At 47.4% G+C, this 546,609-nt stretch overlaps 62 protein-coding genes and 1 long non-coding RNA gene across 98 annotated transcripts; 33 read left to right on the top strand and 30 right to left on the bottom strand.

Moving 5' to 3' along the window:
- Positions 1-417: 417 nt before the first annotated feature.
- On the bottom strand, positions 418-38,111 carry LOC117590969. 3 transcript variants are annotated; one of them, XM_034284029.1, is made up of 11 exons: positions 37,765-38,111; positions 25,412-26,987; positions 23,728-25,331; positions 22,672-23,142; positions 22,230-22,603; positions 6,050-7,368; positions 4,074-5,977; positions 3,889-4,022; positions 3,104-3,815; positions 2,869-3,025; positions 418-2,804 (listed from the first exon to the last, which is right to left on the bottom strand). In XM_034284029.1, exons 1-11 carry the CDS (start codon positions 37,812-37,814, stop codon positions 1,077-1,079), a joined length of 10,029 nt encoding a protein of 3,342 aa, XP_034139920.1. In that variant the 5' UTR covers positions 37,815-38,111; the 3' UTR covers positions 418-1,076. The 3 variants fall into 3 exon arrangements, with proteins under 3 accessions (XP_034139920.1, XP_034139917.1, XP_034139918.1); XM_034284026.1 differs by having other exon boundaries at positions 4,074-7,368; XM_034284027.1 differs by having other exon boundaries at positions 418-2,780; positions 4,074-7,368.
- Positions 38,112-49,979: 11,868 nt separating this feature from the next.
- LOC117590986 lies at positions 49,980-52,909 on the top strand. 2 transcript variants are annotated; one of them, XM_034284061.1, is made up of 3 exons: positions 49,980-51,152; positions 51,323-52,018; positions 52,121-52,909. In XM_034284061.1, exons 1-3 carry the CDS (start codon positions 50,682-50,684, stop codon positions 52,736-52,738), a joined length of 1,785 nt encoding a protein of 594 aa, XP_034139952.1. In that variant the 5' UTR covers positions 49,980-50,681; the 3' UTR covers positions 52,739-52,909. The 2 variants fall into 2 exon arrangements, with proteins under 2 accessions (XP_034139952.1, XP_034139953.1); XM_034284062.1 differs by lacking the exon at positions 51,323-52,018 and having other exon boundaries at positions 50,001-51,152.
- Positions 52,910-63,814: 10,905 nt separating this feature from the next.
- LOC117591017 (protein singles bar) lies at positions 63,815-64,647 on the top strand. The gene is made up of 3 exons (XM_034284103.1): positions 63,815-64,193; positions 64,260-64,400; positions 64,468-64,647. Exons 1-3 carry the CDS (start codon positions 63,882-63,884, stop codon positions 64,546-64,548), a joined length of 534 nt encoding a protein of 177 aa, XP_034139994.1. The 5' UTR covers positions 63,815-63,881; the 3' UTR covers positions 64,549-64,647.
- On the bottom strand, positions 64,560-67,603 carry LOC117590983 (anoctamin-10). The gene is made up of 8 exons (XM_034284058.1): positions 67,115-67,603; positions 66,897-67,033; positions 66,730-66,836; positions 66,396-66,666; positions 66,093-66,305; positions 65,051-66,021; positions 64,806-64,982; positions 64,560-64,744 (listed from the first exon to the last, which is right to left on the bottom strand). The coding sequence occupies exons 1-8, from the start codon at positions 67,134-67,136 to the stop codon at positions 64,711-64,713; spliced, it is 1,932 nt and encodes a 643-aa protein (XP_034139949.1). The 5' UTR covers positions 67,137-67,603; the 3' UTR covers positions 64,560-64,710.
- Positions 67,604-67,801: 198 nt separating this feature from the next.
- LOC117590989 (mitoguardin) lies at positions 67,802-70,255 on the top strand. The gene is made up of 3 exons (XM_034284064.1): positions 67,802-68,341; positions 68,402-69,622; positions 69,690-70,255. The coding sequence occupies exons 1-3, from the start codon at positions 68,273-68,275 to the stop codon at positions 69,996-69,998; spliced, it is 1,599 nt and encodes a 532-aa protein (XP_034139955.1). The 5' UTR covers positions 67,802-68,272; the 3' UTR covers positions 69,999-70,255.
- A 116-nt stretch (positions 70,256-70,371) lies between these two features.
- Positions 70,372-71,165, top strand: LOC117591016. Its single transcript, XM_034284102.1, has 3 exons — positions 70,372-70,468; positions 70,526-70,804; positions 70,866-71,165. The coding sequence occupies exons 1-3, from the start codon at positions 70,418-70,420 to the stop codon at positions 71,088-71,090; spliced, it is 555 nt and encodes a 184-aa protein (XP_034139993.1). The 5' UTR covers positions 70,372-70,417; the 3' UTR covers positions 71,091-71,165.
- Positions 71,166-72,142: 977 nt separating this feature from the next.
- LOC117591050 lies at positions 72,143-73,198 on the top strand. The gene has a single exon (XM_034284148.1). It carries the CDS (start codon positions 72,143-72,145, stop codon positions 73,196-73,198), a length of 1,056 nt encoding a protein of 351 aa, XP_034140039.1.
- Positions 73,199-76,306: 3,108 nt separating this feature from the next.
- LOC117590977 lies at positions 76,307-81,088 on the bottom strand. The gene is made up of 6 exons (XM_034284050.1): positions 80,770-81,088; positions 80,598-80,648; positions 78,581-80,531; positions 78,260-78,512; positions 76,928-78,178; positions 76,307-76,872 (listed from the first exon to the last, which is right to left on the bottom strand). The coding sequence occupies exons 1-5, from the start codon at positions 80,778-80,780 to the stop codon at positions 77,211-77,213; spliced, it is 3,234 nt and encodes a 1,077-aa protein (XP_034139941.1). The 5' UTR covers positions 80,781-81,088; the 3' UTR covers positions 76,307-76,872; positions 76,928-77,210.
- An 8,164-nt stretch (positions 81,089-89,252) lies between these two features.
- On the bottom strand, positions 89,253-109,789 carry LOC117590994 (26S proteasome regulatory subunit 8). Of its 2 annotated transcripts, XM_034284075.1 has the most exons (6): positions 109,634-109,789; positions 109,429-109,573; positions 108,309-109,363; positions 107,908-107,917; positions 102,072-102,077; positions 89,253-89,263 (listed from the first exon to the last, which is right to left on the bottom strand). In XM_034284075.1, the coding sequence occupies exons 1-3, from the start codon at positions 109,649-109,651 to the stop codon at positions 108,309-108,311; spliced, it is 1,218 nt and encodes a 405-aa protein (XP_034139966.1). In that variant the 5' UTR covers positions 109,652-109,789; the 3' UTR covers positions 89,253-89,263; positions 102,072-102,077; positions 107,908-107,917. The 2 variants fall into 2 exon arrangements, with proteins under 2 accessions (XP_034139966.1, XP_034139965.1); XM_034284074.1 differs by lacking the exons at positions 89,253-89,263; positions 102,072-102,077; positions 107,908-107,917 and having other exon boundaries at positions 108,230-109,363.
- On the top strand, positions 93,697-95,763 carry LOC117590984 (GPI transamidase component PIG-T). Its single transcript, XM_034284059.1, has 2 exons — positions 93,697-93,959; positions 94,018-95,763. The coding sequence occupies exons 1-2, from the start codon at positions 93,782-93,784 to the stop codon at positions 95,730-95,732; spliced, it is 1,893 nt and encodes a 630-aa protein (XP_034139950.1). The 5' UTR covers positions 93,697-93,781; the 3' UTR covers positions 95,733-95,763.
- On the bottom strand, positions 97,563-102,077 carry LOC117590978 (basic proline-rich protein). Of its 2 annotated transcripts, none has more exons than XM_034284051.1 (3): positions 101,504-102,077; positions 100,897-101,422; positions 97,563-100,814 (listed from the first exon to the last, which is right to left on the bottom strand). In XM_034284051.1, exons 1-3 carry the CDS (start codon positions 102,071-102,073, stop codon positions 99,097-99,099), a joined length of 2,814 nt encoding a protein of 937 aa, XP_034139942.1. In that variant the 5' UTR covers positions 102,074-102,077; the 3' UTR covers positions 97,563-99,096. The 2 variants fall into 2 exon arrangements, with proteins under 2 accessions (XP_034139942.1, XP_034139943.1); XM_034284052.1 differs by having other exon boundaries at positions 100,903-101,422.
- LOC117591011 (CTD nuclear envelope phosphatase 1 homolog) lies at positions 102,885-106,138 on the top strand. Of its 2 annotated transcripts, none has more exons than XM_034284098.1 (4): positions 102,885-104,306; positions 105,128-105,376; positions 105,442-105,624; positions 105,695-106,138. In XM_034284098.1, the coding sequence occupies exons 1-4, from the start codon at positions 104,208-104,210 to the stop codon at positions 105,884-105,886; spliced, it is 723 nt and encodes a 240-aa protein (XP_034139989.1). In that variant the 5' UTR covers positions 102,885-104,207; the 3' UTR covers positions 105,887-106,138. The 2 variants fall into 2 exon arrangements, with proteins under 2 accessions (XP_034139989.1, XP_034139988.1); XM_034284097.1 differs by having other exon boundaries at positions 102,886-104,306; positions 105,119-105,376.
- On the top strand, positions 106,829-107,380 carry LOC117591023 (SRA stem-loop-interacting RNA-binding protein, mitochondrial). The gene is made up of 2 exons (XM_034284111.1): positions 106,829-106,899; positions 106,970-107,380. The coding sequence occupies exon 2, from the start codon at positions 106,978-106,980 to the stop codon at positions 107,242-107,244; it is 267 nt and encodes an 88-aa protein (XP_034140002.1). The 5' UTR covers positions 106,829-106,899; positions 106,970-106,977; the 3' UTR covers positions 107,245-107,380.
- Positions 107,377-108,255, top strand: LOC117591009 (acyl-CoA-binding domain-containing protein 6). Its single transcript, XM_034284094.1, has one exon. It carries the CDS (start codon positions 107,411-107,413, stop codon positions 108,167-108,169), a length of 759 nt encoding a protein of 252 aa, XP_034139985.1. The 5' UTR covers positions 107,377-107,410; the 3' UTR covers positions 108,170-108,255.
- A 162-nt stretch (positions 109,790-109,951) lies between the features above and the next one.
- LOC117591052 lies at positions 109,952-120,656 on the top strand. Its single transcript, XM_034284150.1, has 7 exons — positions 109,952-110,168; positions 110,228-112,324; positions 112,391-112,520; positions 112,578-114,521; positions 114,580-114,794; positions 114,853-116,858; positions 120,538-120,656. The coding sequence occupies exons 1-6, from the start codon at positions 110,028-110,030 to the stop codon at positions 116,806-116,808; spliced, it is 6,483 nt and encodes a 2,160-aa protein (XP_034140041.1). The 5' UTR covers positions 109,952-110,027; the 3' UTR covers positions 116,809-116,858; positions 120,538-120,656.
- Positions 120,657-120,679: 23 nt separating this feature from the next.
- LOC117591053 (integrin alpha-PS2) lies at positions 120,680-146,597 on the top strand. 2 transcript variants are annotated; one of them, XM_034284151.1, is made up of 11 exons: positions 120,680-120,915; positions 128,101-128,231; positions 129,801-129,898; positions 134,111-134,237; positions 137,710-137,771; positions 138,369-138,417; positions 140,286-140,360; positions 141,665-142,943; positions 143,023-143,266; positions 143,334-145,067; positions 145,140-146,597. In XM_034284151.1, the coding sequence occupies exons 1-11, from the start codon at positions 120,707-120,709 to the stop codon at positions 145,227-145,229; spliced, it is 4,098 nt and encodes a 1,365-aa protein (XP_034140042.1). In that variant the 5' UTR covers positions 120,680-120,706; the 3' UTR covers positions 145,230-146,597. The 2 variants fall into 2 exon arrangements, with proteins under 2 accessions (XP_034140042.1, XP_034140043.1); XM_034284152.1 differs by lacking the exon at positions 140,286-140,360.
- Positions 146,598-146,790: 193 nt separating this feature from the next.
- Positions 146,791-147,598, bottom strand: LOC117591026 (transmembrane protein 256 homolog). The gene is made up of 2 exons (XM_034284113.1): positions 146,976-147,598; positions 146,791-146,916 (listed from the first exon to the last, which is right to left on the bottom strand). Exon 1 carries the CDS (start codon positions 147,549-147,551, stop codon positions 147,000-147,002), a length of 552 nt encoding a protein of 183 aa, XP_034140004.1. The 5' UTR covers positions 147,552-147,598; the 3' UTR covers positions 146,791-146,916; positions 146,976-146,999.
- A 723-nt stretch (positions 147,599-148,321) lies between these two features.
- LOC117590938 (protein gone early) lies at positions 148,322-169,617 on the top strand. 2 transcript variants are annotated; one of them, XM_034283980.1, is made up of 11 exons: positions 148,322-148,529; positions 154,185-154,665; positions 154,776-155,111; positions 155,178-155,342; positions 166,906-167,169; positions 167,230-167,381; positions 167,446-167,573; positions 167,639-168,199; positions 168,278-168,400; positions 168,473-168,976; positions 169,038-169,617. In XM_034283980.1, exons 2-11 carry the CDS (start codon positions 154,311-154,313, stop codon positions 169,123-169,125), a joined length of 2,676 nt encoding a protein of 891 aa, XP_034139871.1. In that variant the 5' UTR covers positions 148,322-148,529; positions 154,185-154,310; the 3' UTR covers positions 169,126-169,617. The 2 variants fall into 2 exon arrangements, with proteins under 2 accessions (XP_034139871.1, XP_034139870.1); XM_034283979.1 differs by having other exon boundaries at positions 154,761-155,111.
- Positions 155,366-156,796, bottom strand: LOC117590945. The gene is made up of 3 exons (XM_034283993.1): positions 156,695-156,796; positions 155,822-156,593; positions 155,366-155,753 (listed from the first exon to the last, which is right to left on the bottom strand). The coding sequence occupies exons 1-3, from the start codon at positions 156,707-156,709 to the stop codon at positions 155,449-155,451; spliced, it is 1,092 nt and encodes a 363-aa protein (XP_034139884.1). The 5' UTR covers positions 156,710-156,796; the 3' UTR covers positions 155,366-155,448.
- LOC117591042 lies at positions 159,312-159,962 on the bottom strand. Its single transcript, XM_034284137.1, has one exon. The coding sequence runs from the start codon at positions 159,960-159,962 to the stop codon at positions 159,312-159,314; it is 651 nt and encodes a 216-aa protein (XP_034140028.1).
- LOC117590954 lies at positions 161,615-162,618 on the bottom strand. The gene has a single exon (XM_034284003.1). It carries the CDS (start codon positions 162,504-162,506, stop codon positions 161,751-161,753), a length of 756 nt encoding a protein of 251 aa, XP_034139894.1. The 5' UTR covers positions 162,507-162,618; the 3' UTR covers positions 161,615-161,750.
- LOC117590946 lies at positions 164,608-166,045 on the bottom strand. Its single transcript, XM_034283994.1, has 3 exons — positions 165,968-166,045; positions 165,123-165,891; positions 164,608-165,047 (listed from the first exon to the last, which is right to left on the bottom strand). The coding sequence occupies exons 1-3, from the start codon at positions 165,980-165,982 to the stop codon at positions 164,758-164,760; spliced, it is 1,074 nt and encodes a 357-aa protein (XP_034139885.1). The 5' UTR covers positions 165,983-166,045; the 3' UTR covers positions 164,608-164,757.
- Positions 169,618-170,000: 383 nt separating the features above from the next.
- Positions 170,001-174,505, bottom strand: LOC117590943. The gene is made up of 3 exons (XM_034283986.1): positions 173,581-174,505; positions 170,227-170,925; positions 170,001-170,152 (listed from the first exon to the last, which is right to left on the bottom strand). The coding sequence occupies exons 1-3, from the start codon at positions 174,486-174,488 to the stop codon at positions 170,065-170,067; spliced, it is 1,695 nt and encodes a 564-aa protein (XP_034139877.1). The 5' UTR covers positions 174,489-174,505; the 3' UTR covers positions 170,001-170,064.
- A 149-nt stretch (positions 174,506-174,654) lies between these two features.
- On the top strand, positions 174,655-180,252 carry LOC117590958 (transforming growth factor beta-1-induced transcript 1 protein). Of its 2 annotated transcripts, XM_034284008.1 has the most exons (6): positions 174,743-174,810; positions 175,049-175,116; positions 175,190-175,348; positions 178,547-178,786; positions 179,418-179,651; positions 179,728-180,252. In XM_034284008.1, exons 3-6 carry the CDS (start codon positions 175,346-175,348, stop codon positions 179,803-179,805), a joined length of 555 nt encoding a protein of 184 aa, XP_034139899.1. In that variant the 5' UTR covers positions 174,743-174,810; positions 175,049-175,116; positions 175,190-175,345; the 3' UTR covers positions 179,806-180,252. The 2 variants fall into 2 exon arrangements, with proteins under 2 accessions (XP_034139900.1, XP_034139899.1); XM_034284009.1 differs by lacking the exon at positions 175,049-175,116 and having other exon boundaries at positions 174,655-174,810.
- LOC117590956 (probable DNA replication complex GINS protein PSF3) lies at positions 176,061-198,755 on the bottom strand. 2 transcript variants are annotated; one of them, XM_034284005.1, is made up of 5 exons: positions 198,587-198,755; positions 198,132-198,526; positions 197,935-198,068; positions 186,889-186,895; positions 176,061-176,074 (listed from the first exon to the last, which is right to left on the bottom strand). In XM_034284005.1, coding segments are annotated over exons 1-4 (624 nt in total). In that variant the 5' UTR covers positions 198,681-198,755; the 3' UTR covers positions 176,061-176,074; positions 186,889-186,894. The 2 variants fall into 2 exon arrangements, with proteins under 2 accessions (XP_034139896.1, XP_034139897.1); XM_034284006.1 differs by lacking the exons at positions 176,061-176,074; positions 186,889-186,895 and having other exon boundaries at positions 197,837-198,068.
- Positions 181,035-183,858, bottom strand: LOC117590940. The gene is made up of 3 exons (XM_034283982.1): positions 183,651-183,858; positions 181,331-183,589; positions 181,035-181,262 (listed from the first exon to the last, which is right to left on the bottom strand). The coding sequence occupies exons 1-3, from the start codon at positions 183,720-183,722 to the stop codon at positions 181,248-181,250; spliced, it is 2,346 nt and encodes a 781-aa protein (XP_034139873.1). The 5' UTR covers positions 183,723-183,858; the 3' UTR covers positions 181,035-181,247.
- LOC117590944 (carboxypeptidase M) lies at positions 183,917-186,440 on the bottom strand. Of its 5 annotated transcripts, none has more exons than XM_034283987.1 (8): positions 186,322-186,431; positions 185,912-186,244; positions 185,663-185,850; positions 185,467-185,508; positions 185,073-185,368; positions 184,839-185,015; positions 184,686-184,778; positions 183,917-184,203 (listed from the first exon to the last, which is right to left on the bottom strand). In XM_034283987.1, the coding sequence occupies exons 1-8, from the start codon at positions 186,384-186,386 to the stop codon at positions 184,021-184,023; spliced, it is 1,377 nt and encodes a 458-aa protein (XP_034139878.1). In that variant the 5' UTR covers positions 186,387-186,431; the 3' UTR covers positions 183,917-184,020. The 5 variants fall into 5 exon arrangements, with proteins under 5 accessions (XP_034139878.1, XP_034139879.1, XP_034139880.1 ...); XM_034283988.1 differs by having other exon boundaries at positions 185,467-185,496; XM_034283992.1 differs by lacking the exon at positions 183,917-184,203 and adding an exon at positions 184,256-184,610 and having other exon boundaries at positions 186,322-186,440.
- Positions 186,426-214,374, bottom strand: LOC117590959. Of its 2 annotated transcripts, XM_034284012.1 has the most exons (4): positions 213,850-214,374; positions 209,005-209,172; positions 208,744-208,946; positions 186,426-186,440 (listed from the first exon to the last, which is right to left on the bottom strand). In XM_034284012.1, exons 1-3 carry the CDS (start codon positions 214,003-214,005, stop codon positions 208,749-208,751), a joined length of 522 nt encoding a protein of 173 aa, XP_034139903.1. In that variant the 5' UTR covers positions 214,006-214,374; the 3' UTR covers positions 186,426-186,440; positions 208,744-208,748. The 2 variants fall into 2 exon arrangements, with proteins under 2 accessions (XP_034139903.1, XP_034139902.1); XM_034284011.1 differs by lacking the exon at positions 186,426-186,440 and having other exon boundaries at positions 208,522-208,946.
- LOC117590953 (serine protease SP24D) lies at positions 187,041-187,926 on the top strand. Its single transcript, XM_034284001.1, has 2 exons — positions 187,041-187,294; positions 187,359-187,926. The coding sequence occupies exons 1-2, from the start codon at positions 187,071-187,073 to the stop codon at positions 187,894-187,896; spliced, it is 762 nt and encodes a 253-aa protein (XP_034139892.1). The 5' UTR covers positions 187,041-187,070; the 3' UTR covers positions 187,897-187,926.
- LOC117590952 (serine protease SP24D) lies at positions 189,075-189,952 on the bottom strand. The gene is made up of 2 exons (XM_034284000.1): positions 189,717-189,952; positions 189,075-189,659 (listed from the first exon to the last, which is right to left on the bottom strand). Exons 1-2 carry the CDS (start codon positions 189,935-189,937, stop codon positions 189,113-189,115), a joined length of 768 nt encoding a protein of 255 aa, XP_034139891.1. The 5' UTR covers positions 189,938-189,952; the 3' UTR covers positions 189,075-189,112.
- LOC117590949 (trypsin beta) lies at positions 190,204-191,161 on the top strand. The gene is made up of 2 exons (XM_034283998.1): positions 190,204-190,457; positions 190,521-191,161. The coding sequence occupies exons 1-2, from the start codon at positions 190,219-190,221 to the stop codon at positions 191,092-191,094; spliced, it is 813 nt and encodes a 270-aa protein (XP_034139889.1). The 5' UTR covers positions 190,204-190,218; the 3' UTR covers positions 191,095-191,161.
- On the top strand, positions 192,057-192,940 carry LOC117590961 (chymotrypsin-1). The gene is made up of 2 exons (XM_034284013.1): positions 192,057-192,287; positions 192,371-192,940. Exons 1-2 carry the CDS (start codon positions 192,058-192,060, stop codon positions 192,897-192,899), a joined length of 759 nt encoding a protein of 252 aa, XP_034139904.1. The 5' UTR covers position 192,057; the 3' UTR covers positions 192,900-192,940.
- LOC117590951 (serine protease SP24D) lies at positions 193,745-194,750 on the top strand. The gene is made up of 2 exons (XM_034283999.1): positions 193,745-194,012; positions 194,086-194,750. Exons 1-2 carry the CDS (start codon positions 193,771-193,773, stop codon positions 194,615-194,617), a joined length of 774 nt encoding a protein of 257 aa, XP_034139890.1. The 5' UTR covers positions 193,745-193,770; the 3' UTR covers positions 194,618-194,750.
- LOC117590948 (ADP,ATP carrier protein) lies at positions 199,746-206,101 on the top strand. 2 transcript variants are annotated; one of them, XM_034283996.1, is made up of 4 exons: positions 199,746-199,897; positions 204,355-204,655; positions 204,742-204,869; positions 204,964-206,101. In XM_034283996.1, the coding sequence occupies exons 2-4, from the start codon at positions 204,359-204,361 to the stop codon at positions 205,436-205,438; spliced, it is 900 nt and encodes a 299-aa protein (XP_034139887.1). In that variant the 5' UTR covers positions 199,746-199,897; positions 204,355-204,358; the 3' UTR covers positions 205,439-206,101. The 2 variants fall into 2 exon arrangements, with proteins under 2 accessions (XP_034139887.1, XP_034139888.1); XM_034283997.1 differs by lacking the exon at positions 199,746-199,897 and adding an exon at positions 202,383-202,532.
- On the top strand, positions 206,718-208,136 carry LOC117590947 (ADP,ATP carrier protein). Its single transcript, XM_034283995.1, has 3 exons — positions 206,718-207,149; positions 207,228-207,355; positions 207,427-208,136. Exons 1-3 carry the CDS (start codon positions 206,832-206,834, stop codon positions 207,899-207,901), a joined length of 921 nt encoding a protein of 306 aa, XP_034139886.1. The 5' UTR covers positions 206,718-206,831; the 3' UTR covers positions 207,902-208,136.
- A 941-nt stretch (positions 214,375-215,315) lies between the features above and the next one.
- On the bottom strand, positions 215,316-218,677 carry LOC117590941 (BTB/POZ domain-containing protein 9). Of its 3 annotated transcripts, none has more exons than XM_034283983.1 (5): positions 218,541-218,677; positions 217,751-218,420; positions 217,044-217,679; positions 216,525-216,971; positions 215,316-216,468 (listed from the first exon to the last, which is right to left on the bottom strand). In XM_034283983.1, exons 2-5 carry the CDS (start codon positions 218,333-218,335, stop codon positions 215,845-215,847), a joined length of 2,292 nt encoding a protein of 763 aa, XP_034139874.1. In that variant the 5' UTR covers positions 218,336-218,420; positions 218,541-218,677; the 3' UTR covers positions 215,316-215,844. The 3 variants fall into 3 exon arrangements, with proteins under 3 accessions (XP_034139874.1, XP_034139876.1, XP_034139875.1); XM_034283985.1 differs by having other exon boundaries at positions 215,316-216,456; XM_034283984.1 differs by lacking the exon at positions 218,541-218,677 and having other exon boundaries at positions 217,751-218,504.
- Positions 218,678-220,584: 1,907 nt separating this feature from the next.
- LOC117590939 (chondroitin sulfate glucuronyltransferase) lies at positions 220,585-236,985 on the top strand. Its single transcript, XM_034283981.1, has 6 exons — positions 220,585-221,368; positions 231,113-231,784; positions 234,511-234,666; positions 234,733-235,335; positions 235,407-235,902; positions 235,975-236,985. Exons 1-6 carry the CDS (start codon positions 221,147-221,149, stop codon positions 236,313-236,315), a joined length of 2,490 nt encoding a protein of 829 aa, XP_034139872.1. The 5' UTR covers positions 220,585-221,146; the 3' UTR covers positions 236,316-236,985.
- LOC117590957 (soma ferritin) lies at positions 223,960-225,314 on the top strand. Its single transcript, XM_034284007.1, has 3 exons — positions 223,960-224,086; positions 224,562-224,700; positions 224,763-225,314. Exons 2-3 carry the CDS (start codon positions 224,563-224,565, stop codon positions 225,207-225,209), a joined length of 585 nt encoding a protein of 194 aa, XP_034139898.1. The 5' UTR covers positions 223,960-224,086; position 224,562; the 3' UTR covers positions 225,210-225,314.
- Positions 236,986-237,213: 228 nt separating the features above from the next.
- LOC117590955 (probable alpha-aspartyl dipeptidase) lies at positions 237,214-238,370 on the bottom strand. Its single transcript, XM_034284004.1, has 3 exons — positions 238,141-238,370; positions 237,524-238,084; positions 237,214-237,463 (listed from the first exon to the last, which is right to left on the bottom strand). The coding sequence occupies exons 1-3, from the start codon at positions 238,236-238,238 to the stop codon at positions 237,400-237,402; spliced, it is 723 nt and encodes a 240-aa protein (XP_034139895.1). The 5' UTR covers positions 238,239-238,370; the 3' UTR covers positions 237,214-237,399.
- Positions 238,371-238,872: 502 nt separating this feature from the next.
- On the bottom strand, positions 238,873-241,753 carry LOC117591056 (dual specificity mitogen-activated protein kinase kinase 6). 2 transcript variants are annotated; one of them, XR_004574346.1, is made up of 6 exons: positions 241,185-241,753; positions 240,712-241,102; positions 240,506-240,638; positions 240,240-240,442; positions 239,870-240,183; positions 238,873-239,835 (listed from the first exon to the last, which is right to left on the bottom strand). XR_004574346.1 is itself a non-coding variant. In XM_034284156.1 (5 exons), exons 1-5 carry the CDS (start codon positions 241,244-241,246, stop codon positions 239,947-239,949), a joined length of 1,026 nt encoding a protein of 341 aa, XP_034140047.1. In that variant the 5' UTR covers positions 241,247-241,753; the 3' UTR covers positions 238,873-239,946. The 2 variants fall into 2 exon arrangements, 1 of the variants encoding a protein (XP_034140047.1); XM_034284156.1 differs by having other exon boundaries at positions 238,873-240,183.
- Positions 241,754-242,622: 869 nt separating this feature from the next.
- On the top strand, positions 242,623-254,273 carry LOC117591054 (dual specificity mitogen-activated protein kinase kinase hemipterous). 3 transcript variants are annotated; one of them, XM_034284154.1, is made up of 10 exons: positions 242,623-243,324; positions 246,221-246,693; positions 246,767-246,946; positions 247,023-247,243; positions 247,304-247,468; positions 250,266-250,906; positions 251,114-251,656; positions 251,727-252,287; positions 252,634-253,201; positions 253,269-254,273. In XM_034284154.1, exons 1-10 carry the CDS (start codon positions 242,985-242,987, stop codon positions 253,405-253,407), a joined length of 3,831 nt encoding a protein of 1,276 aa, XP_034140045.1. In that variant the 5' UTR covers positions 242,623-242,984; the 3' UTR covers positions 253,408-254,273. The 3 variants fall into 3 exon arrangements, with proteins under 3 accessions (XP_034140045.1, XP_034140044.1, XP_034140046.1); XM_034284153.1 differs by having other exon boundaries at positions 252,559-253,201; XM_034284155.1 differs by lacking the exons at positions 242,623-243,324; positions 246,221-246,693; positions 246,767-246,946; positions 247,023-247,243; positions 247,304-247,468 and adding an exon at positions 248,838-249,069 and having other exon boundaries at positions 252,559-253,201.
- Positions 254,274-263,710: 9,437 nt separating this feature from the next.
- Positions 263,711-304,245, bottom strand: LOC117591027. 8 transcript variants are annotated; one of them, XM_034284120.1, is made up of 19 exons: positions 304,101-304,245; positions 303,279-303,384; positions 302,669-303,211; positions 301,352-302,253; positions 301,166-301,269; positions 291,738-291,847; positions 291,277-291,442; positions 272,269-272,488; positions 271,932-272,195; positions 271,756-271,867; positions 271,501-271,693; positions 271,150-271,358; positions 270,953-271,083; positions 270,298-270,890; positions 266,851-267,074; positions 266,484-266,790; positions 265,030-265,242; positions 264,379-264,969; positions 263,711-264,192 (listed from the first exon to the last, which is right to left on the bottom strand). In XM_034284120.1, exons 1-19 carry the CDS (start codon positions 304,169-304,171, stop codon positions 263,918-263,920), a joined length of 5,334 nt encoding a protein of 1,777 aa, XP_034140011.1. In that variant the 5' UTR covers positions 304,172-304,245; the 3' UTR covers positions 263,711-263,917. The 8 variants fall into 8 exon arrangements, with proteins under 8 accessions (XP_034140011.1, XP_034140013.1, XP_034140012.1 ...); XM_034284122.1 differs by having other exon boundaries at positions 263,713-264,192; positions 266,490-266,790; positions 270,709-270,890; positions 304,101-304,244; XM_034284121.1 differs by having other exon boundaries at positions 263,713-264,192; positions 270,709-270,890; positions 304,101-304,243.
- Positions 284,472-286,107, top strand: LOC117591028. The gene has a single exon (XM_034284123.1). The coding sequence runs from the start codon at positions 284,516-284,518 to the stop codon at positions 286,046-286,048; it is 1,533 nt and encodes a 510-aa protein (XP_034140014.1). The 5' UTR covers positions 284,472-284,515; the 3' UTR covers positions 286,049-286,107.
- Positions 304,246-325,756: 21,511 nt separating the features above from the next.
- LOC117591029 lies at positions 325,757-326,465 on the top strand. The gene is made up of 3 exons (XM_034284124.1): positions 325,757-325,982; positions 326,037-326,115; positions 326,184-326,465. Exons 1-3 carry the CDS (start codon positions 325,824-325,826, stop codon positions 326,402-326,404), a joined length of 459 nt encoding a protein of 152 aa, XP_034140015.1. The 5' UTR covers positions 325,757-325,823; the 3' UTR covers positions 326,405-326,465.
- A 23,010-nt stretch (positions 326,466-349,475) lies between these two features.
- LOC117590930 (mucin-5AC) lies at positions 349,476-350,863 on the top strand. The gene is made up of 2 exons (XM_034283971.1): positions 349,476-350,049; positions 350,112-350,863. Exons 1-2 carry the CDS (start codon positions 349,503-349,505, stop codon positions 350,819-350,821), a joined length of 1,257 nt encoding a protein of 418 aa, XP_034139862.1. The 5' UTR covers positions 349,476-349,502; the 3' UTR covers positions 350,822-350,863.
- Positions 350,864-351,064: 201 nt separating this feature from the next.
- LOC117590935 lies at positions 351,065-352,059 on the top strand. The gene is made up of 2 exons (XM_034283976.1): positions 351,065-351,205; positions 351,268-352,059. The coding sequence occupies exons 1-2, from the start codon at positions 351,203-351,205 to the stop codon at positions 351,871-351,873; spliced, it is 609 nt and encodes a 202-aa protein (XP_034139867.1). The 5' UTR covers positions 351,065-351,202; the 3' UTR covers positions 351,874-352,059.
- On the bottom strand, positions 351,998-355,307 carry LOC117590928 (mucin-5AC). 2 transcript variants are annotated; one of them, XM_034283965.1, is made up of 3 exons: positions 354,864-355,307; positions 353,651-354,807; positions 351,998-353,227 (listed from the first exon to the last, which is right to left on the bottom strand). In XM_034283965.1, exons 1-3 carry the CDS (start codon positions 355,297-355,299, stop codon positions 352,100-352,102), a joined length of 2,721 nt encoding a protein of 906 aa, XP_034139856.1. In that variant the 5' UTR covers positions 355,300-355,307; the 3' UTR covers positions 351,998-352,099. The 2 variants fall into 2 exon arrangements, with proteins under 2 accessions (XP_034139856.1, XP_034139858.1); XM_034283967.1 differs by having other exon boundaries at positions 351,998-353,551; positions 353,996-354,807.
- Positions 355,308-356,042: 735 nt separating this feature from the next.
- LOC117590936 (mucin-5AC) lies at positions 356,043-358,101 on the bottom strand. The gene is made up of 3 exons (XM_034283977.1): positions 357,842-358,101; positions 356,478-357,781; positions 356,043-356,415 (listed from the first exon to the last, which is right to left on the bottom strand). Exons 1-3 carry the CDS (start codon positions 358,092-358,094, stop codon positions 356,131-356,133), a joined length of 1,842 nt encoding a protein of 613 aa, XP_034139868.1. The 5' UTR covers positions 358,095-358,101; the 3' UTR covers positions 356,043-356,130.
- Positions 358,102-358,875: 774 nt separating this feature from the next.
- Positions 358,876-373,543, top strand: LOC117590929 (calcitonin gene-related peptide type 1 receptor). 3 transcript variants are annotated; one of them, XM_034283968.1, is made up of 10 exons: positions 358,876-358,984; positions 370,479-370,783; positions 370,932-371,289; positions 371,385-371,475; positions 371,549-371,640; positions 371,703-371,829; positions 371,902-372,003; positions 372,229-372,347; positions 372,451-372,524; positions 372,589-373,543. In XM_034283968.1, the coding sequence occupies exons 2-10, from the start codon at positions 370,576-370,578 to the stop codon at positions 372,966-372,968; spliced, it is 1,551 nt and encodes a 516-aa protein (XP_034139859.1). In that variant the 5' UTR covers positions 358,876-358,984; positions 370,479-370,575; the 3' UTR covers positions 372,969-373,543. The 3 variants fall into 3 exon arrangements, with proteins under 3 accessions (XP_034139859.1, XP_034139861.1, XP_034139860.1); XM_034283970.1 differs by lacking the exon at positions 358,876-358,984 and adding an exon at positions 368,277-368,497 and having other exon boundaries at positions 370,503-370,783; XM_034283969.1 differs by lacking the exon at positions 358,876-358,984 and adding an exon at positions 368,415-368,497.
- LOC117590931 (mucin-5AC) lies at positions 364,105-365,400 on the bottom strand. The gene is made up of 3 exons (XM_034283972.1): positions 365,107-365,400; positions 364,413-365,038; positions 364,105-364,343 (listed from the first exon to the last, which is right to left on the bottom strand). The coding sequence occupies exons 1-3, from the start codon at positions 365,390-365,392 to the stop codon at positions 364,182-364,184; spliced, it is 1,074 nt and encodes a 357-aa protein (XP_034139863.1). The 5' UTR covers positions 365,393-365,400; the 3' UTR covers positions 364,105-364,181.
- LOC117590934 (heat shock protein 60A-like) lies at positions 365,946-367,162 on the bottom strand. The gene is made up of 2 exons (XM_034283975.1): positions 366,302-367,162; positions 365,946-366,235 (listed from the first exon to the last, which is right to left on the bottom strand). The coding sequence occupies exons 1-2, from the start codon at positions 367,088-367,090 to the stop codon at positions 365,957-365,959; spliced, it is 1,068 nt and encodes a 355-aa protein (XP_034139866.1). The 5' UTR covers positions 367,091-367,162; the 3' UTR covers positions 365,946-365,956.
- A 4,860-nt stretch (positions 373,544-378,403) lies between the features above and the next one.
- Positions 378,404-382,097, bottom strand: LOC117590932 (ELAV-like protein 2). 2 transcript variants are annotated; one of them, XM_034283973.1, is made up of 5 exons: positions 381,731-382,097; positions 381,512-381,556; positions 381,174-381,431; positions 380,868-381,111; positions 378,404-379,413 (listed from the first exon to the last, which is right to left on the bottom strand). In XM_034283973.1, exons 1-5 carry the CDS (start codon positions 381,927-381,929, stop codon positions 379,089-379,091), a joined length of 1,071 nt encoding a protein of 356 aa, XP_034139864.1. In that variant the 5' UTR covers positions 381,930-382,097; the 3' UTR covers positions 378,404-379,088. The 2 variants fall into 2 exon arrangements, with proteins under 2 accessions (XP_034139864.1, XP_034139865.1); XM_034283974.1 differs by having other exon boundaries at positions 381,740-382,096.
- A 399-nt stretch (positions 382,098-382,496) lies between these two features.
- On the bottom strand, positions 382,497-396,579 carry LOC117590937. The gene is made up of 2 exons (XR_004574342.1): positions 396,453-396,579; positions 382,497-382,914 (listed from the first exon to the last, which is right to left on the bottom strand). It is a non-coding gene; the product is annotated as an uncharacterized LOC117590937 (long non-coding RNA).
- Positions 396,580-403,163: 6,584 nt separating this feature from the next.
- On the bottom strand, positions 403,164-405,013 carry LOC117591041 (protein YIPF1). The gene is made up of 4 exons (XM_034284136.1): positions 404,408-405,013; positions 404,140-404,346; positions 403,952-404,044; positions 403,164-403,892 (listed from the first exon to the last, which is right to left on the bottom strand). Exons 1-4 carry the CDS (start codon positions 404,909-404,911, stop codon positions 403,605-403,607), a joined length of 1,092 nt encoding a protein of 363 aa, XP_034140027.1. The 5' UTR covers positions 404,912-405,013; the 3' UTR covers positions 403,164-403,604.
- Positions 405,014-405,528: 515 nt separating this feature from the next.
- LOC117591034 (breast cancer metastasis-suppressor 1-like protein) lies at positions 405,529-407,121 on the top strand. The gene is made up of 3 exons (XM_034284128.1): positions 405,529-405,874; positions 405,964-406,208; positions 406,282-407,121. Exons 1-3 carry the CDS (start codon positions 405,685-405,687, stop codon positions 406,699-406,701), a joined length of 855 nt encoding a protein of 284 aa, XP_034140019.1. The 5' UTR covers positions 405,529-405,684; the 3' UTR covers positions 406,702-407,121.
- A 51-nt stretch (positions 407,122-407,172) lies between these two features.
- On the bottom strand, positions 407,173-407,926 carry LOC117591035 (probable 39S ribosomal protein L49, mitochondrial). The gene is made up of 2 exons (XM_034284129.1): positions 407,772-407,926; positions 407,173-407,712 (listed from the first exon to the last, which is right to left on the bottom strand). The coding sequence occupies exons 1-2, from the start codon at positions 407,826-407,828 to the stop codon at positions 407,230-407,232; spliced, it is 540 nt and encodes a 179-aa protein (XP_034140020.1). The 5' UTR covers positions 407,829-407,926; the 3' UTR covers positions 407,173-407,229.
- A 2,278-nt stretch (positions 407,927-410,204) lies between these two features.
- On the top strand, positions 410,205-412,157 carry LOC117590966. Its single transcript, XM_034284024.1, has 2 exons — positions 410,205-410,614; positions 411,055-412,157. Exons 1-2 carry the CDS (start codon positions 410,461-410,463, stop codon positions 411,975-411,977), a joined length of 1,077 nt encoding a protein of 358 aa, XP_034139915.1. The 5' UTR covers positions 410,205-410,460; the 3' UTR covers positions 411,978-412,157.
- Positions 412,158-413,335: 1,178 nt separating this feature from the next.
- On the top strand, positions 413,336-414,340 carry LOC117590968 (FAD synthase). Its single transcript, XM_034284025.1, has 2 exons — positions 413,336-413,887; positions 413,954-414,340. Exons 1-2 carry the CDS (start codon positions 413,336-413,338, stop codon positions 414,212-414,214), a joined length of 813 nt encoding a protein of 270 aa, XP_034139916.1. The 3' UTR covers positions 414,215-414,340.
- A 291-nt stretch (positions 414,341-414,631) lies between these two features.
- LOC117590965 (atypical kinase COQ8B, mitochondrial) lies at positions 414,632-417,015 on the top strand. Its single transcript, XM_034284023.1, has 2 exons — positions 414,632-416,278; positions 416,339-417,015. The coding sequence occupies exons 1-2, from the start codon at positions 414,831-414,833 to the stop codon at positions 416,889-416,891; spliced, it is 2,001 nt and encodes a 666-aa protein (XP_034139914.1). The 5' UTR covers positions 414,632-414,830; the 3' UTR covers positions 416,892-417,015.
- A 60,072-nt stretch (positions 417,016-477,087) lies between these two features.
- On the top strand, positions 477,088-513,046 carry LOC117591046 (high affinity cGMP-specific 3',5'-cyclic phosphodiesterase 9A). The gene is made up of 8 exons (XM_034284142.1): positions 477,088-479,267; positions 497,630-497,955; positions 502,413-502,564; positions 502,640-502,747; positions 510,139-510,265; positions 510,342-510,637; positions 510,693-511,062; positions 511,125-513,046. Exons 1-8 carry the CDS (start codon positions 477,170-477,172, stop codon positions 512,511-512,513), a joined length of 4,866 nt encoding a protein of 1,621 aa, XP_034140033.1. The 5' UTR covers positions 477,088-477,169; the 3' UTR covers positions 512,514-513,046.
- LOC117591047 (neprilysin-11) lies at positions 504,974-507,170 on the bottom strand. The gene has a single exon (XM_034284143.1). It carries the CDS (start codon positions 507,131-507,133, stop codon positions 505,064-505,066), a length of 2,070 nt encoding a protein of 689 aa, XP_034140034.1. The 5' UTR covers positions 507,134-507,170; the 3' UTR covers positions 504,974-505,063.
- Positions 513,047-519,905: 6,859 nt separating the features above from the next.
- On the top strand, positions 519,906-530,284 carry LOC117591049. Of its 3 annotated transcripts, none has more exons than XM_034284145.1 (6): positions 519,906-520,251; positions 520,596-520,662; positions 521,362-521,890; positions 527,469-527,617; positions 527,679-527,759; positions 527,833-530,284. In XM_034284145.1, the coding sequence occupies exons 3-6, from the start codon at positions 521,464-521,466 to the stop codon at positions 527,956-527,958; spliced, it is 783 nt and encodes a 260-aa protein (XP_034140036.1). In that variant the 5' UTR covers positions 519,906-520,251; positions 520,596-520,662; positions 521,362-521,463; the 3' UTR covers positions 527,959-530,284. The 3 variants fall into 3 exon arrangements, with proteins under 3 accessions (XP_034140036.1, XP_034140035.1, XP_034140037.1); XM_034284144.1 differs by having other exon boundaries at positions 519,906-520,268; XM_034284146.1 differs by lacking the exons at positions 519,906-520,251; positions 520,596-520,662 and adding an exon at positions 521,010-521,028.
- Positions 530,285-532,848: 2,564 nt separating this feature from the next.
- Positions 532,849-538,541, bottom strand: LOC117591045 (polyhomeotic-proximal chromatin protein-like). Of its 2 annotated transcripts, none has more exons than XM_034284141.1 (7): positions 538,427-538,541; positions 538,034-538,320; positions 536,609-538,003; positions 535,993-536,545; positions 534,962-535,907; positions 533,920-534,901; positions 532,849-533,852 (listed from the first exon to the last, which is right to left on the bottom strand). In XM_034284141.1, the coding sequence occupies exons 1-7, from the start codon at positions 538,459-538,461 to the stop codon at positions 532,882-532,884; spliced, it is 5,169 nt and encodes a 1,722-aa protein (XP_034140032.1). In that variant the 5' UTR covers positions 538,462-538,541; the 3' UTR covers positions 532,849-532,881. The 2 variants fall into 2 exon arrangements, with proteins under 2 accessions (XP_034140032.1, XP_034140031.1); XM_034284140.1 differs by having other exon boundaries at positions 538,409-538,476.
- Between the last annotated feature and the right edge of the window lie 8,068 nt (positions 538,542-546,609).

The following is a 546,609-nucleotide window of genomic DNA, read 5'->3' as shown; positions in this document are numbered from 1 at the left end:
AGAGAATGGGATTGGAATTGGAATTGGGATTGTGATTGGGGTAACCCAAGAGTTGCAGGAGCAGCAGCAGCAGCAGGTCTGCTTCTGTCTCTCAATGGGTGCACAGTGGGGTGTGTGGTGTGTGGCGTGTGGTGTGTGGTGTGAGGTGGGGGGGCACAAATTTCATTTGTAATTTCGTCCAATCTTTTGCTTCAGGCTTAAATAAATGTCAAAGTAAATGTACAATTTTCGATTTCCCACTCAAATTCTTCTCTTCGCTTTTGCTGCTCATTCTAACTGCACTCACAGTGGGCGTGCGCATGTGTGTGCTCTGTGTGTGTGTTCCTCCAGCTTGCTCACTCTCTCGCTCTCTGTGTTTACACTCTCTCTCTGCTGCTGCTGCTGCTGCTGTGTTTTACTTTTTACAATTTCTCTTTCTCAGTCGCGCGTGTGTGTTGGTGTTGGTGTGCATTCCGTTACGTTTAGGGTATCGCTTACATACGATCTTGCTGGTGTCAGTAGTAGCCTGGATTACCGCCGCCCGCAGCGCTGCCACCGCCGCTGGCCGCATAATGCTCGCTCGCATAGTACAGCGCCCGCTGCTGCGCCGCTCGCTGCTGCGCCACTTCCTGCGCCGCCAACGCCGCTTGCTGATGCGCTCGCTGCGCCGCCTCCTGTGCCGCCTGCTGCTGCTGCTGCTGGTGATGATGATGTTGCTGCTGCTGCTGCTGCTGCTGCGACTGCTGCTGCGACTGCAGTGGTGGTGGTAGCGCCGTCGGCTGGTAGTGATGTCGCGGCGATGCCTGCTGATGCGTCGTCGTTAGGGCCAGCGGGAGCGGCAGCTGCTGGGCATGCGGATGCGAATGCTGATGTGTGAGCGGGAGCGGTAGCGGCAGCGCGTGCGGATGAGTGTGCGCCGGCGGCACGGGCGGATGGTGGCGTCGATAGCCGTAGCCGTAGACCAGGCTCAGCGGGCTGAGGGGATTGACTGCCGCTGCCGCGGCCGCTGCTGCTGCTGCTGCTGATGCTGCTGCTGGAGGCGCCGTCGCTGCTGCCGTCAGATGTCGTAGACCCGACGACGACGCCTGCAGTCACAACTAATCTTCGTCGCTGAGCGCCTCGTACTTGGACGACAGCAGAGGCTTCGGCTCGCTGGCCGCTGCTGCTGCTGCCGCTGCCGCTGCAGCGGCCGATGAGACGCTGGCACTGAGGGAGCCGCCTCCCTGTCCGCCGACGCCGACACCGCCACCGCCACCGCCCCCCGGGCCACCCACGCCACCAGGTCCGAGGCCGGCTCCGCCGCCGCCCACCACTAGACTGACGCCCCCGCCCGCGCCCCCAAGCTCGCTCAGGGCGTGCGCCGCCTTGGCTTTGGCGCTCAGGTGGCTGGGCGGCGCTGGCTGGTGCGCCAGCTGCATGGCCTGCGGCGGCGGTGGCAGCCCGCCCGCAGCGCTGGGCACGGTCAATGCACTGAACGGGTAGGTGTAGGTGCTGGCCGCAAAGGCCGGCGGTGGCGGATGGTACGCCGACGGATGGTGGCTGTTGGAGCCAGCACCGCCCGAGCGGCGTCCGCTGCCATCGACCACCTCGTACTGGTTGGGCGTCTTCCGGGACACGCTAATCTCATGCGATGGCGGCTGCTGCTGCTGCTGCTGCTGCTGGGCATCCTTGCTGCGTTGCTGCTGCTGCTGCTGCTGGTGCTCCACGGCTGCCGCGTGGGCCATGTGTGCGGCGTGCGCTGCTGCGGCTGCATGCGACTGGGCCACCAGATCGCCGGGATCATCGTCCGAGCGCACCTCCACGATGCGGTTCTTGGCATAGATGTCGTCGCGCATCACCTCCGCGATGCGATTCTTCACGTAGTTGTCGATGGTCGTCACCGAGCCGCCGGCACCGCCTCCGCCCGGCACACGCTGATCGGGTGGCGGCGGAACGCCAACGCGCCCCACCACCGACCCGGGCCCGGGCAGGAAGTAGTGGCCGGGCTCCACGCCAGCCGCGGCCACCACAGCCGCCTGATGGAGCATCAGCTCGTGGGCGTACTTGCGTGGACTGACCGCCTGCGGCATGCGGATAATGTTGCGTCCATCTTCGGGCGTGTTTGCCCTGCCCCCAGGCGGACCACCGGCTGAGCCTGGACCCACACTGGGTGCTCCGCCAACGGGCATGCCTTGCTGCTGCTGTTGCTGGTGGTGTTGCTGCTGTTGCTGTTGGTGCTGCTGCTGCTGCTGCTGGTGGTGATGCTGCTGCTGCTGCTGCTGCTGCTGTTGCTGCTGCTGCTGCGCCTGATGCTTCGCCTCCTCGGCCTTGTGCTGCATGCGTCGATTCTGCTTCCAGCGATCTGGCGGCAACATCGCCTGCGGCGGACCCTCCATGTAGGTCATAAAGGGCGGCGTGGGTCGCATGTGCGGATTGGAGACGTAATCGTTGGTGATTATCGAATCGGTCAGCTCCCCGAAGGTGATGCTCTTGGTGTGTATCTGCTGTGGACTGGGTGCCGGGCCAGGGCCCTGCGCCTGGGATGTGGGCGTGTGCGGCTGTCCGCGCATCGATCCATGCACGGATCTCGACTGACTCGACTGCTGCTGCTGCTGCTGCTGCTGCTGCTGCTGTGGCGGAGGACCCTGCTGCTGCTGCTGCTGCTGCTGCTGCTGCTGTTGCTGTTGGATCGCAGCGGTGGCTGCGGCAGCGGCTGCCGAGAGGCGCTCCTGATCCAGGTCTATGTTGATGACATTCGGTGACTGGGAGTTCGCTTTGCCATTGTTCTCCGCTGCCAGCTCCAGCGGCTGGCGATGAAATTGCTGTGGATTGGGCAGAAGAAGTTGCTGTTAGTTCGGGACCAAGTTTCTCCCTGAACTTTCAATTGACTTCAGCTTTGGGTTGACTTACGAATGAGGGGCGTGGAAACTCGCGACCCGTGCCACCGGTGGCGTCATTGGTGCGGCTTATCTCGTGCTTGATGATGGCATCGATCAGGCTCTGGGCACTCAGCTGTCCGGGCGTGTCCTCTGTCGGCTGGCTGGCATGTGGCGGCGGACGATAATATCTGCAAATCATAGAAAAGAATGCAATGCCAATTAGCAAACAGATTCACAGTGCTCTCCCCCTGGGTTCTCTCCCTTACTCTCGCTCCCGATCTGGGATGGATCGTGGTGGTCCCGTCTCGGGCACTGGCGCTCGTATGTAATGTCCCGGCGGCGGTGGGCCACCGGGTCCGGGTGCACTGACAACACCGCTGGCGAATATGCGATCCCGCTCCATGCGGCGCTCCCGCTCCTCGGCCACCACGCGCCGTTCCCTGTCCTGCTCGCGGCGCTCTCGCTCCCGCTCCCGCTCCCGCTCTCGCTCTCGTTCGCGCTCTCGTTCGCGCTCGCGCTCCCGTTCGCGCTCTCGCTCGCGATCCCTCTCGCGATGCATTCGCTCCTGGTTCTGCAGCAGCTCCCGGTCCCGCTCGATGGCATGGTTGTGCTGCTGCAGCTGCTGCCGCTGGTCGCGCGCACTGCGCTGCAGGTGCATGGCGTTCATGTGCTGGCGATACTGCTGGTGCTGGACCAACTGCTGCTGGTGCACGGCCACCACTGCGGCCATTTGCTGATGGTGCATGGCCAGGTCGCGGTAGCGCATTTCGTGGTGTGCCGCTGGCGGCACCTGCGAAACGGCCACCGCATGTGGCGGCGGTGCCGGTGGTCCGGCATGTGGATTGCCCGGACCTGGTGCTCCTCCACCGCCGCCCGGCTGCGAGGAGCCCGGCGATTTATCGCCCTTCTGCGAGGGCACCGGCAGCTGCGGCTGCTGCACGGCCACATCCACAAACGAGGCCAAAGCATCGTGGCCAGCTGGCGGAGAGAGATTGGATTGGATTGGATTGGATTAGTGGCTGCAAGCGATGATCGGCTGCGTGGAGCTCACCTGGCGGATACTGATACGGCGTCACGATGTGCATGCGCGGCGGTGCCGCAGGCGATGGTGGCTTGGAGCCCGTGTTGTGGCGCTGTATGACGCCCTGACGCTGCGGCGGTGGCGTGCGATGCGGACTGGGAGTGCTGCAAAGCAGAGATTAGCTACAGTTTCTTCGTCTGTGGAGACACACTCACCTGTTGGCATGATCGGCTGGGGAGGCGCGACTCGAGTACTCGGGCCTGCCGCGCGGCGTTGGCTCCTTGTCGTAGGCAAAGCCGCCGCCGCTGCTGCTGCCCACGCTGTTGCGCGGCGACGGTGACTCCTTGTCCTTGTCGCTGGCGCTGCCACGGGACACATTGCGCTGCTGCTGCTGCTGCCCCTGCATCTGCTGCGAGGTGATGTAGTCGTGCGTCACAATCTGGCGCGTGCTCAGCACCGGTGCCTGCTCCACGACGCTGCCGAAGGGTGAGCGCGCATAGGGCGAGCCCACGCAGACGCCGTAGCCCTGCGGCGGTGGCGCCTGCGGCGAGGACTGCTGCGGCGGTGGCGGCAGCTGCCCGGGCACGGGCCCACCCGGCCCAGAGCCAGGCCCCGCCTGTGCGGGACTGTGGCGCTGCGAGCTCTTGTAGAAATCGTACGCCCGCTTGCTGTCCAGATGATGCTGCGGCAGATGGAGCGGCGTGCCCTGCGTGATGGAGCCATGCTTGCCGCTGTCCGGCGGACACACCACGCCCGGCGGCGTCTGCCGCACCATGCTCTCGAATTTGGGACTGAGCATCGAGGAGGAGGTCGCCGCGTGCACAATTATCTGCTGCTGGGCGCTATTTGCCGGCGTTCCGTGCGTGATGGAGCCGCTCTTGACCAGCAACTGCTGCTGCTGCTGCTGCTGCTGCTGCTGGGAGGGCGAGGCGTGTGAGGGGTGCGCTGGATGGTGCGACGGATGGGGTGGTCCATGTGGTCCGTGCTGGGCATGTGCTGGATGCAAGTGATGCGCCTGCTGCGGACTCAGCTTGGGCTGCACCTTCGAGGACACGCGACCGCTGCTCAGTGGCTGGGACTGATGCTGCGGCTGGGCTGGCGGCGGCGGCTGGCTGGAGCGCGGCGGCATCTGTCCCTGGCCGATGGAGATGGGTACAGGTACGGGTACGGGCTGGACATAGATGGAGCTGCCCGTGCCGGGCCCGGTGCCGGCCAGTGGTCCCACGCCGAGGCCGCCCGTTACCTTGAGCGGGCCGTGCGGCTGCTGGTACATGTAGGAGCCGGCCGTGGCCAGGCTGGGCACGGAGACAGCCTCGCCGCGATACATGGCCGTGGAGCGGACAATGTGCTTCATGGTGCTGGACATGGAGGGCGGCGGCACGAGGTGACGCTCCGAGCCAGCGCCGGGACCACCAGAGCCACCCGATCCGCCAGGTCCCGTGTGGGGCGAGTGACCGTCCCTGTCCCTGTCCCTATCTCTGTCCCTGTCCCTGGGCGTCTTCTTGATGCTCAGATCGAGTGTTTGCGGCTCCGAATCGGACACCTGCTGGCTCGGCGGCGGCACTCCCCGCTGCGGATGGGTGGGTGGCGGCCCATGGCTGGTCGGCACATTGTAGATGATCGTCTCGGGTGGCGGCGGTGCCGAGTGGCTGGACTTGGACCCAGCACCCATTCCGCTCTTCACGACGGGCGTAATGGTGGCCTTGTCCCCGACAGTGGTGGCCACTGGATGGCCTATAAGTCCGGGATGTGTCAGCGGACCCACACCGCCGACGACACCCCCCAAATGGGCAGAGTTCACGACGGAAAGGGTGGCCAGATTGTCGCCGCCGCCGCCGCCGCCGCCGCCGCCGCTGCTGCTGTTGCTGCTGCTGCTGCTGCTGTTGGTGCCGCCGCCATTGCCGCCGCTGCTGCTGCTGCTGCTCAAGGATGAGGGCGGTGGCACAGCCGCTGGACGCGACGGCAGCTTCTGCACGGAGGTGCCATGTGGCAGGCCGCTGGACACCGCCTGCTGCTGCTTGAGTAGAGCCGCATTCCCATCCTGTCGATATTCCCGGACAATGGTCAACTCCTTGCGCTCCAAGTTGTTTGGATGCTGCGAGGGTGGAGGCTGCTGCTGAGCGGATTGCTGTTGCTGCTGGCTGGTTGCCATACCGCCAGCTGTCGAGGATTGCTGCTGCTGCTGCTGCTGCTGCTGCTGCGAGGATTGCTTGCGTTCTGGGACCTTCTTCAGCGATCGCTCTATCACGGAGAAGACACAATCCTGCACATTGTTGACTGCCTCGCGGCGCATGCTGATGGGTCCATTCATGGGTGGCGGCTGCTGCTGCTGCTGCTGCTGTCCGCCAACTGCCATGTTGGGAGCCATGCCAGGCGGCACTCCTCCCATTACCACGCCCACTCCCCCGGCGGCATTTGGTGGCTGCAATCCGCCGACGTTGTTGCTGCCATGACCGTGTCCATGTCCGTGGCCGTGCGCATGGCTGTGCCCGTGCCCGTGGCCATGGGCATGCGGATGTCCGTGTCCGTGTCCGTGACCGTGTCCGTGTACATGTCCGTGTCCGTGTCCGTGGGCATGGGCCGCATTGAACAGCACCTTGGGGCTCTGCCGATTGGCCGGCGAGTTCTCATTCTCCTCGTCAGCCGTCTCCGTGGCCGAGGAGTCGTACTCCTCGCTGGTCTTTTGCTTCTTGGGCGCCTGTCCGGCAGCCGGTGGCAGCAGCCGCTCATTGTCCGCTCCCGATGACTTGGAGCTCATTCGCGTGGGTGTTATGATGAGCGGCAGTTCGGCCATGCCGCGCATCCCCACTGACGAGGGTTTCTGCTGCTGTTGCTGTTGCTGTTGCTGGTGAAGGAGTTGCTGCTGCTGTTGCCGCAGATGCATGAGCTGCTGCTGCTCCTGCTGGTGTGAATCCTGCAGCTGCTGGGGCACTGGTGGCGGTGGCTGTGGCAACTGTATACCCAACTGATGCTGCTGCTGCTGCTGCTGCTGTTGCTGCTTGGTCAGGGTCAAAGGTTTGTGTCGCTGCAGATTCTCGGGACTCTCCACGGAGGCGGTGTCCGAGCCGCCAGGCTCCCGCTCGTCGCAGGACGAGGTGCTGACATCTGTCTCATCGCCGCCGCTGCCCCCACCGCCGGCAGCGTCCGTGAGATTCAGCTGAGGATCGAGCTTACGGCGAATGCGCATGAGGCAGGCGGAGCAGCAGCGCGTGGCATGGGGCGGTATCTGGAACTCGGCCATCACCGGATCCCGCAACTCGGGCGCCAGCTCGAACAGACGCGACGGTATGTTGCGCAGCCGCTGGGCCCGATCCTTGGGATTGGGGCACGTGGACAATGGACAGTTCGGGTAGCGGTTCCGCACCGATTTGCACTGGCAGCTGTTGCACACCCGCGCGCCCGCCGGTATCGACTCATCCGGTATGCCATACTGCTGGCCGCGTCCCTTCTTCAGTGGACGCGTCCTTGGACAAGCCTCCGCCTTGCACACAAAACAGTTGGCCAGTTTATCTACAGAGAGAACAGAGAGAAAAGAGGGTAAGCAAAAGTTATGCAAACACATTACAAAATGCGATTTAATTAAAGGCAAATGGTCAGAAGAGGAGAGCTCGAGGTGGAGTGGTAGTGCCAGTGGGAGTGGGAGTGGGAGAGATGCTTTCATTAAGCCACTTAACAAATAATGAGCAGCAGCAGGCAGCAGGCAGCAGGCAGCCAATTGAATATTTTAAAACGGGGGAGAGAGGAATGAAATGGAAAGAGGAACATGGAGTCACATTGGGATTAATAAATGGCTAAGCGAATAGATGGAAGTGAAAGCTAAGAGTCGATTGCAGACACCAAAGATTGTGTCTGAGCGTAGAAGTTGCGAATCCCAACGCAAAGTGGAAGAGAGAACAGTGGCAAGAGCGCAGCAAGTGGGAAGCAACTGTAATAAGCAAAAAGAGAGCGAGAGCGAGAGCGAGAGCCAGAGCTGGAGAGTGAAACAAATGGGAAACAGAACAGTATTTCAGCTGTTGATCAGAGAGCAAGGGAATTTGGCAATTATTTCCAGGCTAACGTTTGAAATTTCGCAAGAGAAAAATCAATCAAATGTCGCTTACATTTCAATTGGCAACAAGTGCAAGGAAAGTGTAATATTTCGATGTTAGTTAAACAAAACTTAGAACCTTCCTCCTTCGAGGCTTCTCAATTTACATTCAATTATTCGAGGATGGCCAACCATCAACCATCAACCATCAACCGGCAGAGTGGCGGGAATCTTCAATCTTGACTGAGTGCCAAACAGATTTGTGTTTGTCTTAGTTTCTGTTTTTGCCATTTTACTCGTAATAATTTTACAATTTTAATGATTTGCAAATAAAGCAGCGAGACGCGAGACGGGAGAGAGGATGAGAACAATTGTGGCATTTAAGGAAAATCAATGTAATTAAAAGGGCACTTTGGGGAGGGAATGGGATTGGGAATGGGAATTGAAAATGCGAATGCGAATGGAAGGAAGACTCTGACTATAAGTAAAATCAATCAGCGTTTCAAAATGTCAGAGATACAACGGTGAATGCTGACCAAACAGAGAGACAGGGAGAGGGAGAGCCATTGCCATTTCGGCTGCCTACTCCCCTCTCCCTGCTTACACTTCCACTTCCACTCATTCCACCCATTGCGTGGCTCGCGAGTCTCAGCGGAATATGAAAATACATCAAAGTAGCCAAGTCCCACCCCAGCGCCAGTGCTCTCTCTCTCTCTCGCTCTCTCTCTTTCACTGTGTACCAAGCAGCAAGCGAAAAATAAACGCAAGTAAAAATGCTTTTTGAGCGTTAAAATTTTAATAAGCCACTCATTTTAATTTTGATTGTTGCGCTGATCGGAGAGCGGGGAGTGGGCCAAAATGAAGGGGGAAGACGACCTCACTCGAAAAACGATTTCAATTTGGCGAAAAAAGGAAACGACCAGTTGGCAAGTGACAGAGGGAGAAAGAGAGAGAGAGAGAGCGCGAGTTGGCAACACTTTTTATGGCGAAAGAGGAGCAGCAGCCTCAATCCAATTGCAAATTGCAATTACGAGTCTACGAGTCGAGTATAGATTGCAAATTAAATACAAAAATCACAAAATAAATATTTAATATTAATAAAAGTAACAGCAACAGCAACAGCAACACAACCGAAAAGAGATCAACAAAATAAAGAGTTTAACAAAAAGCAAAACGAAAGCAACAAAATGGAAATGTAAGCAATTGAATTTGGGCAAGAAGCTAACACAATGCGACTGTTGGATACCCTCTAAAAACACACACACACACACACACACAAACAGTGCCTGGAGGAATCCCCAAAAGGATGTGCCCAATGCAGGGTATTCCAATTAAAATAATATTCGTAATAAAAATGAATTGAAATGCCAGGGAGGGGACATCATTCACATCAGCATGCAGCTGGCCCCCGGACTGCAACTGGAACGGGGGACTGGACGGGAAACACCAAATAAATTAATTAATAAAAAAGGCAATGGCTATTGGTCGCTTGATTGGGCTGTCATTGGGGAGCGGGAGTGCGGAGCGAGCTGGTGGCTGGTCGTTCAGTGGTTCAGTGGTTTCGGGGTTTCGCTTCGGCCAGCGAGCAGAAGGACCTCGTTTTCGTTTACATCTCTTTGTTTATTATTTAATTTTGATTTAAAAATATTCTGTAAATATTTTATGCACTTTGCAGATGGCCGAGCAGCAAAAAGCAAAACAAAACCAACAAAAGGACACAACGGGGACAGAGCGCGGTGCGCAGAGTGCGTCACTTTTGGGTTCTGTTTTGGTGTCTTTTCTTGAGAGAGAGAGTCCTGCCTCTGCTTGTTTGTTGGGAGGTTTACACCGACCAAAAAAAGTAGTAATTAATGCATATTAATGGGCATTTGTGTTAATTAAATGTGACCTACAACAGTCCACCGCAGTCTGCCCACCTCCCGCGCCACACACTACTTATTTCAGGGCGGGGGCTACCACCAACCTGCCATTTAAAGGCAATTCAATCAAATAATAACACACAAAAAAAGAAACAAAAAAGAAACAAAAACGAAAACGAAAACAAGCAAAAATTGTGATATAAATTTCAGCTTTTCCGCTTTTTCGTGTTCTGCTTTTTGTTGACCAGAAGCAGGACCAGCCAGCATCATCATCATCGGCTTGAATCTCTTTGCATTTCGTTCAATTTTATTAATAATTCAATCAGTCAAAAAATTATTTGAAACGCCCCCAAAGGAAAACAAAAAAGTTTTCCTCAACTGGCGATGCTGGCAGAAGCAGCGACAGAGTGGGGCAGAGTCGCAGTGGCATCGGCAGCGAATGCGCTTGGTCTGGTCTTGGTCTTGGTCTTGGGTTTCCCCTTCCCGCTGGTTAGGTTACTTTTCCTTGATTTCTTCTTTGATTTGTGCGGTGTAAGGAGACAGGGAGAAGAGGCGCAAAGATGAAACGCAGTCGGGTAAAAAGTCGTCACAAGTCGCAACGTGGAACGTGGGAATGTGGGAACATGGCAACGTGGTGGAACACTGCGCTATTTGCACAGCAAATGCAAAGAAAAATCCCCAAGAAGCAGTCAGCGCACTGGGAATATGTCGACTAAAAGATGCCCATTAATTGGATTGCTATAAACAAAACGAGCAATAGGCGGATAGATGTTACATCCAACAAGCACTACAAACATTCATTTTCAATTGTGAATGCAATAAGAAGATTTCTCAGCTATAATTATTAGCTTATTGAAAATTAGTCAGAATTCTTCAACTATTACAATCTGTGTAAGCCAAATACCCGAAGAAGTGCGAGGTATGCGAGCTAAAAAGGAGAGAAAGGAGAGAGAGGAAAAAAAAAATCAAAAACCAAAAGTAAATCAAAACGACAAACAAAACAAAACGAAACGCGACGCATACCCCACTGCCTCTCTCTCTCTCTCTCTCTCTTTCTGCACTCCCTGCCTGTCTTCTCCGTTCCGTTCCGGACTCACGCTCTGCCCCCAGCCAGCCTCCACCCAAAATGAAATAATTCCATTAGTACAATTTCTTTTGCAAGTACAAAGAGTAAATATTGAGGCGGTCTATGCGTGGCGTGGCGAGGCGTGGGCTGTGGATGTGGATGTGCGCTGGAAATGGAGAAGGTATCAGGGGAGTGGGAAAGCAAACGTGCACGTGCATGTGTGGCTATCTTCTTACTGTTCCTCTCTGACCCAATAAATAATACTCCTTCAATTATAGTTGACCGAAAGACCAGATCCAATTGCATCCTTCAGCTGCTCATTTGCATTTGTTTGGGGAAATAATCGTAGCAGTGCGTGGGGATTGTAATGCTCGCAATTAAATTTCGGACCATTTGGTAAATAGTTTTGGCACCCGGCAAATATCAACAGACAGAAATTAACCTGGACTCGCTCTTCCCTGCACTCCCACATCCACTCCTTCGCACTCCCCGAGGAATCTCTGCTGCAGCAGCACAAAATTTCTGCACAAGTTACCAAAAATTTATTTAACTTTCAATTAGACAATTGAAAGCAACAGCCACAAAAGGAGCAACAATAACAACAGGGGGGGGGGGGTTGGGCCATGGGGTTGTAAGTTCCACTGCTGGTTCGTTCTCAGATGAACTGGTTCGGGTTCAAGTAGAGTAATTTTCTCGTCTTAGATAATATCATATCAGAATACCGAATCTCTGGCAAAGCTAGAGTCCATTCATTAAGCAATCCTCCCAGGGAAATCCCAGTTGAATCACTTGTAAATTGGAACTAGTTCTATTAGGAACTATACTATAACTAACTAAAGATACAAAACGTGCACTCTCTCTCTCTCTCTATCTCCCACATTTCCCACTCAATTCCATTGGCACACACAACAAACCGCTGAAAAGTAAAACGAAAAGCCCAAATTCAATCAAATCTGCCATAAAACAACATTCAATTTAGAGATAACGGCATACAAAAAGGAACAGAGAGCGAGAGAGAGAGAGAGCGCAACGATTGGCGTGCGGCCAATTAAAAAATATACGCGAGACTGTACGTACACACAAAAGTACGACGCAGCAGGAGCTGGAGCAGGAGCTGGAGCAGGATCTGGAGCAGGATCTGGAGCGGTAGCAGCAGCAGCAACAGCACTGGACGTAGGACGAAGGACAACCGCTAATTAGCACCATGGGGAATTTGTTGTTGGCAGAGAAGAACTTGCGTAAGCGAAAGCAAAAGCAGTGCCCGCTAGCAGCGGCAGCGGCAGCGGCAGCAACCAACAGAAGATGCTGCCAACTTGTGCAAACATCAAAGAGCAAGCGAATTCAGACGGAGCGATGGCAGCAGCAGGTAGCAAGCAGCAGGCAGCATGTGACTGAGAGGGCGGACAGGAGGGAGCGAAGAATGGATGGAAATGGCCGGGAATTATGGTACGAGCATGCATAAATGACATCCATGACACACACACACACACATGCACGGTGCAAGCTCAACAAAAGAAACAGAGAGAGAGAGAGAGCGAGAGAGAATGGGAAAGAGCAAAAGAAGCTGGTGAGCGTTCATATAATTGTAAATACAGTTAATATGAACACGGCGGAGCGTCGTCGCCCAGCGACGACAGCGGAAAACGCTTTACTTTGCCACTTTTAATTTACGAAATGGTGTTGATTTAACGGCAAAGGCAGCGGCAGCAGCAGCAGCAGCAGCAGCAGGACTCCAGGGTGTAAACCGGAGAGCGGATAGCGGACAGCGGACAACCATCGTTCCCCGTTCAGCGTGGGAGCCCCACACAAAAGAAAATTGAAGAAACAAAAGAAAAAACAGCAAACCCAAAACCAAAAGAGAAACAAAAATTATATTTCGGGCAATTGCGGCCGTCATTTCACTGGCTCTTTCGGTTTCATCTTTCACTCGATTGTGGAAGGCCCAGGCACCCACCCCCGTCGCCTCCATTATGCCTCATGGGATGGATGTGTGCAGGGTATGCCGTGCGACAGAGCGAAGAGAGAGAGAGCACCGTTGCATGCGAGCATCGAAGCAGAAGAGAATCAGCAGGTATGATCTTTGAATTAGGAATCTTGTTGCATCACAATTTATATCCCTAATCATTTCGATCGTAAGAGTATTTATGACCAGTTCAGGTGAAAGAGTATTCCACAAGTCCCGCTATTTGTGTATGCAATTTGTGCGTCTGCTGCTTGACGTTGTGTTCTTTTTTTGGGTAACGATTTTCACTGATTAATAAAAGTTACACACACAGCCAGAGCGAGAGACACGAGGAGAAGGAATACAAACTGTACGCCAGCGATAATCAAAAGGGTGTGCAATTTTAATTGAGCAATTTAATTACATATGCAAGCAAAAGCCAAGCCACTGCATGCCACAGCAGACCAAGGAGAGATGGCAGCAAGAGAGGAGCATCGCAGAAAGAGCGTAGAACGAGTAGGAGGGGGGGGGGGGGGGGGGGGGTCGGAACACACATAATTAGCAAGCAAGCAAAAGCCTCTTCTTGCTCTCTTTCTCTCTCGCTCGCTATGTGTGTGTGTGTGTGTGTTGACTCTTTGGCTGCTGATTTGCTGCTTTCTAGGCTCGTTTTGTTAGTGTTCTATCTCTTCGCTCCTTGCACTTCTTGTGCTACTGTGGGGCCGCAGTCATTTTCGACAGTTTAAGTTTGTAATTAGTTTGGCTCTTGCTCTGTCGCTTTCTGATTTGCATCGTGGAATCATCAAGTGGCCGCACATGTTCCAGGGCAGAGACACAATGAATATTATTTTGCGATAAATGAAAACAAGTTTTGATCCCTTTTCGGTCTGTATGATCCGCATTTCATATTACATTTTGAAACATATTTCAGTGAAAAGAAAAATGAAAATGCTTGGCAACAATTACACACTCGATGAATAAGCGATTCCCTTTCAATTGTGACAATTGTAAGCCACAGAGAGAGAGAGAGAGAGAGAGCAGTGTCCGTGTCCCTCTGTCCGTGTCCACTCCTGAGAAATTGAGTGTTAATATTCTCTCTGTGGACATCATTCCGCTTCCCCCCCGCACATGGCAATAGCCGTCCGTTTCGATGGCTGGCAATTAGAAAAACGCGTTTTCCGAGGGGCTCTTCTATGGCACTAAAGTTGACACATTGATCGGTGGGTGGGCCTGAGAGAGAGAGAGAGAGACAGACCTCCTGAGAGGAATGGCAATGGGCACCCAAATATTTTTTGTTTGGTATGAACTGATGGATTGGATTGGAAATTGTTGCTGGTTTTGTGCGTGGCTCTGCCCCGCATGCTTCCCTCCAGTGTCCACTGTCCGTGTCCTGTGTCCGTGTACGTATTCGGACTGTTCGAAAAGCTTACAAATCGTGAAATGCGAGTGAGTAATTATGATTTACTAATTAGCAAACAGACACCCGGATACGGACAACAACACACACACACTGGACACGGGCGAGGGAGGAAACGGACACGCACACGGACACGGGAGGGGTTGTGGATAAAGGGATACGATTGCATAGTCGGTGGCGTAGGCAGGCATAGGCGGGACTGTGAATTGGCGGACTAATGCGATGGACAAACAAGCGAGTGCACGGACTGCACGGAGAGAGCCGTGGAAGAGCCTGAGACCCATGGAAATCGGACAACGGACAAAAGTCTATTAATTAGCTGCACCAACAAGCCGAGGTTGTGAGTGGACCAGCAGCTCTCCCCTCCTCTCCTCTCCCCCCTCCCCAACCCAGGCATCGCGTGTGTTCGTGCAACGGGGATTTGCTCATCAAATTCGCTAATTGTTTTTGTTTCTGCTTTAGCTTTTGTACCTGCCGCACACTCCACACTCCACACCCCACACACGCTCTCACCCACTCCAAACATTTTTCGGGGTACAGTCCAAACAATTAGCGTAATTTCAATTTTGTTCAAAATTTCATAAACGCGGCTCGGTCTCCCCTTTTCGAAAGCCAACAAAAACACAAGCACCAACGTGACAGCGCCAGCGCCAGCGCCACCCACTTCACGCCCGCCTCTTACCGCACAGAGAGAAGAGAGCGGCAGCAGAGGCAGAGGCGGAGGCGGAGAGCCTTTTTGGTGCATTGCGGACAGTTAAGCCGCTTGCACCGCCGTTGCATAGTTTGGTGCGCTTTTTGACAGCCTCCGAAAAAAAGGAATGCCATCAAATTTGCTCTCTCCCTACCCTCATGAAAGGCGTGAAGAGTGCAGCGATAGGCAATGGGTAGCAGCAAGTGAGCAAAGTTTCATTTAGCTATTTTACATTGTTCTGCCATCACTTAAAATCCAATAAACAAATTAATAAACAAGCAAAAACAACACCAAAACACAGAGAGAGAGAGAGAGAGTGTCGAGCCCGTTTAATTGCCTCAAGTGGAGTCAGAGAGAGAACGCACTCCACACTCTACTCCCTCAGCTTTTCTTCCCCTCTCTCTCTCTCTCTCTCTCCTTGGTTGCGCTTTTCGCTTGCCGTTACACGTTTTGCTATGATTTTGTTTGTTTAGTCATTGGTTTTGCCTTTTGCCTTTTGCCTTTTGCTTTTTGCTTTTTTTTGCGACACAAACACCAAAAAGAATTTTTAACTAACGAAAAAAGGTCTCTCTGGTGTTTCCACCTGCTAAATGCCGAACGGGTAGTTGCGGATTAGTGGGGCGCCAAACCCACGGGCCACTTGTCCTTTGATTACAGGGGCACAGGGTAAAGTCCTACAATATCTAACCCAATTTCACATGCAAAATGACGAAGTTGTAGCTTTCAACTCAGTCTCAAAATGAGTCTCAGTTTGCACTCCAAAAGTTCGTTCAAGTTTCACAGCTAGGGCGAAGAAGCAGCCACTGGGCTGGCTTTTCTTGCAGTGTACACAAGTATTGCCCTTTGCCTTTATCCCTTCTCATCTGCATCTGCATCTATGTGTGTGTGTGTGTGTGTGTGGCTGATGCTCTTCTTTGTTTTTCTTTTTCTTTTTTTGTCTTCCTGTTGTTTTCGGTGTGCGTTTGGTTTATTAATGTTGACCGTCAATTATGTTTTAATTGTCATAAAAGGTTTGTCCCTTTTGACTCTTCCTCTCTCTCTCTGTCGCTGTCTCCACACATGCAGAGAAGAGCGGGGAAACCGGAGTGGGAGACACATATGCACACAATAAATCCAGCTGGGATAAGCGAGAGAGCGAGAGCGAGAACAGAAGTTGCTTGTCATCATGGCCAAAAGCACTCCCCTCCCTCTCCCTCCCAACCCAAAGAACAACAGCAACGGTAAATCCTGTGCATGTGTCGTCTGTGCATGGGAAAAGCCTTCCACTTCCACTTCCATTGCCACTTCCATTGCCACTTCCATTTCCTTCCTCTTTCACTTGACAGTTGCTGCAACTGTTTCCTGGCTTCCTCCTCTGGCTGCCGCTTCGATTTGGCTTGGTTTTACAGTTGTCAGGCAATTTGCACATCAACTTATACTGCAAGGATCAGCACAAAGTCTGCCAGCACAGAGCGTGAGGTGGGGAGAACTCTCCACAGTGGACACAGTGCTGTTGTTTTTTTCTGTTGTTCAACCTTTCATTAATCAAATTGAATTCCATGTAGCACTGAGAGCACAAGCCGTAAAGGCAGGGGTGCTTTGCAGCGTGTTATCGTTGTTATCGGTGACACAAATGATAATTGTTTATCGATGGAAAAAACTGCATCCACGAATTGAAGACACGACACAGCTGGCGGCAGAGGCATGGCGTGGCTTTGTTTCGCATTAAATCCAATTCGATAATTATCGATAGTTATCGATATCGATGGCAGACATGCAACCATGTGTCTGGCATCGCAGGATGTACGCCGATCGATACACCTTGAATCGTTGATGGCATCGTGGCCGTAAGAATGGCTAATGATGGGGCGGCAACAATTATACAAAAAAATACACAAAAAGCCAACTCCAACGAGGAATACACACGCACACAGAGAGAGAGACAGGATGCTGGACAGGGGGATTAATGCAACGTTTAAAATGTTGCCCAGATTGACGACGTCAATCTCTTTCCGCACCATCCTCCACCCTCTCTCTCTCTCCCTCTCTCTCTCTCGCTGTATGTCCTGGTTCGTATTTTCCTTCTTTTTTTTTACCATTTGCCGTTGTGCTGCCAATTTATGAAATTTATTTTTTGCCTACGTTGTGATTATTTATTCAAAAAGTTGGCCTCGACCCCAGCGTCTGGTGCAGGGAGGCCCGGGCCGGGCAGGGCCGGAGCCACCCGAACTCCGGTTGTAATTGCAATTGTTGTCAGTGTGGCAGGTGGCAGGTGGCAGTGTGGCTGCCTGGTGGGGCATGCATGCTAAATAAATTAATAACACAATTTATGCATGACGCACATTTATAATTACATTTGGAAATAATTTAATTAAAATTGTTAACGCTTGATTGAAGTTAAATCGAATTGGACAAGACAGACAGAGACAGAGACAGAGAGAGAGACAGCGAGGTGTACTCTGCAGTTGGTGGGTCCTTGGGCCAACTTAATTAAATTAGCCCATCAATAAAGGACATAATACTCGTCAAAAGCCAACAAACTGACCAATTTCCATGCCACAACAGCCATCCATCCAGCCATATCGGAGCAAAGGAATCGGAATCTATGGGACAAATGTCACTTCTTGCCCACCCCCAGGCGGGCGGCTGAGGTTGTACAAATAAACCGATTCGCTGTAGCGGTAATTAAAAGCCAACCAAATGACCAAATAAGCCACACACACACACACCCACACACACAGACACAAAGTAGAAGGAAAAAAAGGTGATTCGAATTGGTGTGCTGATTGAAATCTTAGAGAAAAACTTATACGGCGGCGATGCGATGCAGTTGCTACCCTGTAAAAGGCAAGACTGGGCATGGGAAAAGTGAACTGAAGGCACACAGCATACCCTTGCGTTACGTGCTCCAGGGCAGAATGCAGAATGCAGAACAAGTAGATGTAGATAAGGCAGCAAGCAAAGTACACACACACACAGCCATAAGCAGGAGTAAGCGGTAAATCAACAAGAGAACACACACACACACACACATGTGCAGCGTAGGTAAATATGTTTGTGTATTGGTTGTGCCCACAAATCAATTAAGACGATTGAGAGGCAACACGCCCACAACAGCACAACGAATGGCAGAGCGAAGGAGACGAGCGCCCAGACGAGAGAGCGGGCATCAAAAGAACCGCGCGCCAAATCTAGGCAACATGTTCCCCGACACATGTTCCTAGCACAAAAGCAGGCAAAGCCTTAGCCGTCGCCTTGCCCTCGAGTGTGGGCAACACTTTTTGACTTTTGGCTGTGGCTGCTCGCTGGTGAGCTTAAATATTTGTTAATTTGCTAAAAATGCCACACTCACAGACAAAACCGAAAGCGTATCGAGATCCCAAACACAACCAAACACAAACCAATTAAACGGACCGACAACAACAGCGAACGCTGCCAGCCGACCAGCCAGCACAAAACGAAGCCGAACGTCGTCGCATGGCAAAAGCACAGCCGAAGCCGAAGCCGAAGCCGAAGTCGAAGCACCCGAGTGCAGCAGCTGAGCTGCCGCCAGGCTATAAATAGCCGAGATGTGCCGCGAAGCGACATCAGTCCTGACCGCGTTGCACACTTGACGCGTCGTCGCCGGCGTGGTTGTCGTTGTCTTTTATCGCATCATTTGATGCTTTTGCTGGCTGCGGCTGCTTGTTGCTTCTTGCCGCTGAGTCTTCTTGCTTGTCCTTTGACTTGAAGGCTATTTGGGATCTATTTTTGTTGAGTGCACACACACACAAAACACATTTGTCGCAGCATGTTTACGAATTGGTTAACGGGCAGCACTGGCCAAGCGCCGCGGGGCATTGGCATCACAGCGCCACCACAGTTGGCCGCTCCACTCTCCGGCGGTGGCGGCATTATGAGCACACCGCCGGATGTCATCCTGGAAGTGGGTCCCGCACCGAGCAACGTGCGCTTTGTGGCCCACGCTCTGGTGCTGGGCATGCACAGCGGATACCTTCGCTCGGCCATCCGCATGGATGAGAGTGCCGCATCGGGAGTGGCCTCCAACAGTAGCAGCGTGGGGTCCACCAACGCACAGGGCGCCACGGGCGAGCTGCTGCTCTACTTGGGCAATGTGACGGCGGAGCAGTTTGCTCCGCTGCTCACGTACATGTACACGGGATATCTGGACTTGAATGTGGACAACATCTTCGCCGTGCTGCTGGCCACCCACGTGCTGCACATGCCACGTGCCCTGGAGATCTGTCGGTGGGTTGCCTGCACTTCGCCCAGCCCCTGCTTCAGGTTCAGCCCCTCAATTTGTGTCTCTCTTTTGTCTCTTTTGTAGCTCCTTTTTGGCCCGCGCCCAGACCGAGGGCTATCTGAATGGCAGTGGCAATCCACCGCCGCAACTGTGTCCGACGGCGCCTGCCAGCGCCAAGATCATTCGGCCCATACCCAGCAAGGCGACGCTCCCAAATTTTGGCTTTCTGCCCGTGCCCGTGCCCGTGCCCGTTCCCCTGCCACTGGCGCCGCCTCCACCTCCCCCAGCAGCGGCGGCGGCGGCGGTGCCTACGCCTGGCTATGCGGGCGCCGCTTCCTTGCTGCACGTGGAGCCAGAGTATGCCGGACTGAATGTGTCTGTGGATGAGGATGAGGATGAGGAGGAGGATGTGGAGGTGTTCATCGACAGCAACACAGTCACCGACAACGAGAACGAGGACATGGAGACGGAGGACTGCAATGTCTCTGTCGTCAGCTCAATGGCCAGCAGCAGTGCGGGCAGCCTCAACATCGAGCGGCTGGATGCAAAGCCAACCACACCCGCTCCCACACCCACACCCACACCCACACCCACACCCATACCCACACCCAAGCCGCAGGCAGCTCCAAGCAGAACCAAGAAAGAGCCAACAGCAGCAGCCACTGCCCTGCCCAGAGGTTCCCGCAGCGGCAGGACTGGCAGGAGGAACACAGCAAGCAGCGGACTCCAGGTGGCCAAGGCCCCGGTTCCGGCTGCCCAGCTGGAGACAGCCACGGCGGCGATGCCCTCAAAGTTCATCATTGACGTGGCCAGCTGCGATGGACCCGTGCGCTTTCGCCGCATCCTGAACACCGCCTACGGCCACAAGCCGGAGGGCCTGGACGCCAGCACGGAGCAGTGCGAGCAGCAGCGGACGCAGCAGAGCGTCAGCTACTCGTTTCACCAGCAAATGGCCAGAGCCATTAGCAGCCAGCAGCGGCAGCAGCAGCAGCAGCAGCAGCAGGAGGAGAGCGAGAACAGTGGCGATGCCACAGGAGGTGCCGCACCAGCGAACAATCGAAAGCAGGCGAATGCAGGAGCTGCTTCGACTGCCAGCAGCAGCAGCAGCAGCAGCATCGGAGCAGCAGCAGGACCTCAAGCCCACAGCCAGGAGCTGTATGTGTGCGTTTACTGCAAGCACACGTTCAAGTCGCAATATTGCTACCAGAAGCATGCCAAGCGGCACCTCAATCCGCTGAGTCTGGCCAGTGCCGAGAAGAAGCTGGTGGCCACCAGCGCTGATCATGGATTGCTGGCCATGGAGTCCAGCAGCTCTGGGCAGGACAGCAGTCAGCCGCAGGAAGCCACAGCAGCAGCGGCATCCACAGCTGCCACAACGAGCGCTTTGATGCGTCGCGAGGTGCGACCCTTGGACATGAATGTCCAGTATTATCCCTGCAAGACGTGCGGCAGCAAGTTCCCCAGCTACTATTTTGTGCACAAGCATCGCAAGATGTGCCATGCCGATGAGATTGAAGCGGCGGCAGCCACGAGCACGAGCACAGCACCAGGAGCAGGCGCTGTCACTGGCAATACCGCTAAGAGAGAGACAACGCTGGAACCATCAGAGGATCAACAGCTACAGCAGCAGCAGCAGCCGTAAGGCTTCTTGTGGCAGCAATCAAAGGCAACGAAATCTACGAATTTACGATCAAAAACAACACTCAAAGCACACACAAACAAACGAGACTGTACACACACACACACACACACACACACACATGGCTGAATGTTTTTTTTGTCGCTCTAGAATTTCAATTCAATAAAAGCAAAATACTATTAATAATCATCCCAAAACAGAGGAAAAGCGAAACAAACAAATGGCCAGAGAGGAGATCGATCATCAAATGCTGCAATCGATAGACCAAAGAGCTAAAAGCTGTTCGAGTGCAAAATGTATCGAAAATGTTTACATCGATAATAACAGAAAAATCGACCTGCAGAGCCCATGTCGATTATAAATCGTTATCGATCCCTGAACATTTTACTGTCTAATCGCGGAATGGGATCGCACTTCAAAGCCATGACAAATGCCGCAGAATCGATTGATCAGCGAAAAGTTCTTCAATGTTCAACGAGTTATGGATTATATCTGACAGGGATAATCCCTATTGAGGCAGAGGCAGGCTCTTTCATGCTGAATGGCAGCGCTGGCAGGGGCTTGGACTCGTGGGTGGGTGGGTTGCCAGTTGGGTTGAGCAAACAATCCTTGCCGCAATTTAATAATTAAATTAAATCACTTGCATAATAAAAAATACGTTTATGGCGGCAATGGGGGCTGGGGCCACAACAAAAAAATGTAATTTAATTGAGTTTAATTAACTCGCCAGGGAGATGTCGACAGCCAACAAGGCCGCAAAGATGATGATGAAGATGGTGAAGGCAGCACACGGTGGGTGCTTTGGGTGGGTGCTTTGGGTGGTTTGGGTTGGGTGCAAACAAAACCGCAAGCGACCAAAAACGTGAGAGACAACCATCATCTCCATCTGCACTTCCTCCCCCAGTGTTAACTCGTTGGACCTGCCGCTGGACCTGCAACTTGAGGCAATTCCGAGCCAAGGCTCTCATTTTTTTTTGATAAAATATTTATCGACAACGCAAACAGAAATGGAGACAGGACTCTGTGACTGAGACTGTGACTGTGACTGAGACTGAGCGAAGCGACAAATTTGATTGAAGAGAGCCGAAGGGCAGGGGCGAGTGGCTTTTGATTAAACAGAACAAAAAGGGAGACAACGCAATGCAGTTGCCAATGAGGGGAGAATGCATTTTTGATGCAACGAACGAAGGAGCCAGGACGCTCGCTTCGAAATGGCAATGGCAGAGGCATAAAAGCTGCACGCAGCTTTAAGCGTGCATTCAAAGAGCTTTCTGGAGGACTTCAGGCTTTGGGCAAGCTCAAGCAAGCTGTACACAGGACCAGACTGTACGAAAGCTCTCCCGTTGAAAGCTCACCGACTGTCATCGCTATAAGCAGTCTAAAAGCTTGCTTTTGAAAGCTCCAACGCTGTACACTGACAGAAATCTGGCAGATTGAAGGCAACAGAATAGCTACGAAGCTCTGCCACACTTTGGGAGAACTCAGACAGGAGAAATCGCTTTGGCACTTACCTTTGCCATCGAGTGCTAGGCCCTCCATGTTATTGGCTGCATTCCCGCTGCCATCGGCCAACGATCCTGCTGCGGTGGCTGTGGATGTGGTCGATGTGGTGAGCGCACCGCTCGCCGCCGAAGTGGACATTATGGAGGAGACGTCGGAGATGTGCGGAGATGAATTAACCATGGAACCAGCAGCTGTGGGCATCGATCCAGCCGACGAGGATGCAGCTGCCGATGAGGATGAGGATGAGGATGGCAGCTTGCTGATGTCCTTGGCATTGGCATTGGCATTGGCATTGGCATTCGCCTTAATGTTGTTGCTGTTGCCATGCGGATGATGCACCTCGTTGGCAGTCAGCTCGCTGTAACGCTTTCGCTTGGAATCACTGAAATCACAGGGGGAAGGAAGGATTCAGTTACAGTCGCAGGACAACGCTCCGCTCTCTCGACTCACCTGACATCGGTGAGCAGCTCGTTGCCGGCGCCCAGGCCCTCCACCTGGGCGGCCTTCAGCTTCTGGCCAAGATAATTGCCCGCCGTGGTGGCCGTCGTCAATGTGGGCACACCCACACCCACACCCACACCCACAGCCGCCTGCTGCTCCGCTGAGGCTGTCGAGCTGGGCGGCAGGGCAAACGCAACGCTGCCGGCGGCCGCTGTCGCTGCGGGCGCCTGCTTGACGCCGATTTTATCGCCGCTCGTTGCATTAGTCGCCGCACCGCCAGGAGCCCCAGCTGCGGCTACAGTTGCAGCTGCAGCTGCCGCATCTTCGCTGCTGCTGCCGACCACAGCGGACGAGGAGGAGGAGGAGGAGGCGGAGGAAGTCTTCACGTTGGCCATCACTACGCTCTGGTAGCCGGGCTTAAAGCCATTTAATGTCACGCCCGCTGTGGGTGCAGCTGCAGCTGCAGCGGTGGCTGCTGCTCCTGCTCCTGCTCCTGGTCCTGCTGTGGCCGCTGCTCCAGCATTGTTGGCGCGTTCTCCGCTTGCTGCAGAAGATGACAAATGATTAAGAATCGTTGGCAATCGCTCCAGGGAGTGTCTGCTATACGCACCATTGTAGGCCTCTGCCTTGGCCGCCTTCTGGCCTGCCTTTGTCTGCGCATCGGAGACGGCTTCCGCCTTCGCCTTGGACGAGGCGGCGGCCACCGTTGTCGCCGCTGCAGCCTCTGCCTTGGTCTTGGTTGTGCTTGTGCTTGTGGTCGCTGTCGCTGCTGCTGCTGCTGCTGCTTCCACGGCTCCAGCTGCCCCAGAAGTGGCTCCCTTTGCGGGCTTTGCTGCTGTCGCTGCTGCTGCTGCTGCTGCTGCTGCTGATGATGCGGAGGAGGAGGAGTTGGAGGAGTTTGTGGCTGAAGATGTGGATGTGGATGTGGCAGCTGCAGTTGCTGTTGCCGCTGCTGTTGCTGCTGCTGCTGCTGGTGCACCTTCGGTGGCTGCTTTGGCTTTGGCCTCACTGCTGCTGGTGGAACTGCTGCCGCTGCTGCTGCTGCTGCCCGTTGAGATCTCTGATGCGGCGGTGGCTCCTGCTGCTGCTGCTGCTGCTGCTGTTGCTTTCTTCTCGCTGCTCCCGCTGGCGGCCTGCACGGCCAGCTCTGCCTTTTCGGCTGCCGCCAATGCGGCTGCTGCTGCCGCCGATGTTGAGGGCATCGCCGTAGTGGCAGCTGCGGCAGCGGCAGCCGCCGCCTTGGCCACCTTCTCGCTGACGACAATCGCCTCGACAGCCTTCTCGGCGGCACTTTCGGCCGCCTTGGCCGCATCGGCGGCAGCCTTCTCCGCGACACGCTCCCGCTCGGCGGCCCGTTCGGCCCGCTCGCGCTCCGCAATGGCCGAGGAGCGGCCACCGGACTTCTGCTGCTGCTCGCGCTGCAGCCGCGTGGTGACGCCCGTCGTCAGCGAGTCGATGATGCACTGCGGCTGGGCGGCCTGGGCCTTGGCCGGGTTGCGGGAGCTGCGCGTGCGCTGGCGGGACTTGCGCAGGAGCTGCTTGTAGTTCTCCTGCTTCTTGCTGAGGTAGTAGTAGCGGACGCAGTCCTGCGGGGACTTGCGGTCGAGGCTGGCGGCTATCACGCCGAAGTTCTTCGGGTGCTGCAGATACTTCTCCTTGAAGGTCTCCTTCTCGCCGGCCGTCCACAGATTGACGGCGTTGTGCTGCTTGTACACGGTGGACATGTCCTCGATGAGGCCATTCTCGTTGTGGTACGCGCAGTGGCGCTGGCGGGCGTCGTGCATGAGCGGCGGTATGACCGCGTACGAGCGCATCTTCTTGTCCTCGAGCGCCTGCTCCTGCAGCCCGTCCATGATCTCCTCGAGATCCGCCTCCGACTTGATGCGCGACCCCACGCGATTGAAGCGCTCCTTGTCCTCCCGCTGCTTGCGCAGCTCCGTGAACACCTTCTCGAAGAACTCGCGATTCTTGGCCTCGCGCGCCTTGCGCTTGGCGCTCGTCTCCGCCCGCTCGCAGCGCCGCTGCCAGTCCGCCTGATCCTTGGCATACTTATCGACCAGCGTCTGCTGGTGCTGGCACCGCTCCGCCTTGATCTTTCGTATGTGCTGCAGCAGCGGCGTCTTCACGTGGCTGTGATGATGCTTTATCAGCAATGCCAGCGACTCCACATCCAGCGGTTGGTTGTACAGCGGCATAAAGGGCTCCTGCTCCTGCTCCTGCTCCTGCTCCTGTTTCTCCTGCTGCTGTTGCTCCCCGCTGCTCTCTGCCCCATCGAGTGCGTAGCCAGCGGCACGATGCAGCAGGGAATGTCGATCCAGGGCCGTCGCTCGGTTCGCCGCGTAAATCTTTTCGGCCAGCATTTGGCTGCGCATCGACAGATCCACCACCTCCAGCTCCACGCTCTTGTTGTTGTCCTTGTTGCTGCTGCTGTTGTTGTTGTTGTTGGCTGCTGTTGTTGTGCTGGCCACAACGTTTTTCTTCTGCTTGGCCTGCGCCGCCCACTCCATGAGCGTCTTCTCCTTCTTCCGCAACGCCTCCATGCCCGTCTCCGCGGATTTGATCTCATTGTCCACCTTTTGGATCTGCATCAGCAAATCCTCCTTGGCGGTGGTCCGGCCACGCTCGTCGATCGCATTGTCGCTGGGCAGCGTCGGCGAGATGGCCTCCACCTGCAGGAAGAGAGAAGAGAAAGGGGATTCGGTTAGTTCTTGGACTGCTTAGAGCGGAGCGAAATCACTGTCTTGTCTACCTGCGGATGGTAGGCCTCAGTACTGCTGCCAGCTGCTGCCGCTGCCGCTGCTGCTGCCGCTGCTGCGGATGTGGACGGTCCAGCGCTGCTGCTGCTGCTGCTGCTATTGCTGCTCGGCACTGCTGTGGACACCGTCACCGTGCTCATGCCCATGGCCATGCCCATGCCCATGCCCGTGGCCATTGTTGTGGTGCTGGACGAGGGCGGCATACGTGACGTGTTCGACGCCGCTGAGGACATTTGCGGCGGCATCGTCTCCACCTTCAGTTGCATTCCCATTGGGGGACCAGCACCTGCTGCTGCTGCTGCTGCTGCTGCCGCTGCCGCTGCCATGTGGCGGTGCAGCTCGTGATTGCTCTGCCGCTGGCTGCTGTTCATCTGCGCCTGCATCTGCGCTGGCGAGGATCGCTGTTGCTGATGTTGCTGCTGCTGGTGGTGATGTTGCTGCTGCTGTTGATGATGATGTTGCTGCTGCTGGTGATGTTGCTGGTGATGTTGCTGCTGCTGCTGCTGTTGATGTTGCTGCTGCTGCTGCTGGTGGGGTGATGGCAGATGATTCAGGCCACTGGGATTGCCATCGCTCAGCCGCTGTTTCTTATACGGTTGCTGGCTGCCACCGCCTGACCCAAAGGGTTCCGCCTGCTGCTGGTGTTGCTGCTGCTGCTGCTGCTGCTGCTGTTGCTGTTGACGCTGGTTGACCTGCACCGCTGCCACGGCTGCTGCTGTGGCATTGGTTAGGTATTCGCTGGTGTACTGCAGCGCCTGTGAGCGGGGCATGAGGATGTGCCCTAGATTGCCCACCATTATGCTGCCTCCGCCGCTGCCAGCGCCCGCTCCGGGGCCACCGCTGCCTCCTCCCTGCTGCTGCTGCTGTTGCTGCTGCTGCTGCTGTTGGCTGGAAACGGAGGATCCTGGCTGATTGGGATAGTGGGACATGGCCTCCATGACCAGCACCCCGCCGGACGGCACCTGAACCACTCCGCCGCTGCCACCGCCACCGCCGCCGCCCGTGTTGGAGCCGCTGCTCGAGCCCTGTCCCTGTCCCGGACCCTGGCCCTGGCCCTGGCCCGGCTTACAGCCAGCGCCGGCAGCCACTGCCGCCACCGCCGCCCGAGCTGCCCGCTGGTACTCCGGCATGGCCGCCTGCTGATGCTGCTGCATCTGGGTGAGGCGTGTGTAGGGATTCTCGCGGTAGGTGGGCGCCGGTGCGATGCTAAACGCCGGCTGCGTAATGAACCTATGCTGGGGCGGGGGCGGCGCCTCGCCAAACTTTGTGTAATTATTGACGGCCGCCGCTGCAGCGGCCGCTGCTGCCGCACTGCTGCTGCCGCCGGGTGGACCCGAACGTGGAGGCGACAACGGACTGGCCGCGGTACGTGACGACTGCTGCTGCTGCTGCTGGTGGTGATGCTGCTGCTGCTGCTGCTGCTGGTGGTGGTGCATCTGCTGCTGCTGCTGGGATGTGGGTGGTGGCTGCTGTTGCTGCTGCTGCTGCTGCTGTGGGGCATGGTGTGACTGCTGCAGGTGTCCCAGACTCTTGGCATACTGCTGCGACTGCTCCAAGGCCCTGTACGACCAGTGGGGGCGGAAGGAGAGAAGAGGAAAACAACAGATTATTAAATTTATGCTTAAGAGAGCTTAATACCCCCCCCCCCTCGCACCAAGCGCAATCTAACCTAAACTAAGGCTTGACCTCATTTCTTTTGGCGGCAATCTAAGATAATCGCATGATCGTATGTGTATGTGTGTGTGTGTGTGCCCCTACTCAGTTCTAACGGTTCAATTGAGTGACGCGTCGGATTAGCCGCGCGCGTTAATGGAACGTCACTTATTGAGGACACAAACCCCGGCCGGCATCACACATGCTGCAGGTGTGTTGAAGCGAGAGACGTGTCCATTGCTGGCCTTGTCATTTTCGTGCTGCGAACTTGTTTGCTTCGAGCCGTTCCAACATACTGCTGCGCACACATGCTCGCAGTCGAGCATGTTTTATCGAGGTTCGAACGCTGCGCGCGTCAGCAGAGACGCAGCAAACAGCAGCTCGATTCTCAGGCAATTTTCGTCATTATTTAAATTTGTTCTTGCATTGTTGCTGTTTGTTTTGTTTTAAAGCTAGACCCTGGGTGGGGGAAACCCGTTGCAACGACGCGTTTGAAGCAAGAGCGTGATTAACGTGCGACGGGTTTGACCCGCACCGCGTACACCGTCGTCGTCGTCGTCGTCGTCGCCGCAGCGTCTCGACCTCATGTATCGGCCAGCAGCACCAGCAGGCGTCGACGTCGGCGTTGGCAGCGTGCGACGTCATGCACGCATTATACACGCACGCACACAGACAGCCGTCAGCCGTTCTCCCTCTCACTTATTAATTCATCAAATATTAAAGACACCCGCTGTGTATTGCGTCGGTGGGGGAGGGGGTGTGCGTGTGGGGTTGTGGTGTGGTGTGGGAGGATTACTTCAGTCTTAAGCAACGTTGCCAAACTTCTCCGCTTAGAAACGATAATTGGCATATTTTTGTCTTGCTCCCTCATTCGTTTGGTCAGTATGTGTTCATTAACCCTTGAATGGCTGCGTGTCCTTGGTATGGCCGAGAGATGTTGCCAAACTTCACTCGAACACTAATGAGTGTGATTTAACCCTCGCATGCCTCTGCAATTAGCTTAACATTCAAAATGTAACTTTTCAACTTTCATTCATGAAACCAAGAAAAATCCGCTTTGCCACGTTGCCAAACTTCACTCGCACCCATTTCGCAGAGGACAAAAACGTAGCCAAGAAGAAGGAAACTTTATTCTCAATCTTAGATATCAATCGAAAAATTAATGCCAAAAGCTGCTGTCCGACTGCCGTCTCAGGGGTAAAGCACGAAAAAAGTACAGAGACAAATGCAGAAAATAGAAATGAGCGAATCTCATCAATCATGAATGACCAAGCAACTTCACAGCCAGCCCAGGCCCAGGGCCAAGCGTTAGCCGGCGAAAAAATCAAATGCGATTTATGCGATTTTGAGTCATGAAAGGAATAATGGGAGTTGGCCAAAATATATTCATCCAAAGGAATTTGCTTTTGCTTTTGCTTTTGCTTTTGTTTCCCCTCTCGACTGGCTTCGTCCACTGCTTGCTCCAACGCTGCTTTTGGCTATTCTTCAACTGCTTAAAGCTCTTCCTCTCTCCTCTCTTTCTCTCCTCATCTATCACTAGCACCTTTCCCCAGGTGCCCTTTGAACTTCTCTTTCTTTTTGCTGCTCCTTCTTGTTCCAGATGTTTTACCTAGAAAGAGAAATCGAAAAGAACAGAGAGACAAAAATCAGCACAAATTTATGCAAAAAAGAATAGAGAAAAAGTTGTTTAATTTCATAATAAGCAGAAAAAGGAGTGCGAATAGAAGGAGGAATACCCAACAAAATTCTGCAACGATTTCCCATTTCTTTGCTCAATTATTCCATCTACGCTTTGGCTTTGGCTTCTCTCCTCCCCTCTTTAGTTATTTTTGCTGCATATTTATTTGAAATTTGTCTGCACACAAGAACTTTAAGCTCGCAATTAATTACAACTTGAAGATGCAACTCTTTGCTGCAACTCTAACTGTGTGTGTTGCTTGAACAAGTTGGAAGCATTTGGCAGCAGAAGAGAGAGCGAGAGAGAGAGAGACTTAAAGGTTACCCAAAGAGAAGCACGGAGAAGCGAAGAGGAGCCAACAAAAAGAATCATTCGAGCAGGCAATGGGGCTCCCTACCGTTATGTGCACACACACACACACACAAATGTGTAGATATTTATGTATGCGAGTATTTGGCAGCACATGTGCTTGTTCAACATCATCCTATTCCCCCCCCCATTCACTCACGCTCTCTCTCTCTCTCTCTAACGCAGCCACGCCTTGTGTTCGTTCGTTCGTTCGTTCGTTCGTTCGTTCGTGTGGCATACATAAAAAGATAGAGGAAATAAGAGAAAAACCCAAGGGAAAAGCACAAGCGGCCGCAGCATCAGGCCAGCAGGAAACCCACAACAAAGCAAGAAAATAATAAAATCAAATGAAATGAACAGAAAGCAGAAAGCAGAAAGCGCATAAGAAGGACTAGCAGACGGAGCATTCAAACATAAAACAAAAGGAAGATAGCACATAGAAGAAATAGCAGACAGCAAATAGAGTACAACAAGCAGCGGGAGCAGAGGACGCAGTAAGCAGAGGGCGAAGCAGAGCTATCCTCCCACCACAGCACTGCACCACAGTCCCTATCTCTCTCTCTCTCTCTCTCTCTACCTCTCGCTCTGCCTTCAGTGCTCTCCCTGCTGCTGCCCATTTTCTCTCTCGCTCTCTCACTAACTTCCACCTTCTTCTTGTTCTCGTAAAATGCAGCAATGCAGAAAGCACAACTTTGTTGTGTTTTCTTTTTTTATTATCGATTTGTGTGCTTGCAGGGCGCTGCCTTGAGGGCCTTGACAGGGCGGGGAGGTGGAGTAGCGGGAGGATGAGGCAACAGTCTTGTTGTAGTCCAAAACGGGATGGCCCGGGGGGGGGTGACCGAGACAGCCGCATTAAGTATGCCGTCGTCGTCGTTGATTATAATGTTCTCTGTTCCCTATTTCCCATTTCCTTCCTCAATCGCTGCTACACACACACAAATTCCTTCACTTCTTTTACACATTTTTGTTCTCTTTGCTCTTCATCTTTCACTCTACGCTCCATTTTGCTGCAAAGCAGCTTTTAGGCGCACAAAACTTTTTACCAGGACAACGGCTGACGAGGACATTGAAAGAGACAGGGACAAAAAGCGTTGGAGAGCGCAAAAGAGAGAGAGGGAGGCAAGTTTCAAAACAAACTTTTGCCATTTCTCCAGTTCACTCTCGCTCTCCCTCTCCCCTTCCATCTAATTCGCTTGCCGTCTGGATGTGTCTGTGTGCCATTAAATTTGCAATGCCCCCCCCCCCCCCCCACGGACGTAGCTGGAAATTTAATTTGTGCTTCCTGTGGGAACAGGACACAAAGATAGACACCAACAGAGACAGAGGTTGGGTTGGGTTGGTGATGCATGTGGGATGCGGGCAGGGGGGGGGGGGGGGCTGGGGGGAGGGCTGTTCTCGGATCAGCTGTTTTCGCGACGCGTAAAACTTTTTGCACAGGCAAACTCTTGAGAGTTTTCCATTTCAGGCCACTCGAAAATGTTTTACTTGAAAACTTTAACACGGGTTGGGGGGAGGGGGATGGATGGGTTTTCATTTCGAATAAATCAAGGTTAGAATTGTAAATTTGTTAAATAATTCACACACAGAGAGAGAGAGGTAGAGAGGGAGAGTACCCCCAACGGGGTTCCCTTGAGCACAGTTAAAGCGTTCATCAAATCGCACTTGAAGCTGCCTTTTTGGTGTACTTTAACAGTGGGAAAAAGTGAGCAAAGAACCAGCCATCCATGGAGCCATCCAGGAATACTCAGAAAAGGCAAACTTCCGTCTGGAAATATTTAATTAGCGCAAAAATAAATAAATAACCAGTTAAAAATCGTGACAAAAACAGCGAAAAAACAAAAACCTTGTGACATAATTATCGAGAGAGAGAGAGAGGGAGAGAGAGAGATTTATGGAACATGCAAAAATGAAGAGCAAAATGAATGAAAATTCACAAGTGGCGAGGGACCTTGATTTCCCCCCCCCCCCCCCCCCCCTTGCAAGGCCAGGCCGCTGGTTGGCCGTGTGGACGGACATTCATTTTTGGAGGCCAAAAGCAAATCCAATCAAAAATGAGTTGCAAATCAATGGAATGCTCATGCCAGCTCCTCCAACTCCACTGCCACTCGAATATTAATGAGCTCAAAATTGCATTTACATTTGCATTTCCCCATTTCCCTACACTCCAACGACTATTTTTAAGAGCAAAGCCGACGCCATTCGAGTGTTTTGTGTTTTGTGTGTTCAGTGTCCAGCACAGCGCAGTCCAAGCCTCTGCCTTGCTGAATTATACTAAATTATAGCAACAACAACAACAACAAGCGTGTGGTGTATGTTGTGATATCCCTCTATATCTGCTATGGCCTCTATTCCAACACTTCCCAGTGTCCGAGTCGAGTAAATGTACCTACCAGCCCCAGCCCCTTCCTCTCTCTCCCGCTCTGAGTGCAGTTTAAGTGCCGCCTATAAATAAAATACTCATTGCAGGGGAACAAAAACAACAACAGAAAATGATTCATCGACAACAAAGTGGCGGCAGCAGCAGCAGCAGCAGACTTCGACTTCGACTTCGACTATGACTCTGACTATTATTACAATGACGAGGAGGGGCGTATGCACACAGCAGACAGTGGCGGGCAAATAAATAGCCACACGGAGCACTACTCCGAATTAGCATAGTTCGCCAGCAAAGTTGCCATAAGTGAAAGGATAAACATGGAAGGGAAGAGTACGCTAAGAATTGAGTTCTTTTAGTTCTTCGACTATTATTTTGAGCGCAATTGTTTTGCGGGCAATTTGCATACAAAAATAGCAAGTGTTTCCGTCTCTAATTACTTTTCGAAAAGCGATTTAGAACTCTGCGCCCCAGTCAGGCAGTGGTGAATAATGCAAATGGTATTTACGGCCAGCTCAGACTGCCATTCAAGGACTCTCCGTTGGAGCAGTGGCAACGGAAATCTGTCTCATTCCAATTTAATTGCAATTTAATTGGAATTGTTGGACCTGCCACTCCGCCCACCACACGCGACAGGGTGGCCAACTCTTAAGAGATAGTTTTATCGATTTAGAAGCCCCGCTCTCGCTCTCTCTCTCTCTCTGCAGGCACTCTTCATTAGCGGATCCCCCGCTGGTGCGTTAGTCCCCCCCCCCCCCCCCCCCCCCATCCGCAGAAAAAAATACAAACTGCTCTCCCTCTCCCTCTCTCTTCCGCGCTCTGCAGTGTGTGTGTCCCTTGTAATTAGAGTAAATTTTGTTTGTAATTTTCTATTCTCTTTCGCTCCTCCTCCTCCTCCTCCGAAACGTGCCCCTCCGCTAACCAACAACATCATTATCACACAGAAGAGTGGAAGAGTGCAAAATGTGAAATATAAAACCAAAAAAACAACAACAAAAATGCAAACGAGAACAAAGCAAATGGCTGGGGTTACCGTTATGGCGAGCGAACAGCTGTAAAAACAGCAGCGGGAAGCGGGCAGGGAGGGACATAATGAAAGAGAAGCGCCAAGGGGGAGCCGGTGCTGGGCTAGCAGTAATTTTAATGTTGTTTGCAATTTTCTGTTGATTGACACGTTTGTTTTTTGTTTTTTTTGCCGCCACTCTCCACTGGCTGCACAGAATTCTTCGAGTTATTTAAACAAATAACCTAAATGGCAAAACAGAAACTGCGCTCAAGTGACATAACAAAAGGAAAGACTGCGAGAGTGAGAGCAAGGACAGTTGTGTTTCCAATGGATCCTAGCAACACAAAGCGGCGGCGGAGTGGTGGGAGAGTGCAAGAAGAGAGAGCGCGTGCGGAATGTGTGCAGAGAGCAGCGATCACTCTCTCGCGCTCGCTCTCTCTGCCTGACCCACTGTAGAACTTTCTGTACATTGAACTTTTGCCTCAACGTGCGAAAGCGAGAGATGGAGCGAAAGGAAGGGATTGTGGCAGGGGGTGTCTGATGTCTGGTATCTGCCCTGCTGTTGGTTGTTGGATTAGGTGCGATTTATGCACTCACTTCCATTCCATTCCATTCAAAGTTCCCATGAAAGAAACGCCAGCGGGCTGGAATGACTATTTGCTCATACAAATAAACGAGTCGAGTGGTAGGCCTGAAAGCGGTTCAGACTTATCTAATCAAAGTTGTAAAAGAAAAAAACACAAATAAATAGGAACATCCCCCCCCAAAACGACACCAAAGCTGCTCACAGTTCACTCTCCACCAACTACGGGCATACGCGCCAAAACGGTGCCACGAGTTAATCTGCTGTTTGCCGCCTAATCTAATCAGAAGCAGAAACAGAAACAGAAACAGCACCAATTACAAATCGAAACGAAAAAGGGCTGCAGCTAACACTAATAATAATAAAAATACGAAATACAAAATACAAATAGAAAAGTAGAACAAAGGTGAGACGGGAAATGGACGGGAAGGAAACATTTAAATACGCTTTCAAATTGTTTCAACTTTGGACGATTTGAGCGGAGTTCCGATATGAGAAACTTATATTCGTTTTGAATTTACTTCATTCGGGGATGGTGAAACAGAAAGTTGTGAGGTCCCACCGCTGTGTCTGAACGTGACATTGGTCAGCACAGAACCACACAAGAACCCACTGAGACACTGAGACACTGAGAAGTGCGCGTTGCGTTATCAATCAATAGACTGTGACATCCACTCAATGCGGAAGAAAAGGGAGCCAAAGCGAGGGAAAGAGAGATAGAGAGAGAGAGAGAGAGAGCGGGAGTCTTATCTTGCTTAAGAAACTAGATTGAAGCGTTCCATTTCTTGGTTCCTTTTGGTTTCTATGGATGTTTGTACTGCGGCTAAGCCAGCCAGACGCACCCCTGAGGATAGCAGCGGCACTGACTGTGAGAATTTCAACAAATGTGACCTGTCGCACGAGGGGCAGTGACTCAGTAACTGCTTGCTTGAGATCTCTATGCGATCTGACAATTAGCTGGCATTAATATGATGCCGTCAGTTGATTAATTAGCTTTCCATTCATTAGGAGGATATTTCCACTCTTACACCCCTGCCCTGCACCAGCCAGTGCTCTCCCCCCCCCCCCCCCCCCCCCCCCCCCCCCCCCCCCCCCTCTCTCGCCTGTCCACAAAACAACAACAACAAAAACTACAGCCGAAGGTGATTTCATAATGAGGCTCGTCGCGGCACACTCTCTGTCTGCCTCTCTCCCTCCCCAGACTGTCTCTTTTGTTATTGCTTTTTGCATTCTCCTTTGGGGCTTTGGGGCCGCTGCACTTTTTGTATTGTTGCAAAAATAGACATTGCCTACGTCGAACGTCGATGCAGCGACTGACGCTGACGCTGACGCTGCCGCTGACGCTGCTGCCTCTGCCGCTGCCGCTGTCGTTTGTCTAATTAGACCTGGCAACGGCTTTTCTCTTTTCTTTTTCGTATTCGTATTCGTATTCGTTTTTCTGTTATTTTCGTTTTCTTTAATTACCTTTCATTACGTAGTATGTGCAATTTATTGGCGTTTTTTGTTGTTGTTTTTGTTTCTCTGTTGTTGCCGCTTCCCCCCGCACGGCCATGGCAGGCGCCCCCTAGCGGTGGCGGTCGATGGCTGCACTTGCCCAATGCGCTTTACCGTTGGGATAGGTCGCGGAGCGGCAAACGCAGTTCACTCACCACTACCGTTACCTACACCACCTACTCCCAGGCGGAGATCAGGCGATCTCCTGCACAAACAACGAAGCCGATTCGGAACTCGTTGTTGCACGTTTCGGAAGGAGGAAAAAACTTCAAATTGATTTACAATTCCCCAAATATGCGTGTACAATCTTCAAATTAAATTCAATTTTCCACACAATTCCCGAAAAGTTTGCTCCCGAAAAAAAAAACAGAAAAACGAAAGAAAAGTTCCCTTCAAATATTTAAAATAGAAATTCAAGAACTTTCGGCCCAAAAGTTTTCCAAACTACAAAACTACAAAATAGTTTTCTCAGCAACAAAAATGCCAACAATTTGGGTTGGGTGGTTGAAACTTTTCTTGAAACGAACAAATTCTAAAGCTCATAAGGGGGCGGGGCTAGAAATGGAGGTCCGGTTCTATTTGCTGGGTCGAATGTCCTACGTGTCCCCTGCTGGGTTCATTCATATGTCGATAATGAAGGAAACAACTCATTTCCACCCAAACGATATACAATTATGGTTGGGTGGCCGCCTGTTCTGTCATTCGGCTAACCTCTGGCTGTAATTATTTAAACATCAAATACCATTGCGGGGGGGGGGGGGGGCAGACCTTCGTTATGGTTCAAGGGCATTGGCCGACTTCTTTGGTACAACGAAAATACCCAAATTGAGGGCAAGTTTTGATCTCAGATAGAGCTCCTGGGTCTCGCGGTCTCTCCTTCAATTACCTGCATTTATTTTTGTATTTTCCCGTGCCGCGTGAGTGGTGGGTGCCGGCCCGAAATAGGAAAACATTTACAGTTACAATTACTGCTGGGCCGGTGGGAGTGAAATGGCAATGACACACACACACACACACACACACACAGTGGTTGAGGCCCCAGGCAGGCACAAAATATAACTGTTCATATGCCGGGTCGATAAACAAAACAGCAGCAACAAAAATTGACTGAGGCAGCAGCGACGCTGGCGGCGACGCTGGCGACTGAACTGATTTGCTTTCATCTGCCAACTGCACTTTTTGCACTCGCTCACTCCACCGACCGACCGACCGACCGACCGACCGACCGAAGTCGACCCGTACCCGGACCCACGCTCTATGCTTTGCTCTTTCTCCTTCCTTTATGTTCCCCTCGCTCAGCGCAGCTGATAGCGAGCGTCGCTGTCGCTGTCGCTGTCGCGTTCGACTCATTAAATATTTTGCAACCTTGACCGTTCGAAAGCGATTAAAAGTGTGATGCATTTCTGCATTTCTGCATTTGTGTGTGTGTGTGTGTGTGAGTATGAAAAAAGCTTTCCATGTGTGTTTGTGTGAAATGTTTATACAAGTGGAGAAAGCAGAGTAAAGGCGAGAGAGTCGATTACCGATTTGGGGTGGGGAATTCTCGGGAATTTCTAAAGTCTGATATTGCTGCTGCTAACAACCAAACCGAAACAAATTGTTTATTTTTCTTTGAATATTATTTTTAAACATTTTGCAGTGCCCCCAACGAGTGGATGGGATTGATGGATGGGGCCTCCTCACATTTCTAGAATAATAAACTTGAATTGCTCGCATGGGGGAGTCATCCCTGCGTGGATGTACTCGCATTTCTGTTGATTAATGCAGAAAGAGGATCGAAGCCAAAGCAAAAGCAAAAGGAACCACAGAGAGTGCAATCAAAGTTCAATTAGTCTAAGGCATCTCTCTCCACAATATAATACGAACGGAACGATTCGAATCAATTTTTGATTGAAATGGGAACGGACAATGAACGGACACCCTCGATGCCTTCCATTTCTATTATGTGTAAACTTCTTTAAATTGAAATATCGATTTTCAGACGAGAAACTCTTTTTCCTGCCATGCAGTGGGAAGGAAAAGCAGAGAGCAGCAAATCAGATAATGAAGCAAACACAGGAAGGAAGTGGGTGGCAACCACTGGCAGGAAATGGCAGGATGATGAGAACGAAATTGAAAACAAGAGTGGCAACTGTACTTGTAAAACTCGTGAGAGTGAGACTCGTCTAGAGTTTACACTCCAATTGGAAAGGATTTCACTGGTCGATCACTGAACACGGAATAGAATGAAAGATTTTCTTGGGTTTCCTGCTTCAATATTGTTGATTAGAAGACGGATCTGAACCCTCTCCGTTTATTCCGCCTATCATTTGCTGCACACAGCTTTAAGTGTAGATCTTTGAGAGATTCAACTGGATATACCCGTTGCTCTCCTCTCTCCTCACCCTCATCTCTCCCACTCTTTCTGTTGCCACTTGTTTTGTGGTCATCTGTCTGTTGTCTGTCGGACATCTTTGCTGTCTCTAATTGCTGTCATTCAAGACGGTAGAGTGGAAAGGGTCAAAGAAGGAGAAGGAGAAGGAGAAAGAACGGGAACTGGACCAGCAGCAGCGGCAGCCTATCCTTACGGTTATCGTTGTGGCAGGTCAATAGTGTCAAATTACGGTATAATTACGATTCTCTCTCTCCCGCACTTACCCCTAACACCCCCCTCCACCCAACCAACACTCTCTTTTCATGTTCTTCTCAAGTGCTTTGGCACCTCTCTGGCTCTCTCGCTCTTGTCTCTTAACCACAGAACAAACAACACCAACAATCATCATCATTATCTTTCCTCTTTGCTTTCTCCCTTCCACTCCATCATGTTCGTTGTTATTGCTGTTGTTGTTTGTGTTACGTTTTCCGCATGGCAAATCTTTGGCCATCCATTCATCTATCCATCCATCTCTTTGTACGGAAAGGGAACAAACTTCCAACTTTGAACTTAAAATATATTTCTGTTTTACCTAGAGCGGGTTGTAGTTCTAGGGGTCTGTCTGGTGCTGGCAGCTTAATTCTGGAATAGGAAACGGCGGGGATCTGAGTGGACAAGGGAGTGCCTTGCCTGCTAGCTTATCGCAAAAGCTGCTCTCAGAGAGAGAGACAGAGAGAGAGAGAGAGAGAGTGCAAGCCGGAAATGAGCTCTGGCTGCGGAAATACGGAATAAGGCGAGGGGGATGGCAGGGGCATGGCATGGCATAATTGTTGCATAATAGTTGTTGCTCTTCTCACCTGTGAATCGATGATGCACCGGCTGGCAGACGCTGCTGATACGCGGACATATTGGCAGCCTGCTGCTGTTGTTGTTGTTGTTGTTGTTGTTGCTGCTGTTGTTGTTGGTGTTGCTGCTTTTGGTGTTGTTGGTGTTGCTGTTGCACTGCTTTACTTTGTTGCTGCTGCTGTTGATTGGAGGCTGATGATTGATGCAAATGATGGGACGTTGGTCCATTATCATGTTGCTGTTGCTGGTGTTGCAGGCTACTGCTTGCAACACGTTGTTGTTGTTGTTGTTGTTGTTGTTGTTGTTGCTGCTGCTGCTGTTGCTGCTGCTGATGATGATGATGAAGCTGTTGCTGATGCTGGTGGTGTTGCTGCTGCTGCTGCTGTTGGTGCTGTTGGTGTTGCTGCTGTTGATGTTGTTGATGCTGTTGTTGAAGCTGATGTTGGTGTTGTTGGTGTTGCTGGTGCTGCTGCTGTTGTTGCTGCTGCTGCTGTTGGTGTTGCTGCTGCTGCTGCTGCTGTTGATGTTGCTGCTGCTGCTGCTGCTGCTGTGCACCGTTTGTGGTGTTATTTGTGGGCGGCGGAGCACCGACCTGCACTGAAGAGGAGCGTATAGCTGCTTCCATTTCATGCCGAACTCTTTTTTTTGGCTTCAAACACTCTTGTTGTTGTGCTGCTTAAATGGAATTGGTGTTGTTGAACTTGCTGTATCCTATTCCTGCTGTTGTTGAACGATTTCTTCGTGTTGTTGAACGTATTCTTGCTGATGCTGTTGAATTTGTTGTTGTTGTTGTTGTAATTATTTGGGAGCTGCTCATAGCATTGCACTGCCACATTCTCACTCTCCCCAACACACGAACCACACACACAAACTCACTCGCCGCACGCACTCACTGAGACACACACAGAGACAGAGAAAAAACACTATCAAAAAAATTGATGTATCGAAGAAAACTGCACTTTAGACGTTATGTTTGCGGGGATGGTTGCTTTGATTCAATTTTCTCTGTCCTTTTTCAACACTGGAGTGCTTGGTGTCGTTGCAGTTTGTGTGATGCGCGGTCCTGCTGTTGCTCTCGTTGTTTTTTGCTTGGTTGTTGCAACAGGCAACAGCCTCTGCCTAGGCACATGGCTGTGGCACAGGCATCTTGCGCGCCCGTTCTTACTGTTGCTGTCTGCTGTTTTGAGTGTTTTTGTTTTTTTCTCCAACACTGTTGCTTGACTAAGGGATTTCCTCGTTATTTTATGGATACTTTTTGTGGTTAAAGAAATCTTTCTTGCTTTAACTTTTTATATATTTACAGTGTACATTTTACACACACATGCTGCTGCAATGGAAGGGGATGTAAGACGTGTTTAGTGAAAAGCGGCAACGTTGCTCACTCCCTCACTCCCTCACTCTTTTCCTGCTGCTCTTTAGCACACGTTTTTGATTTTTTCACTTGAACAAAAAAAAAATACACACAAATACACACAGTTATTGGCCCAATTTTTAACACATTTTTTCGATTCGGGGGAAAATTAACAAATAATCAAGAAAAAGAGAGAAAAAAAAATGATGCCGAGTGACATGCATTCCATGACACGACCATTTCCGTTGGCGTGTGTGTGTGTGTGTGCATGTTCGTGTTTGATCGTGTCACAAAACGGTAAATAAATCCTACACACGTCGCGAAATACCGCCACACGATCTGGTCCGCACGAACGGACGACAATTTCAACTATTTGCGATTTAAACCCTTTATTTGTTGTACACATTTGTGTGTGTGAATGTGTGTGTGTATTTTTCCATTAATTAACAACTTTTGCACACTCTTTCATTACGCATTTGGATTTTGCTGTCTGCTGTCCTTTTCTCGCTTCATCGTTATCGCACAGCGCCAAAAACAAAACAAAACCAAAAAAAAAACACACACACACACACGCGCACGAAACAAAACAAGTTAACGGCTCCTCCACCTCCAACACACCTCTTTGTCCCACGCCTCAGAGACCTGCAGAGATAGAGAGAGAGAGAGAGAGAGAAAAACAGATTAGTTCGATGCAAAAATAAACACACATTCAATCGATAAAATGTTGATAAGAAATCGATAAGGGCCGTAAATAATCGAATGGATAATGTCGTCGCCCCCAGACCGCTGTAGACCGGTCTCAAGTGCAGTAGTCGTTTCATTATCTTTTTGTCATTGATTGGAGTTTTTTTTCTAAGGAGGTCCAAGGTGGTTGGTTTTCGGTTTTTGATGACTTTGGGAGGGGGCGCTGCAGGAAAGCTTTTTGAGGTTTCCAGGCAGGTTAATCCGAGCCCAGCAAGGTCCCAAAGTGGCTCCCAAATTCTATCATTCAACATGGGCTACACGCAATTTTAGGCCTGAACCCTGAAAGGTCAGATTTCGAAACACGTTAAAGCACTGAAGGCTCTAGGGCTAATCTTAGTCGCTCTCACTAGTGCTTTGAGCGGTTGATATTTATCCTATTTGTGGCATTTCTTTTCCACCAATAGAACCGTTCTCTTGCCCGTCAATAATTTTCACCCGATGGAGATGGCATTTCTAAGGCAGTAACACACACACACAAACACATATTCAATTCAATGGCCGATTGAAAAGCGGCAACTGCGCATCGCGCATTCAATGGACGAAGAGGCGGCCACGGGCAACGGCAGCAGCGCTCAATGGGCGCAATGAAGAAGATTGGCAACGGTGCGGTAGCACACCACACACCATACAGCACTCACGATGGAGCCAAAGAAGCAGCGGCGCATGAAAAGCGGCAACAGCGCATGAGCCATAGACCACATGTTTTTCAGTGCTGCAACATTTTTGCAACCGTATTTTGTTTTTAATGAAAGCAATTAAACTGCAGAGCCGCAAATAAATAAAACAAAGAGAGGCAGTGAGAGAGAGAGAGGGGGAGAGGGGGAGAGGAGCAGGGGACAAAAACACGCAACACAAGTGGCAACACAAAAGGCAACAGCAAATAGTAAATTAAATTCTCACTATGAAAATTAAACAGAAATTGAATTAAATTTAAGCGAAAAACACACATGAAACACACACAAGGAGATAGAGAGTGAGTGAGAAAGAGAGACAGAAAGGGAGAGAACGAACCAAACCGAAAATTAAGCACGAAATTCCACAAACAAGCAAAAAGCAAAAGAAATAAAAGCTAAAAGTAGAAGAATCAGCAAAAGCAAAGAAGAAGAGATAGCACCAGAGGAAACGTACACTGAAAAGTGCTGTGTCGAAGAGGGAGAGGGAGGGAAGAAGGAGATGGAGTGGAAAAAAGTCAGCCAAGCATGGCAGCGACGTTGGCAGAGAGAGCAGGCAATAAAAATACACAGAAGCAGCGGCGGTGGCTGCGGGCAGCAGCAGAAGCAGCAGCAGCAGACAGCACAAAGCAACGTTGCCCATTTTCAATACAAAGGCGAGAGCGAGAGCGAGAGCGAGAGAGAGGGAGAGAGCGATAGCAAAGAGCTGGCAAGCAAAAGCAAAGCAAATGGAGAAGAGGAGGGTACAACAAAACTTAAGCACGCGTAAGATTAAAGCAGCAGCAAAAATAAGCAGAGGCGCTGTTGCCAAACTTCACACAGAGCAAAAGGCAAAGCCAGAAACAGACCCAGCGCAAAACAAATTAATAAAAATAACAACACACACACACACACACACGAACACAACAATAAAAGGCAGCAGCGACAGCAGACGACGAAAAGAGGCTTACAAAAAAAAAAACTAAAAAAGAAACATGAAACAAGCAAAGCACAGGGACAGCGCTGCCGGCGTCCACGGCATTATAATAATTATAATGCCATAAAAAAAAAACGGGAAAGAAGAATACAAGCTACTTCGCCACGATGATTCGATACCCTTGAAATCACAGTTCCGATGTGTTTGATAATTTTTGCTAAAAGTTTTAAGTTGAACTTTTGCAAAAGTTGCAAAAAATCATAAGTGGGCTGATTATTTGTGTCTTTTAATATGAAATGTAGAGTCTTGCAGCCATACATGTGGGCCGAACAAGCTGACTCCCCAACCTTTCTAATTTGAAAACTCCACCAAAGAAAAGTCATACCCCATTGCTGTCGCACTGGCAGGGTATCCAAAACAACAACCAACTCTGGAATCAGCAACAAAACATGAAGAAGCAGAAGACAAAAGCAATGCCCACAAAGCCTGAATGCCAGAGGGAGAGGGCAAGACGGACTGGCAGCGCACAAGAGGGAGATCGAGCGATAAAGACGGGGCACAAAAGCAGTAATGGAGTGCCATCGAGAGAGCGAGATGGAGAAGGACAAGCAGTGGCAGGGTGGAGGGAGACACTCACTGGTAAGGTTCAGGCAGAGAAAACAACAAAATCGGGAACTTCCACACACACACACACACCTATGCATATACATATATACACACCATTTATTATACATATATGAATGAATGTACAAAGACCGTCCAGGCAGTTGGGAGGCAACTGGCAGACATCGTTTCATATTTGGTCTCTGCTTCGCGCGTGTGTGTGTGTGTGTCGAGTGTGTGCGGGTGACGCAACAGCAAGTGCAAGAAAGCAGCAGCAGCAGCGCCGTTGGCAAATGAATACAGCACAGACACAAGAACACTCATGCACACTCATACTCGCTGGCCATACATGTATGGTTGGATTGGACGCAGACACAAAACTGGCAACGTCATAAAACGAAACGAACAACAAAAAAGCGACAGAACGAATGACTGAACGACCGGACGACATACAACGTGTCTAAAACGAGCGACAGAACAACCGACCGTGCGACCGACCGACCGAACGTACGACGTAAATCGTGTCTGACAGGACAGACTGACGTTCGGTCGGTCGCGCCAACGCGCATAGTGACGTGCACACAAAATTCCCCAGCCAGGCCAGAGCGAGATAGATAGGGTCATTCATGCGCCAGTGTGTGTGTGTGTGTGCCGTGCCTTGTGTATGCGAGAGTACGGCAGAAAGCAAAAAGCAATAAAACACGGCGCGCAAGGTGAAATACGTACAAGATGAAAAAAAAATCCCAAAATATTTAAAAGGTAGAAGAAAAAGGAGAACAGCAGCGCAGGACGGCATGAAAGGGGTGGGCTGGGCACAGTATGGGTGCAGAAGAAGCAGCAACAACATTGTGGGAGCGGTTGAGTGGGAGGAGAGTGCTGTGCAGCAGAGGCAGAGGAGAGGTTATTGTAGTGTAGAATGAGAGACCTATAGATTAAACGGGAGGAAGAGCTGACACGTAATGCACAGGAGTGGGAAAAAGCGAGAGGCACAGATATAATAATAATAATAATTGTGGAGCATAAAATACACACACACACACACACACACACACACACACACACACACACACACATCCATAAAACATGCACATATAAATAGCAGCGGCAGGCGCATGCTTTTCATACTCATGCAAACATATTTATGGGTTCGTGTGGGCGTCAGGAGCCGTTCACACAGCTGTGTGGGAGGGTTATGGGGGGTATGCTGCGGTGCGTTGTGGGAGCCAGAAATGTGTACTGTTCCTACACACACACACACTCGCAGAGACAAAGAGCCATAGCGACGACGAAAACGAAATGAGAAAAATGTGGAAGAAAAAAAATCACGAGTAGGCCGAAAGCAATTTATTTGAGATAAGCGCCGCGCCGCGCCGCGCCACGCCACGCCACGCCACGCCACGCTGCTCTGCTGAGTCTCTGCCACGACCGAGCTCTGCTAAGACTCTGCCCAGCCGCTGTAAAGTCACTCCGCTGCTGCTTTAACTCCGCTGCCGGTCTCTGCTGCCTGCTAGGTTTGATTCTGATTCTTCTTTACAGCTGCTTCTGACTCTGCACTGTCTCTGCTCTGTCTCTGCCTCTGCCACTGCTGCTGCTCTTATTCTTTGTTGGCTTTTTATACCCGGTACTCGAAGAGTAAATAGGGTATATTGTATTTGTGCGAATAACGGTTGTATGTAACGCACAGAAGGAAGCGTTTCCGACCCCATAAAGTATATATATTCTTGATCAGCATCAATAGCCGAGTCGATAGAGCCATGTCTGTCTGTCCGTATGTCCGTTTGTCCGTCTTGTTTGTCAGCTAGTTCTCATAGACTATAAGAGCTAGAGCCACCAAATATTGCATCCAGACTGCTATATGCTCACACTGAAACCAGTGTATTTAAGAAATGAGCCACGCCCCCTTCCGCCCCCGCAAAAGGGCGAAACCCTACCAAATCTACAATTTTGAAGATAAAAGAAAACTAAAAACGACATTCCGCAGGGAATGTCTATCAGATCACTTTAAGATCAATTGGGATCCGATCGGATCATTATTATAGCCAGAAAAAAGAAATTAATTTGCTGTGGCTAAACCCACCCTGTCCAGCAGCTTTTGTTGTTCCTTTCACATTCTCTCATTCACACTCTGCTTCTGCTTCACTCGGCCCCTGCCCATTTAAAATTTGACAAAACACCGCTGAGGTGCAGATGCACTATTGTCCCAAAGACCAGTTTTGGTGGCTGTTTACGCCAATTAGCCAAATTATGGCCCGGAGCAATTAGTATTTTGTAAAATGAATTTGTAGCATTAAGCTATTGAATTGTTGCATTTACGACACACTGACAGAAGCTTGTTGCTATAGAACATTTGATTGCTGTTTTAAATATCTCATATATTGGAAAATACGATTAACTGATCCAATATTTTTGATGCATTTTATTTAGTAGGCTTTTTACTACGTCTTCTGTAATGTGAACGATATCTAGTGGTTCTTCTACATGTTTTCTACATCTAGATGTAGTCCTGAGTGACGGGTATAAAAGTTGTGACGCGTAAGAAGCGTCTCACACGTCCCTTCTCGTGTATTTTGGGAAAAGTATTGATTTTTCTTTTGAGCTTTAATTTAGTGCTGTCGTATGTATGTATATGTGTGTGTGTGTGTGTGTGTGTGTGCGTGTGCTTTATCGGCTATTTACTGTAGCTTTTGCTGCCTTTTTCACTGCACGGGAAAAACGTGTTTTCTTCCAGCTGAAAACAGCAGAAAATGTATCGTAGGTATTTGGTTTTTGCTTGCAAAAACACAAACCACCCTCCACTCTCTCTCTCTCTCTCTCTCTCTCTCACAGAGCAACATCTGGCCGTTTGGTCAGGCATCCATCAAAATATGCAACAGTGCCTGCTGGCTGGTGGCTGCTGGCTGGTGGCTGGTGGTGCACAGCACATGTGATTCTAAGACCACAATGCATCTCCCACTCCCTGTGTCTAGGGGGTTTTGCACTAATTGCATTCCACTGTGGTACACGCACACACACACACACATAAAAGCAAAAGTCATTTCGGGGGGCTAGAAAACAAAAAATAAATAACAGTAAGTTCTCGCTTGAAAAATCTCACATGGTCTGCCATGAAATAAATGCAGGTAAGTAAATTCTGTAAATATTCTGAAACTCGGGCGGCGGCATGGAATAACAACTCTTAACACCCGAAACCCCTCAAACATTATTATTATTATTGTAGACGAAAACTAAAACCTTTGGCAAAAGTATTGCATTGCCATCTCACATCGGACGACGACTGCTGTCTGACTTTTTTGTTCGTTGAAATAATATTTGATATTTGATTCGATCGAAGAACAAATAAAGTCTGGCGCTCTGTGGTCTTGTGGGGCGTGGGGGGGTATTGAATTTCTGTGGAAATGCATTTTATTTACGACTTGCTAGCAAATTCTAGCAAGTTCCTTTTCTGCTTAATGTTCATTTTTTGAGGTAAATGTATAGTCGTGAGCGGGCGGGCGGGCTGGATGGCTACTGCTTTTATCCCTCCGAAGGACTGTGATTTCTGTGGCTGCTGGCTGCTGGCTGCAGCAAGAACATCAAAATTCCATTAAAATGTCAAGTGACAGTTTCAGGCATTCCCATGCCATACCCCCCCACACACACAGACACAATGCCTTGCCTCATCCGTAGGGATATTCTGGGGCTATTTTTTGTTTGGTGCCACTAGAATTTGAATTCAATTTGCAAAAAATCAGACAAATCAGGGAGAGGGAGAGGGAGAGGGAGAGGGGCCTGAAATGCTTTCAATTTCTGTTGCACAAAACTGACGGGCACTGCCCACAAAATGCAAAAATAGCAACCAGAAGCTGGGATTTAAGCCAATTAGAGCAGAGTGGGAGTGGGCGTGGGCGTGGGCGTGCGAGTGGGCGTGGGCGTGGTCGTCAAGGAAACTATAATTGGGAGCAAATAAGGAGAGGAAAGCTGCTGCTAGGGAGGAGAGTTTCCCAGCAATACGATTACTTTCCCTCCCCTCTCATTAGAGCACAGACAATGTGGCATAAATATCGTACTTGGGGCATATTGCTGGATGGCTGCTAGAGGCAGAGCTCTTTTTTGCACCCAAGACTTTGGATGCTTTCCTCCCATTATCGAGTGTAATTTCTCTGCAGCATCATAGTCCTGGCTCTTGCTCTTCCTTCTCCATGCCAAAAATCATCAGCGCAACGTTGCCAAACTTCACGCAAATGTGTGTGGCGCCTTTTTTTTTGTTTGGCGTATTTCTCCTTTTGCTCTTTTTGGCTCAGTGCACGTTTTACGCTTGTTTTCTTGTGACTTTTTTGCCTCTTTCCTTCTGGAAAAGTAAAAATCAATATGCGACCTGCGATTGCATTTAAATGAACAGCAGCAATAAAATAAAGAAAGACAGCAAAAGAAGAAGAAACAACAAAAAAATAAAAGCAAATAACAGACAAAAAAAAATAAAACCATGGCCAGGGGCACACAGCAAATGTGGAATGGAATAGAGCGACGTATGTCTGTGTGTGTGTGTGTGTGTGTGTGTGTGAGCAGCGCCGCACAACGACCAAAGAACCGGTTCAACAAGAAATTCTACGTGCGGCCCAAAAGAAGAAGAAACAAACACACACAAAAAACAACAACAAAAAAACCAGTAAAATAAGCAGAAGGGGTGGGGAAAGGGGTACGCAAGGGTTGGGGCCTGCTAACGACTAGTCAATACCCCTTAAAAAAAGGGGAAAGATACGGGTTTGGGGTATTCAAGGATCAAAACTGAGCAAAAGAGTGAAATAAAGTAAGCAGAAAACAGCAGAAAATGTTCGATTTTGAAGGAGAAATATCCTACGGTTTATGGATAAATAATTGCAAGAATCTGTAGAAATATTCCCAAATCTAAATTTAAAAATGAATCGAAATCTAAGGTCTGGTCTATTGCCTAAGAAAAAGCCACGTAGGCGCGCCTCTGCCATAAATTCTTTCCATACATTCGCTCAGAGGCAAAAGGAACAGACAAAGAAATGGGGGGAATAAACGGCACCACAAAAGGCAGGCAGAGGAGGGAGAGGAGCAAAAGTAATATTTGCATAATTTAAATGCTAATTGGCGGTGGTAGGTGCTGGGCACGGGACGGGTAAAAGCAGATCCAAAATAAGGTATAAATAAACACAAATACAAATAAATAACACAAAATGTATGGAAATTATATGCTGTATATGGAGAGGAGAGAGGAGAGACGAGAGAGAAGAACTTGCAAGATCAGAGAAGAGAGAGAGAGAGAGAGAGAGCTGGAGAGCTGGAGAGCGGGGCGAAAAACTAGATATTTTTGGCGCCATGATGGGGGGCACGCGTTTTGATAAAGAAGCCAAAGAAAAGAAAAAATAAATAAAAATGGAAATTAGATTGGTATTTCCATATTGGGTTGGAATGGGGATTATGGTTTGGAATGCGCGATTACGAATTGAACTTTCAAGGGTGCAAGCATCCAAAGAATCCACAGAAACAAGCTGGCTGGCTGCTTAAATGGCACTCAAGATCGGTTGAAAACGGTTCGCAATTATGATTTAAACACGAATATTCCATCACTCACGGCATTTAAAGAATATTTTGCGTTGAAAATGTTCTTTGGCACTTGCTGAAGCATCTTTTCAATGTTAATTGAGTTTGAAGTGTGTGTGTTTTTTATTTTGTAGCACGACCAATCAATGTTGAGGTTCACATTGGAGCTGAAACTGCAATGAATCGAGGCACGAATCCACCCAACCACCCAACCGGCCTGAGCCGATGATTGCCGCAGCCGATCCCATTCATTTTATTCACACTTAGAGACAAAAAAGAAGACCCCAAGAAATTGAACTAAGAACCATGCAAGAAATTCTATTTGAAATCAACATTTTCATGGGTTGGAGTTGAGAGTTTTGAGAGCTTTACTTACCCAAAAAATAAAATAGGAAAGGCAAATTGCAGGAGTGTCCTGGAGGCGGGAGTGCGAGGAGTGCGCGTCGTTGAGGAAAATCCACACAAATTGAAAAATTCTTGTTGAAATATTTTCTCTTGTTTCAATTTTTGCATTTTTTCACGACATTTTGTAACAATTTGTTGTTGTTGTTTTATTGTTGAGGAAAACCAGAAAAAAATGCTTGAAAAAAATTAGATGTAACATTTTGATTTTGTGTGGATTTAAATCCCTTGCAACGGGGCGTGTCCGGCCCAAAAATAAAATAAAAGCAATTTATGTTGTCTATGGGGGTTTCTGTTGTTTGTTTTTGTTGTGTGTGTTGCTCCCCCAGAACCCCTCATAAGCACCGTCTGCTGCGCTTTCCTTTCAATTTAATTGCAAAGAAAAATCAACGAACAAATTTAAGAATTGGAATGCAAACACATACACCACGCACACACGTACAGTGTTAGATAGAGAGAGAGAGAGAGAGTGAGGTGGGGCTCAGCGAGCGGGGGGGGAGATGTATAGAAAATTTCAACATCTTTTGCTTTCAGATAGAAAGAGCGAGAGAGAGAGAGAGATAGGGGGGGGGAGGAACGAGCGAGGTTGCATTAGATTGCATTTTGGCAAAAACAAAAAAAAACTTTAAAAAATTTATTTTGCGCGACGCAATTTTTTCTTTTAATTTTTTCTTTCCGTTTTCTTGCTTTTTGTATTTGCAAGCGCACACACATACACAAAGAGCACACACACACACACACACACACACACACATGCACGAGTGCGCGAGGGGTATAAGGTGTGGACGGGGTGGGGTGAGGGGTGGCTGCAGAGCAGAGAAAACTTTAACTACGTTTTTTTCTTCATCATTCTTCATTCGTTTTGCGTTTTGCGTTTTGCTTTTTCTGCAGCTGCACTCTTTTTTCTTCCTTTTTGCGCTGCTCTATTACCTCTTTTTTGTTGTTACTTGTTATCTTTAGATTCTTGATCAATTTTCGTATATTTGCAACGTTTTCTTTTGCTCTTCTATTTTTACTCTTATCTTTTTTCGGGGCACAAATGAACGTTGTACAAAAATTTTTTCACATTGCTCGGTGCCGCCGAACGAACACACCCGAGTTTTTTTTAGGCCTTTCAAACACAGAGCGCGACGCGACGCGACACGGCAGCGGCGAACGGGACACAGTCAACGACGTCGACATCGGTGTCGGCGGCAGCGGCAGCGGCAGCGGCAGAGACGGCGACGCTGGCTCTGCTGCTGCGTGCGAACACCAGGTTCTTACAGCGGGCGGGGGCCCAGCTATAACGTAAGGCTTACACAAAAAAAAGATCGCCTCGCCTGTAAGCCCTGTGCGGCTCTTCGTTGATTTGGTTTTTCTTTTTTGATTTGAATATAAAAACCTAAATTTTATGTGAATAATTTTACTTATTATTATTAATTTTCACACACAGAGAGACAGGGTGCGAGAGAGAGAGAGCGGCGGCTGGCGCTGCTGCCTCAATAGCTGTGGCAAAAATGTTGCCCACTTCTGCTTGAATGTTGCTGTAAAACGTTCACATGTTGCCAGCGAACGGACAGGTTCGGGTTCGCTCAGCCGGTTTGATCAAACGGTCGTGTATGTACATATGCTGCCAAGTGTTTTTCAGAGAAATACCTCCTATATCGATATGAAAATATCGTTGCAGGGAAAATTAATTTGTCATTAGTTTTGGTTATGTTTATGTTTTCGTGATTTTTGGTTTCAATACAAATCGTTCACATTTTCTGCAAATTACCCTCAAAAATACCAGAAATATACTAAAGGTTCGATGTTGGAAGACACACTGGCGTCTTGTACCCTCCTGCAAAGGTCAAAAGAGTACGAAAGATTGCAATACGAGATATTATTAATTGATGGGGGGCTATGGCATGGCAACAGCTACATAAGCTTCTCAACCATTGACAGTCCTCTCCAACAGCATTGCGTCTAGCCTTTGCTAATTTGTATTTTTTGCAGTGAAAGTGAAACACATGCTGGCTTAGTGGTGGGAGACAGCGACGCGGCAGAGGCCGGTCCTAATACACAACCATTCGGCTTGATCTCAAATCAGTTGCATGTTGGATGCTTGCAGCGAACTTGTCGGCCCAAACATATTGCTGGACCGCTTTATTCTGTGCCGTGCTGTGCGAAAATGCGCTAATGTTTCATGTCTATTAATATTGTCTTCCCTTTCCTCTCTCTCTCTCTCTCTCTACCCACATCACATCACAATTCATACACCATACAAAACTATGGGCCGGCCGGCAGAGACGAATGGCCTCATTGCTTTTTGCCGCTTTGCAACCATTTCTAAACGTGTTCGTGCTCGCAGCGGCGTTGCCAAACTTCTGTGCAAAAAAATACCCAAAACAGAAACAAGAGTATCGAGAGAGAGATAGAGAGGCAGCCGTCGCACATGTTCGAAGCCAACTGACGCCGCTGGCACTGAAGTTTGGCAACAGTGCACACCATTCGTATGCTTTTCTTGCTTAGAAAATGACAATTGAAAATAACAAATAAAAGGAGAACTGGATTTATATACATAGAGCCAGACAACGCAAAACCAAGGACATATTTGATTTGAGTTACAGTTACAGCAGCGAGAACCAAAGACGCAACCCCAGGCAGACAGAAGATATCGAAAAAATAGACCCGGTACACGGTGCATGACACCATTCGTTCTCATTCGCAGTCATGCGGCATCAGTCGCTGTCGAGCAACGAAACCGAAACCGTCGAAGTAATGCTCAGTCCGGGGGCCAGCAGCAGCAGCGGTATGATGAACCACTCTTGGACGGCAACGACTAGCATTCTGTCCGACGAGAAGGAGGTTATGGAGGAGTTCATCAGCTGCTATCGCCACTTCACTGCCCTGTGGGACAGCAGCAGCAGCGATTACCTATCCAAAAAGAAGAAGGAGCCCGGCTACATGGAGCTCCTCAAGATACTGCGCAGCATCAATGGGGAGTGCACTGTGCACGATGTCAAGCGGAAGATCAATTCGCTGCGCTGCTGCTATCGCAGAGAGATCAAAAAGGTTCATTCCTCCAAAAACAACTATCGCCCGCGGCTGTGGTGGTTCAATCTAATGGATTTCCTGAAGCCCGTACTCAATCTTCGCTCGCCGCCGCACATGGACGATAGCCTCGACGAAACGAGCATAAATGTGAGTATCGTTTTCCTTCGGGGCATGGGCTTGTGGGGTAGAGTTGCAGCAACATCGTTGAAACATGCCAAAGGGTTGACTTTATGTTTTCATTTTATATAATTAATATTTCTCAATGATTCAAAAGACTAAAAAGTAAGTCAATTTTTATCTAACTACACGTTGTTTAGGAAGAAATACATCGAAACGATGTTAACGACGATGTTTCGTCAGCTCTAGATTGGGGCGGGGCTAAGGGCGGCGGAACTCACACAAGTTTGATGGGAACAGCGCAGCTTCGTCGTACGGCAGTCGTACGACAACAAGAGGACTCTGACGACTGCAACGACGACATCATGCAGCACAACAGCAGCCCCAAGGCAACGAATTTGCAATGGCAAAAGTTCTTCCGACTCTACCGTAGCATGCCCCAACTCTGGATGACGAAGAGCAGGGGCTATCAGGACAGGCTGCTGAAGGCGCAGTCCTATCATATACTGCTCGAATGCTTGCGCGTCATCGATCCCACGGCCAACATTCACACGCTCAAGCGGAAGATCAACAACTTTCGCACCTCATACCGCCGTGAGCTGCGCAAAAAGTACTCATCGGAAAATGAATATGTGCCCACCCTGTGGTATTACAAGGAGCTCGACTTTCTCTGCGAGGTGGAGACAGGCGAACTTCAGCTGGAGATGGAGCTCGATGTCGATTTGCCGCAACTCAAGTCATTAGATCCACAGCCAGAACTGGACCCAGCAGCAGCAGCACCACCACCACCAGCACCAGAGCCGGATGACATCATCGCCTTGTCCATGCATGAAATGAATGCAGATTTAATCGAAGAGTTGGATAATGAAAACGATCATCCAGACGACATGGAGAAGGTGATGCTGGGTAGCTCTGTAGTCGCGTATTCCCGTGCGGAGGCAACTGTACCAAAAATTGATGCATTCTCTTCCCATTCCTATTTTGAAACTCGCTTGCAGGATGACGATATGTTTGCTGAGTCCTTCAACACTGAAACGGACGCCCTGGGCGACCCCGATCCGGATCCAGATCCGGAGCCCGACGAAGAACCCGAAATGGAAGCCGCTGACCAGACGCCCATCATGCGGATATCATCGACCTTCAAAGCGGAGGAGCACCATAGCAGCCATAGCCATAGCCATAGCCACGATTACCAGACTCTGTCACCTCAATCGATGACATCGAATGCAAATGGATTGTACTCTGGTCAGCCAAAGCACCGTAAGGGATTTGACTCCGCTGCCGTGAGACACTCCCAGCCGGACCGACGGATGTCGGCGCGGGCTCGGCGCCCCGCCCGACGGCGCAGCACTACGAGCCAAGATGAGGAGTACTTCCATTTCGTAGACGGAGAGCCGAGCCCGAAGCAGCGCCGCATGGATAACAGCTACGATCATGCGGAGAGCGAGTGCGTGCTGATCGGTAAGAGAATGGCGGCCCACTTCCGTAACATGCGTCCAGACCAGAGACTCTTTGCCGAGCGCATCATCAGCGAGGTCCTCGTCTATGGCAGAATGAATCAACTCTCACTGCGAGCACGATTTGTGCCCAATGATGGGGACGGTGCATTGCCGTGAGACAGGTGGTGTCCGTGTCGGCCACTCGTGGCCGGTGGAGGAGTCAGTCGGCAAAAGAGATAACAAAGAGAGTGAACAGCCTACAAAAGTGGCGACAACAATCAGGCTTTGATAATTACTTGTAACATAATTATACATACACATGTAATAAATTATGCATTATCCAAATGACATTATGCGACCACTCAATTACAAAATGGGACACCTATACATATATGAAATCCGCTCACACACCTTGACTCGTGCGTTTGTGACGTTTTTGTCGCCTGCCATTCTCTTCTGGCAGGGCAACAGAAAAAGGTTCAGAGCCAAACGGCAAAGCAAAGTCGCAAAAGGGAGCGAGCGAGAGGGCTATACATAGACAGTAGCGACGGTGAAAGAGAACGTACAGGCAAAAGAACTGTATTACCAGAACCGGTTTTTATTCATTTTCAATTTGAGTGAGCGGTTCTGCATGCGGCGGATTCTCCTTTGGCTCTCCACCGCGCCCTCTCCCTTTCCAAACACTGCCGACGACTGCGTTTCTTTTTTCCTTGCGTTTGCTTTCTTTGCCGATTTTTGTTTTGCTGATAGTCGTCGCCAGTTGGCACAGTCAGTGGCAGCGGCAGCGGCAGAGGCAAGGGCAGAGGCAAGGGCAGAGCACACGACTGAGCCCGGTTTTGTGTCTCTTTCTTTCATACCCCTTTGACTGCTTATTCGCGTTTCCATGCTGTGCCAGAAATTCTCTATCGCTTGATACCCTTTTGGAACTGAGAGTGTGCTGAATGTATTGTATGCGTTGTCACAGTGGGAATACATTGCTCGAAGAGGAATAAGTTTGTATTTCTGAAGACTATCATACAATATGCAAAACATTTTACAAGCCATATACTTGTTTGAAATCGGCTGATGCATACATACATATATATTAACTAGATATCCCAGGGTATTCCAAGGGTAGACCCCTCAGAGCGCTGACATCTCCTTCTGGTTTTGTTGTTGTTCTGTTTTCCCTTTGCTTTAGTAACTTTAATTTGTTGGCATTGCCATTGCCGTTTCGGGGTCCGTTACGCTGCCAGCAGAGACCAAGTCCGACCCCGTTCCTCGCCCATCGACGAACCCTTTACATTGCTCTATTATCGCTCGGGTTTGGTTAGGTCGTGTTTCTTTTGCGTTAGTTTTTGATTTTTCTTTCTGTTTTTTTTCTTTTCTGTTTGTCGTTTTGGGTATCAGCGCGCAAGGTGGTCAAAATGGGAGGAGTGTCTGCGGGGGAGATCAGAGTCTGAGTCAGCTTGAAATATTTCTGTTTGTGCAACTTGATCGGAATTGTTGGCAATATGGACATGCATACACACATATGTGTATGTGTGCACTTTTTTTAGTTCCTGGCACCGAGATGCATTTGGCCTCTGACACACCTTTGTTTTTGTTATGCCAAATGGTTTCGGGTTCTGGTTCAGCTCCCTAACAGAACAGCTGATATTATAGGAACACGAATACTCTGGAGTATAAATAAATCATTGGAAAAAATGTACTTTGGTGTCAGTAATAATTTTCTTCAAAATATAAGCTTGAAAAAACAATTCAGATTTTTCTGCATTCAACGAATGGGAGAAGTTATTTGAAGAAGGTGAGGCCTTCCATTCCCCTAGGATTACAGTTTCTTTCATTTGGGGATTCTATTCTTTGTTTTCGCTTTTTATTTCTGTCAATCTGTTTTGTCTGCCTCTCGCACTCGCACTCACACACTCTCCTGATCTTTGCAGTTGTTTTTACTCCGCTGGACGGTCTGCTTCTTTATGCTGTTATTGGTCTTTAATTTCCCCCTCTGTTCTCTGGCAAGTTTTACTGTTGGCAATGCTGCAGCGCAGCTTCACTCCATTCAGCAGCAGCAGCAGGTCATTAATAACATTGTTGCCCCATAGTGTGTGTGTGTGTGGGGTGGAGGGGGGGGGGGGGACTTACCGTCCCCTGTCGCTGTCCTTCTAGCAAATGTTTTTGCCTTGCTCTGAATTTTTACTGCTGGTGGCCTTTGGTTCTTTTCCCTTTCCTTTGCCTTGTCGTTCCACATCTTTATCGCTCGTTGCTTTTCACTCATTTCATAGCCGCTGGTTGTCTTTGTTGATTTTTTCGTTCTTTTTTTGCATTTGTCTAGCATTTGCCCCCCCCCGTCAAGGGTCCTTTTGCGTTCTTCCGATGCATTGAATACGATGCAAAAAAAAGATGTTAAGTTAAATTACTGCCCTGCACTAGGATCTGTCCCTCATCACACTCTTCCTCAGTAATTGCGTACAATGTATGTATGTATGTATGTATGTATGTATGTACATGTGTATCTGCTTATGTGCTCGCTGGCACTGGGCCTGTGGGGGACCTCCGTGGCTATGGCACGCATGTCGTTCGGTCACCGTTTGCCTCGGGCAACGGGACAGCGGACTGGTCAGCGTCTTATGTGGCTCTGCTTTTGACATGCCACAAAAGCTTACCCCTCCCGCCATCCAGCTGGTTGCAGGTCTAATTCTTCCCCAAAAACCCATGTGGAAACCCTGCCAAACCACAATAATCCATTCCAATTCCAGTGTGTGTGGCGTGCCTGTGTCTGCAGAATTGGCAAAACAAGGTCAAGTGTAGGGAGCAAAATATGTTTAAGTGCCCATGAGTGTGTGTGTGACTCAGGGGCCTCTCCAGAGGGTGTTGCCAAATCCCCAAACATTCTTCTTTCTGGATATTCTGTACATAATATATCCTATCCAATATCAAATCAAATGGCAAACGTAGGCGATAACTGTTATAACTGTATGTGTCTTTAAACGGGCTTCTGGAGTGCCTAGTGGGGGTGGGCGCCTTCTGTACTTGCGTAAAGTTTAAACAAAAGTTGTCGAGAGACCAAGAATCAGGCAATCCCTGCTGCTGCCGCGAGCCCATGCCGTGTATGAGTCACGTTCAACAGGCGGCCGTTGCGCCGCAATGTGCGGCTTCATCATTTTGAGGTTAGCTTTTTGTCGCATTCGCGGGGGGGAGGCAACGGCAACGGTAGTGGCAGCAGTAGCAGCCCTAAGAGCGCGGCCCAAAATCATTTGCACAAAGGTGTGAAGTTTTTCGAGATCTGAACTTGACGGATGGGGTCCCCGGCTGGCGTCAGAGCCAGCGCCACAGCCATAGCTGCAGTGGAAGCCGAATCCGACGTCGCTGCAGCGGCGACGACGACACCTGTGGATATACGCATAGGAATGTGAACAAGAGAAAGAGCGAGATGGAGAGAAAGAGATCTGCTTTGCTGCCAATTCTTGCAGGCCTATGCAGTGAGCGGTCGGGTCGGGTCGGGTCGTCGAAAGCATGCCATGGCTCTGGTCAGGCACAGCACGAGGGATGGGGTGGGAATTAAATCTGTACGGGTAGTGGGGCGGCTCCTGCTGTCTCAACTCACCCACTCAAACCCCCCGGGATGTGACGTATGTATGTACAAGCAAAGCAAACGCTAACGCAAAAGCAAAACCAAACGAAAAACCAACAAAAACAACGACAGCTGAAAGTGTAACTAAAATGCACACAAAAATTATATACCCATAAACATACACACACACACATCCATCGTTACATACATACAAATGTGTGTGTACATAAATACTGTACATGCACACACAGAGCCGCCAGAGTCATAAAAACACGAAAGGAGAGGTCGTAGATTTGAACTGCGAAGCATTTGATACCCTTGGCGATCATTTGCAAACATTTGTATGTACATATGTATGTATTTGCATTATTAAAAACGAGAAGAGGGGATAATCATTCATTTGCTAATACATACTTACATATGGATGTGTATCTGCAACTGCACACTCAAGTTATTTTTGGTCAAGACTTGCAAAACTTTGATATATCCTCCCTCTGTAAGGGTATCAGAAATGTTGCAAAAAAAAAACAAAAATGGAGAGGAAAAAAGAAACCTAAATAAAAAAATTAAATGGAAATTTCTGAAATAAAGCACACGCACACAACTACACACACACACAGCTACGAATACCCATACAATGTCGGTGGCGGAGGCAGAAAAAACAGTTCAGTTCATTTTGTGTGAAAATTGGCAACGCTGCCTCAGCTAACGTAACGAGCCAGGCGACGACGCCGGCAGACACAAAAACAAACACTGCGTCAGTAAGAACGTCGGCCCGTCACTCGGTGAGAGTGACTGTCGACTGTCGGTCGGGTGAGAGCGACGGCCGGCCGTAGAGCGCAGCGCGTAGTTTTTGCGCAGCGCACACCGCACAGCAACATCGGAGAGCAGCAACCCCAATGGCGAATTTGCTGCGTTCGTGCATATGGAAGAATATATTTCGGAAGGCATCCTTGAATTTTTCACATATTACTCCCGTTTCGATAATCATTTTATATAAATACATAATTACATTAGAACTGTAATTTGTAGGCTCAAAAAGAATTTCTGTTCTGCTCGAACATTTACAAAGTTCATGTAGTTTTTACCCAAACGTGGGCAAATGTTGTGCTAAATTCGCCACTGTGCTGCTGTTGAGCTTACTCCTTCTTTTGCCGACACACACACACAAGCTTTGCACAATTTTTTTTTCGCTACAATTTGACACACAAAGCAGCTGTCAGCATAAGCACACATATATGCATACATATATTTTATATATATTATATATCAGCCAGTGCGATAGAGGGAGATCCAGACAAAGAGTGAGCGAGAGAGCTTGAGTCGAGAGAGGCGGGGCTGGGGCTGGGGCTGTTATCTACTGCGCATTGTCTTGAATGTTGTTTGCGTGTGTCTGTACGAAGCGAGTGTGTGTGAGAAGAAGAAGAAGAAAAGGAAGTGTGTGTGTATGAGAGAAGATAAAGCACAAGTGTGTGTGTGTGCGAAAACAAGTAGAAGAATAGAAGAATACTCACAAGCAAGTGAAGGAGAATGTGTTTGCATGGCTTTGAAGAAGCAGAGCTAGAAATCAGATGAAGCAGAAATAGAAGAGTATGTGTGTGTTTAGTATGTGTAGAAGTGGAAGTGGAGACTTGAATAACAATCGCAAAAGCTCGTTGAATTGAAGGGGTTAGTTATCGGCAGCGGGGCAGACCTACCGACCGACCGTTGGTCTGTCTATCGGTTGGTCGGTCGGGTGAGACGACACAAATCAACATGACACGACCAACGTCAACAGCAACTACAAGAACAGAACCGGCACATTCAACTTACACACAGCAGAGCAGACGAAACGTACACACATACATCCATATGTACATAGCATATGAATGCATGTGCTTATATGCGCAAAAGAGACAGACACTAGTGCAGATTGGGAGACTTGCTTGACAGGGGAGTCGGAAAGATGTGCATGACAGGGTAGATGGTTTGACATATGTATGTACATATTATGTATGTATCCATGCATGCACATACGTATGCCTCAGCGGAGTTGGGGAGACAAGCAGACAGAAATAAAAGGTGAGACGAAATTACTGGTGGGACGGCGAGTCGTGCATGACAGTGGTGACGGTACAACATACACTTCTCTGTAACAGTGCTGATGCATGCAATAGGAGAAGGGAAACTAGAAGAGAAGAAATGGTGAGACAGTGCGACATGGAAAAGACATGTATGACAGACCGTGTGTGGGCCGCCGCATTGCTTGACAACGACTGATGAGTGCCCCTCTGCCCGCCCACCGCTGTGTCGATAGTGTGTGTTCGGTTGGGTGTGCGAGGGAACAGAGCGACACACGAAACCAACGTGTCAGCCAAGTCGAAATACATAAAAAGAAAGCACAAAGGCAAAAACAGCAACAAAACCATCTCCGAATGATAATAAAAAAGCAAAATAAAACGAAAGCATACGGAGGAATGGAATGAGAGTGTACCGCAAATTCTCTGCATGCGCACATGGCTGCGTGCGTGCATGTGTAGCCTGTGTGTGTGTGTGTGTTGTGAGTGTGCATGATGAAACTTAAGGGGGAATGATGGAACTTTTGGTCGGTGGGGAAAAACGTGTATGGTGGCGTAACTTGAAGCTGGGCGACATGCAAAATATTCAGCGACTTGAAGCTAAATCCTTGGTAGAATGAAAAAGCCTCGGATAAAATGCACGTTGTTGCTTTGTGTGCACATTGTAGGGTGGTGGATGGCGTTCGATAGCGGTGGGCTTGGCATTCGGATGACATTAAAGGAGATGAGAGAAAACGGGTCATTCATTGGTGGAGTACCTACCTTACCCTGATGGGGGTATATGCATGGGACTATTGCCTCATAATCCTCTGACGATCCACCGCACACCATCCGTTTATACCACGTGCTAGAACACTTGTCATATGTAACTGATGGAATCTTGCGCGGATGCACACGTAGTCCATTATGTGACAGCGGAAAATTCGGTGGAGCAGCATTTGGTTGCCTGGTTCATACAATACAATACAATACAAGGAAGTTTCACGGTCAAGGAATATGTATCATACAAACATACAAACATGCAACATACAATGTAAATATATGAATGAACATATGAATGTACGAAGGAGTCAATGCAATGATTGCTCTTTCGGAGTGGGTGGACAATCTTTCCCGTCTTCAAAATGGTGACGTTTCAAGCAAGATTATGTAAAGGGAGGCTGATTTTCTGTACAACAGCTCCTAGTTGAGGAAATGATTTGTAACTACTTTCAGTCTGAATGGTTCATACCCCTACAAATTTAGTAGATGAGGATTTACTAGACCTGTGTACATTGTGTGATTTGTAAATAATTAGTACCAACTGTAGTCCCGCTGTCGACTATCAAAAATATTTAATGATGATTGCATTATTCCAGGAACAGCTGTTAAGTTCAAGTCGCTTAGATAAGGCTTGGAACGTGATTCCCCTTGCCGTATTAAGTGCAATCATTGCCCCACCATCCGTTTCACGCTTTGTTGTTAATTTTCGGCTTATGCGTTTTATTTGGACTATCTATTATAGCGGGGGCTTTTTGTTATACCCCTGCAGAGTATTTGTTTTGGTTTCGCTCAATTTTAAAACTTGGCACAGACCCATATCTCTAGGAAGTATTTCAAAGATATCACAGCTTGATCTGCAAGAGTATTTGTACATACATAAGTACATACATTTGGAGTTCTTCGGTTTGCTATTCTTTAATTCCTCTCCCACTTTTTTTTGTGCTAGCCTAATCAGAGCCCCCGTTCTGTCGCTGCCGCCGCGGATCCACAATTAACTTTTTGTGATCTTTGCTCGCCGCAGAGCCAATTCACAGTTAGACCGGAGGAGAGAGACAGAACGAACGAACGAAAGAAAGAAAGAGGGGGTCGTGTGAGCAAGAGTGGGACAGGGGGAAAGAGAGAGAGCAATAAACCTAACCTGAATCCGCAGCAACTGTCGGCGGCGGCTGGTGGGTGACATTGCATAGCCGCATTAGGGTGAAGAGAGAGAAAGAGCGGGCAGAGGGAGATAGAAGCCAAAGTAGCGCAACTTGCGGTGACAGCAACCACAACGAAAGAAACGAGAAACAACAGAAACAAGAGCAGCGAAAACTAGTGATGGACATGGGACGTATTTTGATTAGGCCTGACCAAACATACACAAAACATGAATTTTCAATGGAATGTACATATGTATGCATGTACAACGTACATATCCTCTTCGTGTTTAGTTCATAACTATCGTGATGCACGAGCGCGGTGTCTCCGCCATCTCTAGCGAGAATGACAGCAGCAACAACAATTGCCGGTTTTGCGCGCGTAATCGATGCTGGCGTCGACGTCGACAGCAGCTTCAGTCCCCTCCCCCAACCAACAAACCCATCAAAAACACAGCAAACCGCTTTACGATCTGATCTTGTATTACGTGTTGGCGTTTTGCATGTTGTTGCCTTTGTCGCTGTTGTTGTAGTTGTTTTTGTCGTTGGCTTCATTTGTGCATGAGATCGTTTTCTTGTTGTTGTTGCTTCAATCAAGTTACAGTTCCAGTTGTGCCCCTCCACAGCACCATAGAAACCCCTTGCCTTAGACGGTCATGGCACCCAGCAACAACAGGCCAATCGTGTTTTTGTACATACATACATATGTACATATGAACGACTTACGTATAAAGGAGTGTGTGTGTGTGTGCATGGTGGGGGAACCGGTTTCCTTTTACTGCTTGCATATTTTTAGCAACAAGTTGAAAAAGAGTTGCCCCTCGACAAAAATGAGACTTGGGTCGAGACTCGGACACTGGTTTCGAAGGGAAGTGTGGGGGTATGCTTGGTGCTGACTTAGCTAAAGTGCTGCCAGACACACACACACACAAACACATGAAGAAGCACAGGGACAGGCAGACAGAATAATGATAATGAAAACGTGTATAAAGATCGACAGAGAGACAGCGATCGGCATTCGCTTGTAACAAAACAGTTTTTTTTTCTTGTGTGCTGTGTCCATACAATCCGCGACAAAAAGAGAATCAGAAAAGACAAAAACACAAAGAAACGAACGGAAACAATAGCTTTGAAAGTCGTGGCTTCTTATACCCTTGCTAAGGTAATTCCTTCATGTTGCACATGCCATTCCAACTTTTATAGAGCGGAAAGACTCATAGACTATCACGCTATATGATTTATTATTTGAATCTGATTGGATTAATCTGCGTTGCAAACATCTGTTGAAAATGCTTATACCTCTCTTGCAAGAGAGGGTATAAAACCCCCTACTCAATCAGCTTTGTCCGGGAAGCGACATAGTGGGATAGATAGCAAGAGGGAGAGAGAGAGAGAGAAGGTACAACCGCAAACGTAGCCGCTGCGTCATTGACGTCGACAGCGACCGCAGCAGAGGCGACGCCGCTGAACAATTGCCGGCCATTGTTGTTGACGACGACGACCGACCGCGTCAATATTGTCGTTACCCTAACTTAGACCCCAATGAGTAGACAAGAACGAAATGAGATGAAGAGATGTGACAAATTATGCGCCAAATATTAGACATTTAGAGACATTATTAATACAATATTTAATGCATTTATCACGCTGAAATATCTTATTTTCCTAAATAAATGTCGTAAGACTATGATCTCTGTACCACAAGTTTATTTGTAGGGTATATCAACATGAGCGGTCTATGCAACATTTTTTGCTGATTTCTTTTTGTCTTCTCATTTTGTTACATTTGCTTTGCCATTCATATTTCTCTGTTTTCTGTTTATTGTTGTTCCTCCTTCTCCGCACGCCTCAGAATATGAGAGTGCGAGGGTGAGTGCGAAGGAGATTTGCAAAGAGCGGGAGGCGGAGGGAAAGAGAGAAGTAAACACAATGGCCACACTTTGACCCTGACTTTTAATGTATACATTCGCCGACGGACGACGGGCCGACACATGCTAAATTATTGTTATTATTATGAATTGTGTTTTATGCATTCGTTATACCCTTTCCACAGAAGGTATTATGATATTAAGCGGACGTTTGATCAACGCAGTGAAAATGCTCTTTGGATACCCGAGCTTACATACAACAACACTGCTCTTTCCACAATTCTTTGGGTAAGCTATTCGCTTCATAAGGCCGCAGGTAGACGGCATCCTGCCACCGCTGCCTGTGCCGCTCCACGTGGCAGCTGATTTGCCTAGGCAACGGGTGAGTTGACTGAATGGTTTTTCATTTCAATTGAAAAGCAAATTATTTGTCTCTTCTTATCGCCAGCTTCTCAACGATATCATTTTCTCTTTGCCACACGACCTCTGCCACCCACCCACCACCATCTGCACACACTGACTCTGCCTGCCTTTTTGCCACTGCCTCCCATTGATAAAGCCTGCCAGGCCAGGTTGATGACCAACGTATGGCCATGATAGCGGCTTATTTTTGCTCTATTCTATTTCATCTTCTCTTTTGTGTGGAGCAAGCACACGCACACACGATGCTTTTTCCACCGATGGTATTTGGTCTATGAGTATGCATGATACTTTGTTTCATTGACAGCTTAATCGGTGGAAAACGGTTCGTGCAGCGGCCAATGGGGATTTTCCAGCAGGAGCGAATACCATCGGGGGTGCGTTGATAGATAATGTAGTTATGGCAACGGGGCAATTAGAGGAACTAAGCTCGAAGTGAGTTCTGTTATTATTATTGCCAACTGCAAGCCAGCAATTTAAATGTGGTCATTAAATGCGGATTCCTCAGCGACAGCTCTACTGAACTAAACGGATAAACTAAAATTGCAATAACACAGTTGCAAATGAAAAAAAAATCCTCCTCAGGATAACTACACCATCACTGGCACTCTCCGGGCCGTGACGAGCATCGTTCTACCCCAAAGATGCTAGTCAGTCGATGTCAAACTGTAATTACATTTTTTTTATTGCATTAGAGCCCCGCCGTAACGGACTCATTCAACAATGCTATGCTTTCTCCATGCATTGTTGTCCTCCAAGCTCCATGTCCACCCTGGAATAACACACTCCTCTGGCTTACATTTTGTAAACAAACAAAAAATAGTCCACCCAGAGAGCTTGCACATTGCCCACTCTGGTCATGCTGGGCGCAGAGCGAAATATATGGCATATCTGAGTACTGAGCTTTACATTAAATTTTCCTAGTCTGAGAAGTGCCCATGTGTATATACATACAAACATATGGATGTACATACATACATTCATATGCATACATACATATGCTGACTGACTGACGACTACCGGGTATAACAGTAGCGACGCGCACGAAGCGTCTTACAACGTTCTTTCTCGTTTTATTTTCCTTTGCAAGGCCAAAAGTTTGAACGCTTAGAGCGAATCAATGCTGGATTTCTTCTTGCTCATGAAAAAAATAAAACTCCAGCCAGCTCTTCTTGCGCCCAGAAGAGGAAGCGATGCTAGCTGCTGGTGGAAGGCGAACACCGAAGCAACTACAGTGGCGGGCGTGACATTGTGTCCTTCCTGCACCTGCACACGTACCTGACGGAACAGATCCAACACACAATTCAAACAAACAAGAGCAGCGCAGGCGTAATGGTGGCACGCTTGCGCCGCTTGGGGGCAGGCAAGCGACTGGCCGCCAGATGTGGCTGCATCTAATTATAGAAGCGACCCCAGGCAGGCCTAGGCGATGCAGCCTCAGGCCGCATCCCTTGTCTTGTGGCAGAACAGAGAACAGTTTGGTTTAGGCTGGCGGCAAGGAAGTAGCAGCAGCAGCAGTAGTACACAATGTCTTCGTTTGGAATGCGCGGCATGAGTCAGCCGCTGGGCATCAGGATCTGCTGCTGTCGCGTCTGTACGTGCATTAACTTTGGCTTTGTCCTGTCGCGGGTGGGACTGCTCAAGCTGATGCAGCTGGGCCTGGCCATGCTCTGCGAGGGCCTGCTCATACGCTACGGTGTGCCCTATGCGGACTCGATTGGACAGGCGCTCACCAGCTTTCTGGCCACCACGGGACACTGCTTCACCACAACGGGCATACTGCTGCTGTGCTATGGCTTCTCCGAGAAGTCATACGGTCTCATACGACAGTCGCTGTTTGTGAGTAGCTAACTAACATCCAAATGCATTGATGCAGAGTTCTCCTATGTGTACTCCGTTTTGCAGGAGACTTTGTTCAATGGCCTGGCCGCCTGCATGTACTTCAGCTCGTCCAGCTACATGGGATTCGCGTGCGTTGTGTGGCTGCATCCGCAGTTCTTGGTGCGTCCCGGCTTCTGGGCATATCCGGCCATGACCGCCTGCTATGTAAGTGTAGAATCTTTGCAGCATTCAATGGCCATCCAACTCTAATTATATTCGCTTTCTGCTCTAGTACATGGGCTATGCGGCGGGACTGCTGCACGCCATCGATGCCTTTTTAGCCTTCAAGCACTACAGGGGAGCAGGGCGCTAGAGTCACTTGCGTGGGGTTTGATTTTAAAGCATTTATAAGGCACAACTTTCCTTGGGTTAGAAGTTTAACATTAAAATGGCATAAAACGTAGAAATATAATAATGAACTTGGTTCTGGTAGCACCAACGACTGGAACTGGAGATTAGAAAGGGAGAGTCGATCCTAGGCCATCTTATTAGCTTCCGTCTTGAATTTCCTGCAAGCACACGAGAGATTAGCATGGCATAAAAGTGATAGAAGGCAAAGGGCAGACCCACTTGAGTTGCTTGAGGGCCTGGCTGGTTTCAAAGTCAGCTTTTAGCAGACCAATTCGCACCCAGCGCGGACGCTCGTGTATGACCTTGTGGATGATGAACTTGAGGCCCAGCAGCAGATGCTCGAATATGACAAACGACAGATCCGGCACCGAGGGCAGCCAATGCGAGAAGAATTCTCTGCAAAAGAGAGCGAGCGAGTATGAAAGGTAAATTCAGTTTTAGATTCAATCATTCAATGCACTCACTTGACATTCGGCTGGAGGAAGAGCAGGCCGCAGTTGCTCAGCAGCGACATGACGGACAGCAGCTCGAAGGCCAGCTGCCAGGCGCCAATATTCTTGGCCCTGCGCGCAAACGGACGCTTGAAGATGTTGCACAGCTTGAACATGTCGATGTGGACGGCAAACACATTGTTGACGAGTGCCCCAATGGCGGCGAAGGGGGCCACGGCGGCAAAGAGCACAACGAACCCGAATTGTATGCACACCTGCAGATAGTCCTCGTATGTGGAATGGTAGGCATCCAGGCCGGACTCGTAGAACGATTGCTCGTAGCGTGGCTGATCGCTGATGTTGTCCAGCTTCTCCGGGGCCACCTCGCGATGGCGAAACTTGACGTACTTCTGCCGCAGCACGGCCATCAGGGGTATGCCGATCTCCTGGGCAATGCACAGCAGCTGGAATATGAGGAGCTGCATCATCAGCTGGTACTTGAGCTGCTTGAGGTCCTGCAGCACGAACGCGATGTAGAACTGCGAGAAGAAGTTGTTGACAATCTCGAAGAGCATCAGCTTGTTCACCCGATGCCGGTCGTACTGGGAGCGTGTGCGATGGTTCTCCAGCTTGGTGAGGAATGTGGCCAGCTTCTCGTACGCCCACGAGAAGATGGCTATCAGAATGGACTGCACAATGACCGGCACGTACAGCAGCCACGAGTCAGCGCCGAAGTCGGCCAGCACCTCGGCCTCGATCTGGAACTGGTAGAGGGCAAACCAGCCGGCGGCCACCACACAGACCAGCACCACCGGATACGAGATGCAGTACATTTGCAGGTACGTGTAGCGCATGGGGTAATGCAGCGTCATCTTGCCGGTGATCGGATCGGGCTTCAGCTGGCCCTGATACGCCGAGCGCGGCTTGTCCAGGCTGCTCATCTCGATGGTGCCCCAGCGATACGAGTAGCCAGCACATTTGCGCTTCCACAGCTCCAGAAAGATCTGAAAACAGCGACAGTCTCATTCGCGATATTCCCATTGAACATTGACTACATGAACATTGGACTACTCACAGTTGTCCAGACCACATAGAAGCTGCAAACGATGGAGAGATTCAGGTCGAAGAGATACTGCAGTATGCCAAAGACAGCGGGAAAGATCAGGGCCTTTGTGTAGAACTCGATGAAGCCAAAGTAGAGGCCAATGCTGGAGCCAAAGTAGTTGCGAATATCCTCTATGGGCAGCCGGGTGCGCTTCAAATTCCATTTGAAGCGATCCAAATAGAGCTGAAACCGAGAGAGAGAGAGAGAGAGAGAGAGAGCGGAAGTGTGAACAAATGCTGCTCGTATTTTAGTCTGTCCCCGGAGGACACTCACAATATCGTGCAGTGGAAACATATCCTCGATGTAGCCCTTCTGTATGTAGGACTTGATCGATGGCTTGATCACATCCTTGATCAGAACGGGTATCTCGCAGTAGCGCAGAATCTGATCCTTGCCCATGCCGGGCAGCAGAAAGTCAGAGATGCAGCCATTGTTGAACTTTTGCATGCTGCCAGTGGTCGTCTTCTTCTCCAGCTCGGCCACATCGGCCAGTCGCAGCAACGTGTCCAAGCTGGCCGACAAATAAAGATACTTTTCGGTGTTGCTAGTTAAGAGAATGTCATCAAAAGGGATCACTCTGGTTGAATGTGTGGCACGCACGGCTTACCCCACAATTTCCAGTGTTGTCTGTATGCCAAATTCTTGGATAATCTTCTCCACATCTTGGCAGTGGCGCAGCTTGGCCTTCTCTGTGAATATGATGACTATTTGTGTCTGCAAGCGAGAGAGGGAGAGAGTTTTTCGGGCTTCAGACTCATTCCCCTGCTGACTAACCTTGTCGAAGGGTTCGGCCACGTCGGTGTCGTCATCGCCCTGTAGGGTGCGCTGCCTTTGCAGCGCCTCAAGCTTCAGGCTCCGCTGACGGCGAAACAGTTGATTTTCAATGATATTACGGGTGCGCGGTCCTGGACCTGGCCAACAGAAGCAACAAATTAAGTGTTTTGCATACGCCTATGGCTCGTAAGAACAAATTTTCATTGCACTTTACTCACTTTTGGCATCTTCAGACATCATTTATCTATGATGATAATGGGTGAGTGGCAGTCCTCAGTTGTTGTCTCTGTGCTGGCTGCTGTGCTGGGACTAATAACAATAACGCAAGCCAAAAAAGCCACAAGAATATTTTGCTACAGTGGCATGAGTAAGTGTAAGGAAAGTGTGCGGCTGTTGCTGTGGCTGTGCCTCTCCCTCTGTGCGTCTCGCTGGCCCTGTAGTTGTGCGTTTCTCTGGTTTGTGTTTGTGTCGCTTGCGCCCAAAATACCAATTTAATAATGCCAGAATATGTATTTCTGCCTGTGCCACAACAGCAGAGAATCTTGCACTGGCTTTTGCCGGTTCTGCTTTGGCCTGTTGCTGTTGTTGTGGTTGCTGCTGGCGTGTACCGGATGGCGCATCTCTCAGTCTTGTGACGTCACATAGACAACGATGTGTTATCGAATTGGATTAGCATCAAAAAAATGCAAAAGTCATAATTGATTTAATTAATAAACTGATTGGATTATTCAACTCAATTCCCTGTTTCCCGCCCGCTTTCGTAACCCCACAAATCATTTATCGACTATGAAATGCAGCCCTGTTCAGAAATGAGCAATTTCAGCATAACGTGACTCAAAAGGAGAGCAATTCATGTATATATGTAGTTACTGTGTCACTGCGATTACTACGTTCACAGTAATATGCGCAGCTCTGACATTTCGCAGTCTGGCAACCCTTTCAACAGCTGATGGCCCTCTGGTGCCGCGCGCGCTCCCTCAACGTTGTGATGCAATTTTGTTGTTTTCGGCCTAAAAGTGAAAGTTTTGACTGACCAACAACAAGGAAATCCTCTTTGGGCGAACCTCTGACATTTCCATGGCCCAGCCATTGAGCGAAGGCAACAAATTCAAGCAAAACAAGAGTAAACACACAAACTCCAAAGGGCAGGCCAGCCGATGAGCAAAGCAACAGCCGAGTGGCCAATGTGCGGTCCAATTGGTGTTGGCCGGGTATCATCGGGGGTCACTAGCTGGGCCTAACCTCAAAGCACGCACACAATTCGAGAGTCGAGCCGAGGGAGCCAGGGAGCCAGGGAGAGTTATCCGCACAAAAAAACTAATCTAAGTCCCTTTTCGCATTGCAACCAAATTGAAAGTGTTCAAAATTGAAAAGTCATGCATCGCAACGTACCGGCAACATGGACCGGCAGCCTGCTGCCCTTCCGTGTCTCCACCACAACAAAGGTAAGCTGAAGCAGAACCCTTTGCCACCAACCATTTTCACCGTCTAAACCCATTGAGCAGGTCGTCATCTTCTCACTGACCGCTGGCGTGGCTCTGATGGGCGTTCTATCGCGTTTCTTGCGTCGCCGCAAGCCACCACGTCCACCGCGTCGGGCCCGGAAGTATACAAATCGTAGGACGAGGAACAGCATGCGCAGTCCCAATGATCTGCTATCGATTGCCGGCTCCAAGGCCTCGGCACGCTCGGGCAGCCCGGTTGGCTCGACAATCGCCTACTCGGATCGCCTGTCCATGGCGTCGGGCTCCATTGGCATTATGGGTGCGAGTGGAACGAATGCTGTGCCCACGGCTGTCACCCAGCTGACCGTACAGCAGCTGGGCGTCATGGGCATGGAGGCCCTGGACACGGTCATCAACTTCTGGGAGGATGCACTGGCCGCACACTACTCGCCGGGCGGATTTCCCGCCTCGCTGACCACGGCCGAGGACTCGGAGTTCTGTCGCGAGATCCAGAACCTTCTGGAGATGGCCTACACGCTGCAGGAGCAGAGTGAGCTGCTCTTCCTGGACCAGCGATCGGTGCTCTTTCGCGAGGAACATTCCATAGACGAGGCCGAGGAGGATCGCCTCACTGCCGGCGGTGGCGTCGGCGGTGGCGTCGGCGGCGATGACGAGGATCGCAACTCCCGCAAGTCGGGCAGCGTCCTCAGTAGAGCCGGCTCCGATCCGAATTTCGATTCAGCGGAGAGTTTCGCCTCGGCGCTGGACCAGGTGGCCGATCTGCGTGAATTCGATGGCTTTATCGAGACCTCGTACGAGGAGTATCCGCTGTTCCAGAGCGCCCTGAAGCATCACGATGAGTACACCGTGCCGTGTCGCACCATTCGAGCGGAGCTGGTGCACTGCAGCACCGACACCGAGTACCTGGCGAAGCTCCACTGCGTTCGTCTGGCCTTTCAGTTTCTCTTCAAGGACCCGGCCGTGGGCCAGTGGATCTGCGATTCGGGCAGGCAGATCCTCACCGATCTGCTCTGTCTGGGCGACAAGGACACGAAGGAGTTTCTCGTTGGCTACGAGGACATGGTGAACTTCCTGAAGGACCCGAATGCATGGCCCCTGATCCAAGTGGAGCTGGAGCAGCGCAACGTCAAGGCAATGACCTTCTACGACATCTGCCTGGACTTTATCATCCTCGACTCGTTCAAGGATCTGGACACGCCGCCAGCCAGTGTCACGGCTGTCGTCCAAAATCGTTGGCTCTCCAATGGCTTCAAGGAGACGGTAAGAGCAATGCATTTCAAGTGCAACCCCAAGCGGCATTCGATTCATCTGTTGCTCCATTCCACAGGCTCTAACGACGGCCGTGTGGTCGGTGCTGAAGGCGAAGAAGCGGATGCTGAAGTTCCACAATGGATTCATGTCCCACTTCTATGTGATATCCGAGCAGATATCACCGCTGATGGCGTGGGGCTTCTTTGGCCCCAACGAGAATCTGCGCGACATTTGTCACTATTTTCGCGAGCAGCTGCTGTCCTTCCTGGTGGACATCTTCAGCTTCCAGAAGAGTCGCTTCACCACCATCGAGGACTTCTCGCAGGATGTCCTGCAGCATATGCAGACGCGCGTCAACAATATAGGCGTGAAGTTTAGCCAGTAGTGGACCCCGGGGTACCCGGAACCTATTCCCTATAACCCCTCTCTACTTTGATTCTAAATGCTCCAACAAGTTGACTAATTTTAAAGCCATCACATCAGAGACATCCGCACACCGCACACCGCACACCCAATGCCCCATCCATTATCCCAAGGAAATGTGTAGCCATCATTATTTTGTTCGTATGATTAAGCATTTAAGAGTCGCCACAAACACATGTGTAAAATAAAACTGTTTACGCCTGCCTCCAAAGCACCAAATCCAGCTGCGCGTTATCCCCACTTCCAGCTGCGTCAGCAAACAAAATCAAAGCTACATTGACACCAAAGACTCTCTTTCTCTCTCTATATGGGCTTGGATGCCACTGCCACTCGCAGTCGTTGCTGGCAGCTGAGGGCAACAAGTTGGAATTAAATCGAAGAATGTGTCGAGCCCTGGACTTGTGCTGCTGCCTCTTGTCGCTGTGCTCCTTTGTGAGTGTCGCACAGATCGTAGGTGCGGTGCTGAAGCTGACGCTTGACTCTTTGCAGATTGCCTGCTTTGGGGCCCTCGAAATGCTCAACAGGATTGTGCACATCGATGCGGATGCGCCCGTTCATGTGGCTGTGCGCTTGTCGAACGACATCTCGGCACGCTGCAGCAGGACCATAATTGTGGACAACATGCAGGTGCCGCATCTCACCTGGCTGGAGCTCTTCTACATGCGCTGGACAATGGTGCTGACGCTGTTCTATTCGTTCGCTGTCATGCTATTGATTAGGGCCAAATATGTGAGCCACTTTCAGATCAATCAGATCACCTCCAACGGGGTGAGTGGGTTAGCTCATTTGACTAGTTTGTATCCCACTTAAATCCTAAACCATCTGCCAGATGATGCTTGTGGGCACTGCCCTGGCCGTTGTTCTGCTCATTTCCACCATGATGCTGCACGAGCGAACGCCCTTTGTGGAGGTGTGGTGCAACAACTTCATCGTCTACTATCTGTACTTTGTTGATCTGAACACCTTAGTGGGCGTCTTCTACTTCATTCACACCTCCTGCTTCCTGCTTGTGAACGGCGTCGACGGGAACGAGGAGCCAGCCATTTTCATGTGATCCCCCGCAAGCTCCAAGAACACTTCTTTTAGGCTGACTGACAATATAAAGTTTCAATTATACATATGTGAGTCCATCCGCCGGCTTTTGTTATTTGTGTGACCGCGGAATTATCGATCAAATATATATATCGATCAACAAATATACATTTTCTCATTTCTATTTGATTTTACAAGCTTGCAAAGTCTTTTAGCACTGAAACAGTAATTGAATCCGCTTGAAGAATCAATTTAGCTTATTTTAAATGCTCCGTTTTATTCGATTGTATACTTATATTTTGCAAATTTGTATATGATAAGCAAGGGTTTGCTATCTTCAGCATGTAAATGTATGTAAATTATTAACAGAGACACTTGTGTGTGTTGATAGGGATCTGCTTAACCGACCACTTAACATCACTGTGCAATGTACTTTCTACTACTTGCGCTGCTGCTGTTCCGCTACTGCTGCTGTTCTGGGCATGTATGTAAATGATTAACAGAGACACTTGTGTGTGTTGATAGGGATCTGCTTAGCCGACCACTCTTGGTTAACATCACTGTACAATGCACACTCTACTGCTTGCGCGTGTACGGTGGCGCCTGTTGTCTCTACTGCTGCTGTTCTGTTAACAGTGTCGGACTCTCGCTTGGCAAGTGGCGCAAGTTGTTCCGCGCACTCCAACGATCATACTCATACGCCACATTATCGAAGGAGGGACAGAACAAGGGGCGGCGCCCCTCAGTTGCCTGCGAAACTCTGCTCGGTACTACTGCTCCTGTCGTATCAAATAATTGGCAGCCACATCAAAGGCTGCTGGCTGTGATCGGTCCTCTCTGCCTCGGTTTAGTTCTGTCTGAGACAGAAATAGATCCTGAATATTTAATCCTCGCCTACCTGGGCTGGGCTGGGCTGTTGTCTACGAGTTGAATTTGTTTTGAACTTCACAAGCAGGCACGAAGCACGACAAAAAATCATTCCAAACAAAAACTCGGGCTAGCAACGTTGACTGTTAAGCTCCTTTGCACAACAAAAATTTTGTGAAATTAAATTATTTTGGTACATTAGAAGCAATGTCGGAACGTCGCCACCGCCGACACTCGCGCGTCGAGAGCCTCCAACGGGAGAACGACCCCCGTTCGCGCGGCGAGGGACGCCAGCGGGAGCGGCAGGACTTTTTCGACGTTGAGCTCCCAGAGGAGGCGGCCGCAGGCTGTGCTCATTGGCGCAGCGGAACTATTTTGGCAATCACACTGGTTGGCTTCTGGCTGCTGTACATGTTCTTCGCCAGGAGCGCCACGGCCGGTGTATCCGCACCGCGAGAACTGGAAGCTGACGTGTCTTGGCGCGACTCCAAAACTGCCGTCGCAGCTGCTGTGGCCGCGGCCGAAGAGAAAGCGTCGCGCTGCTACTTCTGTAATCAACCGATTTACGCGAAGAGAAGCATCAGTCAGATTGGCCAGCTGGTCGTCGGGCAGGACAAGGCACTGCTGCAGTTGGAGCAGGAACTGAGCCGCGATCGCAAGTTCCGTTCGGTGGCGTTGCTCGGCCCACCTGGCGTTGGCAAGACGATGACTGCCACAGCTCTGATGGAGAGTTTCCCGTGGCCCCAGAATGTGCGCAGCTTCTCGTGGAACACCAAGGGAGTGGCAACGGGCAAGAACGATGTCGTGAAGTTCCGCCAGTTGCGCCACTTCATGGATCAATTGTCGAGCTGCGGCATGAATTTGCATGTCATTGACGACCTGCGAGTGGATGACATGGACGTTGTGCCCATCTACAACGAAATGATTCTGAATCGCGAGGGCACCCTCGACGATACGAAGGCTGCTCAGACGGTTTTGGTTGTTTACATCTTCAACCTGGAGAAACAGCACCTGGAGGAGCACCAGAAGTACCTCCAGGGCATGTCGGACGCCACCACCTCGATAAAGTTCCGTTCGTTTGGTATTGAGGAGCTGAAGCTGTGCCTGCAGAGCGAGCTGAGGGCCATGAAGCACTCGCTCGAGGAGGAAGCCGAGGCTGACGTGCTGAAGGGAGCCATGGAGCAAATCGACACTGCTGGCTGCAAATCGCTGCGTCCACTCATCGAACAGCATGGGAAACCACTTCCAGCTGATTCTGACTGAAGATCACATGCAATTATAAAGTTTTAAAGTTGTAATTATAAGTTCATCCGCGTGCTTTTGCTGTTTTTCTTTTCTTTGGCAAAATACACTGCTTTACTGTAGTTATACATACACGACACCAGGTGGCTTAACATGCTGCTACATGCTTAACATATGCTTAGCCGACCGACCACTGTTAATTCCCTGTTAAAATTTAAATAGTTTCAAAAATGAAAGACGCACACATTTATATGATTTGAGTTTTATTCAAACAAATTGCTTTCATTTGGTTGGCTTTTGTCTTGGGATTGCAGTTCGAACTTCCAACCAGACTCAGACTAAACATATGTGTATATCAGAGGAGTTCTCTGCTTTTTGTGTGTGTGGTGGATATATGTATGTATATAGGAAACTGCTTGATATAGTAGTAACAAAGGAGACGATTCCGCATTTGCTTAACTATGAATGGAAGGGCAACCCCATGCCCGCACGTTTTGCTAACTTTTGATATTTCACATCATTATCTTGTTATTTGCCTCAGCCTCAAGGCTCGCTCTCGCTCTCGCTCTCTCTCTCTCTGGTCCAGTGCTGGTAAATAAATGTTTCTTGGTTTTTGTTGCATTTTTTCCATATTTTTTTGTTTGTTTATTTATCAATTGTTCTGTTTTAATGCCTAAATATGTTTCCTTTCTTCCATCTTTCACTTTTCTTTTCCCTCTCTCTCTCTCTCTCTCGCTCTCTCTGTGGATCGTGTTTACACATAATAATTGTGTATATAATTAATTGTTGGTATAATGCAGTCTTTACGGCAAAAACAAAAACAGAATTATACTATTTCTTTTCTCCATTTGTTTATCATAGTTTCGTCGTCAATCATCAATCATCGATCATCGATCCTCATCCTAAATCTACACACAATTATTCATTGTTCGCTCGTTTCTGTTGTTGTTTTCTCTTTTGTTTTGTTGTTTAAATACGTAATAATACAAAATATATATATATACTCGTACTTTTACATATGTTTGCTCTGTTTGCTCTGTTTGTTTGTTTGTTTTGTGGCGTATACCACATATATAAATGTTTAGTTTCGAAACCAAATACACATTAGTTAGGCGTGTTGCTCCTCTTCTCGGCTACAGCTACCATTTCTTGTGGTCTTTCTGTGTTGGTTTATTGTTATTACATAAAGTGGCATAGCATTCAATTAGTACGATTTTGTGGGTCTTAGTACAATAATTATATTCATAAGCATAATTCATTACTCTCTTCCATCTTTTGTGTATATCAATTTCCTATAGTAGTTCTAGGCTCAAAGGCAGTCCTCAATAAGAATCTCAACTTTTTGTAATATTTTGTTGTGGTGCCTATAGAATTGTTTGTTGCTTACTTTACGGGATGGGACATCTCTACCATTTCCTTGCTACTCTTCTAGGGCTTATTTATGCATTTTGGCTTAGAAATTAGTATTCCGTTTTGTTGTTGTTGTTGTTGGTTTATTCATTTTCAATTGGTTAATGCTGCTGCTGCGGGATTTGGTGTCTTAAGATTATCTCTTAAACTCTAGTTTCAAGCACTTCGATTTTTGCAATTGCTTACAGCATTCCTCAACGCACTCCGCAAATGTTTTCCTTTTGCAATTTGTTCCCTAAAGGCATATTCCGATATAAAAACATTTCTGTGTATGTATTGTTGGTTTTGGTTTTCTTAGCAGATGAAATATATGATGTGTTGATTATGCTTAAAGTATGAACGATATGAAAAGCATAAACACAACACATAAATATGTCTTTGAAGTTCTCATACGTATGTCTACGGTCTCTCGAGGGTGTGATTATGTATGCCTTGCCTTATGGTAGATACCTATGGGGAAACTGAGGCAATTCTTAAATATGTATAAACCATCAGATAGCATCCACCCCAGCTGTCTGCGAGTTCTGTTTAAATGATTGATTGATTGTACAATTGGCTAGTGCTTTTTGCTTCATTCTTTTGTCTACACTGCTTACTGCTTACTGCTTTGCGGCTTTACTGCTTGTAACTGTTATAATCGCATTGCAAATCAAACGGTTATTTACACGACTGTCTGCCTATGGTATGCTGGTGAGCAGCAGAGAGCGACGCGAACACTCTGTGGCCTGCCTGCCTGGCGTGGAGGAGAGTATTGGTTTCTGTTTGCTGTTTGTCGACTGCTTGCTTTGGCTCTGCTTGCTTTTGTGTTATTATTGCTAACGATTCGTATATGTTGGTTTGCTTTTCGTTTCTTGATTTTGATTTGACTTAATTCTAGTATGTATTTTTCTTGCATGCCTGCATGTGTGTGTGTGTGTGTGTGTGTGTGTAAAGTGTTTGTTTACTTTCATTTCTCGATTTTTCAACAACACAGGAACAAGTTTCTAGTTTCTAAATAAACAAAAAGCAAAAAAAAAAAATACACAAAAATCAATCCATAAATATTTGTAAATTTATGTTTGGGTGTTTGTTTTTGGGATACCTAAGCGATAATAGTTTTTTAGAAGTAGAATAAACACTTAGAACTATCGTCCCGTCATTGCTAATTGCTAATTGGTAGTCGGTAATCGTCATCTGTGTTGGGTTTTGAGTCTAAGGCTAGCATGATAATTGTTTGTTTCTTTGTTTCTTTGTGTGGTATGCAATGTATAAAGTATATATATATAATGTGTGTGTGTGTGTGTTTCCGTCTCGTAAGTAAACATAATTACAAATATATTACTATAGTTCTATAGCATTAGTTATGTTTGTTATTGGTTTACAAGTGACCAGATATAGGTGTGTTTCCGTATCCTTAAATTTATAGTCCATTTATGCTTACGTTATTGTATATATGAACAATTGTTTGTGTTTGTTTTTTTTTTGTTTTGTTTTGCTTTTCATTTTGTGTTCTTTTTTGTTGAACTTAAACTTATTCTTAATATTATTGAAATAATTGTGTTTGTGGTTTTCGTTTTCGTTTTCGTTTTGTTTTGGGTTGGGAAGGAAAACAAATCAATTTACTGCTTGACTGACTGACTGACTGGACTGCTTGACGCTTTGATTGTGTTTCTTTGTGTTTGAATCGTTTGGAAGGCACTTGAGTGCTTCTATTGCTTGCATTATTTCTGTTTTCTTATGTTTCCTGTTGGTTTAAGGCGACTCTGGGTAAAGTTACAAAATATTTCTTACATGTGGGTGTGTGTGTGGTGTGTGGTGTGTGTGTGATTAAAGGCACTTGAGTGCGCCTTCTCTTTTCCTCTGCTAAAGAGCACTTTCTATTGCTTATTTTGTAAGGCTTGGCTTTGGATTGTGGGGGGGGATTGACTGCTGAATGGTTCTCCTTCTTCCACTCTCCAACTCTCTCTCTCTCTCTCATTTTACAGTATTTTTCTTTCATTAGGCGGTGGTTTGTTCACATAAACTAACTAACTAAATATACAGAAATTAAGTTAAACAAAAAAAAAAACTACTCTTTATGATTATATGAATTATAAAGTAAATGGGGATGGGTGTGGGGCTGTGCTGTGTATGTCTCTGCGTATTATGAAAGAATATTGCCTTTTGGTAGATCTTCTTTTATTTTTACAACTAAGTTGGATCTGCAATTACAAATTTACTGACGAATGCGCATGGTAGTGTGGTAATACCATCAGCTGTGATCTCTGGATGTGTTTTGTATTTGTTGGTTGGAAATTAACATAAATCTGTAAGAGAAACATGCTAAAGTTTATTCAATTTGTTGTTTGGGGCACAACTCACCTTAAGTATTCTATTTTTGGCTCTTGTTTTAGTTGCGTTTCTCTCTCGATGCTGTGTCCTCCTCCGTTTTAAATGCAGAGAACACACAGAGGGAAAGGGCATTCCCTTTCCTTACGTTTTGTTTTGGGTTTTTCTGTTGCTTCTCCTCTAAGTTCTATATATTTTGGCATAGGCAACGACGATATATTGTTCCTTTTTCCGTTTTCTCTCTCTCTGTGAATCTTTCAACCATCAATCCACATCATGGCCGACCCATTTCAACATCCACATCGGAGTTGCCGCTTCATTGTTGCTTCCTCTTGATTGTGGCAGCAGGAGCGGGAGCAGCTCGCAGACTAGAATTGCCTGTGCCTGTGCCTGTGGCAGTGGCACTGATGTTGCCACCACTGGAGGCAGCGGTGAATGCGGTCAGGGCATTGCGATTCAGTGGCTTAATGCAGCTCTGCTTGATCTGGATGATTGCCCCCGCGTCAGGGACAATTGTGCGAGAGCCGATCATGCTGAAGGGCCTGCTGCCACTGATGCTACCGATGGGCGTCAGCGAGGAAAGCGGCAGAATGGGAGCCGTGCCTGTGGCGGGTGTGCTGTTGGTTGTGCTTTGACTGGCGGGATTGGAGGTGGAAGAGGTGGAAGAGGTGGAGGATGTGATGTCGCTCGTCTGCATTGTCGTTGGCTTGCCGGCCGACACTGGTCTGGGATCGTTGTAGCGTGGCCGCTTATGCAGCAGCTTGGTGGCCCAACATTCGGTGGCCCGGCGCCGGGCATTGGCACAGATATTTTCACGCGGCGGCGTTTTGGGATTCGAGTGTGGGAACAGCCCCGACTCTGACTTGTCCCTTGGGAAGGGTATGTGACGGCGCTCCTCCTGTGTCTGCATCGACAAATGGCAATACGATTCGATCTGCTTCAGACGCTGCCAATTGCACACCGGCGCATTCGCCAGATCCTCGGCCGCATGTCTGGGCGTTGTCTTTGCATGGGCAGCGGTGGCATTCACCAGAATATCGCTGCGCGACTGCACCTTGGCAATCGTTAGGATTTCATCGTGCAGCTTGCGCGTCTCGCTGGCATTGGTGATGGTGCTGGCAATGCTCGCGGCTTTGGCGCCGGCCACTTTGCCACTGATTCCCGCATTCTTGTTCTGTTTAGCCCGTAGATGCTGCAGCTCCTCGGACGAACGTTGCTTGCTGAACTCGTGCACCAATGGATAAATATGCTGTATGGCAGACTCCACATCATTCACGCAAGCGGCTAACAAGTGACAAGTGACAAGTGGATCAAGCTCAAGTTCAAGTTCAATTTAAAGCCAGAATGGAAGCCAGCTGGACTCACCTGTGACTGTTACGCTGCCCGTGGAGAAGATCTTTAGCGTGGCTTTTGGCATTTTCATTTTGTATGTGACACCCGGATGCAGCTCCGGCTCGTAGCTGGCATTCTTTCGATGTTTCTTCGAGAAGTTGACTATCTTGATGGCCCAGGGCATGCTGCAGGTGCCCAAAACATTCACAATGCGAAAATTTTGAAAGCGTGTGGGAAAACCGAGTTTGCCCAAGCATCGGGCATACCGTCTGGCTGCCACTTTGGCCTACAAAATGATAATGGGAATGAAAAGGGGTTGGGCTTTGGCTTTGGCTTTGATTTGCTGGCACTTACCATCACCTCGGAGGTGGCGCCTGTGCAGGTGATCCTGCCGGATGACCATATGGACGCCGTTGTATATGGACGTCGCAGCTTCATGGTCACCATTCCGTTCTCCCTGCGGTATTCAACATTTTTGCCGCGCAGCGCAATGTCGCGCAGCTTGAGGTGGCAGCGCACACTGAACGAGCACACCACATTGTTGATGACAATATCCAGCTCGGGATCGTCACCTGATGCCTCTTGTGGGCCCATGGGAGCATCTTCTGCTTCTGCTGCTGGCTGTGACTCTGCCGCTGTTGCTTCCACGGCCGCCGCCGCCGCTGGTGCTGGTGCTGGTGCCTGCGCTGCCTTATGCTTCGTTTCGTTAATCAGCTCCGGTTTGATCGCAGTCAACGAATCCATCAGAAATTCATGTTGCTCCGTTTTGATGCGCATGAGACCCAGTCGGCCATTGGCATAAAGCTCCCCATTGCTGCGTTGCTGGTGCTGCAGGTGCTGGTGCACCAGTGTGGTGGTTGTGGTGGTGGTGCTGCTGCTGCTGCTGCTGCTGCTGGAGACGCCACCTTTGCTAAACTGTGAAAAGTATCGAACGCCACCGCCAGTCGAGGAGCCAACGGCCGATCCAGACGCCGCCTTGAGGCCGCCATTCAGATTGGCCATCGGTATGCTCACCATTTCGTTTTGCATCAGCGACGAGCCAAAGAAGGATTCTGTGGAAATTGTCGTCGACGTTGAGAGCGTCGAGAGGCTGCTGAAGCTGTTGTAGCTGCAGCCCTCCTGGTGCGGATAGGGATGGTCTGGAAATCCGAAAGAGCAATTGCTGTTTGATGCTTCCAGGTGCAGCAATTGATATGTTTCGAAGCGTTCCAGCTGCTGTCGGTGCTCTCTGTCCGCCTGCTCCCGCCGGCGCTTCTTTGCCGCTTCTACCTCTTCGATCAATCTCTGCTCGTTGAGGAGCTTCTGTTGCTTCACTGTCTCCCGCCTAGCCCTCTCTTCGCGCTCTCTCAACTTATCCTGTAGCTCCTGTTTCTCGCGTAACTTTGCCGCCGATTTCAGCTGCACGCGTATCTGATGATCAAAGTCCTGCCGTAGGGCCGCCAATCGTCTTGCGGCTTTCTCCTCCTCCTTCTCTGTCTGCCAGTTCCTCTGCTGACTAAGGCGCGTCTGCTCTTGGACGTTCCTTATTATATCAAGTCTTTGAAGCTGCAGCAAGCGCTCCGCCTCCTTCTGTTTATGTCCTAGATTTTCTATATAATCGCTATCAGATTTGCCAGTTTCCGCAGACGCTGGAGATTCGTCTAAGATTTCGCACGGAACTTTCACTTTCTTCTTTGAAGTTTGCGCTACGTTGGCGGACACGAGCTCCGCTTCTGCACCAAGGTCGAGCTGTAGCTGTGGCTGTGGCTGCTCTTCTAGCTTCACTTCCTGTTGCAACAGTTCCAGCTCCTGTTCCAATTGCTTCTTTTCCTTTGCCAGTCGCTGCTGCTCGTGCAGGGAAACGTCGACGTCAGACTCGACGCGACCAAAGATTAGATCCAATTGGGTTTCTATTGCGGCCACCGACGACTGTTCGTTTAGCTCGTCTGTTTGCGGTTTGTTGGCATCGAACTTGGCAACTGCTGGAACCGAACTTATGCGCTCTTGCTCCTGCTCCTGCTGCTCATCCAGGGAAAGGTTGCCAATAGACTCGACAAGTTCCAAGATAAGAGCTAATTGGGTTTCTGTTGAGGCCACACAGTATACGTTTAGTTCGCCTGTTTTCGGACTCTTGGCATCGAGTGGCACAGCTACCAAAGCTCTGACTCCTTCGTTGACTGCTTCGCTGCTGTTGAATGGCGTTATCCACACAGTCAGTTGGATGCGATGCACTCCCTTCTCGTCTTCGACGACCTCAAGGCTGAGGCAGATGTCAGCCGAACGTCCTTTCTTTTTGCCTTGATAGACAGTTGATTTGCAATGCTTGCTGTAAGATAATAATCCATTAATATTAAATATATATGTATAGGGGGTGGACTGGACTGGCTCCTACCTTTGGTCGGGTTCGCGACCCGATTCGTACAGTACGAAAATGTGTTTCCCTCTGCGGGAGTTGGGTACCAGTTAATGTTGTTGTGCTTTGCTTTATGTTGGTTTATTTGTTCGAACTTGTTCTATTTCCTCAACTGTGTGGATCTGTGGTGTTCTTATCTACATCTACTTACGATTTGGGCATTTTGACAATTTTTCTTTTTCTTTATCTTGAATATTGGAATCTTGAATCTTTGGGTCTTTGGGGATCTATGATCTATCAAGTATTGCTTGCTTTGTTTTTTCTTTTCTTTTTTGTGTGTGTATATAAGGCTAAATGTGATTTGCTTTCTTTTCTTTTCTTTTCTTTTTTTTTGTAAGCTTTCAATATAATATTTGTGGTAATCTGTCTGTTCGATGCCGAAAATACCTTTTTTTTTTGTTTTTCAATTTTACAGTTAAGTTGTGTCTGTCTGTCTGTGTTTGTGTGTGTGTGTGTGTGTGTGTGTGGTTTTATTGGTATTATGATTATTTCTAGTCTTTCTTCTCCTGTTTGTTTTTAGTTTCTATCTGTAGAGTTGTTGTTCCTTTTAGCAGTCTGCAAGTAGATCGAAAAAAAGGCACAACATTAGTTTAAACGGAAATTAGCGGTAAACAGAATTGGGTTTAACGTTTAGTTATTGCAAATACTTAGTCACTCAGTTTATTGCTGGATATTTTGCAAAGATTCCACAGAAAAACACAACCGGCAGCTACGAAAAAATGTGAACAATTAAATTTTAGACAAATTTAACAAGTGACAACTGGCAACACGCACATATTTTTGACAGTTTGTTGTGTCAATCGTTACGCCCTATCGATATGCAGGCGTCAACTGGAATTTGAAATCGCCTTTTAACACTGCAATGTTACTGCACGGCAGTTAACACTGACATTTTTGTCGCCTGTGCAAGAATGTAGAAGGCGACTGTTAATAACATTGGGTACATTTGTTATGTTATGTTACGTACTGTTATCCAACTGCTAGGATCGTCAGCTGATGAGGGAGGCAAGGCGACGAGTGTGGGTTGTTTTTTGGGGAGTTGCAGGCGCAACACAGCAACAGCTTCTGGGTCAAGGACGCGCATTCGAAAAACTGGCACGCACACGCATAAAAGCACACACACACACACACATTCACACACTGCCTGCCCAATTGAGCACAGCGTCGACGCAGCAGCAACAGCAGCAGCAGTAAACGTCATTGAGGCATCAACAAATCAAATGCATACGCGCAAAGTGGATTAATTAAAGGTGAGGCAAATGCAGACAATGCTCTCACGAGCAACCTTACATCGCTTTTGCAACAGGATGTATGAGCCACCTTGCAAACACAAAATGAACCCTGCCATAGCTTATGCTTGCAGAGGCCGCAGCAGCAACAGAGGCAGAGGCTGAGCAGAATAAAGCAGTGCAATAACGAAGCAGTGCAACAGCAATAGCAACAGCAATAGCAACAGCAGCAACAGCAGAGGCTGTGCTATTTTAGGAGCAAAGTGCAAATGAAATTGTTATTGCAAATTAGCAAATTGCCATAAATTAAAAGAATACACACACACACACACGCAAACACATACATATGCAGATACGAACGGAAATATTGTTTCTCTGGCAGTGTAGCGAAAGATGGGACCTCGACCCGAATTCCCTGGCATCTAGGACAAATCATTAAAAAAGCGAGCACACGACTCTGCGGCTATACATTGTACATACATACATGAGCCTTTTATGAAAAACGACTATGGTGGATGGGAGATGCAACATTTATTCTATGGAAATGCTTGCAGAACTGTTTGATATTGACTTCTTTGAGCTGATTATAGGAGCCAGTGTTGCATAATTATCAGTGCTAAAAGCTCAAGGTTTTTGCGCCCACACGCCCCCATGAAAAGTGCAATCCCCCCTCCCTTTTAGACATATCCGGTGCCACTCTGGCAATAGAATTTGTTCAGTAAATTCTCATAATTCCACGAGCACTTTCCGGTTGCAAGTTCGACACCCAGACAGAGGGAGAGAGAGGGACAGATAACAAATTTATCATATATTTGTTGCTGCTGTTGTTTCTGTTTCTGTTACTGTTACGCTGCTTGGCCGGATGTGTTTATGTACAGACGAGAGAGACAGAGAGAGAGTACAACGTTGTAGATTGTGTCTCATCCGACCCCACCCCATCAACTGGCGATCATTTAACTGTGATTCATTGTAATGTCTAGAATGGGAATTAAAGGGATAAATATCTCCCGTATATTTATTATAAATTCTGGGGCGTTTCCATCACTATTTTCTGTGTTCTAAAAGTAAGGGTATGGAACGTAGGGCAACGCCAACGCCAATGCCAACGCCAATGCCTGGTCAGGTCATTCGTATACGAAATGAAAGTGAAAGACGACGACGACGCAACGACGACGACGCAACGACGACGACGTCTATAAGTTATCCGAAGTCTTCTTCGTGCGCATAGGTGTGGGTGTTGTCTGTGTCTCCAGTTTCTGGGTGACCCACAAAAGACGCTATTTTAGTATTCACACAAATTTTCCCTGGATAAACACTTTTATTTTGAAAGAAACTTATAATAAGTAAAATATTGGTGCCTATCAGACAATAAAATAAAGCTTAGCTGAGTTTTCCGTTCGTATTATTATTTAGTATTTTTGGGGGAGAATAATGTCGAATATGTCTCCTACCAGAGGAAGGCTAGGCTATCCTTTTGCGGCCAGTGCAAGCACAGGTGCGTCATCGCCTAGACCAGACCAGAATGCCAGGGTGTAGCACGTAGCATACGTAGCATACTGCACACACATGTACAAGTTGTGTCAGTGTTGCCCCTCCTCTCATGACGCAGACACATTTTTTTTGAGACGCTTTGTTTGGGCCACGGCTCACGGCACGGCATCGGAATCGGAATCGTTGGCTATTTTTAACAGCTCGACAACAGCGCGGGTCAAAAATAGGAAGCAATAAAAGCGAGTGAGAGAGGGAGCACACAAATGCACAATAAATGCAAAACAAAATGAATCGAAATGCCCCCGCCCGAGTAGTACATATTTGAAAATATTTACACACAAATACAAAGCATTCGATGATTTCACCCAAATTGTTGTGTTGAAATCGAAATTAAAATCATGCTAGCAAATGCCACAACACTCGAAATGCAGCCGCAACATCATCATCGGTGTGCAGCTATTCTGATAATGTTTCAAATAAATAAATACGAGAATGTTAAATGAAATTGAATATAAAATTCAGACCCCTAGATATGCCCGTACATGCCAGGGGTAAATGCTACACATAAAATGCTCTCGTATGGTAAATGCAGTTCATTAACCCAAAAGGCGAGACACAAACACAGAGCAGACAAAGGTGCGCAAAGAAGCCAAGAGAGAGAGAGAGAGATAGAGAGAGAGAGAGACAGAATGTGTGAAAAAAGAATTAAGAGAATCGTGTAGGATAAACGCTAAAACGAGGAATAGTCATAGAAGGTGTAATGCAACAGAGCCCCTCGGTTGGTTCTTCTTGGTGGCGAGTTGGCGAGATCCCAGCACAGTTCATTCCCCAAATCTAGGCCATCGTTGGGCTATGATTATTGTATGTATATTGCTCTACAATTATCAGGCGGAGGTATACGAACTCTGTTCAAAAAGCGAGGCAGAGAGAGTGCTAATGGGGGACTGGGTGGTTGGGTGTATTAAACAAAAGGCATTATACTAATATTAATAATGAAGGCAGCAAAGCAACAACAAAGAGCAACCGAGAGACGCAAATGAACTGCGAAATTCAGGTTCAAGGCCACACAGCCAACAACGACAGCGACGACAACGACAACTGTTTGCCACCCATTTTCGGTGTTGGTTTTTATTGGTTTATTTGACTGTGTTCTGTGTTCGCTGTTGATTTTTTTGATCGTATGTTCGTTTCAGTATTTGAATAATTCAATGAGAAGGTTGAGCGCAAACTTTGTCGCACATTAACTAGATTAGGCCTCATAATTGGCATAAAAAACCAATCAAGAATATCCTGAAAATTATTGCAGCCGATATCTCTGAATATTCTCTCTCTCTCTCTTTGTGTGCTCTGTTTGGTGTGGGAATCGGGCTGAAAGACCACTGTAACACGAGGAAGGGTTCTCTGAAATGTGAGCTACGTGCTCGACAGACACCGAGGGGGAACGGAATCATACAATTTGTACGCCAAACGCCCAACCCAGCCCAGGGTTGGTTTTCAGTGTGCAGCGAGCACTGCTTCCGCTCCATATTTTCGAGGGGAGTCGTCGGTTGTCGTCGAGTGGTGGACACACGATTATCAGGCAGAACCAGTAACAACAGAACGAAACTGAGCGACAACATAGACAGGCAGTGGCAGTGGCAGTGGAAGACATTTATCAAATGTATGTTTTTCCACACAAATCCATTAAAACTCAACGAAAATAATGAACAGAACAAAAATTGGATAATCAGCAACCTCAATGGAACCCGAAACCGAATTCCAACCCAAGCCCACTCTAGGAGCCACATTTAATTGAATTTCCCATTAACCCATTAAGAATCTTGGGTTAAAACTTTCATTTCGGTTTTGTGTTTGGTGTCCCTTCCCCCCTACAGGCTCCGCTCCCAGCCACCTGCTTCGTGGGAATGACTCAACGGCGGATTTTGCAAGCAGTTTCAGTTGCAAGCGACAGCTGTCGCTCCGTCGTTCCAGCAGTCATATAACAGACAGCTCTCTGCCTCAGTCGACAGTGCTGTAAAGTTTGCAGTGTGGCAACGGAAACGGAAAAGTTGTTCGTACCCGCAACAGGTGCATGTGCGTGTGCGTGGGGTGGCCTTGCAGTAACAATAACTAAGGAGCAAGGCATAAATACATGCAAACGTTTATTGCTTTAATACACGATTTAGTGGCACTCTTCTGGGGGACCAAGAGAGAACGAGAGACATGGATGTGTCAGTGGCAGACAAAACGGAACTGGGACACACCAGCTGTTCAATGCAATCCTCCCTCTATCCCTGTCGTATTGGGTCTCTCTCTCTCTCTCTCTCTCTCTCTGCCATTGTTGAGTCGCCCACACAGCTGGGTGCCGCCATCATCAGCTGTCAAGCGCAGTGTTGGTAAGAGCGGAAACAAAAAAAGCAAAATGTTACATAAGATGTCAAAGCAATGACAGCCTTTGGGATGTTCGCATTGGTTTCAGCTCCATCACACCCACTCGCACACACATCGAGGGCAATCCCCCTCGTTCTTCATCATTCGAAGAAGAGTTAGTCACTCCTCCAGTGATCTCATCGCCCACACATTCACGAGTCACAGCGTTTTCACTGTGACCTCATTGGCGGGGCGTTTTGAGTCGAGGCTAATTTCCCACTCACGACCAAAAATTACAGCATCTATTTCTTAGCACTCTCTGGCAAATAGAGAGCCACTAAACATTCAAGAAAAACGGGTTTCCCTAGAGACCAAACCCGAGAGAGCGAGCAGAAACCATTGACGATCGAGAGAGACCGGCAACCTAGCCAAGTGCGTCATCGTTTTGGCAATAGACAGAGAGAGAGAAAGAGAGAGAGATGGAGGGGCACGTGTGTTGCGTGCATTTGTGGCTGGATTCTGCACTTGACCATGGCCGATGCAACGATCGCGTTGGCAACGATAAGATGCCGTCAGCAGTCAGCTGCTCCTTCCTTGACCATTACTCACCTCTTAATGGTCCTTAATTAATTTTGTTTTTTCCTTCTCTCTTGCTCGCTTCAAGAAATTCCTTGCTTTATTTAATTCTTTCTCGTCAGTGGCTGCTTTATTTTGCTTGTATTTCTTGACCTCTAAGGAGCCTGCAAGCAGAGAATATAAATGTAGATATAAGCTATGAAATCCAGGTGCAGTCTAACTTTTCTCATTGAGGATTAAATCGTACAAAGGCTGTGCTTGGGGGGAGGGGACGCGCAGCACAGCGGAAATGCGATATCATGCTCCAAGTTATTTTATAATATATTCCATGCAAGAAAGTATGTACATTATATTGTTCGTCACTGCTGACTTTTAAATGCATTTGTTTCTACTGTTTTTGTTGTTGTTTCTGTTGAATATCCAAGCGTACATGCGTGACGCCACATAAAAATGTGGGCCAAATTGTACACTACACTGCAATATACTAAGAATTTATGTACGAGACGAGTACGAGTACGAGTACGAGTATATGGTTTGTAGAACATGGCATCAACCCTAATAGTGTGTTGGCCCCAAGATGTCATTGAACGGGAATCTTCTTCACTGCGTCTGTGGCCGAAATAAGCAATCACGAAGGCGCAGACGAAGAAAGGAACATCAGCAAGCAAAAAAGGAGAACAAAGAACCAAGTCGTTGACTTTTCGAGGTCCTCACACACACACAGCCATAGCTGCCTCCGCCAGACGGCCAGACAGAGACAGCTGTCGATTTGTTATGATTAACCGTTATAGGCAGAACCATGAGCAGGGGAAGAGAGAGAGAGAGAGAGAGAGAGTGCCAGACAGTTATGCTCCACCCGCTCAATAGCAAAAGCACTGGTTGCTTGAGACTCTTCTTTAGTTAGTGTAGAGATGGGGAAACAAACAACAAATGTACAGGGAACAATAAACATAAATGAAGGATAATTCACATTTTTAAGAATGTTATCATAAATATGTCGAATATTGAAACCTCTCAAATATAGAGTATCTGCAATTAGTTTTTATCCCTGATACTTCAGGACAATGAAAACTCATCAAGCACAGACACAGCACTCACACACACACAATGGCGAAAACGTGCTCGTTTGTCGGTTGTCTGGAGTCGCTGCTGCCACGTGGCCGAATCACAGGTGGGATACAGCCAGGCACTGGCTCTGTGTCTGTGGCTGGCCTTGAAATATTGAAGCAGCTCTCACATGAATAGCATAGCCGTTGAAATGACTGCCACATTTTTGGAGACTAGACGAATATTCCATCTGACTCAGTTTTCATTGGATTTTGAAATGATAGTGGATCAGATTGCACTGAGATTCTGCAATTCACACACACACACACTCACACAATAATTTGAATAGTTACTTCGGCACACACGAGAGCGAGCGCTTTCCGTTTTCCGAATTTTTGAAACTTGTTGTTTTGTTTCCAATAAATCATCAAAAGAACCACTCCATGTTGGTGTGTACGCACTGGAGGCAGTTGACCAGCAACAATATGCCGGCTCGTGTGGTGTGTACGCACTCAGCAACAGCCGAGAAACAACAGCACTTGCCAATCGGCATTGGATCTCTTTTTGTGGTGTGTACGCACTGCCTGAGCTGCAACTGCGGCTCCACCACCAATAGAGGGGGTCACTGTACGTTGCGACATCTATTCGAATGCATGACACAGTTCTAGATACGCGTCGTCGATAGTGAGGGAGAGGCCGGACCGGACCGGACCGGGCCACAGATTTTCTACAGTTCTCTTTTGGTTCTGCTGCTGGTGTCGCCAACGCCGCAGCTGCTCGAAAGAAGGCAGCGAAAGCAACCAAAGAAGAAGTCCAAAAACATTTACAGTTATGCTGAGGCCGCTGGCGCTGCTGCCCAGAAGCAAGAAAGTAAAAGTTGAAATCAATGAAATTTCATTGTATAATGCGAAATGCTCAAGGAGAGACGGCTAAAGGTACAGTGGGCTCCTGCAAAGGTGGACGATCAAAATGCATAAAGAAAAACATAATTGGTACATCCTGACTGTTTCTCCAAAGGTGATCAGTTAATCAGCGGTGAGTCTTCTCTGCGTTGGTTTTTTTTTAGCGCCGCCGTTGACATCTCCCACTGTCACACGCAAGCACGCTCAGTTATTGTTGGTGCTTCTGCTCTGCCAACAAAAAAGATGGTTTTACCGTTGGTTTTTCTCTTATTTTTGGGCAGACGAAATGGCTTCACACTGTTGGGTTTTAATTGCTAGGGAGGAAAAGAGAAGCAAACCACAAAGAACGACAACAGGTGATGATGATACCAAAAACAACGAGCAACGAAACTCTCACGGTCGTAAAGAAAGAGCAAGGAGAGCAACGAAGAGAGACTGCTCGCATATGCTTAGCCTAACAAAATAAACATGTTGAAATAAGTTATCAGATGGAAATTTCACAGTAAAATAGGGACTCTTATCGCAAATCACATGCCGCGTCTCCCCACACCCCACTCCCCTCACCAACTTGCTCGCTAACAGAACAGCAAAAGAGGACAAATTCCAGCTGTAGAACAGATGTAAGAAGCAGCACAAGCAGCAGCAACGTCGATGTTAAGTTATAAACTTGACAATCAATTGAATGGGCAGACAGCAAGCACTGTGCTGCTGCCGCTGCTGTTGTTGCTACTGTACCCCGCTCAGACAACGATCGCTGCTCTCACCCACGAGGTTCTCTCTATTTCTCTCCCGCTCTCAGGGTGCTCTAGATAAAGCAATTTTATTGCTAAATTGTAACAGTATGTTAATGCAGTTTTCTAGTGCACATGACGTCACAGTGTAAATTGTCCATTTGTGCCGCTTGCCGACGAACTGGGTCAATATCTTAATTAATTTTAATGGGCCTTAATTTAGAGACAAAAGGAAACAAACGCAAATGCAAATGCAAACACAGTTACATCAATCATTTTTGCGGAGGAGTCGGTAGGTGGTGGAACAGGAAGGGGTAACGCTGGGCAAATAGTTATGAGAAGGCAGCAATCGTTTTTATGTGCTCTCATTTTTCGAAAAAATGCGGCCACCTTATATGTACATACAATGGACATATGTATATGTATATGTACATATATACATTCATGCATACATATTTATGCATGTACTTGCCCACTTACACTCGGTCCCACATGTGTAAGCCCTAAACGGAAAAACTTCCCAATACTCAACATCAGCCATAAATAATATGATTGATGCATATTATTGTATATGCATGGCATATAAGTTTAAAAAATAAACCGTTCTTTCGATTTAGATGTTATTGTGGTGAACGAATAATCGTTGGACCTTCTGTAAACAACATAACGAGTGTGTAGTTCTAGAGCAGGCAAAACAACAGCATTAGAGCAGACATTCATTGTAAAATGTACTAAAAGGGTGTGAAGAAAATTGTAAATAGCTTAATAATAATACATAAACAAACAGAAATCTGATAGAGAGTCAGATAGAGCAGAACCAGTATGCATGTAAGTATATATATACAAAACACTCGCGAACATGCGGGCATCGAACATTTGATTTATGCAGAGAGCGAGCTCGAGAACGGGAGAGAGAAAGAGGACAAGCCGGAAGTTACATATTACATGTGACAAGAGTAAGAGAGATGCAGCAGCAGGAAAGTGGGAGAGCAATCACTACTGACAGGTAGCCCAAAAGGCAGATGGGCAAAAACGACACCAACTGCTACCAACAGCGATTTATTTTAGGGTGACTGCTATTGCAAGTGTATGTGCCTGTGTGTGTGCATGTGTATGGGCGTATGACCTCGTTGCATGGAAAAACGTGGAATATACCAGAAGAAGAACAGCAAATCGTAAGCGGGCGGGAGGGCAACAAGAAGCCGCACCTACAACAACAAACAACAAATCTATTACATCACGAGGCAAATTGACACAATCGCTATACACATTTGAAAATACACATGTACATTCATACATGTGCATGTGTACGTGATACGGAAGGCATCCAACATGCAAATTGAGCTGCCCTTTATCTATATTATATGTACTCTTACTAATACAAATTATAATGAACGCCTAAAATTTTGAGTCCGTATATGTTATTCCCTAGAAAACGTATTTAAATTAATAAGTGCGGTTAATGAAGGAGGCTACCAGAAACTTCTTTCAAAGCAACAAAAAATCAGTGAAAAGAGAGAGCGAGAGAGCGAGCCACAAGCTACAAAACAGCAAAGCAACAAATGAGAGAGGCACGCGGCGAATTCAACAGCGGACGACGGCGGCAGCGAGTCGACGACGACCAACGACCACAGTACCGTTCGTTGAAATTTCCAATGTATGAAAACATTCAGTCTGCCGCCAGCACGGCCCGAAGCGTTTTCGAAAAGCGCGGCAGAGGGCCCCAGAGTGGGGCTGTGCTGTGTGTCAGCGAAGATGCGGTGCGGGTAGCGTTGCCAGGCCAAAAAGAAGCAGCGTCTGCCTGAGTGCGTGTGTATATGTGTGTGTGCGACATTGCCGTTCAAAGCCATTTCTTTTGGCTATTTTCCATTATAGAATGCAAAATTATTTGAGGAATGCACACATACACACAGACTCACGCGGCGAGATACACTCTCGCACGTATGTATAAAAATAGCCGTGAACGACAGAGTCAGATCCCAGGCCCTCCCACATGACGTCATCTGTGTCTCTCCCGTTGTGGTAAGGATAAAATTAAATTATCCACCCCGCCCCGCCCACAAAGAACAATCAAAGTATTGAAAAATGCAGACATTTTGGTTTTACAATCCTTTTTTTTGTTGGTCAATGTTTATTGTTTCACTCACACTTTTGGAAATGCTGTAAAGTAAATGCGCCCTGTTAACCAGCTGTTACTCTCTTGCTCGCTCTCTTTATCTCTGCGGTGCTCTTGCGCTGCTCGCTTTGTGGCCAACCAACGAAAGTGAGCGCCGACCACAAAGCTGCAAAGTTAGGAGAATAAATGGCAGAAAATCGAAAAAACATTTATTGTTGTTTTTGGAACTAAAATCGATTTGAATTTTTGTTTTGCGGCATGGTCGGGGGGTGGGGATGCAACCAAAACATGTGATTATGAAAAAAAGAAACAAGTTATGAAATAAACTACAAAAATCGTCGGCGAATTGGCTGAGCGAGAGCGCAAGAGGAAGTGATGCAAAGAGAGAAAAGTTACATTTTATTCAAGAATCGAATTTCTACAAGACTATATCTAGGGCTTTTAGGTGTTAAAAACGACTAAAATGAAACTCAAGAGAGGTAAATAATAAGATAGAAATTGAACAAAAAATCACCTTTTTTAGTAGGTCGCGTCGTAGTGTGCTTATATATGTTGCAACGCTCTCTTTTTCAGTGCAGTGCAGGGCGTGAGGGTGGCTCAACTCTGCTAGTGCTAGTACTCTCCTTCTCCTGCGCTCTGCACAGCGGAGCTGTGCTGTCGTCTCGCTTGCGCTCCGCTGCCTTGCTGCGACTGATTCCGAGAATTCGCCGTTACTTTTGCTTGTTCTTGTTTTCTTTTTTGTCACTTTGTCAGTTCTCCTTTATCGTTAAATGTGTTTGTGTGTATATGCAAAATGTATGATTTCTTTCTGTTCTTGTTTATCTATCTGCAATTTGTTTTGATTTGTATCAGGGAAATGAGATTACAGCGAGCAAGAATGGAAGGGGTCCGGATGGTGGAGGGGGTGAAAGACTCCTCTGTTGCGGCGACACAGCGACAAGACCTCGGCGAAAATGGCCGCAGAGAGAGCAGAGCACAATGGCATTGGGCCCACGGCAGAGCAGAGCAGCGCCGTTCAGTGTGTGAGTCTACGGCGGCGGCGGCAGCGGTGAACACCACACGAACGAAAAGCGCGGAACAACGTCGCAGTTCGACACACACACACACACACACTCGCGCTCACACTCAAAGCAACATTTGAGCGCATGCTCTCTGCGGCCGCCTTCTCTCTCTTTCTCGCACACACGTTTCTCGCATCGGTCTCCCTCCCTCGCGTCGGGCAGCGGCTTTGTCGCTTGGCGCTCCGGCTGCAAGAGCAACACGCAATAAAAGTTCAAAAACAGTTGAAGTATACCGCGACGGACGCGAGTAAAAATCTTTCCTTCTTTCCGTTGTCGTGTCTTCCGCGAATTTCTTTTTCGACCGAGCCAAGGGGGGGAAAAGAAGAACGTTTCGTCATTTCTGTTGTTCCCCAGCCTTTGATTCATATCTAATATTACTAATATTTATATGTACATATATGTATGGCATACATGTACATGTATCTTGTGGCGAACATTCGCATTTAAATGAACAAAAAGTTAATAGAATGAAAATCTCCCAAACGCCGTCATGAGGGGAAAATGTGTCAAGTCAGCCTGGGGAGAGTCGTTTCATTGCAGTGCGCCCAGGAATGTTTGCATTTTACGAAGAATGTTCAAATAAACATTTAATTCGTGCCCTGCCGCCCCCTCCACCACCATCCATTTACGCTGCCTACAAACATTTTGCATACAATTCGCTGCGTTTCTCCGGTAATTACTGACGGGCGTCGATTTATTTGGATTATCGTGTATGTTTGGTTGTTGCGTATTTGCTTCTTTTCTCGTTGTTCATTGTTAATTTAGTTGTACCAAAAATAATTTCAAAGCACACACGATAACGGTCTTCCGCGACTCGTACCGTTCGATTTTGTTTTGGATTTATTTATGTGGGACCGTTTACGCGACGGCCAGGCAATGTGGCCGTTTTCGCTGGCGGGCTGCCGCCTCTTTGTTGCTGGGAAACATGTTGCCCGCAAGGTAGAACAGAGGTGGGGCGCGCTGGCGAATCGGCCGCGGATGTAGAAGGCATGTGAGGCAAAACTCACCCTGAAACGCCATATACCTTGATTGTATGAAAACAATCATGGCATGTTGTTGCTGAGGTCAGGCTCGTGGGTGCCGTTTGATGTTGCTGGGTCGTTTTTGCGGCTTGTTCCTACCTTACCTTTTCGAGCGCTTGTACTCGTTTTTGCGTTCCTCCCTGCTCTTATGGAGCAGTATTATGTATCGAACTCGGCGGTTATTTTGAAAATACGTATTAAATTTATGAATTTTCACTATTTTTTTTTTTCACTATCCCGATTCGGATTTTCTGTAGATCTGATTCGTTGACGAATTATTCTAGAGCACATTTATGACAATTTTGTTATGGCAGCCAAGGCCACTCTGATGCAAGATTTGTTTGCCTTCGATCTTATACTAATCAGTTTAATCAATATTATTGAACTCACTACTAATTGCGTAAATAAATACTCGAGAAAAAGCCATATATATCTGCATTTTCATTCAAAAATTGTTTATTTGTGGGTCATTTGCATTTACACTGTCGATTACTGGACACAACAGCCCTGATATCGGTGCACGAAATATCGACAGATCTAATCAACCCTGCGCCGCCTGTGTATTATCTTTCACCCATTTGCCGCAATTTTAATAGATTGCAATTGAATTGAACATTTGCAGTTTTTATTGAGATTCAGATGTCTTGCACACATCTGTGGTGTGTGGGCGCCCTCCTGCTTGCCACTGCGGTGGCCCAGACAACCCCCAAGGACGAGCACTTCCATGAGGAGCTCGTTGTCCGTCCGCTATCCGGCGACCATGTAAACACATATTTTCAGTTTACCACACGCTGGCACTATGGCCAGAAGGAGAACCGTGAGTAGCCCCCGACTTTCCAAATACATGCTCTATAGTCATGCCATGGATCTGTTAGTCTACCACACACAGCTGACGCCCCGCGTCATTGCCGAGCTGCTGCAGCAGTTCGATGTCAAGGAGCTGCACATCGGCCTCACGCAGGGCCTGTGGCGCTACGAGACCTGGGGCTATCCCATCGTTGAGGCCACCAGCGGTGCCGAGATGTGGGCCTGGTTCAAGGCTACAAATCTCACCGACCAGCAGGTGGACAAGCAGTGGGCCCAGCTGGCGAACGTCTTCTCGGGCGTCCTCTGCGCCTCACTAAACTTTGTGGACAACACCAACAGCATAGCGCCCAAGCATCTGCTGCGGCCCCAGTTCATGCCTGCCAATCGGGAGAGTTTCATGCGCTACGCCTCGCTGCCGCGCGAGATTGTCTGCACGGAGAATCTGACGCCCTGGAAGAAGCTGCTGCCATGCGGCAGTGCCTCGGGATTCGCCTCGCTGCTCAACTCCGGCTATGTGCACAACACCAAGTACCATTCGCTGGGCCTGAAGGTGCGCACCCTGTGCCAGGATCACGACGAGGACAACTGCATACTGGAGATGACACAGACGGCGAACCTCGTCTACGATCTGCGCCTGCTCGAGCAGAGCGGCAATGACTTTTCGCTGCGCCGCCTCTTTGGCATGGGCCTCAACGGCTACTGCGAGCTGGCGAGCACCAGCAAGATCTATGTGCAGCGCAACGAGCTGGGCGCCCGCTACCAGCTGGTGCCGCCGCCGCCCGCGGAAGAGACGACCACACGGGGCGGCTACACGGTGGTCTATGGGGTGTACGACATGCAGGAGCAGTTCCAGGACCAGGGCGAGCGGCTCTTCAACATCGCCTGGCTGGCGCCCAAGGGCGAGCTGCGACGCCAACGCCAGAAGCCCGCACCGCCGCCAATCTACGCCCATCGCTATCTGCTGGGTCAGGGACAGGAGCACGGACGCATCGTCACGGAGGTGACCAACTCGCACTACGCACCGCTGCCCATTCTCGTGCAGGAGCTCATTCCATGGTATGTGCACGCGTATCTGCATACGCTCAACATCCGTCGGCGACCGTTGGGCCGGAACGAGTACGGCAGCGAGAGGCTGCCCTTCAAGCTGCTCCACTATGCACCCGGCAAGCAGCGCGAGCTGCCCACCCACCTGGAGATTGGGTTCCTGCTGCCCGGCCAGAGCTCGGCGCTCATCACCATCGATGTGGACTATCTGGTGCTCAAGTGGCTCGAGTATCCGCCCGATGCCAATCACGGCCACTACATCAATGCGGCCCTCGTCGCCAGCGCCCTGCCAATGGGCACCAACTACTCGGCCCTGCCGCTGGAGGGCCATCTCTTTGCCCACTCGTTCAACGCCACCCGTCCGTCGTATGTGCTCGGCCTGCACACCGAAGCCCTGATCGTCTCGCTGCCCACGCCCGACTTCAGCATGCCCTACAACGTCATCTGTCTGGCCTGCACGGTGGTGGCCCTGGCCTTTGGCCCCATCCACAGTGTGGCCACCAAGCTGATTGTGGTGGTGCGCCAGACATCGGCACCCCGCAACTTCCTCAAGAAGCTCAAGGAGAAATTGTTCAGTCGTGGCAGCCCGTTGCTCCCAACGGCGGGGGAAGCGGATGTCCCTGAAGGAGCAGGATGCCTGCCGCCTGAGGAGCAGGATGAGAATGAAAATGACAACGACGAGGAGGAGGAGAAGGAGAGGGAGAAGGAGGATAAAGAGGACAAGGAATACGCGCACTGAACTCTGGGGTCGTGATAAGCTCCACCAAAACTAAAACTAAAAACAAACAAAAAAGCCTAAAACATTCAAGAGAGAACAATTGACATTATTCCGCAACTCTAAAAGAACCAAAAAACAACAAATATTTATAATCATGTTTCAATAAATGCAAAACGCTTATAAATAAAGGATTTCACGTGTTTTAAAAGTTTTAACGTGCGCCGGCGTTGGCACTGAAACAATTTGGACCAGTGTTGTGCAACGGCATAAGCGGTTTTGCAGGCGGCTGCACTTGCAGTATTTAAGCGTGGGTGTGGGTTTGTGTGATGCTGCAAGCTTTTGTACACGCTGAAGCATTCAGCAAGCAGTGCAAATATCGTTTATGCTATGTATACTGTAAGTGTGTGTGTGTGTGTGTGCGGAAAGAGATGTTATGCTTCTCACGTACACATGCAGCCATGCGGCCGCTGCTGCTGGAAGTGCAGCCGCTTTATAAAGTGCACTGAAGCTGCAGTTAAGCAGTGTTGGCTAGACGATGGTTGCAGGAAACAGAACACAACGACATGAAAAGATGAAAAGCCAAAGCTAGGCATCGAATGAATGTATTTAAGGCAGTAACAGTCAACAATCATTCTTGCCAATTAATTTGTGAATGTTCTGTGTGTAAATTTTTGTTTGATTTCCATAGGAAAAATGATTTGGCTTGCGTATATCACTGGAATTCGACGAGTTTTCTTATGGTTGAGCCTTAAGTTGTGCTTGTAGTAACTCAATTCCCACCCAAGTTGCTTATTATGTCGTTTATAACATCATCGAGTACGACTATGGAATTGAGATGCTCCATGCCGCATGTTTCGCCCAATTCCTGGGGAGTGCCTCGGAAGACCCTAACTTTAGTGTGCTTCGATAAGGTGGCCAGAAGAATTTGGGACTTGTACGGTTCCTCCGCGTGGTAGGCGACGACCACCATACCCACATTACCCGCTTCAATGGCCTGCATTATCTGCTCGTGGCCCACGATGTAGTCTCCGCTCCTTATCACCTCCTTCAGGCACGTTTTCAGGACTGCCTTTTGATACCGATACGAACCCCAATCACCATTCATGTTCGTCTGTAACTAAAGAAATATTAAGATCTTGCAACAATGTTTGATCAACTGCCGTACTTTTCGTATTTTTGCTGAGAAAGTTGAGGAATTTCTGGCGGCAAAAGTTAAAAACAGTTTCAGTGTTGAGAAATTTGTTTTTCTACTTTGTCAGTGCTGACGCATAAAGACAGAAAATACTTTTCAAGTTTTCAAAAGCATACCAAAAAAGTCTGCTCTGTTAAAATGTATATTCCCGTTGCCTTTTTTGTCATAAGAATATTTAGAGCGGCCTTACCTCACGAATCTACGCTCTGCGCCTCACTTCCCTATTTTCTGAACTAAGGTTTTGGGATGGTTTCAATGGCTTAAACCCAAAAAAACTCTTAGAAACATTGTCAAGTCATTGTAATATTAAAAACAAGCTGGAACCATTTTTTTTTTAACGTTACACTTTCGTTTTTTACTTTTACTTCATGGAGTGAACAAATTAATCAATTAAGAAAAATTAGAATCCCCTCAAAATTTTCTAAATATATGTATACATTTTCGCAGAGCTAAAAAATAACTTTCGATTTCTAGAATATTTTATATTCCTCTCTTTATTACGCAGCCCTCAAGGAATACTTAAAAAAACATACCTACAAAAATTAATTTATTTTCTAGCAATTCTTAAGAATAAATTAAAAACATTTTGCAAGTTTATTGTATTTCATTTTTTTTTTTTCAATTTTTTTATTATTTTGTTTTTTTTTTTGTATTTCTTATTTTGCATTTTGAAAATAGAAATTTCTAAATGCTATTTGATATACTCGTATCTCCTATATATTTTCTCGATGTCTGTGGGGTGGAAGGGGGTATCGGGCCAGGGTCTGTGGGGATCATTTGAGATTTTCGAGCGGATTAGAGCAGATCAGCAATAGTCGTGGGACCTGCTTCAGAGCGAGATACAGAAACTCTCGCCGTTCCACAAAATTACAAGATCTTTACAAGAGTTCTAAATGGAATTTGTTTCTTCTAATTGTACACTTTGCAAGGGTTCACGGGAGGAGAGAGGATCACTACTACAGTGGAGCACGTACTTATAGCTAGAATCGAAATCTCTTAAGACCAAAATATGTTTTCTTTCTTCTTTCTTAAAGACCAATAACTTTGTCGTTTGTTTTATTTGTAGTTGTTTCCCTTCCGTTAGCTAAATAAATATTTTTTTGTTTTTAATGCTAAATGCTAATTATATTTTGGAACTCATTTTTGTGTGTGTGTGTTTTTAGGCAATAAAACGCATTAATTGAATAATTATTTAAATAGAAGTCAAGCATCCAATATCAGATCCATCGTATTAATTATTATCAAACTTTATAAGAGTCTTAAGTCCACCTATGGAGTGTCCACTGTATTCCACTATATTCATTAACTATAAAAAAAAAATGTAAAACGAAAAAAAGTACAAAAATTTCTATATTTCCAGAGTTGTGCTATTTAGCTTTAAGTTTTTATGTTCTTCTCCTTTTCCTTGTTGAATGTTTTTTTATAATATAAATTAATTGTTCCGTACTGTGCCAGCCATTAGTGTAGAGGCATCAATGGAATTCTCCCGCTCTCTCGCTTTAGTTTTTCTTGAATTTCTTGTATATTATTGTGAAATATAGTTAATTGTATTATTTATAATATCTGCTTTTAAATAGTAATTTTACGGGGTGTAAGGGTAGAGCTGCTTATCCTATAGTACGCGCAAAGAACAATGAAAACGAGGGAAACGGGCAGGAGCGAGGCCCATGCTAGAATCAAATCATATCAAAACAATAAAATAAAATACAAATATATATAAGTGAAATATGCATGCATGAACAGACATCTCTATCTATCTGCTCTCTCTCTCTTTCACACTGTGTGGCTACTACTACGGACTCGACAAAAAAATTAGTTTAAATAGCTAATTCTTATGGTTAAGAAAACACATCTACTACTACTATATAGAGGGGAGAACTTACAACTAAAAGACCGTACAAGGCTCACTCTCTCGCCAGGGAGAAGCAAAGGAGGGACAGGAGGAGAAAGTTGCCTTACTACTGCATTACATATCAAATCGTATTTATATATATATATATATATATATATATTTATCTATTTAGATAACTGTCTCCCGATCAGCCGCTTAAATCTCTAAATTGTATGCAAAAAGAATCGTCTTCATTTTGGGCGTGGTTGTCGGTGTGTCCCGCCTTTTATCCTTCATGAATCCCATTTCATCATGAGCATTTTTTCGAGTGGATTTCCGTCTGCCACCGCTTCTGCTCAGCCTCATTGCGGCGGCTGATTGCTGTAGTAGCCGTAGGCCCCCGTTGGTGGCGGTCCTTGGGGTGCACCGGGTGGCGGCATTTGTGCGCCAGCCGGCCTGTAGCTCTGATAGCCCTGCGTGGGCGGATATTGGGCATAACCCCCCGCCTGCGGTGGCTGATGGTACGCATGCCCTGGATAGGCACTGCCCGGCGGTGGTGGTCCGTATGCCTGTGGCGGCGGACCTCCGTACGGCTGTGGGGCACCCGGAGCCGGTTGATATTGATTCGGCGGCATATTCGGCGTGGCACCATTCGGTGGCGGCTGCTGCTGCTGTTGTTGCTGCTGTTGCTGGGCACTGGCCTGGGGATTGGGTGGACCCCCGGTAGGTGGTGGCTGCTGCTGCTGCTGGGAGGTAGGTGGTCCTCCTGGCCCTTGCTGCTGCTGCTGTGGTTGCGGCGGCCCGTAGCCTGTGACGCCGCCAGGCGTCGAATATGTGGGTTGCACCTGTGTGGGCAGCGGTGCCACACCAGAGACGACCACTCCACCCGGCCCTACCTGCTGCTGCTGCTGTTGCGGCGGCGGAGGCGCGTACTGCTGCTGCTGAGAGCCTGCCCCTCCAGCCCCACCGCCCGGCACTTGCTGCTGCTGCTGCGGATTGCCACCCACTCCTCCCGATGGCGGCGGCGTCGACTGCTGCTGGGCATTGGGCCCATTCGGATTGGAGCCCGCTCCGCCGCCGCCCGGCTGTTGTTGCTGCTGCTGCTGGGGTCCCTGCGGCGGCGGCGTTTGGCTGGGCGCCGTTGTGCTGTAGCCACCGGGTGGTGGTGGCGGACCACCGGACACCACACTCGTTGGCGGTCCGCCCGGATAACTGCTGCCCGGCGGTGCGCCGCCAGCACCCACCGCCTGCTGCTGCTGCTGTTGTTGTTGTTGTTGCTGCTGGTAGGCCTGATACGGCGACTGTCCGCTGCTGTTGGGCGGAGGTGGTGGCCCGTAGCCACCGCCTGGGGGTGCTCCACCTGCTCCTGCCTGACCGTACTGATTGGGATTCGGGGGATACCCGGCATAGCTCATGGGCGGCGGACCACCCGTAGAGTTTTGCGGCGGCGGCGGACCATACTGACTGACGCTTTGCGGTGGTCCAGGCGGTCCACCCGGCGCACCCACCTGCTGACCGCCAGCGGTGCCAGGCGGCGGTCCATACATTTGTCCTGGCGGCGGCGGTGGCTGTTGCCCAGGCGGCACGCCCTGCTGGCTGCCTGGCGGTGGTGCATAGACGCCCGGTGGCGGTGCCTGCTGTCCGGGTCCGCCAGTATTGGGCTGATAGCCGCCATGTCCTCCGGCTCCTGCGCCAGCTCCGCCATGATGGTAGCCAGCCTGCGCTGCATTCGGTGGACCCGGCGGCGGTGGCCCATAGCCCTGCGTCGGCGGACCATAGGGATAGGCGCCCTGCGGCTGATACTGCGGCTGCGTTTGCGGCGGATATCCGGGATAGTGTCCGTGCTGCTGCTGCTGCTGCTGATAGCTCACGCGGTACGGTGTCTGTGGTGGCGGCACACCACCCGGTCCGCCCTGCTGCGGACCCTGCTGTTGTTGGGGCTGCTGCTGCTGCTGATTGGGCGGCTGCTGCTGCTGGGCGCCCTGCTGCGGCTGCTGTTGCTGCTGCTGCTGTGGTGGCTGTTGGTTCTGGCCGGGTCCTGCTAGCGGGCCATTGTTGGGCCGCTGCTGTTGCTGTTGATCTGCAAGAAGGATAAGGAGGAGGATATCGAGGATCAGCGATTGAAGCTATTCGAATCTCCACTGGCTCGGCGGATACTTTACACTTACTGGGTAGAATCGATTGCTGTGCCGGTCCCTGTCCCGGCTGTCCCCCGCCCTGTGCGTTGCGGTAGATCGCCGATGGATGCTGCTGCTGCTGCTGGACCAGCGGCCCGGCTTGGCTCACTTGCGTCACCTGTTGGCCAGCGGCTGCCGCTGCTGCAGCTGCTGCCGCCGCCGCTGCGGCCGCTGCCTGCTGCTGTTGTTGCTGCTGCTGCTGCTGTTGCTGAGATTGCTGCTGAGGATTGGGCGGCATGCCGGGATGGGGCGGCTGCTGCTGTTGCTGGGCGCCATAGGGTGTCATCTGGACGCCGGGCTCGCTGCCATGCTGCTGCATGCCACCCATTTGCGGTGGCCCGCCCGGCTGCTGGGGCTGGCCCTGGCCGGGACCGCCGGGCTGCTGTGGCTGTTGCTGCTGCTGTTGTTGGGGCGGTGGGAGGCCACCCAGCATACCGTGAGGACCGGTGGGAACACCCGGAGTCTGCTGGTTGCCCTGCTGCATCGCCTGTGTCTGCAGTATGTGTGGCGGCTGTGTGTGTGTGTGTGTGTAGCAGAGAGAATTAAATGATTAGAAAAGTCCGAGCCACCTGCCTTTGGGGTCAGCACTCACCGGCAATATCTGGGAGATATTCATTGCAGGATCCGCCAGCTGGGCCAGATATACCAGATTCCTGTGCAGGGCCACGTGGTAGGACATGCACTCCTGCGCCTTGCCCATGCTCTGGAAGTCCTGGATCGTCTGGATGAGGCCGCAGTTATCGTCGAGCATCTTCTGGATTTGCGCTGAGTTGACCTGCGGCGGACCACCGACGACACCACCGCCGCCGCGTTGAGTCGATGTTGGGTTGACACCCATCATGTTGCCGCAACCACCGACACCGCCGGGTCCACCACCCACACCGGTGATGATGCTGCCGGGGGAGCCGGGCATCCCCATTGGCGGCACACCGGTGATACGCTGCTGCTGCTGCAGCCCCATGGGCAGCAGCCCGCCCTGGGAGCCGAGGACGCTGCCACCGCCGCCGCCACCACCGACGCCGGGTGGCTGCTGTTGTTGTTGCTGCTGCTGTTGCTGCTGCATGGACATGGCATTGGGGGGCGGTTGCTGCTGCTGCTGCTGTGGTGGGGGAGGCGGCTGCTGTTGCTGCTGCGGCGGCTGCGGCGAGTAAACTGCAGACATTTTACTGGCTGCAGTCTTCTTCTTCCGCTTGGGAGTTTTCTCCTGTTTTTCCACAATTTTAGCGGTTATTCTAAACCGGTTGGGGCAAAAAAATATATAAAACCGATTCGTCGGTTCGCCACGGGGTTGGGGGGGCGCACCTTTCGACGGTTATTCAGTTGCCAAATGCGAGAAAAAGGAAAATTTTCCTTTTTTTGCAGTGTGCGGCTTTTTTTTTACACTGACACACACGCACACTGGCACGCTCGCTCACACACACTCACCCACGCGCCGCAACACACATTAACACACGCAGGAGACACGAAAAATAATTTGTTTAAATCCTCGAGCACTTTGCACCTGCCCCTTGGCTTTGGGTTGTCGTCTGAATATTGAACGTTGGCACAATTGGCATTCAAATGGTTTTGGGCAAAGTCTGCATATTTTTCTCTTTTTCTTACACTTTTTGCAATTTGCACAGAACGACGCTTAAAACGATTACACCAGGCGGCTGCTCGAAGCGATTAATCGGTTGGCCGTCATTCATACACGTGCAGACGGCGCTTGATGCCGTGCGCCGCAGTGTTGCATGACGTAATCAAGGCATATAATGTATTCACATTGAAAATATATGAAATATCGCAAAAGCACTACTTTTGGCTAGCATTTATTCGAATATTAATCGCTTAATATGTTGATGGACATATAAACAGCGCGGCAGTGTTCAAAATTGCATTTAATTATTTGGCAGTGCATGACGGGCGGATCTGTTCTTGTATAGCCTCCATCAATATGGCGCTCTCGTACGCATGTGCTGCCAACGATGCACAAATCATTTTGCAGGCCTTCGCTCAGGGCCACACTACATACTATTAATAAATAACCATAATGCTAGTATTGTAGTTTTTAATTGAGGATATTCGCAAATTGTAGCAACTTTATGTGATAAATATATCAAAAACGCTAAACAACGGTAACAACCAATTTTGCAGCCGGCAATCAAACAAACGGGGCCTATCGATAGCATAGTACTCCACTCCTCCACTCCACGGACGGTCCTCCTCATACACTATTTTTTCACAATTATATTTTGTTGGCTGGCTTTTGGCCAAACTCTGTGTGTGTGTGCGCGCGTGTCTGCATGTGTACATCAGTGTGAGAGTTTATCAAACAAAAACGCTGAAAAATAAATTTCAAAAAAAGCGCTGACAAACTATATTTATATAATTTAAAGAGCAACCCAAAACAGTTATGAGGAACCCTCGGCAGCCGCGAGATTATCCAACCGAAAAACCGCACACAACACATCACTCAAGGGTTCAAATAAATCAAATCAAAGTGCAATAATTATATGCAAGCAATCCTCCAAAATTGTTGCTCAATAGAAAATCTCCCGATTTCTGTACACTGTGCTGTGCCCTGCTGTATGTTGCCCAGTCCCAGCCAGTAGGCAGAAACAGAGAACCCAAAAGATATGCCAGATCAGCGCCCTATCGGAGCAAGGCAACAAATAGAGGCGACAAAAAGCGCGCTAAAATAAAATAAGGAAACTCTGTTTCGGATTCTGTTATAGCGATTTCCGTGCCTCCCCACCCGTTGGTTGAGTGTGAGAGTGGAACGCGACACCAGGCGGCGGTATCTTGTTATCGATTTTCTACTACGGTGTTTTTCACGCGTGTGTGCATAGTACGTGCGTGTGTGTGTGTGTTTGTTCGGCATAACAACAAAAATCAAAGGCGGCGTGTTATCACAATAGAAGCAACAAAACAATAGTACTAAAAGCTAAAGGAACCCTCGAAGAAATATTAGCCGGCAATATTTTAGACTTATTTTGAAGGCAGAAGTGAAAGCGAGAACGGAGCAGCAGCAGTAGCAGCAGCAGCAGCAGAAGAACATCACATAAAACCGAAAAAAAAAAAAACAGTACACACCGAAGCGATCTCTCTTCCTCGCTCCCTCTCCCTTTCCAACAAATGCAAAAGACCGAAGCGGCATAACTCCATCCCCAACATCGTCAACATCGGTCATCGGTCGGGTCGAGCTGTCGGTCGATTGCAGCAGTGCGTTCACCCATTCATTCAAGATTCTACTCAGAAAAATTAGTAGACATAGAAATTTGGTAAGAAGACGATACCGGACGGAACCTTCTTACCAAATGATTTCCCTTCTGCAAATGAAATTCCGTGCACTTTTGTTGCTGCTATCAAAAGTCTGGACATGCATTTGTTTCATGTTCAATCGCCATGTGCGAGCTGTAAGTATTACCCCAAAAAAGCAAGAAAAAAACTAATAGTTTAAAGACCCCCCAACACCCCAGCCCCACCAATCAATTCCCACTAACCCGATCCACACACACACATGAAATAGCTACAATAAATGCCACTGGAAGTTGATAAGACCGAGCTGGCCCGTGCACAGTGAAGGATCGCTAAGGTGTACCCATACGCCGCCACCCCAATTCCAATCGCAACCCTTTATCAATATTTTGTGTGGGGCACTGCACTCGAGGCTTGCCTTATCAATCCAAAACGGATTCATCATGACTTTGCAAGAAGAACTGACCCATAAAGCAACTTTATAAGGAGGTCTCGTCGGAAAAAATTATGGGCTGGTGCGAGTGAAAAGTGCGAGTGGAAGGGCTCTCGCTGTAAGTGTGAGGGCAACGACAATGGAGTGTGCTGATTAATCATTTGAAGGCAATGTGAAAAAACATAATAATTGTTTCATAGTTTAATTTGTAATAGTTTGCTACATAATAGTAGCCTGTGTTCTGAAAAAATAAACATTTAAAAATATATTGAAAAAAAATGTAGGCTACCAACCTTCCGCGTCGACAAGCAAACGTGCACTGAGAATTGGGTAACGCAGCGAGTAACTCTGCCACCGACAAGGCCTCCTTATATAGTTGCTTTATGAACTGACCTTCGGCATGCCTCACCCTTGCACCCTTGCTCCCACCCACTCACACTCCCACACTCCCATCTCTCTCTCTCTCTCTCTCTTAGTACTGTAAATATCGACATTTAAAATTATCGATTCAGAGTTGATTGTGATTAACTTGTTTAGTTTATCCAGTATCAACCGGTTAAATATGAACTGTTCCCGCTGTCACCGGTGTCGCGGCATCGCCTCAGTCTGGTGCAGCGAAAAACGCTGGTCCTGGATCTGGACGAAACGCTGATACACTCACATCACAATGCGATGCCCAGGAACACAGTGAAGCCGGGCACACCGCATGACTTCACCGTCAAGGTGACCATCGATCGGAATCCAGTGCGCTTCTTTGTGCACAAAAGACCGCATGTGGACTACTTTTTGGATGTGGTAAGTGGACCCATCCATTTCCTTTTCCATACCCAATGCTAATGCAATTTATCATCCATTTGCAGGTCTCACAGTGGTACGATCTGGTGGTATTTACCGCCAGCATGGAGATATATGGAGCTGCTGTCGCGGACAAGCTGGACAATGGTCGGAACATATTACGGAGGCGCTACTACAGACAACACTGTACGCCCGATTATGGATCGTATACCAAAGACTTGTCTGCCATATGCAGTGACTTGAATAGGGTAAAAGGAGCAGCATCCCACATACACTTTTGGTCAACAGACTTACTGATTTCTTTGTTGTTATTTGCAGATATTTATAATTGACAATTCCCCGGGAGCGTACCGCTGCTTCCCCAATAATGCCATACCCATCAAGAGTTGGTTCTCGGATCCCATGGACACGGCACTGTTGTCGCTGCTGCCCATGCTGGACGCACTGCGCTTTACCAACGATGTGCGATCGGTGCTGTCGCGTAATCTGCATCTGCATCGCCTTTGGTAGCAGGTGGGATCTAGCCTAGAACTAGCCCTAGAACTAGCCCTAGACCTAGACCTAGACCTAGCCCTAGTGTGTAGTAGTCTATGAGGATCAGAGAACGTAAGAGAGAAAATCTTCTAAAATTATCATCAACAACAACAACAACAAAATGGTGGTGCTGTGACACATTAACGAATTTTTTCATTAATTAAATTATGTTGTGTTTTTTTTTTATCCTTGTAACAGATAGGGAAAATATATGAAGATCCAAAATGATATGATGATGTTTGTGTGGTTATATATATGTAAATATATGCAAGTTTTTACGTATAAGCGTCATTGAAAAGTTTATTAAAGCCCTTTTTGGAATTATTAAGCATTAAAAATACACTGACATGTCCTTGTCGTTTTTTCTACACGAGACTACATCTGTGTACAGTATCCATCAGTGTCCCAGGATCCATCATGGAAAGCATCAAGAGTGGAGGAACATTGGCAACTGGCAAAAGGCAGCACTCTTCAACAGTGCTGTTAGGCATTAAAATGTGCCATAAGGGCGTAAAGTGTGAAACTCTTTCCAGTTTTATGTTTAAAAGCTTGGAAAACGGAATATGAACATTCATAAATACTGCCGGTTGACCAGCAACAAGTAGTCAAGTGACGTAACCCTTACGTTACATTCACACGTTTTATGCTAATTTATGTTGTATTTACTATTAACCCATATTTCGAAAACAGTGCAATGAAAAGATGTCATGAAAACTAGCCAATATTGTGAATAATTGATTGATAAATCGAACAAAAATATAGGTTTCGTGCTGAAAGTCATAATTAGCTGGTAATATGAATCAGAATATCAAAATCGAGGAAAATGATTTAAAATGTATGGTATATTTACGGTATATTTTGACAATGCGAAAGTATATTGAGGTCTATTTGTGAGGGTAATGCGGTTTACGTCTCAGATACACCCGCGGTCACACTGGTAACAACAACAAGTATTTACGCAACCGGAAACAACGGGAAAAACACAGCTGGTAAGGAGCGGCCCTGCGGCCCCAAGATCATCAACTAAAACATCAAAATTGAAAATTGTTGCTTTCGCAGTCGCACACATGGCCACCGCAGTAGCAAAAGTTGGAAAATCGGTGCACCGCATATTCGTGGGCAACTTACCCTGGACAGTGGGCCATCAGGAGCTGCGTGGCTATTTCAAGGAATTCGGTCGTGTCCTATCGGCAAACGTCATCTTTGACAAGAAGACGGGCTGCTCCAAAGGCTACGGCTTTGTCAGCTTCAACAGCCTGACAGCTCTAGAGAAAATCGAAAACGAACAAAAGCACATACTGGAGGGGCATTACCTCAACATACAAAAGTCGTAGACAGTGCCAGGCTGCGACAACCAACAAGGCGGCGACGCTAAAGCATTTTTTTCCCCACTTCCATTCGCAATTTGCATTCGCCCCCAAACCAAAACAGTAGCTATAAGCAACTAAAGCAACTTAAATTAACTGATAAGAGCAAAACAAATTCAATTCAATAATCATCATGGATCTAGATTCGGATCTGTTCGACGAAGAGGAGCAGCAGCAGAGCAGCTTCGAGCTGGCCACCAACTATGTGAGTGGGCAGGCGGATAAGTTGAAGAAATCCGATCTGCTGGACTTCTACGCGTACTACAAACAAGCCGCCGAGGGTGGCTGCAATCAGCCATGCCCCTCCATCCTACAAATGCAGGCGCGCAGCAAGTGGAACGCCTGGAAGGCACTGGGCGACATGTCCCAGGCCGATGCCCAGCGTGCGTACATCGAGAAGCTGCAGCAACTCAATCCCAACTGGAGGGAGGAGTGCGGCAAGTCGAAGGGCAGCAGCTGGGCCGTTCACTCCATCGAACTGATGCCAGAGGAGGAGCTGATGCCCGAGCACAAGAAGACCCTCTTCGATCTGGTCAAGGAGAAGAATCTGTCCGCCCTGCGCCACAAGATGAAGGCGAGCGATGCCAATGCAAAGGATGACAACGGCATGGCCCTCATTCACTGGGCCACCGATCGCAATGCCGTGGACATCATTGACTTTCTGGTGTCGTCGATGGGCGCCAGCGTGAACGAGCTGGACTTGGAGCTGCAGACACCGCTGCACTATGCCGCCAGCTGTGGCCACGTCGAGGGTGTGCGCACGCTCCTGAAGCTCAAGGCCAGTCTGGAGCTGAACGACAACGATGGCAATTCCTGCTTCGATGTGGCCGACTCTAAGGAGATTTTCAACATGCTCAAAGCCGAAGAGCAGCAACGCCAGGCGGCCAACTGAGTCCACGCAGCAGTCCAGCATCCACCACTCAACAATAAGCAGAAATACAAATACAATCAATAAATGTGAAGAATAATCGCCAACTACGGGCTGACGTTTAATGGGGAAAAAAAAGGGGAGGGAAAACTAATTTTACGCACTACTTCCACAGCTTCTTGATGGACATGTTCTTCTCGGAGTCCTTTTGCATCACCTTGGCCACGGCCATCTCAAAGTCCTCCTGGGTGACGTGGACGCGACGCTCGCGCAGCGCGTACATGCCAGCCTCGGTGCACACGCCCTTAACCTCAGCCCCTGAGGCGCCAGGCATCAGTTCGGCAATCTTGCGCAGGTTGATGCCGCGCGTTAGGTTCATTTTGCGCGAGTGAATCTTGAGAATGTCCAAGCGAGCCTCCTCGTTTGGTGGTGGGAACTCAATCTTGCGATCAATGCGACCGGGACGCAGCAGGGCCGGGTCGAGGATGTCAATGCGATTGGTGGCCATGATGACTTTGATGTTCTTGGTGGCCTCGAAGCCGTCCAGCTGGTTGAGCAGCTCCAGCATGGTGCGCTGCACCTCGGAGTCGCCGCCCGAGCCGGACTCAATGCGCGAGGAGCCAATCGAGTCGATTTCGTCCATGAAGATGATCGATGGCGCGTGCTCGCGGGCCATCACGAACAGCTCGCGCACCATGCGCGACCCCTCGCCGATGAACTTCTGCACCAGCTCGGAGCCCGAGACACGAATGAAGGTGCACTCGGTGTGATGGGCCACGGCACGGGCCAGCAGGGTCTTGCCAGTACCGGGTGGGCCGTACAGGAGCACACCCTTGGGCTGGGCAATGCCCAGAGCATCGAAAAGCTCGGGATGCTTGACGGGCAGTTCGATAACCTCTTTGATTTCCTTGATCTGCTTGTCCAGGCCACCGACCATTTCGTAGGTGGAGTCCGGCACCTTCTCGACCATCATCAGCGAGACCAGTGGGTCCACTTTGTTGGGCAGAATCTTGTGCAGTGTGTAGCTCTCGTTGCGCAGGGCCACACGGCAATTGGGCGTCACATCGTTGATGTCAATGTTCTTGTCCAGGTCCACAACGAACTTGCCCTCGGGATGCACCTTAACCAGCACCTTCTTCTTGTCCATGGGCTTTACCACCTCGCCCACATAGCTGCCCTGCTCCTGCAGCAGTTGCAGCTCCTCGCGCAGCATGCGAACTGCAAAGAAGGGAAAATCGATTGGAGGGAAGTTTCGTTTTGCATTTGTTTCGCTTTGCATTTACCTTTGGCATTGAGTTCGTTGCGCTGGGCCTGCAAACGGCGCAGATTCTGGCTCTTTTCGGCCACAACCAGCTGCAATTCCTCAATCTTTTGTATATAATACGAGCGGAAGCCTTCGCCTTTCTGGTAGGCCGACTCAATTTCCATCTAAATTTGAGTCGACATTAAATCACAATAAATCGACATGTTTGTCTTTAGTATTCTTACCCGGTTGGTCACAGTCATGTTGGATGCTGCTGCTACTTTCTTGTATGATTATCACTAACTTCTTGTAACGTCTTGTACAGCGTTTAATGATCGGTTTTTACATGCACTTTTTATTTTAATTATGACTCGGCATTCTTTGCCAGTGCGACCGTGGGTACTTTGACAAAATATACCAGCTGACCAGCAACATATACCGAAATATACTTTCTCATTTTGTAAATGTACAGCGGAAATGGCAACGATTGAAAGTGATCTGGCAGCCCTTCGCCCGCCTGCAGCTGATCTGGTAGCCCGCACTAAACGGTAAATTTCAAAGAATTTTTCACGTGTTTTGCACTTGCCGTTCTTGTTTCATTAGTTAATTGTCCGTTATTTAGTGTATTTTTTGTGGAAAATGAAACTACTAATTGCCTTCGGGCTGCTCTGCCTCTGGCCCGTTCACATCGGATGGTGCCAGTCAGCGGATAAAAAGGCGGAAATTGCCAAACTGCGCAGCGAGCTGAGCCAAGCCTTGGAGGCCAGCGATGCGGGACCGGTAAGTGGCGTGGCGTGGCATTAAGTACACTCTTAATCTGTGATCTTTTCCTGCTACAGCCAGGAGTCATCACACAGCCAGTGTGGACTAAGCAGGCACAAGGCCCCGCCACGGCCAGCAAAGTGATTGTGGATGAGGCGGCCCTGAGGAGCGCTGCAGCCCTTCGCGAAGAGATCCAGAAGGCTGTGGCCCAGCAGGGCCATACCAAAGAAGTGCTGCAGCTAGATGCGGCTGTCAAGGCGGCAGGCAATGCCCAGGTGGGCTCCAGCTTGGGTGAGGCGCGCCAGGAGATGCTTGGCGCCAGCCAGGCGCCCGTGGACGGGCAGCCCAATGTGGTGCAATCGAGTGTGAACACGCCCGGCATAGACCTCGAGCAGCTGCAGCGCCTCGAGCTGTCCAAGCGTCGCACCCGCGACCTGCTAGTGCTCAGCGGCATCGTGGAGGACACACAGTTCACCCTCGGCTCGGATGTGGGCCAATGGGTGTCCGTGCAGGCCAATGGCAGCGCCTACCTCGTGGGCCTGCAGCCGAAGGACCTACTGGTGCTCAACGGAGACTTTTCGCCGCTGCAGACGGTGCCGCTGGTGGCACCCATTGACGCGATGCTCAGCCTCGAGCGCTGGAGCAGCCACACCCAGCTGCAGGAGGGTCTCCTGGTGGTCGCCACACAGCAGCAGCTGCTCTGGCATCGCCTGGAGCCGGGCCGTGGCCTGATGCCCTTCTGGCACTGGCCCCTGGGCAGCCAGGCCTCTAAGCTAGCGACCTTCAGCCTGGACGGACGCGACTTCATAGTCCTCACCGGCAATCGCACGCTGAGCGTCTACTCCTACGACCTGGAGGCGGAGGAGTTCTGGATCGCTCAGCGCCTGCAGCTGCCCGAGGCGATAACAGCCATGGCCGTGCTGGACACTGGCCGGGAGCTGCTGCTGGCCGTTGGCCAGACGGACGTCGCCCTCATCTATGCCTACAATCCGCGCGAACGTCCGCTTGGGGAGGCGGGACTGCAGCTGCAGCTGCACCAGCGAGTGCCAGCGCCACAGGTGGCGGCCATTGCCGCCTTCCAAATGGGTGGACGCAGCTACCTGGCGCTGGGCGGACAGCGGCCCCAGATTCTGGCCCATGTGCAGGGCCAGCTCCTGCCGCGGACGATTCTGGGTCAGAATTTTGGCTTCGTGGAGCTCTTTCTGCCCGTGGCTGTGCGCAGCTATCGGGATGATCTGCTGCTGCTCGTGCAGCATCGCGTCGCCTTCGACACGCACTCGCTGCTGGTGCTGGAGGTGCTCATCTGGACGGGGGAGGCCTTCGAGGCGGGATTGCCGCCGCCCTGCGGCATTGCCAGTCAGCCGAATCACATCACACACGGCGCCGGCTGCATGCTCGACCATGAGCGGGAGGCGGGCCTGATTGGTGCAGCGTTGATCCGGCAGCAGGATCAGCCACCGCTGCTGCTGGTGCCCCGCCTGGAGGCACCGTCGGGGCTCTTTCGCCTGCAGACGAAGCTGCTGCCACGGAACTCCGAGACCAAGGATCTGCAGGAGATACACGAGTTCATGCGGCAGTGGGTGGAGGAGCAGGACGCCATCATCCGCCTGGTCGAAGCGCAACTGAGCGCCCCCCCGCCCATGGAGGAGGAGTTTGAGGAGATCCACACGCCGCAGTTGATCAACGAGGCTGGCGAAATAGAGGAACTGTTTGTCAACGATGCCCGCTGGACGGCCGAGGATGCGGCCATCGATCTGCGCCAGCTGCTGCAGCAGATACGCCAGCTCGAGCAGGAGTTGCAGGCCGGAGGTGGAGCAGCATCAGCCAGCATGCACCGCGCTAAACGACAGCCCGAAACGCTGTACAACTTCCACTACGATCACCTGGAGGTGGACAGCTGCGAGGCGGATGTGCTCCTCCTGGAGCAGCTGAACCATGCGCCATTCTACGTGCAGAATAAGTCGCTGCTGCTGCCCGCTGGCACGCTCAATGTGCAGCGCCTGGAGCTGCTGCAACTGCCCACGCAGCCGCTGCACGCCGAGTCCCATGAGCGCCTGCAGCTGGAGGGGAGTCTGTCATGCGAGACCATCAATGGCCTGGGCTGGAGCCAACTGCTGCAGGATCTGGTGTGGCGTCATCGGCCACTGCAGCTCTCCCAGCTGCATGTGCAGGGCGTAAGTGGCGGCCCTTTAGACTTTCTTTTTTGATTCTCTTACCCTCATTTTGGGTTCCATCCTCAGGCTGTCATATTCGAAGAGGCGCTGCATCTGAGCTCGCTGAATGAGTTGCGTTTCCCCGAGGATTATCTGTGGTCACAGGGCAACGGCACCAGCGTTGTCCACGCGCCCAAGGAGTTCACCCAGACCCTCGGTAGATATAAACCCCCAACCCAAACGTCTCTCTGCTCATTCGATTTGCTTTTTGCAGCTGCCAATGTTGTGGACACGACTGGAACCATCAATGAGATGAGACCGGAGGATGCCATCACGCTCAGCGATGCACAGGACTGGCCCGGTCTGGTGACCTTCTCCCAGCTGGAGGTGTCCGAGGAACTCGAGCTAAATGGCAGCGCCCAAGGCAGGCAGTTCGAGGAGGCGCCACTGAATCCCACACTGCTGGAGACGCATCACATCCGCACCGCCGACTGCCATTTCATGCAGCTGCACGTCCAGGGTGCGCTCCATTTGCGTGGCCAACTGGACAACGACAGCTACGACGCGCTGCTGGGGGATCTGCTGCAGCGTTCGGCCGATCCCAGCGAGGAGCTGCTGGTTGCGGGTGCCAAGCGCATTGTGGGGCAGCTGCAGCTGCCAGTGGACACCCATGTGGCGGACTCCAAGCTGAGCGGCATACCCTTGGAGCACTTCGTGACGAAACACACAGCGCAGATGCTCCGCAATTTGACGCAGCTGCCGGCATACGTGTACTTCCATCGGTTGCAGCTGCCACCAGGCGCCAGCTACGATGGGGTGCAGCTGGAGCAGCTGCTGGGGGAAGCCCTGAGGCTGGATGGAGCTGCGCTCAGTTCGCGCGGCACTCGTCTGCGCTTCGAGGGTCCAGCGCCCGTCTTGGCTGGTGGACTGCGGCTGGAGCACAGCCTCAATCAGGTGCCACTGGCCAGTGGCTATCAGACGCTGCGCGAACCGCTGCACCTGCAACGTGCGGGATTCCAGCGACTGGAGGCCGCACAGGCGCAGGTTGGCGGTGAAGTGCGTGGCTTGGGGCTGCTCAATGGCCAACGACTCGGCGAGTTGCTGCAGCAGGAGCCGCACAGCTGGTCGGGCGAGGTGCACGTACAGGAATTGATACTGCCGCACGGTGTGCAGGCACAAGAGCTGCAGGGCATACGCGCGGAGGTGCTGCTCGACTTTCTGCAGCAGCTGGACGAGCTGCCGCTGCTGATACTGCAGGGACAGCTGCAGGTGGCACGGATTGCCGTCAGTGGCTCGGTGCAGGTCGAAGGTGCGCTCAACACACGAGACCTGGAGCAGCTGCAGCGGGAGGTCATCTGGCTGGATCGCAGCAACGAGATGCGCACACGCTGGCAGCTCCAGCAGCCGCCTGTGTTCGCCAGCGATCTGCATATCCTCGGCAGCTTCAACGAGCGACTGCTGCCCGAGCTGCTCGCCGACATTGTCTTCCGCTCGGACAGCGACAGCGCCGGGGATGTCATCATTGAGGGCACAAAAAGCTTCACTGCGCCGCTGCGCGTCCTCGATGAACTGCATTTGCAGGCGCTCAACGGTGTGCCCTTCGAGCGGCTGGCCAACAGGCGGCAGCCCCTTAATCTCTCAGGCAATGTGCGTCTGCAGGGCCGCCTCCAAGCGGCCAATGTGCAGCTTCAGGGCGCGTTGAACAACGATCCGCTGGCCCTGGCACAGCTGGAGCAGCTCCTGCACTGGGACACCCAATGGCAGGCCTTTGTGCAGCGCGGCCGCGTGGCTCTGCTGCCTGGCGGTGCCTCTAGGCCGCTGGACGATCTCACAGTGCTCGGGCATCTCGGGAACCTCAACGAGGAGCCGCTGCAGCAGCTCTTTGAGCAATTAATATTCAAGCAGCAGTCGCACATCCGCATCGATGGCCACAAGTTGTTTACGGGACGCGTAAGCATGCCCGAGGGAGCGCACATCCAACGGCTCAACGGACTCGACCTCGAGCAGCTGCTCAGTCAGCTAATCTTCATCGATGGACAGCAGCAGCAGCAGCAGGAGGTGGAGACACCCGTGCACTTTGCTGCGCCCATTCAAATGGAACAACTGCTGGCGGAGCGTCTCCTGTTGACGGGGCAGCTACTCAATGGCTGCAACATCAGCGACTGGCTGCTGGACACGGTACGCGTGGATCGTGACTGGCAGGGCAATGCTGCTCAAGGTGAGTGCCAGCGGAACCCTCCTGCGACCCTGTTGAACCCATGAATTTCTCTTGGCAGCTCCCATCACATTTGCCGCAGGCTCATTGGATCACAATGCCCTGCAGTTGGAGCAGCTAAATCACGTGAATCTTTCGCATTTGGTCACCCTACGCACGGAGCAGCAGCTGCTGGCTCCATTAATCGCCGAGGAGCTGCTGCTGGATGGTGTCATGGAGGTGCAGGGGCTGGTCAACGGCCGCAAGCTCAGCCAGGAATATGCCAATACTTTGATGGTAAATGGCCAGCCAATTGGCAGCAGCCTTTAACTCCATTTTTGTATCACTCTTGCAGATAAATTCCCCCGTGCCACAGACCGTGGAGACGCCACTGCTGCTGCCGGGCATCCATGTGCGTGGCCCGCTGCAGGTGAACGCACCAATCAATGGCGATGCCAGCCTCAATCTGAGCGATGTGGCCAGCCTGGAGGAGCCGCAGCTGCGTCTGCAATCACCGCTCTACTTCAGCCGCCTGCATGCGCCCGCGCTGACTGCCAGACAGCGGCTGAATGCCTTCGACTACGTGGACTGGCACGCGCGCAGTCTGTGGGCACGCGGCAGAGCTGAGCAGACAATCAGCGGCAATTGGCGTGTGAAGCAGCTGAGGGTTAAGCAAGCGGCCTTGGGGGACGCCAGGAACCGCCGCCAGACCATGGAGCAAATGGAGCAGCACTACAGGCAGCTGTGCCAGCGGCTGTCCAAGATGTTTGGCTCCCTGAGACTGCCCTATCAGGTGCAGAAGCTGAAGCGAAGCTTCACGCTGCGGCAGCCCAAGGGCAGCGAGGATGTGCGGCGCATCTTTGGCCTGGAGGCGGACATCCAGGCGGGTCCTTCCGTTTATCTGCTCGTGAACGAGCGGGGCTGCTGGACGCGCATTCATCGCTGGAATGGCACACGGTTCGCCCATGCCGGTGCCTTTCAGAGCGGACCCGTGGACGAGGTGATTGGCCTTCAGTTGAGGAACGAAAGTGGACGGGAGTTCGCCTTTATGACCAGCCACGAAATGGATGAGGGCGAGCACGAGTCCACGTGGAATTGCACGGGTGCCGCCGCCGGGGCCGCCAGCGTGCTGCAGAGCTGGCACACGGACGAGGAGCAGGCGGAGACGGAGTCGCTGGCGATACCAGTGGAGACGCTTCAGGGCTTGAAGCAGCAGCAAAAGGAGCTCCAGAAGCGCCCATTGCCCAGCAGCTATCAGGCGGCCATCAAGTACTTGCAGCGTCCGCCCGTTGAGTCCGAGCTGGGACCACACTGGGGACGTCGCCAGCAGATCGGCCCCGAGGAGCTGCACGCGCTGCGGCGACGCCTGCTGGAGACGCTCAACTTTCGGCTGCAAACGGAGGTGAATATCACGCAGCTGAGCATTCCCGAGAGCGATCTGTATGACGAGCAGCTGGTCGAGGACTTTCTGCAATTGATGCAGCAGCTGCGGGGCTTTCGGCCACGCCTCCACACGGACACGCTGCCCCTGCCGGATAGTCCGGCTCGGGTGCTGGCCGCACGCAGTGCGCAGCTCATTTGGCCCGTGCTGCAAGAGTTGCGAGAGATTTCGGCTGACGATGGGTCGGAGTTGGCTCTGGAGGAGACCCTGCTGGATGTCCTTGAGGTGGCCAACAATGGGAGCTCTGATCAGACCCTGCAGCTGCATGCGGTAATTGGCAGATTGCGTCAATTGCAGGAGCAGCTGCAGCATGAGCAGCAGCAGCACGGCGAACCGATGGCCTCTGCCTCCAGTCGTGCGTCCGAGCAGACGCTGCTCCACTGGCGACCAGTGCAGACGCTGCGCCTGCTTGTGGGCCCCAAGAATCGTTCGCGGCTGCTCTATGCGCGCCTCACCCGCTTGGACCCAGACGAGGGGGATCGACCAACCACACCATCGAGCGCGCCGCCTGCCCACATCCAGCTGCACCATGCCAACGGCTCGCTGTTCCAGTCGCTGGCCGCGGATCGTCAGGCCAGGCAGCTGACTGCCCTGCGTGTGCGGGACGAGACGCTGCTGGCCTTCGTCGAAGGCTGCTGCCAGATACGCGTCTTCATCTACCGCGGTGTCCAGGGCTTTGTGCCATTCGCGCGCTTTCGCGCCCACAGGACCAGCGAGGAGTCGCCGGTGGTGCAGCTGCTTGCGCTCCGACTGCCGCTTCAGCGTTCGCCCGGAGCAGTCTATGCACTGGCCGTGGCCCAGGCGCGTCGCATAACCTTCTACGAGCTGGTCATCGCGGGGCAACTGGAGCCATGGCTCAAGTGCAATTAATCTATGTCTGATTTAAGGTCTGATTGGATCTTTCTCCCATGAGGAAATGTGTAACTTTAGTTATTTCTTTCTGAAAATCCAATTTAAATTATTCCAAGGCGCGAATTCGAAATGTAATTGTTATGTAGAAGCGGTGTAGTTTCGGTGTAGTTATCATGTTAAATATGAATACGTTTTGTTATATTTTTTGTTGAAACCTAGTTTGTACACAAGACAATGAAAATGAATCCTTAATATAAGCTAATCTTGCAGAACATTGATTGATCAATCGGATAAAATAATATATTTAGAGCTGAGAGTTCTAGACAGCTGGTAATATTTAGGCGAATAGCGAAAACGAGCAATATGATTGAGTGTATTTTCTTCGGTATATTTACGGTATTTTTGAACATGAGCAGGTATATTTGCGAGGGTGCAACGGGCATGTTTTGTCGACTAGTCTGCGGTCACACTGTCCACACACCGTTACCCCACGAATAAATCTACCTTTCACGACCAGGCGTTCGGTTGTGCGCGCGCGATCCAAATTCCAAATCCGTAACGGTACATGAAAGCAGTGCGCGCTAAAATCAAATTTTGTTTTTTTACAATTCTCTTGCAAATATGCAAATTTAATTGCTGGTAATTGAACACACGAAATTCATATTCATGATTTGTGAGCTTTTCCCATGTTTAAACTGACTATTCAAAGTCGAAAGAAATGTTTTTGTGTGTTGCTTGTGTTTTTTAATTAATGTCCTTCAATTGTTATTAATGAACTGCTGTCTCCAGTTTGCCGCCAAATTGTTGATTTAACCAATTTCAAAATTTGTTACCGAAATGTGACTGGATTGGGCATACATTTTGTTCACCATGTGGCGGATGTCCATTCATCCATGTGATCACGATTTGTATCTGTTTATTTAGATATTTGCTTAGTCTCTGTGCGTAATTTATATGACACATCAAATTGTATGGACATTTTGCCAACGGAAATGGCATTCAACCAAATGCTTAGATGCCCAAGACGTTTGTCTGTCTGCCTGCCTGCCTACTCACCTCGAAAAAATCAAACTGTGTAGGATGCCCACACATATCGGTATTCTATAGGCTTAACCCCCCACCACCACCTGCACCTCCACCTCCCTCTCCCTCTCCCTCTCTGCCCAACACAGTCTCAGTCACAAGTTAATGAGAAGAAAACGAACTTTGCTATCATTTTGGCTGTTAGAGAGCTTTGAGATTGTGTCTGTCTGTCGCTGCGTTTGGCTCTCTCTCCCATTGAGTAGGCGATCTCGCGTGAGCGTTCACCTATGCGCTGGCCGACTGGCTGACTGGCTGGTGGAGCACACACAGATGTATCTTTGTATCTACATTAAGATGTATCTAATAGATACTTTGCGCCACTTGCTCTCTCGCCCTACTAGTCTTGGTTCAAATTTGGCTGCGTGCTGAGCATTGCAACGGCAGAAAATAAGAGTACAAATAATTACGGCAAGCAATAAAATAATAAAAATAAACAAACACAAACTGTAACACGCGCGACGTGCATAAAATGTTGGCCATAATAATATATCAACATGGAATATTTTTTTAAAGTGCAAAAAACAAAAAGTGAAAAATGCAAAAACACAAATTCTTGCACAGAAAAGTTACAAATATATTTTTATAAGCAACATTGCACATATGTACTATAACTATCCATAATTTGGGACTTGGAAAAAGCTTTAGCCTTCACACACACACACACAGAGACACACACACACCCACAGCCATTCATAGATAAATGCCATAAAAAGCGATTTTCAGCATTTTTCGTAGCTACTTTTCTGCACAGTGTAACAGAAAGCAACGACAGATCTAGCATATTCTTGTACATACATATCCTCGTATATGCAATGTCTATATATACTGTATATACACCAAGCTATAGGCAAAACACTCTGCTGGCTGGGCGTAGCACACAGTCAGCAGCCGTAGCAGCAGTCGTAGCAGCGGCAGGCACTCCGACGAAACAAATTTATTTTTAGATAAATGATCTGGTGTGTGTTATTTTTTGTTGTTGGTTTCTGTTGCCCCGATATTTTAACGGTAACACCCAGATGGTTAACGTTTCGGGATGTACGGCACGGCCAGGCGCTGCTAAATCAAGTTACCCTAACAAATTGGCCACACATCACTTGAAACGAGATGTTTGACCTCCACGAAGCTGAGCTTTATATTTCCAGACAGTTTTCCCTGCTAGATCCCTGTAAAGTAAAACAATACCAATGTACAGACACTCTCTTCTGATCTACCTACAGGCAACATTTGAGGTTCATTTGAAATAACCCGACCAAAAAATACACATAAACAAATGAAATTCTTGGGTAAACTTTGCTCCATTTGTGGGCAATTCAAAGTATGTATTTCATATGGGTATTGGGTACACTTTGCACACAGAGCTGTGAGTTGGATGGGCCTGCAGTTCAACGGCGTTTTATTGGTCGTATTTATTATGAATGCCGCTCACATGATCAATGCCCGCCTGGGCCTGAATCGCTGAAACGCACCATATGGCCATATGGCCTGTTCTGTTCTGTTCTACAACAGCACAAAAATTTCAATTATAGTTTAAGGTTTTCTCTTTCTGTCCATGAATGGCAGCCGCCTATCAATGAGTTGTGGCGCCCACACACAATCTGTCTCCGTGCATCTGTGGAATATGTGTCAAATGTCACCTGCACTAAGGTTGAATGCAAACGGGTCGAACGCGAACGCCAACGCCAACTCCAACGCCGCCTACGGCTTTATTTTTTCTTGTTTTTTTATTATTATTTCGCATTGTCAATGCAATTTGTTGAAAGATAAAACCTGGCCGGAAGGGCCCCCAGGGGTCTCTCGGGGCAACCTGTTTTGCGCTCCATTACGTCATCTGTGAGACAGAGAGAGAGAGCGAGAGCGAGAGAGAGATGCTGAGACCGCGTCAAAACGCCAAAAAGAACAATATTAAGAACCAGTCAAAAATGTTTAGAGACAAACAAATCAGATTTCGAAATGTAGCGCTAGCGAGAAATCAACTTAATTTATACCCTGGGCTTTTGGAATAAAATGCAATTTTAGTGCCATGAAAAAAAAATTTAAAATATTAAAAGTAAATTATGATAAAAAAAAAGAATGCATTCCACATTCATTTAAAAAAAATATACATTATAAACAAAAGAAAAATAAAAGAAAACTTTCTCAACATCAAATACTCGTAATTTAGAACAAAAAGTTTTCTTATATATTTTTTAGTAGATTTTTAGTGGCTGTCGAAAATGCCTTTTGCCACCCTGGAGCTTCTGTGCGTTCAAGGCCAGAATATCTCGATTTGGAAGTTGTCGCCGCGAGTGATAGAGATAGAGCGAGTGATAGGAGATGCAGAGAGGTGCAAACACACAACGATAGACAGAGAGAGAGAGAGAGCGAAAGATGGAGAGAGAGCAGAAGTAGCGGCAGATATAGAGAGGGAGAGAGCCGAGCGATCCGTGTTATGTCTCGGAACTCTGTTCTCGGTTCTCTTTGCTGAGTTGAAGAATATTTCTTTTTTGGTTTTTGATTTTGAATTTTGTCGCTTTTTTCGGAATCTCGGCATCTCATTGCGGCCAAGGTTGTGAGTTTATGTATAAAATAAATGCTATAAAGCTTGTCGTGGCTGTGCGTGTGTGTGTCTCTGACCATATGTGATATTTTTGCAATGCTTAATTCTCCAATTGAATAAATGTTCAGGCCCAACAAGAGCTGTGAAAATGCAAACGCAAAGGAGCCGCAGATCCTAGTGCCAAACCCACAAAAGCGAAACAAACGAAATTAGAAACAACTAAAAAGAAAAAACACACCAAAAAATACAAATAAAATCAAGCCAGAAATCGGCCACGAAAGTTCCATCGAAACTGCAATGACAGGCCGCGGCGGCCATCAAGTGACGGGCATGGCCCTGGCCCTGGCCCTGGTCCTGTTGCTCCTCATAAACGAAGCGCCCCACTCGCTGGGCTACAACATCGATCTGCCGAGCTACGTGCGTTACCAGCAGGCGACCAATTCCATGTTCGGCTTCAGCATTGCCCTGCACAAGGCACGCAACGATTACTTCACCAACCAGAACAAGTAAGTGCCAGAAGGGGGGAACAATGTGTGTGGGTGTGGGTGTGGGTGTGTGCCAATGTTTGACCTTCTGTCATAACCCACATAAGCGTAGACAATGAAGCGTAAACCCATTTATTTCAGGCAAAAGAAAACCAATTAAATCAGGAACAACTTTTGAGCTCTTGTAATCAAAATAGTTGCAGAAAAGATGAAGCCACAAATTGTTAAACCATTTTGCCAGCTAAACTGAACCCATTGTAGGGCATGATTTGGCAGCTTCGTCAAGATACGTTTGTTATTTTCTTGCTGTTCTTTCTGCCCATCATCATAATGGAATTTAAGAACAAACTTATCTTAATTCAACATTTACTTCCCCCGCAGATTGCAAAATTCTCAACAAAAGATTGGGAAATGTCGTATCTATGTGTTCTATCTGCATGTGTGAGGCATTTTTGTGCGTTTCCCACTTGTGTGTGTGTGTGTCACTTCATCATCTCTCTTTTTTGGACATTCAGCTTATCGTCGGGGCTCTTGGGGGCTGCTCTCCAGTACCAGCCCGAGGCAGATAAGCGCCCAAAAGAAAGGAGAACAAAAAATAAAGAATAAGAATTTGGTTTTTATCAAAAGTCTCTGGAGACCGTGGACAGTTCATCAAACTTGCCACTCAACGAAAACTGAGAGAGGAGGCAGCTCGCTCCTACCGATAGCAACATTTCTTCAGATATACAAATAATATTACAGCAAATTTCAGCGTTTAAATCCGTTTGAATTCCAACTCAAATTAAAGGGTATTCCAGGTTCGACGAACAGCGAGAACTGTCCTTTGGCTCTTCTTCCCATTTCCCCTTCCCATTCCAAAAGAGATAATACCGCGACATGTTAATCTTCCAGTGCCCAGTACAACCGCTCTATCTCTGCTCTGTCTCTCTCTCTCTCTCTCTCTCGCGGGCTTTGCTATTATGTACAGCATCCCCTCTGCTCACTAAATGCTCATTAATTTCAATCTGGAAAATGAAGTTGTAGCAGCAGAAGGTTGACAAATTTACGAGTGTCCTCCTAGAACAGAAACTCTTTTGAATGATTGGAATAAATGGGACACTTTGGCGTTGAACCTTAAAGTTTATTGGTCAATCGCGAGTGCTTGACCCCATGACAAATGGCTAAATATCGAGACGAAGCCGAACACTTTCGAGACTCTCTTTAGGTTTGAGTTTTAGTTATTTATGTCGGTGAGGCGTTCAATATTGTAGGAAAGAGCTGGCGCATGAATCGATAGCCTTTGCTGAACCCCACAAAGTTCAGCTTGATGGAGCGTGTTAATCAGTGTGTGCCGCCTAGTCGCAGTCGCTGTCTCCCCTTCGGTCTTCCAGTGTTCCAGTCTTCTCAGACTTTTTTCGCACGTTCATGGAGGCGGAAGAAGCGCGCCTGGAAGATACGTACACCATCGATAGAGTGGCGAGGCTGAAGCTGTAGCTATCAAAGCAACAGCATCTCTCTTTCTCTCTCTCTCTCTCTGTCTCTTGTGGCTACGTGTGTGAATGGCCTTTGGGCCATTTGCACTTCTTTATTCGTTATTCTCTATAATCCATATACACACAACACACAACACACACAGAGACAGAGACAGAGACAGCGACAGAGACAGAAAGAAAGATACTGGCTGCTGCACTCTAAGTGCACTTAAAAACGAAACGAAAATTATTTAAATGCAGCGTTAAAAATGTTTACAATTCAATAAACAGACGCAAACACAGCCACAAACTGGCACAGACTGCCAGACGGACACCCCCACAGAGAGAGAGAGAGAGAGAGAGAGAGAGACACAAAAGAAGATCGCAGATCATTTTGGTTAGACCTTTGGCTGGCTCGAGATCGAGTTGGTTGCACTTTGTATGCTCTTCTTTGGTTGAAATTATTCAGCGCTCAACGGATGTTTTATTTGTGCAGAAAGTATTCCAAAATATTGGCAAGATGGGCCAGAAAAATGTTTAGTATTTGAAAGGGTTTGCTCCTGCAGTTTGACCAAGATCTGATCTGGCACGCATATTTTTGCACGATTATTCTATGCTTTGGAAACAATCCATGAATAGTTACATCTGTCACCTGTAAAAATGCTTTTGGTTTCGCCGACTGTCGCAGGGCAACCTCCCTCCCACTCTGACCACTCTTCAACCCGACTCCATTCTGTGGCCACATGAGATAATTGTTGCGTGTTGTGGAAAGTGGCAACAGGCGGGTGGAGCGGCGGTGGCGGTGGCGGTGGAGCTAAGTGTAACTAGTTGTGGTTATTGTTTATATGGCAAAAGAGACCAAAGACGTTGGCCAATATGCGGTTTGCCCTGAAGCAGTGGCTGTGGCAAATGTATCCGTATCTGTATCTCTGCTTGACATAGTTTACAACAATCCGCGTGTGTGTGTGTGTGTGTGTGCTATTTACGGTCAAGTGTTGCGTCGGCGCACAAGGTTGCCAGCCAGCAGCTTCACCCAATTGGCCAAATAAAGTCGTTTGTCCGTTAGCCTCGAAAGAGCATCCATCCAGAACGAGAGAGTTGCCTCGCCGTCCAGTTGTGGGCAGGCAGGCAGGCGCAGGTTTCCTTATAGATGCGACAACAAATTGTAGTCCATGGTTATGCTGTGCCTCATTAGCCTGACCTCGTTCCTTTTCTGGTGACTCTTGCCAGCTGCTTGCCGCTGATCTACTCTCAAAGCTTAAGCAGATCAAATCAGATCAGATCAGATCCTTAAATGTTGAAGGCATTTGGAACTGATCTTTGGGTGGAGAAATGATGGAAATTGCATCAAGAATTTGTAACATTTGAAATGTTTTTAGATTGTTTATGAAACTGCTGTAAAATGTATCTTTCAGCTAATTTTAGCTAGACCACCGGCTTGGATAGTGCCGGCCGACGATCACTTGAGAAGTTCATTTAGGTTTTACGTCGCTCCTTCTGTTCTCCATTAAGTGGGTTACAGTGCCTGGGCATGGGTCTGGAGTCTGGAGTCTGGAGTCTGGGGTAATCTATCTATTGCATAAACTACTGTCAGCTGCAGCTGCCATGAAAATGATCGTGTCGATCGCTGCTGGATTGCCTGCCTGCCTGTCGGCGCGCTTGCGTCTGTTGTGGTTATGAAATGGCAAAACGGCAGCAGGCAGACAATGAGAAATGTAATTGATTTCAAATATTTATTTTCCTTTCTCCTTTTTGCACTTATCCACGAGTACACGCTGGCATTTTGGGCCGCTCGATGGCAGACTCTCTCGGAGTGCCCACTGGCTCGCAGGATAGACATCAGCGTTGAGATCAGCGCAGATCAGTTGTAGAGATAAAATGAAGGTCTTCTCCTCGAAAAACGGAAGTGTCAAATGTGTAAAAAAGGTGTTGGAAAACCACACACAAACACAGGGAACGAAAATACAATGAGAGAGAGTCAGCGTCAGCGCTGGCCTTCGGGGGCACAACATTTGGGCAAATGGCTCAATGAACAAACAAATGTAGGAGGAAACGATCGAAAATGAGCGCCGGGAACCCACGAGGGTATGTCCCCTGTATGTCGCTGTCACGTGTGTGAGCGCTTAGTTTTTCCCAGAGATGCAGAGAGGGAGAGAGCGAGAGAGAGAGAGAGAGACCTCCAGGAAAAACGAAATGAGGCGCACACATGTTTAGCGCCGACACGCCCTCGCTCTTCTAGCACTCGCGGCCCTAGTCCTCACTCACCCCTCACCCTGTGTCTCGCGCGGCGCATGCTTTTTCGGTTACTTTAACGCGGACTGACTCTGAAAGTGACTTGACGATTTACGGTACGAAATGTACCCCCTTTATATTTACGCTGTGCATTACTTAAAAGGTTACCCAGAATGAGTATGGGAATGACACAAGCAGAAAGAGAGCGGAAGAAAGAGAGACGCAGAGACACAGAAGACACTGAGCGACAGGCAGGCAGGCGGCATCGACTCGACAGTGCTGACTAAAAGTCTGTCGAACAATTGTTCGGGGTGGAAAGATCTACCAGACAGGCAGCAGGATGTTGGGTTCATAGTTCATGTTTGTCATTGTGTGGGAGGGGGTTGTGGTATAGGATTACTGACTGAACTGTCAAATGCAAATTAAGTTGAACAGAAAATGTCTATTGATCGTTGAGCAGCTGATCGCAATTTTTGCGTTGAGCTTTACCGCTAAGTGTCTCCCTCTGACTGCTCAATGCCTGAAAGCTTGCAAAGTGCCTAAAAGCTCCACATGCAGTCGGCTGCATCGTTTACAATCCAGCTTTAAGCTTAAGTGATTCTGAATCCAAACTCTCTGCAGACATTGATATCCAAGGAGGAAATCTCGACAAGAAAATCTCTGAAAAAGCTGTAAAAGTATTTCCAATTTATTTCAATATTTTTTATATATATATATTTTTGTTTTAATAATTGAATTTATTTTTTATTATAAAATCGAGTTTTTTAAAGTTTTAAATACATTTATTTGCATTTATTTTCGTGAAATTGTCTTTCAATGTATTTGTAAAACATTTTCAAGCAATTGTTTTGGGCGTTTTTTTGTGCTGAATTGAAATTGAAATTAGAGCACGTTTGATGGATCGCTGGCAGCACAAGGTCACCCAGGCCCGAAGCCGGAAAGTGAACAACAAATTGAGTGTCCCAGGAGTGGTGGTGGTGGCCGACCAGCTGTCTGTGGTGCGCATAAATTCCGCGCTCACTGTACCATGCTCGTGTCATTTCATTGAAGAGGGCGGACGGACGGAAGGCAGGAAGCATGCGCAGCTTCACACGAGAGCAGCGATGGGCACCCACATCGTGATGTTGAGACTGGAACTGGCACTGGGACTGGGACTAGCTCGATGTCTGTCTGTTCAGCTGTTGCTGTCCCACTCGTGCCTGCCCAGCCAGCGTATCCTGTGAGCAACGAAACGAATGTCGGGCATGTGTTGTCATTGAGACAAAGTCGGAAGTCGGGGGGCTAGGCATTTACTGAGGGATGGAGGGAGGAGGGAGGAGGGTTGACTGAGAGGTGCACAGAGCAATTTTCGAAATGTATTTTTAAAACATTATTTTTATTGCGGCTGCTGCACGCGACGACAATCCGACCAGACCAGACCAGACCACGGACAACGAACTGGAAGAACGATCGCTCGTTCCCATTTAGCATTCAAGGCGCGATCTAACAAAAGGTTCTTCTTTTTATTTTACTCTTCTCAGTCTCTTCGCTGTCTCTCTGCCGCTCCTTTTCCACTTAATTTGCTTCTCCTTTCCTGCCATTCCATTCGATTTCTTGAGACATGTGTGCCGGAAAATTGGTTTACCATTCGCTCTCTCTCTCTCTCTCTCTCTCTCCTAATTGAGACATTTTTATGTCTGAAATGCAGCGCAAAAATGTTTGGCAATTGAGAAATGATTTGTTTGGCCAGGCGCCTGGTTCGATGTTGTTTCATTTGTGTATTCACGCTTCCATTCGATCCACTCTCAATTGAATCGCATTGATTTTGATCATTTTGGAGCGTGCATTGTGTGTGGCTTGCCATTGTCTCTCCACCGTTCTTCTCTCTCGCTTTGGTTCACTGCACAAGCAACAATAAGCAAATGAATGATGACAGAACATTCGCAGGGAGGCTGCTGCTGACGCGTGCTCTTTAATTTAAAAATGAAAACGAAAAATTACGCAAGCCAAACGGCATTCAATGTGATCTAAATTCGCTCTGCAGCGCCAGGGTAGAGCCAGCCCCTGCCCATGCTGTAATAATCGAAATTCGTTGAAGCTGCGAGCCAATCCGATCAATTATAAATGGAATTGATACCCTGAGGCGTATGTGTGCTTTGTACTTGCAATTTCCATAAATAAACTCACCAGATATGTGCAACTTTTATGCACTTTCAATCTGAGAAAAGTTCCATAAAATTCCATTAAATAATGATAATTATGCTGAGAAATGCACCCAAAAGTGTAAGGCAATCATTTTTCTTCATTGTTTATCAATTCCGCTCAGTATCAATACTGAGAATTGTTGCGGAGATATTTGTGGCGATATTTTGTAGCGCCATGAGTCAAATAAATTTGGATTATTCATCCGCTGTTAAGAGTAATTTGTTTTGATTGTTTTTTTGGTTATTCATTCATTCATTCAACGAAATGCAAATGCGTTCTGGGCTACAATTCGGTGGAGCGCCAGAGGCGGAGGAACCTGTTTAAGCTTTCGGTGTCTATGTTCGTAAATGAATATTAATTACATTCAACGAGCGAGTATGATCGAATCCAAGCTCTTCGATGAATGCCAATGATGTCAGCAAACCAGCAAACACACTCACACACACACACAGGCACACCCACAGAGACCCACAGAGATACAGAGTTTGAGAGAGGGAAAAGCAAAGCCACTAATTCGTTCTCTCAAGCTCAGGCCTTAAGGTACTGCTTGGGGGGGGGAGGCCTCTCTTTGGGCTCTTCAAATACCAAATGCCAGCAGAGAGAGAGAGAGAGAGAGAGAGAGTCAGGATCCAAGGGCGGGCCCGCTTCATGGTTTCACTTACTCGCTCCATTCATGCCTTCTGCCGATCTTCTGTCTGTTTCACTTCCTCGCTTGCTTTTTGCCACGCATCTGTGCAATTTTTGCTTTAGTCAAGCGTCAAATTGTTGCATGTGGGCTGTGGCCCCGTTTTTAATCAACTCTCAAGTGTTTGATTTGCAGCATTTGCGGCAGGCGGCCCGCCTTTTACTTTCCGTTTTTATTATTTTCAATTTTAATGAAGGCCCATTTAGTGCACCCCTCAAAGACCCCGGTCCGGGCCGGGGGCACCCTTTTTGTTCGCGCCGCACTTCCGCATTCAATGAATGCTAATGACAGCTGTCAATGTGCGTGCCATGATGAACTACTACGAGCTCTGTCCCCTGCCTGTGCCCTGCCTGATGCTCTTGCCCATTCGGTAGCCAGGGAAGCGAATTGGAGTGCGGGGAGGGTTGGCGAAAACCATAAATAAATGCAGCAACCAAACTCCCAATCATCGATCGCCATATGCCTCTTCTATGGGTTTTGCCAGGCAACAACTTAATAAAACCCATTTGGAAAATGTGCCAACAAATTTTGAAACTCATTTTGGAGTTAAAGTTAAAGATTTATTTCTAGTTTTTATTTGCGTTTATTTACTTATAGAATATTATATTTGAATTATTTATCGTCTAATCCCCACCCTCCTGTTCCCTTTTGCAGTGTCAGCTTGATCGTGGGTGCACCCAAATATGATACGTCCCGCTTCCAGCCCGGCGTTGTGGAGGCCGGCGGTGTCTTCAAGTGCAGCATGAAGGATGATGACTGCAAGTTGGTGCCCTTCGATTCCAAAGGTAATTTCACAGCGACCACAGCGAATGGCAAACAAAAGTGGGGGGGAAATATGCATACATAAGTCTGGATGCTTGGGCAAAGAGAATTGTGAGCATTGGCGCCAGAGCCCATGCCTTGTGGCCCGCTCCATCAGAATTGGCGCCAGAGGTGGGTGTGTGAGCTGGGGTGGCGGGTAAGGGGTTGCCCAGAGTGCAATTAGTTTATTTATGGCCCTCCACCTTCCACTCCACTCCTACTCGCCATGCGCAGGCGCAACTTTTTAGTATGCAAAATGCGAAGAATGCAGTTCGGGGCTCGTACGGAAAAGTGCAATAATACACTCGAGTATATATTTTTAGACAACAGCACATCCTCTCCTCGGCATAAAACGGAAATGATAAACACGCAAAAGCTTCCTCGTGGCATTCGCATACATTTTGCATATTTTTACCATGAAATTCCCCAGTTCCCCGGAGAGGGAGAGGTAAACACCTCTGACAATTTATTGACACATGCCCCATCAGGGCTAATGCATTTTGGGGCTGGGTGACATAAATTAGTGGCCAATACTCTCCCCCTTTTGTTCAAATGTTTCTTTTATGCTAAAACGAAAGTGTTTCTCTTCTGAAACCAAAACAAACCAAAAAATAAACAAATATATTATGTGCTGGGCCCCAGGCGTAAACAGGTGCTTCATCCAGCTAGCAGGTTCGTTGTCTCATTCATTGCTGTGTGGCACCTCAACCTCAACCTCAACAACTACACCTGAAACTCTATGTGTGTGTTGCACTGCTGAATCATTATGGCACTTAAGTGGCTGTGATTCATTTGGCACTTTTGCGTTAATATTATAAGCACAAGAAACGGAAGGAAATTTATTTCCGTTTCGTTGCGTTTCTTATTTTATTTTATTTGCTTTCTTGAATTCATATTCCAACAGTATTAATAAACTTGAAGCTCTCATTCAGTGTTTCACTTGAAAGTTGTTGCTGATCTTTTTTGCATCTATGATTCTTCATCTTCTGTGATTCATTTGTGATTAGTTTTTACTTGATTCATCGATCAGCCACGTCCCGCATGACCCTGCACCCTGCACACTCGACCATCCATCATGCTCCTTAATGAGGCGGCGGCGATTCACCCTTGAATTCATTCCAAGGCTGATGGATTCGCCATTCCATCCCTCATTAGGCCATCAAATATGTACAGAAACCCCACCCGCAATTGTGTCATAAATCACTGACAAAAGGAAGTGACCATCAGCGGCATTCTCAAGTGTTCCCTCTCTGTGTTGTCTGCCTGCCTGCCTGCCTGCCTGCCTGTCTCTCCCACAGAGAAGGAGCTTAATTAGTTTGCTTTATTTTTATATTTTCTGCTTAGAGCACCCCCACCCCTTGGGGCATACATATTAATTTCAGTAAATTGTCCATTTCCGTGCACAATTTGTCGCATTTACTTTTTACTCTTATTTCTTCTCAGTCTTTCTTTTAAAATAAGTTTTTTTTTGCGCTCTTGATTTCTGCCCAAAGGAAATTTGGATCTGCTAATGATATTAATTTGTGTGTGCGCTTCTCTCAAACCAAAAACAGGCAACAACCGGAATACAGAGGGCGAAATCGTAGACAGGAAGTCCTACCAATGGCTGGGCGCCACTGTGGCCACAGGACGCGACAACGATTTGGTTGTGGTAAGTCTTTAAATGAAAGGATCTACATTTTATACACATTTTACATTTCAAGGACTCATCCTTCTACTCAAAATGACATGACTAAAGTTTAAGTTTCAGCAAATGCATCGAATGTCGGCGCTTAATGTGCCACTCAAATGCCCGTGGCATACCTCGTTGTACTTTCATTTTCCACCCACCACAAGTGACCTACTAACTGACTTATCCAACCTGATTTTTTGTCTGTTTTTTGTCCGATTTTAATGTGCATTGAATGATGGCATCATCTGACAGAACCTCGTTAAAATGTCAAATCGCATCGAAAGTGCAACTCATCGGTGGTAACAGACACCGACACCGACACGGGACACGGGACCTCACCTCATCCGTTGACTGAGAAAATCAAAGAATAAAATTACACTTTTCGGACGTTTGGGATGCTATTATGCATTTATGTCCCCCTTGCCATCAGTGGGTGTCGCCTCTGGGTTCGTTTCGATTTCGATTTCGATTTCGGTTTCTGTGGTTCCCACTTGGATTGCGTCAAGTGAACCAAGCCACTGGCAGAGCCACATACATGGATACATGGGGATACCAATAGACAGATACTCGCAGTAGTGGGGTGCCTTTTGGTGGCTCTTTGAGGTGTGGCCAAGTCTCGCAACTTTTGTTAATTGCGTTGGCGTTGGGGTTCTCTTTGTTGTCTGCCCACCCACCAGAGGGCAAGGTAGAGAGGAAGGTAGAACCCCATAAACATTTGATTTTCACTTTAGTTCTCAATTAACTTTGATTTGGCCCATTTGATTTTGGCCCTGGCGCACCAAGAACCGTTAACATTGATGGCCCAGCGTGTGTGTGTGTGTGTGTGTGTGTGTACTTTTGTGGCTGTTGGCTGTTGGCTGTGGGACCATGTCCAGGTCACTTCCGCCCCACGCGCTGGCCTTCAAATGCCCATTAACCCAGAGCAGGTCATCGATTGATTTAGTTTTTGTGCCAAGTGCGAAGCGCCCTCCCTCGCAGGACTACATCATCAGGACCATGACAGGCAGAAAGTAAATGCTCAAATGGCCTGGGAATTGCAGCTAACCAATTTGTTGTTGCTATTAGCGTTTAATTAGCTATTAGCCAAGTTGCAGCAGCCGAAGGCTCACCAATGCCGTTTTATCAGATGGCATGAGATCACCCAGGAGTTCGGTCATGTGTCACCTCGCATTACCAGCATCAACAGTGGCGTGGGCGTTGCCGATGACCGCCTACAATTTGGCCATGATCGGCAATCAACGCAAGACCGAAGGTGACATCATTTTGAACTCACAGAAAAGTGCTGCCTGCCTGCGCCTGGGGTCTCTGCTTTTGCTTTTGCTTTTCAGCGTCTTCGCCTGCGTCTGCGCCTGCGTCTGCGTCTGCGCCGGCGTTGGCTTGTACCGTTTGTGTGTCGTGCGGTCGGCTTCGTTCGCTCGGGTTTGGTCTCGGTCTCGATCTCGGTCTCGTTTCGCAACGTTTTTATTTTCTTTTCGGACGCTTTTCTGCTGCTGTTGTTGTTGTGTTTGTTTGTTTGGTCTGCCCGTTGCGATTGCGACATGATCATCGACACGATCTGTGAAATTGCCAGCGCTATTGAACTCGAATATGGCCACAGAGAGAGAGAGAGAGAGAGAGAGAGAGAGAGAGAGAGAGAGAGAGAGAGAGAGAGAGGGGGAGAACGAACGATCGAGCAGGAGCAGTAGCAGAAGCTAAAGCCTAGCATCTGTGTTCTGCAGGCATCTGCATCTGGCATCCGGCACTCGGCGGGATGTGGGGTATGGGGGCATGGTGGCTGCCCCGATATTCTTTTGGCATTCGCATTGGTAACGTCTGCATGTCGACCATGTCAAACGTGTTGACTTTTGACTCTGACTCCCTGGCTCTCCCCCCCCCCACCACGCTACTCGCACAACAGCGAATCGACGGCGTCTGCAAAAGTGCAGTTTAATGTCTCAAAAATTTATCGTTGGCGTTTCGGTATGCACTCTGCACCAAACATGGGCAATAAACCACACAAAAAAAAACACAAAAAACAAAGCAAACAAAAGCCCAAATACAGACCACAGACCAGAGACCAGAGACCGCTCAAAACTACGGCTAAAAGCTGCTGCCAAAAGAAAGCCAAAACCAAACCAAAGCAAACCAAAACCCATACCAAACAACAACAAGAAATCATTCAAAATATGTTCCGAGGGGAAGGGAGAACACGACAAAACAATTTGGTTATGAAGAATGCAAACGGTTGACAAGAAAACACGCCAACACGCCAGAGGTCGACCATTCAAATGGGGGCAAAGATTGGAACTATAAGGGATTTGGGAGAAAACCAGCCAATACTTGCGCAAATTTACCAGTATAAACGGGCACGCCATTCCCGATCAAAACTCATATTCAGTAGCATTATTTTGCACCCATTCAAATGAGTTTCCGATCTATAAAAACCCCCAAAAATGTACAAAAGTAAATGTCAACCTATGCCCGATCGCAACACATATTCTCAGTAGCATAATTTTTGATTTCATTGCCAAGCCAAGAGGAGAGAACTTCTCTCCACTTCTGACTGTTCGTAGACCTGTTCATGGTCCTCCCTCTGCTGAGGCTTCATTTGCATATCTAACTATTTTACCGGGAACTCGAACTGAAACTGCAACTATGTGGCACTGGCAGCAGACCAGAGCAGGAGCAGCCGACTGATAATAAAGTTTTTAATAGGAAATTGCCATTAACTTATTGATCATGGCATGGACAATGGTCTGTGGACCACTCTGCCTCGAAGGCAATTGTTGAGAATTTCAATTGAATTGTTCAATGTTTTCAACCAGACCCAGAAATATGTAAAGGGGTCCGGTCCGTCCGGGCCCAGCGGCAAGTCGATTGTCTGATTTTTGTCCAGTTTTAAGCATTTCTTGTTGCTGCTTTTATTATTTTTATTTTTCATTTTTATAGCCAGAGAGCCAGCGAGGCAGGACTGTGATTTTCTTTCCTTTTTTGTTGTTGTTGCTTATGCTGTCCGTTTCTGTCCGCTTCTGTCCGCGAATGCTTGCATAATATGGGGCCGGGGCCCCATAGATTTGTGATTCAATGGGGGCATTTGAATGGATCGGCCAAAGCAGAGCCATCCGCACACCGCCCCCTGCCTGTCCACTGATCCGATCAGCATTCATTTTTGGCGATAGCGCGTCATTTTGAGTTTATGTCAGAGTCGCAGTCGCAGTCGCCGTCGCAGTCGCAGTCGGAGGGAGTTTCGGAATGGGAGTCGGCGGGGGTAAGGTAGATGGAGACAGAGAGCCACTGGTTGCCATAAATGGCACAATATGTATAAATTTGTAAAAGTAATTGCAGTGCGGAGACAATGGCCTGGCCTAAGATCTTGACGCTGATGTTGATGTCTGATGCCTGGTGCCTTCTGCCTTCTGCAGGCAGTCAGGCATTTCCCTCTTCCTCTGCCCCATGCCAAACTCCCAACTGCAGACCATATTTGGCCTGGGTACTGGGACCAGAGTTGCCTCAAATTGAGGCTGGAGTGGGTAAGGGGCAGAGGCAGCGAGATCCCCGTGCGTGTTTTATGTCCAACTGCCAGCCATTTATACATTATAAAACTACATTATAAACACACAGAACTGCAGAGATGCGAAGCGATGCAATGCGATTCAATGCGATGATGTTACTCTCAGTCCACAGTCCCCAGTCCCCAGTCCCAGTCACAGGGCACAGTGTCCAAAAGGTGCATGAAAAAGGAGAATTGAAGAACTTTGAAGCAAATTTATCCACATAAATGCATGCCTATAAGTACATATAAGATATTTGTAGATCATATTTTAGAAACTTTGTCTGGTTCTCAGATTGAATTGAAGAATCGTGAATTCCTTGCATATTTATTATTATCATTTACCATAGAACATGTCCACTAAGATCAACCGGTACTAGAATAACCCTCTCTTAAGACCTGTCCATCCAGCTTTGGGCAACTTGGGCACACTGTGCTGCATATGCGTTCCGAGTGTGGGGCGGGGGATCGGTCTGTTAATTCGCTTTGGCCGTTTTAGGAAGGCCGGCCGCTGCATGCAGTCGGCTCTGTGCCATTGTTTCACATCTTCACAAAATAATTTCCATGCCTCCAAAATGCCTCTATCGCGTGTCTCTTTCCTTTAGCATATCTCCCCCCTCACTCACTCTATATTGTATGTATGTTTCTCTCTGTCTTTGCAGGCCTGTGCACCGCGATATGTGTTCCACACGATGACGCCATCGAGGGCGATGCGCTATGACCCAGTGGGCACCTGCTTCACCTCCCATAACTTCGAGCAGTTCCACGAGCTATCCCCCTGTCGGACAAGTGAGTAGTAAAAAGCTGTGCCCCCTGCAGATTAACCCAGACATAATTTGAACCTGCGATTCGGTGTGATTTCTGCTCTTCCCTCCTGCCCACGCTCCCTGTTCCTGCCTCTGAGTGTGACTGTAATTTGAGTGGGCAGGGGGAATCCCCTAAAGAGCGCAATGCAAACTGTCAGTTCTTCTGCTTTCCTTGGATTATTTTCTTCTCTTCTGTTCTTATTTTTCTTTTTTTTTTGGTAATCCCAGAGTATCGAATAACGGTAACTGAGTGTGTGTACAGCGAAAGTGAAAAGAAATTGTAGCATTAAAGATTGAATTTTTTATTTTTTAAAATAAAAATTGGATGCTTTCAGAAGATATTCCAAAGCTTAAGAAAATATCAAATTAAAGAGCCATCTTAATAGTATTTTAACATATCTAGCATGAGTATCTGTGAGGTTAAGTCCATCCATACAGAAATATTTCCCAGTCTTATATTAGAACCAACCATTCCAAAACAAAACCCACATCTTTGCTGACTAATTTAGTTCATTTAAAGAACAAATGAAACCTAAACCTCCACAACTCAAAACGCTACGCCCACCTGATGACCCCACCCAACCGCCGATTCCGAATCCGAATCCGAATCCGGACAGATCCAATGATAGATTTATGAATCGTGACAGCCGCCAACAAATATGTTGTACATGGGCAATGCCCATATCAAAGGGAAGACACTGAAAACATAGGAGTTTCGATGTAGTTTGTGCATCTAAAAATATTTAATTTGATGTTCAAAGTTTTTGTTGTTGTTTGCTCCGCTCATCGGTAGGAATGCAACCCACAGGGAAGTCGTTTTTCTTACGCTTTCTTTTCGCTCCCAACTTTGTTGTGTTTTTTCTTAGCTTTTTGTTTTTGGGACAGCCTGCCAAATTTGTTTGGGTTAGTCATCGCGTTATACGGACTATATACGATATATATGTATGTGGCTATACCTACGAATATGTACCTATAGAACACATGTGGCATTCGCTGCCGCCTCCTCCTTCGCAAAGTTCTGCCTAGGTGTGAGTATTTTTAGCATCGCTTGCCAGATGCAAAGCATATATACATAATATAATGTGGAGAATCTGTGTAGATACTTACATATGTACTAATGTATGTGGATCTGAGTCTGAGTATTGTTATTTAGCTAGCTGGCATATGGTCATTGTGGGTTGCTTGTGGGCCTAGTTCATCATGGGGGCAGATTTGTTTTGAGTTTTGTTGTGTTTTCGCTTGCTAATGGTAAAGTTTGAATGCCCTCTCCTTCCTAGATCACACTCCAGTGATCTGCCAGTCGAATACACCTTCTCTCCACACCCAACGGATGAGATTTCTCAATCCATGCAGGTCCAATATGGTCCGTCCAAGGGCAATTTAACAATTCTAAGCACATTGGGCCCAGGCTCGAGCGCTGACCATATTCCCATTGGTCTTGTTCATCGTCATCATCATCATCAATGCGATGTTTCTGTGGTGGGGTTATTAATGCTGCCGCTGGATGTTGCAGTTGTGAAATGATTAGCAGCAGCCGCGGCAACATCGACCCATCTTGACAGTTGCCTCAGCACATTCCGACATCACTGAAAGCAATAAATACCAACTTAACGCACAAAATGCCAAACTAAATAGTTAAACGAAACACAAAAAAAAAGAGAGAACAACAAAAACAACAACAGCAACAGCAACGAAAAGGGTAAATCAAACGACAAAAGCGGAATAAAATCATGAACCCATGAACGCCAAAATCGTTGCGCCGAACTTTCTATACCCTGATGTACAACGGGGACTAACAAGATCGAAAAGTACTGCATAAAAAACATTGGAAAATATTTCTGGTAGTCTCCTTTACGAGTGGTATGATCCATTTTCCATTGGCTTATTATCGATGAGGCTCAAGACAGCTTTCCTTGTTCACAGAGCTAGCCCAAGCTAGCATGCACATTTAAAGGGTATTTACAAAGGCACACAAACACACACACACTCAAACGAACCGTTGGACTGTCCAAGTCCGAGTTGTGTTGCTGTTGCTGGAGCTGAGTGGAGTCGGAATCGCTCTTCGTGCCCTTGCTAAAAACTAATTGTAATTCAAGACGGGGCGATTTTATTATGGGAATTACTACAACTGCACGCACACACATACACACCCGCTTCAGACAATGCTTTGGGTATGTCCAGGTACGCATAGGTACATATACACGTGTGTGCAAGAGCGAGTGCCGTACAAAAAGTTGACTTATGCGATTGCTGCTGCTGCCGCGACGTCGGCGACATGTTGCTGCCTGCCTTCGGTCCACGGGCCCCCGGCACCGGCACCGGCTCGGCTCGGTGCGCTCAAATTGAAACACTTCGGAGACAAATTGTTATCGTTTAATTTGATCAAACGCACGATCTGCCTGTTGATTTCTCTCTTGTTTTTGCTCGCTCTTCCTCGCTGTCTCTCTCTCGGTGTCTGCAGCTTTATCGTTGCTCTCATGCGGAGGCAGGCGACATAATGGTACTCGTGGAGTACGAGGGTATGCTGTATTGGTGCTGATCTTTGCAACAGGCACAAATATAATCGATGTTATGAAGTGAAAGTGGTAAATGCTTAGCATCAAGCGCCAACCAGGAATACATTCTCGGAGAAAATCAGTAAACAATTAATTTGTAAAGTTTTTACAACTGCATGCCTACTACTTTTGCCTACTATTGGGTATTATATGGTCCGAACCATACTCTCTCTGGGGCTTTTTGCTGACTTGCTTTTGTGCTGTTCCCGCTGCGTGATTTTGTATTTGGTAGCAAAGCAACATTCGCAAGACACTTTGCCGGACAGTCTGGCACAGAAACAAACAAAAGGCGGAGCCAACAAAAGGATGTGTGGATGTGTGGATATGTGGATCTGTTGCTGTTGCTGTGGCTGTCCACTTTAGGCCTTAGCCTTACCTTCGTCTTGATCTTTTTGTTTGCCGCTCTGCTGTTGCTGTTGCTGTTGCTGTCTGCTGTCACTGTTGTTGCTGTTGTTGCTGCTGTTACCTTGGCTGTTTTTTGTTCGTACGAGTATTGTTGTATTTTCATTTCAATGTCCATCGGATGTCTGGCAGTTTACCCCAAAGGCGCGCTCTAATCCTTTTATGTTGCACTCTGTCCAAAGCGACCAACTCTTCCAACTCTCCCGGACTGACAAATAGCAGCGCAATTTATTGCATTGCATCGGTAATTATTTGCAATTTATTGTCCCACATACTTATGCGATCCCTCTTGAAGCTGCTCTCTCTCTCTCTCCATCTCCGTGTCTTGGTCCCTCTCGAACCATTTGTGCTGCCCCGGGGTACGCTCATTGAGCTGTGGCCGAACATTTATGAGGAAATCACAATGCCTAAATGGTCAACTGTGACTGACAGTCACTCCTGCCCTCCCGCTCACTCACTCACTCACTCACTTGATATCTCTTTTTCTCCTACTTGCAGACAACTGGGGTTATCATCGTCAGGGCTCGTGTCAGGCCGGCTTCAGTGCAGCCGTCAACAAAGTAAGTATTACTAGGGTAATATACGCTAATCTACTTATGAGTCCTAGCATTATATAATGTTCGATATATTATGTGAACTGTTAGCACGATCCCTAGTTGGTGTTCTCTGAAGCTTTCAGTTGCTTAAAGGTTTCCCAGCAGGTGTATAGCAGGAGACATCCAAATATTTGTTCATTAATAGGTTGGGATATATAGGAAGAATAATCAACATTTATTTTACCATCAGAATAATTTCTTAATTATTAAATTAATGAAGAGCATTACCAGTTCGCCCATGTCCAGTCCACTTCGTATACAAAAGAGACCCTACCCAATCTTTACCTCTTTCTGCAACACATTTTTGTTGTGTTTTTTTTTTTGTATTTTTTGGGTTCATTGAGTTATTATATGCATGGAATGGCTAGAGGGGGGCGCGCACTTTGGGAGGGGGATTGGAGAGCGCGGCATGGGCATGTCTTTGGCGTGGGCACGTTTAGTTGGCACCTCGTTGGGGATCGTGGCATAACATTTGCATTCACAATTGCATCCACAGCATTCGATCTGACTATTTTTCATTCGGTTTCCCTTCTCTCTTTTCCCCTCTCTTCTCTCTTCTAGAATGGCTCGCGTTTGTTCATTGGCGCACCTGGCAGTTGGTACTGGCAAGGTAAGTGCACGTTTTTCCCACATGTACCGTGTACCGTTGTTCCACTTATTCTTCTATCCGTCTATCAGTACCTTTTTTTTACTTGTACCTTGTACCCTGTTTTTCTTATTTTTTTTTGTACCGTCTATTGAGACGATTTACTTTTACTGTATGTATTTTGAATTTGCTGTTCTTTCTAGTACTCGTATCTCGTATCTCAATGAGAACAAATCCACAAAAATAAAACAAACAAATTGATCCAATGTATTTAGTCATAGCTAGAGCTCTAAGTATTTATTCCTAGACGAACGCCAACTCCAAAACTCAACACACACACACACACACACACACACACACACACTGACCCACACCCATAAACAAAATCCCGTAGTCTGGTTTGAAATTATTTTAAAGTTATTTTCCCGTATTCATAGCATTCTTGTCCTCGCCCCCGTCCCACCTGAAAAGCTAAAAGTTCCCAAAGCTCTCCAGTGTACAAAAAAAGCACAAAATACTATTTTCCCTAGTTTATTTTAGTCGATTTTTCCGTATTTATTTTGTGCGAGTTATAAGGCATTGCCTAACCTACCTAAGTGTAAACCACTTAAACCCAAACATATTTATCTCATCTCTGGGCTAGTTCTAAATGTTGTATTTTAATCCAATAAGAACATAATTTACCCCAAGTCTCTAACACCCGAACGAACCATAGATCTAATCAAAGTAAGGTCCATTTGAGACGAATCAGCATTTGTAGAAGATTTGTTGAATGCCACTTAGTGCGGGACATGGTCCATGATCTCTGACCTGATGTTCCTAGTGCATGTCGCATTGTACCCATTTAGTTTATAGTTTAAGCTTAGGTGTAGACTGTAACAGACATAATATAAAACTATGGTCTCAAATTAAGAATTGGTAACTGTGCATCAACTTGGGTGCATTTTTGGTACACCAATTTATATACGAAAATGTACCCAAGAAAAGCAGAATGCACAGCAGCTACGTTATTGGTAGAATAGAGTCGCATAAGTCCTATATACTAGATGTATATGTATATGTAGTGGCATTGTGTTGTCGAGTTGTTGTCAGCAAAATTACTTAACCCCCAATTGGCCTAACTAGTCGCACTATTGTCGTCGCTGCCTGAACAGCTAACAAGTGTACCGTGCCGAGCGACACAGTGTTTTGTACTCGAATAAAATAAATCCTAAATATCATTATGCTAACGACAATCATTCAACACTCGACGGCAAAAGTCTGTAGTGGACTGTACTTCAATTGTTAATTGTAAACGTAATTTGAAATGTAAATTTAACCGAGATCCAAAGAAGACAAAAAAGAAACATCCTTAGCTGCATCTTAGCTGTACCGTATCCGATACACTTACTATCTACTGTAACTTTAACTGTAATTGTACATGTACCTGTAACTTTAACTTTAACTGTACCTGTACCGTGTAACGCGTCATGTCTCCCCAAAGTACCATTCTATTTTTTTTTGTTCCTTCTGTTTTTCGTTGTCTCATTTGATTAATCAAAATTATGTATTCTCTCTTTTTCTCTTTCTTTTTTGATCCTTTTCCCACTCGTCACACCTTATCCACTATCTCTCTCTCTCTCTCTCTTTCTCTCTCTGTGTATGTGTGTCGGCGCAAAATGCATGAAATTTTGTACCGTACCGTACTCGAAAAAAATAAAACCAAAAAAATGACGTATGCATTCTGTACCGATTGACATGAACTGTGTCTGTTGCTCAACCCAAAAAAACAAAAAAACAAACAACAAAAACCCGAACACCAACAACCAAAAACCAAACCCAATCAACATATTTCCACAACTTCTGTTGCTATTAAACTATCCGAAATCACACACTGAATACAAAATAAAAAGGACAAACCTACTCAATACCGCCCGATGCCGAGTTTCCATTTAAGCCGCCCTATTATCAGCCCTTCGGCACTGGAGGTAATAATAAAAAAAAAAAAAAAAAAAACAAAAATAAAAATATATAAAAAAAAAACAACGCAAAAAACCAAAAACGCTTCTCACCAACTGCCTTACAAAACTCAAACAAAAAACTCAACCACAATCCGAAACTGTACCTACGAACATTAACCATATAGCTGCCAAAAAACAAAAGTACCTAAACATCTATACACACACACACAAACACACACACACACACACACGCACACACAAACGATCTCCATAAATGGTGTCTGAAATGCAAAATAAAATATCGAAATGAAATCACTGAGAAATGGGTGAAGAAAACACACATCAATCATCCATTCAATCATCGTGTGAACACTGTTGTATCCTGGAAGAAAAGCAAAGAAAATACTCCATTTATTCCATGGCATCCAACAGATGTCGCCGGAGAACTCTACTCATTGCCGCATCGAAAGCTTCTTCGCTAACTAATTATGGGAGAATAAAACCAAGAAACCAAGAAACCAAACCAATCTCCCCGCTTATGCCACACTCAATAAATGTATCTCTGCTATAACTCGCTTTGTCCATGTCCGCTTCTCTCTGGTTGTTATCGCGTCTCTTTCTTATGCTTCTAAGGTTTGGGGATCAACGAAGGATGGAAACGGCAGAGGAGGAAGTTTTTACTTTTATTTTTTACTTCTTTGTTTCAACATTTTCTTTTCTTATTCTTTCAAATAATAACAAAGAACCGAACCTTTTGAGAAATTCTTTGATATTTTTTAATTCTTATTTGGACAATAAAATGGAAAAAGCCAGCCAAAGACTTGAATTATGTGTGATCCGATGTGATGAAAACTTTTGTTATTTTACGGTCTGTGCCAAACTCTCCTCTCTGCCGTGGATATTTGCCTTCTTTGTAGGCCCCAAACATTATCAATTAACTAAAGCCTTTGGGCTGTGCATGTTTGCTCTCATTTCTCATTTATCATTTCTCATTGCTCTGGTCTCTGGTCTGTTAGTAGTTTTATTCTTTGGGTGCTGGCTGTACTACTAACCGGAATGCGATCTAATCATAATCTGTAGCCAATCACTCAGCCCCCCACCCATCTGTATCCATGTACTCAGATGTAATCCATTGTAGACTAGACTTTCTTGTAGTGTAATCGTTGCTGTTGCTGCTGCTGCTTCAGCTGGTTCAGCATGCTCGTAGCCATGTAGTGTACTCACCATCACCATCAAAACCACCAAGCAAAGAGAAAGAAGAGAAATCCCCAAAGATGATCTTCGAATGGGGCTTGACTTACTCAAAGGTTCTCATCAAATGCTTCCCACAGGTCAGGCGAGCTCTCACGATGTGACCAAGCCGGAGAACCAAGTCTTCTCCACGGTGGAGAGTACATCGGTGAATGATGACTCGTATCTGGGCTATTCCATGGTCACCGGCGACTTTGATGGCGATCGCAGCGAGGATGTGGCCATCGGCAAGCCCCGAGGCGCCAATTTGACCGGCCAGGTGGTGGTCAATCGCTGGAACATGGCAAACATTTTGAACATTACCGGACGACAGATTGGGGAGTACTTTGGCTATGCCCTCGCCTCCAGCGATGTGGACGGCGATGGCCTGGACGATCTCATCATTGGCGCACCCATGTTCACGGAGCTGGACAATGTCGAGGGCAAGTACGATGTGGGCCGTGTCTACGTGCTGATCCAGGGCGGACACACGGCCTCCCAGTTCTTTACCACGGAGCACATACGCGACGGCTTCCAGACCAAGGGACGCTTCGGTCTCGCCCTCACCACCCTGGGTGATGTGAATGGCGATGGCTATGGCGACTTCGCTGTGGGCGCACCCTATGACGGGCCCGAGGGCCGTGGCGTTGTCTACATCTATCACGGCTCGTCCATGGGTCCGTTGGCGAAGCCCTCGCAGATCATACGCGCCGAGCAGCTGGTGGAGGGTGCTCCCTATCCGCGCACCTTTGGCTTTGCCCTCTCCGGCGGCGTGGACATGGATGGCAACACCTACCCGGATCTGGCCGTGGGCGCCTACAGCTCCGATCGCGTTTACCTCTTCAAGTCCCGCCCCGTGGCGGCTGTCAATGCGGAGACGAGCTTTGCCAGTCCCTCGAAGCTGATCAGCCTGGACGATCGCAGTTGCCCGCTGCAGAGGGACAACAAGAGGGTGCCCTGCATGATGCTCACCACTTGCTGGAGCTTCACCGGTCGCTATCTGCCCGAGCAGCTTGACTTCGATGTGTCCTGGCTGCTGGACGCCAAGAAGGTGCGCAATCCCCGCATGTTCTTCCTGCGGGATGAGGGCAAGAACATCCGGAATCAGACGATTCGCCTGAACTATGGCCAAAACTATTGCCTCAACGAGACGGTCTACCTCATGGACAAGGTGCAGGACAAGCTGACACCACTGGAGGTCGAGTCGCGCTACAATCTGCGCAGCAGTCGTCCCCTCGAGCCCGTTGTGCGGCGCAGGCGCGGCATCCTCGAGCCGGTGATCGATCAGAACCGTGAGATTGTCGTGCGCGATGCCATCAACATACAAAAGAACTGTGGCCCGGACAACATATGCGAGCCGGATCTCAAATTGGAAATCAAGTGAGTTCCATCAAGCGAAAGTCTAGCCAAGCGCTAACCCAGATCTACCTCTCTCTCTCTCTCCCTTTATCTTTGGCAGAACTGTGGACAAGTATCTGTTTGGCTCACCCGAACCACTCACCGTTGAGGTTTTGATCTCGAACAACAATGAGGATGCCTTCGAGGCGGCATTTTATATGATTACGCCGCGCGATCTGGAGTTCCGCAAGCTGCAGCAGCTGGGCGAGAAGAAGGATACGCCCATCACCTGCTCGGCACCCACACCGGCGAATAATCATACGCTCAAGTGCGACATTGGCAATCCGCTGGAGTCGGGACAAATTGTAAGCAGGCATCAGCTCAGGCATCCCTTGAATCCTAACTTGAATCTCTCTGCTCTGCCCTCCTCAGGCGCACTTCATGATCAGCCTGGTGCCGGCGGACAAGTATGGCAGCTCCTCCAGCTACGAATTCTATTGGGAGGCCAACTCCACAAATGTCGAGAAGCTGGGCTCCCACTTTGATAATATTTACCGCAAGAGCGTGGGCATTTGGGTGGACACGGATCTGGACATTAAGGGCACATCGCTGCCCGACTATCAGCTGTACAAGGCCGATGACTACAAGACGCTGCAGAACGCCACCAGCGAGGAGGATCTGGGCCCGCAGGTGGTGCACATCTACGAGATACGCAACAATCGGCCATCGATCATCGAGGAGGCAGAGGTGTATATCCACTATCCCTACGAGACCATTGTCGGGGATCCGCTGATGTATCTGCTCAGCCAGCCAGAGACGGGCGGCAAGATCCGCTGCGACCAGGTGTACGAGGTCAACGAGCACAACCTCAAGCTGGACGAGAAGCTGAAGAATAAATCATATCTGCATGCGCAGGGCGCAATCAGCAACTCGGTGCAGTTCAGCAGCCAGGCGGCGACTGGTGCCGCCGCTGGCGGTGCGGAGCGAGCGGAGGGACATCTGGAGGTGTCGCGGGGCTCGCAGGGCGGCCAGGCGGTGACCGTCAGCCAAACGGAGGCCAAGAATCGGCTGACACCCAAGCAGGTGGCACTGCTGGAGCGCGAGGATGCCCTTGATGTGCCCGGCGATGCTTCGTATGTGCATCAGGATCGTGCCAGCCAGGCGGTGATCATCGGTCATGAGCCACGCATCAATCAGAGCAGCTTCACCACCATCTCCTCCTCCAGCTCGGGCCCCAGTGCTCAGCTGCGTGGCCACAGCACCCAGGGACACATACAGATGGCGGGTCTGCCATCCCAACAATCGAGCAGCAGCTCTGGCTATCAGTCGGGGCCCCAGCAGAGGCAGCAGCTACATCTGGCTGGTGCTGGTGCTGGTGCTGGTGCTGGTGCTGGTGCTGGCGGTGCCAACTTTGCGGACAAATCCATGTACGGCGGACGCAGTGGCAGTTTCCATGCGGGCACCCTGGATCTGGGCAGCATACCACGCACCAATGTGGACAATGATCTCTACAGGAACAACCAGTTCCAGGGTCAGGGACAGATGCACACCCAGTCGTACGGACAGGGACAGGGACAGTTTGGAGGTGCGCCAGGTGGCTATCATGTGACATATAGCTCTGGCAGCAAACCCTACTATGGGCGTGAGAATGGCGACTTCTACGATGAGGATATACTCCAGCAGGGACCAGCCCAGAGTCAGAGTCAGGGACAGGGTGGACCGGGACACTGGTCCTCGTCCAGCTCGAGCACTTCCCAGCGCCGTTTTCGTCGCAGCAGCGATGATGTGGAGCAGCCGCAACAAATCGATCTGAATTCGCCGTGCCAGTCGGCACGCTGTCGCACCATTCGCTGCGTGGTGACCAATCTGGGCACCGAGGACGGTGATGCCGCATTTGTGGCCATACGCGCCCGCATGGTGGCCAAGACCATGGAGAAGCTTGCCTCGAATGTGCCCCTAAATGTGTCCACGCTGGCCGTGGCCAATGTCACCCAGCTGCCGTTCATTGGCCAGCCCAAGGACAAGATTATCAAGTCACACGAGATCTTCTACAAGGCGGAGCCGGAGCCGCAACAGGTGCCGGATGTGGTGCCCCTCTGGGTGGTTGTGTTGGCCGCGTGTGCGGGTGCGCTCATCTTTCTGCTGCTCGTCTGGCTGCTCTACAGGGTGAGTTATGGCCCCAACAAGCAGCGACTTTCGATCATTTGCTTTACTCTCTGCTTTAATTCTCCCCTACAGTGCGGCTTCTTCAAGCGCAATCGGCCCACGGATCACGCACAGGAGCGACAGCCCCTACGCAATGGCTATCATGGCGATGAGCATCTGTAGAGCGAGTTCTTCATGCAACATGAAGTAACAAACAACCACAACAACAACAACCACAACAACAACAACATTACGAACTCTAAAACAACGTACTAAAAAATGGAGATAAAACTCAACAACCACAACAACAAAAAGAATGTACTAAAACACACAGGAAACTGAAAGCGGTTTGACGAGGAGAGCAGCTCAACGGCTGCCGCATTGCAGGGCAGACTGTGCTCTACGAGTGTGAATAGTACAACAACAACAACAACAGCAACAACAGCAACAACAACAACAACAACAATGTACTAAAACACTAAGCAAACTGAACACAGATGCCGGAAGCAGAGGTGCGCCTGCCCAGAACTTTCTGCTCATAATTGCGAAACGGTTCGCGCACGGCAGGGCACACTGTACTTTGCGTGTTTAAACGGTACAACAACAACAACAACAGAACTTGCCTAGTCACGACATGAAGAACTTTCTAATGCGTAAAGGTTTATTTTTTAAATTGTAATTTGTTTTTTTTATTTTTGGAATGGCCTCCAAGCAATCGAAAAGTAAAAAACAAACAACTAAAAGTGCTATATTAATCTGTACTAAAGAAGCGGAGTAACGGAACTTAATGCTAAGTGAGAGTGTGTCTGTGTGTGTGTCTGTGTGTGCATGAGTGTGAGTGCATAGCTAATACTCTTATGTATGTGTGTGTGTGTGTGTGTGTGTGTGTGAAACGATTACGATTACAAATATGTTGTATGTAAGTGCGCGAAATCGAAATCGAAATCGAAATCAAAATGAAAACGAATTCAAATTCGAAGCAAGCTGCTGCCCACAGAGAAGCTGCATACTGCCACGCCCCCCAGGCAGCAGCAATAAAAGAATCCTACAATAACAACACAATTAATAGGTGCTACTCTAGAGTGTTTTTTTTTTTCTGTCTTGGAAATGCATAAAATTAGTGTGTGAAGAGTTGAATTTATTTGTGTTTGCCAGACTCAAAGTTTGGTGCAGTTGCAACGCCAAAATGTGTTAAAAATAAAAATAAAACAAAAGCTAATTAATCTACGTAAAAATAAAACCCTTTTTTTGTGTAAATACTAAAAATAAAATAAAAAACAACAACAAATGAACTAAAAACTGAAATTCAAGTTTTGCATTTATTTCCAAACTACATTTGGAGAAGCGCTCACCCACCCGGTGGCTTCTTTCAGTGTACTCTCGAAATAATGTTCAGTGTCTAGGTACTACGATAATTAAATTAAAAAAGTTTCGCCTGCTGCTCACAGTTAGTTTAGCCAAATTATACGCTATTGTTTAATTTATTAACTGTACTTATTAATGAGTGTCTTACGTTATCCTTACGTGTCCCACGTTATACTCCCCCCCCCCCCCCCCCCCCCCCGCCCTTTTTTTTTTTGCTATAATTGCTGTATTAAATTGAATAATTTTACTATTAAAAATATCAATAAAAACGAAGGTCGAGTTGTAAAAGTAAAAGCACAATGAGTTTCATTTGCATGAAGTTTATTGTTTAAGATAATGAGAAGAGCATTTCCAATTGGAATTTAAATTCGAATTCAACTTGCAGTGTAGAATAGCCGTCAGCCTGTGTCAGTGAGCAAACCGACCTGTGCTGCCAGCCTGTGCCAGTTGGAAGTGTTGGGGGGTGCTATGGGCGTGTGTTTATTGTGTGTATTTTTGGTCTTCTCTGCAAGGATTCAAAAGTTAGCTACGGAGAAACACAGACAAAAGTGCACTCATACCCACCGCTGCTTCGGTTAGTCCATCATCCTACATGAGCAGCGACATCCATGCTGCTATCAGGACGAACCCTCCGATGGTGGGATAAATACGAATGCGACGCTTGCGTTTCAGGGCGCAGTAGTACAAGGAGCCGCTGTAGATCAGCGTCCCCGTGGTCATCAGAGTGCCCGTGAGCACGGGATAGTGGGCCAGGGGAATGGCCATCATTGTGAACGCATGCAGGAAGTGAATGCGAATGGCCCCATCCGCATATCCCCCCAGGCGTATCTGCTCCAGGGGATCCTTGATACCCTCCAGCACGCTGCCGCAGTAGGCACCCATCAAAATGGCCGATGTGCCGCTCAAGCCAGCCAAACGGATAAAGTGATAATTGCTGCCGAACAAGCTGTTGAGCGTGACATTCGATAAGACGTAATTCGAGACGACCGAGCCCAGCGTCTGTTGTATCTCCTTTGGCACCACCTCTCCCTGCTCTGCGGGCTTTCCAATGGAGTGCAGTAGTTCCGAAAAGTAGGAGATGACCGCTTGCATCACTGGATGCTCGAGGGCAATGTCGGTCAAGGTGTTCACCATCGACATGTTGTAGAATTTGTCTCAGTTATTTCTCGAATATTTGGTTTCAGATTTTGTCGCTTGACTGTGCGACGATCTCGAAAATAATTGGAGCCGCATGCTTTGTTTTTCATTCAGTCATTCAAAATAAAATTTAAATTCGTGCGTCTCGCTCTTACGTTTGTAAGGTTTTTTTTTTCGCTGATGCCCATTTTAACTTTAACCTGATTTTGAAATAAATCCAATTTAATCAAGTCTTAAAAAGTAGCCAACATTGTGGAAAATCAATACATATATTGGATAGAGCTATAGTTTTAGTAGGAAAAGTTCGAATTAGCTGGTAATATTAAACAGAAGATCAAATTCGAGGAAAATTATTTTTGATTTACGGTATATTCGCAGTATATTTTAGAAATAAAAGGGAATATTTTTGTGGGTCACGCGGTATATTTTATCGATTAATCCACGTTCACACTGTTAACAGTAAATCCCTGAGAAAACAGGAAAAGTAGCGGTATACTTTGAGAAGCTAGACACTGGATGGCTTGTGTCACTTGTATGTATCTTGTGAAGAATCGGATGGTGATTCGAGTTAAATTACAGTTTTAAACCAGAGGGTCCTAACTAGCTAGTAAAATTAAACAGAAGATCAAAGTCGAGGAAAATGATTTAAGGTTTACGGTATTTTTTGGTATATTTTGAAAAAGAGTAGGTATATTTCGGTATATTTTAAAGGGGCATGTGGAATATTGTATGAATTAATTCGCGGTTACACTGATCACAGTAAATCATTAAGAAAGCAAAAAAAGTAGCGGGATATTTTGAACAGTTAGGCTCATCGTCGCGGCGCGTACAAATTCAACTGTTTTTCTACTTATCCTACTGTGATTGCGCGTGTGTATTTTTTTCGGGTGAACTTTGTGTAGAAACGCTGTGCGAGGCGCAATGCGAGAAGCGTGCGTTTAAAATGTTTAAATTGTTGCTAATCGAGCTATAAACAAAAAGGTAAAATAACTCACAAGAGATGTTCTTCTGCTGCAACAGGAATGTGGCCGCTCGAGCATGTGTGTGTGTGTGTGTGTGCAGAACATGAACAAAAGAGAAAGATAATGTAGAACGAGTGTACACCTTAGGCTGCCAGAGCAGTGGCGCACTTTCAAGCCGTAGTTGAAAAAGTGGAAAAGTGAGAGAGAGGGTGTGCATGTGTGTGTTTGTGTGTGTGTATGAAATGCCGGCAGAACCGGTTCGGCAAGTGACCAAAGCAAAAACCTCAGCTCTTGGGACCCGCTCCTGCTCTCGCTCCCACTCCTGGCCCGTGGCTCTCCTCCTCCTCCTCCTCCACTCAGCCCAGGTACTTCGTTTTCACGTCGACCTGTTCATGATCATTGGATCTGTCACATTCGCCTGGAAATATACGAGCACTTTCCAATATTTGCAGATCCCCCTGCCCCCTGTCGAGTCACAGACCCTGGGAAAGGTGTAAAGATCAATGGGAAAGCTGACAGCTTATTAGGAATTGGGGTATGCTTCGGCTTTGAATTTGATATTGAGGATTAGCTGTGGAATGCCGTTCGTGATTTTATTGTAAAAGTGATTGCAGTGTTTAGATTATTGAGATGATAATGCATTGAATTCGCTTCTCTCGCATCTCTTCTCTCTTCTTTCTCTTTGTCTTTCTTCACACTGCTTCTTTAGGCTCTTGTGCCTGTGCAGCAGCCTGTCTCTCTCTCTCTCCCTCGTTTTTTTCCCGAAAATTCCCATAATTAATGCGTAAGAGCGTCGGGCAGCTGCAGCAGAGGGCAGCACGTTCCAAGAGATTTTCCAGATGTTCCACCGCACGGAAATGGCATCGACATTGAAATTGTAGAGAAATAACCTTGATACGGGTATTTGTTTAATACCTACACAAATCAAATTGTTTATAATTAAAAACTGTTTAGCTTTTTCCAATCCAGAGCTTCATTCATAATTCAGCAGCTTCCGCTGCTTTCGTTTCGAGTGTTTCTCTCTCTCTATGCCCCTGCTTTTGGCATACCGTTAGTCGTGGACATGTGCAAGTGGCGCAACGCTGTTACTTTTTGGCTGCCAGCAGTAAGCCCTTTTGCATTTGCGCATTGTAATGCTCACGCACGGTGAAAAAGGCATACCCCACCCCCGACCCTCTTTTACCGCTATCCGCTCGCCCGCATCCAATTTTGCCTTTTGTTCGCACTACGCACGTTTGTTATTGCTTTCTGCATTGTTTGTGAGCAAAAACAAAAAAGAGGCAAATAAATTACATGTGGCCCAGCAGAGTATACGACTTGGGAATACCTCTAATGCAGGATTCCAATAGATACCAATCAGATCTTAATGAGTTGATGGAACGGCACAACCCAATTGAATTTATTATTTACAGCGAAATATTTCTACAAATTCTTTACTCTATTTACATGCACTTAACAGTGCAGATTTTGTAGGTATTCCCATCGCTTGAACCCGTACACAGGGTATACTACAACAAATAAAAGCTCTCGAAAAGCTAACCTAAACCGCGCCTTTTTCCGTTAAACGTTTAACGGTTTCAACTTTCCGCTCGAGTGGTTTGCATATGAGTGAGAAAACATTTTGTCTTTTGTCTCTGTCTGCTTTTCCCTGATTGTCCGTGGGAGTTTTGTAAGAAGAACTCTGCTCCGCTCCGATCCGCTCATGTTCCCAGCTTAAAGGGGGGAGAACTTAGTGTTTGCCTGTCCGAATTGAGGAGGAGTTGCATAAGCAGCACACAAACACTCCCCTCGGTTTGCAATTCGTTAACGTTTAAGTGACTTCTACTAGCTAACAAATTGTTGATAGATTTATTGTTCAAGAAACAACAGCAACAAAATGTGCTGATTGTGCAATCCGCGTTCTCCGGTGGCTGGAGGGGAGGGAACTTAGGCCAAGACAAGGTTATCATTGCTGCGGCCCAGTAGAAACTACAATCTATTCGTTATACATACCCTATAGCATACAGGTGAGTGGCATACAAGGCAATGCGAAGATTACTTGGAGAGTGAATGGAATGTATGAACTCAATGTTGGCGTTACCCAGGAAATTGCCCAGAAAGTACATTATGTACATTCCCTCCACTGTTTGACACATCAAAGTAAAACCTAGTCTAGGATAGCTCTCAGTCGTGTTGGTATTTTTCGGTCTCAACACATCTGATAATACGACCACAGGCCCGTGCTGTCACCGCCGACAGCGATGTCGTTTGGCGTGCCATTAGCTCAAATTAAATGTCAATAGCACCTCCTTAACAAGCGACAAGAACACATGAGAGACAGAGAGAGGGGAGAACGCGGCAAACAAATGAAATTTAAAGCTACAAGCGTACCAGCCCGTCAGAGAGGGGCAGGTGGGGGGTGGGGTACTAGCACTAGCACCCCGCTCATTGACAGGTGAGAATCGCGGCGCGCGATTCGGTTGTCTAAAATGTGGAAGCCCGTAACACTCAATTACAAACGGAAACAGGGGGCCATTAAATTGATGACTCTCTAATACGTCTATTTGCCCGAACCCCCCGGTGTTATTTCGTACAGCTAATAGTTGTTTAATGCCTGTCAAAATATGGTCAACATATTTATTACCACTATTTCTTGGGTGCCCTCTGATCCGTTGAGATTTATATGGCAGTGCATGATGATTTATTCGCGTCGCGCGGCCTGTTGCTCAAATATGGTAAGTGGCAGCCGAAGAATGCCTGAATATGGTACGTAAAAGACAGACCGCCTGCCTGTCTGTGTGGGTGGGTGGGTGCAAAACGTGGCACACACACAGCACTGCTTGCAAAGAAAATATCTAGCCTGCCCACTCAACCATGGCACTGGCACAAAGAATTTTCCCCTGCCCAAACTGTATCTCAGAAACTCTAAAGAGATTCCTTTACATTGCCAACCCGCCCCATATTGTAACCACCTTCTCCTCCCTGCCCCTTGTATGAAACTGCGTCTCAAAAAGGGAAATGGACTGGGAATTGCGCTTCGCACAGCCCAACAGAATCCACCCCAACTAAATGACGCAGCAGCAGGCCGCATCGCATGCCATCCACCCGTCCATCCATCCACTGACACTCGCGATGAGACGAATCTTGTCAAATAAGCAGAAATCGGAGAAAATCCGAAATCAAAGCCATTGAAACTTGATAAGGAAAGCTGAAATGAAGCCACCACTTTGGGCTTTTAATCTTCTTTCACACTGTGCTGCAAGTGCAGCCACATTTGGCTCTGGATCGAGTGTCCCCATTTTGGGGAAAACTGCCACCGCGGCATTAATTCACTTTCAACAGCACCAACAGCTCGACCCATTAAATTGGGCAACACAAAAGTTGCTTGCAATTTTGAGCGCCAAAAAAATGTAAATATGACTAACTAGTGAAAGGAAAAACCGATTTGGCAATGCGGAAATTCACTTAACAGATATAATAAATGGATAAATAAAAAGGGGTTTGTGGAAACCTGAAACCTATCTGTGTAATTTGAATGATTTTTCAATTGATTCTGGCTACGCGTGCTGTGCATTTAAATTTGTGAAAAATTCTAAGCTCTGTTCTAAATATTTGTACAATGAACAAAACATTTAAAGAGATATTGGGAGGGTGCATTGAAGTTGCAAAAACACGCAGCAGATTAAATAAAAACTTAGTTTTGTAAAGTTAATGGAATAATTGGGCCAGAAATAAAAATATTTACATCATTTTTTATAGCTCGCTCCAACAAATGCAGGCAAAAACAGATACAAGTCGCGCCACAACTCAAGTTTCATTAATCAGGGATTTTTGTTTATGTTGTTTGTTTATGTACTCAACCCAAATTGGAAAAACTCTAAAAACAAATTAAAAAATCAACCAAAATACAATCACATTAAAGTTTAATGTGATGCTAATGAATTGAGAGCATCATTTGCCAGCCAGCCAATAATGATATGACTGAAATTACTATAATTAGCTGGAGATACTGCCTTATTTTTCCTAGGTTTTGGGTGCAGCTGAGTGTGTCATCATTCGCCCCATTATCATGCAGTTTATCTTTATGTGCGTCTTCTGAAGATCTTATCACTTGATAGTGACTTTGGTCATTACTCAACACTCGCAGATAGGCCTCATTCTCATTCTCATTCTCATTCCCTTTCCCATTCCCATTCCCATTCCATACACCCCGCAGATAGCCTTAACCCACAAGCCACTTGAAATATGGTATATCTTTGAGTTTTCCTTAATTAAATCCATAGCTGAATATTACATAAAACTTGATTTATGCTAACCATGAAACCAAAAGTTATCTCAAAGAGGTGGAGTAACGAGCCTTAGAAGCGGTGCCTAAAAATGAACAATGTATTAGGCAATAATCTCACAGCGATAAGATAAAACAAATGAAATATCACTTTTCATTGCCTTTACCATATATTTCCATGTGTGTGTGTGTGTGTGTGGTTTCTGGTTTAAATCCCCGCGCGCACAGCAGACTGACCAGAACTTATCGCTAGAAGAGATTTGCCCGGCTTGGTAGAATCATGATTAAAGTGTACAAAATTAGGAAATACCAAAGCGTTGAAGGTGCGTTAATTATGATTCATGTACGGAGTATACACACCACTCGGCTCGGCCATGATGATGCGCTCGCTCGAGCTCTCGCGTGCATTCATTCCAGTTTTCCAGTAATCAACCTGGCCTTCCCGATCCGATCCGATCCGCTCCGATCCGTTCCCTTCCGTCCGTTGTGTGTGGGGGTGGGTGTACACTTCCCACAGATTGAATGACAAACATGCTATAACATTACATGCCAGAGTTGATGTTGAAAGCACAAGTAGAACTAGGAAAATGGAAAAACTATAACTATTTAAAGCCGAACATAAACCACAGACAAGTGACGCCCGCCCACGTACTCTTCCGCGGCGCTGGCGGTTCACCGAAGCGAGACCAGAACTGAACTGTACGATCTGTGTGTGGAATATCTGGAGCATCGTATATATTCCATGAAGCGTAATGCTCCTCTGCCAGAATGAACTTTCTTCGCTGTATAAATTTCCCCCAAAGCGAAGAGATTGAATCTTCTTATTAACATCTCCCACCCAAAAAAAATATGAACCGATTTCAAGTGTAATTATCAATTAGCCTGCTTTAATTCGTTGCACTTTCGGTTGCATTTTTAATTATTGTACTTGCACGGAGCTCAATTAAGATTTATGCATGAATCGAGACCGAGTCCGAGTCCGAGTCCGAGTTCGAGTCCGAGAGAGACATATTTTTCGCAGTGCAAATTGCCGGCAATTGTTGTCAATTTACAAATTGAAAAGAAGTCAAATGTTGGGCAGAAGAATGCAAGCAAGCCAGTCGCTGATCCCCAATACCTATGTTTCTCTTTATGTACATCAAAATGTTTGTATGTACATAGAATACTTATATCAGAGCCATCAAGTGGCTGCTATCTGCGCCCTCTCCGCGGGGCAATTCTCACTTATCGCTGATGCTCTACATAAGGTCTATACGTGTGGATAGCAACGAGGGAGGTGTACAGCTGACTATCAGGGCAGGGGTAACTGTCTCAAGGTAATCTCTTTTGATTATCAAGTCTGTTGGGGCTGTTGATCAGAGGCAATGCGCAGAGTACTTTTGTGAATAATTTCTTTCATCTTCCATACAGATCTGAAAATGTCTGAATATTTGCATTGAGGAAGCGCCGCAGACACCTCGACAGACGCCAGACGACAGACTACAAACGATTCCACGAGCCCGTCCAGAGTCTCGAGCCGGAACAAGCGCGGAAATCATGGCCATCAATCAGGGCAAGTACAAGCCCACCATTTGTGCCATCGATGAGGTGGATGATCGCAGCTACAAGCTGCACAGCAGCCAGGACGAGATCCGTGGCAAGAAGCAGCTGCAGCAGCAGCAGCAGCAGCAACAGCAGATCGAGGGCAGCGAAACGGCGCCACTGACGACGAATCAACAGAAGCTGCACATGGATGAGGCGGGTCTAACGCCCAAAGACCTGGAGGCGGCACGACAAGAGGCGCTCAGCGAGGTCAGCGGTGGAGTGGCAGGTGGCGGGGGCGGCGGCGGCGGCAGGACACCCACAGCAAATACACCCAACTCCACGCATCCCTCGGCGAATGGACTGAGAGGTGAGTGGCTGCAGCATCATCATCTCATTGAAATCAACTCACAATTCATTTCCATTTTCCATCCATCCATCTGCCATCTGTGGTTTGTGTTAAAGCCTTGCTGCTTCCAGGACGTCGCTCCTTCGATGCGTTGATGAGCTTGTCGCGGAAACGAAGGATCTTGTATGTGACCACCGCCTGCCTGTGCGCCCTGCTGCTGATCATCATCATCATGCTGCTGGCCTTCTGGCCGGACGTGCCCTTCTATCTGCGTGCGCCGCTCTGCCTGGAGCGGGAGTGCGTGGAGAGCAGCCGCCAGCTGCTGCTGTGGGCCAACACATCGAAGAGTCCGTGCCACCAGACATACGAGTGGGCGTGCGGCAACTTTGCCAGCGACTATGCCGACAACGACTACTTTGTGATCAAGCGTGGCGAATGGAACTACAAGACTTACAATGAGTATCAGGGTGAGGACGCTGCCGCCACAATCTTTCCCTCTTTGACTCCACTAATCGCTGGTTCCCTCCATGCAGAACTCAATGAACTGAATCGCTTCATTTCGATGCTGCCCAACACGGCGGAAGGCTCCTACTCCGTGGAGTCCACCATCAGCAGCTTGTATCGCAGTTGCCGCGAGATCGATGCCCTCGACAAGAGTCAGTCGGATCTGCTGCTAAAGCGAGCCATTAAATCCGTGGGTGAGTGCCCCTGGCTAGATCTTCTTGTTAGGGATTCTTCGTTGCATTTATTTTGGGTAAAAAAAAAAGGGATATTCATGCTATTGGCTCATCGCTTTTGCCATTTCTATTTGCCATTGGGCGGCAGATAGGTGGCACTTTGGGCAGTCTTCTGAACGCCACTAGAGCTGCCGCCAGCGGAGGAAGTGTAGCCGCCAGTCGAGCTGCCGCCAGCGGAGGAAGTGTAGCCACCTGTCGAGCTGCCGCCAGCGGAGGAAGTGTAGCCACCACCAGAGCTGCCGCCAGTGTACTGAGCGCTGCCACTGCTGGCCGAGCCAAGGGCGCCGCCATCCAGAATGCCGACCACGGACTGAGCAGGCGCCACGCCACCATCGCTGTGCTCCGAAGTGCCCTCAATCCTGTCGTATTCAGCTAAGGAGGAGCAAAGCAAACACACATTAAAGCACAGATGGCAGGCAAATGGATGTGGCTGGACTTACCCTGAATCTGCTGCTGGGCATGAGATGCCTCCGCCTCTGTCTTGTACTTGATGAAGAAGACCTCCGGCTTGCTGGGCACTGTGGGCGCTGGCGTCGCAATGTCGTTGACCTCCAGCTGATTGTCCTTCTTGGACAGCACATAGATGACGGTCTTCTCCTCCTTGGGCGCATACTCGGCCGACAGCTTCACATTGGCATTGCTCGAGGATGGCGCCTTGATGAACACCACGCGATAGTTCTTCTGCGGGCGACCGATCACCAGATGCTTGGCACGCTCCAGATTCTCGTGCTCCTCGGGTGCGGCGACGGTGAAGAATTGCTTGTGAATGATGGGCTCCTGGAAGCCGCGCTGCACCTCCTGCTCCTGCTGCTTCTGGTAGCTGGGTGCCTGGTAGCCCGAGAGGGCGCCGAAGCCAATGTTCGGGCTGGGGCCGAAGCCAGTGAAGCCGCCAGTGGAGCCGCCATAGTTAGAGAAGCCAGCGGCACGGCCGCCGCCAAAGTTCGAGGATGAGGAGGAGGAGCCGGAGCCGCCGCTGCTGTAGCCAACCTGGGGAGCAACGCTGCCCACAAGCGAGCCAACGCTGGCGCTCTGGAAGGCGCCCAGCGGACCATAGGGGGCCACAGCGCTGTGGGTGTTGCTGGGCGCACTGAGGAAGCCCGCGCCGCCATGGCTGCCCTGGCTGTGGGTCGTCAGAGTGCCGGAGAGGCCGCTGCCATAGTTGTAGCCCTGCTGGGGCTTGGCCTGGCCGACGGCCAGCAGAGTGCAAAGGGTCTAAAGTGTGAACAAAACAGAGGAACAATGTTGAACGATCAATGGATCCTGTGGGGATAATCCTTTTGGTGTTAGTCCATCCGTTGCGAGCTCGCTCTTACCACAAATAGACGCATCTTGAGTGCTTTTCAGTTGTTGGCTTAATGATGCTGCCCGTCAATGATTTGTGGCCTTTTATACCAACACCAACCCGAAAGAGTAGCCGCTTAACCCCTAGTCAGATCCAACTCTCTGTTCTCCTACTCCTCTCTCTTCCGCTGCTTCTATAATTTTTGTTTCTGTTTCTGCTTTTGCTGCTCCTCCTCGCTCTTTAATTAATTGCTCAATTATTTGACTGTGTCTCTCGTGAGTCGAACCTCTGACATTTGACTTGTTTGCTGTGCCCCCCCCCCCCCCCCCCCCCCCCCCCGCCGCAGCATTCGACCATCTCTTTCACGCCTCCTTTAATGTGACCTGTTGTCTGTCTGTAGATCTTGTCTTGGCGCTGTTTTGTTTCGCTGTCTATAAATAATATCGCCAGCTAATTCGGCTGCATTTTTGTCGCATTGTGCACCTCATTTGGCATGCTAATTTCTTGCATAGAGATGTCATCATCATTGATTGATTTCTATTGTATAATTATTATATTTCTGTATGCATAAACCCTCACAAAGAACTTAATTTGGGTAGCATAGCAGAGGGAGAACTATTTTTGAAAGTCTCAATTGAGGCATTAGGAAATTCAGCCCAAATCGTGGAATTTTATGTAACATTTTCACATTTCACAAGATGTGTGTCCTTTTGCTTATGGGAACTTGAAAGTGTTTTTCCAGTTGGAGCATAATTTAAACAGAAGCTTCTTAGAGACAACTTTCCCTGCTGCCAAGAAGCTGGCGAGAACCTTGCGAGTTCTTACTTTTCCTCAATTAGTCATTTATTTGTTCAATCATTATTGATTGATGAACCTGCGATATGTTTGCTGTCGGAGAAACGATCCAACAATCCATGTTTGGTGTTCTTTTGGGGGGGATTTTTTTCCAGAACAGAACCTGCTGCTTCCGCAAGAGTCTTCTCCTCTTTGGCATGACGTACTACGCCAGCATTTTTAACAAGAATCTAATAATGATTATGTTTTGGCCAAGAAAGAGCATTGCTGGGGAGGGGGGGAATCATTATTATTTGTGAGCTTTGCCGAAGGCGCAGCAGCGATTTATTGGCATTGATTTCGCTTTTATGAATCTCCAGCGACTATGATGTGAGAAAATGAATTTGAATTTTGTATGCTCTTTGGTTAATTTCAATAATTGCAGTGCCCCATTGGATATTTAATTGGATTAATGTTGTTTGTTTTTTTCTTTTAATGAACTTTAATTCTCTTGGACTTTGATTTCCGCCTTGGAAGGCACTTTTTTGTGACAAATTTTAGGGCATTTCCCCTTGGCTTGTGAACAGTTTATATTGCACATTGCAAAGTAAATTCTATTATTTAATATTTAAATTGAAAGCAACTTTGATGCCACGTTTTTTCCCTAAAGTATAGCCCCAAAAGAGTTGGGAACTTGTGTCATGGTCTATCGTTAGTTGGCCCCAAAAACAAACCAAACAAAAACGAAATTCCAAACGGAGGTCTCTCGGTTGATGGCATGAAATATCTCAATATAATTGCCATAATTTGAGTGCGCATTGGCTTGGGTTGGGCATCGCTGGTCTTTAGGGTTTTGCGTTATGATTGTTAGACCCAGTTGGGCCAGCTTGAAGGCGATCGCTGGGCCAGGCCGGACCAGGTGTCGACAGGCTTAGAACCCGCACATAATTCGCTACTGCTGCGACCTTGGGGCATGGCCAAAGTTTGCATAAAATTTCTTCTTAATCCGCGTGGATTTGCTTTGTTTGGATGCTTGGCCATCTCCTAAGATTAATTGCTGCCAAATTGTTGCTGCTGCCAATCAAAAAAAGGTCGTCGTGGCCCGGCTCTTGGCTCTTGGCTCTTGGCTCTCAAAAATCCTATTAATTAAATGCAAATGCAAATGCAAATAAATCCAAAGAGCTTTGCAAACAAATAATTCGACAAATCAGATAAAATACAAAAAAATGCATTGCCGTTTCTATTTCTGTTTCTGTTTCGGTTTCGAAGCCCCCGAAAAGTCTAGACAAATGTGTGCAAAAAATCAGCAAAAATGTGAACAAATAATTGCAGTAGGATTACCGGTGAAGGCATAGAAATTGTTACAAATTGTGCCAGGGATAAATGTATAAGTATTTTACAAACTAAACAAATGTTGTGCCCATCGAGCGAACCTTTAAAGCTCCCAAAGTGTTCAAAAGTGGTGCAGAATTTCGTTTGGAAGATTAATTGGTTGATTGATTGGAAATCTCCTCAACTTGTGAACCTTTTCAGCAGTTTTTCTTCAGTCAAGTTCCTTTAACTCCATTACTTAGAGCTTTCATTGCAGTTTCATTTGGAAATGCATATTTTTACGTAGCGAATTCTTTTCACTTTCACTCCGATTTTTGCACTTGACTTATTTTGTAACCGAACGCCCAACAAGCTCAATCGAAGCACAGGGTCAAAGCACTTTGGCAGACAAAAAAAACCACAAACTGTGCAAAAATGATACAACAACAAATAATGAAGAGAGCTCTTTTTTATTTACGCGTTCGGCTAAGGTTTTATGATCAATTTCTGTGTGTTGTTGTGGAAATTGCTTATCGACTATATGCAAATTTGGAGCGGAATATTCAACGATTCACTGGCGCCACGAGCATGGACAGGGACAGGGGCAGGGTCTGGGGTCGCTGATAGTGATAGCCCCCGTCCCCGCCACCGTTGTCGCTGCTATCAGTGCCCGTTGGTGTAGATTGCCGCTGGGGGGCTGCGCTTAGGGCTCCAATTACGGACCGTATGGGCGCCACATAGGGTGCCGATATTTCGGTGTTGCCGCCCAGCTGGTCGTACTGCGTCTGAATCTCGCGCTGAGCGGCGGCCGCCTCCTCGTTCGTCCTGTACTTGATGAAGAAAATGTCGGGCTTTTGCTCTGCCGCCGCCGGCTGCTGGGGCGCCACAATGTCCTCGGCCTGCAGCTCCTGCGACTTCCTCGTCAGCACATAGATGACAGTGCGCTCCTCCTGGGGCGCCAGCTCGGCGGTGTACTTCAGCTGCTCGCTGCTGGCACTGGGCGCCCGTATGAATATGATGCGATAGTTGCGCCTTGGCTGTCCTATCACCAGGTGCTTGGTGCGTGGCTGCAGCTCTTCGGGCTCCTCGGCGGGGGAAATGCTGTAGAACTGTTTGGTTATGATGGGCATGGGTGCCGGCAGATACGAGCGCGAGACCTGGCCCTCGTTCAGGCCCAGGCAGGAGACTAAAACCAGACACCACAGGCTGAGCATGTCGCGGCAATGAAAGTGAAACAACTGTGCCACGCATCGCCAGTGTGGTTCACTTTTAAAAGAAAATGTCCAACAGCGAGATCTGCCGAAAGAAATCTGTGAAAATCTCAGACCAATTAGGAGATGCGCAAATAAAACAAAAGACTTCAGCAACGAACTAATTATTAATTAATTGTGCGTGAAAATGTGTGCAGCGGTGGCAGCAGGAGGCAGTTTCAAAGCATTTTTATATGGGAGTCAGGTCTGCGTGTTGCAAGATCGCTTCCAGGGCGCATTATGTGTGGAGATTTAAACGAAATGTAAACCAAAAATGATGAAATATATCAAAATATATTTAATTATAATTTAAACTATAATTGTAGGAGCTCTAAGTAGCACACATTTCGCTGCTAATTCTGTAGATCATTCACCATCGATGGATCGATGGATTATAGCCAATGAACTTCAATGAGAAGTTCTCTCTCTCTCTCAGGCTCTGGCTCTGGGCCAGCCTCTATGCTGATTTGCAGATTAATCTGCAGCATTTCTTGGGCTGGGTTTATTTGTTGTTGCGTTTATGCTCGATGTTGAGACAATTAAAATATCAACAATGGACTCGAAAGTGCGGTCTCTCGGACTCGGAACTGGTTCGGTTTCTTGGTTTCGATTTGCATAAATTGACGCGTAATTCCCACACTTTCATGTCGCATTTAAGCAAAATGGTACAGCTAATTTGATTTATGCTCCGTTTTATTATTGAGAAAAACTGTGGCCAACACCGAGTGCTATGCCCATGCCCATTAGTGGTGGATTCCCCCACTGGTTTTAGCTGCTTGTCTGTGTTTGTGTGTGAAGGTTGGCTTGATCGAAGATGTAGAAGTGAGAACTAAATGCGAATTGTTAAGGATTCGTGGCAGTAAATTGTCAAATCAAATCAAAAGCTAAATGAAATACATTTATGTTTATTGTTTATAAGCAAAGGTGAATGAATATATATGGCATAACGGTACAAGAACTCGATTTCACAACCTTTTACGTCTCGCTCTCAATTCGCTCTCCTTCGTTTTCTCTTTGCGTTTGCTCCCGTGCTTGGAATTCGCCGTGACGCGAATTCGCCCTTGCTCGCTTTGGTGTTTTTTGTCTAGGCCCCACACATATATACAAAAAAGAAGCTTCGATCTTCCGTTTCAATATCTCATTTTCATGAGTGCTCTTTCTGCTCTTCATTTTCCCCTGATTTGATTTGATTTGATCTGTTGTGCAGTTTATTCAGCGTCAGTTTAATGGCCCAATCAAAGCCAAAGAAAAAAGAGCCCTGGCCAAATGAAGTATATGTAAAAGCAAATTTTACTATTTAATTAAATTTGATGAGCTTATTTTGATTTCTCACTTCATTTAAGCTAATTTCTGTTGGACATTTTGACAGCAGCTGTGGCTGTGCCCGGTCATTGTCATTTTGGTCGTTTTGATTCCAATTTGGATTGCATTTTTGTTGGCATTTTGGCCTCACTGATTTGAATATCGCTGAGAGCGAAAAGACACACACAAAAAACTTTGACTTTGAGATGGATTTCATTTGGTTGTGGCTCCAACTTATTAATAGGAAATCGAAATCAAATTCCAAATTGCAGCCAAAAATCCTTCTAGACTTTTCTCTTTTCCTTTTTAAATATAAACTTTATTGGCAACAAATAACAAAAAAAAATACCAAAAAAAAGAGAGGTGCAGTTGAATCTTAAAATTATGCAACACTGAACTGAACTAATGGGTGTGTGTGTGTGTGGGGGAGGAGCGATGATTGTGTGTTGATTAATGCTTCAGCAAACTGGGCAGATACTGGGCACTGGGTGAGCTCGATGGCCGATTGCCAATCTGGCGATAGTTGTAGCTGCCATCGGGATTGAGGCCATCCAAGCTGCCAATGACCGACGTAATCGGCGCATTATTGTCCTCCTGGTACTCGTTGGTGCCGCCCAGCTTGTCGTATTGTCCCTGAATCTCGTGCTGCGCCTGCTTGGCCTCGTCGTCGGTCTTGTACTTGATGAAGAAGACCTCCGGCTTGCTGGGCTGCGTGGGTGCTGGCGTGGCAATGTCCGTGGCATCCAGATCGTTGTCCTTCTTGGACAGCACATAGATGACGGTCTTCTCCTCCTGCGGCGCAAACTCGGCCGAATACTTCACATTGGCATTGTCGCCCGCCGGCGCCTTGATGAACACCACCCGATAGTTCTTCTGCGGGCGACCCAGCACCAAGTGCTTCACCTTGCCATCGTTGCTGTGGTCCTCGGGCGCCGACACCACGTAGAATTTCTTGTTGATGATCGGCGCTTGGGTGGTGCTGGCCGGCGGCAGGTACTTGTCGCCGCCGCGATGTGGTTGAATGGCCACCAGGCCACCGCCAATGTGGTTGCCGTTTCCGTTGCCGTTGCCGTTGCCATTGCCACCAATGAAAATGTGGGGCTCCGTGGGCCCAGGGCCGGGCTGCTCATAGCCATACTGTGGGCGTGCCTGAGCCACGGCCAGGAGTGCCAGGAGGCAACCAATAATGAGTGGACGAACGAACATGATCCCTGCTGCTCTTTCTGCTCTTTTTGATGGTAATCCTTAGTGATCCTCGGTGGGGAGACAATTGACAAATGTTCGGTTTTTGGGTTGCTTCGTTGACGAATTGCTGCGAGGCAATGATTGCATTTGTGGCCGCTCCACTTGGGTTATATACGCTCCGACTGCCCTCTGGCTGGGGCTTGGGCTTGGGCTTGGGCTTTGGCTCTGCTCTGCTCTGCCAGCGTCAACGTCAGTTTATGCAAATTTGATGGCATCTCTCAATGCTCCGATCCAATGACCGAGCCTATGCTCTCAGTTTTAGTTTTAGTTTTAGTTTCAATCTCGCTTTTCGACTGGTGTTGAGCTCAGTCTTGAGAGTGACCTAAAATTTATTCAAATTAGAACGATCTTCAGTCTTCAGTGTTCAGTCAGTCTCGCAGATGCGCTCTAATCGGGCTCTGACTGACTGACTCAGGTTAGCCTTAGCCATGGTTTACATTCAACCAAAAAGTTTGCTTCTTTTGCCACTGGCATTGAACTTGACTGCGTTCGCCTTGGGGCCACAATGGATGGGATTTATTTTGGCGAATATCTCTAAAAATATATCTTCAAATGGCTCGATCTATTGTCCGTCCGTTTGTAGGCTTGAACGGAACACCTCCGCGTTGTCGCTGCCGATGATCTTCGGGTCTTCAGATCATCTTCACAGGCGGCGCTCAAACAAGTTTGCTGGGTTTTTTGTGCCTGTTTTGCCGGGCCTATTCGATCATCAATTAATTTGCAAAAAATATCTATAGCAGTGCGCAGCAGCCAGCAGCCTCATTGTGGTGCATCTTTGTGATTGTTAGTTAGGGGAAAGTTCAGCAATTGAAACCTGAACTTCACGAACAAAAGATTGGTGGGCTTCCTGTTGCTGTTCCTAAATGTTGCTCAGGGCAGAGACAACATCGAGCGAATCAATCGCGATGACTCAGAGAGCGAGCCATTCACCGGCGATGGAGTCTGTCGTCGGGTGTCGCCTTGGACGTGTGTGTGTGTACATCGTAAATATTGGCAAATGCAAACCCATAAAACATAATTCGGCTGGACAAATGTAGAAGCGCGAGAGAGCCACAGATGTTTCGAACTTCGACTAATGCCCGAGTTTATGTGCGGCAAATGGATGACAGAACGATAAACGAATAAAAACCGCACAACAATACGGATCATCAGTGATGAATGTTGAATGTTTGAGTGCTCTGTGTGTGTGTGTGTGTGTGGTAATGCATTCTGTGTCCACTTGGAGGCCCACTAATTTAGCTATTAGCAGATTGTAGATGGCATATCGTATGAGGCATGGATTATGGAAAAGCAAACCGAAAATGAAAATGATAATTATCAATTAGGCATTCCATATTTATTCCGCTCGCTCGCCCGCCCGCCTGCCTGCCAAATTTATGTAACATTTTATTGATGCTGACAGCTAATAGAAATTCGAACCGAGGGACAAATCGCCGCGCTCGCATCAGAAGATCTGGCCAATATTCAGTGTCTCGTGGCTCAGTTTCAGTTTTCAGTCTTGAAAAGTTGCGCTCGGGTCCGGCTACCGTCCGTCGCAGCGTTTTTATTTAGTAGGTGTGATTATCTTTATGCCAAAGCAGAGCCGCCCCTATTGATATGCAGATCTCCAGATACGAAACACCAGCCGCCATAGATGCCAGATACTCGTGGGGCTGCCAGCCATTTGGGCGTTTGTAATTGATAATAAATTTGTTGGCGCCCTCTCGCTGGGCACTCGGCACTCGGCACTCTGTCCAGAGGCATCCAAAATATTGTTGTATTTATTTATTTATCTAATACTCGAAGGTATTTTAATGCGCTGCCGAGTTGCATTGGCATGGGCCGACCTTGGCGTCGCCTGCTGCTGGCATATCATCAATTCCGAGCCTAAGTCGCTAATTTATTTACCCGTGCCTGCCCATTGCCCACTGGCCATTGCCCACTGGCCATCCATTGCGTGGTTCCGAGTGGATTGGCTGCCGCTCTTTGGGCTTTTTCCGATTATGCAACTTTTGCCGGTTGTCCAACAAAAATCTCTGCAAAATAAACACATTTTTTCTACATTTTTTGAATGCCTATAAGAACGCTTAAGTTTTATTACAAAAAAAAAAATACATTATACAAAAATTGGAATCGAAAATCGCAAAGGAACTCTGCCTAGAATTCCGAGTGGGGCATGTGGTTGAGGTCCTGGAGTGTGTGTGGGGGGGATGAAAGCTTGAAATGATTCGATTTACTTGCGCACTGGCTTGGCGGGCAAGTATGTGGCCTGGGCATTGGAGCCTTGGAAGGTGCTGATCACCTGACGCTGACTGCCCGCGGCATCGAAGCCCACATTGTTGTTGCTGTTGTAGGTGGCATCTACGGTGGGCACACCGCCGGTGCCGACAATGTTGAGGCTGCCAGTGGCATCGGTGACAACGCCGGAGGCGCCATTGTCGCCCAGGCTGCCAATGACCGATGAGACGGGAATGATGCCCTCGTTGCTGGTCTCAGAAGCGCCGCCCAAAGCGTCATAGTTGGCTGTGGACAGACACGAAGGAGAGTTGTCAGTTTGTGTTTGTGTGTGTGTGTGTGTGTGTGTGTTGCAAGACTCACCCTGAATGGTCTGCTGGGCATGTGCCGCCTCCTGGGGCGTCTTGTACTTGACAAAGAACACCTCGGGCTTGTTGGCCACCGGCCGCTGTGTGACGACCTCGGCACTGACGTCCAGGGCATTGGACTTCTTGGACAGCACATAGATGGCGGTCTTCTCCTCGACGGGCGCCACATTGGCGATGATCTTGGCCTTGCTGGTGGTCGAGGTCGGGGCATTGATGAACACCACGCGATAGTTCTTCTGGGGCCTGCCCACGTTCACGTAGCGTACGATCTGCTGCTCGTCGTGGTCCTCGGGCGCGGTGTGCACATAGAAGTGTTTGCTCACCTGGGCGGGCTGGAAGTTCGCCAGGTGGCTGATGTACGACTCCTGCTCGTTGTAGTTGATGGCCGGACCGGGCCGCAGGCCCTGCAGTCCAATGCTGTCGCTGTTCGCGGATGAGCCGCCAAAGCCAATGCCAGCCCCGACACCATAACCCACTCCAGAGCCGGTTACACTGCCACTGCCAACCTGATAGCCAAATGAGGAGGAGCCCGAGCCGGAGCCGGAGCCGGAGCCGGCACTCAGCTGTCCAATCGATGGCGCCGAGCTGAAGTAGTTGCTGCCCGCGGCTGTGGGCTGATAGGAGCTGCCCAGCAGCGGTGTGCTCACCACAGCGCCGGGCAGATTGCCATTGTAGCCGCCAGCCTGGTAGCGGTAGCCCAAGTGGGAAACATCCGGACGTGGAGCGGCCAGCGAGCCACCAATAGCCGCCAGGCAGGCCAAGATCTGCACATGGAGGATGCGACGACGTGTGTCAGAATGGAGTGCAGAATGGACACCATGCCAGAATACTCTTACTCACCACAAACTGATTCATGCTGTCGAATGGGAGAGAGGATGTCTGTGATGTGGGAGCCGGACAACTGTCGCACTGAAGCTGCTGCACTGATTTGATGCGTTCTCCATGTCCGGCTGTCATCTTTTATACCACAGCGGGTGTCCGTCCTCCAGTGGTGGCCTTTTAATTGAAGTTAATTAAAGTGGTTTGCAATAAATCGTTAAAAAACTATAGCAGCGGATCAGCCAAGTCCAGCCACAGTCACAGTCACAGATACTACAGATACGTCCGGCTAGCACCAACTCGATTGATTTTCTTGTTTTTGGAGGGGTTTTCCGTTGTTGTTGCTGTGTTTTTGCTTTCGAAGTTCCCGAAGTGCTAATTGCGGATGTAAATAGAGACCCAAGCCACAATCAATTTCCATGTCTGCGGGATGTCATCAGCTGAATGATGAAACTTGCAGGGAAGCCACTGGCCAAAAAGCGATATCTACATTAGGGTTCTTGAGCGATCACTGCTGGCCGTTGGATGGTTGCAACAATTTAATTTCTTGCACTTAGATTAAGCTCCAAATGATGCTCCAATTGTGTCAAATGGGCAACCTTTTGCCCGGTACAATTTCCATATTTGAATCCATGTCTAGAGAGTAGTATTCGCCTCGGAGTGACCCACCGAGCTGTCTACTTGGGTTTCACCATTTCACCATTTGTTTTGTTATATTATTTATTGTTTGTTGTTGTTGAGATTTCTCATCGCTTTTCAAACATTTTAGCGCTTTTAATTGCCATAAATCGATCCAAATATCCATTCACACAGCGACAATGTACAATTTTTGATTAGCATCGAGCCGTTCCCGTTCCCGTTCCCGTTCCCGTTCGAGTCCCAGGGGATTTCCAACCATGACCCGACCAACCCGTACTTTTCGCATGATACTAATTACACTTTCGTCTCCGTCTCTGCAGATGGCTGGCAGCTATTTCGGGACGCGAACCGCCTGCAGTACTGGGAGCACAAGCGGGCATTGGTGCATCTGCAGGCCAAGTACGGAATATTCCCCTATTATCGCATCAGCGTGGAGAACGGCTACAGCAATCCGCACGACTACGTGATTGCCATCGATGAGGGCCAGATTGGTTTGCCGGACAAGTACTTCTATGGCCCCGATGCCGACGAGGATGTGGTCAGAGGCTACAAGCTGCTGCTCCGTGACTTTGCCATCAATATGGGTAAGAGTTGAGGCGCCGAACACTAGATTCCACCCGAATGCTGGATTGCATGTCTCGCAGGTATTGTGTCACGCGAGGCGGATCTGTTTGCCGATGACATTTTCCACTACGAGCGACGCATTGTCAACCACATGGAGGATGCCAAAGCCGCCGGAGATCGACAGTTGAACAGGCTGATGCGTTTGGCCGACTTGAAGACCAAAGCACCATCGGTAAGCGCAGCTGACGCAGCTCTCTCCTTGGTCAGCTCTACAGTTTCGTTTTTCGTTTTTGCAGCTACCAATCTTTGAGTCGCTGCAGGCCATGTTTCCGAATACGCGAATCACCGAGGACACCGAGGTCTTGGTGCGCGACGTGGAGGTGCTGCACTCCCTCTCGGAGCTGCTCTCCACCTCGGACAAGAAGTGAGTTTGTGCCGCAAAGAGTGCGAGTCCCGCATGCACCAACAATCCGTTTCTGTTCTCGGCAGGCCCATCAATAATTTCATCATTTGGTCGCTGGCCCGACAGATGCTGCCGCACCTGTCCAAGGAGTATCGCACGCTGGCGGAGCACTTCGATCATGCCATCTATGGCCGCACGGCCAGCTATCCGCGCTGGCTCATCTGCAGTCGCGTGGTGCGCGACTGGCTGCCCTTTGCCGTCGAGGCGCTGCAGCAGCAGCCGCCCCAGCAGCAGTTCGAGCGGCAGGCAGCCGGCCCCGAGGCAGCTGGAGGCATGAACAAAACGCATGCCAACGAGGAGTATCTGCGCCTCATGTTCTACAGTCTGCGCAATCAGCTGCAGGACTCGCTGGAGCAGGCCAGCTGGCTGGAGAGCGCCGCGCGGCAGTTCCTCAGGAAGAAGCTGGACGAGATGCGGCTGCAGTTTGGCATACCCGGGGAGGTGCTGGAGCAGGCCAACTACCTGAAGGACTACTACAACGATCTGATGCTGAACAATCTGTACTTCGTGGAGCATCTGGAGTCCATTTGGACCTTCCGGCGCACGCGACTCGAGAAGAAACTGAAGCCGCTCGGCATGCTGGATGTGTATGTCTTTGGTCGGCCTTCTCTTCACTTTCCCACTAACGCTTTCTCTCTCTCTCTCTCTCTCTCTCTCTGTTTTAGCATTGTTTCCGAGATGTACACAAGGGACAATCCACAGGCCATTGCCTACTCGAATAAGCTGAATATGCTGCTGGTGTCGCGGGTTCTGATTAGCTCCAGCTACTACGATTATCGCTATCCAGTGTAAGTCTGCAGGCTGCAGCTGCAGCTCCAGCTGTGCCCCTTATTCATGCTGTCCCTTTCGTTTTCCTGCAGCGCTGTCAACTTTGCCCGCATTGGCACAGACATTCTGGAGGCTTTGATCGCGAACTTTCCCACATTTCTGCTGCAGTTCAACGACCAGAGCTCGGACCTGAGTGACGCTGTGCCGGAGATCCGCTACGCCCAGCCGGATGTCAATTGCTTGGCCAACGGCCAGCCGCCCCGCCTCACCCATGAGCTCAGCGAGCTGTCCAGCTCGGCCCTCGAGAGCTTCCATGTGACGCTGAGTGCGGCGAGGACAGCGGCGCGGGCACTGAGCAGCTTTGTGGGCGCCATCGATGCGGGCAGCGCCATTCCGGGTTCGGGCATCGATCAGGTGAACACCTACGAGGCCCTCGGCCTCACACGACGCCTGCGCGTGCCCGGCCTGAGGTCGTTCAATGAGAACGAGCTCTTCACCCTCGCCTACATGCAGCAGCATTGCAGCACAACGGTGGCGGACAAGGACTATGCCAGGATAAAGCCGCATGTGGAGCGGCAGCTGGCCGAAAGATATTTGTAGGCCCATAATCTCTCGCTCTCTCTCTTCTCGCCTTTCGCTAATGCTTTGCCATTGCAGATTCAATGCCACCTGGCAGCACATACAGTTCCTGCCACGCTCCACCAATTGTGCCGTGTCCGAGCCGAGTTGTTCCAATTTGCTCTGAAATCCATACGATCATCCTCGGGCACACAGCGACTGTGGATGACAATCTTTCTGTACAACAACGAGAAGCTGAAGAAAACCCTCTACAAATATTTATTGTACTTTTTTTTTGTTGTTTGTTGTTGACTCCCACACACACACACACACAGAGAATCGCCTTAGATCGTAGTCTAGAGTTTAAGTTAATTTAGTTTTAACCACAAAGGATTTAGACTTAACATTGACTAGCCACTGTTGACATCACCTCACCAACTGCCCTCCCCCCCAACTACATTCGCGACTTTGTCAAGCGATGAGCCCAGCCCCCCCGCATTGATAGTTACTTGAATTAAGTACGAACCTAGTTTAGGGCCTAAACATTAAGCTTAGTTAGTTGCTAAGCACTCTGCATGCCAGCTGCAACCACGCCCCCCCCCCCCCTGTATAGAGCGATGAATTTTCATTTGAGAACAATTCAATTAAAGCGTGAATGAACCTTTCGACGAACTTTAAAGCTAAGCACTTGAGAATGGCCAACATCACAATATAGATGCGTGAATTGCGCTTTTAATTCGCTGCATTTAATCAGCGAAAACTCCAACTTTACCATGAACTTTATTGCTGCTTAATGTTTAGATCTGTTGGTGCACCACTTGTGGCAACATTTCTACTAACAAACAGCTGGGAAATCTATGGGAAACATTATTGTAATCGAGTTAAAAAAGAACTCAACATTTGCCCTACGAGCGCTGATCTAAAAATGATTCCTTGAGTGGCACAATTTGCATAACACAAAAGTGTAGCCTGCTTTTAGGCACTGCTTCTAATTAGAACAAAAGAGCAGCAGCAACAGGAAGCAAGCAAAACAATTTGTTACAATAAGTTACATTTTTGGTTCAATCTGAATTTGGAATTACTTTCAATTTACAGGCAAATAAATGCTACAATTTGTCTTAGGGATTCAGTCAGACTCGATCTCAGAATCATCTTTGTCGCTGTCTGCGGCCAGCACGTCGTCCAACAACTCCTGAATGCAGGTCGTGGCCACACTGTAGAATCGAAATACCAAAAGAAACCTCCAATATAGAGATTGAAAGGTTAATGGGAATATCGGATTTGATACCTGGCAAAGATCTCCCAGGGCGCGGAGCTTCGGGCGTTTCTGTAGAGGCAACAGTCCTGAGAATGCATCTGGAACAAATGTCGCTGGTCGCGCAGCTCAGTCAGGGGATCAGCGCGGTCTGCGGCCTTGGCCACGGCTTGCTGCAAGCTGTGTGAGGCTTGATTGCACTTTGGAGTGTCCTGCGAGTGAGTGTCGTCCTTGGTCTTGGGAAAAGCTATGGCCTGAGCATGCACCTGGAACTGATGTCGCCGCTCAAGAAGCTCATGCAGGGGTTCATCGACTGAATTGAACATTTCCGAGGGTGAGATTTGATGGCCTTCATCCTCGCTTTCGGGAACAACTTTGGCCAGCATTCTGCGCGGAATTACCATATCGGTAAGCTCCTTCTTGAGATCGGATTGACGCCGCCGCTCCCTACACTCGACCACCAGCTGCTTGTGCTGCTCCAGCTCGGCCCGCTCCCGCATGGCCTGCTGCTGGCGCTCGTTGAGCTGCTCCTCCATGAAGTTGAGCACAATTTGCTCATCCTTGAGCTCCTCCTCCAGGGTGCGCGACAGCAGCACCTGACCGGTGGGACTGCGCAGGATCTTGGCCTCCTTGAAGCGCTCGTCGTCGGTTCGTGGGCCCGTGCCGCCAGGCTGGCACAGATACTTCTGGGACATCTGCTTGCCATACGGCGACTCATCCAGGCACAAAGGTCTGGCAGTTGGAGATACGAAAGGGCGGGGGTAAGTAGCTACATTTATAGACTTGAGTAATTGCATCAGCCTGGGCTCTCCCCGGCTCCCATTCAGTTTCATATGGACTGGAGGCACGCAAACCTTTTTCCCTTTACCTAACCCCCCTGAGAACTGACCCCTGCCAGAGCTTTGTCTGCGAAAGCAGAAGCTCCAAGGCCAATGCCACAAATAGGCAAATCGAGTCATCAGATATTTTGAATACTCTGCCGTACCCTGCCTCATCTTTGGAGCGTACTCAGAAGGCCCAGACTTGGTTGGGACCACATTTCTTTCACCTGCTCTTAAAAACTGCTGAAAATATATTCTAAATGTTTTATCTAATTCGATGCCCTCAGTTTCTAGACCTTGGCGCGACTCATTCATTCATTCATTCATTCATTCATTTCTTATGTTTGAATACGCTTGGGGGCCAGATGATGGGTCTGGGTCTGGGTCTGGGTCTGGGTCACTGAGGTTAAGGTTGTGCCTGCTCTGTGCGCAAATAGAAACCCCCTTTGCCAGCTTATCCTACCCCGCGAATCGCAGTGATAGCGCGTAGCACGTAAATAATATGACACAATCAAATTGGGACATGGAGAAGCCAAAAACCGTTGAAGAATTAATTAACAAACACCGCCAAAATATAGTGATGAGGCAACCTCTGCCAGTCAGAGAGTGGGCTATGGACATACATACTCGTAGATATGGATATGGAAATGGATATGCCAAGGGGGTCTGCAGGCAGAGGGAGTTCTCTCGCAGCCCGCTAAATGGTTTATTGATCAAACAAATAAAGCGCATCAGCAACAAAAAGTCGTGTCCAAGAAAGTCGAAAATAAGAACAGAGACAGAGACAGAGACAGAGACAGAGACAGAGACCCACAAATGACGAAGTCAAGTCAGCAGAGCAGAGTGCGAGTGCGAGTGCGAGTGCGAGTGAGAGGTGTGGTAGCAGAGGGCGGAGGAGTGGGAGCTTACCGTTTTATACATAGATTATCGAAAGGGCACAGCCAGTGGCAGCGTGAAAAGGCTTACGTTAACATAGAGCTGAGGGCTATTAATAGATTAAAGCAAAAACCAGTCAGATTTTGATCAAACTTTCATGATTTATGTGCAACGAAACTGAACGACCAAAAGGTATCATTTTCTAGCATTTCGCAATAACATTTGTATGGAACAATTGATAATATTTAAAAGCAAATGGCATTATCTATGGCCAAAGCTCAATGAAAAGTATCAAAATTGATCGCAATATGTTCGGCAACTTCGACTTCTCTCTCGATTGAGTGAAGCCTTTGATGGTTTCCTGCCCACTTCTACAGTAATTCTCTAACACATTCTCTGCGCATTTGTTCATGTGCCTGATGTCTGTTATTTTTTCTTTACAAATTCAATAAACGTTTCCCCAAACAAGTCGGGCGGTTATGCAAAAGTTATTGGCAAAAAATATTCCCTCTATGTGCATAGGACGGTATACATATATAGAGAAAACGCAAATTCCAATTGCAAACAGTTGTCGATTAGCACACGACGATCGTTGTATTTGATTACGAAAGTTCTTCGTATCAGCGAAAAGACCAAACTGCAAAAGCTACAGAAACAACGGGAGGAACAGTTGCACCGAAGGTGAGGTGAGACTACGGCACTGTGTCACGGTACGGTACGGTACGACACGGCACCTCGGTTTGGCTCGGTTTGGGTTCGGCCTTAGCGAACACGGCGATGACCTAAGCACCGCTACCCTTATGGGGCATGCCTGCAGAGGCGGCCCTGAACTTGTTAGTCAGCGTCGCCTATCTGACAACAGTTAGATAGTGGCTTAAGCCTCGAAGCAGGGCATGTCAGCTGTCCGGACAACCCCAACCTGCAGCCAGCAGGAACAGCGACATGGAAGAAAGAGCGTGAGAGAGGCAGAGGGAGATTGCCATTGCCATTGCCATTGCCGGCTAGAGAAGGAGAGAGAGAGAGAGAGAGCTCCCACTTGGTAGTAAATATTTTGTTAATCGCCGCCAAAGGGCGACAAACAAAAACGAATAGCAAGAAAAGGGAAAACAAAACCAAAACAACGCGGAAAATCGTAGGCTGCGTGGGCCGAAGCTTTTGATACACTTCGTTGATCGAGTGCACACATGGCATGATGGAGATATTCGGCTTGCTTGGAATAATGTGAAATAAATAGAAGGCACTCAACGAACAGGAGGACAAGGACTGCTGTTGATGCTGCTCAACATCTCCCTATAAAGTCAAAAGATCAAACATTTGCTAACACAATGCTACCTTCTGCAAGGGTATTTTTAAGCAGCAGCAGTGCTGTTTTTTTTTTGCCAACGCCAACGCCAGCGCCTGGCAGCGCCAGTAGCAGAGGTGAGTGAGTAACTCCCAAGCAGCGACGATGACGTCAGCGCAGCATTGCCAGCTGACGAACTGGAAAGTGGAGAAGAGAGTGTTGCCTGCTGGGGTCTCTCTCCATCGCAACGGAATGCTCGCACGCTCTTCGCGCACGCAGCTGATGGCCGACGATGACATCATTTTGGATTCACAGTTGGCCGTCGCTGCCGCTGCCGCTGCCACTACCTCTATCCCTGCCCAGCCCCTTTAAAGAAAGATGGAGAGAGAGAGAGAGAGTAATACTTACAGCATCTGTAGCATCGTCAGCCTGTTGTTCCTGTTCCTCGAGGAGTTGCCCGTGGGTGGCCGCAGCAGCTCCACTATGCCATTGTCGTGCTGCTCGGCACGCGATAACAGCTTCAGCAGCGCCTCTCGCCTCGCCGGCGGCAGCAGCTGTGGATTGCATGCCAACGGTACCAGGTGTCGGATCTGCTCTGCGTTCTCCCTTGCACTCAGCATGGGAGAGCCGGCTGGCACTGTCGGTGGTTTACCCATCTGGCAGCGCACTCCCTTCCCGCTTTGGCCTCGAGCTCCTGTGCTTCGGCGGCGGCCATAACTCTCCCGCTCGATCCCTGTGATGAGCAACTCTAGCTGCTGGTGGGCCTCGGCCAGGGCCTTGTTCTCCATCGCCAAAGGCGCCATGTGATCCGAGCTGGAGCACAGGTGCGACTCCACCTTGGCCTTGATGGCTGCCTTACGGATTAAGCCGGCCTTTGTGCTTGGCCTGCCCTTGGCCGCCTGGCTGGCAGTGGGAGGCGGCGGCGCAGTGTACGTGCGTCCCAAGGCCATGGGGCATGGGGCCACCGGCATTCGGCTGCGTCTCTTCCCAACTGCGCCATTCGCCTGTTCCTTGCCGTGCAGCAGCGCCACGTAGGGGTTGGAGAAGGAGTGCATCCCCCGCGAATGCAGACAAGTGCTGGCTGGTCGGGTCTTTGTGGTTTCGATGGAGCTCCTGCTGGGCCGCACAACTGCCACGTTGGAGGAGCCTCGCACCCACGGACGCTTGTCGCTGTTCCAGTTGGAGTTCCATACGGGACTCAGGCGCGTCCTGCGCTGCTGCTGCTGCTGCTGCTGCTGCTGCGGCGGCGGTTGTTGCTGCTCGCGGCGCCTGCGCGCGAACTGCCGACGACCGGCACCCGCTGTTGCTGGCTCCATTTACCCGCTCGCTGGCTGTTGCTGCTAACTGCGCTGCTCTGTCGCTGTTGCTGCTAACTGCGCTGCCTTGGCGCCTGCTCTGCGCTGCGCTGCGTTTTGGTTTCTGTTTCAGTTTCTTGGTCGTCGCTCGCCGGTTCGGTTCGATACGATTCGACCCGCCTCGTTTCGATTCGACTCGACTCGACTCCACAATCCACAATCCACAGTCCACAATCCGCACTCTGCTGTTTTTTCCGCGACTGCCTTTGGCTGCTATTCCGCTATTGTCGGCCAACCTTTCTCCTATATCTACCTATTCCCGCGTTCCACTCAAATTTCAACGGTACACAACACAAAATATAACTAAATAAATACAGAAAATAAACTAATTAATATTAATATCTGCAGCAATTACTCGAAATTGTTTGATTCAGTTTTTGGCTTGATATTTTTTGACATTTTTTCAAAAGGCATTCGACGTTTGCCTCAGCGAGAGGTGTACGAAGAGTAGTGGCAAGCATTTTGCATCTCAAACTTAAACTCAAATTGAAGATCTTTCATAGCTCCCACTATCATTCCAGAAAGAGCTTTCCAAATACCAGCCAGTAGTCCCTGTCGAGAAACTCAACTTCAAGACATATTTCTGCGTGTATGTTGCCCGAGTACCCTTATTATTTTTTGTGTTATATTATTTTATGTGTGTGTGTGCTTTGCTTTTCCAGAAAATCAGTTGGCCCATGCTTAAACTTCAACTGATTGTTTTCAGCACAAACACATTCGGAGTACGGAGTACGACGAGCTACGAGAACTGATAAATTTTGTTGACAAAATAAAATCAAATCTCTCTCCCAAGCGAAGTTGAGCAGCAAGCACTCAATATGGTAAGTCCCACAAGATCTATTCAATTATTGTAACTATAAGGGGCTGGGAGGGGGCGCAGCGGTTTACTCCGATATTCAAATCACTTTCCAACTGGTCGCCCAGCTGGCTGGCTGCCCCAGACCGCAGTCCGCAGTCCGCAGTCCGCTTCGATCTTCTGCGGGGGCGTAGGCCAAACAGGTTGGAGCTGTTGGAGATTGCTCATACGCCGCTTTGGCATGTCTAGGGTTTTCCGTTTTCCCGTTTTCACGCCCAGACACCAAAGACACGCCGGAGACAGCTCCAAGCCACCCGTCATCCATTTGGCTTTTGGGCTGCCTACCCAAAGCAAAAAAGAAACAAAACTAAAACTAAAACTCACGCACTCGCCAATATATGGTCTGGCTTGCCTTATTAGACTTTATGTTAATTGCCATACTAAAAATAAAAAACAAAATACAAAATAGGCAGAGGCAGGGGCAGAGGCTGAGCTGAGGTACTCCTCATGGGTAAAATATTTCAAGAGCCATCATCAAAGTGCGTCCCAAGTGGGCGTCCTCCGACTGTGGTTACAGTCTTAAAATGTTTTTTGTTTTGGGGAAAATTTCAAAATCTGAGAAACTGCTTTCAGTGGGCGAAAGCAAAAGTTTAACTCAAGGGCCTGGCTCGCTCGCTCATTCCTTATATAAAATCGAACAATGCGAATGAAACTAAGCCCAGAAATATTCTGAGCGCGGTGTGTGTGGTTGCTGATCCGGTGATGTCATGCAACCTTTTACTCACAAAACGATTTATTTGTTGTCCGATTAATAAATCTGGCAACTGCTGGAGAGCCTGCTTAACCTGTAGCATCAGCTAATCATCGGCAGAAGAGTCATCAGCAGAGCTATCATGATACAGATACAGAAAGAGCGGGCGAGCGAGGGAGATTGCTTGATGGGAGTCATGACATCTGATAAACGGAAACGTTTTATTGCCCTGAGCTTGGGCTTGGGGCTCTGCCTCTAAATGAGCTTTGCTTGAATTATCTTCTCAAGATGTTTATTCTGAACGGACAAGCCATGGCAGGTGCGCTCAGCTTTTCTGTGGGCATTTCCATTCATCTTGGAATTGTCGATCGATTTCTCGTAGAGTTTTCTTCGCCGTTGATCTTATTCCCAGACGATTTTCTTGCCCATATATTAGAAAACCATTTCGGCATTTCACTCACAGTTGAAATGATTTTATGGCCATTACGTATACGCACAGTGTGCTCGAGTGTGAGTGCCTGTGTGGGATGGGGCTGAGTATGTTATGTGGGGGGGGGGGGGATCATCTGCTTGTTGGAGGCGTCTGCTACAAATGATCTGATCGAAGGCAACGGTAGCAACAGCCAATGCCCCCTCCATGACCCCCACAAACCCCCCCCCCATTATGCCCAATTGCCTCTCGCCTCTCGCTGATTGACAACTTTGATTGATGCCCGAGGAATGGGGCATGGGTAAACAGAGCAAACACAAATGTGAGAAGCAGAGAATAACACTTGACGCCCAACCCACAGGCCGACCTGTCGACTTTCTCTCGACAATCCCTACGTGCCACCTGCCACCTGCCACCTCATCTTTCGATCTCTCTCGCTGTGGGATCCGTCATCTGATGTTTTATGGTTTTCTGTTGCATTTTTGCTGCTGGCACTGATAGCAAATGCAAATTGTCAACAAAACCAAAGCAAAAAGCAATGAAAAGTGCACTTGAAATCGAATTGAGAGCGGAAACTCCGCAGGCGTAGCCCCAAATGTGGAGTCCAGCCTGTCCTGCCGGTAAATCAGTAATTTGAAATCTATTTCTGTGAATCACCATCGGCATTCAAGATCGTTCTTAGGTGTATCATCATGTAACATCAAATGAATGTATCAAAATGTTTGGTTATCTGATACGCCCTCCCGCTGCCTTAATCGCTGCCTCTTTGTGGGTTCAAAACTGTTCGCTTTGAGGTCAAGTGAAATACTTTTTTTGTTGGGTTTGCATATCTTTGAGAATCATCAATTTAGCACTGACTTATTCAGATGTTATTGGATGTCTTGTAGCTGAATAGATTCATGTATTTTTTTGCGGAGTTTCCCTTTGCTTTGGAAATTCTCGCACTGCCTGCCGCGGGGTAAGGGCATTGGCACTTCGACCTTTGGCTGTGTGTTTCGTTCGTTTTGCTTGCTGCATTTGTTGTTTGGTTTTTGTTTGTGTTTGTTTGTTTTGTTTGCTGCCCATTAGGCGTTGAAAATGTTTCTTAATTGTTGTTGTTGTTATTTTCGGGATGGAAGCAAAACTTACTGGAAGTGAGGCTGCTGCCCTTCCCCTCTCTCCCGCTCTCTCCCGCTCTCTCTCTCTCTGTGTGTTTCTAACTCTAGCGATGATCTCAGTGAGACGTCCGTCGTCTATGCAAAAGGAACGAAAAAAGCAAAGAGCGAGGGGGAGGGGGCGGGGGAGAGAAATTGCTGATATTGTTGCCACATCTGGCGCGAAAACTTGAGGCGGTGTCTGCTCGAAAAACTTAATTTGCGTTTAATTTGTGCAAAATAAAACTTTTGGCTGCCAAATGTAAATAATATTTCGCACATTTCCTCCCCCCGCCCCAGACGGGGGTTTCCCCGAGCTACACAAATTTTGGAAAAATATTTGCCTTTTTGTTGACTTTTTATGGTGCACTTGCCACTGTCATGTCTGGAGTGGCAAACCCAATAAATTGTGCTGAAAATGAGTTGCAGCTCGAGAGCTTTCATTCAATTTTCACTCTGAACTCACTCCGAATTTGCTTGAATCAAAGCTTGAGCATGGAGGCCAAGAGAGCCACCAAGGAGCAGTTGGGGATGACCCAAAGTGGCAGCCAAATGCCTCGAAGAATCTCAAAATGGAAGCCCAGAAATGTACTCACCGATTCGGGATTTGCACAACTTGCGGGCACAACTCATTATTGTATAATATATTATTCGTTTTGCTGTTTATATAAATTATTGTACATATTCTTTGTGTTGGGGCCTTTTGGCATTTGGGTATTGGATTACGTAGACATTTCGCTGTCGTCTGCGGTTTTTGAACTCGATTCGCCCAAGTGAGAAACCGAAGATGAATCTCGCCAGTCTGTACCCACAAGAGAGAATTATTTGTGATGTGCTATGAAATATTTCAAGTACCTACGTGACTTTCATTTGAAACGAATCGAAACTAATATGAGTGTCCCTCCCCAGTCGACTCCGCACTCTCCGCAGCCGCCCGTTTACTGTCACAAATGCAAGCAGATCATCGAGCAGCGCATCATCACGGCATTGGGCCAGACCTGGCATCCGGGCCACTTTGCCTGCAAGGACTGCGAGCAGCCCATCACAGATGCCACCTTCAACATTCAGGACAATGAGCCCGTCTGCACCGATTGCTTTGTGAAGAACTATTCGGGCACATGCTTTGGCTGCAAGCAGCCCATCATGGAGGTGAGTACAGTCAGAGTCACAGTCACAGTCAGAGTCTATCCATTCCTCTCTTGCCCTCCCTGTCGGGCTGTTCATTCTCGTCGTCTGTTTGCCATAAACTTTGCGGCTTTACTAGCTTCGATGCAATGAATCTTGTCAACATCTATCTGGCGATTCCTATTCACATTTGCACAAAGCGACATGCTCAGATATCAACAAGTACGAGTGTCTGGCAACTATTTAATTAGGGAAGTGATTGCCATTTGCACATTTAGCCTGTCTTTCCCATTCAAATTCATATTTGCATTATTTCTGTACGGAGAGAGGCGCTGCCAAAGTTGCTCAAAATGCTGGCAACTCTTTGAGTATTTGTCAAATAATATTAAGACTTTTTCTTCATGAAGATGGTGCCACAACATGTTCCACTTATCATGAATACTTCACCCAAAGATTGCCAAGAGATTGCCCCAGTTTTGCGTGCTGATTTTGATTGCTTTTCCTAAGAGTATCCCTCAGCTGGCCAGCTTTTGCTGTTTGCTGTTGGCCTCAAGGTCAGGGTGTGGGTGTCTCTCTCTCTCTCTCTCGCTCTCTCTCGCTCTCTCTCTTCTGCACTTTGCCCGAAAGTATGCTATAATGTTTCCCTTTTGCACAGCGCACCATCAAGGCCATGGAGCAGTCATGGCACGAGGAGTGCTTCCTATGCAATGGTCCGTGCAAGAAGCCACTGGCCGGCACCTCCTTCTACGAACGCGACGGACAGCCCTATTGCCGTGTGGACTACGAGCAGCTGTTCGCCATCCGCTGCGCCGGCTGTGACCAGCCGATCATAGACAATGCGATCGTTGCACTCAAAGCCAAATGGCATCGCAGTTGCTTCAAGTGCAAGGTGAGCTATCCCATGGAACGAACCATTTTCAAACTATTTTTATACATATATTTCTTGTTGTTCGTTGCTGTTGCAGAAGTGCGGCACTCCCATCACGGCCAGCACCTTCGCCGTGGAGGAGAACCAGCCGATGTGCAAGGATTGCTCGGGCTAGGCGCTGCACCTCCTGCCCCTCTACACACTAGCACCAGCAAGTACCCTTACCCTTACACACACACACACACAACACATGAGACAACAGAACACGATAAATGCATTTGGCACACCTGTCGAGCGCCTGCAGCACGAGGAGAAGGAGGCAGCAGCATGCCGCTGATTGAATGCTGCCTGCTGGCTGTTAATGCTTACAAGTAATTATTATAAATCTGTTTAGTTGATAGGCACAAAACAATTGTTGTCCATCTCACACACACACAAACACACACACACACACACACACACACACACACACACACACATAGCTTTCTTTCAATTGTTACCCGTCGCCGCCCTCTGGATTAGATCCTCTCTTGATTGTTTTTCGTAACGCACAAAAGTATCTGTTAAATGGAATATAATAAATAAACATTAATCTGAACAGCTGCAGCATATATCGCAGGTAGAAGGTATTTTTCGAACTTTTTCTTTCACCCCGTAACAGAGTGTTGACATTAGCAGCGTGGCGGCAGCACTGCTAACATTCTGTTTCCTGTAACCGCTACAGTGCTGTTGCCACTGTTAACATTCTGTTTCCTCTAACCGCTCACAGCCTGCAGTGCTAACAGCGCACTAGCGTCTACAGTGCTGTTGCCACTGTTAACATTCTGTTTCCTCTAACCGCTCACAGCGCACTAGCGTCTACAGTGCTGTTACCACTGTTAACATTCTGTTTCCTCTAAGCGCTCACAGCGCACTAGCGTCTACAGTGCTGTTACCACTGTTAACATTCTGTTTCCTCTAAGCGCTCACAGCGCACTAGCGTCTACAGTGCTGTTACCACTGTTAACATTCTGTTTCCTCTAAGCGCTCACAGCGCACTAGCGTCTACAGTGCTGTTGCCGCTGTTACCATCCTGTTCCCCTCCAACCGCTTACAGTCTGCAGTGCTGTTAGCGCTCTCTCTCTCTCTCTCACACGATCCATGTGCAAAAATCATCTCCGTACGCTACTGCTTTGCCGGTGCTCACATTTGTAGCTTACCTCAGCAGCAGCAATCCACCCTCAGAGGCTGCGTCAATTCTCTTCTCGCCTGGCGCGCATTTTAATGTTGGCTTCTGTGCAGAGACTCTCCGCTGTTGTCCACATGGCTGTGGGGAGTACCCATAACATATTCACCACGCACAGAGAGGCAAAAGCCACCCTCTACCCTCTGTGGTGAAGACGCCAGCTTGGAAATCCATTTGGCTTTCATCTGAACGAAAAACCTAACACAAGGCTCCATTTATTTATGCGAAATACTTTCCAAATTTTGCTATGTGGAACTGCTGGCCACTTTCCATACAACAATCCATCGAGGGCCCAAATCCTGTCTATTTTGTTGCACAATTTTGTGGGATTTGTCGTTTGCCGAAAGCTTACACTGTATTAATTTTGCGTAAATCAATTAAACTCAATTCAATTAGTGTTTTGGCATCTGGAAAGGGGGAACAAGTGCAGAAGAAGTGAAGCGAATGCAAAGCCTTGTGCCAATTTGCAGCTTACCTTCTCGTCCAGGATGGCGCCAATGGAACGCATCAAGGGATCGAGCACCTGATGCACTTCAGATCTGGACACGTGACGCAATGCATCGATCAGGGCCTGCTGCAGCTCATCCTCCAGCTTGGCGTTGCGGCTGTCCCTTCTGCCCGCCGCTGCTGGCTGCTGCTCGGTCAAGTGTGCCTTGGGCGAGGCCAGCCTTGCCTTCCTGTAGGGCATGTCGTCCATTGCCACCTGTGTCTTAACCTCCTCTGGGCTGTGGGCATTATCCGCAGCGGATGCGGTGGCACGTGCCACGCTGGGGGGCACCTTGGTGCGTGCCACACGGCCACGCTTCGGCTCCTGCGGCTTCTTCTTGGCCACCAGCCGCGGCTCGTACGTCTTGTGGTCGTTGAGGCACATCCTGAGGTCGAAGTTCTGCTTGGTGGTCTTTCGCTCCGGCTGCCTGTGGGCACGGCGATAGCTCTCGCGGGCCAACTTGAAGCGCTCCTCCTGCATGTCCTCGATGAAGGTGAGGAACTTTGTGCATCGCTCGCGCAGGCACTCAGCCACCGGATCCTGCCTGTCCAGTATGCCCTTCTCCACGCACGTGTTGCCCAGCGTGTAGATCATCTCCATGAGTGCGCTCAGCTTCTGCGGCACCTTGTCCAGCAGAAAGTAGCGCAGCTGGCGCTGGTACGTGGCAATCGATTGGTGCATCAACCCGTACACAGACACCACCCGCTGGCAGGCCTCGTTCGAGGTGACGCTGTGGAAGTAGGTCACCGGCGTGCGGCGCACATCGTCGAGCATGCCCTTCAGCGGATACAGGAAGTTCCTGGAGAAGCGCACACAAAACTCGAACGCGTTCCGCTCCCGCTTCCTGCGCTCCTGGCTGCTGCACTCGGGCACCTGCAGCTGCAGCAGACTGTGCTGCAGTCGGTCCAGGGCGCCAATGATCCGCTCCTGCTTCAGCGTTATTTTGTTGTAGATGCCCAGCTTCTGGCACTTGAGTTGCTCCAGCGATTGGCTGCACACCGCCATCTGCGCCTGCGTCTGCGTCTGCGTCTGCGTCTGGCGGCATCTGCGACGCCTTGGCTGCTGCTGGTAGGGGACAGTGGCAGCTTGACTCGACTTCCCGTCCCGCCCTCCAGGCTGGCGAGGGTGGAGCGTCTGCAGCTCATCCTTCTGCTTTTCTGCTGAACTCTTCTTGGGCACTCGTGGACGCGGCAGTGGCACCACCTGATGCCGACTGCTGCTGGCCAGCGTCTCCTCCGAGCGCTGTGAGGTGTACCGCAGCGGGTTGAGACTGCGCCAGAGTTGCACTCCGCGCGAACCGCACTCCAGCTCGCAGAACATCGGCGTCTTGTGGCACCTAGCCAGTGTGGCGTCTTCCCGGCTGCTGGCACAGCTGGGGCGACTCCCCACCGCACAGAGATACGCCGCCCGATCCTTGTACTCGTGCTCGAGGTCGCTGTCCTCGCGAAAGAACGGCGCCGTCGACTCCGGCGCAAGGCTGCGGTGTTGATGCATGAATTGGCCTGCGGCAAAGTAGGAGATGTTCGGCGCCTCGCACACCTTCACCCTGATGGCCTGCGACATCATGGGCGAGGGTATGACATCCGCAAAGCATGCCCTCGGCTCTCGGTACTGCACTTGGATGACCTTTTGGACATTTGCTTTCTTCTCGCTCCCATCCCCAGCATCGCCAGCATCCCCAGCATCCCCAGCATCGCCAGCATCCTGAGCGCTGATTGTACGCTTTCGCTGTGTCTTTGCCGCTCTCTTGCTCGGCTTGGGTGGCACCTTCAGCGCCCATCTCTGCACACACGGTGGAATCTGCAGCTTGGGTCTACCCTCTGCCACCCTGACACGTTGCGCCTGCTGCTGCTGGAACGGTGGCTGGACGACCATCAGCATTGCCTCGGATGCCTGCACCCAGGGGGGCACCGACTCGAGTGACTCCAGCGAGTCCAGCGAGTCCAGCGAGTCGCACACCTCACTGGGAACTTCGCTCTGCTGGAAGTGGCAACACTTCGGAGCTGCCTGTGTCTGCTCCTTGTCTGTGGCAGAGTGCAGCGACAAGTGCGTCTCCACATCCATGTCGCGGGACGTGTACTTGCTGATCACATCACGGCCAGAGCTGCGCACCTTGCAGAAGATTGGACCGCCAGCCAACGCCTTGCCGCCGTCGACGTCCCGCTGGCGACTTTGCTCGGCCAACTCCGCTGCCCGCTGCTCATTGTGCCGCTGCACCGCATTCTTAATGGAGTCCGGACCGGCAAACTGGAATGGCACTGATGATGTCTGCTGTGTCTGTTGGCTGTTTGCTTGGCTCTGCACTCACCCGAAACTCAAACCTGCTGCTGCCCAGGCCACCAATTTTGGGGCTCAACGCATCTCTCTCGTTGCTGTTCATCGTTGCTGTGCACTCGTTACTCGTTGCTCGTTGCTCGTTGCTCGCTACTCGTTTGGGTTTAATTTTTGTGCTGTTCAGAATCGAATTGATTTTTGGCTTATATTTTTCGTTTGAGTCTAAATTTTGTCTGAAGCTCCGCTTCCAAAGTGAGGAGAGAATGTTTGATGTGAACTGAAAACAAAGGCAGCCACTACTACGATAGATTGCACACTTTATTGTTGGTTTTTCTGCCCTCTTTTAAGTACTAAAATTAAAAACAAAAAAAATGCTTAGAGACTATTTGCGGCCGCGCGAACTTTCAGCCGAATATATTCGAGTAGAGGCTGTTCAGGCCATTGCTGATGGTCGAGAAGATGCCATTGTCGCTGGAGGCAGCTGCCGCATATGGCGGCATCTGTGGCCTGTAGTGCTGCGGCACCGGTATGGGCCGATACATGCCGCCCGGCGAGACGCCGCCAATGCCGCCAATGCCCTCAATGCGCTGCAAAAAGTGTCGGATGATAATGATCGAGTTGGAGTCAAGTTTATTGTCCACTTTCTCTCTCTATTGTACAATTTACCGATAACAAGCAAACACTTAGGCGTACGTAGGGGGGTTAAGGGTCGAGGGTTGCGGGTTGAGTTCTCCTTTAACCAGAAAAAGTCTTGGAATTGAAGTTAAGCATTTCCGGGGTGCACAAAGAATGAAAGCCACAGGACCAGATGGAGACCAAACACCAAATTATTCGCACAACTCTTAAGACTAAAGGCACATCTTACGAATGTATTTGCCATGCCATGCCAGCCAGAGAGCACCCGGAGAGAGGACTAGTCGGTGGACAACTGCAGCTTCTCGCTCACAGGACGCGTCCTTGCGGTGGTGACGACTGAAGAGGCCAACAGGTAGGGCTTTATGGGTTGGGGCGGGGACAAGTTTTTAGCACCAGCACCGGGAATAAAGAAATCTTAAACCAAATAATGTACCTTTGAGGGCTGCAGCGTGACATTCAGCAGCGTCGGATGCTGCTCCACAATGACGAATTCCACCTCGCGTGGGGCAAAGCTCTCAGCAAAGACCTTGGGGGAGCAGAAAGAGTGGCAAATGAAGAGCTAGAAGAGGGTCCTGAATGTACGTACCTCCGCCTTGTAGTAGCCTGGCAGGAGTATGCGCCAGAATTCGCCATATTTGGTGGTCTGAAAGCCAACGTCGCGTCCCTTGATCTTGATGGAGGCGCGCTCAATGGGCATGCCCGCGGGATCGAAGACAAAGCCCTGGACACCGCGATGCGCCTCAGCCAGGAATTTGATAAGGGACTACAAAATATTGAATGAATGAGAGATGAGAGATGAGAGAGAGAGAGAAAAACATACCAACTGATTGTCCTCCCAATACTTTTTGAGCTCGTAGGCGGGCGGAAACTTGCAGCAGGAGATCTCTAGGGTGATCTCCATGCAGCCATACCACACATAATTATAGTCCTGCATGCCGCCCGTCAATGGGTACCAGGCGGCGCCATTTGTGATGCCATTCTCGAAGGCAGGCGTGGCCGATTTGCAGGCCACACCGCGTGACATCTTGGCATGATTCCGGGCGTAGACCAGCGACAAATGCTTCAGCACATCGTCGTCGGGGGTGAGCGAGGGTGCCGCCGAGTAGGTCTGGAACACTGCACCCAGCGGACATGTTGGGTGCAAGAGTAAGAGAGACAGAGAGAGAGAGAGAAGAGGTTAGTTGGTTCGGTCTCGCAGCAATCGGTTTACTCACTCGCGCACAGGGCGGACGAACGGCAGATCCCTTTGAGCAGCCATATTGGTGTTTAAAGTACAAAGTCAGCTTTATAAATCTGAGACAAATACCCCCAGCAGAACAGAACAGAACAGAACACAAAAAGGAACAGCAGCAGGAGCAAGCGGACACACAGCGGACACATGACGGACAGCGCACTGCTGGGACTACTTACTGGAGTTTGGCGTATTGTCGTAGGGATAACTGGCGACCAGTGCACCGCCATGCAGGCTGCCACTGAGCACAAATTGTATCTTGGATATCCAATCCTTGACAGCGTCCGTTTCCGGCTGTCCGCGCTTGTTGTTCTGCTTGAAGTAGTCCGGAAAATTGCGATTCAAATCGAAGCCACGCGCATTGTATCTGCAAAGCGAATTCTGAAGTAATCGAGGCACCTTTTGGTTGGAGCATTTTGACGTCTCACCTGCCCTGTCCGCCATCGCAGGTGCCCTCCTTGGATACCGCATAGCCATCCGGATTCATGGTGGGCAATATGTGTATTCGCGTATTGTCCAGCAGCCACTTCACATACTGATCGGAGCTGTAGCTGCTCACAAAGTACTGAATGAGATGCAGCAACATCTCGCGGCCCACGGGCTCATTGCCGTGGATGTTGCCCACATACTTGACATCCGGCTTGCCGATCATGTGCTCATACGGTGACGAGCTGACGACCATTACCCACAGATCACGGCCCTGAATGGACTTGCCAATGGAGTAGAGTGCCGTCAGATTGGGATACCTGGCACTGGTGGCTCTATGGTAGAGGGAGGCGGATTAGCTTTTTGTCGGCATCTGTCTGCCGTCTGCCGTCTGCCGTCTGCTGTCACTCACCTCAGGAATCGTGTGAGCTCCTCGTGATCGTGGTAGACAAAGTCCAAGTTCTGTGAGTCCGGCATGTAGGCCCGAGGCTCGGGTAGACCCTGAAGCGGCTGCTGTTGCTGCTGCTGCTGCTGTTGGAGATCTCCGCCGCTGTTGGGATTCACCGTCTTGGCGCTGATCAGATTGTGGCAGGCGGCATGCATGAGGATGAGGGCAAACAGATGCAGCTGAAGCTGCTGTCCAGCGTTGCTCTTTCGCAAGATCATGCTGGGGCGACGTTGAGTCTGCGAATGCACAAAGCTGTCCGCCAGCCACACCATTTAAATGAAACGCAAAGACAGCTAAAGATGAGGATGAGGCTGAGGATGAGGAGTTGGAGATGGACAGCAGGCCAACAGGTTGTGCTGCTACGTGCCCACAGCTGGATCGATGGATCATTGGCCTCTCTTTGCCACTGAAACGTGTTCCCCCCAGTCGATCGTGGATCGTGGATCGTGGATCGTCGATCAGAGTTCATTGATACCCCAGGCCTGGTCCGAGTTCCCAGAAATAGATCATTACAGATACATCAGTGTGTACGATGTGTGCATGGACACACGCCCAACCCGAAGGCTGAGCTTCTTCGGCTTGTCTAATCAGCTGCGCGGCTGTCACCTGATGACACTATCTGTGGCCCGATAAGATATTTGCAGGGGCTGGGCTAGGGTGGACTATAAAAGCCGAGGGCCATCTCTTTAGCAAAAGAAGAACCAAGAAGTACCATGAAGCTCACCCCGATCGCTGGACTCGTTCTGCTCGCCTGCTGCCTCGGCCAGGCTCTGCCCCAGGCACGTGTGGCCGGTGGCGAGGACGCTGTGCCCGGCCAGCTGCCCTACCAGGCGGCCCTCTCCATTGGTGGCAGCTACAACTGTGGCGCTGTGATCATTGCCGAGCGTTACGCCCTCACAGCCCTCACCTGTGTCTGCTCCGATGGCAAGGATAAGCCGTAAGTGGAACGAAGCGGAACGGTAGCGAGAAGAAAGTCTCATCCGGCCACATTTCATTTGCAGCTGGTCCCCCAATCTATTTGGCATCACCTTCGGCTCGGTGGATCTCTACACGGGCGGCAAGGAGATACGCGTCGAGGAGATCACCATCAATCCCAACTACAACACCTTGAAGACCGGCCTGGCCCTCCTGCGGCTCAAGGAGTCGATCGTCTTCAATGAGAATGTGAGCGCCGTGCCGCTGGCACGCGTCGATCCGCCCGTGGGCGCTCAGGTGGATATTTCTGGCTACGGACGCACCTTCGAGGCGGAGGTCAACATGCACCGCACCCTGCAGATTGGACAGGCCAGCGTGGTGCCGCGCCGCGAGTGCCGTCTGGGCAAGAGCGAGGAGGAGCCAGTGGACAACGATCAGGTGCTCTGCCTGGGCCATGAGCGTCGCAATGGCGTCTGCCGCGGCGACATAGGCGGACCCGCCGTCTACCAACAGCAGCTGGTCGGCCTCGGCGGCGAGATGCTGGGCGAGTGCGGCGGCCTCCTGCCCGAGCGTTTCATTAGCATTCCAGCCAACTACGATTGGATTCAGCAGAACATTCAATAAATAAACAAAATAAATTACATACAGCAATAATCGAGTGTCTCCAAGGACTGTCAGCTGCTCCCTCGCACGTTTGCCAGAGCATTTCTTGGACTTTGACTGACTTTTGGACCCTTCGACCAATCAGTGCTCATGCCAAGATATATGATTCCCTTGATTCAGAGATTCACAGATAGAAGAACATTTGGCGGGCGCCTCCAAAAGAAACTGGAAGAAGGCTTATTGCCAGGCAAAGAAAAGCCCCATTCAGCGAGAAACTTTACTGTACCTATCGGACCCATCGCATTACTACGATTAGATTGTGCGATACGGCCAAATCGCGTGTCCATTGACCAAAAAGAAAACCAAGAACAAGCCACTAAGCCCAAGACACACACGAGGCAGCTGCAGCCTGGGAGTGGCGAACTTTCAGATACCCTGCCAGAGGCATGGTTCCTGGAGCATACACGGAGTATAAGTCTGCCGTGAGTACACATTTGGTGGCCTTTTGGTTGCTCAAAGCATTTAGCTTAGATCTCAAGCAACTTACAGCAAAACGTAAACAAAACTGTTTCCAAATTCAAACCAATTGAATACAAGAAATAATTATTTAAAAGCGATCAAGGCATAAAATCAAAGCCAACAATTGCATTGCGCATTAATTGTTATGATCTGTAGTCGGCCTTGGTTCGCGAATAGATATTTGTTCAAATATCAAACGGAGTGTCCCACTTGTATTTATTGCTCTTTGAAAAAAGGTCCACAGAGTTCGAGTTTGACTCGTTTCTGTGGGGGGGTTTGTGGCCACTTTTTGTTCACTTTGTTTTTCCGCTCAGTGTTTTCTTTTAAAAGAGAAGGGAGCATTAGGGAGCATTATTTATGAGCCATTAGCAGCACAAAATTGTTAACTTTTGCTTCAAGTTTCGAGTATATTTGACATTTGAATCATTTAACAAAACTACAAGTACAAAATGAGTTTTTTGTACTATTCGTTGCGTTGAACAAACTTTTAGCCCATCAGAAAAAGTGAATTTGAAACTGTTTCAAACAGAGGAAGAGACCCGAAACTAAATGTACAATTAGATCTGTGTTTAGCTTAGAACTTAGAACTTTTGTTTCAATTTAGCTGCAAAAAAGCGTCAAAAAACGAAGCTTCTTCCCTGTGCCACCATTGGGGCTCTGCCATTACCATTAAACAATTATTTGAGGCATCCAAAGAGCTTAGTTTGAGTTGGTTTATTTAGGCACTTGTCTCGGCTATCCAGTCGAGATGCTTGGTGACATCCACATAGCCGTCGGGCTGCTCGGTGCCGCAGCCGGCGACAAAGAAGGAGGCAATGCCCACCAATTGGTTGTTGTAGATGGCCGGGGAGCCGGCATCGCCGGTGCAGAGGCCAGAGGTCTCGCCCGCAGCCACTGACTCGGGCACCAGGCAGAGCAGATCCTCGTGACTGAGGTACAGCGACTGCTGGCATGCCTCGGCGCTAATCGACTGCCTGGTGGCCACCTGCAGGCGATGGCTGAGCGCCCCGTCGGGCAGCGAGGATCCCCAGCCGACGAAGGTGATCTGAGAGCCAACGGCTGGCAGTGCGCTGGCCAGAGCAATGGGCTGGCTGTTGGCATTGAGGATCAGTGGGCTGGCCAGCTGCAGCAGGGCCAAGTCGTTCTCCACCGAACCGGAGCCGGAGTAGCCGCTGTGCAGCACGATCTGGGAGAGGGCAAGCAGCTGTCCCCCAGCCAGGCGCTGAATGCTGCCAGCACGGACGAGGAAGGAGCGGACGGGATAGCTGCGGGAAGGATGGCACAGGATTAATGGATGACCTCTACACCGGCTGACGGTCTACCTTTCCTGACCCCCGCCCAGGGAGACACAGTGGGCGGCGGTGAGTGCCCAGCGCTGATTGATCAACGCTCCGCCGGCGACATGGACTCCATTGCGCTGCACCGAGATGGCATACGGGCGGGAGCCCACATCCGCGAGCAGCCGAGTGGACGAGGCGTTGCCCGTGGCCACTGCCAGCAGGAGCACTGCCAGGAGAACAACTTGGGTCTGAACTGAATTCATGCTGAATTGGAAGCGAACTGAGAGGTTTCAGCTCTCGCCGGGATGCCTTTATAGAGGCATTTATGATGCCGCAGGGAACGTAACGGAACGGTCTACCCGTTGGCCCATAGCCCCGTTTAGGCCAAATCTTATCGAGGTAGGTCTCCGTCCGTCGGGCAGGGATCATAAATCGTTTCATCGCTTATCATTTGGTGCTCAAGATTAGCCTGAAGAGCCGCTCAAGTCGGCAGCGGACTGGCCGACATCGATTGGCCATTGGAATCAGTTGATATTCCAACGTCATGGCTGCTCCACGTCTAGCGCTTGCTCCACTCTGGGCACTGCTCCTCCTGCTTGCGGCTGCCCACGCTCTGCCCTCGCCCGAGGGTCGCATTCTGGGCGGAGAGGATGCCACAGCCACGGAGTATCCGTGGACGGCATCGCTGCGGCACAACAAGGCGCACACCTGCATGGCCGTCATCATCTCCAACACACAGCTGCTGACTGCAGCCCACTGTGTGTCCGAATTGGGAACAACGCCGTAAGTGCGATCCTCCTGCGATCCTCCTGCGATCCTCCTGCTAATCCCTTGGCCATTTTCCAGTGTCGCTGCCAGCAGCTTGGGCGTGCGTGTGGGCAGCATCAATCAGTATGCCGGTGGGCAGATTGTCAACGTGAGGAGCGTCCTCATCCATCCATCGTATGGCAATTTCCTGCACGACTTGGCCATCGTCACGCTGAGCGAGCCCCTGGTCTACACCGAACGCATTGCCGCCGCCAAACTGCCCAGCAAAGTGGAGGAGGCGGGCGAGGGCGAGGGCGAGGAGGAGGTGTCCACGGAGCTGCCCCATAACACACCCGTCTATGTGGCTGGCTGGGGTGCAGTCTCCGATGGCTCCGCGCCCTACAAGCTGCAAAAGGCCAACTACAACACGGTCAGTGCTCCGTTCTGTGAGCTGGCCGCCGGCTACGGCTACGCGTCCACCCTGTGCCTGTCCAGCGCCGCAAAGGAGGGCATCTGCAGCGGCGATGCCGGCGCCGCTGTCATCGATGACGACAAGGTGCTGCAGGGTATAACCAGCTTCCATTTCGCGGACTGTGGCAGCTCCTACCCGGATGTTGCCTCCCGCATCTACTACTATCTGGACTGGATCGAGGCAAACACACAGGGAGCCTAAACGGCTCCTCTTGTTTTTTTATACATTGTTTTTTCATGTGCATAAAGTGTGAAATCTTTCCAAGAAATGTGTGTGTTTTCCCTGGCTACGGATCAGGCCAACCCAGACCTCGGGTTTATGGGAGCAAACTTATGGCAGCCATAAATATCGCACCGCATCGGGCCTCGTCATGATTGGACTACAAAGGTTCCATAAATGTCGGAACCGAGCACCGAGCACCGAGACCTTGATGGGTCAAAGAGATTAATCGTTGTAGGGCAGACTGGCGGACATGTTTATGGCTAATCGATCAGAGTTAGCCTGGAATTAGCCATTCAATTTGGCCAATTTGCTCTCTGATTTCGCCAGAGATTGATGGGAGATCTTGAGTTCTGTTGGAATCGTCAGAAACACATCTGCCAACTGACTTGTAGCTAAGATTCTTGATGCCCCTAAGGGAGATTGCACATAGATTATTGTGGATTATTAGTTATGGCAGATCAACGAAAGAGAGGTACTTAGGAGCCCTAATCTCTAGCAGAACATTTGTGGCTTCTGTTTTCAGGTGTTTTCCACTACTTTCGCACATTCGGACATGGCTGACTCAATGGCTTACTCATCCCCTGGTATCTCCATTGCCATTGTCTTGGTCTTGTCATGGTCATAGATCAGTCCTGTTGAGCGGTAAGGATAGGGTGTGGTGGTGGCGGGGGAATTGCAGTGAATTGGCATTACGATTGGCATTTTATATTTTGATCGTGGGGGAAATAACATTGCCTAACGTCCAATTTAGCTTTGCCAAAGGCCGCGATAAGATTAGATTTACGCCAATGTCCAAGCCCCAGATAAGACCAGCTAAGGGGGTGGAGCGGTGTTTGCTTTTGGAGGGGGGGGTGCATGTCCACTTCAATTTGGCAGCCTTTGTGCTACGCATTTTTAGTTCAACCGTCAGCGGTAGAGGTAGCATCCCATCCAGAGAGAAAGATGATCCAATCCCGAGGCCTTTTGCTGGCTTTTCTCTGCCTTTATGGGCTCCTGGGCTGCTGCCAGGCTGGCCTTAAGAGCCGCATCTTGGGCGGCGATGAAGCCGGCCCCACGGCCACGCCCTATGCCGCCTCCTTGCGTGTGGACAATGCGCATGTGTGCGGCGCCACCATTGTGTCTGCCACAAAAATGGTGACCACCGCCCACTGCCTGCACCGCGATGGAAGGCTGTAAGTGACCAACAGAAACAGAGAGAGAGAGAGAGAGAGAGAGAGAGAAGAATCTACTCTATAATTTCTCGTTCCCCTTCCAGCATCGATGTCAGCCGTCTGTCGTGCCGCGTGGGCAGCACCAATCAGTATGCTGGCGGACGCATTGTGTATGTCGCTTCGGTCACTGTGCATCCGGACTACTATCAGCTGCAGAACAATGTGGCCGTGATCACGCTCAGCTCTGCGCTGGCCTTCACCGACCGCATCAAGGCCGTGGAGTTGGCCAGCAGCGATGAGGATCTGCCCGCCCAGGGATCCGCCATCATTGTGGCCGGCTGGGGGCGCACCGTGGAGGGCAGCAACTCCTACAAGATACGCGAACTTTCGCTGACGGTCGCCGAGGAGACGGTCTGCCTGGACGCTTACAGTGCCCACGACAAGGCGAGCTTTTGCCTGGCCCACGAGCTGAGGCAGGGCACCTGCCACGGCGACGGAGGCAGCGGTGCCGTCTACAACGAAAAGCTCATTGGACTGACGAACTTTGTGGTGGGTGCCTGCGGCTCCCGTTATCCGGATGTGTTTGTGCGAGTCTCCAGCTTCCACGACTGGCTGCAGCAGCAGATTGCCTAGGTTCCTCGCGACATTATAGTTACTCTGTAAATCTGACATAACTGGCGCTGTTTTGTTTGTTAATGGTTGGTGGTCGAGCGTCATTTGGGTGACTCAATCTCACTCGATGCTGATAAGGATAAGGAGGTGCTGGGGATTGCCACTGGACTAGTTCCCCATAAAATGTTTATGACTCGATTTATGGCATAACGGCGCAATGGCGGCGGGCTCTAACAATGTACAGGGCTCATTAGGTGGTTGCAAATGCAGCAATTAAACAACAAACAATAAACCTACAACATATACATACAACATACAACTTATAGCGAAACTATGAAATCAACCATAAAGTCCAATATACTCTCAATAGTGGCTGGCTAATCGGTGTCTACGATCACTACGATCCCACCCTCACGTCAGCTTCTGCTGCAAAGACCACAAGAGAGAGTGAGAGAGAGAGAGTGAGCAATGCATTTGCTACCTGCAGAAACCAATGACAATTGACAATGACAAAAACAAAACTTTTGCGTGTCTCTTTTCACCGTCACCTTCGCAGTTTGTGGGAGCATTCAAGGGATTGCAATAACAATTTCTTGCCATTTGAAGACATGAGTGAACATGCAAGGGCTTGCCTTCAGGTTGAAGTTGGAAGTTCCGTTCTAGATAAATCCGATTAAAGTCGGGGGCTTCCCTTTTGAGTTCGATAATTGAGTTGCGCCCTAATTGAAACAGACATTAGAACCAGAACTCCCCTCAGAGCCGCTTCGATAGCGACTTGGGACTGTGACACTGATGATGATGATGATGACAGGTCCACGAGGGGTTTTGCCATAAATAAACGTATCCCCGCCTCGATGCAGCCACACAATCCAATCGATTCCAAGAACCGGACATGTCTTTACGTATTCTGGCATTTGTCCTCCTCCTTCTAGCCTGCCTAGCCGGCTACTGCCTCGCCCAGGACCTAGACGATGGCGCTTCGCCGCGCATTGTGGGTGGCACGCGGGCCATTGCGGGCCAGTTTCCCCACCAGATCTCGCTGCGGCGCATCAATCGATTCGTCTGCGGCGGCTCCATACTATCCACCAGCTACGTGCTGACTGCCGGCCACTGCGTCAAGTCGGGCAACAATGTGTAAGGGCACGACTTGCTGTGGAAAGTCCAGCATCCACTAATCCTTCCGTTTCTCTCTCTCTCTCTCTGTCAGTACCCCCGCCTCACAGCTGAACATTCGGGCGGGCACTTTGCTGCTGTCCGGCGGTGGTGTGCGCGTGAATGTGGCCCAAGTGGTGGTGCATCCACAGTACAGAAACTCTGCGGGCCACGATGTGGCTGTGCTCCGCCTGGCCTCCACACTGCAATTCAGCTCCCTGATAAAGGCTATCTCGCTGGCCAGCAGTGATCCGCCCGACAATGCCCTGGTGGACATCTCCGGCTGGGGCGCCATCTACCACAACGGACCCGTCTCCGATCATCTGCTCTATACCCAGGTGCGCAACCTCGCCCGCGACACATGCAAGCAGAATTACTACAGCCATCTGTCCGACACCACCATGTGCCTGCTGCATGAGGCCAATAAGGGCGCCTGCCATGGGGACTCGGGCGGTCCGGCCACCTACGGCGGAAACCTGGTTGGCGTCGCCAGTTTTGTGCTCGGCGGCTGCGGCAGAGCAGCGCCCGATGGCTACGAGCGCATCTCTGTGCTGCGCCAATGGATACGACAGACAGCAAAGCTGTAGAATGGAATACCGTTATGGGGTCATCACTATCTCTCTCTCTCTCTCTGTCTTCCTGTCACAACTCTGCTACTCATTTGGCGTCAAGCTAATTGTAACCGAATTTTAGAACAGTAAAGATGAGCAACGAACATTATATTATTTTCTCTCTTTCTCTCTCTCTGTGGTAATTTATCAGAGCGCGACCTCTGCCCCCGTCTCTGCAGTGCTCCCAAGTGAAAGTGAAAATTGGAGTCCAACACCAGCTTCAGCTCCACTGCCACTGTTGCTGCTCGGTAATTTTCCGTTTATTTTTTTTTTTAGTTTGTTTTGCTTTTCATTTAACTTGTCTCAAAACCAAAAAAAAAAAACTTTCGAGTGGCGTGGCTGTTGGCCCGTCCCCTGCCCACGGCTTGTACGAGTATTTTCACAGTTTTTTCTCTCAGTTTTTTGTGTTCGCCGAGGGTATTACGATTGTGTGGCACCCGGATGCAGTCCCACAACCAAGTAAATATTTGCTCGAACTCTAACAGATAGGCACAGCCACTTCCGTTTGTTCCTACGCAAATTAATCAGCTTGAGAAATTAATAAAATATTTAAATATACATAAATGTACCCAAATCGAAAGTAAAAGGCAACGACTCGTCGTGTGCTTTGGCAAGGGTATCATGGCTTCGGGCTTACCTTTCTCTCCCGTTTTGCTGTGCATTTTGGAGAGTTTTAATTTTTTTTTTCTTTTTCTTTGTACTTGCTGTTCCTTTTTCTTGTGTTTCTCTCTGTATGCAATTATCGGTGATGTTGGATCCACATCGCATCGCATCTCGTGGGTTCGTGTGGCGTGGCTCTGGAGTTCATTCGTTTTTTTGTTGTTTTCTGTCCGTCTGTCTGTACGTGTCCCATGTCCATCAGCCAAGTGTGAAATGCGGCTTTAAAATGCAATTCACGCGCGAGTCATCGAACTTCTTTGTTTTTTATGTGATGGCAACTGGCAAATGGGCTTTCGGTTTTGGGTATGGGAATGTCTCGTGAAAAAGCAGCAGCGACAGCACACACAAAAAGAACCCTTTTCCAGCGAGTCTGAGTGTGTGTGTGTGTGTGTGTGTATGAGTCATGTGTGTGACCTACTCATGAGGCGATCATTAAACAGCCACTGAATGCTGATTAAAGCCCTGAGCCCATTTCTCACTTGAGGCTTTAAATAAATTGAAGCCAACATATTAGACATTTAATATGGATTGTTTGCAAAGATCTTTTTGGCAATGTCTCAGATCTCAGGCACAGCGTTTTCCTTCACTCAATTCCCTGCCCATCCCCCGTGCCAGCTCTCGATCCATGTGGCGTTTGTGTCTCGCTCAATTTCACTTGGTCCATGGCTGTGCCACTTCCAGACATCGTCAGGCATCACCATGGCCATGGTCAAGCGTGTCGCAACAAACAAATTTCTTTCAATTAGGCGCTGCACACCCCAGCCCCACTCCAACTGTGGAGCTGTTTTTGGTTTTGTTTTTTCAATTTTGATTAGCATGGAAAGTAATCGACGGACGAGTGTCGTCTTGGCGAAGAGTAAGTTGGCTTTTAATGGACAAAGAAAAGTTAAAGCCGATCAGAAGCGAGCACTTGCTAACGGGTTTCTGTGTGAATCCGGGCCGACAGCACCCAACGGGAGAGAGAGAGAGAGAGAGAGAGGGAGAGAGAAAGAGAGAGAGGGGGAGAGCAGACGCCCAGCTGCAGCTCCAAGCTCAAAGCGAGCAAGTTAACCCACTAACCTTGTTACCGCTAAACCGTTTCGTGGTCGCATTGAAAGTGGCTGCCCGCGTGCCTGCCACTGGGTGGCTCTCCTCTGTCAAGTTCAATGCTGCCTCCCCCCTGGGACGCTGACGCGACTGAGTTTAGCCCTGACGGAGGCCAGGCCTTGTCTTCGGACAAGGCCAAAGGACACCCATGGGCGAGGAGAGACATGCGCACTGGGTTAGTGGGTGAGCCCTTGACAGCAGTATTTGGCATGGGGTTGAACTGCCTACCCCATCCCCCCTCCCCGCCCCTTGCTGGCTGTTTACATAACAACAAAAACTGCAGCACGACCTTCACCTTGGCAGTGGCAGAAACCAGCAGCAGCAGGACACACACACACACACCCACAGATAAGAAACTTAGCCATGGCCTTGTTCCGCCAGTCAGCCTGCCCGACTGGCCTTGATCTTCAGCTTTCCCACTGGCGGATGCTATAGATTTATCTGCAACTTGGATTACCTGATTTCCTGCAACTCTTTTCCTGTTCGCTTCTCTCCCTGGCTTGCCGCTGCTGTTGCCGTTGTACGTTTTCCCGCGGAGTGGCTGCAATGGAAATTTGCATAAAATATTCAATCAGCTTTCATTGTCTGTGCGGATTTTGCTGTTTTTGTTGCTGTTTTGCCTTTGCCGGGCTTCAATTTCTTCACACCAAAAAAAAAAGCAAATCGACAACCAAAAAAATGCAAACAAATAAATTCTCTTTTTGTTTTTTTTTTTGTTTTTGTCTCGTGTAGTTTCTCTTTACGCCTACGCGTTGTGGCGCCCAAAATTAGCACTGGACTTGGATTCGGCCGAAAAAACACGCGACACTGACGCAATGCGGGGCAGGGGGGCGGGGGGACGGGGCGGCGCGTGGCAAGGAGAATGAAATCTTAGTGGCAGCTTGAATCCGTCTCAAGTTTTGAATTTTGTGTGTTTGTTTGTTGCTTACACTTTTCAGAGACAGAGACGGAGTCAGAGCCGAGAGTCAGAGCCCAGATCCAGTCACTGAAACGGAAACGGAGGCGGGGCTGCCGAAGACTTTGTGGCAGACTTTACTTTGGCTGTGGCAGAAGGCAGAGAGCAAGTTTTGAAACGCGTCCGATTGCTAGCGCCGTTAGAGTTCGACTGAATTGTTGGCCAGTGGCGCGTCTCGTCTGCTTGGCTTGGACCATGAATGGAGGAGGCAGTTGGCTTGAGGCTGAGGTTTCCCCCAGCGCGCCGTGCATCACTTCATGACATATGTGTGTGGAAATGAGCGACGGCACTATTTGTATGTAGCACCAGTATTTTAAACAAATTATTTTCCGGTTTTAATCACTTTGAGAGCGGCTTTAATTTGAAAGCCTTTTGAAACTGCACATTTCATGGCAGGCTGCCTTTGTCAGCCAGCAAACTCAAAGTGCCCGCTTCGGTTTCGTAGCAATGGACTTGATGCAGTGGTGCAACAATTGGCACGCCAGGACTGATACTTTTCAACATTTATCGATATCTATATCGTTTTGAAAATATGATAAAAGATAATACAATTGCAAAAAGGTTTCAACAAATGACTAATTATTACGGCAATCACAATGTGGCACGTTTACTGCTAGGCAGACTGCTCTCATCATCGCTGAGTTCACGTTTTCGCTTCTTCTGATGCTCCTCCACCAGCTCGGAGATGAGAATCTTATTGCCCGTCAGCTGCAGCCAGTTAATGTACTGCAAGCGGCAAATGATGATTGATTAAAGCATGAAAAAGGGTTTTTAGGATCAGTCGTTTACCTGCGTATTGGTGCGCACACCCGCCTCGTGCAGCTTCGCCTCGATGTTGTCCAAACGCAGCTCGGACTTGGCCATGTGTCCATCGTTTTTGGATATGTCCAGCAAGTGGCGCACACGCTGCCGCATCGTCTCAAAGATGATGCGCCCGATGACATGGTTGCGATCGTAGGGCGTCAGATAGCGGCCAAACTCGTAAAAGTACGGATGCAGTCGCCCCAGTTCGATGTGCGTCGTCTCCGCCTCGCAGACGGCCTTGTGCACATTCTTGTAGATATCGGGCACGGAGACGGTGAAGTAGGCATTGTTCACCTTCAGCTCCTTGATATACCACAGCGGCAGATTGACGGTGCGCCCCGGCTCCAGGTCGTCACCCTCGGCACCCGAATCCAAAAAGCCTGCAAGCAAAGAAAATGCAACAGAATTCGAAGAGATTTTACAAATTTCATGTTACGTACCCATGCGCTGCAGCTTCGTGTTGACCTTGCATTCGACCTTCTCCTGGGTCACGAATATATCCTCGATCGAGTAGTAGTTTGGAAAATAGTTCATTGCGGCTCTTGGGTTTTGTTTTCATTTATAATCAAAACAAAGAACTCAGTTTGCGCGGTAACCAGGGCTACACAACAAAATACCAAAAATCTGCAAACGTAATTTATGAGTTAATACCACACAGTGCCAGGTTATTTGCTTAATTACATTTTCTAAGTTAACAGTAGTTTAAATTACGTTTAATTATTACTTGGCAGTTGCCGGAACTATAGCTTTATTTTGCAGGCTACTACCAGGCCTAGTGGTTGAAAATTTCCAACTTGTACATGTGAGAGAGTATTTATTTTTGTTATCCATATCAATCAACCATCATAATACTTCTATATTTTTATAAGTCTTTGCAAGCAAGTAATATTAATGGGAACATCAAAATCCAGGAAATCGAATTACTATTGACGGTATATTTTCGGTTTTTTTTCAATATGAGAAGATATATTTCGGTATGACCGTATATTTCAGTATATTTCCAGTCGTAAGCCGGTGTATCGCTCCGACAAATCCGCAGCCACACTCTCACTTCATGAATTTTCATTCGTTTAGTTTTAGACTTCATTTGCCAACACTCCAAGACAAGGATGCTGTAAAAACTAATCAGTCTAGTGGAGAATTGATTGATAAATCGGATAAAATTATAGTATTAGAGCAGAGACTCCTAACTAGCTAGTAATATCAAACAGAACATCAAAAAAGAGGAAAAAATAATTTAAGATTTACGGTATATTCGCAGTATATTTCTGTATGACCATTTATTTTGGTATATTTCCGTGCGTCAGCCGGCGTTTCCCCCCACAATCCGCGGTCACACTCTCACTTCACGAATTTTCGTTCGTTTAGATTTAAACTTAATTTGGAAACATTCCAAGAAAAGTAAGTGCTGAAAACTAGCCACTCCTGTGGTGAATTGATTGATAGATCAGATAAAGTTATAGTTTTAGCGCGGAGACTCCTAACTAGCTAGTAATATCAATTAGAACATCAAAATCGAGGAAAATCAAAATTGACAGTCTATTTTGAAATTGCGTAGGTAAATTATTTCTGTAAAACCGTATATTTTGGTATATTTCCGAGGGTCAGCCGGTGTATCCCTCCGAAAAATCCGCAGCCACACTTTCACTTCACGAGTTTTCGTTCAAGCACGCGGCATCGCCAGTGGGAAGTCTGATTCTGCAAAAGAAGTTTTTATTCTGTGACTTTTGTAAGAAGTTAATCAACTAAAGGTATTGTGCTATTTTTTGTATATTATCACATTGAAAACGCTGCAAGCTAGCGAAAAAGAGCTGTGGAGGAGTAGGGACAGTGCCTGGTGTCCCATAAAGAACTCTCGTACCGCCATTGATTTTTTTTTTCACTTCACCTTGCGCTACATTTTTAGTTATGTAATTGTGCTAATTCTTTTTTTTATTGTGTTGGTGTTGGTTCAATTAATTTGTACATATACTATAACGAGTAAATGATGTTTGCTGCACGAAAAAAAATCTTCATGAAAACGCCGCAAAGCGGTGCTTATATAACCATAAAATAAAAATTGCAAATTTTGCGGCAGCGCTGAAGAGTGCTTGGAGGATTTAGTTAAATATGTCCGGGAGCAATCAGAAATTAAGCTAAAGTTTATTTTATATAATTCAGAGTTTTTCAAGCCACGCTGGATCATTTTTCATACAGTTGGGGCTTTTTTTTTTTTGCAACCACGCTGGAACTGCCAACTTATGCAATTTCGGTGAGTTGGCAGTGCGGCGGCACACGCACACACTTGCACTTGCTGCGACCCATAGACGTTTGTGTGTGTGAGTGATTCTTGTAGTTGAAAAAGTGAATACTTTTCAGACAAATTTAGGTGAAAAATCCCCCCCATATGCATATTTTATTGTCTTACAAGTGTTGAAAATTGCTTGTTCTACTGCCCTCGCTCCCAGACACACACCAGAGCCGCAAATGAATTCCATGTGCTAATAGCTCTGTCCCGTTCACACTTGTGCTTGCTAATGCCTTGCGCGTGCAGGCGCTTACGTGTGTGTGTGTGTGTGTGTGTGTGACTGCTGCTGTATGTATTTGCAAAGGAATATGTAACTGTATTGTTCTGTTCGCTTGTGGCTTCTCTCCCTTCTCTTCTTCTCTGACCCGCTTTCTTCAATATAAAGAAATTGCCCAAAAGTACAAAGTTCTCTTGCCATTTTACACCGAAAAAGAACCGGTTTCTCTTGGGGCTATATTTCTCACTATTGTGACGTCAACAAAAGTCACGAAAGCGTATTTTTTAAGTACTTGAGTCTCTTCCTTTTGCGCCATTTCTTATGTGTGTGCCTTTCAGTGTGGAAGTTGACGCCATTTCTCTGACACATGCCGCTTAGCTCAGCAATTCGCATGTTTATTATAAGTATTCTTATACATCATCTCAATTTCTTGATAACTCCCTCAACTTATCGGAATCTGTTTCCAAGGCGGCACATAGAATAAACAGTGGAAATGTAGACCCTCGGCATGTTTGTGTTTAGTCTGGGCGTGATATCCGAGCTCAAGTCTGACTCTGAGTCGCCTTTTTGAGAAGGGGAAAATTTCTGCTGATCCACACAGAGGCAGCAGCTGCAGCTGATTCATACACATCTGAGACTGCGTAAACTTGGCCGCTAGATATATTTAATGGTACAACTCCGCTGCAATTTACGACGGGCAGCTTGCCAAATTTTCTTATTTTTGTTGCTTGTTACGGCCTCTTTTTTTATGTAATGTCGATGATAAGGGGATGGGAGACCTTGAAAGTGTTGCTGTGCCGACTTATATAAATAACTGTATTTAGTGGTGCTGTTTATCTAATCGCTTCACGCATTTTTGTTCCGTCTGATCGAGTGAGGGAGACGGGGAAACGGCGAGCCGATATTAGAATGAGCGAGTGAAGAAGAAGGGAAATAGCAAAGAGAGAGCTGCAGACATACATACATACGTACGTCAAAAAGTAAAGTCACATGCTGCGTCGCAGCTGACGCGGACGTCGACGCTTTCGGTTCGGCGCGTTGCCAACTGAGTGAAATTCTCTTGTACTTTTTGGTTTTGGCAAGCATTGTGCCAAAGCAAAAGCACAAGAACCTCGAAAGGGGTAAATGAAAAACAATTGGCCAAATATGCACCTACATATGTGTACATGTGCATTTGGATCATCCTCTTGGCCTAAAAAGAAAGTGTTCTTGCCACTTCCTTGGTTCCATTTGGTCCCAAAATGAATGGGAGGCGCTGTTATGCAACATGGCATTGAATTCTTTATAGTGACGGAGACTGATAACACAGCGACAACGATCCCGTTCCGGCTCTCTCTCTTTTTTTGGTCTGTGAGAGCACACGTGCAAAAGTGGTTGCCAACTGAGTTTGGGGTGTGGGAGCACAGGCACGGCTCTCTCGCTCTTTATGTCAATGGCTCTGACGTCGCTCACAAACCAACTGTCATCTGTTGCTGCCCAAGGTGCTTAAAACAAGGTGAAGCATTGCCAAGGAGCTCTCTTGTTCCCTATTTTCAGAGAGAGAGAGAGAGAGAGAGAGAGAGAGAAATTGGTTGTCAAAATCGGCAGCTCGGTACACGGCGCAGAGAGACCTTACCTCATCTAAATACACTTTGGGGGTCTCTGCTGGCAGAGCGAGTGGGAGCGCACCGCACCGCCCATCGGGTTGAACTTGGTGGAGCTCTGCTGGCGTCTTCGGCCGCTGCTCTGCTCTGCTGTGGGGAGCAGCGCAGGCTTGCTGGCTGACAGAGACGCACCTTACTGCCACAAGCAATTCAGTTGCCGTCCGGTGCAGAACTTTGATTCGAAGGAATAAGGATTAATCATATATTTTTTTTGTGCTGTGATATAAAACAAACAAATTGTACGTATAGCAAATGCAATTGCAAAAGCAAATTCAACTGCAATTAGCTAAATAATAATAATACGAATAGCATCGAATCAAATCGAAACCAAACAAAACTCGTGTGTGCCTTTTTTTTTTATTCTCCAGCAAAGAATTTTTCCTGCGGTTACATAAACCGCTTGAAAGCTATTGTGTTCTAGTTTCCTTTTTTTTTTTTTTTACTGGTGTTCTTATGCAATCAACAAGACAGGATTTACCATGGCCCAAAGCACTTGACAATGCTAGCCAGCTTCAAGTTCCCACGTGCAAAGCAAGCAGCGCACTCCTCTTTGACCAGTTTTCCCAAATTTTTCCAGCTGAAACTATTACATCACGAGTGCGCGTGAGTGCTTGGGCTCTCTTTGAACTTGGCAGAAAAGCTCTTTTGCTGTGCCTTGTTCTCTCTCGCGGCGAATGTCAAAACCGATTAGATAACACAAGGCAACGCTGCTTTTACAGTTGTTTGCTGTCGCGAAGAGAGCAGCCGAAATGTCAAGAGCATGAGCGTGCTCGTGCCTTGTGCTCACGCTCTCTTTCAAATGTGTTACATAAGTCCATCATCTGTCTTTCGTCCATGAGACTAGACTATGCTAATTTAATTTAGCTAACATCAAATGGCACTAGAACACTAGCTCGCGCTCTCTCTCGCAGTGCCGCAAGCTGCCTTCTCCTCTTTGTACGCTTGAAATTCTAAATTTATCAAAGAGAAACAGAAGCGCTTCAATGCCAAAATTGCTGCATATATCTATATGCATGTAGCTAGTAGTAGCACTCACACACCCATGAACTTTTCTTATAATTATGCAATCCAAACATTGCCAAAAGGCTACAAAATAGAACACCGCAAAACTGAAACCAAAATGTGATAAATGGAATACGAAATGACTTTTCTGAATCTTTATATTTTACTTACAAAGAAAGGTTTTTGGCCTGCCACGTAACAGTTTTTTTCTCCCCTGTTTGAAACGGAGAATTAAAGTTTAAACTGAAACCGGTTAGAACTGGAAGCGGCTGGAAAGCTAGCTCGGCATTTGCCTCAATTGAAAGTGCGAGGAACGATTCGTCTTGGTTTCGATTTGTGAATGGGGGGGGGGCATAAACACACCACGCTTAACATAACCACAACCATAATCCATTCTTGAATCAAATGCATTCAAAACAGGCGACAAACATCATATATTTACTCATAAAAAACCCCCAAACATATAACCCTTCCTAGTAACCCCTATCAAATGGCAGCACTAACATTTGTATCTTAAGCGTATTGTTTATTTCTAATTGTCCATATTGTATATTATTTGGTGCTTTGACATTTTATTTACTCATTTATGTAAACAATTTATTGGTTTTTGGTCTAAAAATCTATTATGTATCATTATCATTGAACATTTTCGCGTTTGTTGCAAGTGTTTTTACCTAGTATTTTCGTTGGAATTGTATATATGTTTGTATAGTGCTATATAAGTGATATTATTTTGTGTGTTGTTATCCCGTTACAATGGATCAAAATTATGTTGGCTTTTGGGCTATTATTTTGTGTGGCTTTTTGCAAATGTGTAATTAAGTGAATTGTGAAAATATCATACGCGCCATACCCACCCCTTTTCGCACGCATACCATAAAATATCGCACTGCATTATGTAACGGCTCCTGGGGAGCGGCTCCATCGGGAACACATTTCGGGCGCTTGGATATGCATAAGAGGAGAGATACAGAAGACGTCAGCCGATTGGGAGAGAGACAGAGAGTCGAACGAAACTAATGATTGCTCGCGGGCAAAATTGAAATGTGTGTATTACAGCAAAATGGGCAAGGATTTCGATGCTATGGGATTCGTCAAGGACTTCGCTGCCGGAGGTATCTCCGCAGCTGTCTCAAAGACTGCCGTCGCTCCCATCGAGCGTGTGAAGCTGCTTCTGCAGGTTCAGCACATCTCGAAACAAATCAGCCCCGATAAGCAATACAAGGGTATGGTTGATTGCTTTATCCGCATTCCAAAGGAACAGGGTTTTAGCTCGTTCTGGCGTGGTAACTTGGCCAATGTCATCAGATACTTCCCAACCCAGGCCCTGAACTTTGCCTTCAAGGACAAGTACAAGCAGGTAAGCAAACAGACAACGAAGAGAATCGAGGAGATGGAGAGTTGCAGTTCTAACACACACAATTCCGATATTCCTCGCACCAATAGGTCTTCCTGGGTGGTGTTGACAAGAACACCCAGTTCTGGCGTTACTTCATGGGTAACCTGGCCTCCGGCGGTGCTGCTGGTGCCACTTCTCTGTGCTTTGTCTATCCCTTGGACTTTGCCCGTACTCGGTAAGTGACTTACCATATGCAAAAAATGCTAAATGCAATAGTCAATATTTGATATTAACGAATGTTTTCAATCCAATTTCAAACACACACACAGCTTGGCTGCTGATACTGGCAAGGGTGGACAGCGTGAATTCACCGGTCTGGGCAACTGCTTGACAAAGATCTTCAAGAGTGACGGCCTCGTTGGCTTGTACCGCGGCTTCGGTGTGTCTGTGCAGGGTATCATCATCTACCGTGCCGCATACTTCGGCTTCTACGATACCGCTCGCGGCATGTTGCCCGACCCCAAGAACACACCCATCTACATCAGCTGGGCCATCGCCCAGGTTGTGACAACCGTCGCTGGTATTGTGTCCTATCCATTCGATACCGTGCGTCGTCGCATGATGATGCAGTCTGGTCGCAAGGCCACCGAGATCATCTACAAGAACACAATTCACTGCTGGGGCACCATCGCCAAGCAGGAAGGTACTGGTGCCTTCTTCAAGGGCGCCTTCTCCAACGTTCTCAGAGGCACTGGCGGTGCTTTCGTGCTTGTGTTGTACGATGAGATCAAGAAGGTCTTGTAAATTAAATTATTAAATTATTCAACCAACAAAATACAACAACAAACAACATACAAACAAAACAACAACAACAAACAAAACACTACCAGCTAATTATATTAGATAAACTGAACAGAGAAGAGAACGGAGTTTGATCTGCAAAACAACATCTAGCCAGAACAACGGCATGCAATAACCCTTTTCCTTCCTGCCCCTCGCCACCCCCCACCCCCAAAATATAATTACGAAATTATATGATATAGAATAACTGGGATAAAATAATTGATAATTGAACGATGGCCAGAATCAATAGAACACCAACAGCAGCAACAACAACAGCAGAAGCAGAAGCAACAACATCGGCTGGAGAGGAGGAAGAGGCTGTGAGGTAAAGCTCACGAGACACACGGACAAACGAACGAATCAATAAGCGACAATATTGAATAGTATTGTGTTAAGTTTTGTGGGTTAGGTTATAGTCGATCTTGTATCCTGTGTCCTGTGTCCTGTTTCCCGCATCGATTGTGTGCGTAGACGTGAATCGTGTTTTGCCGAGCCAGCCCAGCCGCCATCTCTCGAGCCACAAACCAGAATGTTGGCAATAGCGAGGGCACCATACCAAGAATCGTACCGAACACCAGTATTCTGATTCTTTCGCCTCCTGCTAGCCAGCAACAAACAACAAACTCAACTTAGGTTGGTTTATAAAATATATAAAAATTGATAAAAATAGAATGTTGAATGTGTTTTACTTACGTCCCTACGAGTGAGGGCACCCCTCGCCATGTGATATAACCTCAACCCTTGCTTTTCCATTGTTGGGAGAGTTATTCATCTAAATGCAGGTTCAAGAACCTGCATGTCTTGTGTTCCACTGAGAAGTCGCTCATAAAGTGCAGTTACTCGCCTTTGTTGGACTGATTTCCTTCGGTTTAAAGGATCGCTCCCTTCCTGCGATAAAGCCAGAAATTTATCCATCTTGGTGTGACCAGCTCTTTGCAAACGTACTGAGCATGCGCAGTGTGGTCATACCGCAGAGCTGCGCGCTTTCCAAATTCAAATGTGTCGTTTCTACTTGATTGCTACTAAATGTATCGTATTTTGTACTCTCTTTCCTTGATGGGGCGAGGCCTTGCTTGATGTTTGGTTTTTGTCGTATTTTCGGTTTCCTGTTATAACTTCAACCAAAGTCAACGTAGGCCATGGGAGGTAATGCATTTGATATATTTCAATTGAGTTTTAGTGCTGAACGGGGGCCGTAGTCTAAAGCAGATTCAAAATTTTCGGCAAAATTCGATTTTTTTTTTTGTTATTGAATCAAAATTATTAATACACAATTTCCAACCTTTTCACCACAATCCAACGCTAAATTAGTAACGAAATTCGATCTAGAAGCAAGCAAATTTAAATATCCAAAATGGGTGACGAAGGCGGCAGCGGCGGAGGTGGTAAGGACTTGAAGGGCTTCATGATGGACTTCATGATGGGCGGCGTGTCAGCGGCCATTGCCAAGACGGCGGTGGCGCCCATTGAGCGCGTGAAGCTGCTTCTTCAGGTGCAGGAGGTATCCAAGCAGATAGCGCAGGATCAGCGCTACAAGGGCATCATTGACTGCTTCATACGCATACCCAAGGAGCAGGGCTTCTCGTCCCTCTGGCGCGGCAACCTGGCCAATGTAATACGTTACTTTCCCACTCAAGCCCTCAACTTTGCCTTCAAGGATGTGTACAAATCGGTATGAAGATCAATTCCCTGCAGTGACATTTAATTCAAAGAAAATTCTTCACTCTCCCCCCCCCCCCCAAATCCACAGGTTTTCCTCGGCGGTGTGGACAAGCACAAGCAGTTCTGGCGTCATTTCATGGGAAATCTAGCTTCTGGCGGTGCTGCAGGTGCCACCTCGTTGTGCTTTGTTTATCCATTGGACTTTGCCCGAACTCGGTGAGTACTGGGAGCGCAGTTCGTTAACTAGACCCTAGACAGTATTTTGATCTCCATCTTTCCATCCACAGTCTGGCTGCTGATGTGGGCAAGGGCGGTAGCCGTGAATTCAATGGCCTCATCGATTGCCTGGTTAAGGTGGTGAAGACGGATGGCCCCATCGGACTGTATCGCGGCTTCGTTGTGTCCGTGCAGGGCATCATCATTTATCGTGCATCGTACTTTGGGTTCTATGACACGTGCCGCGACTTCTTGCCCAATCCGAGGAACACACCCTTCTATGTGAGCTGGGCCATTGCCCAGGTGGTCACCACTATCGCTGGCATTGCCTCGTATCCCTTTGACACGGTGCGCCGTCGCATGATGATGCAGTCTGGCCTCAAGAAGTCCGAGATGGTGTACAAGAATACCGCTCACTGCTGGATGATGATTGCCAAGCAGGAGGGCATGGCCGCCTTCTTCAAAGGTGCCCTGTCGAACGTCATTCGCGGCACAGGCGGCGCCTTGGTGCTCGCCATCTACGACGAGTTCAAAAAGTACTTCTAGACACACTTGCAGCAAAGTGCATGTCTCGGAGCCCCCAAAATATATCAGGAACCAGCCACACACACGCACCGTTGGCATAATACCATCCACCTGGTTGCAGCCAGGATGCCTTAGGCGGAGATGCCACCCAGCGGCTCTCCCCAACATAACCATTCCAATGGATTTCAAATCTTAAATTTAGACTAGTTCCTTGATTATAAACTGAAACAGAAATATAAGTTAACTTATACTGGAATATGTGGCTGTGGCTGAAAACAATTTTACTGCAGAGTAGAGCAGAAACTAAACAGTTCCAAGCTCTTCAATGGCGGGTTGTGATGTTACACACGATGCGGAGGTTTTCAATTCTGTAACGTCCAATGACTTAAGGCACCCAGAGAACAGAGAATTTGGGTATTACCTATGCTGAAATGCTGAGAGCTGAAGTACGATTCTTGCAAAATTCAAGTAGAAAACTCCACCAAAGACAGACAAATTTTCTTGACAAAAAAAAATACAAATAATTTATTGAACTTATTAATTCTTTTGCGCTATCGTGTGTGTGTGTGTGTGTCTAGTTTAGTAAATGTGTGTGCGTGTGTGTGTGTGTGTGTGTGTGTGTTTCAACTTAATGTTAGCATCATCAGCATTAAAGTTAAACATTAAAATAACACCACAAACAAAGTGGGTGGGGGGTTGTGGCTGATCCCGCCCTGCGCTGCGCTGCCTGTTCTCCATGTACAACATAAAACATAAACACATAATAATTATTCTACGCTAGATTTCGTCCATGCGGCTCGACTCGACTCGGTTCATCACTCCTGCTCGCTGCTGCTGCTTGCATCCAGACAAGAGACACAGACACAGACTAATGGGTAGCTCCCGATCTGTGGGCCAGGAACAGGAAGTACGTGCCCGCCGCATAAGCCAAGAAGTTGAAGAGCCCAAAGACGCCGGCGGCCGTGTTGGAGCCGCTGCCCTTAGCCCCGGACTCTGACCATCTGGCCAGCTGAACAATGAAGCCAATGAAGTACAGCAGCGTCAGTACGGCGGTGGTGATCAGCTCCTGCGGATGGGGAATTTGTTAGGCGTTTGCTACAATTGAAAGCGTGGCAACAACTCACCGAGAATATCCAGTTGACGGCCACATTGAGGGCCTCGCGTATGCCCAGGAAATAGGCGGCAATCAGCAGGATCGTGATGATGAACGAGATGACGATGACGAACATGAAGAACGAGGTGGCCGAGTTCAGTGGCGGGGCGGCCAGGGCCATGCAAATAATGCCCAGCACCTGCAAGTGGATGGGAAACAACAAGAATGTAACATTCATAAATGGTACACGATGTTCATGAATCATGGGCATCATGATCATGATCTCCAATTGACTGAGACCCATGGCCATGATGTCACCCTTAATTGAGCACAAAATATCGAACGGACCAGCGATCGCTGTATTATATTTCATTTTTCATATGTAATTAAGCAAGTCTTCAGAGGGGGGGAGAGTCTTCAGCAGACTTTTTCAATGACTTTGTCAGCCTGCTGCAGTGGTGACATGACCAATGCACCAATGGACGCGTTTATCCGACACTCCACAGCACTCACATTTGCCCCCCACATTGACTTGTTTTTCGGGCAATTAAAAAGTAATAAACATTTGGCGACAAGCAGGTGCCACAGCAGTCCCAGTGCCCTCTCTCTCTCTCTCTCTCTCTCTCTATCTCTGGGTGTGTGTGTGCTGCCTGCTTTTGGCTAAAACAAAAGGCGAATGTAAAAAAGTGAAAGCTGAAAGTTGTTCGCCGGGGCCGGGGCCGGGCCAAAAGCGACGACAACAACGACTTGCTGTTTGCTGCTTGTGTTGCTGCCGCTTTTGTTTTTGGCTTTATCTCTGCCTTTGTGTATTACTATCTTGCAGCAAAAATGAACCAACAGCGACACAAACAGGGCTGAGAGCCAGAGCAGATGCGGCTTGCGGCTTGCGGCTTGCGGCTTGTTGGCTGTGAGAAATCAAAGGTTGATTGAAACATCAGCGATTTGTAGATCTTTGATTGCAGCAACCAAACCAAAACATGGCCGCAAACAACAATCAATTTTGAGATAGATATTCAGAGAGTATTTTTTTTTGCAAGTCTACAGGGTATAGCGGGTACATCTTTGCTCTGTTGCAAGGGTACTTAAAGCTTCGGCTTATTTTTTGCTTTTCCGTTGACACACAAATTTGCGTCACGTTTTGTATATGTGAAAATCTATCCGGAAAGTATTTAAATTGTATTTCTCTTAAAAACATAATTTATGTGCAGCTTTGGGCGTGTTGTGGAAATCAGTCGTATAAATGCCACAAGTATAGATTTGGTTAGTTCTACATATACATATACATATACATATACATATACATATACATATACATATACATAGTACATAGCAGCTGTAGGTGTGTGTACATAAGTGGATGTTGGTCATAGCTAATATATGTAGTTTCGGTGTATAAAAATATACACAAATGTTTGATATATCTGCTGCATATATGTATGTACATATTTATGTATTTTTATGCGTAATGGTCCCATGGTCCAGGCCAGAAGAGCAGCCCAGCGCATGGGGCACTCTCGTACAGTTGCGTTTAAAGTTGAAAATATTATTGTGTATACTAATAGTGGATACATAATTGACGATCAATTGTAGACATGCTTTAATATAGCTTTAATTCTTCTGCTATTCATTTAACACACAGATGAGATGGCTCAAAGTTTTATATTTTTGCATACCTAAGACCTCAGACCATTTGTTGTGCCTATTAGTTTGGGTTCAGTGTTATGTCGGATTGAGTGGGCTTGTTCCCTCTTTTCAGTAATGGGCAATTTGCTTTGTGAAGCATGAAGACAGGCAGCGCCTTGATCGTCGTTAAGTAGAGTACAAATCATGGACTATGCTCATGGCCCATCGTTTTTCATTTATTTACATATGCAGATACATACATATGTACATATGTCTCATCTGTCTGATCAATGACATGCGACGCTCAACTGAAATGGATCTAGTTCTTGGCCTCCGCCTTCAGTCAGCGCAACGATTCAATGGCTGGCTGAAGCCAAACAAATTGCCAACACAATCGTTGATACATATCTACAGGATAATGATAGTTTGCATGTACATAAAATAATTTCTGACATCTACTTTGTTTGCAGTCTAGAAATCTTGAAAGATGAGCTCATTGCAGGCCGCGCTTCGTGCACTTAGTCACCCGACAATTATTACTTAACAAAAATATGTACAAATCGGCATCAGAGCGATCCGTTTCATAAATCTATTGCTAGGGGAAACTGCAAACAGCAAAGTTGCACACCAGTTGCAGGCAGAGCAACCACCATTTGGACTACATTCTGGGAATACTTTTGTGAAGACGTTTCTTTGGCTGCCTTTATCTACCTGCAACGCCCCTTTGCTGGAGAATGCTTTAACGATCTGTCACCATTTCCTCCTGCTCACCTACACCCCCCACAAAACAAACAAAACGAAACCACTGGCTAACCCGCGACCCGTTGCTCTGCGGCTCATGGTGAAGGGAAGTCTCCTATCCCTTTCTAGCGCGTGTCTCCCTGAGCAGCGTGGTGAATAAGTTGTGGGTCCTCCCCACAGCGGACAACGTCACCTTGTTAGTCAATTCCCCCCTTCCGCCACGCTAGTACGAAAATCTGACACCAAATGTGTGTCATGATTTCCGCTCTTGGCAGCAACAAAAGCTACAACAATGTTGTGCTAAGTATATGTATGGATGGACCCACAGCTTCCAAAATATGTATCAAAAATATACATATCTTACGTAATGTCTATTATTATTGTTCGGCAAATAAACAAAAATAAAGCACTAAAAATTAATCACAATAAATCGTGCCAATGCAATGTCTAAGAAATGTTTCAAAGATTTAATGCGAAAGGAACATGTTCCCACAGTAAATATGTAAATATGTATGTAAATATGTACATGTATGTACATGGTGCAAATGCATGGGAGATGTGTCCAAAATGGTAATGGCTCTTATCTGGAAAGCGAACAATAAATATATGTACTTGGCACATAGCTTTACTGATAGATAGGCCTACATGTGTCTAAGAGTTTTGGGGGGTTTCTGAGGGTCTGGTCTGTGCTTGGGCTTGGGCTTGGGTCCATGGGTCGTGTGAGTGTGTGAATTTTCGGTCAGGTGTCACAGGCATCGACAGGCAGTCGTAGTGGCTTAATCTGCGCACAGGTGTGCAAATGGGCGCCCTCATTATCGCTGTCTCCCTGATAACAATGCATATGAGTAATGGCCGATTAACCATTAGCCAGCCAATGACTCACTTCTGGCTAACCAATGGCTATGCATATAGAACATACTTGTGTACATATATGGCTGGTAGCTCTATGGTTTGATGTAGAATTTAAATGGGGCACAAACAAATGCAGACTATCGGCGTATCGGCGTTCTATCAGTGAAAGGCTCACGATAAGATTACTTGTTTAAAATCAAATGAAAAATCCCATTTGACAGAAACAAAACCAAAAGTTAACCAACAAAAACCAACATCGATGGTTGGTAACGCAATCGCCATTGAAGCCACAGCACATATGTACAAATGTATGTCTGTACATAGATCGTTTCGTTTCAGAATAATTGGATCCGTCAGTATGTGGTCAGATTCCTTTACATACGCTTAGATGACTTTTTGCCGAGCCTGTACCTCGTTACTCGTCGTCCCGAGAGCAGGTCCAGGTACTGGGAATCGAGGCGAGTCGTTTCGGGGTCGTCGCTTGCAGAAAATCAATAAATAGCACTTAATAAACGACAGCTTATAGCGCTGGTAATGGTAATCATATCAGCAATTTAACCCACGCACCTCCTGTACCACCTGTCCTCCTTGTGCTCCTCGAACCCAACTAAACCTTAACTCCTATTGATTTTTCTACAACAACTGACGACGAGTGGTGCTGGGCCGGTGGCCTGACAACGAGTTAATAATGCATTTTTCATGTGTGCGCAAAAACAGTTGTCATCACACACACACACACACACACACGCCAAATGGCTCTATTCATCAAATTTTTATGCGGATTCAAAGCTTTTGTTTTGGTAGAACGAAATATAGTGCAGGGTTATAAATGATGCAAGCTCGATTGGTAAATACTTGCCGAAACAAATTGGGCAATTTCAAGTTCATTTTCGAAAAATTGTAAGCAATCAGGAGGAATGCCAAATGAGTTTTGGGTTCGAGCGAACCAAAAGGAGTAAACAAATATCCAAATATCAAAATCAGCTCCCTTTGGTTGCAATCACTGTAAGGTGTACTCTGAAACAGAGAGACAACAGCAGGGCAACCCAAGCAAGCAACATTCATGATCTTTGTCTGTTGTTGTGTTGGCGTTCAATGGCCAACAAACTTGCTGTGGGCAGATCGGTCAGCCCACACGGCAAAATATTTGTTCCCATTACACCAGAGAGCAGTTCGTCTCTTTCGGTTGTGGGAAAAATCAAATTTCAAAATTTCAATCGAAATATTCTGCAGTAATCGAAGCGAAACGAAATCCATTCCAGACATTGCATAAGTACGAGTGGCATACATCACGGCAATCAAAGCAACCATTGACCACATGCCCCAGGGCTCACATGTTGTCTGCTCTTTCTCTGGGCTGCTTGGTTGTGATTTCTTCATATCTTATCCGTCGTAGGTCTAATGAGATCCTCACGTTGCAGTGGCAGGCACAGTGAAAGCGAGCAGTGAGTTCTCAGCTTTGTAATTAATTCTGGAATTATTAATGTGGAGCGAACCAGAGTGGTCTCACTGTACGGCTGGCAATGTGTCCGTTATTATTTGTACATAACGTTTGATAAAGGTTTACACATTAGATAAAACTGTGCAGCCATGTAGCCCAGGTGTTTGCCGATAAACACCTCTCGAATGCAAGAGTCCATCTTGATGTTCGAATACTTACAAATTCCACAATCTTTATGATGCCCGGCACGCTGCGGAAATAGTCAATGTTGAGGCGTATGGCGCTCCAGAAGCCACCATCGGACGATGGTCCGCCGGGTGGACCATTTGTTGTTGTTGTTGTTGTGCGCTCAACATTGACCACGGTCTCGACCATTTTTATATTTTTTTTTCTTTTTATTAGGTTATTGGTTCGATTGGGAAACTAACTTTGAAAAAAACACTCTGTCGCGCTTTCGTTTCGAATATTATTCAGAAAAGAACAAAAAATATTTGTGAGAGATTTTGTGCAGCTCGGTCGTTTCCCCTCCCTCTAGTCTAGCACATAAAAGATCGATCGGTGTGGGTATAACTCGCACTCGCAGTATATATGACACCCTCGCGCGACTGATTTTTAAATATATGCCGCCAATCGGTGCGTTTCTGTGTGTGTGTGTGTTTAGTATCTGATTAGCAGAAAGGCACAAAAGATCGGGGAATGCGATGCGTTGCTGTGGCCACGGCGGACGAGACGCGTTTGACTGCGCTACGAGTGTCGTGTCGGTGTCGCTGTTGCTGTCGCAAGGCGTCGCGACTGGTGACCGCGACCGCGAAGCTTATTGCCTGCGTTGCTGCGCTGCCGCTGCCGCTGTCGCTGCTAGTTAACTACCTGCAGCATAACGGTTAACACAGCCAAGGTGTACACATACAAAAGGTGGTGTGTGCACGGCATACACGCTCCGCTCCAATCTTTCATTTCTTACAATTCGTTAATCACAAAACGATTTCTTAACAGCAAATAGAATACATTTTTTTAAATTTGCATTCTGGCAAAGGTCAGCGTTCACTTTGAGAGCTTTATTCTAACAATTATACGGTACATCTGAGAGCTTGTTGTCGTGAGAGCGCTCTTTGCCACGCCCCACCTTATGAACACCTTGGGTTAAATGAGCGAACTAGGCTAGCACGCGCTCTCTCTCTCTCTGTCTCTCTCTCTCTATTGCGCTGACTCTGCTCGGCCGCATGCACCCCGCCCCCGCAGGAAAAATAGTTGCGCTTGCGCTCTGGATTCTATGTACATTGCAATTTTCTGCGCCTGTCTGACGGCACAGTTAGCTATCTCCGTCTCTCTCTGATTCGCCAAGTGCCAAAGCTCTTTCTGTTTCTTTCTCTGTCTCTGTCATTCCGGACGCCCACCCACTGCCTACGGCTGCTGTTTTCGACCCAATGCATATCGATGGATGATTTCGTTTGTGTGGAACATTTTTGGTTAGGTTTTATTTTGGGGTGCAAATTTCAATGAAATGTTTTACGATGTATGATACAAATTAAATTTTATACGAGTAAATAAGTTAAATTTTGGTGTACACCCAGGGCAGGAGCGTGCTGGGAAGCCGCACAAAGGAAAGTCCCAAACATGGCCACAGAAATTATAGCCCGCGAGAGCTTTCCTTTGACTGCCCCACTACTTTTTTTGGATAATTTTTGAATATTTTAAAAATGTTCATCAATTCTGGCATGTGAAGAGACACTTCCGTTGCCCCGGGCTGAATATCGTATACACTTTTGGTTCGACTACACAATTTTGTACAAATAAAGGGTACTATTAACTTATCAAATAACTCTGATGCCTGGCAAACAAAGGGGTAGGCTCCGCGATCCTCGATACTCGATCAATTCCAATAAAATGTATTGGAACAAATAATTTATAAAACAATTAAAATACGCGTAAAACGTATGTAAAAACAACAATTAGCGATGCGAATGTTTCGAGCGTGTCTTGGGTTGACGGCACTGGGAAGGACTAGATAACAAATACGGTGCAGGATTGCAAATAAACTGGAGACACACCGACACACTCTCTGCAAATGGGGTGCTCAATGGGTGGCAGTGAGCCTACCGCGTCTACAACAATTACAATTTGACCACAGGAGTATTTTAGAGTGGCGGACACTCGTAAAAAAAAAAATTAAAAACAAAAACAAAGTACAAAGTACAAAACTCGTTCAATCAGCACTCAGCGTCGCGGGGAAGGAGGAACCACTGCCACTATCGCTGCTGCTGCTGCTACTGCTCCTGCTGCTGGCTCACTTGTCTCCAGCTCGACCAGCAGCGGTGTTGGTACTGTCTCAACATCTGCTTGAGGTTGAGGCGGCAGTGCCGCCTGTCTCTGCTCTTTTTCCTTTTCCTGCTCGTGTCGTGGGGTTGGTTCAGTTGTTACTGCTGCCGCTGGTTCTGGTGTGAATTCTGTTACTGGGGAAGGCGGCGCTAAGGCGTCTTCGTCTGGTGTGTACTCGGCTTTCGATGTAACATCGAGCAGTGCCTCAGTAGGTGGCTGCGTCGAAGCAGGGCTGTATGCTTTAAGTTCGTTCTGGCTGAGCTCAACAGTCAAGCGCGATGCCAATGATGATGATGAGCTGCTGATGGCTGCAAGGGCTGCTATAGCTGACGCTGAAGTGGAGGCAATGTTGTCATCGCTTGTTGGGACAATCGGCTTAAGGAGATTGCCCAGATCTCGCTTTCGTTCGCGTTCCCTATCGCGCTCCCGCCCAAACTCCTTTTCCTTCTCCTTCTCCTTCAGATAGCTCTTGTCCTGCGAGGGGCACTCGAGATGGACGCAATGGAATATCTGTATTTGGGACTAGTCATGAGTTGATTCGTGGCACCGGCCAAGCCAACGGACAGACAATTGCTTACCTCATTCGCTGTATTTCTGGTGCCCACAATCCGTATGAACACAACGGGCCGGGGCGTAAAGTGAAAGTTCTGCCAGGAGCGCACCTTGTTGTTGCGCCGGTCCACCACAATTTGCCAGTCGCGACGATTCGTCGAGGTCTCAATGTAGAAGCTGTAGGTGCGATCGTCGCAGTCCCACAGCAGCAGACGCATCGATCCCACGTGATAGGGCTGCCCCAGGCGTACAACGATATCGCCGCTGCCCAGCTGATGGCAGGTATACCCCGAGTCCCAGTCATAGCGCACATAATCCCCGTTGATCAGCGCATTGCGTGTGCGACTGACACCATCCGTGACAATGGCGCTCAGGTCAACAGTGGCCACATTCCGCTGCGGTGCCACAAAGTGACCCACCAAAGTGGGCACATTGCTCGCGTGCATGGCCTCCAGTCCGACTACATGAAACACCTGTGGCAAGAGGGAGAAGAGAGGGAAAGGATCGATAAATCAGGGAGAATCCTTGGTTGGCCACTTGCTTACCCGATTGACGGTGTTCTGTGTGCCCACTAGCCGAATGTAGCGCACGGCACGTGCCGGAAAGTATAGATACTGCCAGGAGCGGCAATGGAACTCGCTGTAGTCGACGACGCACTCCCAGTGCATCATGTCGCCAGAGACTTCCACGTAGTAGGAGTACGCCCGACTGTCCCTATCCCACAGCAGCATGCGGATGTGATTGATCATGAATGTGGTGCCCAGTTCGACGACAATGCCGGCATCGTTCTCCGTGATCGAGTGCCGCGTGTAGCCGTTCTCCATGTCATAGTCGGTGACATCTCCATCGAGCAGGGCCGACCGGCAATCGCCCTGAATGCAATGCGAATCGTGCTTCTCCGTGGCCACATTTTCATCGGGAAAGAGGGCGGCCCGGTAGGGCAGCGACTTTGAGGTACTTCTCTCCTGCAGGGCATCGAGTATTTTGTCCGGCTCAAGTATGGTGGAGGGTCGCACCACCTGCAGCAGATCCTCGAGATTCATCAGTGGCAGACGGACGAACGAGACGACCGACTTGATGTCGACATTCGGATTGTAGCGGCTCCACTTCCAAACGGCCTGAAAGATGTGCACTTCGGCAGCAAAAAATGAGTCCCGCCGCAGCACTTCCTCTAGAGATTCCTGCAGAGATTGCCAAAGGGATTATCATGTGCTGGCCCATCTTGTGACTTTCCCCCACCTGGGGCACCCACCTTGGAGAGCATTTTGAATGAGTCGTGCTGTAGGAGTTCGCGTGCATTGCGATCCATAAACGCCAGACACACATTGGTCAGCTCGTCCAGGTTGTAGAGGCGCGCCGCGTCCAGTATCATGCACACATTGCTGAGTGCCAAGTACTGGCGCAGATATTTGGATATGGCCATCTCCAGATCCTGGAAGCCATACTGATTGGCCATGCCGAGCACATCGATCACGGCATCCTCGTCCAGGGTGGACAGCAGCAGCGTCCCCGAGTAAATGTACCGCAGCAGCGTTTTGAACGGATCCAGCGACACCTCCAGCGTAATGCGTCGCTGTGTCGTCTCGGACATGCCGCCGTAGAGCAGGGCGCGGAAGTACTCGCTGCGCGCTGCCAGGATGACGCGATGGGCCGGCAGTAGCTGCTCCTCGACCGAAAACTCCACGTCCGAGTAGTGTTCGTTCATGCAGAGGCGTGCCATGTCCGCCGAGAAGCGGTCGCACAGATCGATTTCATCGGTGTACTCCTGCTCGGGTTTGTTACTCTTGCCGGTGGAGGAGGACGATCTATGCATCTTGTGGTGTCCCTGGCTGCTCATATCCGTCGCTGGGCGCCTATCTGTGGGCCAAAGTCTATTGATGTGTGTTTGTGTGTGCGGGTCTGTTTGTGTGTGTGTTGTATAACTGCACGAGTGTGAGTGGAAGAATGAACTGTTAACAAATGACGCCGCACGACATTTTCTCGAATGACCGCAAGTGTCAACCGTACATGTTGCTTCGATTGACCGCCTACTCTCTACTCACCCCCGTATTATGGGCTTTTTGCTACGTAGATTACGTAGATTGTACGCCGTGTACCCGTTTTTAAGCGAAAACAATACTTTTTTAGTGTATTTTAATGGAATCTAGAGATCAGTGTGACCGCGGCATTTTCGATCAAACATACCGTCTGCCCCTCAAAAAAATACCAAGATATAACTTCTCATTTTAAAAATATACCGTAGTCTTAAATCATATTCCACGATTTTGATGTTCTAATTGAAATTACTAGCTTGGAAAGCCTTTTAACACTGAAACAATCATTTAATCCGGTTGAAGAATCTATTTGGCTTATTATAAATACTAATTTTGATTGGATCGTATACATTATGACCCTATATTTTACAAACTTGCATTTGAATTTTGGTGTTCATATATTGTTCGGATGTTAGTTTACCTCGAGACTACAATTAAATAAGAGCTTTTCTTTTGTAAAGTACAACGCGATGGTCATGTGAGAGTACAGGAAACTTGTTAAAACTCTTACTAAAGATTTTGTCAAGTTTCACACACAGTACCAACTTAAACATGAGAGGGCATTCACTCACACTCACACTCACAGATGTGTGAAATGCTCTCTTAACCATCCCAGCAACATTTGCCCACAATTCAGATAAAATGTATGCACGCAGATGTATCAATAACAGCGATTTATCTCCCACCAAGATTCACAATAAAAGAACTCGATTTTAAAAGCTTTTTCCAAGGACTGGGCACAAAGTTGATCGTTGATCGTCACGAGTACAATTCATAATGCGAGCTACAGAAACACGAATCCAGCTCTAGAAACTTGGACCCTATGGACCCCTTTGGAGGGCGACCAAATACCCAAAGAAACCAGCTAAAAGACACATAAATAAATATTCGCAAAAGCAACGGAACTTGGTGTAGGTCTAACAATGAACAAGCGGAAGCATTTCTCTGTGTTTCAGCGTTCCTTTTAAACGCATCAAATATGAAGAAGCTGTGACAAAAATCAAATGCTTGAACAATAAAAAAAAGCACCAGGCCCTGAAGCATCACCCCAAAAAGTTTACCACCAAAGTGCATTCGGTTGCTCACTCTTGTATTTAACGCGATTCTCAGACTAGACCACTTTCCAAGTCCATGGAAATGTGCAGAGATCGTTATGATCCTAAAGCCAAACAAAATAGAAACGGAATTGAAGACTGGTTCCTTCGATGCAAAATTAGAATCAACTCCCTGAAATCCGTCCAAATAACGTTTTCGCCTCTACAAATGCATACTGAAGCCTATTTGGACCTACGCTATACGGCTCTGGGGGACTGCTAGCAACTCAAATATTGAGATACTCAGCGTTACCAATCAAGGTACCACATTCTCGATCTCCCCGATAGATAAATCCAAAAAACTCGAAAACTGCTATTTCAGTTAATTTATTAATAATTATACAATTTACTTATTGTTTAAACAGACGGAGAAAAAAAAAAATGCTGTTCGGGGAAGTTCTCAACTGTCATCAAAAATATCGATATCTTAAATGATCTCTCAGAAATTTATTTTTTATTCGAAATAATTTTTTTTTATTTGAAATAATTTGTTTCCTTTCTTATACATATATTATACAAAATTAGACCTAAAGAACGTTAGGAAACGTTAACTTTATTCAATAATAAATAAAATTGTTTACAATTTCCATGCTTTGAGATATTTTGTTTAATAATCTTTTCAAAATAAGTCCTTAAATTTAACCAGTTTTGTAAAAAATTGACTCAACAAACGTATAAACTTAATGTTCAGTGCTTTAAATTGTAGAGCGAACTTCAAAATATTCAAAATATGTGGCTTTTATATGTATATTTACGGTATATTTTGATAATGAGTAGGTATATTTCTGAGGGTCAGCAGGTATTTTTTGGACCAACGTACTCATAATTGCGGGCTACATTCGAGCTACATTCGGTATTTTTGGCAAATTTAGGAAGTTTCTCACTGGGGAAAATATCTTACAATTTTACCAAAAATTGCCAATTCACAATAGACCGACAAACAATTCACAATGGGAGTGGTTTTTGTTTTTGTTGTTTCCCAATTTCGTTCTCTGGCTCTCTGTTTTCCACCGTCATCCGCGCGCGTATTTGTTTTTAACCGTGTAGCGGAGCCGGCGCTTTGATTTTTTTTAATATATTTTTTTTCGAAATTTTTGCCGCAAATTGATGTAAATTTACGCGCTCTCGCGGTGTATCGAAAATGCCGAGATTAGCGGCAAAATGCAAAATGTAAAGGGCGGCCATAATAAACAGTGCAAAAGAAGTGCGTGCCAGCAGCAGCAGCAGCGGTAATAACATAAGCAAGCGAGTGGAGAGTGCCAAAAAAAAGAGGTAGCACTTGTTGGAGTTCGGCTCGTAGAAACCGCAAAGAAGCAACAAGTGGGCCCCCAAATACTGTGCAACGAGTGAGAGAGAGAGAGAGAGTGCTAGAGAGAAAATGTGCATATGACCATTCCATTGGTTCCTGAACACCAGTTTCTCCTCCCTGTCGCTTTCCATCATCCCCGATCATCATCACCATCATCATTATTGCCAGACCCCCACATCCACATTCAAGTTCAAGTGCAGAGTCTTTGAAACATGCGTAGACCAGTCGCCGCGTTGAGCCGCAATCATTACTTCGTCATTGGGCTGCTGCTGGGGCTCGTGTTGAGCTGCTACATACCGCAGGACATTTGGGAGTTGGTCCAGCAGGAGGAGTGCCCCCAGGAGGCCGCCGAGAATCTGCTGATCGAACGCTTTGGCCAGGACTTTGAGCCGCATCTGAATCTGATCAACAAGCCGCTGGCGGCCAAAAAGCCGGTAAGTTCCGAGTCCTCCAACTTTGAATTTGGAATGCGGTTATTCCGCTGCAAAAAAATGCAAGTATTCGCGCTCAGCCCATGACTCGTCGTCGTCTTTGTCGTCGGCATTGCCGTCGTGTGCACATGTCTCATGTATCAGGGAGTCCACTGATAGCAATTTATTGACCTTCTTGCTTATCGCGCGTTCGCTACACCGCGCAACATCGACCATGTTTTTGGCAAAGAGCAAGAGAAATAGTTGTCAATCAAGTTGTCAACCCCTTGAGCGGTATAACTCAGAGCAAGAAGCGTAAACTATACTCGCTAGGACATATCCACATGTCACTCTCTTGAAACTTGAGACAAATGCTCTTTTTATTTGAAGTCATTTGAGAGCATAGAATCATTGAAATTAGAAGAGCCTTGTGGAATCTTAATCCTGTTGCACAGTGTTCCCCCTTCCCTTCTGGCATGACTGCCGTTATTTGGTGAGAGCGAGCGTGTGTCAGCGTCAACGTCAGCAGCGGCTCACGTAGACGTCACTTTTTTATTTTTTGGCTTAAAACTATTCCCTTATCGATACCGAAGACATCGCACACACTCACACACACGCATACACTTTGCACCTCATTGAATAAGATGCAGGGTGTGCATGTGTCAGGGTAGGGCATTGCGGCCCAGTCGATTTGGGCGCTCTCGGTCCTTGTCTGCACGCAATGCACACGTGAGTGGCCAGAGAGAGAGAGAGAGAGAGAGAGACAGAGTGCTGGCACAGAAGGCTTCACCTGCTCCCAAGCACACTTTGGCTGCATATCAGATATTGGTGTGAATTACAGAGAGAGCGAGCTCCAGGCCAACGCTGTTTACAGTTTGGCATGCACTGAAACCGAACCACCAAATGGATTCCAGAAGATCGCGCGGTCTCATAAATTTCATTTACATAAATAAACTCATTTAATATTATGCCTTTAGGTAAATAAATGTTAACTCGATCCATCGTACGATCGCCCGTGTGTGTGTGTGTGTGTGCAAAAATCGAAAGTAGCGGAAGATTTATTGAATTAAATGAAGTGAAATGACGCGAAAATGCGAGAACAAGAAGGTTCCACATTCAGGTGTGTGCCGCAGCTGTCAATACCCTGGAATGAACTTTTTGGCAATGTCTTCCCAAGTATTTGTATAGCACTTATTGGGTACTTATATACCCTGTCCACGCCAGGGCATCTCCCACGAAGAACTCGAAATCGATTAAATATTTTCCACCTCATGTTCAGCATATTACGAGAACATTGTTTCGGTTGTTCCTTTTGTGGATGTGCCAACGTTTGCGTTTTGTTCAACGTGCAATCAAAAGGTGTTGTGCGAAGAAGTTTAATAATTTATTGCACGTTGTATTTCTTTTTTTTTTTTGTTATGTGTGCGACAAAAGAAAACTGGAACTGCTTTCATGCTGCCATTTAAGGGGGGGTTTGGGGCACATAAAAGTGACATTAATGTGTCGCTGAGGATGTCAAACATTTTTCAAAGCTTGTTGCGTGTGGAATACATAAATTGTCTGTTTGCCTGTCTGTTGATTTTGTTGTTAGATTTCCCTGAAATTCGAATAAAGCTGAAGATCATTCATTCCCTCTTTGCCAGTGTCCTTCTGGGAAAAGTTGATGCTTCAAATTTATTTGAAGCTTTAAACTGAATGCAAGTTCTTCCGATTGCAACAGTTTTTGCTTGAATACTTCCCCCATCAACAGTTGCGCCCTTAAATATCGTCTTACAGCTGCGAAACGCACTGTATCCTCCCTCCTTCCGCACCTACCAAAAAATCGCTGCTTGGACTCGAATCATGATTTGCATAACCCGCGTTGCGGATCGTTTTTTTTCAAGTCTTTTATTTATTTTAGTTCTTTCTTGCGACAGCGTTGGAGAGGGGGCTGGGGGGTTGTGGCATGGAAAACGCTTACTTGTGTTTCTGTACGATTATAATGACCATTTTACGAGTCGCACATGGAGGTTTCAAGAGTCACTTTTTTTTATGTACATATTTTTTGTTTAAATTTTTTGTTATGTGCGTAATGTGTCTGTGTAATTATTTCTGTGTGTGTGTGTGTGTGTGTGTGTGTGTGTGTGTGTGTGTGTGTGTGTGTGTGTGCCGATTGAGACGGAAGGTTGGGATGGTTTGATGGCCAGCTGATTGGAGGGTTGGACAGACAGAGAGCAGCCTGAGATAGATAATGTTTCAATAATTAAAACTCTGCCTTGGGGATCGAGTGGGAGGAGCAGATATATATATACCCTGTAATGGCAAAAGAGCACGTGAATATGGTTCCAAAGAAGTTCTTCAGTTGAAATCTGAATAATTCAATTCAATATTTATTTCCAGATGAAAGAAGATAAAAAGATAAAAGATTTAACTGTTTAATTATACAGAAATGGCTAGCAAATAAATCATTGAAAATCCGAGAACAATATGCATGTTTGTGCATGATTTTCATAGATATTTATGCAGATAATTGTTCAAGAAAAGTAAAGCATTCAAATGATGCTGTAAATGTGAAATATTTCTGTAGATACAACACACAAAACATCCAACTAAAGCCGCAATACCCTTTCCTTTGAAGCGTATAACAAGATTATAGTCGGACAAAAGTCGTTTTCGTTTTCGCTTTTCGCTTTTTTCCATTCACTTAATAAAAGAGACAATAACTGCGTTTACCCGCCGCAAATAGAGAGATCTGAGAGTTAAGTATTACCCGTAGTGCGAGTGTACTTTATACATATCTAGATATATGTACAACTATCCATACAATGGTGCCACAAATGTGTAAGAGAGTCGAGTGGGGTACACACACACACAAACAGACAGACAGACAGACAGACGGGGGCTAAGTGGCTAAGCAGCGACAGACAGACAGACAGACAGACAGACAGACAGGCAGACATTTAAGTGAAATCAGAGACGAACGCAGGGGGGAGAGGCCACAGCACTTTGAACTCCAAAGTAAAAACGAAGAAGCTGCCCCAGAGTGTCTGATCGATGTGCAAGATCAATGGATCAGCAGATCAGAGAGAGAAAGAGAGAGAGAGAGAGCGGGAGAGATCTTGGCACCTGTCTATCCTGTCTGACCCACATTAGCCTTGACAGATTCTGTTTGAGCTTTTCTTTTCATTTCAAAGCAACATTTTTTGGAGTTTCGTTCAATTTTAAATTCAAGTTAGAGCATGGCATTTGGTTTCCGATACTGCGGGCGGCGCCACATGGCCATGATAATGCGTCAAAATTTCGCCAAATGCTGCGAGAAGAAGCTTAACGATCAGATCAACATGGAGCTCAAAGCCTGCCATCAGTATTTGGCAATGGTAAGAGAGAGAGAGAGAGAGATCATAGATAATATATTAAAGATATTCCTATCAACCGATAGGCCTACCATTGCGATCGTGCCGATGTCAGCTCTCCGGGCGTGCACAAGTTCTTTCTGCAGGCCAGCACGGAGGAGCGTGAGCATGCGGAGAAGATCATGAAGTACATGAACAAGCGGGGCGGCCTCATACGGCTGAGTGCCGTGCCCGAGCCCATGCCCTGCTTCGAGGACACACTGGCCGCCCTGAAGTATGCCCTGGAAATGGAGCTGGAGGTCAATCAGCATCTGCTCGATGTGCATGCGCTGGCGGGGCAGCAGAACGATCCGAATCTGTGCGACTTCATTGAGGCCAACTTCCTGCAGGAGCAGGTCGATGGCCAAAAGGTGCTCGCCGACTACATACGCCAACTGGAGCGGGCACAGTCCGAACTGGGGGAGTATCTGTTCGACAAGTACATCACCGCCGCGGGCATGCATCCTCCCAGCGTGGATCCCAAAGGACACTGAACCCTCGAGAGCAGCCCAGCCGCTTTCGCATTTCCAAACATTTCTTTTCTGGCTTTATGGTAATAAAGATTTTTGCGACTTATCAGCCAGCAGCAGCAGCCAGCAGCCAGAAGCAGCAGTATTAAGTCTATAAATAAACCCGCTTATCAAGTGTAGGTACAACAATACGCACAGCACCGCACCGCAGCACCCGTCTGATTGGCAACACTGAAGATTCTTTTTTTTTTTTTGGGTTTTTTGTAATTGAAAAACCTCGAACCCGTTCCCCCCAGAGAGAGAGAGAGAGAGTGTGAGATTTGAATTCGCATTTCTTCAATGCCATGACGTAGGAAATGAAACAAATACTCCTCGTGGAATAGTGAATCAACCGATGATCGTTTAAGGGTGATACGAGGCAGGGTCTGTAGCTATTGTTGGAGCATGAACAAGCAGATCTATTGGCGATTGAAGCCACTAAAAGTACTTAAGAAGCAATCCTGAAGATTGCATCAATGGATCAATTTAATCACTGCACAGGCACATGCGACAGACGACAGAGGAGTCCTGCGGCATGACGTAAAACGAAGCTTCATCAGCCAGGAGCCAAGAGCCGCAAATGATGGCAAAAAGACTGAGATGGAAAGATCATTAATCAGAGATCGATTAGGCTGCCAGATCATTGATCAGCCGCAGCAAAAGCTGAAAGTGATTTGCATGGGGAATGTAAATGTGGATCTCTAGATCCCCCACGAAATCAACTGACATCTTTGAGATGAAGATGCGACTCCCCCGGAGTTGTCTTTTGTTCGTATTTTTGATACAGAAATCTCACACAGAATCCCCCGCCAGTTGAGCGAGCGAATGAGAGTCGTTTGTGGAACTATTGGGTCTACGGCTCAATTGAAAAGCGCGTCGCATTTCCGGCTTAAGGCCGTATCCACATCCACATTGATGGAGTCTCGGGTCGGGCTGGTCTGGTCTGGTCTGGTCTGGGCTGGGCTGTGTGTCCCCAATAAATTGTTGTCATAAGCGCTAGACAAAGCCTCGCCTGGCCTGCCCTCTCCCATTGCCGGGCGTTAGACGCTGTCGCTGAGAGTCGTCGTGTCCGTCGTGGTCGTCTGGTTGGCGCACTTGTCCCAATTAAGATTTTTGTCCAATCCAATACAATTTTCATTCCATCTGCAGCTCGTCTGAGACACCGCTGAGAGCTGAAAGCTGAGATTGAGACACAGCTGCGACTAGACACACACGCTTCTGAGGAGCTAGACACATGTACATCTATTTAAGATCTATTGAAATCCGCAAAGATCCAAGCAGATCAAGAAATCATTGCAAATGCGAAAATTGCCTTATTGTTGATCGATTTTTGCAGCGGGAGGGAGAGCGTGAGCCACAGTCAATGAAGATCCATTCACTTATGCGAAATTTGCACGTCATTAATGTGTGCCTACTTATCTCCGCTCTTAACTCGTTTGAGTCATGGGCTAAACTTGAACTTAGGACGCGATAAATGTAGAGCCTTCCTCCCGTTTGAAAGGCCCCGTATATATGTCGGCATTGGGTGCAATAAATATTGAGATAACCTTTTCTTTTTTTGTTTGTGGTTTTCTAACTTGTACGTACGTATGGCAACTACTTGAGTTATGTCACTGTGTTTGTGTTGTGTGTGTTTGCCTTGGAGAGCCAATGCTGAATGGCAGGGGGAGGTCTGGGAAAAGGTCTGGCAAAGGCCCCTTTGCATCTCTTGGAGTTGAATTCTGCTGCTGAAATGTGCGCAATGGCATTGACTCTGGACTAAATTGATTCATTAACTGCCGGATAATCGAATAATAAATTGTAGTGAATTATTCATTGGCTGAATGCCATTGAAATTCACTTCAGATTTGCCCATTTGTCCCAAAAGAGTTTCCATTGCGATTTATTGCACTCCGCGGAAGCGTCCCTCTGCCTCTATACATATTTTCAGCCATAAGCCAGATGGAAAGTGTTCAACTTTTGGGTTTCTCTTTGCCCATTTCTGATGCAAAGTGTCGCCCCAGCAGCAGAGTTGCACTCGTTAGTGGCACCAATTAGCAGTTATTATTACAAGGTACTGGAAATCAATTCTCCAATCCAATCCGCAAGTCACATTAAGTCAGTTAGCTGTGGCCTGGGGGGGGGGGTCAGTCTCCATGCTTTAATTGCCGCCGATTCAGCCCAAGGTGAGTTTACCAACAAGGTGACGCTGTCTTATTCACCACGCTCAGAGAGACCTTGCGCCGTGGTGAAGACGTCCCAAGGGGAATTGTGAAATTTCCCCAGTGGAGAAGGAACCATAACTGCACACCCGATGGCAGTCTCTGTTTATTCTTCAACTACTTCATTTCTTACTCTGATCTTCCCCAGAATCTCCCCAGTGGTTGCTTGGCATTCCAATTGATTTCCTTGTAAAAGGCGCCACCAACACACACAGATTGTCAGTTGATTATCAAAGGCCACCCCGCCCCCACACCGATCCGATGCCTAAGTAAACAAAAATATAAACCATATCATTGTTTAATTAAATTTGTGAAAATGGAAATTGAAATTGAAATTGCTGTTCTGTTGGTTTCCCCCTCCCCACTGCCACCGATTTTGTTCTTGTTTTATTTTTTATTTCATGGTTTATGGATGACGTTGTCACCAGCTGCCGCTGCTTGTGCCGCTGCTTCTACTGATAAGAACCGTTGCTTTTCCCATCCATCGATAAGGCTCTGCTCCTCTGCCTTTGCCTTTGCCTGTGCCTTTACCTTTACCTTTGCCGTAGTATCGGTTTCAGTTGCTTCAATACATTTTTTGTTTGTTTTAACTCTTTATTGTTGCAGTTGTTGTTGTCTCTATCCACACCACTTCCGTTGTTTGGTTACGTCACAAGGCTGTTTGTGGGTTTTATCATTAGCAAAATTGCCCACGTGCCCCAGCGGGCAGCGGCTTCCAAAATTTCCCACCCAAAAATGCCAAAAATATTCTCCTGAAGAAATACTTTGTGCGAATTCTTGGGAAATCTTTGCGAACAAAATGTTCTTCCTTCGCAAAGGGGAATTTTACGGATTTCTAGGAATATTTTGTGCGTAAAATTTCCTTGAACAAGGTGAATTTTGAATCAGCCTGCAAGGGATATTCCTTGCAGTTGGGGAAATCCATGCCAAGTGGGGAATTGTGTGTTCCCTTGATATTAAGGGGATATTCCCTCCAGTAGGAGAACGATTCATATTTTATGGGGAACATAAACTAAAGCCAAAAACATGCAGAACTATGGATGGAAATTGGGCGGCTCCGTTCAGGTGAACAAACCTTTTAGTGAATCAGATTTTGGCGTGTGTTTTGGCCTTGTTATGCAAATGGAAATTGTTAAAAGCCCAAAAGTAAATAAATGGTCGGGGGAATGGATTGGTTTGGTTCGGTTCGGTTCGGTTCGGTTCGTCGAATTCCCATGCATCATTCATATTTAGAAAAGCATTTTTATTTACCCAACAAAAAAACACAAATCCAATCCACAAAGCACAGAAAATCTCGGCAGCCACAGCAGAAATATTACTTTTTGCGGCATTTCTGCGGTCTGTTGGTGTTATTTTTACCCGTGGTTTACTTTTCCCGAATATTTACCGATTATTTACACACTAGAATTTGATGATTGGCAAATGTGCGTGAATTCATTGCCACCCCACCACCCCCCACTTCCCCCTTACTCACTCTCTCTCGCTGGCTTTCTTTGGCTCTCTTCGAATATGAGCACAAGGTCGATCCACACCACAGCAACCACACCTTCACCCCTCCAGAGTCCATCTCTGGCTGGATCTGGCTGACGGCAATTAAGACTGGCTGGAGACTGACCCCCCATTAATGTGACTTACTGCTGGATTGGAGAATAGATTTCCAACTGATAGCTAATTGCTGCCACTAACGAGTGCGAGTTCGAGTGCAACTTTGCTACGGCGACGACACTTTACATCAGAACCGGAGAGAGAGAGAGAGAGAGAGAGCCCTAAAAGTGGCCACTGACGCGTGCCAAAAGCTTGTTATGAATTTTCGATTGAAACTTGGAAAGAGTTTGAATTTATTTGCCGCTTGAAACGTGCAAAATGCAGTGAACATTCAGCTGTATCCATCATCCAAGCTAACAAAAGTTTACAGTTTACACAGATCAGGATCCAAAAAAAAGAAAGAAATATTGATAGTAATCGGATATTGAAAGGTTCAAGGATCAGTTCCTTGCTTTCCCATTTTCTATGCTCTCCTCTGTTCTAGCTGTGAAGTTCGCTTCTTACGAGTGGCCACTGTAACAGGTATTAATCGACTGGTGACCCTGGGCCGGCGGGTCTGTTGTGTTTGGTCGGCCGCTGCTTTACGATGCCATAAACCTGAGCACTCGAGCTGCTCTGCTGCTGGCTCTGCGGCCATTTATTAAAAATCTATTGAGAATGATTTTTAATTAGCCATAATATTCCTGTAAACTAAACGGCAACGTCAACGGCAACGGCAACACCCTCTCTCATTAGCAGCCCGCCTCTACGTCCCGATGCTCCAACCGATACCCTGGTCAAACATTTTGCCTGCCTGCCTGTGGTCCAAAGTGCTTGCACAACTGTTGTTTGCCTAACGAGGCAGTGGCCCCCGACCTCCGATGCGGTGGCTGAGCCAGAGGCAGAGACACACGAAGCCAAAGGGGGGCCGGGAGCACCTAGAGAGTTCGCAACCTTGCGTGCAGCTCTTTGGGTTAATGAGTGGCCAAGACTTGCATTTGGAAATTATGGGTTACTTATGCAAAGTGCCTCAAAAAATGATATGTTAGACGCCCAACAAAAAAGCCATAAGCGAAACGATACCTAAAGGTATGCGACATGTTCTTCTAATAACAAATAAACCCATGATGTGTCTGGATATTAGGTACGATACGCATTCTGCGAGGCTTTTGTTGACAATTGTTCTTATCGGGGCATTTCTCAGGAGTCTTTTTTGCACACAATCTTAAAATAATACAATTTATAAATGAGTGCAGCTTATGATAATGAAACCAGATAAAGCCCCGTGCATCCTTTCACTTTTGCGAGCTTTGTTTGTTATTTTAATAAATCAATTACAAACAATGGAGGATGGGTATCGAATACCATGACATCGGTCTCGCCCGGTAGGCCCTGACATTTAGTATTTCTTGGAAACGGAAACACTTTTATTTGTACGAGTTGTGGCAAAAGATAATGGATAAATGGTTCCCCGGGGGAATTCCTCCTCCACTTTTGAACAGTCATCGGTAGTCGTAAAAAATGTATAAAAAATATATTAAAACCACTTCGAGTGGGCAAGGGATAGGACAGACAGAGGAAGCACTTGATCGACGGACAGGAGGGGCTTAACTTACACAAAAATACTCACTCGCTGAAGTACATAATATTCGCTCCCTAAGTACATACGCGTGCGCCCCGAAAGATCTTAATTGGACGAGAGATATGAGACATACCCTTAAGGCACACGTGGGTGAGTGTCTGCTGTCTGTAGATATAAATAAACGAATTAGACGAGGGCTATCCCGCCGCATGGGTTCTGGCAATGTGAAGAGAAGGCAAATGTTCCGGTAAATGTTGCCCGTAGACAGAGTCACGTACAAAGTATTTGTATTTCGAGATCCAAGAGTCACATAACTCCCCACTTAAGATCAATTTGAAGCACTCTTCTTTCATGCATCCATCATCTAATTATAAAGTTATCCAAGAGCTGTACGCACCACGGGGGGAAGCATTTCTAATAGTCGAAATATAAAGTTATTTAGCAGCACAAGAATTGGCATTAATCGGGGAACTTCGATTCCCCCATTCGATATTGATGCAAAGATTGATTCTGTTACCTTTTTCTCTTTCCATTATAATTAATATTGAGTTTATTTTTGTGTTTTTTTTGTTTTTGGGTAGGTTAAAAATGTGATACGTCCGCGTTACTACTCCTCGGAGCTGGGGATCCGCGAGAAGCTCTTCATCGGTGTGATGACCTCCCAGGAGCACATCAATAGCTTCGCCACCGCCTTCAATCGCACCACCGCCCATCTGGTGAACAAGATCAAGTTCTTCATCTATGCGGACAGCGTGAAGACCAACTACAAGCTGAAGAATATCGTGGGCTTCGCGGACACGCACGAGAACCGGCGGCCCTTTCACGTGATCAAGTACATTGCGGACAACTATCTGGAGGAGTACGATTACTTTCTGCTCGTGCCGGACAATGTCTATGTGGATGCCCGCAAGCTGAATGCCCTGCTCTATCACATGAGCATCACCTTTGACCTGTATATGGGCGGCACACGTATCGGCGTCGATCCGCCGTCCAACGAGGGTCGTCCCTCCAACGAGGGGGGCGAGGATGAGGCCGGCGCCGCCGCCACTTCTGTGGATGGCAGCTCCGGTGCCAGCGATCGCAACTACTGTTCACTGGAGGCCGGCATTCTGCTCAGCAGCAGTGTCATACGCAAGATGCGGAACAACCTTGATCGCTGCGTCCGCATTGGAATCACCGGCGATCACAGCGTCAATATCGGGAGGTGCGTGAAGTATGCCAGTCATGTGCCAGGCTGCCAGGAGAGCTTTCAGGTGAGCAGGTCTTTCCAAATTTCGTTTGCAAATATCCAATCTATGGCAGCCGAAGAGACACAAATCTGAATAATTTCGCAATTTCACCGTTTGGAAGTCATTGCTCGCACAGCTGTTTCATTTGTCTCACGTAGCTTGAGCGAGAGAGCGTGAGAGAGGAGAGGGCTCGAATTCAGCTTCTTGTTAATTTCGTGTGTCGTGTCTTTACACGCTGCTTCCCTACATGCCGTTTTTATTCTATTTATTTAAACAATTTGCCGTTGACTAAAAGGCACTCACACACACAGGCACACTGGCACGACACGGAGAGACAGCCAGACAGACATTTGGATCTCGATTTGTGCTTGAGAAAAAAAATCAGTTCATTGATATAACACACACACACGCACACGCATGCAGAACAGTGTGACCCTGAAAAGGCAAAGAATATAAAAAAGAGCAAAGCACACAGAGGCAGAGAGAAAGAGAGATCCCCTCCCCATTCGTGTGTGAGATGTGAAGATGCGTAAAGAGAAGATGAAATTAAGAAGAAGCAGCAAAGTCCACAGAATTCCATGTCGAAGCTTTTCATACCCTTTTGCCGAAAATTGCCATGTGAAATAGATAATATCACTTAACTCGACTTTTGTTCAAAATTAGGCAGAGGTTTAATCTTAATATTAAATATATTTTCTGCTTTTCAAAGCTCAACCGAAAATAAAAACACTCTCCATCTGCAAAGGGTATCACAAATTAAAGAAGAAACATAAAGCAGAGATCCATGTTCTTGATGCTGCTGCTGTGCCTGTGCCGGTTGCTGTTTATGCCTGATCTGCCTGATGCTTATGCGGCGTGGAAGACAGCAGCAGAAGCGACAGCAACAGCAACAACAGCGATCAGTGCCCCAAAAGGCGAGACCAACACGATCAGTGCCCCAAAGGCTAGGGGCAGGGGCAGGCAAGAGCAAGAGAAACACAGTTGATGGACAACAGTTTATTTAATTTCCAAGCAGCAACAAAAGAATTTCCAAGCAGTCCAATATTCGTAAGTGGGTAAATGAAATGCGAGAAAGACTGTCATTAGACGAACGGACATTGACGGACGGCTGGATAGGAAGTCTGCAGTGAGAGAGTGGGAGAGCGTACAACTGAAATGCAGCTGGGCAGTTTGAGAGCAATTGGTAATGGTGGATCTAAGAAATCTGAATTTATAGACACATTTACAGTCATTTAAATAACTGCAATACACATATGCACAGACATTATCTATCCACCAGAAATGTTTGCAAAAAGTCATCCTAACTAGAGTGTCCAAAGTGTCACAATTCATGTGTTAAATAATTGTTTGTGCACTTAAATGTGGAGGCCAAGTGTACGCACACACTCTGGATCTATTGGGCGGTGGGCTTTTTGTGTGCCTTAGTCATTAACACTTCTGATTTCTGATTACCTTGCTATTTTCTGCGAATAAGCAATTGCTTTTTTAGCATAAACAGGGCGCCCAAATATCGTGTTGTCGAGTTTCTCATGCTCTTTGGGGTTCTGTACGATTGGTTTGTTTAAATTTTGTTTGGGTTATTTATGTGGCAGACCAGGCAACAGAGATGGCTGAAGCATTTAATACCCTTGCAGATACAAGCGCAGATATATAATATGCATCCAATCATTTAGTATGTAGATATGTATATCTGTATGTATGTACACATGATATGTATTTTCATATTTAATTTCCACGCTCGAATGTGCTTTCTTCTCCCCATTGCCAACATCTGTTGGAAGGAATCATACCACCCGAAAGGGTATCAAAGCGCATGGTAACGGCAGCATGGCATGATTTATGTTTAGCTTCTGCTGCTCCCAGCATTTCCATGAAAATGCGTTGATGTTTGTTTGTTTATATGTATGTATATTTGCACCCTTCTTTCGCTTAATTAACTTGCCTAAGATGTTTATTTAACGGCAGCTTCAAACGGTTCGCTGCAATGGATTTGTCCCGCTCCGATCTCATCATCCTCTATCTTTCCCCTCCTGTCCTCGTTTGTTTGTTTTTTTCTCTTCTCCTTACCATCTTTCATCTCTCCTTGACTCTCCTCACTCTTAACTCTAACCATTGATAGTTGCCACTCTCCCAACTCCGATTGTCACACTCATCACCATGCAAGGCTTTGTTTGCTCAATGCTCCTCTACTCTCTCCACTGCCATTCCCTTGCGTAGGCGCTTTCAAGTTAACCGTTTTAAGTGCGAGCAAGAAAGGGGAAATTCGCAAAGGAGTGTGAAGAGCCGGTGCAAGGAGTTTTTTTGGAGGGTACGTGTTCGCTCGCCTTTTTTTACTCTCTTTTGGCATGAGACGACACACAAAACTAAACGAAAGTGCTTTCGCACTGAGAGGCACCTTGCATGCAAATGATGCACCACATAGAAATACACCTTGGACCGGAGGCGCAAAGAATGCCAAAGGCAGATCCCGATCCCGATCCAGTGACAGATCTTCTTTCCATCGCTGCCGTTCCATTAGTATGGCAATGTTAATTTAATTATGCTGTGAGCAGTCTGCAGCTTTTATGGTTCGTAAAGGCGTAACGAGAAGGAAGTAGCTATTGCCTTTCCGTCCACTCTCCACTCTCTTTTCCTTTCTCTCTCTCTCTCTCTCTCTCTCGCTTTGAGTGTGTTGGAGCCAACGCCGCCGCCAGACAATTTTCAATTTGCCTTCCTCTCACTAACTCTCCAACCCCTTCCTCCCTTTGCAGGGCATGCGGCAGTATAGCTACGCCCTGAATACTCCGGGCCGCCAGCGCCGAGACTTCAGTGACCTGGCCAAGGAGCAAGCGTTCCGGAATGCCAGCACCGTGTATCCCGTGCAGACGCCAGAGGACTTTTACCGCCTGCACGCCTACTACTCCAAGGTAAGTCAGTGCTTTGCCACGGAAAATGCCTTACTAATCGAAATCTGTTTTTTTTTGTTGCGGCAGCACCACTTGGAGATGGTGCAGGAGCGGGGCTATGCCCTAGAGCAAAAGTCCTATCGCATTGCCAACGGCAGCATCTCCAACAAGATACTCGAAATCCGCTGGCCGCTGGGCGTGCCGCCGCCCAGTGCGCCAGAAACACGCCACGACATCCTCATCTGGCAGATGCTTAACGCGACGCACAGCTATCTGCCCAACGGCAACGTGGAGCATGCCGTGGCGCCACTCACACGCATCGAGGCCCTCGACTTTGCCAAGGTGCTGGAGATCGCCCAGCAGTATGCGGCCCTTAAGCATCCCGGCCTCAGTTACCACAGCCTGCACACTGCCTACCGCAAGTTCGATGCGACGCGGGGCATGGACTACCAGCTGCACCTCAATCTGCAGGAAGGATCGGGCCGACGTCGGCGACTCTTGCTCAAGAGTTTCGAGGTGGTCAAGCCGCTGGGCCGTGTCGAGGTGGTGCCCTCGCCCTATGTGACGGAGAGCACACGGATCGCCATTCTGGTGCCGGCATTCGAGCACCAGGTGCCGGACGCCCTGGAATTTGTGGCACAGTATGAGCGCCTCTGCATGCAAAACCAGGACAACACATTCCTGCTCCTGGTGAGTCCTGATGCCCTGCACGAGTAGTAGCAGGCCAGTATGCCAACACGATGCTAATCGCTCTCCCACAGATCTTCCTGTACCGCCTGGACTCGCCCAGCAAGGGCGAAGAGGATCCCTTCAAGGGCTTAAAAACGCTGGCCCTGGACCTCTCCTCCAAGTACAAGACAGATGGCTCCCGCATTGCCTGGGTGTCCATACGGCTGCCCGAGCAGCTGAGTGAGCCCGTCAGTCCCGAGGACTGGATGCTCCACGGCTCCATGTACGGACCGAGGCAGCTGCTCAGCCTCGTGGTGGCGGACCTGGCCCTGCCCAAGCTCGGTCTCGAGTCCCTGGTGCTGCTGGCCACGCCGGGCATGTCCTTCAAGGCGGACTTTCTCAATCGCGTGCGCATGAACACCATCCAGGGCTTCCAGGTGTACGCGCCCATCGGCTTCCAGATGTATCCCTGCCGCTGGGCGCAGTTCTGCAAGGAGTGCGAAGCGTGTGACGTGGCCCAGAGCAGCGGCTACTTCGATCGCCACAATCACGATGTGATCGCCTTCTACAGTCGCGACTATGTGCAAGGTGAGTGCAAGGCAGGCTCCACACCCACACGGGAACGCAATACTTGATGCTCTGCTCTCCTCTCCCTTTTAGCGCGCAAGCTGCTGCATCCACAAGGGCTGCCCATCATACGCAGTGACCTGGACATCGATCAGCTGCTGGAGCCGGCGTCCCAGTCCCAGTCCCGGCCCGAGGGCGTCGAGAGCATACTGGACATGTTCGTGGCCGCCCAACACTCGGTGCACATATTGCGCGGCGTCGAGCCAAATCTGCGCTTCGGCCTGGATGTGCGCAACCATTTGGGGCGCGGCGGCATGCTACCGGAGCAGCTTCCCGAGCTTTGCGGGCGGGAGCAGTGCATCCATTTGGCGTCGCGCAAGCAGATCGGTGATGCCATCATACGCTACGAGGACAAAAGTATTCTCCACAAATAGCATGGTCCACAGTGCCAGTGCCAGTGCCAGTGCCAGCTCCTGCCTGTTATATCATCAGTTCCTTTTTAAAATATTTCCTTGAATGAACGAGTGAATGAATGATTGATTGATTGATCGATTGCATGACCAAATGCATGGGTGGATGTTTGAATGTGTGAATGAATTTCAAGTAGATCTAGATACAGGACTTATACAAACTCTTATACTCGCATTTTTTGCCTCCCTCCAAGGCTGAACTGGCAAGCAATCCTCCCACTCCCACTCCCTACCCGTACTCGTGTATAAGCCCTGTAGCACAGACCTATCTCAATCCACTATAGTGCTTAGACCTTAGGCAATTCCTGTTGTTGCTCGCTTTCAAAGTGCAACTTTAAATGCTCAAAATGGCACACAATTTGTTATATGTAATATACGATAGACATCCTTATACATGGGATAAATGGGTTGTGTGTGCACACACACACATTAAGAGCTGCCAAAACAATTGCCACATGTTCCAAAAGAGAGAGCCAACAACATTCGATTTTCGCATGTAAATATTTAGCATATATTTATCTGTATATTAACGTGAACGTGAAGAATTCCTGGACGAATCCATTGACTATTAGCTAGAAATTGTAAGTGTTATACGTGTCTGTATAATAGTGGTTTAAGTGAAACTGAAAATGAAGTGTCTGCCCCCCGACTTGCCCTAGCTCACGCTCTCTCTCGCTCTCTCATTAAGTAACGTGTCTATTCGCTTATGGGAATGTATGTAGCACTGTTCCATTCTTATATTCATATATATATATGTATTTTGGCCTCGCATTTGCCACCTCCTTCCCTTACCTTCCCTGCCCGGCCATCGCTTTGATCATCGAATAAGAAGTCTGCTGCCAGTCCACAATTCTTATGTGTGTGTTTTTTTTTAATGTTGTTGTGAGAAACATTTAATTTATTGCAAAACGTTGACTACGGGACGAGCCACCATCTTGTATAGTTATTAGTCATATGTAGATTATGATACTAGTTGTATGTAGGAATTGTTGGTATTTTGCAGAATAATACAATGTATAATTGTAAAAAAATAATCTTTTGTTTGCTTTTATTCCTGGCTCAGCAGAAAACTGAGATCGGCCAGGGGCTGCAGCTCCCTGGATCCTCCATCGCTGCCATGAATGAGAAGGAGAGCGATTACGGCTGAGGGTTTTTTGTGGCATTCTACTTACGATTGGAACAGCTTGGCACTGCGTGCACCCAGAAGAGTGGCCTTGCTGCCCTCGACACGCACACTGGTGCCCTCCCTGAGGCCCAGTACTGGACGCGAGTGGTAGGCAACAAACTCCGCGATACGCTCGTCCCGCGTCTCGCCCTTGTGCTCGCTATTGGGGTCCGTTTCCAGATAGTGCGGATTGATGTTGAATGGCACAAGGGCCAGGGCCTCGAAGCTGGGCGGATGGGCCACGGGCATGTCATTGGTGGTGTGAATGGATCGGGTGGCCACATTGGTGCCCGCACTGCTGCCCACATAGGGTACGCCACGCTGCAGCACCTGCTCACGTATGGGCTCCAGCAGCTGCAGCTGGTAGAGGGTGCGCAGCAGCACAAAGGTATTGCCGCCGCCCACAAATATGGTCTGGGCATCGCGCACAGCCTGTCCGCGGTCATCCTTGGTGTGCAGTCCCTCGACAGCGTAGCCCCACGGTGCAATCGCATCCCGCACGAGCGCCGTGTACTTGTCGTGATCCCTCAGGGCATACGGCACAAAGAGCACCGTCTTCACATGGCAGCTGAAAGAGAGCGAGAGGTTTTTTCTTGTTGTTGTCTGATCTGTGCCATTGTTTACGCCTTGAAGAGATCCTCCAGCTGGGCGCGTGCATGCTCCAGATATCCGTGGCCGTGCACTCGCGACGAGGAGAGTAGCAGCAAATTTCGTGCGCTCATATTGGCTTTCGGTTGCGTTGTGGTACTGCCGGCCCCAATCTTATCGCTGCCCACAGATTAGCAAAGTTTTATGACCCCCAAAAGCGGATAACAGTAAATCGAAGTGTTTTCTGCTTTGCAGCTGGGTCAAAAGCGATGAACACAATACAAAGAAATACAATAGAAAAGTGCATCCCTAGCTGTATATCGATAGGAGCATGCGATCGATTGCAGTTATTCAACGGAAATAAGAGAGAGAAAGCTCTCACACACACACACACCCAAAAACATTGTACAGTTATATTTCATTTTGCATCAAAATGTATACACGAATACACGAAAAATGTCTTAAATATATCGGAGATAAAACTATGATTAATTAAGATGCAATTAAGGTAGAAAACGGAAGGCCCTGCTACAAACAAGAGATGCTTCCATATGTTCCATATGGGCTATCGGGGGAAGACAAGCAAATCGGTCTTGAAGCACACAATATACCCTAGTTACCATGCCAGATATTTCTTCCTAGGGAAATATTTCTACAGCAAGTATAGCAGCCATAAAGTTAAAAAAGATATCGGAAGACTGGGGGAAGGCAAAGGCACCGCATTCCGATTGCAGGGATCTCTCGATCTTGTTGCAAAATGAAAAAGGGTTTATAGAGACATCGGCTTCGGCATGCCGAAGCTGGCTTCCAAGCACAATTTTATTTTTAGGTTAACTCCAAGGGAGGAACCATTCAGAGCCAGTAATACAATTGATTGTTTTAGAGCCAGCGCATTCGTTGTTAAGGTAAATGTAAATGTAAATGTTAATTAATTGCTTGATTGATTGATTGCTGGGGCATGGGGCAGGGCATACAGTGTATATCGTACATCGCACATCTCGTATTAATTGAATTCTTGCCGCTCTGCGCGCGCTCTCTTCTCTCACACACTCTCACTCTCTTGTACATTTAGATCGGTATCGTTATACATTATTAAAAAAATCAACAAGTAATTACAGGAGATGTTTAAACATTAATTAGCTATAATCCGCGTATGGCTTATATGTTAGACAATTACCATTATTACGTCTGCACTCGCAATCCTCCCAGTTCCAGTCCCACTCCCACTTTACTCCCTGAAAGTTGTCCATGGCTCTCTCTCTCTCTTTCTCTTGCTTTCACTTTCTTTTGGATTACTCTTAGTAGTAGTACAAATTGATTAATATATAGTGTGGTGTATACATATATAAGATATAGATTTAGCAGCAACAGCAACTAACTAACTAACAGCGGCTGATAGCTGACAGGTGACAGCTGACGGGAGGCACGGTTTGGTTTTGAGCGTAGTGCTAAATAGGCATTGTTGGAGCGTAGAGCGGGCGGTATGTGGGTGGGCGGGCGGTCGGCTAGGACGACCCGTAAAGTATATCGTCGTCGTTTCGGCTTCGGCTTCGGCTTCTGCTCGTTTGCTTTTGCTTTTGGTTTTCACTTACAAACTAGAATTATATAATGTTTTCCATGTGGGCTGCTGGTTTTTGCTTTTCTGCTATTCATTTTTTTGTTTTGATTTTTTGTTTCTTTGTGGGTTCAAAGACACAACACGCACACACAACACACACACACACACACACACACAAACACACAAACACACACGCATACACACACATGTACGAAATGCATGCTAGAAAGAAGACGGCGGCAATTTACACGGGAAGAGACTCTACTGCGGGTATGTGGGGGCTTCTACTTCTGGGGCTTCAGTTGCTGCTGCTGCTGCTCGTCGGGCAAATCCAGTATCCTGGCAACAAAGTCCGAAATGTCCGTATTGCGCTGCAGATGCTCGACAATAAAGCTGTGCTTCAGCAGCTGCTCGTAGTTGGGCCTCGCCATATACTCCTTCTGCAGGCTGGTGGCAATAAAGTCTTCGAATTCGGGCGAGAATGTGCCCGCCGGCAGCCTGGGTGGATCATCCTCAACCACCTGCAAAACCCCAATTACCTATTATCAATTACAGATTACAGCGGGCAGGGATTTACCTGTCGCAATTGCTCGAATGGCGTCCGCCAATTGTCGTACGGATAGCGGCCGGTGGCCATTTCAATCATGCTTATGCCCAGCGACCACACATCGGAGCGTATGTCGTACTGTGCAGGATTACCTTGTGGATCGATGCGTTCGGGTGCCATGTACGGCTTGCAGCCGGCATCAATGGTCTTCGCAATGGAATCCACCAGATAGCCTGATATCGGGTGAGATTCAAATAGAAAAAAACATAATGCCAGAGAGCTAGTTGTCTGCTTACCAGAGATGCCAAAGTCACAGATCTTCACCTGGCCGGCGCGATTGATCAGTATGTTCGATGGCTTCACATCCCTGTGGATGACCTTCAGTTGGGCGTGCAGATAATGAAGAGCACTGACCACGCTCATTGCAATCTGTTGCGAGTAAAGAAAAGAACGGGGTGGCGCTGTGAGAAAAGAACGCACAGCACTGCACCGCTCCACTTACCTTTCCCAGCACACTCTCCTCCATGCGCAGTTCATGCTTGAAGACCTTCGGATAGAATTTGTCCAGGCTGGTGCTCATCACCTCCATGCAAATCCAGACATCGCCCTCGCGGTACATCGCCCCATAGAAGTGCACCGTGTAGGGGCAGTCGCTGGAGCGCATCGATATGTCCAGGTCCATGACCAGACGATGCTGCTCCCGTATGTTGACGGTCATCGGTATACGCTTCACCGCCAACACTGTGTCCGTCTGGCGATGGCGCATCTTCTCCACAATGCCATAGGCGCCCCGTCCCAGATCACAGATTCGCTCCAGGCTGTCGGCATCTATGTCGAAGGTCTGGTCGCCGATCTGGATGGTGGCGCGTGAGTCCAAGTTCCGTGGCGGGACACTGCAAAAGGCAAAAGACAGAAGTGAATTTCATGGATTGTGCCAGGTGTGCGGGGTTACGGGCTACTGCTTCGTGCACTTACAGAGCTTGTTCCGGCTCGCGGTGGATACTGATGGGTTGGGGGCGCGGACGTGGTCGTGACATTGCGGCTTCGGTCTCTCTTCGATTCTACGCGTGTGTGTGTGTGTGTGTGTGTGTGTGTGTGTGTTGTTGTTGTTGTTGCACTTTTCCGCAAAGATTTTCCCTCTTGCTATTGCACGGATATCAGTGTGCGTGTGACCGTGTGGCTGTGTGCGTGCGTTTGTGGGGAAGGAGGGAGGGGGATTTGGATTTGGATGCGAATGTGTGGGCTTTTTTGGAGATTGGGAGTCGGCGTCGACGACGACGGCGCGGCGGCGACGGCAGTGGCTGCTGCTTCTCTGCTTCTGCTGTCTGCTATTTTTACCACATTTGGTCAAAATAACCTGATCCGTGTTCGTGGAAAGGCACGTTCGCTGCGCGTCTGAATGGAATGCAAACGCTGTGAAAATGCCGCGCTTTGGTTTGACTTTGTGGTCGCGCTTTTCCGTTTTGCACTTTTCCTGTTTTTCTCGCGCTTCTTTGCGATTTTCTTGCTTTTCCTCGCGTATTCCTCGTCCTCGTCAAAAACAATTAGCGATGTTAGATATATATTGGTACCCAATATATCGATAAATTGTTTTTGTTGATGGTGCTTATTTATATGCAGGTGCCAGAAAATATGCGCAAAATTGTCGAATGTATTATCAACGCAAAAATATCTCTGTGTTCTGGGCAATTCGACACTATTTTTTTGTCGATTCGAGTTATTCTTTGGCTTCAACTTCCAGCTTATCGATATACAACAAAATATCGCTATTCTAATGCGATATGCGGCAAAAGAATTCGTCAAAATACAATCATACCCTACTTAATGTGATAGCAAGGTGTCTTCTCTAATTGTTGACCAATTTAGTCAAATTTATTTCCTGTTTTCTTACCTATACCAAACGCATAGAATAACTACCATGTGTGGGACATTTAGATTCAGGTATCTCAGTAAGCGTATTAAAACCGGGTATGTTGTTTCGTTACTTTTTTTTATCACGAAAGAGAGGAGAGTGTGCTTAGGGTTGTCAACATGGTTGCTTATTTGAATAACGATTTTCAAATCCACTTATCGATAGTTAGTATTTCAGTATTTCACTGCAGAAACGCACTAGCGTATTGTCGCATTACGCTTCAGCCCATTTCTGGCCACTCTGTTATCGTTGTTGCTGCTCAGCCAGGTCTTCGTTTTATAGATTTTAGATACGATTCCAAGCAATAAATCAAGCAAATAAGGTGTAATAATAGTGCGAATGTGACCGCTGCCCGCGGCAAATCATAATCGGTAAATAACGCACCGTAGTGATTCCTCGCGACAAAAACCCTTAAACGTCGTCGCCGTCGTGTGCCAATCGAAAAAAAAGAAAAAAATCGCGAGCTCCTGTTGTTGCTGTTGTTGTTGTGTAGTGCTGTGTGAGTGAGTGCGTGCCTCACTCGCTCTCTTTCTCGCCGCTGTCGCTGTTTTCTTTTTGTGGATATTGTTTTTGTTTCGGCAACAACAGTTAATTATTTGTGCAAAAGCGCGTGTGCACCGCCCCACACCTCGACAAAAAATATAGTGAAAGAGAGGAAAAGGCAGAATACAGGAAAAGCCCAAGAGACACTCACACTCGCGCGCGCGCTGAGTGTGTGCGTGTGTGTGTGTTCTGCAGACCGCCGCCGCCACCGCTGCCGCTCCAGTACGAAAAATCGAAGAACCCAGGACCTGCTCCGTTCATCCGCTGCCACCGCTCTCGTGCTGGTCCAAGAGAAGAGCATCCCGAAAAGAACCGTAACAATGTCCTCCATCGAATTTGAGACGATTGGCAGCCGACTGCAGTCGCTGGAGGCTGCGCTGCAGGCTCAGAACGAATCCCATGAACAAATTGTCTTATCGAGGCCGCGCGGTGGCAGCAGCGGCGTCAGCGGAGGCTCCTCATCGCTGGCGCGTGTCCAACCAGCACCGGCAGCAGCCCCCTCTCCGGCCACCACTGCCGTCACCTCCACCACAGTTGGGCCGCATATCAGCATAGCCTCTCGACCCGCGCCACCAGTTCCTCAGCCAGCGGGCGTCTATGGCGGCACCTTTATCCCGCCCACCAACAGGAGTCCGCGTCCCACACCGAACCTGCCGCTGTGTAAGTTTCTTTGGTTCAGAGGGGGTAAGGGTACGAGTCCCAATAAGCTGTGTGCCTTCGTGTGTGTGCATATTTGTGTTCTGATAAGAAATATTGCTTGTTTCTTCTTATAAGCAGTTGATTTGCCCTGTTGACAAAGGGGGGAATATGCTATCGATTCCGGGACTGCATAACGGGACTGTATCCTCACCCTTCTGTCTATCTCCTCCTCCTGCTCTTTCATGGCGTTTGACGATTGCATAGATAAGAGGTGTCTGGGGCGGACGGTCGCTCGGCTGGCCTGGCCCCAAGTGCGAAAACCAAAAGCAAAGCAAAACTTGTTTTCGGCAAACACACACACATACACACAAACACACGCAAGACTGCATATGTATATGTATGTACCAATGTTCATATGTTCGGTATCTTATTCCATATATAGCAAAACAAAAAAAAAAACACTTGCTGTTTGTCCGTCCAGCTACAGCCATCCCATCCCTCAGTGACACCCACCACCCCCCATCCATGCGTTATCCTCCCTCACCGCATTCGTATTGGATTTTCATCAGCCCATGCTTTCTGTGTGTGTGTACATATGTGCTCTCTCCTTCGTTCACTCTTTCTCTTTGTGTGAATAGGTATGTTATTGGTTATTTTTTTGGCATTTCCGGAGTAAATTTCGTGATACGCCGAGCCGCTCTGCTCTCGCGTTTATTTTTTCCCTCTCTACTCCTCTCCCTTTCTTCACAATAGTCGACCACAGTCGATTGTTATGGATTTCATGTGTGTCGCCTCTTTCGCAGGTTTACACATAACGGTATTTGTTTATGTCTTGCTTTTGTTGCTTCTTGTTATTGCTAATTGTTTTTTCACTTTGAATTATTTTTGTCATTGGGTAAGGGAGTAAGTGGGGGGGAAAAAACTACTAGAACTCTTCCGATCTCGCTCACACCTCACACAAAGCCAAGTGTGGCTCCTCGCGCTGTCTCTCGCTTTGTAAGCGTGGCTGGCGACCCCTGTTCTCTCTTCCACCCACCCTCTCGCAGATCAGTACCACGAAACTCGTAAATGGGAGATCGTTAAAGTCGCACAGTGGAACAATTTCGATGTAAACTGGAATTTGGAGTACCTAAATTTCGTCGTCATGGAAAGTTGTTCTCCCGTGAATGTAATATGTCTTATGTACGAGAAATTAAAGAATATTTTCTTTACGTTCGAAGCAACAACTTCCAACACTAGTTGCTCAACGTCTTGATAGTGTTTTTATAATTTATGAGCTTGTAAACTAATTATTGTAGTATTTCATAATCAACAATTCCAAAATACTTATGTGGCGAATGAGAAATTACACCCACAGTGCGAAATAGTAATTCTCTTGACTTTAAAACAGTTTCTTAAGAACTGTGTTAGTATTTGATTGTGTGCGTGTGAGTGTGTGTTTGTGTATATTTATTTAGGGATTATTTGTGTTTACAGTTTGAGGGAACTGTTGTTATTTTTTGCCATTGTTGTTATTGACATTGGGAAGAACATTATTATCGTCGTCTCCCAATCGAACATTCGAATGGAGAGCTTTGTTGCCGATAAGAAACGCTGTCGTATGAAGGATTTCCCATAGTCGGATGTGCTTTGTGGACACATTTACTTTGTATTTGTGCGTTAATTTGTTCACATAAGCGAGACACATTCATGTACATATATCTGCGGACAGGAGATCTTCCAATTATTTGTACCCCATAAACTATTTTTATACCCGGTACTCAAAGAGTAAATAGGGTATATTGTATTTGTGCGAATAACGGTTGTATGTAACGCACAGAAGGAAGCGTTTCCGACCCCATAAAGTATATATATTCTTGATCAGCATCAATAGCCGAGTCGATAGAGCCATGTCTGTCTGTCCGTCTGTCCGTCTTGTTTGTCGGCTCGTTCTCAGAGACTATAAGAGCTAGAGCCACCAAATTTTGGTTCCGGACTGCTGTCTGCTCACACTGAAACCAGTGTGTTTCAAAAATGAGCCACGCCCCATTCCGCCCCCGCAAAAGGGCGAAAACCCCCCAAAATCTACAGTTTTGAAGATACAAGCATTCTCTCATTCACACTCTGCTTCTGCTTCACTCGGCCCCTGCCTCTGCCCTCCCCCTGGCGCTGACTCTTCCGACTTTTAACCCACCCCGTCCCGCAGCTTATATTTGTTTTTTTTTTTTGTGTGAGGGCGCTGCCTCTGCCTCTACCGCTAGTCAGCAGTATGTCGGTCTAGGGAGGGCGGCGAGCGTGTTGGTGTGAGAAGTGTTGTAGATGTAGATGACTTTGTAGCATTAAGCTACTGACAGAAGCTTGTTGCTATAGAACATACATGTGATATGTGAATACGATAGAGAAAGAGGAAGAAAATGCATTTAATAGGTGAATATCGAAATTGAAACGAAGAAGAGATTAAATTGATTTGAATTCTGACTCGGCCGAACAGCAGCACTTGGCTTTTTATTTCGAGATTTTGATTCTGAACTGGTTGCGAGGAGTTGCGGAAACAGTGGCCAAAAGCTAATTTTTAAAAGTTAAAACCAAGACTAGGTTTTTAACGCTCTGTATTAGAAAAAGAGTGACCATCAAAGTTGCGTATAAGAAATTTTCATAGATGGCGCTACTTTCGAAAAATCTGCTGTGAAACCTAGCTGTTTTAAATATCTCATAAATTGGAAAATACGATTAACTGATCCAATATTTTTGATGCCTTTTATTTAGTAGGCTTTTCACTTCGTGTTCTGTAATGTGAACGATATCTAGTGGTTGGCGATGTCTTCTACATCTAGATGTAGTCCTGAGTGCCGGGTATAAAAGTTGTGACGCGTAAGAAGCGTCTCACACGTCCCTTCTCGTTAATATTCATCTTTTACACCTCTTTTATTTTTTGCAGCCGATGCTGGCTTGTATCGGCGACCTATGATCCTGTCGCTGCCAACACAATTGCATCCTTCGGAAACGGAGACGGACAAGAAGCTAAAGATCATTATGGCCCAGACGGGCAAGCTGAACATAAACGGGCGGCAGTACCCGACAGACATCCACGATCTGCAGCACCTGGGCGATCTGGGGAATGGGACCAGCGGCAATGTGGTGAAGATGCTGCATGTCTCCAGCGATACAATCATTGCCGTGAAGCAGATGCGGCGCACGGGCAATGCGGAGGAGAACAAGCGCATCCTGATGGATCTGGATGTGGTGCTCAAGTCCCACGACTGCAAATACATTGTAAAGTGCCTCGGTTGCTTCGTGCGCGACCCGGACGTGTGGATCTGCATGGAACTGATGTCGATGTGCTTCGACAAGCTACTCAAACTCTCCAAGAAGCCGGTGCCGGAATGCATTCTCGGCAAGGTCACAGTGGCGGTAAGTAGGCGGCTGGCTCTCCGTTTTTGCTGATTTTCCTCTGATTGATCACCCGATTCCGATCACCCCACAGACGGTCAACGCCCTGTCGTATCTGAAGGACAAGCATGGGGTTATCCATCGGGACGTGAAGCCCTCTAACATACTGATCGACGAGCGTGGCAACATCAAGCTCTGCGACTTTGGGATCAGCGGTCGTCTGGTGGACTCCAAGGCCAACACGCGCTCGGCTGGCTGTGCGGCGTACATGGCGGTGGGTATACTGGCTGGACCGGGCCGGTCCGAGCACTGTGCGTACTTATTGATATTCCTTTATTGCTTCCTTTTAGCCGGAGCGCATTGATCCAAAGAAACCAAAGTATGACATACGCGCCGATGTCTGGTCGCTGGGCATAACGCTCGTCGAGCTGGCCACTGCGCGATCCCCCTACGAAGGCTGCAACACGGACTTTGAGGTGCTCACCAAGGTGCTGGATTCGGAGCCACCCTGCCTGCCGAGCGGCGAGGGCTTCAATTTTAGTCATGAGTTTCACGATTTTGTCATCAAGTGGTGCGTGCCCTTGGTTCTCTTTTTTAAGCAACAAAATGTAAAACAAGAGTTTCGTTGCAGCCTCACAAAGAACCATCAGGATCGACCCAAGTATCCGGAGCTCCTGGTGCAGCCATTCATAAGGAACTATGAAATAGCCAAAGTAGATGTTCCAAATTGGTTTCAGATGGTCATGGAGTCGGCCGGCAAGCGGCTGCGCGTCAATGGTGATCCCACGCTGAAGAGGTGAGGAGACCGGGTAGCCCCCTCTTGAAACACACAAAAAAACAAACACCACAGTTCCCCCAAAAAATACAACCACAAAAATATGTACAATCCGCGGACGATGAGGTTGTTCTGTATAGACCTCTCTCTGTCTCTGTCTCTGTCTCTTTCTGTGTCTCTGTTGAGCGTATTCTGCGCGTATCTTTTCCTTTTCCGTTTTCTGTTTTCTGCGCTTCTTCAGTCCGTATCTGGGAAGCATTCGATCCTGCTAGAAGGTAGGAGAAAGGATCAACAGTACCTAATCGCAGGACAGACTACTGCCTAACACAAAAAAACTAAATATTTAATTTCTAAATTCTAATTTCTAATGCTAGCAACTAAATTCCAATTGCTTGTTTCCTTTACTTTTCGTTTTAATCAATTAAACCACACCACAAGGACCACAAAGTCTCGTTTTTAGTTCATCTCCCGGCAAAGGAACTTTCCTCTTTTCGCTCCTCCTACTTATCGCTATATTCTTTGTTGTTTATGATTTTGGCATGTTTTCTTTGAGACACCTCTCTTCGTTTCTCACACCCTACACAAAATAGCAATTATGGCAATATAGAATTTGTTCTTCTCGAATCCTAGAGCCTAGAGGCATAGCAAGAATGTTTTTTTCCAAACTGCAACTAAAATCTATGAATACGTTTTATGATCTACTATGGGTGTTGAAGTACAATAAAGTACAATAAAACAAAGTTTTTAAATCTATTCCGATGTTATTAAAAATCTTCTAAATCGGATAATTATTTTTAGTTTCAAATAATTTGAAAAAAAATCTTGAAAAGCACTGTAGAACGGGTGTCCGATATCGAAATGGTGGTGTAAACCTGTGAACCACTACTTCACTGTAAAGACTGTCCTTTGCATATCCCATATCTATCCGTCTATGCTCCAACTGGTACTTGATCTACCCATGTACATGCATACAATATAAGTAATACTCTGCCCAGTAGATTCAGACAAAAAAATAACCTTAGAACCCTGTTACGAAATATTTATAAACTTTTATTTGTTTCTTCCAATTTTTGTGATACTTTTTTACGTTTAATTGTTGAAGAATCTCATTTGAACGTGTGTGTGTGCGCAGTGTTTTTATTTTCCTTTTTTTACCATCTTTTTATTACCATTTTTTGTAGGTTACCTAATTCCTAATACCATTTCTAAAATACAAAATTAAACAAACAAAAAAACAAAAAAAAAAACCAATACCAATACAAATATAAAAAGAAAACAATTGAAAATGAGAAAATAATGCGATAACTATAACGACAAATTATAAAAGAAATATAATCGAAAATGCAGAAGACAACCAAGCAACCCATAAAGAAAGCCAAACTCTAAAAACCCAAACCACATAAACCACCCAAAAAGCAAAACAGCATCCATACTATATATAAAATACAATATATATATATATGTTTAAAGAACTGGCAAGCAACCAATCAATACCGATACCAATCTATATGCAGATATAAACCTATACTTATATATATATTTACTATATATTATGATAATACCAAGAACATAACTACTCAAGACCATACAAAAAACTCCTCCCCAATCAAAAGTAAAATTCAGTAAGTACGATGAGTTTATTATTACCATTATTAGCCGTCTAATTATAGTTTTCATTTGCTGTGCATATCCTGTATGTATCCATCCATTCCACTCTGTATCATTATATCATAGGCTTGACTAACATTTCATTAACCAACGCATACCCTTGCAGCTACAAGCTTGATCTCAGGCGTCTAAGCAATAAAGTTGATCAGGTGCAGCACATAATTCCATTTGCCGTAGGAATCCTAACCGACACCTTATCATAATTGGTTTATAAAAGATCTAATTATTAAACCTGCATATAATTTTGTTGAACAATCGTAGGAACGCTTCTGAAGCTTCGGCTGGACCGATGTTTGCCCTCCATTCTATTATTTGATTGGATTTTTGTTGATTTTTATGGACTTGTTTATTTGCATGTCGCTCGCATGACTCTTGCCTGGCTTTCATTAACTTTTCAGTTTCGGTTTCGGTTTCGGTTTCGGATTTGATTTGAATTGTTTTCTATTTTTGTTTTAATTTATCAAAAGTTTCCACAAAGCTCATGCTACATGCACATCAAAGAAGGTAATTTCGATATGTTGAATAGTGCTTAATTTTGGGTTGTACAATATTTGGGTTCTGCTGCACCACTCTGGGGTTACCATATCCGCTTTCCCCCTCAATTTCGATCATGTGAATATGCAAAAAGTATTGAACGTATGTAAAGTCAAGCAGCAAGCAGTTATCCTGCCGATGCTTTAACGAGTTGGCATCTCTATGCCTATCCCAGTCTGGCATCCCGCTATTGCTCACTCGCTGTAGCTATTTCTCTCTCTCTCTCGCTGGCTCCATCATTCTCTCGCTTGATCTCTGTTCCACACAAGCATACACACACACACACATACACAGAAACTGTATATACAAACACCTAAACACCCACACACACACACCAAGAATCATTTCTATATGTATATCTAAATGTATGTTTTATGTGTTGCTGTGAATACATATATGTATGTACATATGTATGTATGTATGTATTTACATATTTATGTACATATAAGGATATGCGTCCCATCCTTACCATCCACTCCACTCCACTCCACTCCAACTCCTCCCATTCCTCCAACTGAGTGTTTTCCTCTCATTTATTGATCGATTTCCCAAATCGACATGGATATTGTGTTACCGATGACTTCAACGATTAATATGAATTCCATGATAATTGCAGACCAACAACAACAACAACAACAACAAAAACACCAGCAGCAACAGCGGCAACACCTGGAGGCGGTGCAGCAGGAGGGCCTGGATCGGGAGTAGCAGCTGCCGCATCAGGATCGGCAGCCTCAACCAAATACGGCAGAGCGGCAATAACCTACCAAGCGTCGGCGAGCACCACGAATCCACAGAAGACAATAAAACCCACGCAGATACCGAGCTACCAGCAACCACAGGCGCAGCAGCAACAGAAGTCGCAGTATTTCATACAATCAGCCACACAACTACCTCAAACAACAACAACAACGATAGGAGCAACAACAGGAGCAGGAACAGCCACAGGCACAGGCACAGGCACAAATTGCTTCGGCCACAGTGGTGGGAGCAGGAGCGGCAGCAGCAGTGCCAGCCCAATGTCGCCGGCCAGTGGGATAAGTGCCAGCCCATTGTCGCCGCCCAGCGGTGGTGGTGGTATCAGTGCCAGCCCACTGTCGCCGCCTGGTGGTATCAGCGACATCAGCAAACTCTATCGCAAGTCGCCCTTTATGCAGCGGAAGCTGAGCAACGGAAACCCTCATCATTATCAGCAGCAGCAGCACTACAAATACAACGATGAGAGCCCCAAGAAGGAGTCGATGTTCAGCAGCATTGGTGGGTATAGGTTCTGAGTCTCTTGGAAACCATTTTTCTGTATAAGCTGTAAGCGAATTAGTCTGGGCTTTGCCAAAGAACTTCAACGAATAGTCTCTCCCCGTTTGGCTCTCTCTCTGCCAGTGTGGCTAGCACCAACTCTTGGTCGCAGGGAGACTCGTTCCTTATCTTATCTGTTGCTCATTCTCTTGCGTTTCGTACTTGCAGGCCAATCGATTCTACGCAACCTGACGACATCGCCCTTTAGCCAAAAGAAACATCATGGAACATCGCCAGCGTCAGCTTCAGCGTCCGCATCGACGACACCAACTGCAACACCAACAGCAGCAGCAACAAAATCAACAGGAACAACACCACTGCCGCACAACAACCAAACAACCACCAAAACAACAACAACCATGGATCAAACGGTAGCAGCAACAGTAACAGCAACAGCAGCGCCAGCGACAGCACCCAGCACGCCACATTGGCGGCTGCCAGCGGATAATCCCTTAGCCTATGACAGCTGTGATAGTAGTAGTAATGTGAATGTGAATTTGAATGCAAATACCCTGACCCTGGGCCTGTCTTCACCCTCCCCATCGCTGCAGCGCAGGCCATTTCCCACAGAGCTACAAACACAGGCGGCAGTGGCAGTTCCAGCGGCAGCGGCAGCCCCAACAGGATCGGCGGGAACTTTGCAGCTCAACTGCCAACTACAGCAGCAGCAACAACCACCACGTCTGCAGTCTGGGAATCAAAGCCCCATAGGTAATATTTGATAAGAGAATTTTGAATCGAATCTGTGGCTATATCACTAGCTCTCCCTTTGTCGTTTTAGTGCTGCAACGTTTCTACCATCAGCAGAACCAGCTTCGGGAGAAGGAGGCCGCCGAGCGGTACCAGCAGCAGCGGCAGCAGCAGTCAGTCGGCGGTACCAGCACGAACCCATTCCACAGCAACTACGTGCCGCCACCGCCCTCGACGCACTCCACATCTAGTCAGTCGTCCACGCAGTCAACGTGCTCGCAGATTGCAGCTTCCCTCGCCAGTCAATCGCCACCCGGAGCGACGACTGCGGCTGTGTCGGCGGCCGGGCACTTTGGGGTGGGCACTGCGGAGCAGCTGCAATACCAGCCGCTGCCCCTAACGACGGCGGAGGCGGCCACCAGTCCCAGGTCGCAAGATCAGCCCCTGCACCAGCAACAGCAGCAGCAGCAGCCGCCTCCACAGATGGAGTATGTCGGTGGAGGAGGAGGAGGAGGAGGCGGCGTAGGCGGTGGAGGATCGATGGTGGCCAGCAAGTTGAGTAAGCTTTATGCTCGCCGACAACTTTTGGGCCAGAGCTCGAGCAGTGGGGCGAGCAGCAGCAGCCTGGACGGGAAGGAGCACCACGATGCGGGTGAGTGATGCGCCACCGCCTCATATCTTCATATTTTGGCTGCCGCTTTAGGGTTTGCTTTGAGCTTGAGCTTTGGGGGAAAATCTTTTCGATTGCATTTACATTTTCGTTTCGTCCTTTCTCTCTTTGTTTATTTTTTCTCCACACGCGCACTGCACCTCCATGCACCACAACACCGCACACAAAACGCACGCCATAATCATTGCACTGCCTCCCACAAATCAATCAATCCATCAATCAATCAAACAACCATTAATCATCGTTACATCAGGCTGGTTCAACACACTCGCCGGCGCCATGAAGCGACAGTTTGCCACCTATGTTAAAACTCAATTGAATTCCACAGCCACGTCACCGGTGGCCAGCATGGGTGAGCCACAGCCACAGCCACAGCCACAGTTACAGCAACACCACCACAACCAGAATCAGTACCAGTACCAGTACCAGCAACAGCAGCAACAACCTATGGAGTCCATGTCGAGTCCAGTGCAGCCACAGATCCAGATGCAGATGCAGATGCAGATGCAGTCGCAGGTACAGCCGCCAGCCTACAGGAGTGTCGTAAACAATGGCGGCGGTGGCGGCAAGGCCTACTATTATCGCACCCTCTCAGCGGCCAGCAGCAGCAGTAACACCAGCCAGAGCACATCTCCCACCACAGAGCCGCTGGGCAGCAGCGCTGGCTTTCTGCGGCGCTATGGCAGCAGTGGTGCAGGTGGTCCTGGTGGCGGTGGCGGTGGCGGTGGCAGCATAAGCACACCGCCCAGTCCGCACATTCTGGCCGGTCTAGATCGCAGACATCGGAGTCCGGATCCGCCGCCACGCTACAATCGCGGCCAGTCACCGTTGCTGTTGCGCAAGAATCTGCTCGAGCTGAGCGGACAGCCGCCGGGCTCCCCCCTGCTCCACAGACGGTGCGTATTTTCCTGTCTATTGTTGGCCTGCTCTAAGCCGTGTTAATTCTATTCCCTTGCCTTTTAGATATGTGTCGGCTTCGCCGCCGTTGCCGCCACCGCGACGCGGCTCTGAGAGCGTCCCAGGATCACCGCAGCACTTCCGCACCCGCATCCACTACACCCCCGAGCCGCAGAGACGCATCTATCGCACCATAGATCAATGAGTGGCGCTGCAAATTATGGTCATGTGATGCTGGTATGGCTTCGATGACGATTCCGGCGGCGCTGGTGATGCCTCCGATGCCTCCGTTCTCGATGCATCAACGGGGGACCAGGCACCAATGTCGATGCCTGCACCTCGAGGCCACATGAACACCGCCACAGCGGTGGGCGGAATGAGAGGAGCGGGTCGCAGGGCATACTCGGCGAGCGGTTCGTATGCCAGCTTGTATGCGGATGCGGATACGGATACGGATACGGATACGAATGCGGTTGGGAATGGGGATGCATGGCCAGGAGCTCCAGTGGCTCCAGCAACAGCAAAAAGCAGCAGAAATGGTAACCGATGGATGGATAAGGCGCCGTGGACATGTGATTGAGACAGACAGACGGAGACGGGCAAAGCAAACGAAAGTGTTCAAAAGTCTTATACGTATAAGTGTTAGGCCTCAGCGAAAATCTTCTTCATCTTCAACGACCCTAGCTCTAATTTATTGTACTCTCCTTCGTTTTGTATTCTCTTTCCTTTTTGTTTGCATTACTATCCTTGTTTAGAATCGAAATCAAAAGATATATATACATATATATCGTCCTATATCCGAGTCTTGTGCATATATAGAAATTCCTTTGCGCAATAGTTGAAAGCAATAATGTTTGTCCATTGAGATATGTATCCGTATATCCAGCTATCTATCGTTCAGTCTACTACTACTATATGCCACGCCCCTTTCAATGTTAAATGTTTACATTATACAACTATATACACAGATATATACAAGCATATACCTATTATATACATGATTATAGTATGTATTCCATATAGGAAGGAGTCAAGAGCAATTTCGATTTGTACGAAGAATGTATACACCCAGAAAATAAGAAAAAACTAAAAACAAAACAAAAAAGAAGCAGTCCCTAGGAGAGACTCTGTACCCTCTGTAAATATTTGTAGTCCATTTAACATGTTCCTTAACCAGACCAGACTCATACGCATACCTTTCTGCCCCTCATCCTCGTGTTGTATCGAAATCTAATCACAGCAGCAACCCAACAGCAAAGTGCATAACTTATTAGCCCCAACCATGAACCAACTAGCTCAATAGACGCCCAATCAAAATTGGAGAACTTCAGTTGATTTGTATTGTATAGTAGAGAAGAAGAGCCTTGTATATAGACAGAAAGTAGAATGTAGCAGAAGTAGGAGATGTGGCATGATGGGCTTGATGTGTTTGCAAATTCGTTTTAGATTATATTTAAATATTTGTTCATTCAACCGCAAAACAGATGGGGAAATCCAAGCACACAACATGGGAAGCAAAAAATATTATAACCGACTACTGTAACGATTATGATAATGCAGCAGGTGTTTTATTTATTATATACGAGTACGAGTACGAGTACGAGTATGTACGATTATGTACGAGCATTCGGCAACAAGCAACAATTCATGAAACGATCTGTTTTCGACTGATTTATGTGTTAAAGTTTAAGCTTTGGTACCGAGTATGTCTAGGCCTATCTATATATTGTAATAATGTAATGCGAGAAGTGTCTGTGGGTGTGCGTGCATACCCCCCATCAAATGATCCAAAGGTGTATACGCGCTCACCCATCTATACTGTACTCTCTCTATGGCATACACACCAGTCTGTCTATGCGAGATGTGTACATACGTGTACGTGTACGTGTACGTGTACGTTTTTAGTTTTTATGCCCGTATTGTATATTGTAAAAACATTCAACTGAAAAACAAATAAACCATCAAACCTAACATTTTCAACTCTTATGATAATTCTTCAACCCAAACCCAAGACAAACTGCAGGCTTAGATGGAGTGTGATGTCGTTGGCCTACCATTCCCGGCATTCCATCGAAGGCACGTTTCAGCGTAACTTTTAAAAACTAAGACTCCAAATTTAGTACTTATATTAAAAGAAATGTTTGGTATTTTGCAACCAGAACTAAAAGCGGTAGACAGAGAGCACATACATACATATGTCGTAGATATGTGTGTCGTGGGTATGTGCGTAGAGAAGAACATAAACCATGCTGTCAGCTATTCCATGCTCCTCTTGTTCGTTTTATTTATTATCGAACATATTGTCTTTGCTGTCAGCAGAAACAATAAAAGCGAAGAGTGCAAAACGTAAAACGTTTCCTATTTCTCTCTAGCGCTTGCCTCTCTGAGAGCTGAGAGAGCGTGGTGAATAAGCTGGTGATCCTCCACTCAGCTGATAACGTTACCTATTAGTAATTCTACCATGGTCTGCACCTCTGCAGTCACTCGTACTGTGCATACGCATGCTCTGTTCACATACTTATCACGCTTCTTGCTCTCATTCTTCTTTCGCTCCCTCGATCTGTCGCGCTCTCTCTCTCTCTCTCTCTCACTTGCATTAGGGCCGAGAGCTTTCGGGCTTTACATTGCTTTTGCAGCTACCTGCTTACGTTTTCGTCCAACAATAAATTGTACAGTAAGCGTAAAAGTAATACTTTGGATGTCTTTTCTGTATCTCCCCCCCAAGAATTCCCTCCACAGAATATCACATAGAACTGTTTCTATTACATCTGTAATGTACAATCAACAATTTTAACAACGAAAACTGTCGTATATATTTATTTTGTTACGCTGCCAAATATTTGACTTGACTTTGAGTTGCACTGCCCACTGTACCTAATTGTCAGCTACCTGCAAACAAATGCATTTATGCATGCATAAGCACCCGCACGGCAGCAACCAATGCAACGGTTAATTTGTCTCTCAATCGCTCTTGCACGCTATACTCGCAGCCTCGCTCTCTCGCCTGCCTGCCTGTTCTGGTCTGCACCTCTGCAGTCACTCGTACTGTACATACGCATGCTCTGTTCACATACTTATCACGCTTCTTGCTCTCATTCTTCTTTCGCTTCCTCGATCTGTCGCGCGCTCTCTCTCTCTCGCTTGCATTAGGGCCGAGAGCTTTCGGGCTTTACATTGCTTTTGCAGCTACCTGCTTACGTCTTCGTCCAACAATAAATTGTACAGTAAGCGTAAAAGTAATACTTCTTTGGATGTCTTTTCTGTATCTCCCCCCCAAGAGTTCGCTCCACAGAATATCACATAGAACTGTTTTTATTACATCTGTAATGTACAATCAACAATTTTAACAACGAAAACTGTCGTATATATTTATTTTGTTACGCTGCCAAATATTTGACTTGACTTTGAGTTGCACTGCCCACTGTACCTAATTGTCAGCTACCTGCAAACAAATGCATTTATGCTTGCATAAGCACCCGCACGGCAGCAACCAATGCAACGGTTAATTTGTCTCTCAATCGCTCTTGCACGCTATACTCGCAGCCTCGCTCTCTCGCCTGCCTGCCTGTTCTGGTCTGCACCTCTGCAGTCACTCGTACTGTGCATACGCATGCTCTGTTCACATACTCAAGAGTTCCCTCCACAGAATATCACATAGAACTTTTTTTATTACATCTGTAATGTACAATCAACAATTTTAACAACGAAAACTAATTCATTCTGCACTGCACAAAAAAGAGAGAGCAGCTCTCCAACAACTCTCTCTCTCTCCCCCACAACCCGCATTGGACGATCGTCAAAGTGTGCATCTGGTCCCCAATCAATCAATTTGGGTGCCTCTTTTGGCTTTTCGCTCGCAGTCGTGGTGGTGGGACCTCAGCGGTTTCCCCAACGCTGGAACGTGGAGTGTAATAGCTGGATTCTTCACTACATGTGGATTGACTTTCACCAATGTCCTTCGCCACAGAGTCCTCCTTTTTGCCGGCACTCTTTTTCTGAGAGCCACTCTGACACTGGCACTGGCACTTGCCAATGGCGCGTCCCATGCCATCGAACAGATAGTGTCCGGTATCGCTTGGTCCCGGACATTCGTATTTATGTGCATCATTCTTGCTGCAGCTGTCTCCCTGCTGAGCAGCAGCCGAGGTCTTCGTCTGAGGCAAAGACTTCTGCCCCGTTTCGCCTGATGCCGGATTTTTGTGTTTCTTAGAAGTTTTTGTCTTTTTGTGGCACTTTTCACGTTCATCCATCGAATTGGGCTTGGAGTTGGACTTGCCCATAGCGCATCCTACGGCATCCCATCCATGCGTTTCCTTGTCGCCTTTGCCCGGACATGCCGAATTCTGAAGTGTCAGTTTTGTCTTATTCTCTCTGGCTTTTGCTGCCACAGCCAACAGCTCCTGCGGGTAGCCCATCGATTGCCCAGATTGCCCAGATTGCCCAGATTGCTCCACTGGAGATGGCTTCGGCTTGTACGATCCCCGACAATGTGCAGCTTTTGTCGATCCCAAAATTAACTGACATCCAAGTAAACTTTGTTGAATAACCTTCTGCGATGCATCGATGCATTGCTGAGGAACTGCCTCTGCGGGCACCCTGCTGCACATGGATTGCCCACTTTGAGATGGCGGAGATAGCTTTGGGTCGAAGAATGTAATGCCTTCACGCCTGCCATCCATAATATCCCTAGGGAAATGATCCTCGCATGATCCTGCTGCTGAATGCGAAGATNTTCTGCACTGCACAAAAAAGAGAGAGAGCAGCTCTCCAACAACTCTCTCTCTCTCCCCCACAACCCGCATTGGACGATCGTCAAAGTGTGCATCTGGTCCCCAATCAATCAATTTGGGTGCCTCTTTTGGCTTTTCGCTCGCAGTCGTGGTGGTGGGACCTCAGCGGTTTCCCCAACGCTGGAACGTGGAGTGTAATAGCTGGATTCTTCACTACATGTGGATTGACTTTCACCAATGTCCTTCGCCACAGAGTCCTCCTTTTTGCCGGCACTCTTTTTCTGAGAGCCACTCTGACACTGGCACTGGCACTTGCCAATGGCGCGTCCCATGCCATCGAACAGATAGTGTCCGGTATCGCTTGGTCCCGGACATTCGTATTTATGTGCATCATTCTTGCTGCAGCTGTCTCCCTGCTGAGCAGCAGCCGAGGTCTTCGTCTGAGGCAAAGACTTCTGCCCCGTTTCGCCTGATGCCGGATTTTTGTGTTTCTTAGAAGTTTTTGTCTTTTTGTGGCACTTTTCACGTTCATCCATCGAATTGGGCTTGGAGTTGGACTTGCCCATAGCGCATCCTACGGCATCCCATCCATGCGTTTCCTTGTCGCCTTTGCCCGGACATGCCGAATTCTGAAGTGTCAGTTTTGTCTTATTCTCTCTGGCTTTTGCTGCCACAGCCAACAGCTCCTGCGGGTAGCCCATCGATTGCCCAGATTGCCCAGATTGCCCAGATTGCTCCACTGGAGATGGCTTCGGCTTGTACGATCCCCGACAATGTGCAGCTTTTGTCGATCCCAAAATTAACTGACATCCAAGTAAACTTTGTTGAATAACCTTCTGCGATGCATCGATGCATTGCTGAGGAACTGCCTCTGCGGGCACCCTGCTGCACATGGATTGCCCACTTTGAGATGGCGGAGATAGCTTTGGGTCGAAGAATGTAATGCCTTCACGCCTGCCATCCATAATATCCCTAGGGAAATGATCCTCGCATGATCCTGCTGCTGAATGCGAAGATATGGCCTCCTCCAGGGTGTGCTGATCGCCTATGGATCGTTCCATCTTGTGGGGCGGCAGCTCGTGCAAATGCTGAAATCCTTTCCCAGTCTGAATACCCTGATCCTTGGCATCCCCCATGGAATGTTGACGTCCGCCCAACGACTGTTTGGTAGATGCCTGCAGTCTTGGCTTAGTCTGCTCTGTCTTGGGTCTGTCCCGCAGCTCCCGCAGCTCCATCCACTGGAGCTGAGCCGGAGGCACCTGCTCGAATATGCCATCCAGTCGCTGCTCTCTGATGCATCTGCTCAGTTGGCTCATGTAGGCACTGCGTGTGTCTGCCTCGAGCTCCGTGTTGCACTGCATCAAGCTGAGTTTGTTCAGCCACAACTTGGCGAGGCGATACTCTCGCGTGCCCATGTCGAAGGCCTCCGCCGGCAACGGTGTACGCTCCAGGATGCTAAAGAATTCGTTGAATAGCGAATTCATTTTGATATAATGCCCCTTGGGACGAGTCTTTGGATGACTATCCATTGTTGTTGATTGCAAAATGTTTTCTGTTCTGTTTGATCAACCGAAAGGGTTTAAAACTGACATAAATTTCCGTGCATAGATAGTTTATGTATGCATAAGCACCCGCACGCACGCTACGATTTCGAAGATAAAAGAAAACTAAAATTTGTCGATGTAGATGACAGATGAAGAAAAAAAGGTAAAATTTCTAAAAGTTGTGACGCGTAAGAAGCGTCTCACACGTCCCTTCTCATATATATTTGTTTTCTTAAGCTCTTGATTCTAAAATAAATTGCAACTTCTTGCTGCAAACAAATAAAATATATTGTGCGTGGGGAAGGGTTAACATAGGCGAACAAACTCTGACTGAACTCATAGGAAATAACACGTCGAACGCAACCGACGACGGGCCCTCCTTACCTAATTGCCTCATGCGCCTCACACACCCAAAGTGCAAGCAGAGGAACCCCCCTTCCCTCAGCCGCCCACACATATATCGTACTCACTCTCGCATGATACAGTCATGAAAGTACGAAAAAAGGAGGACAACAAATCACGCAGTCCCAAACCCCCAAACCCCCAAATCGAATCTCACGAGCACACATTTTGGTGTATAATTTTTTTTTACATTTTTATTATTTTTCTGTAGTTAAGTTGCGTGGTTTTGTGTGTTGGCATGGCTCTGGCAATTACAACATTTAGTAAGCTTCTGCATAATTCTGCAATTCAATTGAGTTTTGTGTTTTCTTATTTAACAAACATTTTTGTAGAGATTTTTCTGTAGTGTCATTTTGTTTTGCGCTTCGTAGATGCGAAGATCGTTCATGGGTCTGTTTTCAGATCAGCTCAAAAAGAGTCGTGGCTGTGCACGGAGTTTTCTTTTTGATGTTTTGTTTTTTTTTTTTGTTCTTTTTTTGGTTTTGTTTTGCTATCAAAAGTGTGCCGCGGGGAAGCCTGCCCTTCCCTGTCCAACTTTCGTACATGTGCAGGCCACAAAGGTCCAGTGGTCAGTACAGATCGGGTTTGGACAGGCCAGGCTGAATCCCGGCAAGTCCGAGATTTTGGGAGTAGTTTCGGTTAGTTACAGCACGGCACAAAAAACACTTAGAAACGCCTCTGGCTCCAAATAATGTACATATGTATGTATGTATTGTAAATATATTTTATGTACATATATGTATGCACTTTTTTGTGTTTTTATTGGATTTTGGTTTTGGCGATGCATTTCTGCCATTCGCCCGACTTTTGCTTTCGGTTTGCTCTTCAGCTTTCTATGCTATGTGGTAAATGGTGGGTAAATACATCAATACATTCAGTTCAAACAGTTATTTTGACTCGATAAGACTCGATAGACAGTTAAAATACAGCTATGCATGTTTCCATTGTATTGATATCGGTTGCGATTTGTGTATTTATCTGTAGAGGCTAGTCACACATAGAACACCAAAAAAAAACGCCAACAACTGTTGTATTTGTATAACTATTACAAATTGTATGTACATATGTATGTATGTATTTATGTAAATGGTTATTCTGAGTCGTCTGGGGTCTCTCATTCACAATGCCATCGTTCTACCATGGGGCTCTGTTTCCATAAACTCGGTATTTTTGTTTTGGGTTGGAAATGAACCTTTGCTTCGTTCGAAAAGATCCATTCCTAGACATTAAATGCTACCCATTGTCTTTCCCAACCTCCGCCTGTGCTTCGTCGTTCTCAGTTTCGGTCTCTGGATATCCCACATTATCAGATGGAAGTCCCAACTTTACTACAAAAAAAAATATTTGATTTTACCCCTTACAGTGTTCCGTTTGGGTCTGCGTCAAAGGTCAATTCGTTTTGTTCTCTGTTCATTTCCGTTGTCGCGTTACCAATCCCGTACGTTCCCTTCCGTCCTTTCGGATCAATGTTCTATTCTACTGCTCTGACTATTCCGTACTATTTGTTGTATCTGCTTCGATTATAACTATTTGTTCACATTGAAAGCGTTTAATTATGGTTTCCTTTTTTGCTGTTTTTGTGTGTGTAAAAGAGTTTCCCCTCTTATTTATGTATCTTGTTTTCCCAGTGTTGTTTCAGGCATTCTTTTCATTTGTTTTATCGAGTAGTAAGTTGTTTTGTAGATATTGAATTTTGATATATGCGACTTTGAACATTTGTGTGAAACCCTTTCGGAAATGCTGCCGTTTACATTTAGTTTTCTCTTTTGTTTAGAATTTGCTTTGCTTTACCGACTTACCGGCCACAAACTGTACATTTTTGCTTATGTATTTTGCCAACTTGTCTTAATTGGCTATGATTTCGGTAAGTAGTCCTCAAGTGAACTGTTTGTAGTGTGTCGGGCATTAACCCTAAATCCATGAAATATGCATTGAGCTGAGAGACCAACACGGAACGAGGTTTTCGGGTTGACATTTTGTCTTGAGAATCTTATCTATGGGCTCCTCTCATTCGGATGTTTCTATATACTATCTATGTAGGTTTGAATTGTCCTTTGATGCTCTGCTTTAAAGGTTCTCTTCTTTGTGTGTTTTGTTTTGTTTTGGGTTTCGATAGATCTTCATATTGTATGTATCGAGATATAAAATTAGTTTGTGGGTTTTTACAGAGGGTTTTGGGCTTTTTTTTCGTATCTCTTACACATGTATGTACATATATGCATGGGCTGTAGGTTACTTCTTAGTATTTGAGAGTATTCTATAGGATAATTGTGTCACTTGGAGCCTTATTAGAAAAAGCTGTATTCGAATGTATTCGAAAGATGTACCAAGAGGCATGTATTCCGGTTTCCGGTTTTCTGGCTGAGGCTGAGGCTATGGAGGGGCGCAGCCAAGGCGGTTGGTCCTATGCTAAAAACTGGATTGATATTGATATGACAGACAACATTTAATACTGCTTACGGCTAGAAGTATTGGCTGCAAAACACGATCCTAACCTAAGGGACATTTGCATATTTACTCGATCAAAATGCAAATGCAAACCAAATGCCCCAAGCTAACATTCACTTTGAGATCCAAAAGCTGATATTTTGAGCCACTGGCGAACATCAATCAAGTAAGCAATTAAGCAACGTTTGTGATATTCCTAGACGTCCCAAAAGCTACATTCCATCATTATTTTTGATTGTGTACATTGAGCGAACATCAATCAAGCAAAAAGACTAGAGATAATATTCTTAGCTATGCCCAGGCATCGTAGGGATCGTAGGCAACAACGTTTTAGACATTATGCAACTTTGTGGATCTTCATTAGATCCATTAGAATCCAAAACCCTATAAATATACATACAACATACACTGACAGCTGCTGCTATTTGTGCCACTATTTGGTGACACTTCAATTATCGCTTATAGCTTTGGAAGGCATCAAACATGGAGATGCCATTCACTTTCCGCGTTTTCGGGGAAAATTCGAATTCGAGTTTCATGCGTGAAAATCTATTTTCACAAATAACATAACAACATTTATAAGACTTATGTTTTCGCCCTGTCCTTCTCCCTTTTGGTCAACCAAACAGAAAAAAAACCCGGCCACGCCCCCATGGTGTCTGTGGTATCCCTTAGGGGGAAAGTCTACAAATATTTGTTCTCGCCTCTGCAAGAGTTTTGCTTCAATGTCTTCAAGGTTCTATTGACTCTCATACAAACGTTGAAGAGTTTTTAGTTTTTAGTTTTTAGTTTTTTTACTCTGCTTTCTTCAGCCCATCCCGAGATGTGTGTGCCACTGCCTCCAATGGGAGTTTGCTTTTGGGTTTAATATCCAGAGATGCCCAGGCTTATGCTGGGTAGTGGTATGCGGTTTCTGGTCATCGTAGTACGAATTGTTTTTTCTGTATTCGTTATGTACAATGGGTCATGTTGTTGGTTATCCTTTAACTTACGCTGTATATATTGTGTGTATTTATTTCTTTGTTTATAGTAAGTATAATGAGATGTATCTCTCGGTAGAACACATCGTGAGTAGTCAGAACTACCTTCAGAATGTTCTTCAACCGAAAAGACTACTATTTGCCAGACTCGTACGATTCCTTTCGCTTTACACTTTAGTTAGTCCTATTGCTTGGGGAAGAGCAATTTTGCATCCCCATCCCCAATCCCAATCCCATCTTACAATGCTTAATTTTCTAAGGTTTAACATTTAAATTCTCTTTTTTACTTTGTTAAATCTTTTTTGATCAAAAATCGAATGCCATTTGGGGGGGCAGGGGGTTTATAGTACCAGCCTGGGAGTGGGATGTGGTGGGTGGGGGGGGGGGGTGTGTATTGCCGCTCTGTTCAATCAATGAATCCGCCCCTCAAGTCGTTTTGCGCGGGGTGAATGTAAGAGTTAACAATGTCAGTTTCGATTTGGATGGTCTCAGGCGCTGCTTAGCGGTGGGTTTATATACAAACACACACACACACACACACACACACTTATAGATATACACACACACAAAGACACACACACGAACACACGCTTCGATAGAGATTATTTTGGTTAATAGCGCCGACCACTTGAACTGCTGCCACTGGGACAGGCACCATCGCCGCTGCTCCCGCTGGCCCCATCGGCCGCCCACCGCTTGCGACGTGCCTCCTTGGCCGCCTGCATTTGGGCCGCCACACGGCTGGTGCTCGGGCCCATGTTGAAGCTGGCATAGAGCTCCACCTCCTCGTCGGTGGCGTCGCGCTGCTGCGACTGCTGCTGCTGCATATCGAGGGCGGCGGCCAGGGAGGCCATGGCATAGGCGCGCACATCGTTCGGCGGGTAGACTGCTGAGGCAGAGTGGGGCATGGTGATGGCACCGCCACTGGGGCCACTGGGGCCACTGGGGCCACTGGGGCCACCCAAGGTGGCATCCATGTTCGTTGCCGCGGTGCTGGTGGTGGCTGCGATGGTGGCACCGAGCGTTGGCTGCTGGTCCAAATCGAAGCTCACATTCTTACTATCTCATCCACCCCGGTGGACTTGCACGGTGGCCTCGGCGGACTCCTGCTGCCGCAGCTGCTGGCGGTAGGCGTCCAGCTCGGGCATGCGGTAAGTGCCCAGATTCACCTGCACCATCAGCGTCTCCATGATGCGCTCGTTCTTCATCGACTTGGAGGGCAGAACGACGGTGAGCAGCTCGCTGGGCGAGATGCGGCACAAATTGAGATCGCGCGTCAGCCGCTCCATGATGCACTCGAACTCGAACTGTGTGTCCTTGTTGGGATGGTTCTTCAGCTTGGCCACCTTGTGCTGGGCCCACGCCAGCATCGCCTCGAACTTGCGTATCTCGGGCGTCTGCAGCTCCCTGCACATGATCATCTGCACCATCGACTCGGACAGATGCAAGAACTCCGGGCACTTGAACAGCGCATGCGCCTTGCTCTCCACAAACGACAGAATCATGTTGACCAGCTCCGAGGCGGACGTGTACCGCCAGTAGTAGTTCTCCAGCGAGATGAGCATCGGGCAGACAACCTCGATGCGCAGGAATTGCTTGCAGTGGTGAAAGCACGCCTGCAGCAGCTCCGGCAGATCATAGTGCTCCGCGGCACACAGCAGTCCTACAAAGTGCAACATTAGCCTGCATCCAACTGGCGCACATCACATCCCAAATGACTCACCTGGTATGGACACACAGGTCAGCGGACACGTGCCCGTGTGCAGATAGTCGAGCAGCACACGGAACGTATCCGGATCGAATTCGATGATGTTGAACTCCGTCTGTGCGAGCTTGGCCCGGTCCACCTTTTGGGCATCGGCGCACACGGAGAGCCGGGGCACAGCCAGCTGATTGTTGCCCGGCTTATCCTTGTCCTTGTCCTTGCTGTCCCTATCTGCACTCGACGCAAAACGCGGGATTTATCGATTTTGGGGGTTGTTTTTGGTTGTGGTTCGGTATCGGTATCGGTATCGGTATCGGTATTGGTATCGGTTTTGGTATCGGTCCGAGAATCGATTGAAAATCAAAGTTTGCAAATCATACAAAAATAATCGAACCGAATTCCATGGAGCGATTTGGTTGTTTGGTGGGCGGGGTGGCGGATCATAATTAACAAATAATAATAGGAAATTAAACATATTTTTTTTTTGTTAAATCGGATTAAGGCGTGGGGCGTGGGCGTGGGCGTGAGGCGTTTTGGCGAGTCACGTGAGATGAGAGAGATGGCAAAATGTTGTTTGTTGTTTAATTTGAATTCAATTTGTTTGTTGATTTAATTTTCATTTTGTTTCGTTGCATTAAATGAAAGTAAAGTTAAGAAAACGATTTAGACACAGAGCAAGAGCGACAGAGAGAGCGACAGAGAGAGAGAGAGAGAGCAAAAACAAGTTGAATGTTGGCCAATTTTTGTAGCAAGTTTCAGGTGCAAGCAAGTAAATAAATCAATCAATTTTGTGCACAATTACAGCAGAGTAAAATGAAGAAAAGTGTTCTCAAAAAGAGATAACGAATTGAGCAGAATAAATGAAGCAAAAAAGGTGTTTCGTGTGTGGGCAAAAGTACAAAAGAATATTCCAAAATGTTGGTGCAGAAATGAGCTCAGGCAAAAATAAATGCAAGACGATTGATTCATGGGTTAATGTCAGATTATGTTCATGGATTGAATACACAGCAGGAACACGTGACACGAGACACGAGACACGAGTGCAGTAAGGATTAGCCAATTATAGAGAGAATGCAAAAGAAAAAAAAAACCAAAGGAGTTACGTCCAAAAATATTTGAGGCAACGAAAACAGAAATTATTCGGCATTTTGTACAGTCGATTTTGAAGGACATTTGAGAGATTGAGATTTTCAAGTAGAACGTCCAGAAGTTCCATTTCGGGGGAGGTGAAGATATTTTGTGTGTTGTGCGACGTGCGTATTGGTATTTGGGGATGCAATTTCGCGGATCACAAAAGAGTATTTTACAGAGAGTTTTGTTTCGGGAAACAGTGTGTATGACAGAGAGAGAGGGAGAGAGAGAGAGAGAGAGCGGAGAACAAACAGGGGACGTGGAGAAAAAAGAAAGGAAAAAAGAAAGAAAAAAAAGACACGCATCGATATTGTTGCATTGCATTGAATGAGAACCCTTACTCGAACAATCTGTCGACGATATCCACTTCTTCTTGTCATCGGGATTCAGCTGATTCGAGTTCTTGTTGCGTATGGAACGACCCCAGCCAGCCGTAATTGTGCCCAGGCGGGAGAAGGCGCGCTTCACCATCGGCGACGATGGCACACTCTTCGGTCGTATCGAGTCCGAGTCCGGCACCGTCAGATAATTGTTGCTCTTCGGCTTTTGGTTTTGGGGCGAGACCAGCGACGGGGCTGGGCGGGCGAAGATCTCGGCGACGGGTATCTGCGGTGAGCCGAAGCCCGTCTGGATGCCGTAGAGCATCTCCTGAAAACAGGCTTGCAATCAGTTCCGCAATGGGGAACCAAAATGTAAGGATGCTCTCACCTGAAAGACGCGACTGCGCACGCCCAGTATGGCCCGGACGCCAATGAAGCGGGCCTTCTGCTTGGATTGACCCACCAGGAAGACGACATCGAACAGATGCGAGTTGCTCAGGCACGATGGCTCCTCGTTCAGGAACACTCGCGTAAAGTCCTTGGCCAGCTGGTCGTAGTCCTCGAACTGATCCCGCACCGAGTCCAGCAGCGGTGACGATGGTCGCATGTGACCTGTTCATGGGAGAGGGTGAAAAAGCGAGCAGCGAATTACATGTTAATCCTTCCCACATGGGCAGCCCTTAGCTCAAGCCCTTAAGCTCTTTTCGGACTCCCTTTCGGTTCAGCATAAATAAGTTTTCTTGGTGCATTGCTGCAATCTGTTAGTTGGTTCATTTTCATGCGTCTCATGCGATGTTCTTTTGGGAAGGACACCCAAAGCACTACGAGGTGTATTATATGTTGGATTGTTGTGGGTTCAAAGCATCAAAGTATCATCTGTGCATGTGTTGACACTACTTATCCCTATGCCCTATTCCATGCTATCCGCTGTTCGGTTTGATACCCTTGAAATGTGTGTTACCAACAAGCAGGCAGGACAGACATCTCTAATCCGATTGAATGTCGTGCGGCAGCAGCTGCCATATGGAAATCTTGCCATGAACTTGATAGCGCCAAAGGCAGCCACCATTTCCAACCCCTTTCAAACTTTCACTATCCACAGCCGCGAACATATGTGTGAGTGTATGTGTGTGTGTGTGTGTGTGGGAGGCGGCTTTTATTGTATTTTGATTGGAATTTATATGTGCCAGAGTTGCCTGTCTGGCTCTGGGTGCGGAATGCCTGTGGCGCCTGCAGGTGATTGCAAGTAATTGCAATCGCATAGAAAATACTCGTAAACACTCGAATAATTACAGCTGTGACAAAGATGGATTCCGTTGCGTGTACCGTGCTCAGTCCCCCTCGTCCAACTCCAATAACAAAGCGATAGAGATGTACGTACATAATTGAGTTATTTTTGATCAGCGAGAGAGCGAGAGAGAATCAAATATCGAAATCAGACATGCCCATCCTGTGAATCTGTAGTTCTGCAATTCTCTTCAGCTTTCGCTCTTCATTCTGCACTTTTCGCTCTTCATTCTGCACTTTTCGCTCTTCATTCTGCACTCTCTCTCGCTCTCTCTGCCTTTGGAATGAAGCATAGATCAAATGAACAGATTACCGGTGCACAGCTCTTTGGGGCCAACGTTTGTGGTTTCATTTTGTGTTGGTTATTCGGTTTGTTTTTTTTTTTCTTGTCTTGGACACACATCCAAACGGAAAATCGTTGAACAATTACCATGCATATTTTTGTAGTTTCAAGCTTGTGCTGCAAGCTGAATGGATACCACAGATTACTATGTACATATGTTATGTGTGATTGCATGTAGAGTCTCTTTCTCTGGCTTCCACGATCTTACTCCAGGCAGAAAGGGAAAAACGCGTCTTCCTTCTCTGCCATACTTAGCGCGTTCATAACGGATCTTCACTTTGCATTTACCTCTCAGAGAGGAGCACAGTGGGACACTAAGCGGGAGAGAGAGAGGGGGAGAGAGAGAGCGAGAGCTTTCTTTGGCACCTTTGCTCTCTTGTTTTTTGTAGTCTGTTGTTTAGCTTTAAGTAGGGGGGTGGGTACGCACAGACAACAGAGACAACAGACACGAAGTCAAAAACGTTTCTTGCTTCTCTGCTGCTGCGCGCAGCCGATAAATTGTGCATGTGGCCATACGAAGCTGGTTCTCTGCAGCACGAAGCTTTTACGCTCTGCCTGAGCCGACTGCGCTGCCGCAGAGCTATTCCTCTGCCCATAACATATGACGCTGCCAGAGCCTAAAGCATGCAAAGATAAGCTTTCAAAGAAGAGAGGAGTTCTCAATGCTATTTAAATTGTTGCACTAGAATCTCACACTTAAGCTTTTGCCTTTTCTCTCAGTGAGAGTATAGAATCAATAATTTGCATAATTTTAATATGCACAGTGGGGAGTGCTGCGTGGGCTGTGCTCCGACGGGGATCACTTCCATTTCCATGGATTGTGGGTGCTCTGTGAAATCGTGTTGAAACGAGTGGCTCTGTGTGGCTGTGGCTGTGGCTGTGGCTGTGGCTGTGGGTGTGCGGTGCGGGAGGGCGATAAGCAGGCAGCGGTGAGTGTGTGTGTGTGAATGAATAAATCAAATTAGATTTGTGTTGTCTAATGCAACAAATAGCAACACATAAATAACGAGAAATCTAAACAAATCACAACAACAGCAACAGCAGCAGCAGCAGCAGCAGCAACAACGACAAACGGAAGCGGAACAAAAAAAAAGAGATAGGCAAAAGCGCCAGCAACAGCGACAACAACAGCAACGAGCAACAACGAACAACGAACAACAAGCGGCAAACAGCCGCCTTGGAGAAGGGGACATGTGTGGAAACAAAAGATTTTCTCGGGGCTGATAAAATAATACAAACATGAACAATATTTCTTAGCCGGACAGCACAGGACACACGAATAAAACAAGCAGCGAACCGGAGAGCCAACTAGCGACTAGGGGGCTACCCTACATAAATACGAGTATAAAATATGTACATAACATGCAAGTATGTAAATCCATGGGCTACTTCTTTGGGGATATGACAAAGCTTAACCCGAGTGCCAAAATACCCAAAAGGTAAGCAGGCAGCAAGTCACTGATGTGGGAGGGGGCTAAGGGACAAGCAGATTGTTGTCTATGCCAGCAGCGAGGAGTGGGGAGGAGGAACGGGAAGTTGAGTGGACCAGCCCCAGCCCCAGCCCCAGCCCCAGCCCGAGCCCGTGACTAGTGTCAGACATGAGGCAGAAACGCCACGAGCGCAGCCAACACACACACACACACCCGGATGTGTTAATGGCGGAAGCGGAAGTGTCAGTGTGTCCCTGTGTGTCTCTCTCTGTGTGTGTGTGTGTGTGAAATGATGGCACAGACAGGCAAGACAAAGCGATTAATCAAACATACTCGCCGTCGCAATTCGCACAGGAAAAAGTGTGTCACACCACGAGGCGAAGCAGCTGCAAATGCTTCGGCATTGGCGGGACTCGGGGGTGGCTGGGGGTTGCTTTTCTTCTCCTTTCTTTTTGGGGGTTCCCCAGTAATGCTGCGCAATTTGTTCTCACGATTTGCATATAAATCTCTTTAAAGTCTGGCCCAAAAATGTGAACTCAACACAGTTACAAACGGGAGACTGGAAGATGTAGAATTTAAGACGAGTACTAAGGATGCAGGCTGAGGATGAGAGATGGGAGAAACAGCAGTGCCCCAAGGATCAATGTTGGATCCTTCGATCGGAATTGGGTGATGTGAGGCTGTAAGACATGCCTGAAGAATGTGTGGTGAAGGCAGGGCTGTGCTTGTGTGTTGTGGTGTGGTGTGTTGTGGTGTGGGGGTGTGAAACACATACTATGCCTCACACAGAGGTGCAGCATGGCGCAACACGATGTGTGTGTGAGTGACGACGTTGAGTGTTGCAGTTGCTGTTGTTGGTATAGTTGTTGCTGTTGTTGCAGTTGTTGCAGTTGTTGGTGTAGCTGTTGGTGTTGTTGTTGGTGTATTTGTTGTTGTTGTTGTTGTGTCTCTGCATTGCTGCTGTTTGTTGTTGTTGTTGTTGTTGTTGTTGTTGTGTGTTGTCTGTGTGCCATTGTCTGCCCCCAGCCCTTTGAGGCGCCCGTTTCCTCGGCCTTGCAATAGCAACAATTGTTGTAGGTTTGTTGCAGTTGCAGTTGTTGTTGTTGTTGTTGTTGTTGTTGTTGTTCATTGTGTGTATTGGTGTCTAAGACGCGAGCATGCAACATTTTGAAATACTCATCCTCACCAATCGGTCGCCAGGAGCCGCGACGGTACGGCTTTGGTATCTGACCAGTTTCCGCATGATTCGATAAATTCATCACCAGATCCTCGAGCATCTGCGACCGTGTACGCTCCTGCATCCGAGCAAACTTTGGCGCCGAGTACGAGGCCCGCTCACCATTCACGATCTTCGTCAGCAGCCACTCCCTGCAGTCGCATACGAAGTGGTTTAGCTTAAGGTCAGTGTGGTCTGCGTCTGTCACACTCACCGGAACATGGGGCCCTTCTCGAAGACGGACTGCTCCCAGAGATACGGCTTGTAGGCGCCCACCTCGTCGCGCGTCACCACGGAGACCTCGTAGCGCGTCGGCTTGTGCTTGATGCGTGCCGAAACGCGCACCTAAGAATGAATTGGATTGGATTGGCTTCGAGCATATGAATGGAATCGAATAATTGGGCCACTCACCAGTATGAATGTGTGCAGAAAGTGACTCTTGATGCAGGCCGGACTGAAGCGTGTGTTGTCCGCCTCGAGGAACACCACGCAGACAATATCGTTGCCAATGTGTCGCTTACGCTGCAACTTCTGTGGATCGTGCTTCTCGTACGGCAGCAGCGTGGAAACGTGAAACATGATCTCAATATTGCGCCAGTTTGTATACACAGAGAAGAGCCCTAAAGGAGACAGACAGACAGAGTGTGTGGGATTATTGTTCAAGTATAATTCAAGTATAATTAGTATGCTGAGACTGAGACCCAGCTGCGATTCTCTGCTGCAATTGCTGGAGCCGCCCGAGGACCTTGTCGTATGTCTTACCAGTTAGATCATGGACCGTGTCGAGGCCACCTTTGTACTTGTCAAAGCCGCGCAAGCGCACACGATCGCCGAGCAGTGTGAGGAACTCATCGAAGAGCGGTGAGTTTTCATTATTGTCCAGTATTTGCTCTTCGGTATATTGGTCCTCCTTGACGAATATGACGCCGACTTTCAGCTCAGATTTGATGAAAACCTAAAGCACAAGCAAACACTAATTAGAGATGTCACATAATATCGTGGAGCGTGAGCCCTTACCTGATCCAGCTTCAATAACTCCTCCGGTGTGTCTGGTAGTTGTCCCAATGTTAGTGGCGGATTTAAGTTCACTTCTTTGCCCAAGGAACGAACAACCTCCTCGCGATTATATCTGTCAGAAGGGGTAAACAGTCAACAATGGTTGATCCCTGCTTCAATTGAAATCTATATCCTACCGGTCGGCAAAGACGCAGGAGGCGGGTATTAGTCCGTGCACCGTGTAGGAGCCGGCACGGACCAGAATGCGAAACTGATCGCGTCCGTTGAGCGTCTCCTGCTTGATGGACAGTATGACGGGGCCAAGATCCTCGTCGCTGGTGAAGTAATTCCAGTGCTCAGTGCCATAGAAATACTTCTCGTAGGTCTCCTGCTCCACGGAAATGAGCTCGAAGGCGCCCTGCTGATCCCACTGCTCCTCAATGGTTGTCTTTTTGCGTGGACTGTGCGAGGAAAGATTCAGTTTTCATTGCTGATTAATCAACTGATGGGCCCCGAACCCAGAGCCCAGCTAACCTTGGCGTGGCCTCCGAGTCCTCATCGTCCTCGTAGAGATCGCTGCATTCACGCTCCAAGTACGCATCGCTGGCACTGCCCGCCCTTGCGTCCTCATGCTCGGAGTCGCTCTCATCCCAAATGGTGTGTGGCGTGGGCATGGAGATCTTCTGGCGCGAACACTCGATCCAGTAGCCGGGCGTGGGCATCAAATTGTGCGGATACTCCTCGCAGAACTCATCTGAAAGTGACATAGATTCAATGATTAACCATTGAACAAAACCAAATGAATAGTTGATCAGGGACGCAGCCCTGATTAAATTGCATTCATTGCAAAACTTTGCCCAGTCCCCCCACAACCTTCCTTGCCAGTGCTTTGGCGAGGCAAACTTTCGCTTCAAGTTGGCTTTTGCAGAGCCTCAATTCCTTTTGGCTCTAAACAAAATCATTAAGTTCAATTCAATTAAAATGCAAATACCGTCAAACGCTGCTCGTCTGTCAGGATGGCAGGATGGGGCAGGCGGTGCGTGGGGGAAAACTTTGCCACGCTGATTGAGTTGGAAATTCGATGCGCTGCGCTGCGGTGCGGTGCGCTGCGGTGCGTGAGTCAATAATGTGCCACGACTCCAGCCTGCCACAAAATGATGGCCTCCATGCTGTGTGTCTCGGTCTGGCCATAAAACGTTGCCCGTCTTTTACGCAACTATGATCTAATTAAGGAGAGCAGCAACACCGCTGCCATTCCCATCACATGTGCCACACATTTTATGCCGCAAGTTGTACCCTGACAGCCAGTCAGGCTGCTGCTGCATGTTTTTTTTTTTGTTGCGGTTCTCCCAGTCAGACACTGGGCCATAAAATGCTGCTGCTGCTGCTGCTGCTGCTCCAGGGTCTGCTCCTGCTGGCCAATTCAAATTTGAATAACTCGCAGCGTGCGCCCCGCTAAGTAGGCTATGAAATTCGCTTGCTCTCGCGCTGCGGTCGTGCTCAGGACACACACACACACACACACAGTGGAAGTGGAAGTGGAAGGGCAGCTGCGGTACAACCTCAACTTTGGTTTGGAAATATAACTTTTAGCTCAACTACAATTACATTTACCCCCGAACCACAAATGGTATGGCATCCTGGGTAGTCGCCAAAGCGGACTACAGGATGTGCCAGCGAAAAGGGTATGGAAAAATCGTGTCAGCTTCGCTTTCACAGCCCATTGGGTGGACGCCTCCTCCTTGTCTGTGTGCTGTGTGCTGTGTGCTGCGTGCTGCGTGCGTGTGGCGCCTCGGGCTGTGCAATAGATTTGATTTTGTTTAAGGCCCATCCCATGCGGCCCACATTTTGTGTTCATTTGGATTTACGCAGCCGTCTGGTGGCTTATCTAATTTGGCGGTTGCCAGCGTCACATTCCTTGAGCCGCTGCAAGAAAAGGTTGCACAAATGAAGGGGCCATCGTTTGTTGCGCTGCGAAACTACGAGAGGCAACGAATGGGCCAAGAAGCAGGCGGCCAGCAACGGAGGCAGGGCTCGGGACAGCAATCAAATGGATGCTCAGAGCTGGTGCTGGTGCTGGTTGAAGTGCTGAATTTATGGGGTAATCCTGCTGCCGAAGGACACCGGATATGGCATAAATATCTACTAGAACTGCAAGTCGAAAGCAACGAGAAAACGGCGCAGCATTTTGCTGGAATTGAAAGCTGCGAGAAAAATGAAAAAGCTGACATTTCCGCTGAGGAGCTACCTCCAGCTGCAGCTCCCAGTCTGTGCAGGATCTGGTGCTCCATCTGCAGAGCTGGACCAGCAAGCGCATGTCCATCACATGCCTGCAGCCGGAGCATCATTTGCGTGTCTATCCGGTGAGTCCCAGTGCCGGCTCTCGGCAAGTGGCAGCTCCATGGACATGAGGAGTGTGCAGTGAGGCGGTTTCAGTTTCAGTTACAGAGATACAGATACAGATCCACAGCTTTAAGGCAGCGGTGCAGTGCAGCGAGGGAGAGAGAGTAAAGCAATTCCCCCCACAGCACTTTTGTATAATTGCCACAACGTGCTGAGTGTGCCACGGGCTGAGGCGTAGAGGTAGCTCCAAGTGCAAACATTTACAGTGCAACGCCAATGCTGCTGCTGCCCCGCAGTGTTGCACGGTTGCGGGTAGCGGTTGCACACATTTTATGGCCACTATTTGTGGCGCAATATTTGTGGCAAAACATCTCCCAACGATTGCCAATCAAATCAATCATTTCGCCTTGCAAATGCAATACGAAAATTGCCAATTCTTTTTTTTTTTTCTGTAGGTTTTTTTTGTCTTTTGCTTCATTTAAGGTTTTATTCTTATGCATTTGCCGTGAGCTAATCTGAATCTTTCGATTCATTTGCTAACGCATTCAGCTGGCCACAAGGATATCCGCTTACGCAACGCACCAGCCAGGACATGGCCATGGTTCCTCTGCCTCTCTACTCCTGCTTCGCTTTTGCTTCTGTTTCTGCTTCTCGTTCCGCTGGTTTGACAGTTTGCCACCGACACTGCCTCTGCCTGTGCCTCTGCCTGTGCCCCTGCCCCCATGGACAATAATGCACTTTGAGGGCACATGACGGTGCGGGATTTGTTGTTACATTTAAATGGCAGCCATCAAGGACCACAAGGACCACAAGGGGCGGCGGCTGTCCTGCGCTCAACTTTTCAAGCAACTCATCTGGTTTCGCCTTTTTTTTTTAATGTTTTTTGATGCGCCATGGAAATCCATTAGCGTGGCAGGCTGGCTGCCGTTCCCTAGCTCCCGCGATGACAAATCCTTCAAGGATCACGCAACATTGCATTAGCATAAAGTGCCGGGCGGGCGGGGGCGAGCACCACAATGGCCTGACATTTTGGCAAATGACTGCCAGGCATAATGGCCGTAGATCAACCGAAGGGGCAGGCATAAATAACAAACACATAAGAGCTGTGGAAATGAATTTAAATATGAATAAAGAGCCGACACTTTGCATTGTAAATTCCACACAGCATGCAGGAACGTTACTCGCTACTCGTTACTCGCTACTCGCTACCCGTTTGCTGCCTTCTAATAACTAGTTTCCAATTGTTGTGGGCATAATGAATGATTGCCAGGAGAGCAGTTTCTATATCTAGATCTTGCCCCATCCGCCTGACACTTTGCCTCGTGGCCTGGCCCCGTGTCAAGCAGCGAGATACTCGCACTTGACATTTTATGTTTGTTTTCGTCGCCGCTGGCCTGGCTTTCGGGTTGCGCCGCCAAAACGGAGACTACTTTGGGTGCCATTAATGATGTCAATGGCGACAATAAGGACGGCGCGGAGAGACAATGAAGCTGGAGCCACGGGTCCAGCAAGTCAAGAGGGCGCCCGCGGGCCACTTGTAACTTTAGACGCCTCCGCCTCCGCCTCCTGCTACTGCCTCCCCACCATTTGCTGTCCTCTCCATTGGTCTATTGGTTTATTTGCATTCTCTATCGATTGCTTATTAATTGTTGCCAGCCGAATGGCAATGGCAAATGGGAAATCGGTTGTGCTGCTAAGTGGAAATTGCTTTTGACTTTCTTCACTTTACAGTACTATGATTTCATCTGCAGCCAACTGGTGAGAGTCTGGGGAGTGACAGGGAAAGGGAAAGGAAGAGGGAGTCCTGCCATTTGCAGAAACATTTTCTTATTCTTTGCTGTTATCAATGTTGAACGGCGGAGGCCACAAAAGCAGAAGCAAAAGCCCGAGCCGAATAACAATGGATATAGAAAAGGAATAGCGAGAGAGAGAGAGAGAGAGAGAGGGCTGAGGAGTGGGAGAAAATAAACACGGAACGGGGGCACAATCGAGGCGAAGGCGAGAGAACAAAAGTTTAAGTAAAAGCAAACCAATTCTACCGCTCAAAGCGACAAATGCCAGGAATACGAACAGGGGACTGGGGACAGGGCAAAGAACAAATCAAGCGAGCAAATGCTGCGGGGGAGCAGGAGCTACAATTCTAGCCACAACGTACATTAAATACTCTAGCTGCGGGTTCCTTTTCTAGCTGTTTCAAATTGCAAATCAGTGGACAGTCCAGCGTTGCAACAAAAATGCGCGTATGCAAATACCAAACGCGATTTCAGTCGTCTCCAATGGTCCGCGGTCCCCTTTCACACAGCTTGTAAGTGTGCATGGGGAAATGAAATGATTGTCGAAACTCAAAGCATTTCCAGCAGCGAAGACTGTGGGACGCGTGTAAGAAACCTAAGGCGCTTCCATTTAAAAACAAAATCTGCACAGAGTGCATCGTGGTCATAGCAGCGACTGCAGCTGCCTGCCTCGTGTGTGTGTGTGTGTGTGTGTGTGAGTCGTTGATCTACGCCTCGTGCGCTGCATTTGCTTCTGCCACTTCACTTTCACTTTGACTTTCACTTGCACTTGCACTTCCGTTTCCGTTTCCGGTGTTTGCCCAATCGAATTTCATTTCTCGTCGATGCTTGTGGAAACGCCCCACACTCACTGTAAGAAGTAACACCAAGCTGCTGCCAACGAAAAAGCTTTGGCCATTACAATTTACAGCGAGCGATGGGGTCCAGGGTTCGAATGGGTGGCGTATGCGTAATATGCGAGTGTGCGTGTGTGCGTGTGTTTGTGTGTGTTTGGTGGACTTTCCCTATAACTCTGTTGGTTGCTGCTGCTGCCATTGCTGCCCCTCAGTCTGTTGAAGTCAAGGAAAACAAATTTTAAAACGATTAAAATCTCTGTCCGCCGCCGCGAAGACCCCAGGAAGCCCAAAAACCTGAAGCGTAAGCACAAAATTTCCTTATTAATAATTTAGTAAGAAGAACAACAACAAAAAAAAAAACAAAATGAAAGAGAGCAAAAAGATGGGCATTAAAATTCATTAAAGCGCAAATATCAAATAACAGAAAGCGGATAAGAGATAGTAAAGAAGGCAGGAAAAAGGCTGGAATTTGCACCAACCCCTAACCCAACTCCGACTCCGACTCCGACTCCGACTCCGGGTCGCGTGCCGTTCGACCCAACGACAAGGGGTTACCTGCCAAGAGCAAGTCAGACAGTCAGACAGTCAGACAGTCAGAGAGAGGGAGAGAGATGGCAGCGATAAGGCAGCCTCCTGGGCGGGCAGCCAGCTTCTGGCCGGGTCCGTCATGCATTTGCATAAAAGTCAAGCTAATTTTTGGCACCCTGTTTGCGTTTAATCAAAAAATAAAGACCAGAAATGTGAAATGTGAAATGTGAAAACTACGCGCCAGGGCTTGCCCCAGCAACATGGGAATAGAGGCGAGTGGAGATGTTCGAGTCAAGAAGAACAAAATGAATCGAAAAATAAATGCAGTGTCAGTTTTCAAAGCCCTTTCGCTGAGTTGAGCATGTGAAGATGGAAGATGTGATGGAAAAGGCACAGCTATTTACTCCCTAATATTACTTTGTATTCCGCACGTTTCAAATGCACTTGGAACACTCTTTAATGGCACATTGTCAGGCTCTTGTCTGACTAGTGGAAAGTTCCTCCTCACAGAATACTCTACTGAACCCTCTTCTGAATACACTTCCGAATACTCTTTCCTCTTTGCAAATTGTTGTGGGTGGTGGTGCCGGAATTACTACTAGGGGAATTTAGTTTATTGGTGCGGAGTGTAGCGGAGAAAATTGGAAATTCATGTTGACAAGTGGCTGTGGCGCTGCCAGCGGTCCTAGAACGTGATGAAAATTTCAATGCTTCGAATTACGAGTAAGCCGCACGGTCGCACGGTCGCAAGTAACGACCAGCGGATACCCTGCACGCACGAGGAACACCCTGAAACGACATGCCACAGTGCCCAGTCCATATGCCCCATGTTGCCCAATCCTGGCTGTGGCACACACAAAGCTTCGCCGGATTATTGAAATATATTTTCCCTTTGCTTTTCTCATGGCTCAGCAATTAGGGTTTATTGCCTTTAAAGTGGCACTGCTGCTGCTGCTGCTGCTGTCCATTTTGGTACGTCCGTTTCCATGTTGACTCTGGCTTGACAATGCTTGTGCTTGGGCACACACTCGAGCAAAGTGGCATTCAACACGACGGGTCGAAGGCCCTCGTCATCATCATCATCATCATCATCGTCGTCAGTGGGAGGAGAAAGTAGTGGAAAGAGTCCCTGCCCCAAGCTGTTGCAGCTGCACTTTCGTTAATCAAGTTGCAAATTGGCCAATAAGCCGCAAAAAGTGTACACAGGACACGTCCTCAAAACCCATTCGGTGTGAGCGGCAAAACTGCAATGGCAATTGCAGGCGGCCACAGCCTACACAGTAAACAGGACCCCAGTAAATATAATGATTCTCTCTCAGGAAACTCTGGGACTATCAAAGCAGGGAAATTTATGTCAGTTTTAAACCCTTTCGGTTGATCAAACAGAACAGAAAACATTTTGCAATCAACAACAATGGATAATCATCCAAAGACTCGTCCCAAGGGGCATTATATCAAAATGAATTCGCTATTCAACGAATTCTTTAGCATCCTGGAGCGTACACCGTTGCCGGCGGAGGCCTTCGACATGGGCACGCGGGAGTATCGCCTCGCCAAGTTGTGGCTGAACAAACTCAGCTTGATGCAGTGCAACACGGAGCTCGAGGCAGACACACGCAGTGCCTACATGAGCCAACTGAGCAGATGCATCAGAGAGCAGCGACTGGATGGCATATTCGAGCAGGTGCCTCCGGCTCAGCTCCAGTGGATGGAGCTGCGGGAGCTGCGGGACAGACCCAAGACAGAGCAGACTAAGCCAAGACTGCAGGCATCTACCAAACAGTCGTTGGGCGGACATCAACATTCCATGGGGGATGCCAAGGATCAGGGTATTCAGACTGGGAAAGGATTTCAGCATTTGCACGAGCTGCCGCCCCACAAGATGGAACGATCCATAGGCGATCAGCACACCCTGGAGGAGGCCATATCTTCGCATCCAGCAGCAGGATCATGCGAGGATCATTTCCCTAGGGATATTATGGATGGCAGGCGTGAGGGCATTACATTCTTCGACCCAAAGCTATCTCCGCCATCTCAAAGTGGGCAATCCATGTGCAGCAGGGTGCCCGCAGAGGCAGTTCCTCATCAATGCATCGATGCATCGCAGAAGGTTATTCAACAAAGTTTACTTGGATGTCAGTTAATTTTGGGATCGACAAAAGCTGCACATTGTCGGGGATCGTACAAGCCGAAGCCATCTCCAGTGGAGCAATCTGGGCAATCTGGGCAATCTGGGCAATCGATGGGCTACCCGCAGGAGCTGTTGGCTGTGGCAGCAAAAGCCAGAGAGAATAAGACAAAACTGACACTTCAGAATTCGGCATGTCCGGGCAAAGGCGACAAGGAAACGCATGGATGGGATGCCGTAGGATGCGCTATGGGCAAGTCCAACTCCAAGCCCAATTCGATGGATGAACGTGAAAAGTGCCACAAAAAGACAAAAACTTCTAAGAAACACAAAAATCCGGCATCAGGCGAAACGGGGCAGAAGTCTTTGCCTCAGACGAAGACCTCGGCTGCTGCTCAGCAGGGAGACAGCTGCAGCAAGAATGCTGCACATAAATACGAATGTCCGGGAGCAAGCGATACCGGACACTATCTGTTCGATGGCATGGGACGCGCCATTGGCAAGTGCCAGTGCCAGTGTCAGAGTGGCTCTCAGAAAAAGAGTGCCGGCAAAAAGGAGGACTCTGTGGCGAAGGACATTGGTGAAAGTCAATCCACATGTAGTGAAGAATCCAGCTATTACACTCCACGTTCCAGCGTTGGGGAAACCGCTGAGGTCCCACCACCACGACTGCGAGCGAAAAGCCAAAAGAGGCACCCAAATTGATTGATTGGGGACCAGATGCACACTTTGACGATCGTCCAATGCGGGTTGTGGGGGAGAGAGAGAGAGTTGTTGGAGAGCTGCTCTCTCTCTTTTTTGTGCAGTGCAGAATGCATTAGTTTTCGTTGTTAAAATTGTTGATTGTACATTACAGATGTAATAAAAACAGTTCTATGTGATATTCTGTGGAGGGAACTCTTGGGGGGGAGATACAGAAAAGACATCCAAAGAAGTATTACTTTTACGCTTACTGTACAATTTATTGTTGGACGAAGACGTAAGCAGGTAGCTGCAAAAGCAATGTAAAGCCCGAAAGCTCTCGGCCCTAATGCAAGCGAGAGAGAGAGAGCGCGCGACAGATCGAGGGAGCGAAAGAAGAATGAAAGCAACAATCGTGATAAGTATGTGAACAGAGCATGCGTATGTACAGTACGAGTGACTGCAGAGGTGCAGACCAGAACAGGCAGACAGGCGAGAGAGCGAGGCTGCGAGTATAGCGTGAGAGAGCGATTGAGAGAGAAATTAACCGTTGCATTGGTTGCTGCCGTGCGGGTGCTTATGCAAGCATAAATGCATTTGTTTGCAGGTAGCTGACAATTAGGTACAGTGGGCAGTGCAACTCAAAGTCAAGTCAAATATTTGGCAGCGTAACAAAATAAATATATATTATCAAATCTCGTCTATGATATACTCCAACTCTAACGCTCATTTAATTTTCACTGCTTTTTGCATCATTTCATCCACTGTGAAACGTAAACTTGCAGTTGATTGAAAGATAAATCCTGAAAAGAAAATTCATTCAAGTAAATACGAGTATTGCCTGCAAATTCGTGATTTCGCAAGCGACAAAAACTGTGACAGGCTCTTTCTTCTCTTTTTGGTTTTACTTTTTGTTGTTGTGGGAACTTGGCAAAGAGCTGACATACTTCTAAATATATGTACATACACATTAATATATGTATTGTAGTTGTAGTAGAGGTAACCAAGCGGACGACTGCGTGCTGTGTGTACTTTTGATGTTGAGATTCATGTCATCGCAGGTGGAATTCGGAATTGTTGTCTCTGACAATCGGGCGTGGGATCTGCTTCCACCATTCCCTTACCACTCTACGAGGATGTGCGAGACGGGATAATGTCTGTGAGTTGTCATGGTTGTCGTCTGGCATGTCTTCGGCCTTTCCACCTTCTGCCCTTGGGCGTCATAATCACTTTGCAACCTAATGCCAACACACAATGTATGGAATACATTCTGGTTTTGGTGTGTCAATTTGCGTGGCGTGGCTGGGAGCTTGTGCGTGTTGAAAACTTTTGCAAGGCAGCTGTGGCGGTTTTCGCTCTCCCTGTCCTGGCCTGGCCAGGCAAAATGAAGTGCTAAATAATGCTAAATGTGCGACAAAATGTGATTTGAGAGCAGATCAGGTGGCCCTTGGCGCCTGTACTCAGATCTCCCCACACCTCACCCTCACCATCATCCTCTCTCTGTATCTCTGTATCTCTGTATCTCTGTCCCTGTGAAAGCTCGTCAAAAAGGGTTCTTCTTGAAAAGCTGGGACTGCAATCGCGTCATCATTGAAAGGATACGTCACCCCTCGTCTTAGATTATTCTTTATATATCCATGTCCAGAACAGACCATCAGCCATCGTATGAAAACAAATTACTTTCGAGCGAGTAAGCTCACAGATGGGCTGTATGGGCAGGACTCTGGGTGAGGACTCTCTTTCTGAATGAATTTTGCGTGCGTCATTGCTTCAATTACAGCAACAGCAACAGCAACCAGGGAACAGGGAACAGGGCACAGGGAACAACTCTCGTATCAACAGCAATGAGCAACAGATTTTTGTGATTTCTTTAAGAGCAATTCGAAACCCATGCCCATGCTCCCACGATGATATGCGAGTTATGAATGGTATGGACTAGAACTAGACCCGGGACCACCCATTCCCAGTGAGGCGCTGCAATCGGAAATTGAAAGCTTCCGTCTCGAATGAGCAGCGATGGAGGCAACCACCAAGCTCTACACAATGTAAACATATGTACATACATAAATATGTAAACAGTGAGAGCGAAATCAAAGATATTCCATTCTGCTTCCTTTTTTTAGCGTACACCTAAAGAATAAATCTTACAAATAACAAAAATTTCCAATGAAAAATGTAAGAAATTTAAAACGAACGTTGTGGCACCATTCACCACGTAATTGTGAATGTGAATATGAATGTGAGTATGAATGTGAATAGGAATGTGAATATGAATGTTAATGAAGTTCGCTCTCTTTCGGAATGAGCAATTACATACACACATACATACATTTATGTACATGTGTACATTTTTATGTACAATTAATGTATTTCGCAGACCCAGGAGTCGAATGCCGAATGCCAATGGAATTGTAATTGGAATTGCAAATGGTGAAAAATATCTGCATACTCGTCCAATATGCATTGAGTTTCAGTCATCGAATGCAATTCGGACACTCAGAAATGGACTCCAACAACACAATTATTGCACATTCATTTACAGCGACGAAATGAATCACTTTCTTGTCCAAGGATTGGATGAATTTGAGGGAATAATTTGGTGTCAAGGGGAAAACACATGCACCCATTTGCAATGACTATGCCATCTTATGGGTGCTATTTCGCTCAGTGTATTTATATACATGTAGGTATGCGCCTGTGTGCGCCTACTCCACCCTAATCCGGCTTGTCGTGCAACCCCACAGCTCAGGGACTAAGTGAATGGAAGCGAAACTTTAATTGAAACGAACGTTTGGTGTGCGTTTTCGGGCTAAGTGATTGATTATGTCTTGTTTGCCAGACACGGACTATGCGAGTGCGAGTAGTAGTGCTGCATATACATAAACTATACATAAACTATACATAAATACATACATATGTACATAGCTAGTGCTCTGCCTGTTGGCATTTCCTGGCTGCTTGCAGACACAGAAGAAAGCCTGAAGTTCAAGTAGTTCTCTTGGAGAATCGCAAAATGCATCGAACTATTGCCGAACCGATTGCCTTGAAGATCGATTCCACGCACATTTTTCCACAACTGTTTGTTGTGTGGTGTAGCGGGTATCCTCTGGTCGTTATGTCCTTTATGGCGCACCTCCCTGTTATTGTTAGGTTGTAAGGTTGTTTCTGGGGCGTGGCAGCGCACACAAACGTGAGAAATTGGAAGGGCAACGCGACAGACACGTACATAAATATGTACATAGCTGGGACAGTGGGGTTGTGCGTAGTGGGGAGCAAGGGCTGGCCAGCGGCGCGCTACAACTCATTCAGAAAAAGGAAGCGAACAATAAAAGCGAACCGCGCGCGAAATCGAATCAATAATTTAATGCAGGTGCTGCTGCTGCTGCTGCTGCTGCCTCCGGATCTGGCAGCTCCTTATTCCCTTTCCAAACATTAGACCGCAGGCACTGAGGCACAACCCCCGGTCGGGTTGGGTTGGGTTGGGTCTGTCGGCAACTGCTTTTGTCATTTTGTCATTCGGTCGGCTTTGGACATTGCCAAGTTAACGCCACGTCGACACACGGACTCTGACTCTCACTCTGTCGTATATAATAATGTCTCAGCCATGGACTTGGCTTGCTTGCCGCTTGTTAGGAGCAGCAAAAGTGGCAGAAGGAGCAGCATGAGCCACTTTTCTCGATATCTGTTGCCAATAGCTTGGCAAAGACTAGCCCATGAAATATAATACAAACGATATTCTCGAGCACGTTATGTGCAGCCGAGTATTTTGGTTGCTTTTGCTGCTGGAACGGTAGCCAGAGCCATAAAGAATAAGAATAACACATTAAGAGTACAAATTGAATGGACAAAATGCAATTAAATGTTCGGTTTCTAAGCACAAAACAGGCTACAAAAAAACAGTTTAATTCGATTGAGGTATAACAAGCAATTAATAATTATTAAACGCATTATTTGTTCAGGATATTCACGCTGCCAGCAACCTAATTGTTGTCTTGGGAAAAGTGCATTGGAAAAGTAAATAAATTATGCTCAAATGCTGAAATGTTTCCAAGCTTCAGTGTTAATATTTCCACACTTGAAGACACTTCGATTACCTCTCTCTTGGGGCAAAACAAATGCCTGAAGAATGTTTTAATCTCAATAAAAATATAACAAACAGAAGCAGGCACTCTTTTCTGTGCTTTGTGTTTGAAACATTTCAATTGTGTAATGTCCCAAAAGTGTACCGATATGCATGGCCCATTGGTTGTCTGACAACCAGACAAGTCGGGCTCGTATCTCTGCTCTCTTCTACAAGTTGTCGAAACTTCGCCTCCAAAATGTCTAATTTTCCAAAGTGTGTTGTCGGTTCCTCGCTATCTTATCTTATGTGAGAATGCTCGAATGCTATTCGTTTGTTATCTGTCAGCAGGGGAGAGCCGGCAACGCTTAAGTTCTATGCCGAGTGGAGCATCGCTCCAGATGCCTATTGGATGGGCTCCAGAATGGTGTACAAGCTGCTGCGCGCCTGGCGTACGCCGCTGATCTGTGTGGCTGGGACGCTGGCCCTGCTCCTGGTCATTCAGCAGGTCAGCCGCAAGTCCCTGGCGGGCATAACCTCACAGGAGAAGCAGTGGAAGGGAGAGACTGCTGTACCCAAAGTGCATGTCGCTGTGGACTCCCCTGTGGACTACCCTGTGGACTACCCTGTGGACGCCCCAACGGATCTGGAGGCTATCCTTCGCGAGAACGGGAAGCATCACTGGGCACAAGGGTCACGACGCGGCCATCAGTGTGCGCCGTTTCCGCGCTACGAGGACTTTGTGTTCAAGAACCCGGACTTCCAGTGGGTGGTGGAGGGCAACCTGAGCTACTTCCTCTTTGGCGCCTACTACGACTGCAGGCCGGCGGCGCCCGAGGTGATGGTGCTGGCGATGGTGACCACCGTCAAGGGGCCACATCCGGAGGCCTACTGCCAGCTGTGGTACGCGGACGGTGGCCAGCCGGATCTGGTGCCCGTCAGCGACACCAAGGTGGGCTGGTACGATGCCTGGGGCAATGTGGCCGGCGTTGCCTATCCCACCATGCTCAGCTGCGTGGTGCCAGAGCCCGACATTCGTGTGCCGCAGCTGGTGTCGCTGGTCTTTGGCAGCCCCTGCGCCCCAGCTCGCAACGCGCTCGTCGTGGTCAATGCCGAAGTGTCGCAGCGACCCCGGCCACCGCCCAACACCCAGCAGCGACTGCGCACCGGCGTCTGTGTCAAATTTCTCGACTTCCCGGATCGCGACATGTCCGCCCGGATGGTGGAGTGGCTGGAGCTGCTGCGACTGCTGGGCGTCGAGCGGGTGGTGGCCTACGACATCGGGCAGCTCACCGCCAACACATCGCACACCCTGGCCCACTACTCGCAGGTGGACGGGCTGCTGCAGCTGCGGCAGCATCGCCTGCTGGCCGAGCTGCCGGACCACAGGGCTCTGCGCGCGTGCCTCACCGAGGTGCTCATGTACAACGACTGCCTGTACCGGAACATGTACGAGTTCGACTACTTGGGTGTGTTCGATGTGGACGAGGTCATCATGCCGCTGGGCGAGCTGCAGAGCTACCAGCAGCTGCTGCAGGAGCTGCAGCGATTCGACGTGAACTGCACTGCGCGCACGAGCTTCTGCTTCCGGAATGTGTACTTCCCCGAGGAGCTGGCGGCGGATCCTGCGCTGCCGCAGCACTTCTACATGCTGTCGCACGTGACACGTGTGGCCGAGCACTTGGATGCCAGATCGGCCATCAAGTGCCTGCACAGTCCGCTGTATGTGACCCTCACACACAATCACTTTCCCCTGCACTGGCGAGAGTCGTGCGGCCCCATGGATGTGCCCTTGCACTTCGGCCAGATGCAGCACTACCGTCACGTGGACGATCTGACAACGCTCACGCGTCCCACTCCGGTGCGGGATGATAATATCCTGCGCTTCCGGGAAAAGCTGCTGCGTAACTCCCTCGACATTCATCGCCGACTGGGCTGGACATAGGAGCCGGTGGCAGGGCACTCGCATATTGATTATATTTTAATTGCTTTTCGTATATTTAAGAGGCTTACATTTGTGTGTCGAGCTGCGTGCTACGCCCTGACCTGACCCGACCAGTCCGTGTGCCGTGTGCCGTGTAACCACGTGCCACGTGCCACCAGAGTGGGTGGTGTGGAGGTGTGGAGGTGTGGAGGTGCTGCCACGTCAGCAGTCCAATAATTGCTTATTGGCATTGTGTGACAAAAGTTCTGGTGAAAAGGCTGGCCCTTGTTCCGAAGGGGAACCGAAGAAGCCGCACAAAATGCATCCAAGGAGCAACCCAAACAAAAATCAAACTCAAATTCAAATTCATTTTTGAGGCCCAGAGAGGCCCGACAATTGATGCCAAATTACCTTCCCACATTCCGAGCTGCGAAAACTTTTCATTTTGTGCGAGCAAAGAAATTGAATTTCCCAGTCCTGCCCAGCCGCCCCCAGTGGTGCCTCCGCAGTGGTGCACCTTTGACAAATGCGAACAAACAAAATCAGGAATTTATGAAAGCTTGCTGCTGAGAGCTCGGTTTCTGGTCCTGCTGTTGCTTCTGGCTCGCACGAATGGAAATCTAGCTGCTGGCCCGGGCAGTGGCTGTGGCTGCAGTCGCCCTGCCCTCACTTTTTCATTAGAGTTGAGTGAAGCTCATAAAGATTAAAGTGCGAGCTGTGATGCAATTTTCATTGTTTAACCCCCCCCCATTGAAAATGTACGTGGAGCGTCCATGCGTGGCAATGGCAATGGCAATGGCAAACGGAATCGTGATTATGGCTGGGATTATTCACTTGGGCATTACGAGTACTCGTAAATGAATGCAAGCAAGCATCTCTGGCAGTTTCCCGCACAGCTTTAAAGGACTCTTTCTCCGTCTCACAGCGAGTGGCATCCTTTGGGTCACTCCCTGCCTTTTGCTTAGCTTTTAAAGTTTTTTGGTGTTGCAATTCGAGTGGCAGTTTGTGGGATAACTTTTAGCAAGCGTTGCAGGGGGCCAGAGCCCTCGGCTGGCCCTCAGGTAACTCTTCCGCAGGAACTCTTTGTGGTCTCTCCCATTCTTAATTAAAGGTATTGGAGCCAGAGCAGCCCAGAAGAAAACTTTAGCCAAAAGTGAAGGCAACAAATTGTACAACTCATATGAGGAATCCCTGAGAAGTCTGCACAACATTCCAATCCCAGTGAGTGTATGGGGAAATTTAATTTTCCAACTGCAACGAGCGGAGATATTTTGGACTTATTTTCTGCTCAAGCTCCTGGGTACTGGTAGCTGCTCCTTTGCCTTTTGTTTAATTAATTGTCTCTGGGCAAACAAAGTAAGGCCAAGGTGGGGCTGGCTGGTTGGCTGTTGGCCTTAATGGATAGCTCTATGCATTCACGAAATCCACGCAACACTAACCAGAAATTGAAATCATTTTTCACCAAACAAAATGAGAGACAAAATGCGTGCCAGGACATATTAAAATATTAAAATTGGCAGACAAAGAGATGGCCTAGCCCCGCGACACGAATACAATGGAGAGTGGAGTGGAGACGTGGCTCGGGGCACGGGGCACGGGGGACCAAAAACCGAGCTGACAAATGAACGTTAAAAGTGCGCGACAATTTTTGTCTGCCTTGCTGCCTCTCTGCCTCTTTTGCTCCTTTTCATGGAGGGGCTTTTGAATTTATTATGGCACGAATGACAATCGGGGCTGGGGTTTACAGTACAAAATGCCAAAGTGACAAATTGATGGCTGCCTTGGACGGGGGCCACCACAGGCCCCCTGCCAGACGTTGCCGCATGACTGTCTATTCTTGGGCAATATTCTCAAACAATTATCCCGCTAATAATGCATATTAAAATGTAAATGTCCGGCCAGGTACCACGGTATGCCAAATTTATGACCAGCCGAGATGACAGAGTCCTGAATAAGGCCACAGGCGCTGGTGGGAAATGAAGCCCTCAGATTATTGGCAGCCAGAGCCGTGCCCAAATTAATGTTTCTGCATTTCAACAGAGCTGTTAAAACCATGATAGGAAATAGGAGAACAAGTTATTGCTGATGAATGCTGTCATAATGCTTGTAGATATTGGGGGGACCAATCGGACTTACTTAAGAGCAGCTGCAGAAGTCGAGCGTGATAAGTTCTCAAAGAGAATAGATTAAAGCAGAGCGCAAAGAAAGAACGGCAAAGAGACAAGAGAGAGATGCAGAGAGAGAGAGAGAGATAGAGAGAAGCCCCGCCGCGAGAGTTGAAATCCGCTACCTGTCAGCATGCTGCTACAAAAACAAACATGCTTGATCGATGGCAGAGCTTTAAGCTCCGCTAGGCAGCAATGCGGGTGCAGTGTGTTTGTTTTTGTTTCGGCTGCGCGAGCACCAAAGCTTCTCATGCAAAACTGTATATCCGAGTTGTTGCAGAATTTGTGTTTGCATTTCAGCAACATTCAAACATAGCTTGTCGCAAATAAACAACAAAAACGCCATATACTTGTTGGGCTTAATTGCACTTAAGTCGCTGCCATTGCCACAGCATAAGCTCTGCCCATTAAATGCATCATTATTATTATCGTGTGTAACAAATAATGTAAATAAATTGCGTATTGATTTTGAATTGGTTTTGTTTTTTTTTTCATGTAGCAAAATAACAAATGTGCGGATAATTCTCGCTTTTAATTTGAAATCAGAGTTCATTAAATGTGCAATTTTTGCAGCGCAGTTTTTGTGCCTCATTCGGATGTCATTATCTACGCATTATCTACGCATCCTTTGGCAGGAATATCCTGGCATCCGCTAATGGCCCAACTTGGCAGCATCTTCGTGGCAGTCACGTGCCCATTTCTGGGGCAATAATTCGTGAGGAGCGGCGGAGAGCAGCGATCCCGTGAACCCCGTGACTTTTCAACTTGGACATGGACTTTGTCTCGGTCTTGGGCAGCGACATTTTGGTCCTTTTATGGCCTCTGTATATATTATTTCATAAATTTAATTGTCACGTACACACACACGCACACGGGGGGAGCATCTTTGGGCTTCGCATTTATTTGGGAATGGCGCCATAATACGTGTTTATAACTCGACTGCGCGATTCCGGCCATAAACGTGTTCAATGCACGCCTACGTGGGCAACGCACATAGAAATGTACATATGTACATACAAATGCCGCTATACTTCTGAGACGCTAAATGATTTATTTACTGTATTTATTTAATCTATTTTATGGCCGCCGAGAGCCCCTTTTCGGGCTTCAGGCAGCAGCTTTAAGGGAACTTTCTATTTGTACGAGTCGGTGGATATGCATCTGTGCATCAGCTGGAGTTATGGCTGGAGTTTTGTGTGTTCGCTTCAGTCAAGTCTTGAGGCCGTCTTGAGGGGGAGGCAGAAGTTTGCACAATGTTCACGTTCAGCGCATCGCTCTCGTGTACAGAACAACTGTGCGCCTGTCGTTGCTGAGCAGCACTTGCACTTGAATGTGACACGCATCAAATCACTTTTACCCGAGTGCACTTAATGTCGCTTCGAATGCTGCTCCCATTAATACGGCATGAGACGTGTGAGTGTGTCTGTGCCAGGCTTTGCAGCAGTCAGTCTTTGACAGTCGCTCAACTGAGCTGAGCTGCGTTCAGCTGCAAGTAAGGTCAAATAGTTGTATGGAAATCAGAGCTTGTCAGCTGCAAGTCACATAGCAATAAGCCCGTAAAAGTCAGTCAGCTGCAATGCCAGTGCAGTAGAGTTGCCATGCAGATCTCTGGTAATACTGCCATTAAAGGGTTTGCAGTTATTCTGCTGCTGCTCTACAGTTTGCTTCCGAAATGCTTCATCTCCGGCACTTCCATCAATTATGGAAGAGTGCGCTTTTTGACCGAGTTAATTGCATTATTTTGGACTACCAGCAGCTTCACTTAGCGATAATCAATTTGGCCAATGGCCACAGCCCAGAGCCCAAACTATAGCCGAGTACAGCGCTGCCTCAGAGCCAGAGTCGAGGCCGCCTTCGTGTACATTTCGGCACATTGTAATTAAAACGGACGCCAAACGGAATTGAGCGTTAAGCGCACCCAACATGACGACGGCTCCGAGAATGTCTGCCACCCCCCCAAAAGTTTCGCAATAAAAATCCCGTTAATAAACTTTGCATTTCAACGCACAAGCACACACACATACATATGGGAATTTGGCACACTGACTGACTGATAAATAATGTTAAGAAATGTTCATGGCTCTCTCTGCGTTCAGCATTTCGATTTTTTTGTTCTTCTTTCTATCATTTTTGTGTTTGTTTTTGTTTTTGGTTCTTTTCTTCATGTTTTTTTGGTTGTTTTGTTGTTGTGATTTTAATTAAATCGTTTGGCGAATGCGAAAAATAAGTAGAAGAGGAAAAAGCGCCGAGAAAGTGAAATGAAAACCGAATTGAAAGTTTATGTCAGCGACAAATGGCGCTGCTATCTCTCTCACTCTCTCTCACTTAGCGTGTGCTTTTGTGTGTGTCTGCGTAACCCGAACATCAAATATGTTTGAAGAACTTTATTATGCAAAATGCCAAACATTCTCCAACTTGTAGACGTCCCACTGTCCTGCTCCGCATCTGTTCATCTCTGTTATGTTCCGTTACGTTCCTCCTCTGTCCTCTTTCTTATTCCTCATGTCTCACACACTCCAGTCTCTGCTCTCTTCCCTCTTCTCTTTGCTGCCCAACTCTTTATGTGCGTGTGTGTATATTTCTGTGCGCGCAAATCTCATTTGAATTATAATGATGACGCCGCCAGCTCGGATAGGCGCACATATGTATGCTCTCTCTCACTCGCACTCACCCACATGCACACTACGAAAAAAAAAAACAAAAAAGAAGACCGAAGCAAAGTTTAAAAAAGTTTCGCCCTGTGATCGAGTCATAAGTACCCTGGAGAGGCCCAAATATCCAAAAACTTAACATCTAATTTTTGCACTTGCCACAAAATCTGGGCATCATTAACAAATTTGTGAATAATCATTTTGGAGTGCCATAAAAGCTCTCCTTTGTGTAGTAAAAGATGTGAGACAAGCTGCAGCTAATGGCCAAAGAAACCCGGAACGAATATGCCCCACTAGAGTGCCTTTGTGCGGGGTGTTCAAGAGCGGGGCACAGGACCAAGTGTTGCTCCATGCAAAAGTCTCATCGCATGGCAGTGTCAGTGGGCCGTGGCAGTGCCGCTTTTGGGTTATAATAAAATGTGCGCCTACATACCTGAACATGCCTGCGGCGGCAATGGGAATATTAACGTCGTGGAGCTCTTGCGTCGCGCCACCGCACAGCCGAGCGATTGGGGCTTGAAGCTACGCAGCTGCTGCATAAAATCGGAGCACTCCATTAGGGCCACGTCTGCGAAATGCAGGTCGCACAGGATCTGGTTCTGCAGGGGCGAATGAGGAGAAAGTGAAAGCAGGAGACAGATACGGGAGAGCCTTTTGCTCATCGCTAAATGATTTATTTGTGAGTTCATTTGGCTGAGATGAGACGAGTGTGTGTAATGTGAATTTTGATTAAGCCACTTGCCACTGTGCAGCACGCATGCAGTGGGGCTGTGGCAGCCGTGCATCATTTGCCACATAATGAGTTCACTTTTATGGCGAGCCCGAAATGAGCAACTGCATGCGAGATGAGATGGCACGAAGTGTGGGAGTGTGGAGCGTGGAGTGTGTACATACCTTGAACCTTCTGGCGCGCTTCTGGTTGGGTCCTGTGAGATTCAAGCCGCACGAGTTGCACCGCAGACACTCCTCATGGTAGTGGTTGTTGTCGTACAGCGGCGATGGCTCTGTAATGGCAACGAAATGGCAAATAGATCAAAACAGGAACTCGGCCGATACACATTCGCACAGCCGCAAATGCATTTCCACAAATCAATCAAATATGCCGTTACCGATACCGAATGGGGAATGCTGTTGGGGCATGGGGAAACCGTAGCCGTAACCGTAACCGTAACCGTAACCGAAAACCGTAACCAAAACCTCACACACATACACGAACATTGTTAGTCAGCGGCAAAATTTCAAAGCAAATATTGCCATTAATTTGCATATACATAACCCAAATATGCAGGAAGTAAGGATGGATGGATGGATGGATGGATGGATGGATGGATGCCTGGGGAAATCCGGCTGGAGTGTGCCGCTACGTCCGACACACACAATAGACTGCGGGAGCGACTCAATTACAAACGGAAATGAGTTTCTAATACAAGCAAATTGCAAAAGGATATCGCTGCCAGCCCACCACAGAGCCAGAGAGAGAGTGCCACAAAATTGTTGCTTGTTGAGTTGATGAATGGGCAAAAGATGCCTCAACCTCATGCCTCATGTACATCACAAGTAGGCAGAGAGTTTCTCTTTTGGCTACACTCTCAAAAACAAATTCAAATATTGGAAATAATCCCAGTTGAACGGATAAATCAATACAACAATTTATTGGCGCACATTTGAGGACTTGTTTCAAATCCAAAGAGCATTCAAACTGTGCTGTGTTCCACTTTACTGTGTGCTGGTTCTCTGGTGGTGTGGAGTCAGGGCTGGTCAGGGCAGTGGCAATCAAGTGACTGCCACCATAATGAGCATGTGTGCTCCGCGGGCTCTGCCCCTTTTTCGGGGTAGCGAGCGGAAATCATAATTAAATGAATCAGGCAACCGGAACATACATACATTATGAGAGCCAGCCAGCTGGCTGCGACAGGCGACACCCGGGATCAGCGTTGACCCAAAATGGAGAGTGTCCTGCTCTCTCCCCCACTCGACTGCACACTGGGCGTATGCGCACTTTGAGCTTATTTTGAGTCTCTTTTGAAGTGTTTTGCCTCTACATATGTCCAGCTGCCAGGCAGACTCACTCCACTCCACTTGAACCGTTTCTGGTCGAAACTTTGCGCATATTTTTGCATTAATGAACTCGACTGGGAGAGAGAGACTCTGACTCTGACAATGGCATGGCATTCCGCACCTAATTGGTCTGCCGGCACCAACTAAGGCAATGAATGTCCAGCCAGAAGGGGGCCACAAATGTGTGCCATGCATGGCCATAAAGTGCATCGAGTGCATTGCATTCGTGAGAGACTGAAATGCGCAACAGGAATGCCAACAGAAAAGTACTCGAAAGCAATGTCATGTCATGTCCAGCCAGCATGGAGTTCACTTCAGCTGCAAGCTGGCAATGGCAATGCCAGGGACAGGGTGGCGGGGCAACAACTGTTCTAATTTAATGGAACATCGTCATATTTACGCTGCTGGCGGAGCTGCCAGAAGCTGCAACAAAAATTTGACTAATTGAAAGACGACAAAATGCTGGTCGCTTGTTGTGGCATGCCACGGGGAGGGAGGGTTGAAAGAGCGCAATAACTAACGCTCGCAGCCAGCTGCACCTTTGGCTGTAGTTTTGTTTCTCTTTGTAGAATCTTTGGTCAAGGCTGGAGGAGCCAGAGCTGCTCCTTGTAGCATCAGCAGATCCCTTTCCCCCTCTCTCTCTCTCTTTCTCTCTCTGTGCAGCTCTGGGTTCCCTGCAATTTGCTTTTATGACAGCTGCCGCCGCAGGGCAACCTTGCATCTGCACTCTGGCGAAGGGCGGAATTCATGACTTTGATAAATTACCAACTAATGACCCAAAAGAATGGCAAACTTCAGGTTTTTAGTGCGGAAATCAAGCGTTAAGTTTCGCCTTCGCCCGCCTCTCGGGCGTTTTCTTTTTCTTTTCGTGAGGCTGGTCCAAAACAATGGCTGCTTAATGGCTCGTGATAGGCACTCTCGAGTTGGGTGGCTGGGGCTGGGGCTGGGGCTGGGGTTCGTGCCAATTGTCAGACAATGGCAGGCCAGCAGACACTTGCCACTGAAATGTTGGAGCTGGCCCAGAAGTGACTCCAAATGCAATTTGTTTAGCAGAGAACAAGTGGTGCTGGGGGGGCTGGGGGTGGCTTGGGGTTGGGTGCTGCACACTAACTTAATTGAGCGTAAATAATATTGGATGCCACACCGAAACGAGGAGGATGCTGGAGGGAAACCAACCAGGCAACCAGGCAACCCGGCAACGTGCCCTTTCAATGCACTTTCATTGAAATTATAGAGTGGAAGAGGTAACAGCAAAGGGGGGTGTGGATGGTAGGTGCACTGGCTTAGGGGTTGCAAGAACCACTGCCCCTGCCCCTGCCGGCGCAGGTCAACCCTTTGACGCAACTGTACCTGTAATTGTACCTCTCCATAAACAGCTGCCACACAACACTTTCAATACGCGTATAACCCATAATGAGTAGCAGGAATTGATTCCCTGTTCCGCCTTGTGGGAATCTCGCTTAATGAGAACTGAAATAACTCCTTTAGGCTGAACCTTTTGCTGCAACTGTACCACTGTACTGTACTGTGCAAGGGGGCAACTGGCTCCAACTATGATTTCTCAGGGACCTTCAAGGACTGCTGACAATGCCCCAAAGGCGGGGTGGCCATTATAAATGGTCAACTTTATCCAAAGACAAGGATCTTCAGTAAGCTGAAACCAGCGCCCCATCCCCAGCACTGCCTGTTTGTCAGTTGTTTGGTGACTGTTGGACTGTTGTTCAATTATCGCTGACAGTAAGCTGTCATTAGCCCGGCGGATAAGAGCCGGGACTCGAGGCCACAGCCTGTCACAGCCTTCAGTTTTGTCGTTGCTCCTCCCTCCACTCCTCTGCCACTCCGCTGCTGATTAGTGCAGTGCAATTAAATTGAAGCATATCATTTACGCAAATTGCTGTCCACAGCAACAGCCAGTCGCCCAGTTGCCCAGTTGCCCAGTTGTCCAGTTGGGACCCCAAAGTGCATGTCCTTTTGTGACGGGCAGCGTGGGTCATGTGGGTCATGTGGGTCACCGAGGCCAACGAGTGGAGCACCACTGACAGGGTGGCCAAGCAGAGTCATCGGCCCCGCCTTGGGTGTATTGTACGTGCGTATTTATGGGTCAACTGGGACCATAATCGACCCCGAGCATACACACACCCGAACCCTTGGTGCGCTTGGCTGCAGTGCCCTGCTGATGCTTGAATGACACGATAGCAAAAGGGCCGACCAAGGGGCCCAGAGCATTACTCCCGAATCATCAAAGTTTGCGGCATTGCATGACAGCAATCATCCTGCGCTCCTTCAAGCTACAAGCCCTCTGGACTCTGGACTCTGGACTGCATTATTCCATTGGCAAAAGTTAAAAAAAAAAAAATTAATTTAAAAAAAAATGTTTTAACTAAAAAAAAAATGTTTTAAAAAAACAGCCAAAAGAGAGAAACTAAAGCCAAATATAAAAATACAAAAAAATAAAAAATAATTTAAAAACAATTAACATAAAAAAAAAAATGTTAAAAAAAATTAACTAAAACCCAAATTTAAATTTAAAACAAATTTTTTAAATAAAACGACAAAAACTCGAAAAAAAAATTAAAATTTAAAAACTATAAACTCAAAATGTAAAAAAAAAGAGCCTCAGTGGCAAAGAGAGCGAGCGCGAAAATAATAGAAGACATGAGGGGCATGCCACATGAATTCGAAAGGCGGCACGTAAAATGTTTCTATTTTTTATTCGAACTTTTTGGGGCTTTTAATGGAATTAACGTGAGCGAAAATGTTTCGCTGCCGCTGACTAAATGCTCCGAAAGCCAGTGGGCAGCATCCCCATAAATCCTTGCCACATGTGCAGGCAACAAAAATATATTTCTGGGGCTACCATTCGATGGCAAATGGATTTGGGGCTCAGTGGACGCGCGGCAGGAGCTGTGATTAGTCCTTGGGAGGAGAGGGCACTTGTTGCATGGCTAAGAAAATAAAAGAAAAGGCGCAGGAGGAAAACGGAGAAGTGTGAATGCGCTGGCACATCGAACGGTGTGAGTGCTGTGAAATAGTTTCCAATTAAAGTTCAATTCTCCATCAAGTACTTATCAATGTGAAGCCTCTTGCCTGGGAGACATGAAGCAAGCTGCAAGTCGAATCCCCCGAACACGAATTAGACCCCGGCTAAACTTTCGCACCCCAGACGCCACTTAAGTGTCAGGAAGAGGGAGAGAGAGAGAGAGAATTGTGTGAATCTATTGCAGAAGCGAGGAGCTGCCCACCCACAGCCCACAGCCCACACCCCACAGCTGCTGCTCTAAGCCAGGCAATTTGCATAAAGAACTTTTGTTTGCCCAAGGAATACATATTTTAAAAAAGAAAGTAGAAAGTGGAAAGTGGAAAGTGGAAAGTGTGGAGTGTGTGGGGGTCGGTTCACATGTAGATTTTGTGGCCACATAAAAGGATGTGCCACAGGGGCAGCACAGGATGGGCAGAGCACGAAAGTGCAACAAAAGTTAACTCAGTTTTCGAAATGGTTTCGAGCGTGCAACCAACACACATGTTGGAGGAGTGGGGGCTACGGGTGTGCGTGTAAAATCCTTTTTACATATTTATTTTTTGCGAAGACGCACCGAAAATTGATCAAAAACTTTCCTCTTGCCCGAAGAAAGGAAATGCTGTGTGCTCCTTTTTGTTTCTTCTTTTATACTTTTTTTGTATTTTATTTATTTATTTTTTTTTTGCAGGCACTTGCGTGTCGAGTCTATTAGCAGCCCCCCGCACACCTGAGCAGCAGCAGCAGCAGCAGCAGCATGGAGTCAAGGTGAGTCAGGGCTTTGATCCTGGTCGTGGTACCTGGTCCGGGACATTTAATGGCCAGCAATCTCTGCCATTCACTCACATCCTCGCTCAATCAATGTCAGCTGTAAGGCCCCACCCCCGCCACCACACAGCCAAGTGTCCTGTCTCCTAGTCCTGCTCCGCTGTAATGCTGTGCGTGTCCGTGTCCGTGTCCGTGTGTCCGTGTGTCCGTGTGTAGGCAACTTTTGCCCCCATTCTGTTGGCTGTCTGCGTCTTCGTTTTCGTTTTCGTCATGCTGCTGCTGCCAGCCTCCATCCTGTCTCTGTCTCAGTTCCTGTCCCTGTCCCTGTCTTCGTGCTCGTTCTCGTCCTTGTTCTCTGCGTCTGCGTCTGCGTCTGCGTCTCCTCCCCACTCCCTGTTGTAGTTAAATCATTTGGAATTTTATTGAGTAAACTGTTTTGTAATTATTTTCATCTGATGCCACGTCATGCTCCCGTCACAGTGCCAGTTACAGTCCCTGTCCCTTGCCACAGCGCGCCCCGCTGCCGCACCGCCCTTTGCCGGCGTCAGAATCGTTTGTCTGCTCCAATTAGCAAGGCGACAACATGTTGCGGTCCACCTATTAGACCCCCCAACCCATCGGGCCCTTCCCAGATTTGCTGACAGGCTTCGGCCCCACCCCGCCATCGATTCGACGCTGGAAATTTGGTTGTTGTTTCAGCTCTGAAACGGTTCTCGCACGTAATCAGCCATGAAGGCAGCCGTGAAGGGAGCCACTGCGGAGGCACCTGAGTTTTATTTAATCTCTCCATCAACCCCTCAAAAGTCAGCTTAAGTCTCTCAAAACATTTCCATACGGCAAGCCAATAGTTTTGTCGCGTTGATCCCCCAAAATCCGCCAACCTCAAAGATGAACGGAGCAGCCTCCCACCAGCAGAAAGTACCCAAAACTGAGTCAAAATATATTCTGTAATCGCGTGATCCTGATCCGCACTGTCAGCCCCCATTCTTCTGCGTACAAAGGGGGCAAAGGCAAAGGCAAAGGCTAAGGGAGTGCCCTGTGCCGCCTCAAGGGCGATCGAAGAGTGACTGCTTGCTCTGGTTAATGGTTCAGGTGATTTTCTATTGTCCTCGCCGTTGTTCCCGCTGGACGGCATGTTTAATCCAAATTACTAAAATACACAGACAGAACACACATGTGTGTGTGTTTGCTGTATTTTAATGAATCTACGAGTCGAACGGTGCGGCGGCGGTGGCGTTAATTGAGCCAAAGTCAAACATTCAGTCTGGTCGTGGCCGAAACTAACCCACCAACCAGTGGACCTCTCACTGTCAGTCAGTCAGGCCCACACACCCCGTTCCATTACTTCAATTAGTGCAAGGTTTTTCCCTATTCTTTTCTTTTATTTTCTTTTATTTTCGCTGCTTTTCTTTTCTGGCTTGACTTTTCCTTTGCGTGCTGCGCCAGTTGTGTGTTAATTTGATTTTATGGATATTGCCGCAAGGAGAATGCCGTGAAAATTACACACAGCGATTGCATGTGAGCACAGACCGACCGACAGAGATTTACGAGCGGGTTATATATGATATATGTATGTAGGATACGCCAGTGCCAATTATATCAATCAGTTATTGATGGGGTTTCGCATTCGAATTGGAGTTATTATGACTTGATTCCAGTTTGGCATCATTTGAGCCAAACTGCCACTCAAAGTAATATTTATGGGTTCATTCTTTTTGGTATTTTGATCTTACACTCGCCCAATTAGCGCCTGGACTCTGAGTGTAACTTCTTGAGAGTTGAACTGCCAGAGATATTGCTTCTGCTGCGAGCTGACGTACAACGGTGCGTATGATTCACGGCCAGCAATTTGCTTACACAATGGACAATGGACAATCGACCAATCGACCATCTTGTCTTTGGCAAATAAACGCGAGCCATTACCACGGAAACTAAACTGCTGTCTCAATATTATTATTATTATTATTATTATGGCCCTGGCCCTGGCCCTGGCCCTGTTTCTGTGCTGTGTCCTCCTGCTGTTGTCCTCAGTTTATGTGCTCCTTGTTATTTTTGGCCACTTTTTATGCGACACTCAAGCTGCCTGCTCCCCTCCCTCATTCCGTTTGCCTGTCAAAGAATTCAACGGCCCCACCGAGAGGCCAAGCAAAGTGACAGCTGTTAATGGCATTAGACATTTGTGCGGCTGCCACGCCTCCCGCTGCTGCTGCTGCTGCTGCTGCTGGCATTCAGTCAGGTAAAGTCCATCATCAATGGTTTGATTGAAACAACAAGCGAATGTGACATATGGATACCCTTGAAGGGGCTTTCATTCAGGGTGAATATTCTCCATTTTATTTGCCTGCGATTTCTGTTTATGGTCGCTGCTGTTGGCGTCACAGCAATTTGCATTTTATGGCCAGAAATGATTTGAAAACTTTCGAACCTGCCAGCCAGCTGCTGCTAATTCATTCGACAACGAACTCTTTTATGAGCTGCACAAGGGCTCCTCAACAGAGAGGAGAGCGAGAGTGGAAGCCAGGGACGACGATTGCTCAGTCCAAGCATCCATCAGCTGCGACACTCATTCACTCAGCAATCAATCAAATTAGCTAGAGCCTTTGCCTTTAGCTCCAAGCTCCAGAAGTTGGGAAATGCCATTTGGGATTAGAAAACATTTGGTTATGCTTGGGCCACACTTTGTCAATTGTCGAGCAGCAATCGGTGACCCACTTGCTGTTCATTCGATCCTGTTCATAAAAGTGTTTCCCCTTTTTGCTGGCGGAAATTCGTTTGTCTCTTCTGGCCCCACTCTCGTTTGTGTATCGTAAAAGTGCAATTATAAAAATGAAGGTAATCGATGTCGGCCCAGATGGCTGGCTGGCGGCTTCCTATTCTGCGTGTCTCCTGCGTTCGTCCTCTATCGTTTGCCTAATGGATTGTTTGTCTGTCCAAATTAGTCTGAGCAATCCATCTTCGCATGGACAGCTTTGACTTAAAGCAGTCGAGTGGCAGCAGACACAACGTTCAAGATATTCATATTTTCCCCAAAGTTAACTTGCCGCCCATTGCTGATTGGGGGCAGCCTGATCTGCTCTCTAATTACTAGATGTTGTGGCAAGTACTGCTACGCCCCACACTCAGTTTTGGCCCTGACTCTGACACTTTCTGTGTCTGTCTGTCTGGCAACAGGTTCAATCAACATGTTCCATCTATCACTGTGCCTGCCCCCAGCTACCGCAGTGTCCATTGGCGCAACTTGGCAGCCGCGAAAAGGATACTTGTTGCACCCGCAAGTGGGTCTGGGTCTGGGTCTGGGTCCTGTTTGGGCTTGTCATTGTTGGCTGTCATACAGGACTCCATTCGCAGCTCATTCATAACAGACAAGAGAGCGGGATGTAAAGAGAGAGAGAGAGAGAGAGAGCAGGAGGACATTGACATTGCACTCTCATTCATTAAAGTTTTAGTGTGCGTTGTGCGTTGGATGGGAGATGGGAGATGGGACGCATGTCATGGAATGGTTATGGAGTGGAATAATTTATATACAAACCGCTGCGACTGCATTTGCTGCTGCTGCTGGCACTGCTGCTCGACGGCTGGCGACGGCCGCTGCGCAGCGACGCAACGCCGTCGCTGCCAACGTCAACGTACTGGGCCACGTCGCTGCCGTTTGCTCTCTCACGGAGAAGCTGCACTCGAGCTGGCGCTCAAACAGCAGCCAAAGAACAACAAAATTTCACTGCACACACCGCAAAAAAATGTGTAAAAATATTTTTGTATTGTATATACACGCACACAGTGGCACACGGCACACACACGCACACACACGCACACACACACAGACGGGCTGTGGAGCGAGCGAACGACCAGGCGATAAGAGCGCGAACAGCGAGGCGGAGCGGAGCGGGCCAGAGAGCGGCTGCAGCGACAAAGTTCTTATTTGTATTTACAGTTTACGATGGGCAAACTCTGACGGGAAAAGGGGATAACTGGCCTGTGGCATGGATGCCGGCACGGACTCGGACTCGAACTCGAACTCGGAGCGCGAGGAACTCGAACGGAGTGCTGGTGTGCGGACTCTCTCTGCCTGATGCTTGTGGCACGTTTGCGTCTTCAACAGCAACTGATGGCAGAGCAGGAAAAGGAACAGAGAACGGAGAACGGATAACGGAATGGCCAGGCGCCGCCATTAACATGGCATCCCTCTCTCTCTCTCTCTCTCTCTCTGTCTCTCTCTCTCTGCCCTGCTGAGCCCCTCCTTGACCGAGTAACGTTGCCCGCACACAGATTGGCAGCACCGCGCGACGCAGAGAAACAGCTGTTGGGGCTGCCACGCCAGCTGCTGGAAGCTGACACCAAAGCTTTTGTTAAAGTCGAGCTTTTGGGCGCCAGTTCATCCACCAGCCGGCAGGACGCGCACACGCAGGACACTCGCAAACGAAACGCGGCACTTTTTGAATTTGGAAAATGGCAAATGGCAAATGGCAAATGGGTGACTTACCCGTCTGTGTGCTGGAGTCAAAAAAAGTGCTGGTGGTCTCCACGGTCATGGTGCCGATGGTGCCGTCAATGATCTGTGCCGATGAATCGCGGCGTCCGCGATAGCTGTCGGGGTAAGGGCGAAAGAGATAGTCAGTCAGTGGGCAGCAGATGGAAATGCGAATGGAATGGAATGGGAAACACCCACCGGCAGACATCGTCGCTCTGGGAGCTCTGGCGCCGAAAGTTGCGGCAGCGGATCATCTCCTCCGTGGTGGACTGACGCCGAAAGCCGCGAGCAATGAGAATCTCCTCCGTGGTGGACTGGCGCCGGATGGCGGGTCGCTGGCTCTGCTCCACCGTCGGCAGCGGCGGTGGACGCGAGCAGGGACTGGGGTCCCGCGACGAGCCGCAGCTGTTGGACTCGGGCGAGTGGCGGGCCGCCGAGCTGCTCTGGCGGCGCAGCGTGTGCCGTCGCGGGCTGCCGTCTCGCTCGTGTGTGCGGTCGGGCGAGAGATGGGTGCGCGAGTCGCGACGACCGCCGCGCGAGGCGCTGTCCGGGGAGAGGGAGTCGCGGCGCGAGGCGCGTCGCTCGCAGTCCTCGGGCGGGTCCGGGCTGAGGGCCGGCTGGGAGCCGCGGCGACTGCCGCCGGGCAGGACGCTCTCGTCGAAGGCCGTGGCCTGCCGCTGCAGGCGGTTCATGCGCGGCGCGCGCTCCGGGCTGTGGCCCGCCTTCGAGTCGCGCCGGTTGACGCGGCCGCACTGCGTGGTGGAGTCGCGGCGACTCTTGGGTGCCGTCGGGCTAGTGGCCGGCGGCGTCACCGAGCTGGTGATGATGGTGGGCGGCGGCAGGGCCTGGCACGCGGAGTCCACCTGCTGATGGTACTGGATTAGTGGCACGGAGACGGAGTCGGAGTGACAGGAGCCGGCGGAGCTGGTGGAGGGGCGCTGCTCCTGCCGGAAGTTGGGGAATTCCGGGGCGGCGAGCGAGTCCCGCTTCTTGGTCACCTGGTACTTGGGTGGCGGTGGCGGCGTTGTCACGCGGCCGGCGACATTGCTGTCCCGCCGGCTGCTCGACAGGTAGCTCTCCCCGGATCCGCGGCGCGAGGCCTGCGTTCCCAGGCAGAAGCGAGGAATGCGGGATGGAGAGAGTGAGAGAGAGAGAGAGAGAGAGAGAAGAGTGGCATGCTTCGGGTTAAGGTCAAAGGACAATTGGCAGTGTGGAAGGGTTTGCGGAAGTGAATTGTCCGGCTGTCCTCAGTGGATTCTGTCCAGAAACAACACACAAAAAGTACAGTCAATTCAAGAGCTGATGCCAAATGGCAGTGGCACAGCTGTCAGCAGAATAGTGGGCCCTAAAGAAGTACAGTCACGTCAAAGGAGTGCATTCACAGCTGCATCTCTTTCACATTCATGCAACTACTGTCTGCCCCATCCCATCAGAGGAGGGGAGGAGGTACAGCCACGTCGGGATAGTCATGTCCTTGCAGCTTTGTTGCGCTGCAGGTCAAAGGGTGCAACTCACGCTCTTAGTAGCAGTTTCGACGACAACCACATTCACGGATATGTGGCTCGGTGGCGGTTCCTCAACTGCGGCGCTCTCGCGCCTGTTCCAGTGCTTGACGAACTCGGCCGTGTTGGAATCGCGCCGGGATCTGATGCTGCGTATGCCGGAATCGGCGCTCGACTCGCGACGCTTGCGTGGGGCAATGTAGGTGATATTGCCGCCACTCGAGCTGCAACCAGCCCCAGCACCACCAGCACCAGTGCTCGCATCTGTCGTCGATGTGCGCCAGGGCAGGCTGCGGGCGAGATCGGCAAGAGTTTCGCGCCGATTCAGCTGTGCCTTGTTGTTGCGCGCCTGCTGCTGGGCCTGCTGCTGCTGCTGCTGTTGGGTCTGCTGCTTGGTGCCGCCGCTCCACTCGCGCAGAATGTCAGTAAGCTGCGCCAGGGAGCTGCGCCTCCGCCGCTGCAGACCTGGCGGTGGCGAAGTGCTCGGCGGGGTTGTGATCTGGGCGGCGGAGTCGCGACGTCCGCCTAAACGTTGCCGGATCGTTGACTCCTCCAGCTGGCAAGGGACAAAGCGGGATTAGCAGTCCGATGGGCAACCATTGTGGCCTTCTGTCCCCACTCACCTGCTCGCGGACGAGGTCGTCCCAGCCGTTGCCACCTGACCACACCAGACCCACCTGGTGGGACATGATGGGCAGGTTGCACACAAAGCACACCGCTGTCATAGTCCTGCAACGAGACGAGCACACACTCAGCACGCAATGCACACATGTTGCTACACGGATATCTAGTTCAGGCGGATGCAGTTAGTGGGTGGACATGTGTGTGTGTGGGTTTATAAGTGCAGATCCTCCTCGGCCACAGGATGGATGGGCAGGATGGATGGTGGTGCAGTAGAGATCGGAGTGCAAAAGGATGCGCTGTGTGATGCGCTTGTGGAGGGGGTTGCCAGTGGACTGACTTGACCAGCAGAAGCAACAGCTGAAAGCTGCCTCGGTGTCTAGCCGCGAGCTTCAGCTATGCTATAAATAAGTGCTCCAGCTCCAAGCTCAGCCCTCAAGGTTGACAGCTCAAAGTTCAAGTTGAAGGCTGTGCGCGTAAAGCTTTCAAGCGTGAGCTTTTAGCTGTCAGCGCGGAGCTTTCGCACATTTTATTTACAAAGTCACATGCAATGCAGGTAAAGCTAGAGGTTGAGGTGGCGGAAAAGGTTAAGCTGTGTGCGAGCCTAGGCAGAACTTTCGCAAAAGTTCCCCACGGCTGTGCGCTGCTTTGTGTTGTGCTGTGTGCTGTGTGCTGTGTGCTGTGTGGTGAGTTTGGGTGTGTTGGTTATGGCAGAGGAAGCAAGAAGCAAGTTTATAGATGGAGGATAGCAAATGGATAGCAAATGGATAGAGTGAATCTTGTTTTTGTTTCATTTTCTTGCTGTGAGGAGAAATGTTGCTAACTTCTTGCGGATGGCCACGCAGCCGCTGCTGCTGGGCTGATCCATGGACCTGTAATGCCGAAGTTTTGACATGGCGCATGGCGTTATGTGTCTGCAGCCGCAGATCCTTTGCAAGTCAGCGATATCCTTGGGCTTGGCTGGTTACTCCTCCCTGGGTCTCTCAGCTGCGTCTTCTAGCGGCGTTTGCGATAGATTTTTCTGTTGCTTTTTAGGTTTGTTTTTCTTTGCAACACTGCAAGCATGTTTGCTGCCTTCGCTTTGCAACACTGTAAATATGCTTGAGGGGTTTGGCACTCGAAAAGTTTACTTTGTCATCGGATCGGAAGGGGTTTTGGTTTTTAGGTTTTTAGGTTTGTTGATTTTTTCTTTTTGGGGGGCCGGGCCGTATGTGCTGTGAGTTGTACAATTAACACTAAAAACGTTACTGGTATTTAACGGTATTTAACTGTATTTAACGGTATTTTGTAACTGTAAGTTTGGTTTTTGGTAAGTTGATTTGGTGGTTGATCGGATCGTTAATTGGTTTTTGGTTACTTAATGTGGGGCTGTGGATTGGGGGGGGGTTTGTTGGTTTTTTGCTACACACAGAGACACAGAGATACACTGAAAAAAATTGAAGAAAAGCATATTGGTTTTTGTTTTTGGCCAAATCGAATAAACATTTATGGGAATAAACATAATGGGACTCTATCTCCATACAAAGGGATTCTTTTAATCTATCAAATGGTGGGCTAAGGCTAGCGGGTTGCTCTACTGCTCACACAAATGGCATATAATAATATATTTTACATCATTTCGTATACGTAAATATGCCAAGGAACTTCAACAAAAGATTTCAATCAAACATGCGCAAAAGTAATTGAAAATAAGTTCAAATAAATGAAAGCAGTTGTGGGGAGTACCGATTCCAGCATCATCTACGAGCCCAGGTCAAAGGTTTTCTTTTTGCTGGAAATGTTTCTTTGAATGTGTGTTCCGTTTATTTGTTTACACGGAAAGAAATCGACTTAAAGCACACACAAAATACGCCTGCTGGAAATTCCTGTTCAGCTTGTTAATAATGCAGAAACAATTCAATTTAATTTTGAGAACGAACAGACCGAGAAAATGTTTGCCCACGAGGCAGGGGAGTGGAGCCTTCCTGCCGTATTTATCCATGGCAGTGGCTGCCCCACCAGGGAACGGTCAGCAGGGAGTTGTATGTAGATGTAGTTCCAGAGTCCACTCCAAGGATAATCACATATGAGTATGGACTGCGAAGCCAATCGAAATGAAGCAACCAACTTTATTTGGCCGCAAGTAAATGGCCATAAACTTAATAACTGCCAGACCTCTCGCTCTCTCTCTCTCTCTCTGGGAGGACATAGACACGGCCGGAAGTTGTCAAGTGGGTGCCAGAGTGAAGTTCCATGAAAGTTGTTGCTCAAAGTGGGTCTGGGTGTGCTCTGTCGGTCAATGAAATACTTTGCCAAAGTAGTTCCAAGCACCAAAGTTTGTTTCATCCTTCAGCTACACATCCTTCCCCTGCTCCTGCCTCTTCCATTCTTGTTTCTTAGTTTGTTCTTCCCTTTTGTTATGGGAATTCGAGGGCGACCATGCACTGGCTTGTGCCCTAATAATATTCACAAACTATGCAAACATATAATCGGTGCTAATTCTCTCTTTATATCTGGGAGAGCACAACTCAGACTGCAGTCTGGCAGCAAGCTCAGAAGGCAGCTACAGCAGCCGCTTAATCAATTTCAAGTGCAGCCCGAGCAGCAGCAGCATCATCATCATCATCATTATCATTGTCGGGCACCTGGCACCAGACTCTTCGGTTGAGCTCGAGTGGGCGAGCGCCGAGCAGTTGATTGACAGCTGTCAATTTGCGTTGCCTGTGAAGTGTGTGCCATGAACAATTTTCAACTCAATTTTCCCACTTTTCTAGTCCTATCTTCTGTGCTTTTTTGTTGCTGCTGGCTTTTCCGTCCAGCTTCTGTGGCTAAGCTGTAGCAGCTGCACATGGACATGGACTGAAACAGAATCAGAAACAGAAACAGGGGAAGCCAAGCCTGGCCCCCTCTCAGCACTTACCATCCCGCACAATGTGTTGCCCAACACTGGCACTTCCATGGCACAGCTCAATGCAATTGTTTGCATTGAAATTTGTTGCTCCACAATGGGAGCGGGCCAGAGAGCGTCTCGGAAGAGCTGCCAACTCTTGTGTAAAGTTTGCGCTTATTGGATAGATATTTGCACAGCCATTTCTTGATTTCATTTATCAACTGCAGCAACTAATAGAATTTAGCTCTGACACTGAAGCTTCCACTCGAGGGGAGCTGCCAACTTGCTGACTTGCATTTAAACGACATAATCAAATCTTTGATGACATGAATTCCATCAGCTCCATTCATCTGCATTAGAAGATAATGCCCAGCCGCGAGAGGTGGCAGCTCGATTGCTAGAGAAATTGTTTCTTGCCTTGTTGTTCCACCGCAAAATGAAACAATTTAGTTAAACGCTCAACGTTTTGTGGTTCTGGCTCTGCTCTTGGCAATAAAATGCAATTTGTTATAATAAAAAATATGCGTAGCAGCAACAGCAACAGAAACAGAAACAGAAACAGATGAAGCCAGAGCAATTTTTGGGCAGTTTGCACCTGCCGGACAGACAGACTCCTCTTGGTGCTCTAGTCACGCCTTGCGGCCCCTCGCTTGGGGCTCTCCTGATGTCTCCAATTGTCGTCCTTGTACTCTTAAGTGACTTTTCATGTTGTGAATGGCGAGCTGGAGCTGGAGCTGCTGCTGCTGTGTTGTCCTGGCCTGGCCTGCTATTTAGTTAATTTTTAGGGCGCCTGTCTCCAGCCCCCGCTGAAATATTACCAACAGTTTCCTTTTGATGTAATTGCCGTGCCACAACCGTTCGGCTGGGCATGCCAGGGGGCGGTTGCTGGGCCAGCTGCTATTGTGGGTGCGGCTATTCATTGATTAACTGCCAAGGCTCACTGGAGACGAAGCAGGAAGACAGGCGAACAGACAGACAGGCAGGCGGATGGGCACACCGGGCGGCTCAGCGCTGACTGGACGCCTCTTGGGGCTATTTTCATTTAACATTTTCATTTTCATTTTCGTTTACGTTTTCTTTTGCTTTTGTTGTTGTTGTTGTCATCTTGGGTTTCGTTTTGGCATTCAAAGTTGGAATACCTGAAAATGCTTGGTAAATTAGATCAAAGGACCAGAAAGTACGTGCCGGCATTTACCCACCCCAACCGAACCCAGACGCAGGTCCTTCGTGGCTGCTGCTGCTGCTGCTGCCACCCTCCCTCACTCTCTCACTCTCTCTCTCTCTCTCTCTCTCTCTCTCTCTCGTGTGTCTGTGTCACAGGAAAGTACTTGGAAAGTCGGATTAAGTAATTTGCGCGTGCCACTTTCAATTTCTCTCTGTGTATGTGTGTGTGTGTGTGTGTGTGTGTGTGTGTGTGTGTGCGAAAGTTGGCCAAGCATTTCTGCTTTTGTGTCGCGTTGCCCCTTTGCTTTTCCTTTCGGCTTTTCCTTTGCCTTCTTTCATTCTGAAGTGGCTCGAACGCACCGAAAGGTTGTTGGCTGGCGGCTTAGAAGCCAGACCAAAGCATTTGAATAAATAAATAATTAAAGTTCCATTTTTCCACACACAGGAGATCGAACACACACACACATACAATGAGCATCATTTCCGTAGCTGAAGTCGTTGAGGTTCCGGCGCGCCGGCGTTCGGCGTTTGATGCAAAGTTGTAGCATACTTTTCAGCGTACAAATGCGAGCGAAAAGGTGCTGGCAAAACACTTAAGCCGTTTTGCCCAGCTGGCTCAAAGCACACACGCACAGACACAGAAAGAAGGAGCGGAGAGAGAGAGGGGGGGGGGGGTGTGTGCCAGTGGCTGGCATTGTTGGCGAGCGAAGGAAATCTAATCTAATTTCCTCGCCTTGCCACGATGTTGACAATGAAGAAGTCTCCTTTGCCCTGTCCCTGCCCCGTATCGGCAACCATCCATAGTACCCACAACTTTTTCGTCTCGTCTAGGCATGCATAATTCAAATGGACAGCGAAGCAAAACAGCGCAGAGTACAGACCAGACCTGATGCCTGATGATGGGCCATGCATATTTAATGACTTATCCCCCCAGCCCTAAACCGAGGAGCAGCTTCAGATCGAGCCTCAAAGGTGTCTCATTGAGAGCACATTTTGGTGGATTGGATTTCCTTTCATTCCACTTGCAACTCTTTGAAGTCATTTTGTGGCAAATTAGAGATAAAACAATTCAAAATGCAACACAAAATCCAACAACTTAAAAGGGAAAAGTGGGATAATTAGCGTAGTGTGGAGCCTGCGATTTGTTTTGCCTCACGTTGCCGCTCCCCCCCATGACAATCGAACGCGCATCTGGAATGTGTGGCAGAGACCGACGTGGACGCTGTTGGCTCTTCATAGTCTGTGGTCCACGCAATTCGTCGAGCGCCTTCGTGCTGCTTCTCTGCTGCTTGATTATCCTCTTGACATTGGCCGCGATCAATGCCCGCAGTCGCGTGAGATAATTGAGCCAGGCGTTTGACAGCCTGATGATTATTTTTCGCTGCAACGCAGTCGAATTGATGTACTTGCACAGGGGCTGCTCCACTTCGGTGTAGACATCGTTCTCTTCTACGTAGCACCGATCCGCCAGTGTGGCATTAGCCAGGCACTGGCACTCGACGCAGTTGTAGGCACCGCCAGTTAGCAACAGTAGAAAGTGCGCGAAAATGCAAGCCAGCTGGGGGGGGAGAGTATTTAGGGCCACGGTCCCAAGAGGTGTCTGCACAGCCATTGGATCCTGTCACTTACCATCACCAGCAAGAGCCTCATTTTTCGGTTTTATTTCAATTATTCAAGACTCGTTGTCAGACGTTTGCAGTGACAATTGAGAAATTTGTTGCCCTGGCTGCTTGGATTGCTCCCAGCCCCGATATCTAATCGATTCCAGTGTTGAGCAGCGCTGCCAACTCCTTGCCTTCAAATCAATTTGCGAGCTCAACAAAATTCAATGAAGTATTTGCCACAACAACTGAAAGTTAATGAGTTCCAGGCGACTAAGCCTGGATACATTTTTGGGCAAGTGATTCAGCATTCAAGTTGAATCAATAGTTTCTGGGGATATGAAAATCATTTTGTTGAATTTTTGATAAGGGTTTCGGTCGGGTCGGGTGGGTGGGTCCTTCAAAGGCTCCTTGAAGTCTCCACTGGGAGTGGCGGGAGCTTCCTGCAGCATGAGCAACAGTTGCCAAGTGCGGCACAAGGACATGGTTTGAGTACACACTTGGTCCAGGGGTCCAGTCAAGTGCTGGCAAAGTGCAAAGCCAACAGCAAAGAGCTTCTGGGTTCGGGGTTCCGGGTTGGGCGAACGTTCCAAAGGGGTGAGACATCCCCCTAACAACCCGGAACGAACCGCATCGTTTGCTCGTTTATTTGCCAACAAGTCTAAAATGAAATTAATTATAGTTACGCACAGTTTCCATGACCCACAAGGGCTGCCTGCCTGCGTATCTCTCCCGCTCTCTTTTTCCGGTGTGGCGGTGCGTGGGAGCCTTTGATAAATGGCAAGTCCACTATCGCCCGAAAAGATTAAGCAAATGATGCAGCAGCAGGAGGACGAGCAGCAACAAGCTGTTGCTTACTACACTGAGAGAAAGTCTTCGAGCCAAAAGGGGGACTGGTAGTTGGGACAGGTTGCCGGGGCTGCCCGCTCTTGCGGAGTGGCCTAAAACATGGCCCAGGATGTTCGCTGCGTGAACATTGAGCATGCCCAAAAAACAAATGTGCAGAAGCCGCAGAGAGCACAACAAGATAGAGGCAGAGGCAGAGGCAGAGGCAGCGCTCGGTGCGGCTTTTGTTTACATTTTATGTACAACAAAATTTGCTCAGCAAACAAAAGCGAGACTGCGGTGGAGCTGCACAGAAAGTGAAAGTCAGAAAGGGAAAGGAAACGGAAAAGGCAGAGGGGGAGAGCAAGTGGAGAAAGTTGAAGCGAAGGAGAGGAATTGTGGGCCGGGGAGTGGCGCATAACATAAATAAAAATTGATGGCATGTTCTTGGGAGTCCTCTCTGACCCTGTCCCGAAATCGCAATTATCGCTTAAGAGGAATTATTTGGCGACTTTGCATTCGAGGATTTCTGTTGATGTTTCCCTTTATTATAGCAGATTGGGTGGTTGGAAACGCCCGAGCCTCAGGCTCAAAATTAAACAATTTGTCTGCACATTTTTCTGCAATTCAAATGGCAAATAAAGCTAAGCAAAAGCCGCATTAAACTCGCTACTCAATTGGTTAGATCTTTCCTGATGAATGCGATGTTTAAAGTTTTACAAATTTGTACAAAATCTGGGGGCATTGATGTTCCGAGTCAAATGTGGAGCAGGAATCTCCTGGCAGCAGAAAGCCAACGCATGTCGGCCCCTTGTGGGGTTGCAATATTTTTTATGACGCTTGTAAATCTTCAAGAAACGCGCTTGAAAAATGGCCCGGGAACGGGATTTTAAAGAGCAGTGAATGATATGCAAAGGTGGCCAGGGGGTGCCCCGATTCGTCAGGTAAGCAAAAAAGGAAAGGAGAAAGGAGAAAGGCAAATCGCATGCCTATGCAACGTTCCATTCTGTTTTATGGTTCATAAACTTTCGCTCCTTTGGTGAGTGCTTTTGGCCCTTTTTTTTATGGGGCGGCCAACGACGCTGAATAAAAAACTGATTTGTTTTTTGCCTTCATCGTTTGATGTTGTTTGCCGTGCCGCGTGCTCTTCCCGCTTCCAGCCGCCAGTTTGCTGCTTGCTGATTTCTGCCATTTGTTGCCACCAAAATGTGGCTGTCTCTCGGGCTCTGGCTGCCTCCTTCTTGTGTGTGTGTGTGTGTGTGGATAACATATGGCACTCACTTCAATGTAATCAACATCATCATCACGCTGACGAGTTGTTAATGATGAACATAATGATGACAAAAGGGAGCGGAACGGCACACACCGAAGCCGTATTCCGGATTCCTGGTGCTCCTGCCGCTGCTTCAGCTGATGAGAAACGCTTTGGGCCAACAAAGTTGTTAACATAAAATGGCTCACTGCACACATCCACAATTTGTCTCGGATGAGGGTGTGTGTGTGTGTGTATGTGTGTGTGTGTGTGCCTCACCTTTAATAGTCCGCATCTGTCATTGCAATCGTTTTCAGCCACAGAGCACAGCGCAAGTGGAGGGGCATGGGGCATGGGGCATTTTGGCATCCCCCATCAATTTTCCAACCATCAAATCTCGTATTGATCGACGGCACGAAACTCCACACAATACGTGAGAATCGGCAAAGCCAAGCACACACACACACACACACACACACACACACGCCGACAGGCAGCAACAACGAAGTGGAAAATGTGAAAATTTCATTAGATTTTGCATTTGAAGAAGGTAAAAATCACAACAAGTTGGAGCTGGAGCTGCTTGTCCCTTCCCCGGGGTGGGACCTTTACTTGAACTGCCACGGGGAGGGTGGGTTTGGGGCATGGGAAATGTTCCTGGAACTGAGACTTTTTCTGGGTAAACTTTTCATGTTTCCCCCTGGATTTTCTGCTGCCTGAGTTAAGGTTTCCCATGCCGGCTAGCCGCGGGCCATGGATGATTTTGATTTTGATTTTGATGCTGCTGCTGTTGATGTTTTTCCCTCCCGTTGTTGTGGGTTACCTTCCGGTGCTCTGTGGCGTATGAGCAATGTAAACAACTCAGCCACACGCCCGACCCAAGCTGGAACCTTGGCATGTGGATACATCTGTCCATGGGGGCTGATCAAATTCGTTCAAGAAGAGCTCAGATCTCAAACCGACAGAGAGAGAGAGAGAGAGAGAGAGATCTAGGCGGTTAGTCAATTATCTAATGGCCAAATCGGATGTGCAAATGCATCTGCAGTGGTGGCACCCAGCACTCGCCCAGCGTGTGGCTCCTCCTGGGTGGTCGCCTGATGCTGAAGTGCTTACAAGAATTGCTCAACTATTAAGCAAAGTAGGGCCCCAAGCAGGGAGCACAGCAGCAGCAGACACACACACACACAATTGGTATGGGAAACAAGTCAATGTTGGGCTGGGACCGGCAAGGACAGGGGAGCAAGAAAAAAGTAAAAGGTTCAACTTGTTGCAACAACTTTTCGCTAGAGCAAAGCGGACATGGCGCACAGGATATGTTTTATGGGCAGCGATAAATGTTATTAACTTTGCTGGGCAAAACTTTCGTAATTGAACGGCCCGGCTGGGCCTTGGCGCTGCAGAATTAGTTGGCTGCAAGTCCGGCGAGAATTGTGCCACACCCGGATAAATGTACACAAATAAAAACATACATATATGTAGCTATGCATGTGTACATAGGTGTACGCTACTCTGCCATTTGGCTGCCAAAACTGGGAAGAAACTGCAGTCCATTCATTTGTTATCCGGCACCATTCACCAGTCGCAGCATTTGGAACAGGATCAGGATCAGGATCAGAAGGAGAAACAGTTGATCAAAGATGAAGGTTAGACTCTGTCTAAAGTGCAGCCACAGTGGCTGGAGGACGTGCTGCGACCTGTTCCATATGTTCCAGTGGACCAGCATGAGCACCACAATATTTGGACCATGGTGCTCACCCCCGTGCTGGGCTGGTGGCGGTGTCTCTTCGCTTCATCTGCAACAAGCAGCGCAACTCAATGGCATCCTGTCAACATGTCGTGTAACTGAGTGCCTCGAGGCACACACCGATACACCGATACATGCAAATACGAATATGAATGAGATTAAAGCCATATTTGCTGGCTGCTCTGCCCTCTTGCCTCGGGAATTCCCTGGGCTTTGACTGTCCGGCGAGGCGTAAATGGGCACTGAAGTGCGTTGAGCATTTTGTGGTTCGTCTCTTGCTCCTCCTCCTCCTCCTTCTCTGTGGCACGTGGACACAATCGACTGGGTCTCGATGACCTCGTTGCTTAACGCTCTCCCAATTCCCTGAATTGCTCGCAGTGTTGGGCAACGCGGGCTTGTGCTGGAATTTCATCGATTGATGAACCTCTCAGGCAGGACGGGGCTAATGAATTTGTGGCTTGCCTACCTCGGTTTTCCTCTGATGAACTTCCCTTACGCCAGTGCTGCATAAAACCTTGCAGTGTTGGGCAGCGTTGGAATGCGGAAACGTGTTTTGACCGTGCGGACAGTGGTTTTCAGTGTAGCGCTGCAATTAAATTGCATTCAATCATGTCTGCAAATGGATGCTCCATTGATTCTGGTGAAATTTTCAAGATTTGCCTGCTGCTGCTTTTCCTTGAATGGGTCTAAGTCGGTTACACTTACAGTTACAAACTGCAGATGGTCTTGAGGCAACATTTGGAGAGCTGCTCCCTGCTCCTGCTGCTCCTCCCCTCGTTAGGGAATTGGGATTGAGGCTGCTCGAGATATGAGCAGAAGAAAGGATTTCATTTCCTTCATATTTATTATGAATTCGTCTGTAATATGCGCAAGGCAATCGTGTGTACAAATAATGTACAAAACAGGCAGATAAACACGCACCGCAGAGAGAGAGAGAGAGAGAGAGAGAGAGAGAGAAAATTCTGGCAAATGGTCACGGAAATGGAAACGAAACAAATCTTGATCTCCATCCATGTATTGTGGGGAGACCCTCCCCTCATCCAACACCAATTTATATGCAGAACTGTTCACACTCAATTGGCAGTTACAGTTACCCCGCGCGATGTTCAAGCTGTTTCTGCTGTTTGTCGTTCTCCCTCCCCGCCCCCCCTCCCCACACCCCTTGCAACTGTTTATTTTATTTTATTCCGTTTTATTCGCGTACTTTTTGCTGCTGCTCTTGCTGCTTTGCTTTTGTTTTGTTTTGCTTTGCCTTCCACATTGAAATTCCGCTTCGTGGCAGAGTAAACGGGGTATATGCATATCGGGACTTATCAGAGTCGAACTGATTGGAGCAATTCAGTTACGAAATATTGCTCCTAGGACTGAGCATTTTCTCTGCATTTGCTGCACACTGGACTGTTCCCTTGCCTCATCTCGTTATATTTATTACTAATGCGATTCATGGCCCCGTTTATCCACTTGCTGCCATTGTAATTGACTTTCAGCTAATTAATCCCCTCGGTCGTTGGGAGCTTAAGGTTTAAAGTGACTTTGGCAGTCGACTTGGGTCCTTGGATGCTTGGGTGCTTGGGTTCTGGGTTCTGGGTTCTGACTCTTCTTTCTTTGCCTTTCCCCTTTTTCTTTTTGCATTGCAATTTTATTTATTTATTTTTAGCTGCGAAGATTTATGCAAATTGATTTGCGAGTCTATTAAATTTGCATATTTATCAATTTTCTGTGCGTGGCTCAGTTTCAATTTGGTTTCTTTTATGCGGCTGCGGGTGCGGGTGCGGGTGTGGCTTTGTTGGCTTTTGTTTTGTTTTGTTTGTCTTTGGCAACATATTATAATTATATTCCCAGCTCAACTCGATTTGCATGGAACTGAGCTTTCAGCATGCTCCGAGCTGATCCATTCCGAAGACCCGAAGACATCCATCTAGCTATGCCCTGACACCGACACCGACACCGACACCGCACTGGCTAATTAATAAAGATGCAATCCAATTAGCGGGTAGGACAACATCAAAGGACACCCGAGCCCAGGGGCAGAGCCAGAGACGCCTGACGGAGCGATCAAATATTAAAGAGGCGCAAAAACTAAACCAACTGCGACAGCACTCACCATAAGGAAATTATCATTATGATAATTAAAATCTATGGCTAATTGTAATGCGGCAGGGACTGGGACTGGAGCCCGAAGCTCATTTGGGACACCGATATCTATACTGTGGTTGGCCTGGCGCATGTCCATCCATCAGCTGCCATCGCGATGGAGCGGAGGTGACTGCTTGTTAGAGGCAAATAAATCTGCGGCCCATCAGCGGTGTGCTGGGGAAAATAAAATACTTTCGTTGCTACGTGGCAACCGCAGCCGAAACACCAGCAAAACACCAGCCACCAGCCATCATCACTGCCACTGGCCACAGTTTGGCTGCTAATGGCATTCGGGGAGTCTGTAGCTGAAGCTGGGATAATTATGAGTCCAAGAGAACCAAGAACTGGCAATCCATAGAATTTTACGATAAATATTTATGTGGCAGAGAAGCCAAAGCTTTGACTTACAAGGAGAACGAACACATTATGGGATCAAAATTATTCCTGAATGGCCGTTATGGGGCAAAGAAAATCAAAGAAAATAACTTAGCCTGGCGTTGCACATGAACATGGAATTTACCATGGACATTTCTCACAAAGGAATCGCAGTAGTCAAGTAGATATTTGTTGATGAATTTCTGAGGCTTGGCTCAAGTATTTAGTTATTTTATTTTGAGTGCAATTACATGGAAACATTCCAAAATATAATTGAAAGCTGCCAAGGAAAATGATTATTTTGCAAGCAATTCTCGGAATTCCTAGCATGGCATATTAGTATTAAGTGGCTTCGGTAGTTGAACAAATTTTGCGATTCAACGATTTACAGGTTTATTAAATTGTTTGAAGAATTGGCTCGTGGGTCACCCTGGGTACAATTTAGTTGGAACGGTAAACGAGCGACGATCAGCATCAGGCCGGCCACCTGCAGGTAGCAGAAGTGAGCGAGAGAGAGAGAGAGAGAGCGCGATTGAAAGAGAGCGCCGGAGAAGGGCGCGGCTGTTGCTTTGCTGCGCTTTTAAGCCAGCGAGAGCGAGAGCGAGAGAGGTGCATGCACGAAGAAGGCGGGATAGAGAGACGAAAGAACGGCCGCTGACGCGCGTAAGCAAGTGCCAACTGTGCACAGTGGCTACAATTTACTCATTCACACCTCTCCACCCATGTGCCACGTTTAAAATTTAATTAAGTTTTAGTTTTTGTTATGTATCCTCAGATTTATTCATTCGGGTTTGATTGATCTGATTCACTCGCAACTAAGCAGAAAGTTTTTATACAGTTATGCGTATAAGTATGTACACATATGTACCATGTACATCTTCAATCAACTTCTTTTGTAGCTGATGAATATATAATGACACATTTCCCACGGTGCCTGCTGCTACTCATTTACATATGTATGTACCTACTGGCGCTGCCTCGTCCTCTGTCTTGTGGCAGTCGCGTAATAGTTTTTGTGCCAAGTTTGCCCGTTCTCTGTGTGGTGGATACATTAACATGGATTATTGCGACGCTCGGCAAAAAGGGGGATATGCAAAATTTAGAGGGATCATGTTGGAGCGGCGCTACTTTGTTACGTTTCGCACTTTCGCTGATTTTGCGCTTCACTGTCGGTGTGTGCCTGTGCTTCCTCTGCGTGCACAATGAATGCAATTTGAGCGCTCGTAAAGCAGGAAGCACCATGCCCAGCATTCAGCAGCAACAGCGCTTTTTTAATGTCCGTCCACGCTAAGGGCAACATTTTCTTTTACGAGCAGTTCTCTGTTTTCCATTCCATTCCATTCCATCTCCCTACCTCTCTACCCATCAAGCGGTGGGCTTATCTGCATCTGCACAGCAACCAAAGGAGGTGGAGCGGAGACTAAAAGTTGTCCACCAGACTAGCAGCAGCACCATCTCGGCAACAGCGCCATTAAAATGCATTCATATGCGATCCGCATGGGTTCTCCATTGTTTGACAGCTGTCAACTGGCAAATCTTCTTCTCTGTTCTCTCTTCTTTTTTGTCTCTCTGCCGCCGCCGCTCTTCAGGGACTCTGTGAAATGGCCAGTGGGGCACGCACTTGGCTGCCACTTCACCGAGAATCGCCATTCAAATCGTCTCTCTCTCTCTCTCTGTCATCTTAAACGTGTTCGCGGTGGGTGGCTGTGCCATTAGTGCGGGGCAGGGATTACCCCCCGCCAGTGCCATTGAACGGGGAACTATGGGAGCCCCCCCCCCCCCCCCCCCCCCCCCCCCCCCCGCTGAGCAATCCATTTAAAGCGAGGAAACGAAAAGTGGTTGAAAACGTTTGTGCTTATTTTTCACCACGAAGTTGAGTGGAAATCAGGGATCGATATGCTAGAGTTGCAGCTTCAATTTAGTTAGGGAATAAAACCAATATTCAATTAAGTAATTCCATGCAGCTGGGGGCAGTGGCGTAGAAAATTGATTACTAAATGGATTGCTTTCATATCGAACAACATTAACGAGTCAGGTGTGGGAGGTGTGGGAGGTGTGGGAGTGCGGAGTGCTGCCGGAACCAGTCAATTAGGACCACTAAATCCTTGAAAAAGTGCAGCAGAAAAGAGGGAAAACCGCTGGAGCACTGCCCCATTCGATATGCTCTTCCTCTGCTGGCATTTGCCATCCCAAATGTAGCAGCAGCATCAGGTTAAGCTCTCTTTAGGGGCATGCCCCTACGGTATTTCCTACTCTCGTTGCCAACTGGAAACTGGCATTCTCCTTTTCAAAAGCATTTATCGACTGGACATGCCTTTCGAGGCACTGGCATCCTGGCAAAAGCGCTTCGATGTGGCACGCTCAGAGGCATTTTAGATGCCACAACCAAGCTGCGACCAGGACGCTGGCCAATTAAAGGCAGTTTCCTGCCCTGCTTAAAGGGTCCCTTTTAAGCAGCAGCAGCGTCGTCGCCATGGCAGGAAAATGCCGAGTAAACAACAACAATTATGAAGAGCACAACGGGAAATGGAAGCGCAGATAGGGAGAGAGAAAGAGAGAGGGAGAGAGAGAGAGAGAGAGAGAGGGTGGCAAAGAAAACAACAAACAAACAGGAAGCGGCCAAATGAAAAAATCAGTCGAAACGGAAGGAAATTCTTAAACGATATGAAAATCCCGTTTTGCTGACAAGCTGTGGAAATATTAAATATTATTGCCGCTGCCGCCAGTAGCTGCGGCTTCTCTCACACACTCTCCCTGGCCAAAGGATCTGCCCGAGACGGTTATGTCCCCAATGGGCTCAAAGCGAAAGTCCCAAAGTATTGGGAACTATGCCCTGAAATGTGCCGAAAGAACTCGTCTGAGAGTGCACCATACAGCGGCATAAAATATTGTGCAATTTCGGGCCAAACGTTTTGGAAACATTAAAAAGGACATTCAAAATATTCAGCTACAATTTGTCGGGGTTTTGAGGTGCATTTTGCCTCAGTCAAGACATTAATTAAAATGCTTTAACAATTATTTCTCGTAACGAGATTCGACTTGGAGCGAGTAAAGAGTCTCGGAATGATTTGACTGCGCAGAGCATTGGCCATTCGTTGCCCCGTTTAATGGTTGTTGGCAACAGTTTTTATTTTGTATTTTTAGTCCGCGTCCGTGACGATGTCCTTGTGTTCGTCTCTGGCGCGTATTGTTTATGCTTCTGNNNTGTTTCTCCTTCTGCTTCTGCCTCTTTGCTTTGCTGTATTTCTGGTTCAGTTTTTAATAACGTGCGTCTCCAGCAGTCAGCAGTTGGCAGTTGGCAGTTGGCAGTCAGCGGACTCATCAAATTTTATGTTCGCACTCAAACACTCACGTGCCCCAACACAGCGGTGTCCTGTTCCGTTGGAGCAATTAACAGTGGCCCAACAGTGGGTTTTATGTGCGAGTATTTTAGGCAGAAAGCAATTCGAATGCCACCTTTTGTTTTTATGTTTATATGATTTATATTGCTGTGCGAATGTCTGTTTAATTAATTCGCCAAATGTTTACAATTGATGGGCCACAAATGCCTGTCCGTCTGTCTGTCCGCTCGTCTCTCCGTTTGTCCGTTTGTCCGTTTCTTGTGCCACACAAATGCGTTTATCAATTAGTCGCAAATTAAAGGCTTCCCTGGCCACACACTCGATTGTCGTTTCGTTTGGGAACTGGGGCTGGAAAACATTTTCACCCCATGCTTTGGGGTGACCTTTATTTCAACTTAACGCCATTAATGTTAATGTTGGTCTGTTGGGGCACATTTTCCAGCTTATTAACTCGGCCATTTGCACTGCTTTTTCGCTTTCGCTTTCGCTTTCGCTTTGCCATTCGATTCTGCTTTTGCTTCTTTCGCTGTTTCTTTTGCTATGCTTTTCGCTCTCTCCTTCTCTCTCTCTCTCTCTCTCTGTTTGGAATTTCTCGCTAACAAAATCCAAACTAAATTTCATTTCAGATTTTCCACATGAGACTTTGCTGCTTCTCGCATTTGCCCTCTCTCTCCCCCCTCTCTCTCTCTCTCTCTCGTTTGCTTGATGATATCAAATTTTATTTCCACATTCGCTGCCTCTTTAATGTTAATTTCTGTTGGGGAAATTTCCCCCATGAAACTATGTCCGTTTCCCGGCAGCAGTCCCAGTCCCAGTGCCAGTCCCAATGCCAGTCCCAGCTCCCTGCCCAGCCCTACAGGCGTCAAGTTGCCAACGATGTTTGCTCTTCCGCCCACTCTACATTTCCCCAACGAATCCCCGAATCCCCCGCTGCCCCACTTGCTGCCTTTTTTGTGCGGTATTACATTTTGTTACTACACATAAATTGAACATTTTGCCGCAATGCCGCACACACATTTTGCCTGTTGCTCCAACAGAAACGGCAACAGAACGAGCCACAGCGCCGGAGAGCTAGGGAAATGCTGGGGGGAGGAGCGGCTGGTGGTGATGGGATGAACAGATGGCAAGCCACTCGACGCACAGACAAGGACGATGTAATAAAGTTAGAGGCTGTCAGGGCGGTGTGCCACAAAAGAAATGCGGTTAGCGGGTAGGCAGGAAAACGCAGCCACGAACATGTCATTGTCAAGGACTCACTCTCTCTCTCTCTCTCTCTCTCTCTCTTGCTTGGAACTCAAAAATATATGCCGCACAATTCAAAAATATGTATATGCATGGTGGGAAGGGGGCAGCAATCAATAATGAAGTAGCTGCCTCGTAATGCTCATAAATAAATTAATGCTTCGGCGAGCAGAGCGCCGCCACTCAAGCAATTCACTCCCCGCCCCAATAAGTAGGCAACGAAAAGTGTAACGCAAAATTAAGCACCTAAATACATGCATGGCTAGGTACATATAGGATTGCTGATGTATTGAAAAGGGTGAAGCAATCAGCAGCACAAGAGCTATTCCTTTCTCAAGATTCCCATCACGGTACGATTTGCCTTAATCAATTAGTTGCTTAAGATATTTTATTCCGTCATTTGAATTTCAACAGAATGGGAAAAGGCATAAATGTAAACGAAATCCGTACTTGAAGCGGCTTAAGTGTTTGCCGCATAACTTTCCGCTTATCATACCACATCCACACCCACTGTAACTGGCACTGCCACAGCCACAGGCACACCCACTTCCCGATCCTATTCCGTTTCGTAATTAGTAGACCTCCAGAGATGGGCTAAAGGCGAGTCGTGGGGCGGGGTGCGGCTAGCTAAGGCACACATTTAAATGCCATTTAAGCCACATTGAGGCCGCAGTCCATCCGCCTGTCCCCCTGCCTCTGCCTCTGCCTCTGCCTGTCCCTGTGCGTAACCATCATCCGGTTGAGGCAATTAATTATGTATAAAAATATTCTTTTGCATACTTTTTGGCGCACGGCAATTAAAAACGACGCAAAATCTGAAAGCTCAACAACTCAAACCCAAAAACCAATACTGCCGCCTGCCTGCCCGCCAGCCTGCCGTATTTGCTTTTACTTGAATAATTTTTCCATTTTTGTTCCCTTCTCTTCGTCCTGCCTTTGCAGATTTCTAATTACGACAGCCCCTTGGCCGGGGCTTTTGTGGGCTTTCGCCAGAAGTTGTTTGAGACGCGGCTTAATTATGTCTCCCCATCATCATCATCATCATCATCATCATTCCCGTGGCACCATCACCATCACCATCACCATCATCATCATCCCCCAAACAAATGCTGCAAAAATTGTGAAACAAATTGAAATTTGATAGAAATATTTAGGGGGTGTGTGGGGAGGGTCGCTGAAAGCACCCTGCAGGCTCTCGCTCAGCCCTGTGTTTGTACAGCGTGTGCCCTAAGCTCGAGCGTAAACAAAAATTTCAAATTGTATACCAAAAATGCTGCGTGTCAGGTGAGCAGAGGTAGAGGTGGATGTGGAGAGGCAGAGAGCTCTGCCCTAAACCGAAACCCATAGCTACGGTCCGGCATGGACACCCGCCGAGTGTGTGGCAGCTTTAAAAATTCATGGACCCATTCCCCATGTGAAATTTTGTTGGCAAACAATTCAATTAGCCGCCCAGCACTGTGAGTTGCATTTTAATTTCAGACTTAATTACATATTTATTTGTATATACATTTAAATGTGTGTATATTTTGGGTGCAGTTCATTGCGAGACACTGTCGGGGCTGCGGAGCGTGGACAGACTCCATTAGGATTAGAATTTTGTGGCAGGGCTTAGCTTAAGTAGTTTCACGTTAGTAGTTAACTAAGACGAACTTTTCGCCAGTAGAGCGTGGGTAGAGGTGTCCCGCCAGGAGCCACCTGGTGGAGCGGACTGAAGGGGAGGGTGCAGTGGCTTAAGACCACATTTCGTTTGGAAATGCTTTGCGGTGTAAATTAGCAAGAGAAGAAGAATCAGCAAAATGTAATGCAAATGCCGTGCGCACTGCTACTTATCGTCGTTGACCAACACGTAAGTGAAATTCACTTGGCACTCCAACGTTGTGCAACACTGCCATGCGCCAGCACACTGTACGCATTGCCCGAACTCACTTTCACTCGCACAAACTTCAGCCAAACAAAGCGAAAGTGATTCTCAAAGTTTGGAATAATTTTAGAGGGTTTTTGTGGTGCAGGGCGAAGAGAGGGTTCCAAAAAGTTCCATCCGCAAATGTTTACCAATACTAAAGTGGAAATTGAAGTGGTGTGTGGTGGCTTGAAGAGTAAAGTGGAGAGAGAGAGAGAGGGAGCGATGTTGAGTGAGTGAATTTTGCGTTGTTTGTTCTCCGTTGGCTTCTCCCTTTGCCAGGTAAAAGATATCCCGAAAAATTCAACGTTAGTTTCTACTCAGTTGAGGTTAACCCTCGGCAAAGTTTGCCCAACATTTTTATCGCTCAACTTACAGTTAAGCACGGGGTTTACCAACACTGTGAGCAGCAGCATATGGTTCGCAGGCGAAATTCATCCGGCACAGACCGCACGGAAAACACAACAAAACAAACGGAAACCCCAATGAAATCTTCAACTGCCTGGGATTAGACCTCGTCTTGTATTTTCTGAATATTCAGTTTGGTTCTATCTCTCTGCCAACGCTGGCATCTCATCTGCCATTCCCTGATTTGTTTTTTTTTCTTGTTGTTTCTTGTTTTTGTTTTCTCGTTTTTTATTCTGTTTTTTTTTTTGTGGTTTCTGTTGGCCAAACAGACTTTCAATCTGACGGCGACATGTCATGTCTCTCGCATGTGTGTGTGTGTGTGTGTGTGTGTGTGTAGTAGAGGCATCTCATCTGTGTCTGTGGTCGCCTTGGGCACTTGGGCAAGAGCAGGTGAAAAGAAATGGCAGGCCAGCCAGAAAGTTGGACCCGTCTGAAAGTTTTTCAATTTGTTTATGCATCCCCAGCATAGAGATGAGTGAATTATTGCATTAGAATTATGAGTGTATCCCCCCCCCCCCACTCCACCTCCCCTCCCATGTACACTTTCGTTTCCATCTCCATCTGTGAACGTTGGTCAAATAATGTTTGAAATATTCAGGGGCTCCTGCTGTAAATTTTGATAAATGATTATCCCCCAAATTTCCATCTTTCTCGTCACTTTTTGTTTCTGTGCTGGCAAGGAAATTCGGGATATTGATGTTGATGGCGATGGATAAATAATTAATTTATTACCTGGTGGCCTGGTGGCCTGGTGGCCACCGAAACAGGAAGGAACAGCAACAAAAACATTAAAATGATTACAAATATTATAAGTGTAGAGTTGGAAGTGTGTGGGTGTGTGTGCCAGAAGAGGCTTCAGTTTGCTTTCAAAAAAATTATGAAGTGACAGCCAGGCGATGATATTTCATTTACTTTGTATTGCCTGGCCCAAGGGCATGGGTGGGACTGCGACTGCGGCTGCGGCTGCGGCTGCTGCGGAAATGAGAAATTCGAAAAGGGAAGCTGCTCTTGTTTCGCCATCGTCATCGGCCACTGACAATGATGGAGGAAGATTGATGCCTTTGGCTCTGCCCCAAATTGAATGCCACACGCACACAACCCACACACACACACACACAATCACACGCGTGTATCTGCATTACATGTACCCACTCCTGCCTCAGGGCTGGCCTGCCTACTGTCATTTGAGTTTAGCAAATTGTTGCATACTTTTTGGAGCACCGCCTGCCCCGCCACATGATGGATACACATCCATGGCCAGCACCTGGGCACAGTAATTAAGCGATTCATCCCACAAACTGTGTGCAAAACGTCCTAATCCTAATCGAAATCTACAGGATGCCCAAGTTGGATTGTCCAGTCTGTCCTAGGCCAGAGCCATGCCACAATGATGGCCCTTCTTCTGCCACAACCACAGGGCATCTTCTAGTCGTTATGTCGCACTCCCACACATCCCTGCCTACTTTCCTTTTCCTTTTGTTTTTGCTGTTGCTGTTGCTGTTGTTAAATGTTCTTTTAATCAGTGCGAATGTTGCCACCAAACTGTGCACAGGGGACACACAATGTGCGTAACAAGGAAATGCAATTATGGCGCACACAGCAACAATAACAACAACAACAACAACCACAGCAACAAAAAAGAAAACAAAGCAAAAAAGTAAAATGGAAAGCAATCAATGGCAAGCGCTTGTGGGTAGCCCCTGGATACCCGCCACCACTAACAGCACTTTGGCCCCCCAAATATTAATCACTTCAATGGCGGGAATCAATAATTAAAACGTAGAGCACACACATCACAGGACAGCTTCGAAATCGAAACCGAAACCGAAATGGATGCGGAAACGGCAAATAAGGAGGAGAAGGAGCAGCAGCAGCAGGCGGAGTGGGAGCTGAGTGAAACCAGAGCAAACATCTGACACAGTCAAGCAGACATATCAAGTATACGCGTCGTGTGCCGTGCAGAGAAAGACAGACAGACAGACTTGCTGCTGCTGCAGGTGCACAAAAGTTATTAATGATTTTTTGGGCGGCTTACACGATGTTGTGCACTTCCACCGCCGCTGAAAGGATGAGCTCCCCACGGCAGCGCGGCAGCATATGACGAATGCAAAGGCTGCTGCAACACACAAGCAAACTTTTCCCTTTGAATGCGAACTGCACGCGCAAAATACTTTGGCAACGCAACGAAGCGAAGCGAATCGGAGTCCTGGCCGCAGCCAACAAGTTTATAATTAATATTTTTCCCACTGTTTGGCCGCTGCTGCGAGTGAGTGATATTTGGTTCGATTTTCAGCTGCAATCATTGCACTTGGCAGTGGGTGATGAGCCTGCAAGGGGCTGCACGGAGTATATCCTGACCATCCTGACACAAATCGAAATAATGTGCTGCCAGAACACAAATTAGACTCCTAGTGGAAAGGCTGTGGGCTATGGCTATGGGTTATTGCTGACAATGATTGAAACACCAAATCAAAATAGTATTTAATGAATGGAATTTTGTATGGGGAATCGTAGAATATCTGCATACATATTCCATTTCCAGTGTTGCATAATTTTTGCAAAATCACTAAACAACTAACTGATAAGCATGCAAAATCATACAAAAATAGTTCCACTACTGCAATTTATTTATTTTATATTTAGTATGCGTCTAAGAGTACTCTAATATTTGATAATCTGTTACAATGTTTACTGGCATCTACTTACTTGAGCTTAATCATGCCCAGATCGCCATCCATGGCCCAGTTAATTGTTCTTTCGGCCATCATGTGGGCATCGGAGGTGCGCCTTGGCTCTGAGACAAAAGAATTGCTGCAGAAACAAAAGAAATCATTTTGGTCATGAAATAATATTTGCAAAAATGTCACAAATGAAGCAGCAGATATGGCAGCTACGTGTACAAATCAATTCCGTTTAAATTTGCTTTAATTTCTGTACTGGCAGCCCCATGGAATGCATGGCCCATGTGGCCACGACTGTTTGCAAAGCAAAAACTGCGGCATTTGCCATAAGACTATCATCCATCTGTCCGCCACTTGAGAGTGTCCTGGCATTCAGTTCTAAATTTGAGTCAATTCATTTTCCATTATTTATAGCTTCAACCTTATTGAGCATCATTTATGGTGAATTTAAGTGAAGTGAAGCCAAGACTAAGACTTTTGCTTGTCATATTTTTAGCGCGAGGACAAAGCCAAAGAGGCAGTCTCAAAATCTCTTAAAGTCAAAGTTAATAAGTTGCCCAAAAACACACCACACACACAAAATATGTAAACTCATGTCATAATTGAATTTTCATTTTGGTACTCAAAGCCGCGCCCGAGGCCAACGGCTGAGAATAATTAAAATGAAATGCGAAATAAAAAACTAATTTTGTCGCCCGAATGGAGACGAACAATGTGTGTGGGCAGGAGCACAGAAGGGAGAGAGCTGCCAGCTTATGGCCTAAGCCAGGGGGGAGGTGTCTGCACGGGGAAACTCTTATTGAAAACTCATTAAAAAGTTGTAAAAATAAAACAGTTCCCAGCCCCCCGGCAGCTGCTTAAAAACTCATCAGAATCTGATTCGTTTTCGAATTCCTATTCAGATTCAACTCCTTGGCCTTGATTACTCAATCAAAATTGTAGACGTTAGCTGGGAGAGTTTTTGGAATATTGTCAGAAGAGAGACAGAGAGAGAGAGAGAGAGTGAGAGATGCCGCCTAAGGGACGATCGCATGGCAAGGGCCATCTGGAGGGCATGGACTCCCCGGATATGCTCTCGGACGATGGCAGTGCATTCGATTTGGGCAAACCACCGGCACGTCCGATTGATGATCCGAGTGTGCTTACCATTGGCATCATGGCAGATACCGTAGGAACAATCATTTTGCGCAATCATTTTCACTCTGCTCCTTCCCTCCGACAGGAGGTAACGCTGGGATTTCTGCTCGCCGGCATTGGCTTTCATCGGGACAATAACTGCAATTACCTAATGACGGATGATGGTGGGTAGAGTCAAAGTCCCTTTCCCTTTCCCTTTCCCCTACCCCACATTCCGCTCTTCTCTTCCCAGACATGCCCCTGGAGGAGTTAGAGACGTTCTTCGAGCAACTGTACCGAATGCACAACCTTGGCATCCTCATACTCGACTTTCCCACACACAAACGCCTCAAGTCGATGCTGGACAAGTGCAAGAATATGCTGCCCGTGATTGTGGTGGTGCCCAGCAAGGCCACTCTGGTGCCCTATCAGGAGTGGAAGGGCCGCAAGCATATCCACGAACAGGATTTCTAAGACTTTCTCTTTGACTTTTCCTCACAACTAATGGAATAAAATATGGAAATTTCGATGGCAACTTGTTGGCCTCTCAACTGAGTGTTAAATGAGCCACTAAGCGGGAACCTTTCAGTGAAGCTTACCATTTTGTGCGGCACTGTACATACTTTGCTGGCAAATTAATCACAATTGGAATTACAACTCCAATACAATTACACTTACGTTCACCTTTTTCTCTATTTCTCGAGCATTCCCTGGCCCTGGCCCTGGCCCTGGCAAATGGTAAATTGGCAAATGGTTTTGACATGTCCGCAGAGCAATTACAAAGTGAATGGTTTTATGGTTGTGTTCCCGAAACTTTTACGCCCAAGTACACACCTCAGCCTCACTCCCCCCACTGCCTGGTGAGCTGCTCTGCTCTGCTTTGCCCTGCCCTGCCCTGCCCTGCCCTGCCCTGCCGCCTGTCAATGTCAGGCGGGAGCAAGTTGAAGTTCAAAGCCGCCGCAGTTTGTGGGAGGCAAAACAAGGAAGCGACACGAAAATGTGAAGATGCGAAGCGGGAATCCCAAGTGCTGATCCCTCTCCAGGTGTACGCTAAACAGCGGCCAAGCATCTTTGTGGTCGAGGTGATGTCCTTAGACCGCCCGAAAATGGACTACCAACTGGCGGTTAATCGAGACATTTTGTTGTTGTTTTGCGCCTGATTAGGTTCTGTGGCCATTTAATTGAATCGTTGGGCAGTCAAGCAGCTGGAAGGAGCCCACAGCCCCACAGCACGGAGTCTGCTGTGCCGATTCCGTTCGTAATTTATGTGCATATTTGAACAGAGAGCTACTCGTAGTAAAATAAATATGAGACCAAATCAATGTCACACATGGCGCTGAGGTGTACACTGGCCGAAATGTCAGCAATTAATTGTGTTCGAAGCGCTCGACTGAATTAGCGTGGAGTCCCCGGAGAGCCGACAACTGCCAGACCCACATCGATATTGACAGACTCTCTTTACCCACACGACTCTCTCTGCCTCTCCCTCTCCCTCTCCCTCCCCCTCTATCACTCTCTTCCAACAAGATTTTGTGTGTTTTTTGCTTTGATTTTATCGTCGTGCGAAAATCAAAGCCCATCCAAAGCTTTGGAGCGCTCTTCAGTGTCGGAGTGACAACTGTGGGACGGGGGCAGGGGCAAGTGGAGCCCAGGGATAAGAGCAGGCAGGGCCACGGGGCAGGCGTAAATTTAATTACACTTATGCTTATGGGCCAAGTTTTGTACGGCAGTCAAGTCGTCTGCTGTACTGCCAAAAGTATGTTCTTGCCAACAAAAGAAGGAAACTTTTTCCAGCTCGCAGGTGACAGACAAGTTGGGAAAAAGTTTGGAATTTATCTGTGCATTAAAAGCAACTCACGTGAGGAAATGCTCACAACTCAATCGGGAGACGCAAACATAGACGAGCAAGTATGAAAATGTTTTCGTTTCAGCGCTGTTGGATGGATCCCAAACATCGTATTAGCTCACAGCGCAGGAATTCTTATACATAAATTGTAAAGTTCTTTAGTTGATTTGTTCAAGCGTGTAAATCACCCACCCAATTCGTATGTGGAGCCATAGACGCGTGCCTATGCATTGTGTCTACGAGCAGGTAGAAAACAACATTTCGGACCCTTCGAGACATGAACGAACTTGCACAGCTTGCGCGGGAGAAGCAGAGGAATAGCCGTCTGTGCTGCCTGTGCTTATTTTTATGGCAGACCCAGAAAGCGCAGGGGCAGATCAGCGCAGGTAGAATTGCAACGTAAATTACACAAACAACTTCAGACCCTTCGCGGCAAGAGCGAACATGCGTGGGAGAAGCAGAGGAAGAAAGCGCAGGGGCAGATCAGCGCAGGTAGAATTGCAACGTAAATTACACAAACAACTTCAGACCCTTCGCGGCAAGAGCGAACATGCGTGGGAGAAGCAGAGGAAGAAAGCGCAGGGGCAGATCAGCGCAGGTAGAATTGCAACGTAAATTACACAAACAACTGTTGACCCTTTGAGACTCGGGAGAGAGCTTGCGTGGCTTGCATGGGAGAAGCAGAATAGCGGATTAGCCGCTCCACAAGTGCATATGTACATATGTATGTATGTATTAATGATGTTTATTTGCATTTGCCAGTGCGGCTCGGGCTGCGTTTGCATAAATTATAATGATAGAATATTGATTATGTGCAATAAATGCACAAATATTTCCAGTAAGCAACGAAAATCCATGGTAAATTAATAGAGAATCTCATGTCTCCCGAAAGCCAAAGCATTGAATATATTTCTAGAACATTTCTGTGGGTGTACGTTGTATATTTTGTAATTTCCATTTCCATTTCCATGACTCATTTTCATTATTTCTTTTTGACATTTGGCAAACCATTTGGTTTTGTCATCGGTGCGTATAATAGGGCATCCTCCCCATCGCACTCTTGCTGCCCCCACTCCTAACTCAGTCTGTCTCTGTTTCTGTTTCTGTTTCTGATTCTGTTGCTTCTCTCAGTATCGCTTGATTTCTTGCTGGTTCTCCTGTTGCATAAAGGTTCCACCTCCGGCGGCCAGGCTCTCTGATAATGCAACACAAAGCTTCAACTTCAATTTCAGACAACAAAAGCCCCTGACAGGCAAACAAAGCAACATCCAGCCAACGCCAACAGACTGTGTGAGACACAGAGACACAGAGACACAGAGAGATAGGGAGAAGAAAGAGAGACAACAGAGAGAGAAAGAGCGATACAGTGGGAGCACAAACAATTACAGCCTTGAAATGTATTTCTGTGGAGTGATGACTACTCAGCCATACACATTTATGTATCATTGGGTGTTTGGGCTTTTACATACATTATAAATTCAAGTAACATCTATACTTATGTATGTATGTACGTATGTATGTATACAAGTTTAGATATATATACACACAATTGCTCCCAATAAAAATGTGCTACACTTTTTGCCGATATATGTATGTGTTATCTATCCCTGGTGCTCTGATTGCCCTGTTACATAAATACATGTGTGCATATGTATGTACAACCAATGTACATACATAATACACATCTGTCTAGTAGCTCCCATTCAAAATTGCATTTAAGAGGGTATTAAATGCTTTGGTCTCTCTTTTTTTTCATTTCTCTTTGTTTTGTTTGGCTTTTCGAAAGAAGAAACTAAACAAAAAATTTTGTTTTTGCATTTTTTTGCGGCATTGATGCAAAAACTATTGCAAATTTAATATCACACACAGAGAGAAAGGGAAAGAACAATTTGGGTGTGGGAGGATGTGGATAATGGTGTGTCGATGGCAGTGAAGGGAGCGTTGCTGTGGGGGTTGGCATGGGTTTCTTTTTGGGGGTTGCTCATCAGCTTTGGGCTTAGGGCTACATCCACGGCTCAGTCGCAGTCCCCAGTCTCACTCGATTTCCCGGGAAATTGAAAAGCTCTCACACACACACACACATATCTAAGCAACACTCACATACAGGGGGGTTACAGTGGGGTGGCATTGATATGAATACGGCTTAAGTGGCTGGTATTGTTTTTACATTAAAATATCATTAATTTTGATGCGCGATTGCTTGTTGTTGCTACCTCCCCGACCAACCTCCCAGCATCCTCCTCCTCATCGTTTTCATAAGAGCAGCCACGGCAGCAGCGCGCCATAAGTGTATGTATGGAGCCATTAACACGGCGCAGGGCGTGAAATGCGAGCGGGCATCACACGGAGCCAGCGACTGGATGAGAGAGAGAGAGAGAGAGGGAGTGGAACGATGAGGCATGCGGATAGCAGCAGGACAGTGCATAATGACGGGCAATAAAATAAAAACCTAAATATAGCAAAAATTGAATTGATTATCGAGTTACCAAAAGGTTGCAGCCGTTGAAATTTTTGCCCATCGATTGATGGCATCAAATAAAGTAATCGAATTCATTTACGCAGCTCTGGAGCCATCTGCATGCTCCCTTCGCTATGCCCCTGCTGCGAAAAGCTAGGGGGATCTAGGGGATCCCATTAGCCAGCCTCGGTTCCAGCCATTTCAAGCCTTTTCAAATGTAAAAGGAGCAGCCTAGAAAAGAGTTAAGTTGAGGCTTTACACACACACACACACACACTGGCACAACAAAGGCCATGAATTCTGGGCCCAAAACAAAAAAAATGAAAAGAGAAAAATAAGTTGTTAATATTTTTTCGATATGTTTTTTTTTTGCATGTTCCATACCTTTTGTCTGCAGTGTGTGTGTGCTGCCTAAGCTGCCAATAATGGCACAGACACACACACACAATTGGCTCCATGGCTGAGTGCCTGGATACAGTGTCATGGCTCTGCCGCTGCTCCTCCTTTCCGCTGCTGCCTCTCGTCCTGCTTGCTGCCTGGCTTATACGCTTGGTTGCCTTGTCCCCCACACACACACACACACACACACACACACACACACACACACACACACACACATATGCCGCTTACCTGTCGATGTTTGCATTACAATTTGCCTCTCGTCTGACAGCACCCACAGCTGTGGCACAGCCCCAGCGATACACTCGCTGCATGGCTTTTTGAACATACCTCTCCCTGCGTAGGGGAAAGCACTTCCCTGTCTTCATTCATCGATTCTCTCGGCCTGTCTGCTGCTTCCCAATGGACTGACCATGGACTGGCTGTGTGCACACACATTGAAGGGTATCCGAATCTTCGAGACTCTTCTGCTTTCTTCTTTTAATGCTGCCACTGCCCCCATGGCTCCTGAGTGCCATTTTTGGGTGTGTGTGCGGCCTTCAGCGTGTCCACAGCTCGGCTCTCCTCAACAAAGTGCCACCCACCCACACACTCTGTCACTTGTGTGTTGACCTTTTAATTAGCGAACCCAAAAACTGCCTTTTCAGCCACAGGCTAAGCTGACACACAGCCCAAAAAGAGGAGCAACAGGAACTGCATTCAGCCTCAGAGTGGTGCCGCACACTCCCTGCTCACACAAAGCAAACAATCAGCAGGCAAACGTTTGTCAAATTGCAAAAATCAAACAACAAATAAGCTCCAAGTATTGGCAGTTGGAATGCAATGAGTTTTGTCTGTCCAGGGGTAAAGGACTCTCTGTATTGAAGAACTTCATGCATGGCATTACACAGCACAAAAGAACGCTCCCTGCTGCTGTGTGCAGTTTCCAAATGAAATTCCTTCTAATGCGAATGCACAAAAGTGTGTTTAAGCTGCGAGTTTAATATTGGTGCTGGTGTGCCATGGGAATCATATTAGTTGTTGGCTGCAGCTAAAACTATTTGCAATTCGCTGCTTTGACACATTTTTGTGGATTTCATTCCGGACTGCACAATGTACAGGCACGTGGAGGTGCGGGTTGGGGATGGGATTGGGTTATGAAAATTGATGAATACAAAGGCAAAAAATGTGAGCTACAGTTTCAGTTTTACATTTGAGCTTGCTGTGTGTGTGTGTGTGTTTTGCTGTCAGTGTCAGTGCTCTTCTGGTATTTGCATAACATTTCCAGGCAATGGCAAAAGTTGTGACAGCAATATGAAGGGTCGGGTGCAAGGGGGTCGCTCGATAACGATAAATAAAGTGGTCTGCTCCCAGGCAACAGCAGCAGCAGCAGCAGCAGCAGCAACAAGCAACAGTAACAAGATAACTTGCAACAGGAGACACTTGTTCAGTTCAAAGGTCTCGGTCTCTGTGATCAAAGCTTTAATGCTGCTGCCGCCCAACCAGCCGTGGCTTGAAAAAGAGCCACAAAACGCCTAAATATTTTGTCAGAAGAGTCGAGGCATGGAATATATATGTCAGCGATGGCTGGCATGTAGCGAGCCACCGAGTGGAGTTGCATGCCACGAATTCATAACAAAGAAAAATGTGTGTAGGCAGAGCATCGATTTACCCCAGGCCAAGTCCCAGTCCCAGTCCCAGTCCCACCTCCTTCCGCGCTCCACTGACAATGAAATGCTTGACATATTTCAGCGGGGAGGCAACATTTTGCATTAACAAAATATTGAAAATATTTTGGAGCATTTTTTATGGAGATGTAAGAGCGACTGGGTCCGACGATCTGTGAAGTTGAACAAAAATGTGGCTCGCATTGAGCTGCCACTGTCAATGGCCCCATCCTGTGGCATTTACTTATCACTCGAGCCCACACATGTCCAGCTTTGTCCGTTGCCCCCCTGCCGTTGTGTCCTTGTTGTCCGTTGTCCGTTGTCCGTTGTCCAGATTGAAATCGAGTCCGGCATCCGGCAGGCAACCCATTTTGTTTGGAATTCCAGCTGATTCTGATTTCTGATGCCATCTCCTTCCATTGGATCGGTCAGCATGGGATCCTATTCATGCAGCAGTACAAATTCCAATCACAAACTTCACTGAGAGAAACGCAACACAAATTATTTCATGGCATTCTGAGCATTTTGTTGTGCTCAGTGCAAGCAGCTGCCTCGTGGCCCATTCATTTCGTGGACAGGTGCAGCGCCAGCTCCGCTATTTGCCTTTGACATGTGACCCTGTTGGGTGATGCCTGCCTGCTGCCTGCTCGTGTCGCAGCTGTTTTGAACTCCATTTTGTAATTATCTCAAGTGCCAACCACAGCGAAGGCAACACAACCAAATTACCATTCAAACATCACACACACATGGGAGCACACACACACACAATAGCAGACGCCCCACACGGATACTAATGCAATATTGTCAGAAAACTTGCAGGCCACCCATGAATGGCATCCATGTGCTAATGGATGGGTGCTATCAGCAGGACATGCTGGGGACTGATGTTTATATTCCAAGTGTGTTTTTTTTTCAAGTTTTGCCTGTCGTTGTTTATGGGGCAACTGCGAGCATCTGTGGCTACTCTCTCTCTCGCTGCTAGCTGCAGCTTTTGCCCGGTGCTCATTGGACTCGGCGCAGAGGCCAGTCGTGAAGTGTCGCAGCGATTGGTGCTGACCTTGCCGGCGAGCAAAGGGGCTCGCCCATTGTGTGTGCAGGTGTGACGCGTGTGTGCCGAGATCCTTTACAATTCTTGACATGCATTCAGGATGGAAATTCTATGGCGCACACTTGAATACACCGTTTGTGTGCAGCCAAGGTGGCATGGGCATGCCACAGCAGGTGTGGCGCGCCTTTGGCCTTTTGTGCTGTGAGGTTGCAGCCAGTTCGACTCTCGAATTGTGTTAATTTCTGTGGTTGTGGCTTTGGCCAGAGGATTGCCCAAAGTACACACACACACAGGCTCACCCATACATCCAAATATTTCTCACTGCCAGCTGCAATCCGTTGGCATCCGTTCAGCCCTCCCCCCCACAAACACTGGAATGGAATAACTTAACGTACGAACAGGACACACACGCTCCCCACTCCACACTCCACACTCCACACCCGACTCTCCCCTCCCCTGTCCTTTGCTTTCCCATGGCGTTTATTTTCAGCATCAAATCGATTGAGTTCTAACGCTTGAGTGCATTTTTAAGCTTGTTTTGTGCGCCCCGGCTCGTTGCCCCATTTATTTATATGCCCACCCAAGCAGGCAGCCAGCCAGCCTGCTCGGCGGGGGATTGGGATCAGCTATCAATATTTTTGTGTCGCATCGAAGCAGAGCCTTGGGCTTTGGGCTATAGATTGATCGCTTATGGCTGCTTCTCAGAGAGTATTTTGTATACATACAGGCACAAATAATGCTTCACTCTCGTTCGAAGAAAGAAAGCAAGAAGAGCAAGCATTGTGCTGCCACAAGGGCGTGCTCCTTGGGGCCATAAGCGGCCACAAATGCCGCTGCGCTGCACCACAGGAAACAGAACAGAATTTCCTTTCCTGGAACTGGCAAAGCCGCAGGAGTGCAAAGTCAGTGGAAAACTAAGCCACAATTAACCATAATTGTTTTTGCCATTCATTCAGTCTTGCACCGCCTGCGATGTCTCTGCTGATTCCATGGAAAAACCCACAAACAAGCTGCACGTCCACAAAAATACACTTTGGCATGCACTGGGGTAGTGCGCAGAGCAAGCAGTTGCAGCAGTGGGGAAAGCAGTGCAGCAGGTGGGCGAAGCAGTGCAGCCGCGGCGGCAGCTGATCGCATTCGGAAGCCATGTTAAAGTCCATGTGGAACCCAGGGGAACCCAGGCCACTGAGGCAGCATACTGTATGTGTGTATGTGTGTATGTGTGTGTGCGTGTGTTCCTCCGGCTTGGCTCTGCGCCTCTGCTGGCCTAACGATATTCGCCTCAATTTGGCTGAATTAAGTCTTAAAGCGTAATTGAGTGAACATTTTCATTGAACCATAAGTGCAGGTCTGTAGGTAGCTCCACACACACACACACACACACACACACACACACACACACACAGGTGTAACGGATAGGGAGAGGGAGCTTCGGGCAATGGCACGCATCGCTGGAGCGGAAGGAAGGGACTGTGTAAATCAACTTGTCGCGTCCGCTCCTCGTCCCTTGCTGTCGCTGTCGGAAGCTCCTCCATGTACCGGAAATGTGACAGCCATTGATCAGTTTGTGTGTGTGTGTGTGTGTGTGTGTGTGTGTGTGTGGAGTGTCTAAGCCATCCTGCTGGAGAGTCTTGCCACTTATCGATGAAAGTTGACAAGCAAACAAGGACGGGGACGAAGCGAAAGTGAAACTGAAAGTGTAAGGACTCTGCCCTGAAGTTGGTCCGAACCAAGAAATGCCGAGCGGTGCAGACATGTGTGGAAATGTGTGGACACCCATGCCCCCACAGGCGGCTGCCCCTGGACCATGGGTCCGAAATGCAAATGTTGCTAAGGAATAAATTCCCCAATGTCTGGCCAACGCACGTACACGTACAAGCAACAGTTATCCTTAAGCTCGAAGCCCGAAGCCCGAAGCCCGAAGCCCCCGTGCCCCTCAAGCTCCTTTGCACATTTGCAGCTAAATCACGTACTCGGTAAATGTGCTACTAATGAGCGTAAGAGGAGCGGGGCTGCGGCCGATGCTGGTTCTGGTTGGGCTTTAGATTCGAGCTGGAGCTGGAGCTGGAGCTTCGGGCCAGCGGGAGTCAACGGCCAGCAGCCGGCACCAAGCAGACTAATGCCTCTGATTTTACAAATGATTGTCGAGGCGCATACCCAGACCCAGCACACGCGAGACTGTACCCACACACTCACACACAATCACAGTCGATTCAATCATTTTGAGCGCTTAGCTGCCACACTCCTCGCTGTGTGTGGGTGTGAACAGTTGCTAAAAATAGCTGCTCATTTGGGATGTGTGGGCTTGGGTTCGCTTGGTGAAGTTTTCAGCTATGGCTGTGGCGCCCAAAAGTAGGCAATGGCCACATCCAAGTACAGTGCGTTTCACAAGTCATCAGACATTGCGAGAGAGGAGAGTGCAAGAAGTGCTTGAAATGCATGGAATTATCTCTCAGTTGGACCTAATTTCAGATGGGGAATTGTTGCTTAAATGGTCTTAAATTCTAGAAACAAAATGTTGGGCTAAGAAAACCTCAATTTATATTTTATAAACAGAAAGGAGAAGTCCCTGGTCCCATGGTAATATTCTCGCTTATAGCTCTGAGAGGCACTGTGCCAGCTGTCCGTGTCTGGAACTTGTCGCAACTTGAACTTGAAGGCAAATTTGAACTATTCGATGGGCTTTGGGTACTTACCTGTTTCTGCAGGTGGAACATTGTGGGACAAGCCAGGGGCCAGGGGCCAGGCAAACTTTATAAACAAATTCAGAACTATCGGAGGCTACCGATTAGTGGCTGACTTTTTCAACTGTGTCAAAGCCCAGGCAAAAGTCAAAGTGTGCTCAAAACTCAAAAGGGACGCGGAATCCGTAAAGGATCTCTTCAAACTCAACCAACAATTATTTCGAATTTTGCCTAGACACACATATTCTGTGTGAATTAGGCGCATGCTCTCGTGGTCCTTTCCACACTTCGAATCGAAGTTCTCCTTTGGTCTCAAGCGAAGCAAAAGCCACCATGGGAGTCTAGTTTTGTGTGCCTGGGAATAGGCACTTAGGGGGGAATAAATAAGTAATCTGTAATATTGATGGTGAGCTGGCTGTCCTATGAGTTTGTTTTATTTGTCTTTTGACTGGCTCAATCTCTTTCATCAATCGGACATCAAACACTTTTGGGCTTTTGGGAACTGAATCTGGCAATGTGTCGTTTGGCTAATTGCAAAATGGTTTACAATTTGCTGCCCCTGTGCCTATTTGCTGCCATGTAGCCATTCCGTAGATATTATTATTTAATAGCAAATGCACAGATTGGTCAGCTCTTTGCTTCGAATTTGCCTAACAATTGCAGTTTAATTGCCACGAACAATGGCCGGATCTCGATGTCCGTTTGCGGTCGAATTACTCCCCGATTGAGTGATAATAATAGATATTAGGGAATACTCACAGTTGGCTTGGGTTCCGTTTGGTTTCGGTTCTTGGTTCTTAGCTGCCACCGATTCCTGCAGTGGATTATCATCGGCTGCTCTCTCGTTATCGCTGATATGTCTGGTATATTCTCTGAGTCTCCTAGTGTCTGCTAGAGGTATTCGCGTGTAAATATCTGCACAGATCTACGTATCGCTGGGTTGTATATGGTATAAGCTATCTTTTTGTGTGTTTACTTTTTGTAGTGTTTCAGGGCTCTCTCGGCTGTTGTACTTCGGGTGCAGATTCAGGTTTGAGTTTCAGGTAATCGTTGGGGTTCGTCGAACTAGTTTGCAATGATCTGTGCACCACGCCAGAGGCACAAACAAACAACAACAACAAAAAAAAAGACGGAGCAAGGAGCAAACTTGAACTATCGATCACTGGACACTTTTTGGGTTAAACACTTTGAAAAAAAAAAAAACAGTACGCTGACTTGTTGCACGCTCTCGTGTGGCACGTATGGCAAGTGGCGTTGGATTATGGAAGCGGGTATGGGCCGGAAAGTGGATTTGGGGGGATGGGGTCTCCTCCGCCCGCTGCTCCTCCTCCTGTGACTCCTGCTTTCTTCCTTGCTGGGATGCTCGGGTGGCAGCCGCTGCCGACTGTTGCGCCTGTTCCAACAATTTCCTGTCCTGTTGCTGTCTGCTGTCTGCTTCTGTTCTCTTCCGTTTCCTGTCGCTGCTGCTGCTGCTGCTGCTGTTGCGTGCCACACAACCTTCGGGCTTGGATGTTGAACAGCATCTGTTGCTTAGCTCCGTGGCCAACTAACGAGGCAGCCTCGTGTCTGTCACCTCTTCGGCTGCGCTGCTCTGCTCTGCTCTGCTCTGCTTTTGCGCTGCTCGTCCTCGTTCGTTCCCGAAACAACAAGTGGAAAGTGTGTAACTGTAACAACGACCATGACGACGACGACGACGACGACGACGACGCCAGCTGCGGCAGAGTGGCAGCAGCCACAGCAACAGGGACAGCAGCAACAGGCTTATGTACGGGCAGGCCAGGTGATTCGACGGGGTAGCAAATAAATACATTCACGAGCTACATCTATATATATCCTTTTTGGAGCCTGTGTCTGTGTGTTTGTGTGTGTGTGTTGGCTCAGGGCTGCTCAGGGGTAGAACTGTCAGCACCTGCTGAGCAGGGGCAGGCGGCATTGCCACTGCTGTTGCACGAACTCTATGCTGATTCTTGTTGCTGTCTAGCCAATGAATGGAATCTCATAATGAACCTGGAGGTGTGGCCTCCCTCCCACTAGCCCCACCAATTAAGTGGAATCAAATGATTTGCCTGCATTTCAATGGACTCCTTTCACTCAAGAAAGGAGCAGATTATCTGCCCAAAGCTGCTTTTGCTCTGGGCATTAAGTGCACCTGCAGCCGGGCATTCCTTTGTGCCGGTTTTTACGCCTTTTTTCTTCACATTTCTAGCCCATAGGTAGAGGTATGCTGACTTACCAGATATTCCATTAGTTATCAGAAATTGGAACCACTTTGAGCTCGAGAGAATTTTATTGAAATAATTTGATGCCAGCAAAGAGGAGGAAGGATAATCTATTGGAGTCGCTCAGGACTCCTTCCTTTGCTGCAGTCTGCAATGATATGTGCGCTGGCACATGGCAGACTCAAACAGGGCGCTGGCCTTGGCCCTGGCCATGAACATGTCCTTTCATGGCAGCCATCTCAACTGCACTCCTTCGCCTTCCATCTGCTGGAAGATCCATCTGCAGCTCCAATGAGAGGCCTAATTAATGGTTCTGGGGGCCAGAGATGTCAAGCCGAGTGTCCTGCCATTGGCCAAGGTCCAATGAAAAGCGATTTGTATGTATTAATTTTGACGGCAATGGGAATGTGAATGGGAATGGGAATGGGTATGCAGCTCTGCCGCTGCATGTGCAACGCCTACGCCAGTGGCTTACCTGCCGTGTGGTGGCGCCGACTCTGGCGCTGGCGCTGTCGCTGGCGTCGTAGCTGTCACGTGCGCTGGCGCTGCTCGTACGCGGCGTATGCGCAATATGGGGCCAACAGGTGAGCCGCAGCATGCGGCCATCCCGCTCGCACTTGGGGCACATTCAGCGCATGCCCCAGACGGCAAGGCGTCCAGTGGCTGAGGAGAAGCATCAGCTCCGACGGGGATTGGCCCGACGCATTCAGCGTTTTGCGGTTCGCGTGGGTTGGCCCCAGCCGTGGGGAAGTGGCTGCTACAGCTGCTGCACCTTGCTGCTCCTCCCGTTGCTGCTGCTGCTACAATGCGCCATCTGCAGCGATCCCAAGCCCGAATGAAGTTTAAGTTGAATCCTTTATCGTGAGCCAATTAGGAGTCGATTGACAACCAATGCCAGCTGCCACACGTGTGCTCCAGCAATCCCGCAGCTGCTACCAGCACTTTTTGGATGTGCTGCCATGGCAAAGTTTTTACGCTTTTTAATAACTTTCATGCTGTGCCGGCCATCCGATGCCTGTTGCCATGGCGAAAGCACATCAAATTTAACATAATGCCAGCTCATCCTGCCGCACACTCTCGCGCAGCAGAAGTCATAAATTACCTCATGGCAAAGGCCACTGGCCACTGGCCACTGGGCACTGGGCACTGGGCACTGGCTATGGGTGCGTATACGTTACCTTTGCACGACTCCAACACACATTGCACGGAATATTATCTCGTGCTGCAATGCCTTTCAATTAGGCGTAAGCAACCTCGAATTCCAGCCACCAATTAAACAACTTGGTGGAGGCACAAAGTGAAGGGAAGAGCAACAGAAGAAACTAAAGGAAGGACAGCAGCAAAATCCAGCAAAATCTGTTGCTCTCAGTTTAAAATAAAAGCAACTTAAGTAACAAATTTAATAAGCTCCTGGTTGCCCTTCACTTGCCATATTTATATCTAAATTATCTCTTGTTTTGGAGCTCTCTGGCAGATCTAAATGCTGGCATCAGTAGGCCTAATTGGTGCTGTCATCGTGCCACAACACTCCACACAGATGCACACTCGTGGGCTCGGTGTACGCTGCCTTCCATCGAATGGCACCAGATGCAGATGTAGTTCATTTTTCAACCGTTTCCACAACATATTTATGTTCTCTTTTTGCACATATTGTGACCAGAACGGGTACGAACAAAGCGTTTTTATCTGCAGTACGTGCGAGTGCGGCGGCACGGTGGCAGCGTTGCAGCGTTGCAGCGTTGCAGCGAAGTGGCTCGTCTTTTATGCTGCAAAAACATGAAGCGAAATGCGTTGTTAAAACACCACAATTTGCCACAAGCCAACAGGGAAAAGTTTCGTACAAACTACAAACCAAATTCCACTCTCGCTCTTGGGGGATTCTCGACACGGTGCGTGTCCTGTGTGTGTCCTTGTGTGTTTGCACATAAATGAGCAAATTGGTGGGGGCTTTAGCCTAAAAACTGCTTACAGCACGTCCGATGGACAGGCATCAAAAGCTTGGAGCCTTGATGGACTGTCCCTAAACCGCGTCGCTGAAGAATTTCATTTCAGTTTTCAATATTTAAATGCAATTTTCCATTTGCAATTTAATTAAAACTCAAACTAAATTTGCGTCAAAAATGCGACCTCTCATTGATTTCCGTTTTGTTGTTTTTATTAATTAATGGCGTATTCTCTGGGTTTTGCGTTTCACAATGCAAAATATATTACTGATTGCCCGCGACACGCATGGGCTTTTGCCGTGTGCCTCCCTCCCATTTGCATATCCAAATCACATTAAATATTATTTACCATCTGCCACTCCCTGGCTGAATTCCTTTGCTCAGGGAAGGAGCACGAAAGACGGCAGCAGGAGGGCACTGCTGGTGTTCAATATCAGTTGGAAATGAACCATGAACCATGGACAGTTGCAACAGCCAGAGCAGTGAGGACAGAGATCTGGGACTGTTGCATCAGGCTACAAATAATTAACTCTTGCCATAGTGGGATACTGGTTTAAAAGAGCATAACAAAAGCCTCTCCCGGAGTTTGGAGCGGGTGGCAGACATGCAGGCGGTGTCCTGTGGGCTGTTGCTGCAAGCATTCTTCAAATATTCAAATATTTACGCTTAAGCCTCTCACTTGTGGCAGCTTTTGAATGGAGCTTAATGGCAGCTCAGAGAGTCAGAGTCCGGCCAGCCGTGTGGGCAGAGCAGAGAGTGTGTGTGAATCTATTGAAGAAAGAAAAACACACACAAAAGAGGCACACCTACGTATGGGCCTCGGTGGGTGGTGGGAGCAGAGAGCAAACCACGGTCAGCGCTTCATCAGAAGGCCCTAATTGGACACTCTTTGGCCAGGACGAGAGGCAGCAGCAGAGAACAGCAGAAGCAGAACCACGTTGATGGTCATAATTAATTGGATTTGGCAAACAATTTGTACAGTTTCATTTTCAGGCTAAACTAACTTAGTTTGCTGCAAAAACTTTATCAGAAAGAGAGCACCGAGCCGAGCCGGACGAAACAGGACACACAGGAAAACACAGCAAACAGACTGACAGGACAGCCAGGACAGCCAGGACAGCCAGGACAATGGATGCATTGAGCTGGAAATTGTTTTGTAAACACACGAAAAACTAATGCTAATGTTGGCACAAAAAGAAGCTGACCAGCTGGATTGAGCAGGGATTGTGGCAAGTATTTGCTGACATGCAAACCAGAGGAAATATCTCTCAGTCAGATAATTCTTTCGCACTCGTTTGTGCAGTGCCAGGTGGGGGGGGGGGGGGGGGGGGGGGGGCCGGCGGGGGGGGGTGTTTTTGTGTTTGGTGGCCCACACACACACTCTGACGCGAACACCTTCTGCCCCGTGCGCATATTAATGTCAATAAGTCGCAAATTGCTTGCAACAAATGACACTTAAGCCCGGGCCCAAGGCGCACATTTTAATTGGTTTGAGCCGGAGCATTCATGGTGCAATCATTTGCCAATGCAAACGAATTGAAAAGGGGACTCCCAGCAGATCCTTTCGGGCCTTTTTCCATATTATTTTTCATTTCGTTTTTTACCTGCCACTGTCCTCAGTGTTGGCAAGCGACCACCTGGGGATTTGCTGTGAGCAGGCAGTGGGGGGAGTGTGTGTGCTTCCAGCATAATGAACCCCAGCACTCAGCTCCCTTGTTGCAGCTGCGTAAGTTCTCGCATTTCACTTTGCTGCACAACGCCTACAAGAGCAGCATGCAGCCAGAGAGGGTTTGGGGGTGGGAATTACTCCCCCCCATTAGCGAGGCAACAGCTTTATCTGTTGGCAAACTACTCACAGCAGATTGTCGACTCTGGTGGGCAGCGGATGCTCTTGTCACTCTCGCACCTGTCACTCTCCACAACACAAAAGCAAAATGTAGAAATGTTAAATGGATGAAATCATAAAGAGAGGCAGCGACTTGGAGGCCGAGCTAATCGCGGTGTCCAGGGAGCGGCCAGTGGCCCGCAGCTGGGTTGCACAGATGCCGGGTCAAGGTGGAGCCGCCACAAAGGCAAGCCACAAGCCACAACTTACAGAGTCTTAAACAGTTGCCACAGAGTGGCAGCTACTTTCTTCTGTCTTCTTATTTGTGTGTGTTATTCCAGCATATGTCTGCGATGCGAATTACCAGAGAGAAAGTTGCACTAATAATACTCAAGGCCAGAATAGTCTATTCAAATATTTGTTTGATTAAGTCAACAATCGATGACTGTCGCAGCTGTAAAGTGCCATCAGCAAGACAGATTCAACACTAAAATTGAGATTTTTCCACGAACTTACATTGCAGACGAACGCAACGGATGAGATCTTTCCAGGGAGATCTTCTTATTCTTAAACACACATTTAAAGCATTTGCCGCGACTTACGCTGAGGTGTGGCAATGCTCACATGAGTCTTATGCAACAATAAAGGACGCGACAATAAGGAAAAGAAAAATATAATAAAAAAGAAACGAATATGTGAATAAATTGTTAGTCCTCGGTGTCGCTGAAGCCAAACTTGAAGGCTGAAGCGCACACACACGACACAGGACCGACACAGATTGTGGCATTTTAAGCGGAAAATATGCCGCACTTCCGGTTCGTTGTGGTTGTTGTTTGTTGTATTTCATGGGGCATGGGGCATGGAGCATGGGGCACACATGCAGAGTTGACTTGGTTACCGTTATAAGACAGACGCCAAGATGGCTGGCAAAGCAACTGGAACAGCAGAAAGGCAGGCAGCCAGCCAGGCTTCACCTCTCCCGCTCTCCCGCTCTCCCGCTCTCTCTCTGCCTCTGGCTCTGGCTCTGCGTGTTCCTCTTTATTCTGTGTGGGTGTGCGAATTTACTGGCATTATATATATAGATTATAATGCCCGCGCAAAGGCAGCGCTGAATGCCAAACAAAGTGTTGACAGAGACCAATGCAAGTGGAGGAGGAGCACACACATTAAATTACACTAAACAAATACGCTTTTGTCTTACATTTAATTGCCCAAAACGCAGCTGTGACTTTGCCTGATGCCAAATGTCTAATGCAGAAAGGAAAAATATTCAAGGGAAAAGCTGTTGAACGAAGTTGAAGTCTGTTGAGAGTCTTCTTTGAGCATTTTATATTTTATATAAATGAGTGCCTGGAATATGCGAGCTTCAGACTGCTGCTGCACTCAGTTCTGCCCCCACAACAAAATCAATTTGTAGAATCAATGCAATGCCCGTGACGTGCATAAATATTATCTATCCATAGATGGATTGCAGTTCGTAGCACTAAATAATGGATGAGCTTAGTGAAGACAATTGTGCGGTGACCGCAATTGGATTAATTGTGAAATGAATTGAATCTCGCGCGAACACCATGCACGGCACACACACACACACACATGCAAGTTTTAGCGGTACATACATATATGCACAAGAGAGAGAGAGAGAGAGAGAGAGAGAGAGAGAGAGCGCTGTTGGCATCCCAAAGCACTGTTATTTACTCGACGCTCGGTTATTTAGGGCTCTTTAATTGGATCTGGTGTTTAGAGCAATGAAAAGGGTTCGGGGTTACAAAGGTATTTGGTGTTTGCTTGGGCAACAGGCCCCCATTAGAAGAGGTGACCGCAGCAGCAGCAGCAGCAGCAGCAGCAGCAGGAGCGGGAGCATGAGAAACGGCCAGGGTTAGCGGCAGATTCGAAACGAATCGAAATGGTACGAGTATAGCCAGACAAACAAAAGGCCAGTGGCGTTCATTATCATTTACCACAATCCTAGCGACACGACACAACACGACATGGACAAGGGAAAACTTTCAAAAGAAAATGGAAACAGCAAGCAGAGGCAGCAGCAGCAGCAGTAAACGGTTAAGGCCGGGCCAGGGCAGGATAGTCATGGACTAAGGACCAAGGAGTCTCAGGCTTGGCCAAAGTTTTGGTGTGAAATTAAAATTGGAATTAAAAGCACAATAAAGGCAGCTTTCCAGCTGGACATGGACAGGGAAAGGGAGAGGGCGAGGGAGAGGGAGAGGGACAGGAACTGGCAGCCAGACAGCCGGCCAGGCAGCAGGATGTCGAGACAGAAAGACACTGGCAGGAGTTGCACAGTCTGGAGTGGTGGGTGGAGCCTGCAAGGGTCTCAGTGAGAAATGATTTATGGCTGTTTGCCAAGCCTGCCGCCTGGCTGCCCCTCTTGACAGCCAGCCTGCCTGCCTATTCCGGGTCCTAGTGCTGGTCCGTGTCTGGTGCGGCACGATGCTGACTCTGGCTGCGCTCTCCGACTGTTGCCCTATGCAAATTGCTTAGTCTGAGTCTTGAGTTTGACAAAACGATGAAGTTTTCATTAGAAGACCATTAGAAACTTGCTTTGACTTGCATTTGCTACGCAAATGAATACAAAAACACACAAACGCTGCACTTGATGGATTGGCAGCGACTAAAGCGGAGCTCATGAATCTCTACTCCAACGGTTCTATTTACTGTACAATGTATTTATTGTAAGCTAGCGAAATGCGCGGCGCGATTTTGGGGTTGAATGAAGATCAGCGCAAGACTCTCTTTCAGTGGCGCTCTCTCGCTCGCTTCTGCTACCTGCCAAAGGCATGGCAAGCGAGACAGGAGATGCAAAGAGAGCGTTGGAGCAGCTCGAGTCTGCTGCCAAGTGGAGCACGAACGTTGGCGAGAGCGAGAGCGCGAGTGCCAGAACGAAGAAGGTGGGATAGATAGACGAAAGAGCGCCCGCTGCAGCGCTGAAGCATATGCTTTACATATGTACATAGATATGTATGCACGTACGTATGTACATATGTACGGTGAGCAGTGCAAGTAGCGAACGATAAGAAGTAAAAATTGACGCTTGGCTGTAATATAAACATTTTACTACTAAATATCGAGCTGGCAAACGCGACAATCACATCGACAGGCAGAAAATCTGTTGGCAAGTGTACATATATATATTTCTGTTTCCACATTCCAATCAATTAAAAGTTCTGTTTTCTCTTTGCTAGCACTTTTCCCGGCGGCGCTTCAATTAAAAGCTGACAACTGACGAAAGCCACAAACAACATTGGGGCACTAGTGCACTAAGTAAGGAATTATTTAAAACATTAAATTCTTGTTTAAGTTCTGTCGGTAAGTATGAGCTTAATTCCACCACAAAGGCATGAACATCCTGAAATATGGAATGGTGGTAGCTTTCCCATTGAAGAAGTTGCTGCTCATCCAAAATATCTACATGCACACAGAGACATATGTACATATGAAAGCTGCCCTCGGCCAGGGAGCCGGGGTTGCCAGGGCCGCACAGTTTCACATGTGGCAAAGTTTTCGAATGTCAACAAAAAGCGAGGCTATTTTCGGGCCAAGTTTATTGCTTTGCCGTTATTGAAAATGAACAGAGCAGAGAGTCCGGCCCTTTTTGCCAAACTCTCAGCGCACACGTTCGTAGAAAGTAATCTGCATACATGTAAGTACATATGTGTGGACCCGAGCATACAATTTATTAAACTCTCTTCACACACACACACACCCATATACATACACTTATGCATGGCTTGGTGCAAACAACGATAGAGAACGGCGGCACAGACAAGGTGGCGGTAGCTAAAAATGGGCGACGCACAAACAAACAAAAGTTTTCCCATACCCTTTCGAGGCAGACGGGTTAATCGTGTTGCAGGTGCCACCGTGCCTCCTTCAGCACAATGAAGTTAGAGCAGACTCAAAGGTCGCCGAGTTGCTGTCAGAACAAAGCAAATGAAATGGACTTCAAAATTAATTAAACGAAAAGTGTGAAAAAATTAGAAAAAACATCAAAAATGCTCCCCATAAACTCCCCTTGGACCTGGGCACAACACTCAATGGAAAACAATACTGAAAAAGGTCGAAGATATGGCGGCACGCCGCCCTCCCATGGACGTGGACGTGCACACCGAATAAGCGCCGAATACACTGTGCAAAAATCACTCACCCAGAAGGCAACAGCTAATGAAAATGATGGAAAACACCTTGGGCAGAGCTTGGTTGTTGGTTCTCCATTCAGCGAGTACTTATGCATTTTCCGAGTGTCGTCTGGCAAAACAAATTAAAAAGAAGTCGCGCAACAAAACACCTTGGCAAAAAGTCGGTTTCACATTAATTCGCATTTAATCAAATCAAATAAGGAAAGAAAGAAAGTTCCCGGCAATGGGAAAGAGCATCTGCTTATTCGTTGGCTTACTCTTTCCTGTTTGCTTTTCCGCATTCATTTTTACTCTCTCTTGGGGCTGGCAGGCTGGCAGTCGCTCTCAAAGGAAAAGTGGGTAAGGCACACAGAACAAACAATAAGTAAACAAACAAGCTGCAAAAATGTCACACATTCATCATACGTTATATGGTGAGTGGATATGGACCAGACCTGCTCCCAGCCAGCCAGCCAGCCAGCCAGCCAGCCAGTGGTCAGGGCTGGGTCTACCTCTGAGTGTGGACGAGGTTCAGGTCCAGGGACAGGAAATGGTAGAGCAAAAATGCTATCAGGGACTGGGACTGGGACTGGGAGCAGGGAAAATCTCGCGCATTGGCCATGGCAAGCCGCATATTGTTGTGTCCACATAGAGACAGAAGCAGAGCAGAGTTGAGCTCCAGCATCGGGTCAAAGTTGGTCTCTGTCCTTGCCACTGTTGGAAGCTGGACGAGTACGCCCACCACTGCCCACGCCCACATCCAACAGTAGCAACAGCAGCAGCAGCAGCAGAGGTGCGGTTGCAAAACTATGGAAAAAGTGCAAAAAGGTCAGTAAATTAATGTGCAAAACGGGCGCTGGATAAACTTTGAATGTGACATCCTCCACATGTGTGTCCTTTCCTCACCACCCCCCACACCCACACCCACACCTCTTTCCCAGAGTGTGTCTGTGTGTGTGTGGGCGTGTTAAAGTAAAGCCGCCCCCCAGGTTGGCCCTGAGCAGGCTGGACATCGAGTGAACAATTTTGCTTTGAGTAACGGCCTCACTCACACAGAACAAAACAAACAGCACACAACACACACACACACACACACACACACACAGAAAATATAGATACAGTTTATAAATATGTTATGTACATATGTGCATTATCCTGCTTTCCTTCACAACATCAACAGCAATGATAAACAGCAGCAAAAAAAAAAACAAAAAAAGAAATAAAAGCCAGCTTCCAGGGCAGCTACAGATAGTCATCCGATTTTGTTGATATTTATGCAATTTATGTGGCAATGGAAGTACCTGAATGGATATTTTTGCCAGCAATGAATCGTTTGATATGGTCATTAGATGTCCATTAACGCTGATCTTTGCAGTCTCGCAAAGTCCTGGTGCTGGAACTGAGGCTAAAATATGAACCAAAACGGGTTGGCACAGAAGGTTCCAGGACGGAAACCGGAGATGGATTTGCATTTAATTTCCAATCTAAGGGGCTCGGGATAATAATAAACTTCTCCCCTGCTAAATTAGATGTTAAATTTTCCACTAATAAATCAATATTTAAATAATTCAAACCAATTGCTGCTGCTGCTGCTGCTGCTGCTGCGGGGTGGTGAGTCGCGGAAGGGGGTGTGCTGCTGGTGGGTGGGTGCCAACCGCAATGATGATCGATTACCTGCTTTTCCTTTTGGGGGTTGTTCAAACAATGCCGTCTGTTGTGCGCCAAGGACATGATTATTAATATGATGTGCGGTTTTCAGGCTAACGGCAAAGGAAGACCACAGAAAGCGACAAGCGACAAGCGACAAGCGACGAACAATGAACAATGAACATTACCCACTATATACTAGACACATAAACATATGTACATACATGTGCCATAAAGTATGTGTGGAATGGCTTTAAAATTCGTGTTCTGCGCGCACCGCATTTGTGTGGGCTTTCAATACAGAAAAGACAGTGAAAAGCGAGTGAAATGGGGAAAGCCTAGCTGGCGGCTCCTCTCGGCTATCCTTTGCGACTCCTGAACGATGAAGCCATCGATGGCGAGGACATCAATCCCTCTGCCTCTGCTGTTTGTCATAATTGTCAGCTTATGATGCATTTGGAATGCATGGAATTTATTCATTCCATTCATATTTCACTCTTTCAGCATTCATTTTTGATAATAAGCATACATATAAATGAAATAATTGAGTTGGAAGACTTCAATCAATTGCCTGGGCCGCAGTTGGCTACCCAGCCTCAATAAGACCTTAAGTTTAAACAAAAGACTGCCCTTCCCACCTTCCCTCCTGCCTGACACGTTCATTATGCCTGTGGCCACAGGCCTCAAGAGCCGCAAGACAAGTGATTGAAATTAGTTAAACATTTGCGGGAATGTGCAAATATCCATGAGCAGAATTGGCTAGACTCAAACTTAAAGCAAACTAAATTGCAGCTGACTCAATTATAAATGTGATACAACCTGTCGGAAGTTGTTGGTTTTCTCATCCCGACTGATTGGCAGGGATAAAATAGTGTAAAATACTTTTGTGTACACTTGTACTTGTGCTCGAATATTGATAAAAAGCAAGCGAATCCATAATTATTGCAGCGTTGAAGGAATACAAATAATGGAAAAACCATAAATGGGCAGCTTCTCACCACAGAGTAGCTTTCCAGCGCCCTTCATCGGTGACATGAACAGCTTCAAAGTTCAATAAAGCTGACAGGATCAAGCTTCAAGCTCAGGGCTTTGGAGTCGTGAAGGCTTTCTAGGGATTTCCTTAGGTCCTTGACCTATTTTCAGAACCAAAGTTAGGCTTTTAGGCAGCAGTCGCAGCAACAAGTTCGAGCATGTTCTCGAGGAGATAAGCTAAGTGATTTCGAGCAGTTACATATGTATAAGAGTCAGCGCTCCACAGATTATTGGAAGATTATGCATACATTGAGAAGAAAGTGCTCGTTGAGATGAGAGCTGCTGCCCCCACCTGTGGTCTCTTATCGCTGGCCGCGTGGGTGGAGGCAGCGGCCGCAGCAAAAATGCACCTCAGCTGCGATACGTGCGGCGACGGTGGAAAAATGCAGAAAAAAATGCAGAAGCACGTGGCCGATAGCCGATAGCCGCGAGAGCTTTAGAGCAGAGCTTTGCACAGACAAACAGACACGAAGCCAAAAAACGTTTCGTGCTTCTCTGCCGCTGCGCGCGGACGAGCAATTGTGAATGGAGCCACACGAAGTTGTTTCTCTGCCGCTGCGACGCTTCTCAGCGCATAGGCCGCCGAAGCCACACGAAGCTTTTACGCTCTGCGCGTGCCGACTGCGCTGCTCGGGAGCTCTGCTATAAAGCCATTGAAGCGTCAGAGAAAGTGCACAGTCGATCGATCCGAGATGCAGCAACATCAGCAGCGTGAAGCCTTTCATCGAATTATGGCCTTGGGCATCCTGCTGCTGGCCCTAAACCTCAAGGCTGTGGCGGCGAGCAGGCCCTTTTCACTTGCCAACTGGCGCTTTAATGATCTGCACTACTCCAGTGCCCAGTATGCGAAGATATTGGCGGATTCCGGCATTGGCCACGACCAGGATCCCACAGGGAAGGGTGCGAGAGCGGGTGAGGGTGGTGTGGGTTCGCTTCAGATCCAGTATGTCGACTACCAGCCGCAGTGCGCTTCGGGCGGTGTGCCCGTCTGCGCCACGAATGGCACGGATCACTTCTACTTCGAGAACGACTGCCGCTTGGAGGCGCACAACATGAAGATGCTGTTCCAGTACGGCACAGAGCTGGAGCCCACGGAGCTGGAGCGATGCCAGCCCACATGCAGGAGCATGAAGTGCACGAAGGTCCAGCGGCCCGTCTGTGCCGTGGCCGAGATGGGAGCACCCACAACTTTCCCCAACGAGTGCGAGGTGCGACAGCACGAGTGCCAGAGCAGACAAGGTGGGTGGCAGCAAAAGATATCAAAGACTTAGACTAATGTTTCACCCATGTGCCATCCATAGCAATGCGTATCCTGCACGCCGGACCCTGCCCTGCACCCGCAACCAAGGGCAGGCGCAAGAAGAAGTCGCGCCGCAACAAGGGCAAGCGGCCATCAGCCGCTACCGCATCCACACCCGCACCCGCACACGCAACAGGCAGCACAGGTCGTCCCAAAGTGTATGTAATGCTGTCCGAGCCATCGTCAAGGACAAGCACCACGACGACCACGACGACGACGGAGACGCCACAGATGATGCCGATCGGCAGCAGCACGGCATCTCCACTTCGATTCCGTCAGATGGTGAGCTCCGGAAATCAGATGGTGTCCGTATCGCGAGCCATGGATGCCTACAGTGTCTACAACATAGACGATGTGGGACACGACTATGGCGAGATCACCGACTCGACGCTCTCAATGTTTGTGCCCGGCGTGGGCCGTGTGACCGATGCATATCCCACTACCACAACGACGACCACAACACCAAAGACAGGAACTCTAAAGCCCATGCAAATTCCAATAATCAGCACTACGACAGCTGCCCCAATGGTCTGGACGAGCAGCAGCAGCAGCAGCAGCAGCAGCAGCAGCACCACCACCTCCACATCCACAGAGTTGCCATGGATGAGTACCGAAAGCAGCAGCCCAGCTGCAACCACAGAGACTGCCGCTAGCCCGGGTGACGACTCAACCACCGATATATCTGCAATGGATAGAACAGAGCCACTTTGAGAGCTGAGAAAACTGATTGACTTTTACATTTAATATTTATTTGGAATAAGAATAAGAATTGCTCAAAAAAATCATTTGCTTGCATTCAATTCGGCTGTCAGCAAACGGAAATTGGATCGGAAGTTCGATCTATAGCAACCCTGAAACCCTGAAAACGCTGAAAACCCTGAAAGAGTTGCCACGTGCTGTAAATGTCATTGAATGACAAACATTTTCATTTATGCTATTCAGTGGCATAGCATGCGCTGGAAATAACCTCAACACTGCCTAGATATCATTCCGAAGTAAAGATATTTTCAGCATCACACGGAACGTAACAACTTCCCAACACAATTTTCGCAGCGAGTTCCAACAAACCTGACGATTCAAAAATATATCAAAATGGTGAGCATTACGAACTTTGAGTATCTGCTGTAAACAATCTGCTTATGTCTTGGCCCCCCTAGCACGCTTTCGTCTTTGGATTTCTTTTGATGCTACTCGCTGGTGTAGCAACATCGTCGGCCTCTGCCTCTGTACACTTCCGGTGCTTGGCTGTCGTGAATATGGACAAGTGTTATATCGAGGAATTGTTCACTTGCCACACATATTACGCTGCAAATCTGAAAGATGAAGAGTATGGACTGACAGACTCCAACGATATGTGGACCCTCACATGGCGCAGGCGCCGCCATCTGCTTCATCGTGCCAATATGTTAAGGGAACTGAAGTGGAATATCCATCTCAATAATATGGAAATCATGTATGAAGAGCAGTTGCTCGAGAAATTACTGGAATTGGCTTGCGTTCTGTACTTCAACAATCGGCCCGTTGATTATTTGATTGTGCATGTCGCTGAACAACTCAGTGCTTCGTTGCACCCGTCAGACGCCATACGATTTGTCGGCCATATATCCTCAGATATCCGCGAGAAGGGCCCTCCCTCCTCCATCCAATGGCACTCGCCGTACCTGACCTACATAGAGCAAGAGTTCCTCAACATGCCCCAATGGCCACAGGAGCAACTCCCTGACTCCGACCGAGAACGCAACAAATGGATTCTTCTATCCTAACTTTAATTATTAGCTCCCGGTGCTCCCACTAATATTATCAAAGACATAATTTGATAACAACAACACTCGGTGGAAGAGTTAAACCCCCAACAGATCTTATATAGAATAGCACTTTGGTTAGGGAACACGACGACAAATGTATTATTGTTGTTACAAAATGTATAATCAATAAACTAATAAAACGGATTATCTAATTCAGTTCTTTGAGGCTATTCAAAGCACTCGATTAGTTGTTATTTATGTTAAATATAATCACATTGCCTTGGCTCCCAGTGTTGAACACCCGAATGTGCTGCTTGTTTTCGCCATCTTTTCCAGACACATAATCCACGATGGTATTATTCGGAGCCTTTCCTGATGACACTGACAGCCCCGTTGCCGCCGAAGGGTTCTGGCCATCATCTACATCCACCGCATTTACCCTAAACACTGAGGCATCGGTTGTCTTCGGAGCATCGGTAGTTCTGTTACTTGGAGTAGCTGTATAAGATGGATAGGACTGGTTCTTTGGCGTAGAAACAGTGGAGCTGGGCTCCACAGATGTGGCTTCCGTCACTGCAACATCCTCTTCAGTCTCTGCCACAGCATTCACGCTTAGAGATTTGAGAACTGTCTTGACAGTCGTGGAGGCTTCCTCTGTTGTTTCAGTAGCAGTCGGGCTATAAGAGGGATAAGCTGAAGAGTCGGTATAGGACTTGGAGGCTGAATAGGACGGATAAGTCTCATAGGTTGAAGGTGCAGCTGTAGAGTTTTCTTCCGTAGTTTGATTCGGAGTAGTTTCTGCAACATCCTCTTCAGTCTCTGCCACAGCATTCACGCGTAGAGAATTCAAAGCTGTCTTGACAGTAGTGGATGCCTCTTCTGTGGTAACAGTCGGGCTATAGGAGGGATAAGCTGAAGAGTCGGTATATGACTTAGAGGCCGAGTAGGACGGATAAGTCTCATATGTGGAAGGCGCAACAGTCGAACTTTCTTCCGTTGTTGGATTCGGTGTGGTTTCTGCAACATCCTCTTCAGTCTCTGCCACAGCATTCACGCTTAGAGATTTGAGAACTGTCTTGACAGTCGTGGAGGCTTCCTCTGTTGTCTCAGTACCAGTCGGGCTATAAGAGGGATAAGCTGAAGAGTCGGTATAGGACTTGGAGGCTGAATAGGACGGATAAGTCTCATAGGTTGAAGGTGCAGCTGTAGAGTTTTCTTCCGTAGTTTGATTCGGAGTAGTTTCTGCAACATCCTCTTCAGTCTCTGCCACAGCATTCACGCGTAGAGAATTCAAAGCTGTCTTGACAGTAGTGGAGGCTTCCTCTGTTGTCTCAGTAGCAGTCGGGCTATAAGAGGGATAAGCTGAAGAGTCGGTATAGGACTTGGAGGCTGAATAGGACGGATAAGTCTCATAGGTTGAAGGTGCAGCTGTAGAGTTTTCTTCCGTAGTTTGATTCGGAGTAGTTTCTGCAACATCCTCTTCAGTCTCTGCCACAGCATTCACGCGTAGAGAATTCAAAGCTGTCTTGACAGTAGTGGATGCCTCTTCTGTGGTAACAGTCGGGCTATAGGAGGGATAAGCTGAAGAGTCGGTATATGACTTAGAAGCCGAGTAGGACGGATAAGTCTCATATGTGGAAGGCGAAACAGTCGAGCTTTCTTCCGTTGTTGGATTCGGTGTGGTTTCTGCAACATCCTCTTCAGTCTCTGCCACAGCATTCACGCTTAGGGATTTCAAAGCTGTCTTGACAGTTGTGGATGCCTCTTCTGTGGTAACAGTCGGGCTATAGGAAGGTGAATAGGATGGATATGATGGATATAATGGAGAAGGCGAATAGGATGGATAAGTCTGATAGCTAGAAGGTGCCTTTGTAGAGCTGGCTTCAGTTGTTGGATCCGGGGTGGTCTCTGCAACATCCTCTTCAGTTTGAGCCACTGCATTTACACTTAGAGATTTGAGTGCTGTCTTGCCAGTAGTGGATGCCTCTTCTGTGGTCTCAGTAGCTGTGGGGCTATAGGAGGGATATGCTGAAGAGTCGGTGTAGGACTTGGAGGCTGAATAGGATGGATAAGCCTCATATGTTGAAGGTGCAGCTGTCGAGCTTTCTGCCGTTGTTGTATTCTCTGTGGTTCCGGTAACATCTTCAGTCTCTGCCACAGCATTTACGCTTAGGGATTTCAAAGCAGTCTTGACCGTTGTGGAGGCTTCCTCTGTTGTCTCAGTAGCAGTCGGGGTAGATTGTGTCGAAGGTCTTGCAGTTGTTGTAGCGTGCTCTGGAGTTGCAGTAGTGTTGTAGATGGGATAGGCTGGATATGTCTCTTGGGTCGTTGAGGATGCTGTAGAGGTGGGCTCTGCTGACGATTCATTCTCTATTGCAAGGGCATTGATATTTATAGACCGTCCCTGGGGCTTGACAGTGGTGGATGCTCCTTCTGTTGTGGAGGTCGGACTGTAATATGGATATGGCTGATACCGTGTCGGGGTGGCTGTGGAACTGGTTTCCGTTGATGTTTCTGTAGTCTCCGGAGTCGTTTCATTGTCTATGGCCACGGCATTTACGCTTAAAACTCTCGCAGATCTTTGTGTGGCAGTCGGAGACCCGGTTGTCGCCTCAGTGGTTACCGCTTCCTGGGTAACCTGGGTTGTCTCTGGCGCTTGGGTAGTCGTTGCATAGGCCTTTGTGGAGGTCTGCTTCATTTCGTACTCGGTGGGCAGGTTGTCCCATGAAATCTCGTATGGCTCGTACGCTGCCGCCTTGTAAGGCGGTGGCGGGGAGACAATCGACGTTTGTGGCCTCCTCAATCTCTGTGGTCGATAGGAGCCGTAGGATCCGTAATAGGGCGACGATGGCTGGATGGCGTGCATGGCGTAGGGATTATAGGTCCGAGCGCGTGGCGAGTACAGACCCGGCAGTCTGCTGTCACAAGTGCCGGGATGCATCATCTTCCATCCTGCATGGAAGACACAAATGATTATAATTCCCAGCCTCAGGGGCCCGAGTACTTACGATGGTCTGTTCGGCAGGTGACCAGCAGCAGCTCGCAGTAGTTCCTGAAGGTGCGCCTGGAGGAGCGGAATGTGGCGCAGACTGGACTGTATTCCTCGTTGCAGATCTCCGGACAGTCCTCCATCTCGTCGCACCTATCCTCGTAGATGATCTGCCATGCAACGCCCGTCTGGCGGCTGAAGCGATCCACTTCGCAGGGGCTGGGGAAGGTCGCTGGCTGGGCGCCCGGGGCCACGGCACAGACCACACTCTCCTCTCCGGTGGGTGGACAGGGCGTAATGTCGTAGCGCGGCGGGGCAAAGTAATAGGGTGCCGCGTAGTAGGGCGCCGCGTAGTCGGAGTAGGGCGCCGCGTAGTCCCATCCACGGGCGATGGTGGCGAGCAGGCACAGGCCCAGGCCCAGACCCAGACCGAAACGACTCAAGGCTGTTGTCATTTTGCGAACGATTTACTGTTGACTATGCTGTGACCTTGCCCAGCCTGAGCTTTTATACCAGCCACCACAAGCACCATCCCCGAAGCCCGAAGCCCGAAGCCCGATCGGGCAGAGCGTCATCAATGCCCTCATACCATTGCAATGTCTACGTGTCACTGGCTCTATTTGGGGGCTATTATAGAGCTAAACTTTGCAGCTACTCATAATTATTATTGCGCTACATTATGCATATCAATGGCCAGACTGCTGGCTCATGGCTCTTCTAGCATTCATTCTCTTTCCCTCTCGCTGCCTCTCTCACTCTCTTTGTTGGCTATTCTTCTTCTGGTTAATTCATTATGAAATTGCAGTTGGGTTATCGGTGCTGTGGTGTGGCCTTGAGTCATGTGAAAATTTGTGTGAACTTTTCTGTGAATCAAAACCGACTTCAATGCAAGCACTTAAGTGGTGCGGGCGAGGTGAGCAAAGATGCGCTGTGGTGAGTTGGGATTATGAGTAAGCAGTGCCAAAACTCAACAGCTGTCTGGGGAGCGTATCTCGGAGCTGCTCGAGAACTTGAACTGCAACCAAAGTAGATACGCAAATGCATTCCCAACTTGCACTTCACGTGCTTGGCTTTTTAATTGCCAAAATATCACGTTAACACGATACTAAATCAGTTTCATGTAGTAGCTGTGTTTTTTCACCCTTCGCACTGTGTCACAGGCTTCTGTGGAAACGTGACACACGCCCAAAGCAGGAATTCACAAATTCATAATCATTATTTGCTTGCAAGTGTAGAATAAATGTATTGTTCGGCTATAGATTGTTGGGTATGTTTGTTCGTGAATTTCATCGGGTTTGAATAACTCTGGTGGATGTATGATACATAAAGTAGGCCGGGGGATTGGTTCTGGGGGTTGTGGCTGACGCGCTTAAAAGTGCATTGGCGACTCCAGCCGTGGTTGTGCTCTCAGCATCCGCGCAACCAGTAAGCTGAAATAGCACCGTTGATCCCCTGGTTACGTCCAGGGTGTACGATTCAGTGCAAGTGCTTCCTGCAGCTGCCAGGTCGGAGAGGACCAAGCGCAGGACTCTCCCGTTGGGGCCTGTAATCTGAATGATCACTGGATCCACCTATGGAATAAATTGCATTAAATTGCGGGATATTTTGGGGTCAACTGTATCGCTGAACTTACGGCAGAGTCGGGTTCTGTGGTGGTACTCGTCGTAGAAGCTTCGGTGGTTGTTGTTGTTGAAGGATCATTAGTTGTGGACGTCGTAGGAGCTTCGGTTGTTGTTGTCGTAGAGGGCTCATTGGTGGTAGACGTCGTGGAAGCTTCTGGTGTTGTTGTTGCTGAAGGATTACTAGCTGTACTCGTCGTAGGAGCTTCTGCAGTTGTTGTTGTTGAAGGATCATTAGTTGTGGTCGTCGTGGAAACATCTGCAGCTGTTGTTGTTGAAGGATCATTAGTTGTGGTCGTCGTGGAAACATCTGCAGTTGTTGTTGTTGAAGGATCATTAGTTGTGGTCGTCGTAGAAGCTTCTGTAGTTGTTGTTGTTGAAGGATCATCGGTGGTACTAGTTGTCGAAGCTTCGGTAGTTGTTGTTGAAAGATCATTAGCTGTTGTCGTCGTGGAAGTTTCGGTGGTTGTTGTGGTTGAAGGATTATTGGTAGCACTTGTTGTCGAAGCTTCGGTAGTTGTTGTTGTTGAGGCGTCGTTCGTGGTACTCGATGCAGGAGCTTCAGTAGTTGTTGTTTTTGAAGGATCATTAGTTGTACTCGTTGTTGAAGCTTCTGCAGTTGTTGTTGTTGAAGGAACAATGGTGGTAGTCGTCGTGGTAGCTTCGGTACTTGTTGTTGTTGTTGAAGGATCATTGGTAGTACTTGTTGTAGAAGCTTCGGTTGTTGTTGTTGTTGAAGGATCATTGGTAGTACTTGTTGTCGAAGCTTCGGTAGTTGTTGTTGTAGAAAGATCAGCAGTGGTACTTGAGGGATCATTAGTTGTACTCGTCGTAGGAGCTTCCGTAGTTGTTGTCGTAGCAGCTTCGGTAGTTGTTGTCGTTGAAGGATCATTAGTTGTACTTGTCGTAGGAGCTAGGGTGGTTGTTGAAGGATCATTGGTGGTACTCGTTGTAGAAGCTTCAGTGGTCGTAGTGGGAGCTTTAGTGGTTGTTGTTGGGTAGTAGTAGGTCACAGGTCGCTTGCTCGTGTGGGGCGCCGGATAGGAATAGATTTTGCTGTCAGAAAGGGGCCCGGTAGGAGAGGTGGGAGGCTTGAAAAGCCAGTATGGCAAAGCTGGCGAAGAATATCCACTGAAAGCAAAAGCATTCCCAGACTGAGCGATGGCTTGGGCTCCGATTTGGGGCCGGGTCATTGGAATGCAGGGAACGTGCGGCGAATAGCCTGGACGGTGTGTCTCTGGTGCTGGTTGCGGTCTGTAGTAGTAGTCCACATCTCTGGGGGGTTGCTGGCAGTAGATCGAGTCCACTTCGACAAATTCTGTGCAAGAAAGGACAGATGTTCACTCACTTGCGGAGGATTTGGCATTCAAGGACTTACCTGCATGGCCAGCAAAGACAAGTCTAAGATTGTAGTCGTTTAGGCGGCAGATATTGGCGAAGCTGGCGTACCGATACCCATTAGAGGCGCACACACGGCCGCCGCAGTGTCCGTAGTCATACTGCCGGCTGGCCGTCGGCTGGTGATCGTACTGTTGATGCCTTCCCGGAAAGTAACCCACCGAGTAGCCCTGCGAGAGGGTCAGAGCTGGAAGCACCAAGGCAAAGCAGGCAAAGGCAATGGCAGACATCATTGTGAATGTTCTGTTTGTCACTGATGCGGTCAACCGACACTCCGCCGACTATTTATACCGCCAGCTTCTTTACCACTCGGTCCGAATCTTCTTTTTTTTACAGCCACAGCAGCAACGGCAGCAGACAGCGGCCGGCTATCGGCAAACATACGTGCCCAAAATGCGCTTTCAATTGTAAACTTAGCGCCACAAGCCTAAGTCTCGTCTCCGATTCGCCGGTTCTCCAGTCTCCAGTCTCGGTTTCCCTGTCAGTCACTCAGATACAGCCAGGTGCGTCCCAACACAGATCAAAACAGGAAATTTGCGTACGCAAAAAAGAGTTCATGATTATAGATACTTTTTTTTGTGGAAAGCAAAAGCAAAAATGTGACTGCTTGTGTTTCTTTTTTTGTTTGTTCCGCTTCGGAGAGCTTTCTTGAGCTTCGGAAATGAAGCAGTGCAAAGCCCCAAGAAGAAGTGCTCGAAAAGCTGCTTGAAGTTTTCATTTTCACACGCCACCAAATAACAGAGCTGGCAATAGGAGAACTTTTACAGTTCTAGAAGCACTGCGCAAGCACTGCGTTTAAAGCAGTCAACTTTTGCGGTATTCTGTTGCAATGGGCGCAAGCAGCAAGCAGTAAGCAGTTCCCACACGCTGAGAGTTCACAAGCAGTGAACATAACGGAAAGCAGTGTACAGCTGACAATGCTGACAATATGGAAAGGAGCCCCCGGCATCCTTCTGGGGGCTTCACTTCCCAGCTGGTTGCTGGACCGCACGGTCGCCAATGCGAGCGCATCTCTTTCTCGTTTGCTATTTTTGTGAGTTTTAGTTTTGGCGCGCCAAATTCGGGAGGCATCGTAAATCGGGAAGCAGACGCGGACACATGCACATGGCCCCCCGGATCTGAGGTAAACAGATTTCAGTAAATAGTGATTTATATTTAATTGCGAACGTCATTGAATCAATGTTGCCTTCTTTGCCGTCTGTCGCGTGTTTTTTTCGTGTTATTTCGCTTGTTCTGAGATGAGACTGAGAGATGAGACTCTTCGCTGTCAAACACTCCAGGCGGCATCGAGTGGATCCGATGCCAAATGCGGATTGTCACACACAGACGTCTGACACACAGACTCACATTTAATTTGTGTTTACTTTTTGGGCTTCAATGTACACAAATCGTCGATGCATTGGATATGATTTATTCAGGCAACCCATAAATGCGAGCGTGTGCCTTTTTTTTAATGCCCGCCCTTAAGTATTTCCCTGCATGTCTGTATTTACCCATCTAAAAGGAGAGGATTTATCAATCTGGTCAGCTCTGCTGTCCCAAAGCTCTGCAGTCTCTCAAAAATGTTTACATTAATCTGTTTTCCTTTCCCTTTTTGCGCTTTGCGGCATTTGCCAGTTCTTTCTTTCGTATAAGCAGCATCATGGTTGTTGTATTCTTTTATATTCTATGCTTTTATATATTATATATATATTTTGGACATTCTCAGAATTTGTCACATCCGCGGCATCTGCCATTCCCTTTGCTGCGCTTACCATTTCCCTTTGTGGCATACCCGCGGCACCAACTACCGCAACTCCACTGCTTGCTTCTGTGGCCACTGCTTGTCTCGCTCCTGCTTGCGTCTGCTTACTTCTGCTTACTGCTGCTGCTGTTGTTTGTTCATTTAAGACTGCGGTTTGTGTTTCAATTAGCAGCTGCCTCCGGCTTTTGCTGGCGTGTGGTATGGATTCAGCGTAAGCGTAGGAACAGGCCAGCCAGCAAAGCTACAGCCAGACACACGTTAGAAGGAAGGCAACGCCCCAGCCCAGACAATGACTGTGAGGAAACTGCAACGGCAGCCACTCCGCCCCAAAGCGGGCCATAAATTATGCACATGCCATTGCCAGCTGATTTATAAGAAAGCTTCGACTGTTCCCACCCCATGGCACACATTATGGGGCAGCGGGCATACACGTACAAGCCAGTCATTTCGGCAGCTCTTCTGACAGCTGGAACAGCAACATTGCTCATTAGTCGGTGGTCTTTAGGCACTCCTTAGGCAACTTTGGCCACATATATCACATATTTGATACATATGTACATGACAAGTGACAGTAAAAGAGTCTCCCCCCCTGATATGTGACAGTTCCACCGCAAATACATTGATGACAAGCGCTTCATCAAAGGGCTTACACTTGTGCTCTCCGCCGCCCCTCCCCAAAAAGTGCACCCAACTTTGGTGTCTCCGCCTCCACCCCGACAGGCATTTCGAATTTAACCCCAGAGCCAAAGAGCATAGCTCGAAACGTGTTGCCGTTTATCTTTAATCTGTTGCTGAAAGTGGCTTTCTCCAGAATATTTCACTCATCCTTCTCGTACATTTGCCAAATTAGAATTTACCTAAACACAACGCTCAACTAGCGTCAGCTTTTCCTTCGAATTTGAACTAAAACACAGACTGACATATGGCTTTAGGCTCAGTTACTCCTAGTCGAGGATTATGTTTATTGTGGAAGAGACACGCTCCTTGATTTATAGCCTGTGCAGCTCTTAAATTTCGGGAAATATTCTTTATGATCCTTCCGTTTAACAGTTTATGTCCGAAACCCTTTGCTGAATATCTTTAGGAGAATCTGGAATCTCATGCCATTTCATGGAACAGCTCTTAAAGTTTTCTATTATCTCTTGTCCGCTGTCCGCTGTCCGCTGTCTTCACTCCAAGTGTCCGCCAAGTGCGTGAAACTAATGAGGCAACTGTCCGTGCCTCTGTTTTGTCGGGGGGGCGGCCACAAAATCGTGTCTCAAGTGTCGTAGTTTGCTTGTTGTTTTCCGCCACTTTTACGGCATAATTTGGAGGAGCCGTGGCTGGCTTTATGATTCAAATTGAAGTTACTTGTCCCACCAGCCACTAAAACATGTTCGTGCTGACATGGAGCTGCGCATTTTATTGTATCCGACTTTTGGGAGCATATTAAATTTTTATGCCCGACCCGCAGAAAAAACATCAAAATTTCGGAAAGCAACGAAACAGAAAATAGGAAGAGGGCAACCGAAAAAAAAAAACACACACACACACACAAAAATTACATGGAAATTGGATTCCATTTGGGTGCACCCTCCGATGTTCCCACACTGTGGGGTCCGTCGGTCTGCCAGTGTTGCCATTGCTGATGCTTCTCCTTTGTGCTGTTCGAGTGTCCTTTGCTGGTCGCCGGCACGAATTAAATATATGTACAGAGAGAGAGAGAGAGAGACAGAGAATATTCGTAATTGAGCGCTTTATGTATTTTTAATTTATTTTGCCAGCGACGCTCCCTCAGCTGTCAGCGAGACGTTTGATTAATTTTGCAAACATGTTTACGGGACCCACTCTCGCTCTCGCTCTCGCTCTATAATATTTTTTATGATAATTCCCACACTGAAAGCACTCCAAATTGATGGCCATATTCATGGCCATAAGCACTGATAATTGATTGAGAGCCAAGAGCAAGTTTTTTGTTACTTATTGCTCCTCAACTTATTATAAATAATAATCACACGTCCACATCCCATACATCATGGCGCTGGAAAAACAAACATTTTTGAATTAAAAACCCAAACGAAAACTAAGAAAATAAATACGCCCAATATAGCCCAATAGAGCAAAACTAACGAAGAGATTCATAAAGTGCAGTCTTTATGACTTTGTAAACATGTCCATTGGGGCAGTGCAGAGGGCCAAAGACTGTGCTAAGTTTCCACCTGATCCTCCCTGTGCCAATGAATAAGCCTCTTTAGGTGATAAGGTTTCCCCGCTAATTGAAACTCATGAATATGGAGGCTCGTTCGACTTTTTGCAATTAATTTGACATAATTTGTGTGTGTGCAGACACCGAAACCCGAATGCCCACTCAAATTGAAGGCAGTTAATCATTCGATTCGATTATTCGACTATTCGATTGCTCTACGGCTAATTGGATTGCCCGTTTCCCGTTGTGGCCTCCGTTCAGGCAGCTCTTCGCCGTGGAACACTTTCGCGGCCAAGTTCAGGTTCAGGTGCGAAACGAGCATGAATAAATCCAAATAAAAATAACGCCACACAACACATTGTTCTTGTCCGTTGAATGCGATTTGGATTTCGCGGTATAAATGGTAAACAGTCAATCCCAATGGATATATATAGAAAAAATAATATAAATATACGAGTAAGTGCGTGGAGTGCGGCAAGTGGGTAGTCGAGAGGAATGGCTAATGTTATAAGCCGATTTCACGGCCATAAATATCAATTCGGGCCACACAGCCACAGGGACAGGCGTAGGGGCCGCAACAAAAAAAGCCTTCAAAATAATCAAAGGCATCCCAAATCTCACTCGAGTGGCGCAGGCGGTGTTCGGGCATTTGATTTATGTGGGCGTGGCGCCCAGGCAAAATATTTGCACAGATCTAAGCCGCCACAAATCTTGTTCCACTTGAAATTTATTAAAAATCAGCGTAACTCAAGACAGACAGGGCGACCCGTGTCCTGCTCCTGCTCCTGCTCCTGCTCCTGCTCCCGGGTCCATTTTCAGCTTCGCCAGCGGTTTAGCCTCGATTTTGATTTATTCGAGCTGCCACAGCGTGTCAATAATTGGCTCAGAAAGTTGAGCCACAGACTGGCATCTGACTGCGACGACCATCTACCATCTACCATCTACCATCTGGTGTCAGCTATCGCCCGGGGCTGCAGCTGTCTTTCACGTTTCAGCGTCTCGCATTCTGTTTACGAGAAGGTGCAACAACAAGGGGTATGCTGGACTGAACAAACACTACAAAGAATATTTATTTATTTCATAAATTATGTAAGCAAGAGGCAGAACAACAGATGGACAGCGTAGTTAAAGTTCTTGGAGAAAACTTGCCCGAAATCGCACCGTTCAGCATGCTCCACTTGTTGCTCTTTTTTATGCCCCGCTCCATTCATTGTTTACACCAGCATTGCCGGGGGTAGTGGGAAGAAGTGCAAGAGAATCGCGCCAGACCGGACTGGGCACGAACAAAGTGTTCATTCAATTGTTCGGCCACTCTTTTGGCGAAATCAGCAAAATGTAAAACAAATATGCAAAAGTTTTGGCATTCTAGAACGTGGCAAGCAGAGAAATTTGAGCCCAGTTCTTGGATATATATTGTATAGGGAAGATAACTCCCGAATTGTTGGCACTTTCGGCAGCAGTTGGATCATCCATATCCTCGTTGAAACATGGCCAGAGCATGGATGAAACTCCAGCCAAAATTTAGTCAGAATTCATGCCTCAATTCCTTTAATAAATTCACCGAAATTCACCCAAAGAGAACTCAAAATGTGCGGCCCTTTGGTGGGCCTTTGGGTTTTTTTTCCCGAATGTTTCCCGAAATTGCACCTCAAATTAAATGTTTATTATTTAATTAAGCAGATTTCCACATTAAACTTTGTTCCACTTGAAGCGAAACAACAAAAAGCAAACAATAAAAGAACCAGGGGAAAAAAAACCCCCGGATGTTTCTGTAGGCCAAAAATCGGAGCCGGGCTAAAACAATTTGAATATAAATGGCTATTTTGGCGGCGGTGCCCAAGGGGGGGGCGTGGCTGTTGTTGTTTGCTTTTGTTGTCACTGCTGTTTGCAGATGCAAAGTGTTGCCCGGGGCATTTGTTAATTTCCGCTTCCGCTCGGAACGGGCATGTAGGACACGCTCTAGTAGGACACACAAAGGACGCCGCTGCCGACGCCGCTGCCATTGTTTGCGCGCATTTTGCCTGATTTTTTGTTGCTGTTGCTCTAAGCTTTTAATGCCGTTTTATTGTGAAAAGATAAGCGGACACAAAAGCGAGCAAACTGCTTAAAAAAAGCAGCGGCAGAGCGAACACACCTGCTCTCTGGGTGTGTGGGGAGGAAGGCTGGAAAATGTGGGGGAAGATGTGCGTTGATGGAACTCCACCAAACCGAATTTCCCTTTCAATTGGCACGCACTCTCCCGCTGCCGTTTTTCCCGATTTGTTTATGGGTTTTTGTTACTGTTGATAGATAGTTTTATTACACAAAAATTGAATCGGATCGGATCGGATTTGGAATTATTTGAAGGTACTTTGGGATCTATAATTTGATTGCTGCGCTCTGCTGCACTCCTCAGCTGGTTGTGACAGTCTTGCAGCCACTCAAAGTGGTCGTCACTCCATTGAGGAGCACGGTCAGGCTGGTAAAGGCATCGGGACAGGTGTCGATGGTGCCAGGCGTCACGGTGGTGGTGGTGGTAACTCCGCCATTGACCTCCGTTATCACAATATCACCCTGAAAGCGGTGCAAGCGTTAGGGAAGCTTCGGGAAAATGTCAGTGTGGAGTCAGACTTTGACACTTACGGATGGAGCAGCGGTGGTGGATTCCGTGGTGGCAGCAGAGGTTGAAGAGGAGCTTGAATCGGTGGTTGAGTCCGTGGTTGAATCGGTAGTTGAGTCCGTGGTTGAGTCCGTGGTTGAATCGGTTGTTGAATCGGTGGTTGAACCCGTGGTTGACTCCGTGGTTGTGGTTGCATCTGTGGCAACAGAGGTTGTGGTTACTTCTGTGGATGCTGCAGTGGTGGAATCCGTAGGTGCCGCCGTCGAGACGGACGTTGGCGCCGCTGAAGTTGTGGCTACAGTGGGATACTTGGGCGGATATCTGGGCGGATACCTAGGGGGATATTTGGGGGCTGCCTTGGTCGTTGTGGCGCCGCCAGCCGGTGCCGCAGTCGTTGCAGAATACGCACCGCCATAGGGCTTGTACGCTGGACGGGGAGGGGAAGGAATGAGGTACGGGCCGGGCGCCTCAGCGCTGGCCTTGGCGCCATAGGGGCCATGGGCCGCCGCATAGGCGTACGATTGGGAGCCCGAGCCGGCACCCGAGTAGTGGCTGGCGGGCTGCGAAGGAGCACCACCACGCAGATAGTAGGGGGACGGGGCAAGAGCAGCGTACGAGGAGCAGTAGATGAGCTCCGTTTGCGTCAGTTCTGAGAGAGAGAGAGAGAGTGAGAGAGTGAGATGGGTTCGGGCTGAGAGCCGCACGTGCAGGACTCACCGGGACTGCCGGCGAAGAGCAGCTTGAGGTTGTGCGAGTCCAGGCGGCACTTGCTGGAGAAGCGCTGGTACTGGCGGCCATCCGTGGCGCACACGGGACTGCCGCCGGGCGGACAGATGGCATCGTAGTCGCTATCCGTGAACACATAGTCCAGCTGCGTCTCCGCCGAGCCCCCGCCATACGACAGATCCCCATAGAGATCGTACTGGGCCTGGACCTGGGCCACGGCCACGGCCACGAGGACACTTGTCGCGCTGAGCAACAGCTGGAGCTTGGAGTGGAACATGGTGTTTGGGAGAGAACTGATGTCTATGCTGGCAGCGCTTATGCCTTTTATGGCCAAAGCCAAAGCCAAACCCAAACCCAAACTCAATCCAACCCAAAGCCAGTGCCCGATAGTTGCCCGGACTGTTGCTGGGACGGCGCTACGTGCCTGCCTTGTCAGCCCCGGACCCCGGACCATGATTATGCTCTTTACATCACCTTCCGCCGCTTAACTCTCCAACTACCATCCCGCACTTATCGCCACGAAACGTGCGCCCAGAGAGTGCGACACTCTGCCCAGTTACCGCACACAAAAACTTCGCTGCTTGCTTAGTTTTTTTTTCTTTCGCACTCGCACTCGCATTTTAAGCGCCGATCGTCTGAGCTGCAACACCGTTATGATAACTGTAGCACTGCTTGTCTTGTGTTTGTTTGCAGATTGAACTGCTTTCAAATGTACTTTGCTTCGCGCTGTCCTTACTGCTTTCACTGCTTTACTTTGGCGCCAAGATTTGAACATATAAAACATAAAACTGTTTTGCTTGTGGTAAAAATATAATAAGTCTGTTGGAAGGCACAAGCGCAACTAGTTATCAGATTCAGAGACAAATTCGTGGTCGGTGATCAGCAGCGAGGCCATGCCGGCGGCATTCGTGACAGCCGAGCGCACCACCTTGGTGGGATCCATTATGCCCTGCACGGACATGCTGCAACACCTTCCGGACACCACATCGAAGCCCAAGTCCTCGCACATGCGGTATTCCTCCATAACACGTGCAACCTGGCTGCCATCGATGTTACAATTCTGTGCAATGGTCCAGCAGGGCATGCGTAGTGCTCGGCGCACGGCCCTCACGCCTAGTCGCTGGGAAGCCGCAGACAGTTGACATGAGTTGTGGCAGAGTAACAGAAGCAGTCGTGGCCAGCTTACCTGATCTTTATTATCGACCATCAAGCTATCGAGAGGCTTCATGCACCGGATCAGGGCAGTGCCGCCGCCCGGCACGAGGCCTCCCTCGACGGCAGCGCGCGTTCGCATGACGGCGTCAGTGATGAGTTTCTTCTTCTGATGTTTGTCCGCCTCGCTCGAACCGCCGACCAAGAAGACAACGGCATAGACCTGCGACAGCAGAGTGTCCACTGCGGGGATGGTCACCCATCTGTCGAGATGGCAGATGCGCGATGGTGCAGGCTCTGCAGCATCAGCGTCCATGTACGAAAAACGCAACTCCACGTCGGCCGTGTTCGTGGTCTTTATGGAGATGTCTCCCTCCAGTCCAGCTCTTTTGATGGCCTGGTAGATGAGGCCACCAATGGCCCGATCCCCCTGCGCCGATGTGATGGCCACGCGAAGCAGCTGCATGGATGGTACATGGATGGGTCGTGCCATGGCATTGAGTTGACGAATGACCTCGTCCACGGCTGCCATGAGGCCGACACGAATTTGCTTGGGATCGGCGCCCCTCGATATGTATTCATTGCTTTCATCTATAAGAGCTCGGCCCATAATTGTGGCAGTGGTCAGGCCGCCAGCCTGCTGGTGCACGCCGCTCAATATGTCCTGAACCAGCTGGCTGCCAATCATGTCGAGTTTTTTCAGCAATGAACTGGCCACCGACTGCTCCTCATCGAGTGGCTGTGGTCGGCAGCGCCTTACAGTCGGCAGACGACGGCCAAGCAGCATCGAAAGTTTTTTTTGCATTTTTGCTATTGTCTTCATTTGTTGCTCAAATAATATTACTTATGCCTTGTGTCGAGTTGTTCCGTCCGGAGTTCCAGCAATATGTTACTATGTAATTTACTTGTTTGTACATTCAACTAAGGGCTGCCAAACGAATGACAAAAAGGGCCAGGCAAAGGATTTACATACGGAAAAACTACATAAACACTCGGCCGTCCAGCTGCTAATTGGAAATGCATTTTAGATAAGATAATGTAACAAAGAACTATTCATAATTTATACGTGATATGCCCAAAACCCATGGCATAAGGGATGAAATATTTAATGGGCACACGGCAACGTTCGCCAAAACAAACTGCGGCATAAATGAACATCTAAATCGCATAAGTGGCTCCAGCTGAATGTGAACGCATCAATGTGAGATGTGAGATGCACGACAAATCATCATACTCGTACCGTACCTTTCCGTTGAAATGCCTTAAGTAAACGCTGCCCTTCGCTCCCAGCACGAGTGGCAATTTGTTTGTCACAGCTCCACAGCTCCACAGCTCACCGCAACTGTCCACGCCCTGTTTGGCGTACTTCCAACTGCTAGACGCCCACAGCAGACATATTGCCGAGCAATTTGGTGTCGCAGCAAGGAAGTGCGCTGCCTGGCCAGCAGGCGAATGCCAACTTGTTGCTTGGAGTCGTGCCCATCAAACCCACAGCCACTGCTTGGCCTTGCGCACCAAGCAGTGTGAGAGCGGGAGAGCGGGCAACACAGAGAGAAAAGAAGCAGTGCCAGCCAACGCTCCATCGAGAGTGCTGCCATGAACACACATAACCACGAAAGTGCATACATAATGGTTACATTTAGCTCGGATCTAGCTACTGCAATCATAGACCATGAAGCGCTGCTCGGCGTGGAGGATTTCGAACCAGATCTCCTCCACAGCTTGAGGCTCTCCCTGCAAGCAGTACTCATCGTGCAAAGCAGTGGACAAATATTATGGCATCCAAGAAGATTTCATCTGCCAAGAGCACACATCCGCAGTGTAGGCGCACGACAGATACGCCAGTGCCTGCCTGGTAGGGGTCGGGGCCGGGGCCGGGTGGGCCGTGTCGGGTTTATGTCGACTCGTGTCGGGTCATGTCGCCGCTCCTCGCGGGATGCTTGCCTTGCCGTGCCGTACCGTGCCTCTTGCTTGGCCACTTGCCACTAGAACGCCCTGCCGCACGGTCGGCATCTGGTAAGAGCGGAGCGGCATCGCATTTATCTTATTTGTGCGGCTTTTTCTTCCGTTTTATTTATTCAAAAGTTTTTTGTGGTTTCTTGTTTGTACGTTACGTGCGATAGACGGGGCACTAAAGTTTTGTTTGATTAAATGAAGCCAGCAGGTGGCCGCAGATCGAGTGGAAATATTATTCAAATGGCTCCGACGTTGCCATAGACGAAACCGTCATGTAAGTGATCTCTCAGCACACCTCTGTCCATCCATCCTCTCTATCTGTTAATTGTGATGAAGTGAAAATGAACTTAGATTTTTGCTTTTTGTGGGGTAATTGCCAAGGAAATATTTGTAGAATTCGCCAGCTCATAATTCGCAGCAGGAGACGGACTTTCATATCCAAAAACATATTCCAAAATGATTCCTTTCCTGCTGTAAACAAATAAATAATTGTTTGGCATTTTCCCAGTCGGAAAAGTTCTCCCTGGAGCACAAACACACACACGGTGATGGCGCGGGAAATGAGTGCAATTATTTGCAAGGTTGGCAACTTTTGCGGACAGCAGCGTCAAATCAGCGTCAAATCCGCACAGATCGGAGGCCAGCGAGCTTAAATAATTGCATTTGGGGCTGCCATACAAAACATAATAAAATATTAGTCAATGCTCCACTAGGAGCCGTCTGTTTGGCTGCCTGCTGGCATTTCCGTTTCCGACTGCACACTCCGGTGGGGGAGTGGAGTCGGCATCATTAACCTCATTGATGATAGACAAAACACAATTCATCATCAATATTCAGCATGTGTACACATAATTATTGCTTCAGCCCCCAATGCCACTGCCACTGCCACTGCCACTGCCACTGCCATCGACTGTTGGCCATTTTGTATCAGTTTCAGGCGGCAGGGGAAGAGGCTGCTGAGCCTGTTCTTTGCTCCTTTACAGCTGTACTCTTGGCGTACTGGCCCTGTTGTTGACAATAAATTTCCATTTCCATGCATAATTTATGCCGGCAAACGTTTCCAATTATTGTCTTTCATCGAAGGCTTCGCAAAAGCAACTATGAGACCTGCTAATGTGCGTCTCCAGAGAGAGAGAGAGAGTGAGAAGTTCCTCAATTATTGGCAAAGGAGCCAAGAACAGACCTTACCAATATGGATTCCAGCAAACATTCAACTGAGTTCTCAGCGCAATTTCATGCTTAAGAGATTTATTTTAAATATAGCAAATTTATATGGAAATAAGTAAGATTCTTCTACAGTATTTGCTGTGCAATTTCCTTGCATAAGCTCCGAATTGTGCGCCATGGCAATATAAGACCCAATTATGAAGAAGTCAGCTCAAAGCCGCTGCCCTGGACCTGACAAATGCAATGATTTCTATTTAACTTGGGGCACAGAGGACACAGAGGACACATGGCGAAAGGCTTGCGGCTACGGAACGCAATGAATGCTCATTAAGGCAGGACCCTCACACAGGTATTTGCAGCCACAATGGCTGCCATTGCCCGCCGACCAGCGCTAATTGCTGTTGCTGCCCATAAACACTGACACTTGCAACATGTCAACTTGCCTCCTGTTCCTCTTGGGCTTGCGCCTGAAAACTGTCCAACAAGCTGTAATGAATGAAGTCCTCAAATTCAAGTTTTTCTTTTGTTTGCCACATTCGGGACCAGGAGCACCAACTGAAGCTGAAGCTGAATCGTGGATGGGTTTGCTTTTGCTTTTCCCGTTGCTGTTGCTGTTGCTGAGTCTTCTGTTAAAACTCAATCAAGCGAAATGAGTTTTGATTAAAAATATAACCGAGTTAGGCCAGAACTTTGCAGCGTAGCTCATCCCACACACACACACACACACACAAGTGTATCTCCATGTAGGTATGTGTGTGCATCTCTCTCCCCCCCCACGGCATTCCCGCGACAACTTTTACCGAGCGATGTGCAGTGCACTTTCAAATGTGTTTTGCCCTGTGGCATTTGCTTTGTGACTAAATGCAATTAAGCTCCTTTAAACGCTGGCATTAATTAGACAATAAACTGATTTACAGCACACATGGAGGGGCATGGGAGTGCTCTGAGGACGATGCAATCAAAGCTCCATTCAAGGTTGCTGCTCTAACACTTCGATGGTCTTTCGCTGGGGGGTCATCTGTGGTCGGGACACACACACACAGAATTTCCACACTCTCAGCTTATATGTACATCTGTTTCGGTTTCAGTATCTGTGGCTCAACTCTTTGAAGCTTAACCAAATTACCACGGCACACACGAACGGGCAGCCAGTAGCCAGCTCGGAGCCATCTCCCTCTTTGAGATATGACGACAGTTTCCCAGCTGGAGGCAGCAGCAGCTTCCCCCGCAGCGACAGCAGGGCAGCACCTTCCAGAGCCCCAGCAGCAGCCGCAGCCCCAGTCCCAGGATAATCTGCGAGTATTTTTAAAGCATTTGTATGCCGAGTGCGTCTATCGCTACCAGAACGACACATTCGAGGATGGGGACGAGGACCCAGCGGGACTGGCAACAGGTTAGACACACACACACACACACACACACACACACACTCGTACACCCAGTACGAGTGATGTACGTGATTCCCCATGGCAGCATATTCCCAAGTCGCCTCGACTCGACTCGACTCAACTCAAATCAACAATCATCCTTTCATGCCGCAGACTATGAGGTGGAGGTGCCGCAGAACTTTAGTCCTGTGCCGCGATATCTGGAGAATGCCGTCCTCAATGAGGGCAGCATTGATATGCAGAGTGTGAACGAGGCATCGGCAGCTAATAATGAACTCTATGCCACCATCCTGACTGCCACAATGTCCGCGCATCTGGAGGAGGAGCAGCAGCAGGGACAGCAGGAACAGAAGCTGGCAAATCTCAGCAGGGCCAGCGGCAGCAGCCTCTTTTGTCCACTGAACTTCGATGGATATCTGTGCTGGCCCCGAACCCCAGCAGGCACCGTTCTGAGTCAATATTGTCCCGATTTCGTGGAGGGTTTCAATAGCAAGTTTCTGGCCCACAAGACGTGAGTTAAATGCCCAACAAAATATGCCCACTTCCACTTTGCTGAGCCATCGATCGGTTATTCGAGTGTTAAATATACTTTCGATCGATTCACAGCTGCCTGGAGAACGGCACTTGGTTTCGGCATCCGGTTAGCAACCTCACCTGGTCCAATTACACCAACTGTGTGGACTACGAGGACTTGGAGGTGAGTTGTCCGCCCAGCTAGCAGGAGCAGCATTAACGCTGGCCAATTGCCAATTGCCAATTGCCAATTGCAGTTTCGTCAGTTCATCAATGAGTTGTATGTGAATGGTTACGCACTCTCCCTGCTGGCTCTGCTCATCTCCATTATCATATTTCTGGGCTTCAAGTAAGTCAAGTCTGGCCGCTGCCTTTGCCGCGGACAATTGAGTGACTGACTGTCCCTTGCAGATCCCTGCGCTGCACTCGCATTCGCATTCATGTCCATCTCTTTGCCTCGCTGGCCTGCACTTGTGTGTCCTGGATCCTCTGGTATCGCCTGGTTGTGGAACGGCCCGAGCTCATAGCCGAGAGTCCGGTAAGTTCCAGCCACAGAGACTCCGACCACTCCGACCACTCCGACCATCCAGTCAAATCACTTTCCTTTCAGCTCTGGTGCATCGGTCTCCATCTTGTGGTGCATTACTTCATGCTGGTCAACTACTTCTGGATGTTCTGTGAGGGTTTGCATCTGCACTTGGTTCTCGTTGTGGTGAGTCAACCTTGCTTCTCTCCTCCTCTGTGCTTCCTTCCTTGTGCATTCACATGCAAATCACCATAATTTCCAGCAAGTTTTGCATACTTCATGAGCATTTGCAGTGAATGTTAAATGTGATTTGCTGCTGCCTGCAGCTTGTTTTGTCCTTAATTTGTGTGAACAGCAAGTCGCAACTGCAAGCAAACTGCTCTCCCTCTCTGTGTCTTGTTTCTTTGCCAGGTCTTTGTCAAGGACACCATTGTTATGCGCTGGTTCAAAATCATCAGCTGGCTCTGCCCGCTTCATGTGGCGCTGCTCTATGGCACGGCCAGGCACTACAGCAGCACCGACAATGAACAGTGAGTGACTCTTACCTAACCAATGAACACTCCAGCTCTGTATCCTTACCCAACCCTGCCCAACAAGGCCTGCCTCACATAATCTCTGTTTGCCCCTTTGCAGCTGCTGGATCAATGACAGCCTCTTCCTGTGGATCTTCTCGGTGCCCATAACTCTCTCTCTGCTGGCCAGCTTCAGTATGTAGAAAAGAGTTATAATTGGGTATTTCTATTGTATATTCCAATCCAAACATCCTTGCAGTCTTTCTCATCAATGTGTTGCGTGTGATTGTGAGAAAGTTGCATCCACAGTCGGCCCAGCCTGCGCCTTTGGCCATACGCAAGGCCGTGCGGGCCACCATCATTCTGGTGCCGCTGTTCGGGCTGCAGCACTTTCTGCTGCCCTATCGCCCCGATGCCGGCACACAACTGGATCGCTTCTATCAGCTGCTCTCTGTCGTTCTGGTCAGCCTGCAGGGCTTTGTCGTCTCGTTTCTGTTCTGCTTCGCCAATCACGATGTCACGTTCGCCATGCGGACGCTTCTCAACAAATGGGTGCCCACTCTGGTGGCTGCACCGCCGGCAGGGAGTAATACTGGACAATTGGCCACAACCACGCCCAGTCGTGAGCTGGGCGTCTAAGGTGTATCGCATCAGCAACAGCATACCCAGAGTCCGCATCCAGCCGAACAACTCGGACATAATGGCAGAGCAAAGATTTTGACGGAGATTTATCCAGCGATCTGCCGCTTTCCTTGAAGTTCTTTCTGAGATCCTCCAACTGCATTTATTGTTTCACCCCAAGGACTCTCTCACATTTAGTTGGTCCTGAGTATAACTGGGAAATCATTGAAATAACCGACTTCCAGCAGCATTATCAGTTGAAGTATTTGACGACTGCAAGCGGCAAGCAGTGCCCGCACCAAGGCAGCAAGCAGTGCCCGCACCAAGGCAGCAAGCAGTGCCCGCACCAAGGCAGCAAGCAGTACCCGACCAATAATATGTCTCTGAAGATGAGTCTCATTCTCGAAACCAATACGATTTTAAATCATACAAAATTATGCATAATACCGATCCAACGAGGATGAAGGCCTCTCAAATACCCACATATGTACGTACTCGAGTGTACCTAAAGGAATAAAATATCGTTTTTTTTTTGCTCTATCTCATAATCATAATGATAAACGATAAATATATATGTATGTTATGTCACTGTAGTTCAGCCAGATATATTATATTCACTTTGCAGCACTCTAACGTAGTGAATAAACCAACTTAACCAGCAGCGAACATTTCCTTTGGGAGGGCGTAAAAAAAACTCTCTTTTTGGTAATTTGTTTTTTTTTTTTTTGTTGTTTTGTTTTCCTTCAATTTTATTTCATTTTTTTGTTATCGTTTTGTCATATTTTTATTTTGTATACCATTGCTTGCCGGCTTTTTGGTTTTTCTTTTTTTGTTTCATTTGTTTTTTGTTTTTGTTGGATTTTGTTTGTTTGTTTATGAAAGAGCAAAAGAGCGTTTGAACAAAAACTAAGACGTACAATAAAATACAAATGGAATAATAATTATACATACATTCATATAATTTATACGTACGAGTACGAGTATAGTAAAATTTACGTTCCTTCTTCCTTGCTTACGATTTCGATATCGATATCGATTTCGATTTCGATTTCGATTTGGTTTTTGCCATTTATAAGTTATATAATAATATGCATCTAAATTTGTGTGTCACCTCGGCATCCTTCGCATTGTGTATGTGTGTATGTGTGTGTGTGTGTGTGTGTGGGCTGTATCTATGGCATGTGACTATCCACAGACCATATCCATGACATCCTTAGACATTTCATGTGTAAATACGATGAGTGAGAACTGTAGCTGTTGCTCCAGTTTGGGGTTTTGAATGTGATTTTGATTGGTGATTGCTGATTGTTGATTGCTGATGTAGGAGGAGGAGGAGGAGGAGGAGGTGATGTACAAATAAGTCTCAAGTCCTACTCGATGGCTATGAAGCATAAGTATAGATACGTAAAGTAGGATAAGTACACGGATATGCGGTATGCGGTTAACTAATTGGGTAAGTATAATAAATCTGTGCTGGCCTCAGATCTGCACAAAAGTATATTGTATATGTACGTTACGATGCGATACGCTATAGACAATCATAATTAGCATACACAATAAAATAGACAATAAATCATTTAGAGTTGAAGTTTAGTTCTGTTTTGGGTTTTTCATCGTTTTTTTTTTTTTGGTTTTTGTCTTTTTTGTGGCTGTTTCTGTTGCATACACACGTACATATGTATGTTCTATATATGTGTATAACGGGTACCAATTTAAATATTTTGTTTTCCTTCTGGGTTTGGTTTTGTTCGTTAGTTTAAGTTAAATCTATATATTCTTTGGGCGCGTTCCGTTGACTGGCGGCTACGTATATTTTTAATTGTATTCCTGTTTCTTATTTTCTCAACTTTGATGCTCAAATTCGATGCAAGTTGTTCAACATTTTTATATTCTGTTCATTGTAAGCAGCTCTATTGCTTGCGAGGAGTGCATTTACCATTTACTGCTTGCACTGCTTGTGCGCACTGCACAGGCAGTGCGCTGCTTGGACTGCTTGGCTACAGTTTACCGTGTGGTTTTGCCTTTGGCGGGCATTTATTTCTCTTTTTGAATTTTGTATTTTCGCTTTGCTTTTGGCCTGTCCGCTTGCTCTTGATTTGATCTGTGTGTTTCCCCGCAGCTAACGCATTTCTTATCGACTAAATTAAACGTTTTTACTTTCGCTAATCTGCATGCAAAATGAACAATATACATACATACATACATACTTTCGCATTCTGCTCCATTTAGCTTAGACTTTTAGATTGTATCGATGACATCGCCTTACGTGACTAGATTTTAGTGTATATCAATACAAATGTTGGAAGTTGATGGTTTGCCTGGGCTCGGGAGGCGTTGGTAATTGTGATGTTTTTCTGTATCTGATATTCTTTGACATTTTGTCGCTTCTCCAACTCTCGGACTTTGTGTGTTTTGCCTGGGAGCTTATGTATTTCTCTGGCCATATTAGTAGACATTTACATGGGTAAGTATGTATGTATATATAATATGTATGTGTATATTTTCATATAGATTCATAAATATTTATCTGTTGTATTTAACTTTTAAATGCATTTCATGCTTAGTTGATGATTTTCATTGTTGGGTTCGGTTTTAGGTATGACTTTTTGCCGTTTCTTTTTCGCTCTATTGTAATTGTAGTCAAGCACAAACATCCATGTGTGTGTGTGTGTGTGTGTGTGTGTGTGTGTTTATAATGGAACCAATAAACGATACTAATATTCGATAGTTAATAAATGTTTAGGTAAATGGTATAGAAAGCACTTATGCGTGCAAACTCTGTGAATGAATGTGACCCGAGTCTCTGAGCTCCGATTTGTACAACTTCCGTTCCGTTCACGTTCAATGTTTCACGTCCATGTCCGGGTCCGAGCTACATCAGTATCTGACACGTGCCACATTTTAATATTGCTTTTGTGAATGACACACACTCACACCCGCAGGAGCCCTTTGGGTGGGGACTGCTGCTGCGATGCGGCGGTTAATAGTAAGTATTTTTGTATACTTATGGCCCTTATGCGCTTATCTCTTGAGTAATCCACGTTGCTTACACTGCCGAGTATTGAGTAGTTAGTATTAGGAGGCTAGTCGAGGGGTAACCCCGAAGCTGCACCAAGTCTGGAACGTTGATCTGTGCCCTGAGCCTAGAGCCTCTGTGTTTGGCGTTAGGGGATTTCGATTCCTGGTCATCTCATGATATCTATTTATTTCGGTTTCGTTATCGGTTTCATTACCCGTTTCTCGTTTGTCATTGAAGCAGTTCGGTTTTTGTGTGTTTCCTCCTTTCTCTAAAGGTATTTTTTTAATGTATTTCACATTGTCTTTTGCGCGTATTTCTCTGACATGTATTCCGTACTATTTTGCAAATCTTTGTTAGTCCTTCTCGCCAAACTGCCGCACTGTGTATATGTATATACACACACATCTATATATCAATATATATATATATATATTTCAATAAATTTTACTATAAATCTTTGTTTAAAAAATGTTACATCGTTTATATTTAAAAATTTGGTGTTTTCAATTTGCGCTCGCAGCTCCCGCCACATTTTGCTCTGCTGGAGCGGTTATTGGTTATCTCTTTTTCCCCTCAACTTCTTAAATACTCTAAGTATTATTTTATGACTTATTATTTTGTAGGTGTTTAAGTATGCTTATCCTTAGGGGCGCCTTGCCATGTAGATGTGGCCTTGCCTTCTGGGCACCAGATACGAGTACACCCAAAAAGTGTGTTTTTTTTTTTGTAATCTTTTTGCGTTTTCGATTTCGATTTCGATTTGTTGATTTGGTGTTTTGTGTTCTGTTTGTTTCTGTTGCTCTACTTATGCTACTGACACACACATTGATTGTAAGTAGACACTACTGAATGATCATTAGGGCTGAGAGGGGAATAAAACTAGGACATAGAAATGGAAAATCGAATTACGCAAGGGCAACTGGGTGGCTCTCTTTGTTCAAATATACAATGAATATAAATACAATATATTGCACTTATGTATGTACTTATCTATGATGTACATGTACTGTATATGATTGTATGTATGTATGCATGTGTGTGTGTGTGTGTGTGTGGGATGGATGTATAAAAAGCAGTTAAAACTTAATCATACTTTTATAGATCGTTGAAACTTAGTTCGAGTATTTCGAGTATCATTTGTATAAATGCGAGTGCTGTTGTTGCTGTTGTTTCTTGTTGTTTGTTTCTATGGTTGTATGTGGATGTGTTACCGCATTTCGCTTGGCCTTCGTTGGCCAAAACCTCTCAGAGTGTTACGCCACTCCGATCACAAGTCACCTGCGGCGTTGCCAATTTTGTGTGATTTTGTGGTTTTTGGTTTTTGGATGGAAAAAAAGAAAACAAATGGTTGTGTTTTTGGTTTTTTGTGGTTTTTTTTTCGCTTTTTTCATTTTTTTGCATAGTTTTTGGAATAAGTCACACATTTATTCAATAATAAATATATATTTTTAGTGGTAGTTCGCCTTGCATTTTTGCATTTTATTTGTTGTATTTGGTTTTGTGTTAGTTATGTTTCGTTTTTTTTGTTCTTGTTGTTGGTTTTGTTTGTTTTAGTTTCGTTTTTGTTTTTGTTTTTGTTTTTCGTTTTTGGTTTCGCTTTGGTGGCATTCAATAAGTTATAATAATTATAAAAATGGAATAATAAGTAGGCATAATAATATATAATAATGAATACAATATAATAGGTTTTCTTGGTTTCGTTTACTTTGATTTGCACTTGACGAATACGAATATTGAATATACTTTGCTTGCTCCTCCGCTTAGACGACGAAAAAAGGGTCTTTAAATCTGGCTAGATATATGTATGTATCTATGTATGTATCTTCTATATAATAATGTGTGTGTGTGTGTGTTTGTGTTATTGGATGTGTTCTTGTTACGTTTGGAGACTTTCTCTCGCGCGGCCTTCGTGTTGGTTTCGCTTCATGTTCGTTTCGTGTTCGTGATTCGAGTGTCCAAAATCAATGCGAAATAATTCGAATAAGTTTGTGAATACATCATATCGTGTGGTGGAACTAGAATTAATCGTAAGATAAACCTGGCAAAACGAACGCAAAATACAATACAATACAATATAATATATCTATGCATATCCATTATAATAAGTATAATAAGTAATTAGGTAAGCTGAGAGAAATATGAGAGTGAGAGTGTGTGTGAGTTATTTGGATTTTAGTTTATGTTTTTGTTTTTGTTTTTGTTTTCGTTTTTTTTTTGTTAGTTCGCTTAAATCAGTAGACATTAAGTAAATCATTTGGTTAGCTCGTTAAATATACGGTTTAATTGAATATAATCAAATTGAATTACATATCGATAAGGTAAAAAAAAGAATAGTTTCTATATATTGCGACTTGGATCATCATTTTCTCGATTCATATATTTTTTTTTCGTTTTTTTTTTTTGCTTTCTTTTATTTTTTTGTAGTTTTTTTGTGGTTTTATTTTGTTTTGTTTTCTTTATTTGCTCAATGCAATGTTGCCAATCTCCATTGCCTCCCATATTCATTTTGTCAATTTATAGACATTTGTTGTTGTCTTGTTTTTCTTTTCCTAAAGGTTCTGTCACGCTCTCTTCGTTAGTTGCTGCTCGGTTTCGGCTTGCCTCATTTAAGCTTTGTTTTTTTGTGTTCTTTGTGTTGTTGAGTTTTATGCTTTGGTTAATCGAATTAAATTATATACGTAGTTTCGAGTATTTCGAGTGCATGTACTTTAATCGGTATCCACTCGACACGCACACGCACACGCACTCACAAAATCAAATAAATTTGCACTAAGTTTTTCATTAGAATTACAATCATAATAATTTCGTTTAGCATACAAAATCAAATCATAGATGAATCTCCTCCTCTTCCTCACACTCCCTTCAATCATGATCATGATTTTGATTTATGGTTTAGCTCTGTCCTTTGTCTTTATCTTTTATCTTTATCATTATCTTAGTAAATGTGTGAATTTTGACTACAACTTGTCGACGCGTCGCGACGTTGGCAAATCAAACACTTTCAATCTTACGGAAAGTCTCGGGTCTCGGGTCTCGGGTCTCCGGGTAGTGTCAAATCATAGAGTATTGATGGTGAGAGAGAGGGCTATGCTTAGGCCTAGACACTAGTTCAGTTTCGCTTAAGTTGTTTTAGTTTTGTTAGTCTTAAAGCTGACCTGGAGCACACGGTTGCCCAGGGTGTAGCCATTGAGTGACTGGATGGCCACCACAGCCTCGTCGTAGTTGGTCATTGTGACGAAGCCGAATCCCTTGCACTTGCTGGTCTGCAGGTCCCGGATCACCTTCACCGACTGCACGGCCCCGAATGGCCCAAACAGCTGCCACAGCACATTCTCCTCGGTCTCCGGTGCCAAATTGTAGACGAATATGCACCATCCGGATCCGGTCATTGCGTTGCCGGGCAATATCGAGTTGGCCAACAGATCACCGGCCAATGGCGAGTACCTAAAGTTTCATCGCAACGATTTTGATGGGGAAACAATAGATGAAAGTTCGATTAGTAATCTGAATTTGTGGCTATGTGTACAAAAATATTAGCTTAAGTCGGGGGAACCCTCCACGAATAAAACTAGAATATGCGCTAGGCTCAGTTAGGATTTGATTCTTTAAATTAGATATGTACATGCCTCGAGAGCACATGCCACTGGGCCGCAGGTTACGCATAATTCTTAATGTCTAAACCAGAGGCCAGCAGCAGAGGTAGATCCCAGCGCGCGCAGTCGGCACACGCAGAGCTTAAAAGCTTCGGCGGGCTATGCAGAGGGAACCGCAGCAGCGGCAGAGAAACAGCTTCACATGGCCCCATGCACAATTTCTCGGCTGCGCGCAGCGGCAGAGAAGCAAGAAACTTTTTCGACTTCGAGCTTGTTTTCTGTCCCTGATTCAAAGCTAAGCAGCCGCCGGACCACGCAACCAGAAGGAAAAGCTGCCTAAAAAAAGCTCTCTCTCTCCTCGCATACTGTTCCACTTTGGAACTATCTGAGCGGTAAATGCATGGTAAAGATCCGTTAGTCACGTGCGGAACAGAAGCAAGAAATGCATTTGGCTTTGAGTGAGTCGTCCAATTATCTGCACAATTGAGTTCTCTGCAACACCAGGATTCTGGGGTTATGTGTGGAGTAGGGCCCTATAGGACCTACCACAGTGCGTTTTAAATTGAAATAATAAGGATAAAGCGCACTGCAGTAGTTCTTTGAAAGCTATAAACATACGCACAAGGAATATTCTGGCATGCAAACGAAAGCAAAGCGAAACGGGAAAGCATAAAGAAAACATCTAAACACAGATAACACATACACACAAACGAACGCATTGATGCTAACACACTTATAGAACACAAAAACAAAGTATCTTCTTCGGTTACACCCATTAGTTAAGCTAACAAAATCCCAATAAGAATGCACCATGGAGATATTTACATATTCATGTATGTATGCGTGCGTGATAGTGTGAAATGAAGAAGATCATACATAAATAATTCACCTTCTTAGGCCCCTGTTAACCGCTAACATGGGACACTTTCCAATGCTAAAAATGATGACAAAAAATGTGTTGTCCCAATTAGACAAAGAAAGAAAGGAGGAAAGAAAGAAAGAAACGTTGAACCGAAATGACACATAAGGTAGGTAATAAAACATAATAATAGAATATATAATATAAACAAAGTCTTTTGTTACTTTTGTTTCAACTCAACTCGAAAACTCAACATAGAAAAGAAGAATTAATTTAAGTGGCAATCGTTTTTGGGTTTTGAAATGAAAATTGTTAAAGCCCGCAGCCAATCAGACACTGCCTGTAGCACACCCTATTATCCTGTTGGCCTATTCTAAGTGCAGGCTCAGCTATACATTTGAGTGGTATGGGGTATGGGGTATAGAGTACAGGGACTGGGTACACACCTGATGCGACCAGCGTTCGGTAGGGCGCCGGCCAGGCGTCGTGTGGCCGCTGCCGCCTGTGGCGTCAAGTAGGCGGTCAGGGGCGGTGCAATCTGTGCCTTGGCGCTGTTGCTCGGATTGTTGGCAAACTTGACGGTAATCGGCTCGGCATAGCCCTTGGGTGTCTTGCCATTCAGCTCTTGTATGGCCCGTTCGGCTTCGTTGCGTTGATCGAAGCGTATAAAACCGACGCCCTTCGATAGACCTTCGATAATAAACAATCCAGTTAATAATTGCCACGAACTACGCCCAAGTACTTAGTCTTACCGGAAATATTATCACAGAGTATACGAGATGTAATTATCTTGCCGAACGATGCGAACATCCCCTCCAAGTCTGGTTGTGATAGATTCTTCGGAAGACCCGATACATATAAATTAGCACCCTTGATTGATTCTGAACTTGGACGGGCGTATGATACTTTAATAACTTTGTTCTGCAAACGCAAACCGTTCAGGGTGTTCACAGCCTTCTCAGCATCCTCGGCACGCACATAGTTGACAAAGCCATAGCCCAGGCTTTGACCTACAACAACGAATCAATGCACAAACATTTGTTTCATTTCAGTTACTTCATGTACTTATGTACTCGTTCAGATTCCTTACCTTGCTGGAGGGCCGGATTGAGCGCTGTCAGCGATGCTGGCAAGACTGTAGGTGCGAAAGGGTGAAACGAAATGGAAAGAATTTAGCAAATAAACTCAAAGAAATCTACAAGAAAGGAATGCGTAATTCAGGGATCTACAGGAGTGGCAGATAGACTCAATGAGAGAACGAATAATTGAATATTAATTTGTATTGTAGAATAATTGGTTGAATATTTACCCAAATTACCTGAGACTTTATCACGCACCAGTTTGCAACTCTCGAGCTCACCGATGCTCGAGAAGAGTGATCGCATCTCCTCTTGCGTCATTGTCTGTGGCAGATAGTTGACGATCAAATTGGTGCGCGACTCATCATTGCTGCCATCCACGGACCCGTTGGCGCTGCCGTTCTTCACGATATCCATGGCGTTGGTCATTTTGCTTTGCTTTTGCTTTCGGTTTTCTTTTTCGTTTTGTTTTGTTTTGTTTATTTTGGTTGATTTGTTGCTTGTTAAATGGTTGCTGTCGTTCGCTTAGTATTTAATCTCACTGCTTGGTTGTTGTTAACGCTTACGAATTATGTTCTTACTTCTTTGCTTTATTACTATTTATATTTTTATGTTTTGTTTTGTTTTGTTTTGTTTTTTGTTTAAGTTTAGTGTCGACTGCGCTTTGCACAAGTCCCGTGAAGTTGTTTAGCCGCAGAAGTGGTTTGTTTTTAGTTCGGTTGTGTGGGTTTTTAGATCAACAACGATCGCGAAAAAAAAAACACGTCCTCCCCTTGTTTAGTGTTTGTTTTTTGGTTAAGTTCTACAGCGTTCTGTGTCCTTTAAAACCTTTAAAATTGCATTTATTTCTTGAGTTAAAGAATCGTTTCGTATATTTTTGTTTGTTTATGTTTTTAGTTTTAAGTTAAAAGAGTAAATTTTGCTAAATGTTTCGCTTTCGCCGAGTGTTTGTTTTTTTGGCTTTCTTTTCGGTTTTGGATTTTCTGTTTACTTTTGTATAAAATTGCAAAAATGCAAAAAGATAGCAATTATTATATTATTTATTATAATTTTTATACGTTTTTACTAAATTTGCGCTGCTTGGTTGTTGTTGCTGGAACTTAGCTTTCGTTCTCAAATATACAGATACATATATCGTATTTGGTTAGTTGTATTTGTTTTGTCTGCTATCCTCCTTGCATATGATTATTCGTTTTTGCTTTTGTTAAATTAGTAGTAGTTGGTTTTATTTGGTGGTGTTTGGTTTTAGCTTTCCCCTCTGTTATTCCGGTTCCAATCTGTTGGCTGTTCTTTTCAGATTATTTCTGCTTGCTGCAGTTTTAAAAATCTCTTACTTCCGAGTATCGTCCTTCCTTGTTCTTCTTGCCCCCTGATAAATGATGGCTGTTCGATTGCTCTCTTGCTTTTACTCAATCTGCAAAAGTACAATTAAAGGTAGATATTTTTTAAGTACCATTTAGATACATCCGTTTCAAAGTGCAGTCCGGAAGAGTCTTAAAAAAATACTCGAAAATAAAGAACTTTGCTCTCCATGGACTCAAATCAGCGGGCAAGTGATAAACGAATTTTAAGCGAGTTTCACACACCCAGAGAGAGAGAGAGAGAGAGTGAGAGAGAGAGAGCGAGCGAGCGATTGACACTTACTGGCACTGTCAAAGACAGGAGGACGACAGTGAGTGCGCGCTGTCACCACCACCACTGGCAATGCCATTGACATTACCTAGGAGTATCCTATACCCACATCCCCCAGCCACCCTCTTCTTGCATAATGGCAGGACGACAAGGGTAAGTCAAAGCTGAAATCTGTTTATCAAACAACAATGGTACATAAATGGGGTATGGGTTATGTGATTCGGGAGTTTGTTTGTGTCGCTTTATCTTTTTCCTTTTTTTTTTTTGTCAGCACAAAATGCGCTCGCCTAATGGTTCGGAATTTAATTAAATCGCTTCTGCGACGTGTGGGAGAGTTCTTTGTGTGTTGCCATAAAGGTGGACACACACACAAGAAATATTGATGTAAGTATGTGCATGTAGCGACTATAGGGCGGGGCGGATATGATATCTAAAGATGCCGTCGGATTTATTGCTGCCAAGAATACATTTTGTGGAACAGCTTGAAGAAATGTTTGTATTGCTTGTGGGAATTGTTCTCCATCCCCCTGGACTAAGCTGTGGCTAAAATAGCTTCAACGATTGTAAGTCTTGGTTCGGTTTTTTTTTTATAAGGAAAACCCATGACGATTCAATGCAAATATTTCCCATCCATGCAGCGAGTGCGTTGTCATAGTCGTCTAGGACTACTTTTCCACCCATTCAGTGTCTATAATGTTTCCAACTGGAATGGTTTTTGGGGGTTGAAAACCCGAGAAAGAGAGCGAGAGAGAGAGTGGGCCCCGGGGCTTCCTAGTTCCTGCTAGATCCTGGCTGTCTGGCTAAGCGCGCGCGTGTTTCTGCACTGGAAAATAGGGTAAAAACCTGACGTGAAAAACAAACAACAAACGAGCGGGCCAGTCCTGTCCCAGTCCCAGTCACAGTCACAGGCACAGTCCACGGCCATGTCCTGCCCTGTCTTTGAGGTCGTTGAACTCTGACTGCATTTGTGCCTGTGCCTGTGCCTGTGCCTGTGGCTTTGGGTTTGCTAGTTTTTTCCCATGTATGCATGTATGCATGTGTCTATGTTTGTGTGTGTCTTTTCCACTTTCCCACTCTTTAGTGTTTGCTCATTTTTTGTGTTGTTTTTTTTTTTGTTTTTGGATAGCCAGAGGCTTGGGCTGCGGTTACTAAACTGCCACCAACAGCTGTTCAAAAGCCAGGACCCGCGCGCACGTTCATTGAACCCCTGCGAAAACAGGGCAGCGCGACTCGAAAGGCTTTGAAATGTCAAACAAACCTCAAAAGGCAGCATGCAAAAAGGTGAAGATGCAGGCAGGCGGTGCGAGAGCTGGCAGCCAAACGGAAGGATGAACGGGTAAATATTTGCCACAAAAGGCGCCGCAACACAAAAGGAAGTGCAGTGCAAAAAAACAAGCAACAAACAGCAAAAAATGAAGGGGAATCACACCCACAAAGACAGACCCAGAGAGAGAGAGAGAGAGGCAGAGAGCAGGAAAAGAGGAAGGGAAACACGGTTTAATTGCACAGCATGGCGTGATGCAGCATAATACAGACAGGGCCTGGCTCCCTCCAGGACCCCCTTGTGCTTGTGTGTGTCTGGCTGGCTGTGTGTGTAGGGAAGAACCCAAGAGCGAGAAATGTGTAATTGACACTTTTACGCCGATATCTGTGACCTCATTCGGGAATGTGTGTCGCTTGTGCTGGAGAGCCTTAGGGGCGGCCCTTGAGGTGGGTCAGGGCATGTCCTGAGGGTCACCAGCAGGGCGGGAACAGTAGGGAACAGAGCTGGAGAGGGTTTGAGCTTGAATGCCTTTTCCCCACTCAAATACAATTTAAATGTGCATTGTGCATTATTTTATGGATATTTTTAGTCATTTTTATTGATAGTTCCATGCCCATAACTCAACGTTCATCAATCGTATAGAGCCTAGCCATCAGATAGAAAGCTCCCTGGGCTGGGCAGTGTTCGACTTGTTTCTATAAGTATTCCCCATGAAGCAGTATTGCAACAGTAGAAAACCAAACAAAAAACAAATAAATAAATGTCATGGAAATTTTCAACTGCTTTATCGATTGCTAGAGGGGCAACCACAACTGCTGCTCCCACTCTGGGCATAGCTGTGCCTACAGCCCATAACCATGGGGACATACACATGTATGTATGCAGATATATATGTACATATAGCATGACTTTTGGATGTGAAGGATGTTGATTAGATCATTCGGCTATAACTCGTACTTACGTGCTGGTGCGAGGTGCCGGTTGGGAGGAAATACTGTCATACAGCTGCTCGATGGCGGGGAGGAAGGACTCTGGACTATAATTTCTATTGATTGCACAGAGAAACAAGAAACTTTCTCAAAGTCTCGCGTCGACTCGTTGGCTCTCTCTCTCTCTCTCTCGTTCTCTTCCAAGTCTAGCACTCTCTCTCTCTCTCTCTCGCTCTGCCTCTGTCAGTGTAACTGCGCCTGTCTGTCTCCCTTGCACGCTCCTTTGTCCAATGCTTCAAAGATTTATTGTATCTCGATTGTTTCTTACTATTTAATTAGCGTAATTTCACGAGACCGCACTTTCAGCTCACACACTCGAACAAAAAATGACGAAAAAAAAGGTTGGCTTACACGAGTATCCTTCAAACTAATGGATTGACTAGGGGCTATCAAAGTATCTTTGGTTCCAAAGTATTGCACGACGATTGCAGAATAGAATCAAACAAAAAACTAGACTTCCGAGTGGATGGGGGGGGAGGAGAAAGGAGATTGCACACAGATATTGCTGTTGGGATTTGGTTTCTTGGTTGCTAGTTTGCTAGTTTTTGGTTGGTTGCTTTTGCAGTTGCAGTTTTAGTTGGATGAAAAACCGAGAACACAACTAATTCGTAACTGAATGTACATAAGTGTATGTATAGAATGTATATACATATACAACAACACAAAAACCGGTGCAAGAGGAGTCAAAAAATTATAAATGAATGCTCTCGAACGAGAAACACAACCGAATGGAATCAAAACCGAACGAAAGCAACGAACGAACACGTACGACTGAACCGACTGAAAGGCAGACCCACAGCCAGGACTCGAAGGACGGCCTGCCGGCCAGGCCAGGCCATCAGGAGCAGACCCGGAGAGCAGGCGCCTTCTCTCTTCATCCTTTCATCGTGGCGCCCCACAGCTCAGCACTGGCGCAATAGAGACAGAACGAAACAGACAGAAAGAGAGAGGCAGAGGGAGCAGCCACCACCACCACCACCTCTTTTTCGCTCTCTCTCTCTCTCTCTCTCTCTCTCTCTGTCTATATCTATGCAGAACTCTGCCGGCCGGCAGTACACACCCTTTTTGGATCGAGAGAGAGTCTGTCTTTCTGTGTGAGAGAGAGAGAGAGCAAAAGGAGAGTGGGAGCTAGAGAAAGATGCGGACAAGTAGGTGGAGGGCTGCGAGAGCTTGACTCTTTGCGAATGATGCAAATGTGACACTCCAGGGAGCAGGAGCCCTCTCTCTCTCTCTCTCTCTCTCTTTAGCCACTGAAAGCAGATCCTTAAGCTGCATGTTCCCCGGAACATATGTTGCTCCCGCTCAAGTATTTTTCTTTTTGGCATCAATCTCCGCCATTAATGGATGTTTGGGGGGAAAACTTTAAGGAAGAAAAAAATGAAGTTTTTACTGGGCTTTCCATTTTCTCTGGCATAGAGATATGTGAGAGAGAGACGCGAATGAGAGTTGCCGGCAGCCGGTTGTCACGGGCTTGGGTGGAGGCAGAGAAAAAGGGAGAGAGAGAGCGCATCAGCAGGGAAGCTGCGAGAGCAGGCATTGCGAGAGGAGCACCTTGCAGGAAAGGAATATTAATCAAGAATGCACACACACACACACACACACACTTTTGAGCTCTCTCTCTCTCTCTCTCTCTCTCTCTCTCTGTCACTTACTGGCAGTTTCCGTGTTATAAATGATGAAAGTTCTACGCTTCGCTTGACAACACCATGGGTGTGAGTGGGGAGGGTGGGAAGAGGCAGGGGATAGCACTCCCCTGCTGCTGCTTGTGGATGCTGGGGGGATGGCTGAGCGTCATGTGCATGCCCCTCGAGTGGCAACCGCTTGCTGCCTTTCGTTTTCCTCCTTTTCTTTGGGTTTCTTTGCGCTTACATTCTTTGCTACTCGTTTATTTTTTATACCATGCCATACGATGGGCTCTCTTGAAGATAATTCCGTTTATCCTTTGACCCAATTCGTTTAATTTGATGCTGTTGTGGCTGCTAATGCCTGTTTCTGTTTCTGTTTCTTTTTCTTTTTCTTTTGAGTGCTGCCCCGCCTGCCGTGTCGTGCCGCGCCGCAGCTAAACGGTTGCTGACTGGGGAAAAGCGCTCAAGTGGGTTGGGTGGCATTTAGGGCGTGGCTCTGTGGATTGCCACATGAAACTTTTCCAGCGATCTAACGAAATGAACCCTCAGGCGATCTACAACCCCTTACCATATTATTTTTATTGTACAAATATGGCCATATGTCCTCCAGGTTTTTGGACAACAATTTTCAATTTCTCTACATGTAGCTCCCCCACCCCACTTTCTGCGCTCGGACATGTGTCAAAATGTTTTAAAACCTTGCGACATGCGCCCGCAGCCAAAACCCAAACCCAAAACCAAACCCAAACCCAAACCAGACGAACCCGTTTTCCCAGCAAAGAGAAAGCTAACCCTTTTCCCGTTGCAAAAAACAGAAGCGCAAACAGAAACAAAAACAAAAACACAAACACAGGCAGAACCAATCAATTTGCATTTCTCTTTTCAGTCGTTTTCTAACCACCATATCAGCTTTCCACCACCACCAAATCCGCTGTCGATCCGCTGGAAGATCGCTGCTCAGAAGCTGCAGCTGTCGTCGCTGCCAATGCGGCTGGCAGGGGGAGATCTTAAGCTTCGATTTATGGGACTTGCGACTTATTAACACGCAGCACGCTCTGTCAGTTATTTTTGCACGACTAGAATTTCGCACATCGTGTGATGCGCGGCACAGCGAAGCGCAGTGGTGTGTCTCAAGGGGGGATCGGAGGGCCAGCAGCGTCGTATGTTATGTGCATTGAAAAAGTTCCCAGGCAGCGCAGTCGGCAAACGCACAGCTTAAAAGCTTCGGGTGGCTTCGGCGGCCTGTGCATAGAGAACGGCCGCAGCGGCAGAGAAACAGCTTCGTATGGCCCCATGCACAATTGTTCGGCTACCGCAGCGGCAGAGCAGCAAGAAGCGTATTTGGACTTCGTGTCTGTTGTGTGTGCAGGCAAACGCACTGCTAGCGTGCGAGTGTCTACCTGCTGATCCCTGATTTAAAGCACAACAACAGCTACACCCCAAAAGCAGAGAGCAAAAGTGGCGAAGAAAGCTCTCTCTCTCTCTCTCTCTCTCTGTCGCTTACTGTCCCTCGGAACAACTCTCTGAGAGGTAAATGCATAGTGAAGATCCGTTAGTCAAGTACGGAAGAGAAGCTAGAAATGTTTTTGACTTCGTGTCTGTTGTCCCTGCTTTAGATTGATTGGAAACATATTCATAAACACTCACGCTAACCCAAAAGAGTTTCACCTTTTGTCTCCTCCATTCATTTCCATATGTCTGTTCGATGCCTTAATCCCTGCCTTATCCTCTATGTGTGCCGTATTATTGCATGTAACCCTGGTGCTGAGCAAAGGGGCTGTGGGACGATGCCACTGTCGATAATTAATTTGCACCCCGATTGTGAGTGTGGTGCGTGAGGCGAATTCGCTACAGATGATCAGCATCGTTATGGGTTCAATGCTCCCTGCACCACGCACTGCGCTTCAGATTCGAATTCAGATTCAGCTTCAGATTGCAGCTCCCTCAGGTAGAGTTTTAGCTACGATTACCGGCTGGCTAGCTGGTTGGGTCCAAGCAACTCCAAGCAACGGCCACCCCGGGGTCATTAGCGTGCCACATGTGCGCGGGGCCTGTGCCAGGTATGCACATATGTCCATAAGGGTTGCCGCTTAAATGAGACGTTACCAACACACTGGCCTGACTGTGACGCTGGCTGTGGCTCTGGCTCCCTCGCTCTCCTGCTCATAATTGGACAAATGTCCTGCCTTTTGGTTAATTAATGCATCTAACGGAGTGAAATAAATGTGTGGTGTGTGTCTGCTCTAAGCCCATAATGGTGAACAAAATATAGCACCTTAAGTTCGACTTGTAGCAGTTGAATATTTATGAATTAATGCATGGCTGTATTACGTACATCTTTAGATGTTAAACCAACCCTCTATCGTATGTCTGTTCTGTTCTTCGTTCGTGCATGCTTTGAGCTTGCCCATTAATTCTAATATCTGCTCGTAATAAACTGAATTTTCATTCATAATCCGATTTATTATGTATACTTACACACACGTACATACATTTACATTGTATATGCTCGGAGGAATGTCTGTGGGTGTGTGTGCTACATGGCGCTGGACCGCATTTTGTCACCTGACCAAAAAAAAAAAAAAAAGTGATAAAAAAAGCGCAGCAGGAGCCCATCATACAAGCACCAGCCAGCAGCCAGCAGCCACCATATCTAATGCCACCTGCAGATCTCTCTCTAACCTACACACCACACTCTTACTCACTCTCACTCTCTCTCTCTCTCTCTCTCTCTCTCTCTCTATCACACTGCAGGTGTGGGTGCGTCTGTGTAGGATATTGAACTCTGACACAATGCTATGTACACGTACAATTCGCATGTGCCACATGGGGAGAGCGCTATCACAGCTGCCGGCCGGTGGCCAAGTTGGATACATGGTGGAGGGGGTCTGTCTCCACTTCCTGGAACACCAAGCTTTCGCTCTCTCGCGCTCCGCTCTCTCTCTCCCTCTCTATCTCTCTCTCTATTTCTGTGTCTGTATTTGTGGGGCGTTGTTTTGATTTTCATAGATTGCGCAATTTTCCAGCCAAAAAAGAAAAACACCAACAGCAGGAAGCAAATTCAAAATGTGAGAGAGCAAACTCTGTCTACTGCGCATGCAGCATGTGGCTGTATGTGTTGCTAATGGGTGGGGGGTGGCAGGTGGCAGGTGGAGTGGCGGTGTCCTGCGCACAATGCGCGGAAATTGAATTTGCGGCAAAAGACTCTGAAATGAAACAACAAAACAGGGACAAGAGTGGAACTTGCTCGATGGTCGCCAGAGCTAATACCCTTAAGGATGTAGTTAATGTACGTACATCACTTGATGTATGTAATTACATACATATGTAAAGACATTTCTTATTTCTGTAATATCTTGATGGGACTTATGTAGATATAATCATAATCAGATCTGACACCCCGAAGGCTGATCTCGTTCGGGTAGTTGAAAAAGGCTACAAAGATTTTGATCAAAATTATAGCACCCCGTTTATGCAGGGTATAGGGAAAGGTTTCTTTATGGCTGCCTGCCGGTTGTGTGTGTGTGTGTGTGTGTGTGTGTGTGTGTGTGCTTGTGTGTCCAAAACATAACGACCGGCTTTTGCTTTTGCTTTGTTATTTCGTTAGCACATCAAATGGTTCTTGGCATTCTCTTTCCTTCTTTTTTTTTTCTGTTTTTGCCATCTTCATATTTTCTCATAAATTACAACAGATATATGTGTGTGTGTGTGTGTGTGTGTGTGTGTGTGTTTTGGGGATTGTGTATGTTCACATGCCATAACAAATGGCATTAGTGTGTACATAAAATACCTGACAACACGGAAGGACACCACCAACATGGGTAGACAGCCTCAGAACAGCACTGCAAAATCAGCCAACAAAAAACACATTTAATTGTTCAGGCAGACATTAACTGGTAGATCAGTGGAGAGAGAAGAGAGAAAGGGGCTGGGTGGGGGGCTCACAGGACAGACACGACACAAAGAGAGAGAGAGAGAGAGAGAGAGAGAGGATGGGCTGCCAGTCGGGGGATGCCTGGCTGGAAATGAAATGAAACAAAAGCAAGCGAAATTAAAGCTTAATTTACATAATTGAGACTGATAACGAGTCAGGACACGACACAGATTATACCCTTTACATATGCAAGTAGCAACTCTCCTGTCTACAATTTCTCCACCTAGATCTCTTGGCAAATTCTAGTAGCAGGGTGGGTGTTCCACCAGGGTGTCTCGTGCTTGGGAAAACTTCTTGCCAAATATATATTGTTTTTTCAACATGAATTTTGAATTTTCCGGAACCACCCTTTCTGAAGCTCAAAAACTCAGACTCAAACCCAAAGACCAGTTTTTTTTTTGTTGTTCGTCTTGTATTGGGGGATGCTTGATGCTTGGCAACTTTAAAATTGGTTTTCAACTCGTAGCGCGGACAGAGCGAAGAGTAAACTTTTCTAATTAATTGCTTGGCACTTCATCTGTTTTGGAAACTTGTTTCTTGTTTCCACTGATCCCGCCGAACCCCCTATTCGGCGCTGTCCCTAGCAGGGTCTGGAGCAGGAGTTGCTGGATGGTGGAAAGCACTGATGGATGGATGGACTTGCTTCCAAATGGAATGTTTTGCTTTGTGCTTCCCCCCAGTTGATGCAGTTTATTTGTTATATTTTTGTTGTATGTTCGGGCTCCCGAAGCGTCTGTACGTCCTGCAACCTCGCAGCGCCTCGTACCATCGCCTCTTTGCCGTAATCCTACCCCGTTTTGGCTGCAGCCGGATGCTGTCCATTTCAATTATCGTACGTCAGACCCTCTGGAGTGGTGCTTGAATTTTGAATTTTGCACAACCATTGTAGAAAAACTCTCTTGTCGCTATGTACCGGCCTGTTGTTGCCTGTTGTCAGTTTGTACATTTTTTGATGATCCCAAAGAAAAAACAACAACAGCAGCAGCATCAGTCCCGGATTTAGAGCTCAAGACAATGCTCTACGTGAAAAATTACAAGCAAAAACGACACTTTAATCTGCCATAGGTTGCTGCTGGTTGCTGCTGCTTTTAATTAAAATATCTACTTAAATGTCTAAGAAGAAAAGGCTTTGCTCTGGCCACCACGGACATCCTGTCACCGTAGCGCATTGCTAGCAGCTCTGCTGGCCGAAACTTTTTGCTGGATTTGAAATATTTGCTTATGGATTTCCATGTGGTTGTGCTGTATTTATTTTTTTTGGTGGTCTGGTGGTGGTTCGACGTCCTCTGCTGATGCTGCACTTTGGCTAGCCGCGAGGCAGTCGCTGGTCAGCTTTGGTGGTGGTGGTGGTGCTGCTGCTGGCAGTCCTTGTGGTGGTGCCCTTTTCGGTGGTGGAAACTTTTGCTTACGCATAGGAGTACGGGGGGGATAAAGTGCACTTCAATTGCATTAATTAAAGAATAGCAAAAAACTGATGGCAAATAAACTTTGCTTTATCCCTTAGCATACTTTTGAGGGGTTTGGTAATATTTACATACATTTTATGTACCCACGCATATGTACATACATTTTCTTTCTACGCTTTTGTGGCTGCAGCTTAACCAACACTGAATGTTAGAAACAACACTGCACTTTGTTGAATTTCCAGCAATTTTCAATCGCACAACTAACATTTAATTTTCGTTCACGCTTTTTTGGGCGTCTCCATAAACTGCCTTGGCCATAAACACGCAAACTTTTCTCAATTGTCCAGCACTGGCACTGGCTCTTCCATATGGATCATGCTCTTGGCTTGCCTTGTACATACACATTTAATCTGTGCCATTTTGCCGAGAATGCATTTCGCTTTTCTCCGACTTTTCCTGGCCAATTTCAATACTTTTTGATATGCGAAAGTTGCGGGGAAGAGGAGTGGATGGGATGGTGTGGGAGGAGAGGGATAAATGCTGAAAGCGCAGCGCATGCGTCATATTGATTTTAGCGATGCCGATTGCCGCATCCGGCTCAAAAACTTCAAAGGGAAGCCGCCTCATATTTGCCAAAATGCAATACCAGAGGAAAACTTTCACCCCACCGACACATAGACACACAGACACACACACACACACACACATACACCCAGGAAAGGATACTTTTGGTGTAATTTCCTGTAACTTTTGACTGGGCCAAATGGCCCACGAAATTGAATGTGGTCAGTGCGAAGGACACGGCCCACAAGGCTCGTGGAAGCCTCAGAAAAGCACCCAAAGGACAGCCCAAAACCCGAATCCCCCAGCCAGCACACAAAACTTAATTACCGAACAAGTGTGTGCCTTTTTTGTAACCAATCAATCGCATACAAAGCCATTCAAAATGTCACTGGGAATTAGGCTATAATTCACCCAAAAATAATTCCCCATTCAACGAGAGCTTAGTCCATGAGCCCATCGGATGCCCAATTGAATTCCATTCTTAGCGAGTTGCAAAAACTGTAAATGCAATGGCGGGCAACCACTTGACAGGAGGTGAGACTGAGCCTTGAGTACGGGAGGGGGCAGAGGCTCAGGAAATCAAATCGTCAGCAAGGAAGGAAGGAAGGAAAATTGCAGACGCCAAAGGCCACACAAGCAGCAGCAGGAGGCGGTAGGGAGGAGTGGCGGGAGCACAACTCTTTGGGAAATTCAATTTCTGAGTGCTGAAAGCCTTAATTTTGTTTGCTCGCCAACTCGCCTGGCAAAAAGTTTTCTAATAGAATTGAAATCCACTTCTCAGCCATAGAAAAGCGAACCAGCGAGGCCTGGGCGTGGCCCTGGAAACGCGTTTTAATTTGCAGAATCCGCAAAAGGCAACGCGAAAGATGGAAACTGAAAAGAAAAAAACTTGTCTCAAGATTTCCCCCAAGCCAGAACGAATGCTGAATGGAAATCCCAAAATGGGTCTCTCATTGTGTGGGATTTTCCCAAGCAGAGCAGGATGCCACGTTATTTCCCATAGCAGCTCCTCAACGAAAAACTTTAAGTCTGTTGCCATGCAGCCTGCACTCAAGACGAAGGCAGAGTGCAGAAATTGAGCTGTTTAAAAAGTCTTGAATTGTTCAACGGCTGAATAGGAATTTCTGAGCTCCTACCATGAGTGCAAACGATCCGAAGGAGCCCCATTTCTGAACTGTTGATAATGAAGCACTTCCAAATGGAACCAAATATGCTTGCAGACTGGACCGAACATCAGAGATCTTATCATAGCACAAGCTTACAGCCGATTAAGCCCGACTGAAACCGATTTAAACCGATTAAAACTGCTGAATGATGCCTCTAGACTACCTGTCAATGATGGCCCATCAGGGCTAAAGATTGGGCTGAAAATTGGGCAAAGGGTTGAGATTGGGCCGAAGGTAGATCTGATGATTGTGTTCTGCTGTTGAGCTCTGATGGGCTGAAAACTTGAGGCACAATGCCGAAAGTTCTGTGAGCATTTACATGACAGCAAAATGCTGCTCAGACAAAGAGACAGAGGAAGAGAGAGAAGGAGAGCTTTGGATTGTGCAAGAGACAGCAGACGGCAGACGGCAGACAGCAGACAGCGAGGAGGAAGAGCGAGTGAGTGAGGCTGCATTTTCAATCATACGATGCATATACATGTGTACATGTTATATACGTATTTAAATATACATATATTATGTACAGCGTGTAGATATTGAATGCATTGCATGTACCGTGCACTTGTCGTAGTTGCTGCTGCTGCTGCTGCTGCTGATTGCATAATAATCTGCTCCACCACCACCAACCATCAACATCCTTCCTCAGTGCTGCTCAGAAATGTCTCACTCCCACTCTCTCTGTCTCTGTCTCTGTCTCTATCTCTCTCTTTCAGTCCAGCATGTCTGTCCCGCTGTCTGTCTGTTTTTTTGTCTCTATCGCTGCCTGTATGTTTGTCTCTTTCACTGGCTGGGCATCGAATTCTGAGCGAATTCCCTGAATGTTGGATTTAAATAATTGATTTTTATTTTACATTGATTGGAATGTACATGTGTATATGTATGAGTAACATCTACATCTACTACCACTGCCACGTTCTGCCATCTTCGCTCAGCCCCCATTTGTTGCCTGTTTTTGGCGTTTTAGTCGTTCCATTTGAGGACTTGCAGCACCTGCCATATCGTGTCTTAGAGCTCCAATTGGGAAATGAACCACTCACAGCTGGCATGATCATTCGTAGGTTTTTGTATATAAAATATAAGATATTCCACAATTTGGTAGAGCATAATTAAAGGTCTAATTTGATCTTGAATTTATCATAAAAGTGCCGCTTAGATGACAGGCAACAGATCGTGTTTGATCCGGCAAAACCAGATTGTCATCTTGCTTAGGGCTCCAAAGAAGAGATAGAAGAAACCTCGATTAAAATCATAATAGATATATCTTGTGAGAGATATTTATGGGTACACTTGCTCTATATGTATTAAACCCATCAAAACCGATCACAAGAGCCCAGAAAGACGTATAATTAGTTGCTATTAAAACCCACAACCTTCACCTAAAAATCTGTATTGTCATTGCCTTAGGCTGGTGTATTTCTGGACTTATAAGCCCCAGCAACCCGCTGTGGTAATCACTGTTTTCGTTGAATTATTCACTGCGACTGTGCGCAGTAAATTCCTGCCAACTTTGCTTGTGATTTTAGTACTCAGGCCATCCATTTCCCAGGCAATGTAACGCCATTAAATATGCAATTCTAACATTAGAAAGACAGAACTGCGCTTTGATTTTGATTTGATTTGATTATATATCATTCGCATCATCATTGTCGGACTCGAAATGGATAGATATACTAGATTAATTTGTGCCAATTTAAAAATCGATGAAATTGCTGCGAAATCGTTGCACAGTAGTCGGCGGAGGAGTCCAGCGAGTCCAGCAGTGCCGCCAGACAATGCAATGGGCAGGAGAGAGAGTGGCAGGACTTATGGAAAGAGAAAGAGTGATAAAGGGAGACAGAGAGACAGAGAGAGAGTAGATTTGCTTGTGTGGGTGGCTGTAGCTGTGGCTGTGGCTGTGGGTTGGGGGCCACAACAATGCAATCAACGAACACAATTAATACACAAATTGCAAGTCGAATAATTCGATTGGAAAAACCCCGGCAACAACAACAACAACAACAGAAAAAAGATGCGGAAAATTGCAATTGAAAATTTCATACATACATTTAATTGCATTCCTACGTATTTTCTGTGCACAGCATTTCAATGGAATTTTTTGAAAAATTGATCACTTTGGTAAGGGCAATTCCTTACTGTCTCTCTCGTTCCAAAAACTTGCTGATTCCAATTATTTTAGCAAGCAATTAAGTTAAATATTTGGATATAGTTTTAGGAAAATATTAAGCTATAAATTAAACTGTTTTTTGAGACTGAAATCAAATAAAAATGTGGCAACAAGCCAACCAACAAATATTGTAGCTAAGATTTAGTTTCGTTTGCATTTAAAAAATATTTTAAAACTATTTAGATACATTTTATAGCCTGGCACTCACCTCATAGGTCGTTGTCCTTAACTGATATTTTTTGGGTTCTATAAAATATCACTTTACAGCTGATCTAACGGTCCTTCCTCGGCTCTCACGCCTCACGCGGCCTGACTTTCTTAGGTTTTTCTTGTTCAGTATAAATTCTCGTAGCTCGACGTTGGATTAGGTTTTAGTTTCTTGTTTGCTGGTTTTTTTGTTCTATTGATTAATTTGGCATACGTTTTGTTAACCGATTTCTGCAATAAAATATTTATTTTCGTTTCGTCGTTTCTTTTTCGAGATCGTTGGAAGTCCGTTTCTTTCTGGTTGTTGTTCTTGTTCGTATGAATATTTATTATTTCTTTAAGAAATTCAAGTCTTTTTTTAACGTTTTCTTTGCTCTTGCTGTTTATTTATGTAAATATGTATAATATTTTTTTATATATTCAAAAAAAACACAGTTTTTATTTGTGTTTAATTTTTAGTTCAGTTATTATTTATCATTATTTTGGTGTTGTTTGTTGCGTTTTGATTTAGTGTTTGTTTAATTTTGTTGTGAGTGCGCACCGCACTGCCCGCTCGCCAAAATTCTATAAATTCAGTATAAAACCTTGTGGTACATAGGGTTCGGGTTCGGGTTCGGGTTCGGGTTCCTATATTCTACCTACACACATATACATCGTATGCAGAGACACTTTAAATATATATATTTCTAGCTAGACGCACTTGTAACCCACAAAGAAAAAATATATTTATGAAAATCGAATGCGAAAACTTAGTTTTTGTTTTCGTATTTATAATTGTATTTCGAACTATTAATGTAGTTATTATTATTTGCTATTATTTATGAATATATTTAATATTGTAATATATTTAATTATCGAATTTGGTTTGTGGGTGAATTGCTTTTGGTCTCTTTCTCAGTCGATAACACAAAAGTAAGTGGTACAGCGGAAAAGTCTGATGGAGATCAAGATCGTGTGTAGATAACTTTTTGTTTGTATTTCTCAATGAATTGTTTTGGCTGCCAGCAGACTCCGAATCGTGGCTGAAACGAGAGCAAAAACAGAAAACGAAAATATGGAAAAAGTGCAGCGATAAGATATCTATTTAGCCCAAAGAGCAGCAGGAATACTTCTGGCAGGGCTCCATCGTAACTGGGTCGCTGGGCCACACCCATTCCCGTACGTGCACACACACTTATGTAGCTGCAAGATCTCTCTTACTCACTCCACTCTCACTCACACACATGTACAAAAATGTACCAAAAAAAAAGGGATCAAGGACTGCCAAAAAAAAAGAACTGTCTGAATGGATGATCTCCGCTTGGCACCTACAGCAGAAGCCCGGCTCTCTCGTCGTTTCTGTGTGGGCTTGCAGTGGGGCTGCCTTTCCTTTTGTGGATTTTACTCTGTGTGTTGGATTGCAGCGGCTGACCGATATTCGGTATTGGATACTCGATACTCGATAGTTGGCTGTGTGTACTACGGAAACAAGGAGGAAATCATATAGCGACGCAAATGATAAATTATATGAGTAGAATAATACAAAACGCGCTTAAAAAAGAACCGCGTTTGCTGGATACGCCGAAGACTGCTTGACTCGTACTGAACCCACGGAGTGAGAGGACCCATGGAGTGCCGGCACTGGCCTACCATTCAGCAGCAGCAGCAGCAGCAGCAGCAGCAGGCGTTAACGTATCCCGTGTTGAGACTTTCCAACCAAAAAGCAGCAACAAACAAAGAGTCGCAACGAATGGACACCCCGTGGCAGAAGCAGCAGCTACACAAAAGAAAAGTTTTGTGTAAAGTAAAAAATATCTAAAATATTTAATATGTAAAATATTGCTTGAAGACTCTCGCAAATAGAAAAGCTTAAATTAAACATTAAATTCAAAGTTAAACAGGTACGCCCAGCACACCCAGCCAGTACAGGGTGCAGCAGCCGGCACGAAGAAGCTTTCGGGACAGCTTTCGTTTCGTTGCGGTTCGGTTCGGTTCGTTTCGGTTGCCGACTCGGCAGCAACTCTACAAGCGGAAAACTCTCCAACGCGTCGGTGTACTGGGGCGGGGTACATTCGAAATGATTTGGAAATGCATTTACAGGACTTAATGCGGCGTGGGTGGAGCATGGGCAAAAGCATTGGGAATGTATGCCACGCGTTATCCCCGTGTAATCTCAGTGGCTGCGGCCCCCGAAACACCCAAACAAAAAAGGGAAAAGCAAAAAGCAAAAAGGAGCAGCGCCCCACACAATACGAAAGAGAAACCAAAAGCGATTTGGAAATTTGTGTGCAAATGTTTGCACTGGGCTTCTGTGCATTCGCATTTGAAATTAATTGAAAAGTCTTTGTCTCTGAAATGCAAACAGGATGCAGGATGCAGGATGCGGGATGCGGGATGCGGGTGGACAAGTGTGTGCACAACCATTGAAGAATGCCTCGGCCAACTTTTGTCTAAGAATAATTAAAGTAGTTCCACGGAGAATTTATAATTATTTAGAGCGTATTTTTTTCTTTCCCTTGGCATTGCAGCTGGCAGTGCTTATCGGTAATGAGAGCTTGCTCCTTGCAGCGCATCAATCTTCGTGGCAATCAATTTGTGGCACAGATTAAGTGGGGACGCGGACACTTAAACTTGAGTCCTGCACCTGCACCTGCACCAGCAGCAGCAGCATCCAGCGCTGGAGTGCTCGTGCCTGCAAGTCAATTGCAATTAGTGAGCTTAACCAACATTCGGGTCAGCTCGGAGCCATTTCAATTAATTAAAATAAATAATGCAATTGTGTGAGCGCGGTGCGGCAAAACCGCTTCGAGCAGCAGCCCACGACCACATCCTGGCATGTCCCTATTCCAATTTAAATTCCAATTGCAAACGCAGTGCCAGTGGCTGTGCCCGCATACAAATGTTTGCATTATCCAAGCAAAATCCTGAACTGGATACATAATGCCCGCCTGCAGTGCTCGAAGATATACGAGTGGTGATATACCCTGCCTGCGGATGCAGTTGCGCAAGGCTCCGGGCTCTGGGCTCTGGGCTCTGAGCTCAGAGCTGTTGAAAGCTCTGACGCGCCTTCAAAGCTCACAGCGGCTTAGGGGCGCTGGCTGGTTCCGTGGAGACTTGCCAGCACTCAGCCCCTTGTAGAGCTTCTCAGTGTGGAATAAATGGAGCCATTTCGGGTGCGTGGGCCCAAAATTGTGTCAAGATGGGGCGCGGTACATGCTGCACCCCAGAAATGAGCACAGGACATTGCCCACGTAACCGCTGCGCACCAATGGAGACATTGAACCGAAAACTGGCCAAAATTCTGCAAGATGCGTTAAAGCTGAAAGGACTGGGCAGGGCAGGGCAGGTCATGCGGTCTATTGGCATCAGCCAGTCACGTATTCGAGTCGCACGAGTTATGCCAAGTTCTACGAGAGTCAACATTGGAGTCTACGTAATTGAGTGCAGCTCGGTGGCGGGCGGCTTGGGGCGTGTGGCTTACCCGCTGCGCGTTTGTGCCTCAAGCTGTGAAATGCATAAAGGAAGCAAATGCCAGAAGAAAAGTGAATTGAAAAGCCCCGCCTTGGGGCATCAACTTATGTTTGGCTTTAATTAGCGTTTAGCGTTTCGGGAAAACCCCTTAAGGAAATGCTCCTCGGATAGCCATGAAAAGGGAAAAATGAGGGAAAATGTTGTACAAGCTTTGGCAGCATATTTTATTGAGCAATTAATTGCATTAAGTTTTAAAACATATTCAAGGGAGTGTTTGAAAGACTTCAAGCCAGAGATCGTTCGTATGGTAAAAGTGAGCAGCGAACTTGGAATTTGTTAGAGTTTTTGAATGACTTCAAAGCAGAGATACAAATGAATTATTACTTATTCTTATAATTACAAATATTTTGTAATATTTGTTGTTTTATTTATGGTTTAAAATACAACATAAACTGTCTTCAAATGTTTTCGCTCATTGCTTGTGGGGGCGGTGAATCAATTGTTTGGGGTTGGGCCATTCAATCGTATCGTATGACAATCGTATCGGGACATGGGTGACCTTCAACAGGTGCACTCGCTCAGCCAATTAGCATATGCACTTGGGGGCAGGCAGTATCCAGATCCAGACCACTCCATCAGCCAGCATGCAGCTCACTCTGTGGCAAGGACAGGACCAAACATCAGGACCTCACTCAAGAGGCGTTTTAACGCTTCAAATGCATTACGAGTACGCCTCGAAGGGGGTTCAAAGGAGACATATGCTCGTGTGTGGGCTTGAAGGGTTGTCGAAGGAGTGGTTGGGGTTGAGGCTACGGGAGGTGGCACTCTAATTGCTTTAAGAGGCAACAAAAAAGGAATCACACAAGTCGCTGCACACCAGCTAATTCCATGCCACCCCCCACCCATCAAAATAAGAGAGAGAGAGAGGGAGAGGGAGAGCCGCAGAACTTTGAACAGCCATCGGAGTGACTTCCGTTTCCGGTTGCCGCACTCCGTCCGCTTCCTTAAATGCTAATCAGCTGAATGGAAAATCAGTTCATCTATATGCCGTCTCCCCCGTCAATATCGATTGAGTGTCTACATATGTGTATGTACATATGTACATGCGTGGAAGTAAATTTTGATGTACAATCTGTATGTAGTCAATCGATACCCAACGATCTTTCAATTATCCAAGCCAGTTATCGATTACTGATCGGTATGCAACGGCAAATGCAACTCTGCATTGAAAAAGAAACAGGGAAAGTTGAATAAAAATAACTAAGGAAGTCCATGAGAGTCTGAACTTTGGCTGACGAAAGTTTGTTTCATGTTACATACTATAGTTATGACACGCACTGTACGTATGCATGAACATATGTAAATACATATTCTATCGACTAGAGACTCTTCACCTTGGAGACCAGCTGCGGATATTGGTACGGCCTGTTGAGAAGTTTGCGTGTCCCCACCATAAATTTTCAAGGTCCGAGGAGAAAATATCGACACAACAGTATATGTCATGCTCTTCTAGCCCATCTACCATATCTCTCTGCGAAAGACTTCCATGGTAGTACGGCTATAAAACAGAAAAGAAAACTCTTCCGATATCTCTCGACGGCTTCTTTATGGTCGTTCCTGTTGCCAGGATGAGCACGAGGCCCATATTTAATAACAAACGGATACTCAACAGGTTACGGAATTGGAACCGTATTCCCTTTCGTTCAAAATTATTCAAGTGTTTCAAAAAAATCATTAAAGATTTGACAATATATGCTTATTGATTTTTTACTTGAAAATTTTCGGCTTTCGCCTTGAACTTAGGACCGACTAACTCGTGATCAACCACTGTTCACACGAAACCCTTCTCCACTTCAGTCCTCCAAGGTCTCATTCGATTATTTGCATTTAGGTTGTTCTTTTAATTTGTAAAGTATTCGAGGATTTCACACATTTGCAACCCCCGAAATACAGGTGGAAATCCATACATTTGTACATATGTGATGCTGATGTATAGCCCCAAGCATGCCCCAGACAGCCACCCACCCACGAACTCAATTGTACATAGGATACATACATATTTACATACATACATACATACAGACTGCAGATGTGCAGCTTCTCGCTTTCGCTCTCTCTCTCTCTCTTTCTCACCCATTCTTATATGTACATTTGGCAGCCATGCCATTCGCACTGTAGGTGTGGCTACATGTACATACATCCATACATACATACATACATACATACATACATACATACATATGTATGTACATATCTCTGTTTATAAAAGAACAAATCTAACGATGCGTTATGGGAATATTTGCATTCGAAATTGAGAAATTTTCGCTCTCTATAAATGTGCGTGCGTGTCCACAGATTCATTGTCATGTTGTATATGTATGTATTTATGTACGTATGTACGTGCATCACATGCCAATTGGAAAGTGCAAACAGGGTGCCTCAGAAGTGGCAAAGTGAAAGTGAAAGGTTGAGGCTATAGATTTCTGATTTCATCTTTCAATCCTTTGCCCAAATCGTGCTTTGGATCTCCAGCAATCTTTGACCGACAATCTCTTAGTCTTTGCAGAGTTTCTTGCGAATATTTCACCCTGTGGCAGCATCAGGCTTGAGCTTGGGCAGGGACCTCTACAAATAATTCTCACATTTCTCGAATAAATAAGCCAAGCGCATGAAGCTCAACAATAACAGCACCACAGAGAGGGATAGAACGAGAGCGAGAGCGAGAAAGAGAGACAGTGCCCAGTCCACTGGCAACCGAAAACAGCAGAAAACGAGAAGCCCTCGGAGGCATTGAAAATGCTTCTTGTGTGTACCACACACACACACGCACACATAGACACACACAGGCAGACATACAAACAAGGATACACCCAAAAACGCATGACCAAAAATTCATTCAACCAGCGAAGCGTAAAACCAAATCCCCCGACCCGAACTCCAGACCCACAAGCCCACAAGCCCACACCCCAAAAGCAAAAACCCCCAACTACAGCCAAAGCGAAGCATCCAGCTTTCACCAGGGGTGTGTGGGGCATGTGGAATACATACGTATGTGACTGGCAGTTTCCATATGGATTGAATATTTTTGCCATGCAGAAATTTGCTTAAAGAGCGACATGAAATCAGCGCCGCAATTGGCAAAGAGTGCCACAAAGTTACGTACCCCTGCGCTGAGCTGATTCAAGCGAGGATTCCAGGGAGGTAAACGGGGCACAAAGCTATTAATTGTAAACATCATTAAGCTGAAACAATTTCCTTGGGGTACATTTAAGATTTAGAGATTTAATTATGCTAATTTCGCTGTAACAAATTGATTTTTTCCATTCGGAATAATTATTCTTGCCCAATCAGCTGCAGCCCAATTCAACTTAATTGAAAGCCGAAATGTCCAGGCAGCTTCTCCCGCGACATATCTATGGTTCAGCAGCTGATTGATTTATATTTACAATTTTCTAACGCTCTGCAAAATCATGGAGTTACCCTAAGCGCATGGTTTTTGTTGTGTTTGTTTTGTTTTGGTATTGTTTTTGTAGCTCTAAATATGTCTAATTTATTATAAATATACAGACAGTCGCCAAAAATGTTAAAAGAAGTCAATACGCAGCCCAGGCAGACCCAGACCCAAAGCATGAACAAATCTCAAGAGGATCCTGGGAAGAACATCTGCCGCGCACTTTCGATGTGGCAAAGACTGGAATGGAATTTAGTGTGTCTGGTTACCGGGCAGCACTGCCTTGCCGGCAGCCTGGGTAACGGCCTTAAGGACAGACGGTGCTGTGGGCAGTGGCATAGTGGCCACCGGTGACTCGGGCGGATTGTGGAAAAAGTACAGCATAAAGCCGGCAGCCAGCACAACGTGAGCACTGAGGATGCCAATGATGAGGAACAGCGAGAACTGGGAGTTGCGCAGCGCTGGCGTCAGTACGGCAATCAGCACGGTGCCCGACAACAGGGCAGCGGTAATCACGAGCAGCCACTGCAGCAGAGAGATCTGCAATAGAAAGCGAAGCAATATAAGAGGAATCCCCACAGGGGATGCAAAACACTTACATTAATCACCCAGAGAATGGAGACGGGTATGTAGATGGCCAGGCTGTAGCCGTAGATGCACATCAGAGACAGCAGTGTGGGTGTGTAGGTGGCCTGCAGAGTGTAGCGGATAGCGCCAGAAAGAAAGAGATGGATGATGCACATCAAATGAATGTGAATTAGAGCGGGATGAAGGATGGTGCACTTACGCTGTCCGTTTCAACGGCATCCGCCTCATTGACGGGCTTCAGGCTGTACTTGAAGAGGGCCCACAGAATGGCCGGCAAGATATTGGCATACAGAAAGATGCAAGTGGCCGCGTACGAGACCAAATGGAAGTTGTAGTGCCAGTGGTAGCCATCGCTGGCATGATGCAAGTAGCTGGCAATGTTGCCGCTAATGGCAATCGAGAAGATCTGCAAAGAAAATTGCATTTAAATTTCAGTCGCTTCTGCTGCTGCTGCTGCTCAATCTCACCAGCGTGACGGTTATCCAGAAGGGGCCATAGAGATCGGGATTTTCGCCAATGTTCATGCGTAGATAATTGCCAGATGCCCGCTTGGGTATCATCGAGTTGGCAATGCGCTCCAGCACCATGTAGGTGTCCACGTTGAAGAACTGCTGATAGTACTCGATGGTCAGAAAGGAGAGGCGTGCGCCAGAGCCGCCGCCGCCGCCACCACCGCCGCCGCCAGATCCATCTAGGGTCGCGTTCTGCGCATTGTTGGCGCCACCACCTGCCATGGCCTGTGCGGAAGTGCTCATGTCGTAGATGAGATCGGCGAGAGGATCGCCGCGCTGACGTTGTGTACTGCTCTGGCCGCCAGCTCCGCCAAATCCACTGCCAATGCCACCTCTTCCGCCGCCTGATGCATGCGTTGGCGAATTCACATTGATTTGCGCTGGTGCGCCGTTGTTAGTCGCGCTTGTGCTGCTATAGTCGCGAAACTGTAGCAAATCGTCGGCAGTCGGTGTCTCCATATCGCTGGATGCACTACGAAATTCAGTTTTATGTAAATATTACACGTATTTTCCACTGCGATGTTGTCCGTCCTGTTCCAGGTATCGATAATTTTCGCCCAGTTGGCAGTTCACGTTAAGTGCTGGCAGCCCTAACAGCTGCTGGTTGTTAGTCACTCAGTGATGAGAGTTTGGCTGGGGCGTTATTGGGCGTTTATTTTTACTCGGCGAACTGATGAATGAGAGCCCACCCATGGTAGTAGGCAGTGAATTCTTTAAAAATCAATAAATAACGTAATATCCAACAAAAACAAGTAATATAGGAGATGGTTATTAGAGACGTGCTATATATATATTGCATATACATTTAAAATATATGAAACAAAATGATTCAATAACGGATATATATGCTTACCATAATTCAATACCATAATCATTTACGCCATAAATACATATTTTTTCCTAATCTACAACAAAGTTGAGTAATTGAGCTATTTTCCGCTGGTCACGTAGAACATTTAACCTTTTATCGCTGTTTTTGTTGCAATTTAGCCATTTCTCGCAACTATTGCTGTCATCACTCAGAGATCAACATGAAGCTATACAGCACTGAGGACAGAACGCAACACTGCCCAACACTTTTTTGCTTCAGCTGAAGAATCGCAGAAGTTTCCATCCAGATTTGACGAAATTGTTTACTACTTTGGTAAACTCAGTGGAAAAACCCAAACAGTGCACGCTCCGAGCGCAAGTTTTGAACGTACTCCGGACACGCAGGCTGCACAAACACTAAAATGCCAGTGAAAAATGGTGACTCCGATGGGGAAGGGGACGTCTCAGGGGCAGAGTCGGAGCGCTCCAACTCCAGCCAGGGCCGTGACTCCTCCGACGAGGAGGAGAACAACGAATGCGACTCCGATGACTCCTCCGAGATGGACGTCTGTGAAATCGAGCGCATTCGAGCCGAACACATTGAGGATATGCGTAAGAATTAGTTTTCCCCCCACCACCAGCCATCCAACCCCATGATTCCATGATTCCCTGCCTAACGATGCATTTCCTACATCCTACAGTGAGTCTGGAGCGGCAGTTCAACACGCTGCGCGAGCAATATTACTTGGAGCGCATCGCCTGGATCGAGAGCCAGCTGTCGGAGGTGCGTTCCGGCCGTTCCGAGGAGTATGTGCATCCCCAGAGGGACCTCGACAAGGTATACCGCACCCGCATCGAGGTGGCCGATGTGCTGCGAAGATTTCGCCTGCAGAATATCGAACACAAGTTCCTGTCCGAGGAGCAGGCCTGCGTCCAGCATCTAGAGGTACGATCGATAAATCATATTTTCCCGCCAAAAATTCCACTAACCAAATCTCCACCCCACCCCACCGATGCAGAGCGAGAAGCATATGGTGGGAGAGAACCTACGAGAGGAGCTGGAGGAGCGGATACGACGCCTGGAAGAGGATCGCCACAACGTAGACATCTCGTGGGCCGACTGGGGCACGGACAAGCGGCAGAGCAAGGTGCGTGGGCCGGGGCGAAAAAAGGCCGTCACCGTCACTGGTCCCTATGTGGTGTACATGCTGCGCGAGGAGGACATCATGGAAGACTGGACGATCATCAGGAAGGCGCTAAAGCGCACCTCCACCACCAGTACAACGGGAGCGGGCCCCGCGCAAGGGGGTCCAGTCCCACCCACATCGGGTACGAGCGCAGCACTGGCTGGACCCACTGTCGGTATGGGAATGAGCATGGGCATGGGCCTCTCCGCCCTCAGTGCCGGTGTACCGGCAATGGCCGCTGGCAGTGTATAGCGGTGGGGGACTGCCGCCTGCGCCCCCATGCGTACCTGACGGTGGCAGAGGCAGCAGCAGCTGCAGCGGCAGAAGCAACAGCAACAGCAGAGCTTCTCCCGACTCGGATCGACACCCCCATCCACACCGCCACTCTCCTCAGTACGTTATTCCGCCTTCTCCCACTGTGGTGAGCCATGACTAAACGGTAAAAGGTTGATGGTTGGCAAAATGGAGTCTGGAGTCGTCGTCGTCTCGTGTCGTGTCCCACTCGGTTCCAAGCCCCACATTAAATCCTCCTAAATAGCTAGATGTAGTTTAAGGTACAGTTCGCACTCTCAATGTAAATTTCCACTGCAACCAAGCCGATCCCCTCGATGTAATTTATGCCTAAATATTTAAGAAAAATAAATTAACTGCAATTATTGTGTGTAAAATGTGTGTGCAGATTTTCTAACTGTAAGTCCCAACCGCAATTGAAACGCCTTCGAATGTCCATTATCCAACACTGCATTGGGATTATTACTAAATTTGCTCAAATCATTTCAATCAGAAGCCCTTGGCCTTGAGATGCTCACGCAGGACATCCACATAGTCGCCGTGGATGTGTATCTGACCGCTGAGCTCGTTGACGCGCGTGGCACAGAGTTTGCCATTGCGCGCCTGCTCCACCACTGCACGCAGATCCTTCTCCAGGGCCCAGATGTCGCCTTGGACGCGACGCACCACCGTGATGCGACGCTGGCCACGGAAACGTGTGTGTAGGTACACGGGCACCATGTGATTCTTGGTTCGTGCCACAAAATAGCCGCTCTCCGAGCCATCCGACTTCTGTGGCTGCCAGCCGGATGGGTAGTCCGTCTTCGCCACCGGCCGTGGCACAGTCTGGGGCGGCAACAGGCGTTCCACGAACTTCCAGGCAGCCGCACTCTCGACGGGCTCGACCTCGGGGTACTGTTCCAGGCTCTGCACCTCCTTGGACGAGCGGAAGCTGGACAGCCGTGCGGGCTGCGTGTGCAGGGAACGTGTGAGCTGAAGCAATACCAAATGGCAATGAGTTCTTTAGATGCAGCTCAATGGTGGACACTCACCTGGCCAAGTCTGTGGCAGAGCCCGCTGCCAAACAGGAGTTTCGTGCTAGCAGCCATGGTTTTTATACAACAAATTAACTTGAAAAACACAGCTACGGGGGTTACATATGCGGTCCGACATGCAGCTGTGTTGGAAGGTATCGATAGCGATAGAGTATCGAAACATCGATAGAGAGAGCGGCTGAAACCATGGTGAAATTACTAATAAGGTGACGGATTCACCACAGTGCCTTCTCATTCGAGGCCCACTCGATTTTTTTTATTGTCTGGAACGCAGCCTTCCTCCCGCCCCAACGACCGAGGGGCGCTGCCGCATGACGCGCGGGGAATCATAAAGTTTATGCGGCTCAACAAGTCAGGGCTGTCTACATCCCCCTTTATCAAGTTGTGCATAAAAATTACACCAAGCATTTTTCTACGACTAACTAAGGATGGAAGATTTATTAACAGACGTAGTCGACACTACGGTAGGATGGCAGTCTCACAGTTGCATCCCAGTTGAGGCCCCGTAGGGCAAATAATACAAAGTTTTTCCTTACTGATTCAATACGGTCCTGATGTATGTTGTACTGAGGGCACCATACACATGATCCGTATTCTAAAATCGGACGAACAAGCGAGCTATAGAGAGTCATCGTTATATAGGGGTCATCAAATTCCTTCGACCATCTCTTCTCTTAAGAGAACTACCGCAGAGAGTGTAAGGCACAGCACCATGACTGAAAGCTATTGAAGATTTAAATGTCCTTCTACTGGACACAGAGCTTAACATCATCCGCATACATAAGTACTCGAGAATTAGTTAGTAAAGAGAGTGAAAAGTAAGGCCTAAATGGTTACCCTGTGGTACTCCAGAAGTAACCATAACAGGTAAAGATAAGGAGTTTTTGGAAAGGATCTCAACTGATTGGGCGGAAACCCTAGAAGGTCGTGCTTTTGTGCAAGAAGAGAATGGTTTACTAAATCGAATGCCTTACTGAAGTCAGTGTAAATAACATCCGTCTGCAAGTTACCTTGGAATCCTATATATAATAACAAAGGAGGTGAACTCTAAAAGATTAGTGGTTGTTGATCGTCGCCGTATAAATCCGTGCTGAGCTGGAGATATCAGTGATTTGCAGAGATGCTGAAAGTGCGGAGTTAAAAGTTTCTCGAACATTTTGGGAAAAGCGGATAACTTAGATATATCTCTATAGTTTTTAGCGTCAGACTTGCTACCTTTCTTATGGAGAGGAATTATAAAGGATTCCTTCCAGATGGGGGAAAAGCTAGAAGAATGGATGGATAGAGTGAATAGTTTCAGCAAAGACTCGGCACAGTACCTGAGTACACAGCCGGGAACTCCGTCAGGGCCCGGTTGTCAGTAGTTTGCCAAACGTCGACGAAAGAGGTTGTGCATCGCACGATTTTTCCATTGTCTTCATCTTTTTCTTCACTGTTTACGAATGAAGACGTAAGCGGAAGACAATGAAATATGCATGCAACTATTATTTTATTTTGGATGTGTAATGTAATGTGTATGTGATTTAATCTTTATTCAATTACATCTTTTTTAGAAACTTTACTTTGCTGTCAGCAGAAACAATAAAAGCGAAGAGTGCAGAATGTAAAACGTTTGCTATCTCTCTCTAGCGCTTGCTTCTCTGAGAGCCGAGCAAGCCTGGTGAATAAGCTGGTGGTCCTCCACTCAGCTGACGACGTTACCTATCAGTAATTCTACCATGCAGCTGACGACGTCACCTTATTAGTAATTTCACCATGGCTGGAACCAACTTGAAAAATTCGTTATTATACAAACTGAATTGAATAGACACTTGTCGAGCTAACTGCCAACCAACAAGTAGCAGCAGGATCATTTTGCAAGCTTCGCATGTGGCTTAGAACATTTGAATACCAAATACTAATTGCGGTATATCGATCGGAGCAAGAAATGAGTTCTCATGCATTTTTGATGCACTGCAAGACTTGTTACTGATTGGAGCAGCGATTAGCTCTCCGCACAGTGGGAACGACAGCACATGGCGCTGCATCAATAATGATTAAGTTTTGTCTATCTTTCTCTCTCTCTCTCTCTCTCTCTCCCCCCTTCTCTCTGTTTACATAGCATGCAACAAATGCAGCCTGTGACGTCATCGCCGAAGCTTTTATCGCTTTTTGTCAACACCAACACCAGCACCAGCACCAGTGCAACGTGAGCCACTTTACACACACACAACGTTGCAGCTGGCGCCCGCTGCTGCGTTTGATTTTTGCCACAACACAGCCCCCAGCCCCCAGCACCCAGCCCCACTTGCCCCCTCGCGCAACGCTTATAAAATTTGTATTGCATTGCAGCTGTTGGCTCATTGTTGCTTTTGCAAAAACACACAGCATAAAATGTGTGCACTGCAGCTTTTTGCAGCTCCCCCCTCCCCACAATCAGCTTTTCACGCTCAGTTTTCGTTGCGCTTTCGATGCGACTAGTTGTCGCCTCGCCGCCTCACTCGCTGCTCCTTTGCCCCACCACTTTTGCCGATTTTCGCGGATAGTGCAGTTTGCAATTTGGCGCGCGCGAAACTCTGTCCGTTATACTGTGCGTTCCACTGTGCATCAGCAGCAGCAGAGTGCGTCGTTCTGTGTGTGGGTGTGATGTGATGTGCTTGGCCGTGGGAGATAACGGTGCCAGGACAGTGTTGTAAAGCTGTAAAATATGGCCCGCAAGGACGATCCCGTTTTCAATGTGAAATTCGTGCAGCTCGTGGAGAGCCAAGCCTGTCTGTGGAACTACACGCATCCCGGCTACAGCAAGAAGGAGGAGGTGCAGCGCGCCTGGCAGCATGTCGCCAATGAAATCAAGGACACAGGTACAAGGGGGGGGCACCACCACCTGACTGATAATTGCTGATCATTTCATTTCAACTCTAATCAAATTTCATTTTCATTTTTGCGTTTGTTTTTTTTTTGTTTGTTTGTTGGTTTCAATTGCGTGCTCATTTGCCTCTTGTTCGTGTGCGACTACGAGTGTATGTCTGTGTGTGTGTGTGTGATGCAAGCTTTTTGTGCTGTCTCAGTGTGAGTGCGCTGCGATTTCAATGCAGCTTGTGTGCCTGTGTGGGTGTGGGTGTGTGTGTGTGTGTCACTGTGTCGCGCAGCGTTTGCATGCAATTAGTTGTTGCTTTTGCATCTCGGGGCCGCCGCCAACGGCGACAATTGCTGCACACGGCGCATACCCTACAGCAGCTGATCAACAGTAACTGTTCTTTTGCTCACGTGTTTCCTCTCTATCTTCTCTCCACTCCCACAGTACGCAATTGCCGCGAGCGCTGGCGCACCATTCGGAGCAGCTTCCTACGCTCCCTGAAGCTGGCCCGCACGCAGACGGGACGCGGCAAGCGCAAATACTACCTGTCCAAATATCTGCAGTTTCTGATACCCTACACAAAGTCGCGCTCCTGCCACAAGCAGGTGGCAGTGGCTGCCGGTCCGACCACAGCGGGCATGGTGCTGCGCAAGCCCAGCACCTCGACGGCAGCCACCTTTCTGGCCGGAGTGGGTCACCTGCGCATGGCGGCCGGGCAGGTGTCCGAGGAGGAGGAGGAGGCCAAAGAGAGCGTGGAGAGCGAGGGCGAGACGCACATGCCGCTCGATGTTCAGGTTTCGGAGGAGGAGGACAAGGACCATCGTGCCACGCACTCGCCCACATCCTGCTTGCCCCTGCGACTGCAGTCGATCAAGGTGGAGCAGCAGCAGCCGCCGCAGCAGAGTCCGCACGCCCAGCCACAAACCCAACAGAGCGACAAAATTGTCGCCCATCAGTCGTCGTTGGTGACGCTGCCGGCCACAATGGCCGCCGCCCTGGGGCACCATCATAACTTGGACAACTGGACGGAGTTGGCGCACTGGTTCAAGGGCAGTGGCCACCACCATCACAGCAGCAGCAGCAACAACAACAGCAGTGGGGTGCTGTCGCACCACAAACTGTCGACGCCACCGCCACAACCAGCAACGGTGGCCACCCCCGCCCCGACCCTGCCCACACCAGCCCCAGCAGCAGCAGCTGCAGCAGCGGCAATAGGACCTTCGGGAGCACCTGGACCCGATGCGGACTACTCCTTTTTGGTTAGTCTGCATCCCTATCTGAAGGAGATGAGCGGCAAGCAAAATCGACGCTTTCGACAGAAGGTTGTCGGCCTCATCGACAATGTCCTGGACAACGTTGACGTATAATGAGGAGTGGTGGGGAGGGGAGGGAGGCTTTGCTCTACCCTGCAGGAGCAACACCAATAGTGCCCATTTGTTATGTGTATGTGTATAGCTAGCGTATACTTTCATGGCTTTATTTATCACGGAGAACATAAGCCACCATTTGTTATATTTAAAATAAATCCTGTAATTCATGCAAATAAACATATTTTTGAACGCTACACTTGAAAGCGCGCCAACGGTGCTGCTACACGTTATCGATTACTGACCTTATCGCTTAGTGCTGGTAAAGAGAAGTTTTTCCATTACAATTTCGTGATTTCATAACAAGCTTTAATCGCTCTGTGAGCTGCAAAGGCTTTTTATTTATATTTTTAGAATAGCAGGATCAAACGATAGAGAATATATAGCACTATACAACAAATACATCGATCCTTTCAGTGGCCAGCATATCGTACATGCTATTTCTAACATTTGCTAGGTGGCCTTTTTAGTTGACACGTTATTTTGTAAACATTCCAATAATAGAAAGTCGCGAAAATTAGCCAACATTGTGAAGATTTGATTGATAAATTTGATAAAATTATAGTTTTAAGGCTGAGAATACTAACTTGCTGTCAATATTAATTGGAACATCACAATCGAAAAATATGTACGCTTTATTCTTAAAATGAGATGGTATATTTTGGTATATTGTTGAGGGCTGTACGGTTTATTTGATCGATAACTTCGCGGTCACAACGAACAGCTGTCCCGCCGTGGACGTTTTAGCTTTATTAGACTTTATTTATTGCTTACAATCATTAGCATTAACAATGTTGGTTGTTGTAGATGGTTAGATCAGGTCCACACACAGCGGAAGAGTCAGCGAGTTAAATGTGAAAGTAAGCTATCCATCCATCCATGCACGTGTAACTGTCATCGAGTGTATGCGCGAGTGTGTGTGTACGTGTGGCTTCCAGGGTGCGATTTTTGTGATGTAATTTGGCACGAAGATAACGCAAATCAGTTGTGTGATTGGGGTTTGTGTTTTGTGGCAACTGTGCGACACTTGTCTGATTATTTAAACACTCACACACAATATATTATGTAAGGCACGACCGCACACACACACGCACAGACACCCACACAAAATTTCAATGGCGCGGACTGGGATCTGGAAACGGGGAGAAAGTTGGCGCTGGCTTGCGTTCTAATTGGTTCCCGATTTCAGAGTGACAGCAGCAGCAGCAAGCAGTCGCATTCTAAACCAACACCCGGGCAGCAGATCGCCCAGCGAGTGGATGCTACGACGCACAGCCTGGCTGAGACCCGTCTATTGTTGTACCGCCGCCGCCGCCGCATACGGAAACCGTGCGGAACCGGGCCCATACAGAGCCGTCATGAGTAAATTCTGCTGCACTGCCACCACCACCACGACGATCGTAACACCCGCTCCGCGCCACAACAGTGTACTGACCCTAAACGGGGGCAAGAGCATGGCCACCGGGCGTACTCCCTCGGAGGTGGTGTCGCCGCCGACCCACCTCGCGGTCACACCGGAGACACTGGCGCGCATCAAACAGCGCCAGCAGACGGCCTTTGACTTCTTCGACGAGACACTGCAGCTGTACGGCGTGGAGCAGCTGATATTCTGCTTCAACGGCGGCAAGGACTGCACCGTGCTGCTGGATCTGCTGATGCGCTATTGCCGCCAGCAGGGCATCAGCAGCCGTGACATACCCATGCTGTATATTAAGTCAGACGATGCCTTTGCGGAGATCGACGAGTTTGTGGCGCGCTGCGTGCAGCACTACGACGTCCAACTGATCGAGTACGAGGAGTCGCTGAAGGAGGCTCTTACCCACATGTCGGCGGATATGCCCCGCATCAAGGCCGTGTTCGTGGGCAGCCGCAACACGGATCCCTACTGCGAGCATCTGGCACCCATGCAGGTACGTCTGCCCACAGTCCCCTGTATGATTTATGTTGCTAAATCTCTGCCTCTCTTGCCACTGCAGCCGACGGACAATGGTTGGCCGCCAATGATGCGACTGAATCCGCTGCTGGAGTGGTCCTACCATGACGTCTGGCACTACATTCACATGAACTGCGTGGCATACTGCCCGCTATATGATCGGGGCTATACCTCCATTGGCTACAGGTCCAATACGGTGCCCAATCCGCATTTGAAACGCCTCGACTCCAGCGACTTTCGTCCTGCCTGGGAGCTGGCGGATCCCACGCTGGAGCGGGCAGGGCGCGTGTCGCGCAAGCAGTAGCGACCCTCTGCCTGTCTACTCCTTAAAATTAGTTAGTCACAAACTGTATATATTTGGGTGTTTTGGATGCATCGGACCTATTGACGATCTACAAATATAAATTTATTTTTTTTTATACCACTCAAAGGGATAACTGTAAACGTAAATTGTGTGGCGCCATGCAGCGATGGTGTTTTAGTGTTGCAAAATGTCAGCTGCGCTGCCTGAATTTCACAATTTTTTCGGTTTTTCATGTTGACTTTTTGAGGTCAGTGCAGGGTCACTTGTTGCCATGTTGTGTTAACAAGTTGTAGCCAGCATTTAGTGCGTATTTATTAGCGGGCAAAATTTATTTTACGATACATCGATAACATCCCAGCCATTTGCCGGTTAAACGGTGATGCCACCTTTGCTTGCCAACAGCTGCTTGCGCGTTTCTTAAACTTATTTTTGTTCCGCTTATTTGTTTACGTAACTGCCACAAAAGAAGGCCGCAAATTGCAGCAACAACATCTCTGCCATCACCTCAAGTGTCGCCCACGTACACATCGCACCAGCGGCGACCACAGTGTCGTCATTTGTGTGGGATAAACCGGAATATAGTGTAGAAGCAGTGGACTAACCGAAGGGGGGGAGAATGTCGCGGGGCGCCCAAGATCTGATCGGGGTGCTGCGGGGCCTGCAAATGGTGGCGGAGGCGTGCGGCCGCGAACATCTGGCGCTGACGAAGCATCTGTGGAGCAATTCGAGCGTGCGCGAGCTGCTGGCCGAGAATGTGACTCAGACGCGACAGACGGTACGCCGAGCAGGTGAGCAGCCCGCCGACGAGCTCAGGAAAGTGCAACAGGTGCTGCAGGAGACAACCGAACGGGGCTACGTGGTGGCCAGAGGCATCTGCTCGCTCCTCGAAACAAAACTATCGATGATGCCCCAACTGCCGGGCGCAGCAGCTGCCCCCCAGGGCCAAGAGCAGCGATCGGCGCAGCCGTTGGCTGGTGGAGGGACGACAGGCGCACAGGCGGACTTGGATGCCGCCAATCTGGACATATCCTCCATAACGCTCGAGGAGTTCGAGGACATTCTCTCCAAGCGCAACAAGAACCGACAGGTCAGCCTTCGCACGCCCGCAACCCAGAGCAAACAGGTGCCCATCGTCCAGGCAGCAGCGGCAGCCGCAGCAGTGGCGCCGCCTGCTCGTCCAGCCGAAGGCATCCTCGAAAGGGACACCCAATATGTGGACAGTGTGCTGCGCTTCGTGGCGAATCCCTCCGCGCCGCCCAATCCCAAGCAGGACATCGATGTGCCCGAGCTGAGCAAGGTGGCCAAGCAGCGGCGCGTGCCAGCCTCGCGCATCGGCAGGATGGCATCCTTTGGGGGATTGTTCGCCGGGCTGGGCATTGGGACGCTCAACGAGCTGACAAAGGGCGCCCTGGGCATGGGCGGCTCCAAGACGATGCGCGAGGCGCTGCTCAGTCCGGCGAATGCAGAGCGGATCGTGGACACGCTGTGCAAGGTGCGCGGTGCGGCGCTGAAGATCGGCCAGATACTGAGCATTCAGGACTCGAGCGTGGTGTCGCCGCAGCTGGCGAAGGCGTTCGAGCGGGTGCGCCAGGCGGCCGACTACATGCCCGACTGGCAGGTGGAGCGCGTCATGAACACGCAGCTGGGCCCCGACTGGCGTCAGCGCCTGACCAGCTTCGAGGACAAACCCTTTGCGGCCGCCTCCATTGGGCAGGTGCATCGCGCCACGCTCACCGATGGCATGCAGGTGGCCATCAAGATCCAGTATCCAGGCGTCGCCCAGAGCATCGAGAGCGACATCGACAATCTGGTGGGCATGCTCAAGGTGTGGGATGTCTTCCCGCAGGGCTTCTTCATCGACAATGTGGTGCGCGTGGCGAAGCGCGAGCTGCAGTGGGAGGTTGACTACGAGCGCGAGGCGGAATACACCGAGAAGTTTCGCCAAATGATTGCCCCCTATCCGGAGTACTATGTGCCGCGTGTGGTGCGCGATTTGACCACCTCCAGTGTCCTAACCACAGAGCTGATACCCGGAGTGCCCCTCGACAAGTGCTTCGACCTCAGGTGAGAATGCAGAGTGCAGCCAGAGTCCTTTGCTAATTCTTGACCCTTTGCGTTTGACAGCTACGAGCATCGCGCGCACATTGCCGCCTCCGTGCTGAAGCTCTGCCTGCGGGAGCTCTTCGAGATTGAGTGCATGCAAACGGATCCGAATTGGTCGAACTTTCTGTACGATGCGCCCAGCCGCCGCCTGATGCTCATCGACTTTGGATCGACGCGCTTCTACAAGCACGAATTCATTCGCAACTATCGCCAGGTGATCATAAGTGCGGCGGAGAACAATCGCCAGGGTGTGCTGGACATGTCGCGGGAGATGGGCTTCCTCACCGGATACGAGACGAAGCAGATGGAGCAGGCCCATGTCGATGCTGTGATGATACTCGGCGAGATCTTCCGCTATGACGGGGACTTCGATTTTGGCAAGCAGAACACCACCGAGCGGCTGGCCGCCCTTGTGCCCACCATGGTGGCCCATCGGCTGTGTCCGCCGCCCGAGGAGATATACTCCATACACAGGAAGCTGTCGGGCATCTTTCTGCTGTGCGCCCGCCTCAATGTCCGCCTGAATTGTCTGCCCTTCTATCGGGAGATTATTCTTGGAAAATTCAAGGACTAGCCAGCACACCATAGGTTTCGGTATTCGCTATTCTGTCGTTAAATGTTTCTGTTTCCCAGTACTAAGTGCTCTTAATAATCCCAATATATATCTGTAGACTTTGCTGCTTAGCTTCCAATGCGAACAAGTTTTTTCGTTTCTTTGGGAACATCATTCAAATATCGCGCGTGAACCGGTTCGCTCTTAGAACCACTGACGGATCAGCAGTGCTGTCAGCCTGGCCGTTTTTCTGTGCCTTAGAGTTATTATTTGAGGGTAAAACATGTGGTAGGGTAAATTGCAAAAGACAAAGTCCAAAATCGTTTTATAAACATCTATGATTCAGTTTTGCCCCTTCGCACGCCTGATTGGTTAATTTTCCTTAACACAGATTTATTTATCAATATTTTGTTGATTGGTTTTGTGTTAATTCAACAAAGAACATGTGTTTTGGCAGTATTGATTTCCAGGCGATCAATTCATGTCCAAATTCAGGTGTTGGGAAAACACATATTTTTAAATGAAAATCTGTTTGGAGAATAATAAAACAAATATGAAAACAGACTGCTTTCCCCTCGTTTATATTACCTTAATTTTTATTCAGACTTTAAGCGTTTTCCTACCGATTTGAAAACAGCTGATCAGAAATCTCAATTTTGCAACGCAGCATTGAGTACACGCTCTTATGTGATACTCTTTGCATGATCGTGAGAGAGAGTCCAGGGTATGTGCACGCGTAGAGGTGAGGCTTGTGCCACGCATTGCAATGCAGCGGCGCGTTTTGCCTCTTTGTCCATACCTTTTATCGCAAGATCAATATTCGGCTGTTGATTACTCGCTCTCACACCTCATTTTTCCGTTGCAAGATCGAGCCTCTCTCAAAACTCCACTCAATCGCTATTCGCAGTTTTTTCGCTCTAATCTAGCGATGTACATTTATAGCTTTTTACACTTGCTTTTAAGACTTGCTTAGCTTTTTTTGGCAACACGGCCGCGAAAGGTGTTGGCGGTTGGCGCGCGTTTCTGTTCTTAACCGCATTCAGAAAAGTGGTTCCGTTATATTCGTATTGATGGCCAAACACAAAGCGAAATATCATCTAAAAATATAGATATTAAAATGCACAAAATACATATTTAACGGTATATGAGCAACATCACTACGGTACATTCAAAAGTTCTAGTAATTGTCGTCGCCTGCAGTCGCGACTTGATGCGAGAATTGATCTATTTCGATCCAATCGGTTTCCATATAACAGTATTCCCGCACAGTGGGCAGCAGCAGCAGCAGCAGCAGCAGCAGCGGGAGTGCTAGAGAAGTAAATTTAATTGAAATTCCTCCTCTTCCCGCTTTTTGCAAACATTTTATTGCTACGCGCGTCTACCGAGCGTTTTACGGTGCGAGTTTTTTGTGCGCTTCGAGCGGATCCTGCGCGTTTCCTGTGCGTTTATTGCTGCGGGGTAGTCGCGCGCGCGTGTTTTGCTTTCGACGCGACTGCAGTCAGCGGATGTCAACGTCTCTGCCTTGCATTTAGTGCATTTTTTTGTTTCATTTTTTTTGTAATATTCGTGAGAGTGCAGTGACAACAACAACAACAACAACAAAACACAAAAGAGAGTGAGTGAGTGGGTGGGAGTTCATGTTTAATAAAATTTAATTGAAACAACAAAAGCAACAACTCGAAAAACAGATCAGCAGCGGCAGCAGCAGCAGCAGAAGCAGAAGCAGAAGAAGAGAAAAGAGCAGAGCGCATAGATAGCATCTCTGATGATTGACGAAACGTAAGTACGAAACAGAGTTGCATTTTCATGAAGCAAGAAGGAGTGGGAGAGAGCGAAAGAGAGTGCGTATCAGCGTGCGTTACTGTGTGTTTGATGTGCAGTTATCTAAGGGAAGAATAGGAGGCAGGCGAATCTGCTCTGGAATCTATTAAATACTTACCCAGCAATCCAAGCAAGCAGTCGAACAAGAATCAGCCTTTTCCCTCCATAGAATATATCCTGCTGAAATGCTATTCCTTCGTGTCACAGAACTCAAAGGGTTCAATGCTATCGATGTCCCCCACTTGTATCTTGATAGTTCAATATACCTGCACAGCTTATTTATTCAGCTCGAGTGACTGTCAGTTTTATGATATTATTAATATTATTTCAAGAATCAGCTGAAGAATAACCTGTACTATCCGCAGCAGTGGCAGACTTTCGTTTATCAAGTAAAGAATCTCTCTGCCAATCGCAGAAAGATAATCTAATAAAAGTCGGAAACGCGGATAAAAGGAAAAGATAAGAAAATTGTAAGAAAACTATTTCTTAGCTCTTCACTGATTTGTATCCAAGAAAGAGAAACAAATTAGCAAGTTGATTGATATCAAATATACTTAGTAGAGCAGCTCGGGGAATGTTGAATATATTTGTGAATGTTGTTGTGTGTTCGCTTTTTACGTGTACTATCGCGTAGGGGAGCACGTTGGAAAAGTCTTAATAATACTACAACAATAATTATGCACGAGTGTGCATGAGTATGAATAAAAGTGTTTCAAATTTATACTCGCATGTGTAAAGCGAGCAGATACAGCTACAGCTACATCTACAGCTACAGCCACAGATATGTACATATGCTGAGAAATGCCAGCTGGTGGCACTGCCTTGTGTCCAGGCCCTAGGCCCCAATTCCCAATTCCCCAACCCTCCTCCCGCGTGATACTTCAGACCGCAGTCGCAGTTGAAGAAACCTTTTGATAATCATATCACGGAGTCCTACTGATAATTCGCATTGTATTTGCTCGCTCTCTCTCTTACCCTCTCTCTCTCTCTCTCTCTATCGCTGTGTTGCTCTCTCCAACACTGCTTTATCAGCACACACACACACACACACTCGCGCTCTCTGGGACTCTCTCTTTGGGCATCCATTGGTGCTCTCTTTCTGAACACTAAAAAATGAATAATAATTGTTTATTAAATTTAGAATGGAGGTGGAGCCTCCTCCTCCCCCCCCCCCCATCCAGATTGCATTTTGTTGTCAGTTTTTCTCGCTGTCAGTTAATCTCAGAACAGATCTAGAAGCACATACATATTTACCACGATCAAGCGATGTGCAACAATTATTCTCGCTACACACATTCAGTCTCTGCTCGGCACATTCCATCGATGATGAAGAAAAATGAAATGAAAATTAAGCGCTGCGCCAGCTAATCATTCGACTAGTCGGATACCCATTGAAATAAACCAAAAAAAAAGGAGGATTGCAGACCGCTCTTAGAGTCGGATTGCCATGGGTTTCTTGGGGTATTTGAATCTGTCGAACTGTGCAGCCCTGGAGCACAGTGGGTACGAACATGATTTGAAACTATTGTGTAATTTACATTAACGAGCGGATGTCGTTGGCTTCTACTATATAATGAACCAATTACCCAGTTTGTCTCTTGATTCGATTGCTCTGCAGGGGCAACGCCAGTAACGAGTACCAGTCCAGTGGCACTACTACTGTCCGTCCACTGTCCACTGTCCACTGTCGCAGAAGCAGTCGCAGATACATCCATCCATCTCTGTAGATACATATGTATGTACATATGTAGATACTTTTGTATCTGCTGTTGAACGAGAACGAGAACGAGATTTGGTTGTTGGCTGCTGTGGTTTGCGACTGTGATTGTTGGGCTCTTCCGATTCCAAATTCCACTTCCAATTCCATTTCATTCATGCTGGAAGACACCCACTTGAATGATTATGAGGCACTGTGGCACTGCACAGATCTGTGCCCGTGCCTCTCCATCTGTCTGTGTCTCAGTCTCTGCCTCTCTCGCCGCGAGATACATATTTGGCCATCATCAAGTGCCGCTTCCGCCTCTGCCGGTCTGCCGGTCACCCACGTGCCAAACGCTTCAAATATTTCACATTTTTTATGCCCTTCCCCTTCGTGGATCTGTCAGCCAGTTTCTACGCAAAATGTCATCACATGATCACAGCAAAGCAAACTTGAATGAAATGGAATGAACACATTTCAGAGAGTTGACCGCATCTTTGTCCAAGAGAGAGCAACCGATCATCCATAGAAGTCTCGAATCAATATTTATCGATTGATAAAAAAGTGATCATGGCCATGGCCTAACAGCCTCACCAATAAAATCAATCGATAATGCTTCTTAGAACTCTGCCGATTTGCTGTGCTTCTCAGAATTGGGAAAGAAACCCCTTGGAAACTTTTCCATGCCATCCAAGGTGCTGACTTAAGGGAGAATAAACTACAGAATCGTCCGATGAAATATTCCATGCAGCCAGCAAACGAATCTTTGTTTATTTGTTTATTTTAGGTTTCGAGTCGATCTGGGGATCTGGTGGCTGGTGATACCGGTGCCAGGGGGCACTCACTTTCGGGAAATAATACTCGTAAATCGTTCATCGATTATGCATGTGGCGCTGAGATCTGTAATTTGAATGGGGGTTGGGGTTGGGAACACAAATGTGCATAATTGGCAATTTTCAATTGAAATCTTGTGCCTCTGGCACACCCTTTTGCAGTGCGGAGTATAATTTATGATTGGAAAAACTATCGCAGCAATTTCTGCATTTTCTTGAGGCAGTCTCGGGGCGCCTCTTCCTTCTGCATATTCATGAGGCACAACCAGTACTTCCATCTATCCATCAGGCAGGCTGCCTGGCCACTGCGATCTACTTTGGTTGTCGATCTTTGTAATTTTGTAATAACACTTAACAAACGCCTTGGACTTGGCATGTAAATTGTTGATAAATTATGTTTTTAATAGCAGCTCGTTGCCATTGTTGCTGTTGCTGCTGCTGCTGCTGCGGTCGGATAACTGGCGCCAGAGATACAAAAACAAATATATATATATATAAATATATATACATATAAACTAACTATTTGAATGACAAAAGTAAAGGCGCGACGCGACGCACAGATACCTCGTAAAATGGCAGAAAAGGGGTTGTTGCTTGATGGCTACAAATCCATAAATTATTTTGGAATTAGAAACGTAAGAAATTTGATACATACCCATTGCGGTTTCAGTGCTGGCACGATGATTGATTGTTTTAATTTGATCATTTTATAGATCGTTGGGCTGTGAGTTTATTGCACTTCAAGATTAAATGTGTGATTGAGTCCGCGGGATCATCGATTCAGCTTGTGCAGCACAAGTTATTGAACATGAATGACGTATCAAGTGGTTTTTGGTATCGCAATGAACCCTGGCAAATGGCATGAGCCAGAGGAGCCACCTTCCACAATCCCTTGAACCATGGCAAAGCTCTTCGATAGATAGGCCCCAGGGCTTTTCCACCTTCATCATTTGACACCCTTGCCCCCCCACACACACACGTACCGATGCATAGATATACATATGTATATATATATATATATCTGGATATATGTATATCTGCCGATGTGTGCTGATAAATGGTAAATAAAAATTCATGTTCTGTTTGCATTTCCCCGCCGCACAAAGCAAAAGCAAAGCCAAACAAACAAAAGAAAAAGCAAAACGCAAGAAACGTAAAAAACGCAAAAAGAGCAACAAAGGAAACTACACAAAAAGCAGCAACAAATGGAGCATTCTCCCAAAAAATATTACTTAGTAATACTAACAACGATAAATTGTTGTATTTTATTTTGCGCGGCTCTTGCCGCCGATTCACTCCGCAGATATTTGGGTTTATTTTTTATTCGAGATATTTTGGTTGTTTTTAATTATTGTTTTATGTTTTCTTAATTGCATAAACACTGCGGTGTGTTAGAGTGTTCTTTTTCAATATTTTTGGAATACTACGAGTGCTAAATATATGCCAAATAAATTGTGTGCCATATAAACAAAAAGATTGAGGAGAATCCACTTGAATCTGAATCATTCGGATTTCAATTATCTCAACTTATTTGTAAACGATCTTGAAGCACAAAAGTTTTGTTTTAAAGTTTGTAAAAACTATTTGTAGATTTTTGTAGATGGAAACAACCCTTGATTTAGGATCTTCTGTAGAGTATTTGCAAGGAGGAAAATCCTCATAGGAATCTGAGAACCTGATTGCCACACTCGCATACTCGTAATTGACTGGCATTAACCTGTGGATCTGTGTGTTTGTGTTTGTGTGTTTGTGTGTGTGTGCAGCAGATGCTCAGATGTGGCAGCAATCCACATACCACTGCAACTCTGGTCCGGTGCTGGTCCGGGTCTGGTCTGGTCTCTGATCCTCCTACCAGATGGAACGTGAACTTGAGAGCATTGTGCGATGCGCTCATATATTTTTGCAGTGCAAATGGGGGAAACTTGTTTTTAGAGTGGGCCTCGGACTGTGGACTCCCCCCACTCGATATGGAGTTGCAGTTGCAGTTGCAGTTGCAGTTGGCAGAGCTGCGATGTTGGCGCATTTTTGCTACGGCGTCATCATCATCATCATCATCGTCACAATCGTTGCTGATGATTATTTTATGTTGATAATTATGATGATGATGATCAAGATTTGCCTTGGAAATTATAACGCAATGCCTGAAGCTGTTGTGCCGGTTGTGTGTGCCTCACACAGTCGCAGTCCCAGTCCCAGTCCCAGTCGCAGTCGCAGTCGGTGTGCTGTCTCTGGGTTCCGTTCTACAGACGACCTTAAGCGGGGCAGGGCAGAGCAGGGCAGTGCCGGGCGACAGAGCAACAGAACCGGGCATCGGCCAAGTTGGGGGACTGGAGCAAACCACTTTTTTTTTGTTTTTTCGTTTTTTATCAGAGCGCAGCTCCATATAATGTGTGTGGTGTGGTGGAAGTGGATGTGGATGTGGGACCTGTTGCCGCATAGTTTTTGGTACATATATTTATTTTCCTTTTGCCCCCACACACACACACACACAGACACACAAACACACACACACGCGAGTCTTACAACCGGTTCGTTGGTCTGTTGCTATTTTTGTGTGGCGGCGGCTCTGGCTCAAGCCTCGCTCCCTCTCTCGCTCTCTTTCTAGTGCAGCAGTCCACCTCCCCACTCTTCTCACTCCACAAAACGCTTACATCAAATGACAATTAATAAATATTTACACAGTCTCTAATATTGCTCATAAAATTCTGGAATTCTGGAATTCAATGGAAGTGGAAATGGAAATGGAAGTGGAATCGTAGCCCAGCGGCGGCGGCGGCGGCTGTGACTCTTCTTGTGATTACCGCCTTACCCGTATCAGTGCTACGTAATGAAAAAAAAAATAACACACACAATAACAAGAACACAAGAAAACCGCGTACAATTTATTGATAAGCCCTCAAAACAGCTACGATTCGAGCAGTTAGTATAATCTAAGAACAAGAAACAGAGACAGACAGTCAGTCAGTCAGAGAGAGAGAGAGAGAGAGAGATGGGAGCGGGTGAGAGGCTACTTTGTAATGGCTGGAACTTGAGAAAACAATTTGATATGTTCTTGAAGTAATAAGCCAGCGACTGCCGGCAGAGGTCATTCGTGGAGACAGAAGTCTTGCAGCAGAGAACGCTGAAATGATGATTGGAACAGTGAGGAAGGATTCAACTTGAGCTCCATGATCAATGATCAATGAATGAATGGACCTCTTAATTAGTCATATTATGCGAAAGATCGTTAAACGGAGCACAACATGTCTGCTGTTGAAATCATTAAACTGGCAGTGGGAAAAACAAAAGCCATTAGATAGAAGACTTCCAGCAGACATCCAGCAACATATCCCTAATGATTCTGTTTGTGTCTGTGCCTTGAGGCATTCTTGCTTGAACTTTGGCATCAAGCGATGGACGGTGGACGGTGGACGCTGGACGGGTGGACTTTGCTCGCAACGCCTTCTGCTGCGTGTGCGAATGCGACAAACAAGTCTCGGCACTCGCCAAAGAGCAAAGAGAGGAGAGTGCAAGTGCAATATGCACGTGCCGCAACTCAAGAGAGAGAGAGAGAGAGAGAGAGAGAGAGAGGGAAAAACTATGTGCGGAGCGTGAAATGATCATTGACAGAGATCAGTAAATATAAACAAATATAAACTCGATATTTCCGTGCCACAGGCGGCTTTAACCGCCCAAAACTGGCCCACAACGGGGGAGATAGAGCGTAAGAAAAGAAGAAAGAATAAGACTCGTATTATCAACGTAACGCTTCGATTGACTGTCAAAAAGTTGCTTCTAAATTTAGACCCTTTGCCACAGCCCACCGCGGCTCGAACAGAGCCCCCCCACCACCACCAAATGTCATAGACCTGCCAATGGCCGATAAGAGAGAGAGAGAGAGAAGAGAGAGAAGAGAGAGAAGAGAGCGGGTTGGCGCAAAGCTCAAAGCTAACGGAGCAGCTAACGTTTTATCAAACGAAAACAAACACAGAACTTGGTCTAGTATTTGCGAATCAAATTTGAGCCAGAGGAGATATCATTTGTGTGTCCACAGTGAATAAGAGATCTGCGTCGTGCACTGGCACGAGCTTTGTCTAAGTGTCAATTATCTAGGGATAACTGTAGATATTTACACTACGGCAAAGTCTAGCCTGAAATGGGATACCCGCCAAGCAGCAATAATTCTGTTGAAACGATCAATTTGATACTCCGACTTCTACAGTTGCACTGTTCATGATTTGTTTAATTGATTTTGTTTTTGTTTATCATTAAATGGAAAACAGCAAAAAACCACCGGCTTCAGGTTTCTTATTATCAAAGATATCACACGTGAAACTGGAACTTCCTGCAGCTAATTGCTGGAATCCCAGGTCTCGGTTTTCGATTTCAATTTCAATTTCGATTTCGTTTCTCATTTTCCGTTTTCTGTTCTTGGAATGTACTTGGCTAGACGACGACAAATGAGAGTACGATATATGTAGATACATTTTTTATGGCACCATTGGTAACGCTCACCCGGGCCCGTACCCCCCACCGGGAATAACAAATGAGGGTGTAAATATTTGCCAAGTGTCACGAATTGTTGGGATTGAGATAGATGGCTCTATTTACCCCGTGTGTGTGTCGTCTTTCGGTACGTTCTGTGGAAATTCTAGTGGAAAGCGTAGACAGGAATTGTTTTAGATCGCATGCCAATGGTTCTGAATATGAACCACCTAATTGGTGGCCACAATTTTTGTGTCTCCCCCCTGCCAGCGGATGGAGAGATCTCCTCCTCTCCAATGATCGCTCATGATTGAGCCGCAGCAGCGATTTCACAACCAATTAGCGCTCCATAAATCGATCGGACAAAACGATTTTGACGCCAGGCGGAACCCAGAAGTCCAAACTCTGAGATGTGAGATGGATCACGTTATGGCGATCATTAAGAGTGAAGGAGAGAGAGCAGCGAGCAAGGGAGTGGTGGTGTGGTGGAGTGGTGGAGTGGCAGCAAGTCTAACACCTTTGCGGCTGCTTAATCATTTCGGGCCATGTTTTTGTCAACGATGCGGCGAAGAGGCGACCAGAGGGGAGCAGTGAAACAGAAACAGAAACTGAAATCGAAATCGAAATAAATTAAATAAATAAACGTTCCGTCGCTACATGACTGGCATTTAAGCTGAATTCTTGTCTGCGTTTTTACTGCCTTTTGTTTTTTTGTTCATTTGTTTTGCGTAAAGTCGCGTGCCGCTTCCCGCGGGGTTGTGAGTGGGTGCCGGTGGGGGGAGAACTGTCGCAGCATGTAGAACCCGAAGGGTGAGTTGAGTCGCGTTTGAGTTTTGAGGCTTTTTAAATGCGCGACTCGATGCCCGGGCCAAGTGCCTTGGCATTAATTTTATCACAGGCAAAAAAAGGCAAATGAAAACGAAATCGGAACACGATCAGTGAGAAAAACAACAAGCAAAATCGGTAAATTTAGCAAATTTGTTGCTTGATTTTATTATTGCCATTTGCATTGGCCAGCAGATGGATGGAAATACTTCCGAGTTCATTGGAGAACTCAGCTGGAAGTCCTTGCTGATCTGCTGTGACAGCAAACCCCTTTGCATCACTGCTGGTTAAGCTCCCAAAATTGTTGCAAGTTAAACCCATCTGGCCATGGACAGACACACTTGCAGCCTTGCGGCCTTGTAGCTTGGGGTTGCCGTATGACCTTGCACGTGTCCAGGACTCGTCCAGGCACTGCTTGGCATTTACAATGTCAGCTCCTGGGCTGCTACATGCAGCCTCCCACGTCTCAACAGGTTGTGCGGCCTGCGGTTTTGCTGCTGCCCGGAAACGGCTCCAGCTCCATTTGTGTGTACCAGGGGCAGGGGCAAGGGCAGGTACAGGGACAGGGCCAGTTCCAGGGCCAAGGCTGCTTATGCTGCAGGATCTGCCCTGTGTGTGGGCTGCACACACTCGAACGTGTCTGTGTGTGTGTGGGTTGCAGCTCTGACAAACACTGTAATTTCGGATTTGCATTACGGATGCTGGGCTTTGTTTTTCGCTCATTTGAATGCAAGAACCGCAAAACGCAAAGCAAACGAGAACTTAATTAATCCCAAAATGTGTGTAGTCCTGTGTCCAGGTTTACTGCCTTGGGGCAGAGCAAACCCTAACCAGGGATAACCCAATCTATGGTAAGCTTCTCCCTCGCTCCGCTACGCTTATCGCAACTTTAGTTTTCAACGCACTTTCCTTGCCACTTGGCCTAACCTTAGGTAATCTTTTCTAATCTATATGCCCCTCGTTTAACCGTCATTCAAAGTTCACTTTTTCCTTCTTTTTTTGCCACATTTATGTAGGGGAATGCGGGGAAAGATGTGTATCTATCTCTCAGTGCAAAAACTACGGGTATCTTATCGTAGAGTCGGCGATTAAGTGTGAATTAAAAGAGTGTTTAGATCACTAGAGAGATTCGAAAGAGATCTCACATCTCGCACTCGTAAATTTCAATGCTGTTCAAGGAGAGATTCCGGTGCACATCGTGGACCTGTAGACACACCAGAAGCATTTATGTAGATTTGTAGATACAATACCTGTCTGCACACACACACACACACACACACACACACACACACACACACGCATAGAGCCACAACAGTTAACAATTGAAAATGGAAATACTCGTAGATAAGAACATTTTTAATTACGCCCCGGCATCGATGCCGCTGCCCACCCGCCAGCACCCGACCCGACCCGACCCGTTGCCCCGTTTGCCATTGCCATTTGTGCTGCCGCTGCTGTCGCTGCTGCTGCCTCATTATATTCACCAAACGAGTGGCCACAATTCCAAATGGCTTTTTTTTGCATTTTTATTTCCCCCCCCCAGTAGTACTCCGCGTGAAGCGGAGTCCATGCAGTCCACAGAAGGCAATGAAAATTGTATGTTTTGGATGCCCAAAAAACAAACTAACATTTTGAGACTTTAAATAATTGATTGGAATAAATAAATAAATAAAAATAAATATTTTATAGTTTTAGAAATAAAATAATTAAATTGAAATTTTCAATTGGGTATTTTATTCATTTAAAATTTGAACAAAAAAAGTAAAATAATAGTAAATATCTAGTTTTACTTGCGGATAAAACTTGAAACCCATTTCAAAAGACGTTAAGTAATTTTCCATTTAATTTAAATATGAATGAGCCTCCGTTTGTTATGGAAATGTTTTGCTTTAGTTTCATCTGGAAACCAAAAAGGAGAAACTGCATAAATATTGCAGATTATATTTCAGCAATCTTTTGTTAGCTGAAACTCTGGATATCTAGAGCCAAACAAATCCCAGAAGACTAAATAAATAAATAAATAAACATAAATAGAATCTATCAATAACAAAACAAAAGTGTCGCATCGCTCACTTCCCAAGAAATGCCTTCGGATGATCCAATCCAAATAAACGGAATAGGAAACCGCTTGCAAGGGGCATAGCCCTAGTCGATAGGCAGCTCCCTCTATTGTTTCAGTCTCATTTAGGGGTTTAGTTTTTGCTTTTTTTTTGTGCGCTGTTTTTGTGTCGTTTTATCTATTGGCCGGCAGGGGAGTGTGGGGCAGAAGTGCTCAACTTGGTCTACTTACTGACTCATACGAGCGAGAGCACTCGAATAATCGACGTATCGTATACCTACTCGGGAATTATACATAGAGACCCGCACAAGGTTTGCATCACCGCACCAGCACCCGCACCCGCACCGTCACCGTGTCAGCCCCCATATCGATGTGCGATAATAAAGCTGTTAACATATTGTTTACACTCTCGATTTGATGTAACAATTAATCAAATAGAATTGATTCTATTTGCACAATCATTTCGTTTCGTTTCGTTTCGTTTAGTTTTGTTTCGCTTATTGTCTTCGCTTTTTTAATGACTAAATTCATTTCCTTTCAGATAACTCGTGCGGGTTTAGGGATACTAAATAAGGTGAGTCCTGGCTTGCAGATATTTGAATCAATGTCTCCTTCTCCTTCTCGTTTTTGTCTTTTTTTTTATTCATAATTCCCATTATCTGCCTTGCCCTGCCCGCTCATCTCTCACTGTCAGAGAGGGTGGCGGCGGCCGGCTGGGTGACTTATTCAAAACACGAAAAAACGCCGCTAAGGCGCCTGAGACAAGGCCAATGGCCATGGCAATGCCATTGATCAATGGGCACATCAGGGTGCATTAGCACATAACACACCTCCAGCTGCCATGCCAGTCTGTATCAAAACAGTTGGACTTACTTACTTACCATATGGATTAGGGCCATCACTTAATTAATTACTCTGTCAGCAAGCGATTATGGACAGAACAGAGTTTCAGGAGGCGTTCCTTACTTTTTTTGCAGCTATGAATTCTTCTGATTGATTCAGTTGATTCGGATAAAACGTGATGCTAGCTGGTTGTAGCCCATTTTAGATGAATCAAAAGGCTTGTAGTTATCCCCGGATGGAGTGGAAGAGCAGGCTTAGGGCGCATCCTCAAGTTGCGTTTGCTACCAGAAATGATCCAACAATTGCAACAATTGATTGCATCCAATTGCATTAGAAAAGTTCTAAATTGAAAACCCTTTTTGCTGGGCTGGCCTATCTTTATGGCCCATCATTCATTGTTAAATGTAAAACTTGTTGGCTGTCCAACGAGGTGGTGAAAATCCTTTTAATGTTTGTTTCGCTGTGGGGGCAAAACTGATGGCGAAACTGAAGGAAAAGTTGCAAGTTTCTTTTTTGTTTTGGTATTTAATCATTTGTCAGCGCATTGCAACGAACTTTTGCCATTGTTGTCCTCTGTCCTCTGTTCACTCTGGCTGCCTTGCCCTGTCTGTTGCATTGTTGTCATTGTGTGGAGTTGCGTGTTCATTGACGTCACAGCCACCCACCAGGCACTTGGAGCGAGGGGCAGACAGGCTTGTTGCATGTTGCACGCACACTCACACACACACACACACACACATACACCCGCCCACATTTTGTGTCCAGCACTCAAGTAAGCAGGTCAGCGGTTCTTGCGGTTTAACTCACTTCGAGAGCAAGAAAAGCAGCACCTCCCACCTCCAGCCGCACACCCATTCCAGCAGAACCCCCAAAACTCGGTCAGCCTGCGGTTTTTCTTCAAGTTTCGCACCAGCTAGTCTCTGGGCACAAATCGAGAGACGAGCGAGCGAGCGACCATTGCGCACATTTTTCGCTGGCTGAAAATTGAAATTGATTTTTATGAGAGTTCTGTTGTGCTCCACTCTCCACACTCCATGTTGCTTGGTTCCGCTTAATTCAGGTGATGGCCACAACCAGCACACATTCATATGCGAGGGCTGCCAGCTGAGTATCTGCTGGAATCATGCCTCAATCATGTGCAGCAGCTACAACAGGCCCAACACAGAGACTGAGAGAGAGAGAGAGAGATGGATAATTATTCATTAATATCCTTCATTGCGGGTACTCTTCGAACACCTCTTGCAGTGCTGTTGTTTCTGGCACCCCCGAAGGCAAGAAATCAATTTCAATTAACCACATACATATGCAGAGGTGCACACCCACACACACACAGACACACACAAGTGAACAAACAAACAAACAAACAAACAAACAAACATGCAAATAAATAAATATGCATGGAGCTGAAGCCGCGACTCGCAAGCGAAGCTGAAGCTGCAGTTGGTAGTCCTGTTCCTGTTCGTGGCCCTGTTCTGGATACCCTGCACTCTGCCAGTGCTGCCAAATATTCCCATAAATATGACAACAAACTTGAATCGAAAAATTAACTTTAACCTTGCCAAGGACAACCATTGAAGTTGATTAATTCGCTTTAATCGTGCAGCGGGATGATCCTTCGTAAATATATCATTTATATAGCTCCTTGGTGTCGGGGTTTTCTTCCTTTTTCTTCTTTTTTTTGGTATCTTTCATCGGAGTATCAAGCAATTGGAAATTTCCTTAATTTATTCTCACCCCTTGTGCTTGTGCACCCCCACAGAGAACGTCTCTCCTGCCGCTTATTGATATTAAAAGGGCTCGTTCCCCCACCCAACCCAGTCCCCAGTCCACAGTCCCCAGTCCCGTGTGGTGTGGCCTGGTGGCTTGTTGACTTGCTCCGCTAATAATTGCAAAGACCGCGCGAGGAAAGGCAAACAAATTTACAAAGCTGCCAGCACCCAAGTCGGTCCATCCATCCATCCATCCGTCCGTCCGCCAGCCACTGCCCACCGGCAGTGGGAAAGTGGAAAAAGTCTGGCAGATAGCGCCTCAGTCGACGGCCCCGGGAAAAGTCACGTTTTGCATTTTGGTTTCGGTTTTGTTCAGAACCTGAACGACGTGGCGTCGCGTCGCTTGAATCTTACTTTCTTGTTTGCCCCCGCCCAGCGCCACGCTGCTCCCGAGATTCGCTGTAAATGACAGATGATGATGGGCCGGGTATATAAGTTGGCAAATAAATCAAAGACGCAAGCTCCGTTCCGGCTTGAGGATTCGATTTGCGTGCTGCGGCTGTGGCAGGACTGAAGGACAACAAAAAATCAAAGCAGCAATAAAACAGTTTCGATTTTATATTGCAATTTAAATATGTTTCATTTAGGTTTACCTTTTTGTACGAGTAATTTAAGACCCTTGTACACTCGCAGAAAAAGCGGCATCAGGCTAAAATATTTGCAGAATGTTCAAAGAATATTTCAGAAATATTTACTCAACGAATAAATACAAACAAAAAATGGAATTCTCTAAACAAAAAAATCAGAATTTCAGTGTTCAAATCTGTAATTTAAATAAATGTGGGCTTTAAAATATTTGTATATTTTTCAAATGCATTTTTGTAGACTTAAATGTTTGTTTATTTACAAAAAACTGTAATTTAAATATGAAATATAATTTTGTAAACCTTTTCAACATTTTCTTTACAGTATTTGCACATTTTTTAGTCCAAGTATAAATAAATTTGAAATGCAGGCCTTTATTTTGGAATTCTTTTTATGTAATCCCCAAATATCTAGGGTATTTCAATGGTCGCATACGCATCAGACATACCGTGAACTTCCTGCTCTCTCACTTTCTGCTGTGTTTATCTTTGTGAGATGTTTGGCGTGCAAGAAATTTCTTTTTTTCGCGTTGATTTTTGCAAAGTGCTCGAATATTATTGTGTGTGTGTGTGCCACGCGAGTGGCGAATTGATATTCATGCCTCAGATGCAAAGCTTCCTTTGCCCACATTGCGTATGCGCAATTTCTCACTCACAGGAGATGCAATTTGATTGAGGATTGAGGGCACAGATTGGAGAGTGTGTGTGTGATGCACCTGAAAATGTTTTGACTTTTGCTTGACCCACAACCTACACATACTGCCCCAAGTGTCCAAGTGTTGGGCCATGTGCCACATTCCATGCAACGAGTGCACTTGCAACCGATAGTCCCTCAGGACTGCAATAAGTCCGGAGTCAAAGAGCGACGTTCATTGCAATTTGGACATTCGGAACGTTTTATGCAAGGCAGCGTAACGAATCTTTTGGAATCCTCTGAATGCCAAAGGACACTTGTCGGCTTGCACAAAAACAAACAGGATACCGGCTCGGTGCTCCTGCTTCTAATGAGCATTTCTGATGGAATTCCACTCCTCAAAAGGGTTTGCCAGCACGTTTATTGCCTTTTCTGTTTACATTTTCCGAAAAAGACAAAATTTACATTCTGTTGAATTTATTTTTGCCTATTTTCGCCATGCAATTCGATTTAAGATTTTGTTTTGTGTCCTTCAAATGGTTGCAATGATTAAATTGCATACATTCGACACAACAAATCAAATCAAGCTGCTGGCCTACAATAATTTTATTGTATTTATAGAAAACACATTAAGAATCTACTTGTGGTCCATAATCGCATTAAAAAAATGCGCACAGCAATTTATACGCTGTCAAAAGTCAATATTAATATTGAAAATGTAAACAGGCCGAAGATTTGTTCTTTAATTTACATATAAATGTAAATATTTACATCTAATTGCCATCAAATCTGAGCCACGTACATGATTTGTGTTTGATTTGAGTTTTTTTCTAGCAATTTCAACAATACATTTTGGCGACAAAAAGAGATGCTCTAAATTAAGGAAGTGTACATGGAGTGAAAAGTGTTTAATAAGCGAAAAGCCAAAAATGTTGGGTCGTTCGGTTCGGTCTGATGAAAGTATTATGCCAACAACAATGACAGCATTAATTGTGGACACAAATACATGGATATATGTACATATATGTGCCACCATATAGGCGTCTCTACATGCATGCGTATATCCCGACTAATTCAGACACATTCAGGCAACAGAAGCAACAGAGCCGTGACGCAGTTGGGTTAATTCTTGTTGCTTGTCACAGGACATGCAAAAAGGTATTTTAATACATGTCAATGCTGCCAGGAAGTGGGAGTGGGAAGTGGGAAGTGGGAAGTGGGAGATGTGCCTCTCTTTGTGTGTGTGTGTGTGTGTGTGTGTGTGTGTTTCTGGTCCATGTTTGTTAATTGAGTTTCTGGCATCAAAGATTTGCTTTGTTGTGGTTCTGACAGTGAATGTTTTGAAACCTTTTTTAGCCATACAAAAAACAACACCCAATTATTGAAATATAACCAAAAAGCAACGCTCTCTCTCTGTATCCATGTCTATCGTTGAATGGTCTCCCACCAGTAAATTGCTGCCTGCACTTGTGTGCCACGAAAATGAAAATGAAAACTTGTGTGTGAATCACTTAAATTGTTTTTCACTGCATAAAGTTTATTACTCTATTTCTCTATTACTCTTACCCGTTCTCGGTCTAGTTGTTCTCTTTCACTGTTGAGTTGCATTAAAAAGTTGCACACTTTTTTCAGATTATTTCATGCAACACTCGTGACTCATTCCCTACTGCTGCAGTGCCTTTCCCCCCCCTGTAGATGTGTAAATGAGTGAATGGAATTTGACTCCTTCTACTATCATCTGTTGTGTCTGTCTGTTAATTGTTTAATTTTTAAGCTGAATTTCAGCATTTTGTTGCACACTTTTGGAGCTGCAACTGCTGGGGGGAACTGCTAATGAAGCGAGAGATATTTTGTGGTTCGTTAGAGTCCGTGTTTACGACAAGCCGAGAAGCTAGATAGATGCAACTGCACAGGAAGTTTAACATGCGGTGGAGACCACAAAAGAGTTTTCTTTGTGGCATAATCTGTTGGAGAAGGTGCAACTCATCTTTGCTGCCACCTGAAGCTAACACAATTTCTGTGGCCGAATGGAGGCGGTGAAGGATTCGCTTCTCACGCTTGCGGCACTACAAAAGTACAAAAGAGTTTCAAGAAAGTATATTTAAATTCTGTCTCACTGTCTCCTCTGTTCCTTAAACAGTTTATTTTATATATGTGTTGTCTTGTCTTGTTTTGCTTTGCTCATAAGGAATATTTGCTGTTGCTTTTGCTTTTGCTTTTGCTTTGACATGGGTAAAAACATTTTGTGCTGGAGTTTAAAGTTCAATGTGCCCCGTGCCCTGAGAAGGAACCCTTTTTTATATGCAAGGAAGGACACTCACACACACATGCACACAACTGGCCCTGTTTTCCATTTCCTTTTACTCCTTTTTTTTTGAGTGGTTTTTTGTTTTGTTTTGTTTTTGGCTTGCCTCGCTTTCACTTTATTGCCCTCGCCAGTGAGCCATATATATTGCGTCTATCTAAGCCAGGCCAGCACACACACACACACACACACACACACACACACATGTAATGCATTTTTAAATTTGCATGCGACTCCCGCGCTCACCTGTCGCCCCTGTCGTGGGTCGTCGCCACCCGTCGTTGGCTTCAACAATGGCAGCTGTTAGTGTCTAACTAGTTAGTTAGTGCCACATTGAAGATGGTTGCCGCACGCGACTCGCCTGCCAAACAGTGGACTGCACACGAGGCACACACGTCACACGGGCCACACCCGCCTGGTGCAAATCCACATCCTCTCTGTGCTCCAGCCTCCAGGTCCTTAGTCTTCTCGGGCTCAAGTCGATGCCGGGAGGGGGACACTCTTTCGGGAAAGCGACATTATGCATATCAAAAAAAAGGAGAGAGACAGCAAGACATGGAGCTGAATGCCACAACGAACGGGGCAGGAGCTGGCAGAAGGCAGAAGGCAGAATCCTTTGCCTTTGCTGCTTTATGCATCTGCTGTCAGTTGCATCCACTCTCTGGGTGTGTGAGAGTGGAGCTCGTTGCACTGTCCCAAAACTACACTTACACTTTCCCAGCTTCAGTTAAACCCCTTCATTTCTGGTTAATCTTTTGTCTATTTTTTTTGGTTAATTTCTCTGCAATTTTCATTTAATCTTTGACTGCATTTTTTCTTGTTTCTTGCAGTGTGACCAACCCTTGGGGTTGGGTGTTGGCTGGGTGTTTTTTTGTTGCATTTGTTACAGGCAGTCGTAGGGGGGTTGGGCGTAGGGTCGTAGAGGGAGCAACAACGTTGCACTTTGACTTTAACGCTGTTGCATTTTACTAGGTCAAAAGCAACGTCACCGCGTGCCATAGGTTGTGTCCCTTTCTCTAGCTCTTTCGCTCTTTCGCTCTCCCTCTCTCCACCTCTTCGCCATCTCTTTCGCTCGTTATGCATGTGTTTTTGTGTGGTGTCAAACATAAATATGGTGCAAAAGGTGAAACTGTTGCTGGCAAGTGCCTGCTCACAGCTCCAGCTCCAGCTCCGGCTCCAGCTACGGTTACTGGCCGCTGTCTCTGCTGGCTCCTTGCTAACTGCCAGGCATAAATCGGTTGTCTGTGTCTGTGTGTGTGTGTGTGCTATGGCGTGCTAAATTGCAGACACACACACGGGTTGCATGTGGCAACCAAATAGCTAACTATTTCTAATTGGAGGTCGTTGCGGTGCTTGTCTTCGCTGGCCCCCCATAGCCCCTCAACCGCCTCACCGACTTGTTGACTGCTGACTCTGGCCCCACCATAATGCCAGCATTAAGAATGCAATTTCCAAAAAGCAAACTGAAGGAATAGAGTTCTCCTTTAAGCTAGTCCTTGTGTAGTCCTTCAAGAGCTTTGTTGAGCCTCTCAATGCATACGAAAATACATTTATTTATGCTCAGATTACGAATATTTCTTAAGAGTTTCAACCTCCAGAAATGTTCAGTAATTTCCAGTCAGACTCTGTCTCAAACTTGCATAAATGAATACAAATTGTTTTGGAATTTTGCAAGCCAAAGTATTGGGCAGTCTTTTGTTGTCTGCATTCGCAGGACTGAATATAGTGCACAGTTCTTGGGTAGTAATTCGTAGAACCGCCCAAAAGCCATGAACTAACAGCCAGTCATCCATGGCATGCAGGCACTCTCTTTATGCGGAACTTACTTGTATTTGGTTGAGTTGTAGAGCTTTGGCTTGGAGTAAACTCGAATCTCCTCATCCACGCTGGCCAGCTGCTTGTCTATTTCGGCTCTGCGGTTGCCCACCCACAGAGTCTGCGATGTGATGGGCATGCGCACTTCTCCTTATCCTTTTGCAGAAAGCGAGGCAAACGCACCTCGTCGCGTACTGTGGACAAGAATAAAGATCGATTGGTCAGTCCGCTCGGGTGCAGAATACTCACCGTTGTTAGCGTGTTTGTAGGAACTTTGCTGTGGCTGCTGTTCCAGACTCGGGACGCACTCTCTCTGGCTCTCTGGCTGCCAGCTTTTCCGTTGTTGTCTGTTGTTGTCATTCTGGGCTTACGACGCGACATTATCGCGATGAACTACGGCGCCGCACTATCTAATAGTATTTGTAAATATTTAATGTTTTTCGCAGTCGATCAAGCTGCGTCGTTGAATGTTGTGATTGGAAATGTTGCTCGAACTTTGAGCGCATACCTCGGCGGGACAATTTGCGTTTGGCTTTATTCATAACATAATTTATTGATGCTGACCAACAATTAGCGCCAATCCTTTTGCCGTCATAAATCCACCTCTTGGCTTGTGATGCTCGAAACAAAAGCCACGAGTATGCGTATTCGTAGCCACTCAGTCAGTTTGAATGTGGAGCACAACTGGTGCCACAAGTGGAGTGCATAATTAGGATGCTCTTTCGTCTGTGGGGGATGTGCGGTAAGAGGCAAGAGGCAAGAAGCAAGAGGCAGCTGAATCAGCAACAAGTGGCCTGCCTCTATTCATTAATTGCGCATATGAATTATGATTCATGGACCCGAAAACTACAGCCCAAAAATTGGTATTCCATTTGGATTTTTGGAGCAGCTGCCAGAAAGGCCAAAGGCCAGCGAGAATTGTGTTTGGATTGGGTGAGCCAGTTACGACTCACACACACACACACACCTGTTGTTGAGGGCTTTGTGGTTCTGATGTTGCATTTGCATCCTTCAATTCATCGACTGACAGCGACCCATCTCCGTTTTTGCGGAGATCCAAGGCCGTTGCGAGGTAAATGTTGCCCCGTCGAGGCATGTTTGCGGTTGTGGATTTGGCATTGGCATTGGCATTGGCATTGGTAAATTTACTTGGCCGTCACTCAATTACTGGCAAACTCTTTGGTTTTGTGTTTAATGTAGTGGCTTTTGCTGTTGCTGTTGCTGCGGTTGATGATTTTATTTGTTTATTTCTGGCACTGCCGCCGCTCCATTTAATCGAATCGAAAATGCACTCATGGGAAATTCAACAATTTCCGGCGACTAACTTAATTAAACTGCCATTAAAGTTGCCAAACGAAGCCATGTACATGCCACGTGCAGGACGCCAGTGGCAGGGCCATTGTCGCGGCATCCGTGTGTCCATCGATAACGAGTCAAAGTCAAAGGCCAAGAAAGATATAAATAGAGAGAGAGAGAGAGAGGTGTGGCGGGGTAAAAGTTGTACCGACTGACGTGTGGCTGGATGCACTTAGCCTTGTCATTGGCCAGATTCCACTCTGCCCCCTGCAAAGGTCACAAGGCAAAGGCCAGAAGGCAGCTTTGCAGACTGCAGCCGGATACTCGCTTATTAGATTTGCCTAATGGAAACTGACACACACACACAGGACGCGCTAAGGACATGCTTGGACACTCCAGCTAAAATTAGCTGACAGCCAAATGCGATCGATCGAAATAATGTTTGCTAAATGTTTGTACATTTGTGAGTATTTCCTTCAGATATGTTTCCACACAGCAATTGGGATCTCTGCAGAGCTGTGCAGGCGCAAGTTCCGGCCTCCAGCAATCCACAACAGCCAGCGGAGTGCCCTAAGAGCGGCAGAGAGTGAAAAGTCTGAGTGACGATGTGTCAGCCATCATTTGTCATACGTGCGAGGAGTACGATTTGTATGCGTGTGTGTGTGTGTGTGCTGAAAGGATGACATGATAAAATGTCCGCTTAGGCACTGTCAGCCTCCCTGCCCTTCCTCCTGCATGTGCGTGTGTGATGCTGACTGACAAATGAGACAGTGACGAGCCGCACAGCACGGCTGTCATGTAAATGTCTTCATTTTTGCATGTTAATAGAGTGGGGTCCAAGGCGGATCCAGAATTGACTGCAAATAGTCTGGAACTCCGACATGAGCCTTGGCCAGGCTTGGTCCCCTCTGTATCGATGTCCATCAATCATATGCAAATAAACGATTTAAGCCAGCGCTGCTCTAATTGACATTTCAGCAGCAGCAGGACAGGGCGAGGAACAGAGACAATTTTTACATACATTAAACGTTTGCTGTGTGTGTGTGTGTGTGTGTGTGTGTGTGTGTGTGTGTGTGTGTGTGTGTGTGCTGCATCAACATTCAGTCAATCAATTGACTTGTTAATTGTTTGGCATTGCCATCAATTTCATTTGCAAACTCTAATTACATTCCATTAAATTTGCGTGTGTTTTGGTTGTGTTTGCGTTTATTTGGTCGCCTCTCAATAATTGAAATGCCCTTTGATAATTATTTGATACCACTCGATAGTGTGGGTTGAAGCCTCTGCTTCACATCGTTGGCAATTAATCAAATATTTGGGTAAGAGCATAGATGGAGCCAACAAAAGATAGGGACTAGCCGTGGCTTATTATTTGGAATTGGGAGTCTAATGCTGTCTTTCTGCGCTTCCGTAACTCTTACAGACCATAGACCCTCGTAGCCCATGGTTTTCGGTTTGCATTTCCCATGCCCTGCCATCGCCTTCTCCTTCTTGGTGGCTACTCCAAAACTATTCGGAACTGTCTTTGTGTGTTTTTGTGATTACTATTTGAACAGTTCGTTTAGTCCAGATCGTTCAGTCAACTTGAGTCTAATTATTATTTGCCATTATTGACTTTGATTTGATTCGATTCGATTTTATTTGATTTGATTGATTTATCGCTGCTTTTGCAGCAGGCCCCACCAGAACTTACAGCAGGTTCAGGGAGCGAGCGACCCGAAGAGACCGATAAGAGACCCCAGCAGAGGAGAGCGAACAGCCGGCAGGCGGTCGGGGAGTGCGTGCCCCTTAAGTTTTGTATTTTCGATTCGATTGCATGCGCCGATAAGCCGCAATATTGACAATTGACGCTATTGACACACTCCACCGATCATAGCAGGCTCAGAAGAGCCTGCTTATTACTGTGTGTCCCGCCTGCTCCTCTGCTGCATGTTCCTGCTTTTCCCACTGTTTCTCTCCTGATTGCTGCTGCTTTTCCCTCTGCTTACCCTGCTAGCCACTGCTTGTACCTGCTCGTCTCTATCTCTAGCTTTGGTATCTGTTTTCCAAAGTTTTCGTCATTTTTTGCTGTTGCCACTTGGACGTAATGTCGATGTGGGCTGCTGCTGTTGTTGCTACCGTTTCGATAATAGCTTTGATGGAGTGCCCACCCATCCAGACATTTATTGATGACACAACTCGCAGCTACGCACACGCAGAACTTGGCCGCAGCACTACTCTAACGCTGTTTTCCCAGGAAAAATCTACAGGAATCTTCAACTGCAACTGCAACACATTCGAAATGTTTGTTTTCATGCATTTAAAGTTGAAATTTTTGCGCAAAAAAACGTGAAACTTGAGCTAATTGCTGCCTCATTTACGGACACATGCCGTCTATCCATCCATCTATCTGCCCATCCACAGCTTCCATTCTCCATTCGCCATTCTCCACTCATTTGCGCTTCCTCTGTTACATCCGTTTCCGCTTTATTGACATTTGCTAGAGCAAATATTTGGCATGCGACGGCATGAGGCAAGGTGTCGACCGCAAGACACTTGCCGACTGCCACATGACGCAGTGCGCCACGACCCGATTGTTGCCCCTTAGCAACAACGTTTCAACAGCAAACATTCGACTAAATATTTATGCATTCATTTCTGCATAATGTTGGACATTGCAGAAGATTCTGTTTGTGCGGCAGAAGGATCACTGATCAGCACGAAGCTACCGCTGGTTATCCTTTAGGACATGGCATGCTGTGGCGCTGTGTTGAATTTGTTAAGTATTTGGCAAATACACACACACCACAGGAGCAGCAAGGACCCCACTCAATGGAGATTAGAGGGGTACGCTTTTACGGTTTCATAATCCGAGAGGGAAACGCTTCAAGTTGTAACTAGACCGCGATATTTCATGGAACCCAACACCGCCCCTGGACCAATGTCGGTCCTGCGCCACCACCTCGCACCTCGCACCCTCCCCTGCATAGTTGCGTGGATGGATACTCTCGTACCTTGCCATGGATGGGTGTCTGTGTGTGTGTCTGTGTGTGGTGGTAGGGATACAGGATACTATGGGGGGAGCGCTCCAACGGCTTGTCGCCTTTGGGGGAAATGCCATTTGACATTTTTGCCGCCGACTTTCCTCTCCGTTTGTTCCCACTCCACACCACACCTCACTCTCCCCGCCCCCGCATCGAGTGTAATGCTGCTGTGATTTGCCTTTTTGTCACATTAAATCTTGTTTATGACGCTTAAGAACTTTATTTCCGCTCGATTAAATAGCCATAATGGCACACTGCCTCGCGCTCTCTCACTCCGCTCCTTGCTCCCCTCTTTTTTTTGTCGCTGTTTGTTCTCACTTTTGAATTGTTTTTACCTTTACCTTTTTTTTATTTTGCTCCTTCTTTGTTTTCTTCTTTGCTGTTGTTTTTTTTGGGGCATTCTTTTCGTCACCTCTTGGGCTGGGCAAAAAGTGCGAAAAATACGAAAGGATACTTCGATTTTCCTTGGCGCTTTATGCTGCATTACCTTCGAGCATATACCCCGGCTACAGGGTACACAACAACAACAACAACAAAACCATCTGCCAACTGGCATTAACTTCAATTGACTGTAATGAGCCATCGGGCGGTGTCTGTCCTACATTTTGGCAACTGTTGCCGTTGCCGCTCCTGCTGCTCCTGGCTGCAATTGTTGTTTTGCATTTTTCATTGGCACCCCCAAAAAATGCAGCATGGCATTTTCTCTCATCCAAAAAATGCACTCTGCTGTTGCACACTGCAAATGTGTGTGTGTTGCAATCTTGTTGCTGTTTCCCCTGCTGCTGCTCCTCCTGCTATTGTCTAGCTGTGTCTACTGCTAAATGCATCGATTTGGATTTCTATGCTTACTGCTCCTCCTTCGACTGCTTGCTGCAATTTCCGCCTCAATCATAATCAGTTTGTGTCCGGTGTGTGGAGGCAAATTGTGTGGTCTGCTCATGTTTTAATTAAACGAAATTGCTTGTATCCCATTGATGGCTCTCTCTCTCTCTCTCTCTCTCTCTGATCTGAACAAGAGAGCTCGAAGGAGAACCCAATTTGGCCTGGTCCAGGGAACTCCACGAACAAAATTATCTAATTGGAACAGAGAATAGATGCTGCTGCGGAAGGAGGTTTCTTAAAAACATATTTTATTGACTGCGTTGCATGCCACCAATGCCATTTTCAAGGGATCAATTACTAACGACAAAAAGCCAAACAAATTCGTTATTCAAAGTAATTTGATTGCAGAAGGACGACCTGGAACAATGGCCAAATGGAAATGATTATTTATGCGAAAGTCAAAGTTCAAAACGAACTTCTCTAATTGGAAGCGAAATTATAGCAATGGGAAAGGTCAATGTCTAGAGACACACTAAACATGTGTGCGTGAAAATCTTTTACTTGGAAAATTAAACAAATTGCTGAATGCAAATGATGCTGAAAAACAGAGAACCAAAGTGGAAATAATTCGCATTGAACTATTATTTATTTAAGGCTTGAAGAAAACTCATAAAATGTAACGAAAAAAACAGAAAAATAAACCATTCCCCGAAGGTGCAACACACAAATTTAGAAGTCATTTGCAGATACAAATGCTTGAACTTGTGCTGTTGAGTTTACTGCTCCTTCTCCCTTATCCATTATCTCATCGAATCCTATTTTATTTGATTTAAACACTTTTCTCCGACGTTTCTCTCTCTTTTGCAGGTGAGTCAAACGAACAAATTGTTCTAAACGATGCCGAAGCAACAAAAAAACAAACAAAAGAAGACCCTATGTAGCTGTGAGTGTATGTATGTATATTCATAATTTATGCAGACAAAGTGGGGGAGTTGCCTGTGTCGATAAGATAAACACCCGCCCCCAGTACAGGGGGGCAGCGCAGGGCGCTCTCTCTCTCTCTCTGCTGTTGTGCGCTTGGGCATTGTTGTAATGCCATAACAATCAAGTGAAATTACGCTAAATGACACGCTCATTACGGGCCACTGGTACTTGGCCAGGGAGTGTGGGTGGTGCCTCGAATTCGGGAAGCAACAAAGCAAAAATCATTGCCTACTTATGAGCGCCTCCATGAAAATGAAAAGAGTGAGAGAGAGTTGCAGAGGTGGAGAGAGGGCCCAGAGGCAGAGAGAGATTTTTAAATAAAAACATACAAATAAGCGCTTGAAAAATGCTTTCTAACACTTTTTTTCGCACACGCACACAACGGCACAGCAGCACAGCAGCACAGCAGCAACGCGTATTTGCATATACAAATGTTCATTATGCTGTCAAATGAACAATAAATGTCAATGCTTTTTACCATATTCACCCACTGGCAGAGCCAGCACCAGTTTTAGCTCCATCTCCATTCCCATTCCCAGCTCCTACTCCAGCTTAATCTCCTACTCCAGCTTCGTCTCCTACTCCATCTCAATCTCCAGTTTCAGTTTCAGCTTTGGCTTCATTTTCCCCTCTTCAGAAGCAGCAGCAGCAGCTCCTTTGCCTTTGTTTAGCAGTGAGTAAAAAAGCCGAGACGAGACGAGACGAGAGGCGACGAGCAGAGCGGCGCAAACAAAAAAGCGAATGAAAAGCAAAATGAGAAGAAAGAAAATCTGTCACAAGGCTTTAAACGTTTTATTGGCTTTTCAAAATTGGCTAAAGGCCAAAGGAATATTCATGTACAGGGAGAGAGGGCGGAGTGGAGTGGAGCTAACAGTAGACATTTTATATATTAAGCAAAATATGCCAAAGAACGGAGACATACCGGACAGGACCAACTTTGCTTTTGACCAGAAGCTTTTGAAGTTTTTTTCGCACCAAACTGGCTTTGACTACGGCTCCTGGGTGTTGGCTGCTGGCTGCTGGCTGCTGGCTCCTAAGTCCTCAGTCGCTATCCTCCGTGCTGGCTTCTACTTCCAGCACTGCTGAAGCGTTCCTGTTCCAGCTCCTTCACAGTTCTGCTGCTGGGGAAAAAGTGAAAGTAAAGTGTAATTAGGTTTGTTTTGCGTGGCTGTCTGCAAATGAAATGCCTGCCCCCACGCTCTGACGACCAACAGCAGCAGCAGGACCAAGCGGATGATGTTGATTATTATTGGGACAGCCACTCGAACAGTGCTCCCGCCTCTCTTTCTCTTTCTCTTTATCTTTCTCTCTGTCTCTGCACCCCCACAAAATTTAAATCAAACATTACCAAAAATCTTGAATAATAAAGCAAAATCAGAGCCAGTGCCAGTTCGCCTGCAGGAAGGAAGACTGGACGAAGCAGAGTATTTATTTTAATTGGGCAACAGCAAAAGAAAGAGTTTAAAGAGCCGAACATGTCTGAAATAAATTCGTTTGCATTTATATATCATAGGGTTATGCCTGCTCTGCTTCCTTGGGGAAAAAACACTTTAAACACTTTCGCAGTGAATCATCATTCAGCGGTGAATGACATTTGATGAACGCCCATGAGCGACCCCGAGTCATGCCACCAGCCCCAATGGCTTGTCGTTCCAACTGTCCGGTGACTTGTCGACTGTTATCGGCCATAAATAAGCGGCCCAAAGTGTTTAGCACTCATTGCGCCTCCCGATACCATCAAAGGGTATTAAAGTCCAAAGACAAAGGCAAAATGCCGCCCACCGACCAGCCCAACAACCAATTCAAGGGGTGAGCAGGCGAACAAAGCCTTTGGCTTTCATTCAAGAACAAGTGTCAGTCAGTCAGTCCATCAGTCAGTCAGTCAGTCTTACTCTCAGTTAATATTGAGTGAGCATATAATCTGTTAATAAGTATTTTATATGCCAAAATAATTTGATTTGCATGTCGGGGCTGCGCCGAAGGAGCTCCTCCACTGGGGATGCTTGAATTTTCCGTCGTTAAGCGACAGCCAAAGAGTGGGGAGCGTGGGGCTGGGGGCACTGGGATGGATGGTGTCGGAGTTCCATGTAATTAACACGGAGACCAAAATTTATGGCATGGATTACAATTTTCCTATACACACACATAAATTTGTGTGCCCGTCGCGGAAGATACTTAACCCAAACTCTATTACATTGTGATATAATTTTCCATGATTAAAATAAAGCAAAAATGAAACGAAAGGCGGAAGGGACTTTCAAGCAGCGTGTGCAAATAATAAATAAAAAAGCGAGTCAAAATTGATTTTGAAGAGATTTTTAGGGGCTATTTTCTGTGTGTGCTAAAAATTGTTCTTGCGGAAAACACTTGAAGTGAATTATCGTAAGGCTGGCCAGTGTTGCCAGGCGATACAGACATGACTTGAGCTAATTTTATTGCTTTATTAACCGGGAAGGACCACAGGATACACAGAGCACAGAGCACAGAGCACAGAACACAGCCGCTGGCCTTGGACTGGCCATGTGTGGGCTCAGCTATTTCCGACGAAAGCCTACCCCAAGCCAGCCAGCCAGCCAGCCAGCCACCCGCCAGGATTGTCATCTGCATGTTGACCCAACTTACCTTGCTGAATGATGGAACCCTGACTGACTGACTGAGTGACTCACTGACTGACTGACTGAGTGACTGACCGAGTGAGTGACTAACTCAACTGGATACTTAAGGCAATGGCAAACATTAGCATAAAGCTGGGGCTATCATTTCTAAGTGCGTCGTCGGACGAATACTCGCAGGGCAAGCCCCTTGTGGTTGTTCTTGTCTAGTGTTTCGCTGCCGCTTTTCCCATTCGACACTCGTGAGTTTTCTTTTTCCCCCTCGTCAGCTGGGAAGAGCAAAACGTGTCGTCCTCCGCAGCGTCAAATCACAGGTGTGCAACAATGCCCCAGCAACAGCAACAGCAAAAGCAACAGCAACGGCAATAACGTACCGCAAAAGACAGACTTTACCCACACACTTTAGCCGGCAAGCGCAGGCGCTGAGAGTAGAGGAGCTGAGGCTGAAAGCTCTCTTCCCTTCGCGTTTTGCTTTGCCCCTCAACTAAACCGAACCGAAATGCTTGTGTTATTTTTTCTTGATTTTCTTATCCTCAGCATTTACATTTTTTCTCCTTCTGCTGCTGTTGTTGCTCTTGCTGTTTTATGCATTCAATTTCCTTGTGCTGAAAAGCACGGGAGAGCTTCAGTCAGCCGAGCCACGAAGCTTTTCGCTCCCGTCGCCTGTCGTGTGCTTCGTGTGTTGCTCGGCTGCGTCCTTCGTTCACTGTTATACGGCCTGCAGCTGTGGATTTTGAAAACGCTCAGCTCGGTCAGTTGTTGCTTCACACCAGTTCTGTTCACTTCGATCCCATCCAGAGGGCTGTGCAGAGCGGTTGGTGCCTTTGCCCACAGTGTTGCTCTTTCAGAAAAAGTGTTTTCGAACTGTGCCACAAAGGACTTGTTGCCATCTCTGTGTTTGTGTGTGTGTGGATGTTTTTTTTTGATAGCCTAATTTCAACAAAACTTAACTTATAGCTGCATTTTATGCAATTGAAATTCCATTTTTATTTGCTCCAAAAATTACATTTTCATTCGATTTTTGTGTAATTTTTGTATGAACTCCTTGGGGATTATTGTTTCCAACTGCGGGCTATTTTCGAATGCTGTTATTTTCAATTTTGAACGTGTTTGAAAACTGTTATACAGTAGTACAGTATAACAGTGGAAACCAGCGGTTATTCAAGCGGAACTTGATCCGCCAAAAGGAGGAATGGTGTGAGGCCCAATGCCAAATGTTTTTTTGCATTTATTTCAATTCTTTTGAGTATTTTGAAACACTTTTGAATACTTTCAATATTTTCAAACTGTGAACATTTCTTTTGGAAGCTCACCAAGCACGAAGCTTTTATCGCACAGTTACGCTCAATTGTGAGACTTGAGGAGCTCGGCACTCGGGCAGCTCCTCGGCTGTTGGCTCGGCTGGTGGCTTCGTCCTCGGCTCTGGGGCAGCCTTTTTCGGGGTATGACAACTCACTTTGGCTTCTGAACTCGTTCAGTTGAAATTTACCAGCGGATTTGTGCGGATTACAGCAACTATTCACCCACACACATACACTCGCCCATCTATCGCAGAGGGAATCGCTTAAGCACACACACACACACACATACCGCACCAGCCAAAAAAAAAACCCAATCACCAGCACACACACACACACACACACACTTAGAGAGATAGGAAGTGGCATAAAGAATTCAAAAGCAAACAAAACAAAAGCGTCGGCAAAGCAAACAAAAAAGAAATTTAAAAAAAAGTTAAAAAAAATAAAATGTTTTCAAGATGATGGACACATTAAATGATTAAGAATCTGAATCTGAATCTGAGTCTGAGCGAATGAATGCGGGTGAAATCCGTGAGACAATAAACCGAACTGTACCGAATCGAACCAAAATACCCAACCAAAATCGAAATCTTTGATTGTTGTTGTTTTTTTTTTGCAAATTATTTTCTGGTGCAACCACACAGTGCCACAGTATGGTGTAAGAGCCAAGTAGAGCGAGTTACTAGGGCGAGAACCACAGCGAAAGCAAAGTGACTCCAAGAGCCACGCTCAAAGAATATCAGTTCCGTTTCCCCCAACGAATCGCCAGCGGCAATTATCAGAGCAGCGAAGCCCCCAAGGAAACTCCCCGCAAGCAGCAGAAACCAGCAGAAAAATCAGGCAAGTGATTCCGAGATCTCTGAATGAATCGTGTGTTTTTCTTATAGCAATTTTCGATTATTTTGAGTGTAAATATTTCTGATCCTGATTCCTGTCCCACTTTTGTGCCTGTCTTGGGTAGGGCATCCCTATCTTCGGCTCTCGAATTTGTATTGGCTTTTTGACACCCTGTTTCAGTTGTGGGGGCCCAAAGGCGAACAACAGAAATTAACAGAAAGGCAAAGGGGCCAGAGGAATAAGCAGGGGAATGGACGCGCGCCACATTTCAGTGGCAAACGAGAACGAGAACCCGTCAAGTGCTGCGGCAAGTGCTGCAACTGCTGTAATCAACCAGAGGTTTAGGGATACACTAGGGGAAGGCGAAACGAACCGGTCTGAAATATTTGATGCACATATTTCATAATTGCCAGAAAAGGAAATTTCAATATCTATTTTGTATGGTCTTCAAATGGCAAAACATTCACGAAAACTTGGTATTAAATAAAAAAGAAAATTAATCTGCCATCTGCCACCTGCCTGACACACTCCCCGCTCTACGCTGCAGCAATTGTCCTGCATGAGTGGACGAAGCATGAAGTGCAATGCATGCAATGAAAGAAATGCTCTGTGATTATGCTCTTAAATTCATGGCAGCAAGCCAGCCAAATGGGGCATTCGCCTTGAGGTATGCAGCGAGAACCTGCTGCTTGCCGTGTGTATGTGTGTATGTGTGTGCGTGTGGCTGTGCTGTGTGCTCTGTGTGCTATTAAAGCTCGCAAGCTGTGCATTAAAATACACATCATCATTATGCACATTTTATACTCTACAATCGAAGGGTGTAGCAGTCCGCTGGAAGGTCCGCTCTTATTACGCAAAAAGCAAATGCTGTGCTCCACTAGTTAAATATTCTTTATATCTGTGCTTAGTGCGGGGTATCCCAATGGTCGAGCTGCACTCGCTTCGTTTTCTCCAATTGCTTTGCTCTGCTCGGTTGTTTTTTTTTGTTTCTTTTTTTTTTTGGGGTCAGCGCTGTCAAGAGCAGTCCGAGAGGAGGGGAAGGACACGGCTTGGCCACCAAATAATCAGAGCAAGTCCCCATCGACTCTGGGTGGGGAAGGTGGTGTCGTGGTGCAGGGGTGTGTGTGGTGCACCAGCGACAAGCCTTCGACAGACATATCATTTAATGTGCGCCTAAGTGTAGGCTATAAATTTTTTATATGCATTTTAACGCATTTCAAGTTATGATTTTCTCTGGCAGTGACACTTCGTCTATACCCACACCCACACACAGACTGACACACACACACAAGTGCATAAAAGTTTCATTTGTGTAATGAAAATGAAAACGAAAATGGAAATGCAAATGCGGAAGGGGTTGCGCAGGGGACAGACGGGGTTCTGACCGACTGACTTGAGGGATGTCCGGGCTGTGTCTATGGGGTGTGTATGAAGTCTATGACTATGTGTGTGTGTGTGTGCGCTCTACTCGTATTTAGGCTGCGGCTTGTTTTTTGCCTTATTTTCATTTGCATATCCGTTAGCCTCCTTTTTTTCTCCTTTTTTTTTTTGGGTGAGCTTTCCGGGTGTCTGTCCTCTGTGGTATGCTCAATTTATTGGAAAGAAAATGTCGATTTGCGGCGAAACGATGGCCCCGAAGCGACAATCGACAAGCGACAAACCCGACAATTGCGACGGCCCAGTTATGTCAGAATACGATTTAAATTGCTGCCAACTCCGATGCCTTTTTAGTGCATAAAACACTTTGCTATAATTTCAATTATCCCCAAACACAGCCACAGGGAGAATACCTGCAAAATCATCCTTAACATTTACCATTCAAGCACTCCTTGCAGCGTCAAAGGTACATCGTCTCAGCACTGCAATCAAATCGATTAAATACAATGAATAATGCGGCACGGAAATCACAATTCCTCGAGCGCATCCATTACCATCGATCCATCCATCGGGGATGCTGGATCCTCTTTTGCTGTAATCCAAAACCGAATTCCCACTAAAAAATGCATTGTCCGCTCTCGGCACAACCTTCCCTGGCAGCTTTAAGTGCTGCAGGAGCCAAAGCCATGCATGGGAAAGCATTCGGAAAGCAGGCTTAAAAAGGTTTAAACTTCACAGCAAAAAGCTTGAGGATGCAACGAAGGAATGGAGGGAATGGAGGGTCCTTGGCTATCATTCCAAGCCGATGGCTGGGAGATGGGGTTCATTGTGACCAGACAATCAGTTCTCAATTATGATGGACAGAAAATATGAGTAGTAGAGCTTAAGCTCTGCATAGCCATGCCACGAACTTTCGTGTTTGGTGTCTCCTCCCGACCCGATCCAGTGGCAGCTGCGGCCATGTTTAAGCCAAAAGCAGTTAAAAACACTAAGCGATGTGGCCAACACGACGAGCGCTGGAGGTGGCGGAAGGACAATGGAAGAGCTGGCGCCAGCAGTTGCAGCCATAAAAAGGCGGATCGCAGCACGCAGGACGCGCCATGTTGTTGCCCGTTTGTTGGCTGACAATCGCAAGGACGCGTCGCGCCGCCAGAACAGAACAGAACACAACACAACACAACAGAAAGCAGAACAGAACAAGCTGTAATTGAATTTCTGTTGACAGATTTTAGCGCACAATATCCTGCAGCGAAACTGCCACAAAAGGGCGACGAAACACGTTGAAACAAATAAATAAAAACAAAACAAAACAAAACAAATGAAAGTTGTGGAAATATTGCAAGAATTAAAACTGATTGAATTGTAGATCTACAAATATATTTGTGGCATCTCTGGGATGCACGTGGTTGTTTAGCAACCCTAAAACACGCTTGCTGGAAGTCTGCAATCGGCTTTTGGGATCTATTGAGGCTGGGTTCTCCTCCGGTTTCATTAACGGGACGCATAAAGCATTCGATCGGCTCCAATGATAGTTCTGGTCCCGGAAAATGGGCGAAAGATGAGAGTGGGAATGTGTAACCACAAGGTGGGGCTGGGTCTTGTACGTCCGTGTGTACTTTGGCGCCTATAAATTTTTATGCATAAATATTAAAATGAAAGCGAGAAGGGTCGGGACTGTGTGGTGTGTGGTTTCAAATGTTCTTGAAAATTCCGCTTTACTACTGTGTCAAGCTCATAAAATTATGGAAATTTTCTTGCCCTTTTCCGGGCATTATCATTTAGAGAGCAGGATAAAAATGTCCACCGCGGGTATAGGGAATAGAGATTCGGTTAGAAACAGGACAGGAGTCGCAGGCGTATTTGAAGTAGGAGTCTGAGTCTGACCAAAAGAATTGAGTGACTTTGCTGGGCGTTTAATGTAATGGCATTTGCTTGGTGTCAATTTTCCCAGGCACTAGAAACCACCGAGTGGTTGGCCGTAATCTACTGGTATGTATGTGTGCGGGTTCTTCTTTCCCTCTCCTTTTTTTGTTCGCACCTGTCTAAAGTTGCGGCTTGGGAAAGTTTCCAAATTTTCCGGCCAGCAGACAGAGGCAGCTGCCAATCAAAAGTTTTGCATTGGCTTCTATGCTGCGGCTCACTTCGATACGGTGCGCGCCATGCGGTCTGTCTGCTGCCCAGTCTGCCAGTCTGCCAGCCTGACAGCTGTTAGGACAGGTAGGATGAGGGACCGAGGCACCCAGTCACCGAGGGCGTTCAATCGCATCGTCATAAAGTTTGATCGTTTTGAATGCATATGCCTGTCAAGCGTGAATTTTTCTTGCACAGCGATACGCTGATAATAACTGACAGAACCAATAAGCAACAACAGAAAACAGAAAACAAAAAGTAACTGAAATATCCAGCGAAAGCCAAGCAACAGTCCAAAGTATTCGACCCACAAAAGGATGCTGCGATGGAAGGGAGAAACTTTCCAATGGACTCTGGATCGCTGTGGCAATGAGCTGAAGAGCGTAAAATGCTTTAATTGCAATTAAAATTTGCTTTAAATTGGATGAACGTCAGTCCGCATGGAACCAGAGAAAATAGTAGAAAATATAAAACAGCAGCGCCACCATTTATGGAAGTAAAATAGTTGCATCCATGTGGACAGTCATGTCCTCTACACATTTGAGGATAACTTTGTGAAGTTTTCCTTTTGCCTTGGACACAGCCACAGATACACACCAAGGGCAGGTGGCAGGAGGAAGTGGAAGGCAAAGACCCGCTCTTCGAGTTAATTAAATGCATCAAAAAACATAAACAAAAAAAAAACACAAAACAAAAATAAGCAAAATGCTAATTTTCTTGACAAAAAAGAGTGTAAATATGTGTGTGTGTGTGTGTGTGTGTGTGTGCGTATCTGAGGCGTCATGCAAAAATTAATTTGCTGATAGATTGCGCACCAGAAAAAAGAGAGGAAAATGGGAAAAACGTTGAAAATATGTAGGTTAAAAGCTCTCAGACGAAACCATAAGTTTTGCTACAGCATACAAAAAGGGAACAAAAATGTTGAAAATTTATTTGAAAGGTTTGGACTTTAGTCGACTGCTGGATGCGCTACAGCCATAGCCCAAGGATGCCGCCAGAGATATTTGCCAAAAGATTTCCATTCCTTACCTTACCCTCATGTCTGCCTTTTTGGGGTTGTGTCTGTCTGTGTGTCTGTTTTTTGTTTGGTTTTTGTTGTGTTTTTATAATGCGCGAAATTAGCAAAATAATAAAAATGGCGCAAAACAAGGTCGCGCATAAATAATGAGAAAATAGCGCAAGTTGTGCGCTTCGCTGGGTGCTCCTCCATGTGGTGCTCCACTGCAAGTGCTTCTAGAGAGAGAGAGAGAGAGAGAGAGAGAGCGGAGAGAAAGAGCGCGGCTCTGGGTCTAAGGGGTGCAGACTGTGGGGCTAGAATAGATTGTTCCGAGCGTTCCTATGTATGTCAATTGTAGATTAGGCCCGGCCCGGCCCGGCCCGGCCCGACCCCTCCGCACCGCCATTACCCCTCCACGCCACCTCCTTTGGCTTGGTTTTTGTTTGTTTTTCGTTGTTTGTTCGTTTGTTGTCTATTGTTCTGCGTGTTTGAATGTTTGTCTGGGGTCGCATTGTGCCTCAATTAACCGTCATTAGAGCGAAGGTTTTTGTGCCACTTCTTTGGACATTCTTCCAGCAGGGCAGATTCATGTGCAGATTTGATAAGCAAATCAGCTTTTGCCACAACTTTTTAGTTAATAATTTATACAGAAATGCTAAAGAGCTCCCGTGAACTTATTTGTGGATTTTATTTAATGCAGAAACGATCAAAAATGCATCAGCAATGATTACTTTTGCAATAAAATCGATGGGATTTGTGCAAATACAATTATTTAAACCAAGCACAGCATATTTAATGTTATTGATTAATTATTTAGACCCGACTCCTGCCACTGCCACTGCCCCGTGCACTGGCATTGCATACTCAGTGGCTGGCGCTCTTCCCCTACCAACTGCTAAGTGGCCAAAGCCGTTGCAACTCCGCACTCACTCCGTTGCGTTCTGCTTCGTTCCGTTTATGGATATTGCAGCAAGGGATATAAAATATGTCTTAATGCTAATAACATTTTCATACTTTACGCTGAAAGCATTTTGCACAGCAAAACGAAAAAAAAAACAAAAAAAACAAAGATTGAGGGGCAGATAGCATAAGAGTGAGAGAGTGGGAGAGCCATAGATAGAGAGGGAGAGAGAGGTCTTTATATTTAAAATGTCATTAGCCGTATATGGCGGCAGCCATGTTTTTGCCATGTTTAGCCGTTTTAGCCATTTGGTAAATAACGCACGGAACGTCAGGCAAATGTTGAAACCACAATTTGCATTTTGCATTTTGCATTTTGCATTTTTGCCAGGGCTGTCAACGTTCAAGGAACCCAAAAGAGAACACACCACGAACCACGAACAACGAACCACGAGACCCCCAGCTCCCCACTCGGACTAGTGGGTGTGGCATTGTTTATGCGTGGCGGAGCGGCGAGGAGTGAGGGGGAATGTTGGGTAATGCAAAGAAAAATCCAATGTATGCTCCTTCGCATATGGTATCTCTATCTAGTTGCAAGTAGTCGTATCCATTTCCACACAGCTAGAATCCAGCACTCAGAAATGTACATATGTTTGTATATGGCAAATGTAAGACAATTTAACGCTGTGCTTTTGTGTGTCCTGCATGCAGCTGATTTCTTATGCACGTCTGCATCAAGGAGTGCATTAAAGTTCCCATGCAACACCACATAGCTACAGAGGGAGAGAGCGGTGGAGAGAGGCCGCGCATAATGGCATTTATTGTGGAGTAGAACTCTCCACCCTTTCCCTCCTTCTCTACACATATCTGTACATATTTGCTGTGCAGTTATTAAACACCTTGCCCAAAAGAAATGCTCGAATTTAGTAGTCATAACTCGCCTTTAAATTGCCTGCAACAACACTTTCCTGCAAACATTTACTTGGAGTTCGTTGTTGTTCTCGTTGCTCCCTGCCTTTGTTCTCAATTTCCTAGTTTCCAAGTTTGTGGACCACTTAAAATGCAGATGCGAGAAATGAAATAATATTTTCCGTTTATTTTTGAAAGCTTTTCTTGGAAATACTTTTCCATTGTTCGTTCGGTGCTGCTTCCATTCCCACCATCCGCTTGTTGAGGTTAATTGTAAATTGCATTACATTTCTAGAGATTCATTTGGCATTAGGGGGGGGGGAAACATTCTTAATTGTTGGAAGCAGTTAAGCAGCTTCTAATGGCTTCTGCCCATTCATTCTCATCCGATTTTTCAGTTGCTGCATTTCTATGGGACTAAATATTTGCATATTTCTGTCCAATGAACCGAAAGGAACACCACCACTTAACCTTCTTAACAACGGCTGCGGTTGCTGCTGCTGCAACACATTCTAGGACATGGTTGAAGGATACGAGCGGTCATCAGAGTGATTAGTCATCCTTCGGCATTCCGCCTCATGACGATTGCAGTCGGTTTATGACGTATCTTTCTTCTTGCTGAACAATTAGCACTTGACCCACAGACCCACAGAGACCCAGACACACACCCAAATCAATTACGAGCGTCTCTGTACATACTTATGTGTTGGATACTCCGTGTCGATGTCCGCCTTCATCTTGTCCAAATAAACAATCAATGTTCATTATTTATAAATGTTTTGTTTGCCTTGGCATTTTACTTGCTTTTGGGTTGGCTTTTGGATAGCCTCTGGGTTTGTTTCCCTTATTTATTTCTTCATTTTGTTTTCACACTATTAAACGTACGTCCGGCGGGGCCCGGGATCGAGCTCAGCCAAAAGTGAAAGTGAAAGTGAAAGTGAAAGGATTGGCCGGCGCCAAAAACCTTTTGGGGGAGCTTAGCAACAGTGCCAAAAAGAAAGCACGGGCCAAGAGTGAAATTTCCTGCACAGTCTTCAGGCCTGCATTGAGGAATTCTTATTGGTAGAAATTCCTGCACTTGGTACAATAATTTTCTGCTCTTTGTTCTTTGTGCACGTCGCAATTTCGGTGTGACTTTTCATTCAATTTCTGCTTTTATTGTGAATGCGATTGAAAACATTCTAATTGAATTCTCCTGCCTGTGTGTACGCTCCATTATGCATTCATGCTGTGCGTGCTTGTGTGTTTGTGTTTGTGTTTGTGTGTGTGCAGTGCGCGGCAGGACAATTGAATTCACAAACAAAATGCATTTTCGAGTGCCACCCACAAGGTTTGCACACACAGGGACAGATTCTCGCGTTATGGTTCTATAATTGCCAATGCCATGTGCCATACGCATCTGTATCTGTATCTGTATTAATTTAATTAGTTTTATAATAGCCAATAAACCAGAGTCAATAATATTTATTTGTTTCGTTTCATTGCATTTCATTGAATGAGTTTTATAGCTGAACAATGCCATAAAATGCCATTGTAAATGCTATTTTTGGAGAGTTTCATCTAGGACTAGTGCCTGAGGAGACTATCAATTTGCAATTTATGTTTCTTCGAACTGCAAGCACTAAAGTCCATCACAACAAGTGCTATCCCCATGTCCGTTGCACATTAAATAATTGCAGCAATCGCTTTTTGTGTGTGTTGTGTGTGTTGGATGTGTGTTCCAGCCAGAAATTGCTGCCACAAATTGTGTTATGTCTTGTTCTATTTCATTAACAAAGTTGCGGGTTAATTGCTGGACAAACCAACTTCTGGTTTTGTGTGTGCGGTCGGGGGCCAAGTGGCAGTGACGAAAGTTAATCGAACTTTCAATGGACTGATGAAAGCGAGGGGAAAAACTAATCTCGAAACAATAAAATAAGTTTGGACAGCGTCGCGCACACAAGCGATAATCATTAGCTAAGGTAGAGCCCTACCTCCCTTTCTTTTCTTTTCTTGTATTTTCTTGTCTTTAATTTGCAATTTCTGATGCAACCGAAATCCGGATGGATCCCAGCCCAAGCCCCACCAGTCGTCAGCCTTCTTGCAACATTAAGCAGCACACGGAGATGTTCCCTCGCAGCTCACAGCTCGCTGCTGGCTGCTCGTTTAAGCCGGAATGCAAATTGACTTGTTTCCGTTTCTCTCTCTCTCTCTCTCTCTCTCTCTCTCTCTCTGGGCCGCTCTCCAGCTCTTTCTTGCCTTCTTCAAGTTCCGTCCTGTGCCATCTATTATGTAGATGGCGTAGAACAAAGAATGAGGCACCTTCCTTGGCGTACTCCTTCGTCTCGTTTCGTGGTTATTCCCAGCTCCTGCGCCACCCATCGCCTACTCCCAGCTCAGTTTCTGCTTTTGTTTATACCCTTCCCGAATGGCATAACGACAGTTTTTAAGCCTGCAAAACTGTGCAAAAGTCCACAACTTTACAGGGTATCAGCCACAACGAGCCTGCATTGCACATTTATTTTTCTGGTTTCTTTTCTTTTGTTCTGCATTTGGCTTAAGTTTTGCAATTTTGAGCTAATTCCAGCGACGAAGCCGCGTGAGCTTTGTTCTCCCCCCACACGACCCGTTCCGTGTGTTTTTTATCGTTCAGTTTGAGCTTTATCCCACCCCCCCAGGCCCAGCCCCAGCCCCAGCCCCAGCGACAGCCGTTCCGCCAGCTGCCAGTCCCACTTCCAATCGCAGTCCCATTCCCATTCCCATTCCCTCCACCAAGCGGAGGTGCAGTGCAATCTTAATCCATCCACGCACCCAGGCAAGGAAGGGAATGGGTGGAACAGAGGAACGGGTGGGGGGAGCTGCTGGGCAGGGGAATGAAATGGAAATGGAAATGGAATAGATTGTAACGGAAAGCGAGAACAGAACGTTTGCCTCTCGATGGAGATTTATTGGCGTTTCACTCTAATTACAATGAAGGGCCTGAAGGCCGCAAGCTGAGGCCAGCTGATCCACCAGCACCAGCCCCAACCCCGACGAGGCGTGCTAAGAAATTCAATTTAAATTACTTTTTAATGTGTCCCACACTCACACCCCTGAAGGGCCCCCACATTGACTGGGACACACACAAACACAGAGAGAGAGAGACATGAAGCGACTCTCCAAAGGGCGTCAAGGCGCTGGCGTGGGGTTAGGAAAATTGCCAAGGAAAATTGCCTTTAATTGGGGTCAAACACCGACGGCGAATGACCCAAGCAAAGCATATGGGCACCAACCCGGTGGACAGTGCGTTGCGAAGCTGTAGTGCCACCTGTAGCAGTCTGCTTAATTGGACTCGCTGCTGAGGGTGTCTGGCTGCATTTTTTATGAGTGAATTATTCCAGAATTGTGTCAAGATTTAGCTGGAAAAACTGCAGAAGAAGAAATCTCTCCACCCCTGAAGATGCTTACAGCATAGATTTGGCATTAATTCAGTTCCACTTTTATTGGATGAGCGGGAGAGAGTTGCCGCTTAAGCGCGGACACCACTCCGAAGCACTTCAATTAGGCGGCCGCCTGCCAACGGACCAAAGTCAATTAAGCGAGAAACAGGCCATGAGAGGAGCCTCAGCGAGGAAGCCAAACTTTGTGTGGGCAACAATTTTGATTAGGTTGCGTAAAAACTAACAATGCTCGGACATAATATTGCTGAGCTGAGCTGAGCTGAGCTGCGCTGGTTGGGAACGGGGACAGGGGCAGAGACAATGTGCGGCAATTAAGCAATGAAATATGCAAAAAGCCAAGGCTGCTGGGCCTGACTGCCTGCCTCTCTGCTCAGATCAATCAGCCAAGACTCAGCCAGGTAAGTCGCCGAAACACGAACAGGGAGACGGACACGGACAAGGACACGGACACGGCAATGGCTGCTGCTCTGCTGCTGCTTCTTGGAAAAAGTTTTCGTACAAGTTGTTTGGCTTTCGGGTAAGGTCATGTCGCATTAATTTTAGATGCCATTGCCGCGAGTTTGCAAGTTTTAAGCGACTTGCCACATAAGACGTTAAGTAGGAGAGCGAACGAACAGGCCACGAGGGAGAGAGCGTTCTGTTTCCAATGTGGTTAAGATCAGCAAAAAAGGATACACAAAAGTTGTTTTCTTCGAACACCACAATTGGCTAGACCAAATGTGGTGCTTGCAAGTTCTTTTTTTATATTGCAAATTGCATTGTTAGCCCATCCGGGCTGGGTAACAGGCTCTCAGAGAATCTGCTTATCGGCTTATGGGTCGTCTGACTGGTTATTGAAAGCACTCCCATGCTGCTCGCATTCAACCGCTTTGGCCACAGTGAAAAATGTTCAATGATTTCCCCAAAGGTTGTGTGAGAGAGCCGCACAACAGCTCGAAGTAAAGTTTGAGCAGCAAATCCCCAAAGGGATGTCCTACATCATTGCAAGCAGCACAAAATGGAACTCAAATTTGTTTCCTGCGCTTCCTTGACAGACTTGTAGCAACTTGTGTACGCAGGGCCAGCGATTATCTTCGATCTGGCAGCGCTCCTGCTGCTGCGCCCAGATGTAGATAGCGTCAGCGCCCGTCGGCGTCGGCGTCGTCGTCTATGAATGAAACCTTAAATGAGAAGCCTTAAAAGAAATTAAAGCCCCTTTAGTTACAGAAAGGTCTTCGAATGTGCTGTGTGGGGTTCTGCTTCCGCAGTCTGTGGAAGTTCAAGGACCTCCCAGTGACTAAAAATATAAAAAACAATATTATGCAGCAGCGCAGAGAGAGAGAGAGAGAGAGAGAGAGAGAGCGGAGCAGGAGCAAGGAAGATGGGTACTGTAACAAAGGAACATTTAATAGACCTAACGACGCCATCATAATGAGTAGCTATGGCAAAAGCACACGGAGCACAGAGAGCACACAGAGGGCCCTGCTGCATGTGTCTGCGTCTGTGTAGCAGCCATTTTTATTTCTATAACACGCATACGCCCCGTGTGTGTACAGCCAGAATGGGCTATGGCAGAGGGGCAAAGCCACACATCATTGTCGTAGTCATCGTAGTCCTCGTCCTCGTCCTCGTCCTCGTCTTCGTTGTTGTTGTGGCATCGCGTGAGTACCTCAAATGCTATAAATTTATTTTTGTGGGCCCCGACAGAAATAAAGAATGAACTTCGATTACATTTGGCGGGTGTTTGGCCTGGTCCTGCCCCTGCAACAGGTTGCCACCCTCAAAACGCCATTCGACTGCCTGTCTGTAGCGCTTCTATTCTGATATCATTTTGCTTCATTTGTTGGCTAATGAAAACCCACACGAAACTTGCAGCACAAAACTCTTTCAATGGGGTTTTCTTTTTTTTTGTTTTTGGGCTTGGCCAGGGAATCGCTTAAAATTGTTTAGAGCATTGCCAGCTTCGGTTTGCTGTTGCCGCTTTCATTTTGCTTAGCTTGGCGTTCTTTCTGTGCCCTTTCTTTATCCTTTGTTCGTTGTCGTTGGCGTTGTCATTTCCCCCTTGTCATTTGCTGCAATTTAACAGTTGATATTTCTCGTTAACGGTTATGTTCAGTTGCTTGCTGCTGCTGCTGCTGCTGCTGCTGCTATAACTACCCCTGTGACCCCTAAGCAGTGCAAGTCCCAACCCCCCAACCACAATGTGAGGCCAAAGCAATTCCCACTTTGGCCTTAACTTTGATCAAAGAAAAGCAACAAAAAAAAGAACAAAAAACTTTTGTCTGCCGCGAGTAAAATGTGAATCCATTCGTACATTGAACTGTGTGTGTCATTTTCAGCTCCCTACTCTCTCTCTCTCTCTCTGTGTGTGCGCTTTTCCACCCTTTCTTTCTGCTGTTATCGAGCTCAAAATTTACTGTTCCACCGTTTACTTCCGTGCAAGCGATTTGCGATCGATTCATTAGACACTGCCACGCCTCTTCTGGCGCTAGATCAACTGGCCAACTGGCAGTACTAAGCTTGAAGTCCCATTTAATATGCCAAGAGCCAGTCCCCTCTGCAGCCCAAGTGCTGCTTAATGTGCTTTAAGGTACGAGATAGATAGTACGAGATTAGCTAAAGCTCATTCCCGATGATTTATTGAGTGCTCCAGTCCGCCATTACATTCCACTCCACTCCACTTGCATTCACATTCATATTCACATTCTCCAGAATTAAGTATACGCCGCAGCGGCAGTGGAGCACAAAAACACAATTGCATATTGTACTTAATATGATGAATACTCTACTCGTGTGCTGCAGCAAGCGTGCTGTACATAATGAGAGAGAGAGGGAGGCAGCAACATTCACTCAGTCTGTCAGTCACAACAACAAAACACAAGTGAAGCCAATCAAACAGTCAGCGGTTGTCAATTAAACTTAATTATGTTGAACAGAGACCATAGACAGAGACCAGAGACTGCTGCAAGATGTTGGACAAAAACAGCAGCAGCAGCAGCAGCAGCAGCAGCAGCATTCACTCTGTGTTGTGCCACTGCCCCCGTCCAGACACTCGACACACAAAATTCTTGAGAGCGAGAGAGAGAGAGAGAGAAATCTTTAACAAAACTAATTGAAGGCGCAACAGAAATAAAGAAGCGTTTTTGGCTCATCTGAAAATTCATCAAAATATCTGCTAAAATCATTTATCATTTATTGCACATTCAAATTCAAGTAATCTTACTCCTCGCTCTCCCAACTCCTCAGACTCCACTGCTCTCTGTGGCTTTCCACAAATAAAAATAATCTACCGTTTTCCTTTTACATCATAACAATAAGGCATAAACTTTCCTAGAACCAATCGACTTCGACACCTTTTGGCGATTTTCCCATGCAATTGCAAATGATCTAAAATGCAAAAGTCGAACACAATATTTATGCATTAATATTGCGGTACTGCTGCCACCTCCTCTAATAGTCCCAATTTCGAGTTCCCTCGGTGTGTGTGGGGCAGTGTTCTGCCCCAACAATAAGTTGCTTGGGCCAATTATCCTACTGTCTGTTCCAGGACAGGGGACCCCTTTAGGATCTCAATCGTAGACGCAGTCAAGGACTGGAGACCCCATTATGGAGTGCGTGGGGCGTGGGGCGTGCGGCGAGCGGGGCCGGCATAAACGCATTTCGATCCGCACACAGCGCGACGAGTGCATGAATAATAAACGAAACGCAAACACACACAAAACACACTGAAGTCCTTGCCACATACGTATGCCACATATGCATTTTACATGCGATTGGCCACTAAATAAATAAATTGATTTTATTTTCGGCCTTAATTGAGGCACACAAAAACACACAGAGACAAAACAGACAAAACATTTCAAATATGTGTATTTATATTTTTGATTTATTTAGCCCACTGCCCCTCCACGCCCCCCTTCTGCCACGATAATTGCCATAATTGTATCTGTAAATTAATTTGCCTCAAAGCCAGTGCCCGCAAAAATAACGCCACATAATAAATACATTTTGCATTTTGCAACTGTCGCATGGGAATTTATTTTACAATTACTGCATTATACAACACTGGAAATCGTGCTGCGCAGGCAGAACTACCATAAGCACTCGCAATTCTGAGTTTGGATACACTTGGTGGGGCTTGACTGGAGTCTTATTTTGTTGTCTTATTAGTGTCTTAGTTGATCTCATTTTGTTTTTGGTTTCTTATGTTGTTTTGCGAAATCCAATTAATCGGAATCGCAATCGGAATCGGAATCGCTGGCGTTCGAGCTATTGTCGCAGTAGTTCTCAGCTACCAACTCCTCCGGTCCTTGTCCAATTATCTCAACGTGTCCTGCGCGCAGCTGCTGCTCAACCTCTATCAGCTGCTGTTTTAGGAACAGATAACGGTCGTAGATATTCAAGGGTTCGTCCAGGCGTGGAAGGCGTTGCAATTCTTCCAGCTCCAATCCTTGCATCATCAGACGAACAATAGTATCGCCCATTTCTTGCCTATCCTGAAAGGAACAGGAGAGAGAAAGTATGAGGCGCCAGGGTGGCAAACTTTCCTTGTGTTTCTCTCCCACCTCCAAGTACTTCATACACAGCGAAGGATTGCGCCGTCGGTAAAAACTCAGCTTTTCACTCAGTCGATTATAGTAGCGTGCACCGAGATGCATTTGAACCGACATTCGAAAGCGTAGCATACGCAGCAATATGAAGCTAACCATGAAGACCAACAAGTTACTAACTACGATCCGTATGCGATCAACCAGCAGCGCAGCGTTGCCTGCATTGCGTAGACGATTGTCAAGAAATTCTTTCATTTCTTGACCGTTTAATTTGGGAATATTTCACTTGCAATATTAACTCTACTCTCTCTACTCTCTAGTTGATTTGACACGGCAAACTGCTTGTAATGTCCTTTATCCCAACGACAACTTTGTTGCTCACTTTCAGGTGAGACGAAAACTGGAGTGCTAGAGTCAATGGGAGTTGGCACTGAGGCCCTGCTGACACACACACAAAAGTATGAATCAAAAAGGTATATCCTAACCGCAGGCAGGAATGAGAAAGGAACCACAATCAGCCCCAGTTTCAGCAGCAGCCCAAGCCCAAGCCCAAGCCTCAGCCCAAACCCAATGGCCAATCCTCAGCTTCCAGTTAGCTGCCCGGCGGCTGCTTCAGCTTTTCCGTGAACTGAGGTTTTATTTTTGCAAGCATGTCTATGAGCTGCTGAAAACACAGCTACCATCCGCGACACACAGCAAAGTGATTCAGAGGAAAAAACGCCAAGCGAGTGGCAAAGTTCATAAACAAAACAAAACAAAACGCTTGGAACGACATCACACCAACATTTAGCCATCGGGGATGTCTACTCGCAGATGGTTTCAAATGTGAGCTGTAACATTGCATAGCCCTCTGCAAATTTCCACCTTTTAAGGCATTAATTATTTCGATTTCAATGCAAATCGTAGCAGCACTCTGCCACTCAGTAGCTGCGATGCGGCGATCGTTTGAAGGAAACACTTTAATTGAGAATATCGCGAATACGCTAGAGCCTACTAACAGCAATCGTTGAGTGCTTGTTGGGGGTCTTTAAGCTGCTTTCTGTGGGGGGCACAGGACTTTGATTTAGACTTGCACACAGAGACAGAGATACAAAGGCAGAGAGACACACGTGGATGTTTCGGGTCGAAATTTCATTTTTATGAACGCCCAACGCGTTTCGATGGAAACCCTTTTTGCCTGGCCTTTTAGCGCTGCTCTTTTTGGTTTTTATGATTGTCTTGAGGATTTTCGTTTTACATTTGTATGAATTTTTAATATGCCCGAGAAATAAAACAACAATTGTCGGGCTAAGAAGCCAAACAAGACATAAATATCAAACAGCCAAAAGCGAAAAGGAATCAGACTGCGAATCAGAATGAGAAGCCAACAATAAGCAGAGCGCGAGACAGAGACAGAGACAGAGAAAGAAAAGAAATGTACATAGATATATAAAAAGATAAAAACGAAAATATGAACCAAAAATAAAACCTTAAGGACATTGTCATATTAATTCAAACGGACATGTACAAAAGTCAAAAGGAAGATGTACATATGCGAGAGACACACACACACACACACACTCAAAAGCTTTAGTGTCTGTGTGTAGGCCTTGGTTTTTTGTACTTTGTATGCCTTTTGTGGCTTAAATGCCACGCCACTCAACTCCACACTCCACACTGATGGCCAGGCCAGAGAGAGATTATCAAGTCGGCTGCTTTGCAAGTATTCAAAAATCTATGCAGCTGCAACAGAGAAATCCTTTTGGGAAATTCTTGAAATTAAATCTCGCCAAATGGAAGGGCTCTCACCCCTACCCACCACCCACGAGAATAAGGGCTCACAAAAGATTGTGGAAATGCCAAGGAAATTCCCTTATTATTAGCCAAATAAAATGCATATTTAATTGCTTGCTCGCTGTATGTACATGCGAGCATTTTTGGTGTACTTCCCATTAAATCTGAGAACTCGAAAAGTAAGCGAATTTTAATTGCCACCCTGCCACAATGCTGCCATGGCAGCATTCGGAGTCTGACATGCCGAGTGGTGGCAGCTCGCTGGAGTCTGCTATGACGCACTTTGGTTCACTTTGGTGTTTCGTTTTTTCGTGACTTGAGACATAATTATGATGCCTCAGATATTTCTTAGATATTCTCTGGAGTAAAAATCCTCTGAAATTCAATTCTCTATATTTTCCACACCATTGCACGCACAGCCACACAGAGGCATGGAGGCTTCGGGGCCCAGTCCATGTGTGCAATAGGAATAAACATTTCCCCAGACGCAAGAACTGACCTAACTCAAGGGTCTTGGACAGCTAGCTGCTGCTCCTTCTGCGGTTTTTTTCAAGGGGAATCGGTCGTCAGAATCGGTAGCAAAAATCACTGGGAATTTCCATCGCAGTTTTCTGCCTCAAAGCGTATGCCGTATTTTGGTTGAATAGCCAATCAATCATTTAATAATCAAATTAAATTAAAAACACTATTAATCCGATCTGAAAGCGAAGGTCAGTCATGCATCCATCAGCGAGCACTAAACTAAAGCTATAAAATAAAAATAAAAACAGGAGCTGCTGCATCCAGCATCATAATTATACAAAATGTGTCATAATAACGAATTACCAGCTACTTGTGGGTGCATTCAGTCAATAAAAATCATTTCAAATGTGCATTTAAAACGCATTTCATTTCATTTCAATTACAACAATTATGTTATCCGATCAGAAAATGAAGTCAAATCATGCATCGCCGCGCACGGAGCCAGCCGATTGAGGCGCTTCTTATTAATTTTCGATGCAATTTGTTTTTCATTTAATTAAGATTGACGTTTGATGCACAATTATGATTGAAAGAATCCTCCGCCAACTCCTTCTCTGCTCTGGCATTGCATTTTCTGCTTCAATTGATTCGAAATGTCAAACAGTCACACACAAAAATATATTCGCACGCGTTTTCTTGTGTGGATGGATAGGCACAATTAATGCGAATATCTTCAAATAAATGGCATTAAAATAAGCTCTCCAATGAGCACCAAAGCAACTGATGCATCAGACAAACCAGACAAAAAATGTGCTGCAAATGTGCAGGAGGATATCCAAGTGGCAACTGGATAACTTTGTTTTGTTCTCCTGGCCCAGCCCAGCGCCGTCTTTCACAGCATTTTTGTGGTACATTTTAGGGGCACAGCAGCAGGTCCCTGCCATTGCATTGAAAGTCCATCCGTCCATAGCCTGCTGCGCTTTTAGCACTGCATCTGGCGGCTGCCCGAACTTTCAAAGTGCAAAAGTGGAAAACCACTTCACTCTCAGGGTCATGTCCAACGTCCAGCACCCGCAGCGGGCGAAGCTGTTGCTTCTGGCCTGGAGTATACTATAACTTTTTTTGGCTGTTGCTCGGGAATTGGTTTTCCATGTATAGCACATTAGGGGCAGGGACGGCTCACAATTTGCCTGTGGGGCGCACGCTTAGGCGGCAGTCAGTTCATCAATCAGTCAATCAGGCAAGCTGCCAGGCCAGCCAGGCAGTCATTCAGTTTTCATGTCTGTTATTACAGGGACAACGTAAAAACTTGTACGCACACTGAATCAGCAAAGTAACATGAAAAATCGTTTACTTTTGGCTACATCTATGTCAGAATGCTGGCCATCAAGGGTGTCCAAGCTGTCTCGCACTCCCTCTCTCTCTCTCTCTTTGTGTGTGTGTACTCACAGTAGATATTTATTTCACTCGCCGCCTACGCAAAAAACCGCAAAACAATCAAAGGAACATAATGGAATTGCACAACTTTTGGCCCAAACTTTTGTCATTTATATGTATGTATCATGTATCATACACACGTATGTATACATACACTCTCTCTCTCTCTCTCTCTCTCTCTCTATTCTTTTTCAAAATGAACGCATCACAAATTTGGTTTTCGGGGAACGGCACCCGCAGCCGGAAATCCCCCACAAGTGAGTGCATCGACAAACCTTTCTCGTCTTTGCCTTTTTTCTTTTCTCGTCTGATTTTCCACAACTTTCATTTGTTTTGAGCTGTTGCTTTGCATTGTTTTGTTTTGTTTTGTTTTTATTTATTTGTTTCAACGTGTTTCGTCGCCCTTTTGTGGCAGTTTCGCTGCAGGATATTGTGCGCTAAAATCTGTCAACAGAAATTCAATTACAGCTTGTTCTGTTCTGCTTTCTGTTGTGTTGTGTTGTGTTCTGTTCTGTTCTGGCGGCGCGACGCGTCCTTGCGATTGTCAGCCAACAAACGGGCAACAACATGGCGCGTCCTGCGTCCTGCGTGCTGCGATCCGCCTTTTTATGGCTGCAACTGCTGGCGCCAGCTCTTCCATTGTCCTTCCACCACCTCCAGCGTTCGTCGTGTTGGCCACATCGCTTAGTGTTTTTAACTGCTTTTGGCTTAAACATGGCCGCAGCTGCCACTGGATCGGGTCGGGAGGAGACACCAAACACGAAAGTTCGTGGCATGGCTATGCAGAGCTTAAGCTCTACTACTCATATTTTCTGTCCATCATAATTGAGAACTGATTGTCTGGTCACAATGAACCGCATCTCCCAGCCATCGGCTTGGGATGATAGGACCCTCCATTCCTTCGTTGCATCCTCAAGCTTTTTGCTGTAAAGTTTAAACCTTTTTAAGCCTGCTTTTCGAATGCTTTCCCATGCATGGCTTTGGCTCCTGCAGCACTTAAAGCCGCCAGGGAAGGTTGTGCCGAGAGCGGACAATGCATTTTTTAGTGGGAATTCGGTTTTGGATTACAGCAAAAGAGGATCCAGCATCCCCGATGGATGGATCGATGGTAATGGATACGCTCGAGGAATTGTGATTTCCGTGCCGCATTATTCATTGTATTTAATCGATTTGATTGCAGTTCAGAGAGGGCTTTTGCCGTGCCTTGGCTCACTCAATGGTCATTTCAATGACAGAGTAGAGGACAGATGATAGATACTTGTGGCTAAATCTCAAATGTAAGCAAGCAAAAGGAAGCGAATCGATTCTCGTAGCAGTCCCATGGGTAGTGCCGTTGCTGCGAAGGATGCTCCCTGGGTCCTGGCGCAGAAAATTAGGTTGATGTCAGATCCCCGTCCCCGGGTTTGCTGCCGATTGATTGATGGCACAATGGAGTATCGCAGGGGGGGCAAAGGCGTTTTGTATGTTCAATGAAAAGTTAAATTAATAATTGATTTGAGCCTCCGTTTGAGTTTGTGCTTAAAGTTGGCCATTGAGTTTCAGCTCACACTTTGGCCACGGGACTCACCTTGCCCGGGATGGCTGTGGCTGTGGCTGTGCCACAGACCAAAGTTTTTAATCATCTATGCAAATTTGTTTTTGTCTTAATTTAGATGCCGCTCAGAGGCAAGAATTGAGCTCAACTTGGCAGCTTAATTGCCATTTCCCCATTTTGTGTGAATTGTGCAAATAAATTTGTGGGTCCCCGTGTCGTTCCCATTTTTCGCCTGCAAATGGCCGACATATTGATATTGATATTGATTTTCCTTTGGCCACTTCGTTGTGCTCGAACACAAACATGAGCGCTGTGCACACATCCTGCAGGATGCCAGACACTGCCATTTATTTTGCCTCAGCATAAAGCACTTTCATTTGAGTTGTCATCTCGGGCAGGGCTCGAGTGCGCTGGTTTAATTTTAATCTTATTTATGCATTTATCTGAGAGCAAATCAAACGAAAGTCAAACCCCCCTCCCTGCCCTGCCTCTTCTTACCCTGTTCTCATCTGAATGTCTGTCCTGCAATTCAAAATGGGTTTGTGCGGCAGCTGCAAGTGCCACCCACACACACGCACTGAGGCTGCAGCTGTCACTTGCTCCTATCCCGACATGGATATGGACATTTGTCGTGGACTCCTGCCACCTTACTCCTCCCCGTTCGCTCACACGTCTGTTAATTGTGGCCGGCAGCTTTACGTGGACAGTGGCTATACGTTAAGCCCAAAGACATTTCATTAGACCCATTTGCTGTCATCTGCAGGGCAACATTTACATACATGCATATGCATGTGTGGGTGTGGTGTGTGTGTGTGTGTGTGTGTGCGAAGGTGTACAATTCCTCGAGGAATTCATTTATTCCTCTGCATAGTTGTGCCGTGAACTAAGCGTAATCAGTGTTGCATAACAGCTTCCAAACAGCTGTTGGTGTTGTAAAGTGTTGCCACTTTGAGCGCCAAGTTTTTTGCTCAAAATAATATCAACTCTTGAACTTGACCACCGCCAATCCCTGATGGATGGCAGCGAGCCGCCAGTATAGAATTTCAAGCTGCGTTCGTAGACATATCAAATCTCATACAAATGAGATACTAAGCGGAGCAATGGATCGGGCATTGTCTTCCAGCTGCTGCAAATATTAATCGAATTGTCTGAAATATTGTTCTCCCTACAGTATACATCCGGAAAACTTGTCACTGCTGGCGGCCCATTTATTTGTTCTCTTTTTTGGATATGGAGCAAAAAGCCACACAGAAATATACCACAATAGACTTGTCGGTCATCATGGTGAGTGATTTTTGCTCAATGGCTTGATCTGCGTGTTCCCTTCCATTGTCTGCCCATCTGTCCACACAGCTGGCAATCCTCTCGTTGCTCTTTTTGATCGAACTCTCGGGCAGAGTACTCGCCCACGCACGCCTGCACGCAGACTGAGCGAGTGCTCGAACGGGCGAGAAGAAAGTGCAGGAACCTGACATCTAAATCGGGGAGCTTTTGAATCCAATTAAAGTGCAATGAAGGCAAACGGTTAACAATTTTTAATAGCACCCATTGATTGATGTGTTTCTGTGAGCTACTCATACACATTCCGCGTTTAATTCCATGCTTTTGCCACTCAATTTCAAACGGAATTAGCTACAATTGCTGCATGCATCAGTGTGGCATCAGCAGCAGCGTTCCAGCTGCAGTACAAAAACCTCCTTTGATAATTATCCCAACAAAAAAGTGTTTCCTTAATGCGTTGACGACTCCCTGTTGGCGGCTTCATTCAATTTGCAGCTGCTAATTGGCCTAAAGGTACTCAGACTCCCACTCCAAGGCTACGCAGTCCAGTTCAGCCCCCATATAACCTTCACTTGACTGAAAAGAGAGGCAAGAAAGAAGTGAAGAAAAAAAGCAAAAATATTTGCAACAGTCGCGGTTGTGGCTGTCATTTTAATGAGTTCTTCCCTCCCCATTTGCTCCATCATTATGCTTGTGGGTGTGGGTGTCCCTTTGTGCCATAAAAACTGAGGAACATTCGTCTCTTATTTCATTTTGCAATTAGAGCAACTTTTTGCTGCAAAACAATCAACTTGATTGAGGGCTCGATGATTGAAAGCAGCCCAAATATTCCGACACGTTATGCGCTCTCACATATGGGGAGAGGAGAGGCGGGGAAGGGGCTGGGTATATGGAGGGGGAGAGTCTGAATGGCTGTGTGGCCGGAGTGGCTCTGTGGTTACGACCATGGCTGTGGCCCTTTATGGCTTGCATTATGCCTAAACAGTAATGCAAATTGCCAGAAGCCCTTAGCCCATTCACCCACGAAGCCACACACTGGCGCTCAACCAATTCCAATACCAACACACACACACACCCACACCCACACACACATGTAGAGATAGAAGGCAACACGCAATTTGTGTACATTTGCATCTGTGCGTAACCTTTTGTGTGTGTGTTAGCCAGTCGGCTGTTGGCTGTAACTATGTTGTAACTGTTAACTGTCAAATTGGCTGACAGAGCAGCCAGTCCCAGTCCGAGTTACAGTCCCAGGCACCATCAAAGCCGTTTGAAAGGGGGGGGGGGGGGGAGTTTCTCGGTGTGGGTGTGGGTAGTGGCAGGACACGCAGGATGGCAAACAAATAGTTTGCTTTATGTTGACTTTGACTTGCTTTTTGGCCCAAGATGCTGTGTGTGTGTTTGTGACTTTTGATTAGGCCGAGTCTCTCACTCTGTTTGCCTGTCGGTCGGTCAGGCAGCCAGCAACGTCCTTGGCAAATATGCTTTAACCCAATCCGTTCCCCTCCTTGATTTTCAGGCCATTGTCCGGTGGCCGCAGCTCCGACAGCTTTTCAGTTTTGCAACTTTCGTTACGTCCGCAAGGCCCCTGGGGTCTTCGGTTTTTAGATCTCAATCTGAATCGGGGTCTGAGTCTGAGTCGGGGTCCGAGTCTCTGTCTACTGCCTGCTGGCACTCTTGCACTTGGCTTTGGGTTTTGCCATTTTTCGAGTGTGTGTCGCACTCACTTCCGACACACACACACACACAGCTGTCTGTTGGTCTGGCCGACAAATATTGTTTTTATTTTCTGGGCTGCTCGATTTTGTTGCCCAACTGCCAAGCAGCAGCAAAAACTGCAACGGCGGGAGCTATGGAATGTCGCAGGGGATTGCCAGTGCCCCTCCTGGGCATCCCTGGTGTATTCCAGGGTATCTTCATGGTTCCCACTTGTCGTCGCATTTGGCCTTCTCAGGTGGACATTTCATTTGACTCGCAGTTATCATCATTTGTTTTTGGGGGCCGCTGCCGCTGCTGACGGCACCTACCCAGGGAGAGCTGACAGCACGGCACCCAGGACCTGCACAGGACAGGTTGTGTGTGAGTCTCTCTGTATCTTGATTATTGGTTTTCGCACACACATGCAAACTGCTTAGCTGTCGTCTTCGGCTATCTGTCTTTCACGCTCCGCCAGTTACCAGCTACCCGTAGGAGCAGCTCCGCCTCTCCCTCGGGGCAGCTTTTGATTAATTTTGCTTTTATTCAATTGAAAGTCTAACCAGCGTGGGATTTACCTGAATTAGTTGTAATTGCAACAGAGTAGTGTTAGCCACCAAAATACTCACCAGTAAACAGGTGCACCCGTGGGAGTTGTTGCATTCATGCCTCCAGCTGCTAATTGGCTTGGGGGGTGCTGCTCATTGGGTGGTGCCCGTACTGGCTGCCAATCCCACACGGTCTGGCATGGCATTCATGACTGACATTCATCCCACGCACACACGCAGGAGAGAGACAGAGACAGAGAGAGGGAGAGAGAGTCCTGTATTTCCATATTGGAGTGTGAGTGCCACATGTGTCCCTGCTTAGAAGAAGAAGTTGTTGTTGTTGTTTGCTAAACTTATTTATAGATTGGCATACAGACACACATCCTCCCCCCCAACACCCAACAGCCAACACCCAACAAGCCTGGCCTTCCTAGCTTAATAACAATTTTGCCTGACGTCACACCCACTCGAAATGCCCCCACCACACCTACGCCTACAAGCTGGACCACAGTAATTTGCATATTGAAAGCCACGAATTGCTTTTGTGAGCCGATTTGCACACAGAATACAAAACCGCAGGAGCAACTCGTACGCCAAGCCTTTAGCCACCCACACAGGTGTGGAAAACTGTCGCAGAAATGTGCGCAAAATGGGCAGACGAGCCACCAGAAGAGCGCAAACAAGCCATGAGACAGACTAAAGGAAAAGGACAGCTTGGAAGACAGTGACAGAGAGACACACACAGAGCGAGGGGGAGAGAACGTTGCCTTTGATTTATCACCATAATAATCGCAAAAGAATCCTTGTGGGTAACATTACTTACAACTATGTTGTCCCGTGGAATGATGAATGATACGCACAACCAACGGGAGAAGGTAACCCAGCGACACGGGCCACACGCGCTGAATACATTAGATGTGGGGGCGGCAGGATACACAGAAAGGACTGCGCGTGGCGGGAAGAGACACCCATCAGACTCGAGCATAACTTTGGCTGACGCATAAGCAAGCGGCAATACCGAAATGCTCTTCTCTGCCCTTCCCTGCTCCGCTCTCAGCTCATATCTAATTCAATTTTTGCACCCAAAGTTCTATGCGGAATGTCCATCTTTCGATTAATATAACTCAAAGACTCGCATCAGCATCATCGTTGTCATCAGCATTGCATTAGGGGCAACTGAAATTAAAAACACAATGGGAAACACACGGACACCAAAGCCATAGACACAAACACACTCTAACATGGGGCACAGCACGAGACACGGGGACACGGGGACACGGGGACACACAAGCGGAAAATCGGAGAATCACTTGCTTAAGTAAGTTCTCGTCGCTGTGCTCTAGCCCATAAGCAACGACACCCCCGACATCGCAACCACTGGGCCATCCACTTGGCTAAACCAATCCTACAGCCAGTGGCCACGCATGCCTCTCCTGTTCCACACTTCTCTGCTGCTGCTGCTGCTGCTGCTACATCCTTCCTGCCCTCAGCTCTTGTGTTTATTCTCATACGCTCTGTTGGCCGGGTCTTCCCTTGCTCCTACCCTCTCCCTCTGCCACTCACCCTCTCTCTCTCTCTCTCTCTCTGTGTCATGTCTCATGTCTCTTGGCTTGTTTGCGCTTAGTTTGATTGAACGCTTGTAAGTATGTGACTGTTGTGTATCGCTCCCTCTGTGTGTGTGTGTGTGTGTGTGTGTATGGGATTTCATAAAATCAAAGGATCAGACAACGCGTCTGTCTGGCTATCTGTCTGTCTATCCTGCCTGCCTCACTGCCTGCCTGGCCTGGCCCAAAAATGTTATGCTGGCTCTCCCCTGCATCTACATCTCTGCAAATTGAAGTATTCAATCAATTGGATTATGAAAATATCAAGCAGCAGCAGCAGCAGCAGGCTAAATGTGTTGAGTATGTTTAATTAGGTTTTGCTTGGATGTTGGGGCTCAGACCTCTGTGGAGTGTGCCCTAAACAGTTGAGGGGAGAGATGAGAGAGGAGAGAGGAGAGTAGGGTGTGGAAGTGCAGCCATTGTCCATTATTTAGGGCTGTTAAGCGATATTCGTGCTGAAATTGAATATTTTGCCATGGCAGGGCACTTCTCCATATCCTTCTCCTTCTGCCCCTGCTCCTGCTCCTTCCTTTACGCACACTCGTGCCTGGCATATTTTGCTATTTTAAGCCAATGCAACACACACACACCTCGAAGCACACTGCAGGCAGGCAGCGAAATGGAGCTGGAGTCAGAGGCAGAGGCAGAGGCAGAGCTGCCGGACTGGCACTGACTCTGGCAGAGAGTCAGAGCTGGAGCTGGAGCTGAAGCCATTTGCCAGAGGGGAGCAGCAGGGCAGTGCAAGAGCAAATAAAACGTTGCCAGCCACACGCCATTTTCATGTTGCATCCTGCCATTACAGCTACACACACACACACACACACACACACACACACAGCTGAAGAGAGAGAGAGAGAGAGAAGCAAATGTCTGTGGAGCCACAGAGCCAGAGCCAGAGCCCGCATGTAGAACTGCTCGTTTATTCAAGAACATAAACATTGTTGTGCACATAAATTTATACAAAGTTCTAGTTTACATACCACTGCATGTGTGTGTGTGTGTGTGTGTGTGTGTGTGTGTGCCATACATAGCCACTCGCAATGGGGCGGTGACTAGAAGGAGGGCTCTTTGTGGGGAGCGCCGGACTCGCAGCCATACAGAAGGGCAGGCAGCAGGCAACAGGGCTACGAGGCCGGTCGGGGCAAGCTGGCACAGTTAGCGTACCGAATCGATATTCATATCAACCGCAAAATGTGTGTCGCTGCTGCTGTCCCACTCGTTGTGCTCGACACACGGCACCCTGTACACAGCAGTGCAAAAAAATCCACAAAATAAGTTCCGAAATGCATTAGAAATATTTACACTTAATCACCGCAGCCAATCAGAGCTGAAGGGAACATCCATTGAGGACATCCTAGCTGCCAGCTTGTTGGCTGTTCGGAGACATATCAAGCAACTGCAGGACACGACGAGGGACATGCCGCTGGTCTGCCGCCATTTGTTCGATGACTGGCAGCATTTTCGTACCCTTAGCCTTGCCTTTTCTCTGCCTTTTCAGTTTGGTTGAAGCCCAATCAAGCGAGGGCTAATCATTATACCAAGAATTGCTTAAGTTATTGGATGCTTATCTGCCGCATACGATGCACTCTGCAGGACTGGGCCATTGGGCAGGCATTTGTCGCAGCTCCTCGTTGCTGCATCGATGAACGTTTGTGGCAGGTAATTACATATATTGTGTGATGTTATCGGCTCGTTTCCAAGGCAGCGAATCCTCTTCGCTCCAAATTAAGAGACAGCTAGATTTAGCTAGCCATTTAGGTTAGGTATCAAAGTGTCTTGGCCTTTTGTAATTTGTTCTTCGCTTTAATATTATTTTATGACATGTCGCCACAGCTCCACTTTCCCACACACTTTCCCACACACTTTCCCTTTTTCCCACTTTGGCCAGGGGGTCAGCAGGGGGCAACCCGCCCACCCGTAGCTTATTAAAAACATTTCGCTTTGGCTTGCAGTCGCGCGGTAAATACATAAAATTCAAACAACAAGAAAGGCAGAAAAACAGCGGCGAGGCAGCAAAATGGAGCAGCCGACACCCAAAAAATGCTCAACAGTTGGCCAAACCCCGAACCCAATTCGTTGGCAAGGGGGGCGGTGGGCTGTGGTTGCTGTATGGGGCGTGGCATGAGGCGATGTGGGGGGTGCTGAGTGCGAGCACTTTTTGGGCACAAGGCCGGCCGCCGTTCCGTGGCGGTTTTTCCTCTGTTTGCGTTTTGCGTTTTGTCAGCCATGACAGCGGTGGCAATTGCGCCACCTGCGGCTTTATATTGACACTCCTATACGAGTGTGTGTGTGTGTGTGTCAGTGTGTGTGTGTGTCAGTGTGTGTGTGTGTGTGTGTTGTGAGTTGGGTGCAGCTGTATGTCCATTCGTTTCCTCTCTCTCTCTCTTGTTTGTTTATGAGCCCTTAATCAAATTGTGCCATAATTAGATGCAACAAAGTTGAAATCTTTTGGACAAAGTGTTCTGGCAGAGCGGCCAGCTGCGGCGCTTCACTAGCCTCCCACACAGTCCCACACTTTCCACACGTCCCACTTCCCCTTTGCCATGGCTCTGGCACTCCTTTGCCTCGAATGCTTCGAACGAAAACGCCAGCGATCGCTGTTCGCAATGCGTTCAGAATATTCAAGGGAAAAGAAATGAAAACCAAATTAAGAAATTATTCGCACAGCACAGCCCAGGCGGAGGCAATGAAAGATGTTCAATTAGAGGGAGAACAGGACAGGACTGGGCAACAAATATGCAGTCCCCAGTCCTGGCCATTGATTACACATTTTGCACCTTTAGACAAACCACTTAGCGTGGGAAAATGTTTGAGTTTTGCTCCCTTCTGCCATCTGCCATCTGCCGTGTGCCGTGTGGCATCCTGGTCTGGTGTCCGGAAATCAGTTAAGTTCCTGCATTCCATAAGCATCACGGGCTCTACCGGGGAATGCGCCCACCTAAGCCACCTCTCGTCGAGGCTAGTGCAGTGCCGTCCAGCAGTCCAGGAATCTTTGCAACGGAGGAGCTGCCGCCTGCTGCCTGCTGCCACTGCCACTGGTATGTTGCAGTTTCTCTCTCTTTTGTCTCTTGTGCCGCACATTGTGCAAGTTGCACACGAGTTGCTGCCAGACAAACAAAGGAGACAGATAAACTGATTGACAGATGAACGCGAAGGGAGCGAGAGGGAGGGCGACACAGACAGAGAGAGAGGAGCAGTGCCACAGTGGTGCACTTAAGCGAGCTCCTGGATCCATCTACTGGCTGCAGGATGGGTACAGGCACTGTTTGACATTTGCTGTCATTGTCAGCGTTGTCGACAGTTGTTGCCGACTGCCGACTGCCCACTCTGTCCACTCTGTCTACTCTGTCCACTGCCGTTCTGCCATCTCTGGTGCTGCTGTTGACCGCCTGCCACATGCCACAGCTTTGTGCAATTGCAGTGGCAGCAGTGCCACAAACCCAACCACCATTCGGGGCAACGCCTTTGTCTCTGTGGTTAGGCGCACGTCTGCTTATTGAGGACTCGTACACTGCACACTCCACACTCCACTGTGTTCCCTCTGCATCTGGGAAGATGGTAAGCAAGAACCAACAATCAACAGCCACACCCACACACATTTACTGCACATTTCAATCGATTGTCACAACACACGGCGAAGGCGGAGGCGAAGGCGGAGGCGGAGTATCCGTCGACTGACCCCAGCCAGTAGTAAAAATATTTCATAAAATATTTACACTGCTCTTGCAGGCTGTGGCTGTAGCTGCATCGATGTCTGTATCCGTATCTGTCTCGGGTTCCTGCTCCCTCTCTATTGCATTCAATAATAATGACATTTGCTTTGCTTATACGTTTGTCCCTTGTGCTCCTGCCAGTACAGTTGCCTCCCTCTGTCTTTCCGCCACTGAATATTCGTTGAAAAACAAATCAAATTCATGGCCAGCAGCTAAGCAAATGACGCGTCTGGCTGTGCTCAGGCTTGGACTATGAAATCGATGATAAATAAACTGCCGCAACTAAACCCTAAATGCCGGAGTTGCGTTGATTGAAAGTGAATGCTAAATGGCAAGTGAAATGGGTACAATGAATGGGTATAAATGGGTCTAAAATAGGTACACCCCGAGTGTTGTTTGCTTACCATAGATCTGCACTTAAGAAACGAATAAAGCAGTCAGAAACTGCCTTAAGAAACTCCTTCGAGCTCTGCCCCGAAATCTCAATCGTGTTTTATTATTGAAATTGATGCTGCAACTTGTTTGCTGGCTTTCCGCATGTTTGTTTGGGTTCTAGATATTTATTAGGAATCGAATGGAATCTCATAAGTAATTCTCATTTACCTCTTTTCGCTTGTTCCAGATTTGTTAGCGGCAAACGGCGAACGGCAAACGGAGTTGTTGCCAAAGCGGAAACGGAAGTGACGCCACACCACAGGAAAATCGCAGCCAGGCCCACCGACCGGTGACGGGAGACGGGATACCGGAGAGGAGGAGGCAGAGGAAGAGGAAGAGGAAGAGACCAGGGAGAGGCCATCTGGAAAGGGAGCGAGGAGTGTGGAGGCGTATAACTGGCGAAGCAGACAAACAGTTGAATAATGCAAATTAAAATACAATAAAATGTAAAACACAACAGCAACAAGCTGGTGGAAGGAAAGCAAGGAAGCAGCTAGCCCAGGAGCTAGCTAGGAGTCACGCAAGTGGAGAGTGGAGAGTGGAGAGTGTGTGCGGGGTGTTGTGTGCCCCGAAAAATGCGCGTGGCGGCAACTTTTCCACTGAATTGATTTGAAACAGCGGCAGGCAGCAGGCCGGTAGGCAGTGCGTATACGCAATACGCGATACGTCTCGAAGCGCGCGAATTTGCATAACTTTGCTGCCGTGGCATGAAGAAACATTCAAAAACAAATTGCAAGTAACAAAAGAAAGCGGCCATAAAAAGGCGCCAGCCTCATAAAAAACAAATACAGCAAGCCGGAAAGCAGCAAAGAAAAAGAAAAAGAAAAAGGAAAAGGAAGCTCAAGCTCAACATTAATTTATGCAGCAGGCAGCAGGCAGCGGGCAGCACCAAATCAAATACAAATACGGCAGCAACAACAGCAGCACAAAATTAATAACAATTAAAGCAAAAGGAGAGCTGGGAGAGAGCTGGGAGAGAGAGTCTAAGAGAGTCACAAAAGCAAAAGGGAAACGCGAGGGTTGCCTATAAATGTACCAGGACAGCGGCTGCAGCAGCAGTAGCAGTCGACGTGGCAGCACCAGTGCAGCAGCAGCGGCAGCAGCAACAACAGCAGAGGCTGCAGCAACAACAACAGCAACAGCAACAGCAACAACAAGCAGCAGTGACGAGGAAACCCTCGAGACACTCACGATTATAACCACAACCATAACCGAAACGGAAATCAATGCGGCTGCCAGCACGGCAACGGCGACAGCGACAACCACAACAACCACAACTGTCATAACCACAACGACGGCAACGGCAACGGCAGCAGCAGCAACAACAACGGCAGTGGCAGCAGCAGCAGCAGCAGCAGCAGCAACAGCGACAGTTGCCACCAGCGACATCGAGGACAGCAGCTTGGCGGGCAGCGAGGAGAGCGCGGAGTGCCTCGAGTACATTGAAATCGATTGCCAAACAGCTCAGGGATCGTCCGGCAACAGCAGCAGCAGCAGCAGCACAAGCAGCAGAAGTGCCTGTGCCAGTGCCAGTGCCAGTGCCAGTGGCAATGCCGTGCTGCCACGTGGCAACAATCAGCAGCTACAACAGCAGCGCCAACAGTCAGCCGCCGCCGCCGCCGCGCTAAACGCCGATGTGCGGCTGCTGCGCAAGATCGGCTATATAGCATCGCGCGTCCGTGGCCTGTCCAAGTTCTACGGCGACTTTCATCTGGTGAATCCGTACAGCGCTCGTCGCCAGCGCCGTCAACTGCAGGAGATCCTCCTGAAGCACTCGATCTTCGATCCGGGCAAAGAGCGCGAGCGCGCATTGCTCTTGGCCGCTGCCGCAGTGGCCGTTGGGGCAGCAGCAGCTGTCCAACAGCCAGCAGCAGTACAGGCAGTAGGAGGAGCACCCCCACTGCTGCCGGGATATAGTAGCAGCAGCAGCATCGAGGCGGCCAGCAGTCACAGTCACAGTCGGAGTCGCAGTCGCAGCAGCGACCTGGAGGAGGAGGAGGAGCCGCCCGAGGAGGAGTCACCCATAGAGCAGCCAGAGCTAGCAGCAGCAGCAGGAGCAACAGCAACAACAACAACAACAGCAACAACCACAACAACAACTACAACAACCACTGTGCGGCGCAAGTCATCGAGCAGCTCGACACTAAGTGGCGGCACGGCAGCCAGCGTCTCCGGTTCCGTATCCATTTCGGCCTCTGCCTCACAGTCGTTGGCCTCCAACAGCACGCCCATTAATCTGCTGGAGGAGCTGCTTATACAGTTCTACGAGGATCAGGACCAGCATCGCTGCAAGCTGACCGTCATCAGGCATCATCAGCGCGGCGCCTGCCACTCCCCGGACACCACCAACAACAACTGCAACAACATCTCCAACAACAACAACACCAACACAGCCAATACCAATACCAGCACCGGCCTGGCCCTCACCATGTCCACGTCCATGTCGAACATGCCGGTCAGCAGTGCCGAGAACCAGCCGCCACCCGGCGGCAGCTCCAGCAGCCAGGGCGCCTCCTACTTGCAGCCCACCAGCAGCATGCCCGATGGCAGCGACAACCCACGGCGACGCCGTGCCAGCGACTGCTCGGCGGTGCAGGCCGCCCAGGCGGCGCTCCACTGCATCACGCTGAAGAACAACAACTGCGCCCAGGCCACGGGGAAGCTGCCGTTCCATCGGGGCAGCTGTGGTGCCGCCGGTGAGCATCTGCTGGCAGCCAATTCGATTGCCAATCGTGCCACCATCATCCTAAGCAAATCCTGCAGCAACGTGGATGGCGATGCCCATGGCCTGGGCATGGGCATGGGCATGGGAATGGGCATGGGCATGGGCATGGGTATCGGTGTGGGCGTCGGCGTTGGCATGGGCGTCGGGGTCACCAATCAGCTGCGTGCCAGTGCCACGGACATTGAGTCGAATAATGCGCTGAATGGGGCACAGAGCACAGCCCTTGCCACAAACAATGGCAACAATGGCAATGGCAATGGCAATGGCAATGGCAACAACGAGTACAGCATCCTACAGCTGAACAACACGATCATTCAGTGTCACTTCAACGATGACGATTTTCGCGCTCTGGTCAAGGATCTTAAGCGCAAGGTCGAGTACACCGAGCGCATGAATTGGTTATGTAAGTAAAATATTCGACACTTAATAAACATTTCAATAGCTCATAGATTGGTTCCCCCCAGAAACCCAAAATCAAATCAAATCAAAATGAAATCAATCCAACCATTCGAATCCAAACCTTAAACAATCGAGTGCAAAAATTATAGACTTATTTTTTGGGGCTTCATGCGTTTGTGTATGAAATTATTTGGTTAGATTGCTGCCCATCAAATGAAGGGAGAATTCTCATCTCATCTCGCAGCTGAAGGTCTGCGCGGATTGTGTACCCTGCCCCTTGCTCCTTGCTCCTTGCTCCTTGCTCTCTGCTGTGTGCGTGTGTGTGTAATCGCCTCAAATGAGGCATGAACAACAGCAAATGGATGCATGAATGGCTGATGATTCGAGAGAGCGTAACTACAGCAGCAGCTACAATGCAGAAAATGCAACACGAAATGTTACATTTTCTCTTGCTATTTTCTAGAGTTTTGTGTGCGTCACAGCTTGGGTGTGGGAAATATTATTTATTCAATTCTGTGCAAACCAAATGAATATCATATGAAGCAGGCATTCCATTCCATGCCATGCCACAGGAGCACAGAAGGACCGAGATTAGAAATTTGATTAGTTTTTCCTGCCCTAGCTGAATGCAGGATAACGATAAATAAAAGCGAATAAAAGCGAATATCCGTAGGTCCGTAAGTAAAATAAATTCGCAAACAAAATGGCAAGCGACTCACAGAGTTGGAGTTGCTCAAGAACTACGTCTGAGTGGTGTCCAGCTCTGTCCTGGCTGTCCTGCCCGTCCTTGTGGGGAATAGGAGCTTCAAGGACGTGCCGCAAACATAATAAAAAAAGCAACGAGCAACCAGCAACCAGTAACCAGCAACGCCTAGGACCATGTCGAGCCATGCAACTTCTTCAGCTCATCAAAAGTTTTTTATTTTTGACTTTCTGGTTCACTCGGCTTCAGATTCAGCTTCAGCTTCAGCTCTGGTTGCTGCTGGGAGAGGTCTGTCCCGATTGCTTCGACGCTTTTGGCCTTTTATGGCAATACGCCCTTTATGTGTACCGTGTGTCCGTGTACGTTCTGCCAAGGACAGACAGACAGACGGACAGGACAGGAGGACAGTCAACTACAAGAGCGATCACAACTTTGTTGAATGGCATTAAAAAGTTGTCTTTGTATCGACGCCATCTCTCTCTCCCTTTGATTCTCTTTTTTTGATCCCTTCCTTTCCGCTTTCCGCTTGTAACCATTCCCTGGCATCCTGCACTTCGCTTAGCATAAGCAGTCTCCTGCTTTCTGGCATTTTTCCACACTGTCGCATTTGAAGCATTTCAATTAAATTCAATTCTGTGCCCTGCCTGCCGCCAAACAGTGTGTTGCCGAGTTATCCAGCCAGAGCCAGTCAGTCAGGGCATTCGGGATGCCTGTTGATTGCCTTCCATTCAATTGCTTCCTAGGAATCCTGATGCTCCATTGCTGATGTTACTTCGCAGATTTCTTCTTTAATCTGCCGAGCTGTTTACGTGCCCTCACCTGATTGCCCCTTGTGTGTGTGTGTGTTTCTGCGGTGTTCACTCTGGCCATCAGCTGGAGATTACAATTTGCCAATATCCGCTGGCTCGACTAATTCCCGCGTTCCGTTTGGCATACTTGATGGCTGCTGCCCTGCTGGACAGCATCGAATCCGACACTTTACAACACTAAGCAACCGTTTTACAGCGTTCGCAAGCACTGGCAGCAGCGAGATTTGATTTGTATTTACTTTTCTTTTATTTGTTGGCCACTTTTTGGAGTCTTTTGATTGGACTTGAGCTTGTTGCTTCTCCTTCCTTTTACTCGTAAAGCACAAATACTCCCAGACACACTCGAAAGTCGCTGAGGGGGGAGTGGTGCGGTGCGGTGCGGTGTGGTGCGGTGTGGTGTCAAAGGCCAAAAAACATAAATTGCCAAAGCATTTGAAAAAGAGCCACAAAACCAAATGCCAAATGGCCATAAATTCAAAAACCTAAATGGCTTTGGCAAGAGAGAGAGGGAGAGAGAGAGAGAAGCCACAGACGAACAAAGGACAAGAAACCAGGAAGAGAGAGAGAGAACAAGCGAATAAGCGAACATAATACAAATGACATAAATATAACAAGAGTCAAGAAATATGTGCGGAAATCTACTCGAGACAGCCGCAAAAAACCAACAAAAAAAGATTGAAGAGAGCCAGCAAGGAGCGACCGACCATGTCAGACGTATCAGAGTCGAAAGGCACTTAGGGCTCGGGATAAACGACAAAAGGGACGCACGAGAAAGATGTGACAAAAGGCAAATGTAGAATGAGTAGGGGCCTGGGCAAGGACTTGGGCTGAATGCTGGTAATCCAGCAAAAATCTAATAATACTAAAATACTTTATTGTTCAGTTAACAATTCAATTGTTTCACTTAACAAGAAGAGAGACAGATCGGGAGACAGACAGAGTATAAAATATATATACATATGTATAGAATGTCGCCACATATTGATAGATATGTGCACATCTTCAGCTGTATATGGGGCTGTAGGTAGAGGTCGTAGTAGTGTGGGAGGTATACGAAATAAGCTGCCACAAACGTGTACATTAAGTGATAAAGTGTTTGGCAAATCAAAACGAACTACTGGCCACGGAAGGACAAAGGGAACAGTGCAGAGTCCCAGCCCTGTGGCTGTCCCTAGCCCTGTCTCAGTCTCTGCTGTTTCGCTCCATCCAGTGAAAGGACCATCCGTGTGGGTTTTAAGGGCTCTGCTGGATAAAATCGAATCCAAAACCCAATGATGTGCACTTCTCGACCACTGCCGTGCACTTCATCTCCTCCTACAGAGACATTTTTGCGAACTGTTTTTAATTTTCATCAAAGAAATGGCTTCATCTCTGTCTCGCTCTCTGCTGCGCTTCGAGTGTCCTCTGAGGGCAACAAATATTTATCAACTATTCTCAGTGGATAAAATGTCACAGGGAGAATGGAAACGAGAGAGACACAATGAAAGAATTTACGTACAACATTTTCATTTCATTTTTTTCATGTTTACTTCAGCTTCAGTTTCAGTTTCAGTTTCAGTTTCGAATTCTCTTCATTTTCATTGCATTCCACTTGCATTCCACTGAGCGTTGCTCAGTTCGGTTTTTGTGGCACGTTGCACTCTTCCATCCACTCTCTATATGCTAATGAGCAGAGGTCGCAGCCCTAATTGAAATTTTTGTGCCACAGCAAAACAAATTTTGTGGCGCCCTCAAATGTTCTCTTTTTGTTTGCTATTTTTGTTGTGTGTTTTGTTGTTTCTTGAGTCATTAATTATAATATTGCGCTTGTCGTCGTTGTCGTCAAGCGGGGAGTGGAACAGCGGGATAGTGGGAGAGCGAAACAGCGAAACAGCGTGCGGGTTTTGTGGCAAGGTAAAGTTCGGTGGGTGAGAGGGAGGCCGGTCACGCTTATTGCCAAATTAAAATGCACGCAAGAAGACAACTTTTTCGGGTCAAAGAGGGGATGCCATGCCAGGTCATGCCAGGCCATGTCGTGTAGGTCTCAAACGAAAACAGCGACAAGTAGAAGGAGGTGCCACAAAGAGAGAGAGAGAGAGAGGTTGAGAAGGAGACTGAGGTGAATGGTGAGTGGAGCTGTGGAAATGAAGTGGCGCAGCAGGAAAGTTTGGTTTGTGGCGGTTGCAGCAGCTGCTGGCAGTGCACTTCGTGTCAAAGTGTGCACACAGCATGTGGCCAAAAATGAAGCAGGAGGAGCAGCAGCCGAGACAGAGCCATCAGCAACATGAACCCCAATGAGTGTCTTGTAGCTGACAGATACTCGTACCGTACCCCCAACACTTCGCACGGGGAATGGCGGATGTGGGATGGGGAATTTTATTAAAACGCTTTCAAGCTGCAGACGAACATAAGCAGCGGGAGGATAACTAAAAATGATATGATATCAGCTCAAGCTACTCTCCAGTCTGCTGACCCCAAAAAGGAGGCTGCCCTTTTGAGTTGAATCTGGTAGTCGGTTGGGTTGGAGTATCCTTCATTTTATGTATCCACCATCATGAAGTGCATCTCTCAGCCTACTGCAGAGCGTAGCTCGACCCACTTTTTCGCATGCCAAAGCGACCCCATTAGGCGGCAGCAAAACCCTTTTGAGTAGACTTCAAATCAAGCGAAAACCAAAACCAAAAGATGGCACTGCACTTAATAAATATTTAAGACGTTGGATGATTCTCATTTATAATGCTAAAATGCTGGCCATTCTTCTCTCCTTTCCGGGGATATTTATAGCAATATTTGGAGATAGTTCTGAGCTCATCTCTGACTGTCTGGCATCACTGACAGGAGCAGCCGGAGCAGAAGCATCCATCTGCTGGCTGCCAGCCAAGTTCTGGCTACACTTGCAACACGGTTGCCACAGTGGGGATGGGGATGGGGATGGTGATGGGAATGCGTATCGCTCGCTCTTTAGGCAGGCAGACAAGCGAACAACTTGTCTAAACTCGAATGGAAAGCGGCAACCGGAAAAGGAACAGGAAGAGTAACGGGAAGAGGAACAGAGGACCGGAAACAGAAACAGAAACAGAACCCGAAAAACAGCAGCGAACAAGGCGAATAGAAATGCACACACCCAAAGTTTGTTTTCGTTTCTTGTTTTTTATATTTCGTCAGCCAATGCCAAAGTGTTGTTGCATTATTTGTGTGTGTTGCACGATTCATTGACGTTGCAAAAACAACGAAACGACAGACACTCCTGCAGGACAGGACAGAACAGGAGCTCCTCTGCTGTCTACTGTCTCCTGTCTGAGTTGTCTATTAAGCGCATTAGCTCTGACGCTCTGCCAACGTACGCTCTGCTCTTGTTTTGCTCTAGCACTCTGTTCCTGTCTCTGTCTCGCCGCTGTAGCATTGCTGACAGATTGACAGAGAAGTCGGATGAGATTATTGGAAGTAACAAGCCTGCAGATGCCGCAGCGGGCGGTGTGGAGGCAATCAGGCAGATGATGACAGCAAATATCATAATGGAAGCAATCCACCGACACCTCCCCGCCAGCCGCCTGACAGACTTTTTAAATGCCATCAATCATGTTTCAATTTGTTTCAATTTCGAGCTCAGCAAATCGTTCTAATCTCATTTGGCTGCGAAGTGCAATCGAAAGTCGTTTAGCAGCAGCAACAAAAGTTTGAGAAGTCAAATCAGGATTACAATTACAAATTGCCGATTCAATAAACATAATCAAGGATATTTCTAAGGATTTTCCATATATTTTATTTACATTTTTGCATGACATTGCAATGCATTGTCCCTGCCTGGGAGTTGTTGGATAAATGAAACAATGACTGAAACAAGCCCTCGCTCTGTCTTTTATCTCATACTTGGCTTGGCTTCCTTCTCAAATCGAAGTTCTTTGTCTACAACGTGAAGTAGCTGGTCCTGAGGCTGCACTCTGTTGTCCATTCTGGGCCTGGCCTGGGCTCGGAGGTTTCCGTTTACGTTTGCTTTGGTTTCTGTTTCTTTGACCCACTTAGGGGCGAGCGTGTCAAATGAATACATATGCACGTATAGCAGCATATGTGCTGTGTGTGTGTGTGTGTGTATGTATGGCCTTGTATAAGCAATCGTTTTAATGAGCAATAAAGTGTTGCATACTTAAGAGGGCAAGCGTGGGAATTTCGGCGGCTGCGACGTCAGCCACAAGCAGCACAAGAAAAATGGAACAAAAGACAACAAATATGACAGGAGAAACTAGAGCACATATACGCCTACACACACCTACACACACCCACACACACACCACACGCACACCACCCACATAGTGGTAAAATCAAGGGTCTTTGTGCGCTTGAAGCTCTAAAACTTGACACAGCCAACAACAAAGTATCCTTTCAGCGCAGAGAAGAGCTACAGCTAAAGAGGGAGAGAAAAGCCCAAAGAGAGAGCGAGAGAGAGAGAGAGGCAGGGAAGGAGAACGATATAATTCTTTGTGCCTAAAAATGTGGAATTGTTTGACTTTTGACAAACAGGAATTTCAGTCGAATCACTTGTGAAAAATGAAGAAACTTTCTGCGACAAACCCACTGAGGACGAGGTCTGTGAGAAAAGATACCAATAAAGCAGTGGCAAGCAGAATTTGGGGCAAGGATTAGCCAAAACAGGAACAGGTTGAGCAACATCCCATCCTTGTGCCAATAATTGGCAATGCAAAAGACATAGGGAACAGTGCAAAAGGCGCTCGAGCAGCGGTACGGCAAGTACATGCCGAGTATGCCAATTTTCAGATAGAGTTTCTGAAGCAGGAATTTTGCACCTGGAACTGGACAACCTGCAGCAAGCACAGTGTTTGCATTAATTCTAGCTAACGTCTTGTCCTTTGTGAAACGGGAACTTCCTTTTGCCTGTGATGGCAACTCTGACGCCTCTCCGCTTCGAGCCGGACAACGTAACTTCCTCTTGCTCTATCATTTAGTTGCAACTAAATGCTTGCCACACACACACACACACACACAGCTGGCTTGTGTTTTCCCCCAACTAAAGTGCTCACTTTTCATTCTAATGATTTAGTATATGTGGATGCAGGGGATGTGGATGTAGCTGTGGAGATTTTCGCTAGATTAGTGCGCAATTTCATATTTAAAGTGCAATTAAAACTTTTGTCACTGTTCCGCCACAGTCTCGCAGTCAGGTCTGGTCTGCTCCGCACTGAATTTTAGTCCAAAAATGTGTGTGTGTGTTTTAATTATACTACTCTCAAAGTCAATTTCACTTTTAATGACAGTTTCAATAGCGTTTCTGCTGCTGCTGCCGCTGATGGTTCTGGTTTCTGGTTTCTGGTTTTGGGGTTTGCTTGCAATTTCACTTTTATTTCATCATCATCATGTTTCCATGTTTCTATTTGACATGTTTCGCAACAAAAATTCACCATTAAAGTGGCAGTTTCAGTTGCACTATTTGCTGCAATACCTCACAGATTTGTGATCCTACATCCTTCAGCTGCTACGATACATTTCCGTTTAAGTTAATCCTTTTTTTTTTTGTATTTTTTAAATTTGTGCAGTGTTTTATCAGCGCTTAGGTTTTGTTTTTTTTCAATGCTGCAGTGTTTTAATTTATTATGTTAATCCCTTTTTTTTGTTTTAATCCCTTTAATTTATAATTTAAAACGCAACTCAAATATGAAATGGAAGCATGTATGGATGGATAACTTGTTTTCGAATTGAATTTATACCATCGAACATTTAATTCTGTATTTATTTATTACACAATTATTTCATGTATCCCTTTTTTTAACATATTTCACCTGTTGAGGGGGCAGAGCTCTCGCTGAGCAATCGATTGGTGGTGGGAAGTGCGCGGGCGGGTAGATGCCCCCAAAATGTCAGTTATTTTTAATATTTTTGTTGGCCATAATATGCGTAAAGTGAGTATTTATGTTATGTGCACACACTCCTCTGCCATGCACACAAACACACATACACACAGCATATTGCTGCCTCCGAGAGAGTGCTGTGTCATCCTTGGGATCCTTTTTCCAGCTCCGCCGCTCACCTGCCGCATTTCTCATGGCTCATACGCCAACAATTTTATTTATTATCATTTCGTTTTTTCTCTGGGTTTTTTCTGCATTTTGTTTTATTCATAAACACACAACACACTCGCTCGTGTTTTGTATGATGTCTGATGTATTGTTGCTGCTGCTATAATTTATTTGTGTTGTTTGTTTTATACCAATTTAATGTGCAACTACATAAAGCCTCCCCCGGATTCCCCCATGTGTATTTTCGGACTAAAGTATTTGACATGTAGTCACGTTCAGGGACCAGGACATGCCCGATACTCCCGGACACATACGTAAGCCGTCAGATGAAGCAGCAAACAAAACATAAAAAAAACAAAAAAACAAACAAACACGCGATGGAAATAAAGATATTTTGGGTCATATTTTTCTGGACCACTTTGAAGCTTAAAGTCAGGCGTTGCGGAGTCGCCTTGGAGTCGATTCAAACCTGACTAAATATGTATTTATTATTCAACCACAAATACGTACAGGTGCAGGTGGTTCGGAGCATCATTTAGCCACCTTTTCCCCCGTGTTTGTTGTGTGGGGAACGCGTCCGAAGATCTGCTGTCTTCCCAGCATGTGGATGGTCCACTTTGCGGCGCTGGGGACTTTTTTCTCTTTTTGAGTGGCATTTCATTTTAATTACCAGTCTGTGGGGATGTCCTGGCAACGAATCGTCGCTGCTCGAGTCTTGCCACCTTGCCACAGGCCACAGGTGAAATGTGAAATGGAATTTACACAAAAAAAAGAAGAAGGAAATCTAAAAGAAATAAAATGAAAGCTAAGCAGCGGCAGCGGCAGCGGCAGAAGCAATAAAGCAAAGCCGCAATAAAAGTTGAAATTTTTCATCTGGGTTTCCCCAGTTGCCCCGCCCCACCCTCCGCAGTTGCCTAGGCAAATGTAAATAATTAAAAGCACACGACCATTGCATTCCATTCCATTCCATTCATATATTTTTGCAGGACATAGCCACACCCCAAGCGCAGAAATATAATAACAAAAAAAAAGGAAAAAACAAATGCAAAAAACGAAACGAAACGAAAGCATTTGCTGACAAGAATTCTTACATTGATATCAATCAAAAGGGAAAAGGATTTTGCGGAGGGGCAGGGATGTGGGCGGTGGCGGGGGGCAAGTGCAAATTTGCATATTTTTGCTATGAAACTTTTCCGGCAGCTGCCAATTGCCAGTTTTTGCCATTTCCCATTTCCCATTTCCCATTTGCCTTTTTACCTTTTGTCTCGGGTCCCAGGCATACACGAGCGAGACCCCAAACGCAGTTACCGTTAGACACTTTGAAGATGTCAACGGCAAAAATTGTTTGCGGTTTCAGGGAAGGACTCCGCAGCTTCAGCCTCACCCTCAGCCTCATCCTGTGGCCGCGAATGGTTTTGAATTTCAATTTTGCTCGCTCGCTCGCCCGACCTGCACCGCTCCGCGTCTCGGCTCGTCTCGTCTGGTCTCTCGCAGCCAATAAAATCGTTTTAGTATATTAATTAAAAGCTCTGGGTAAATACAGCACCTCAGCAGCTCGCAGCTGTCGCGGACAGCAAATTGGATGGCGTCCCGCACGGCGAATGGCACGGCGCTCCGCAAATTATTCAAGCAAGATGCAGAAGTGGCAAGAGGCACAGCAAGAAGATTTAATAGATAGAGGTGGCAGACACAGAGGGGCAGACAATAGCAAAAGGAGTAGGAAAGTAGGAAAGTAGGAAGGCAGAAGCACCATTCAATGGCAGCACCATTTGGAGACAGTTCTCTGTCCAGAGAGCTTTATTGGAAAAAAGAGACCACCTGAGTGGGTGAGACAAAAGGAAACCAGTTAGAGGAATACACACAGAAACAGTAGAGGGAGAAAAAAAAGAAAAGATAGAAATGGTAAATAACAGCAAGAAAAATATAGATTCAAATAGTGCCATCACTTATCCACACAAAGGACAATGCGACAAATACACAAAACGAATAGACAAATCAAAAACAGAACAGAGATTCAGTTTCAGTGTCAGTGGCTGCGTTGGAGGCAGCGAAGAAACCTTAATTGGAGTAAAGAAAAAACCCGAGGGAAGCAATAGCGAGAGAGAGAGAACCCAAGGATGACAGCCAGATGACGGTCTCCAATTCATTTATCCACACAATATTCGCATAAGTATTAGAAAACAATAGAAAATATACAAAATATGTGCTGGAGCATTCCCTTTACTATAATCCATGGCTTAATTTGGCAAACAAATTATGATTATTCCACTCTTAATTTCTTTAATATATCCCCGACTTTAGTTCGTTTCTTTTTCGTACTTCCCCAGCGATCTGTTTGATTAGCTTTCCATCACAAAAAGATGAAAAAATCACACACAAAAACCCAACAATGTGCCAAAAAAGGGACAGTCAACATGAGTCATGAGTTTCACCCAATGGCACGTGCACCCAAAAAGTATAAATCAGGGCAGAAGCTCCTTCCTGAAACACGTTGAAATACGAGCGCTGAGATGACATTTTCTTGGCTTTCATTTCATTTGAAAAGTTGCCTAATTGGATGGAGTGGTCCACCGCTTGCCCCTTTGTTTTGTGCGGCTTCTAATGTTAATCATATTCGCATAAACATTTGGAAACTCCAAGTTTAAGTTGGGGAATGGGGAATGGGAGCAAGCAGCAAATAACCGCAGGGGCAAGAAGCGAGCGAAAAACGATGAGAAATCAAATTTTATTTTGTGCTCTGATTTTTTGCTGTTGACTTTTTGCAGGTATTTATGCCAGCGGCGGTACCTATATACACATACATTTAGTTATGTGTGCATGTATGTGTGCCTTTGTTTGTCTGTGTGTATTGTACGTTTTTTTCCAATTTATATATGTGCCAGCAACAGAGATGTGAAAAGCCCAAGCTCGCTCTCCTCGCTCTCCTTCGTGGCTTATGTTTTTTTTTTGATTTTATTCTTTTTTTTTTAATTTACTGCTAGCTGGGGCAAGTCGCCTGCAGGCAAACCAATACGTTGCCAATTACCATATACACAAACACACACACCAACACACACCAACACACACTAAGGTAGAGGCAGGCAGCCATATGCAAATTTCTGTAAGACCATCATCGGCTGTGGGGAGAAAAGCGTGAACCAAATTCACGAATGGAATATGCTGCAAGTCAACAGCTTTAAGCCTGACAATTCGCGAATATATCGTACGTATGTCACGGACACATCGTTCATATTTTCCACATTTTATTCACATCAATTTGTTGCTCAGATTCGTGGCACGAACGGGAAACTCCTTCTCCTTCACTCTCTACACATTTTCCATGGCAATTACTGAACTGAACTGGCTGTATCCGTTCTATGCTCCTGCTACTGCTCCTGCTTCGGTTTTCTTTTTTCATTAACTGCTGACGAAGGATTTAGCAGGAGTCTGTCTCTGTGTCTGGGTCTGGCTCTCGTTTGGGCACACAAATTACAGCCAACGAGCCAACAAATAGACATAACTTCGGGGACCACAAATAATAATAAGGCTGCACACACGAAGCTCATACGTGTGTGTGTATTGATTGCTGCCGGAAGGACATTGCAAAACATTGCGATAAAAATCCATTTAGATGCGCAAATAAGCAAAAATCAACACGAAAATTGACTTTGATGAGCAGACGAGAGACGAGCCTGAGCCAAGGATAGGGACAAGACGCTGACAATAAGGCCCATTCCCCAGGCCAACCCCTGCCCATTTCCATTACATCAGCCATTACCTCCTCGCGTGTGTTGTAGGGGAAAAAATGTTCGCTAATTTCTTGTGTCACGCTGCGAATGCCATAAATTGCGCCACACAATTGAATGGCCTCCGGGGGAACAAAAATATATATTTAATAAAACAATTGCAGGCAGCGTGGACCGGGGGTGACACTGGGGAAGCGAAGTTTTGACAGCTGTCAAAATCTCGAGTGTGGCGCAACAGTCTGCCATGGCACTGGCCCCTGGCCCCTGGCCCCTGGCCCTTGGCCCTTGGCCCCTGGCCCGTGTGCCGCACATAATTCATTTATTGACAGTTCAAGCAATTAAATTGGGTTGTCCGACCAACCCCCAGCTGTCTCCCCAAATCATGTACGGCCCGTCATCCATTTCATTTCTGCATTCAATTTGATTACCCACAAAAATTCCTCGAAGTGGAAGTGAGCTGGGTGCAGAGGCCTAAACTCAGTCTTCCTGGCTGCTTGATCAATGTCAGAAGATATTTTGCAGGAGTCGCCAACGGCATCTACTCAGTGGCAGCAAACGGAAACATTTCGTTAAATTATTAGAATTAAAATTAAGCATAAAAGTGCCCCATGAGTATGATTTGTCCTTTGGGCATGCCTGGCTGAGGCGTTTGCTGCTCTCCTGGATGTGGCACTAAACTCATTTAAACTCGAGCACAAAGCGTTTAATCCCACTAAATGTATACAACCAGCCAAAGGCACAAAGGAAGAGTGTGGGAGCCGTGCCGGCTGCCGGTGTGTGTGGGGGGGTGCACATATCAATCAGTGTTTGTCCGCATGCAGCACTGACAGTCGTTTCCTGCCTGCCACCAACGTACGGGCAGAATTTAATCAGTTTTAATGCACTTCATCATGAACTTGATGGAGAGGGCACAGAGCAGTCTCAGTCTTAGGCTCAGTCTCAATCCCATTGTCCCAGGCAGTCCTTGGCCTGCTTCCCCGCTGCATGTGTGTGTGTGTGTGTGTGTGTGTGTGTGTGTGTGTGTTTGTGAGCCGAAAAGTAAATAATGACAACTACATGTAAAATGTATTAGCCCACGAAAGAGCACATTCACACAAGTCAATTGAATATTCACGAAAAGTCTAAAGTGAGGGCCCAAAAGTGATGCAAACCAAAAACGAAAGCGAAACAGGCACACAGCGAGGTAGAAGGGCAGGGCGTGGGAGGAGCAGGCTTCAGGGAACATTTAAATTTGCAAATATTCTGCCACTCGAGAGGAGTAACCATGGAATCAGCGAAGAGCGTCGAGCATCAGAGGGAGAGTCAGGGAAGGCAAACGCAGAAAGCAGCAAACAGCAAACAGCTGGCGAAAGTTGTGCAAATGGAAAACATATTTTAGGCGCTGCCAAATCAATCGAAAAACCGCATGAAAATCCTGCCCCTGAGCCCTGCTGCCATGTTTTGCCCTTTTGCTGCAAAGAAATCAGTTTACATAGATGGAGATACATAGGTATGTGCTGTACGTGTATGTACAGGGGCCAAATGGTTGAACAGCTCATGGGTCATGGGAATGGGTGTTGTAGGCCAAAGACAAGTTTCAATTAGGAGCAGCCGCAAAACGCACAGGGGGAAGGGGCTAGGACTTCGACATAGAGGCAGAATGAAATTGCCAATCGTTGTTGGCTGTTGATTCGTTTCCTCCTTTTCTTTGCCTCCCACCAAGCCCCCTCCATTTTACTCTACTCTCCCATGTTGGATTCAGCTGCGGCCACAGCGGGACATTCGTCCATCAGTTTGGACCTCAGCTGACTAAGCTGTGTTACCGACTGTTACTTACGCTTTGTGCTGCACTTTAAATCACCGTGAAAATTGCATTCAATTGAGGTGCAAGTGCTGCTGTCACCGCTGGCGTCGCATGCAACGCTCCTTACGCTGCTTACGTGCCTGCCGGCAAAAGCCCCAAAAGCCGATGGCACGCAAACCAAATCCCCGCCACCCCCCAACACGCCACATAAGACCCGAAACACACCCACAAAACACACCAAAAAAAATGGCAGAGGGAGAGCCATGCATGGCGGGGGCACAACAAAAAACACAAATACAAAATAAATAAATACAAATTCAAATGCGATGTATAAATAGCCAAGGGTCAACAAATGCAAACCCATTCCAGGGGAGCCAAAGAGCCAGGCAGCCAGGGTGCCAGGCTGCCATCACGAGGGCACTGACGACGACGCTGACGATGATGAGGGACATTGGTTGGTTGGTTGGTTGCTTAGCTTGGGTTGTGTTGGCATTTATTGGGATCATCGGATTGTGGGGAACGAGGCACACAGTAACAAGCGAGCGGCAGAGGCAGAACCAACACCAACACCAACACCAGATATTAATTACACGTCAACGGAGGTCAATTAAAATTTTGTGTGGCAGTTTAAATGGGTGACAAGGGGCCAGGTCAAGGCAGGGCAAGGGATACGCTGACCATAAAATGGAAGCAACCCAAGGAAAGGGCAGGCTAGAAACTGGCTAGAAGATGGCAGGGCAAAAGGATTGCTTGATTGCAGGCAATTTATTGGGTTAACTGGGAAGCGCTTAGGTTCGAATTGGGATCTGATGAGCCGTTTAAGTAAGCGACAGACTAACGAGGAATATGGATAGATCGATTATGGCTTACAGTTGAAGCAACCAACGAAATATGCACACATTTAGTTACCTTTAGTTATGCACTTCCACTTCGTGGCCTGAGCCTTTTTTCGTTAATTATTTGCCACTCGAGAGTGGGAGGGAGTGGACTCATTAATCGCGTCATTAATCTCTGCCGGCGAAGCTCTCCCACTTTTTATTTGCCGCTTTGTGCTAATCTTGTGTCCTGCTCTGTCGACGTGTTGCATTGTGGCCAAAATTTGTCATTTGTTTTGTGTGTTTAACATGCATATTGAATGCGGGTTCTGCTCCCACCCAGGGCTCCTCCTCAATCCCTCAGAGTGCCAGGGACTGCCGCTATAAAAATGAGTCTTGCAAAACACGTACAGAGGAGAGGACACACGCCTACACTCCGCCCTCTGCCCGCGAGCAGCAGGCAGCAGGCAGCAGGCAAACAGCGACAGCGACAGCAGCGAGGGAGAGGAATAGCAAAGAGAAACATGGTGTTAAATAATTAATTACAATCCATTAATTAATTAGACAACGCAACGGGGGTCATTAGGCTAAGCAGCAGCACGAAAGGGGGGCCAAAGGACACTGGGACAGGACGGCAGAAGGAAAGAGCAGCAACCGCACAACAACAACAACAACAACAACAATAAAACAAAAGGAAAAAAAGAACATTTGATACGACAGCTTGTACACATGATGCGACCATAATCAACATCCGCGTGCCTCTGTTTGCCCCTTTTTTTGTTACTTGTTTTCCCTTTTTTTGGTTGCTGTGTGAAATTCCGCTTCCTCTCATATTGTATTGCATACTGTTAGGCGTGAAATGATGCTCCCACTCCACCATACAGTTGCATAATTAATGGTCAAGTCCGAGGGCTGCCCCCGTGGGTCGCATTGATTTATGGAAGAGCCTCCTTGTAGGCACTCCATCCCCCCTTGACCATACCATTTCCGAGTTGAATTTATGGCCAAACATTCGGAATTCAGCGGCTAATGCCTCACTAGTTTGATATGAATCTCGGTGGGGGGGTGAGTAATACTCTACCACTTGTTGCCTTCAAGACGATTAACCGTCCCAGAGAGGGGCACAAAGACTGGTCTATTCAGTTTGAAAATTACAGACATTATGCCAGTTTCTTGATGCCCAATCAAATTGTATATTTATAACATATTTTCCCCCTTCGTTCTGTGTATTTTTTGTGGCACTTGCTCGCATCTGCTCTGAGCTGAAAGACACTCCAACACTCAAGACTCCACACTTTCCACTCTATTCTCTGTGGCAGCTGGTGGTTAATGTTTGCCATAAAATTCCATTCAATTTGCCTCGGCCGATGCCAGGAAGAAAACAAAATGTGAACCATGGGAAAACTTTTGTGCCTAAGAAAACAAAAGAGCAGCAAAAGAGTGCAGTAAACTTTTGTGCTTTACGGCGCAAAGTAAAAACAATTGAATTATTGGCCATGAGAATGTGCGTCACTTGACCAAACTGCATGCAACATGTCCGTTGCGCCACCCCAACTCCTTCCCAGGCACATGGCAGATGGCGGTCCCAGCAGTTCGCAGGCACAAACTTGTCCAGTCTGATAAATGGCCACCCAGGGGTGGACTGGAGGATGGAGCTGAAGCTGAAGCTTGGGGTGTGGCAGATCTGTGTGGGTGCAGCGGTATCTATGAGGTGTGCCACACCTGCAACTCGTTTTCAGTTTGCAATATTTGCAACTCGACTCCCCGCCCCGCACACTCACAAACGCACACGAAAAATATTGAGAAATATGTCCAGGCGCCTTTTCAGTTCTGTGGTTGCCTTTTTTGTCTACGAAATTGGCAACCCTAGCCCCGGCCAGCCACACGATTACTTTGATTGCTAATCAACTGCAAAATTTGTGTTTCATCCTTGGAGGTGCTCTGTGGTCCTGTGTGCTGGGTCCTGTAACAAGCATCAATTTTTGTCGGTTTTCATATGCAATTTTGCAATCAATCATCGATTTGCTGCTGCCATTCCACTTCTCTTTCTGTACCATCTACCGGAAGCAAAGGAAATGCAACCGCAACATAATTGACAGACAATTTTTTGCATCTGCGACTGTCGTCGTCGTCGTCGTCGTGGTCGCGCTTTGAGGCAACAACGGGAACGGATGAAATGCCACACATAAAGAAAATCGAATGACATTTTCAAATGTATTTCGCCATCCGATGCATCAGAGTTGCATCACTGAAAGACAGGCGCCCTTCCGGCAAGCGGGGGGAATAAGTCTTTGGCAGAACTCATCGATCAAGCTGTCATCTGTGGGAGCGAGGAGCGAGCAGCGAGCAGCGAAGAGCTGAGAGCTGAGAGATGGCGGATGCCCGCCCGGATATCGAAAAATTGTAATTCAATTCAACATTGAGTGCAAGCATAAAAACTGAATACAATTCTGATGTAAAAGGATTGAAGGGACGCTGCGGCACAACAATTACAATAATCCATGTTTGCACTTTAAAACTGTGCAAATTGGCTGAGCAAAACTTGATCCATAGCTGAATACTTTGGCACTTTTCGAGCAGCTTTTCGCCTGAAAATTGAATTGATTTCAGGCACTTTAAACAAACTCAAATGTTGATGTCATCTGCTGCTGCTGCTGCTGCTAATTCCAATTAACTGATTGGTTTTGCCATACAAATCGCCAATCACTTTCGCTGTCACACTCAGACGCTCACTCTCACTCTCACTCGCTCTGGCTCTCTCTCTCTCTCTCTGTCGCTCTTTCTCTGCCATTCGATTCGCTTATGCCATCTAATGCCCCATTGCAGGTGTTGTCCAGCCAATTCAGCGCAAGTTCAAGTCCCATTGTAAATCAATCTGTCTGTTAATAATGAACACCCCACACACCGAGCCACCCACCCATCCACCCACCACAGTCTCTATCTGTGTATATGTGTAGTTGAGCATATCTGAAACGCGCGACGGCTTAATTAAAAATTGTAAGTGGCAGTAAATTAATTATAACCACGGCCCGCAAAGTGTTTGGCTTGCAGCTGCCGACAGCGCCACACATGTGGGTGGCAGGCAGCAGCAGAGAGACTCTGACTATGTCTATGCGTGTGTGTGTGTGTGTGTGTGTGTGTGTGTGTGTGTGTGTGTGTGTGTGTGTGTGTGTGTGTGGGTAGTACTGTACTTCAAAGGGAAGCGTTTTAATCAAATTTCGAAGAGTGGCACCGCTTGCCATGTGGCAAATTGTGTCTGTGGATGAGACCAGCCTCTGAATAGTGGCAGAGACAAGTGCGGGGGAGGGAGAGGTGCAGGACTCCTCCTCCTCCTCTCATTACAATCAAATCTTCCCCCCCCCACCCCCATCCAGCACTTGATGAGATAGTCTCGAGACAAAAGTAGTCCGAGGCAGGATGTTGTGTTCACAGAGACCAGGATGTGTCCCTCAAATTGGAAGGCACACAAAAAAGGCGGCATTTGTGTGGCCTTTGGCTCCACCCTTTTGGCTGCTATTTTTGCCAAGGAATCATTTGCGTAACCTCATGCCAAGTTATCCATAAATTGATACGCCACAGTTCTCAATCAGTTCCGAAGTGGTTTACAGGTTTACAGGTGCAGCTGCAGCTGCCAGGTTACCCTTCTGAGACTGCAATTAAGTTGCAGTTTTGTCAAAGAACTTTTAATGGTTGTTCGTGGATGATTGATGCATCTGTATGGCACTTTCTAGTGGGTATTTGAAGTGGTCTTGCCACATCCACATCCTTTTGCTCCCACTAATTACAGCGAAGGATACACGGACTGGTTGAGAGGCAATTCAAGTGTCATCTTGAGCGAATTTCCCATCATTTGTGCGTTGAATTTGTTTGCTGCTTTCAGCTTAAGTCGGCACACAAATCAGGCAAATTCAAGCACACCTGTCGTCCAGTTGGTTTGTGTGTGTTTTTTTTGCTGTTTTCTTTTATTTCGGGGGCCAGCTTCCGTTTGGCAAAACTTTGAATCATTTCGTGCAGGATTCAGGTACGTTAGCCCGAGGGAGGTCTCGGGTCTCGGGTCTCGGGTCTGGTTTGCTCTGGTGTCCGGTCTGTCTGGTTTCATTTGTATCCATTGGAGCGTGACAACGATTGAAAATTTAATTTCCCGCCTATGGCTCTGCCATAGAAAAAACAAAACAAATCGCAAGGATGTCCCCAGTCCGAGGCCGTGTCCCTGCGAGTGGCAATGACAGTGCCAGCGTGAGAGGAAGGAAGTTCCGAGAGGAAGAGAGGAAGAGCAGAGCTCTGCAACCGGTTTAGAGTCGGCCAATATATTTCCGGTATATTTCAGTGGATTTTGATTTGGTTGTGGTGCCACGGCCTCCATCCCACTCAGATGCTGAGAGACTTTCAAGCTGTACTTCCTGTATCAATTTGGGCGATTTATTTATTGCCTGAACAACCGAAACAACGAGGACAAGAGCTACAGATACAGAGCAAAATCATTGCTAAAAAATATATTCTCTCTCTCTGTCTCTCCCGTAAAGGTCTCTCCAAACGGCCATTGGGTCCGCCGCATCGTAAAAGCAGTCTACCAAAGCATCAGGAGGTGAAGCGTCGCTTCCTGGAAATTTGTGATACCAATTTCTCGGAAGAGGTGAAGGCCGCCCTCAGGCTGCCCGCCTTCGACTCGTACGAATGGGGCGACGCGGATGTCATCCATCTGATGCAGACAATGTTCATCGAGCTGGGATTCATCGAGAAGTTCAGCATTCCGGCAGAGACGCTGCGCGAGTGGCTCTACGAGGTCTACAAGCACTACAACGAGGTGCCGTTTCATAATTTTCGTCACTGCTTCTGCGTGGCTCAAATGGTGAGTGTAATCAGATCCCATGTGCGCTTTGCTTTCAGTTTTTGTTTTATAAACATTTGAGATTTAACATTCCCAACATTTGCCAGCATTTTGCACATTCTTTTGGGTTTTTGTTTGCATCTGTGCGGCATGCAAGTTGCTTTCATTTCGCGAGACTCTCCCGTTGAAACTCCCTTGTTGGCCAGCCACAAAGCAAAAGATTCATGTCGCATTATATTAATAGCATACAGCACACACACATGTACACAAAAACTATTCACATCGAACAGCAAGCTTATATGGAATGTAAATGTGAATGTGAGCAAGCGTTAGCTTGCAATCGATATAATGTGGGAATATAGCCCGCTACTACTCGTAGTCATATTGCCATATCATAACGTACTACACGCACACGCACACACACACACACACACACAGACTCAGACACTCCACGTTGTATGCAATGCAAAAATAAACGAAAGCGCCAAAGGGCAATCCTTACAAGCAACCAGAAACAGAAATACAGCTACAGTTGGAGCTAGAGACACAGCATATGTGTCTATGTGTGTGCGCGGCCTATTTTTAGCTGCCAAGATAGCGCCCACGATACCAAAGAGAAAGAGAGAGAGCAAGAGAGAGAGCCAAAGACAGTGCCACAGCCAGAGGAGACCCAAAGAAGAAGACCCAGCAGTCGGTTTGGGTCTGCTGCAAAATGGCCAAAAAAAAGCAAAACATGCACAAAAAATAGAGACACAAAACAGCGATGGAAAGAGCGTTGAAGAGACGGGTAACTGCCCCTAAATCCAACAGCAGCAGCAGCAGTCCCCCACTCTGCCGACAGCACTTAGACCAGCGACCCACTTGGCTGCTCAAGGGCCAACGTAAAACAAAGCAAAAAACATGCTTTAACCCAAATTTTGGGCTGGAATCGAAAGAAAGAGAGCTTTGCCAGACAAACAACCAAATAATGCAGAAGCAAAGCAAAAGATTTGCGTCCAAAGTTTAGTCGCGCTCTGCGGAGTAAAGGGTGTCCGGCAGTGACAGTCATTTACGTGGCATTTGCTTCTGCAGCGAGTCTGGGTGCTCGCACCGCATTAAATAGTAATTCCGTGTTTTATTCTGCACTTTAATATGCGGCATAAGCTGAAGCTCAAAAGCCGAAATGATTTTACAGCACTTCATGGCTGCAATTGCAAGTGCACTTGGTCCTGGCTTCACTGTTCCTCACGAACACGTTGCTGAGGAGAAGCTAAAACAAAGACACAAATACACGGCACACACACACACACAAAAAGAAAACTTTAATACATTATTTTTGCTGGCAACAAAAGCAAAAGGGGTCAGGGATGGCAATGGGAATGGAAATGGGCGGCAAAGGACTTGCGACTCACTGCTGAAAGAGTCAAATGTGGGTAGTGGGATGGAGAGGGGTGTGGAGGGAGGTGTGCTGCAACAATGGCAAAATGAAAGTTGAAATTAACAATGTGGCACAGAGAGCAAGACCAAGAGCAAGAGCAAGAGAGACACCGAGAGACAACAGAGTCAGAGCATTAAGTATACGCACGGTTGCCCACAGCCAGAACATTTGCAGCAGCAACAGGAGCAACAGCAGCATCCAAATGACAATTGCATTATGATTCCCGTTGTTGTTTCTGCCGTTGCCGCGCCGCCGCTGCTGCTGGGAAATATGTTGCCCTGCCCGTAAACCGCATTATGTGCTAGACAAAACATGACCATGCCACACACACACACAAAACACACACACGAACAAGCAACCAACCGAAAGTCAGGGAGAACGAGCGCCCTCATTGTTGGCACGGCCATTTTGTTATTGTCTGCGACGTCAGCGTTAGCGTCATCAGTGTCCACGTCATCGCTGTGCAATAATTTTATGGCTGCAGCACAAAAATCAGTCCCTTTAGTGGATAGTGGATAAGTGGGAGAAGTGGGAGAAGAAGCCATGCAGCAAAAGTTGCAGCAAACGAACAGACGAACTTGAGAGCGAAAACATGGCAGCACTTTACGGAAAACCTACCTAAAAAGTCCACTCAAAAGAGTTTCAATTGAGGCCACACAACACAAGATGAGTGCGTGAGGCAACGCTGGGCATATTTACACTTTTCAAATCAAACAAAAGGCCCATGGGCTCTTGGGCTCTTTCGCCAGAAATGCTCCCAATAAATGATGTAAAATCCAGCAAGGAATGAATGGATATGGAAGAGATATATTTATTATATTATTTAGCAATTTATTTCGAACTTCAAAGTATGAAAATCACTCTGCCAAAGTAAGATAAATATTTTATAATCTATACATCAAACATGGTTCGAATTGGTAAAACTGAAAGGCACTTTCAAGGCGTGTTTGCCGCATTTAATTGATCTTCTTTTGGGTAATAGCTCTGCCCTTATGTTTCCTGTAACACTCAGATTGAAGGCACAAAAATCCCCCTTTTTGGGCAACATTTTAGTTGAAGTTCTTTACCTGTGCTCTGTGTCCTGAGTGCCAGCAGTCACCAGCTCTAATTGCAGCAATTAAATGCCACAACTCTCAGGGCTACAGCTTGCGACTCTTGGCTAGTTCCCATTCATAGTTCTGATTGACTTAATCGGCCAGCAGTTGCTTGCAATGACACAAGAAAATAAAAACCAAAAATAACAAGAACCAGAGACATGCCATCGAAATGCAGTTGCATTTCATTTCGTCGTAAGTGTAGCCCATAAAATGCTATTAAGAAATTCCAATGAAAAGTCCAACCAACCAGCCAAACCCCAATATATGTGTCACAATATATAAGAACATGTCTGTGTGCCTGGAATATTACACATTTTTGTGGGGTAAAAAAATGAAAGTCATCCATTTAGCAGATTCCTTTTTGGAAATGGAATGGAATATGCTGCCCGCCCGCCTGCCATAAATCGATTGTAAAATGCTTGCACCACCTGCCAGTTCTCCCGCTCACTTTTTTTGCTGTCTTTCCCCGCATGTCCCACACGGAATTGGGGCCAAATATCCGCCATCCATATGCGTTGGTGCGTATTTTACAATTCAATGGGCGTCCATTTGCATAGGCGGCGGTGGGTCATCTCTCTATATACATGTCTCTGAGTGTATGTGTATTCTGGATTGCGTTGTGTGTGTGTGTGTGTGTGTGTGAAAAGTCAGAGGAGAGAGGTGCAGCTCTCACAGGACATGACAGTCAAGCCGTTAAGCGTTTTTTTTTGTTTGCTTCTGTTCTTTTTTGTTTTTTTTTGTTTTTTGTTGCCACAAAAACAGACGAACAAAAACAGAGCATTAAGGCCAAGAACCGTAAATTTAAATTATTGAACAGATACACCGGATACACTCATGGAACTGCTGTGGTGGGGCGGGGCAGGAGGAGGGGTGTGACCAAACACTTTGACTAATTTCCATTGGCTGCACTTTTCCATCCAACGCTGCCGTTGATTTCCTTGGAGTATTTTTGTCCGCTGCAAACTTTCCCAACGAGCAGAAAATGCATCGCTCACCAGGGGGAATTCGGTTGGGAGGTTTGAGTGGGTGGCTGGGTGGCTGGGTGGTTGACTGTGCGTTGGTGCGTGGCTGGAATGGATGGGGCTGGTTCTCGTTCGTTGGCTCTGTCGATGGGCCTGGCTGGCTGGCTGCTTGTCTGTTTTGTTGACAATGAATTTAGATAAACTTGCGAAATTCGAAACGCAAACAGCATTTGCATTTGCATAAATTTCTAGCACCCAACAGCCAGCCCACAACCATCACCCAGCCATCTCCCCCTGCCCATTCGCCCTTAATGCCAAAGTAAACGCAACGGCGGCAAAAGTTTTGCAACAACTTTGACGACTAAACCCCCCAAAGGAACCCCCAAAGAAGACCCTTCCCTGCATTCCCCGCCCTTTGAAGCAGTGCAAGTTTGGGGCGCAGCAAAGCGCAAAGCAAACTTTGCGCTGCTTTTGTATTTTCGAAGGAGCTTCAATGGAACGCTGTTGAAATTCCTTAAGGGCTCGCACTCTATAGCCGGCAAAGTCATCTTCATTTGCAGCAAACGATTGTGCTGCCGCAGACACAGACAAACACTTGCAGCCTGCCAAGCCACACTGTCGCCTGGCTGCCTGGCTGCCTGGCTGCCTGCATTGCTTGCCCACTGGCTGCTGCACAGCGGATGGCTGCCCTTCTGCCGGTAATTGCAAAGGTTTCGCACCAGACAAATTAACTTCGCCTCGTGGCTGAAGGCGAGGCGCGACAACAGCAGACGATAGAATCCGATACAGGCAGAGTCCTCCAGGGGAGGCCACAGTGCAGCGTGGGGCAAATTAAAGTAGCAACTGCTCGATGGCAAAAGGTTTCAATGTTAAACGGGCAAGCGTTAATTGCTGGCTTGAGGATAAATGAAGAGATACTTGAGGCAGACACTAGCTATGATTGGATGATGACTGCTTGATTATTATTTGTATATTCTCTCCAACAAAAACATTCCATTGCAGATGTACGCCATTACACGCCAAGCGAATCTGCTGAGCCGCTTGGGCGATCTCGAGTGTCTCATACTGCTGGTGTCCTGCATTTGCCACGACCTCGATCATCCTGGCTACAACAACATCTATCAGATCAATGCCCGCACAGAGCTGGCACTCAGGTGAGTACAGCCAATGCACAAAGCCCGATCCCGATCCCGATCCCAATCCAAGCTAATTGCCATCCCCCCATGCAGATATAACGACATCTCACCGCTGGAGAATCACCACTGTTCGATAGCATTCCGTTTGCTGGAGCATCCCGAGTGCAACATCTTCAAGAACTTCAGCCGCGACACCTTCAAGTGAGTGCAGTTCCCCACTTTGCCTTTAAAGTGTGTTAAAGTTTTCTTTGAGGATTTAGGGGCTCATGCGAGTGGCGGTGGACGGTGGGTGTCCGTGGTGCAATTAATTGCCAACTTGGCTGCGGCCACTTTATGCACGTCACGTACCAAATGGCATTGCATTAAACGGGGCTTGCCCCGATTGCCGTGGTAATTAACAGTTGCACACAGCACACAGCTGTTCAGCTGCACACCGTGCAACACCTATGGCTGCCCCATGCCCCCAGGCGACAGTCCTTTCACGCCCATTGTCCTTCTCTTTGCCGGCTGTCTGCAATCCATGCCAAGGCACGACTGTGAAACGTATCGATTTGGTACTTACAGCAACAACAAAAAGAATTAACTATAAAATAAAATGAAAATAAGTAGCTGCAGGATGTCCTTGTTGGTGTTGGTTGCACGTTGTGGGGCTGCAAATGAAGATTAAGTTGTAATTGGCCGGGACAGGACATAATCCGGGCGCTCAGCTTGCCTATAACTTCATTTTGGCCCCTCGGCCAGTCGAGGGCCATTGCGTTGTCCGACACAGTCCGACAATACATAATGGCAGGGTATGAAAATCAGATGTTTTCCATTGGATTGATGTTGGAGTGCATTGTGGCTGCATTGCGGGATAATTCATAGAAAAGTTAAGCGCCACTAAGAAGTAGACATTTAATTGGTGTTGCCAAAAGAGTAGGAGAAATTAAATGAAATTATTAGCAAGGAATAGGTGGGAAGACGAGTGCTAGAAACAGGCCAAAGATTTGCTGTTAATACACAAATATTCCAACATCCTTTCAATTCGCTAATTTTATGCACAAATATTCCATTTAACCTAACAAAATCAACTTAATTTAAATACCAATTTATCGATTAACTAATGAACAGTTTGAGTCTTAAGCAGGCTCAGAAAGGGTGAAGGCAGAGAGGGAAAGTTATGCCAACAAAGTTTTGTGCTTTGCCGCAGATTATCCGTTAATATAATAAGGCTATGCGTTGGCTTAGCGAAGCATTTTCAGTGCTCAACCGCCTCACGCCTTCCCCTGCCTGCCTGCCTGCCTGCCTGCCTGCCTGCCTGCCTGCCTGACCCTGCGCACTTTTAGCACTCCGCTTGCCCTGGTTTGTCCCGCTTGCCATAAAGCAATCCAAGAAGCGAATTCCCTTTGCCAGGGTATTCCACGCTTCGGTACACTGTCACAACGTTCGTTGTTTGACGTTTTTTCCCCCTTTTTATTTGTTCTGCTGCGGGTTTTCTCGCAATTTCATTTATTTGCATTTTTCTTACTTGTTTTTTTTTTTCACTTTTTGTTTTGTTGCATTCGTTGCATGCATTTTATATTGGAAAATATTCCACGAACACTAATTAAGTGGATTAGCCGGTGAAATGCTTTCATCTCCTACTTTCCCTACTGCCTGCGTCGACTTTGACGGCTGGCAGAGAAGAGTGGTAAAGCGGCTGCCCGCTGCCACATCATCATCATCATCATCATCATCATCAGCAGAGTAAAGAGGAGAAAAAAGAGGACGAGCAGCATCATCAGGCCACAGCGCAATCAGCACGGAAAAGGATATGTACCCTTAGCAGCAGACTTGCTCTCTCTCTCTCTCTCTCTCTCTCTATCTTATTCTCTCTACACCCGCTACATACTGCTTGCCAAACTGACAGTCTACTGCTTGCTGGAAGGCAGTTTTGCCGGCAAGTTTGCGTGCATAAACCATTGCATACTTTGGGGAGTTTTTGATGGCAAAACTTGTCGCAGAACATATCGTCCACATATGGACTCTACATATATACTATGTGTATATGCATGTTCGACTGGCAGATGCTGCCGCTGTTGCCCTTCCCTTTGTCAACAATTTGCTGTCAGTTGTCATTGCGATTATTATTAGGCAGAGCATTAGATGGCACGAATGTGCATGAATGTGCCACTCCTCCACCTCCTTTTAGTCACTTTTGTGACTGAAGTTTTCTTGAGTATTGCTGTCACTGCCATTGCCAAGCAAACAACTAAAACATTTGATTACATTTCACTTGGCATTCCGGCATACGGCACTTGGCACTTGGCACTTGACAATTTCTTGAATGGCAAATGCATTCATTCATTACCTGATTAGCAGCAAGAGTGCAAGGATTCTGTCACTCAACATTTCGATCAATTATGTTTTGAGTTTCGAAGAACGATAAAAGATAGGAAGGCATTTTAGTACTTGTAAATACACCTCAACCATGGGCGTACAGTCACACATTTATTTATTGAAAAAGTCACCCGTCGGTGATGCCCTTTGAGCGCCTCCTCACCAAATGCGACACTTGTCTGGGGGACTCATCTGACTGCCGGCCTTGCACTGGAATATCTCGAGGAACTCGGGAAAGTTGCCCAGCACATTGTTGACGCGCTCCGAGTGCGCCGCATGCTGCCCGGCACCAGCACCCCTCGAGGACGGGGCACTGCCGCACCAGTTCTGGGCAAAGGCCACAAAGAAGGTCTTCAGGCCGCGGGGATCGGTGACACCGCGGTGCGTGCGCTGGTGGCGGTAGGCCTCAAAGGCCAGACGCAGTCCCTCGCTGTCCGCAATGTTCTCGTTGATGGTGAGGGTGGCGTTGCTGTAGCGGGAGCCCAGGTAGCAGGCGGCGCGCAGCCCGAACCGTATGATGGCCCGCGGTGGCCACTGGCCGTTGCTCAGCTGTCCGCTGGCATCGTAGTTGATGCCATCATAGTCCAGGGCGTGCACCATCTCGTGGCCCAGGATGGAGCCCATGCTGCCGGACAATCGTGCCGTCTGATCCATCGCATTGATCCATCTGCAGCGCTCCAGCGACGGGGCGGTGAGCAGCCCCAGTGGCAGCACAACGGCGTTCTGCTTCAGCCGATAGTAGGCGTTGACGGAGAGCGGGTTCAGGCTGTTGCGATCCGCAGGCTGGGCGCCATCGCAGCTCTTCTCCTGGCAGTCCACCACCAGCCGAAACTCGGCCAGAGCTCGACTCTGGGACAACTGCAGCAGGTTCTCGTCATAGTTGCCGCTCAGCGGCTGGGCGCCGGCGCCGGGAGCCTCCGCCTCTATTTGGGGCAGGATCAGGCGCATGTTGCGCAGCTTCTGTATGGCCAGCGTCTGGGTGCTGGGGTCCGCCTCGAACACGTCCGTCTCGTTCAGCTGGCGCTCAAACTGCGCCTGGAGGCGGCTGAACAGCCGCTGGGCGCGCACCACCTGCCCCTCGTACGCTGCGGGATCCTCCCCGAGCGAGAGGCGGACCAGCAGCTGCGAGAGCTGGCGGGGCATCAGAATGCTGAGCCGCTCGAGGCAGTGGCGCTGCCGCACCTTCAGCGGATCCTCGTCGTACTGGTGCAGCTCAACGTGGGCGGGCAGCTTGAGCAGCAGCCAGGTGGAGAGCACCAGGGGATCCACGCTGTGTGGGCGCTGCAGCAGGCGCTGCAGGCGGCTCAGGTACTCCAGATCGGCCACCACCAGCAGCTTCTCGGTGGCGCCTGAGGGAAGACCCTGCAGCAGGAGATCGAAGTAGCGCCGCAGCTGCAGCTGTGGCAGCTGCTGCTCCAGCTGGCCGAGCGACTGGGGCTCGCGCAGCACCAGCGTCTGCTCCACGTCCAGGGGCAGCAGCTGCCGCAGACTCTGCTCGAAGTCCACCAGCTGCGCGGCCAGGGCGGAGGCGCGGCGCACCCGCAGCCCCAGCTCCAGCAGCAGGCTCTTGAGATAGCGCTGGTAGAGGAACTCCGAGATGGGGCTGGAGCCGAGCATCTCGAAGGAGGGGGGCAGCAGGTAGAATATGCTCTGGTCTGCCGCCTGCCAGTTGGGCTGCACCTTCAGCCGCCACAAGCCCTGCGCGCCGAAGCGACGCAGCCCCGCCGAGGCCGCCACCCAGTCGAAGGTGGCAGAGTCGTTGCTGAGCAGCGGCCAGTAGGTCCTGCGCTCCAAGGCCTCCGTGTAGACACGCACACTCTGCTGCCCGGACATGCAGTTGCCGTAGAAGGTAGCCAGCTGATCCGGCTCCGCACTCGACGACACCTGGCTGAAGTGCCGCACCAGGCGCTGCTTGTGCACCGCCGCCCACTGGCTGCGCATGTCGTGGGCCCCAAAGGCGCGCTGCGAGCTGTTCGGGTGCCAGTTGCCGCACGCGTACTCGTGAAAGTTCTCGCAGGCCGACTCCGTGGTATCCATGTCATCCTTCATCTGCTGCTGGCAGTCCGCGTCCGCGTCCGCATCCGAGTCCATCTCCAGCAGCAACACCTCATGCTCCTCCTTGCCGAGGGCAGAGTGCCAGTGCAGCCCCAGCAGGAGCAGCAATCCTCCCAGCAGCCACGTCCCTGTGCAATTGCTCCGCGGCAGCTTCAGCTTCAGCTTCATCTTCATCTTCACTTGCGTTGAGCTTCAGCGGCTTATGAGTACTGCCGCTGCCTGCTGCCTGCTGCTCGCTCGCTCGCTCCTCCCCTGCAACCGGCGCGTCAGCGATAACGCTGCCTGATAACGTTGCCCTGACATTCGCCTTCTGGGCAATGCCATAACAGCGAGGGCCGCTCGATCAGTTCCTGCGATTTTTCTTTAATCATTTCAAAGCACTTCCGATCCACAGCCACACATTCCCTGCACCAAATGGAGCCGGCCATTGATGGGTTACGCAAAGAGATACCCCGATGCTGCCCTCTCCGTCGCGCACTCACTGGCGGCGCGAATAATGACTACCGACAGGCCCACGTGTAATCAATTAATCATCTCACCCACTGTGGCCATCTCCCCCCCTCACACGACCAAGTTCCAAATTAACGGAACATCTCAGACGCTTTTCGTCGCCCTTCAACAGCGACACGCACACATGTAGAGGTGTGATTGAGAGCAAAGCTCAGTGCGATTAGGTTTGTTTTTAGCTAGAAAGAGAGAGAGCGAGAGAGTCTCACTACACTTTGCGACGAGGGAAGCACGACCCGAAAACGGTGGGGCGGGAGAGAGTGTGGGGAGTGTTGGCTTGGGTTCTGTTTTTGTATACCCCTTTGGCAAGGTGGCAAATCTTTGGAAGCATTTCATCATATTTAGGCTACATAGTCAGTGCATCATTTCAACACTTATGGAGCTCTTACATGCATTTATGTACACACATACATACATGCTATGTATGTACATATTTGTTTACATATTTATTAAGGTGCAGCGGAAATTGCGTCTTGGAATTGTTGCACTTTTTCAGTTAACACTTAATGTATTACAATTACAAACAAAAAAAGGAACAGTTGAATTAAGATTTAAAGAAATAAATCAAATATATGGGGACATTGATTACATATCTACCGACAGTTGCTGGTGGCCCCAAGTAAATCAAAGCGCTAAGATGAACCTTGTAGAGAGTGATATGTGTTTGATTACCCTACTTGCATTACTTATCGTTGAATGCCCATTCAAGAAAGTTCTGTTTTGGTTACACGAAAAGCCACAACAACAGAACAAATTCAATCAAAATTCGGCAGAAAAACCGCCGAAGCGGGCAGGGTAGGGCGGGGGCGCTGCTGCTGTATGGGGTGGATGGGTGGAAAAGAAAGAGTAAAACTTAAAACCAGCTGCTGCAGAGCCCAAGCCAAAAATAAATCATCAAAGCAAGTGGAGACTGGAGACTGGAGCTCAGAGATGGAGCTGGCACTCGACGCCCGACGACCGACGCTTTTCGTGCAATTATTTAGTCATAATTAGCGCATAATAGTTGCCGTTTTTTGGCCAACGCTCAACTTTTGCTCATTTCTCATTTTGCCCCACACTTTTCCCCCTTTTCCACAATTCATCATCATCATCATCATCATCAGCACCAGGGTTAGGCGGAAGGGAGGGGGCATACATACATGAGTAGATAGAGCAAACCAGAGATGAATAATCACTGCATTAGATGCTCCAATAGCTGTTCCATGATTTCAGTCAGAGACCGCTAAACATGCCACACAATCCAGTGTCAATTTTGCTTTGTCTACAGATACGATAATGCCAGAACCATCTACTAATTCCTGTACCCAGCCAAGCCGCAGTCTCTCCATTCAAGCAGTGCAGTAAAATCCCCGACATTGCCAATCAATGGATGGCATGGCATGGCATGGCAATTTACAATTTGCTTTGTTATCCCTTAAATCCCAATTTGAAGTGCAGACATGGAGCACACCAACCCACCCACCATTTAATGGTGGCTGCAGCAGGTATTAATTAACTGAACGCCATTACTAGGCGCCACAGTTGTGTCAGTCGGAGCATGCCAGGAATATGCCAAAATCCAGAATGTCTGCACGGTGGTGTACGGTGGGTGTAGGTGCGGCTGTGGCTTTGGCTGTGGCTGTGGCTGTGGGTGCGGTGACCCACTGCAATGGGAAATGGTATTTGGAATTTGACTCGGATTTCCGAATGGAAATTCCGAATTGTTCTCGGTGACATTTGTAGCTTATTGGAACCCAATTAAAATGCATTGCTCCACGAGAGGTTTCCTTCTGCTTTCCACTTATTTGATGCATTCCTTACACTGTTGCCAGTCTTTCAAAGGGAAGTCCTTTATGCACATCACAACACACATTTTCCAAACACATTTTAGCGAGCGAAATGCCAGACAATCTTTACTTATTGATGTGCACGCAATTTTCTAATCAATTTCAAGCGAAATTCTATCAGCGAAATAATACAAATAAAAATAAATATTTGCCAATGTGACAGACGTTCTATTTGCACTTTTAATGCGGCAGTTGCAAGGCGCTTACCTTGAATGGCAGTCGAGGACTGAGATGGGGATGGGGAAGGAGAAGTAGTCGAAGGTGAAAATGGAGATGGAGATGGAGATGGAGCTGGTGCTGGTGCTGCCACGTCAATGCCAATGCAGCGTGTCACGAGAAATCCAATTTTGCAAACATTTCAGTTGCGTTTGCTTCACTCGATACCCTGGGAAAAGTGCACAAAAGGGACTGACTTATATCTGACTTGTATAACACATAGACAGCCACAGGAACGATGGGCATTACTGACGATTGGCTTTGCCTCAACTTCGAACTTCAAACTTCAAACTTCAAATACAACGAAATGCAATTTGATATTTTACGCGCTGCATTTGGTCCGTCAGCTCCATTCTTGCGCCATTTTGATTGGCCTTTTCTTGTGGGAAAACACTCCATTGCCTTTTCCGCCGGTAAACACTTTTATTGGCAACACGAGACTTTGGTGTTTTTGTCGTGTCAAAACTTCAAGAAGCTTGGCAAAGCAGCTGGGGATTTAGCTGAAGGATTTCGAAAGTGAAAGGAGCCATTAAAACGCTGCTCCTCATGGATGATGTGCTCTCTTTTAAATGCGTTTCCCAATTCCAACTCCAACTCCAACTCAAACTCCAATTCCAATTCCATTTACAGCACCATACGTGAGGGCATTATACGCTGCATTCTGGCCACCGACATGGCCCGCCACAATGAGATCCTCACACAGTTCATGGAGATAACGCCCATCTTTGACTACAGCAATCGGGCCCACATCAATCTGGTAAGCACTCGGACTGCACTCGGCGTCTCCATACAGCTGCTAATCGGATGGGAAATCCCTCCTTCTCTTGGCTTAGCTCTGCATGATCCTCATCAAGGTGGCGGACATTTCGAATGAGGCGCGGCCCATGGATGTGGCCGAGCCGTGGCTGGATCGGCTGCTGCAGGAGTTCTTTGCCCAGAGTGCTGCCGAGAAGTCGGAGGGCTTGCCAGTGACGCCCTTCATGGACCCGGACAAGGTGAGCAAGCCGGGCTCCCAGGTGCGCTTCATTGGACTGGTGCTGCTGCCACTGTTCGAGGCGCTCGGCGAGCTGGTGCCAGAGCTCACGGAGCTCATCATTATACCAGTGCGCATTGCTCTGGAGTATTACAGGTGAGTCTTTGGCCCCATCCCAGTCTCAAGTAACTCCCAGTAACTCCATGTGTAGACGCCTGAATGATGCCCAGACCAAGACGCGCAAATCCGTGGCCGACAGCAACACTTCGGACAGCAACAGCGGCACCATGGACTCGAATGCGGCCATGGTGAGCACTCCGGGCGCCACGGGCGACAAGATGATCATGGACAAGGGCCAAGGCAATGCCCAAGGCGGCGGAGGGGGCGGTGCCACTGGTAGCGTTTCCCCCCAAATGCCACGCTCCGGCTCTGGCATTAGCGTCAAGTCGCGACGCAGCATCCCATCTCAAAAGTCCGCCTCACGCACCTCCGTGGACGAGCCGGGGGGCATGGCAGCAGAGCTGCACGATCTGCCCGAGGGCAGCGAGAGCGGCGACTCGGAGACGGCCACCGAAGTGGATGTAAGTGTCAGCCTATTCCATCTCACATTCCCCACTCTTCTGACACTCCCCTTTGTCGCCAGGTTGCGGAGAAGACATCCAAGTTCAAGGTGGACACGGAGGGCAGCAGCAACCGGAGCAAGTCCTCGCACTCGAACTCACGAAAATCGTCGCGCGAGAAGCGCCCCTCGATGATCGGTGAGCTGTGCAGCAGCGGCGGTGGCCAGCGCATTCGCAACTCCTACGGCAACATCCACGGCTACCACAGCAACCGCTGCCACTTTGGCAACAACCGAGCCGTCAGCCTCGACCAGTACAACAGCGGCCACAGCCGTCGCCTGTCCGACGGCCTGCCCCAGGTGATCTCCGACAGCAATGTGTTCTACGGACGCCACCATCAACGCAGCGCGGCCAGCGCCACAGAGTCACAGAGCGGACAGAGTGGACAGCGTGGCCAAGAGGACACCAATGCCAATACGAGTGCTGTAGCTGGAGCAGGAGCAGGAGCAGGCAGAGCTGGCAACAATATTCAGCTGAATGAGCTGCTGGCCCGCACCGAGGCGGACTCCGATGCGGATGGGGAGATCAGTGCCGCAGAGATAATGGGGCCAGCGGCCGTGGCCACGGCGAGTGTCCCCCTATTGGCGGATGTGGCAGCGAGCGCCTCCTCCAACGGCAATGTCTCACCCACCGGTTGCCAGCAGCTGGAGCAGATCGGGCTGGCCAGCAACGGCGGCACCAGCAGTCGGGCACCGGCCAGTTCCAGTGCCAGCAGCCAGGCCGGAGTCGCCGCTGTGTCCGGTGTTGTCGCAGTTGGAGGTGCCGGTGGCAGTGGCTCCGGTGGCTCCGGTGGCTCCGGTTCGTGGAAGTCGCGGCTGCGCCAGTTCTCGGACTACTTCAGCTTCAGCTTTGACAAGGGTGGCAACAAGCGGTTTGGCAGCACTCGCAGCAGTCCCTGCCATGGCAGGGCCAACAACAATGGAGACGCAGCCGGGCCCGGTGCCGGCGCCGGACCTAGTGCCGGAGACAGCAGCAGCGCCCTGGATGTGGCCGGAGGAGGAGGGGCAGGTCCTGTTAAGCCGCAGTCCATATGCTGCACCATTTCGAATAGCCAGCAATCGTCATCGGGCAGAGCTGGAGCTGCAGCTTCAGCCTCAGTCTCAGCTGGTGGCATGATTCACCGTCATCGGGCATACAGCCTGGATGTGCCCTGCAGCCGCGGCCCGGACATGACACGCCACTCATCCAACGACAGCAGCCGCCACTCCTCACGCCACGACGACAGCAACAACACGCTGCACAGCGGAGCTGCAGGTGGAGCTGCAGGTGGAGCTGGAGCTGGAGGCGAGGTGCCCGGCATACGCATTGCATCCGTTGATGGTGTCGTGGTCATTCCGCCCAGCCTCAGCGTGGAGCTTGAACTTGGTATGGCTGGCCTGGCCGCCTCCTCGGAGGTGGCGCCAAAGATTTGACAACAGGGGAGCAGCCATGACTCCAGCAACGAGAGGACGGCCACCGACATCGACATCTCGCTGTCCCATCAGCCGGGGCCCATTGTGGCCCTGCAACCGCCGGAGGACATCGATGACGAGGACGAGGATGCGGATGCGGATGCGGATGCAGAGCAACAGCTGCAGCCGGATGCCGCCAGTAACTGCGAGGTCTCCGCCATATCCATGACGGTATGGTCGGCCATCGGGCAGCGGCTGAATGCACTCGTCTGCCATTGCTGCGAGCGCAAGTTGCCAGAGCCAGAGAATGTCTAAATGAGCATGGAGCAGCCACCCCCCTTGCCCCACCACCCGTGGCAGCAGCAGCAGCAGCAGGTTGGAGTCAGTCCTTAGCCCAACTATTAGTTTAAGTCGCTAGACGATTCATTTTTCCCCACTCCTGTCCTGTTGTTTATTTTTTTTTTGGTTTACCTTTTAAGTATTTTTTTATTTATGTATACCCTAAGCCATGCACACACACACACACTAACACAAATATATACTGCATATGTGTATAACAGATCCCAAAGGATGTGTGAACCATCCCTGGCATTCCTTGCATCATCCGCAGCTGGCGACCCATAAATATATCTACCAAATAATGGCTACATATCACGATGGATCCCCACCAATGAGTCCCGACCAATTCTAAGCCCGCCCAAGTGCAAGCAACTACGCTCTGATTTCGGCTTCTTCCACTGCAAAAGGAATCAAATTTCAAAAAGTAAAATCAACTTCCAGGGAATGTCCTCGCGGGGGTTGCAGTTTTCAAATTGGTTTCCCCGCAGCTTTCGCTCGATGTGCGTCAATCGGGCATCAAGCTTCGAGCATTGAGCATTGCATACTGTCTTTGGTGTCTGTCTTTCCATTGCGAGGACTCTAAGCCAGTCATTTCCTGTGCACTTTGCCGGCACAGCTCGATGCTAGGTTCCCCCCCCCCCCCCCCCCCCCCCCCTGGATCAAGGAACTTTAGCTGGTGGCTGTTGCTGTGTCTGTGGATAGACGAACGTGGATGGTGTGGCCTCCCAACGGCACCCGAGGCGCACTGATTGGCAGACATCAGCTCAGAGTTGGACCCACAGAACAAAAACCAGCAGACAAACCCCACAGCCGAGACCCACAACCAGCTGCAATCTCGTTGTCATGCCAAATTCACGACTAATTACGCAAAACAAATTTTCTGCCATTGCAAATGCATTGGACAGGAGCTATGCACTCCCATTCGGAGTCTGGCCATGGCTCTGAGTCCTGTGTGCCAGGGTGCCAGGGTGCCAGGGTCCACGAGTGCCTAATTCCATTTGGCAGTGGCGCGCGGTTCGATGTTGCCTTTTTCCAACCCTATTTTTGGTTTGTTTTTTGTTTCCAAATCCTATTTCTAGTCCCCGAGTCTCCAGCCCACCTAAGCCCTGCACAGCTGCAGGAAATTCATCAAGTTGCCGGGCTGGATGGCCGCAGGAGTGACTTTCATGGTGATGCAATTGGATTTTTACAGCTGCCGAATCTGTTTTCGGTGTTGCTGCTGATGTGCCGCTGACAGCAGCACTCAATTAGTGGGTGGGTGGGATAGTGAATAGCAGCAGCAGTCGGAGGATACTCGTGCAATGTGTGTGATTACATTGAAATTTTCACGATTTTGATTATTCACTGCAATTCCGTTGCAATTTGCAGTTGCTGTTGCGGGGGGGGGGGGATTGGGGACTGGTTACAGACGAATATCAATTGGCGAATCTGCTCGGAACGAGTGTAACAAAACTCTAACCACATATCCAGCGAATGGGGGGCATTGGAGAGGTCCTGCAGGACCTGCATGTCACGAAAACCAAAGTTAATTATTGTCTATGTACATTTCTGTATGTAATTTAGTTAAATATATAGCTCTGCACACACCCACACACACTCACACTCACACACGGACACACAACAGCACGCATTAGATGCGGAGAGCATCCGGCTCTGTGTGCTCTGTGAAATGATAAAAAGTGTTGCCTACTTTGCAGGGCAATAAGCGGCATTCTAGCAGCATTTGCCGTAGGAATGCTTTTTGAGTCAATTGATTCAATAAACCACAAAGACAGCATCGATACTTTTTGAATAATCAAATTATGGAATATATACAAGTGGAATGGAAGCAGCAGTATGATGGAGAATGGTGCAGCTAGAAGCTAAAAGTTAGGATTAGCCGAGCTGGCCCTTGGTACACACATTTACATAACTCATAACTCGTCAAAGATGTATGTACGTCTCCATGTATGTATGTATGTATGTATGTTTTTTTTTTGGTCATTATTAAGCTAATGAGCTGTCAATTGGCTAGGCAGCTGCAGAGAAGGCTCAAGTCCAAGCTAGATTAATATTGAAAGAAAAACACACCCAAAATGGATGTTAATGGATGTTTACTTGATGTACGTACATTTAAGTGTCTAAAAAGCTAACTAATTAATTGTGCATTGTAATTGCAGCCTCACTGTCATTTCACACATCCCCCTACAACAGCGTGTGTGTGTGTGTGTGTGTGTGTGAGTGTGTGCGTTGCATTCTTGATGTTAATATAAACTGATATTCATATTGATGTTGCCTCTGGGTGTCCTCTAAGTGTATTTTTTGTAGCGCATAAGTCACCAGAAAGACATGCAGATACGAGTACAGTGCGTTGCGTATTGTATGGCCTGAGCAGCACAGGAATATTGTTCGTTCGCGTAGTTAGACTTTTCAGCTAGTTGTTAGTTTAATGAACCTATTGATGTATGTATGTATGTATTTATGTATTTAGCTGTAACAGGAGCACTTTGAAGTGGCCAACGCGACTTGCTGGATGTCTAGATTGTACCTAAAATGATAGTTAAAGTCTAGCAAACTAGCAGACTGCCCGTGTACCCCAAACTGACATGCATGTCAGTATGTATGTATGTATGTGCGTATGTACTTGTGTAGCAAACACATCAAATTGATTTGTTGCCTTATACTAACTACTACTGATGTACTACTGATTCTACTACTACAAACTACACACGACCACTGCTGCACCACTGCTGCAGCTGTAGGGGTGAACTTTCGACGCCTCTGACGAGTGACTAGTGACTAGTGACGAGAAACGTGTGAAAGCACTCGCCCAGGTCGCAGCATTTTATATTTATATACATATATTTACTCGTATGTTTGTATGTATGTTTCCCACACAATTTCCCTTGTTTGAATGCAAAAAAACCAAACATAAAGACTAAAACTTGAATTTAATTGAAAATCAACAAATGAAAAAACAAAAAAACAAAACAACAAAACAACTTTCCAACAAAACCAAACAACTAAACTAAACTATACATATATAAATAAAGAAATATATATATATACATAAATGTAATAAATATAAATATACCTACATAAATATTTATCTTAAAGATACCGCATCTACAAATAATAAATAAAAAAGCAAAAAGCAACAAAAAAATAAATGAAAACTCTAAATGTTTTACAAATGTATGTATAAAAACACACACAAAAACAAAATAAAAACAAAACTGAACCCAAAGGAACACACGGAAAAAACAAAACATAAATGTAAACCATTTTAAGCATAATTTAAAACTAGTTTAGAGCTCTGAAAGGAAACCCGCCCCCAACCCCAAAAGAGATAATTCTTTGGGGCAAGAAACAATGAGATGAAAGATGGGCCCAGATTCGGCTGGCCGAACCACAATATGCCCCTGCAATGGCTGTGAGGATATTTTTGGGGCAGACAGAGACGATCATTGCCATGAAATTCGAACAGCAGATAACGACAGAGAATTAAACAATCATTGCAGGGGTATTTCCACATGATATTCAGTGTATATGTCTGTACTATATTTAGTGTACTTTTTGGCAGTCAATTAAACGCTTTTCCCCCTTCCAAAACTTGGTAGCTAGATATGAGCCCCCCCACCTATGGATCTAATCTGTGTATCCGGGGCGGTATTATAATGTTCCAAAAGGCAAAATGTTTGTGTGTACCTATGACATATTTGAAATATCCTTAGACAAGGGTATGCGCAATTTGGACCAACTTGACTACACAACCGACCATACCCCTATGTGACCCACTCTATGCCACTAAGCAGAACCGAATACATTCACACCCACAGATACAGATACAGCTACTTATTACTGGAGACAAATGGATACAGGATCTATGTAATTATAGGACAAAAGTAGCTCCACATATCGTCATAAGTGCAAAACTTGTAGGTCTCCACACAAACACACTCACAAAGAAGAAGGTAGAGGTCAGAGCGAAAAAGAAGAGGAAAAACTGAATACAAAAAACCCTCGTAAAAAGAGAGAGCAGACAGCTACTACAATAGAAAAGAAAAAGAACTAGAAAAAAAGAAACTGAGCTGCAGAAGCTGCAGAGACAGAGACCTAGATGAGGAGGAGGAGGATGATGATGGCATTACTACTTCTCCGTAACCGTATCCCTAGCCCATATCCAAACCCTATCACGAATGCACCTGTGGATTGGCCTGCATGCAACTTAATATTTATAATTTTCTACTTAACTTACAAAGCAGCGACTCAAAGCATACTAAAAGCAAACTACAAATTTAAGAGAAATATTCCAAAACGGTTTCCAACAATAAAACAACACACATTCCTAAACGCACACACACAGACACACAGACATGTGCACAAAGGTCCTGCGAGCGCGTGGGCATACTCAGACTCAAGCAAAGCCCAACTCAAGGACACTGCCGAGTGGCTGCACAACAAAGAGAGAACGATATAGCGAGAGAGAGAGAGAGAGTAGGGCCGTTACTCTCAACTGAAGAGATAGCGAGAGAGAGAGAGAGAGAGAGAGAGAGTAGAGTGAGAGAGCATAACCACATCATCCGCAGAGCTGTAACCCAATGTGGTAGCATCAACCACCGATAATGGACCACACACCCATGCATGAGCCACACACGATCCACGACGATAAATGTATGTATGTACCCCATAGTCCTGCCCCTGATACATGTATGCCCAAACACTCGATAGGATAGGCAATGTCTCACTACTACAACTACAACTAAAGCTACATTCAACTTAAACTCGAACTAAATCAACTAACTATATATGTATGTATGTATTTATGTACTAGTGACCCTCCTGAGAAAACTGACACTTGAAAAGACACACACACAGATGCAAAATACTAAAGACTAACATTTGAATATACAAAAACCCAAAAACATAAAGCAAACAACAGAACAAACAGGAAAACAAAACCAAAAAAAAAAGAAGAGTAAACTAAAACTTTAAAATGAAATTTTAAGCAAAATGAAAATCCTGCAACAGCATTCTTCGGCAGGCCGAAGCTTAGATGCTCTCTCACGCACGCACACACACACACACACACACACACACACACACAACAGCAGTAACAGCAGTAATGGCAGTGGTGAATAGAAAGCCAAATATGTATTATAGATGTACTATGTATACTGGAAACGGTTTTGTTCTCCTCTTGCCGAACGATGCACACACGAAAAAGAACGCTTTGAGCAACACCCGATGCCTGGTATACCCTTGCAAAATGCAGGATACTTCGTACGGGCTTTTGCAGGGGTAACACCATGCCATTTAGGTACACTTTAAAATTTGATGTCAATGAATCTGAACGATATATACCTACTATATACATGTACCGAATAGAACTATATATAAATATACATAAACAAATAGCAATAATTTGTAAGAGAAAACCCCGAAACCAATTCACCCAGACAAACCGTGCAGTAGCCTGCAGTGCATATCGTGCAGCAAAACGGCAGCTCTGGAACACCACACACTCGAAACATATGAATATAAAAAAAACAGAATTAAGAAAAAGATACTTGAACATGTTACCCGAGCCTATTGTGTTGTCTAAGCTACATAAAAACGTAATGAATAAAGAGCAAATAGTACGTGTAAATTAAAGACACATACCATACATTCTATGCAACCTGGCAACCCTGTAACAAATGCACTTGGCAACACAGCAATCAGCAAATGCCCCTCCAATGCCCACTAACCAAAAGCCCTCTCAAAGACCTAACCTATACATATATATGATATTGAAGATATATTTCTGATTGAAAGAAAAGATGAAACCAAAGAGCAAAGCAAAAACCAGAGTAAATTCTATGTATACAATGATGGTGGAATAAATAGTTATATATACGTACACATGTCTATACCCCATACCAACCCATACACAGACAGATATAAATGGATGTATTATAAGACTCTTGGCACGCCGAAAACGAGGAGTGCAGGGAGGCAATGCAACAAACAGTCCCCTCAAAACTCCAAGCTATACAAACAACAAAAATCAAATCAAATCACACAACCAATAAATAAAACAAAAACAAAAACAAAAACGTAAAACAAAAGCGATGGGTAAGACATAGGCAAAAACCAGCGAAAAAACTACTCGTAAAATACATTCTTTGAAATTTTTTCCCAAAATGCATTTAAATGGTACACAGAATATTTAAATGAGATCAATGAAAGCAAAAACTTGTATTTAAAACTTAAGCTATGTCCAAATCAGATATTGGCGCTCACACACAAACACACACACACACACACACACACACACAGAGACATGAGACACGAGACGGAGACAGTTACGGGACACACTGCACCCGAATATGAACGAACCTACGGGACAGAGACAAGCCCAAACCCACAAACGCAAACACAAACGAAGACGGCAACACTCTCTCTCTCTCACACACGAACGCAAACAAACAGACACACACACACACACACACACACACAAGTATTTTTGTGTCAACGTTTAGAAACAGAAAATATGAAACTAATGAATGAATATAAAATACATTGAATAAAATAATTTCCAAACTACTTATTAAAAAAAAACGCAAGCACATTCTGAAGTTTACAATGTGAAAGAAAGGCAAAAGAAAGGCAAGAGGTTGCAACGAAGCACCGGAAGGACGAAAAGAGCTCATAGTAGAAGGAAGTAACACATATGTATTTCCTGATTCGTTTGGCTCATAAGAATTTCATAGCAATTCTAAATGCAAAGAGGGCAAAACTTTTGCATACTTTTGGGAGTTTGACACTGACATACTCCCATTACACCACTTTGTAGCACTCCAACTTAAAGCTGCAAAAGGTGCAAATTACTGTAGGGAGCAAAAGCTATCGAAAGCTGGTTGAAGCTTTCGAATATACTTACAGCTTCTGCCGAGTAGGTAGAAATAGTCGCTAGTTCGAGGGCAGGCAGCTTTGACGAGCTTCAACACAACATGTTGCATGGGGTTGCGGTTGCGGTTGGAAGGCAGCCAGGCAGGTAGCCCTCAGCCCCCAGCAGCCAGCTGCCAGCAGTCAGCAGTCAGCAGGCCAGAAGCAGCAGCAGCAGTTTCAAGTTTCAGTTGACTCTTTCACACGAAACGCGGCAGTCGGAGGCGACGCTTGACGACGCGGACCCAACTCGGACGCCGACTCAGACTCAGAGACACGGCTCTGCTTCTGCTCTACGCTCTACGCTCCACTCTACACTCAATCTGCTTCCTTCCCCTCCCGTCGCTACCCCTCCCACCATCACCACCACCACCAGTTTCGTCTATCCATTTCGGTTCGTTGTGTGTTGGCCAAGTTTACACTCTCCGACAAAAGCGAATGGCAAAAGCAATCAGCAAACACCAAGTAGTAAAAAGGACAAAGGAAGGGGCGTCCCAAAGGCCCACACAAGGTGTGTTAATATATAAGGTGAGCGGCAAAGCGGCATTCACGATCCTCGTCGAATCCTCGTATATGCCACCATGTACAGAAGTGCACATGTGCATATGTAATTAGGAGACACTCTCTGGGGGTGAATGCTGCACCTATTAGGCTGCACACACTCTGCCACGGACCGCGTGTTGTTATTGTTGCTGCTGCTGTCGCCGCGTTAAAGTTTTACCCACCCACTGCAAGGCAAGGCAGAGAGTGTTTCTGTGTGTGTGTGTGTGCTGGGAAATTTGTGTTTTGTTTTGTTTTCCCATTTCTCTCTCACTCATCAGTCTCTTCTCTCTCTCTCTGCTCCTTTTTTTGTAGTATTTTTAGTGCTTGCGTGCAACATTTTTGTTGGTGTCAAAAGTGAAACAGAAATTTAACGTGAAATGTAAGTAAAATCAAAATCAAAGAGAAACCTTGAAATGTCCCAAAAAAGAAAGAAAGCAAGAGGAATAGCAGCAAAAGGAAGTGTAAGGGAAAATCAATGCGCGTATGCGTGACGTGATAGTGTGTGTGTGTCTCGTCCTGTGTGTGTGTGTGTGTGTGTGTGTGTGTTGGAAAGAAAATCCATAAAGCGTGCTGCGGCGTGAAGTGTAACTCGAACTTGTCGGCACGCTGTGCCACCCCTATCCGCACGTCCGCCACTTCCTTGAGGCTTTTGTGTGCAACATTTCTCATTTTTGGCAACCGCAAAATCATCCTCTCGGCAGCATCAGCAGCAGCACCACCAAAACGGAATGGAGAGAAGCAAACGGTAAACAACGAACCCGTTAAACAGCTGATCCCCTTTCGGACTGCAGGCCAGAACGAGACAACACACACACACACAACATACACACACATACACTGCACAGGCAGCGCCAGAGAGGAGGAGGTTGGGGTGCCTGCCTGCCTGCCAAAAACTATCTGTCGACACAAGCAGCCACATCGCACAGTGGCACACAATGTGCTCGTGCTAGAGCAACAAAAAAAAAGAATGAGTAAAAGTTAGCAGTTGGTCAGAAGCATTCCATTAGTTGCTCACTGCACGTGGTAGCCACTGGGTCAATAATCGTTTCCAATAATCTGTCGTCTGTCACACACACAGTTACACACGAGAAGCAGTGCAGGAAGCAGTGCAGTGGCTTCAGCCGTAAAGCAGTGTGCAGCACCCACACGCCGCCGCCAAGTTCAAAATCAACGCCTGACAATGACAGCTGCAGCGACGTGGCGGCGCCCACTAGGCCAAGCAGAGACTGAGGCAGAGGCCGTACCAGCTGCAGAAGCAGCACCAGCAGCAGCAGCAGAAGCGATTCCAATCAAAACAACAAAAGCAACAAGGATAGCACCAACAATTACAACAGCAGCAAGTAGAGGGCGAAGGAGCACAACAATCAATGGGCTCGACACGACAGGGCGACGTCGTCAACGAGCATGCTGCACCCAATGGACGGAGACGGGAGCGAGAGCGGGCGCTGGTGCGGGAGCGGGAGCGGGCATGGGCATCAGCCAACAACGACTGGGAGAGAGAACGATGCCAACGATGACGTCGCTGTGGCTGCTGCTGCCATCGAATGCGACATCCTGGCTGCTCTTGGCCCTGCTCTGTCTGCTCGGCTGCCTCTGCCCCTTCACAGGTAATTAGTGAGCGCCCCGCCATACAATTTATATTTGAAATACCCTCTAGCATGGGGTGTACCGATTATGAGCACGCTCTGGGTGAAGCTGCCATCGTGGGAACCTCTCTTGGTTTACTTCTCTTTTCTTTTATTTTCTTACTTTCCCACACTCTTGGCTGGCGGATCTTGGCAACAAAAAATGAAACACACGCACTTAACGGCTTTTGTTTGCCGCTCATTTGCATGCCCTGCCCCCTCCATGCATGGGGCTCTTGCCCCACTTCTTCATGTCGCAACCTTCATCGAATGGAGCCCGGTTCTGGCTGATTATTCACCAAACAAAATTACATTCACGTCACCCGTCACGCATTAGAACTGGAAGAGCCAGCCATTTGCAGGCGGAACAATAGCTAAAGATTCGAAGAGTAAATGCAAAATATTTCCCTCTTTATTCATTTTTATTTTCTGCGACTATGTACAGTCACACAATTGGCAGGCAGGCAGGCAGGCAGGAAGGCAGGCAGCCTGTCGGCGACTGTTATTTTTTCGTGGAGGCAGTCGGCAGTTGGCAATCAAATTATTACAGTAAATCCTCTCTAGTGTCAAGGTGAAGGACACTGGATATGGGCAAGAGTAAAGCCTTGTGTACGTTTACATAAATTCCTCCAATCCGAGCTACACCCTTTTCGATAGAGATCCTAGTCTAGAAGACTTGGGCCGTCTCGCAAGAGTCTTCACTGTGTCCAAGAGTACTCCATCAAATTTGATGATCCTGTTTTCGTTTTTATGTGCCAGCCAGTGCCGAGTCATGGGCAAAGCAAACTCGTTTGCTTTTGCCGAGTGTCAAAGGGCTAAGGTGAAATCTGGCAGAGTGTACGGAGTGTGGAGCGTGGAGTGGGCGTGTTGGTGTTTTAGCTTCAATATTTGTATACAGCCTTGACTTTGCACATGCAATGCAGGCCACTCCACCACAGCCACAGCCCTATCCTGCTGGAATAACCCATTTGTTGAGAACGCCCAAATAGTAAAGCTCTAGCGACTTATGAACATTGCAGATTGTATCCTTATGCGCGCTGGCCATTCATCATGAGGCATTCTGTAGCCTGCTTAGAGGCGCCACGGGCTCATTAATTGCACTCTGGGTGGTTCATCGCTAAGCGCAGGCTTATATAAAGTGGGGCCCCAACCCTGTCACAGTCCGGCGATCAATCGATTGGGTTCCAGCTAATTACACTTACAATGGGTCAGGTGGCTAGGTGCTGGCTGCTCGGTGCTGGATGGTGTGCAATCAATCGACCGTTGTGTGCTGATAGGCCGTTCAGCCCATCGAGTGTGCTGTCCCTGACCAGGGGTTGATTATGCTCAACGATGCAATCAGATGGGCAATCAAATCATTCACTGTCTAATCCCAGGCCTGCATCGGGGCCACAATCTGTGATGCTAAACACGCCCCTCCCTGCATTTCCTTCCTACTGCCAACGACACGTGCGCCCAGCCAGTGAAAATGTGTGCGGCACAAATGGGTAGACAAAGACACTGAGACACAAGCACAGTGGCCGTGCTAATTACGTTGCACCAGCACCAACACCACCCCCACCCCCATTCCATTCCCCACATGACACACTCATAATGGTTTTATAATCTTTGGTTCCGTTAACAGTATTCCAAAAGCCATGGCCAAAACAAAAGTCGACGAGCACTTCCTTGTTTTCTGTTTTTCTTCTTTGCTGCTTCTGCTGCTCAAATAAAAACACACACAGAGACAGAAAGACGGTGGGACGAAAAGACAGCAAGACTCAAAGACAGCCAAGAATGTCTCGTTAGTGGGGAACAGGCAGCGAACAGTGGGCACGCTCACCCGCAGCCAAACTCTTGGCAAAAGTCCAACCAAAAAAAACTAAAAATTTTGGACCAAGTAGTTCGAAGAAAACCACAAGCAGATGGAGCTATCTTTTATATGTATATGAGGAGTACCTTCAGTCATGTAATTGCCACAAAATATAAGCTCTACAATGAGCTTCCTCATGCTTAGCATTTGCAATAAATTTCAAAATATATACCCCAAAAATATATTTATGGGTTAAACAAAAGAAAATGAACGACGTTACGCAGGATATTTGATTCGTGGTAATGTCATGGATATACCTGACTTAATAGCGAAATAAAATGACAAATTATGAAGTGCTTTTGTCACTCTGTGCCCATTGTGCAACGCTCACGTGTGCGGGAACCACAGAAGCAGGCAGGAGGCAGCAGGCAGCAGGCAGCTGGCAGAAGCTCTACTCAAAGTGAAGGAGGAGTACAAAAACCTGATGGCTGCACTCACTCAACGAAGCCGCCATGACCCTGCCACTTGCCCACACCCCCTACGTTGCTGTGACACAACTGCCACCCTGCGCCTGGCCACAATTGTCAGGCATTTATGGACGCTTGTGAGGGAACAAACAAGGCTGCAACCAGCAATGGCATTTGATTTAATTTTGTTGTTGCTGCTGGCAGCATTGAAGTGGCTGCAACTCGACTGCCGACTGCCGACTGTCGACTGCCGACTACCGACTGCTGACTGGCAAATGAAATTGAAAATTCTTGAAGAATGCTTCTCGGACAGTTGGAAAAAAGTTGCCAGTGTCAAAAAGGTAAAATTGATTCATGGCAGAAAGGAAGCGGCGCACTTGCAAAAGGCCTTGACAAAACGTCGTCTGCCCCCCCCCCCCCCCCTTTAAATCGAATAGAATGCAAAATTGTATTGCATTTAACATTGGAACTTGATACATTGAAACCAAATTGATTGCCATTTTATCTGTGCAATTGAATCGTCAACGATATGAATCAATATCAAATGCAGGGGCAGAGTGCAGCATCGGACACAATTGAACATGAACTCAGAATCACAATTAAATTGTTGTCTATGTACGCATTCAAAAGAACACCGATGAGCAATTAAATGCCAACTGGAATGTAGGTATACATTTTTACATACATATATGTATGTATTTATGTACAAACGCTAATCCATCACTTTGCCTGTGTCAGCATTCAGTGAGTGGAAAATGCGGCTTTAATTAGATCGAATTCGACCATCGATACTAATATCTACATATTCCAAATTGCAGTTTTGACTGGGGGGCTGCGGGGGGAAGCATTGATTTTAAGCGAAAATAGCACAAAGGACGCTTTGCTCCCTGTTTGGGGTCGCATTTCGGATGAATCCATCCTCCCCGAAAACTCTGCTGCCACTCGAGCAGGATGTGGGGCTGCAGGGCCACGGGGCTGCAGGGGTGCAGGGGTGCCCCAGTGTGCTGCTTGTAAATGTCACAACAAAAGCTATTTATAAGTAAGCCGCGGCCCTGGCAGCGTACCACCGCATCACAGCAGACCGCACCCAGTTCAAGACCACACTGAAAACCAAATAGAAAATGCACCAAAGATCGGGTGGGGAGTGGGAATTTATTTGCCATTGGATATTCCATATGGGTACATTAAATTTAATTTAAATCTAAGATCTCCTGCACCATTAATTCCCATCGAAATCTTGCGGCATTTCGCACAGTGTAGCCTGCAGGCAGTGCTTGGGTCCGGCCCCTTTCCCGGTCCGAGTGGTGCTTGGCTCAGGTGCTGGAAGTGCGAGAGCCAAGCATTAAAAAGTAATAAACATAATTGTGAAATAATGCTGCATGCCGCAGATTTAGCTTCAGCTTTGCCCACTGCACCTGGCTGCCATGAAATGCAGTTTCCGCGAGCACAAAGGAACCTGCGAAGGTTAGTTCGGAGGTGGTTCGGTGTGTTCAGGGGGGTGGTAAACTTTGACCCAGGACACAGCTAAATTGTTTGGGCGACAGCTGGCGCTGGGCACAAAAGTCAAGAGTGCGCTGGCTTTTAATTATTCAAGCAGCTCTTACACAAACAAATTCCAAGCGTTGCTTTTACTGTCGCTAAATGTTGACATGCCGCACGCTGACGCTGAGGCTTCTGAAACTTGCCCTGGAATCATGTAGAACACAATTCAACAACAAAAGCCAACAACTAACAATTTTATTTTACAATTTTCCAAATACTCACACTCACTTCTCTGTCTGGCATTGCATCGGTAAGGCAGTGGATTTGGGCTTTGGGCGATCTTGAAAGGGCATAAAGGGCATAGGAGAACGGGCCAGGCGCACTTGCACGTGCGAAAGCTGGCCGCAATGGGGAAACGTGTGGCTAGGGCAGGGGTTCTGTTGGGTTGGGTTGGGTTGGGTTTGGGTTGGGTTGGAACTGCAACGAGGCGCAAGGCAAACAAATAAAGTGAACAAGCCACTGCAGCAGCAGCAGCAGCAGCAGCATCCGCCCAAATGTCGCCTCGGCCTAGCAGCACAACACTCTCCCCTTCCCATTGCTTCCCTCGTCCAACTGCTTTACCAGTTTTGGCACAAAAGCAGAAAAATAGCAGGGGAAAGCGTGGAAGCAGGAGGAATAGTGAAAGGAAAAAGTTTACTGCAGTTTGCCGCTGACTACTCGCACGCGACCCATTCAAGTACTCCGTACGCCCATGGCCCCGCAACTCCCCCCCCCCCCCTACGACGTAACCATGTTTGTGTTCGAACCCAGCAGCAACATCAGAGTTGCAACCGCAACCGTTTTATGTTTGCAGTCAAACAGAAAGCTTTTAAAGCTTCATTTAAAAGTTGCCTGCAACGAAAGCAAAGCAGCACACACACACGCACACACATGAATACTTTTGTGTCCCCTGTGTGTGGTGTGCCCCTTGACCCATTCATCAGTAGCCTGTAACCCATGCCCGTTCCAAATGCAACCCCTTGCAGATCTGCTGCTTGTCTGGCTCACTCATCGTGTGTCATTCTGTCATTCAGTCTGCTAGCCATGCCCTGCTTTGCCCATGCCCATGCCCATGCCCAGTTAAACTGTCCGGACTGGCATTAGACATACGAGTACACGAGTCACTTGCTCATTTATGTACGGGCTACATATGTATTGTATGTTCCTCCCCACACTCCCTCACTCACATAAATAATTCAGAAAGTTTAAAGGTCTCGACTGCTGCACTAAAAACCCATTAGGATTGGCACTTTCGAGATGCTGCGGGCAGGAGCAGAGATTTATGTCCCATTTTAGAAGCATCTTTTAATTAAACAATTTAAAAACAAACTTTAATCGATCTCCTAGGAATCTGCCAGCCATTGCAAGTTTGGTTTGTTGCAATTAACAAATAAATTCCATAATTTGCACTAAAATTCTTAGCTAGAGCTAGAGCAAAATTCATTCATTCATTAAACCCAAGCAGAGACGAAATCATTATTTCAATCTGTCTCAATAAGTCGCCTTCAGCATCGAGAATCGAGCTGAAAACTGCGCAAAACACGTATTATCTGGCTGACGGATCGTGCGACGTGAACCCTGATGGCTGGCTGAACCGAAAGCCATTCCAAATTGATAGCCACTGAACCAGTAAGGGGGGAGATCAGCCATCAGCCATCAGGCCGTACTAGAGCCGTATTAAAGTGGAGCATTGGCAAATTGATTAAGCTTCAACGGCTATCGCTAGGCATTTCGTTTAATTCTATTTTCTATATATGTATTCCGCTTGTGTCTCCCGCAGATGCTTTGGAGGAGGACTGTGTTGACTTTCAGGGCAACAAGGTCAACCATGGCATGCTGTATGTGCCCGGGCCCGGTGTTTGCAGCCTGTGTGTCTGCTATCACTCTGAGCCACTCTGGTGCAAGGCCATCTACTGTGATCCGCCCTACGTAAGTGCCACATTGCTTACCCCTCTCCTGTACTTCAATTTTCCTTTCATTTGTTGTGTAGTTTTGCAAAAACTTTCGAGTTGGTGAACGTTGCTGCGAGTTCGAGTGCCTCGATCCGCCTGGCGAGGATAAGCTGTATCAGGTGGGTGCATCCATAAAATATAATCTTTGATCTCATCTAATTGATTGGCTAATATTTTCGATTGTTTTGGCAGGAGCGCATGCGGAAACGTGCGGAAATATTGGCTGGCAACAGCACCGCCACGAATGTGCGACTGGCCCCGCTGGCCATGTCCTCCATAGTGCTCGGCTTCCTCGGCAACAGCTTCCTCAACTTATAACTTGAAGACATAGAGCCAGCGGGCAGTGGCAGTAGCTAAACCAATTTTTAATAACAAACAAACAAAAAACTCACAAAAGAATGAATTTCCAACTCAGATAGCCCTCAATTTGTGTTGCTCCTCAAAAAGAAACTAAAAAAAAAAACCACAAAAAGCGAACAAAACTCGTAGAACTCTCAGACAACTTATTACAATGTAATAGACAAAACCAAACAAGTTATGGAGTTATTATAACATATGGTACATGTGTGTATGTACTTACGTATAGGTGTATCCTTATAGAGGCAAGGGAAGGTGCCGCGGAGGCGTAGGTTTTCAACTCAATATCCCCCAGACTTAAATAGGTACAATAATTATTCATTTCCGGATGCACGCCGAGAACCAAGCAACCAAGCAACCAAGCAACCTTAACTCCCCCTCTCTCTTTCATCTCTCCTCGCCCAATAAGCAATTGCAGTGTGATCCGAATCGATAGGTAGCAAAAAAAAAAACAAAAACAAAAGAAAGCCAGAGCAAATTTCTAGCATATAAAACATAGACATTTATTTACTTATTTACACAATGAAACAAAAAGGGAATAAAGTATAGGAGAAAGGACAACACCAAGCAACCAGAACAAACTCATCAAGCGAACGAATAAGACAGTCTCTAGCATGTAAGATTTCATAGTTATAAATGGTACATAAATCGAGGGATATGGATATGGATATGGATATGGATATGCATCGAGCATATAGCTCAGTGTATCGGAAACGTTGTTGATTAGTGTTTAGCCCACAAAATGGAAATGGAAATGGAAATGAAAATGAAAGTGGAAAAGGGAATCTCTTTTTTTTTTTGTAATCCTCACACACACATAGTCAAAAAACACACACAACAAAACACTTGCGCTTAGAAAACGTTTTTTCATCTCGAAACAAAATTATAATAAATATGTACTTAGATATATGCATAGAAGAGGTTTAGTGGCAAAAAGTTTTGGTAAAGGTAAAGGAATATCGTCGTTGAAAGTCGCCTCATCTCTAGATGAAAATTGTAGCAAATTACACATATCTTGGCAACATTTTTTCCAATATACAACACACATTTATATTGAAAAACAAAACAACAACAAATATGAAAACCAAACGAACACAAACATGTACCACGTCCGAGATCGGCGAGTGAATGAATGAATCATTGAATATTGCATTGGTGCTAATTTTATCATAGGCTAAAGAAGACACAAAACCGCAGACAGCAGCACATAACACGGCACATCACGTCACATGTCACATGTCACACTTGAATCACAAATTGAATCAAATTCTAAAATACACTTATATCAAGTAGGTAATAGGAAAGGGAATAAATAGTTAGTAGGTGAAGAATGTTTAAGATAACAAATTGCCCAAGGTAAAGAGCTGTTGAGCGTCCAATAATAAATCGATAAAAATCTCCTTACTATATGTATGTATTCATCATTTATGCTGCCCCATTCATTGGTTCGTTTCTTTTTTATTGTCCTCCGTTCTAATAAGTAAATCAAGTGCATAATCAGAGCAGGCAAAGGCTTAATAGATAAGTACTAAGGGCAGGAGATTTCGAATAGTTTTCGTTTCGTTTCACTCGAGCAAGCTCTCGCTCTCTCTCTCTGCAAGCCCTCTCCCGTCTCTTTCAATAAATATATATACAGATATATTCGTAATACTATATGTATGCATAGTTAGTGATTTAAATTTAGAGATACTCGTATAGCAGGACCAGCAAACAACAACAACAACAACAACAACAACACCCTTAATCACTAGCAGAACAAACAACAAAAATAACTCGAATCGAAGCGATAATCATAAACCAATTGGAAATCGGGCGAGAGATGCCTATGTGTAAGTATCTCCGATCAAAATTTTTCAGTTCAGTGGAAGGAAAAGCAACAGATGGGAAAAAATGCAAAACAAACAAACAAACAAATAATGAGGAGTACGGCTGTGACATTTTGTTTGCTTTGAAATGCATAAAACACAACTGTAAATACAAATAAAAACTAAAAACTAAAAACTATAAATTACATATAATAATAATGGTAATTGATACGTACTTATGATCGTGAATAGTGGGGTATGTGAGGTGAGGAGGGTGATGGTAAAGGGTAAAACAATTTGAAGAGGCTTTCAAATGCTGAGGCAGAGTAGAACTGAAAGGGATAGGTAAAGATAAAGACAAAATAATAAACTAATCAACTACTGAATGTACAATTCAATAATGCCACAACATCTGACCAATTATGCAAGCGTATATACTGAATATATATACACCATAGCAGACATTTACATATTTACATATACAACAACTGATCCATACCAGATATACATACATACATACATACAAACATATATACATACATCAATCCAAGTATTTTCTAAGACAAATGACAAATTTTAATTACGAATAAAAACAACAGAATTAGGAATGAGGAACGAAAATGAAGAATGAAGAATGAGGATGAGAACGAGAACGACGAGGAGTCGAGCATATTTGAAAAGCGCTTAACAAATTTGAATATAGACTCCAATAAACAAAAATGCAAATTGGCTTTAATTAACAATTAAACAATTACGAAACTAATAATAAATAACTAACGAATCACACCAATAATAATTATAATAATAATAATAATAATATCTAATGAGAATATCTAGAAGACATACAAATTGATTACTTGATTATTATGTTTTTTGTGTTTTTATTATTATGTTTTAATTTTAGATAGAGAGCAGTGTTGTGAAACAACGTAAGGAGATAGGAAGTTCAATCCCAAGCCATTCCCTGGAAATTTCATTTTGGTTTTGTTTTTTTTTTTTTTTGTACAACTAAAGCAGGATACAGGACTTGGGAGTGAATTCTGTGAGTTATGTCCCACACTCTGAATACCCAAATCTCAACGAGTCTGAGAGCGTGAGAATTACAGACTAAATATCTTGGTCCATTTAGAAGGCAAATATCAATGGGATTTGGCATTCAGCTCCCCGGGGCTAATCATTATTATTCAGATATATGTATGTACTAATATAGAACAGGAAATACTTTCAATTTCGTAATCCTTACCAACAAAAGCAAAATAAAAACAGAAACAAAAACCAAAAAACTACCAAGCTTGAAAATAAAAACTTTTAAAATAATCTAAATCAACGTTCGAACAGGATTATTATAAAGCTATGAAAATCTTTCAAATAATAATAATAATAATAAACCAATCAGCAATGTTTGTGGATTGTTTAGCAGGGCAGGTGGCAAATCCACAGAATCATTTATGCATACAAAATACTTCAAAAATACTTTCCCAAATACAAGAAAAATTTTAACAAAAATAAACAAATATTTTCACAATAGCTTAAACCAATCTTTGTGTCATATTATTTGTGTGTGCGTTTGGGTCGGAATTTACACAAAACGGGGAAATCCGTATTTTGGTTCTTCGGTGGTACTGCTGCTCGACCGATCTAAATGGATTTTGTGCTGTGCTCTATGGATGTGCCAAGCTCCGAAAACATTTGAAGCATTTCTGCTGCTGCTGCTGGTGCTGGTACAAGCTTCCATTTATCCCATATACGAGTATGTTTGCTAGCGCATGAATCAGTGGCCGCAGTTCCGGCAACATGAGGCGCTTCTTTTGTGCGGGTTGGAGGCTTTCTTTGGTACAGTTGTGTTCGTCGCAGTGGAAAATGTATCTACTTGAAGGAACCGAACAGCAAAAGTAACTAATGTTGGATCTGCTCATGGGTATCGAAACCATCAGTTCATTTTAATCTACTTGATCGAATATAAATGTAATGTTATATTTCGAGTATCCGAAATTGTGAAGTAATGCCAGAATTGCCTCCCCCTGGCAATCGTTTTGGCTCCCTCCATTACCACATAGCAAACTCGTGAAATATCTTTGAAACACTTTACAGTGATATTTTATATTTTGTTTAGCAAATAGAAAAAAAATTGGTTGCTTTAGGAAGTTTGTTGTAAAAAAAAAAAGAAGACTTATTAGGCATTATAATAAATACAACTAAATACTGGAACCTAGGGTACATTTTGTAAATACTAGTTCTAGAAGCTGTACAGAACGTGGATGCGTTTTGAGTTGTCAGTTTTGAGTTTTGTTTAAACTTTAAACATATTTATGTAGTGTATGTAAATGTAGTGTAAGTGAGCTTGGTTTAACGCAAAAGACGACACAATAGGTTTGACTTAATGCTAGAATTAAATAGTTACATTCTATAAGCATAACCGTATGCTGTTAATTAAAGTTCAGGTGATCGATATCCTATGCGCTGTCACAATGATGAATGTTAAATTTACAATTTTTGTTTAATTTAATCGCTACAGCGCGAAATTGGTTGGTCGCAGACGATGAGTCCGCATTGACCAGGAATTTACAATTTTCGAATAAATAAATGTAAGCCTAAAAGTGAAATCTTTCGCTATCTGTACAATTGTATGTAAAATTATATATATAATAGTATGATTTTGGAGTAGGTGTATGCGCCTAGAGTCTCCTAAATGTCTGGAACTCTGTACAATTGATGGAAGGACAATTGGCTGTCCGTTCGGCTGCTAAGTCTATGCTCTATAGTATACAGATGGCGACAGCCCTGTGGCTCTTCGTGCCTGCTGTTGACGCAGCACCTGGTTGGACCGGGTGTACAGCTGCCTGTCCGCCTCTGCCTCTTCCACTTCCACGTTCACGTCTACCGGCAAGGACGCGTCTTCGTATCGTAGTCCAGTTCCCTCTGAAACTTCAATCTGGCCTCGATCGCCTCGCTGCCTCGATCCGTACGTAAGCCGGAGGCGGACCAGCGAGAATGGTGGCGGAGATGGCGCGTAGGGGGGCATGGGCATTCCGTCTTCGTCAGCATCGACAATGGCATCGACTGGAGCATCAGGCTGATATTATTGAGCTCCTCCCGCTGCCGTTGCCTCCTTGGAATCGCCAGAGCCCGGCGCCGGGACCACCTCCTTCATGGACTCCACCTTGGCAACAATCTTGAGGGCGGGGCCCAGCTTCATGCCCATGGCATTCACCAGGTGATTCTCCTTGAGCAGCAGCAGCGCCTGGCCGTCGATCTCCTGCTGAACAAAGTCGTCCACATAGTCCTGGCAGCCCGGCAGATTCCGTATGAAGTCAGCGACCTCGTCCACGCTCCAGTTGCAGATGGGCGAACGCTCGCCTCCGCTCGAAGAGGAGGAGGAGGAGGAGGATGAGGATGCTGCTGCTGGCACTGGTGGCTGGGGCGCCACCGCTGCCGCTGGAGGTGTGGGAGCCGGAGACGGAGCCGCAGGCAGGGCCACGTGAGGGGGAGCCGGAACTGTGAGTGCGACTGCAACTAGGGGAGGGACTGGAACGGGGGTGCCTGCCATGACTGGCAGGACAGGAAGGCAGGAAGACACCAGTGGCAGTGGCATTGACAATGGCTCCGCGTTGCTTGACAATGGCATAAGGGACAGCGGCGTGGACTGCAGCGCTTGCAGTGCGTCCGTCTGCATCTGCATCTTCTCCTCGGCCATGGCCTCGTCCAGTTTGTCCACCAGCGCCATCGCATCCACTCCCACAATTCCTCCAATTTCCATTTCCATTCCCATTCCATTGCTCTCTCCCACTCCCACTCCTACTCCGCTGGATGCCGAGATGCCTGCGACGCCAGTCTTCGCCTGCCTGGCGCAGCCTGGGGAACAGAAGCGCTTCCGCTTGAGCTTCGCCTTGTGCTCCAGCTTGCCGCACTGCTCGCAGGCCACCATGTCCGTCGCACTGCCTGCTGTTGGGGATGGAGTTGGGGTTGTTGTTGCGGTTGCTGTGGTTGTGGTTGGAGTTCCAGTGGCTATTCCGCATGGCTTCGAGTCCTCCTGCATGGCAGCCTTTTTCTCTGTGAGGGAAAGAGAGCAGAACAGGGATTAGTATCAGGATGGACGGATGGAAGGTAGAACACTCACTTGGCGGCTCGTCGCTGGTGTCCTTGTCAGCATAGCGTTGCCTCGTCACAGGGAAGGGCTCGTTGGCCTCCTGGATGATGAATCCGTCGATGACATGGGTCAGCACATTCGGCTTGATCATTGCCTTCGGCAGATCCTTCCCATTGCTCCCATTGCTCCCATTGCTTATGCTCGTTGTAGTTGTTGTTGCGGTTGTGGGTGTAGTCGTCGCAGTGCTGCTGCTGGTGGTCGTCGTTGTGGTTGTCACAGTGGTGCTCCCTGTCCTGCCCAGACTGCCTAGCCCAATCCCGTTGCTGACTGTCGTCGTGGTTGTCGTCGAAGGTCCGCTGCTGCTGCTGCTGCTGCTGCTGCTGATGCTCGTGGTTGTTGCCGCTCCGCCCTTGCCAGCATCCTTCCCACTGTGCGTGGAGCTAGTGGTGCTGCTGGTGGTGCTGCAGCTACTTGTGGGCAGCACCACATTGCTCTGCCTTGTGGTGGTGGCCTTCGTGGGCGTGGTGGTGGTGCTGCTGCTGCTACTGGTGCTGCTGTGAGACGCCTCCGGGGCCTCTCCATTCACCCGGGCGTCACTCGTGGAGCTACTGGCCTCTGCTGTGGCACTGGCACTGGCACTGGCACTGACACTGACATTGCCGCTTGCAGCGGACTTGGGCGTGGTGTTGACAGACGATGTCTGCTGGTGGTGATCCTGGCTAGCGGCACTGCTGTTCAGAGGTGACCCAATGGGCACCAGGGTGGCGGTGGGTGTGGGCATCTTCAGCGTCGTCTCCTTGGTGGGTGTCGCCGGATGACTACCTCCACTGGCAGCGCTGAACGCGACCAGCGTTGCCGGAGAGGGCATCACACCGCTGCTGCTGACAGGTCCAACTGTGGCGTTCATCATGGACGTCATGGCCATTATGGGGTTTGTGGCGGGTGAGGGCGACGCAGCCGCCAGAGCGGGTGGTCCCTGCTGTTGTTGTTGCTGCTGTTGTTGTTGTTGCTGTTGTTGATGCTGTTGTGTGGCTGCTGCAATGCTGGCGGAGATCAACTGTTGCTGCTGCTGCTGTTGTTGGTGTTGGTGTTGCTGCTGCTGGAGCTGGGCTTGGTGGATGCTGGCTGCCATCGTGCTGCTTGTGACCAGCGGACCCGCTGAGTGGTTTGTTATTGTCACTACGCTGCTGGTCGGCAGAGAGGAGCTGCTACTGGCCGACTTGGCCGTCTGGAAAATGGCGCCGGAGGCCGAGAGGGCGGCCTGGAGGGCACTCGACGTGGCTATACCTGCGGGCGTCGTAGTCGAGGACACCGAAAAGGGAACGTTGCTCAGCTGCAATTGTCCCGCCTGCGTTTGCTGTTGCTGTGGCTGTTGCTGCTGCTGGCCCGCTCCACCCGCCTGCTGCACCACAATTTGTTGGATGATGTTTTGCTGCTGCTCCCGTTGCTGTTGTTGCTGCTGTTGTTGCTGCTGCTGCTGCTGCTGTTGCTGTTGCTGTTGCTGCTGTGCCTGTGCCTGGGCCTGAACCTGAGCTTGCACTTGGGCCTGCGCCTGCTGCTGGAGCTGTTGCTGCAGCAATTGGTTGTGGAGCTGCTGCTGCTGCTGTTGGTGGGAGGTGATGAAGGTGTTGGGCGCCACCTGGAGTATTTGCTGAGCCAGTGCCTGCTGCTGTTGATGTTGCTGCGCCTGTACCTGAGCTTGGGCCTGCGCCTGTGCCTGTGCCTGTGCAACCTGTTGGCGCTGATCCTGCTGCGCCTGGGCAACCGCCTGCTGCTGCTGCTGTTGCTGTTGTTGTTGCTGCTGCTGTTGCTGCTGCTGTTGGGCTGCCGCCTGCTGCTGGATCTGGATGGCAGCTATCTGCTGTTGGAGCATTTGCTGCTGCAGATACTGCTGCTTCTGCATGAGCTGCAGCTGCTGCTGCTGTTGCTGTTGCTTGTCCACTCCGGCCGCAGTGGCTGCATGCAGGGTCTGGCCATTCTGCAGGGTTATCGGCGTGCCCGTGCTCATCACGACCATCCTACAAGGGAAAAGAAGAGCGAAGGTAACGGATGAATATGATATGGTGACTCTGACTGCTGTCTCTGCTTCTGCTGTCCACTCACTTGTTTCCCGCTGCGGTTACCACCTGGTGGAGGTTCGCCTGTTGTTGCTGCTGGTGCTGCTGCTGCTGTTGCTGGACGGCAGCCATGTGCTGGCCCACGCCCAGTGCTTTACTCTGCACCGCGCCAACCGCCACCACCTGACCATTCTCCGTCTTGAGGGCCGGCAACGCCGGACGGACAGGCTGCTGCTTGTTCCGCATCTTGGCCTTGAGCAGGTTCTGGTTCTGCGCCGTCTGCGTTGACACGGAGCTGGCCGGGCGCACCTGCGTCCCATTGTGGGGCATAATCGGTGCTCCAGGACGCTGCAGGGCCGTCAACTGTTGCTGTTGCTGTTGCTGCTGTTGTTGCAGTTGGGCCGTGGCCACCGCCAATTGCTGTTGTTGCTGCTGCTGCTGCTGCTGCTGCTGTTGTTGTTGTTGCTGCGCTTGGCTGTTGGCCGCCGCCTGCTGTTGCTGCTGTTGTTGCTGCTGCTGCTGTTGTTGCTTGGAGGCCAACGCTTCCAGCTGGGTGCGAGGCTTGGTAGGTGTCTGGGTCACATTGCACTGAATGATCTCTGTGGAAAGCATAGGAATTAGGATGGATTTCAGTGGAGGATGGAGATGCGGATGCCACTTACGATTCTGCTGGGTCTGTAGGGTCTGCGTGGTGGGCTGCTGCTGTATGAACATGCCCTGAGTGCCGTCCGGCTGGCCCCGCAGGATGATGGAGTTCGAGCCGAAGGGCTGCAGGCCGTTCTGCCAGAACCAGGGACCGAGCTGCATCTGCTGCGCCTGGCCCGCGCCGGCACCGCCCAGCGGATTCAGCAGCTGCCCGCCCACGCCCACACCCACTCCCACTCCCACGCCGGGCAGTGTCGACTGCGAGACCTGGACGCACTGCTGGGTGGTGGTCTGCTGCTGCTGTTGCTGCTGCGCCTGTGCCCCCCCAGCGCCTGCCGACGCAGCCTGCACCGTGTTGGTGGTGGTGGTCACCTTCTGGACCACCTTCTGCGCCTGCATCTTGCCCTGACCATCAGCTCCCACTCCCACTCCTGCCTTGGCCATGGCCACCGCCTGCTGAGCCGCTGCCGCCGCCGTCAGCTGCTGCTGCTGCTGCTGCTGTTGGGCGTTGAGTTGTTGTTGCTGCTGCTGTTGCTGCTGGGCGACCATCGACTGGAGGAGACTCTGCTGCTGCTGCGGAGAGTGGGAGATGACGTTGACCAGATTGGGCGAGATGAGCAGCGTCTGCGGGGACTGGCTGGAGGGGATGGCGTAGGTGCCGCCGGCGAACCCGCCCTGCCCCCCCATCATCTGCTTGGCGTTCTGCGTGGTGGTGGTGATCATCTGGGGGCCGTTGCCCTGGAACGGCTTCCCGGCGGTGATCACTTGTATGGGCTGCTGGCCGAGGCCCGCGGAGTGCAGCAGGTTGCCGGAGATCATCATTTGCGGGTAGATGAATCCCGTCGAGGGCTGCATCAGCTGCACGGTCCGACCCTGTGACCAGTCGCCGGTCACTCCGCCGGTGGCTGCCGCCAGCTGCATCGGCGACATCGTACTGATGGCCGTCGAGTGCTGCTGCTGCTGCTGCTGTTGTTGCTGTCCCTGCTGGTTCGCGGGACTGGGTGCACCTCCGCCCTGACCCTGGCCTCCTCCTCCTCCTGCTCCGCCACCTGCAGAGCCGTTTCCTCCGGCTGCATCGGCTGCCGCCGCCGTCAGCTGCTGGAGCTGCATCTGCTGCAACTGGTTCGCCTGGCTGGCGTCCAGCAGACCGGTCGCATGCTTTAGTTCCGTGGTGGTGGTGCCTGCCGAGTGCGTGGGGAACTCCTGCTTTACCTGGATGGCATACGGGTTGCTCGCGTAGAAGTGCTGCAGCTGCTCTGGTAAGATCTGCAGGGGCACCGTCGTGGCGGAAGCCACTTGTTGGGCCGGGCTCTGTGACTTCTCCATTCTGTGGCTGCTGCTGCTGTGTCGGTGGTTCTGTGGGGCAGTTCTGAGAGTGCGGGAGCGACGTGTAGTGCGCGGTGTCCCAGCTTCTTCTTCTTCTTCTTCTCCTCCTCCTCCTCCTCCTCCTCCTCCTCCGCCACTTCCACCTCCTTCACCGTTTTCGTTTCCCTTCTGCCTTTTTGTGGTTGGTGTTGCCTGCTGCTGTTGCTGCTGTGACAAGTCTTGGCAATCGTCAAAGATGATACCCGCCTTTTGGGCAAGTGTCTCCAGGGACTGGAGCGGTCGCGCTCGCGTTCGCTGTTGCTCCTTGGTGATCAGCGGCTTCTCGTTGATGTTCGATGTGTCCTTGAGGGGTAACGTGGTGGCTCCTCCTGGCTGGGGTGACGATGCTGTTTGCGTGTCCGCTCTGTGGGGGGAACAAAGGAAAAGCACACAAAGTTAGTAAACAAACAAACAATCCCCCAAACACACAGAAACACACAGAAGACACAGACACAAGCACAGATACACACTTCGAACGGGTACGACGGCGCGGGGCATGCTTCATCTTGGCGTATAACCTCTCTTGTTGCCCCAAAATCTCACAAAAAATACAATGTGCAATGCAAACAGGTTGGCAACCCCACCAGCAGCTGGTGCTGAGAGAGAGATAGAGAGCGAGAGAGCGGTGGAGCTCAGAACAGCAATGCACACGGGACGTCAGTGGGAAAGAGCAAAGCGAAATGAAGTCAGCAACGAAGTGTGTGAGACAAGGAGAGGCTGAAAAATGCATTTCAACGAAAACGAAAACAGAGTCCAAAGCAAAGAAGAAAAACGTTTGTTGGGCCAAGTCAATTTCGGAGATCATTTACACACCACACACATATTTAATGCACCGGGAAAGGCGAAATTTCGTTTGATTAACCCTAGAAAAACCATCATTTAATTGCAATTCGTCAAATGCAATTTGACCTACTTAAACGCACTTTACATTCAGCCAACCCACCCACACAATGTGCTGTGATCCGATCCCTGTGTGCGGCCAAAAGAGGTCAGTAGGCAGCACATACACACACACAGAGAGACAGAAAGACCCATAACACCCCACCCAGAGACACCTTCTATTTATAGGTAGGAGTCGCCTGCATCTCGCTCCTATGAAAATTGGCAACATGCTGGACTTCTGGGCCAGGCAAATAGAGTAAGATGGATCGAGACAGAGAGAGATAGAGCGACAGAGAGCATGTTATGTGTCTAGGAGTGGGTGTTGAGTAGCAAACAGAATCAGATAGACTCTGTCTGAGGGTGAGAGAGAAAGAGAGCTGGCATTTGCAATTGCAGTCAACATTTCCGGCGGGCAAAGGAAATATGGCAACGCAGCTGCGCGGCCTTAAATTAGAGTTTGATTAGGAAATGGGACTCTCTGGTGACAGCCTTTCGGTGGCCAAAATCCTGACAGTTGCTGACCCGACCATAGGAACGGTTCCGTTTCCGGCCCCAGCTCCAGCTCCTGATCCCAGGTCTGGCATATTATTCGGAAGCAATAAATGCTGATGAGAGTTCTCATAACCCATAGATGTTCCCTCCACGCCACTCTGTCTCTCCATCCGCCCACCCACCACCCGACAAACGCATAAAAACAGAGAAAAAGACCACCAAAAAAATATGGAATGGTTGGGGGATTAAGGAATGAGGGTTGAGGACTGCCCTTGGCATTCGGGGTGGGTGGGTGCTTGCGTGGCCTGGTAGGGTGGATTCCCTTTTCCAACCCTGATGATGGAGATGGAGTGGAATCTCAAACGGAATCATCGTACGCGGGGACCAGGCCAGCCAGACGCTCTGCCAGACGCAGCATCTTCAACGTTGGCCGGCTGCATGCGGCATGCGGCATGGGGCAGACGGCAAACTTCCAGCTCAAAGACTGGTTTTTGTTGGACCATGTGTGTGCGTGCTTGTGTGTGTGTGAGCAAGCGTTTCTCTGCGTCTAGGTGTGCGTGTGTGTGCCTGCCACAGCTCTTACAGCAATTCAGTTGCAAGAAGAAAAAGCAGCAGGGGCACTGCCAGCGGCTTGGGAAAAGGGGAATAATAACAATGCGGGGGCAAAATAGCAGAAGCAGAGCATGCGCCGCAGAAACGACGGCGTCGTCTCCGATATGCTGCATGCCAAAGTGCTGCTTCTGCTCCTTCTCCAAGTGTTCCCCCGTTTTTTTTTTTCAAGTGTATTCAATATGTTAGGGGTACAGTGGCGCGGGGCCAGAGTTAGAGGCACCTGTGCACGCGATCTTACATAAAATTTAACGGCGACAACCCTAGACGCCGCTCAGCATTAATGAGATTGTTGTTTTTATTCGACGGTTACTCTCTCACAATACACTTTCCCGCTGTCTGTATACGTCGGCAGCGACGCGTCGCCTGCACACACATTTGTTTCGCGACACCATGGCATGGCTTTTCTCTTGTGTTGTTGCCTCAGCGTTCACTTCTTCTGTGCCACACACTAGCACTAGTTCTGCGTTGCATTATAAACAATTAAAAAAAGTATCTACTATTTACAATTAATGGAACGGCAAACAGCAACAGCGTATTCGTATTCCCGAGATTGCGCGTTGCAGAATCGAAGCACAGACCAGACCGAATACCGAATACCGAACGCTGCCAAGTGGATTTTAGGACTGTGACGCGCGCAGCGTTTGTGGGAACACACGGTAGCAGCCGCGGCAGAGGCAGCAGCAGCAGCAGCGCTGCGAAACAAAATGAAGTGCGCATGTGTTGGTGTTGGTGTTGGTGTTGTTGAGAGCGGGGCTGGCGGTGCGACGCGGGCAGCTGGGCATGCGAAACCAGTTTTCTCTCACACCCATGCAACCCAGCGATAACTTTTCTCTATACCGAAAGTCGGGGGTGCGAGTGGAATGGCAGTACAAGCAATGCAGTCGAGCCACAAGTGTGACTGCGAAGGCCTCTGCTCGCTATCGCTATCCGTTGGTTTGGGGTTGGAAAGAAACAAACGACGAGCCACACCACACAGATACACACTGACGCAGGAAAACGAGGCTACAGCTGGCGTACATGTGTGTTGGTTGTATCTGTGTGATGTGCGCGCTCTCAACCACCCCGAAGAATTCTCATCGTCATCCACAACCGAATCCAGTTTTCTGTGTCTGTACACTCGAATGTCTACCCTGTCGTCTGCCTTTGATTGTAGCTTGCTGCTGGCTTGCCTGCTATACTTCATCTTCTTTTTTCACTTCGCATTTATCACCACCGCCACCACCACCACCATCGTGGCTATGGCTCAACGGCCTACCTGGCTTACCCTGCTCTCTTTGCCGCGACCGCTCAGCTACCCATTATTCCCATTCCACACCTTCGGTCGTTCCATTCGGCTTTGGGTTTATTTTATTATTAGCTCTGCTTGTCGATCACAGCCGAAGAGTCGGCAGGGGCGAGGGTAGCGTATGCGCAGCAGAGAGCCCAGAGTGAAATATGTTGTTGCTGGCTCGCTCGGTCGCACAGTGGCTTGCACTCCATTGTTATTGGATTGCATTTATTTTGTTCCGTTGCAAACAACACACACTGCAACTGGCGTCAGCACAGTGGCACAGTGGGTTTCTACAAAATAAATCGCTAAAAAACACACAGATGCTTCAGAATATATTTCCAACATTAAGTTATAAAAGATATATCACCCACTACAAATATATTTTTCAACATGATATCATACCTTGCTGAATCATATGCAGGAATCATGGTACATTAATATTCTTTACTCCGTGCCAACTTCCCGTGTCCCACTGTGCCTGTCTTTGGCATTCCATTTTTCATTTTGTAACCTCTTTGTATGCCGTGTGTATTTGTGTATTTGTATGCATGCTTTGCTGTGGGCTTGTGTCTTTCCCCCCTCCATTCGCATTGCTCCACAAGCGTTCATCGTTTTCCGTCGATGATTGCCGATGTTGTTGTTTTTGCTTTTGCTTTTGCTGTTGCTTATGCTTTTGTTGTCGCGGGCAGTCACGCGTTGGCTGATGTTGATGGGACCGTTGCTTTTTTTCCGATTCTCAGCCGCCGCCATATTATTTTTACGCTTGCTAGGTTCTGCTGCCGCCTCCCCACTCCCCCTCTGATATATTTGCATTAATGCTCTCTCGCTCTCAGCTTTGCCAAACGACTGTCGTGTGTGTGTGTGTGGTTTTTTCTTTTTGGGCTCCACTTGAAATTGCTTTCACTCGTGTTTTTTCTTATTAGTTGTGTGTCTTCTTTGTTTCTTTTTCACCCTGGCACGTTCAACTGTACAAAAAGCAGACCGACCCGACCCGAGCATGCGCTCTACGTCTCTTCCTCTCGACTACTCTTCTTTTCTTTTGACTTAAATTAATTGCCACAGACTCGTTGGGGGCACAATTGTTGTTGGGTTTTGTTATTGGGGGGTCGCTGCCGTCGAAGTGTGAGCGAGCGAGCGAGCGAACGATTGTGCGCTGCGTCCTATACATGTGTGTGGACATTTATCTACTTGTGTGTGTGTTTGCTCTTTGCATTTCGTAAAATGACAAATGTATAATGAGTGTAAATTGCCTTGCGCGTGCTTTGCTCGCACCTATACTTCCCTCTCGCTCTCGCTCCCTGCCTTTCATTACAACCTCTCTGTCTCTGTCCCTCTGGTAATAGTTGAATTAGGCACACACACGCGCTCGTACCTGTCGTGTTCCTACACCATTTTCCAATGAAGAACCTTGAGCTGATTGCATTAAATTCCTTCAGGCGACGCCTGACAGCGACGGCGACTGCGACTGAGGCAGCGACGGCGACTGAGGCAGCAGCTTTATAGCTCTGAGGCGTGGCCAGGCATTGACAAAGGATCGTTGATCAGATATCACCCCCAAGTATATCCAGAAGTTGCGCGCCATCCAATTCCACCCGTAGTTTCCATCTGTAACTACCCCACCGCACCCCCGTAACAGCACACATCCGGCCCACTCTTGATTGACCCTTCGGTCGCCGTTGTGTAGCGGACGTACAGGAAGTCCTCGCAGCCGTGTGGATAAAGAACCCAAGCAATCGGCCAGGGCGACCCCTGTGGGCGCTCCTCCTGGGTGTTTTCTGCAATATTTCAGGATTAAAATTATTAAAAAAGTGTATTGGTAAAGTGAAATACTACAAATTTCCATAATAAATTAACAAATTTCGATTTTCCATATTTTATGCATGAGGTTTCAAATGAATGATAATGATATCCAACAATGTGCATATAAATTTATAATTTATCCATTAAAGCAGTCCAGGTTGAGCTAATTAATTTCCTACATACATCCTTGCAATCTCAAAATAAATCAACCCATCGAAATTGCACGGACTGTACCCAGACAGACTTGGGCTGAAATTTGAAATTGGGAGAAGGGAGAGTAGCTGAGACCCTGGCAAAAAATTAACAGAAAAGAGGGTTGAACTCTGACACTTGCCCTTCTGGCTGACCCCTAAGCACATCACACCCTTTTCCACCATTTTAGAGTCTAATGGCAAACAGTTTCCCCCAACAAATATTTAAAAATTACCCTCATAAGGAAAGATATCCGAAGATAAAATTTTAAATGGGATGATGGGCGGATTGCAACCCCTAGGCGTATTAAGGGTGAGGCTCAGTCTTCGCGGTCAACTATTCAGAATTGAGCATGTGGACCCTTTACGCTTTACTGTCTGGTCCAGTCGCATCTGGCGCTCCAACTCTGTTGCATGTTGAACTCCCAATCACATTGCATGTACATACATAGTTTCCCATCCTTTTTGTTATCTCGAAATCCATTCAGGTTTTAAGGATAAAGGATCCCCATAGTATTCTTTCAGCGAGAGTACCCATTCAACGTTTTAACCACAGATTTTTTAACGGATCTTTACATGGTTGTATGTAAATATATTAAGTGTACATACAGCTGTGTTCACAGAAATAGTAGTGCCGCACCTCGCCTGTTTCAAAGCTATTTTGAGACCTATCCAATCTTTAAAATTCATGAAGTGGTACCTTTTTGAGCAGACTCAAATGTAAGCAATACAAATCCGAAGAAATCGCACTAAATTTGCCTTCCATCTTCTTGTTTTCCATGATTTTCGACAAATACCCATGAAAATGTTTTTTCACAAAAATAGTAATGTTTTATTAATATCGAAAAACAATGACGAAACTCAAATAAAAACATATCATTCATGTTCTACATGTTTCTTTAGCTTTTATATAAATACATATAGATTTTAATCAATTTCTTTACGGCCTCACGCTCGCTTGGAATTGGTCAGTAAGCTCCTGCCAACGCTTCATTAGGATTTGAGCCAATAATTGACGGATTTGCAGTAATAATAATGGATTTTTGTTTCCCCTAATAAGATTTCGATGAGATTTCGCTCCAGGGACTGAGCTGGACAGTGTAAAACGTCGATTTGTTCCGATGAAACCGAATTCCTAGCGAACTTTTCTGACAGTTTCAGATGATTATCCTTTTTAAGGATCCTTTTTGAACGCATTTTTTAACTAGAACATAAAGGTTATATATTCTCTAGTATAGCTATGTACGTATCGTGAGATAAGTTACCCTTGCGATATTTTTCCAATATTTTGGCAAGCAAAAAAGGTTGGATGTAAATTCCGAAATTCTATTAAGTTGGCTCTCCGTATAAGATTCCGCTTCAGTGGAGGCAAGTGTGCTACTTAGGAGTTTTTGACAGAGGGAGCATCCCGTATTAACTTCGCCTTCGACCGAACTTGTGCATGCAGCGACTGCTCCAGATCAGGTTACATCAATTCCATTTCTGCATTTCTAAATAGCTTAATGCCATGCTCATTATATGCAGTCTTTCCGTTCTGATGATCTCGTATTTGCATTGCACACTCTGCAGTAATCCTAATCGGCGGGATCGGCGTCCACAGTAAATGTATGCTGATTCCGCATATTTTTCCATACTAATTTAACTTGCATATCTTCATTTGTATCATATGTACAAACATATATATTTGTATATACCCACACATGTACATACATCAATTTGTAAATTTGAATGTATGTAATGTAAATGTATGTAAATGGGTACCTCTTGCTCTCAGGAACCAGTATTTTCATCCGAAATGGGGATATCTTGGATCTTTGGTTTGGCATTTTCTAAATCATTAAAAATCAATTTAGTTAAGGAATCTACTATTTGCCTTATGTACATAGAGATACATAAATGTCTTATTCTACACTTAATGTTTTTATCCTTTGGCTAAGAAAGGAGATAATAAATTTTGTATGGAACTCATTTTTTGAAGCAGTAAAGACAATAAAGACACAGTGCAATTATTTTCGTCGCAACTGTATGTATGTATTATGTATGTATGTAGATATCTACATATGAATGTTAATCTGTGTTCAATGAAATATGTGGTAGGGCCACTCCTCCGCACTTTCAAAACTTTTTGTTTGAAATAATATAAAATATAAATCTGGCCAACCCATTTAATCGGCTGTTCAAAGAAATATTCGCAGTAGTTTACAAATATCAAATGAGCAAGCGTGTGAGACGCTTCATACGTGTCACAGCTTGTATGCCAAGTACTCAGTAGAACATCTGCACATCAAAATTGACATTTTACATTTGTTTTACATATGTCATCTACATCGCTTCTCACGCCATTTTAGCTCACCACCCTCCCCCAGAGCCGGGAACAGCATGAAGCAGACGAGTGCGAGCGAGAGAGAATGACAAAAAAGCAAGCATATGCAAAGCTGCTGGACTTGCTTTGCCACTGCAAATTAATTTCTTCATTTTGGCTATAATAATTTATTCGGTGATCTGAGAGATATGGTCATTCCCTTCAAAATTGTGGGGCGGATGGGAGCGGAGCTAATTTTTTTGATATTACAGCAGTCTGGAGGCTACATTTGATGGCTCTAACTCGTATAGTCTCTGAGAACTAGCCGACAAACAAGACGGACAGACGGACGGACATACGGACGGACAGACGGACGAACAGACGGACGGACGAACAGACAGAGCCATTCTCGACTATTGATGCTGATCTAGAATATACATATGTACATATGTTCTTTGTGGGGTTGGAAACGCTTCCTTCTGTGTGTTACATTTTTCCCCCACAAATACAATACTCTTCGAGTGCCGGCTATAATAAATTCATTTATTATAAGCAATTTACATATTTTTTGGCAATTTTGAAAATAAAACATTGAACTAAAAATTAACATTAAACGAAAGAAAGTTAACAGTGACCAGGAGAAGTTTAAAAGGCAAATGACCAATTATTGTCCCGGGGAAAGATCATTCGATATTTTCGTGGCTTAACTAGGCGGCCCAACGATACCGGCGCAGGAATTTTTGTGTTAGGCAGATAAATAGTTCTGCCCGTGGAGACCCATGAGTCATCTGACCCATTTGAATCGATTTCGTCTGAATAGTTCTCCACAATGGAGGCTTTTTCTTCAGCTTGCTCACTCTTTTGAGTTGGAGGGACTTGGGGGCCAGGAATTTTGGTTTTTGAAAGACGCAAATCGCTAAATTCACTGCTCAGTGACAAAAACTCAGAGCTAGAAGAGCTTGAATTGTCGGAATTGTATTCCTTAACGGCTTCAAGTTTGCTGCATGCCATCTTTTTGATTTTTTCTAAGAGCTAAGAATTTATTTATAAGAAATTCCCATTCGGTATTCTTCTTCGCTTACTTACGATTAATTATAGCTCGCT

This window comes from Drosophila guanche, unplaced genomic scaffold (assembly GCF_900245975.1).
Source record: "Drosophila guanche unplaced genomic scaffold, DGUA_6, whole genome shotgun sequence".
Taxonomy (NCBI): Eukaryota; Metazoa; Arthropoda; class Insecta; order Diptera; family Drosophilidae; genus Drosophila; species Drosophila guanche.
Note: the sequence above shows the minus strand (reverse complement) of the source record. Positions and strands in the feature narration are given on the sequence as shown.

What these genes read in the sequence shown, in the direction of transcription:
- LOC117591056 (XM_034284156.1), bottom strand. Translation starts at nt 241,246, where the DNA reads ATGTCACGACCACGTCCGCGCCCCCAACCCATCAGTATCCACCGCGAG. An exon ending in CTGTGACTTTGGCATCTCTG is followed by an intron (nt 240,443 to 240,505) that starts GTAAGCAGACAA and finishes ACCCGATATCAG; the next exon opens with GCTATCTGGTGGATTCCATT. An exon ending in CATTCGAGCAATTGCGACAG is followed by an intron (nt 240,184 to 240,239) that starts GTAAATCCCTGC and finishes GGGGTTTTGCAG; the next exon opens with GTGGTTGAGGATGATCCACC.
- LOC117590959 (XM_034284012.1), bottom strand. Translation starts at nt 214,005, where the DNA reads ATGGTCGAGACCGTGGTCAATGTTGAGCGCACAACAACAACAACAACA. An exon ending in TCATAAAGATTGTGGAATTT is followed by an intron (nt 209,173 to 213,849) that starts GTAAGTATTCGA and finishes ATCCACTTGCAG; the next exon opens with GTGCTGGGCATTATTTGCAT. An exon ending in CCGTCAACTGGATATTCTCG is followed by an intron (nt 208,947 to 209,004) that starts GTGAGTTGTTGC and finishes CCCCATCCGCAG; the next exon opens with GAGCTGATCACCACCGCCGT.
- LOC117590945 (XM_034283993.1), bottom strand. An exon ending in TGCCCAGCAGCAGATTCAGG is followed by an intron (nt 155,754 to 155,821) that starts GTAAGTCCAGCC and finishes GCTCCTCCTTAG; the next exon opens with CTGAATACGACAGGATTGAG.
- LOC117591017 (XM_034284103.1), top strand. Translation starts at nt 63,882, where the DNA reads ATGTCTTCGTTTGGAATGCGCGGCATGAGTCAGCCGCTGGGCATCAGG. An exon ending in TCATACGACAGTCGCTGTTT is followed by an intron (nt 64,194 to 64,259) that starts GTGAGTAGCTAA and finishes TCCGTTTTGCAG; the next exon opens with GAGACTTTGTTCAATGGCCT. An exon ending in CGGCCATGACCGCCTGCTAT is followed by an intron (nt 64,401 to 64,467) that starts GTAAGTGTAGAA and finishes TTTCTGCTCTAG; the next exon opens with TACATGGGCTATGCGGCGGG.
- LOC117590952 (XM_034284000.1), bottom strand. Translation starts at nt 189,937, where the DNA reads ATGAATTCAGTTCAGACCCAAGTTGTTCTCCTGGCAGTGCTCCTGCTG. An exon ending in CTGGGCGGGGGTCAGGAAAG is followed by an intron (nt 189,660 to 189,716) that starts GTAGACCGTCAG and finishes TCCTTCCCGCAG; the next exon opens with CTATCCCGTCCGCTCCTTCC.
- LOC117590940 (XM_034283982.1), bottom strand. Translation starts at nt 183,722, where the DNA reads ATGAACAGCAACGAGAGAGATGCGTTGAGCCCCAAAATTGGTGGCCTG. An exon ending in GCAGCAGGTTTGAGTTTCGG is followed by an intron (nt 183,590 to 183,650) that starts GTGAGTGCAGAG and finishes GTGCCATTCCAG; the next exon opens with TTTGCCGGTCCGGACTCCAT.
- LOC117591011 (XM_034284097.1), top strand. Translation starts at nt 104,208, where the DNA reads ATGATTTCCCTTCTGCAAATGAAATTCCGTGCACTTTTGTTGCTGCTA. An exon ending in TCAATCGCCATGTGCGAGCT is followed by an intron (nt 104,307 to 105,118) that starts GTAAGTATTACC and finishes TAACTTGTTTAG; the next exon opens with TTTATCCAGTATCAACCGGT. An exon ending in TGGACTACTTTTTGGATGTG is followed by an intron (nt 105,377 to 105,441) that starts GTAAGTGGACCC and finishes ATCCATTTGCAG; the next exon opens with GTCTCACAGTGGTACGATCT.
- LOC117590954 (XM_034284003.1), bottom strand. Translation starts at nt 162,506, where the DNA reads ATGTTCGTTCGTCCACTCATTATTGGTTGCCTCCTGGCACTCCTGGCC.
- LOC117590936 (XM_034283977.1), bottom strand. Translation starts at nt 358,094, where the DNA reads ATGATGTCTGCCATTGCCTTTGCCTGCTTTGCCTTGGTGCTTCCAGCT. An exon ending in TGTCTTTGCTGGCCATGCAG is followed by an intron (nt 357,782 to 357,841) that starts GTAAGTCCTTGA and finishes TTTCTTGCACAG; the next exon opens with AATTTGTCGAAGTGGACTCG. An exon ending in CCACAGAACCCGACTCTGCC is followed by an intron (nt 356,416 to 356,477) that starts GTAAGTTCAGCG and finishes TTTATTCCATAG; the next exon opens with GTGGATCCAGTGATCATTCA.
- LOC117590938 (XM_034283979.1), top strand. Translation starts at nt 154,311, where the DNA reads ATGGCCATCAATCAGGGCAAGTACAAGCCCACCATTTGTGCCATCGAT. An exon ending in CTCGGCGAATGGACTGAGAG is followed by an intron (nt 154,666 to 154,760) that starts GTGAGTGGCTGC and finishes TTTGTGTTAAAG; the next exon opens with CCTTGCTGCTTCCAGGACGT. An exon ending in TGAAGACCAAAGCACCATCG is followed by an intron (nt 167,382 to 167,445) that starts GTAAGCGCAGCT and finishes TCGTTTTTGCAG; the next exon opens with CTACCAATCTTTGAGTCGCT.
- LOC117590939 (XM_034283981.1), top strand. Translation starts at nt 221,147, where the DNA reads ATGCGTAGACCAGTCGCCGCGTTGAGCCGCAATCATTACTTCGTCATT. An exon ending in CGCTGGCGGCCAAAAAGCCG is followed by an intron (nt 221,369 to 231,112) that starts GTAAGTTCCGAG and finishes GTTTTTGGGTAG; the next exon opens with GTTAAAAATGTGATACGTCC. An exon ending in CAGTCGCGACTATGTGCAAG is followed by an intron (nt 235,903 to 235,974) that starts GTGAGTGCAAGG and finishes TCTCCCTTTTAG; the next exon opens with CGCGCAAGCTGCTGCATCCA.
- LOC117591047 (XM_034284143.1), bottom strand. Translation starts at nt 507,133, where the DNA reads ATGAAGATGAAGCTGAAGCTGAAGCTGCCGCGGAGCAATTGCACAGGG.
- LOC117590930 (XM_034283971.1), top strand. Translation starts at nt 349,503, where the DNA reads ATGCAGCAACATCAGCAGCGTGAAGCCTTTCATCGAATTATGGCCTTG. An exon ending in CGAGTGCCAGAGCAGACAAG is followed by an intron (nt 350,050 to 350,111) that starts GTGGGTGGCAGC and finishes TGCCATCCATAG; the next exon opens with CAATGCGTATCCTGCACGCC.
- LOC117591049 (XM_034284145.1), top strand. Translation starts at nt 521,464, where the DNA reads ATGACAGCTGCAGCGACGTGGCGGCGCCCACTAGGCCAAGCAGAGACT. An exon ending in CTGCCTCTGCCCCTTCACAG is followed by an intron (nt 521,891 to 527,468) that starts GTAATTAGTGAG and finishes TGTCTCCCGCAG; the next exon opens with ATGCTTTGGAGGAGGACTGT. An exon ending in TCTACTGTGATCCGCCCTAC is followed by an intron (nt 527,618 to 527,678) that starts GTAAGTGCCACA and finishes TTTGTTGTGTAG; the next exon opens with TTTTGCAAAAACTTTCGAGT.
- LOC117590978 (XM_034284051.1), bottom strand. Translation starts at nt 102,073, where the DNA reads ATGTCTGCAGTTTACTCGCCGCAGCCGCCGCAGCAGCAACAGCAGCCG. An exon ending in ATATCTCCCAGATATTGCCG is followed by an intron (nt 101,423 to 101,503) that starts GTGAGTGCTGAC and finishes ACACACACACAG; the next exon opens with CCGCCACACATACTGCAGAC. An exon ending in ATCGATTCTACCCAGTAAGT is followed by an intron (nt 100,815 to 100,896) that starts GTAAAGTATCCG and finishes TCCTTCTTGCAG; the next exon opens with ATCAACAGCAACAGCAGCGG.
- LOC117590943 (XM_034283986.1), bottom strand. Translation starts at nt 174,488, where the DNA reads ATGGAGCCAGCAACAGCGGGTGCCGGTCGTCGGCAGTTCGCGCGCAGG. An exon ending in CTGACGATGCTACAGATGCT is followed by an intron (nt 170,926 to 173,580) that starts GTAAGTATTACT and finishes TCCAACTGCCAG; the next exon opens with ACCTTTGTGCCTGGATGAGT. An exon ending in CCCTGGGAGATCTTTGCCAG is followed by an intron (nt 170,153 to 170,226) that starts GTATCAAATCCG and finishes TCGATTCTACAG; the next exon opens with TGTGGCCACGACCTGCATTC.
- LOC117591042 (XM_034284137.1), bottom strand. Translation starts at nt 159,962, where the DNA reads ATGCTCAGCCTGTGGTGTCTGGTTTTAGTCTCCTGCCTGGGCCTGAAC.
- LOC117590956 (XM_034284005.1), bottom strand. Translation starts at nt 198,680, where the DNA reads ATGAACTATTTTCCAAACTACTACTCGATCGAGGATATATTCGTGACC. An exon ending in CACGAAGCTGCAGCGCATGG is followed by an intron (nt 198,527 to 198,586) that starts GTACGTAACATG and finishes CTTTGCTTGCAG; the next exon opens with GCTTTTTGGATTCGGGTGCC. An exon ending in GTGTGCGCACCAATACGCAG is followed by an intron (nt 198,069 to 198,131) that starts GTAAACGACTGA and finishes TGCCGCTTGCAG; the next exon opens with TACATTAACTGGCTGCAGCT.
- LOC117590984 (XM_034284059.1), top strand. Translation starts at nt 93,782, where the DNA reads ATGTCTTGCACACATCTGTGGTGTGTGGGCGCCCTCCTGCTTGCCACT. An exon ending in CTATGGCCAGAAGGAGAACC is followed by an intron (nt 93,960 to 94,017) that starts GTGAGTAGCCCC and finishes TGGATCTGTTAG; the next exon opens with TCTACCACACACAGCTGACG.
- LOC117591027 (XM_034284120.1), bottom strand. Translation starts at nt 304,171, where the DNA reads ATGTCAAAACTTCGGCATTACAGGTCCATGGATCAGCCCAGCAGCAGC. An exon ending in ACGACCTCGTCCGCGAGCAG is followed by an intron (nt 303,212 to 303,278) that starts GTGAGTGGGGAC and finishes GTCCCTTGCCAG; the next exon opens with CTGGAGGAGTCAACGATCCG. An exon ending in CACCGTGCAAGTCCACCGGG is followed by an intron (nt 264,193 to 264,378) that starts GTGGATGAGATA and finishes CTGCCTCAGCAG; the next exon opens with TCTACCCGCCGAACGATGTG.
- LOC117590968 (XM_034284025.1), top strand. Translation starts at nt 413,336, where the DNA reads ATGAGTAAATTCTGCTGCACTGCCACCACCACCACGACGATCGTAACA. An exon ending in AGCATCTGGCACCCATGCAG is followed by an intron (nt 413,888 to 413,953) that starts GTACGTCTGCCC and finishes TTGCCACTGCAG; the next exon opens with CCGACGGACAATGGTTGGCC.
- LOC117590957 (XM_034284007.1), top strand. Translation starts at nt 224,563, where the DNA reads ATGGCATTTGGTTTCCGATACTGCGGGCGGCGCCACATGGCCATGATA. An exon ending in GCCATCAGTATTTGGCAATG is followed by an intron (nt 224,701 to 224,762) that starts GTAAGAGAGAGA and finishes ATCAACCGATAG; the next exon opens with GCCTACCATTGCGATCGTGC.
- LOC117591054 (XM_034284153.1), top strand. Translation starts at nt 242,985, where the DNA reads ATGTCCTCCATCGAATTTGAGACGATTGGCAGCCGACTGCAGTCGCTG. An exon ending in CACACCGAACCTGCCGCTGT is followed by an intron (nt 243,325 to 246,220) that starts GTAAGTTTCTTT and finishes TATTTTTTGCAG; the next exon opens with CCGATGCTGGCTTGTATCGG. An exon ending in GCTGTGCGGCGTACATGGCG is followed by an intron (nt 246,947 to 247,022) that starts GTGGGTATACTG and finishes GCTTCCTTTTAG; the next exon opens with CCGGAGCGCATTGATCCAAA.
- LOC117590958 (XM_034284009.1), top strand. An exon ending in GCAAGCAGCCCATCATGGAG is followed by an intron (nt 178,787 to 179,417) that starts GTGAGTACAGTC and finishes CCTTTTGCACAG; the next exon opens with CGCACCATCAAGGCCATGGA. An exon ending in GCAGTTGCTTCAAGTGCAAG is followed by an intron (nt 179,652 to 179,727) that starts GTGAGCTATCCC and finishes TTGCTGTTGCAG; the next exon opens with AAGTGCGGCACTCCCATCAC.
- LOC117590994 (XM_034284075.1), bottom strand. An exon ending in CAACGAACTCAATGCCAAAG is followed by an intron (nt 109,364 to 109,428) that starts GTAAATGCAAAG and finishes CCTTCTTTGCAG; the next exon opens with TTCGCATGCTGCGCGAGGAG.
- LOC117590955 (XM_034284004.1), bottom strand. Translation starts at nt 238,238, where the DNA reads ATGAGCGCACGAAATTTGCTGCTACTCTCCTCGTCGCGAGTGCACGGC. An exon ending in CTGGAGGATCTCTTCAAGGC is followed by an intron (nt 238,085 to 238,140) that starts GTAAACAATGGC and finishes GCTCTCTTTCAG; the next exon opens with CTGCCATGTGAAGACGGTGC. An exon ending in AGTGCCAAGCTGTTCCAATC is followed by an intron (nt 237,464 to 237,523) that starts GTAAGTAGAATG and finishes CATTCATGGCAG; the next exon opens with CGATGGAGGATCCAGGGAGC.
- LOC117591026 (XM_034284113.1), bottom strand. Translation starts at nt 147,551, where the DNA reads ATGTCGATGGTGAACACCTTGACCGACATTGCCCTCGAGCATCCAGTG.
- LOC117591041 (XM_034284136.1), bottom strand. Translation starts at nt 404,911, where the DNA reads ATGGAGACACCGACTGCCGACGATTTGCTACAGTTTCGCGACTATAGC. An exon ending in TCTGGATAACCGTCACGCTG is followed by an intron (nt 404,347 to 404,407) that starts GTGAGATTGAGC and finishes TTTTCTTTGCAG; the next exon opens with ATCTTCTCGATTGCCATTAG. An exon ending in CCATTCTCTGGGTGATTAAT is followed by an intron (nt 403,893 to 403,951) that starts GTAAGTGTTTTG and finishes TTTCTATTGCAG; the next exon opens with ATCTCTCTGCTGCAGTGGCT.
- LOC117591035 (XM_034284129.1), bottom strand. Translation starts at nt 407,828, where the DNA reads ATGGCTGCTAGCACGAAACTCCTGTTTGGCAGCGGGCTCTGCCACAGA. An exon ending in TCTGCCACAGACTTGGCCAG is followed by an intron (nt 407,713 to 407,771) that starts GTGAGTGTCCAC and finishes GTATTGCTTCAG; the next exon opens with CTCACACGTTCCCTGCACAC.
- LOC117591034 (XM_034284128.1), top strand. Translation starts at nt 405,685, where the DNA reads ATGCCAGTGAAAAATGGTGACTCCGATGGGGAAGGGGACGTCTCAGGG. An exon ending in CGAACACATTGAGGATATGC is followed by an intron (nt 405,875 to 405,963) that starts GTAAGAATTAGT and finishes TACATCCTACAG; the next exon opens with TGAGTCTGGAGCGGCAGTTC. An exon ending in CCTGCGTCCAGCATCTAGAG is followed by an intron (nt 406,209 to 406,281) that starts GTACGATCGATA and finishes CCACCGATGCAG; the next exon opens with AGCGAGAAGCATATGGTGGG.
- LOC117590986 (XM_034284061.1), top strand. Translation starts at nt 50,682, where the DNA reads ATGCGGCATCAGTCGCTGTCGAGCAACGAAACCGAAACCGTCGAAGTA. An exon ending in TCGACGAAACGAGCATAAAT is followed by an intron (nt 51,153 to 51,322) that starts GTGAGTATCGTT and finishes CACGTTGTTTAG; the next exon opens with GAAGAAATACATCGAAACGA. An exon ending in ATCCAGACGACATGGAGAAG is followed by an intron (nt 52,019 to 52,120) that starts GTGATGCTGGGT and finishes ACTCGCTTGCAG; the next exon opens with GATGACGATATGTTTGCTGA.
- LOC117590934 (XM_034283975.1), bottom strand. Translation starts at nt 367,090, where the DNA reads ATGAAGACAATAGCAAAAATGCAAAAAAAACTTTCGATGCTGCTTGGC. An exon ending in TGGTCGATAATAAAGATCAG is followed by an intron (nt 366,236 to 366,301) that starts GTAAGCTGGCCA and finishes GCGGCTTCCCAG; the next exon opens with CGACTAGGCGTGAGGGCCGT.
- LOC117590969 (XM_034284026.1), bottom strand. Translation starts at nt 37,814, where the DNA reads ATGTCCGCGTATCAGCAGCGTCTGCCAGCCGGTGCATCATCGATTCAC. An exon ending in CCTAGCACTCGATGGCAAAG is followed by an intron (nt 7,369 to 22,229) that starts GTAAGTGCCAAA and finishes TTCTCTCTGTAG; the next exon opens with ATAAACTGGCCAACTGTTTT. An exon ending in GCCGTATCAGTATCCGCCAG is followed by an intron (nt 3,816 to 3,888) that starts GTGAGCTCCACG and finishes TCTCTCCGCCAG; the next exon opens with CTGGCCACGATGCTTTGGCC.
- LOC117590965 (XM_034284023.1), top strand. Translation starts at nt 414,831, where the DNA reads ATGTCGCGGGGCGCCCAAGATCTGATCGGGGTGCTGCGGGGCCTGCAA. An exon ending in GACAAGTGCTTCGACCTCAG is followed by an intron (nt 416,279 to 416,338) that starts GTGAGAATGCAG and finishes TGCGTTTGACAG; the next exon opens with CTACGAGCATCGCGCGCACA.
- LOC117591009 (XM_034284094.1), top strand. Translation starts at nt 107,411, where the DNA reads ATGGATCTAGATTCGGATCTGTTCGACGAAGAGGAGCAGCAGCAGAGC.
- LOC117590941 (XM_034283983.1), bottom strand. Translation starts at nt 218,335, where the DNA reads ATGAGCAGCCAGGGACACCACAAGATGCATAGATCGTCCTCCTCCACC. An exon ending in CATTCAAAATGCTCTCCAAG is followed by an intron (nt 217,680 to 217,750) that starts GTGGGTGCCCCA and finishes CAATCTCTGCAG; the next exon opens with GAATCTCTAGAGGAAGTGCT. An exon ending in CCAGAAATACAGCGAATGAG is followed by an intron (nt 216,469 to 216,524) that starts GTAAGCAATTGT and finishes ACTCATGACTAG; the next exon opens with TCCCAAATACAGATATTCCA.
- LOC117590948 (XM_034283996.1), top strand. Translation starts at nt 204,359, where the DNA reads ATGGGCAAGGATTTCGATGCTATGGGATTCGTCAAGGACTTCGCTGCC. An exon ending in TCAAGGACAAGTACAAGCAG is followed by an intron (nt 204,656 to 204,741) that starts GTAAGCAAACAG and finishes TCGCACCAATAG; the next exon opens with GTCTTCCTGGGTGGTGTTGA. An exon ending in TTGGACTTTGCCCGTACTCG is followed by an intron (nt 204,870 to 204,963) that starts GTAAGTGACTTA and finishes ACACACACACAG; the next exon opens with CTTGGCTGCTGATACTGGCA.
- LOC117591029 (XM_034284124.1), top strand. Translation starts at nt 325,824, where the DNA reads ATGCCGCCTAAGGGACGATCGCATGGCAAGGGCCATCTGGAGGGCATG. An exon ending in TTGGCATCATGGCAGATACC is followed by an intron (nt 325,983 to 326,036) that starts GTAGGAACAATC and finishes TCCCTCCGACAG; the next exon opens with GAGGTAACGCTGGGATTTCT. An exon ending in TTACCTAATGACGGATGATG is followed by an intron (nt 326,116 to 326,183) that starts GTGGGTAGAGTC and finishes TTCTCTTCCCAG; the next exon opens with ACATGCCCCTGGAGGAGTTA.
- LOC117591050 (XM_034284148.1), top strand. Translation starts at nt 72,143, where the DNA reads ATGTCGGAACGTCGCCACCGCCGACACTCGCGCGTCGAGAGCCTCCAA.
- LOC117590947 (XM_034283995.1), top strand. Translation starts at nt 206,832, where the DNA reads ATGGGTGACGAAGGCGGCAGCGGCGGAGGTGGTAAGGACTTGAAGGGC. An exon ending in TCAAGGATGTGTACAAATCG is followed by an intron (nt 207,150 to 207,227) that starts GTATGAAGATCA and finishes CCAAATCCACAG; the next exon opens with GTTTTCCTCGGCGGTGTGGA. An exon ending in TTGGACTTTGCCCGAACTCG is followed by an intron (nt 207,356 to 207,426) that starts GTGAGTACTGGG and finishes TTCCATCCACAG; the next exon opens with TCTGGCTGCTGATGTGGGCA.
- LOC117590932 (XM_034283973.1), bottom strand. Translation starts at nt 381,929, where the DNA reads ATGACCAACGCCATGGATATCGTGAAGAACGGCAGCGCCAACGGGTCC. An exon ending in TAAAGTCTCAGGTAATTTGG is followed by an intron (nt 381,557 to 381,730) that starts GTAAATATTCAA and finishes TCGCACCTACAG; the next exon opens with TCTTGCCAGCATCGCTGACA. An exon ending in CAATCCGGCCCTCCAGCAAG is followed by an intron (nt 381,432 to 381,511) that starts GTAAGGAATCTG and finishes TCGTTGTTGTAG; the next exon opens with GTCAAAGCCTGGGCTATGGC.
- LOC117590966 (XM_034284024.1), top strand. Translation starts at nt 410,461, where the DNA reads ATGGCCCGCAAGGACGATCCCGTTTTCAATGTGAAATTCGTGCAGCTC. An exon ending in CAATGAAATCAAGGACACAG is followed by an intron (nt 410,615 to 411,054) that starts GTACAAGGGGGG and finishes CCACTCCCACAG; the next exon opens with TACGCAATTGCCGCGAGCGC.
- LOC117590961 (XM_034284013.1), top strand. Translation starts at nt 192,058, where the DNA reads ATGATCCAATCCCGAGGCCTTTTGCTGGCTTTTCTCTGCCTTTATGGG. An exon ending in CTGCACCGCGATGGAAGGCT is followed by an intron (nt 192,288 to 192,370) that starts GTAAGTGACCAA and finishes TTCCCCTTCCAG; the next exon opens with CATCGATGTCAGCCGTCTGT.
- LOC117590953 (XM_034284001.1), top strand. Translation starts at nt 187,071, where the DNA reads ATGAAGCTCACCCCGATCGCTGGACTCGTTCTGCTCGCCTGCTGCCTC. An exon ending in TCCGATGGCAAGGATAAGCC is followed by an intron (nt 187,295 to 187,358) that starts GTAAGTGGAACG and finishes TTTCATTTGCAG; the next exon opens with CTGGTCCCCCAATCTATTTG.
- LOC117591016 (XM_034284102.1), top strand. Translation starts at nt 70,418, where the DNA reads ATGTGTCGAGCCCTGGACTTGTGCTGCTGCCTCTTGTCGCTGTGCTCC. An exon ending in TCTTGTCGCTGTGCTCCTTT is followed by an intron (nt 70,469 to 70,525) that starts GTGAGTGTCGCA and finishes GACTCTTTGCAG; the next exon opens with ATTGCCTGCTTTGGGGCCCT. An exon ending in ATCAGATCACCTCCAACGGG is followed by an intron (nt 70,805 to 70,865) that starts GTGAGTGGGTTA and finishes ACCATCTGCCAG; the next exon opens with ATGATGCTTGTGGGCACTGC.
- LOC117591028 (XM_034284123.1), top strand. Translation starts at nt 284,516, where the DNA reads ATGGGCTCCAGAATGGTGTACAAGCTGCTGCGCGCCTGGCGTACGCCG.
- LOC117590928 (XM_034283965.1), bottom strand. Translation starts at nt 355,299, where the DNA reads ATGACAACAGCCTTGAGTCGTTTCGGTCTGGGTCTGGGCCTGGGCCTG. An exon ending in CACCTGCCGAACAGACCATC is followed by an intron (nt 354,808 to 354,863) that starts GTAAGTACTCGG and finishes TCTTCCATGCAG; the next exon opens with GATGGAAGATGATGCATCCC. An exon ending in CATCATATCCATCCTATTCA is followed by an intron (nt 353,228 to 353,650) that starts CCTTCCTATAGC and finishes AAGTCCTATACC; the next exon opens with GACTCTTCAGCTTATCCCTC.
- LOC117591023 (XM_034284111.1), top strand. Translation starts at nt 106,978, where the DNA reads ATGGCCACCGCAGTAGCAAAAGTTGGAAAATCGGTGCACCGCATATTC.
- LOC117590929 (XM_034283968.1), top strand. Translation starts at nt 370,576, where the DNA reads ATGACGACAGTTTCCCAGCTGGAGGCAGCAGCAGCTTCCCCCGCAGCG. An exon ending in CCCAGCGGGACTGGCAACAG is followed by an intron (nt 370,784 to 370,931) that starts GTTAGACACACA and finishes TTCATGCCGCAG; the next exon opens with ACTATGAGGTGGAGGTGCCG. An exon ending in AGCAGCACCGACAATGAACA is followed by an intron (nt 372,348 to 372,450) that starts GTGAGTGACTCT and finishes GCCCCTTTGCAG; the next exon opens with CTGCTGGATCAATGACAGCC.
- LOC117591053 (XM_034284151.1), top strand. Translation starts at nt 120,707, where the DNA reads ATGACAGGCCGCGGCGGCCATCAAGTGACGGGCATGGCCCTGGCCCTG. An exon ending in TCAGTGCAGCCGTCAACAAA is followed by an intron (nt 137,772 to 138,368) that starts GTAAGTATTACT and finishes TCTCTCTTCTAG; the next exon opens with AATGGCTCGCGTTTGTTCAT. An exon ending in TGGCAGTTGGTACTGGCAAG is followed by an intron (nt 138,418 to 140,285) that starts GTAAGTGCACGT and finishes CAAAATAAAAAG; the next exon opens with GACAAACCTACTCAATACCG.
- LOC117590944 (XM_034283987.1), bottom strand. Translation starts at nt 186,386, where the DNA reads ATGCCGGACTCACAGAACTTGGACTTTGTCTACCACGATCACGAGGAG. An exon ending in GAGCTCACACGATTCCTGAG is followed by an intron (nt 186,245 to 186,321) that starts GTGAGTGACAGC and finishes CCTCTACCATAG; the next exon opens with AGCCACCAGTGCCAGGTATC. An exon ending in TGCGATGGCGGACAGGGCAG is followed by an intron (nt 185,851 to 185,911) that starts GTGAGACGTCAA and finishes TTCGCTTTGCAG; the next exon opens with ATACAATGCGCGTGGCTTCG.
- LOC117590949 (XM_034283998.1), top strand. Translation starts at nt 190,219, where the DNA reads ATGGCTGCTCCACGTCTAGCGCTTGCTCCACTCTGGGCACTGCTCCTC. An exon ending in TCCGAATTGGGAACAACGCC is followed by an intron (nt 190,458 to 190,520) that starts GTAAGTGCGATC and finishes GCCATTTTCCAG; the next exon opens with TGTCGCTGCCAGCAGCTTGG.
- LOC117590989 (XM_034284064.1), top strand. Translation starts at nt 68,273, where the DNA reads ATGCATCGCAACGTACCGGCAACATGGACCGGCAGCCTGCTGCCCTTC. An exon ending in GTGTCTCCACCACAACAAAG is followed by an intron (nt 68,342 to 68,401) that starts GTAAGCTGAAGC and finishes CCCATTGAGCAG; the next exon opens with GTCGTCATCTTCTCACTGAC. An exon ending in CCAATGGCTTCAAGGAGACG is followed by an intron (nt 69,623 to 69,689) that starts GTAAGAGCAATG and finishes TCCATTCCACAG; the next exon opens with GCTCTAACGACGGCCGTGTG.
- LOC117590946 (XM_034283994.1), bottom strand. An exon ending in TGCCCAGCAGACCATTCAGG is followed by an intron (nt 165,048 to 165,122) that starts GTGAGTCTTGCA and finishes GTCTGTCCACAG; the next exon opens with CCAACTATGACGCTTTGGGC.
- LOC117590931 (XM_034283972.1), bottom strand. Translation starts at nt 365,392, where the DNA reads ATGTTCCACTCCAAGCTCCAGCTGTTGCTCAGCGCGACAAGTGTCCTC. An exon ending in GCTCTTCGCCGGCAGTCCCG is followed by an intron (nt 365,039 to 365,106) that starts GTGAGTCCTGCA and finishes TCTCTCTCTCAG; the next exon opens with AACTGACGCAAACGGAGCTC. An exon ending in CCACCACCGCTGCTCCATCC is followed by an intron (nt 364,344 to 364,412) that starts GTAAGTGTCAAA and finishes CACCGCTTTCAG; the next exon opens with GGTGATATTGTGATAACGGA.
- LOC117591046 (XM_034284142.1), top strand. Translation starts at nt 477,170, where the DNA reads ATGTACCAGGACAGCGGCTGCAGCAGCAGTAGCAGTCGACGTGGCAGC. An exon ending in CGCACAGAGCTGGCACTCAG is followed by an intron (nt 502,565 to 502,639) that starts GTGAGTACAGCC and finishes CCCCCCATGCAG; the next exon opens with ATATAACGACATCTCACCGC. An exon ending in ATCGGGCCCACATCAATCTG is followed by an intron (nt 510,266 to 510,341) that starts GTAAGCACTCGG and finishes CTCTTGGCTTAG; the next exon opens with CTCTGCATGATCCTCATCAA.
- LOC117591045 (XM_034284140.1), bottom strand. Translation starts at nt 538,461, where the DNA reads ATGAAGCATGCCCCGCGCCGTCGTACCCGTTCGAAGTGTGTATCTGTG. An exon ending in TGGCGGAGGAGGAGGAGGAG is followed by an intron (nt 538,004 to 538,033) that starts GAGGAGGAGGAG and finishes AAGAAGAAGAAG; the next exon opens with AAGCTGGGACACCGCGCACT. An exon ending in GTAACCGCAGCGGGAAACAA is followed by an intron (nt 535,908 to 535,992) that starts GTGAGTGGACAG and finishes TTTCCCTTGTAG; the next exon opens with GATGGTCGTGATGAGCACGG.
- LOC117590983 (XM_034284058.1), bottom strand. Translation starts at nt 67,136, where the DNA reads ATGATGTCTGAAGATGCCAAAA. An exon ending in ACAACACTGGAAATTGTGGG is followed by an intron (nt 66,667 to 66,729) that starts GTAAGCCGTGCG and finishes TCTCTTAACTAG; the next exon opens with CAACACCGAAAAGTATCTTT. An exon ending in TGTTTCCACTGCACGATATT is followed by an intron (nt 66,306 to 66,395) that starts GTGAGTGTCCTC and finishes TCTCGGTTTCAG; the next exon opens with CTCTATTTGGATCGCTTCAA.
- LOC117590951 (XM_034283999.1), top strand. Translation starts at nt 193,771, where the DNA reads ATGTCTTTACGTATTCTGGCATTTGTCCTCCTCCTTCTAGCCTGCCTA. An exon ending in GTCAAGTCGGGCAACAATGT is followed by an intron (nt 194,013 to 194,085) that starts GTAAGGGCACGA and finishes TCTCTCTGTCAG; the next exon opens with TACCCCCGCCTCACAGCTGA.
- LOC117590977 (XM_034284050.1), bottom strand. An exon ending in GGTCGCGAACCCGACCAAAG is followed by an intron (nt 80,532 to 80,597) that starts GTAGGAGCCAGT and finishes ATTATCTTACAG; the next exon opens with CAAGCATTGCAAATCAACTG. An exon ending in GGGCAGCGTAACAGTCACAG is followed by an intron (nt 78,179 to 78,259) that starts GTGAGTCCAGCT and finishes GTCACTTGTTAG; the next exon opens with CCGCTTGCGTGAATGATGTG.
- LOC117591052 (XM_034284150.1), top strand. Translation starts at nt 110,028, where the DNA reads ATGAAACTACTAATTGCCTTCGGGCTGCTCTGCCTCTGGCCCGTTCAC. An exon ending in AGGCCAGCGATGCGGGACCG is followed by an intron (nt 110,169 to 110,227) that starts GTAAGTGGCGTG and finishes TTCCTGCTACAG; the next exon opens with CCAGGAGTCATCACACAGCC. An exon ending in CCCAGCTGCATGTGCAGGGC is followed by an intron (nt 112,325 to 112,390) that starts GTAAGTGGCGGC and finishes TTCCATCCTCAG; the next exon opens with GCTGTCATATTCGAAGAGGC.